Here is a 575,221-nt window from a genome sequence, read left to right as displayed (position 1 = left end):
GAACACTGTGACCAGCTGGATACAACATTGCGCTAGATCAGTGCTGCTTACCAGACGCTTTCTCTCGATGTTTCTGGTATTGCCTCCGAAATGTGTGAAAAGCCTTCCGCGCGCTCTAGAGAAACCAACAACTCTGGTCAACTACATGTCTTGGGTGGGACTGTCATACATGGGGAGAAATGAAAGCTTTCTTTTTCCCGCAACGGAAAGCTTTCAAAAGCTCTGCATGAGCCCTCATCTGCAGATTAGTTCCGCAAACTGTAGGTAGTTCGCCTATATGGGACTTAACAAACTAGGGTTAGCTAGAAACACTTCATTCAACATTCCCCTATAGCACTTCTACGAAGTTGATTTGAATTGATTTTTAGTTGTAGCTGCGATGTTTCCACCCTGGCCTTTCGAACACTGTGACCAGCTGGATACAACATTGCGCTAGATCAGTGCTGCTTACCAGACGCTTTCTCTCGATGTTTCTGGTATTGCCTCCGAAATGTGTGAAAAGCCTTCCGCGCGCTCTAGAGAAACCAACAACTCTGGTCAACTACATGTCTTGGGTGGGACTGTCATACATGGGGAGAAATGAAAGCTTTCTTTTTCCCGCAACGGAAAGCTTTCAAAAGCTCTGCAAGAGCCCTCATCTGGAGACAAGTTCAACAGACTGTACGGAGTTTGCCTATATGTGACTTAAGAAACTGTGGCTAGTTAGAAACACTTCATTCAACATTCCCCTATAGCACGTCTAAGAAGTTGATTTGAATTGATTTCTTGCTGTAGCTGAGATGTTTGCAACCTGGCCATTCGAACACTGTGACCAGCTGGATACACCATTCCGCTAGATCAGTGCTGCTTACCAGAAGCTTTCTCTCGATGTTTTTGGTATTGCCTCTGAAATGTGTGAAAAGCCTTCCGCGCGCTTTAGAGAAACCAACTCTGTTCAACTACATGTCGTGGGTGGGACTGTCATACATGGGGAGAAATGAAAGCTTTCTTTTTCCCGCAACGTAAAGCTTTCAAAAGCTCTGCATGAGCCCTTATCTGCAGATTAATTCAGGAAACTGTAGGTAGTTCGCCTATATGGGACTTAACAAACTAGGGTTAGCTAGAAACACTTTATTCAACATTCCCCTATAGGACTTCTAAGAAGTTGATTTGAATTGATTTTTAGCTGTAGCTGAGATGTTTCCACCCTGGCCATTCGAACACTGTGACCAGCTGGATACAACATTGCGCTAGATCAGTGCTTACCGGACGCTTTCTGGTTGTAGCTGAGATGTTTGCGCCATTCGAACACTGTGACCAGCTGGATACTACATTCAGCTGGATAAGTTCTGCTTTCCAGACCCCTTAGCTCGAGGATTCTGGTATTGCCTCTGAAATGTGTGAAAAGCCTTCCGCGCGGACTAGAGAAAACAACTACTCTGTTCAACTACAACTCTTGGCTGGGAGAAATGAAAGCTTTCATTTTCCCGCAACCGAAAACTTTCAAAAGCTATGCATGAGCCCTCATCTGGAGATTAGTTCAGCAAACTGTAAGGAGTTCGCCTATATGGGACTTAACAAACTAGGGTTAGATAGAAACACTAGTCAACATTCCCCTATAGCACTTCTAAGAAGTTGATTTGAATTGAGTTTTAACTGTAGTTGAGATGTTTGCACCCTGGCCATTCGAACACTCTGACCAGCTGGATACAACATTCCGATAGGTCAGTGCTGCATACCAGACGCTTTCTCTCGATGTTTCTGGTATTGCCTCTGAAATGTGTGAAAAGCCTTCCGCGCGGTCTAGAGAAATCAACAACTCTGCTAAACTACATCTCTTGGATGGGACTGTCATACATGGGGAGAAATGAAAGCTTTCATTTTCCCGCAACGGAAAGGTTTCAAGAGCTCTGCATGAGCCCTCATCTGGAGATTAGTTCAGAAAACTGTAGGGAGTTCGCCTATATGGGACTTAACAAACTAGGGTTAGGTAGAAACACTTCATTCAACATTCCCCTATAGCACTTCTAAGAATGTGCTTTGAATGGATTTTTAGTTGTACCTGAGATGTTTGCACTCTGGCCACTCGAACACTCTGACCAGCTGGATACAACATTGCGCTAGATTAGTGCTGCTTACCAGACGCTTTCTCTCGATGTTTTTGGTATTGCCTCTGAAATGTGTGAAAAGCCTTCCGCACGGTCTAGAGCAACCAACAACTCTGTTCAACTACATCTTTTGGGTGGAACTGTCATACATGGGGAGAAATGAAAGCTTTCATTTTCCCGCAACGGAACGGTTTCAAGAGCTCTGCATGAGCCCTCATCTGGACATTAGTTCAGCAAACTGTAGGGAGTTCACCTATATGGGACTTAGCAAACTAGGGTTAGCTAGAAACATTTCATTCAAAATTCCCCTGTAGCGCTTCTAAGAAGTTGGTTTGAACTGATTTTTAGTTGTAGCTGAGATGTCTGCACACTGCGCCATTCGAACACTGTGACCAGCTGGATACTACATTCAGCTGGATATATTCTGCTTTCCAGACCCCTTAGCTCGAGGATTCTGGTATTGCCTCTGAAATGTGTGAAAAGCCTTTCGCACGTTCTAGAAAAGCATCAACTCTGTTCAACAACAGCTTCTTGGTAGGACTCTCATACATTGGGAAAAATGAAAGCTTTCGTTTTCTCGCAACGGAAAGCTTGTAAATGCTCTGCATAAGCCCTCGTTCGGAGATAAGTTTAGAAAATTGTACGAAGTTTGCCTATATGTGACTTAAGAAACTGTGGCTAGTTAGAAACACTTCATTCAACATTCCCCTATAGCAATTCTAAGAAGTTGATTTGAATTGATTTCTTGCTGTAGCTGAGATGTTTGCAACCTGGCCATTCGAACACTGTGACCAGCTGGATACACCATTCCGCTAGATCAGTGCTGCTTACCAGAAGCTTTCTCTCGATGTTTTTGGTATTGCCTCTGAAATGTGTGAAAAGCCTTCCGCGCAGTCTAGAGAAACCAGCAACTCTGTTCAACTACATCTCTTGGGTGGGACTGTCATACATGGGGAGAAATGAAAGCTTTCTTTTTCCCGCAACGGAAAGCTTTCAAAAGCTCTGCATGAGCCCTCATCTGCAGATTAGTTCCGCAAACTGTAGGTAGTTCGCCTATATGGGACTTAACAAACTAGGGTTAGCTAGAAACACTTCATTCAACATTCCCCTATAGCACTTCTAAGAAGTTGATTTGAATTGATTTTTAGTTGTAGCTGCGATGTTTCCACCCTGGCCTTTCGAACACTGTGACCAGCTGGATACAACATTGCGCTAGATCAGTGCTGCTTACCAGACGCTTTCTCTCGATGTTTCTGGTATTGCCTCCGAAATGTGTGAAAAGCCTTCCGCGCGCTCTAGAGAAACCAACAACTCTGGTCAACTACATGTCTTGGGTGGGACTGTCATACATGGGGAGAAATGAAAGCTTTCTTTTTCCCGCAACGGAAAGCTTTCAAAAGCTCTGCATGAGCCCTCATCTGCAGATTAGTTCCGCAAACTGTAGGTAGTTCGCCTATATGGGACTTAACAAACTAGGGTTAGCTAGAAACACTTCATTCAACATTCCCCTATAGCACTTCTACGAAGTTGATTTGAATTGATTTTTAGTTGTAGCTGCGATGTTTCCACCCTGGCCTTTCGAACACTGTGACCAGCTGGATACAACATTGCGCTAGATCAGTGCTGCTTACCAGACGCTTTCTCTCGATGTTTCTGGTATTGCCTCCGAAATGTGTGAAAAGCCTTCCGCGCGCTCTAGAGAAACCAACAACTCTGGTCAACTACATGTCTTGGGTGGGACTGTCATACATGGGGAGAAATGAAAGCTTTCTTTTTCCCGCAACGGAAAGCTTTCAAAAGCTCTGCAAGAGCCCTCATCTGGAGACAAGTTCAACAGACTGTACGGAGTTTGCCTATATGTGACTTAAGAAACTGTGGCTAGTTAGAAACACTTCATTCAACATTCCCCTATAGCACTTCTAAGAAGTTGATTTGAATTGATTTCTTGCTGTAGCTGAGATGTTTGCAACCTGGCCATTCGAACACTGTGACCAGCTGGATACACCATTCCGCTAGATCAGTGCTGCTTACCAGAAGCTTTCTCTCGATGTTTTTGGTATTGCCTCTGAAATGTGTGAAAAGCCTTCCGCGCGCTTTAGAGAAACCAACGCTGGTCAACTACATGTCTTGGGTGGGACTGTCATACATGGGGAGAAATGAAAGCTTTCTTTTTCCCGCAACGTAAAGCTTTCAAAAGCTCTGCATGAGCCCTTATCTGCAGATTAATTCAGGAAACTGTAGGTAGTTCGCCTATATGGGACTTAACAAACTAGGGTTAGCTAGAAACACTTTATTCAACATTCCCCTATAGGACTTCTAAGAAGTTGATTTGAATTGATTTTTAGCTGTAGCTGAGATGTTTGCACCCTGGCCATTCGAACACTGTGACCAGCTGGATACAACATTGCGCTAGATCAGTGCTTACCGGACGCTTTCTGGTTGTAGCTGAGATGTTTGCGCCATTCGAACACTGTGACCAGCTGGATACTACATTCAGCTGGATAAGTTCTGCTTTCCAGACCCCTTAGCTCGAGGATTCTGGTATTGCCTCTGAAATGTGTGAAAAGCCTTCCGCGCGGACTAGAGAAAACAACTACTCTATTCAACTACAACTCTTGGCTGGGAGAAATGAAAGCTTTCATTTTCCCGCAACCGAAAACTTTCAAAAGCTATGCATGAGCCCTCATCTGGAGATTAGTTCAGCAAACTGTAAGGAGTTCGCCTATATGGGACTTAACAAACTAGGGTTAGATAGAAACACTAGTCAACATTCCCCTATAGCACTTCTAAGAAGTTGATTTGAATTGAGTTTTAACTGTAGTTGAGATGTTTGCACCCTGGCCATTCGAACACTCTGACCAGCTGGATACAACATTCCGATAGGTCAGTGCTGCATACCAGACGCTTTCTCTCGATGTTTCTGGTATTGCCTCTGAAATGTGTGAAAAGCCTTCCGCGCGGTCTAGAGAAATCAACAACTCTGCTAAACTACATCTCTTGGATGGGACTGTCATACATGGGGAGAAATGAAAGCTTTCATTTTCCCGCAACGGAAAGGTTTCAAGAGCTCTGCATGAGCCCTCATCTGGAGATTAGTTCAGAAAACTGTAGGGAGTTCGCCTATATGGGACTTAACAAACTAGGGTTAGGTAGAAACACTTCATTCAACATTCCCCTATAGAACTTCTAAGAATGTGCTTTGAATGGATTTTTAGTTGTAGCTGAGATGTTTGCACTCTGGCCACTCGAACACTCTGACCAGCTGGATACAACATTGCGCTAGATTAGTGCTGCTTACCAGACGCTTTCTCTCGATGTTTTTGGTATTGCCTCTGAAATGTGTGAAAAGCCTTCCGCGCGGTCTAGAGCAACCAACAACTCTGTTCAACTACATCTTTTGGGTGGAACTGTCATACATGGGGAGAAATGAAAGCTTTCATTTTCCCGCAACGGAACGGTTTCAAGAGCTCTGCATGAGCCCTCATCTGGACATTAGTTCAGCAAACTGTAGGGAGTACACCTATATGGGACTTAACAAACTAGGGTTAGCTAGAAACATTTCATTCAAAATTCCCCTGTAGCACTTCTAAGAAGTTGGTTTGAACTGATTTTTAGTTGTAGCTGAGATGTCTGCACACTGCGCCATTCGAACAGTGTGACCAGCTGGATACTACATTCAGCTGGATATATTCTGCTTTCCAGACCCCTTAGCTCGAGGATTCTGGTATTGCCTCTGAAATGTGTGAAAAGCCTTTCGCACGTTCTAGAAAAGCATCAACTCTGTTCAACAACAGCTTCTTGGTAGGACTCTCATACATTGGGAAAAATGAAAGCTTTCGTTTTCTCGCAACGGAAAGCTTGTAAATGCTCTGCATAAGCCCTCGTTCGGAGATAAGTTTAGAAAATTGTACGAAGTTTGCCTATATGTGACTTAAGAAACTGTGGCTAGTTAGAAACACTTCATTCAACATTCCCCTATAGCAATTCTAAGAAGTTGATTTGAATTGATTTCTTGCTGTAGCTGAGATGTTTGCAACCTGGCCATTCGAACACTGTGACCAGCTGGATACACCATTCCGCTAGATCAGTGCTGCTTACCAGAAGCTTTCTCTCGATGTTTTTGGTATTGCCTCTGAAATGTGTGAAAAGCCTTCCGCGCAGTCTAGAGAAACCAGCAACTCTGGTCAACTACATCTCTTGGGTGGGACTGTCATACATGGGGAGAAATGAAAGCTTTCTTTTTCCCGCAACGGAAAGCTTTCAAAAGCTCTGCATGAGCCCTCATCTGCAGATTAGTTCAGCAAACTGTAGGTAGTTCGCCTATATGGGACTTAACAAACTAGGGTTAGCTAGAAACACTTCATTCAACATTCCCCTATAGCACTTCTAAGAAGTTGATTTGAATTGATTTTTAGTTGTAGCTGCGATGTTTCCACCCTGGCCTTTCGAACACTGTGACCAGCTGGATACAACATTGCGCTAGATCAGTGCTGCTTACCAGACGCTTTCTCTCGATGTTTCTGGTATTGCCTCCGAAATGTGTGAAAAGCCTTCCGCGCGCTCTAGAGAAACCAACAACTCTGGTCAACTACATGTCTTGGGTGGGACTGTCATACATGGGGAGAAATGAAAGCTTTCTTTTTCCCGCAACGGAAAGCTTTCAAAAGCTCTGCAAGAGCCCTCATCTGGAGACAAGTTCAACAGACTGTACGGAGTTTGCCTATATGTGACTTAAGAAACTGTGGCTAGTTAGAAACACTTCATTCAACATTCCCCTATAGCACTTCTAAGAAGTTGATTTGAAGTGATTTCTGGCTGTAGCTGAGATGTTTGCAACCTGGCCATTCGAACACTGTGACCAGCTGGATACAACATTGCGCTAGATCAGTGCTGCTTACCAGACGCTTTCTCTCGATGTTTTTGGTATTGCCTCCGAAATGTGTGAAAAGCCTTCCGCGCGCTCTAGAGAAACCAACAACTCTGGTCAACTACATGTCTTGGGTGGGACTGTCATACATGGGGAGAAATGAAAGCTTTCTTTTTCCCGCAACAGAAAGCTTTCAAAAGCTCTGCAAGAGCCCTCATCTGGAGACAAGTTCAACAGCCTGTACGGAGTTTGCCTATATGTGACTTAAGAAACTGTGGCTAGTTAGAAACACTTCATTCAACATTCCCCTATAGCACTTCTAAGAAGTTGATTTGAATTGATTTTTAACTGTAGCTGAGATGTTTGCACCCTGGGCCTTTAGAACACTGTGACCAGCTGGATACTACATTCCGCTAGATAAGTTCTGCTTTCCAGACACCTTATCTCGTGGTTTCTGGTATTGCCTCTGAAATGTGTGAAAAGCCTTTCGCACGTTCTAGAGAAAGCAACAACTCTGTTCAACAACAGCTTCTTGGTAGGACGGGCAGACATGGGGAAAAAAAAATGAAAGCTTTTATTTTCTCGCAACGGATAGCTTTTAAATGCTCTGCATAAGCCCTCGTTCGGAGATAAGTTTAGAAAATTGTACGAAGTTTGCCTATATGTGACTTAAGAAACTGTGGCTAGTTAGAAACACTTCATTCAACATTCCCCTATAGCAATTCTAAGAAGTTGATTTGAATTGATTTCTTGCTGTAGCTGAGATGTTTGCAACCTGGCCATTCGAACACTGTGACCAGCTGGATACACCATTCCGCTAGATCAGTGCTGCTTACCAGAAGCTTTCTCTCGATGTTTTTGGTATTGCCTCTGAAATGTGTGAAAAGCCTTCCGCGCAGTCTAGAGAAACCAGCAACTCTGTTCAACTACATCTCTTGGGTGGGACTGTCATACATGGGGAGAAATGAAAGCTTTCTTTTTCCCGCAACGGAAAGCTTTCAAAAGCTCTGCATGAGCCCTCATCTGCAGATTAGTTCCGCAAACTGTGAGTAGTTCGCCTATATGGGACTTAACAAACTAGGGTTAGCTAGAAACACTTCATTCAACATTCCCCTATAGCACTTCTAAGAAGTTGATTTGAATTGATTTTTAGCCGTAGCTGAGATGTTTCCACCCTGGCCATTCGAACACTGTGACCAGCTGGATACAACATTGCGCTAGATCAGTGCTTACCGGACGCTTTCTGGTTGTAGCTGAGATGTTTGCGCCATTCGAACACTGTGACCAGCTGGATACTACATTCAGCTGGATAAGTTCTGCTTTCCAGACCCCTTAGCTCGAGGATTCTGGTATTGCCTCTGAAATGTGTGAAAAGCCTTCCGCGCGGACTAGAGAAAACAACTACTCTGTTCAACTACAACTCTTGGCTGGGAGAAATGAAAGCTTTCATTTTCCCGCAACCGAAAACTTTCAAAAGCTATGCATGAGCCCTCATCTGGAGATTAGTTCAGCAAACTGTAAGGAGTTCGCCTATATGGGACTTAACAAACTAGGGTTAGATAGAAACACTAGTCAACATTCCCCTATAGCACTTCTAAGAAGTTGATTTGAATTGAGTTTTAACTGTAGCTGAGATGTTTGCACCCCGGCCATTCGAACACTCTGACCAGCTGGATACAACATAGGTCAGTGCTGCATACCAGACGCTTTCTCTCGATGTTTCTGGTATTGCCTCTGAAATGTGTGAAAAGCCTTCCGCGCGGTCTAGAGCAACCAACAACTCTGTTCAACTACATCTTTTGGGTGGAACTGTCATACATGGGGAGAAATGAAAGCTTTCATTTTCCCGCAACGGAAAGGTTTCAAGAGCTCTGCATGAGCCCTCATCTGGAGATTAGTTCAGAAAACTGTAGGGAGTTCGCCTATATGGGACTTAACAAACTAGGGTTAGGTAGAAACACTTCATTCAACGTTCCCCTATAGCACTTCTAAGAATGTGGTTTGAATGGATTTTTAGTTGTAGCTGAGATGTTTGCACTCTGGCCACTCGAACACTCTGACCAGCTGGATACAACATTGCGCTAGATTAGTGCTGCTTACCAGACGCTTTCTCTCGATGTTTTTGGTATTGCCTCTGAAATGTGTGAAAAGCCTTCCGTGCGGTCTAGAGCAACCAACAACTCTGTTCAACTACATCTTTTGGGTGGAACTGTCATACATGGGGAGAAATGAAAGCTTTCATTTTCCCGCAACGGAACGGTTTCAAGAGCTCTGCATGAGCCCTCATCTGGACATTAGTTCAGCAAACTGTAGGGAGTACACCTATATGGGACTTAATAAACTAGGGTTAGCTAGAAACATTTCATTCAAAATTCCCCTGTAGCACTTCTAAGAAGTTGGTTTGAACTGATTTTTAGTTGTAGCTGAGATGTCTGCACACTGCGCCATTCGAACACTGTGACCAGCTGGATACTACATTCAGCTGGATATATTCTGCTTTCCAGACCCCTTAGCTCGAGGATTTTGGTATTGCCTCTGAAATGTGTGAAAAGCCTTTCGCACGTTCTAGAAAAGCATCAACTCTGTTCAACAACAGCTTCTTGGTAGGACTCTCATACATTGGGAAAAATGAAAGCTTTCGTTTTCTCGCAACGGAAAGCTTGTAAATGCTCTGCATAAGCCCTCGTTCGGAGATAAGTTTAGAAAATTGTACGAAGTTTGCCTATATGTGACTTAAGAAACTGTGGCTAGTTAGAAACACTTCATTCAACATTCCCCTATAGCAATTCTAAGAAGTTGATTTGAATTGATTTCTTGCTGTAGCTGAGATGTTTGCAACCTGGCCATTCGAACACTGTGACCAGCTGGATACACCATTCCGCTAGATCAGTGCTGCTTACCAGAAGCTTTCTCTCGATGTTTTTGGTATTGCCTCTGAAATGTGTGAAAAGCCTTCCGCGCAGTCTAGAGAAACCAGCAACTCTGGTCAACTACATCTCTTGGGTGGGACTGTCATACATGGGGAGAAATGAAAGCTTTCTTTTTCCCGCAACGGAAAGCTTTCAAAAGCTCTGCATGAGCCCTCATCTGCAGATTAGTTCCGCAAACTGTAGGTAGTTCGCCTATATGGGACTTAACAAACTAGGGTTAGCTAGAAACACTTCATTCAACATTCCCCTATAGCACTTCTAAGAAGTTGATTTGAATTGATTTTTAGTTGTAGCTGCGATGTTTCCACCCTGGCCTTTCGAACACTGTGACCAGCTGGATACAACATTGCGCTAGATCAGTGCTGCTTACCAGACGCTTTCTCTCGATGTTTCTGGTATTGCCTCCGAAATGTGTGAAAAGCCTTCCGCGCGCTCTAGAGAAACCAACAACTCTGGTCAACTACATGTCTTGGGTGGGACTGTCATACATGGGGAGAAATGAAAGCTTTCTTTTTCCCGCAACGGAAAGCTTTCAAAAGCTCTGCATGAGCCCTCATCTGCAGATTAGTTCCGCAAACTGTAGGTAGTTCGCCTATATGGGACTTAACAAACTAGGGTTAGCTAGAAACACTTCATTCAACATTCCCCTATAGCACTTCTACGAAGTTGATTTGAATTGATTTTTAGTTGTAGCTGCGATGTTTCCACCCTGGCCTTTCGAACACTGTGACCAGCTGGATACACCATTCCGCTAGATCAGTGCTGCTTACCAGACGCTTTCTCTCGATGTTTCTGGTATTGCCTCCGAAATGTGTGAAAAGCCTTCCGCGCGCTCTAGAGAAACCAACAACTCTGGTCAACTACATGTCTTGGGTGGGACTGTCATACATGGGGAGAAATGAAAGCTTTCTTTTTCCCGCAACGGAAAGCTTTCAAAAGCTCTGCAAGAGCCCTCATCTGGAGACAAGTTCAACAGACTGTACGGAGTTTGCCTATATGTGACTTAAGAAACTGTGGCTAGTTAGAAACACTTCATTCAACATTCCCCTATAGCACTTCTAAGAAGTTGATTTGAATTGATTTCTTGCTGTAGCTGAGATGTTTGCAACCTGGCCATTCGAACACTGTGACCAGCTGGATACACCATTCCGCTAGATCAGTGCTGCTTACCAGAAGCTTTCTCTCGATGTTTTTGGTATTGCCTCTGAAATGTGTGAAAAGCCTTCCGCGCGCTTTAGAGAAACCAACTCTGGTCAACTACATGTCTTGGGTGGGACTGTCATACATGGGGAGAAATGAAAGCTTTCTTTTTCCCGCAACGTAAAGCTTTCAAAAGCTCTGCATGAGCCCTTATGTGCAGATTAATTCAGGAAACTGTAGGTAGTTCGCCTATATGGGACTTAACAAACTAGGGTTAGCTAGAAACACTTTATTCAACATTCCCCTATAGGACTTCTAAGAAGTTGATTTGAATTGATTTTTAGCTGTAGCTGAGATGTTTCCACCCTGGCCATTAGAACACTGTGACCAGCTGGATACAACATTGCGCTAGATCAGTGCTTACCGGACGCTTTCTGGTTGTAGCTGAGATGTTTGCGCCATTCGAACACTGTGACCAGCTGGATACTACATTCAGCTGGATAAGTTCTGCTTTCCAGACCCCTTAGCTCGAGGATTCTGGTATTGCCTCTGAAATGTGTGAAAAGCCTTCCGCGCGGACTAGAGAAAACAACTACTCTGTTCAACTATAACTCTTGGCTGGGAGAAATGAAAGCTTTCATTTTCCCGCAACCGAAAACTTTCAAAAGCTATGCATGAGCTCTCATCTGGAGATTAGTTCAGCAAACTGTAAGGAGTTCGCCTATATGGGACTTAACAAACTAGGGTTAGATAGAAACACTAGTCAACATTCCCCTATAGCACTTCTAAGAAGTTGATTTGAATTGAGTTTTAACTGTAGTTGAGATGTTTGCACCCTGGCCATTCGAACACTCTGACCAGCTGGATACAACATTCCGATAGGTCAGTGCTGCATACCAGACGCTTTCTCTCGATGTTTCTGGTATTGCCTCTGAAATGTGTGAAAAGCCTTCCGCGCGGTCTAGAGAAATCAACAACTCTGCTAAACTACATCTCTTGGATGGGACTGTCATACATGGGGAGAAATGAAAGCTTTCATTTTCCCGCAACGGAAAGGTTTCAAGAGCTCTGCATGAGCCCTCATCTGGAGATTAGTTCAGAAAACTGTAGGGAGTTCGCCTATATGGGACTTAACAAACTAGGGTTAGGTAGAAACACTTCATTCAACGTTCCCCTATAGCACTTCTAAGAATGTGGTTTGAATGGATTTTTAGTTGTAGCTGAGATGTTTGCACTCTGGCCACTCGAACACTCTGACCAGCTGGATACAACATTGCGCTAGATTAGTGCTGCTTACCAGACGCTTTCTCTCGATGTTTTTGGTATTGCCTCTGAAATGTGTGAAAAGCCTTCCGCGCGGTCTAGAGCAACCAACAACTCTGTTCAACTACATCTTTTGGGTGGAACTGTCATACATGGGGAGAAATGAAAGCTTTCATTTTCCCGCAACGGAACCGTTTCAAGAGCTCTGCATGAGCCCTCATCTGGACATTAGTTCAGCAAACTGTAGGGAGTACACCTATATGGGACTTAACAAACTAGGGTTAGCTAGAAACATTTCATTCAAAATTCCCCTGTAGCACTTCTAAGAAGTTGGTTTGAACTGATTTTTAGTTGTAGCTGAGATGTCTGCACACTGCGCCATTCGAACAGTGTGACCAGCTGGATACTACATTCAGCTGGATATATTCTGCTTTCCAGACCCCTTAGCTCGAGGATTCTGGTATTGCCTCTGAAATGTGTGAAAAGCCTTTCGCACGTTCTAGAAAAGCATCAACTCTGTTCAACAACAGCTTCTTGGTAGGACTCTCATACATTGGGAAAAATGAAAGCTTTCGTTTTCTCGCAACGGAAAGCTTGTAAATGCTCTGCATAAGCCCTCGTTCGGAGATAAGTTTAGAAAATTGTACGAAGTTTGCCTATATGTGACTTAAGAAACTGTGGCTAGTTAGAAACACTTCATTCAACATTCCCCTATAGCAATTCTAAGAAGTTGATTTGAATTGATTTCTTGCTGTAGCTGAGATGTTTGCAACCTGGCCATTCGAACACTGTGACCAGCTGGATACACCATTCCGCTAGATCAGTGCTCCTTACCAGAAGCTTTCTCTCGATGTTTTTGGTATTGCCTCTGAAATGTGTGAAAAGCCTTCCGCGCAGTCTAGAGAAACCAGCAACTCTGGTCAACTACATCTCTTGGGTGGGACTGTCATACATGGGGAGAAATGAAAGCTTTCTTTTTCCCGCAACGGAAAGCTTTCAAAAGCTCTGCATGAGCCCTCATCTGCAGATTAGTTCAGCAAACTGTAGGTAGTTCGCCTATATGGGACTTAACAAACTAGGGTTAGCTAGAAACACTTCATTCAACATTCCCCTATAGCACTTCTAAGAAGTTGATTTGAATTGATTTTTAGTTGTAGCTGCGATGTTTCCACCCTGGCCTTTCGAACACTGTGACCAGCTGGATACAACATTGCGCTAGATCAGTGCTGCTTACCAGACGCTTTCTCTCGATGTTTCTGGTATTGCCTCCGAAATGTGTGAAAAGCCTTCCGCGCGCTCTAGAGAAACCAACAACTCTGGTCAACTACATGTCTTGGGTGGGACTGTCATACATGGGGAGAAATGAAAGCTTTCTTTTTCCCGCAACGGAAAGCTTTCAAAAGCTCTGCAAGAGCCCTCATCTGGAGACAAGTTCAACAGACTGTACGGAGTTTGCCTATATGTGACTTAAGAAACTGTGGCTAGTTAGAAACACTTCATTCAACATTCCCCTATAGCACTTCTAAGAAGTTGATTTGAAGTGATTTCTGGCTGTAGCTGAGATGTTTGCAACCTGGCCATTCGAACACTGTGACCAGCTGGATACAACATTGCGCTAGATCAGTGCTGCTTACCAGACGCTTTCTCTCGATGTTTTTGGTATTGCCTCCGAAATGTGTGAAAAGCCTTCCGCGCGCTCTAGAGAAACCAACAACTCTGGTCAACTACATGTCTTGGGTGGGACTGTCATACATGGGGAGAAATGAAAGCTTTCTATTTCCCGCAACGGAAAGCTTTCAAAAGCTCTGCAAGAGCCCTCATCTGGAGACAAGTTCAACAGACTGTACGGAGTTTGCCTATATGTGACTTAAGAAACTGTGGCTAGTTAGAAACACTTCATTCAACATTCCCCTATAGCACTTCTAAGAAGTTGATTTGAATTGATTTTTAGTTGTAGCTGCGATGTTTCCACCCTGGCCTTTCGAACACTGTGACCAGCTGGATACAACATTGCGCTAGATCAGTGCTGCTTACCAGACGCTTTCTCTCGATGTTTCTGGTATTGCCTCCGAAATGTGTGAAAAGCCTTCCGCGCGCTCTAGAGAAACCAACAACTCTGGTCAACTACATGTCTTGGGTGGGACTGTCATACATGGGGAGAAATGAAAGCTTTCTTTTTCCCGCAACAGAAAGCTTTCAAAAGCTCTGCAAGAGCCCTCATCTGGAGACAAGTTCAACAGCCTGTACGGAGTTTGCCTATATGTGACTTAAGAAACTGTGGCTAGTTAGAAACACTTCATTCAACATTCCCCTATAGCACTTCTAAGAAGTTGATTTGAATTGATTTTTAACTGTAGCTGAGATGTTTGCACCCTGGGCCTTTAGAACACTGTGACCAGCTGGATACTACATTCCGCTAGATAAGTTCTGCTTTCCAGACACCTTATCTCGTGGTTTCTGGTATTGCCTCTGAAATGTGTGAAAAGCCTTTCGCACGTTCTAGAGAAAGCAACAACTCTGTTCAACAACAGCTTCTTGGTAGGACGGGCAGACATGGGGAAAAAAAAATGAAAGCTTTTATTTTCTCGCAACGGATAGCTTTTAAATGCTCTGCATAAGCCCTCGTTCGGAGATAAGTTTAGAAAATTGTACGAAGTTTGCCTATATGTGACTTAAGAAACTGTGGCTAGTTAGAAACACTTCATTCAACATTCCCCTATAGCAATTCTAAGAAGTTGATTTGAATTGATTTCTTGCTGTAGCTGAGATGTTTGCAACCTGGCCATTCGAACACTGTGACCAGCTGGATACACCATTCCGCTAGATCAGTGCTGCTTACCAGAAGCTTTCTCTCGATGTTTTTGGTATTGCCTCTGAAATGTGTGAAAAGCCTTCCGCGCAGTCTAGAGAAACCAACAACTCTGGTCAACTACATGTCTTGGGTGGGACTGTCATACATGGGGAGAAATGAAAGCTTTCTTTTTCCCGCAACGGAAAGCTTTCAAAAGCTCTGCAAGAGCCCTCATCTGGAGACAAGTTCAACAGACTGTACGGAGTTTGCCTATATGTGACTTAAGAAACTGTGGCTAGTTAGAAACACTTCATTCAACATTCCCCTATAGCACTTCTAAGAAGTTGATTTGAATTGATTTCTTGCTGTAGCTGAGATGTTTGCAACCTGGCCATTCGAACACTGTGACCAGCTGGATACACCATTCCGCTAGATCAGTGCTGCTTACCAGAAGCTTTCTCTCGATGTTTTTGGTATTGCCTCTGAAATGTGTGAAAAGCCTTCCGCGCGCTTTAGAGAAACCAACTCTGGTCAACTACATGTCTTGGGTGGGACTGTCATACATGGGGAGAAATGAAAGCTTTCTTTTTCCCGCAACGTAAAGCTTTCAAAAGCTCTGCATGAGCCCTTATCTGCAGATTAATTCAGGAAACTGTAGGTAGTTCGCCTATATGGGACTTAACAAACTAGGGTTAGCTAGAAACACTTTATTCAACATTCCCCTATAGGACTTCTAAGAAGTTGATTTGAATTGATTTTTAGCTGTAGCTGAGATGTTTCCACCCTGGCCATTAGAACACTGTGACCAGCTGGATACAACATTGCGCTAGATCAGTGCTTACCGGACGCTTTCTGGTTGTAGCTGAGATGTTTGCGCCATTCGAACACTGTGACCAGCTGGATACTACATTCAGCTGGATAAGTTCTGCTTTCCAGACCCCTTAGCTCGAGGATTCTGGTATTGCCTCTGAAATGTGTGAAAAGCCTTCCGCGCGGACTAGAGAAAACAACTACTCTGTTCAACTATAACTCTTGGCTGGGAGAAATGAAAGCTTTCATTTTCCCGCAACCGAAAACTTTCAAAAGCTATGCATGAGCTCTCATCTGGAGATTAGTTCAGCAAACTGTAAGGAGTTCGCCTATATGGGACTTAACAAACTAGGGTTAGATAGAAACACTAGTCAACATTCCCCTATAGCACTTCTAAGAAGTTGATTTGAATTGAGTTTTAACTGTAGTTGAGATGTTTGCACCCTGGCCATTCGAACACTCTGACCAGCTGGATACAACATTCCGATAGGTCAGTGCTGCATACCAGACGCTTTCTCTCGATGTTTCTGGTATTGCCTCTGAAATGTGTGAAAAGCCTTCCGCGCGGTCTAGAGAAATCAACAACTCTGCTAAACTACATCTCTTGGATGGGACTGTCATACATGGGGAGAAATGAAAGCTTTCATTTTCCCGCAACGGAAAGGTTTCAAGAGCTCTGCATGAGCCCTCATCTGGAGATTAGTTCAGAAAACTGTAGGGAGTTCGCCTATATGGGACTTAACAAACTAGGGTTAGGTAGAAACACTTCATTCAACGTTCCCCTATAGCACTTCTAAGAATGTGGTTTGAATGGATTTTTAGTTGTAGCTGAGATGTTTGCACTCTGGCCACTCGAACACTCTGACCAGCTGGATACAACATTGCGCTAGATTAGTGCTGCTTACCAGACGCTTTCTCTCGATGTTTTTGGTATTGCCTCTGAAATGTGTGAAAAGCCTTCCGCGCGGTCTAGAGCAACCAACAACTCTGTTCAACTACATCTTTTGGGTGGAACTGTCATACATGGGGAGAAATGAAAGCTTTCATTTTCCCGCAACGGAACCGTTTCAAGAGCTCTGCATGAGCCCTCATCTGGACATTAGTTCAGCAAACTGTAGGGAGTACACCTATATGGGACTTAACAAACTAGGGTTAGCTAGAAACATTTCATTCAAAATTCCCCTGTAGCACTTCTAAGAAGTTGGTTTGAACTGATTTTTAGTTGTAGCTGAGATGTCTGCACACTGCGCCATTCGAACAGTGTGACCAGCTGGATACTACATTCAGCTGGATATATTCTGCTTTCCAGACCCCTTAGCTCGAGGATTCTGGTATTGCCTCTGAAATGTGTGAAAAGCCTTTCGCACGTTCTAGAAAAGCATCAACTCTGTTCAACAACAGCTTCTTGGTAGGACTCTCATACATTGGGAAAAATGAAAGCTTTCGTTTTCTCGCAACGGAAAGCTTGTAAATGCTCTGCATAAGCCCTCGTTCGGAGATAAGTTTAGAAAATTGTACGAAGTTTGCCTATATGTGACTTAAGAAACTGTGGCTAGTTAGAAACACTTCATTCAACATTCCCCTATAGCAATTCTAAGAAGTTGATTTGAATTGATTTCTTGCTGTAGCTGAGATGTTTGCAACCTGGCCATTCGAACACTGTGACCAGCTGGATACACCATTCCGCTAGATCAGTGCTCCTTACCAGAAGCTTTCTCTCGATGTTTTTGGTATTGCCTCTGAAATGTGTGAAAAGCCTTCCGCGCAGTCTAGAGAAACCAGCAACTCTGGTCAACTACATCTCTTGGGTGGGACTGTCATACATGGGGAGAAATGAAAGCTTTCTTTTTCCCGCAACGGAAAGCTTTCAAAAGCTCTGCATGAGCCCTCATCTGCAGATTAGTTCAGCAAACTGTAGGTAGTTCGCCTATATGGGACTTAACAAACTAGGGTTAGCTAGAAACACTTCATTCAACATTCCCCTATAGCACTTCTAAGAAGTTGATTTGAATTGATTTTTAGTTGTAGCTGCGATGTTTCCACCCTGGCCTTTCGAACACTGTGACCAGCTGGATACAACATTGCGCTAGATCAGTGCTGCTTACCAGACGCTTTCTCTCGATGTTTCTGGTATTGCCTCCGAAATGTGTGAAAAGCCTTCCGCGCGCTCTAGAGAAACCAACAACTCTGGTCAACTACATGTCTTGGGTGGGACTGTCATACATGGGGAGAAATGAAAGCTTTCTTTTTCCCGCAACGGAAAGCTTTCAAAAGCTCTGCAAGAGCCCTCATCTGGAGACAAGTTCAACAGACTGTACGGAGTTTGCCTATATGTGACTTAAGAAACTGTGGCTAGTTAGAAACACTTCATTCAACATTCCCCTATAGCACTTCTAAGAAGTTGATTTGAAGTGATTTCTGGCTGTAGCTGAGATGTTTGCAACCTGGCCATTCGAACACTGTGACCAGCTGGATACAACATTGCGCTAGATCAGTGCTGCTTACCAGACGCTTTCTCTCGATGTTTTTGGTATTGCCTCCGAAATGTGTGAAAAGCCTTCCGCGCGCTCTAGAGAAACCAACAACTCTGGTCAACTACATGTCTTGGGTGGGACTGTCATACATGGGGAGAAATGAAAGCTTTCTATTTCCCGCAACGGAAAGCTTTCAAAAGCTCTGCAAGAGCCCTCATCTGGAGACAAGTTCAACAGACTGTACGGAGTTTGCCTATATGTGACTTAAGAAACTGTGGCTAGTTAGAAACACTTCATTCAACATTCCCCTATAGCACTTCTAAGAAGTTGATTTGAATTGATTTTTAGTTGTAGCTGCGATGTTTCCACCCTGGCCTTTCGAACACTGTGACCAGCTGGATACAACATTGCGCTAGATCAGTGCTGCTTACCAGACGCTTTCTCTCGATGTTTCTGGTATTGCCTCCGAAATGTGTGAAAAGCCTTCCGCGCGCTCTAGAGAAACCAACAACTCTGGTCAACTACATGTCTTGGGTGGGACTGTCATACATGGGGAGAAATGAAAGCTTTCTTTTTCCCGCAACAGAAAGCTTTCAAAAGCTCTGCAAGAGCCCTCATCTGGAGACAAGTTCAACAGCCTGTACGGAGTTTGCCTATATGTGACTTAAGAAACTGTGGCTAGTTAGAAACACTTCATTCAACATTCCCCTATAGCACTTCTAAGAAGTTGATTTGAATTGATTTTTAACTGTAGCTGAGATGTTTGCACCCTGGGCCTTTAGAACACTGTGACCAGCTGGATACTACATTCCGCTAGATAAGTTCTGCTTTCCAGACACCTTATCTCGTGGTTTCTGGTATTGCCTCTGAAATGTGTGAAAAGCCTTTCGCACGTTCTAGAGAAAGCAACAACTCTGTTCAACAACAGCTTCTTGGTAGGACGGGCAGACATGGGGAAAAAAAAATGAAAGCTTTTATTTTCTCGCAACGGATAGCTTTTAAATGCTCTGCATAAGCCCTCGTTCGGAGATAAGTTTAGAAAATTGTACGAAGTTTGCCTATATGTGACTTAAGAAACTGTGGCTAGTTAGAAACACTTCATTCAACATTCCCCTATAGCACTTCTAAGAAGTTGATTTGAATTGATTTCTTGCTGTAGCTGAGATGTTTGCAACCTGGCCATTCGAACACTGTGACCAGCTGGATACACCATTCCGCTAGATCAGTGCTGCTTACCAGAAGCTTTCTCTCGATGTTTTTGGTATTGCCTCTGAAATGTGTGAAAAGCCTTCCGCGCAGTCTAGAGAAACCAGCAACTCTGTTCAACTACATCTCTTGGGTGGGACTGTCATACATGGGGAGAAATGAAAGCTTTCTTTTTCCCGCAACGGAAAGCTTTCAAAAGCTCTGCATGAGCCCTCATCTGCAGATTAGTTCCGCAAACTGTGAGTAGTTCGCCTATATGGGACTTAACAAACTAGGGTTAGCTAGAAACACTTCATTCAACATTCCCCTATAGCACTTCTAAGAAGTTGATTTGAATTGATTTTTAGCCGTAGCTGAGATGTTTCCACCCTGGCCATTCGAACACTGTGACCAGCTGGATACAACATTGCGCTAGATCAGTGCTTACCGGACGCTTTCTGGTTGTAGCTGAGATGTTTGCGCCATTCGAACACTGTGACCAGCTGGATACTACATTCAGCTGGATAAGTTCTGCTTTCCAGACCCCTTAGCTCGAGGATTCTGGTATTGCCTCTGAAATGTGTGAAAAGCCTTCCGCGCGGACTAGAGAAAACAACTACTCTGTTCAACTACAACTCTTGGCTGGGAGAAATGAAAGCTTTCATTTTCCCGCAACCGAAAACTTTCAAAAGCTATGCATGAGCCCTCATCTGGAGATTAGTTCAGCAAACTGTAAGGAGTTCGCCTATATGGGACTTAACAAACTAGGGTTAGATAGAAACACTAGTCAACATTCCCCTATAGCACTTCTAAGAAGTTGATTTGAATTGAGTTTTAACTGTAGCTGAGATGTTTGCACCCCGGCCATTCGAACACTCTGACCAGCTGGATACAACATAGGTCAGTGCTGCATACCAGACGCTTTCTCTCGATGTTTCTGGTATTGCCTCTGAAATGTGTGAAAAGCCTTCCGCGCGGTCTAGAGAAATCAACAACTCTGCTAAACTACATCTCTTGGATGGGACTGTCATACATGGGGAGAAATGAAAGCTTTCATTTTCCCGCAACGGAAAGGTTTCAAGAGCTCTGCATGAGCCCTCATCTGGAGATTAGTTCAGAAAACTGTAGGGAGTTCGCCTATATGGGACTTAACAAACTAGGGTTAGGTAGAAACACTTCATTCAACGTTCCCCTATAGCACTTCTAAGAATGTGGTTTGAATGGATTTTTAGTTGTAGCTGAGATGTTTGCACTCTGGCCACTCGAACACTCTGACCAGCTGGATACAACATTGCGCTAGATTAGTGCTGCTTACCAGACGCTTTCTCTCGATGTTTTTGGTATTGCCTCTGAAATGTGTGAAAAGCCTTCCGCGCGGTCTAGAGCAACCAACAACTCTGTTCAACTACATCTTTTGGGTGGAACTGTCATACATGGGGAGAAATGAAAGCTTTCATTTTCCCGCAACGGAACGGTTTCAAGAGCTCTGCATGAGCCCTCATCTGGACATTAGTTCAGCAAACTGTAGGGAGTACACCTATATGGGACTTAATAAACTAGGGTTAGCTAGAAACATTTCATTCAAAATTCCCCTGTAGCACTTCTAAGAAGTTGGTTTGAACTGATTTTTAGTTGTAGCTGAGATGTCTGCACACTGCGCCATTCGAACACTGTGACCAGCTGGATACTACATTCAGCTGGATATATTCTGCTTTCCAGACCCCTTAGCTCGAGGATTTGGGTATTGCCTCTGAAATGTGTGAAAAGCCTTTCGCACGTTCTAGAAAAGCATCAACTCTGTTCAACAAGAGCTTCTTGGTAGGACTCTCATACATTGGGAAAAATGAAAGCTTTCGTTTTCTCGCAACGGAAAGCTTGTAAATGCTCTGCATAAGCCCTCGTTCGGAGATAAGTTTAGAAAATTGTACGAAGTTTGCCTATATGTGACTTAAGAAACTGTGGCTAGTTAGAAACACTTCATTCAACATTCCCCTATAGCAATTCTAAGAAGTTGATTTGAATTGATTTCTTGCTGTAGCTGAGATGTTTGCAACCTGGCCATTCGAACACTGTGACCAGCTGGATACACCATTCCGCTAGATCAGTGCTGCTTACCAGAAGCTTTCTCTCGATGTTTTTGGTATTGCCTCTGAAATGTGTGAAAAGCCTTCCGCGCAGTCTAGAGAAACCAGCAACTCTGGTCAACTACATCTCTTGGGTGGGACTGTCATACATGGGGAGAAATGAAAGCTTTCTTTTTCCCGCAACGGAAAGCTTTCAAAAGCTCTGCATGAGCCCTCATCTGCAGATTAGTTCCGCAAACTGTAGGTAGTTCGCCTATATGGGACTTAACAAACTAGGGTTAGCTAGAAACACTTCATTCAACATTCCCCTATAGCACTTCTAAGAAGTTGATTTGAATTGATTTTTAGTTGTAGCTGCGATGTTTCCACCCTGGCCTTTCGAACACTGTGACCAGCTGGATACAACATTGCGCTAGATCAGTGCTGCTTACCAGACGCTTTCTCTCGATGTTTCTGGTATTGCCTCCGAAATGTGTGAAAAGCCTTCCGCGCGCTCTAGAGAAACCAACAACTCTGGTCAACTACATGTCTTGGGTGGGACTGTCATACATGGGGAGAAATGAAAGCTTTCTTTTTCCCGCAACGGAAAGCTTTCAAAAGCTCTGCATGAGCCCTCATCTGCAGATTAGTTCCGCAAACTGTAGGTAGTTCGCCTATATGGGACTTAACAAACTAGGGTTAGCTAGAAACACTTCATTCAACATTCCCCTATAGCACTTCTAAGAAGTTGATTTGAATTGATTTTTAGTTGTAGCTGCGATGTTTCCACCCTGGCCTTTCGAACACTGTGACCAGCTGGATACACCATTCCGCTAGATCAGTGCTGCTTACCAGACGCTTTCTCTCGATGTTTCTGGTATTGCCTCCGAAATGTGTGAAAAGCCTTCCGCGCGCTCTAGAGAAACCAACAACTCTGGTCAACTACATGTCTTGGGTGGGACTGTCATACATGGGGAGAAATGAAAGCTTTCTTTTTCCCGCAACGGAAAGCTTTCAAAAGCTCTGCAAGAGCCCTCATCTGGAGACAAGTTCAACAGACTGTACGGAGTTTGCCTATATGTGACTTAAGAAACTGTGGCTAGTTAGAAACACTTCATTCAACATTCCCCTATAGCACTTCTAAGAAGTTGATTTGAATTGATTTCTTGCTGTAGCTGAGATGTTTGCAACCTGGCCATTCGAACACTGTGACCAGCTGGATACACCATTCCGCTAGATCAGTGCTGCTTACCAGAAGCTTTCTCTCGATGTTTTTGGTATTGCCTCTGAAATGTGTGAAAAGCCTTCCGCGCGCTCTAGAGAAACCAACAACTCTGGTCAACTACATCTCTTGGGTGGGACTGTCATACATGGGGAGAAATGAAAGCTTTCTTTTTCCCGCAACGTAAAGCTTTCAAAAGCTCTGCATGAGCCCTTATCTGCAGATTAATTCAGGAAACTGTAGGTAGTTCGCCTATATGGGACTTAACAAACTAGGGTTAGCTAGAAACACTTTATTCAACATTCCCCTATAGGACTTCTAAGAAGTTGATTTGAATTGATTTTTAGCTGTAGCTGAGATGTTTCCACCCTGGCCATTCGAACACTGTGACCAGCTGGATACAACATTGCGCTAGATCAGTGCTTACCGGACGCTTTCTGGTTGTAGCTGAGATGTTTGCGCCATTCGAACACTGTGACCAGCTGGATACTACATTCAGCTGGATCAGTTCTGCTTTCCAGACCCCTTAGCTCGAGGATTCTGGTATTGCCTCTGAAATGTGTGAAAAGTCTTCCGCGCGGACTAGAGAAAACAACTACTCTGTTCAACTACAACTATTGGCTGGGAGAAATGAAAGCTTTCATTTTCCCGCAACCGAAAACTTTCAAAAGCTATGCATGAGCCCTCATCTGGAGATTAGTTCAGCAAACTGTAAGGAGTTCGCCTATATGGGACTTAACAAACTAGGGTTAGATAGAAACACTAGTCAACATTCCCCTATAGCACTTCTAAGAAGTTGATTTGAATTGAGTTTTAACTGTAGCTGAGATGTTTGCACCCTGGCCATTCGAACACTCTGACCAGCTGGATACAACATTCCGATAGGTCAGTGCTGCATACCAGACGCTTTCTCTCGATGTTTTTCGTATTGCCTCTGAAATGTGTGAAAAGCCTTCCGCGCGGTCTAGAGCAACCAACAACTCTGTTCAACTACATCTTTTGGGTGGAACTGTCATACATGGGGAGAAATGAAAGCTTTCATTTTCCCGCAACGGAACGGTTTCAAGAGCTCTGCATGAGCCCTCATCTGGACATTAGTTCAGCAAACTGTAGGGAGTTCACCTATATGGGACTTAACAAACTAGGGTTAGCTAGAAACATTTCATTCAAAATTCCCCTGTAGCACTTCTAAGAAGTTGGTTTGAACTGATTTTGAGTTGTAGCTGAGATGTCTGCACACTGCGCCATTCGAACACCGTGACCAGCTGGATACTACATTCAGCTGGATATATTCTGCTTTCCAGACCCCTTAGCTCGAGGATTCTGGTATTGCCTCTGAAATGTGTGAAAAGCCTTTCGCACGTTCTAGAAAAGCATCAACTCTGTTCAACAACAGCTTCTTGGTAGGACTCTCATACATTGGGAAAAATGAAAGCTTTCGTTTTCTCGCAACGGAAAGCTTGTAAATGCTCTGCATAAGCCCTCGTTCGGAGATAAGTTTAGAAAATTGTACGAAGTTTGCCTATATGTGACTTAAGAAACTGTGGCTAGTTAGAAACACTTCATTCAACATTCCCCTATAGCAATTCTAAGAAGTTGATTTGAATTGATTTCTTGCTGTAGCTGAGATGTTTGCAACCTGGCCATTCGAACACTGTGACCAGCTGGATAAACCATTCCGCTATATCAGTGCTGCTTACCAGAAGCTTTCTCTCGATGTTTTTGGTATTGCCTCTGAAATGTGTGAAAAGCCTTCCGCGCAGTCTAGAGAAACCAGCAACTCTGTTCAACTACATCTCTTGGGTGGGACTGTCATACATGGGGAGAAATGAAAGCTTTCTTTTTCCCGCAACGGAAAGCTTTCAAAAGCTCTGCATGAGCCCTCATCTGCAGATTAGTTCCGCAAACTGTAGGTAGTTCGCCTATATGGGACTTAACAAACTAGGGTTAGCTAGAAACACTTCATTCAACATTCCCCTATAGCACTTCTAAGAAGTTGATTTGAATTGATTTTTAGTTGTAGCTGCGATGTTTCCACCCTGGCCTTTCGAACACTGTGACCAGCTGGATACAACATTGCGCTAGATCAGTGCTGCTTACCAGAAGCTTTCTCTCGATGTTTCTGGTATTGCCTCCGAAATGTGTGAAAAGCCTTCCGCGCGCTCTAGAGAAACCAACAACTCTGGTCAACTACATGTCTTGGGTGGAACTGTCATACATGGGGAGAAATGAAAGCTTTCTTTTTCCCGCAACGGAAAGCTTTCAAAAGCTCTGCATGAGCCCTCATCTGCAGATTAGTTCCGCAAACTGTAGGTAGTTCGCCTATATGGGACTTAACAAACTAGGGTTAGCTAGAAACACTTCATTCAACATTCCCCTATAGCACTTCTAAGAAGTTGATTTGAATTGATTTTTAGTTGTAGCTGCGATGTTTCCACCCTGGCCTTTCGAACACTGTGACCAGCTGGATACAACATTGCGCTAGATCAGTGCTGCTTACCAGACGCTTTCTCTCGATGTTTTTGGTATTGCCTCTGAAATGTGTGAAAAGCCTTCCGCGCGCTTTAGAGAAACCAACTCTGGTCAACTACATGTCTTGGGTGGGACTGTCATACATGGGGAGAAATGAAAGCTTTCTTTTTCCCGCAACGTAAAGCTTTCAAAAGCTCTGCATGAGCCCTTATCTGCAGATTAATTCAGGAAACTGTAGGTAGTTCGCCTATATGGGACTTAACAAACTAGGGTTAGCTAGAAACACTTTATTCAACATTCCCCTATAGGACTTCTAAGAAGTTGATTTGAATTGATTTTTAGCTGTAGCTGAGATGTTTCCACCCTGGCCATTCGAACACTGTGACCAGCTGGATACAACATTGCGCTAGATCAGTGCTTACCGGACGCTTTCTGGTTGTAGCTGAGATGTTTGCGCCATTCGAACACTGTGACCAGCTGGATACTACATTCAGCTGGATAAGTTCTGCTTTCCAGACCCCTTAGCTCGAGGATTCTGGTATTGCCTCTGAAATGTGTGAAAAGCCTTCCGCGCGGACTAGAGAAAACAACTACTCTGTTCAACTACAACTCTTGGCTGGGAGAAATGAAAGCTTTCATTTTCCCGCAACCGAAAACTTTCAAAAGCTATGCATGAGCCCTCATCTGGAGATTAGTTCAGCAAACTGTAAGGAGTTCGCCTATATGGGACTTAACAAACTAGGGTTAGATAGAAACACTAGTCAACATTCCCCTATAGCACTTCTAAGAAGTTGATTTGAATTGAGTTTTAACTGTAGTTGAGATGTTTGCACCCTGGCCATTCGAACACTCTGACCAGCTGGATACAACATTCCGATAGGTCAGTGCTGCATACCAGACGCTTTCTCTCGAGGATTCTGGTATTGCCTCTGAAATGTGTGAAAAGCCTTTCGCACGTTCTAGAAAAGCATCAACTCTGTTCAACAACAGCTTCTTGGTAGGACTCTCATACATTGGGAAAAATGAAAGCTTTCGTTTTCTCGCAACGGAAAGCTTGTAAATGCTCTGCATAAGCCCTCGTTCGGAGATAAGTTTAGAAAATTGTACGAAGTTTGCCTATATGTGACTTAAGAAACTGTGGCTAGTTAGAAACACTTCATTCAACATTCCCCTATAGCAATTCTAAGAAGTTGATTTGAATTGATTTCTTGCTGTAGCTGAGATGTTTGCAACCTGGCCATTCGAACACTGTGACCAGCTGGATAAACCATTCCGCTATATCAGTGCTGCTTACCAGAAGCTTTCTCTCGATGTTTTTGGTATTGCCTCTGAAATGTGTGAAAAGCCTTCCGCGCAGTCTAGAGAAACCAGCAACTCTGTTCAACTACATCTCTTGGGTGGGACTGTCATACATGGGGAGAAATGAAAGCTTTCTTTTTCCCGCAACGGAAAGCTTTCAAAAGCTCTGCATGAGCCCTCATCTGCAGATTAGTTCCGCAAACTGTAGGTAGTTCGCCTATATGGGACTTAACAAACTAGGGTTAGCTAGAAACACTTCATTCAACATTCCCCTATAGCACTTCTAAGAAGTTGATTTGAATTGATTTTTAGTTGTAGCTGCGATGTTTCCACCCTGGCCTTTCGAACACTGTGACCAGCTGGATACAACATTGCGCTAGATCAGTGCTGCTTACCAGACGCTTTCTCTCGATGTTTCTGGTATTGCCTCCGAAATGTGTGAAAAGCCTTCCGCGCGCTCTAGAGAAACCAACAACTCTGGTCAACTACATGTCTTGGGTGGGACTGTCATACATGGGGAGAAATGAAAGCTTTCTTTTTCCCGCAACGGAAAGCTTTCAAAAGCTCTGCATGAGCCCTCATCTGCAGATTAGTTCCGCAAACTGTAGGTAGTTCGCCTATATGGGACTTAACAAACTAGGGTTAGCTAGAAACACTTCATTCAACATTCCCCTATAGCACTTCTAAGAAGTTGATTTGAATTGATTTTTAGTTGTAGCTGCGATGTTTCCACCCTGGCCTTTCGAACACTGTGACCAGCTGGATACAACATTGCGCTAGATCAGTGCTGCTTACCAGACGCTTTCTCTCGATGTTTTTGGTATTGCCTCTGAAATGTGTGAAAAGCCTTCCGCGCGCTTTAGAGAAACCAACTCTGGTCAACTACATGTCTTGGGTGGGACTGTCATACATGGGGAGAAATGAAAGCTTTCTTTTTCCCGCAACGTAAAGCTTTCAAAAGCTCTGCATGAGCCCTTATCTGCAGATTAATTCAGGAAACTGTAGGTAGTTCGCCTATATGGGACTTAACAAACTAGGGTTAGCTAGAAACACTTTATTCAACATTCCCCTATAGGACTTCTAAGAAGTTGATTTGAATTGATTTTTAGCTGTAGCTGAGATGTTTCCACCCTGGCCATTCGAACACTGTGACCAGCTGGATACAACATTGCGCTAGATCAGTGCTTACCGGACGCTTTCTGGTTGTAGCTGAGATGTTTGCGCCATTCGAACACTGTGACCAGCTGGATACTACATTCAGCTGGATAAGTTCTGCTTTCCAGACCCCTTAGCTCGAGGATTCTGGTATTGCCTCTGAAATGTGTGAAAAGCCTTCCGCGCGGACTAGAGAAAACAACTACTCTGTTCAACTACAACTCTTGGCTGGGAGAAATGAAAGCTTTCATTTTCCCGCAACCGAAAACTTTCAAAAGCTATGCATGAGCCCTCATCTGGAGATTAGTTCAGCAAACTGTAAGGAGTTCGCCTATATGGGACTTAACAAACTAGGGTTAGATAGAAACACTAGTCAACATTCCCCTATAGCACTTCTAAGAAGTTGATTTGAATTGAGTTTTAACTGTAGTTGAGATGTTTGCACCCTGGCCATTCGAACACTCTGACCAGCTGGATACAACATTCCGATAGGTCAGTGCTGCATACCAGACGCTTTCTCTCGATGTTTCTGGTATTGCCTCTGAAATGTGTGAAAAGCCTTCCGCGCGGTCTAGAGAAATCAACAACTCTGCTAAACTACATCTCTTGGATGGGACTGTCATACATGGGGAGAAATGAAAGCTTTCATTTTCCCGCAACGGAAAGGTTTCAAGAGCTCTGCATGAGCCCTCATCTGGAGATTAGTTCAGAAAACTGTAGGGAGTTCGCCTATATGGGACTTAACAAACTAGGGTTAGGTAGAAACACTTCATTCAACATTCCCCTATAGAACTTCTAAGAATGTGCTTTGAATGGATTTTTAGTTGTAGCTGAGATGTTTGCACTCTGGCCACTCGAACACTCTGACCAGCTGGATACAACATTGCGCTAGATTAGTGCTGCTTACCAGACGCTTTCTCTCGATGTTTTTGGTATTGCCTCTGAAATGTGTGAAAAGCCTTCCGCGCGGTCTAGAGCAACCAACAACTCTGTTCAACTACATCTTTTGGGTGGAACTGTCATACATGGGGAGAAATGAAAGCTTTCATTTTCCCGCAACGGAACGGTTTCAAGAGCTCTGCATGAGCCCTCATCTGGACATTAGTTCAGCAAACTGTAGGGAGTACAACTATATGGAACTTAACAAACTAGGGTTAGCTAGAAACATTTCATTCAAAATTCCCCTGTAGCACTTCTAAGAAGTTGGTTTGAACTGATTTTTAGTTGTAGCTGAGATGTCTGCACACTGCGCCATTCGAACACTGTGACCAGCTGGATACTACATTCAGCTGGATATATTCTGCTTTCCAGACCCCTTAGCTCGAGGATTCTGGTATTGCCTCTGAAATGTGTGAAAAGCCTTTCGCACGTTCTAGAAAAGCATCAACTCTGTTCAACAACAGCTTCTTGGTAGGACTCTCATACATTGGGAAAAATGAAAGCTTTCGTTTTCTCGCAACGGAAAGCTTGTAAATGCTCTGCATAAGCCCTCGTTCGGAGATAAGTTTAGAAAATTGTACGAAGTTTGCTTATATGTGACTTAAGAAACTGTGGCTAGTTAGAAACACTTCATTCAACATTCCCCTATAGCACTTCTAAGAAGTTGATTTGAATTGATTTCTTGCTGTAGCTGAGATGTTTGCAACCTGGCCATTCGAACACTGTGACCAGCTGGATACACCATTCCGCTAGATCAGTGCTGCTTACCAGAAGCTTTCTCTCGATGTTTTTGGTATTGCCTCTGAAATGTGTGAAAAGCCTTCCGCGCAGTCTAGAGAAACCAGCAACTCTGTTCAACTACATCTCTTGGGTGGGACTGTCATACATGGGGAGAAATGAAAGCTTTCTTTTTCCCGCAACGGAAAGCTTTCAACAGCTCTGCATGAGCCCTCATCTGCAGATTAGTTCCGCAAACTGTAGGTAGTTCGCCTATATGGGACTTAACAAACTAGGGTTAGCTAGAAACACTTCATTCAACATTCCCCTATAGCACTTCTAAGAAGTTGATTTGAATTGATTTTTAGTTGTAGCTGCGATGTTTCCACCCTGGCCTTTCGAACACTGTGACCAGCTGGATACAACATTGCGCTAGATCAGTGCTGCTTACCAGACGCTTTCTCTCGATGTTTCTGGTTTTGCCTCCGAAATGTGTGAAAAGCCTTCCGCGCGCTCTAGAGAAACCAACAACTCTGGTCAACTACATGTCTTGGGTGGGACTGTCATACATGGGGAGAAATGAAAGCTTTCTTTTTCCCGCAACGGAAAGCTTTCAAAAGCTCTGCAAGAGCCCTCATCTGGAGACAAGTTCAACAGCCTGTACGGAGTTTGCCTATATGTGACTTAAGAAACTGTGGCTAGTTAGAAACACTTCATTCAACATTCCCCTATAGCACTTCTAAGAAGTTGATTTGAATTGATTTCTTGCTGTAGCTGAGATGTTTGCAACCTGGCCATTCGAACACTGTGACCAGCTGGATACACCATTCCGCTAGATCAGTGCTGCTTACCAGAAGCTTTCTCTCGATGTTTTTGGTATTGCCTCTGAAATGTGTGAAAAGCCTTCCGCGCGCTCTAGAGAAACCAACAACTCTGGTCAACTACATCTCTTGGGTGGGACTGTCATACATGGGGAGAAATGAAAGCTTTCTTTTTCCCGCAACGGAAAGCTTTCAAAAGCTCTGCATGAGCCCTTATCTGCAGATTAATTCAGGAAACTGTAGGTAGTTCGCCTATATGGGACTTAACAAACTAGGGTTAGCTAGAAACACTTTATTCAACATTCCCCTATAGGACTTCTAAGAAGTTGATTTGAATTGATTTTTAGCTGTAGCTGAGATGTTTCCACCCTGGCCATTCGAACACTGTGACCAGCTGGATACAACATTGCGCTAGATCAGTGCTTACCGGACGCTTTCTGGTTGTAGCTGAGATGTTTGCGCCATTCGAACACTGTGACCAGCTGGATACTACATTCAGCTGGATCAGTTCTGCTTTCCAGACCCCTTAGCTCGAGGATCCTGGTATTGCCTCTGAAATGTGTGAAAAGCCTTCCGCGCGGACTAGAGAAAACAACTACTCTGTTCAACTACAACTCTTGGCTGGGAGAAATGAAAGCTTTCATTTTCCCGCAACCGAAAACTTTCAAAAGCTATGCATGAGCCCTCATCTGGAGATTAGTTCAGCAAACTGTAAGGAGTTCGCCTATATGGGACTTAACAAACTAGGGTTAGATAGAAACACTAGTCAACATTCCCCTATAGCACTTCTAAGAAGTTGATTTGAATTGAGTTTTAACTGTAGCTGAGATGTTTGCACCCTGGCCATTCGAACACTCTGACCAGCTGGATACAACATTCCGATAGGTCAGTGCTGCATACCAGACGCTTTCTCTCGATGTTTCTGGTATTGCCTCTCAAATGTGTGAAAAGCCTTCCGCGCGGTCTAGAGAAATCAACAACTCTGCTAAACTACATCTCTTGGATGGGACTGTCATACATGGGGAGAAATGAAAGCTTTCATTTTCCCGCAACGGAAAGGTTTCAAGAGCTCTGCATGAGCCCTCATCTGGAGATTAGTTCAGAAAACTGTAGGGAGTTCGCCTATATGGGACTTAACAAACTAGGGTTAGGAAGAAACACTTCATTCAACATTCCCCTATAGCACTTCTAAGAATGTGCTTTGAATGGATTTTTAGTTGTAGCTGAGATGTCTGCACACTGCGCCATTCGAACACTGTGACCAGCTGGATACTACATTCATCTGGATATATTCTGCTTTCCAGACCCCTTAGCTCGAGGATTCTGGTATTGCCTCTGAAATGTGTGAAAAGCCTTTCGCACGTTCTAGAAAAGCATCAACTCTGTTCAACAACAGCTTCTTGGTAGGACTCTCATACATTGGGAAAAATGAAAACTTTCGTTTTCTCGCAACGGAAAGCTTGTAAATGCTCTGCATAAGCCCTCGTTCGGAGATAAGTTTAGCAAATTGTACGAAGTTTGCCTATATGTGACTTAAGAAACTGTGGCTAGTTAGAAACACTTCATTCAACATTCCCCTATAGCAATTCTAAGAAGTTGATTTGAATTGATTTCTTGCTGTAGCTGAGATGTTTGCAACCTGGCCATTCGAACACTGTGACCAGCTGGATACACCATTCCGCTAGATCAGTGCTGCTTGCCAGAAGCTTTCTCTCGATGTTTTTGGTATTGCCTCTGAAATGTGTGAAAAGCCTTCCGCGCAGTCTAGAGAAACCAGCAACTCTGTTCAACTACATCTCTTGGGTGGGACTGTCATACATGGGGAGAAATGAAAGCTTTCTTTTTCCCGCAACGGAAAGCTTTCAAAAGCTCTGCATGAGCCCTCATCTGCAGATTAGTTCCGCAAACTGTAGGTAGTTCGCCTATATGGGACTTAACAAACTAGGGTTAGCTAGAAACACTTCATTCAACATTCCCCTATAGCACTTCTAAGAAGTTGATTTGAATTGATTTTTAGTTGTAGCTGCGATGTTTCCACCCTGGCCTTTCGAACACTGTGACCAGCTGGATACAACATTGCGCTAGATCAGTGCTGCTTACCAGACGCTTTCTCTCGATGTTTCTGGTATTGCCTCCGAAATGTGTGAAAAGCCTTCCGCGCGCTCTAGAGAAACCAACAACTCTGGTCAACTACATGTCTTGGGTGGGACTGTCATACATGGGGAGAAATGAAAGCTTTCTTTTTCCCGCAACGGAAAGCTTTCAAAAGCTCTGCAAGAGCCCTCATCTGGAGACAAGTTCAACAGCCTGTACGGAGTTTGCCTATATGTGACTTAAGAAACTGTGGCTAGTTAGAAACACTTCATTCAACATTCCCCTATAGCACTTCTAAGAAGTTGATTTGAATTGATTTCTTGCTGTAGCTGAGATGTTTGCAACCTGGCCATTCGAACACTGTGACCAGCTGGATACACCATTCCGCTAGATCAGTGCTGCTTACCAGAAGCTTTCTCTCGATGTTTTTGGTATTGCCTCTGAAATGTGTGAAAAGCCTTCCGCGCGCTTTAGAGAAATCAATTCTGGTCAACTACATGTCTTGGGTGGGACTGTCATACATGGGGAGAAATGAAAGCTTTCTTTTTACCGCAACGTAAAGCTTTCAAAAGCTCTGCATGAGCCCTAATCTGCAGATTAATTCAGGAAACTGTAGGTAGTTCGCCTATATGGGACTTAACAAACTAGGGTTAGCTAGAAACACTTTATTCAACATTCCCCTATAGGACTTCTAAGAAGTTGATTTGAATTGATTTTTAGCTGTAGCTGAGATGTTTCCACCCTGGCCATTCGAACACTGTGACCAGCTGGATACAACATTGCGCTAGATCAGTGCTTACCGGACGCTTTCTGGTTGTAGCTGAGATGTTTGCGCCATTCGAACACTGTGACCAGCTGGATACTACATTCAGCTGGATAAGTTCTGCTTTCCAGACCCCTTAGCTCGAGGATTCTGGTATTGCCTCTGAAATGTGTGAAAAGCCTTCCGCGCGGACTAGAGAAAACAACTACTCTATTCAACTACAACTCTTGGCTGGGAGAAATGAAAGCTTTCATTTTCCCGCAACGGAAAGGTTTCAAGAGCTCTGCATGAGCCCTCATCTGGAGATAAGTTCAGAAAACTGTAGGGAGTTCGCCTATATGGGACTTAACAAACTAGGGTTAGGTAGAAACACTTCATTCAACATTCCCCTATAGCACTTCTAAGAATGTGCTTTGAATGGATTTTTAGTTGTAGCTGAGATGTTTGCACTCTGGCCACTCGAACACTCTGACCAGCTGGATACAACATTCCGATAGGTCAGTGCTGCATAGCAGACGCTTTCTCTCGATGTTTCTGGTATTGCCTCTAAAATGTGTGAAAAGCCTTCCGCGCGGTCTAGAGAAATCAACAACTCTGCTAAACTACATCTCTTGGATGGGACTGTCATACATGGGGAGAAATGAAAGCTTTCATTTTCCCGCAACGGAAAGGTTTCAAGAGCTCTGCATGAGCCCTCATCTGGAGATTAGTTCAGAAAACTGTAGGGAGTTCGCCTATATGGGACTTAACAAACTAGGGTTAGGTAGAAACACTTCATTCAACATTCCCCTATAGCACTTCTAAGAATGTGCTTTGAATGGATTTTTAGTTGTAGCTGAGATGTTTGCACTCTGGCCACTCGAACACTCTGACCAGCTGGATACAACATTGCGCTAGATTAGTGCTGCTTACCAGACGCTTTCTCTCGATGTTTTTGGTATTGCCTCTGAAATGTGTGAAAAGCCTTCCGCGCGGTCTAGAGCAACCAACAACTCTGTTCAACTACATCTTTTGGGTGGAACTGTCATACATGGGGAGAAATGAAAGCTTTCATTTTCCCGCAACGGAACGGTTTCAAGAGCTCTGCATGAGCCCTCATCTGGACATTAGTTCAGCAAACTGTAGGGAGTTCACCTATATGGGACTTAACAAACTAGGGTTAGCTAGAAACATTTCATTCAAAATTCCCCTGTAGCACTTCTAAGAAGTTGGTTTGAACTGATTTTTAGTTGTAGCTGAGATGTCTGCACACTGCGCCATTCGAACACTGTGACCAGCTGGATACTACATTCATCTGGATATATTCTGCTTTCCAGACCCCTTAGCTCGAGGATTCTGGTATTGCCTCTGAAATGTGTGAAAAGCCTTTCGCACGTTCTAGAAAAGCATCAACTCTGTTCAACAACAGCTTCTTGGTAGGACTCTCATACATTGGGAAAAATGAAAGCTTTCGTTTTCTCGCAACGGAAAGCTTGTAAATGCTCTGCATAAGCCCTCGTTCGGAGATAAGTTTAGAAAATTGTACGAAGTTTGCCTATATGTGACTTAAGAAACTGTGGCTAGTTAGAAACACTTCATTCAACATTCCCCTATAGCAATTCTAAGAAGTTGATTTGAATTGATTTCTTGCTGTAGCTGAGATGTTTGCAACCTGGCCATTCGAACACTGTGACCAGCTGGATACACCATTCCGCTAGATCAGTGCTGCTTACCAGAAGCTTTCTCTCGATGTTTTTGGTATTGCCTCTGAAATGTGTGAAAAGCCTTCCGCGCAGTCTAGAGAAACCAGCAACTCTGTTCAACTACATCTCTTGGGTGGGACTGTCATACATGGGGAGAAATGAAAGCTTTCTTTTTCCCGCAACGGAAAGCTTTCAACAGCTCTGCATGAGCCCTCATCTGCAGATTAGTTCCGCAAACTGTAGGTAGTTCGCCTATATGGGACTTAACAAACTAGGGTTAGCTAGAAACACTTCATTCAACATTCCCCTATAGCACTTCTAAGAAGTTGATTTGAATTGATTTTTAGTTGTAGCTGCGATGTTTCCACCCTGGCCTTTCGAACACTGTGACCAGCTGGATACAACATTGCGCTAGATCAGTGCTGCTTACCAGACGCTTTCTCTCGATGTTTCTGGTATTGCCTCCGAAATGTGTGAAAAGCCTTCCGCGCGCTCTAGAGAAACCAACAACTCTGGTCAACTACATGTCTTGGGTGGGACTGTCATACATGGGGAGAAATGAAAGCTTTCTTTTTCCCGCAACGGAAAGCTTTCAAAAGCTCTGCAAGAGCCCTCATCTGGAGACAAGTTCAACAGACTGTACGGAGTTTGCCTATATGTGACTTAAGAAACTGTGGCTAGTTAGAAACACTTCATTCAACATTCCCCTATAGCACTTCTAAGAAGTTGATTTGAATTGATTTCTTGCTGTAGCTGAGATGTTTGCAACCTGGCCATTCGAACACTGTGACCAGCTGGATACACCATTCCGCTAGATCAGTGCTGCTTACCAGAAGCTTTCTCTCGATGTTTCTGGTATTGCCTCTGAAATGTGTGAAAAGCCTTCCGCGCGCTCTAGAGAAACCAACAACTCTGGTCAACTACATGTCTTGGGTGGGACTGTCATACATGGGGAGAAATGAAAGCTTTCTTTTTCCCGCAACGTAAAGCTTTCAAAAGCTCTGCATGAGCCCTTATCTGCAGATTAATTCAGGAAACTGTAGGTAGTTCGCCTATATGGGACTTAACAAACTAGGGTTAGCTAGAAACACTTTATTCAACATTCCCCTATAGGACTTCTAAGAAGTTGATTTGAATTGATTTTTAGCTGTAACTGAGATGTTTCCACCCTGGCCATTCGAACACTGTGACCAGCTGGATACAACATTGCGCTAGATCAGTGCTTACCGGACGCTTTCTGGTTGTAGCTGAGATGTTTGCGCCATTCGAACACTGTGACCAGCTGGATACTACATTCAGCTGGATCAGTTCTGCTTTCCAGACCCCTTAGCTCGAGGATTCTGGTATTGCCTCTGAAATGTGTGAAAAGCCTTCCGCGCGGACTAGAGAAAACAACTACTCTGTTCAACTACAACTCTTGGCTGGGAGAAATGAAAGCTTTCATTTTCCCGCAACCGAAAACTTTCAAAAGCTATGCATGAGCCCTCATCTGGAGATTAGTTCAGCAAACTGTAAGGAGTTCGCCTATATGGGACTTAACAAACTAGGGTTAGATAGAAACACTAGTCAACATTCCCCTATAGCACTTCTAAGAAGTTGATTTGAATTGAGTTTTAACTGTAGCTGAGATGTTTGCACCCTGGCCATTCGAACACTCTGACCAGCTGGATAAAACATTCCGATAGGTCAGTGCTGCATACCAGACGCTTTCTCTCGATGTTTCTGGTATTGCCTCTGAAATGTGTGAAAAGCCTTCCGCGCGGTCTAGAGAAATCAACAACTCTGCTAAACTACATCTCTTGGATGGGACTGTCATACATGGGGAGAAATGAAAGCTTTCATTTTCCCGCAACGGAAAGGTTTCAAGAGCTCTGCATGAGCCCTCATCTGGAGATTAGTTCAGAAAACTGTAGGGAGTTCGCCTATATGGGACTTAATAAACTAGGGTTAGGTAGAAACACTTCATTCAACATTCCCCTATAGCACTTCTAAGAATGTGCTTTGAATGGATTTTTAGTTGTAGCTGAGATGTCTGCACACTGCGCCATTCGAACACTGTGACCAGCTGGATACTACATTCATTTGGATATATTCTGCTTTCCAGACCCCTTAGCTCGAGGATTCTGGTATTGCCTCTGAAATGTGTGAAAAGCCTTTCGCACGTTCTAGAAGAGCATCAACTCTGTTCAACAACAGCTTCTTGGTAGGACTCTCATACATTGGGAAAAATGAAAGCTTTCGTTTTCTCGCAACGGAAAGCTTTCAAAAGCTCTGCATGAGCCCTCATCTGCAGATTAGTTCCGCAAACTGTAGGTAGTTCGCCTATATGGGACTTAACAAACTAGGGTTAGCTAGAAACACTTCATTCAACATTCCCCTATAGCACTTCTAAGAAGTTGATTTGAATTGATTTCTTGCTGTAGCTGAGATGTTTGCAACCTGGCCATTCGAACACTGTGACCAGCTGGATACACCATTCCGCTAGATCAGTGCTGCTTACCAGAAGCTTTCTCTCGATGTTTTTGGTATTGCCTCGGAAATGTGTGAAAAGCCTTCCGCGCAGTCTAGAGAAACCAGCAACTCTGTTCAACTACATCTCTTGGGTGGGACTGTCATACATGGGGAGAAATGAAAGCTTTCTTTTTCCCGCAACGGAAAGTTTTCAAAAGCTCTGCATGAGCCCTCATCTGCAGATTAGTTCCGCAAACTGTAGGTAGTTCGCCTATATGGGACTTAACAAACTAGGGTTAGCTAGAAACACTTCATTCAACATTCCCCTATAGCACTTCTAAGAAGTTGATTTGAATTGATTTTTAGTTGTAGCTGCGATGTTTCCACCCTGGCCTTTCGAACACTGTGACCAGCTGGATACAACATTGCGCTAGATCAGTGCTGCTTACCAGACGCTTTCTCTCGATGTTTCTGGTATTGCCTCCGAAATGTGTGAAAAGCCTTCCGCGCGCTCTAGAGAAACCAACAACTCTGGTCAACTACATGTCTTGGGTGGGACTGTCATACATGGGGAGAAATGAAAGCTTTCTTTTTCCCGCAACGGAAAGCTTTCAAAAGCTCTGCAAGAGCCCTCATCTGGAGACAAGTTCAACAGCCTGTACGGAGTTTGCCTATATGTGACTTAAGAAACTGTGGCTAGTTAGAAACACTTCATTCAACATTCCCCTATAGCACTTCTAAGAAGTTGATTTGAATTGATTTCTTGCTGTAGCTGAGATGTTTGCAACCTGGCCATTCGAACACTGTGACCAGCTGGATACACCATTCCGCTAGATCAGTGCTGCTTACCAGAAGCTTTCTCTCGATGTTTTTGGTATTGCCTCTGAAATGTGTGAAAAGCCTTCCGCGCGCTTTAGAGAAACCAACTCTGGTCAACTACATGTCTTGGGTGGGACTGTCATACATGGGGAGAAATGAAAGCTTTCTTTTTACCGCAACGTAAAGCTTTCAAAAGCTCTGCATGAGCCCTTATCTGCAGATTAATTCAGGAAACTGTAGGTAGTTCGCCTATATGGGACTTAACAAACTAGGGTTAGCTAGAAACACTTTATTCAACATTCCCCTATAGGACTTCTAAGAAGTTGATTTGAATTGATTTTTAGCTGTAGCTGCGATGTTTCCACCCTGGCCATTCGAACACTGTGACCAGCTGGATACTACATTCAGCTGGATAAGTTCTGCTTTCCAGACCCCTTACCTCGAGGATTCTGGTATTGCCTCTGAAATGTGTGAAAAGCCTTCCGCGCGGACTAGAGAAAACAACTACTCTATTCAACTACAACTCTTGGCTGGGAGAAATGAAAGCTTTCATTTTCCCGCAACCGAAAACTTTCAAAAGCTATGCATGAGCCCTCATCTGGAGATTAGTTCAGCAAACTGTAAGGAGTTCGCCTATATGGGACTTAACAAACTAGGGTTAGATAGAAACACTAGTCAACATTCCCCTATAGCACTTCTAAGAAGTTGATTTGAATTGAGTTTTAAGTGTAGCTGAGATGTTTGCACCCTGGCCATTCGAACACTCTGACCAGCTGGATACAACATTCCGATAGGTCAGTGCTGCATACCAGACGCTTTCTCTCGATGTTTCTGGTATTGCCTCTAAAATGTGTGAAAAGCCTTCCGCGCGGTCTAGAGAAATCAACAACTCTGCTAAACTACATCTCTTGGATGGGACTGTCATACATGGGGAGAAATGAAAGCTTTCATTTTCCCGCAACGGAAAGGTTTCAAGAGCTCTGCATGAGCCCTCATCTGGAGATTAGTTCAGAAAACTGTAGGGAGTTCGCCTATATGGGACTTAACAAACTAGGGTTAGGTAGAAACACTTCATTCAACATTCCCCTATAGCACTTCTAAGAATGTGCTTTGAAGGGATTTTTAGTTGTAGCTGAGATGTTTGCACTCTGGCCACTCGAACACTCTGACCAGCTGGATACAACATTGCGCTAGATTAGTGCTGCTTACCAGACGCTTTCTCTCGATGTTTTTGGTATTGCCTCTGAAATGTGTGAAAAGCCTTCCGCGCGGTCTAGAGCAACCAACAACTCTGTTCAACTACATCTTTTGGGTGGAACTGTCATACATGGGGAGAAATGAAAGCTTTCATTTTCCCGCAACAGAAAGCTTTCAAAAGCTCTGCATGAGCCCTTATCTGCAGATTAATTCAGGAAACTGTAGGTAGTTCGCCTATATGGGACTTAACAAACTAGGGTTAGCTAGAAACACTTTATTCAACATTCCCCTATAGGACTTCTAAGAAGTTGATTTGAATTGATTTTTAGCTGTAGCTGAGATGTTTCCACCCTGGCCATTCGAACACTGTGACCAGCTGGATACAACATTGCGCTAGATCAGTGCTTACAGGACGCTTTCTGGTTGTAGCTGAGATGTTTGCGCCATTCGAACACTGTGACCAGCTGGATACTACATTCAGCTGGATCAGTTCTGCTTTCCAGACCCCTTAGCTCGAGGATTCTGGTATTGCCTCTGAAATGTGTGAAAAGCCTTCCGCGCGGACTAGAGAAAACAACTACTCTGTTCAACTACAACTCTTGGCTGGGAGAAATGAAAGCTTTCATTTTCCCGCAACCGAAAACTTTCAAAAGCTATGCATGAGTCCTCATCTGGAGATTAGTTCAGCAAACTGTAAGGAGTTCGCCTATATGGGACTTAACAAACTAGGGTTAGATAGAAACACTAGTCAACATTCCCCTATAGCACTTCTAAGAAGTTGATTTGAATTGAGTTTTAACTGTAGCTGAGATGTTTGCACCCTGGCCATTCGAACACTCTGACCAGCTGGATACAACATTCCGATAGGTCAGTGCTGCATACCAGACGCTTTCTCTCGATGTTTCTGGTATTGCCTCTGAAATGTGTGAAAAGCCTTCCGCGCGGTCTAGAGAAATCAACAACTCTGCTAAACTACATCTCTTGGATGGGACTGTCATACATGGGGAGAAATGAAAGCTTTCTTTTTCCCGCAACGGAAAGCTTTCCAAAGCTCTGCAAGAGCCCTCATCTGGAGACAAGTTCAACAGACTGTACGGAGTTTGCCTATATGTGACTTAAGAAACTGTGGCTAGTTAGAAACACTTCATTCAACATTCCCCTATAGCACTTCTAAGAAGTTGATTTGAAGTGATTTCTTGCTGTAGCTGAGATGTTTGCAACCTGGCCATTCGAACACTGTGACCAGCTGGATACACCATTCTGCTAGATCATTGCTGCTTACCAGAAGCTTTCTCTCGATGTTTTTGGTATTGCCTCTGAAATGTGTGAAAAGCCTTCCGCGCGCTCTAGAGCAACAACAACTCTGGTCAACTACATGTCTTGGGTGGGAGTGTCATACATGGGGAGAAATGAAAGCTTTCTTTTTCCCGCAACGGAAAGCTTTCAAAAGCTCTGCATCAGCCCTCATCTGGAGACATGTTCAACAGACTGTACGGAGTTTGCCTATATGGGACTTAAGAAACTGTGGCTAGCTGGAAACACTTCATTCAACATTTCCCTATTGCACTTCTAAGAAGTTGATTTGAATTGATTTTTAACTGTAGCTGAGATGTTTGCACCCTGGGCCTTTAGAACACTGTGACCAGCTGGATACTACATTCCGCTAGATAAGTTCTGCTTTCCAGACACCTTATCTCGTGGTTTCTGGTATTGCCTCTGAAATGTGCGAAAAGCCTTTCGCACGTTCTAGAGAAAGCAACAACTCTGTTCAACAACAGCTTCTTGGTAGGACGGGCAGACATGGGGAAAAAAATGAAAGCTTTTATTTTCTCGCAACGGATAGCTTTTAAATGCTCTGCATAAGCCCTCGTTCGGAGATAAGTTTAGAAAATTGTACGAAGTTTGCGTATATGTGACTTAAGAAACTGTGGCTAGTTAGAAACACTTCATTCAACATTCCCCTATAGCAATTCTAAGAAGTTGATTTGAATTGATTTCTTGCTGTAGCTGAGATGTTTGCAACCTGGCCATTCGAACACTGTGACCAGCTGGATACACCATTCCGCTAGATCAGTGCTGCTTACCAGAAGCTTTCTCTCGATGTTTTTGGTATTGCCTCTGAAATGTGTGAAAAGCCTTCCGCGAGCTCTAGAGCAACCAACAACTCTGGTCAACTACATCTCTTGGGTGGGACTGTCATACATGGGGAGAAATGAAAGCTTTCTTTTTCCCGCAACGGAAAGCTTTCAAAAGCTCTGCATGAGCCCTCATCTGCAGATTAGTTCCGCAAACTGTAGGTAGTTCGCCTATATGGGACTTAACAAACTAGGGTTAGCTAGAAACACTTCATTCAACATTCCCCTATAGCACTTCTATGAAGTTGATTTGAATTGATTTTTAGTTGTAGCTGCGATGTTTCCACCCTGGCCGTTCGAACACTGTGACCAGCTGGATACAACATTGCGCTAGATCAGTGCTGCTTACCAGACGCTTTCTCTCGATGTTTCTGGTATTGCCTCCGAAATGTGTGAAAAGCCTTCCGCGCGCTCTAGAGAAACCAACAACTCTGGTCAACTACATGTCTTGGGTGGGACTGTCATACATGGGGAGAAATGAAAGCTTTCTTTTTACCGCAACGTAAAGCTTTCAAAAGCTCTGCATGAGCCCTTATCTGCAGATTAATTCAGGAAACTGTAGGTAGTTCGCCTATATGGGACTTAACAAACTAGGGTTAGCTAGAAACACTTTATTCAACATTCCCCTATAGGACTTCTAAGAAGTTGATTTGAATTGATTTTTAGCTGTAGCTGAGATGTTTCCACCCTGGCCATTCGAACACTGTGACCAGCTGGATACTACATTCAGCTGGATAAGTTATGCTTTCCAGACCCCTTACCTCGAGGATTCTGGTATTGCCTCTGAAATGTGTGAAAAGCCTTCCGCGCGGACTAGAGAAAACAACTACTCTATTCAACTACAACTCTTGGCTGGGAGAAATGAAAGCTTTCATTTTCCCGCAACCGAAAACTTTCAAAAGCTATGCATGAGCCCTCATCTGGAGATTAGTTCAGCAAACTGTAAGGAGTTCGCCTATATGGGACTTAACAAACTAGGGTTAGATAGAAACACTAGTCAACATTCCCCTATAGCACTTCTAAGAAGTTGATTTGAATTGAGTTTTAACTGTAGCTGAGATGTTTGCACCCTGGCCTTTCGAACACTGTGACCAGCTGGATACAACATTGCGCTAGATCAGTGCTGCTTACCAGACGCTTTCTCTCGATGTCTCTGGTATTGCCTCCGAAATGTGTGAAAAGCCTTCCGCGCGCTCTAGAGAAACCAACAACTCTGGTCAACTACATGTCTTGGGTGGGACTGTCATACATGGGGAGAAATGAAAGCTTTCTTTTTCCCGCAACGGAAAGCTTTCAAAAGCTCTGCATGAGCCCTCATCTGCAGATTAGTTCCGCAAACTGTAGGTAGTTCGCCTATATGGGACTTAACAAACTAGGGTTAGCTAGAAACACTTCATTCAACATTCCCCTATAGCACTTCTACGAAGTTGATTTGAATTGATTTTTAGTTGTAGCTGCGATGTTTCCACCCTGGCCTTTCGAACACTGTGACCAGCTGGATACAACATTGCGCTAGATCAGTGCTGCTTACCAGACGCTTTCTCTCGATGTTTCTGGTATTGCCTCCGAAATGTGTGAAAAGCCTTCCGCGCGCTCTAGAGAAACCAACAACTCTGGTCAACTACATGTCTTGGGTGGGACTGTCATACATGGGGAGAAATGAAAGCTTTCTTTTTCCCGCAACGGAAAGCTTTCAAAAGCTCTGCAAGAGCCCTCATCTGGAGACAAGTTCAACAGACTGTACGGAGTTTGCCTATATGTGACTTAAGAAACTGTGGCTAGTTAGAAACACTTCATTCAACATTCCCCTATAGCACTTCTAAGAAGTTGATTTGAATTGATTTCTTGCTGTAGCTGAGATGTTTGCAACCTGGCCATTCGAACACTGTGACCAGCTGGATACACCATTCCGCTAGATCAGTGCTGCTTACCAGAAGCTTTCTCTCGATGTTTTTGGTATTGCCTCTGAAATGTGTGAAAAGCCAACTCTGGTCAACTACATGTCTTGGGTGGGACTGTCATACATGGGGAGAAATGAAAGCTTTCTTTTTCCCGCAACGTAAAGCTTTCAAAAGCTCTGCATGAGCCCTTATCTGCAGATTAATTCAGGAAACTGTAGGTAGTTCGCCTATATGGGACTTAACAAACTAGGGTTAGCTAGAAACACTTTATTCAACATTCCCCTATAGGACTTCTAAGAAGTTGATTTGAATTGATTTTTAGCTGTAGCTGAGATGTTTCCACCCTGGCCATTCGAACACTGTGACCAGCTGGATACAACATTGCGCTAGATCAGTGCTTACCGGACGCTTTCTGGTTGTAGCTGAGATGTTTGCGCCATTCGAACACTGTGACCAGCTGGATACTACATTCAGCTGGATAAGTTCTGCTTTCCAGACCCCTTAGCTCGAGGATTCTGGTATTGCCTCTGAAATGTGTGAAAAGCCTTCCGCGCGGACTAGAGAAAACAACTACTCTGTTCAACTACAACTCTTGGCTGGGAGAAATGAAAGCTTTCATTTTCCCGCAACCGAAAACTTTCAAAAGCTATGCATGAGCCCTCATCTGGAGATTAGTTCAGCAAACTGTAAGGAGTTCGCCTATATGGGACTTAACAAACTAGGGTTAGATAGAAACACTAGTCAACATTCCCCTATAGCACTTCTAAGAAGTTGATTTGAATTGAGTTTTAACTGTAGTTGAGATGTTTGCACCCTGGCCATTCGAACACTCTGACCAGCTGGATACAACATTCCGATAGGTCAGTGCTGCATACCAGACGCTTTCTCTCGAGGATTCTGGTATTGCCTCTGAAATGTGTGAAAAGCCTTTCGCACGTTCTAGAAAAGCATCAACTCTGTTCAACAACAGCTTCTTGGTAGGACTCTCATACATTGGGAAAAATGAAAGCTTTCGTTTTCTCGCAACGGAAAGCTTGTAAATGCTCTGCATAAGCCCTCGTTCGGAGATAAGTTTAGAAAATTGTACGAAGTTTGCCTATATGTGACTTAAGAAACTGTGGCTAGTTAGAAACACTTCATTCAACATTCCCCTATAGCAATTCTAAGAAGTTGATTTGAATTGATTTCTTGCTGTAGCTGAGATGTTTGCAACCTGGCCATTCGAACACTGTGACCAGCTGGATAAACCATTCCGCTATATCAGTGCTGCTTACCAGAAGCTTTCTCTCGATGTTTTTGGTATTGCCTCTGAAATGTGTGAAAAGCCTTCCGCGCAGTCTAGAGAAACCAGCAACTCTGTTCAACTACATCTCTTGGGTGGGACTGTCATACATGGGGAGAAATGAAAGCTTTCTTTTTCCCGCAACGGAAAGCTTTCAAAAGCTCTGCATGAGCCCTCATCTGCAGATTAGTTCCGCAAACTGTAGGTAGTTCGCCTATATGGGACTTAACAAACTAGGGTTAGCTAGAAACACTTCATTCAACATTCCCCTATAGCACTTCTAAGAAGTTGATTTGAATTGATTTTTAGTTGTAGCTGCGATGTTTCCACCCTGGCCTTTCGAACACTGTGACCAGCTGGATACAACATTGCGCTAGATCAGTGCTGCTTACCAGACGCTTTCTCTCGATGTTTCTGGTATTGCCTCCGAAATGTGTGAAAAGCCTTCCGCGCGCTCTAGAGAAACCAACAACTCTGGTCAACTACATGTCTTGGGTGGGACTGTCATACATGGGGAGAAATGAAAGCTTTCTTTTTCCCGCAACGGAAAGCTTTCAAAAGCTCTGCATGAGCCCTCATCTGCAGATTAGTTCCGCAAACTGTAGGTAGTTCGCCTATATGGGACTTAACAAACTAGGGTTAGCTAGAAACACTTCATTCAACATTCCCCTATAGCACTTCTAAGAAGTTGATTTGAATTGATTTTTAGTTGTAGCTGCGATGTTTCCACCCTGGCCTTTCGAACACTGTGACCAGCTGGATACAACATTGCGCTAGATCAGTGCTGCTTACCAGACGCTTTCTCTCGATGTTTTTGGTATTGCCTCTGAAATGTGTGAAAAGCCTTCCGCGCGCTTTAGAGAAACCAACTCTGGTCAACTACATGTCTTGGGTGGGACTGTCATACATGGGGAGAAATGAAAGCTTTCTTTTTCCCGCAACGTAAAGCTTTCAAAAGCTCTGCATGAGCCCTTATCTGCAGATTAATTCAGGAAACTGTAGGTAGTTCGCCTATATGGGACTTAACAAACTAGGGTTAGCTAGAAACACTTTATTCAACATTCCCCTATAGGACTTCTAAGAAGTTGATTTGAATTGATTTTTAGCTGTAGCTGAGATGTTTCCACCCTGGCCATTCGAACACTGTGACCAGCTGGATACAACATTGCGCTAGATCAGTGCTTACCGGACGCTTTCTGGTTGTAGCTGAGATGTTTGCGCCATTCGAACACTGTGACCAGCTGGATACTACATTCAGCTGGATAAGTTCTGCTTTCCAGACCCCTTAGCTCGAGGATTCTGGTATTGCCTCTGAAATGTGTGAAAAGCCTTCCGCGCGGACTAGAGAAAACAACTACTCTGTTCAACTACAACTCTTGGCTGGGAGAAATGAAAGCTTTCATTTTCCCGCAACCGAAAACTTTCAAAAGCTATGCATGAGCCCTCATCTGGAGATTAGTTCAGCAAACTGTAAGGAGTTCGCCTATATGGGACTTAACAAACTAGGGTTAGATAGAAACACTAGTCAACATTCCCCTATAGCACTTCTAAGAAGTTGATTTGAATTGAGTTTTAACTGTAGTTGAGATGTTTGCACCCTGGCCATTCGAACACTCTGACCAGCTGGATACAACATTCCGATAGGTCAGTGCTGCATACCAGACGCTTTCTCTCGATGTTTCTGGTATTGCCTCTGAAATGTGTGAAAAGCCTTCCGCGCGGTCTAGAGAAATCAACAACTCTGCTAAACTACATCTCTTGGATGGGACTGTCATACATGGGGAGAAATGAAAGCTTTCATTTTCCCGCAACGGAAAGGTTTCAAGAGCTCTGCATGAGCCCTCATCTGGAGATTAGTTCAGAAAACTGTAGGGAGTTCGCCTATATGGGACTTAACAAACTAGGGTTAGGTAGAAACACTTCATTCAACATTCCCCTATAGAACTTCTAAGAATGTGGTTTGAATGGATTTTTAGTTGTAGCTGAGATGTTTGCACTCTGGCCACTCGAACACTCTGACCAGCTGGATACAACATTGCGCTAGATTAGTGCTGCTTACCAGACGCTTTCTCTCGATGTTTTTGGTATTGCCTCTGAAATGTGTGAAAAGCCTTCCGCGCGGTCTAGAGCAACCAACAACTCTGTTCAACTACATCTTTTGGGTGGAACTGTCATACATGGGGAGAAATGAAAGCTTTCATTTTCCCGCAACGGAACGGTTTCAAGAGCTCTGCATGAGCCCTCATCTGGACATTAGTTCAGCAAACTGTAGGGAGTACAACTATATGGAACTTAACAAACTAGGGTTAGCTAGAAACATTTCATTCAAAATTCCCCTGTAGCACTTCTAAGAAGTTGGTTTGAACTGATTTTTAGTTGTAGCTGAGATGTCTGCACACTGCGCCATTCGAACACTGTGACCAGCTGGATACTACATTCAGCTGGATATATTCTGCTTTCCAGACCCCTTAGCTCGAGGATTCTGGTATTGCCTCTGAAATGTGTGAAAAGCCTTTCGCACGTTCTAGAAAAGCATCAACTCTGTTCAACAACAGCTTCTTGGTAGGACTCTCATACATTGGGAAAAATGAAAGCTTTCGTTTTCTCGCAACGGAAAGCTTGTAAATGCTCTGCATAAGCCCTCGTTCGGAGATAAGTTTAGAAAATTGTACGAAGTTTGCTTATATGTGACTTAAGAAACTGTGGCTAGTTAGAAACACTTCATTCAACATTCCCCTATAGCACTTCTAAGAAGTTGATTTGAATTGATTTCTTGCTGTAGCTGAGATGTTTGCAACCTGGCCATTCGAACACTGTGACCAGCTGGATACACCATTCCGCTAGATCAGTGCTGCTTACCAGAAGCTTTCTCTCGATGTTTTTGGTATTGCCTCTGAAATGTGTGAAAAGCCTTCCGCGCAGTCTAGAGAAACCAGCAACTCTGTTCAACTACATCTCTTGGGTGGGACTGTCATACATGGGGAGAAATGAAAGCTTTCTTTTTCCCGCAACGGAAAGCTTTCAACAGCTCTGCATGAGCCCTCATCTGCAGATTAGTTCCGCAAACTGTAGGTAGTTCGCCTATATGGGACTTAACAAACTAGGGTTAGCTAGAAACACTTCATTCAACATTCCCCTATAGCACTTCTAAGAAGTTGATTTGAATTGATTTTTAGTTGTAGCTGCGATGTTTCCACCCTGGCCTTTCGAACACTGTGACCAGCTGGATACAACATTGCGCTAGATCAGTGCTGCTTACCAGACGCTTTCTCTCGATGTTTCTGGTTTTGCCTCCGAAATGTGTGAAAAGCCTTCCGCGCGCTCTAGAGAAACCAACAACTCTGGTCAACTACATGTCTTGGGTGGGACTGTCATACATGGGGAGAAATGAAAGCTTTCTTTTTCCCGCAACGGAAAGCTTTCAAAAGCTCTGCAAGAGCCCTCATCTGGAGACAAGTTCAACAGCCTGTACGGAGTTTGCCTATATGTGACTTAAGAAACTGTGGCTAGTTAGAAACACTTCATTCAACATTCCCCTATAGCACTTCTAAGAAGTTGATTTGAATTGATTTCTTGCTGTAGCTGAGATGTTTGCAACCTGGCCATTCGAACACTGTGACCAGCTGGATACACCATTCCGCTAGATCAGTGCTGCTTACCAGAAGCTTTCTCTCGATGTTTTTGGTATTGCCTCTGAAATGTGTGAAAAGCCTTCCGCGCGCTCTAGAGAAACCAACAACTCTGGTCAACTACATCTCTTGGGTGGGACTGTCATACATGGGGAGAAATGAAAGCTTTCTTTTTCCCGCAACGGAAAGCTTTCAAAAGCTCTGCATGAGCCCTTATCTGCAGATTAATTCAGGAAACTGTAGGTAGTTCGCCTATATGGGACTTAACAAACTAGGGTTAGCTAGAAACACTTTATTCAACATTCCCCTATAGGACTTCTAAGAAGTTGATTTGAATTGATTTTTAGCTGTAGCTGAGATGTTTCCACCCTGGCCATTCGAACACTGTGACCAGCTGGATACAACATTGCGCTAGATCAGTGCTTACCGGACGCTTTCTGGTTGTAGCTGAGATGTTTGCGCCATTCGAACACTGTGACCAGCTGGATACTACATTCAGCTGGATCAGTTCTGCTTTCCAGACCCCTTAGCTCGAGGATCCTGGTATTGCCTCTGAAATGTGTGAAAAGCCTTCCGCGCGGACTAGAGAAAACAACTACTCTGTTCAACTACAACTCTTGGCTGGGAGAAATGAAAGCTTTCATTTTCCCGCAACCGAAAACTTTCAAAAGCTATGCATGAGCCCTCATCTGGAGATTAGTTCAGCAAACTGTAAGGAGTTCGCCTATATGGGACTTAACAAACTAGGGTTAGATAGAAACACTAGTCAACATTCCCCTATAGCACTTCTAAGAAGTTGATTTGAATTGAGTTTTAACTGTAGCTGAGATGTTTGCACCCTGGCCATTCGAACACTCTGACCAGCTGGATACAACATTCCGATAGGTCAGTGCTGCATACCAGACGCTTTCTCTCGATGTTTCTGGTATTGCCTCTCAAATGTGTGAAAAGCCTTCCGCGCGGTCTAGAGAAATCAACAACTCTGCTAAACTACATCTCTTGGATGGGACTGTCATACATGGGGAGAAATGAAAGCTTTCATTTTCCCGCAACGGAAAGGTTTCAAGAGCTCTGCATGAGCCCTCATCTGGAGATTAGTTCAGAAAACTGTAGGGAGTTCGCCTATATGGGACTTAACAAACTAGGGTTAGGAAGAAACACTTCATTCAACATTCCCCTATAGCACTTCTAAGAATGTGCTTTGAATGGATTTTTAGTTGTAGCTGAGATGTCTGCACACTGCGCCATTCGAACACTGTGACCAGCTGGATACTACATTCATCTGGATATATTCTGCTTTCCAGACCCCTTAGCTCGAGGATTCTGGTATTGCCTCTGAAATGTGTGAAAAGCCTTTCGCACGTTCTAGAAAAGCATCAACTCTGTTCAACAACAGCTTCTTGGTAGGACTCTCATACATTGGGAAAAATGAAAACTTTCGTTTTCTCGCAACGGAAAGCTTGTAAATGCTCTGCATAAGCCCTCGTTCGGAGATAAGTTTAGCAAATTGTACGAAGTTTGCCTATATGTGACTTAAGAAACTGTGGCTAGTTAGAAACACTTCATTCAACATTCCCCTATAGCAATTCTAAGAAGTTGATTTGAATTGATTTCTTGCTGTAGCTGAGATGTTTGCAACCTGGCCATTCGAACACTGTGACCAGCTGGATACACCATTCCGCTAGATCAGTGCTGCTTGCCAGAAGCTTTCTCTCGATGTTTTTGGTATTGCCTCTGAAATGTGTGAAAAGCCTTCCGCGCAGTCTAGAGAAACCAGCAACTCTGTTCAACTACATCTCTTGGGTGGGACTGTCATACATGGGGAGAAATGAAAGCTTTCTTTTTCCCGCAACGGAAAGCTTTCAAAAGCTCTGCATGAGCCCTCATCTGCAGATTAGTTCCGCAAACTGTAGGTAGTTCGCCTATATGGGACTTAACAAACTAGGGTTAGCTAGAAACACTTCATTCAACATTCCCCTATAGCACTTCTAAGAAGTTGATTTGAATTGATTTTTAGTTGTAGCTGCGATGTTTCCACCCTGGCCTTTCGAACACTGTGACCAGCTGGATACAACATTGCGCTAGATCAGTGCTGCTTACCAGACGCTTTCTCTCGATGTTTCTGGTATTGCCTCCGAAATGTGTGAAAAGCCTTCCGCGCGCTCTAGAGAAACCAACAACTCTGGTCAACTACATGTCTTGGGTGGGACTGTCATACATGGGGAGAAATGAAAGCTTTCTTTTTCCCGCAACGGAAAGCTTTCAAAAGCTCTGCAAGAGCCCTCATCTGGAGACAAGTTCAACAGCCTGTACGGAGTTTGCCTATATGTGACTTAAGAAACTGTGGCTAGTTAGAAACACTTCATTCAACATTCCCCTATAGCACTTCTAAGAAGTTGATTTGAATTGATTTCTTGCTGTAGCTGAGATGTTTGCAACCTGGCCATTCGAACACTGTGACCAGCTGGATACACCATTCCGCTAGATCAGTGCTGCTTACCAGAAGCTTTCTCTCGATGTTTTTGGTATTGCCTCTGAAATGTGTGAAAAGCCTTCCGCGCGCTTTAGAGAAATCAATTCTGGTCAACTACATGTCTTGGGTGGGACTGTCATACATGGGGAGAAATGAAAGCTTTCTTTTTACCGCAACGTAAAGCTTTCAAAAGCTCTGCATGAGCCCTAATCTGCAGATTAATTCAGGAAACTGTAGGTAGTTCGCCTATATGGGACTTAACAAACTAGGGTTAGCTAGAAACACTTTATTCAACATTCCCCTATAGGACTTCTAAGAAGTTGATTTGAATTGATTTTTAGCTGTAGCTGAGATGTTTCCACCCTGGCCATTCGAACACTGTGACCAGCTGGATACAACATTGCGCTAGATCAGTGCTTACCGGACGCTTTCTGGTTGTAGCTGAGATGTTTGCGCCATTCGAACACTGTGACCAGCTGGATACTACATTCAGCTGGATAAGTTCTGCTTTCCAGACCCCTTAGCTCGAGGATTCTGGTATTGCCTCTGAAATGTGTGAAAAGCCTTCCGCGCGGACTAGAGAAAACAACTACTCTATTCAACTACAACTCTTGGCTGGGAGAAATGAAAGCTTTCATTTTCCCGCAACGGAAAGGTTTCAAGAGCTCTGCATGAGCCCTCATCTGGAGATAAGTTCAGAAAACTGTAGGGAGTTCGCCTATATGGGACTTAACAAACTAGGGTTAGGTAGAAACACTTCATTCAACATTCCCCTATAGCACTTCTAAGAATGTGCTTTGAATGGATTTTTAGTTGTAGCTGAGATGTTTGCACTCTGGCCACTCGAACACTCTGACCAGCTGGATACAACATTCCGATAGGTCAGTGCTGCATAGCAGACGCTTTCTCTCGATGTTTCTGGTATTGCCTCTAAAATGTGTGAAAAGCCTTCCGCGCGGTCTAGAGAAATCAACAACTCTGCTAAACTACATCTCTTGGATGGGACTGTCATACATGGGGAGAAATGAAAGCTTTCATTTTCCCGCAACGGAAAGGTTTCAAGAGCTCTGCATGAGCCCTCATCTGGAGATTAGTTCAGAAAACTGTAGGGAGTTCGCCTATATGGGACTTAACAAACTAGGGTTAGGTAGAAACACTTCATTCAACATTCCCCTATAGCACTTCTAAGAATGTGCTTTGAATGGATTTTTAGTTGTAGCTGAGATGTTTGCACTCTGGCCACTCGAACACTCTGACCAGCTGGATACAACATTGCGCTAGATTAGTGCTGCTTACCAGACGCTTTCTCTCGATGTTTTTGGTATTGCCTCTGAAATGTGTGAAAAGCCTTCCGCGCGGTCTAGAGCAACCAACAACTCTGTTCAACTACATCTTTTGGGTGGAACTGTCATACATGGGGAGAAATGAAAGCTTTCATTTTCCCGCAACGGAACGGTTTCAAGAGCTCTGCATGAGCCCTCATCTGGACATTAGTTCAGCAAACTGTAGGGAGTTCACCTATATGGGACTTAACAAACTAGGGTTAGCTAGAAACATTTCATTCAAAATTCCCCTGTAGCACTTCTAAGAAGTTGGTTTGAACTGATTTTTAGTTGTAGCTGAGATGTCTGCACACTGCGCCATTCGAACACTGTGACCAGCTGGATACTACATTCATCTGGATATATTCTGCTTTCCAGACCCCTTAGCTCGAGGATTCTGGTATTGCCTCTGAAATGTGTGAAAAGCCTTTCGCACGTTCTAGAAAAGCATCAACTCTGTTCAACAACAGCTTCTTGGTAGGACTCTCATACATTGGGAAAAATGAAAGCTTTCGTTTTCTCGCAACGGAAAGCTTGTAAATGCTCTGCATAAGCCCTCGTTCGGAGATAAGTTTAGAAAATTGTACGAAGTTTGCCTATATGTGACTTAAGAAACTGTGGCTAGTTAGAAACACTTCATTCAACATTCCCCTATAGCAATTCTAAGAAGTTGATTTGAATTGATTTCTTGCTGTAGCTGAGATGTTTGCAACCTGGCCATTCGAACACTGTGACCAGCTGGATACACCATTCCGCTAGATCAGTGCTGCTTACCAGAAGCTTTCTCTCGATGTTTTTGGTATTGCCTCTGAAATGTGTGAAAAGCCTTCCGCGCAGTCTAGAGAAACCAGCAACTCTGTTCAACTACATCTCTTGGGTGGGACTGTCATACATGGGGAGAAATGAAAGCTTTCTTTTTCCCGCAACGGAAAGCTTTCAACAGCTCTGCATGAGCCCTCATCTGCAGATTAGTTCCGCAAACTGTAGGTAGTTCGCCTATATGGGACTTAACAAACTAGGGTTAGCTAGAAACACTTCATTCAACATTCCCCTATAGCACTTCTAAGAAGTTGATTTGAATTGATTTTTAGTTGTAGCTGCGATGTTTCCACCCTGGCCTTTCGAACACTGTGACCAGCTGGATACAACATTGCGCTAGATCAGTGCTGCTTACCAGACGCTTTCTCTCGATGTTTCTGGTATTGCCTCCGAAATGTGTGAAAAGCCTTCCGCGCGCTCTAGAGAAACCAACAACTCTGGTCAACTACATGTCTTGGGTGGGACTGTCATACATGGGGAGAAATGAAAGCTTTCTTTTTCCCGCAACGGAAAGCTTTCAAAAGCTCTGCAAGAGCCCTCATCTGGAGACAAGTTCAACAGACTGTACGGAGTTTGCCTATATGTGACTTAAGAAACTGTGGCTAGTTAGAAACACTTCATTCAACATTCCCCTATAGCACTTCTAAGAAGTTGATTTGAATTGATTTCTTGCTGTAGCTGAGATGTTTGCAACCTGGCCATTCGAACACTGTGACCAGCTGGATACACCATTCCGCTAGATCAGTGCTGCTTACCAGAAGCTTTCTCTCGATGTTTCTGGTATTGCCTCTGAAATGTGTGAAAAGCCTTCCGCGCGCTCTAGAGAAACCAACAACTCTGGTCAACTACATGTCTTGGGTGGGACTGTCATACATGGGGAGAAATGAAAGCTTTCTTTTTCCCGCAACGTAAAGCTTTCAAAAGCTCTGCATGAGCCCTTATCTGCAGATTAATTCAGGAAACTGTAGGTAGTTCGCCTATATGGGACTTAACAAACTAGGGTTAGCTAGAAACACTTTATTCAACATTCCCCTATAGGACTTCTAAGAAGTTGATTTGAATTGATTTTTAGCTGTAACTGAGATGTTTCCACCCTGGCCATTCGAACACTGTGACCAGCTGGATACAACATTGCGCTAGATCAGTGCTTACCGGACGCTTTCTGGTTGTAGCTGAGATGTTTGCGCCATTCGAACACTGTGACCAGCTGGATACTACATTCAGCTGGATCAGTTCTGCTTTCCAGACCCCTTAGCTCGAGGATTCTGGTATTGCCTCTGAAATGTGTGAAAAGCCTTCCGCGCGGACTAGAGAAAACAACTACTCTGTTCAACTACAACTCTTGGCTGGGAGAAATGAAAGCTTTCATTTTCCCGCAACCGAAAACTTTCAAAAGCTATGCATGAGCCCTCATCTGGAGATTAGTTCAGCAAACTGTAAGGAGTTCGCCTATATGGGACTTAACAAACTAGGGTTAGATAGAAACACTAGTCAACATTCCCCTATAGCACTTCTAAGAAGTTGATTTGAATTGAGTTTTAACTGTAGCTGAGATGTTTGCACCCTGGCCATTCGAACACTCTGACCAGCTGGATAAAACATTCCGATAGGTCAGTGCTGCATACCAGACGCTTTCTCTCGATGTTTCTGGTATTGCCTCTGAAATGTGTGAAAAGCCTTCCGCGCGGTCTAGAGAAATCAACAACTCTGCTAAACTACATCTCTTGGATGGGACTGTCATACATGGGGAGAAATGAAAGCTTTCATTTTCCCGCAACGGAAAGGTTTCAAGAGCTCTGCATGAGCCCTCATCTGGAGATTAGTTCAGAAAACTGTAGGGAGTTCGCCTATATGGGACTTAATAAACTAGGGTTAGGTAGAAACACTTCATTCAACATTCCCCTATAGCACTTCTAAGAATGTGCTTTGAATGGATTTTTAGTTGTAGCTGAGATGTCTGCACACTGCGCCATTCGAACACTGTGACCAGCTGGATACTACATTCATTTGGATATATTCTGCTTTCCAGACCCCTTAGCTCGAGGATTCTGGTATTGCCTCTGAAATGTGTGAAAAGCCTTTCGCACGTTCTAGAAGAGCATCAACTCTGTTCAACAACAGCTTCTTGGTAGGACTCTCATACATTGGGAAAAATGAAAGCTTTCGTTTTCTCGCAACGGAAAGCTTTCAAAAGCTCTGCATGAGCCCTCATCTGCAGATTAGTTCCGCAAACTGTAGGTAGTTCGCCTATATGGGACTTAACAAACTAGGGTTAGCTAGAAACACTTCATTCAACATTCCCCTATAGCACTTCTAAGAAGTTGATTTGAATTGATTTCTTGCTGTAGCTGAGATGTTTGCAACCTGGCCATTCGAACACTGTGACCAGCTGGATACACCATTCCGCTAGATCAGTGCTGCTTACCAGAAGCTTTCTCTCGATGTTTTTGGTATTGCCTCGGAAATGTGTGAAAAGCCTTCCGCGCAGTCTAGAGAAACCAGCAACTCTGTTCAACTACATCTCTTGGGTGGGACTGTCATACATGGGGAGAAATGAAAGCTTTCTTTTTCCCGCAACGGAAAGTTTTCAAAAGCTCTGCATGAGCCCTCATCTGCAGATTAGTTCCGCAAACTGTAGGTAGTTCGCCTATATGGGACTTAACAAACTAGGGTTAGCTAGAAACACTTCATTCAACATTCCCCTATAGCACTTCTAAGAAGTTGATTTGAATTGATTTTTAGTTGTAGCTGCGATGTTTCCACCCTGGCCTTTCGAACACTGTGACCAGCTGGATACAACATTGCGCTAGATCAGTGCTGCTTACCAGACGCTTTCTCTCGATGTTTCTGGTATTGCCTCCGAAATGTGTGAAAAGCCTTCCGCGCGCTCTAGAGAAACCAACAACTCTGGTCAACTACATGTCTTGGGTGGGACTGTCATACATGGGGAGAAATGAAAGCTTTCTTTTTCCCGCAACGGAAAGCTTTCAAAAGCTCTGCAAGAGCCCTCATCTGGAGACAAGTTCAACAGCCTGTACGGAGTTTGCCTATATGTGACTTAAGAAACTGTGGCTAGTTAGAAACACTTCATTCAACATTCCCCTATAGCACTTCTAAGAAGTTGATTTGAATTGATTTCTTGCTGTAGCTGAGATGTTTGCAACCTGGCCATTCGAACACTGTGACCAGCTGGATACACCATTCCGCTAGATCAGTGCTGCTTACCAGAAGCTTTCTCTCGATGTTTTTGGTATTGCCTCTGAAATGTGTGAAAAGCCTTCCGCGCGCTTTAGAGAAACCAACTCTGGTCAACTACATGTCTTGGGTGGGACTGTCATACATGGGGAGAAATGAAAGCTTTCTTTTTACCGCAACGTAAAGCTTTCAAAAGCTCTGCATGAGCCCTTATCTGCAGATTAATTCAGGAAACTGTAGGTAGTTCGCCTATATGGGACTTAACAAACTAGGGTTAGCTAGAAACACTTTATTCAACATTCCCCTATAGGACTTCTAAGAAGTTGATTTGAATTGATTTTTAGCTGTAGCTGCGATGTTTCCACCCTGGCCATTCGAACACTGTGACCAGCTGGATACTACATTCAGCTGGATAAGTTCTGCTTTCCAGACCCCTTACCTCGAGGATTCTGGTATTGCCTCTGAAATGTGTGAAAAGCCTTCCGCGCGGACTAGAGAAAACAACTACTCTATTCAACTACAACTCTTGGCTGGGAGAAATGAAAGCTTTCATTTTCCCGCAACCGAAAACTTTCAAAAGCTATGCATGAGCCCTCATCTGGAGATTAGTTCAGCAAACTGTAAGGAGTTCGCCTATATGGGACTTAACAAACTAGGGTTAGATAGAAACACTAGTCAACATTCCCCTATAGCACTTCTAAGAAGTTGATTTGAATTGAGTTTTAAGTGTAGCTGAGATGTTTGCACCCTGGCCATTCGAACACTCTGACCAGCTGGATACAACATTCCGATAGGTCAGTGCTGCATACCAGACGCTTTCTCTCGATGTTTCTGGTATTGCCTCTAAAATGTGTGAAAAGCCTTCCGCGCGGTCTAGAGAAATCAACAACTCTGCTAAACTACATCTCTTGGATGGGACTGTCATACATGGGGAGAAATGAAAGCTTTCATTTTCCCGCAACGGAAAGGTTTCAAGAGCTCTGCATGAGCCCTCATCTGGAGATTAGTTCAGAAAACTGTAGGGAGTTCGCCTATATGGGACTTAACAAACTAGGGTTAGGTAGAAACACTTCATTCAACATTCCCCTATAGCACTTCTAAGAATGTGCTTTGAAGGGATTTTTAGTTGTAGCTGAGATGTTTGCACTCTGGCCACTCGAACACTCTGACCAGCTGGATACAACATTGCGCTAGATTAGTGCTGCTTACCAGACGCTTTCTCTCGATGTTTTTGGTATTGCCTCTGAAATGTGTGAAAAGCCTTCCGCGCGGTCTAGAGCAACCAACAACTCTGTTCAACTACATCTTTTGGGTGGAACTGTCATACATGGGGAGAAATGAAAGCTTTCATTTTCCCGCAACAGAAAGCTTTCAAAAGCTCTGCATGAGCCCTTATCTGCAGATTAATTCAGGAAACTGTAGGTAGTTCGCCTATATGGGACTTAACAAACTAGGGTTAGCTAGAAACACTTTATTCAACATTCCCCTATAGGACTTCTAAGAAGTTGATTTGAATTGATTTTTAGCTGTAGCTGAGATGTTTCCACCCTGGCCATTCGAACACTGTGACCAGCTGGATACAACATTGCGCTAGATCAGTGCTTACAGGACGCTTTCTGGTTGTAGCTGAGATGTTTGCGCCATTCGAACACTGTGACCAGCTGGATACTACATTCAGCTGGATCAGTTCTGCTTTCCAGACCCCTTAGCTCGAGGATTCTGGTATTGCCTCTGAAATGTGTGAAAAGCCTTCCGCGCGGACTAGAGAAAACAACTACTCTGTTCAACTACAACTCTTGGCTGGGAGAAATGAAAGCTTTCATTTTCCCGCAACCGAAAACTTTCAAAAGCTATGCATGAGTCCTCATCTGGAGATTAGTTCAGCAAACTGTAAGGAGTTCGCCTATATGGGACTTAACAAACTAGGGTTAGATAGAAACACTAGTCAACATTCCCCTATAGCACTTCTAAGAAGTTGATTTGAATTGAGTTTTAACTGTAGCTGAGATGTTTGCACCCTGGCCATTCGAACACTCTGACCAGCTGGATACAACATTCCGATAGGTCAGTGCTGCATACCAGACGCTTTCTCTCGATGTTTCTGGTATTGCCTCTGAAATGTGTGAAAAGCCTTCCGCGCGGTCTAGAGAAATCAACAACTCTGCTAAACTACATCTCTTGGATGGGACTGTCATACATGGGGAGAAATGAAAGCTTTCTTTTTCCCGCAACGGAAAGCTTTCCAAAGCTCTGCAAGAGCCCTCATCTGGAGACAAGTTCAACAGACTGTACGGAGTTTGCCTATATGTGACTTAAGAAACTGTGGCTAGTTAGAAACACTTCATTCAACATTCCCCTATAGCACTTCTAAGAAGTTGATTTGAAGTGATTTCTTGCTGTAGCTGAGATGTTTGCAACCTGGCCATTCGAACACTGTGACCAGCTGGATACACCATTCTGCTAGATCATTGCTGCTTACCAGAAGCTTTCTCTCGATGTTTTTGGTATTGCCTCTGAAATGTGTGAAAAGCCTTCCGCGCGCTCTAGAGCAACAACAACTCTGGTCAACTACATGTCTTGGGTGGGAGTGTCATACATGGGGAGAAATGAAAGCTTTCTTTTTCCCGCAACGGAAAGCTTTCAAAAGCTCTGCATCAGCCCTCATCTGGAGACATGTTCAACAGACTGTACGGAGTTTGCCTATATGGGACTTAAGAAACTGTGGCTAGCTGGAAACACTTCATTCAACATTTCCCTATTGCACTTCTAAGAAGTTGATTTGAATTGATTTTTAACTGTAGCTGAGATGTTTGCACCCTGGGCCTTTAGAACACTGTGACCAGCTGGATACTACATTCCGCTAGATAAGTTCTGCTTTCCAGACACCTTATCTCGTGGTTTCTGGTATTGCCTCTGAAATGTGCGAAAAGCCTTTCGCACGTTCTAGAGAAAGCAACAACTCTGTTCAACAACAGCTTCTTGGTAGGACGGGCAGACATGGGGAAAAAAATGAAAGCTTTTATTTTCTCGCAACGGATAGCTTTTAAATGCTCTGCATAAGCCCTCGTTCGGAGATAAGTTTAGAAAATTGTACGAAGTTTGCGTATATGTGACTTAAGAAACTGTGGCTAGTTAGAAACACTTCATTCAACATTCCCCTATAGCAATTCTAAGAAGTTGATTTGAATTGATTTCTTGCTGTAGCTGAGATGTTTGCAACCTGGCCATTCGAACACTGTGACCAGCTGGATACACCATTCCGCTAGATCAGTGCTGCTTACCAGAAGCTTTCTCTCGATGTTTTTGGTATTGCCTCTGAAATGTGTGAAAAGCCTTCCGCGAGCTCTAGAGCAACCAACAACTCTGGTCAACTACATCTCTTGGGTGGGACTGTCATACATGGGGAGAAATGAAAGCTTTCTTTTTCCCGCAACGGAAAGCTTTCAAAAGCTCTGCATGAGCCCTCATCTGCAGATTAGTTCCGCAAACTGTAGGTAGTTCGCCTATATGGGACTTAACAAACTAGGGTTAGCTAGAAACACTTCATTCAACATTCCCCTATAGCACTTCTATGAAGTTGATTTGAATTGATTTTTAGTTGTAGCTGCGATGTTTCCACCCTGGCCGTTCGAACACTGTGACCAGCTGGATACAACATTGCGCTAGATCAGTGCTGCTTACCAGACGCTTTCTCTCGATGTTTCTGGTATTGCCTCCGAAATGTGTGAAAAGCCTTCCGCGCGCTCTAGAGAAACCAACAACTCTGGTCAACTGCATGTCTTGGGTGGGACTGTCATACATGGGGAGAAATGAAAGCTTTCTTTTTACCGCAACGTAAAGCTTTCAAAAGCTCTGCATGAGCCCTTATCTGCAGATTAATTCAGGAAACTGTAGGTAGTTCGCCTATATGGGACTTAACAAACTAGGGTTAGCTAGAAACACTTTATTCAACATTCCCCTATAGGACTTCTAAGAAGTTGATTTGAATTGATTTTTAGCTGTAGCTGAGATGTTTCCACCCTGGCCATTCGAACACTGTGACCAGCTGGATACTACATTCAGCTGGATAAGTTATGCTTTCCAGACCCCTTACCTCGAGGATTCTGGTATTGCCTCTGAAATGTGTGAAAAGCCTTCCGCGCGGACTAGAGAAAACAACTACTCTATTCAACTACAACTCTTGGCTGGGAGAAATGAAAGCTTTCATTTTCCCGCAACCGAAAACTTTCAAAAGCTATGCATGAGCCCTCATCTGGAGATTAGTTCAGCAAACTGTAAGGAGTTCGCCTATATGGGACTTAACAAACTAGGGTTAGATAGAAACACTAGTCAACATTCCCCTATAGCACTTCTAAGAAGTTGATTTGAATTGAGTTTTAACTGTAGCTGAGATGTTTGCACCCTGGCCTTTCGAACACTGTGACCAGCTGGATACAACATTGCGCTAGATCAGTGCTGCTTACCAGACGCTTTCTCTCGATGTCTCTGGTATTGCCTCCGAAATGTGTGAAAAGCCTTCCGCGCGCTCTAGAGAAACCAACAACTCTGGTCAACTACATGTCTTGGGTGGGACTGTCATACATGGGGAGAAATGAAAGCTTTCTTTTTCCCGCAACGGAAAGCTTTCAAAAGCTCTGCATGAGCCCTCATCTGCAGATTAGTTCCGCAAACTGTAGGTAGTTCGCCTATATGGGACTTAACAAACTAGGGTTAGCTAGAAACACTTCATTCAACATTCCCCTATAGCACTTCTACGAAGTTGATTTGAATTGATTTTTAGTTGTAGCTGCGATGTTTCCACCCTGGCCTTTCGAACACTGTGACCAGCTGGATACAACATTGCGCTAGATCAGTGCTGCTTACCAGACGCTTTCTCTCGATGTTTCTGGTATTGCCTCCGAAATGTGTGAAAAGCCTTCCGCGCGCTCTAGAGAAACCAACAACTCTGGTCAACTACATGTCTTGGGTGGGACTGTCATACATGGGGAGAAATGAAAGCTTTCTTTTTCCCGCAACGGAAAGCTTTCAAAAGCTCTGCAAGAGCCCTCATCTGGAGACAAGTTCAACAGACTGTACGGAGTTTGCCTATATGTGACTTAAGAAACTGTGGCTAGTTAGAAACACTTCATTCAACATTCCCCTATAGCACTTCTAAGAAGTTGATTTGAATTGATTTCTTGCTGTAGCTGAGATGTTTGCAACCTGGCCATTCGAACACTGTGACCAGCTGGATACACCATTCCGCTAGATCAGTGCTGCTTACCAGAAGCTTTCTCTCGATGTTTTTGGTATTGCCTCTGAAATGTGTGAAAAGCCAACTCTGGTCAACTACATGTCTTGGGTGGGACTGTCATACATGGGGAGAAATGAAAGCTTTCTTTTTCCCGCAACGTAAAGCTTTCAAAAGCTCTGCATGAGCCCTTATCTGCAGATTAATTCAGGAAACTGTAGGTAGTTCGCCTATATGGGACTTAACAAACTAGGGTTAGCTAGAAACACTTTATTCAACATTCCCCTATAGGACTTCTAAGAAGTTGATTTGAATTGATTTTTAGCTGTAGCTGAGATGTTTCCACCCTGGCCATTCGAACACTGTGACCAGCTGGATACAACATTGCGCAAGATCAGTGCTTACCGGACGCTTTCTGGTTGTAGCTGAGATGTTTGCGCCATTCGAACACTGTGACCAGCTGGATACTACATTCAGCTGGATAAGTTCTGCTTTCCAGACCCCTTAGCTCGAGGATTCTGGTATTGCCTCTGAAATGTGTGAAAAGCCTTCCGCGCGGACTAGAGAAAACAACTACTCTGTTCAACTACAACTCTTGGCTGGGAGAAATGAAAGCTTTCATTTTCCCGCAACCGAAAACTTTCAAAAGCTATGCATGAGCCCTCATCTGGAGATTAGTTCAGCAAACTGTAAGGAGTTCGCCTATATGGGACTTAACAAACTAGGGTTAGATAGAAACACTAGTCAACATTCCCCTATAGCACTTCTAAGAAGTTGATTTGAATTGAGTTTTAACTGTAGTTGAGATGTTTGCACCCTGGCCATTCGAACACTCTGACCAGCTGGATACAACATTCCGATAGGTCAGTGCTGCATACCAGACGCTTTCTCTCGATGTTTCTGGTATTGCCTCTGAAATGTGTGAAAAGCCTTCCGCGCGGTCTAGAGAAATCAACAACTCTGCTAAACTACATCTCTTGGATGGGACTGTCATACATGGGGAGAAATGAAAGCTTTCATTTTCCCGCAACGGAAAGGTTTCAAGAGCTCTGCATGAGCCCTCATCTGGAGATTAGTTCAGAAAACTGTAGGGAGTTCGCCTATATGGGACTTAACAAACTAGGGTTAGGTAGAAACACTTCATTCAACATTCCCCTATAGAACTTCTAAGAATGTGGTTTGAATGGATTTTTAGTTGTAGCTGAGATGTTTGCACTCTGGCCACTCGAACACTCTGACCAGCTGGATACAACATTGCGCTAGATTAGTGCTGCTTACCAGACGCTTTCTCTCGATGTTTTTGGTATTGCCTCTGAAATGTGTGAAAAGCCTTCCGCACGGTCTAGAGCAACCAACAACTCTGTTCAACTACATCTTTTGGGTGGAACTGTCATACATGGGGAGAAATGAAAGCTTTCATTTTCCCGCAACGGAACGGTTTCAAGAGCTCTGCATGAGCCCTCATCTGGACATTAGTTCAGCAAACTGTAGGGAGTTCACCTATATGGGACTTAGCAAACTAGGGTTAGCTAGAAACATTTCATTCAAAATTCCCCTATAGCACTTCTAAGAAGTTGATTTGAATTGATTTTTAGTTGTAGCTGCGATGTTTCCACCCTGGCCTTTCGAACACTGTGACCAGCTGGATACAACATTGCGCTAGATCAGTGCTGCTTACCAGACGCTTTCTCTCGATGTTTCTGGTATTGCCTCCGAAATGTGTGAAAAGCCTTCCGCGCGCTCTAGAGAAACCAACAACTCTGGTCAACTACATGTCTTGGGTGGGACTGTCATACATGGGGAGAAATGAAAGCTTTCTTTTTCCCGCAACGGAAAGCTTTCAAAAGCTCTGCAAGAGCCCTCATCGGGAGACAAGTTCAACAGACTGTACGGAGTTTGCCTATATGTGACTTAAGAAACTGTGGCTAGTTAGAAACACTTCATTCAACATTCCCCTATAGCACTTCTAAGAAGTTGATTTGAAGTGATTTCTTGCTGTAGCTGAGATGTTTGCAACCTGGCCATTCGAACACTGTGACCAGCTGGATACACCATTCCGCTAGATCAGTGCTGCTTACCAGAAGCTTTCTCTCGATGTTTTTGGTATTGCCTCTGAAATGTGTGAAAAGCCTTCCGCGCAGTCTAGAGAAACCAGCAACTCTGTTCAACTACATCTCTTGGGTGGGACTGTCATACATGGGGAGAAATGAAAGCTTTCTTTTTCCCGCAACGGAAAGCTTTCAAAAGCTCTGCATGAGCCCTCATCTGCAGATTAGTTCCGCAAACTGTAGGTAGTTCGCCTATATGGGACTTAACAAACTAGGGTTAGCTAGAAACACTTCATTCAACATTCCCCTATAGCACTTCTAAGAAGTTGATTTGAATTGATTTTTAGTTGTAGCTGCGATGTTTCCACCCTGGCCTTTCGAACACTGTGACCAGCTGGATACAACATTGCGCTAGATCAGTGCTGCTTACCAGACGCTTTCTCTCGATGTTTCTGGTATTGCCTCTGAAATGTGTGAAAAGCCTTCCGCGCGCTCTAGAGAAACCAGCAACTCTGGTCAACTACATCTCTTGGATGGGACTGTCATACATGGGGAGAAATGAAAGCTTTCTTTTTCCCGCAACGGAAAGCTTTCAAAAGCTCTGCAAGAGCCCTCATCTGGAGACAAGTTCAACAGACTGTACGGAGTTTGCCTATATGTGACTTAAGAAACTGTGGCTAGTTGGAAACACTTCATTCAACATTCCCCTATAGCACTTCTAAGAAGTTGATTTGAATTGATTTCTTGCTGTAGCTGAGATGTTTGCAACCTGGCCATTCGAACACTGTGACCAGCTGGATACACCATTCCGCTAGATCAGTGCTGCTTACCAGAAGCTTTCTCTCGATGTTTTTGGTATTGCCTCTGAAATGTGTGAAAAGCCTTCCGGGCGCTTTAGAGAAACCAACTCTGTTCAACTACATGTCTTGGGTGGGACTGTCATACATGGGGAGAAATGAAAGCTTTATTTTTCCCGCAACGGAAAGCTTTCAAAAGCTCTGCATGAGCCCTTATCTGCAGATTAATTCAGGAAACTGTAGGTAGTTCGCCTATATGGGACTTAACAAACTAGGGTTAGCTAGAAACACTTTATTCAACATTCCCCTATAGGACTTCTAAGATGTTGATTTGAATTGATTTTTAGCTGTAGCTGAGATGTTTCCACCCTGGCCATTCGAACACTGTGACCAGCTGGATACAACATTGCGCTAGATCAGTGCTTACCGGACGCTTTCTGGTTGTAGCTGAGATGTTTGCGCCATTCGAACACTGTGACCAGCTGGATACTACATTCAGCTGGATAAGTTCTGCTTTCCAGACCCCTTAGCTCGAGGATTCTGGTATTGCCTCTGAAATGTGTGAAAAGCCTTCCGCGCGGACTAGAGAAAACAACTACTCTGTTCAACTACAACTCTTGGCTGGGAGAAATGAAAGCTTTCATTTTCCCGCAACCGAAAACTTTCAAAAGCTATGCATGAGCCCTCATCTGGAGATTAGTTCAGCAAACTGTAAGGAGTTCGCCTATATGGGACTTAACAAACTAGGGTTAGATAGAAACACTAGTCAACATTCCCCTATAGCACTTCTAAGAAGTTGATTTGAATTGAGTTTTAACTGTAGTTGAGATGTTTGCACCCTGGCCATTCGAACACTCTGACCAGCTGGATACAACATTCCGATAGGTCAGTGCTGCATACCAGACGCTTTCTCTCGATGTTTCTGGTATTGCCTCTGAAATGTGTGAAAAGCCTTCCGCGCGGTCTAGAGAAATCAACAACTCTGCTAAACTACATCTCTTGGATGGGACTGTCATACATGGGGAGAAATGAAAGCTTTCATTTTCCCGCAACGGAAAGGTTTCAAGAGCTCTGCATGAGCCCTCATCTGGAGATTAGTTCAGAAAACTGTAGGGAGTTCGCCTATATGGGACTTAACAAACTAGGGTTAGGTAGAAACACTTCATTCAACGTTCCCCTATAGCACTTCTAAGAATGTGGTTTGAATGGATTTTTAGTTGTAGCTGAGATGTTTGCACTCTGGCCACTCGAACACTCTGACCAGCTGGATACAACATTGCGCTAGATTAGTGCTGCTTACCAGACGCTTTCTCTCGATGTTTTTGGTATTGCCTCTGAAATGTGTGAAAAGCCTTCCGCGCGGTCTAGAGCAACCAACAACTCTGTTCAACTACATCTTTTGGGTGGAACTGTCATACATGGGGAGAAATGAAAGCTTTCATTTTCCCGCAACGGAACGGTTTCAAGAGCTCTGCATGAGCCCTCATCTGGACATTAGTTCAGCAAACTGTAGGGAGTACACCTATATGGGACTTAACAAACTAGGGTTAGCTAGAAACATTTCATTCAAAATTCCCCTGTAGCACTTCTAAGAAGTTGGTTTGAACTGATTTTTAGTTGTAGCTGAGATGTCTGCACACTGCGCCATTCGAACAGTGTGACCAGCTGGATACTACATTCAGCTGGATATATTCTGCTTTCCAGACCCCTTAGCTCGAGGATTCTGGTATTGCCTCTGAAATGTGTGAAAAGCCTTTCGCACGTTCTAGAAAAGCATCAACTCTGTTCAACAACAGCTTCTTGGTAGGACTCTCATACATTGGGAAAAATGAAAGCTTTCGTTTTCTCGCAACGGAAAGCTTGTAAATGCTCTGCATAAGCCCTCGTTCGGAGATAAGTTTAGAAAATTGTACGAAGTTTGCCTATATGTGACTTAAGAAACTGTGGCTAGTTAGAAACACTTCATTCAACATTCCCCTATAGCACTTCTAAGAAGTTGATTTGAAGTGATTTCTTGCTGTAGCTGAGATGTTTGCAACCTGGCCATTCGAACACTGTGACCAGCTGGATACACCATTCCGCTAGATCAGTGCTGCTTACCAGAAGCTTTCTCTCGATGTTTTTGGTATTGCCTCTGAAATGTGTGAAAAGCCTTCCGCGCGCTTTAGAGAAACCAACTCTGGTCAACTACATGTCTTGGGTGGGACTGTCATACATGGGGAGAAATGAAAGCTTTCTTTTTCCCGCAACGTAAAGCTTTCAAAAGCTCTGCATGAGCCCTTATCTGCAGATTAATTCAGGAAACTGTAGGTAGTTCGCCTAAATGGGACTTAACAAACTAGGGTTAGCTAGAAACACTTTATTCAACATTCCCCTATAGGACTTCTAAGATGTTGATTTGAATTGATTTTTAGCTGTAGCTGAGATGTTTCCACCCTGGCCATTCGAACACTGTGACCAGCTGGATACAACATTGCGCTAGATCAGTGCTTACCGGACGCTTTCTGGTTGTAGCTGAGATGTTTCCGCCATTCGAACACTGTGACCAGCTGGATACTACATTCAGCTGGATAAGTTCTGCTTTCCAGACCCCTTAGCTCGAGGATTCTGGTATTGCCTCTGAAATGTGTGAAAAGCCTTCCGCGCGGACTAGAGAAAACAACTACTCTGTTCAACTACAACTCTTGGCTGGGAGAAATGAAAGCTTTCATTTTCCCGCAACCGAAAACTTTCAAAAGCTATGCATGAGCCCTCATCTGGAGATTAGTTCAGCAAACTGTAAGGAGTTCGCCTATATGGGACTTAACAAACTAGGGTTAGATAGAAACACTAGTCAACATTCCCCTATAGCACTTCTAAGAAGTTGATTTGAATTGAGTTTTAACTGTAGTTGAGATGTTTGCACCCTGGCCATTCGAACACTCTGACCAGCTGGATACAACATTGCGCTAGATTAGTGCTGCTTACCAGACGCTTTCTCTCGATGTTTTTGGTATTGCCTCTGAAATGTGTGAAAAGCCTTCCGCACGGTCTAGAGCAACCAACAACTCTGTTCAACTACATCTTTTGGGTGGAACTGTCATACATGGGGAGAAATGAAAGCTTTCATTTTCCCGCAACGGAACGGTTTCAAGAGCTCTGCATGAGCCCTCATCTGGACATTAGTTCAGCAAACTGTAGGGAGTTCACCTATATGGGACTTAGCAAACTAGGGTTAGCTAGAAACATTTCATTCAAAATTCCCCTGTAGCACTTCTAAGAAGTTGGTTTGAACTGATTTTTAGTTGTAGCTGAGATGTCTGCACACTGCGCCATTCGAACACTGTGACCAGCTGGATACTACATTCAGCTGGATATAGTCTGCTTTCCAGACCCCTTAGCTCGAGGATTCTGGTATTGCCTCTGAAATGTGTGAAAAGCCTTTCGCACGTTCTAGAAAAGCATCAACTCTGTTCAACAACAGCTTCTTGGTAGGACTCTCATACATTGGGAAAAATGAAAGCTTTCGTTTTCTCGCAACGGAAAGCTTGTAAATGCTCTGCATAAGCCCTCGTTCGGAGATAAGTTTAGAAAATTGTACGAAGTTTGCCTATATGTGACTTAAGAAACTGTGGCTAGTTAGAAACACTTCATTCAACATTCCCCTATAGCAATTCTAAGAAGTTGATTTGAATTGATTTCTTGCTGTAGCTGAGATGTTTGCAACCTGGCCATTCGAACACTGTGACCAGCTGGATACAACATTGCGCTAGATTAGTGCTGCTTACCAGACGCTTTCTCTCGATGTTTTTGGTATTGCCTCTGAAATGTGTGAAAAGCCTTCCGCGCGGTCTAGAGCAACCAACAACTCTGTTCAACTACATCTTTTGGGTGGAACTGTCATACATGGGGAGAAATGAAAGCTTTCTTTTTCCCGCAACGGAAAGCTTTCAAAAGCTCTGCATGAGCCCTCATCTGCAGATTAGTTCAGCAAACTGTAGGTAGTTCGCCTATATGGGACTTAACAAACTAGGGTTAGCTAGAAACACTTCATTCAACATTCCCCTATAGCACTTCTAAGAAGTTGATTTGAAGTGATTTCTTGCTGTAGCTGAGATGTTTGCAACCTGGCCATTCGAACACTGTGACCAGCTGGATACACCATTCCGCTAGATCAGTGCTGCTTACCAGAAGCTTTCTCTCGATGTTTTTGGTATTGCCTCTGAAATGTGTGAAAAGCCTTCCGCGCAGTCTAGAGAAACCAGCAACTCTGGTCAACTACATCTCTTGGGTGGGACTGTCATACATGGGGAGAAATGAAAGCTTTCTTTTTCCCGCAACGGAAAGCTTTCAAAAGCTCTGCATGAGCCCTCATCTGCAGATTAGTTCAGCAAACTGTAGGTAGTTCGCCTATATGGGACTTAACAAACTAGGGTTAGCTAGAAACACTTCATTCAACATTCCCCTATAGCACTTCTAAGAAGTTGATTTGAATTGATTTTTAGTTGTAGCTGCGATGTTTCCACCCTGGCCTTTCGAACACTGTGACCAGCTGGATACAACATTGCGCTAGATCAGTGCTGCTTACCAGACGCTTTCTCTCGATGTTTCTGGTATTGCCTCTGAAATGTGTGAAAAGCCTTCCGCGCGGTCTAGAGAAATCAACAACTCTGCTAAACTACATCTCTTGGATGGGACTGTCATACATGGGGAGAAATGAAAGCTTTCATTTTCCCGCAACGGAAAGGTTTCAAGAGCTCTGCATGAGCCCTCATCTGGAGATTAGTTCAGAAAACTGTAGGGAGTTCGCCTATATGGGACTTAACAAACTAGGGTTAGGTAGAAACACTTCATTCAACGTTCCCCTATAGCACTTCTAAGAATGTGGTTTGAATGGATTTTTAGTTGTAGCTGAGATGTTTGCACTCTGGCCACTCGAACACTCTGACCAGCTGGATACAACATTGCGCTAGATTAGTGCTGCTTACCAGACGCTTTCTCTCGATGTTTTTGGTATTGCCTCTGAAATGTGTGAAAAGCCTTCCGCACGGTCTAGAGCAACCAACAACTCTGTTCAACTACATCTTTTGGGTGGAACTGTCATACATGGGGAGAAATGAAAGCTTTCATTTTCCCGCAACGGAACGGTTTCAAGAGCTCTGCATGAGCCCTCATCTGGACATTAGTTCAGCAAACTGTAGGGAGTACACCTATATGGGACTTAACAAACTAGGGTTAGCTAGAAACATTTCATTCAAAATTCCCCTGTAGCACTTCTAAGAAGTTGGTTTGAACTGATTTTTAGTTGTAGCTGAGATGTCTGCACACTGCGCCATTCGAACACTGTGACCAGCTGGATACTACATTCAGCTGGATATATTCTGCTTTCCAGACCCCTTAGCTCGAGGATTCTGGTATTGCCTCTGAAATGTGTGAAAAGCCTTTCGCACGTTCTAGAAAAGCATCAACTCTGTTCAACAACAGCTTCTTGGTAGGACTCTCATACATTGGGAAAAATGAAAGCTTTCGTTTTCTCGCAACGGAAAGCTTGTAAATGCTCTGCATAAGCCCTCGTTCGGAGATAAGTTTAGAAAATTGTACGAAGTTTGCCTATATGTGACTTAAGAAACTGTGGCTAGTTAGAAACACTTCATTCAACATTCCCCTATAGCAATTCTAAGAAGTTGATTTGAATTGATTTCTTGCTGTAGCTGAGATGTTTGCAACCTGGCCATTCGAACACTGTGACCAGCTGGATACACCATTCCGCTAGATCAGTGCTGCTTACCAGAAGCTTTCTCTCGATGTTTTTGGTATTGCCTCTGAAATGTGTGAAAAGCCTTCCGCGCAGTCTAGAGAAACCAGCAACTCTGTTCAACTACATCTCTTGGGTGGGACTGTCATACATGGGGAGAAATGAAAGCTTTCTTTTTCCCGCAACGGAAAGCTTTCAAAAGCTCTGCATGAGCCCTCATCTGCAGATTAGTTCCGCAAACTGTAGGTAGTTCGCCTATATGGGACTTAACAAACTAGGGTTAGCTAGAAACACTTCATTCAACATTCCCCTATAGCACTTCTAAGAAGTTGATTTGAATTGATTTTTAGTTGTAGCTGCGATGTTTCCACCCTGGCCTTTCGAACACTGTGACCAGCTGGATACAACATTGCGCTAGATCAGTGCTGCTTACCAGACGCTTTCTCTCGATGTTTCTGGTATTGCCTCCGAAATGTGTGAAAAGCCTTCCGCGCGCTCTAGAGAAACCAACAACTCTGGTCAACTACATGTCTTGGGTGGGACTGTCATACATGGGGAGAAATGAAAGCTTTCTTTTTCCCGCAACGGAAAGCTTTCAAAAGCTCTGCAAGAGCCCTCATCTGGAGACAAGTTCAACAGACTGTACGGAGTTTGCCTATATGTGACTTAAGAAACTGTGGCTAGTTAGAAACACTTCATTCAACATTCCCCTATAGCACGTCTAAGAAGTTGATTTGAATTGATTTCTTGCTGTAGCTGAGATGTTTGCAACCTGGCCATTCGAACACTGTGACCAGCTGGATACAACATTGCGCTAGATCAGTGCTGCTTACCAGACGCTTTCTCTCGATGTTTCTGGTATTGCCTCCGAAATGTGTGAAAAGCCTTCCGCGCGCTCTAGAGAAACCAACAACTCTGGTCAACTACATGTCTTGGGTGGGACTGTCATACATGGGGAGAAATGAAAGCTTTCTTTTTCCCGCAACGGAAAGCTTTCAAAAGCTCTGCATGAGCCCTCATCTGCAGATTAGTTCCGCAAACTGTAGGTAGTTCGCCTATATGGGACTTAACAAACTAGGGTTAGCTAGAAACACTTCATTCAACATTCCCCTATAGCACTTCTACGAAGTTGATTTGAATTGATTTTTAGTTGTAGCTGCGATGTTTCCACCCTGGCCTTTCGAACACTGTGACCAGCTGGATACAACATTGCGCTAGATCAGTGCTGCTTACCAGACGCTTTCTCTCGATGTTTCTGGTATTGCCTCCGAAATGTGTGAAAAGCCTTCCGCGCGCTCTAGAGAAACCAACAACTCTGGTCAACTACATGTCTTGGGTGGGACTGTCATACATGGGGAGAAATGAAAGCTTTCTTTTTCCCGCAACGGAAAGCTTTCAAAAGCTCTGCAAGAGCCCTCATCTGGAGACAAGTTCAACAGACTGTACGGAGTTTGCCTATATGTGACTTAAGAAACTGTGGCTAGTTAGAAACACTTCATTCAACATTCCCCTATAGCACGTCTAAGAAGTTGATTTGAATTGATTTCTTGCTGTAGCTGAGATGTTTGCAACCTGGCCATTCGAACACTGTGACCAGCTGGATACACCATTCCGCTAGATCAGTGCTGCTTACCAGAAGCTTTCTCTCGATGTTTTTGGTATTGCCTCTGAAATGTGTGAAAAGCCTTCCGCGCGCTTTAGAGAAACCAACTCTGTTCAACTACATGTCGTGGGTGGGACTGTCATACATGGGGAGAAATGAAAGCTTTCTTTTTCCCGCAACGTAAAGCTTTCAAAAGCTCTGCATGAGCCCTTATCTGCAGATTAATTCAGGAAACTGTAGGTAGTTCGCCTATATGGGACTTAACAAACTAGGGTTAGCTAGAAACACTTTATTCAACATTCCCCTATAGGACTTCTAAGAAGTTGATTTGAATTGATTTTTAGCTGTAGCTGAGATGTTTCCACCCTGGCCATTCGAACACTGTGACCAGCTGGATACAACATTGCGCTAGATCAGTGCTTACCGGACGCTTTCTGGTTGTAGCTGAGATGTTTGCGCCATTCGAACACTGTGACCAGCTGGATACTACATTCAGCTGGATAAGTTCTGCTTTCCAGACCCCTTAGCTCGAGGATTCTGGTATTGCCTCTGAAATGTGTGAAAAGCCTTCCGCGCGGACTAGAGAAAACAACTACTCTGTTCAACTACAACTCTTGGCTGGGAGAAATGAAAGCTTTCATTTTCCCGCAACCGAAAACTTTCAAAAGCTATGCATGAGCCCTCATCTGGAGATTAGTTCAGCAAACTGTAAGGAGTTCGCCTATATGGGACTTAACAAACTAGGGTTAGATAGAAACACTAGTCAACATTCCCCTATAGCACTTCTAAGAAGTTGATTTGAATTGAGTTTTAACTGTAGTTGAGATGTTTGCACCCTGGCCATTCGAACACTCTGACCAGCTGGATACAACATTCCGATAGGTCAGTGCTGCATACCAGACGCTTTCTCTCGATGTTTCTGGTATTGCCTCTGAAATGTGTGAAAAGCCTTCCGCGCGGTCTAGAGAAATCAACAACTCTGCTAAACTACATCTCTTGGATGGGACTGTCATACATGGGGAGAAATGAAAGCTTTCATTTTCCCGCAACGGAAAGGTTTCAAGAGCTCTGCATGAGCCCTCATCTGGAGATTAGTTCAGAAAACTGTAGGGAGTTCGCCTATATGGGACTTAACAAACTAGGGTTAGGTAGAAACACTTCATTCAACATTCCCCTATAGCACTTCTAAGAATGTGCTTTGAATGGATTTTTAGTTGTACCTGAGATGTTTGCACTCTGGCCACTCGAACACTCTGACCAGCTGGATACAACATTGCGCTAGATTAGTGCTGCTTACCAGACGCTTTCTCTCGATGTTTTTGGTATTGCCTCTGAAATGTGTGAAAAGCCTTCCGCACGGTCTAGAGCAACCAACAACTCTGTTCAACTACATCTTTTGGGTGGAACTGTCATACATGGGGAGAAATGAAAGCTTTCATTTTCCCGCAACGGAACGGTTTCAAGAGCTCTGCATGAGCCCTCATCTGGACATTAGTTCAGCAAACTGTAGGGAGTTCACCTATATGGGACTTAGCAAACTAGGGTTAGCTAGAAACATTTCATTCAAAATTCCCCTGTAGCGCTTCTAAGAAGTTGGTTTGAACTGATTTTTAGTTGTAGCTGAGATGTCTGCACACTGCGCCATTCGAACACTGTGACCAGCTGGATACTACATTCAGCTGGATATATTCTGCTTTCCAGACCCCTTAGCTCGAGGATTCTGGTATTGCCTCTGAAATGTGTGAAAAGCCTTTCGCACGTTCTAGAAAAGCATCAACTCTGTTCAACAACAGCTTCTTGGTAGGACTCTCATACATTGGGAAAAATGAAAGCTTTCGTTTTCTCGCAACGGAAAGCTTGTAAATGCTCTGCATAAGCCCTCGTTCGGAGATAAGTTTAGAAAATTGTACGAAGTTTGCCTATATGTGACTTAAGAAACTGTGGCTAGTTAGAAACACTTCATTCAACATTCCCCTATAGCAATTCTAAGAAGTTGATTTGAATTGATTTCTTGCTGTAGCTGAGATGTTTGCAACCTGGCCATTCGAACACTGTGACCAGCTGGATACACCATTCCGCTAGATCAGTGCTGCTTACCAGAAGCTTTCTCTCGATGTTTTTGGTATTGCCTCTGAAATGTGTGAAAAGCCTTCCGCGCAGTCTAGAGAAACCAGCAACTCTGTTCAACTACATCTCTTGGGTGGGACTGTCATACATGGGGAGAAATGAAAGCTTTCTTTTTCCCGCAACGGAAAGCTTTCAAAAGCTCTGCATGAGCCCTCATCTGCAGATTAGTTCCGCAAACTGTAGGTAGTTCGCCTATATGGGACTTAACAAACTAGGGTTAGCTAGAAACACTTCATTCAACATTCCCCTATAGCACTTCTAAGAAGTTGATTTGAATTGATTTTTAGTTGTAGCTGCGATGTTTCCACCCTGGCCTTTCGAACACTGTGACCAGCTGGATACAACATTGCGCTAGATCAGTGCTGCTTACCAGACGCTTTCTCTCGATGTTTCTGGTATTGCCTCCGAAATGTGTGAAAAGCCTTCCGCGCGCTCTAGAGAAACCAACAACTCTGGTCAACTACATGTCTTGGGTGGGACTGTCATACATGGGGAGAAATGAAAGCTTTCTTTTTCCCGCAACGGAAAGCTTTCAAAAGCTCTGCATGAGCCCTCATCTGCAGATTAGTTCCGCAAACTGTAGGTAGTTCGCCTATATGGGACTTAACAAACTAGGGTTAGCTAGAAACACTTCATTCAACATTCCCCTATAGCACTTCTACGAAGTTGATTTGAATTGATTTTTAGTTGTAGCTGCGATGTTTCCACCCTGGCCTTTCGAACACTGTGACCAGCTGGATACAACATTGCGCTAGATCAGTGCTGCTTACCAGACGCTTTCTCTCGATGTTTCTGGTATTGCCTCCGAAATGTGTGAAAAGCCTTCCGCGCGCTCTAGAGAAACCAACAACTCTGGTCAACTACATGTCTTGGGTGGGACTGTCATACATGGGGAGAAATGAAAGCTTTCTTTTTCCCGCAACGGAAAGCTTTCAAAAGCTCTGCAAGAGCCCTCATCTGGAGACAAGTTCAACAGACTGTACGGAGTTTGCCTATATGTGACTTAAGAAACTGTGGCTAGTTAGAAACACTTCATTCAACATTCCCCTATAGCACTTCTAAGAAGTTGATTTGAATTGATTTCTTGCTGTAGCTGAGATGTTTGCAACCTGGCCATTCGAACACTGTGACCAGCTGGATACACCATTCCGCTAGATCAGTGCTGCTTACCAGAAGCTTTCTCTCGATGTTTTTGGTATTGCCTCTGAAATGTGTGAAAAGCCTTCCGCGCGCTTTAGAGAAACCAACGCTGGTCAACTACATGTCTTGGGTGGGACTGTCATACATGGGGAGAAATGAAAGCTTTCTTTTTCCCGCAACGTAAAGCTTTCAAAAGCTCTGCATGAGCCCTTATCTGCAGATTAATTCAGGAAACTGTAGGTAGTTCGCCTATATGGGACTTAACAAACTAGGGTTAGCTAGAAACACTTTATTCAACATTCCCCTATAGGACTTCTAAGAAGTTGATTTGAATTGATTTTTAGCTGTAGCTGAGATGTTTGCACCCTGGCCATTCGAACACTGTGACCAGCTGGATACAACATTGCGCTAGATCAGTGCTTACCGGACGCTTTCTGGTTGTAGCTGAGATGTTTGCGCCATTCGAACACTGTGACCAGCTGGATACTACATTCAGCTGGATAAGTTCTGCTTTCCAGACCCCTTAGCTCGAGGATTCTGGTATTGCCTCTGAAATGTGTGAAAAGCCTTCCGCGCGGACTAGAGAAAACAACTACTCTATTCAACTACAACTCTTGGCTGGGAGAAATGAAAGCTTTCATTTTCCCGCAACCGAAAACTTTCAAAAGCTATGCATGAGCCCTCATCTGGAGATTAGTTCAGCAAACTGTAAGGAGTTCGCCTATATGGGACTTAACAAACTAGGGTTAGATAGAAACACTAGTCAACATTCCCCTATAGCACTTCTAAGAAGTTGATTTGAATTGAGTTTTAACTGTAGTTGAGATGTTTGCACCCTGGCCATTCGAACACTCTGACCAGCTGGATACAACATTCCGATAGGTCAGTGCTGCATACCAGACGCTTTCTCTCGATGTTTCTGGTATTGCCTCTGAAATGTGTGAAAAGCCTTCCGCGCGGTCTAGAGAAATCAACAACTCTGCTAAACTACATCTCTTGGATGGGACTGTCATACATGGGGAGAAATGAAAGCTTTCATTTTCCCGCAACGGAAAGGTTTCAAGAGCTCTGCATGAGCCCTCATCTGGAGATTAGTTCAGAAAACTGTAGGGAGTTCGCCTATATGGGACTTAACAAACTAGGGTTAGGTAGAAACACTTCATTCAACATTCCCCTATAGAACTTCTAAGAATGTGCTTTGAATGGATTTTTAGTTGTAGCTGAGATGTTTGCACTCTGGCCACTCGAACACTCTGACCAGCTGGATACAACATTGCGCTAGATTAGTGCTGCTTACCAGACGCTTTCTCTCGATGTTTTTGGTATTGCCTCTGAAATGTGTGAAAAGCCTTCCGCGCGGTCTAGAGCAACCAACAACTCTGTTCAACTACATCTTTTGGGTGGAACTGTCATACATGGGGAGAAATGAAAGCTTTCATTTTCCCGCAACGGAACGGTTTCAAGAGCTCTGCATGAGCCCTCATCTGGACATTAGTTCAGCAAACTGTAGGGAGTACACCTATATGGGACTTAACAAACTAGGGTTAGCTAGAAACATTTCATTCAAAATTCCCCTGTAGCACTTCTAAGAAGTTGGTTTGAACTGATTTTTAGTTGTAGCTGAGATGTCTGCACACTGCGCCATTCGAACAGTGTGACCAGCTGGATACTACATTCAGCTGGATATATTCTGCTTTCCAGACCCCTTAGCTCGAGGATTCTGGTATTGCCTCTGAAATGTGTGAAAAGCCTTTCGCACGTTCTAGAAAAGCATCAACTCTGTTCAACAACAGCTTCTTGGTAGGACTCTCATACATTGGGAAAAATGAAAGCTTTCGTTTTCTCGCAACGGAAAGCTTGTAAATGCTCTGCATAAGCCCTCGTTCGGAGATAAGTTTAGAAAATTGTACGAAGTTTGCCTATATGTGACTTAAGAAACTGTGGCTAGTTAGAAACACTTCATTCAACATTCCCCTATAGCAATTCTAAGAAGTTGATTTGAATTGATTTCTTGCTGTAGCTGAGATGTTTGCAACCTGGCCATTCGAACACTGTGACCAGCTGGATACACCATTCCGCTAGATCAGTGCTGCTTACCAGAAGCTTTCTCTCGATGTTTTTGGTATTGCCTCTGAAATGTGTGAAAAGCCTTCCGCGCAGTCTAGAGAAACCAGCAACTCTGGTCAACTACATCTCTTGGGTGGGACTGTCATACATGGGGAGAAATGAAAGCTTTCTTTTTCCCGCAACGGAAAGCTTTCAAAAGCTCTGCATGAGCCCTCATCTGCAGATTAGTTCAGCAAACTGTAGGTAGTTCGCCTATATGGGACTTAACAAACTAGGGTTAGCTAGAAACACTTCATTCAACATTCCCCTATAGCACTTCTAAGAAGTTGATTTGAATTGATTTTTAGTTGTAGCTGCGATGTTTCCACCCTGGCCTTTCGAACACTGTGACCAGCTGGATACAACATTGCGCTAGATCAGTGCTGCTTACCAGACGCTTTCTCTCGATGTTTCTGGTATTGCCTCCGAAATGTGTGAAAAGCCTTCCGCGCGCTCTAGAGAAACCAACAACTCTGGTCAACTACATGTCTTGGGTGGGACTGTCATACATGGGGAGAAATGAAAGCTTTCTTTTTCCCGCAACGGAAAGCTTTCAAAAGCTCTGCAAGAGCCCTCATCTGGAGACAAGTTCAACAGACTGTACGGAGTTTGCCTATATGTGACTTAAGAAACTGTGGCTAGTTAGAAACACTTCATTCAACATTCCCCTATAGCACTTCTAAGAAGTTGATTTGAAGTGATTTCTGGCTGTAGCTGAGATGTTTGCAACCTGGCCATTCGAACACTGTGACCAGCTGGATACAACATTGCGCTAGATCAGTGCTGCTTACCAGACGCTTTCTCTCGATGTTTTTGGTATTGCCTCCGAAATGTGTGAAAAGCCTTCCGCGCGCTCTAGAGAAACCAACAACTCTGGTCAACTACATGTCTTGGGTGGGACTGTCATACATGGGGAGAAATGAAAGCTTTCTTTTTCCCGCAACAGAAAGCTTTCAAAAGCTCTGCAAGAGCCCTCATCTGGAGACAAGTTCAACAGCCTGTACGGAGTTTGCCTATATGTGACTTAAGAAACTGTGGCTAGTTAGAAACACTTCATTCAACATTCCCCTATAGCACTTCTAAGAAGTTGATTTGAATTGATTTTTAACTGTAGCTGAGATGTTTGCACCCTGGGCCTTTAGAACACTGTGACCAGCTGGATACTACATTGCGCTAGATCAGTGCTGCTTACCAGACGCTTTCTCTCGATGTTTCTGGTATTGCCTCCGAAATGTGTGAAAAGCCTTCCGCGCGCTCTAGAGAAACCAACAACTCTGGTCAACTACATGTCTTGGGTGGGACTGTCATACATGGGGAGAAATGAAAGCTTTCTTTTTCCCGCAACGGAAAGCTTTCAAAAGCTCTGCAAGAGCCCTCATCTGGAGACAAGTTCAACAGACTGTACGGAGTTTGCCTATATGTGACTTAAGAAACTGTGGCTAGTTAGAAACACTTCATTCAACATTCCCCTATAGCACTTCTAAGAAGTTGATTTGAAGTGATTTCTGGCTGTAGCTGAGATGTTTGCAACCTGGCCATTCGAACACTGTGACCAGCTGGATACAACATTGCGCTAGATCAGTGCTGCTTACCAGACGCTTTCTCTCGATGTTTTTGGTATTGCCTCCGAAATGTGTGAAAAGCCTTCCGCGCGCTCTAGAGAAACCAACAACTCTGGTCAACTACATGTCTTGGGTGGGACTGTCATACATGGGGAGAAATGAAAGCTTTCTTTTTCCCGCAACAGAAAGCTTTCAAAAGCTCTGCAAGAGCCCTCATCTGGAGACAAGTTCAACAGCCTGTACGGAGTTTGCCTATATGTGACTTAAGAAACTGTGGCTAGTTAGAAACACTTCATTCAACATTCCCCTATAGCACTTCTAAGAAGTTGATTTGAATTGATTTTTAACTGTAGCTGAGATGTTTGCACCCTGGGCCTTTAGAACACTGTGACCAGCTGGATACTACATTCCGCTAGATAAGTTCTGCTTTCCAGACACCTTATCTCGTGGTTTCTGGTATTGCCTCTGAAATGTGTGAAAAGCCTTTCGCACGTTCTAGAGAAAGCAACAACTCTGTTCAACAACAGCTTCTTGGTAGGACGGGCAGACATGGGGAAAAAAAAATGAAAGCTTTTATTTTCTCGCAACGGATAGCTTTTAAATGCTCTGCATAAGCCCTCGTTCGGAGATAAGTTTAGAAAATTGTACGAAGTTTGCCTATATGTGACTTAAGAAACTGTGGCTAGTTAGAAACACTTCATTCAACATTCCCCTATAGCAATTCTAAGAAGTTGATTTGAATTGATTTCTTGCTGTAGCTGAGATGTTTGCAACCTGGCCATTCGAACACTGTGACCAGCTGGATACACCATTCCGCTAGATCAGTGCTGCTTACCAGAAGCTTTCTCTCGATGTTTTTGGTATTGCCTCTGAAATGTGTGAAAAGCCTTCCGCGCAGTCTAGAGAAACCAGCAACTCTGGTCAACTACATCTCTTGGGTGGGACTGTCATACATGGGGAGAAATGAAAGCTTTCTTTTTCCCGCAACGGAAAGCTTTCAAAAGCTCTGCATGAGCCCTCATCTGCAGATTAGTTCCGCAAACTGTGAGTAGTTCGCCTATATGGGACTTAACAAACTAGGGTTAGCTAGAAACACTTCATTCAACATTCCCCTATAGCACTTCTAAGAAGTTGATTTGAATTGATTTTTAGCCGTAGCTGAGATGTTTCCACCCTGGCCATTCGAACACTGTGACCAGCTGGATACAACATTGCGCTAGATCAGTGCTTACCGGACGCTTTCTGGTTGTAGCTGAGATGTTTGCGCCATTCGAACACTGTGACCAGCTGGATACTACATTCAGCTGGATAAGTTCTGCTTTCCAGACCCCTTAGCTCGAGGATTCTGGTATTGCCTCTGAAATGTGTGAAAAGCCTTCCGCGCGGACTAGAGAAAACAACTACTCTGTTCAACTACAACTCTTGGCTGGGAGAAATGAAAGCTTTCATTTTCCCGCAACCGAAAACTTTCAAAAGCTATGCATGAGCCCTCATCTGGAGATTAGTTCAGCAAACTGTAAGGAGTTCGCCTATATGGGACTTAACAAACTAGGGTTAGATAGAAACACTAGTCAACATTCCCCTATAGCACTTCTAAGAAGTTGATTTGAATTGAGTTTTAACTGTAGCTGAGATGTTTGCACCCCGGCCATTCGAACACTCTGACCAGCTGGATACAACATAGGTCAGTGCTGCATACCAGACGCTTTCTCTCGATGTTTCTGGTATTGCCTCTGAAATGTGTGAAAAGCCTTCCGCGCGGTCTAGAGCAACCAACAACTCTGTTCAACTACATCTTTTGGGTGGAACTGTCATACATGGGGAGAAATGAAAGCTTTCATTTTCCCGCAACGGAAAGGTTTCAAGAGCTCTGCATGAGCCCTCATCTGGAGATTAGTTCAGAAAACTGTAGGGAGTTCGCCTATATGGGACTTAACAAACTAGGGTTAGGTAGAAACACTTCATTCAACGTTCCCCTATAGCACTTCTAAGAATGTGGTTTGAATGGATTTTTAGTTGTAGCTGAGATGTTTGCACTCTGGCCACTCGAACACTCTGACCAGCTGGATACAACATTGCGCTAGATTAGTGCTGCTTACCAGACGCTTTCTCTCGATGTTTTTGGTATTGCCTCTGAAATGTGTGAAAAGCCTTCCGTGCGGTCTAGAGCAACCAACAACTCTGTTCAACTACATCTTTTGGGTGGAACTGTCATACATGGGGAGAAATGAAAGCTTTCATTTTCCCGCAACGGAACGGTTTCAAGAGCTCTGCATGAGCCCTCATCTGGACATTAGTTCAGCAAACTGTAGGGAGTACACCTATATGGGACTTAATAAACTAGGGTTAGCTAGAAACATTTCATTCAAAATTCCCCTGTAGCACTTCTAAGAAGTTGGTTTGAACTGATTTTTAGTTGTAGCTGAGATGTCTGCACACTGCGCCATTCGAACACTGTGACCAGCTGGATACTACATTCAGCTGGATATATTCTGCTTTCCAGACCCCTTAGCTCGAGGATTTTGGTATTGCCTCTGAAATGTGTGAAAAGCCTTTCGCACGTTCTAGAAAAGCATCAACTCTGTTCAACAACAGCTTCTTGGTAGGACTCTCATACATTGGGAAAAATGAAAGCTTTCGTTTTCTCGCAACGGAAAGCTTGTAAATGCTCTGCATAAGCCCTCGTTCGGAGATAAGTTTAGAAAATTGTACGAAGTTTGCCTATATGTGACTTAAGAAACTGTGGCTAGTTAGAAACACTTCATTCAACATTCCCCTATAGCAATTCTAAGAAGTTGATTTGAATTGATTTCTTGCTGTAGCTGAGATGTTTGCAACCTGGCCATTCGAACACTGTGACCAGCTGGATACACCATTCCGCTAGATCAGTGCTGCTTACCAGAAGCTTTCTCTCGATGTTTTTGGTATTGCCTCTGAAATGTGTGAAAAGCCTTCCGCGCAGTCTAGAGAAACCAGCAACTCTGGTCAACTACATCTCTTGGGTGGGACTGTCATACATGGGGAGAAATGAAAGCTTTCTTTTTCCCGCAACGGAAAGCTTTCAAAAGCTCTGCATGAGCCCTCATCTGCAGATTAGTTCCGCAAACTGTAGGTAGTTCGCCTATATGGGACTTAACAAACTAGGGTTAGCTAGAAACACTTCATTCAACATTCCCCTATAGCACTTCTAAGAAGTTGATTTGAATTGATTTTTAGTTGTAGCTGCGATGTTTCCACCCTGGCCTTTCGAACACTGTGACCAGCTGGATACAACATTGCGCTAGATCAGTGCTGCTTACCAGACGCTTTCTCTCGATGTTTCTGGTATTGCCTCCGAAATGTGTGAAAAGCCTTCCGCGCGCTCTAGAGAAACCAACAACTCTGGTCAACTACATGTCTTGGGTGGGACTGTCATACATGGGGAGAAATGAAAGCTTTCTTTTTCCCGCAACGGAAAGCTTTCAAAAGCTCTGCATGAGCCCTCATCTGCAGATTAGTTCCGCAAACTGTAGGTAGTTCGCCTATATGGGACTTAACAAACTAGGGTTAGCTAGAAACACTTCATTCAACATTCCCCTATAGCACTTCTATGAAGTTGATTTGAATTGATTTTTAGTTGTAGCTGCGATGTTTCCACCCTGGCCTTTCGAACACTGTGACCAGCTGGATACACCATTCCGCTAGATCAGTGCTGCTTACCAGACGCTTTCTCTCGATGTTTCTGGTATTGCCTCCGAAATGTGTGAAAAGCCTTCCGCGCGCTCTAGAGAAACCAACAACTCTGGTCAACTACATGTCTTGGGTGGGACTGTCATACATGGGGAGAAATGAAAGCTTTCTTTTTCCCGCAACGGAAAGCTTTCAAAAGCTCTGCAAGAGCCCTCATCTGGAGACAAGTTCAACAGACTGTACGGAGTTTGCCTATATGTGACTTAAGAAACTGTGGCTAGTTAGAAACACTTCATTCAACATTCCCCTATAGCACTTCTAAGAAGTTGATTTGAATTGATTTCTTGCTGTAGCTGAGATGTTTGCAACCTGGCCATTCGAACACTGTGACCAGCTGGATACACCATTCCGCTAGATCAGTGCTGCTTACCAGAAGCTTTCTCTCGATGTTTTTGGTATTGCCTCTGAAATGTGTGAAAAGCCTTCCGCGCGCTTTAGAGAAACCAACTCTGGTCAACTACATGTCTTGGGTGGGACTGTCATACATGGGGAGAAATGAAAGCTTTCTTTTTCCCGCAACGTAAAGCTTTCAAAAGCTCTGCATGAGCCCTTATGTGCAGATTAATTCAGGAAACTGTAGGTAGTTCGCCTATATGGGACTTAACAAACTAGGGTTAGCTAGAAACACTTTATTCAACATTCCCCTATAGGACTTCTAAGAAGTTGATTTGAATTGATTTTTAGCTGTAGCTGAGATGTTTCCACCCTGGCCATTAGAACACTGTGACCAGCTGGATACAACATTGCGCTAGATCAGTGCTTACCGGACGCTTTCTGGTTGTAGCTGAGATGTTTGCGCCATTCGAACACTGTGACCAGCTGGATACTACATTCAGCTGGATAAGTTCTGCTTTCCAGACCCCTTAGCTCGAGGATTCTGGTATTGCCTCTGAAATGTGTGAAAAGCCTTCCGCGCGGACTAGAGAAAACAACTACTCTGTTCAACTATAACTCTTGGCTGGGAGAAATGAAAGCTTTCATTTTCCCGCAACCGAAAACTTTCAAAAGCTATGCATGAGCTCTCATCTGGAGATTAGTTCAGCAAACTGTAAGGAGTTCGCCTATATGGGACTTAACAAACTAGGGTTAGATAGAAACACTAGTCAACATTCCCCTATAGCACTTCTAAGAAGTTGATTTGAATTGAGTTTTAACTGTAGTTGAGATGTTTGCACCCTGGCCATTCGAACACTCTGACCAGCTGGATACAACATTCCGATAGGTCAGTGCTGCATACCAGACGCTTTCTCTCGATGTTTCTGGTATTGCCTCTGAAATGTGTGAAAAGCCTTCCGCGCGGTCTAGAGAAATCAACAACTCTGCTAAACTACATCTCTTGGATGGGACTGTCATACATGGGGAGAAATGAAAGCTTTCATTTTCCCGCAACGGAAAGGTTTCAAGAGCTCTGCATGAGCCCTCATCTGGAGATTAGTTCAGAAAACTGTAGGGAGTTCGCCTATATGGGACTTAACAAACTAGGGTTAGGTAGAAACACTTCATTCAACGTTCCCCTATAGCACTTCTAAGAATGTGGTTTGAATGGATTTTTAGTTGTAGCTGAGATGTTTGCACTCTGGCCACTCGAACACTCTGACCAGCTGGATACAACATTGCGCTAGATTAGTGCTGCTTACCAGACGCTTTCTCTCGATGTTTTTGGTATTGCCTCTGAAATGTGTGAAAAGCCTTCCGCGCGGTCTAGAGCAACCAACAACTCTGTTCAACTACATCTTTTGGGTGGAACTGTCATACATGGGGAGAAATGAAAGCTTTCATTTTCCCGCAACGGAACCGTTTCAAGAGCTCTGCATGAGCCCTCATCTGGACATTAGTTCAGCAAACTGTAGGGAGTACACCTATATGGGACTTAACAAACTAGGGTTAGCTAGAAACATTTCATTCAAAATTCCCCTGTAGCACTTCTAAGAAGTTGGTTTGAACTGATTTTTAGTTGTAGCTGAGATGTCTGCACACTGCGCCATTCGAACAGTGTGACCAGCTGGATACTACATTCAGCTGGATATATTCTGCTTTCCAGACCCCTTAGCTCGAGGATTCTGGTATTGCCTCTGAAATGTGTGAAAAGCCTTTCGCACGTTCTAGAAAAGCATCAACTCTGTTCAACAACAGCTTCTTGGTAGGACTCTCATACATTGGGAAAAATGAAAGCTTTCGTTTTCTCGCAACGGAAAGCTTGTAAATGCTCTGCATAAGCCCTCGTTCGGAGATAAGTTTAGAAAATTGTACGAAGTTTGCCTATATGTGACTTAAGAAACTGTGGCTAGTTAGAAACACTTCATTCAACATTCCCCTATAGCAATTCTAAGAAGTTGATTTGAATTGATTTCTTGCTGTAGCTGAGATGTTTGCAACCTGGCCATTCGAACACTGTGACCAGCTGGATACACCATTCCGCTAGATCAGTGCTCCTTACCAGAAGCTTTCTCTCGATGTTTTTGGTATTGCCTCTGAAATGTGTGAAAAGCCTTCCGCGCAGTCTAGAGAAACCAGCAACTCTGGTCAACTACATCTCTTGGGTGGGACTGTCATACATGGGGAGAAATGAAAGCTTTCTTTTTCCCGCAACGGAAAGCTTTCAAAAGCTCTGCATGAGCCCTCATCTGCAGATTAGTTCAGCAAACTGTAGGTAGTTCGCCTATATGGGACTTAACAAACTAGGGTTAGCTAGAAACACTTCATTCAACATTCCCCTATAGCACTTCTAAGAAGTTGATTTGAATTGATTTTTAGTTGTAGCTGCGATGTTTCCACCCTGGCCTTTCGAACACTGTGACCAGCTGGATACAACATTGCGCTAGATCAGTGCTGCTTACCAGACGCTTTCTCTCGATGTTTCTGGTATTGCCTCCGAAATGTGTGAAAAGCCTTCCGCGCGCTCTAGAGAAACCAACAACTCTGGTCAACTACATGTCTTGGGTGGGACTGTCATACATGGGGAGAAATGAAAGCTTTCTTTTTCCCGCAACGGAAAGCTTTCAAAAGCTCTGCAAGAGCCCTCATCTGGAGACAAGTTCAACAGACTGTACGGAGTTTGCCTATATGTGACTTAAGAAACTGTGGCTAGTTAGAAACACTTCATTCAACATTCCCCTATAGCACTTCTAAGAAGTTGATTTGAAGTGATTTCTGGCTGTAGCTGAGATGTTTGCAACCTGGCCATTCGAACACTGTGACCAGCTGGATACAACATTGCGCTAGATCAGTGCTGCTTACCAGACGCTTTCTCTCGATGTTTTTGGTATTGCCTCCGAAATGTGTGAAAAGCCTTCCGCGCGCTCTAGAGAAACCAACAACTCTGGTCAACTACATGTCTTGGGTGGGACTGTCATACATGGGGAGAAATGAAAGCTTTCTATTTCCCGCAACGGAAAGCTTTCAAAAGCTCTGCAAGAGCCCTCATCTGGAGACAAGTTCAACAGACTGTACGGAGTTTGCCTATATGTGACTTAAGAAACTGTGGCTAGTTAGAAACACTTCATTCAACATTCCCCTATAGCACTTCTAAGAAGTTGATTTGAATTGATTTTTAGTTGTAGCTGCGATGTTTCCACCCTGGCCTTTCGAACACTGTGACCAGCTGGATACAACATTGCGCTAGATCAGTGCTGCTTACCAGACGCTTTCTCTCGATGTTTCTGGTATTGCCTCCGAAATGTGTGAAAAGCCTTCCGCGCGCTCTAGAGAAACCAACAACTCTGGTCAACTACATGTCTTGGGTGGGACTGTCATACATGGGGAGAAATGAAAGCTTTCTTTTTCCCGCAACAGAAAGCTTTCAAAAGCTCTGCAAGAGCCCTCATCTGGAGACAAGTTCAACAGCCTGTACGGAGTTTGCCTATATGTGACTGAAGAAACTGTGGCTAGTTAGAAACACTTCATTCAACATTCCCCTATAGCACTTCTAAGAAGTTGATTTGAATTGATTTTTAACTGTAGCTGAGATGTTTGCACCCTGGGCCTTTAGAACACTGTGACCAGCTGGATACTACATTCCGCTAGATAAGTTCTGCTTTCCAGACACCTTATCTCGTGGTTTCTGGTATTGCCTCTGAAATGTGTGAAAAGCCTTTCGCACGTTCTAGAGAAAGCAACAACTCTGTTCAACAACAGCTTCTTGGTAGGACGGGCAGACATGGGGAAAAAAAAATGAAAGCTTTTATTTTCTCGCAACGGATAGCTTTTAAATGCTCTGCATAAGCCCTCGTTCGGAGATAAGTTTAGAAAATTGTACGAAGTTTGCCTATATGTGACTTAAGAAACTGTGGCTAGTTAGAAACACTTCATTCAACATTCCCCTATAGCAATTCTAAGAAGTTGATTTGAATTGATTTCTTGCTGTAGCTGAGATGTTTGCAACCTGGCCATTCGAACACTGTGACCAGCTGGATACACCATTCCGCTAGATCAGTGCTGCTTACCAGAAGCTTTCTCTCGATGTTTTTGGTATTGCCTCTGAAATGTGTGAAAAGCCTTCCGCGCAGTCTAGAGAAACCAGCAACTCTGTTCAACTACATCTCTTGGGTGGGACTGTCATACATGGGGAGAAATGAAAGCTTTCTTTTTCCCGCAACGGAAAGCTTTCAAAAGCTCTGCATGAGCCCTCATCTGCAGATTAGTTCCGCAAACTGTGAGTAGTTCGCCTATATGGGACTTAACAAACTAGGGTTAGCTAGAAACACTTCATTCAACATTCCCCTATAGCACTTCTAAGAAGTTGATTTGAATTGATTTTTAGCCGTAGCTGAGATGTTTCCACCCTGGCCATTCGAACACTGTGACCAGCTGGATACAACATTGCGCTAGATCAGTGCTTACCGGACGCTTTCTGGTTGTAGCTGAGATGTTTGCGCCATTCGAACACTGTGACCAGCTGGATACTACATTCAGCTGGATAAGTTCTGCTTTCCAGACCCCTTAGCTCGAGGATTCTGGTATTGCCTCTGAAATGTGTGAAAAGCCTTCCGCGCGGACTAGAGAAAACAACTACTCTGTTCAACTACAACTCTTGGCTGGGAGAAATGAAAGCTTTCATTTTCCCGCAACCGAAAACTTTCAAAAGCTATGCATGAGCCCTCATCTGGAGATTAGTTCAGCAAACTGTAAGGAGTTCGCCTATATGGGACTTAACAAACTAGGGTTAGATAGAAACACTAGTCAACATTCCCCTATAGCACTTCTAAGAAGTTGATTTGAATTGAGTTTTAACTGTAGCTGAGATGTTTGCACCCCGGCCATTCGAACACTCTGACCAGCTGGATACAACATAGGTCAGTGCTGCATACCAGACGCTTTCTCTCGATGTTTCTGGTATTGCCTCTGAAATGTGTGAAAAGCCTTCCGCGCGGTCTAGAGAAATCAACAACTCTGCTAAACTACATCTCTTGGATGGGACTGTCATACATGGGGAGAAATGAAAGCTTTCATTTTCCCGCAACGGAAAGGTTTCAAGAGCTCTGCATGAGCCCTCATCTGGAGATTAGTTCAGAAAACTGTAGGGAGTTCGCCTATATGGGACTTAACAAACTAGGGTTAGGTAGAAACACTTCATTCAACGTTCCCCTATAGCACTTCTAAGAATGTGGTTTGAATGGATTTTTAGTTGTAGCTGAGATGTTTGCACTCTGGCCACTCGAACACTCTGACCAGCTGGATACAACATTGCGCTAGATTAGTGCTGCTTACCAGACGCTTTCTCTCGATGTTTTTGGTATTGCCTCTGAAATGTGTGAAAAGCCTTCCGCGCGGTCTAGAGCAACCAACAACTCTGTTCAACTACATCTTTTGGGTGGAACTGTCATACATGGGGAGAAATGAAAGCTTTCATTTTCCCGCAACGGAACGGTTTCAAGAGCTCTGCATGAGCCCTCATCTGGACATTAGTTCAGCAAACTGTAGGGAGTACACCTATATGGGACTTAATAAACTAGGGTTAGCTAGAAACATTTCATTCAAAATTCCCCTGTAGCACTTCTAAGAAGTTGGTTTGAACTGATTTTTAGTTGTAGCTGAGATGTCTGCACACTGCGCCATTCGAACACTGTGACCAGCTGGATACTACATTCAGCTGGATATATTCTGCTTTCCAGACCCCTTAGCTCGAGGATTTTGGTATTGCCTCTGAAATGTGTGAAAAGCCTTTCGCACGTTCTAGAAAAGCATCAACTCTGTTCAACAACAGCTTCTTGGTAGGACTCTCATACATTGGGAAAAATGAAAGCTTTCGTTTTCTCGCAACGGAAAGCTTGTAAATGCTCTGCATAAGCCCTCGTTCGGAGATAAGTTTAGAAAATTGTACGAAGTTTGCCTATATGTGACTTAAGAAACTGTGGCTAGTTAGAAACACTTCATTCAACATTCCCCTATAGCAATTCTAAGAAGTTGATTTGAATTGATTTCTTGCTGTAGCTGAGATGTTTGCAACCTGGCCATTCGAACACTGTGACCAGCTGGATACACCATTCCGCTAGATCAGTGCTGCTTACCAGAAGCTTTCTCTCGATGTTTTTGGTATTGCCTCTGAAATGTGTGAAAAGCCTTCCGCGCAGTCTAGAGAAACCAGCAACTCTGGTCAACTACATCTCTTGGGTGGGACTGTCATACATGGGGAGAAATGAAAGCTTTCTTTTTCCCGCAACGGAAAGCTTTCAAAAGCTCTGCATGAGCCCTCATCTGCAGATTAGTTCCGCAAACTGTAGGTAGTTCGCCTATATGGGACTTAACAAACTAGGGTTAGCTAGAAACACTTCATTCAACATTCCCCTATAGCACTTCTAAGAAGTTGATTTGAATTGATTTTTAGTTGTAGCTGCGATGTTTCCACCCTGGCCTTTCGAACACTGTGACCAGCTGGATACAACATTGCGCTAGATCAGTGCTGCTTACCAGACGCTTTCTCTCGATGTTTCTGGTATTGCCTCCGAAATGTGTGAAAAGCCTTCCGCGCGCTCTAGAGAAACCAACAACTCTGGTCAACTACATGTCTTGGGTGGGACTGTCATACATGGGGAGAAATGAAAGCTTTCTTTTTCCCGCAACGGAAAGCTTTCAAAAGCTCTGCATGAGCCCTCATCTGCAGATTAGTTCCGCAAACTGTAGGTAGTTCGCCTATATGGGACTTAACAAACTAGGGTTAGCTAGAAACACTTCATTCAACATTCCCCTATAGCACTTCTACGAAGTTGATTTGAATTGATTTTTAGTTGTAGCTGCGATGTTTCCACCCTGGCCTTTCGAACACTGTGACCAGCTGGATACACCATTCCGCTAGATCAGTGCTGCTTACCAGACGCTTTCTCTCGATGTTTCTGGTATTGCCTCCGAAATGTGTGAAAAGCCTTCCGCGCGCTCTAGAGAAACCAACAACTCTGGTCAACTACATGTCTTGGGTGGGACTGTCATACATGGGGAGAAATGAAAGCTTTCTTTTTCCCGCAACGGAAAGCTTTCAAAAGCTCTGCAAGAGCCCTCATCTGGAGACAAGTTCAACAGACTGTACGGAGTTTGCCTATATGTGACTTAAGAAACTGTGGCTAGTTAGAAACACTTCATTCAACATTCCCCTATAGCACTTCTAAGAAGTTGATTTGAATTGATTTCTTGCTGTAGCTGAGATGTTTGCAACCTGGCCATTCGAACACTGTGACCAGCTGGATACACCATTCCGCTAGATCAGTGCTGCTTACCAGAAGCTTTCTCTCGATGTTTTTGGTATTGCCTCTGAAATGTGTGAAAAGCCTTCCGCGCGCTTTAGAGAAACCAACTCTGGTCAACTACATGTCTTGGGTGGGACTGTCATACATGGGGAGAAATGAAAGCTTTCTTTTTCCCGCAACGTAAAGCTTTCAAAAGCTCTGCATGAGCCCTTATGTGCAGATTAATTCAGGAAACTGTAGGTAGTTCGCCTATATGGGACTTAACAAACTAGGGTTAGCTAGAAACACTTTATTCAACATTCCCCTATAGGACTTCTAAGAAGTTGATTTGAATTGATTTTTAGCTGTAGCTGAGATGTTTCCACCCTGGCCATTAGAACACTGTGACCAGCTGGATACAACATTGCGCTAGATCAGTGCTTACCGGACGCTTTCTGGTTGTAGCTGAGATGTTTGCGCCATTCGAACACTGTGACCAGCTGGATACTACATTCAGCTGGATAAGTTCTGCTTTCCAGACCCCTTAGCTCGAGGATTCTGGTATTGCCTCTGAAATGTGTGAAAAGCCTTCCGCGCGGACTAGAGAAAACAACTACTCTGTTCAACTACAACTCTTGGCTGGGAGAAATGAAAGCTTTCATTTTCCCGCAACCGAAAACTTTCAAAAGCTATGCATGAGCCCTCATCTGGAGATTAGTTCAGCAAACTGTAAGGAGTTCGCCTATATGGGACTTAACAAACTAGGGTTAGATAGAAACACTAGTCAACATTCCCCTATAGCACTTCTAAGAAGTTGATTTGAATTGAGTTTTAACTGTAGTTGAGATGTTTGCACCCTGGCCATTCGAACACTCTGACCAGCTGGATACAACATTCCGATAGGTCAGTGCTGCATACCAGACGCTTTCTCTCGATGTTTCTGGTATTGCCTCTGAAATGTGTGAAAAGCCTTCCGCGCGGTCTAGAGAAATCAACAACTCTGCTAAACTACATCTCTTGGATGGGACTGTCATACATGGGGAGAAATGAAAGCTTTCATTTTCCCACAACGGAAAGGTTTCAAGAGCTCTGCATGAGCCCTCATCTGGAGATTAGTTCAGAAAACTGTAGGGAGTTCGCCTATATGGGACTTAACAAACTAGGGTTAGGTAGAAACACTTCATTCAACGTTCCCCTATAGCACTTCTAAGAATGTGGTTTGAATGGATTTTTAGTTGTAGCTGAGATGTTTGCACTCTGGCCACTCGAACACTCTGACCAGCTGGATACAACATTGCGCTAGATTAGTGCTGCTTACCAGACGCTTTCTCTCGATGTTTTTGGTATTGCCTCTGAAATGTGTGAAAAGCCTTCCGCGCGGTCTAGAGCAACCAACAACTCTGTTCAACTACATCTTTTGGGTGGAACTGTCATACATGGGGAGAAATGAAAGCTTTCATTTTCCCGCAACGGAACGGTTTCAAGAGCTCTGCATGAGCCCTCATCTGGACATTAGTTCAGCAAACTGTAGGGAGTACACCTATATGGGACTTAACAAACTAGGGTTAGCTAGAAACATTTCATTCAAAATTCCCCTGTAGCACTTCTAAGAAGTTGGTTTGAACTGATTTTTAGTTGTAGCTGAGATGTCTGCACACTGCGCCATTCGAACAGTGTGACCAGCTGGATACTACATTCAGCTGGATATATTCTGCTTTCCAGACCCCTTAGCTCGAGGATTCTGGTATTGCCTCTGAAATGTGTGAAAAGCCTTTCGCACGTTCTAGAAAAGCATCAACTCTGTTCAACAACAGCTTCTTGGTAGGACTCTCATACATTGGGAAAAATGAAAGCTTTCGTTTTCTCGCAACGGAAAGCTTGTAAATGCTCTGCATAAGCCCTCGTTCGGAGATAAGTTTAGAAAATTGTACGAAGTTTGCCTATATGTGACTTAAGAAACTGTGGCTAGTTAGAAACACTTCATTCAACATTCCCCTATAGCACTTCTAAGAAGTTGATTTGAAGTGATTTCTTGCTGTAGCTGAGATGTTTGCAACCTGGCCATTCGAACACTGTGACCAGCTGGATACACCATTCCGCTAGATCAGTGCTGCTTACCAGAAGCTTTCTCTCGATGTTTTTGGTATTGCCTCTGAAATGTGTGAAAAGCCTTCCGCGCAGTCTAGAGAAACCAGCAACTCTGGTCAACTACATCTCTTGGGTGGGACTGTCATACATGGGGAGAAATGAAAGCTTTCTTTTTCCCGCAACGGAAAGCTTTCAAAAGCTCTGCATGAGCCCTCATCTGCAGATTAGTTCAGCAAACTGTAGGTAGTTCGCCTATATGGGACTTAACAAACTAGGGTTAGCTAGAAACACTTCATTCAACATTCCCCTATAGCACTTCTAAGAAGTTGATTTGAATTGATTTTTAGTTGTAGCTGCGATGTTTCCACCCTGGCCTTTCGAACACTGTGACCAGCTGGATACAACATTGCGCTAGATCAGTGCTGCTTACCAGACGCTTTCTCTCGATGTTTCTGGTATTGCCTCCGAAATGTGTGAAAAGCCTTCCGCGCGCTCTAGAGAAACCAACAACTCTGGTCAACTACATGTCTTGGGTGGGACTGTCATACATGGGGAGAAATGAAAGCTTTCTTTTTCCCGCAACGGAAAGCTTTCAAAAGCTCTGCAAGAGCCCTCATCTGGAGACAAGTTCAACAGACTGTACGGAGTTTGCCTATATGTGACTTAAGAAACTGTGGCTAGTTAGAAACACTTCATTCAACATTCCCCTATAGCAATTCTAAGAAGTTGATTTGAATTGATTTCTTGCTGTAGCTGAGATGTTTGCAACCTGGCCATTCGAACACTGTGACCAGCTGGATACACCATTCCGCTAGATCAGTGCTGCTTACCAGAAGCTTTCTCTCGATGTTTTTGGTATTGCCTCTGAAATGTGTGGCAGTCTAGAGAAACCAGCAACAGTCTAGAGAAACCAGCAACTCTGTTCAACTACATCTCTTGGGTGGGACTGTCATACATGGGGAGAAATGAAAGCTTTCTTTTTCCCGCAACGGAAAGCTTTCAAAAGCTCTGCATGAGCCCTCATCTGCAGATTAGTTCCGCAAACTGTAGGTAGTTCGCCTATATGGGACTTAACAAACTAGGGTTAGCTAGAAACACTTCATTCAACATTCCCCTATAGCACTTCTAAGAAGTTGATTTGAATTGATTTTTAGCCGTAGCTGAGATGTTTCCACCCTGGCCATTCGAACACTGTGACCAGCTGGATACAACATTGCGCTAGATCAGTGCTTACCGGACGCTTTCTGGTTGTAGCTGAGATGTTTGCGCCATTCGAACACTGTGACCAGCTGGATACTACATTCAGCTGGATAAGTTCTGCTTTCCAGACCCCTTAGCTCGAGGATTCTGGTATTGCCTCTGAAATGTGTGAAAAGCCTTCCGCGCGGACTAGAGAAAACAACTACTCTGTTCAACTACAACTCTTGGCTGGGAGAAATGAAAGCTTTCATTTTCCCGCAACCGAAAACTTTCAAAAGCTATGCATGAGCCCTCATCTGGAGATTAGTTCAGCAAACTGTAAGGAGTTCGCCTATATGGGACTTAACAAACTAGGGTTAGATAGAAACACTAGTCAACATTCCCCTATAGCACTTCTAAGAAGTTGATTTGAATTGAGTTTTAACTGTAGCTGAGATGTTTGCACCCCGGCCATTCGAACACTCTGACCAGCTGGATACAACATAGGTCAGTGCTGCATACCAGACGCTTTCTCTCGATGTTTCTGGTATTGCCTCTGAAATGTGTGAAAAGCCTTCCGCGCGGTCTAGAGAAATCAACAACTCTGCTAAACTACATCTCTTGGATGGGACTGTCATACATGGGGAGAAATGAAAGCTTTCATTTTCCCGCAACGGAAAGGTTTCAAGAGCTCTGCATGAGCCCTCATCTGGAGATTAGTTCAGAAAACTGTAGGGAGTTCGCCTATATGGGACTTAACAAACTAGGGTTAGGTAGAAACACTTCATTCAACGTTCCCCTATAGCACTTCTAAGAATGTGGTTTGAATGGATTTTTAGTTGTAGCTGAGATGTTTGCACTCTGGCCACTCGAACACTCTGACCAGCTGGATACAACATTGCGCTAGATTAGTGCTGCTTACCAGACGCTTTCTCTCGATGTTTTTGGTATTGCCTCTGAAATGTGTGAAAAGCCTTCCGCGCGGTCTAGAGCAACCAACAACTCTGTTCAACTACATCTTTTGGGTGGAACTGTCATACATGGGGAGAAATGAAAGCTTTCATTTTCCCGCAACGGAACGGTTTCAAGAGCTCTGCATGAGCCCTCATCTGGACATTAGTTCAGCAAACTGTAGGGAGTACACCTATATGGGACTTAACAAACTAGGGTTAGCTAGAAACATTTCATTCAAAATTCCCCTGTAGCACTTCTAAGAAGTTGGTTTGAACTGATTTTTAGTTGTAGCTGAGATGTCTGCACACTGCGCCATTCGAACACTGTGACCAGCTGGATACTACATTCAGCTGGATATATTCTGCTTTCCAGACCCCTTAGCTCGAGGATTCTGGTATTGCCTCTGAAATGTGTGAAAAGCCTTTCGCACGTTCTAGAAAAGCATCAACTCTGTTCAACAACAGCTTCTTGGTAGGACTCTCATACATTGGGAAAAATGAAAGCTTTCGTTTTCTCGCAACGGAAAGCTTGTAAATGCTCTGCATAAGCCCTCGTTCGGAGATAAGTTTAGAAAATTGTACGAAGTTTGCCTATATGTGACTTAAGAAACTGTGGCTAGTTAGAAACACTTCATTCAACATTCCCCTATAGCAATTCTAAGAAGTTGATTTGAATTGATTTCTTGCTGTAGCTGAGATGTTTGCAACCTGGCCATTCGAACACTGTGACCAGCTGGATACACCATTCCGCTAGATCAGTGCTGCTTACCAGAAGCTTTCTCTCGATGTTTTTGGTATTGCCTCTGAAATGTGTGAAAAGCCTTCCGCGCAGTCTAGAGAAACCAGCAACTCTGTTCAACTACATCTCTTGGGTGGGACTGTCATACATGGGGAGAAATGAAAGCTTTCTTTTTCCCGCAACGGAAAGCTTTCAAAAGCTCTGCATGAGCCCTCATCTGCAGATTAGTTCCGCAAACTGTAGGTAGTTCGCCTATATGGGACTTAACAAACTAGGGTTAGCTAGAAACACTTCATTCAACATTCCCCTATAGCACTTCTAAGAAGTTGATTTGAATTGATTTTTAGTTGTAGCTGCGATGTTTCCACCCTGGCCTTTCGAACACTGTGACCAGCTGGATACAACATTGCGCTAGATCAGTGCTGCTTACCAGACGCTTTCTCTCGATGTTTCTGGTATTGCCTCCGAAATGTGTGAAAAGCCTTCCGCGCGCTCTAGAGAAACCAACAACTCTGGTCAACTACATGTCTTGGGTGGGACTGTCATACATGGGGAGAAATGAAAGCTTTCTTTTTCCCGCAACGGAAAGCTTTCAAAAGCTCTGCATGAGCCCTCATCTGCAGATTAGTTCCGCAAACTGTAGGTAGTTCGCCTATATGGGACTTAACAAACTAGGGTTAGCTAGAAACACTTCATTCAACATTCCCCTATAGCACTTCTACGAAGTTGATTTGAATTGATTTTTAGTTGTAGCTGCGATGTTTCCACCCTGGCCTTTCGAACACTGTGACCAGCTGGATACAACATTGCGCTAGATCAGTGCTGCTTACCAGAAGCTTTCTCTCGATGTTTTTGGTATTGCCTCTGAAATGTGTGAAAAGCCTTCCGCGCGCTTTAGAGAAACCAACTCTGGTCAACTACATGTCTTGGGTGGGACTGTCATACATGGGGAGAAATGAAAGCTTTCTTTTTCCCGCAACGTAAAGCTTTCAAAAGCTCTGCATGAGCCCTTATCTGCAGATTAATTCAGGAAACTGTAGGTAGTTCGCCTATATGGGACTTAACAAACTAGGGTTAGCTAGAAACACTTTATTCAACATTCCCCTATAGGACTTCTAAGATGTTGATTTGAATTGATTTTTAGCTGTAGCTGAGATGTTTCCACCCTGGCCATTCGAACACTGTGACCAGCTGGATACAACATTGCGCTAGATCAGTGCTTACCGGACGCTTTCTGGTTGTAGCTGAGATGTTTGCGCCATTCGAACACTGTGACCAGCTGGATACTACATTCAGCTGGATAAGTTCTGCTTTCCAGACCCCTTAGCTCGAGGATTCTGGTATTGCCTCTGAAATGTGTGAAAAGCCTTCCGCGCGGACTAGAGAAAACAACTACTCTGTTCAACTACAACTCTTGGCTGGGAGAAATGAAAGCTTTCATTTTCCCGCAACCGAAAACTTTCAAAAGCTATGCATGAGCCCTCATCTGGAGATTAGTTCAGCAAACTGTAAGGAGTTCGCCTATATGGGACTTAACAAACTAGGGTTAGATAGAAACACTAGTCAACATTCCCCTATAGCACTTCTAAGAAGTTGATTTGAATTGAGTTTTAACTGTAGTTGAGATGTTTGCACCCTGGCCATTCGAACACTCTGACCAGCTGGATACAACATTCCGATAGGTCAGTGCTGCATACCAGACGCTTTCTCTCGATGTTTCTGGTATTGCCTCTGAAATGTGTGAAAAGCCTTCCGCGCGGTCTAGAGAAATCAACAACTCTGCTAAACTACATCTCTTGGATGGGACTGTCATACATGGGGAGAAATGAAAGCTTTCATTTTCCCGCAACGGAAAGGTTTCAAGAGCTCTGCATGAGCCCTCATCTGGAGATTAGTTCAGAAAACTGTAGGGAGTTCGCCTATATGGGACTTAACAAACTAGGGTTAGGTAGAAACACTTCATTCAACATTCCCCTATAGAACTTCTAAGAATGTGGTTTGAATGGATTTTTAGTTGTAGCTGAGATGTTTGCACTCTGGCCACTCGAACACTCTGACCAGCTGGATACAACATTGCGCTAGATTAGTGCTGCTTACCAGACGCTTTCTCTCGATGTTTTTGGTATTGCCTCTGAAATGTGTGAAAAGCCTTCCGCGCGGTCTAGAGCAACCAACAACTCTGTCCAACTACATCTTTTGGGTGGAACTGTCATACATGGGGAGAAATGAAAGCTTTCATTTTCCCGCAACGGAACGGTTTCAAGAGCTCTGCATGAGCCCTCATCTGGACATTAGTTCAGCAAACTGTAGGGAGTACACCTATATGGGACTTAACAAACTAGGGTTAGCTAGAAACATTTCATTCAAAATTCCCCTGTAGCACTTCTAAGAAGTTGGTTTGAACTGATTTTTAGTTGTAGCTGAGATGTCTGCACACTGCGCCATTCGAACAGTGTGACCAGCTGGATACTACATTCAGCTGGATATATTCTGCTTTCCAGACCCCTTAGCTCGAGGATTCTGGTATTGCCTCTGAAATGTGTGAAAAGCCTTTCGCACGTTCTAGAAAAGCATCAACTCTGTTCAACAACAGCTTCTTGGTAGGACTCTCATACATTGGGAAAAATGAAAGCTTTCGTTTTCTCGCAACGGAAAGCTTGTAAATGCTCTGCATAAGCCCTCGTTCGGAGATAAGTTTAGAAAATTGTACGAAGTTTGCCTATATGTGACTTAAGAAACTGTGGCTAGTTAGAAACACTTCATTCAACATTCCCCTATAGCACTTCTAAGAAGTTGATTTGAAGTGATTTCTTGCTGTAGCTGAGATGTTTGCAACCTGGCCATTCGAACACTGTGACCAGCTGGATACACCATTCCGCTAGATCAGTGCTGCTTACCAGAAGCTTTCTCTCGATGTTTTTGGTATTGCCTCTGAAATGTGTGAAAAGCCTTCCGCGCAGTCTAGAGAAACCAGCAACTCTGGTCAACTACATCTCTTGGGTGGGACTGTCATACATGGGGAGAAATGAAAGCTTTCTTTTTCCCGCAACGGAAAGCTTTCAAAAGCTCTGCATGAGCCCTCATCTGCAGATTAGTTCAGCAAACTGTAGGTAGTTCGCCTATATGGGACTTAACAAACTAGGGTTAGCTAGAAACACTTCATTCAACATTCCCCTATAGCACTTCTAAGAAGTTGATTTGAATTGATTTTTAGTTGTAGCTGCGATGTTTCCACCCTGGCCTTTCGAACACTGTGACCAGCTGGATACAACATTGCGCTAGATCAGTGCTGCTTACCAGACGCTTTCTCTCGATGTTTCTGTTATTGCCTCCGAAATGTGTGAAAAGCCTTCCGCGCGCTCTAGAGAAACCAACAACTCTGGTCAACTACATGTCTTGGGTGGGACTGTCATACATGGGGAGAAATGAAAGCTTTCTTTTTCCCGCAACGTAAAGCTTTCAAAAGCTCTGCATGAGCCCTTATCTGCAGATTAATTCAGGAAACTGTAGGTAGTTCGCCTATATGGGACTTAACAAACTAGGGTTAGCTAGAAACACTTTATTCAACATTCCCCTATAGGACTTCTAAGATGTTGATTTGAATTGATTTTTAGCTGTAGCTGAGATGTTTCCACCCTGGCCATTCGAACACTGTGACCAGCTGGATACAACATTGCGCTAGATCAGTGCTTACCGGACGCTTTCTGGTTGTAGCTGAGATGTTTGCGCCATTCGAACACTGTGACCAGCTGGATACTACATTCAGCTGGATAAGTTCTGCTTTCCAGACCCCTTAGCTCGAGGATTCTGGTATTGCCTCTGAAATGTGTGAAAAGCCTTCCGCGCGGACTAGAGAAAACAACTACTCTGTTCAACTACAACTCTTGGCTGGGAGAAATGAAAGCTTTCATTTTCCCGCAACCGAAAACTTTCAAAAGCTATGCATGAGCCCTCATCTGGAGATTAGTTCAGCAAACTGTAAGGAGTTCGCCTATATGGGACTTAACAAACTAGGGTTAGATAGAAACACTAGTCAACATTCCCCTATAGCACTTCTAAGAAGTTGATTTGAATTGAGTTTTAACTGTAGTTGAGATGTTTGCACCCTGGCCATTCGAACACTCTGACCAGCTGGATACAACATTCCGATAGGTCAGTGCTGCATACCAGACGCTTTCTCTCGATGTTTCTGGTATTGCCTCTGAAATGTGTGAAAAGCCTTCCGCGCGGTCTAGAGAAATCAACAACTCTGCTAAACTACATCTCTTGGATGGGACTGTCATACATGGGGAGAAATGAAAGCTTTCATTTTCCCGCAACGGAAAGGTTTCAAGAGCTCTGCATGAGCCCTCATCTGGAGATTAGTTCAGAAAACTGTAGGGAGTTCGCCTATATGGGACTTAACAAACTAGGGTTAGGTAGAAACACTTCATTCAACATTCCCCTATAGAACTTCTAAGAATGTGCTTTGAATGGATTTTTAGTTGTAGCTGAGATGTTTGCACTCTGGCCACTCGAACACTCTGACCAGCTGGATACAACATTGCGCTAGATTAGTGCTGCTTACCAGACGCTTTCTCTCGATGTTTTTGGTATTGCCTCTGAAATGTGTGAAAAGCCTTCCGCGCGGTCTAGAGCAACCAACAACTCTGTTCAACTACATCTTTTGGGTGGAACTGTCATACATGGGGAGAAATGAAAGCTTTCATTTTCCCGCAACGGAACGGTTTCAAGAGCTCTGCATGAGCCCTCATCTGGACATTAGTTCAGCAAACTGTAGGGAGTACACCTATATGGGACTTAACAAACTAGGGTTAGCTAGAAACATTTCATTCAAAATTCCCCTGTAGCACTTCTAAGAAGTTGGTTTGAACTGATTTTTAGTTGTAGCTGAGATGTCTGCACACTGCGCCATTCGAACAGTGTGACCAGCTGGATACTACATTCAGCTGGATATATTCTGCTTTCCAGACCCCTTAGCTCGAGGATTCTGGTATTGCCTCTGAAATGTGTGAAAAGCCTTTCGCACGTTCTAGAAAAGCATCAACTCTGTTCAACAACAGCTTCTTGGTAGGACTCTCATACATTGGGAAAAATGAAAGCTTTCGTTTTCTCGCAACGGAAAGCTTGTAAATGCTCTGCATAAGCCCTCGTTCGGAGATAAGTTTAGAAAATTGTACGAAGTTTGCCTATATGTGACTTAAGAAACTGTGGCTAGTTAGAAACACTTCATTCAACATTCCCCTATAGCACTTCTAAGAAGTTGATTTGAAGTGATTTCTTGCTGTAGCTGAGATGTTTGCAACCTGGCCATTCGAACACTGTGACCAGCTGGATACACCATTCCGCTAGATCAGTGCTGCTTACCAGAAGCTTTCTCTCGATGTTTTTGGTATTGCCTCTGAAATGTGTGAAAAGCCTTCCGCGCAGTCTAGAGAAACCAGCAACTCTGGTCAACTACATCTCTTGGGTGGGACTGTCATACATGGGGAGAAATGAAAGCTTTCTTTTTCCCGCAACGGAAAGCTTTCAAAAGCTCTGCATGAGCCCTCATCTGCAGATTAGTTCAGCAAACTGTAGGTAGTTCGCCTATATGGGATTTAACAAACTAGGGTTAGCTAGAAACACTTCATTCAACATTCCCCTATAGCACTTCTAAGAAGTTGATTTGAATTGATTTTTAGTTGTAGCTGCGATGTTTCCACCCTGGCCTTTCGAACACTGTGACCAGCTGGATACAACATTGCGCTAGATCAGTGCTGCTTACCAGACGCTTTCTCTCGATGTTTCTGGTATTGCCTCCGAAATGTGTGAAAAGCCTTCCGCGCGCTCTAGAGAAACCAACAACTCTGGTCAACTACATGTCTTGGGTGGGACTGTCATACATGGGGAGAAATGAAAGCTTTCTTTTTCCCGCAACGGAAAGCTTTCAAAAGCTCTGCAAGAGCCCTCATCTGGAGACAAGTTCAACAGACTGTACGGAGTTTGCCTATATGTGACTTAAGAAACTGTGGCTAGTTAGAAACACTTCATTCAACATTCCCCTATAGCAATTCTAAGAAGTTGATTTGAATTGATTTCTTGCTGTAGCTGAGATGTTTGCAACCTGGCCATTCGAACACTGTGACCAGCTGGATACACCATTCCGCTAGATCAGTGCTGCTTACCAGAAGCTTTCTCTCGATGTTTTTGGTATTGCCTCTGAAATGTGTGAAAAGCCTTCCGCGCAGTCTAGAGAAACCAGCAACTCTGTTCAACTACATCTCTTGGGTGGGACTGTCATACATGGGGAGAAATGAAAGCTTTCTTTTTCCCGCAACGGAAAGCTTTCAAAAGCTCTGCATGAGCCCTCATCTGCAGATTAGTTCCGCAAACTGTAAGTAGTTCGCCTATATGGGACTTAACAAACTAGGGTTAGCTAGAAACACTTCATTCAACATTCCCCTATAGCACTTCTAAGAAGTTGATTTGAATTGATTTTTAGCCGTAGCTGAGATGTTTCCACCCTGGCCATTCGAACACTGTGACCAGCTGGATACAACATTGCGCTAGATCAGTGCTTACCGGACGCTTTCTGGTTGTAGCTGAGATGTTTGCGCCATTTGAACACTGTGACCAGCTGGATACTACATTCAGCTGGATAAGTTCTGCTTTCCAGACCCCTTAGCTCGAGGATTCTGGTATTGCCTCTGAAATGTGTGAAAAGCCTTCCGCGCGGACTAGAGAAAACAACTACTCTGTTCAACTACAACTCTTGGCTGGGAGAAATGAAAGCTTTCATTTTCCCGCAACCGAAAACTTTCAAAAGCTATGCATGAGCCCTCATCTGGAGATTAGTTCAGCAAACTGTAAGGAGTTCGCCTATATGGGACTTAACAAACTAGGGTTAGATAGAAACACTAGTCAACATTCCCCTATAGCACTTCTAAGAAGTTGATTTGAATTGAGTTTTAACTGTAGCTGAGATGTTTGCACCCCGGCCATTCGAACACTCTGACCAGCTGGATACAACATAGGTCAGTGCTGCATACCAGACGCTTTCTCTCGATGTTTCTGGTATTGCCTCTGAAATGTGTGAAAAGCCTTCCGCGCGGTCTAGAGAAATCAACAACTCTGCTAAACTACATCTCTTGGATGGGACTGTCATACATGGGGAGAAATGAAAGCTTTCATTTTCCCGCAACGGAAAGGTTTCAAGAGCTCTGCATGAGCCCTCATCTGGAGATTAGTTCAGAAAACTGTAGGGAGTTCGCCTATATGGGACTTAACAAACTAGGGTTAGGTAGAAACACTTCATTCAACATTCCCCTATAGAACTTCTAAGAATGTGCTTTGAATGGATTTTTAGTTGTAGCTGAGATGTTTGCACTCTGGCCACTCGAACACTCTGACCAGCTGGATACAACATTGCGCTAGATTAGTGCTGCTTACCAGACGCTTTCTCTCGATGTTTTTGGTATTGCCTCTGAAATGTGTGAAAAGCCTTCCGCGCGGTCTAGAGCAACCAACAACTCTGTTCAACTACATCTTTTGGGTGGAACTGTCATACATGGGGAGAAATGAAAGCTTTCATTTTCCCGCAACGGAACGGTTTCAAGAGCTCTGCATGAGCCCTCATCTGGACATTAGTTCAGCAAACTGTAGGGAGTACACCTATATGGGACTTAACAAACTAGGGTTAGCTAGAAACATTTCATTCAAAATTCCCCTGTAGCACTTCTAAGAAGTTGGTTTGAACTGATTTTTAGTTGTAGCTGAGATGTCTGCACACTGCGCCATTCGAACAGTGTGACCAGCTGGATACTACATTCAGCTGGATATATTCTGCTTTCCAGACCCCTTAGCTCGAGGATTCTGGTATTGCCTCTGAAATGTGTGAAAAGCCTTTCGCACGTTCTAGAAAAGCATCAACTCTGTTCAACAACAGCTTCTTGGTAGGACTCTCATACATTGGGAAAAATGAAAGCTTTCGTTTTCTCGCAACGGAAAGCTTGTAAATGCTCTGCATAAGCCCTCGTTCGGAGATAAGTTTAGAAAATTGTACGAAGTTTGCCTATATGTGACTTAAGAAACTGTGGCTAGTTAGAAACACTTCATTCAACATTCCCCTATAGCACTTCTAAGAAGTTGATTTGAAGTGATTTCTTGCTGTAGCTGAGATGTTTGCAACCTGGCCATTCGAACACTGTGACCAGCTGGATACACCATTCCGCTAGATCAGTGCTGCTTACCAGAAGCTTTCTCTCGATGTTTTTGGTATTGCCTCTGAAATGTGTGAAAAGCCTTCCGCGCAGTCTAGAGAAACCAGCAACTCTGGTCAACTACATGTCTTGGGTGGGACTGTCATACATGGGGAGAAATGAAAGCTTTCTTTTTCCCGCAACGGAAAGCTTTCAAAAGCTCTGCATGACCCCTCATCTGCAGATTAGTTCAGCAAACTGTAGGTAGTTCGCCTATATGGGACTTAACAAACTAGGGTTAGCTAGAAACACTTCATTCAACATTCCCCTATAGCACTTCTAAGAAGTTGATTTGAATTGATTTTTAGTTGTAGCTGCGATGTTTCCACCCTGGCCTTTCGAACACTGTGACCAGCTGGATACAACATTGCGCTAGATCAGTGCTGCTTACCAGACGCTTTCTCTCGATGTTTCTGGTATTGCCTCCGAAATGTGTGAAAAGCCTTCCGCGCGCTCTAGAGAAACCAACAACTCTGGTCAACTACATGTCTTGGGTGGGACTGTCATACATGGGGAGAAATGAAAGCTTTCTTTTTCCCGCAACGGAAAGCTTTCAAAAGCTCTGCAAGAGCCCTCATCTGGAGACAAGTTCAACAGACTGTACGGAGTTTGCCTATATGTGACTTAAGAAACTGTGGCTAGTTAGAAACACTTCATTCAACATTCCCCTATAGCACTTCTAAGAAGTTGATTTGAATTGATTTCTTGCTGTAGCTGAGATGTTTGCAACCTGGCCATTCGAACACTGTGACCAGCTGGATACAGCATTCCGCTAGATCAGTGCTGCTTACCAGAAGCTTTCTCTCGATGTTTTTGGTATTGCCTCTGAAATGTGTGAAAAGCCTTCCGCGCGCTCTAGAGAAACCAACAACTCTGGTCAACTACATCTCTTGGGTGGGACTGTCATACATGGGGAGAAATGAAAGCTTTCTTTTTCCCGCAACGGAAAGCTTTCAAAAGCTCTGCATGAGCCCTCATCTGGAGACATGTTCAACAGACTGTACGGAGTTTGCCTATATGGGACTTAAGAAACTGTGGCTAGCTGGAAACACTTCATTCAACATTTCCCTATTGCACTTCTAAGAAGTTGATTTGAATTGATTTTTAACTGTAGCTGAGATGTTTGCACCCTGGGCCTTTAGAACACTGTGACCAGCTGGATACTACATTCCGCTAGATAAGTTCTGCTTTCCAGACACCTTATCTCGTGGTTTCTGGTATTGCCTCTGAAATGTGTGAAAAGCCTTTCGCACGTTCTAGAGAAAGCAACAACTCTGTTCAACAACAGCTTCTTGGTAGGACGGGCAGACATGGGGAAAAAAAAATGAAAGCTTTTATTTTCTCGCAACGGATAGCTTTTAAATGCTCTGCATAAGCCCTCGTTCGGAGATAAGTTTAGAAAATTGTACGAAGTTTGCCTATATGTGACTTAAGAAACTGTGGCTAGTTAGAAACACTTCATTCAACATTCCCCTATAGCAATTCTAAGAAGTTGATTTGAATTGATTTCTTGCTGTAGCTGAGATGTTTGCAACCTGGCCATTCGAACACTGTGACCAGCTGGATACACCATTCCGCTAGATCAGTGCTGCTTACCAGAAGCTTTCTCTCGATGTTTTTGGTATTGCCTCTGAAATGTGTGAAAAGCCTTCCGCGCAGTCTAGAGAAACCAGCAACTCTGTTCAACTACATCTCTTGGGTGGGACTGTCATACATGGGGAGAAATGAAAGCTTTCTTTTTCCCGCAACGGAAAGCTTTCAACAGCTCTGCATGAGCCCTCATCTGCAGATTAGTTCCGCAAACTGTAGGTAGTTCGCCTATATGGGACTTAACAAACTAGGGTTAGCTAGAAACACTTCATTCAACATTCCCCTATAGCACTTCTAAGAAGTTGATTTGAATTGATTTTTAGTTGTAGCTGCGATGTTTCCACCCTGGCCTTTCGAACACTGTGACCAGGTGGATACAACATTGCGCTAGATCAGTGCTGCTTACCAGAAGCTTTCTCTCGATGTTTTTGGTATTGCCTCTGAAATGTGTGAAAAGCCTTCCGCGCGCTTTAGAGAAACCAACTCTGGTCAACTACATGTCTTGGGTGGGACTGTCATACATGGGGAGAAATGAAAGCTTTCTTTTTCCCGCAACGGAAAGCTTTCAAAAGCTCTGCATGAGCCCTCATCTGCAGATTAGTTCAGCAAACTGTAGGTAGTTCGCCTATATGGGACTTAACAAACTAGGGTTAGCTAGAAACACTTCATTCAACATTCCCCTATAGGACTTCTAAGAAGTTGATTTGAATTGATTTTTAGCTGTAGCTGAGATGTTTCCACCCTGGCCATTCGAACACTGTGACCAGCTGGATACAACATTGCGCTAGATCAGTGCTTACCGGACGCTTTCTGGTTGTAGCTGAGATGTTTGCGCCATTCGAACACTGTGACCAGCTGGATACTACATTCAGCTGGATAAGTTCTGCTTTCCAGACCCCTTAGCTCGAGGATTCTGGTATTGCCTCTGAAATGTGTGAAAAGCCTTCCGCGCGGACTAGAGAAAACAACTACTCTGTTCAACTACAACTCTTGGCTGGGAGAAATGAAAGCTTTCATTTTCCCGCAACCGAAAACTTTCAAAAGCTATGCATGAGCCCTCATCTGGAGATTAGTTCAGCAAACTGTAAGGAATTCGCCTATATGGGACTTAACAAACTAGGGTTAGATAGAAACACTAGTCAACATTCCCCTATAGCACTTCTAAGAAGTTGATTTGAATTGAGTTTTAACTGTAGCTGAGATGTTTGCACCCTGGCCATTCGAACACTCTGACCAGCTGGATACAACATAGGTCAGTGCTGCATACCAGACGCTTTCTCTCGATGTTTCTGGTATTGCCTCTGAAATGTGTGAAAAGCCTTCCGCGCGGTCTAGAGAAATCAACAACTCTGCTAAACTACATCTCTTGGATGGGACTGTCATACATGGGGAGAAATGAAAGCTTTCATTTTCCCGCAACGGAAAGGTTTCAAGAGCTCTGCATGAGCCCTCATCTGGAGATTAGTTCAGAAAACTGTAGGGAGTTCGCCTATATGGGACTTAACAAACTAGGGTTAGGTAGAAACACTTCATTCAACGTTCCCCTATAGCACTTCTAAGAATGTGGTTTGAATGGATTTTTAGTTGTAGCTGAGATGTTTGCACTCTGGCCACTCGAACACTCTGACCAGCTGGATACAACATTGCGCTAGATTAGTGCTGCTTACCAGACGCTTTCTCTCGATGTTTTTGGTATTGCCTCTGAAATGTGTGAAAAGCCTTCCGCGCGGTCTAGAGCAACCAACAACTCTGTTCAACTACATCTTTTGGGTGGAACTGTCATACATGGGGAGAAATGAAAGCTTTCATTTTCCCGCAACGGAACGGTTTCAAGAGCTCTGCATGAGCCCTCATCTGGACATTAGTTCAGCAAACTGTAGGGAGTACACCTATATGGGACTTAACAAACTAGGGTTAGCTAGAAACATTTCATTCAAAATTCCCCTGTAGCACTTCTAAGAAGTTGGTTTGAACTGATTTTAGTTGTAGCTGAGATGTCTGCACACTGCGCCATTCGAACACTGTGACCAGCTGGATACTACATTCAGCTGGATATATTCTGCTTTCCAGACCCCTTAGCTCGAGGATTCTGGTATTGCCTCTGAAATGTGTGAAAAGCCTTTCGCACGTTCTAGAAAAGCATCAACTCTGTTCAACAACAGCTTCTTGGTAGGACTCTCATACATTGGGAAAAATGAAAGCTTTCGTTTTCTCGCAACGGAAAGCTTGTAAATGCTCTGCATAAGCCCGCGTTCGGAGATAAGTTTAGAAAATTGTACGAAGTTTGCCTATATGTGACTTAAGAAACTGTGGCTAGTTAGAAACACTTCATTCAACATTCCCCTATAGCACTTCTAAGAAGTTGATTTGAAGTGATTTCTTGCTGTAGCTGAGATGTTTGCAACCTGGCCATTCGAACACTGTGACCAGCTGGATACACCATTCCGCTAGATCAGTGCTGCTTACCAGAAGCTTTCTCTCGATGTTTTTGGTATTGCCTCTGAAATGTGTGAAAAGCCTTCCGCGCAGTCTAGAGAAACCAGCAACTCTGGTCAACTACATCTCTTGGGTGGGACTGTCATACATGGGGAGAAATGAAAGCTTTCTTTTTCCCGCAACGGAAAGCTTTCAAAAGCTCTGCATGAGCCCTCATCTGCAGATTAGTTCAGCAAACTATAGGTAGTTCGCCTATATGGGACTTAACAAACTAGGGTTAGCTAGAAACACTTCATTCAACATTCCCCTATAGCACTTCTAAGAAGTTGATTTGAATTGATTTTTAGTTGTAGCTGCGATGTTTCCACCCTGGCCTTTCGAACACTGTGACCAGCTGGATACAACATTGCGCTAGATCAGTGCTGCTTACCAGACGCTTTCTCTCGATGTTTCTGGTATTGCCTCTGAAATGTGTGAAAAGCCTTCCGCGCGGACTAGAGAAAACAACTACTCTGTTCAACTACAACTCTTGGCTGGGAGAAATGAAAGCTTTCATTTTCCCGCAACCGAAAACCTTCAAAAGCTATGCATGAGCCCTCATCTGGAGATTAGTTCAGCAAACTGTAAGGAGTTCGCCTATATGGGACTTAACAAACTAGGTTTAGATAGAAACACTAGTCAACATTCCCCTATAGCACTTCTAAGAAGTTGATTTGAATTGAGTTTTAACTGTAGCTGAGATGTTTGCACCCTGGCCATTCGAACACTCTGACCAGCTGGATACAACATAGGTCAGTGCTGCATACCAGACGCTTTCTCTCGATGTTTCTGGTATTGCCTCTGAAATGTGTGAAAAGCCTTCCGCGCGGTCTAGAGAAATCAACAACTCTGCTAAACTACATCTCTTGGATGGGACTGTCATACATGGGGAGAAATGAAAGCTTTCATTTTCCCGCAACGGAAAGGTTTCAAGAGCTCTGCATGAGCCCTCATCTGGAGATTAGTTCAGAAAACTGTAGGGAGTTCGCCTATATGGGACTTAACAAACTAGGGTTAGGTAGAAACACTTCATTCAACGTTCCCCTATAGCACTTCTAAGAATGTGGTTTGAATGGATTTTTAGTTGTAGCTGAGATGTTTGCACTCTGGCCACTCGAACACTCTGACCAGCTGGATACAACATTGCGCTAGATTAGTGCTGCTTACCAGACGCTTTCTCTCGATGTTTTTGGTATTGCCTCTGAAATGTGTGAAAAGCCTTCCGCGCGGTCTAGAGCAACCAACAACTCTGTTCAACTACATCTTTTGGGTGGAACTGTCATACATGGGGAGAAATGAAAGCTTTCTTTTTCCCGCAACGGAAAGCTTTCAAAAGCTCTGCAAGAGCCCTCATCTGGAGACAAGTTCAACAGACTGTACGGAGTTTGCCTATATGTGACTTAAGAAACTGTGGCTAGTTAGAAACACTTCATTCAACATTCCCCTATAGCACTTCTAAGAAGTTGATTTGAAGTGATTTCTTGCTGTAGCTGAGATGTTTGCAACCTGGCCATTCGAACACTGTGACCAGCTGGATACACCATTCCGCTAGATCAGTGCTGCTTACCAGAAGCTTTCTCTCGATGTTTTTGGTATTGCCTCTGAAATGTGTGAAAAGCCTTCCGCGCGCTTTAGAGAAACCAACTCTGGTCAACTACATGTCTTGGGTGGGACTGTCATACATGGGGAGAAATGAAAGCTTTCTTTTTCCCGCAACGTAAAGCTTTCAAAAGCTCTGCATGAGCCCTTATCTGCAGATTAATTCAGGAAACTGTAGGTAGTTCGCCTATATGGGACTTAACAAACTAGGGTTAGCTAGAAACACTTTATTCAACATTCCCCTATAGGACTTCTAAGAAGTTGATTTGAATTGATTTTTAGCTGTAGCTGAGATGTTTCCACCCTGGCCATTCGAACACTGTGACCAGCTGGATACAACATTGCGCTAGATCAGTGCTTACCGGACGCTTTCTGGTTGTAGCTGAGATGTTTGCGCCATTCGAACACTGTGACCAGCTGGATACTACATTCAGCTGGATAAGTTCTACTTTCCAGACCCCTTAGCTCGAGGATTCTGGTATTGCCTCTGAAATGTGTGAAAAGCCTTCCGCGCGGACTAGAGAAAACAACTACTCTGTTCAACTACAACTCTTGGCTGGGAGAAATGAAAGCTTTCATTTTCCCGCAACCGAAAACTTTCAAAAGCTATGCATGAGCCCTCATCTGGAGATTAGTTCAGCAAACTGTAAGGAGTTCGCCTATATGGGACTTAACAAACTAGGGTTAGCTAGAAACACTAGTCAACATTCCCCTATAGCACTTCTAAGAAGTTGATTTGAATTGAGTTTTATCTGTAGCTGAGATGTTTGCACCCTGGCCATTCGAACACTCTGACCAGCTGGATACAACATTCCGATAGGTCAGTGCTGCATACCAGACGCTTTCTCTCGATGTTTCTGGTATTGCCTCTGAAATGTGTGAAAAGCCTTCCGCGCGGTCTAGAGAAATCAACAACTCTGCTAAACTACATCTCTTGGATGGGACTGTCATACATGGGGAGAAATGAAAGCTTTCATTTTCCCGCAACGGAAAGCTTTCAAAAGCTCTGCATGAGCCCTCATCTGCAGATTAGTTCAGCAAACTATAGGTAGTTCGCCTATATGGGACTTAACAAACTAGGGTTAGCTAGAAACACTTCATTCAACATTCCCCTATAGCACTTCTAAGAAGTTGATTTGAATTGATTTTTAGTTGTAGCTGCGATGTTTCCACCCTGGCCTTTCGAACACTGTGACCAGCTGGATACAACATTGCGCTAGATCAGTGCTGCTTACCAGACGCTTTCTCTCGATGTTTCTGGTATTGCCTCCGAAATGTGTGAAAAGCCTTCCGCGCGGACTAGAGAAAACAACTACTCTGTTCAACTACAACTCTTGGCTGGGAGAAATGAAAGCTTTCATTTTCCCGCAACCGAAAACTTTCAAAAGCTATGCATGAGCCCTCATCTGGAGATTAGTTCAGCAAACTGTAAGGAGTTCGCCTATATGGGACTTAACAAACTAGGGTTAGATAGAAACACTAGTCAACATTCCCCTATAGCACTTCTAAGAAGTTGATTTGAATTGAGTTTTAACTGTAGCTGAGATGTTTGCACCCTGGCCATTCGAACACTCTGACCAGCTGGATACAACATAGGTCAGTGCTGCATACCAGACGCTTTCTCTCGATGTTTCTGGTATTGCCTCTGAAATGTGTGAAAAGCCTTCCGCGCGGTCTAGAGAAATCAACAACTCTGCTAAACTACATCTCTTGGATGGGACTGTCATACATGGGGAGAAATGAAAGCTTTCATTTTCCCGCAACGGAAAGGTTTCAAGAGCTCTGCATGAGCCCTCATCTGGAGATTAGTTCAGAAAACTGTAGGGAGTTCGCCTATATGGGACTTAACAAACTAGGGTTAGGTAGAAACACTTCATTCAACGTTCCCCTATAGCACTTCTAAGAATGTGGTTTGAATGGATTTTTTAGTTGTAGCTGAGATGTTTGCACTCTGGCCACTCGAACACTCTGACCAGCTGGATACAACATTGCGCTAGATTAGTGCTGCTTACCAGACGCTTTCTCTCGATGTTTTTGGTATTGCCTCTGAAATGTGTGAAAAGCCTTCCGCGCGGTCTAGAGCAACCAACAACTCTGTTCAACTACATCTTTTGGGTGGAACTGTCATACATGGGGAGAAATGAAAGCTTTCATTTTCCCGCAACGGAACGGTTTCAAGAGCTCTGCATGAGCCCTCATCTGGACATTAGTTCAGCAAACTGTAGGGAGTACACCTATATGGGACTTAACAAACTAGGGTTAGCTAGAAACATTTCATTCAAAATTCCCCTGTAGCACTTCTAAGAAGTTGGTTTGAACTGATTTTAGTTGTAGCTGAGATGTCTGCACACTGCGCCATTCGAACACTGTGACCAGCTGGATACTACATTCAGCTGGATATATTCTGCTTTCCAGACCCCTTAGCTCGAGGATTCTGGTATTGCCTCTGAAATGTGTGAAAAGCCTTTCGCACGTTCTAGAAAAGCATCAACTCTGTTCAACAACAGCTTCTTGGTAGGACTCTCATACATTGGGAAAAATGAAAGCTTTCGTTTTCTCGCAACGGAAAGCTTGTAAATGCTCTGCATAAGCCCTCGTTCGGAGATAAGTTTAGAAAATTGTACGAAGTTTGCCTATATGTGACTTAAGAAACTGTGGCTAGTTAGAAACACTTCATTCAACATTCCCCTATAGCACTTCTAAGAAGTTGATTTGAAGTGATTTCTTGCTGTAGCTGAGATGTTTGCAACCTGGCCATTCGAACACTGTGACCAGCTGGATACACCATTCCGCTAGATCAGTGCTGCTTACCAGAAGCTTTCTCTCGATGTTTTTGGTATTGCCTCTGAAATGTGTGAAAAGCCTTCCGCGCAGTCTAGAGAAACCAGCAACTCTGGTCAACTACATCTCTTGGGTGGGACTGTCATACATGGGGAGAAATGAAAGCTTTCTTTTTCCCGCAACGGAAAGCTTTCAAAAGCTCTGCATGAGCCCTCATCTGCAGATTAGTTCAGCAAACTATAGGTAGTTCGCCTATATGGGACTTAACAAACTAGGGTTAGCTAGAAACACTTCATTCAACATTCCCCTATAGCACTTCTAAGAAGTTGATTTGAATTGATTTTTAGTTGTAGCTGCGATGTTTCCACCCTGGCCTTTCGAACACTGTGACCAGCTGGATACAACATTGCGCTAGATCAGTGCTGCTTACCAGACGCTTTCTCTCCATGTTTCTGGTATTGCCTCTGAAATGTGTGAAAAGCCTTCCGCGCGGACTAGAGAAAACAACTACTCTGTTCAACTACAACTCTTGGCTGGGAGAAATGAAAGCTTTCATTTTCCCGCAACCGAAAACTTTCAAAAGCTATGCATGAGCCCTCATCTGGAGATTAGTTCAGCAAACTGTAAGGAGTTCGCCTATATGGGACTTAACAAACTAGGGTTAGATAGAAACACTAGTCAACATTCCCCTATAGCACTTCTAAGAAGTTGATTTGAATTGAGTTTTAACTGTAGCTGAGATGTTTGCACCCTGGCCATTTGAACACTCTGACCAGCTGGATACAACATAGGTCAGTGCTGCATACCAGACGCTTTCTCTCGATGTTTCTGGTATTGCCTCTGAAATGTGTGAAAAGCCTTCCGCGCGGTCTAGAGAAATCAACAACTCTGCTAAACTACATCTCTTGGATGGGACTGTCATACATGGGGAGAAATGAAAGCTTTCATTTTCCCGCAACGGAAAGGTTTCAAGAGCTCTGCATGAGCCCTCATCTGGAGATTAGTTCAGAAAACTGTAGGGAGTTCGCCTATATGGGACTTAACAAACTAGGGTTAGGTAGAAACACTTCATTCAACGTTCCCCTATAGCACTTCTAAGAATGTGGTTTGAATGGATTTTTAGTTGTAGCTGAGATGTTTGCACTCTGGCCACTCGAACACTCTGACCAGCTGGATACAACATTGCGCTAGATTAGTGCTGCTTACCAGACGCTTTCTCTCGATGTTTTTGGTATTGCCTCTGAAATGTGTGAAAAGCCTTCCGCGCGGTCTAGAGCAACCAACAACTCTGTTCAACTACATCTTTTGGGTGGAACTGTCATACATGGGGAGAAATGAAAGCTTTCTTTTTCCCGCAACGGAAAGCTTTCAAAAGCTCTGCAAGAGCCCTCATCTGGAGACAAGTTCAACAGACTGTACGGAGTTTGCCTATATGTGACTTAAGAAACTGTGGCTAGTTAGAAACACTTCATTCAACATTCCCCTATAGCACTTCTAAGAAGTTGATTTGAAGTGATTTCTTGCTGTAGCTGAGATGTTTGCAACCTGGCCATTCGAACACTGTGACCAGCTGGATACACCATTCCGCTAGATCAGTGCTGCTTACCAGAAGCTTTCTCTCGATGTTTTTGGTATTGCCTCTGAAATGTGTGAAAAGCCTTCCGCGCGCTTTAGAGAAACCAACTCTGGTCAACTACATGTCTTGGGTGGGACTGTCATACATGGGGAGAAATGAAAGCTTTCTTTTTCCCGCAACGTAAAGCTTTCAAAAGCTCTGCATGAGCCCTTATCTGCAGATTAATTCAGGAAACTGTAGGTAGTTCGCCTATATGGGACTTAACAAACTAGGGTTAGCTAGAAACACTTTATTCAACATTCCCCTATAGGACTTCTAAGAAGTTGATTTGAATTGATTTTTAGCTGTAGCTGAGATGTTTCCACCCTGGCCATTCGAACACTGTGACCAGCTGGATACAACATTGCGCTAGATCAGTGCTTACCGGACGCTTTCTGGTTGTAGCTGAGATGTTTGCGCCATTCGAACACTGTGACCAGCTGGATACTACATTCAGCTGGATAAGTTCTACTTTCCAGACCCCTTAGCTCGAGGATTCTGGTATTGCCTCTGAAATGTGTGAAAAGCCTTCCGCGCGGACTAGAGAAAACAACTACTCTGTTCAACTACAACTCTTGGCTGGGAGAAATGAAAGCTTTCATTTTCCCGCAACCGAAAACTTTCAAAAGCTATGCATGAGCCCTCATCTGGAGATTAGTTCAGCAAACTGTAAGGAGTTCGCCTATATGGGACTTAACAAACTAGGGTTAGCTAGAAACACTAGTCAACATTCCCCTATAGCACTTCTAAGAAGTTGATTTGAATTGAGTTTTATCTGTAGCTGAGATGTTTGCACCCTGGCCATTCGAACACTCTGACCAGCTGGATACAACATTCCGATAGGTCAGTGCTGCATACCAGACGCTTTCTCTCGATGTTTCTGGTATTGCCTCTGAAATGTGTGAAAAGCCTTCCGCGCGGTCTAGAGAAATCAACAACTCTGCTAAACTACATCTCGTGGATGGGACTGTCATACATGGGGAGAAATGAAAGCTTTCATTTTCCCGCAACGGAAAGCTTTCAAAAGCTCTGCATGAGCCCTCATCTGCAGATTAGTTCAGCAAACTATAGGTAGTTCGCCTATATGGGACTTAACAAACTAGGGTTAGCTAGAAACACTTCATTCAACATTCCCCTATAGCACTTCTAAGAAGTTGATTTGAATTGATTTTTAGTTGTAGCTGCGATGTTTCCACCCTGGCCTTTCGAACACTGTGACCAGCTGGATACAACATTGCGCTAGATCAGTGCTGCTTACCAGACGCTTTCTCTCGATGTTTCTGGTATTGCCTCCGAAATGTGTGAAAAGCCTTCCGCGCGGACTAGAGAAAACAACTACTCTGTTCAACTACAACTCTTGGCTGGGAGAAATGAAAGCTTTCATTTTCCCGCAACCGAAAACTTTCAAAAGCTATGCATGAGCCCTCATCTGGAGATTAGTTCAGCAAACTGTAAGGAGTTCGCCTATATGGGACTTAACAAACTAGGGTTAGATAGAAACACTAGTCAACATTCCCCTATAGCACTTCTAAGAAGTTGATTTGAATTGAGTTTTAACTGTAGCTGAGATGTTTGCACCCTGGCCATTCGAACACTCTGACCAGCTGGATACAACATAGGTCAGTGCTGCATACCAGACGCTTTCTCTCGATGTTTCTGGTATTGCCTCTGAAATGTGTGAAAAGCCTTCCGCGCGGTCTAGAGAAATCATCAACTCTGATAAACTACATCTCTTGGATGGGACTGTCATACATGGGGAGAAATGAAAGCTTTCATTTTCCCGCAACGGAAAGGTTTCAAGAGCTCTGCATGAGCCCTAATCTGGAGATTAGTTCAGAAAACTGTAGGGAGTTCGCCTATATGGGACTTAACAAACTAGGGTTAGGTAGAAACACTTCATTCAACGTTCCCCTAGAGCACTTCTAAGAATGTGGTTTGAATGGATTTTTAGTTGTAGCTGAGATGTTTGCACTCTGGCCACTCGAACACTCTGACCAGCTGGATACAACATTGCGCTAGATTAGTGCTGCTTACCAGACGCTTTCTCTCGATGTTTTTGGTATTGCCTCTGAAATGTGTGAAAAGCCTTCCGCGCGGTCTAGAGCAACCAACAACTCTGTTCAACTACATCTTTTGGGTGGAACTGTCATACATGGGGAGAAATGAAAGCTTTCATTTTCCCGCAACGGAACGGTTTCAAGAGCTCTGCATGAGCCCTCATCTGGACATTAGTTCAGCAAACTGTAGGGAGTTCACCTATATGGGACTTAACAAACTAGGGTTAGCTAGAAACATTTCATTCAAAATTCCCCTGTAGCACTTCTAAGAAGTTGGTTTGAACTGATTTTTAGTTGTAGCTGAGATGTCTGCACACTGCGCCATTCGAACACTGTGACCAGCTGGATACTACATTCAGCTGGATATATTCTGCTTTCCAGACCCCTTAGCTCGAGGATTCTGGTATTGCCTCTGAAATGTGTGAAAAGCCTTTCGCACGTTCTAGAAAAGCATCAACTCTGTTCAACAACAGCTTCTTGGTAGGACTCTCATACATTGGGAAAAATGAAAGCTTTCGTTTTCTCGTAACGGAAAGCTTGTAAATGCTCTGCATAAGCCCTCGTTCGGAGATAAGTTTAGAAAATTGTACGAAGTTTGCCTATATGTGACTTAAGAAACTGTGGCTAGTTAGAAACACTTCATTCAACATTCCCCTATAGCACTTCTAAGAAGTTGATTTGAAGTGATTTCTTGCTGTAGCTAAGATGTTTGCAACCTGGCCATTCGAACACTGTGACCAGCTGGATACACCATTCCGCTAGATCAGTGCTGCTTACCAGAAGCTTTCTCTCGATGTTTTTGGTATTGCCTCTGAAATGTGTGAAAAGCCTTCCGCGCAGTCTAGAGAAACCAGCAACTCTGGTCAACTACATCTCTTGGGTGGGACTGTCATACATGGGGAGAAATGAAAGCTTTCTTTTTCCCGCAACGGAAAGCTTTCAAAAGCTCTGCATGAGCCCTCATCTGCAGATTAGTTCAGCAAACTATAGGTAGTTCGCCTATATGGGACTTAACAAACTAGGGTTAGCTAGAAACACTTCATTCAACATTCCCCTATAGCACTTCTAAGAAGTTGATTTGAATTGATTTTTAGTTGTAGCTGCGATGTTTCCACCCTGGCCTTTCGAACACTGTGACCAGCTGGATACAACATTGCGCTAGATCAGTGCTGCTTACCAGACGCTTTCTCTCGATGTTTCTGGTATTGCCTCCGAAATGTGTGAAAAGCCTTCCGCGCGCTCTAGAGAAACCAACAACTCTGGTCAACTACATGTCTTGGGTGGGACTGTCATACATGGGGAGAAATGAAAGCTTTCTTTTTCCCGCAACGGAAAGCTTTCAAAAGCTCTGCAAGAGCCCTCATCTGGAGAAAAGTTCAACAGACTGTACGGAGTTTGCCTATATGTGACTTAAGAAACTGTGGCTAGTTAGAAACACTTCATTCAACATTCCCCTATAGCACTTCTAAGAAGTTGATTTGAAGTGATTTCTTGCTGTAGCTGAGATGTTTGCAACCTGGCCATTCGAACACTGTGACCAGCTGGATACAACATTGCGCTAGATCAGTGCTGCTTACCAGACGCTTTCTCTCGATGTTTCTGGTATTGCCTCCGAAATGTGTGAAAAGCCTTCCGCGCGCTCTAGAGAAACCAACAACTCTGGTCAACTACATGTCTTGGGTGGGACTGTCATACATGGGGAGAAATGAAAGCTTTCTTTTTCCCGCAACGGAAAGCTTTCAAAAGCTCTGCAAGAGCCCTCATCTGGAGACAAGTTCAACAGACTGTACGGAGTTTGCCTATATGTGACTTAAGAAACTGTGGCTAGTTAGAAACACTTCATTCAACATTCCCCTATAGCACTTCTAAGAAGTTGATTTGAAGTGATTTCTTGCTGTAGCTGAGATGTTTGCAACCTGGCCATTCGAACACTGTGACCAGCTGGATACAACATTGCGCTAGATCAGTGCTGCTTACCAGACGCTTTCTCTCGATGTTTCTGGTATTGCCTCCGAAATGTGTGAAAAGCCTTCCGCGCGCTCTAGAGAAACCAACAACTCTGGTCAACTACATGTCTTGGGTGGGACTGTCATACATGGGGAGAAATGAAAGCTTTCTTTTTCCCGCAACGGAAAGCTTTCAAAAGCTCTGCAAGAGCCCTCATCTGGAGACAAGTTCAACAGACTGTACGGAGTTTGCCTATATGTGACTTAAGAAACTGTGGCTAGTTAGAAACACTTCATTCAACATTCCCCTATAGCACTTCTAAGAAGTTGATTTGAATTGATTTTTAGTTGTAGCTGCGATGTTTCCACCCTGGCCTTTCGAACACTGTGACCAGCCGGATACAACATTGCGCTAGATCAGTGCTGCTTACCAGACGCTTTCTCTCGATGTTTCTGGTATTGCCTCCGAAATGTGTGAAAAGCCTTCCGCGCGCTCTAGAGAAACCAACAACTCTGGTCAACTACATGTCTTGGGTGGGACTGTCATACATGGGGAGAAATGAAAGCTTTCTTTTTCCCGCAACGGAAAGCTTTCAAAAGCTCTGCAAGAGCCCTCATCTGGAGACAAGTTCAACAGCCTGTACGGAGTTTGCCTATATGTGACTTAAAAAACTGTGGCTAGTTAGAAACACTTCATTCAACATTCCCCTATAGCACTTCTAAGAAGTTGATTTGAAGTGATTTCTTGCTGTAGCTGAGATGTTTGCAACCTGGCCATTCGAACACTGTGACCAGCTGGATACACCATTCCGCTAGATCAGTGCTGCTTACCAGAAGCTTTCTCTCGATGTTTTTGGTATTGCCTCTGAAATGTGTGAAAAGCCTTCCGCGCAGTCTAGAGAAACCAGCAACTCTGTTCAACTACATCTCTTGGGTGGGACTGTCATACATGGGGAGAAATGAAAGCTTTCATTTTCCCGCAACCGAAAACTTTCAAAAGCAATGCATGAGCCCTCATCTGGAGATTAGTTCAGCAAACTGTAAGGAGTTCGCCTATATGGGACTTAACAAACTAGGGTTAGATAGAAACACTAGTCAACATTCCCCTATAGCACTTCTAAGAAGTTGATTTGAATTGAGTTTTAACTGTAGCTGAGATGTTTGCACCCTGGCCATTCGAACACTCTTACCAGCTGGATACAACATTCCGATAGGTCAGTGCTGCTTACCAGATGCTTTCTCTCGATGCTGCGGGTATTGCCTCTGAAATGTGTGAAAAGCCTTCCGCGCGGTCTAGAGCAACCAGCAACTCTGTTCAACTACATCTCTTGGGTGGGACTGTCATACATGGGGAGAAATGAAAGCTTTCTTTTTCCCGCAACGGAAAGCTTTCAAAAGCTCTGCATGAGCCCTCATCTGCAGATTAGTTCAGCAAACTGTAGGTAGTTCGCCTATATGGGACTTAACAAACTAGGGTTAGCTAGAAACACTTCATTCAACATTCCCCTATAGCACTTCTAAGAAGTTGATTTGAATTGATATTTAGTTGTAGCTGCGATATTTCCACCCTGGGCTTTCGAACACTGTGACCAGCTGGATACAACATTGCGCTAGATCAGTGCTGCTTACCAGACGCTTTCTCTCGATGTTTCTGGTCTTGCCTCCGAAATGTGTGAAAAGCCTTCCGCGCGCTCTAGAGAAACCAACAACTCTGGTCAACTACATGTCTTGGGTGGGACTGTCATACATGGGGAGAAATGAAAGCTTTCTTTTTCCCGCAACGGAAAGCTTTCAAAAGCTCTGCATGAGCCCTCATCTGCAGATTAGTTCAGCAAACTGTAGGTAGTTCGCCTATATGGGACTTAACAAACTAGGGTTAGCTAGAAACACTTTATTCAACATTCCCCTATAGGACTTCTAAGAAGTTGATTTGAATTGATTTTTAGCTGTAGCTGAGATGTTTCCACCCTGGCCATTCGAACACTGTGACCAGCTGGATACAACATTGCGCTAGATCAGTGCTTACCGGACGCTTTCTGGTTGTAGCTGAGATGTTTGCAACCTGCGCCGTTCGAACACTGTGACCAGCTGGATACTACATTCAGCTGGATAAGTTCTGCTTTCCAGACCCCTTAGCTCGAGGATTCTGGTATTGCCTCTGAAATGTGTGAAAAGCCTTCCGCGCGGACTAGAGAAAACAACTACTCTGTTCAACTACAACTCTTGGCTGGGACTGTCATACATGGGGAGAAATGAAATCTTTCATTTTCCCGCAACCGAAAACTTTCAAAAGCTATGCATGAGCCCTCATCTGGAGATTAGTTCAGCAAACTGTAAGGAGTTCGCCTATATGGGAATTAACAAACTAGGGTTAGATAGAAACACTAGTCAACATTCCCCTATAGCACTTCTAAGAAGTTGATTTGAATTGAGTTTTAACTGTAGCTGAGATGTTTGCACCCTGCGCCGTTCGAACACTCTGACCAGCTGGATACAACATTCCGATAGGTCAGTGCTGCTTACCAGACGCTTTCTCTCGATGTTTTTGGTATTGCCTCTGAAATGTGTGAAAAGCCTTCCGCGCGGTCTAGAGCAACCAACAACTCTGTTCAACTACATCTTTTGGGTGGAACTGTCATACATGGGGAGAAATGAAAGCTTTCATTTTCCCGCAACGGAAAGGTTTCAAGAGCTCTCCATGAGCCCTCATCTGGAGACAAGTTCAACAGACTGTACGGAGTTTGTTTATATGGCCCTCATTAGTTCAGCAAACTGTAGGGAGTTCACCTATATGGGACTTAAGAAACTGTGGCTAGCTAGAAACACTTCATTCAACATTCCCCTATAGCACTTCTAAGAATGTGGTTTGAATGGATTTTTAGTTGTAGCTGAGATGTTTGCACTCTGGCCATTCGAACACTGTGAAGATCTGCATACTACATTCCGCTAGATAAGTTCTGCTTAACAGACGTTTATATAGAGGTTTCTGTGATTGTCCCAGAAATTTGTGAAAAGCTTTCTGCACGGTCTAGCGAAACCAACAGCTCTGCTTAACTACATCTTTTGGGTAGGACTGTCATACATGGGGAGAAATGAAAGCTTTCATTTTCCCGCAACGGAAAGGTTTCAAGAGCTCTGCATGAGCCCTCATCTGGAGATTAGTTCAGAAAACTGTAGGGAGTTCGTCTATATGCCCTCATTAGTTCAGCAAACTGTAGGGAGTTCACCTATATGGGACTTAAGAAACTGTGGCTAGCTAGAAACACTTCATTCAACATTCCCCTATAGCACTTCTAAGAATGTGCTTTGAATGGATTTTTAGTTGTAGCTGAGATGTTTGCACTCTGGCCATTCGAACACTCTGACCAGCTGGATACAACATTGCGCTAGATTAGTGCTGCTTACCAGACGCTTTCTCTCGATGTTTTTGGTATTGACTCTGAAATGTGTGAAAAGCCTTCCGCGCGCTCTAGAGCAACCAACAACTCTGTTCAACTACATCTTTTGGGTGGAACTGTCATACATGGGGAGAAATGAAAGCTTTCATTTTCCCGCAACGGAACGGTTTCAAGAGCTCTGCATGAGCCCTCATCTGGACATTAGTTCAGCAAACTGTAGGGAGTACACCTATATGGGACTTAACAAACTAGGGTTAGCTAGAAACATTTCATTCAAAGTTCCCCTGTAGCACTTCTAAGAAGTTGGTTTCAACTGATTTTTCGTTGTAGCTGAGATGTTTGCACACTGCGCCATTCGAACACTGTGACCAGCTGGATACTACATTCAGCTGGATATATTCTGCTTTCCAGACCCCTTAGCTCTAGGATTCTGGTATTGCCTCTGAAATGTGTGAAAAGCCTTTCACACGGTCTAGAGAAACCACCTACTCTGTTCAACAACAGCTTCTTGGTAGGACTCTCATACATGGGAAAAATGAAAGCTTTCGTTTTCTCGCAACGGAAAACTTGTAAATGCTCTGCATAAGCCCTCGTTCGGAGATAAGTTTAGAAAATTGTACGAAGTTTGCCTATATGTGACTTAAGAAACTGTGGCTAGTTAGAAACACTTCATTCAACATTCCCCTATAGCACTTCTAAGAAGTTGATTTGAAGTGATTTCTTGCTGTAGCTGAGATGTTTGCAACCTGGCCATTCGAACACTGTGACCAGCTGGATACACCATTCCGCTAGATCAGTGCTGCTTACCAGAAGCTTTCTCTCGATGTTTTTGGTATTGCCTCTGAAATGTGTGAAAAGCCTTCCGCGCAGTCTAGAGAAACCAGCAACTCTGTTCAACTACATCTCTTGGGTGGGACTGTCATACATGGGGAGAAATGAAAGCTTTCTTTTTCCCGCAACGGAAAGCTTTCAAAAGCTCTGCAAGAGCCCTCATCTGGAGACAAGTTCAACAGACTGTACGGAGTTTGCCTATATGTGACTTAAGAAACTGTGGCTAGTTAGAAACACTTCATTCAACATTCCCCTATAGCACTTCTAAGAAGTTGATTTGAAGTGATTTCTTGCTGTAGCTGAGATGTTTGCAACCTGGCCATTCGAACACTGTGACCAGCTGGATACAACATCGCGCTAGATCAGTGCTTCTTGCCAGACGCTTTCTCTCGATGTTTCTGGTATTGCCTCCGAAATGTGTGAAAAGCCTTCCGCGCGCTCTAGAGAAACCAACAACTCTGGTCAACTACATGTCTTGGGTGGGACTGTCATACATGGGGAGAAATGAAAGCTTTCTTTTTCCCGCAACGGAAAGCTTTCAAAAGCTCTGCAAGAGCCCTCATCTGGAGACAAGTTCAACAGACTGTACGGAGTTTGCCTATATGTGACTTAAGAAACTGTGGCTAGTTAGAAACACTTCATTCAACATTCCCCTATAGCACTGCTAAGAAGTTGATTTGAAGTGATTTCTTGCTGTAGCTGAGATGTTTCCACCCTGGCCATTCGAACACTGTGACCAGCTGGATACAACATTGCGCTAGATCAGTGCTTACCGGACGCTTTCTGGTTGTAGCTGAGATGTTTGCACCCTGCGCCATTCGAACACTGTGACCAGCTGGATACTACATTCAGCTGGATAAGTTCTGCTTTCCAGACCCCTTAGCTCGAGGATTCTGGTATTGCCTCTGAAATGTGTGAAAAGCCTTCCGCGCGGACTAGAGAAAACAACTACTCTGTTCAACTACAACTCTTGGCTGGGACTGTCATACATGGGGAGAAATGAAAGCTTTCATTTTCCCGCAACCGAAAACTTTCAAAAGCTATGCATGAGCCCTCATCTGGAGATTAGTTCAGCAAACTGTAAGGAGTTCGCCTATATGGGAATTAACAAACTAGGGTTAGATAGAAACACTAGTCAACATTCCCCTATAGCACTTCTAAGAAGTTGATTTGAATTGAGTTTTAACTGTAGCTGAGATGTTTGCACCCTGGCCATTCGAACACTCTGACCAGCTGGATACAACATTCCGATAGGTCAGTGCTGCTTACCAGACGCTTTCTCTCGATGCTTCGCGTATTGCCTCTGAAATGTGTGAAAAGCCTTCCGCGCGGTCTAGAGCAACCAACAACTCTGTTCAACTCCATCTTTTGGGTGGAACTGTCATACATGGGGAGAAATGAAAGCTTTCATTTTCCCGCAACGGAAAGGTTTCAAGAGCTCTCCATGAGCCCTCATCTGGAGACAAGTTCAACAGACTGTACGGAGTTTGTTTATATGGCCCTCATTAGTTCAGCAAACTGTAGGGAGTTCACCTATATGGGACTTAAGAAACTGTGGCTAGCTAGAAACACTTCATTCAACATTCCCCTATAGCACTTCTAAGAATGTGGTTTGAATGGATTTTTAGTTGTAGCTGAGATGTTTGCACTCTGGCCATTCGAACACTGTGAAGATCTGCATACTACATTCCGCTAGATAAGTTCTGCTTAACAGACGTTTATATAGAGGTTTCTGTGATTGTCCCAGAAATTTGTGAAAAGCTTTCTGCACGGTCTAGCGAAACCAACAGCTCTGCTTAACTACATCTTTTGGGTAGGACTGTCATACATGGGGAGAAATGAAAGCTTTCATTTTCCCGCAACGGAAAGGTTTCAAGAGCTCTGCATGAGCCCTCATCTGGAGATTAGTTCAGAAAACTGTAGGGAGTTCGTCTATATGCCCTCATTAGTTCAGCAAACTGTAGGGAGTTCACCTATATGGGACTTAAGAAACTGTGGCTAGCTAGAAACACTTCATTCAACATTCCCCTATAGCACTTCTAAGAATGTGCTTTGAATGGATTTTTAGTTGTAGCTGAGATGTTTGCACTCTGGCCATTCGAACACTCTGACCAGCTGGATACAACATTGCGCTAGATTAGTGCTGCTTACCAGACGCTTTCTCTCGATGTTTTTGGTATTGACTCTGAAATGTGTGAAAAGCCTTCCGCGCGCTCTAGAGCAACCAACAACTCTGTTCAACTACATCTTTTGGGTGGAACTGTCATACATGGGGAGAAATGAAAGCTTTCATTTTCCCGCAACGGAACGGTTTCAAGAGCTCTGCATGAGCCCTCATCTGGACATTAGTTCAGCAAACTGTAGGGAGTACACCTATATGGGACTTAACAAACTAGGGTTAGCTAGAAACATTTCATTCAAAGTTCCCCTGTAGCACTTCTAAGAAGTTGGTTTCAACTGATTTTTCGTTGTAGCTGAGATGTTTGCACACTGCGCCATTCGAACACTGTGACCAGCTGGATACTACATTCAGCTGGATATATTCTGCTTTCCAGACCCCTTAGCTCTAGGATTCTGGTATTGCCTCTGAAATGTGTGAAAAGCCTTTCACACGGTCTAGAGAAACCACCTACTCTGTTCAACAACAGCTTCTTGGTAGGACTCTCATACATGGGAAAAATGAAAGCTTTCGTTTTCTCGCAACGGAAAACTTGTAAATGCTCTGCATAAGCCCTCGTTCGGAGATAAGTTTAGAAAATTGTACGAAGTTTGCCTATATGTGACTTAAGAAACTGTGGCTAGTTAGAAACACTTCATTCAACATTCCCCTATAGCACTTCTAAGAAGTTGATTTGAAGTGATTTCTTGCTGTAGCTGAGATGTTTGCAACCTGGCCATTCGAACACTGTGACCAGCTGGATACACCATTCCGCTAGATCAGTGCTGCTTACCAGAAGCTTTCTCTCGATGTTTTTGGTATTGCCTCTGAAATGTGTGAAAAGCCTTCCGCGCAGTCTAGAGAAACCAGCAACTCTGTTCAACTACATCTCTTGGGTGGGACTGTCATACATGGGGAGAAATGAAAGCTTTCTTTTTCCCGCAACGGAAAGCTTTCAAAAGCTCTGCAAGAGCCCTCATCTGGAGACAAGTTCAACAGACTGTACGGAGTTTGCCTATATGTGACTTAAGAAACTGTGGCTAGTTAGAAACACTTCATTCAACATTCCCCTATAGCACTTCTAAGAAGTTGATTTGAAGTGATTTCTTGCTGTAGCTGAGATGTTTGCAACCTGGCCATTCGAACACTGTGACCAGCTGGATACAACATTGCGCTAGATCAGTGCTTCTTACCAGACGCTTTCTCTCGATGTTTCTGGTATTGCCTCCGAAATGTGTGAAAAGCCTTCCGCGCGCTCTAGAGAAACCAACAACTCTGGTCAACTACATGTCTTGGGTGGGACTGTCATACATGGGGAGAAATGAAAGCTTTCTTTTTCCCGCAACGGAAAGCTTTCAAAAGCTCTGCAAGAGCCCTCATCTGGAGACAAGTTCAACAGACTGTACGGAGTTTGCCTATATGTGACTTAAGAAACTGTGGCTAGTTAGAAACACTTCATTCAACATTCCCCTATAGCACTGCTAAGAAGTTGATTTGAAGTGATTTCTTGCTGTAGCTGAGATGTTTCCACCCTGGCCATTCGAACACTGTGACCAGCTGGATACAACATTGCGCTAGATCAGTGCTTACCGGACGCTTTCTGGTTGTAGCTGAGATGTTTGCACCCTGCGCCATTCGAACACTGTGACCAGCTGGATACTACATTCAGCTGGATAAGTTCTGCTTTCCAGACCCCTTAGCTCGAGGATTCTGGTATTGCCTCTGAAATGTGTGAAAAGCCTTCCGCGCGGACTAGAGAAAACAACTACTCTGTTCAACTACAACTCTTGGCTGGGACTGTCATACATGGGGAGAAATGAAAGCTTTCATTTTCCCGCAACCGAAAACTTTCAAAAGCTATGCATGAGCCCTCATCTGGAGATTAGTTCAGCAAACTGTAAGGAGTTCGCCTATATGGGAATTAACAAACTAGGGTTAGATAGAAACACTAGTCAACATTCCCCTATAGCACTTCTAAGAAGTTGATTTGAATTGAGTTTTAACTGTAGCTGAGATGTTTGCACCCTGGCCATTCGAACACTCTGACCAGCTGGATACAACATTCCGATAGGTCAGTGCTGCTTACCAGACGCTTTCTCTCGATGCTTCGCGTATTGCCTCTGAAATGTGTGAAAAGCCTTCCGCGCGGTCTAGAGCAACCAACAACTCTGTTCAACTCCATCTTTTGGGTGGAACTGTCATACATGGGGAGAAATGAAAGCTTTCATTTTCCCGCAACGGAAAGGTTTCAAGAGCTCTCCATGAGCCCTCATCTGGAGACAAGTTCAACAGACTGTACGGAGTTTGTTTATATGGCCCTCATTAGTTCAGCAAACTGTAGGGAGTTCACCTATATGGGACTTAAGAAACTGTGGCTAGCTAGAAACACTTCATTCAACATTCCCCTATAGCACTTCTAAGAATGTGGTTTGAATGGATTTTTAGTTGTAGCTGAGATGTTTGCACTCTGGCCATTCGAACACTGTGAAGATCTGCATACTACATTCCGCTAGATAAGTTCTGCTTAACAGACGTTTATATAGAGGTTTCTGTGATTGTCCCAGAAATTTGTGAAAAGCTTTCTGCACGGTCTAGCGAAACCAACAGCTCTGCTTAACTACATCTTTTGGGTAGGACTGTCATACATGGGGAGAAATGAAAGCTTTCATTTTCCCGCAACGGAAAGGTTTCAAGAGCTCTGCATGAGCCCTCATCTGGAGATTAGTTCAGAAAACTGTAGGGAGTTCGTCTATATGCCCTCATTAGTTCAGCAAACTGTAGGGAGTTCACCTATATGGGACTTAAGAAACTGTGGCTAGCTAGAAACACTTCATTCAACATTCCCCTATAGCACTTCTAAGAATGTGCTTTGAATGGATTTTTAGTTGTAGCTGAGATGTTTGCACTCTGGCCATTCGAACACTCTGACCAGCTGGATACAACATTGCGCTAGATTAGTGCTGCTTACCAGACGCTTTCTCTCGATGTTTTTGGTATTGACTCTGAAATGTGTGAAAAGCCTTCCGCGCGCTCTAGAGCAACCAACAACTCTGTTCAACTACATCTTTTGGGTGGAACTGTCATACATGGGGAGAAATGAAAGCTTTCATTTTCCCGCAACGGAACGGTTTCAAGAGCTCTGCATGAGCCCTCATCTGGACATTAGTTCAGCAAACTGTAGGGAGTACACCTATATGGGACTTAACAAACTAGGGTTAGCTAGAAACATTTCATTCAAAGTTCCCCTGTAGCACTTCTAAGAAGTTGGTTTCAACTGATTTTTCGTTGTAGCTGAGATGTTTGCACACTGCGCCATTCGAACACTGTGACCAGCTGGATACTACATTCAGCTGGATATATTCTGCTTTCCAGACCCCTTAGCTCTAGGATTCTGGTATTGCCTCTGAAATGTGTGAAAAGCCTTTCACACGGTCTAGAGAAACCACCTACTCTGTTCAACAACAGCTTCTTGGTAGGACTCTCATACATGGGAAAAATGAAAGCTTTCGTTTTCTCGCAACGGAAAACTTGTAAATGCTCTGCATAAGCCCTCGTTCGGAGATAAGTTTAGAAAATTGTACGAAGTTTGCCTATATGTGACTTAAGAAACTGTGGCTAGTTAGAAACACTTCATTCAACATTCCCCTATAGCACTTCTAAGAAGTTGATTTGAAGTGATTTCTTGCTGTAGCTGAGATGTTTGCAACCTGGCCATTCGAACACTGTGACCAGCTGGATACACCATTCCGCTAGATCAGTGCTGCTTACCAGAAGCTTTCTCTCGATGTTTTTGGTATTGCCTCTGAAATGTGTGAAAAGCCTTCCGCGCAGTCTAGAGAAACCAGCAACTCTGTTCAACTACATCTCTTGGGTGGGACTGTCATACATGGGGAGAAATGAAAGCTTTCTTTTTCCCGCAACGGAAAGCTTTCAAAAGCTCTGCAAGAGCCCTCATCTGGAGACAAGTTCAACAGACTGTACGGAGTTTGCCTATATGTGACTTAAGAAACTGTGGCTAGTTAGAAACACTTCATTCAACATTCCCCTATAGCACTTCTAAGAAGTTGATTTGAAGTGATTTCTTGCTGTAGCTGAGATGTTTGCAACCTGGCCATTCGAACACTGTGACCAGCTGGATACAACATTGCGCTAGATCAGTGCTTCTTACCAGACGCTTTCTCTCGATGTTTCTGGTATTGCCTCCGAAATGTGTGAAAAGCCTTCCGCGCGCTCTAGAGAAACCAACAACTCTGGTCAACTACATGTCTTGGGTGGGACTGTCATACATGGGGAGAAATGAAAGCTTTCTTTTTCCCGCAACGGAAAGCTTTCAAAAGCTCTGCAAGAGCCCTCATCTGGAGACAAGTTCAACAGACTGTACGGAGTTTGCCTATATGTGACTTAAGAAACTGTGGCTAGTTAGAAACACTTCATTCAACATTCCCCTATAGCACTGCTAAGAAGTTGATTTGAAGTGATTTCTTGCTGTAGCTGAGATGTTTCCACCCTGGCCATTCGAACACTGTGACCAGCTGGATACAACATTGCGCTAGATCAGTGCTTACCGGACGCTTTCTGGTTGTAGCTGAGATGTTTGCACCCTGCGCCATTCGAACACTGTGACCAGCTGGATACTACATTCAGCTGGATAAGTTCTGCTTTCCAGACCCCTTAGCTCGAGGATTCTGGTATTGCCTCTGAAATGTGTGAAAAGCCTTCCGCGCGGACTAGAGAAAACAACTACTCTGTTCAACTACAACTCTTGGCTGGGACTGTCATACATGGGGAGAAATGAAAGCTTTCATTTTCCCGCAACCGAAAACTTTCAAAAGCTATGCATGAGCCCTCATCTGGAGATTAGTTCAGCAAACTGTAAGGAGTTCGCCTATATGGGAATTAACAAACTAGGGTTAGATAGAAACACTAGTCAACATTCCCCTATAGCACTTCTAAGAAGTTGATTTGAATTGAGTTTTAACTGTAGCTGAGATGTTTGCACCCTGGCCATTCGAACACTCTGACCAGCTGGATACAACATTCCGATAGGTCAGTGCTGCTTACCAGACGCTTTCTCTCGATGCTTCGCGTATTGCCTCTGAAATTTGTGAAAAGCCTTCCGCGCGGTCTAGAGCAACCAACAACTCTGTTCAACTCCATCTTTTGGGTGGAACTGTCATACATGGGGAGAAATGAAAGCTTTCATTTTCCCGCAACGGAAAGGTTTCAAGAGCTCTCCATGAGCCCTCATCTGGAGACAAGTTCAACAGACTGTACGGAGTTTGTTTATATGGCCCTCATTAGTTCAGCAAACTGTAGGGAGTTCACCTATATGGGACTTAAGAAACTGTGGCTAGCTAGAAACACTTCATTCAACATTCCCCTATAGCACTTCTAAGAATGTGGTTTGAATGGATTTTTAGTTGTAGCTGAGATGTTTGCACTCTGGCCATTCGAACACTGTGATGATCTGCATACTACATTCCGCTAGATAAGTTCTGCTTAACAGACGTTTATATAGAGGTTTCTGTGATTGTCCCAGAAATTTGTGAAAAGCTTTCTGCACGGTATAGCGAAACCAACAGCTCTGCTTAACTACATCTTTTGGGTAGGACTGTCATACATGGGGAGAAATGAAAGCTTTCATTTTCCCGCAACGGAAAGGTTTCAAGAGCTCTGCATGAGCCCTCATCTGGAGATTAGTTCAGCAAACTGTAGGGAGTTCGTCTATATGGGACTTAACAAACTAGGGTTAGCTAGAAACACTTCATTCAACATTCCCCTATAGCACTTCTAAGAAGTTGATTTGAATTGATTTTTAGTTGTAGCTGCGATGTTTCCACCCTGGCCTTTCGAACACTGTGACCAGCTGGATACAACATTGCGCTAGATCAGTGCTGCTTACCAGACGCTTTCTCTCGATGTTTCTGGTATTGCCTCCGAAATGTGTGAAAAGCCTTCCGCGCGCTCTAGAGAAACCAACAACTCTGGTCAACTACATGTCTTGGGTGGGACTGTCATACATGGGGAGAAATGAAAGCTTTCTTTTTCCCGCAACGGAAAGCTTTCAAAAGCTCTGCATGAGCCCTCATCTGCAGATTAGTTCAGCAAACTGTAGGTAGTTCGCCTATATGGGACTTAACAAACTAGGGTTAGCTAGAAACACTTCATTCAACATTCCCCTATAGGACTTCTAAGAAGTTGATTTGAATTGATTTTTAGCCGTAGCTGAGATGTTTCCACCCTGGCCATTCGAACACTGTGACCAGCTGGATACAACATTGCGCTAGATCAGTGCTTACCGGACGCTTTCTGGTTGTAGCTGAGATGTTTGCGCCATTCGAACACTGTGACCAGCTGGATACTACATTCAGCTGGATAAGTTCTGCTTTCCAGACCCCTTAGCTCGAGGATTCTGGTATTGCCTCTGAAATGTGTGAAAAGCCTTCCGCGCGGACTAGAGAAAACAACTACTCTGTTCAACTACAACTCTTGGCTGGGAGAAATGAAAGCTTTCATTTTCCCGCAACCGAAAACTTTCAAAAGCTATGCATGAGCCCTCATCTGGAGATTAGTTCAGCAAACTGTAAGGAGTTCGCCTATATGGGACTTAACAAACTAGGGTTAGATAGAAACACTAGTCAACATTCCCCTATAGCACTTCTAAGAAGTTGATTTGAATTGAGTTTTAACTGTAGCTGAGATGTTTGCACCCCGGCCATTCGAACACTCTGACCAGCTGGATACAACATAGGTCAGTGCTGCATACCAGACGCTTTCTCTCGATGTTTCTGGTATTGCCTCTGAAATGTGTGAAAAGCCTTCCGCGCGGTCTAGAGAAATCAACAACTCTGCTAAACTACATCTCTTGGATGGGACTGTCATACATGGGGAGAAATGAAAGCTTTCATTTTCCCGCAACGGAAAGGTTTCAAGAGCTCTGCATGAGCCCTCATCTGGAGATTAGTTCAGAAAACTGTAGGGAGTTCGCCTATATGGGACTTAACAAACTAGGGTTAGGTAGAAACACTTCATTCAACGTTCCCCTATAGCACTTCTAAGAATGTGGTTTGAATGGATTTTTAGTTGTAGCTGAGATGTTTGCACTCTGGCCACTCGAACACTCTGACCAGCTGGATACAACATTGCGCTAGATTAGTGCTGCTTACCAGACGCTTTATCTCGATGTTTTTGGTATTGCCTCTGAAATGTGTGAAAAGCCTTCCGCGCGGTCTAGAGCAACCAACAACTCTGTTCAACTACATCTTTTGGGTGGAACTGTCATACATGGGGAGAAATGAAAGCTTTCATTTTCCCGCAACGGAACGGTTTCAAGAGCTCTGCATGAGCCCTCATCTGGACATTAGTTCAGCAAACTGTAGGGAGTACACCTATATGGGACTTAACAAACTAGGGTTAGCTAGAAACATTTCATTCAAAATTCCCCTGTAGCACTTCTAAGAAGTTGGTTTGAACTGATTTTTAGTTGTAGCTGAGATGTCTGCACACTGCGCCATTCGAACACTGTGACCAGCTGGATACTACATTCAGCTGGATATATTCTGCTTTCCAGACCCCTTAGCTCGAGGATTCTGGTATTGCCTCTGAAATGTGTGAAAAGCCTTTCGCACGTTCTAGAAAAGCATCAACTCTGTTCAACAACAGCTTCTTGGTAGGACTCTCATACATTGGGAAAAATGAAAGCTTTCGTTTTCTCGCAACGGAAAGCTTGTAAATGCTCTGCATAAGCCCTCGTTCGGAGATAAGTTTAGAAAATTGTACGAAGTTTGCCTATATGTGACTTAAGAAACTGTGGCTAGTTAGAAACACTTCATTCAACATTCCCCTATAGCACTTCTAAGAAGTTGATTTGAAGTGATTTCTTGCTGTAGCTGAGATGTTTGCAACCTGGCCATTCGAACACTGTGACCAGCTGGATACACCATTCCGCTAGATCAGTGCTGCTTACCAGAAGCTTTCTCTCGATGTTTTTGGTATTGCCTCTGAAATGTGTGAAAAGCCTTCCGCGCAGTCTAGAGAAACCAGCAACTCTGGTCAACTACATCTCTTGGGTGGGACTGTCATACATGGGGAGAAATGAAAGCTTTCTTTTTCCCGCAACGGAAAGCTTTCAAAAGCTCTGCATGAGCCCTCATCTGCAGATTAGTTCAGCAAACTATAGGTAGTTCGCCTATATGGGACTTAACAAACTAGGGTTAGCTAGAAACACTTCATTCAACATTCCCCTATAGCACTTCTAAGAAGTTGATTTGAATTGATTTTTAGTTGTAGCTGCGATGTTTCCACCCTGGCCTTTCGAACACTGTGACCAGCTGGATACAACATTGCGCTAGATCAGTGCTGCTTACCAGACGCTTTCTCTCGATGTTTCTGGTATTGCCTCCGAAATGTGTGAAAAGCCTTCCGCGCGCTCTAGAGAAACCAACAACTCTGGTCAACTACATGTCTTGGGTGGGACTGTCATACATGGGGAGAAATGAAAGCTTTCTTTTTCCCGCAACGGAAAGCTTTCAAAAGCTCTGCAAGAGCCCTCATCTGGAGACAAGTTCAACAGACTGTACGGAGTTTGCCTATATGTGACTTAAGACACTGTGGCTAGTTAGAAACACTTCATTCAACATTCCCCTATAGCACTTCTAAGAAGTTGATTTGAATTGATTTTTAGTTGTAGCTGCGATGTTTCCACCCTGGCCTTTCGAACACTGTGACCAGCTGGATACAACATTGCGCTAGATCAGTGCTGCTTACCAGACGCTTTCTCTCGATGTTTTTGGTATTGCCTCCGAAATGTGTGAAAAGCCTTCCGCGCGCTCTAGAGAAACCAACAACTCTGGTCAACTACATGTCTTGGGTGGGACTGTCATACATGGGGAGAAATGAAAGCTTTCTTTTTCCCGCAACGGAAAGCTTTCAAAAGCTCTGCATGAGCCCTCATCTGCAGATTAGTTCAGCAAACTGTAGGTAGTTCGCCTATATGGGACTTAACAAACTAGGGTTAGCTAGAAACACTTCATTCAACATTCCCCTATAGGACTTCTAAGAAGTTGATTTGAATTGATTTTTAGCTGTAGCTGAGATGTTTCCACCCTGGCCATTCGATCACTGTGACCAGCTGGATACAACATTGCGCTAGATCAGTGCTTACCGGACGCTTTCTGGTTGTAGCTGAGATGTTTGCACCCTGCGCCATTCGAACACTGTGACCAGCTGGATACTACATTCAGCTGGATAAGTTCTGCTTTCCAGACCCCTTAGCTCGAGGATTCTGGTATTGCCTCTGAAATGTGTGAAAAGCCTTCCGCGCGGACTAGAGAAAACAACTACTCTGTTCAACTACAACTCTTGGCTGGGACTGTCATACATGGGGAGAAATGAAAGCTTTCATTTTCCTGCAACCGAAAACTTTCAAAAGCAATGCATGAGCCCTCATCTGGAGATTAGTTCAGCAAACTGTAAGGAGTTCGCCTATATGGGACTTAACAAACTAGGGTTAGATAGAAACACTAGTCAACATTCCCCTATAGCACTTCTAAGAAGTTGATTTGAATTGAGTTTTAACTGTAGCTGAGATGTTTGCACCCTGGCCATTCGAACACTCTGACCAGCTGGATACAACATTCCGATAGGTCAGTGCTGCTTACCAGATGCTTTCTGTCGATGCTTCGGGTATTGCCTCTGAAATGTGTGAAAAGCCTTCCGCGCGGTCTAGAGCAACCAACAACTCTGTTCAACTACATCTTTTGGGTGGAACTGTCATACATGGGGAGAAATGAAAGCTTTCATTTTCCCGCAACGGAAAGGTTTCAAGAGCTCTGCATGAGCCCTCATCTGGAGATTAGTTCAGAAAACTGTAGGGAGTTCGTCTATATGCCCTCATTAGTTCAGCAAACTGTAGGGAGTTCACCTATATGGGACTTAAGAAACTGTGGCTAGCTAGAAACACTTCATTCAACATTCCCCTATAGCACTTCTAAGAATGTGCTTTGAATGGATTTTTAGTTGTAGCTGAGATGTTTGCACTCTGGCCATTCGAACACTCTGACCAGCTGGATACAACATTGCGCTAGATTAGTGCTGCTTACCAGACGCTTTCTCTCGATGTTTTTGGTATTGACTCTGAAATGTGTGAAAAGCCTTCCGCGCGCTCTAGAGCAACCAACAACTCTGTTCAACTAAATCTTTTGGGTGGAACTGTCATACATGGGGAGAAATGAAAGCTTTCATTTTCCCGCAACGGAACGGTTTCAAGAGCTCTGCATGAGCCCTCATCTGGACATTAGTTCAGCAAACTGTAGGGAGTACACCTATATGGGACTTAACAAACTAGGGTTAGCTAGAAACATTTCATTCAAAATTCCCCTGTAGCACTTCTAAGAAGTTGGTTTGAACTGATTTTTAGTTGTAGCTGAGATGTTTGCACACTGCGCCATTCGAACACTGTGACCAGCTGGATACTACATTCAGCTGGATATATTCTGCGTTCCAGACCCCTTAGCTCTAGGATTCTGGTATTGCCTCTGAAATGTGTGAAAAGCCTTTCACACGGTCTAGAGAAACCACCTACTCTGTTCAACAACAGATTCTTGGTAGGACTCTCATACATTGGGAAAAATGAAAGCTTTCGTTTTCTCGCAACGGAAAGCTTGTAAATGCTCTGCATAAGCCCTCGTTCGGAGATAAGTTTAGAAAATTGTACGAAGTTTGCCTATATGTGACTTAAGAAACTGTGGCTAGTTAGAAACACTTCATTCAACATTCCCCTATAGCACTTCTAAGAAGTTGATTTGAGGTGATTTCTTGCTGTAGCTGAGATGTTTGCAACTGGCCATTCGAACACTGTGACCAGCTGGATACACCATTCCGCTAGATCAGTGCTGCTTACCAGAAGCTTTCTCTCGATGTTTTTGGTATTGCCTCTGAAATGTGTGAAAAGCCTTCCGCGCAGTCTAGAGAAACCAGCAACTCTGTTCAACTACATCTCTTGGGTGGGACTGTCATACATGGGGAGAAATGAAAGCTTTCTTTTTCCCGCAACGGAAAGCTTTCAAAAGCTCTGCAAGAGCCCTCATCTGGAGACAAGTTCAACAGACTGTACGGAGTTTGCCTATATGTGACTTAAGAAACTGTGGCTAGTTAGAAACACTTCATTCAACATTCCCCTATAGCACTTCTAAGAAGTTGATTTGAAGTGATTTCTTGCTGTAGCTGAGATGTTTGCACTCTGGCCATTCGAACACTGTGATGATCTGCATACTACATTCCGCTAGATAAGTTCTGCTTAACAGACGTTTATATAGAGGTTTCTGTGATTGTCCCAGAAATTTGTGAAAAGCTTTCTGCACGGTCTAGCGAAACCAACAGCTCTGCTTAACTACATCTTTTGGGTAGGACTGTCATACATGGGGAGAAATGAAAGCTTTCATTTTCCCGCAACGGAACGGTTTCAAGAGCTCTGCATGAGCCCTCATCTGGACATTAGTTCAGCAAACTGTAGGGAGTTCACCTATATGGGACTTAACAAACTAGGGTTAGCTAGAAACATTTCATTCAAAATTCCCCTGTAGCACTTCTAAGAAGTTGGTTTGAACTGATTTTTAGTTGTAGCTGAGATGTTTGTCACCTGGGCCATTCGAACACTGTGATGATCTGCATACTACATTCCGCTAGATAAGTTCTGCTTAACAGACGTTTATATAGAGGTTTCTGTGATTGTCCCAGAAATTTGTGAAAAGCTTTCTGCACGGTCTAGAAAAACCAACAACTCTTCTCAACTACAACTCTTGAGTGGGGCTGTCATACATGGGGAGAAATGAAAGCTTTCATTTTCCCGCAACGGAAAACTTTCAAAAGCTCTGCTTGAGCCCTCATCCATAGATAAGTTCAGAAAACTGTAGGGAGTTTGCCTATATGGGTCTTAACAAACTAGGGTTAGCTAGAAACATTTCTTTCAACATTCCCCTATAGCACTTCTAAGAAGTTGGTTTGAATTGATTTTTAGTTGTAGCTGAGATGTTTGCACCCTGGCCATTCGAACACTGTGACGAGCTGGATACTACATGCAGCTGGATAAGTTCTGCTTTCCAGACACCTTAGCTCGAGGATTCTGGTATTGCCTCTGAAATGTGTGAAAAGCCTTTCGCACGTTCTAGAAAAAGCATCAACTCTGTTCAACAACAGCTTCTTGGTAGGACTCTCATACATTGGGAAAAATGAAAGCTTTCGTTTTCTCGCAACGGAAAGCTTTTAAATGCTCTGCATAAGCCCTCGTTCGGAGATAAGTTTAGAAAATTGTACGGAGTTTGCCTATATGTGACTTAAGAAACTGTGGCTAGTTAGAAACACTTCATTCAACATTCCCCTATAGCACTTCTAAGAAGTTGATTTGAATTGATTTCTAGCTGTAGCTGAAATGTTTGCACTCTGGCCATTCGAACACTGTGACCAGCTGGATACACCAGTCCGCTAGATCAGAGCTGCTTACCAGAAGCTTTCGCTCGATGTTTTTGGTATTGCCTCTGAAATGTGTGAAAAGCCTTCCGCGCGGTCTAGAGCAAGCAACAACTCTGTTCAACTACATCTCTTGGGTGGGACTGTCATACATGGGGAGAAATGAAAGCTTTCTTTTTCCCGCAACGGAAAGCTTTCAAAAGCTCTGCATGAGCCCTCATCTGCAGATTAGTTCAGCAGACTGTAGGTAGTTCGCCTATATGGGACTTCACAAACTAGGGTTAGCTAGAAACACTTTATTCAACATTCCCCTATAGGACTTCTAAGAAGTTGATGTGAATTGATTTTTAGCTGTAGCTGAGATGTTTGCACCCTGGCCATTCGAACACTGTGACCAGCTGGATACAACATTGCGCTAGATCAGTGCTGCTTACCAGACGCTTTCTCTCGATGTTTCTGGTATTGCCTCTGAAATGTGTGAAAAGCCTTCCGCGCGGTCTAGAGAAACCAACAACTCTGCTAAACTACATCTCTTGGGTGGGACTGTCATACATGGGGAGAAATTAAAGCTTTCATTTTCCCGCAACGGAAAGCTTTCAAAAGCTCTGCATGAGCCCTCATCTGGAGACAAGTTCAACAGACTGTACGGAGTTTGCCTATATGGGACTTAAGAAACTGTGGCTAGCTGGAAACACTTCATTCAACATTTCCCTATTGCACTTCTAAGAAGTTGATTTGAATTGATTTTTAGCTGTAGCTGAGAAGTTTCCACCCTGGCCATTCGAACACTTTGACCAGCTGGATACAACATTCCGATAGATCAGTGCTGCTTACCAGCCCCTTTCGCTCGATGTTTCGGGTATTGCCTCTGAAATGTGTGAAAAGTCTTTCGCACAGTCTAGAGAAAGCAACAGCTCTGCTCAACTACATCTTTTGGGTGGGACTGTCATACATGGGGAGAAATGAAAGCTTTCATTTTCCGGAACAGAAAGCTTACAAAAGCGCTGCATGAGCCCTCATCTGGAGATAAGTTCAGCAAACTGTAGGGAGTTTGCCTATATGGGACTTAAGAAACTGTGGCTAGGTAGAAACACTTCCTTCAACAGTGCCATTTAGCACTACTAAGGCATTGATTTTTAACTGTAGCTGAGACGTTTGCACCCTGGGCCATTCGAACACTGTGACCAGCTGGATACACTATTCCGCTAGATCAGTGCTGCTTACCAGAAGCTTTCTCTCGATGTTTTTGGTATTGCCTCTGAAATGTGTGAAAAGCCTTCTGCGCAGTCTAGAGAAACCAACAACTCTGTTCAACTACATCTCTTGGGTGGGACTCTCATACATGGGGAGAACTGAAAGCTTTCATTTTCCCGCAACGGAAAGCTTTCAAAAGATCTGCATGAGCCCTCATCTGGAGATTAGTTCAGCAAACTGTAAGGAGATCACGTATATGGAACTTAACACACTATTGTTAGCTAGAAACACTTCATTCACCATTCCCCTATAGCACTTCTAAGAAGTTGATTTGAATTGATTTTTAGCTGTAGCTGAGATGTTTCCACCCTGGCCATTCGAACACTGTGACCAGCTGGATACAACATTGCGCTAGATTATTGCTGCTTACCAGACGCTTTCTCTCGATATTTCTGGTAATGTGTGAAAAGCCTTCCGCGCTCTCTAGAGAAACCAACAACTCTGTTCAACTACATCTTTTGGGTGGGACTGGCGTACATGCGGAAAAATGAAAGCTTTTATTTTCCCGCAACAGAAAGCTTTCAGAAGCTCTGCATGAGCCCACATCTGAAGATAAGTTCAGCAAACTGTAGGGATTTCGCCTATATGGGACTTAACAAACTGTGGCTAGCTAGAAACACTTCATTCAACATTCCCCTACTGCACTTCTGATAACGAGAGGATTTTTCAAACCATTTCTTGCATTACTTCGTGAAAAACTTGCCAGACGCTACAGAAACCGCAACAACTCGGGTCAAGCCCATGATTTATATGGCACCTTCACGTAGAGAGAAAAAGTAAAGTTTTCATGCTTGCTGAACTGAAAGTTGTCACAGGCACTACATGAGTCTTGATTCGGAGATTTTTTTCCAGCGAAAGGTATGGGAATTGGTCGAATGTGCATTAAAACACTTTATCTAGCTGCATACATTTCGGTCCACATTCCCCTATGTCAGTTTTGGTTACGATTCCGTTTTTCCTCCCCCCAATCACTTGATGTAACTCAGAAATGTGTGAAAAGCATTCCCCCGGTTCTGGCGAACACAACAACGCATCTCAGCTACGAGGTATGTGCAGAACTGAATTGCACAGAGCAAAATGCAGTCGTTCATTGCCACTGACAAGATGACTTTCACAAGCTGGTGCTCCATTTTGCTCCATGATCCCGCTTTTGAAAAGCGTTTTCAACAAGACCTTTCGTGTTTATCACTGTGGTCTTTAGAAAACTGACGAGCTGCGTCTACCATTCCCCATATCAGTTTTGCTTGCAAGACACTTTTCCACAGTATCTTCAACTTGCGTGAAATGCGTGAAAATCCTGCCTTCCGTTCTACACACCGCAGCAACTCAGTTTACATACATATCACCTCGAGACATTGGTATAGGAACAACACTGCTCATTATGTTTCAGGAGACGATTTTCTGAATATCTAGCCCTGTAGGCAATGTCCCTCATAGAAGAAGTTAGTAGGAATTGATTTTTAGTTGTAGCTGAGATGTTTGCACCCTGGGCCATTCGAACACTGTGACCAGCTGGATACAATATTCCGCTAGAGCAGTTCTACTTACCAGACGCTTTATCTCGATGTTTCTGGTATTGCCTCAGAAATGTGTGAAAAATCTTCCGCACGGACTAGAGAAACTAACAACTCTGTTCAACTACATCTTTTGGGTGGGACTGTCATACATGCGGAAAAATGAAAGCTTTCATTTTCCCGCAAGAGAAAGCTTTCAAAAGCTCTGCATGAGCCCTCATCTGGAGATAAGTTCAGCAAACTGTATGGAGTTTGCCTATATGGGACTTAAGAAACTGTGCCCAGCTAGAAACACTTCATTCAACATTCCCCTATAGCACTTCGAAGAAGTTGGTTTGAATTGACTTTTAGTTGTAGTTGAGATGTTTGCACCCTGGGCCATTCGAACACTGTGACCGGCTGGATACATTCCGCTAGATCAATTCTGCTTACGAGACGCATTCTCTCTAGGTTTCTGGTTTTGCCTCAGAAATGTGTGAAAAGCCTTCCGCACGGTCAAGAGAAAGCAACAGCTCTGTTCAACTACATCTTTTGGGAGGGGCTGTCATAAATGGGGAAAAATGAAAGCTGTCATTTCCCGGAACAGAAAGCTTTCAAAAGCTCTGCATGAGCCCTCAATAGTCGAGTAACATTTCATGAGGTTACTCGACTATTCAATTAATCGATATTAAACATCCCTACTATGAACATGGCCTTGTGTGCTCTGCGACATGCGCTACATGTCAAGGAGTCTGAGCCTGGAATCTGATCCTGGAACATCCATGGATGTTGCTGGACCAGAGAGTTCTGGTTTATAGGGGTGCAACTGTACTTATTTCCCAGGCTATAGGGCCATATAACAACTACTGAAAACACAAGCCAGACAAAGCAGGACTGAAGAAGTATGGGCTTATAGACCAGGGCTACTAAACATGTGGCCCACCACCCATTTGTTTGTAGCCTGCGGGTGGGAGCCAAAACAAAAACATAGTTAAATTCCTGGACTATCATTGCTCATTAAAAGTGCTTGTCATATGGGTGGAAATCAGTTAAATATTGTATTTTATTAATATCAGTGGAACTGTCTTAAATGGGGCCTGTGTGTTGTATAGGCTTGCCTTAATTTTTGTATTCATGCCCATCAGTGTGAAAAGCTATTTGCATGTATATGCAACCATACTTAAGTCGCGGCCCTCAGCATGAGATTATCATTGTGGCCCCCAAGGCTTCCAAAGTTGAGTAGCTCTGCCCTAGATTGAGACTCATGCGATCTGCTTTCATTCTTGGCGCCACATAGATTTCCTGGGTTGTAGAAATTTGCCCATTTGCAAAGTGGGGATAAAACTTCCCCAGCTCATCTAGTGATGGAAGAATAAAGTGGAGATGACAGAGAGATATGGGAAGTTTTTTTCAGCTTGTTTTATGTCTCCAGAACATCAAGTGTTGTCTGTAGTGTTTTTAACCAGAGGTCTCTTGGTAAATTAAACTTCTGTCCCAACTCTTTTTTCAGGCTCATTTGGAGGCGAGACTGTCTCATGATTTCTTTTCTCCCAAGCATGTACCAAGTCTGAACTAAATTGGTTTTTAAACAGTGACTAAAACATTCTTCCCTAACTCAACAGTGCTATTATATTTGCATTGGTTCCTCCCAACTCTTCCAGCAGAACAGTGAAGAAGATCCCTGCTATTCCCTATGTTAAAAAAAGAAAGAAAAAACTTTTGAAATTTCAATAAAACCTTTCAGGTCTTTGTGTCACAAAGAAATTAGGATCCCAAATATATTATTTCCTATTGCGGGACACTGTACATATTTCTTCTGATACAATCAAGATACTTATATATGAAAAATAGCAGCTAAACAGACAATAAAAACTGTGTTTAAAAACCCATTTATTATGATAAAACAACAGATGAATAGTCTTAGGATATGTCTGCACTTGCCCCCTACTTCGAAGTAGGGAGGCAAATAAAGCATAGCGAAGTTGCAAATCAAGCCCAGGATTTAAATATCCCATGCTTGATTTGCATGTTCCCGGCTGGTCACCATTTTAGAAATTCACTAGCCCTGAGTAACTGACTGCGTCTACATGCAGCAGTGAAACAGGAGTCCAATTTAAAGTCCTAACTTGAATTAGCTGGTGTGACGTAGTGGGGGTACTTGCTGGGCTGTGGTGACCTCTGCTGTCTGGAGCAAGACCCAGCAGGGAAAACCTTATTATGCAAAGGTACCATACCTGTTGAACCAGCCTACCCCCCATGTGGAGAAACAAAGGGAGGTGGAATGCTGCCCTGGCTGGGGGCAGGGCTGGGAGAGGTAGAGTTAGTTCCTGTCTGGAAAGCAGGGGAGAAGGAGCTGGGGAGGGGGGCTGGGACTCCCCTATCTCAAGGGGAGCACTGAGGCCTCTTAGCCCCAGTTCCTGTAACCAGATTACATCTGTGCTATGCTGTATCCTGGAGGAGCAATAAACCACCCTCAATTCCACTGGCTGGTGGAGTCTGTTTGTGCCATTTCGGGGCGCAGGAGACGGGGGACCCCCAATGCGCCGTCACAGCTGGTATTCCTCCTGCAATGAGGTTTACCAGCTAATTCGAATTAGGGGGTTTAAATTGGACTCCCATTTCACTGCTGCGTGTAGACACGGGCAGTTACTCCGGGCTAGTGAATTTCTAAAATGGCAACCGGCCGGGAACATGCAAATCAAGTGTGGGATATTTAAATCCCGGGCTTGATTTGCAACTTCGGTATGCTTCATTTGCCTCCCTACTTTGAAGTAGGAGGCAAGTGTAGACATACCCTTTGATAAAAAAGAAAAATCCCATTCCATCAGGTCCTTATGCCACACGCAGGATGGCCTGTTAATCCATTCCAGGGCCTCTTCTCCCTTTACCAGCCAAGGTGGAGGGCTGTTAGAAGTAGAAATGATATAGTCAGTTTTAATAAATATTTAGTCAGAAGTATAACAACCTCACAGCTAGAGAGACACTGGCAAAAAACCTGCACATCTGCCAGATGCCATCAGAGATAACAAGCCTTCATAGCTTAAGATGTGCTGAAAAGGTTACAGGAGGACACTGCAAAAGCAATAAATGACAAAAAACTCCTAGGGATCCAGACTTTTGCTAATGAGCCTCAGCTATCTGGAATTATTTCAATAAAATGTTGGCTTCTACTATGAGAGAATATGACTAATGTGACTTTTACTAACTCATATAAGGAAACATTCCAGACGTTTATTCTGCAATAAATCCTTAGCAGCTCTTGTCAGACGACGGTCAGCGCAGTGTGTGTGTGTATGCTTCTGAGAAAAGGTTTAACGTCCGTGTCTTTACTGCTAGGACCGGGGTCCCATTGCAGAGGGTGGCCAGCAGGCCAACAGACACCCCGTTATATAGGAAGAGCTTATTACACCTTAGATTTTCGCTGCTAGAACACAAAGTTCCTTCACAGTGGGCAGCCTAGGAAAGGCTGAAAAGGTGCCCCAACAGATCTTGTCACCTGGGAGAGACACAGATCCAAACGCCCAAGCTCTCCCTGGCTACGTCTACACTGGCCCCTTTTCCGGAAGGGGCATGTTAATTTCAGCTATCGTAGTAGGGAAATCCGCGGGGGATTTAAATATCCCCCGCGGCATTTAAATAAAAATGTCCGCCGCTTTTTTCCGGCTTTTAGAAAAGCCGGAAAAGAGCGTCTACACTGGCCCCGATCTTCCGGAAATCGTCCTTTTCCGGAGGCTCTTATTCCTACTTCAAAGTAGGAATAAGACCCTCCGGAAAAGGGCGCTTTTTCCCTACTACGATAGCTGAAATTAACATGCCCCTTCCGGAAAAGGGGCCAGTGTAGACGTAGCCCCTTTGTCTGTCCCTTTTATGACCATCTGAAGTTCTTTTAAATTGTGCTTGGTTCTGTTACAGCAACTGAAGGAGTCAGGTTAAAGCTTAAACAGTTACAGGTTTATTAAAGAAGCTTATAAATCATATGGTTACAATGGTTATTGCTCTATTTCTTAAATGCTAGCAAATATATATATATATAGGTCTTAACAATGATTACAGGAAAAAGGTAAAGATAGAAAATAGAAATAATGGTACCAAGTGACAGCTTAATCTTTAAAGAGCTCTAACACTATGTATATATCTACTTAAGCAAAGGACAACATCCAGGTACAATTTTTACCCCTTTTTCGACTCCAGCATGTCAGGCCAGGGCCGGTCTCTCAATTCGTAGGAAAGACGAATACGAGGTGGGCGTCCCCTTGGAACCTCGGGAGATCAAACACCTAACCCGACCAGCAGATAGATGGTAGATTGACACTCAAAGCAAGTGTGCTGCTGGACTCATCTTTATACCCCTGGGTATAAAATGCACAGTTTGCTCCATTCTTCAATCTGGTTGAGGAATCACAGAGGGTAGATTAAGCTGGTCCTGCCCCAGCTTGGGGACATACACTCCTTCCCCAGATGTGCCTGCTGGAGCTAAAGCAGCCATGGAGAGGTGCTTCTCACCTGGCCCCAAGCTGCAGCCGTGAGGGCTGGGGTTGTCCTCTCTCCCTGGGGAAGCCTGCATGCTGAACCTTCCTCCCCAGTTCCACCACAGAGCAATGATTTAAACGAAGAAAAACAAATGAGTTAAGGACCCAAACAACACCAGATAAATCTTCTAGTAACTAATATTTTAATTTAAATCCATCTGCTACTCCTTGAATGGAAGGATTGTAGCTAGTTTTTTTCTTGACCAAGCAGATTTTACTTTGAGTAAAGCTTTGAGACACTGAATCAAAAGTTGAATTGCAATGTGACTATGATGCCCATTGTCTGATATTCATTTAATAGTGTCCAGTAATTTACAGATATTTCTACTGATACTTGCATGTCAATCAAGGACAATGTTACATGGATTGTACTGTCTGGAGGATCCCTAAACAGTTGTAAATAGCAAAGTCTCCTGTGAAAAACTACAGGATCTGTTAGTTCTGATCCAGCGGTGAAAGTAATTTACAGGTGCTGTCCCATTGCAACCTGGGTCCCTGCCAGCTCTTTATACAGCTCCTTGCTGGCCTTTGCCCCAGCTCAGCCAGCTCCTGCCAGAGCTGAATGCCAGGGCACACCCGCTTCCTTTCACCTCTGGTTTGATCTTATTAAAGAGGAAGTAACACTACTGCACTCAAAGGAGTTGCGAACACTAGTGAAAACAGAGAAATAATCCAAGGAATTTACAGAAATATCAGCTAAAGCACAGGTGGGGACCCTTTTTTGGATAGGGACCACACACAAGTGAGAAACAAAATGAACGAACGAACAAAAAACCTCCCTGATGTGGCCCCCCAATTGAGGAGAAAGACACTCCCTACATTCAGATCTTAGGGGGGCTCAGGCTAGTAGATTGTGTGCTCCAGCCCCAGCTCCCCAACGCTGGGGGGAGCACCGAGCCTCAAGGACCAGATCCAGGCAAGCCAGGGGAACCTACCCCACCCCTGAGCTAACAGCAAGCTAATGCCTCTGATCACAATCAAAATACTTCTCAGTTTTGAGGTGTGTGCATATGGCATCACTGGACATAAGTAGGGCCCTACCAAATTCACATCTATGAAAAACATGCCACAAAATGTGAAAGCTGGTCTCCCTCTGAAATCTTGTTTTGGGTACTTTCACCATGTGCTATACAGATTTCACGTGGGAGAGAAGCATTTCTCAAATCAGGGGTCTTGACCCAAAAATGGGTTGGAGGAGAGTTGCAAGGTTACTGTGGGGAGAGTTGCAAGGTTACTGTGGGGAGAGTTCAGTATTGATAATCTTACTTTTTGCACTGCCTTCAGAATAGCATGGCCAGAAAGCATCAGCTTCTGGTCAGGCACTCAACTATGAAAGCAGCACCCTACCAGCAGCAACACAGAAGGAACAGTGACAATACCAAGATATGCCACCCTTACTTCTGCATTGTTGCTTTCAGAGCTGGTCAGATAGATTGGTGGCTGCTGACCAAAGGCCCAGCTCTAAAGGCAACAGCACAGAAGTAGGAGTGGCAATACCATATCATGCCATCCTTACTTCTGCATTGTTGCTGGCAATGGCTCTGTGTTCAGAGCTGGGCTCCTCGCCAGCAGCCTTCAAATACCTGAAGTGGTGTTCCAAAGAGGATAGAGATAAGCTCTTTTCAATGGTGACAGATGACAGTACAAGGAACAACGGCCTCAAGTTGCAGTAGGGGAGGTCTAAGTTGGATATTAGGAGGGTGGTGAAGAACTGGAATGGGTTATCTAGGGAGGTGGTGGACTCTCGATTCCTAGAGGCTTTTACGCCCTGGCTTGAGAAAGCCCTGGCTGGGATGATTTAGTTGGGATTGCTCCTGCTTTTAGCAAGGGGTTGGACTAAATGACCTCTTGAGGTCTCTTCCAACCCTATGATTCATACTGAAATGAATGATGAATGTGTGTGTCCTCTACTGTTATGGCATCATCTTGACCAGATTTTTGCTATGAGGCCACCACTGAACCTCATTTGTCATGGGTCTGCAGTCATCCCTTTTGGCAGTGCCCAAGATTGACCAGGACTCTGAGTAGGAGAAGGAAGAGAGCTCTGAAAACCACGATCTCTTCCCCACACAGAAGTATGAAGCAGACTCCAGTGAACATGCAGCTTCTGAAAGCCAGGTGGACACCTGGTAGGAGGGGATTTCTATGAGTAAGTCTGGTGCTCCATTAAATAACAGCATGGGGAGGGGGTAACTGAATACTTTTTTGTTGTGGGGGCTTGCTAGATGCTGCCATTGTGGACAAAACTAGGAGCTTCTCTGGACTTTAAATGGCTGCACTGGGGAAGTTTAGTTCCTTGGCTGTTTACTGCACATATATATTAATAGCTCACTAGGCTGCCTGTCTCCCTTTACAATTATTGTAAAGTGCTCCTCATAGTCAAACAAGATTTAAATAAAAAAATATTGTAAAATAGTTATTCACTGAAAGACTTGGTTCACTGAATACAAGACAATATTAAAAAACTGGTTCACGTTTTATGCTTTCAGTGATCTTAGCATTTTATAAGGCACATTACCCCAAAGTGGGACAGAATGCAAAGCCTAGACAAGTCAGGGTTTCAGAGATGCTCACTCTGAACAACTCCTGCAGAACTTTTATCTTGCAGTGTGTGACGGACCCGGCGGGGTCCGCACTAGAGGAGGGAGCGGGACTCCCCCTTCCTCGGGAGAAACCGCGCGCCGCAAGCGGCGCGCCGACCGGCATCGCAGCCCCGGAGTTGGGGCAGCGGCAAGCCCAACCCGGGGCACCCCGCCGGGAGCGGGGGAGGGCGCGGACCGCGCGAAAGCAGCCAGCCCGCCCGCCCCGGCTGGCGGCTCTGAACGGGGCACGGGCCCATGCTGGGGCAAGGGCGGGGGCGGCGGCGGCGCACGGACGTGGCGGAACGCCCGGACGTCACTCCCCGGCGCCCATAAAGGTGGCGGCCGGGCAGACGGACAGGGGGGCAGGAGCGAGGAGGCGGCGACCCTGGCTTCCAGGGGCACCAAGGGCTCGGCCCCCGGGGCGACCAGGAAGGACGGAGTCAGCAGCTGGCGGCTCGCACTGGGACGCACCCGGAGACTTCGGCGTGGTGAGTGCACCCCGATCAGCCCCATCGCCGGGGCAGACAAGCGGGGAGTGGAAGGAGCCCGAGGCAGGGCCCTTTTGGCGCCCGTGGGCGGAGGAGTTGAGGGCTGCCGCCCCATCCGCCGTGGAGGGCGACGTTTAGACGCCTACCCCACTTAGGGCCTCTGGCTGGGACCCAGTGGTGAGGGAGGGCCCGGGTCCCCCACTCCCCCACCCTCCCTGCAACTCTCAAGAGCTGGAAGCAGGGTAGACGGCACCAGCCGCAGAACCTGACATGGGTCAGGACCCCAACCCCCTTTCCCCAGAGACGCCACGACCAAACCCCCCCCTCTCTGGCTGGAGGAGGGGGCCTGAACTCGGGGTTCGCCGAGCCCTCTTGGCCACCCCTGGTCGGGAGGTGATCGCACCCCCTTCCACAATCGACCCTGCCAACAAGCCCTGGGGTTGGGGACAAGGAGAACGAAGAAGGCGGTGGGTCCACGGAGCCCCGCCCCTGGCTCTACTCTAAGCCGAGAAGAGGGGGCGTGAGGTGCTCGCACCCGTAAATCCGCCACACAGTGCATTTTCAGCATGCTGGGGTGGGAAGATGAAGCAGAATTGAAGGCAATAAAACATCTTACCATCTTCAGAGTCACTCCAGGCTGGCAAAAGACTACAGAAGTGGCATTCCAAAAGAGAGGAAAAAGCAACATTTTATCATTGGTGGTATGGAGATTGACTGGCTACGTCTACACTGGCCCCAAATTCCGGAAAAGGCATGCAAAGCAGGTAAGTCAGAATAGGGAAATCCGCAGGGGATTTAAATATCCCCCGCGGATTTAAATAAACATGTCCGCCGCTTTTTTTCCGGCTTGGGGAAAAGCCGGAAAAAAGCGTCTAGACTGGTGCGATCCTCCGGAATAAAGCCCTTTTCCAGAAGATCTCTTATTCCTACCTGACAATGAAGCCCACAACATGCTGCAGACTGATTCCTCCAGTATAAAAATGGAATAGGAGCAGGGATAGGTGGTAGGTTTAAGAGGCAGGGGAAGGCAATTCCTTCCCAAACAGCTAGGCTGTTCCCACCCCCAGTTCCTGCCCCCATTTAGCATGGCTCCCAAGCCTTTCTGAAGATGGGGCCGTGTTCTGACTGCGCCTCATGTTCTATGGGAGGAGGGGAGAGGAGAGAGGGAAGGGATGGAAAAGGCAAGTGCTGTAGGCCATTTGTGCTCAGGGGAGGTCAGGGCTGAAAGCCACCTATACTTTAGGGGGCCCAGAGAGATGTGCTGCCTATGCAGCAGAGGTGGCCATCGACAGAGGAAGGAGCTGCCTGTGCTTGGGATAGCAGCCACAGGGAAGTCATGGGTTGCCCATGCTTCGGGGTGTGCATGTGTGTGTGTGTGTGTGTGGGGGGGGGGTTAGTTGCCGTGGAGGCCTTGAGCAGCAGGGGTGGGGGGTCTCTGGTAGAAGGGAGAGGGCTGGAGGCTTACCTTCCCCAGCTCTAGGTTCAGCCAAAGGATGCTAAGGACTAGTGACTACCCCATAAGCAAATGCTTATTGGATAGTCGACTAGTCGCTCCCCGCCCCCCCCCCTCGCTGATCCTGGGCTCCATTCAGCACTGCCCCTTTGAAATGCTGCAGGGGTGTTTCAAAGGGGCGGCACCTCCCTAGCGAGTAAGGAACAGACTATGCAAACATGCATGGACTATTTGATTAGTGAATTACAGGATACTTCACACCCTGTCTGTGTCTAGACTGGCCAGTTTTTCCCGCAAAATCAGCTGCTTTTGTGGAAAAACTTGCCAGGTGTCTACACTGGCCACTTGAATTTCCACAAGAACAGTGACGATCTCATGTAAGATTATCAGTGTTCTTGCAGAAATGCTATGCTGCTCCCGTTCAGGCAAAAGTCCTCTTGCGCAAATCATTTGCACAAGAGGGCCAGTGTAGACAGCACAGTACTGTTTTGCGCAAAAAAGCCCCGATGGCTAAAATGGCGATCGGGGTTTTTTTGAGCAAAAGCACATCTAGACTGGCACGGACGCTTTTCCGCAAAAAGCGTCCGTGCCAATCTAGACGCGCTTTTCCGCAAATGCTTTTAGCGGAAAACTTTTCCGTTAAAAGCATTTGTGGAAAATCATGCCAGTCTAGACGTAGTCCCTTAGTTCAGGGTGGCTACGTCTACACTGGCATGATTTTCCGGAAATGCTTTTAACGGAAAAGTTTTCTGTTAAAAGCATTTTCAGAAAAGCACGTCTAGATTGGCAGGACGCTTTTCCACAAAAGCACTTTTTGTGGAAAAGCGTCCGTGGCCAATCTAGACGCGCTTTTTTGCAAAAAAGCCCCGATCGCCATTTTCGCCATCGGGGCTTTTTTATGCAAAACAAATCTGAGCTGTCTACAGTGGCCCTTTTGCGCAGAAGTTTTTCGGAAAAAGACTTTTGCCCGAACGGGAGCAGCACAGTAGTTCCGGAAAAAGCAATCCTACATGAGATCACCAGTGCTTTTGCGGAAATTCGTGGCCAGTGTAGACAGCTGGCAAGTTTTTCCACAAAAGCAGATGATTTAGTGGAAAAACTTGCGGGTCTAGACACAGCCCCTTAGGGTGAGAACAGGCTCACAAACGCCGGAAGACTCATGGGAACGGGCAAGTTCGACCCATTTCCCTACTTCCAGCGCCCTCCTGCAAGGCCCCCAGAAAACTCTCCAGCGCACAGAGCCGGGCGAAGCCCCGCCCCCGGGACGGGTCCGGGCTACCCCGCCCCAGCTCAGCCTAGCGCGCGCGCCCGACAGGGCCCGCGGAGACTGCTGGCGGCCAGGACACCGCAGGGACAAGACCCGCCCGCTCCCCCCTGGGTCGCGCGCTCCTGGCGGCGCCTCCTGAAACAACCCCGCCCCTAGGCTCAGCGCACGGCGCCCCCAACGACCCCTGGCCACGCCCGCTTCACCCACCCGGCAAGGGCACCCCACCAATCAACAAGCGAGTTACACGGTCGGCAAGCCGCCTCACCAATGGGGCTTTCGCTCTGTGCTCTTCCTGATCGAGCGATGGCCGGGCGGGACGAGAGATGACGCGTGCCGGAGCGAGCCAATAAGCACACGGAAGTGGGGTTGAGGGGCAGACCCTGCAGCTTGTGGGGCCGCGCGAGAGGCGGAAGTTCCGGCAGGGGCGGGGCCCGGGGGGAACATGGCGAAGACCTACGATTACCTCTTCAAGCTGCTGCTGATCGGGGACTCGGGCGTGGGCAAGACCTGCGCGCTCTTCCGCTTCTCCGAGGATGCCTTCAACGCCACCTTCATCTCCACCATCGGTGCGTGGGGGTAGGGCGCGGTGGCTACGGGTGCCGGCGAGCTCTGGGGGACCGGCCGGCCGGCGCGCGGCCCGCGGCCCGCGGGGCGGTTCGTGGCTCCCGCGCGCGGCCCCTGAAATAGCCGCCGGGTTACCCCGCACACTCGGCCCCTCACAGATCGGGCGCGCGAGCTTGTGCCGCGCTTCCGCCCCCCCCCCGCCGCGGCCTCCCGTCGCTTGGGAGCTGGCGCGAGCTCCGCCAGGCCCAGGCGCTGTCCGCAGTGGGAGGGGCCGCTCCCGGAGCCGCCTCGGTGACTGACTTGGACACCCGAGCGAAGTTCACAGGGGAGCCGAGTGAGGCCGGGTCAGGAAAAACTGACAAAGCAGCGAAGGGTCCTGCAGCACCGTCGAGACTCACACAACGTCTCGTGTCATGAGCTTTCATGGGCACAGCCCGCTTCTTCACACCTTAGCCAGGGCCTGCGGGGGTGACAGTGTCTTAAACTTGTTGCCGGGACAGTCCTCTAAGCTGCCGTTTCACAGCGCAGAAACTTGCATCGCTGGAGGGGTAAAAACACCTACACCCGTGCCCTGAGTGATGCAAGCTTCAGAGCTGTACAATTGCCAGTGTAGACTTTACCACTGTCAGCACTGCCAAGTCTGTGTTGGCATTTTACAGCACTGTGACTTTCTTGCTCAGGGCACCTCCCACTTCCGCCACATACACCAGCGTGAACCAGGCTATGTTACCTAATTCCCTGGCAGAGGGGTTTACGTAGAGTGCTGGGACTGTTTTCTCCTAACACTCCTGCCAGTGGCCACACTTTCAGTTTAAAGCTGGTTGCCATTGCTGTGCTTTAAACTTTTAAGGCCACGTTTATGCTATGAGATAAAGTTGAATTTAAGGTTGAATTCTTACAACCTGATTTCATAAAGTCAAAGGTCTATGTCTATGGATGCTGTCCATAAGCATTCAATGTATTCAAAGTAGTGCATCAACTTTGAGAGCAATGCACTGTGGGTAGCTATCCCTCCGTACCTGTGCCACTTTGCTTCCAGTCCACACTGGGACTAAAATTGTGCAGCAGGTGGTTCTGGGTTCATGGTGTCAGTGTTCCATAATGCACTCGACTACTCCCTCCCCCCTTTCCTTGAAATCAACCGGAAACAGTCTTTTTGCATCCTTTTTAGCACTGGTTACCCACACAGACACCATAGCAGCGCCAGCATGCTTCCCCCCCCCCCCCCCCCCGTGAATCCCATTGCACATCAGAGCATTGTGATGTTGATGTCTACCTTAGTGCACCCAATGGAAGAGTATGTCGAGAGTGTATGCACATCATTTCAGGAAGAAAACGAGGAGGAATCTCGGGGTGCCATGGACATGTTGTTCAGGCAAGCCCTTGCATTGAGTAAATTGGAAATGCTGCTGGCATTCGATCCTTTAGATACAGTGGTATCTAATACAGTGTCTGATACAGTTGTGCCATCAGACAAGCACAGACTGGTGGGAGCACATAGTGCTGCAGGTATGGGATGATCAGCAATGTCTGCAAAATTTATTAGTGCACAAGGCCACTTTCAGGGAACTTTTGCAACATTGCTTTCATCTGCCCTGTGAGACTCGTAGAAAAGTGCGTGGCAATTGCCCTCTGGAACACCAAACATTTAACAGTCAGTGGGGAATCAATTCAGAGTAGGGAAATCTACAGTAGGAGCTAGGGATGTTAAATATTGGTTAATTGAATAGCTGACTAACCATGAATTCTTATGTTACGCTACAATTCTATAGTTCCTGGAGGTGAGGACTGGCAGCCACAGCACTCTGGCCCCACTCCTGAGAAGCCCCCTGCCATTCAGAAGCGGGAGTGTGGGGTGCCAGGCAGAAGCTGGTCTGCAAGGGGAGGCAGTTTAAAAACCAGCTGTATCAGAGGCTGCAGTGCCAGTTAGCAGCAGCTCTTGTCCTGAGGTGGGGGTAACTGAGCTCCTGGACCTAGCGCAAGCTGGGTGGCTCCTAATAACACATTTAAATGCAGAGCCGCAGCTGGGGTAGATCCTGGACCCTGTGTAAGCCAGGACTGAATCGAGCTACTGACTGCCTCCTCAAAAATTTACTTGTGGGTGGAGGTGTGTGTGATGCATGTAGTCTATAGCATAACCAATTACCAAAAGCTTATACAGGCAGTCCCCGGGTTACGTACAAGATAGGGACTGTAGGTTTGTTCTTAAGTTGAATCTGTATGTAAGTCGGAACTGGCGTCCAGATTCAGCCGCTGCTGAAACTGATCAGTTTCAACAGTGGCTGAATCTGGACGCCAGTTCTGACTTACATACAGATTCAACTTAAGAACCCCAGGCATCCCCAAGTCAGCTGCTGCTGAAACTGATCAGCGGCTGATTCCAGGAAGCCCGGGGCAGGGGCTTCCTGTAGTCAGCCACTGGTCATTTTCAGCAGCTGCTGACTAGGGGACACCTGGGGCAGAGCAGCTGGGGTGCTGCTGGGTTGGTCCAGTGGCACCCAGAGCGGCGCTACGGGACCAACCGGCAGCGCCCCAGCTGCTGTACTACAGGCGTCCGGAGCAAAGCCGCGGAGCACGGGGGCAGCGGGACAGCCCAGACGCGCCGTGGCTATCCTGCTGCCCTCGGGCTCCGTGGCTTTGCTCTGCTTTGCTCCCCGTCCCCCTGGTCTGCAGACCAGGGGGACGGGGAGCAAAGCGGCGGAACACGCGGGCAGCGGGACAGCCCAGACGCGCGGTGGCTATCCTGCTGCCCTCGGGCTCCGGGGCTTTGCTCTGCTCTGCTCCCCGTCCCCCAGGTCTGCAGACCAGGGGGAGGGGGAGCAGAGTAGAGCAGAGCGGCGGAACGCGCGGCCAGCTGACAGCCCAGACGCGTCTGGGCTGTCAGCTGGCCGCGTGCTCCGCTCTGCTTCCCCCCCCTCCCCATGGTTTGCAGACCAGGGGGAGGGGGAGCAGAGCGGAGCAGAGCAGAGTGGCAGAACGCGCGGCCAGCTGACAGCCCAGACGCATCTGGGCTGTCAGCTGGCCGCGTGCTCCGCTCTGCTCCCCCTCCCCCTGGTCTGCAGACCAGGGGGAGGGGGAGCAGAGCGGAGCAGAGCAGAGCAGAGCGGCAGAACGCGCGGCCAGCTGACAGCCCAGACGCGTCTGGGCTGTCAGCTGGCCGCGCGTTCCGCCGCCGCTTTGCTTCCTCTCCCTGGTCTGCTCGAGACCAGGGAGAGGAAGTGCCCCGTTCGTAACTGCGGATCCGACATAAGTCGGATCCGCGTAACTCGGGGACTGTCTGTAGGTTAAATCAGCTACATTATTACAACCCTAGTGGGGACTGCTGTTATGCAAGTAGCCAAAGCAATCAACACCATTCTGAAAGGGAGGGTAGTGACTCTGGGAAACATGGATACCACCGTGGAGGGCATAGCCATGATTGGGTTCCCTAGCTCCAGTGGGGCAATAGACAGAATGCACGTTCCCATCTTGGGTCCCCGACCTATATAAACTGCAATGCATGTGCTGGAGCCACTGGTGGTTTAACAAGGGCCGTTTCAGTGTCTACAGGGGATAGTTGGGAAAGGTGCGCATGGCACACACATCTTTAGGAACTCCTGCCTCTTCAGAAAGCTGCAGGCTAGAACTCTTCCCAGATGAGAAAATGGGAATCGAAGAGGTGAAAGTGCCAATAGTGATCCTGGGGGACCCAGCCAAACCCTTGCTCCTGTGGCTCATGCTGCCGTACAGGGGCAGCCTAGAAAGCAGTAAACAATAGATTAAGTACAGGCTGAGCAAATGCAGAATGATGCTTTTGGGAGTTTAAAGGGAAGGGTTAGGAGTCTACTGGCTAGGTTAGACCTCAGTGAACACATTTCCTTTGTGGTGGCAGCCTGCTATGTGTGCCATAATATTAGTGAGAGCAATCGAGAAAGCGATCTGGGAGGAATGGGGGCTGAGGCAGAGTGCCTCCCCAGAGATTTTTGAGAAGCCAGACACCAGGGCGATAAGGATAGCATAGCACTGGGCTTTGAAAGAAAGTTTTAGGAATGGCCAGTTTTGAAAAGTCATGCACGTTCCTCTCAACAAAGTGCCTCTGCATTCAGTGTGTTTGCTTGTAATCCCCCACCCCATCCCTGCAGTTCAAGCAATAAAGAGACTCTTGTTCAGAAATCATGCACTTTTATTTAGGGAAAACAGCAGGGACAGAAAAGGAGTCTGTGGTGGGACCTGGAGGGGGAGAATTAGAAATGCAAAGGAGGACAACCTTTGGCTTTGTGGTGCTTCCCTGAAGGTTGATTGTGAGGCTGCCCTTGTGTTCCAATCCCTTCTCCCTCCTCCGCCCCCATGTGCCAGGACTCCCAGTGGCGGAGGCTACAGATCTGGGTGAAGAGGGAAGGTTGATCTTCACTGTATGCGGGGGTCCTCTCCAGCACGCTTCCATGAGCTCCATCACAGCCGTCAGGGAGGGAAAGCCATAGTCCTGGTGCTTCGCTTGCAGTTCCCTGTATGTTCTCCTTTTCTGGCTCTCTGCTCACATCTCCAGTAGTGTATTCCTCTGCTCTGTTTGCTCCTTAAACATGTCTTCCCTTGTCCATTTTCGCCTGCAGATTTGTGCAAGCTGGACAGCTGCTGGAGCTGGGGGAGTACATAGCAAGCTCCCTGTTCCCGCTGTAACGAATCTCAGAGAGAGATAGGGAGCTGTTGTGGATAGAAACCTGGGCCTTATGCTGCTAAGCTTTGTGCTGCAATCACACCAGACCACCAGCTGTCTTGGTTATGGGAAGGTGTCCGACCATTGAGGGATGCAATAACTCTTAGTGCAGAACTGCAGCGGGGGTAGCACCTGGGACTGAGCTAAGCTGCTGGCCAACCCGCTAAAAAATGTACTGGCAGAGCCGTGAGGGGCAGGAGACGCATGTAGCCAGTAGCATTAACTGATAACCATCCTCTTATCAATTAATCGTTTAACTGGCTACACCAATATAGGCTGCCCCTGACTTGCGACGCAATCGGTTCCGGGAATAGCATTGTGAGTTGGGGGCGTCATAACTTGAGCCCACATTTACAACCGGCGGCGTACACCATTGTAAATGCGGGGCCGAGGATGTAAGTTGGGGGATTGTGGTCCCTTCCACACTTATGGAAAAGGTTGTAGGTGTGGGGGGGTCATAAATTGGGCCGTCGTAAAGCAGGGGCCTCCTGTACATCCCTAGCCCCCACCCCGCAGGGCTCCCAGATCGGCACTTGGGCTGGCTGCTGGCTCCTAGGCCTGTGTGGGGGTTGGGGCTGCCCCCAGCACCTGGCTCCCAGCCCCTGCTGGAGCAGCCCCAGTACACAGTGGGGCCCCCTGCAGTCCCCATCAATAACTGATTACCCTTTCACATCCTGACTCCCCAGAAACCTTGTGAGAAGGATCTGAGAGTTTCATGGAGGTCTGCAGGGAGGATTCCCACTCCATCTACAGACACGTTTAATGAACTATTTTAGGCCCCTGTGCCGTGTAGGCACAGAGTGCATCACACCCAATTGCCTTAACCCTCTTCTAGCAAGGAAAAAAAATGTGAACTCACCAGATGTACTTTCCCCGGGATCAGTGCCTGACTCTGAAGCTATGTCTACACTTGCGGCTTCTTGCACAAGTAATATGCAAATGAGGCTAAGTGTGGAATATCACCGAGCCTCATTTGCATACCTAATGAGCCATCATTTTTTTTCAGAAGAGGCTCTTGTGCAAGGAGCGTCTACACTGCCCCTTCTTGCGCGAGAAAAACCCTCTTGCGCAATGCTGTTCTTCCTGAAAAGTAATAGGTGTAACGGTATTGTGCAAGAGGGTTTTTCTTGCGCAAGAAGGGGCAGTGTAGACGCTCCTTCTTGCGCAAGAGCCTCTTCTGAAAAAATGGTGGCTCATTAGGTATGCAAATGAGGCTCGGCGTTATTACATGCTTAGCCTCATTTGCATATTACTTGGGCAAGAAGCCGGGAGTGTAGCCATAGCCTGAGATGTCCTGAGAGGAGGAGGATTGTCTGCAAGATTATACAAAGTTTGTGGCTCTCGCCATTCATCAGATGGCTACCCTCCTTCATCTATAACTGTGCTGACCTCCACACTGCTGCCCTGAATGCCTTCAGAGGATTCCGCAGTCTGGTTTAGGAAGATGCTCAGGTTCCCCCCCGCCCCTTGGATCCACATGGTCATAGAAGTGGCACTGATGCATTGGACTGTCCATTTGCCTCTTTTGTCTTGTGGTAGAACTGCCTCAGCTCTTTTATTTTAACATGGCATGGCTGGACATCCCTGAGGTATCCTTTCTCCACCATGCACTTTGTGATCTTCACATAGATTTTGGTTTTTCTCTTGCTGATTCAAAGCTCCGAAAGAATGGATTCTTCTACCCATGCCTCAGTGAGGTCCAAGATGTCTTCATGCTCCATGTTGGTGCTCTTCTTCGCCTCTGGGAGCTAGAACTCATGGCCAAGTGTGCTCGTAACACTCGCCACATGGGCACTGAAACTCAGACTTTCCTGAGACTTTCTACTGCTCTCCAGGAGACAGACTTAATTGTGTGAACTCACTGTTTAGGTAGAATTTAGCCAAATAAGGTCAAATTTCTAAACTCCTAGTGTAGACCAGGCCTAATCATAGAATACTAGGACTGGAAGGGACCTTGGGAGGTCATGGAGTCCAGTCCCCTGACCCATGGCAGGACCAAATACTGTCCTGACTATCCTTGATAGACATTTATTTAACCTATTCTTAAATATCTCCAGAGATGGGGATTCCACAACCTCCCTGGGCAGTTTATTACAGTGTTTGACTACCCTGACAGTTAGGAAGTTTTTCCTAATGTCCAACCTAAACCTCCCTTGCTGCAGTTTAAGCCCACTGCTTCTTGTTCTATCCTCAGAGGCCAAGATGAACACGTTTTCTCCCTCCTCCTTATGACACCCTTTTAGATACCTGAAAATGGCTATCATGTTCTCCCTCAGTCTTCTCTTTTCTCAACTAAAACCCAGTTCTTTCAGCCTTCCTTCATAGGTCATGTTCTCTAAATCTTGAATCATTCTTGTTGCTCTTCCCTGGACCCTCTCCAATTTCTCCATCTTTCTTGAAATGCGGTGCCCAGAACAGGACACAATACTCCAACTGAGGCCTAACCAGCGCAGAGTGGAGCGGAAGATTGACTTCTTGTGTCTTGCTCACAACACACCTGTTAATGCATCCCAGAATCATGTTTGCTTTTTTTTGCAACAGCATCACACTGCTGACTTATATTCAGCTTGTGGTCCACTATAACCCCTAGATCCCTTTCTGCCATACTTCTTCCTAGACAGTCGCTTCCCATTCTGTATGTGTGAAACTGATTGTTCCTTCCTAAGTGGTGCACTTTGCATTTGTCTTCATTAAACTTTATCCTGTTTACATCTGACCATTTCTTCAATTTGTCGATCATTTTGAATTATGACCCTAACCTCCAGAGCAGTCGCAACCCCTCCCCACTTGTTATCATCTGCAAACTTAATAAGTGTACTTTTTATGCCAATATCTAAATCGTTGATGAAGTTATTGAATAGAGCCGGTCCCAAAGCAGACCTCTGCGGAATCCCACTAGTTATATCTTTCCAGCAGGATTGAGAACCATTAATAACTACTCTCTGAGTACGGTTATCCAGCCAGTTATGCACCCACCTTATAGTAGCCCCATCTAAGTTGTACTTGCCTAGTTTATTGATAAGAATATCATGCAAGACCGTATCAAACACCTTACTAAAGTCTAGGTATACCACATCTACTGCTTCTCACTTATCTACAAGACTCATTATCCTATCATAGAAAGCTATCAGATTGGTTTGACACTATTTGTTCTTTACAAATCCATGCTGTCTGTTCCCTAGCACCTTCCAAGTGTTTACAGATAATTTCCTTAATTACTTGCTCCATTATCTTCCCTGGCACAGAAGTTAAACTAATGGGTCTGTAGTTTGCTGGGTTATTTCCCTTTTTATAAATGGGCACTATATTTGCCCTTTTCCAGTATTCTGGAATCTCTCCTGTCTCCCATGATTTTCCAAAGATGATAGCTAGAGGCTCAGGTACCTCCTCTATCAGCTCCTGGAGTATTTTAGGATGCATTTAATCAGGCCTTGGTGACTTGCAGGCATCTAACTTTTCTAGGTGATTTTTAACTTGTTCTTTTTTTATTTTATCTTCTAAACCTATCACCTTCCCACCAGCATTCACTATACAGGCAGTCCCCGACTTACACGGATCCGACTTATGTCGGATCCGCAGTTACGAACGGGGCTGCCCCAGAGTACACGGACTGCGGGACCTCGCGGTCCTGCTGCCAGTGTACTCTGGGGCTTTCTCTGCGTCTCCCTGGTCTGCAGACCAGGAAGACGCAGAGCAAAGCCACGGAGGGGCTCGGGCAGCGGGGCAGCCCCCTGAATCCCCCCCCCCCGGGCTTCCCTGGGCTGCTCCGCTGATGGCTTCCCCGAGGCTTTGCAAAACCGAGGGGGGGGGCTCGGGCAGCGGGGCACCCCAGGCGTGCCTGGGCTGCTCCGCTGCCAGCTTCGCCGAGGCTTTGCAAAGCGGCGGGGGGGCTCGGGCAGCGGGGCACCCCAGGCATGCCTGGGCTGCTCCGCTGCCGGCTTCCCCGCGGCTTTGCAAAGCCACGGGGGGGAGGGGAGGGGCTCGGGCAGCGGGGCACCCCAGGCGCGCCTGGGCTGCTCCGCTGCCAGCTTCGCCGAGGCTTTGCAAAGCGGCGGGGGGGCTCGGGCAGCGGGGCACCCCAGGCGCACCTGGGCTGCTCTGTGCCGGCTTCCCCGAGGCTTTGCAAAGCCGCGGGGGAAGCCGGCAGCAGGACAGCCCAGACGCCCCACGGCTGTCCCGCTGCCGGCGTCCTCAGAGGCTTTGCTCCCCGTCTCCCTGGTCTGCTGGTCTCCAGCAGACCAGGGAGACTGGGAGCAAAGTCGCGGAGGACCCAGGTGGCGGGACCGCGGTGCGTCTCGGTCCGCCGCCCGTGTCTTCCTGGTCTGCTGGGGTGGGGGGGGCGCAGCTAGTACGCCCCCTCTCCCCCAGCAGACTAGGCTTTTCTCTGGACGCCTGTGGCAGAGCAGCTGGGGTGCTGCCGGTTGGTCCCCCAAGCAAGCTATTCCACTGCGTCGGAAAGATAGAAAATATGGAAAAAGACCACCTTGGCTTAACCACGAGATCTTGCATGATCTAAAAATAAAAAAGGAGCCCTATACAAAATGGAAAGTAGGACAAATTACAAAGGATGAATATAGGCAAACAACACAGGAATGCAGGGGCAAGATAGAAAGGCAAAGGCACAAAATGAGCTCAAACTAGCTACGGGAATAAAGGGAAACAAGAAGACTTTTTATAAATACATTAGAAGCAAGAGGAAGACCAAGGACAGGGTAGGCTCACTGGTCAGTAAGGAGAAAGAAACAGTAGCAGGAAACTTGAGAAATGGCAGAGATGCTTAATGACTTCTTTGTTTCGGTCTTCACCAAACAGTCTGAAGGAATGCCTAATACAGGCAGTCCCCGGGTTACGTACAAGATAGGGACTGTAGGTTTGTTCGTAAGTTGAATCTGTATGTAAGTCGGAACTGGCGACCAGATTCAGCCGCTGCTGAAACTGACCGCTAGTTCTGACTTACATACAGAATCAACTTAAGAACCCCAAGTGTCCCCAAGTCAGCTGCTGCTGAAACTGATCAGCAGCTGATTCCAGGAAGCCCGGGGAAGAGCAACTCTGCCTCAGGTTTCCTGTAGTCAGCGCTGGTCAGTTTCAGCAGCGGCTAAATCAGGACGCCTGGGGCAGAGCAGCTGGGGTGCTGCTGGGTTGCTCCAGGAGCGCCGCTCCTCGGCACTACTGGACCGACCCAGCAGCACCCCATCTGCTCTGCCCCAGGTGTCCTGATTCAGCCGCTGCTGAAACTGACCACCAGCGGCTGAATCAGGACGCCTGGGGCAGAGCAGCTGGGGTGCTGCCGGGTTGGTCCAGTAGTGCCCAGAGTGGCGCTGCGGGACCAACCGGCAGTGCCCCAGCTGCTCTGCCCCAGGGTCCACAACAAAAGCCTGGTCTGCTGGGGGGGGCACACTAGCTGCGCCCCCCCCCCCAGCAGACCAGGGACACAGGGAGCAAAGCGGCAGCGGCGGGTGCTTCGCCTCTGAGGCTTTGCTCTGGCGCCGGACCGCTTTGCTCCTGGTGCCCCTGGTTTGCTGGAGACGGTCCCCAGCAGACCAGGGGCACCGGGAGCAGCTTTTCTCGCCCCGGAGCTCGAGGTGGCTGACCGCTGCCTGTGAGCTCTGGGGCGAGAAAGCCCTGTTCGTAAGTGCGGATCCGACATAAGTCGGATCCGCGTACGTCGGGGACTGCCTGTATTGCACTTTGATACTTAATTTTTCTTTTTGCATAGCAGTTGAGTTTCATACCTTAGAAAATGAGTGGGGAGGGCAATGTGACCTTAACTAATGATGGTATATAAACAAACATCTGTAGAATTACATATGGACTTGAAAAATAAACCGTTGCCCTGAAATCTGATTTTATTTTCTAGTCATAATAAGACTTTTAAGAAGTGTTTTATTATTACAGATGCAAGTCTTTGACATGGTGTCTTAATAAGAAAAGACTACTCTGCTGCGAAAATGAATTCTCTAATAGTCTACTAAAGTTGAGAAAAGAGAAATGTAATTAGATGATACTTCTAGCAAGCTCATGTGACATAATGCTGTATTGACCTGGATACTGCTTTTTGAAGTTACATTGAACTGTACATTCTGGTTCTGCTGTAGCGACTGTACTGAAAGGGTTGTTATTTATTGAAACGAATGTCTGCTGGTTTAGGAGTAGGTCTGTTATCAACAAGACATTTGTGAATGTTTTTAAGAATGCCATGGTCATTCAGAATTCACATCCTATCTAATCAATTAACAAAATGGAATAGGTGCCTTCTTATGGAAAATTAAAGGGAAAAAAGTGTTAACTTGGTTTTTACTGGAAATCTTAATGAATGTAGATTCTTTTCCCCCCCAGGTATTGACTTTAAGATTAGAACCATAGAGCTAGATGGCAAGAGAATTAAACTGCAGATATGGTAAGCATTTTCTTTTAAAGCTATATGACTTAAGGTCAGATGTTTTGACATGAACTAATACCTCCTAATGTCTTCACCGTTAACATTTTGAGTGGTGATACTGACATAGGGTTTTTGCCCTAATTCTACTTGTTGAGATCATAGTATCTGAGTTTATTTAAGATGGAGTTTATGGAAAATAGATCCTGCCAAACTAACTTGATATCTTTTTTCGGAGATTACAAGTTTTGTAGATAATGGTAATAAATTGCTGTCATATATCTAGACTTCTGTGAGCCATTTGAATTGGTACTACATGAGATTTTGATTTAAAAAAATTAAGAAAAATATAAAATTGACATGGCATCCATTAAATGGATTAAATGCTGGTTAATTGATGTAAATGGGGGAAATGGTCAAGAGAGAGTGTTTCCACGAGAAACAGTGGAGTCTTGTATGGATAACACAAGAACTAGGGGTCAGCAAATGAAATTAATAGATAAGGGGCTTAAAACAAAAGGAAGTACTACTTCACACAATGCACAGTCAATCTGCGGAACTGTTTGTCAGAGGATGTTGTAAAGGCCAGGAAGAACAGGGCTCAATAAAGAACTGGATAAGTTTATATGGAGACTAGGTCCATCAATGGCTGTTAGCCACCGTTCTCTTAAGTGTCCGTAGCCTCTGTTTGCCAGAATCCAGGAATAGAAAACAGAGGACAGATCGCTTACCTGTTGAGTTCATTCCCTCTGAAGCACCTGGCATAGGTCCCTGTTAAGACAGGGTGCTGGGTTAGATGGACTATTAACCTGACCCAGCATGGCCATTCTCAGGGCTCGACAAACCACTGAATCTACTCGCCTATGGCGAGTACGTTTCAGCCGGTTGCTCCATGCACCCCATTCACCGGCACTTCGTGCATGCGCAGTGCTGATCTGGCACAGTTCTTGCCAGGGTTTGTCAAGTCCTGGCCATTCTTATGGCTCAATTCTTAGCCCTATCCTATTTAACGTTCTTATCAGTGATCTGAGGAAAACATAAACACTGAAAGATTGTTGATGACAAATAATAGGAGTGTGATAAATAACAATTCAGAGACACTTGGTAAACTGCATGCAGGCAAATAATAGTATTTTAATATGGCTACATATAAATATAGATATCTAGGAATAAAAAATGCATACCAGACTCTCTAGGGACGCATAGACTGAAAAAGGTTTGGAAATTGTGGTGAATAACTACAGGCTTTCAGTGTGATGCTGTGGCCAAAAGATCTAATACCTAATCCCGTCTTGAAATGTATATGTAAAAAATCATAGAGTTGGAAGGACTACAAGGCTCATCTAGTCCAACCCCCTTTCCAAGCTTGATGCAGGATTTCTTAGGTCTAAACCATCCGAGACAGATGGCTATCCAGCCTCCTTTGGAAAAGTTTCCTGAGACAATTTGTTGCATTGTCTTACTGGCCTTAACAGTTAGGAAGTTTTTCTTGTAATTTGATCTAAATCTGCTGTGATTTGAACCCATTGCCTCTGGAGAAAAGATAGCAACTTTTCTCCATCTTTTTATGGCAGCCTTTCAAGTACCTGAAGATCATGCAGATTCCCCCCCTTAATCTCGTCTTTTGCAAACTAAACATTTCAGTCTTTGCTCATATGCCTTGCATTCCATCTCTTTAATCATCTTTGGTGCTTGCCTCTGGATCCTTTCTATTTTTTCCGCCTCCTTTCAAATACATTGGTGACCAAAATTGGACACAATACTCCAGCTGAGGTTTAATCAACACTAAGTAAAATGGTACTATTGCATCATATGACTTGTATGCTATTCTGCTGCTATTGCAACCTAAAGTTGCATTTGCTTTTTCTGCAACAACATACATTTCTGGCTCACATTGAGATTGTGATCTGCCATGGCTTTCAGATCCTTTTCAGCCATGCTAGTTTCCCCAATTCCATATTTGTGCTTATATTTTTTCTTAAGGATCAATGGACAGTCTCAGTATTTGGAGCTTTATCTTCTATAGGCACAAGTTATTCCCCCATTCCATCCCAATTTTTCATACTTGCTGTTTGGTCACTCTTCTGTCTCAAGGAGATCTATTTAGCTTGCGAGAAGGTTAATGGGTGAGTTGATTAATCTGTCTACTTGAGGAGCTAACATTGGGCTCTTCACTACTGCAAAAGAAGGTATAAACAAGCCGATGCCTGGAAGTTGAAGCTAGACGAATGGAAATAAGCTGTAAGTTTTTAACAGAGTAATTAACCATTGGCACAATTTACCACAAAGGTTGCGATGGAGTCTCCATCATTGTTTTAAACTCAAGGTTGGATATTTTTCCGAAAGATCTGCTTTAGAAATTATTTTGAGGAAGTTCCTTGGCCTGTGATATTCAGGAGGTTGGACTGTATTAGGGTTTTTCAAACTTCATTGCACCATGGTTCCCTTTCTGACAACAAAAATTACTACATGTTGCTGGGCAGAAGGAGGACTAAAGTCTGAACCCATCCAAGCCCTGCCATTCCTGGTGGGGAAGCCAGAGCCAAAGCTTGAGTCCCACTGCCATGAGTGGATGGCCTGTAATCTGAGCCCCACTTTGGCCCTGGGCAGTGTAATCCAGTCCTGGTGACCCCATTAATCTGCTTTTGAATCCATTCTTTTGAGAACTGTGGCACTAGATCATAATAGTTCCTTCTGGCTTTGCAGTCTATGAAAATAAAGCTGTAGATTTGTTGGTTTTTAAAAAGTCACTGTAAAACTTAATGGAATTCTCTCTAATGACCTTAATTTCAGAATGTATTCAAGTAGTTTGCATGCACTAATTGGATGTGCTTAATTATTTTAGGGACACAGCTGGGCAGGAACGGTTTAGAACAATCACAACTGCATATTACAGAGGAGCAATGGTAGGCATGATGTAACTGAAATTTTTTAGTTTTAAATCTGTTTATAATGTTCTGCAGAAAGTGAAACCATTCCAGTTTTACTGTGAAGCATAATCATTTCTAAACTCTAATGAACTTCAGAACTTGAACTCCGCTTGGCAAGATATTTGGTAAGACCTGTGCTCCCATCTCTAAGTTCAAATTACACTGCAGCAGCAACAGCTGTTGTGGGAGTCCAGTATGACTTGCTAATTTAAAAAAAAAAATGCATGTGCATGTTGGAGGCAGATAAACAAATAACATGTGTGGTTTGCTAAGACATAGGTTACAGTATATCTCAAAGATTCTGGTATTCTACAGATATGCAATACATTTAATCCAAGTTAAATACTGGTTGTGCCTCCCTTAACTGGGACTCTTTGGTCCGGCAATATCCATGGTCCAGTGCAACCATGAATATTCCTGGACAGCAGAGCCCAGTAACAGGGAGGAGTGCAATATCGGGGGTTGACTCACCCCCCGGTGGGGTAAGACACATGGCATGGCTGGCAGTTGTGGTCCCAGCGGTGGCTCTGGAGCTCCAGGCCCAAACCCAGCCGTGGAGCCAAGAGGCTGCAGAGCTCCGGCCCTGGCAGCCGTGGAGCTGGCAGCAGTTAGAAAGCCCCAGGAGACTGGGGCAGCAGTGGGGCCAGGCTGGAGCCCTAGTTCGGGGGGCAGCATGGGCCATGAGGAAAGGGACCTCCTCTAATCCGGAAAATCGGGTGCTGGGCAAGGGAGGTCCAACCTGTAGTTAAAAAACTGTTTGGCTTTTTGATTCCTTTCAGCAGTTGCTTCCATGTGCAAGTGGCTTCATATTATAAGTTGATGTGGAGTTTGGGAGTTTTAATGATTTTTTTTTTTAATGTAAGCCTTTCAGAATTTTTTTTTCTTCTTGCTTGGCATCTCTGTAATGATTATAGAATCAGTTGTCAGATAAAATTAAGTTGTCTTTGTTTTTTGTTTGTTTGTTAATCTTTAGGGCATAATGTTGGTATATGACATAACCAATGAGAAATCTTTCGAAAACATTCGGAATTGGGTCAGGAATATTGAAGAGGTAATTTCCCATTTTATTTACAAAAATCTTGAGTATTAAAAATACTATCCTGATGCAAATAATGAAAATCAAAATGGTATAGAACTGTTATATTTGCCACTAAGTTGTGTGAAATTTTTTTTAATGTGGATTGGAGATGCATTGTTCGTTTGAAGCTCCAGACTGGTAATATCTTCGGAAATTTATTAATCAGTAGCAATTCAGTATGCCCAAATGTAAGAGCAGACTTCACGAACTGTAGTCTTTTCTGGCGACAGAGGCATGTAGATTAGGCTACCCGGCATAGGAAAATGAAGCGGCGATATAAATAATCGCCATTTCATTTACATTTAAATGGCTGCCGTGCTGTGCCGATCAACTGTTTGTCGGCTCAGCGCGCTAGTCTGGACACTCCGCGGTCAACATCAAAGGCATTAAGTGACACCCTTTGTGAGCATTAAGTGACACCAATAAATTGCAGGTACAAGATATTGTCCAATTTGGAGTCTTAACTCCCTGGAAAGTGTTCGGCATGAAAGCTGCCAATGCTTTAACAGTTACTTAATCTTGTAGGTGACTCTCTGCATATATTGAACAATTGTAGAGGTAACTCAGTGCTTAGTGTTCAGAGGTTATTTGTTCTTACAATGTGCAGTCATGACGCTTTTCTCTGGAATCACCACCAAGGTTCCCACTAAGCTGTGTGGCTGTACAGCCACCTGGTAAGCATGACGCAGGGACTCAAGGAGCTGTCGTGGCAGCCCTACTGGGGTCGGATTAAGAAAGGGCCTTTAGAGGCACAGAGCCCTTAGCCTAGGGGCCCTGAGCAGCAACTCATAAAGTCCCTGTGTTCTGGGACAGGCCTTCCTGAAGCTGCGTCTGAGTGCCAGGAAGCTCTGTCTCCACAGCTCTCATTGGCCAGGGATCACAGCCAGTGGGTGCTGCAGGAGGCAGTGGCTACAGGTGAGCACAGGGCAACATAGTGCCACCTCTTCCCCTCCACCACTAAATAAGAGCTGCCCCAGCCCCAAGCTTGCTCCAGCATCCTAACTTCCTCCAAGACCCCACGGCCCAACCCTGAGTCTTCTCCTACACCCTAATTGCTATCCAGATACCACACTCCAGCCCCAACCTCCTCCCCTGAGCCCCTTCCCACACTCTGAACCCCTCAGCTCCACCCAACAGATTGTCCATATGCAAAATGAATTTTGTTATGTGCACCAATATGGAGGTTATGTGTTGCACATCATCACCATATTGGTGTATATAACACAATTTGTTTTACATGGGAACATAACATATTAGAGGAGATACTGATCTCTACAAACTGGAAGATAACACAATCTTAGGTCTCTGTCTATAAACTTTGTTGATATTAAAAAAAACAATGAAGGGTAGAGAGAAGTTGAGAGAGAAACTTGAATGTGTATTTTATAATGGAAAGTAAAGTACTGTAGAACATGTTCAGCTCCGTTACCACATTACTTTGTCCTACAAGTAGTATTGAACTTCTCTTCTCTTGACTCCCATTGTCATAACAAAGCGAAGTTTCTGTGTCAACTGAACTGCATCCTTTATATTTTTACTCCACTCTGAGCATGCCTAGCAAGGATGAGGTGGTAGGGCCTCTTGTTTAACCCCTGCATTGCCGATGTAGGGTTGATTGTATCCCATCACAGGTATACAAGACAAGATACAGAAAGCACCATAATTATCTGAGATAAGTGTGAAGCAACAGTGTGGATAACTTTCTGTAAGGTTAATAGACAACTGAAAGTTAATACAGCCTCTCTCCGACTTACGAACCAGTTACGGACCAAGTAAATGGTCGTAACTCGGTTTCTTCATAAGTCAGACCCCATTGAGTTACATATGACCGCTGTTTGTAAGCGTGGATTACGTTCGTAACTCGGGGTCCGCCATTTACGACCGTTTCGGTCGTAAGTCGACCGTTTACAACTCGGGGACCGACCGGCTATATTTTCTAAGTAAAAGACCAGTTTCCTTTTTTTGTGGGTCACTTGGCATCTGAGGGGCAGTGAAACTTTTGCTGTTCATCAAATAGATTATACACTAATAAGCATTGCGGTTCTGAATGGTAGCATTGGATTTTATGGTATGGTAAACTATTTTTCCTGTAATTAATGAAAATTCACTGCCTTGGTTGCACTATAGCTTTGGGAGAATGGGCGAAAGAGAAGAGTGTGAGGTAAGTTGTATGTTCCTGGCATGCAGTCAGAACTCAGTGCATAGTATAATCCCTTGTAAGAGATAATATTAGAAGTAAACTTAGCAAGCATGAAGCCAACAAATGTTCTGCAAAGAATTTATCTTAACTTTGTGCCCGTTTCCATCTTAGCATGCATCCCCAGATGTTGAAAAGATGATTCTTGGAAACAAATGTGATGTGAATGACAAAAGACAAGTTTCAAGAGAGCAAGGAGAGAAGGTGAGTCTCAGAACCTGCCCCCACTCCACTCTTTGCATAGACACTGGTCTGTTCTGATTGAATCCCATGTTCTTCTAAGCCCCTTTGGTCTGGGCAATGTAATTATGGAGGAGGGGCCCCCACCGCCCATAAAACCTCTGTGTTCTAGGCCAGCCCTTCCTGGTGGTGGCGGGGGGAGTGGCTCTGCAAACTGCCATTCCTCTACCCCTCCTCCCCCTAAGCCACATCAGAGACAGCTTTCCCATGTGCCCAATGCTCTCATAGATTCATAGACTTTAAGGTCAGAAGGGACCATTATGATCATCTAGTCTGACCACCTGCACAGTGCAGGCCACAGAATCTCAACCACCCCTCTTAGAATAATCCTCTCACCTATATCTCCGATATTGAAGCCTTCAAATACTTTGAAGGTCCCAAGATGCAGAGAGTCCTCCAGCTGTGATCTGTGCCCCATGCTACAGAGGAAGGCGAAAAACCTCCAGGGTCTCTGCCAATCTACCCTGGAGGAAAATTCCTTCCCGACCCCAAATATGGCGATCAGCTAAACCCTGAGCATGTGGGCAAGACTCACCAGCCAGACCCAGAAATTCTCTATAGTAACTCCTATCATCCCTCCATTGACATATTTCCCACTGAAAATGAACGGTCAATTAGTTACCAAGATCATATTCTCTCATCAACCCATCTCCTTATCATAGAATCATAGAACTGGAAGAGATCTCAGAAGGTCATCAAGTCCAGCCCCCTGCTCTAGGCAGGACCAATCCCATCTAAATCAACCCGGCCAGGGCTTTGTCAAGCCGAGACTTAAACACCTCTAGGGATGGAGACTCCACTACTTCCCTAGGTAACCCATTCCAATGCTTCACCACCCTCCTAGTGAAATAGTTTTTCCTAATATCCAACCTGGACCTCTCCCACCACAACTTGAGACCATTGCTCCTTGTTCTGCCATCTGTCACTACTGAGAACAGCCTCTCTCCATCCTCTTTGGAACCTCCCTTCAGGAAGTTGAAGGCTGCTATCAAATCCCCCCTCACTCTTCACTTCTGCAGACTAAACAGACCCAACTCCCTCAGCCTCTCCTCATAAGTCATAAGCTCCAGCCCCCTAATCATTTTGGTTGCCCTCCGCTGGACCCTCTCCAATGCGTCCGCATCTTTTTTGTAGTGGGAGGCCCAGAACTGGATACGATACTCCATATGTGGCCTTACCAACGCCGAATAAAGGGGAATAATGACATCTCTTGATCTGCTGGCAATGCTCCTCTTAATGCAACCTAATATGCCATTAGCCTTCTTGGCTACAAGGGCACACTGTTGACTCATATCCAGCTTCTCATCCACTGTAACCCCCAGGTCCTTTTCTGCAGAACTACTACTTAACTGGTTGGTCCCCAGCTTGTAACTATGCTTGGGATTCTTCCGTCCCAAGTGCAGGACTCTGCACCTGTCCTTGTTGAACCTCATCAGATTTCTTGCAGCCCAATCCTCCAATTTGTCTAAGTCACTCTGGATCCTATCTCTGCCCTCCAGCGTATCTACCTCTCCCCCTAGCTTAGTGTCATCCGCAAACTTGCTGAGCGTGCACTCCATCCCCTCATCCAGGTCATTAATAAAGATATTGAACAAAACCGGTCCTAGAACCGAACCTTGGGGTACTCCACTAGAAACTGACCGCCATCCTGACATCGAGCCGTTGATCACTACCTGCTGGGCCCGGCCTTCTAGTCATCTTTCTATCCATCTTACCTTCCATTTATCCAATCCACATTCCTTAACTTGCTGGCAAGGATACTGTGGGAGACGGTATCAAAAGCCTTGCTAAAGTCAAGGTATATCACATCCACTGACTTTCCCATGTCCACCAAGCCAGTTACCTCATCATAGAAGCTAATCAGATTGGTCAGGCATGACTTGCCCTTTGTGAATCCACGCTGACTATTCCTAATCACTTTCCTCTCATCCAAGTGTCTCAAAATGGATTCCTTCCTTGCCTGGAGGCTCTGCCTCCACAGCTCTCATTGCTCCTGGAACAATTGTTTCCCAGACCATCTAGCTAGCTTGGAATATCTTCTGATGCAGTTATATATCCAGCAATTGGGGTGTGTCTAGACTACATGGCTCCATCGATGGAGCCATGTAGATGAGGTTACTCGGCAAAGGGAAATGAAGCAGCGATTTAAATAATCGCCGCTTCATTTGCATCAAAATGGCCGCTGCGCTGTGCCAATCAGCCATTTGTCGGCCACAGAACCCTTCGTCTGCAGATCCCCATCTAGACTGCCGCTCTGTGCCAACAAACGGCTGATCGGCACAGCGCAGCGGCCATTTTGATGCAAATGAAGTGGCAATTATTTAAATCACCGCTTCATTTCCCTTTGCCAAGTAAACTCATCTACATGGCTCGGTCGATGGAGCCAGGTAGTCTAGACACACCTTTACAGTCTACACCTACCCTCAATCCCTCTTGTTGGCCATGAAGTTCCTCTGATGAAGTTCCAAATTCAATTGACCTGTTTATTAAAAAAAAACAACCCGTTGTTCCAATAGGAGAGAGGCATTCAGTATTGCTGGTCTTTGATTGTGCTGTCATAGTCTGTCTGCTACATGTTCAGACATGACATGAACACTCTGATCCACTGTTTACAATGCTTAAATGACATTCACAAAACCGAGGTCATAATTTGACACAGACATATCCCCCCAGACTGTCACAGTGAGAACTACATTGTATTATGTATCATTGACCTCTATCACATGAGTTAAAATTTTAACAATTCTGGAATACTTCCGGAAACTTATCAGTTGATGTGTGTTTCACAGGGAGGTTCACCAGATGGGAGAGAAACTCTTCATATTTTAACTGTTTCCCATAACCGATAAGCTCCAGCTTATTCGTTAACCGGTTAAACTCTTACAGCACTATTTAAAAATGTTGTGTTATAATGTAGGAACATACCACAAATTCTCTTCCCTTTTGAAATCCTCTCCTCTTCTTCCCCTTCTGCCCCCCCCCCCCCCCCCGCATGCATACACATGCCATTTTTCAACTATATGAAAGAGGAGAGAGCATCCTATATAATGAAGCCTTAGTCCCCAACTGTTGGGAGAAGAGACTTTAAGTGGGGGTAACAGGCTTTTTTTAGAAAAAGGAAGAAAATGTACATGATTTGGAAGTCCTGCTTTTGCTTGAAGGCCAGTGGAATGGGGCACAATGACACCTAAAGCTGGAAGAGGCAGACCTGCTCATTCCTAATGAAAAACAGTAGAGATCTGTAAAGGTACAGGGATCCACCCGAGCAAAACTGCTTGCAGGCACTTAGATTCCTACAAATAGTAAAACTTCATGCTCATCTTTCTTGTTCTTTTTGTTATGTAGTTTCTTCTCACTTGTTTCTTATCTGATGGGTTCCCCCAGGGGTGCCACCTTGAACTGAGCCCCTCTGGCCCCAGACTTGGCTCCTTCTCACACTGTACTGCTGTGACAAGCTGCAAAGCACTCTAGCCTGCACTTTCCCCTGCATACATACAGGTAGGGGGACACCTTGCTGCAGTTACATGCAGGCTCTCTGACTAGTTCCTGCATAGGAATGCTATAACTAGAACGCCCAGTTCCTCAGGAGTGCACTTCCTCTAGAGTGTAAACCCCAAATTACGCTGTCTTGTCCTGTGCAGCGTAATCTCCTAAAAGTCTCACACAGACCCTGCCAACATGGAGAGGAATATGCAACAGCCTGTTATGATTCCCACGCACTTTTCTCCAACTCATTAGTTTAGAGAAAGCAAAAAAAAGTTTATTAACCACAAAGGTAGATTTAAGTCATTATGAGTGATAACAAATTGATCAAAGCAAATTATCTAGCAAATAAATGCAAACTAAGCTTAATGTACTAAATAAATCAGTAAGAATAGGCAGATTCTCGCCGTAAAATGAGAGAGCAGACTGCGGAGTCTTAAGGGGCAAGCTGCACTTACTTCACTGCTTGGAATCCTCAGGTCTGTCATAAACAGGTTTGAAATCCCTTTAGCCTGGGTACAGTACAACCCCCGATTCAATCATTGTTCTGTCGTCGTTTCCAGGACTCCTTTTGGGTTAGCAGTGAAGAATCATGCCACTCCCTGCCTTGTACAGCTTTCACGTATGGTGGGAAACTTTGTTTCAAAGCTTGGTTCCCAGACCAGTTTGTGGGAAAACACGGATATCCCAAGATGGAATCCAACACCAAGTGACCTGATCATATACCCCTTTAGAGGCATAGCGACCCTCACTTGCAGGCTGTTTGAAGTGTAAAAGGGAGGCTTACCAGGTGGGAAATAAGTTTCTCCTAAGGCCTGTTTTTCCTAATTGCCCATTACCCTGACTTGGTGCTTCCCCCTCCCACTTATCTATACTGAAAGCATCTTGTCTGGTGGCTGGTACCAAGGTGCAGCTGCATTTGAAATGCAGATACATAATCAATATTCATAACTTCATGTACAAAAATGGAACATGCATACAAGTAGGATGATCATATTCAGCAAATCACAACTTTTTCAGTGACCCCTCACATGCACCATATAATAATATCACTGTCTAAAATATGGGATGCAGTGTCTCACTCACTGTCTGTGTAGGTATCTTGTTGGGATTATTGAGTGCTGTGCAAAAATATGCAAATTTTACCTTCAATACAATCTTTTAATTTTCTTTTTAAATAAGACTTCAAGTTAAATCAGTGTAATGTAACTAGCATTTTAATAAAGCCCAGTTTGGTTAAAGAGAAATATTTGTAACTTTTAAAAGATGCTGTGGTATCTGAATTTCAATTTAATACTGTCACTTTGCCAAACTCACTAATCAGTTCTATGGCAGGTCCCGCACAATGAGAATCAATTTTTATTCAGGGCTCTGCCTATAGCCACCTGTGTGATATAATTAATCCTTTATTTTTTGTTCAGCTAGCTATTGGTTTTGGAATTAAATTCATGGAGACCAGTGCAAAAGCAAATATTAACATAGAGAATGTGAGTACCAAAATCTCTCTTTCTCATAATGCAGATGATTTTATTTAAATCACAGTTATTTGCAGTGGGTTTTTAGCTAACTTGGACTGTCTCATCGAAGTGTCTTTGCAAAGGGCACGTTTCTCTATAAAAGTTGTTTAAAATTTTGTATGATCTTATATGGATTTACTGAGTCTCTGCTTATTAAGATGTCTTCTGTCCATCTTGATGAATGGTTTGGTATGAAGCTGTATGAGAGTGAGAGAGAAAGATATCTCACTTTGTCCTTCAAGGATCAGGTGGTGTCTCTTTGTCCTGCTGCAGATTCCTTGGCTGCTGATCGATTGCCTTGAGGTAGTGGCCAACATGAGCTTATATACCTTTCCATGTAGTAATCTGCACTTCAGCTTGTATTAGTTTTCAGTGTTTCTTACACATCAGGTCAATCTGTTATCTAGATCAGTGGGTCCATGTGAGTGATTCTGGTGAGTGAGAGACTGTCTGAACTTGAGTCCTTTTTTAAGCTGTTAAAGGTTTCCGAGTGGTAGGTCACACCTCCTAGCTGAAAATTTAGCATTAATTGGTACCACTTCTTTTTCAATTAAAAAAAGCAGCTTTTTTTTTTTTTTTCAATGAACTTGCATATGTGAAGGTAGCTAATAAAACACAAGTTTTAAATATGCTTTACTTTAGGCATTTTTCACTCTTGCAAGAGATATCAAAGCAAAAATGGACAAGAAATTGGTGAGTAACTTTCACTGATTGTTGTGGGATTTAAAAAATAGTATTAAGTTGACTAGAATATGCGTTGTTTGCAGGCTGTTCCACTTAGACACATTGGTGATGACAAATATTCTCTTCATTTTCTAATCAACTCCCTGGGTGCCGTTTGTATACAGAGGACTAATTCCCATAGCTGAAATCATAATTGAGAGTTTTTAAATAGAAATGTTCTGAAGTCATTGACAACTCCTGCATTGTTCTACTGAAATCTTGGTGGGAATTAAACTGATGAATGAAATTCCTCACTCTTGCATAAGGTTGGTCTGTAGCGGATCCTGTGTACTCCAGACTATTAAGATTTTCTAGTTTATGGGACTAGTTTCTGGGATTTTTATCACTAACTCATGTTTCACCTGGTTTATTTCTAAAAATTTCTTTTTGCAACTGATGAGACTGCTGGGGTATTTTTGGTCTTATTTATTAAACAAACTTAATGAAGAAGCATTGTGCAATCTCTATTGAAACAAATTCTTATATAGGCTTTTGATAACAACCGTGATGCGACATACAGAATTGTGTGCAGATATAACTGTCATATTTAGGTCTTGATAATGACTCCGATATTTTAATGAGACTAACATAAAAGTTGTGGATACTTTCATCTCAGGCATTTGAATCCAGTACAAGTATAAAGAATATGCACAGCTCACAATTGAGCCCCATTTATCAGAATTCACTTTTTATTGATTGTTTTTGGGGGGGGGGGGAGATGGTGATGGTGTGGGGTTTTTTTGAGGGGGGGGAAGGAGTTGGAGGTGAAGGGGTTGGCCTGCTATAGACATTGACCCAAACTCATTGAAGCCAATTGAAAAATTCCTGATGACCTTGGTGGTTTTTGAATCCAGCTCAAAAGTAAAGTAATCTTGCAGTCAATTTAGCTTTTTATATGTATATTTTTAAAAATTCTTTGCATCTTTAGGAGGGCAATAGCCCACAAGGCAGCAACCAGGGAGTCAAAATCACACCAGACCAACAAAAGAAAAGCAGCTTTTTCCGATGTGTTCTTCTGTGAGGGACACTGCCTTATTCTGAGCATTTGCTCAATCGAACTGGACTGTGCCTGTCCTGAGTGAGACTTCCTCTATCTGTGGATTTAACACTTTCAATATGTTGTCACGCTGTGGCCACACCAGAATAAGATTGAGAAACTTATTTTAATAACTGTCAGACTCTTCAGTTTTGGAGATGAAAAAAGTTTAATATTTTTCTGTCATACCTTCTACTTGGCATATGTGTTGTTTAGGGAAGGGATACAGATCGGAAGTGACCTGCAATAGCACCTTTCCTGACCAGCTTTGCTCTCTGGGATGGGGTTTATATCTGTAATGTGTCTAAAGTAGAAAAATTAAGTTATGGTCAAAATAACTCTAAATGACTTTACACTGAAATGCAAACATTAATAAACTAATGGTATCTGTACATAATACACATGCACATAAATGTCTATTGATACATCTAGCACAATCACTTCAAAACAACAAAAATAGACTTGTTTAAACAAGAGTTACTTGTAGCTTTCAAATGGGTAGAAGCTTTCTGCTTATCTGTCCTTTGGCTATCACGGGGAAAAAAAAAATCTCTTGTCTGCACATCACTAGTTCAGTTCCAGCATTCTAGACACCAGTTAAAATGAATTGAAACACAATGCCTCATCAGAAATTAAATATCTATTTTTATAGAGAACCAAAGTGTGCTGTAAATATGATACATTCTTGGAGTTTTGGAGGGAGAAACTTTATTTTTCCCATGTGAGGGATGACCATGCATAATATATTTGTGGATTATCTAGGCATCTTTTAAATTGAGAAATTTATTTTATATTCTTGTGCAAATGATCTGTTGTAGGCTCTGGTTCAAATATATAGACTACTTTATTCAAAAGTCATGATATAGCTGAATAGCACATGGGTCCCATAGATTGTTTTTAATTTCATAGCATAAATTTTCATGTCTTAGGGGCTATTTCTAACTTGTGAAAACAAATGTATTGCATTGCTCCTTTATGAAATTGTACACTCCATATGTTGCCACTTTCTGAAGACTGGCTTTCTTTTTTGACTGAGATTTCTCTTGCTCTTGTGCCATGATTGCTTAGATTTAAGTAGCAGTGAACTGTTTCAACTATTTATGGCAATGCAAATAATGCGGTACAGGAAACTTGTGGTGACCCTTAAAGAAAATATTCTTCTATGTATGTACACTTGATACACACAGACACAACATACTCCAATATATAAAATTTAACAGCCAAGCAATTTTAAGATCTTTTAATGCAGCTTTCACTTTACAGGTTGTAAAACTGATTTTAGTTAGTTAGATTTGAAAAGAAGCCAACAAGTGTATGCTATTTAGAAGCTGCTCTTTCCGTCAGGTAACTGGCATAATGTTAAAAGAGCATATTTGAAGAGAATGAACATATCGGCAATGTCCTACAACTCACTGGAATTGTAACATGTTTTGTTTACATTGACAACTGCACTTAAGGGAAAAATAAATTAAAGCTCATTTTAAAATTAATGAGTCTTTACTCCCGAACTCTGTTTCCTTGAAGTCTGTGTGAATATGTTCCAACCTCTTTTCTTTACAGTAGCTTTCACTAGTGTCAAAGCTTGCATACATTATACAATATTTTAGTAATCAATTCTCCTGCAAGCATGTATGAGCTCAGGCTTTTGGATGGAACTGAATACAAAAAGAAACCAAAACTTCCTTCTCTTGCACTTAGCATGTAACTTTTTAAATGGCTCTTTTTTTGGGGGGGGGGGGCTGTACAGTCAGCTACCCTTTATTTAGTGTTGGAATATTAAACTGAGCTAGTTTTGTTCATGAAGCCATCTGCATGTACCATAAATATTCCAACTAGAATCAAGTGAGGATTTTATAATATGAGGACTTGGCAAGCATGCTGAATGGAAGATTTCTCTAGAGTAAAATAATTTAGTTCATGGCTACATACACAAACGAAAAGTCCTTGGTATTTTTCAGTATAGTTAATACAGAAGTATAGGGTAGACAGTCAGTGCTACAATGGTAGGATAAATAAACATTTTTAAAATGTTACAGGAATACATTTAGCCATTGAGAGTGGTTTAAGGGCAAGAATGGTGGAAAATAGTTTGACGGTCGAGACTTGCTCTCACATACATTTAAATGTGTAGTTTCTGTCTTAAAGCAGTGAATGTAGAATGTTCAGCCTCCATCCTTATACCCTGTGGAAGCTGGGTGTTGCAGTCGGTATAATTCTTTGACTCATAGCTGTAAAATAGTGGGCAGTCCAATATGCTGTGCAGTCTGCAATTACATGGCATCCCATGCTAGAGTTATCTGGCTTGATTTGGGAAGGTGAAGGGGAGTATTCACTTTGAAAGAGAAGATGGAGTTGTAATCTTCACTTTTCATTATTCTAGCTCTTAATGTCCTTTATAATGTAAATTAACTTTTGTATATGAATGTCCCTTGCATATGTTGATGCTTGCATCTGTTTACATATCTACCTTAGAATCAAGAGTTTTCTTTATGACGATTCTATTGTACTTAATTAACAATTGATATTTTTGCTCAAACTCAGGAAGTTGCTGTCACCAGTGTACATCTAAGGTGTATAAACGTGACGTAAAAATTAGATCAGTTTAAGCAAGGCTGATATTCTAACATAAGATAGTAAATGTATAATTAATCTATACTGTAGTAGGATTCATGCTTTCCCTTAAGTGCCGCTAAACATTGGCAATGCTACATGCAGCTTGTAATACTTTCACAAGTCTTGGATAAATATAGCATGTCGCTGGATACTTTCACTAGCACTTTCATAATTAAATTGCTGTTCTAGAAAAAACATGTCCAGAAGAAGCACTGTGCAACAACAACAAAAACCTCATTAAGAAACACATTCAACAGCTACTGTTTATGCCAGTTTTTTATCTATGAAGGATAAATCTATATTTGTGATGTGTCCAGTTTTGTAAAAAATTAAAGAACTCATTAGAGACTCAAACATATATTTAACACACTTGCAGCAAAGCTTTAGGTGTAATTAAAATACAGCAGTTACTCTAATTGAGGATTGGCGTAACAGAAATAAACCTTCTTTTTGAAAACAAACTCAAAGACATTCTCTTCCCTGGCTTCATTCAGTGACTATCACGAGATATCGAGGACGGTTGGTGTATTTTCAAATTGGCCCACCCAGATGTCACAGATGTTTTTTCAATACCCTATCTTTCAGTGAGGTTGCTTTTTAACCTTTTGTCACCTAGATGTCCACTAAATGTTTAGCAGCATCAGAGCCAGCACCAGGCTTTTCAGTGTTGGACTTATGAATCCTATGGATTATTTTAATCTCCTTGCAGTTGCTGAGAAACAGTTGGTGTCTTCCTTTAGGTAGGATGATAGTCATCTCACTAACAACTCCTGTTTTCTGTTAGGGTATTCTTCTCTCTTACTTTTTCTGGCTGATGATAGTGCCCAAAAGCCACCATGGTTTGAAGGTTTTCTGTGGGACTTGAAAAAGTGGGTGGCACACTGGAGAAGAGACTGGCAAAGAGCTGCTTGGAATGTGATTTTCATTTCAACTGGACATTTATAGGGAGTTATGAGAACTGACCAAGGCATACGAACGTTTGTAATGATCCCTAGACATTGCAAAGACCCATGCAAATAAATGCTGGTGGGTACATTGCAGTCTGATTACTCCAAGGTGACTTACTCCAGGACTAATTTCTTCAGTTTATATATGTGTGTATGAATTTGGTCGGCTGGTCTCCCAGCTTAGGCTGCCGGAATTATATACACCGAGTAGAATGTCTGTCAGGGATTTAGTGGGACCTTGGTCTCTAACATTCATACCGACTTCTAAAAACACACCTGTAAACATTTGTTTCAAGGTTTTTCAGGATGACCACTGTGACAATGCCTTTCGTAAAATGCACTCATTGAGTTTCATTTTTGTGTATTAAAAGCTGTTATGTTTATGTAGTATTTGTTTTTACTCTATTGTACAGGACCCTGAACACTGAATAAATAAACTTCTTATGAAATGAGCAGAACTCTTTCCTTTGGTTTCTGCTGGTCCTGTTCATCTTTCATGCATACAGCTTCCTAAGTAAAAAATAGGGCATTTTTCACTAGAGAAAAGGGGCAAGAAATTGGGTAAGTTCTGGTTTGGTCTTAACTCTTTTCTTTTAAATTATTTTCCCCCTTAATTTCCAGTTCTTTGTTGGAAAAACATTTCAGAAGAGCGACACAGGATAACTTAGTACAGGCAGTCCCCGGGTTACGTACAAGATAGGGACTGTAGGTTTGTTCTTAAGTTGAATCTGTATGTAAGTCGGAACTGGCATCCAGATTCAGCCACTGCTGAAACTGATCAGTTTCAACAGCGGCTGAATCTGGACACCAGTTCTGACTTACATACAGATTCAACTTAAGAACCCCAGGCGTCCCCAAGTCAGTTGCTGCTGAAACTGATCAGCAGCTGATTCCAGGAAGCCCGGGGCAGAGCAACTCTGCCTCGGGCTTCCTGTAGTCAGCCGCTGGTCAGTTTCAGCAGCGGCTAACTTGGGGATGCCTGGGGCAGAGCAGCTGGGGTGCTGCTGGGTTGGTCCAGTAGCGCGGCCGCTCCTCGGCGCTACTGGACCAACCCAGCTGCTCTGCCCCCGGCGTCCTGATTGAGCCACTGCTGAAACTGATCAGCAGCGGCTGAATCAGGACTCCTGGGGCAGAGCAGCTGGGGTGCTGCCGGGTTGGTCCAGTAGCGCCAAGGAGTGGTGCTGCGGGACCAACTGGCAGCGCCCCACCTGCTCTACCACAGGCCCCGGGCTTTGCTCCACGTCTCCCTGGTCTGCTGGCGGGTGGGGCACTAGCTGTGTCCCTCCCCAGCAGACCAGGGAAACATGGAGCAAAGCGGCGGAGGACCCGGGCCGCACCGCAGCGTTTCCAGATCAGCACGGCGGTCCAGCCCGGGTCCTCCGCGGCTTTGCTCAGCGTCTCCCTGGTCTGCAGACCAGGGAGACGCTTGAGCAAAGCGGCGGAGGACCTGGGGCCGGACCCGCGGCGCTTCCAGCTGATCTGGAAGCGGCCGCGGGTCTGGCCCCGGGTCCTCCGCCGCTTTGCTCCCCGTCTCCCTGGTCTGCTGGCTCGCCCAGCAGACCAGGGAGATGGGGAGCAGCTTTTCTCGCTCCGGAGGAGGTGGGCGGCGGGACCAGGCATCCCGCCGCTCCTGTCCTCCGGGGCGAGAAAATCCCCGTTCGTAACTGTGGATCCTACATAAGTCGGATCCGCGTAACTCGGGGACTGCCTGTATCTAGCATAAAGATGCTTAGCAATAAGTCTCATTTTACTGCAGAATCAAGTTGACTGTTTTCAATTTTTTATTGGGCCAACATCTGTTTAGGAAAGATACTCAGAGCTCTAAGTTTGTAACTTATTCAGGACTATGTAGTTTGAAAGCATGGACTTTCCACCAATAGAATTAGGTCCAGTAAAAGATATTACTTCTCATAACTTAAAATCCACAAGGCTACACCATGACTGCAATTCACATGTGGTGTTCTGTATATTCCACTACTGTAAGGCTATGTCTGCACTGCAAGGCTTCTTGCATAAGAGCTGTCTTGCACAAGAGTTCTTGTGAAAAATGTTTTGTGCAAGGGCTCATCTGCACTGCCATATGCTTTTGCACAAGAGTGTCCATGGCAGCGTGAACACACACTTGAGCAAGAAAGCTCTGGTGCCCATTTTAGCCATAGGGGTTTCCTGTGCAAGGAACCCCGCTGTTGCCTGTCTACACTGCCTTCTTGCACGATAGCTTTTGTGCAAGAGGGCTTATTCCTCATGGAGAGAGGAATAACTCTTGCTCAAGAAGCCCTCTTTTCTGATGCTTTCCTATAAGAACATACTTGCAAGAACACGCCTGCAGTGTAGACGCTCTGCAAGTTTTTGCGCAAGAACACCTGTTATTGCGCAAAAAGCCTGCAGTGTAGATGTAGCCTAATTGTAACCCATGCACCTAGGCTGGTTTGCTGTCCCATGCAGTGGCACCTAGACCACAGCAACAGATAACGAGACCTCTACAGCATGGGCTGGAAGCCATCTGGCTTTATAGCTCAAGCTGTAGAGGCTCCTATACCAAGCTTCAGAGGTCCCAGGTTCAAGTCCACATGGTCATGGTTACATAAGCACACCCTCTTGCTCTTATTTGGGGAACTGCCATAACTGATGTTTACTTAATTTTGTTGCAACTACCACCCAACTTAACACACATTATTCCTCAGACAGATATGGGGATCAAACCTGTGACTTTTGGAGTGAGAGTGATTTGTGTTAAAGGTATATGTAGCAAAATAATTGGAAATGGTTTAACAATCTGCCCTGGGCTAGCAGGAAACATTGGCATGACGCTAGTGCACAGTTCCTTGATTTTCTGTCACTGCTCTTGGCCGAGGCTTGTGGAGAGGGTTACCTCTTCAACACTCCCCCCCCCTTACCTTTCCCTTCAGTAGGCGCTCCTTCAGGCCAAAACCGCTATAGAAAATGAAATCAAGGACATGCTAGATATGGGTGTAATCTGCCCTGCTGAGACTGCATAGGCCTCTCCACTAGTCCTGCTTCCAAAATGGAATGGGGAATCTGCTTTTGCATGTGGTCTGGATGCGCTCTTGCAAAAGCACATCTCAAGAAATCTGCAGTGTAGTTGTAGCCTCAGTAAGAAGCTCTCTTAGAAGGAAAGCCACTGGTGTGTCTGAGAGGAAATGTTTCTCCATTGTGTGTGCTCTAGAGAAGCTACACCCATATATTTGGGAATGGCGTTTTTATCTGCAGACCAACTATTCTGCTCTGAAGTGGCTTCACACAGTCAGAGAAACTAACAAGAAACTCCTTCAGTGGAACTTGGCTCTTCAAGACTTACAGTGCATTTCAGGAGCTTCTAACGAAGTGGTCGATATACTCCTGTGAGTTTCCCAGACTCAGATTGTTAAAATTGTAATCTCCATCACTGTATTCCATGAATATGAGGAATCTTGTTTAGTTTTCATGTATTCAGTATTGAATTTAGTATATACGTGTATCATATTAGCTATGTTTTCTCCTAGGCCTCCAGGAAAAAAATCACAGCTAGTGTGGACCAGCCTGCCCAGCACCTACTCTGATTTTGCGGGGGGATGTGATGGATGGGAAGGGTACCCTACCCTTTCTACACATCCCAGCATTCAGTAACTAAAGGGTTAAATCCAGAACAAGGGGTATCCAGGAAGTGTTGGCAGGGAGCCAGGAGAGCCAATGGGAAGAAAGTGAGATGTGCCTGCTGCAGTTCTTTGTGTGGTTTTGGGAGAGATGGAATGAATCTTGGAAGCCAGACATGAAATGTCCAGTAGCAATATTTATGTCTACAAAGGACAGAACCTGGGGAGAAGAAATGTGAGTAGATAGGGAATGTGTAGTTAGATGTGATCAGGGTTGTTGTTTTTTTTAAAAAAAAATAATTAATTAATTTTATTTCTGTGCTCAGAGTCCATGTGTTCCCTCCAACCTCCGTATACTGTAACAAGCTGAATCCCAGGGAAGTAATTCTCTGTGTTTTAATCTGTTTTCTCAATTGCTCTGTAACATCTGGCAACCGAGTATGCTTCATCAAAAGTCTTTTTTGCTTTGTTAATAAAATCACCTTTTTTAAGGCTATGATCTGATGCCTGTGTCCTACAAAGCAGGAGGGTCTGTGAGCACATGCCTGAGACTGAGAGGTTAGCTGTTAGAAATTACACTTTGTTTTCAAGCTCTCTCCTGGGGGAGGATAAAAGGTTGGGGTACCCCATGGGACGAAGTTCCCAAGTGAGTCTTCCTGAATTCAGAAAAAGCGGTTTTGCACTTGGGTGGTGGCAGCATCCCACCTAAGGTTAGGGAATCTGTGACTTTGGAAAGTTTTTAAGAAGAAGCCTAAAAAGGCAAGAGATTTTTAAAGATTCTGGCAGGGCCCATAGGGCTGGGAATATAGAATCATAGGGCTGGAAAGGACCTCAAGAGATCGTCTAGTCCAGTCCCCTGTACGCAAGACAGAGCTAAATATTAACTAGACCAGCCCTGATAGGTATTTAAAAATTTAGCATGATGCAGATTCCACAGCTTCCTTAGGAATTTATTCCAGTGGTTAACCACCTGGCCAATTAAGAAGTTGTTCCTAATATCCAACCTTACCCTCCCTTGCTGCAGTTTAAACCCATCGCTTGTCCTATCAAAGATTAAGGAAAATAACTCTTCACCCCTTCTCCTTGTTAACAACCTTTTATGTACTTGAAAAACTATCATGTCCCCTCTGTCTTCTCTTTTCTAGACTAATCAAACCCAGTTATTTCACTCTTCTCTCACATTCTAGACAGTTAATCATTTTTGTTTGTTCTGAACTTTTTTTTCCAGTTTGTCCAATCTATCCTGAAATGTGACATCTAGAACTGGACACTGGACACAATACTCCAGTTGAGGCCTAATCAGTGCAAAGTAGAGTGGAAGAATGATTTTTCATACCTAAAACAGAATACTAGAACTGAAAGGGACCTCGACAGGTCATTGAGTCCAGTCCCCTGCTCTCACAACAGAACTAAGCACCATCTAGACCATCCCTGATTAGATGTCTGTCTAACCTGCTCTTAAATTTATCTCCAGCGATGGAGATTCCACAACAATTTATTCCAATGTTTAACCACCTTGACACTTAGAAAGTTTTTCCTACTGTCCAAACTAAACCTCCGTTGCTACAGTTTAAGCCTATTGCTTGTTGTCCTATCTTCAGAGGCCAAGGAGAACAAATCTTCACCTCCCCCCAACCCTTTTAGATACCTGAAAACCGCTATCCTGTCCCCTCAGTCTTCTTTTTTCCAAACTAAACAAGCCCAATTCCTTCAGCCTTCCCTCATAGTTCATGTTTTCTAGACATTTCATCATTTTGGGATGATGGGCTGGGATGATTTAGTTGCAGTTGGTCCTGCTTTGGGCAGGGGACTGGACTCAATGACCTCCTGAGGTCTCTGTCAGCTCTGATTCTATGATTTTTGTTGCTCTTCTCTGCACCTTCTCTAATTTCTCCACATCTTTCTTGAAATGTGGTGCCCAGAACCAGGGGCGGATGAGAGTTTTGCAGGACCAAGGGCAGCACAATTTCATGGAGCCCCCCTTTGGAGAAAAAATAGAAAAAAGGCATCCCCCCTGTGCCCACTTCTCCAGTAGCCTCACTCTGATCATGTGAACTACCCCTCCTCATCCCTTCTCCTAACACCACCCTCTACACACCTGTCCTGCCTCTCTCCTCTAGTGCAGGTCCCTCCCCTGCAGGTGTCTGCCCTTCTACTTCACCCCCAGAATCCCCTGGCACCTGCACCTTCCCTTAGCCCTGCACCCTCCTGGTGCTTCCCCGTTCCTTCACTGCCCCTGCCCCCTTTGCCCTCTTTTTCCCTGATGCCCACACCCTCACAACCCTCTGCCCCCATTCACCTCATGCCCCTGTGTGTGCCCTCACACATGCCTTGCTCCATCCCCGCCTTCCTCATGCCCACCCCTCCTTTCAAACCTTCTCTCAGCACCTCCCTCTCCCCCCTTTAGCACCCAATGCCCTTACCCTCTCCTCTCCCAGCATCACCCTGTCCCCCCTCCCACTGACACCTCCCCTCCTGCCCTTTTCCTCATTGTCTCCACTTGGCCCCCTGGCATTTTTCTCTCCTCCACGCTGTCCCTTGGACTATGTCTAGACTGGCATGATTTTCTGCAAATGCTTTTAATGGAAAAGTTTTCTGTTAAAAGCATTTGTGGAAAAGAGCATCTAGATTGGCACGAAACAAAATACAGGACTATGTAGCACTTTAAAGACTAACAAGATGGTTTATTAAATGATGAGCTTTCGTGGGCCAGACCCACTTCCTCAGATCAAATAGTGGAAGAAAATAGTCACAACCATATATAACAAAGGATACAATTTAAAAAAATGAACATATGAAAAGGACAAATCAAATTTCAGAACAGAAGGGGAATGCGGGGGGGGGGGGGAGAGTAAATGTCTGTGAGCTAATGGTGATAATTGGGGAGGCTATCTTGGTAGTGGGTTAGATAGCCAGAGTCTTTGTTGAGCCCCCCGCGTAGAGTGTCGAATTTTAGCATGAATGAATTTTTGCGGAAAAGCGTCCATGCCAATCTAGACACGCTTTTGCGCAAAAAAGCTCCGATCGCCATTTTCGCCATCGGGGTTTTTTTGCGCAAAACAAATCTGAGCTGTCTACACTGGCCCTTTTGCGCAAAAGGTCTTTTGCCAGAACGGGAGCAGCATAGTATTTCTGCAAGAAGCATTGATTTCAGACAATAGGAAGTCAGTGTTCTTGCGGAAATTCAAGTGGCCAGTGTAGACAGCTGGCAAGTTTTTCTGCAAAAGCAGCTGCTTGCCAGTCTAGATGCAGCCTTGGTGCTTTTCCCTTTCTTCTCCTGACCTGCACCCCTCCCCTCAGCACAAGCCCCTTCCTCTGCCATCCACCTTCTGCCTTTCAGTTTGCAGGGCGGCCGCAACCCCAGCCCAGACTCCAGACCACATGCTGAACCGAGCAGTGCAACGCTGGGCCACGTGGTTTTAAAGTCCCGGGCTGTGATGTCACGCCACGCTCAGGTGTCTCCCCTCTCAGTTGTTGCACGGCGTTTCAGCATGCCGTGCATGCGCTCCCTCGGGCCCACATGGCCCATACTGGCTAGCGCCAGGGAATTTAAAGTAAGGGGCTGCGGCGCCCCATCACAATCCCCCTTCTCCTCCAGCAGCCACCAGCCGGCCCTTCTGCGGACGGCCCACCGGGAAATTCCCAGTATCCCGCTGGGCCAGTCCGCCCCGGCGCTGGCGCAGTGCCTATTGAAGCACAGGGCCCGGGGCAGCTGCCCTGCTCGCCCTGCCTATATCCGCCGCTGCCCAGAACTGGACACAATACTCCAATTGAGGCCTCAGCACAGAGTAGAGCAGAAGAACGACTTCTCATGTCTTGCTCCCAACACTCTTGTTAATGCATCCCAGAATCATGTTTGCTTTTTTTGCAACAGCATCACACTGTTGACTCATATTTAGCTTGTGATCCACTATGATCCTTAGATCCCTTTCTGCCGTACTCCTTCCTAGACAGTCACTTCCTATTCTGTATGTGTGAAACTGATTGTTCCTTCCTAAGTGAGTATTTTGCATTTGTCCTTATTAAACTTCATCCTATTTACCTCAGACCATTTCTCCAGTTTGCCCAGTAGATTTTGAATTATGACCCTATCCTCCAAAGTAGTTGCAACCCCTCCTTGCTGCAAATTTAATAAGCACACTCTGAATGCCAATATCTAAATTGTTGATGAAGATATTGAGCAGAATCGGTCCCAGAAGAGATCCCTGGGAAACCCCATTTGTTATGCTTTCCAGCATGACTGTGAATCGTTAATAACTACTCTCTGAGAACAGTTATCCAGCCAGTTATGCACCCATCTTATAGTAGCTCCATCTAAGTTGTATTTGCCTGGTTTATTGATAAGAAGGTCATGCAAGACCATGTCAAATGCATTACTAAAGTCTAGGTATAGCACATCCACTGCTTCTCCCTTATCCACAAGGCTTGATATCCTATCAAAGAATGAGTGTGAATGACTGTTACCTATCACCTTATGTTCTTCCAGATGTTTGCAGATGAATCCCTTAATTACTTGCTCCATTATCTTTCCTGGCACACAAGTTAAACTGACCGGTCTGTAGTTTCCTGGGTTGTTCTTATTTCCCTTTTTATAGATGGGCACTATATTTGCCCTTTTCCAGTCTTCTGGAATCTCTCCTGACTTCATGATTTTTCAAGATGATAGCTAAAGGCTCAGATACCTCCTCTATCAGCTCCTCGAGTATTCTAGGATGCATTTCATCAGGCCCTGGTGATTTGAAGACATCTCAATTTTCTAAGTAATTTTTAACTTTTTTTAAAAATTTTATCTTCCAAACCTACCCCATTTCCACTAGCATTCATTATGTTAGGCATCCCTTTATCATCATCAAACTTCTTGGTGAAGACCGAAACAAAGAAGTCATTAAGCACCTCTGCCATTTCCAAGTTTCCTGTTAGGCTTCATCTACACTGACTGTTTTGCCAGCAGTGAGTATGCAAATGAAGTGCAGATTAGCATCTCACACACTTCATTTGCATAATTTATGCAAGCCCCTTTTGCACAAAGGGTTTTTGTGCAAAAAAAGTAGTGTGGACGGGGATTTTTTGTGCAAAAAACCCTTTTTCCGCAAAAAAAAAAACCCTGTCCACACTACTTTTTTTTTTGCGTAAAAAAAGTCTCGTATAAATTATGCAAAATGAAGTGTGACAATATGCTAATCTGTGCTTCATTTGCTTACTCACTGCTGGCAAAACCGACAGTGTAGACATAGCGTTATTGTTTCTCTCTCTCCATTCAGCAGTGGGCCTACCCCGTCCTTGGTCTTCCTCTTGCTCCTTATATATTTATAGAATGTCTTTTTGTTATCCTTTATGCTTCTAGCTAGATTGAGCTTGTTTTGTGACTTTGCCTTTCTGATCTTGCCCCTGCATAGCTGTGTTGTTTGCTTATATACATCCTGTTTGCCAATGTAGTACATGAAACACTTAAAACTTGGTACCTCTGTCTTCTATCTGTACACTAATCATCTTAAAAGGCCTCTTACTGGATTTCCCAATTTTTATTTTACAGGGCATATAAATATCCTTTGAAAGATCATTCTGCAAACATGTCTAATACCTTGAATCTATATCCACACCGAGCATTCAAACACCATTTTTTCCAGCGTGTGCAATGCAGTATGATCTGGTCAAAAACGGAAGAGGAAAGATTTTTTTTTCTGTAAAATCTAATGTTATTAAGTGAATGTGATCTTTGCTACCACCACAAGGCTGACCTGGGTAGGAAATCTAGGGCATTTCTTGAATTAAAATGAAGAACTGGATCTTAACTTTTTGCAAGGCTATGTTTGAGACTTTATGGATATTCTATCAGCACATATGAAAGTAATGTATTTGATTCATATACCAAGAATGAAAGAATCCATTTTCTTCGTATTCTTGGTTGAAGAAGCAAAACCTTCATAACCCAATTGTTTCCCCTCTCAACACACTTAGGGTATGTCTACACCACAGCGTTAATTCAAGTTAATTTAATTCGAAATAGTTAATTTGAATTAAGCTAATTCGAAATAACGCATCTATACACAAAAACTATTTCAAAATAGCGTTTTGCTGTTTCGAAGTAGCGCGTCCACTCTAAGTGGACCCTGAACTGAAGTTAAGGCTGGCCGGAACCAGTGCCGGCAGGGCATCCGGTTAGGACTTAGTGTGTGGGGCTGCTGCCTGAGGCTAACTGAGCTCTGTGCTTAAAGTAACCCTACCCCCACCCCAGACAGACAGTTCTCAGGGTTCCCCGCTTGCTTGTCTACCTCGATGAGGGACAGCAAAGCAGTCCTGTCTTGGAGTGCCCTGAGTGGGACACCATTTGGGACACCACAACACTCGGCCACATGGTGCGTCTCGTGGGGTCGTTGCCATCAGCCCGGCTGCACTTGCTGCAGGCTGCCATCCGAGGGTCCACTGGAGGGCTGTCAGGATCCAGGAGGCCCTGAGGGAGAGCGTCCACCCCGAGGAACCCTCAGAGCCTCCTCGGTCCTCCCCACCAAGGGCTCATGCCCCATTCCTCCCTCACATCCTTCCACTTACTCCTCCCTAGCCCCCCTTCCTGATGTCAAATAAAATACACTTTTTTCAAAAATAGAAATTGGGTTTATTGAACAAAACTGGGGGGGGATGATGAACCTCTGGGGAGACTGGGGAAAGGAGGCGGGAGATGGGAGGAGAGAGGGTGGGAGAGGGTTGGGGGAAAACTGGGAGGAGGGAAGCAAGGGGAGAAAGAGGTAGGGGAAGCTCAGTGCTCAGGGGTGGGGGTCTTGTCAGGCCACATATCTCCCAGCACGGCGAGTGCGGGGCCTCGGTGTCCCCAGGAGGATGGGGAGGAGTGTGCGGAGGTTGAGGTGGGGAGTGTGGAGATTGAGGAGGAGGGTGAGGAGGGAGAGATGGGAGAATCAGTGGGAGGAGGAACAGTAGCTCGGGGGGCAGCAGGCGCTGGAGCGGCACGAGGCAGCATGCTCTGCACCAGGGTCTGCAGATGGATACTGATGGCACGACCCTGGGCAAGGAGCTCCCTCTGGAACTCCTGTTCTTCCTGTGCCCGCTGCTCCATGATGTGGGTCAGAGCTCACAGGGCCCCCAGCTGCTGCTCTCAGTACCCCTGCCATGTTGCGGTCATCCGTGGAGCCCTTGGGTGCGGGAGCATGTCCCGGGAGGGGTGGGGTACCTTGCATATGCAGTTGGTGCGGCTGTGGAGAAAGAAGAGAAGTGGTCAGTTCTCCCTGGGGACACAGTGGGTGAAGCCCAGTCCCCCTCTGCGAGGTGAGGATGACCGTGCTCTGCACTGTCAGAGCCAATGTGCTTGCACAGAGGCCATGGTCGGAATGTCCGGCTATCCCCGGGAGTGGGAGCTGCCCCGAGACCGCACCCATGCCCCAGTGCTGTGTATAGTGTGGGTAAGGTGGGGGGGAGATGTTAGAGGGGGCTTGTGAAGGGAGGGCATCCTGCTGTGTCCCGCCCCAGGGTCAGGAGCATGTCAGGTCTCTTCACACACGTGTGTGGCTATCAGGCCACAGCCCCTGTGTGTCACTCAGCTGGAGCCACATACCCGGGGTGGCACGGCACATGCTCACACGTGCAGAGATTGCTGCATGATCCATGGTAAGCAAGGCCCACGCACGCGGTCCCGTGTCTCCCTCACCACCCCCCGGGAATGGGACAGTGATGGCACTTACGTGGTGTGGCCTCCACAGACGACCCCTGGTGACTCCACTGCTGGGACAGCTCGGGGGTCCGGCCGGTTTGGCACCCTCCATGGCCACTCCTCCTCTGCTCCCTGGTCAGGGCCCTCTGGTCCTGGCTCGCTACCCCCTAACCCCCAGGATGCGGTCCAGTGCCTCGAAGTAGGGGCAGGTGTCTGCCCCTGCTGAGGAGCTGCCCCAAGTGGCCCTGGTATACTCCTGCTGCAGCTCTTTAATTTTCAGGTACACCTGCTCCTGGGTGCGCCTGTGGCCTTTCTGGGCCATGGTGGCAGCTATGCGGCCGTAGGCAGTCGCGTTCCTCCGTCCAGTGCGAGATCATGGACATTGGGGGCCTGTCCCCAAACCTCAATGAGGTCCATGATCTCTGCAATAGTCCAGGAGGGAGCGCAGTGTCTACGGCCTCTGGCTGGCTCCTGGGTGCTGGGGGACTGGGCAGGGATGGCTCGCTGGCACTGGCTGCCCAGCTCATGGTGGGGCTACTGGGTCAGGGGCAGAGACTGCAGGCAGGTCTGGATTTGGCATGTGCAGTCTGGCCAGAGTCTACCCCTTTTAGGGCTCTGGGGCTGGGGGAGAGGAGAGGAGTTTTCCTGGTTTGGTCCAGAGTGGCCACCCGGGGACACTGGGAAGGGCTGGAGGCCAGCTAATTCTAATTAAGTGGCTACACAGCACTTATTTTGAATTAGCTATTTCGAATTTGGCATTACTCCTCATAGAATGAAGTTTACCAAATTCGAATTAAGTGCTCCACTATTTCGAATTAAATTTGAAATAGTGTTTTGCATGTATAGATGCTATTAAAGTTAATTTCAAATAACAGCTATTTCTAATTAACTTTGCAGTGTAGACATACCCTTAGATTTTTTGTTTGAGATGAGAAAAATACTTTATCTGGATTTATTGGGCAGCTCTTCTATACAGTGATTATGGCTAATAGTATTATAATGCATATATATTGATTTTAATATATCCAAGAACAGCCTGGTGCACTTTGAAAATCTCAGCAAACATGGCCTCAATTTTTACACTTCATCGAAAAGATAAATGGAAATTCTTCTTTTATCTTCAGTTATAGAAAGTCCCATGTGGATGTCTTTTACACAAAGAACAAACATACTTATCCTACCTTAACTCATTGAATGTTAATTAATAAATATAATTTATCTCCATCAAATAGCAGTCTTTCTCAATACCATGTATTTATATCTGCCATATGAAGTATGGGGTGGGGAAAACATTTTAAAGTATATTAATTCCACAGCAAGCAGCTGCATTTCTCCGAATTACTTATTGTCTATTCAGCTGTATTACAGACCCATTGTAAAACTAGTTAAGGAGTATAGGCGTAGGCAGGGCTGGCCCAAGGCATTCTGGAGCCCCGGGCATGGCCATGCGGTGCCGCCCCCGGGCGCACAGCGCATGTGCGGGCCCTCCCGTGGGGAGCGGGCCTGCCCTCCTAGGGTGTGCAGGCCCGCCCCTGGGGCACACGGCGCATGCACGGCCCGGCTACAGCCACAGCCACTGGCACGTCGCGTGGGGCCTGCCCCCGGGGCGCACGGCGCAAGCGCGGCCCAGTCCGGCTCAGCCGTCGCTGCATGTGCCGGGTCGTATAGGGCCCCGCGGCTGTGGGGGAAAGGGTGCTGTTGGCCGGTGCCGCGGGGATGTGGGTAGGCCGGCTATGCGGGAGCCAGGTGCGCAGTGCCTGATGGCAGCTATAAGCGACGCCGCATACCCCTTACAGCTGCCATCAGGCGCCCCCCATCGGTTGGTGCCCTGGGCAGCTGCCCGGCTCACCCATGCCTTCATCTGGCCCTGGGCATAGGTTTTTAAAATTATTTAGTTGCTGTTTTGCTCAGTGTTGCAACATGCAAGTCCAAAACCCTGCATCACTTTTTAAAATGAGACTTTGGTTCCTAAGTCAGTTGAGTGTTGTAGCACTGAGCATAGGAACACTTACATATATTTTAAAATATGAGTTTTCTGTTTTGATAAACAGGAACTTTGTTTCTTGCCAGAAGGAAAAGAAAAACTGAAAAGAAATGCAAATACAAAAGTCATCCTTTTCCTTAAAGTGGCTTGTGGAAACACAGGGGGTAGTCTACACTACAAAGTTAATTTGAACTAACAGCCGTTAGTTCGAATTAACTTTGATAGGCGCTACACATGCAAACCGCTAGTTCGAACTTAATTCGAACTAGCAGTAAGCTTAATTCGAACTAGGTAAACCTCATTCTATGAGGACTAACGCCTAGTTCGAATTAACTAGTTAGAATTAAGGGCTGTGTAGCCACTTAATTCGAACTAGTGGGAGGCTAGCCCTCCCCGGCTTTCCCTGGTGGCCACTCTGGGCACCACCAGGGAAACTCTTCTGCCCCCCTCCCGGCCCCGGAGCCCTTAAAGGGGCACGGGCTGGCTACGGTGCCCGTGCCAGGTGCAAGCCTGCCAGCGCCCAGCCAGCAGACCCTGCAACTGGCATGGCTCGAGCTGGCCACCCGCTGCCCCCCAGCCCTCCGCCTCTTCCCGGGACCAGGCTGGTGGCTCCTGGGAGCATGCCCAAGTCCGCAAGGGGCGGGCGCCTGCCTGGTCTAGTGCAGACATCATGGACCTCATCCATGACCTCCGCACTAGGCACAGGAAAGTGGCCGTCTAGGGCAGGATAGCTGCCAGCCTGGCCACCCAGGAGCAGGTTGGCATGAAAATCAAGGTGGTCCACTGAGATCCCTGACCCTGAGCTTAGAATGGCCGTACTGCGTCAGACCAAAGGTCCATCTACCCCAGTAGCCTGTCTGCCGACCACGACCAACACTAGATACCCTGGAGGGGATGGACCAAAGACAATGACCAAGCCATTTGTCTTGTGCCATTCATTTCCAGCCTTCCAAAACAGAGGCCAGGGACACCATTCTTACCCCCTGGCTAATAGCACTCCATGGACCCAACCTCCATGACTTTATCTCACTTCTCTTTAAACTCTGTTCTAGTTCTAGCCTTCACAGCCTCCTGCAGCAAGGAGTTCCACAGGTTGACTATTTGCTTTGTGAAGAAGAACTTTCTGTTATTAGTTTGAAGCCTGCTACCCATTCATTTCACTTGGTGTCCTCTAGTCCTTCTATTATGGGAACTAATGAAGAACTTTTCTTTATGCACCCTCTCCACACCACTCGTGCTTTTATAGACCTCTATCATATCCCCCTTCAGTCTCCTCTTTTCTAAGCTGAGAAGTCCCAGTCTCTTTAGCCTCTCTTCATATGGGACCTGTTCCAAACCCTGATCATTTTAGTTGCCCTCCCCTCTCCCACCTTCTTTTCCCAGTCTCCCCGAGTTTTGTTCAATAAAGAGAGTTTCTATTTTTGAACACACGTGTCCTTTATTTTGAACATCAGGAAGGGGGGCTAGGGAGGGGTAAGTGGAAGGAGGTAAGGGAGGAATGGGGTATGAGCCCCTGATGGGGAGGACTGGGATGGCTCTCCGGGCTCCTCGGGGTGGAAACTCTCCTGAAGCCCCTTGATTGACCCCCCCTCTGGATGGCAGCCTGCGGCAAGTGCAGCCGGGCTGATGGCCGAGTGCTGTGATGTGCCGAGTGTGGGCACTCAGGGCACACCAAGCCAGGACTGCTTTGCAAGCGGGGCACTCCTGAGAACTGTCTGTCCGGGGTGGGGGTCGGGTCCCTTTAAGCACAGCCCTTGGCTAGCCTGAGACAGCAGCTCCACACTCTAAGTCCTAATCTGATGCCCTGCCGGCACTGCTTCCGGCCATCCTTAACCTCAGTTCAGGGTCCACTCTGTGTGGACATGCTAGTTCGAATTAGCAAAACGCTAATTTGAACTAGTTTTTAAGTCTAGATGCACTAATTCGAATTAGCTTAGTTCGAATTAACTAATTCGAACTAAGTTAGTTCGAATTAGTGCTGTAGTATAGACATACCCAGGTAGATTAGTTTCTTCACCATGCTGTACTCTCATTGTTTCTGTTGAGTCACCCACAGAAAATGAGAATACTTGAACAAAGATATTTCAATATAATAGTATGAGAATAATCAGCATTCCTATTATCTAACCTGCTTCTCAGCTGTTAAAAATTGGACCAAGTTAGTTTGTACAAAACTGCCATGAAGATTTTAACTGATTATTCAAATTAATAATAATTGCTTGCTTTAGTCAGTTTTAATTATTGGAGATTAAAAAGGTTGTAATGCAGTTTGAATAAATCATTTTGTGTTTGTGATAAGGGGCTTTATTTTGTAAGCTTCATTAGTTCGACACAAATCGCTTTATGATTGACTAGGATTAGACTATTTATAATCTGCTTCCCTGGGCAGCAGATCAGAAGATTAGGTTAGGATCAACATAGAAATCTTTTACATACAGGTTTTTTGTCTTATTTTCCTGAGAAATTGGAATGTGCAATAGAAGTAAAACTGTACATGGCAGCTAGGACTGAGTTCTTGGGAAATCATGACCAAAATACTCCTCAGTTAGGCCTTGGCTCAGAAAAGCACATAAGCACAAGCTAAAATATTCTCCTAATTCAGGGATTTTAGTGGAGCTTCAGTTTAAACCAGAAAAGAGGTAGGAAACCTGGGTTACCTATATACTGTACTAGAGATCAGATGTATTGGGGAAGAATGAATTCCGTGCTCTCTTCGGTGCTCTGTCCAGCCACAGAGTTGGTGGCAATAGGAGCAAGATGTGGACTACAAAGCTGAGCTTTAGCCTCGATTCCTGCCAAAGAGGTTGTGCACTCCTGGACTACCCTGGAGAAGCCTGGATGCAGCACATTGTTACAGTCCTGATGTGGCTAGACTTACTTCCCTTCCCACATTGGCTCAACACTGCTGGCTGGTGCATGTGTTGGCAAAGGCAAAGCCAAGTATTTCCCTGCGGTTTTATATCTCTCCAAGCTCACTTGCTTGCAGGGAGCACCAGGCACCACTGGGTGGGAACACTAATGTCATACAGAAGAGCAGGGGGGAGGTGGTGGTGTATGAAAACTTGGAGGAAGCCTCTCACACCACTTAATCTCTAGCATGGCTATGCAAGGCTGGGTCAGAATCTGACCCTGCATTAAAATGGTTGTAGTCTTGCACTGACAAACACAGTCCTATGATCATTGTCCTTCACATAATTCATCTCCATGTCTATATTACATCATGGTGATCCACAGCTGCTAAGGAGATGGAAGCCTGGCTCCTCCAAAGTCAATGCGAGTGCTGTCTGCTGTCTTCACCTTTGGTTGTACCGAAAGCTCTCGACTCAATAGTAATAGAGATGTAGCCGTGTTAGTCTGGTCTTGCTGAAACAAAAGACAGGACTATGCAGCACTTGAGTCTCTCAACTCAAGGCTGAAATAACTAATTGAACTGCCTCGTGAACCCAAGGAGAGACGTGGAGAGTCACAGTACAGCAGTGGGCACGGACTCAGGTTATAGTGATAGCTCACTGTTATCAGGTCCGACCAAAGAGTGTGCGGGGCCCTAGGCTGGCCCTAGGCTGGCAGCGCAGGGCCCAAGGTGACCACCTCGCTCGCCTTGCCCAAAGCCCGGGCCTGACGGTTATGTTTGTTGCATCCTATTCCTTACATTACTGTGGAGAACTATAGTGAAGTCACAACTCAAACTGCAAATCTGAACCAAATCCAAAAGTTTGACAGTTCTTGCAAAAACTCACTCTTACCTCAATTGCCTCTGAGTGATGCTTTGAAATTCCTCGAGAGCATTCAAAACGTGTCAGACAAAGTACTAATGCAACTCCTGTCGTCTTTTATAGTCTGAGTGATTTAAAAGGGTCAAGCTAAAACATGTTCCAGTCTTTTATAGGTATTTCATTACAGAGCTGTAGCCAGACATGAACCCCCATTTTACATCCATCTTTGTCTGCTTGAAACCATGCAGGGCACATAAGAGCAGGAAAACAGCATATTCTTTGAAAACCTTGAAGCAAGAGGTTTAGATATGCTGGCTCAGTGACCATGACCAACAGTAAGCAGAGATAAGAGGGTGGTCAAACTAAGAGGCTGTACATCGTGCCCTTGACTTAACCCATATTGATACAAACACACAACTGTCCGTGGGGGGAGGAATCTCCTGCCCAACAAGAACATCCGGCAGTCCTAATTTAGCTATCTTCCTCTCTTACAAGTCTAAACTAACTTGTAACCTGCTTGTAAGAACTGGCACCATAAAACGGACCAGTAAAATTTGGCCTCTTAAGATAAGAAAGAGGATACGGGCCCCCAGGGGTATAAAGATGAGTCCAGCAGCACACTTGCTTTGAGTGTCAATCTATCATCTGTCTGCTGGTCGGGTTAGGTGTTTGATCTCCCGAGGTTCCAAGGGGACGCCCACCTCGTATTCGTCTTTCCTACGAATTGAGAGACCGGCCCTGGCCTGACACGCTGGAGTTGAAAAAGGGGTAAAAATTGTACCTGGATGTGGTCCTTTGCTTAAGTATATATATATACATAGTGTTAGAGCTCTTTAAAGATTAAGCTGTCACTTGGTACCATTATTTCTATTTTCTATCTTTACCTTTTTCCTGTAATCATTGTTAAGACCTATATATATATATATATATATTTGCTAGCATTTAAGAAATAGAGCAATAGCCATTGTAACCATATGATTTATAAGCTTCTTTAATAAACCTGTAACTGTTTAAGCTTTAACCTGACTCCTTCAGTTGCTGTAACAGAACCAAGCACAATTTAAAAGAACTTCAGCTGGTCATAAAAGGGACAGACATAGGGAGAGCTTGGGCGTTTGGATCTGTGTCACTCCCAGGTGACAAGATCTGTTGGGGCACCTTTTCAGCCTTTCCTAGGCTGCCCACTGCGAAGGAACTTTGTGTTCTAGCAGCTAAAATCTAAGGTGTAATAAGCTCTTCCTATATAACGGGGCATCTGTTGGCCTGCTGGCCACCCTCTGCGATGGGACCCCGGTCCTAGCAGTAAGGACACGGACGTTAAACCTTTTCTCGGAAGCATACACACACACACTGCCCTGACCGTCGGCTGACAGAATTGGCGTAGTCGGCAGGATTGTGTTATTGGTTCATATACAGCAACGTGAAGCCTGTCACGATTGACATGGATTTTAGCTGTATAGAAAAGGAGTTTGCCCGAGAGGGATGGGGCAACCCTAAATGGGATAAAGAGATTTTAGAGAAAGGCGCTTGCATCTGGCTGTTAAAGGGTGTGTGGCAAGCAGCCTGTACTAGCTACTGGAAGTTAGAAACAGAGCTTATCAGAGTGCAGAGAGAGAGTTACGAACTCTGGGAGCAATGCCAGAACCTGGATACCCGGGTGCGAACCCTAAATAAGGACATGGAGCACCTACGGGAACAGCTCCTCCTGAGGCTAGAGAGGGGAAGGAGAAAGTAATTAATGGAAAAAAAATGAGCTTTTGGAGCTGGCTTTAAAACTTTGCTGGCTTAAACCCCCGCTCTCCCGCCTTCCACTGTAACTAAGATAAAACAAGACAGCATTCCAGCCGAAGCTATGGCTCCGGTCTGTGAACTAATTAAAGATTTGGAAAAACGGGGAATCTTAATTTGTACCTACTCCCCGTATAATTTGCTCAGGAAGCATGCTCGATGGGAATGAGCCCCCCCTCTCATGAGGAAGCTCTGAGACAGCTGATAACAAGATATGCACTTATCAGTCTATGGGTCCGATTCACCCGAATGCCCCATTTCATTTGTACCTCACTGTGGGAAACACAGGGATGTTCTATGCTTTATGGCAAGAAGGAGAAGCGGTACCCTGCCATCCCATACAGTTTGGCTCAAAGTTATGGCAGGGGTCACAGTCAAATTACTTGCCTTATAAAAAGTGCTTCTGGCAGCCTACACAGCACTAAAGGAAACAGAGGAGCTAACCCAAGCTCAAGCCATAACACTTCACACTCCTCTCCCAATCATTAAGCCCATATTGGAGGGAAAGGAGTTGCCACCAGGAATAGCCCAAAAGAAAATGACTGTCCAAAGATGAGTACTCTATTTACACCACAGACTCTGCTGCAGCATAGATGTTATGAAAACCCTGTACTGTGAAGTTTAAAATTAGTAATAGCTGACTGCAATAATACACAGTCATATTTATCTATTAAAAGGAATCAGAAGGTGTGAGGGACTAATCATTAAGCCCACCCTCCTTACCAAATTAATACTGAACAAACCTGTGTCATTGGGAAAAGTCATTTAGCAGAAATCAGGTTGTATCTTAAGAGGAAAAAGCATGTGAAAGTAAAAGGTGGACTCCGTGGGAGTGTGGAAGGAATTAAGCGATTGTTGTAATATGTGAAGAGAAACCTGCTTTAAAAATGACACCTCGTTTCTTTGCAGTCTCTTTCTTAAGCACCATCTAGGCAAAGAAACAATCAAACGTAAACATTTGTCTACAGACACTTTTGTTAAATCTGCAAGAAAAATTAGGGATTATACTGAAACTTAATTGGTTAACTGCATAAAAGAATGAGCTCTATATATTGTAACTTTATTTTGTGGGTTTCAAATGAACTAGTTTTATTTTGTTTTGGACAATGTCCTCTTGCTTAAAATTGCAAACAGACAATGCACAAATTGGTTAGTGCTTCTGTTAAGAATTCAACTTTTAAGGTTAAATTTGCTCTCCAAGAAAATCAAGTTATTGTTTTAAGAATCCAAACTCTGAAACTTCACTGTGTCTCTGTTTAAGGCTGAGTTGATAATACTTTTGGCTTGCTCTCAGATCCAAGGTTGTAAGTAGGTGCAGACTGCCTGTCTGTTCTGAAGAGGTTTGAAACCAACTGTCCCTCATAAGTAAGCCTGTAACATTGTACATATTATTCTTTTTAAGAAAATAAAAGCTTTTTGCTTGCAGGAACAGAAACTGGCCAACCAACACCTTGTGCTAAGGAAAAGCATTATAGCTTCATACATTAAGTCTGATCTGTGGTACAAGAGGGAAACTGAGGCATGCCACTGTTGGGGAAGGCTAGCAACTCTAAGGTAATTCATGGGAGTGGAAGGTCACGAGTACCGATAAAGCGCCCTTGTTCTAGGAAAGTTGTAGCTCACTCGCCCATAGAAGTGCTAAGAAACTAGCTGTAACAGGTTCCCCTAACAAATCTTAGGCAGTATTTTAAGTTATAATAGGCCACCCCAATGGGGATAGAGATGTTTTCTTGTCTTTCAGATCATCAGAAAGCGCTGGTGCCAGCTGAAGAAAAACAACAAACAACAACAAAAACCATGGTTCTGTGTCATGACACAATAAGTTTGTGTTCTGTCCAAGTTTGTCTTGTGTGTCTTAATTGTAATACGAATTGCAAATATTGTTGTGTGTAAGATATTGTTTTAATGAAAGGATACTTTGAGTAAAGCAGAAGCATTCATTTAAACCAACAAAAATAATAATTGGGCCCAATCAATTGGCAATTGTAAACTTAGTCAATTGGCAACTTTAAATTCTGTGAAAGGATAATAGTTTGGTAATTGTTTAGACTAGGAGAATGTTAACAATGTCTCCACAGGTAAATAAAGAAGAAACTAGAAAGAAGCAAGGAGTGCATCACGTTGAACAGAAAGACTGGGAGTGAGGTACCAGCCCTCTCCCCCACCGGATTGGTTTTGCTTTAATAGCTCTAGAGCACCAGAGATAATAAGAAATCTATAAGAAACATGGGCAAGTGGGACATCAGCATATTTAAGTAAAGATACCCACAATAATGAGGAAACTAGTAACCTCACCATTGCAATAACAGCTACTTGCTCTGCTACTCACTGGTGCCTGATGCCTTAAAAGGCCTCAAGAATTATGGAATTGCATGGGTTAACAATTAAACATCTGTGAACCATGCTTGATCCTATAAGAAAAACAGTGACTCTAGTCAACGTAACCTCCTTCAAGTCACATACATAGCAATGAGAATACACGGCCTTGGGCCGCCCCTCATTCACACAGAATCATTTTGTTTATTGTAACAACATGAACACTACAAGGACAAAGAATACACAGTCCTCTGAGTTAAAGTTTGTATGGAATATTGTGGGAAAGAAGCTAAACACTAACATCAGGCCACTGAAGTTAGACCTACTGACTCCCACTGGGGCTTACCACTTAAAGCCCAAACAAAGGTAACCCCTGAGGCATGGCTGTCATTTGTTAAACAATGGCCATTGCTAACTTGCCGTATTATTAACCAGGTCCTTGAGGACAAAATAGAGCCTCCCAATTGTGCATCATGCCCTGAACAGACCCCTGTTCCAGAACCAGGACAATTGTCACTGGTCCTTACCTTGGTGATGTTCCACACTGGTATAGACCAGGTGTGTGCTAGACTGGTTAATCACATTAGCAATTTCCTAATTGGGCAACGACAGGGCTTAGCAGATACCATCACAGATTGGTTTGAGCCTGGAAACTCTGTCAGCAACACTTATGTCATAGCCTAGAAATTGTATAGAATCCAGGCTGGTAGATGCAGTAATATCCATTGCCTGTAAAGGCCTAGACACCAGCCAAGCTAACCGACTGATCCTGGATTGTTTGAAAGATCTGTCCAGCTCTGTGTCCACTTCACTAGATCTAACCAGATATTTGGACCAGAGACTAATTAGATTGTTAATTAATAGAACTAAATTAAAGAATTAGGAGGCCAGTATTAAAGCATAAGATAGCTTTAACCACCCAGCCTTTATGGTGGTAAGTCCCCATCTCCCCCGTGCCTACCCATGGGAGTGGGGAAGTAAAGAATCCATGAGGACCCAAAGGATCAAGAGATGGCAAATAGGAAAACAGATTAAATACTGTGGTGCAAAGATTAAACAATCGGCAGACTCCTACGGGCAGTCCAATCAGTAAGAGATTCCTTCCCTACAGAGAGAACCTTTCCTAGCCCCACTGTACCACTCAAAGATTTTAAATATGCACCTGAAGACACTGTGGTAATCAAACACCCCAGTTTAGAATGCAAATCCACATACTGAACTCCTACAAGGGAAAAGGAGTCTGGAACAATGCACACGCTGGGCTAACACCAATAACCATTACTGAGGCTTGGATTGTATCCAAGACCAGCGAACTTTTTGTTTTATTACAGGATACTGAGGCAATGGCCCTGAACAGTGCTCCAGTGAGATGTATCCCTCCCAGCGCTAGTGTAGATCCAAGAAACCATGATGAACTTTTTGTATATATACCACTTGCTGTTGCAGCGCTTGTAATCGCTGTTGTTATAGACTGAACTATAGAAAAGAAAACCTAAGCTGAAGCAAGACATGGTACTCCAACTCACCAAGGTCTTCTTCCTCATCCCAACTGCTACTGCTGTACCAGAACACCTTACTTGACTCCTCTACTAGACTGGAAATCAAGTTTGTCCCTGTAGGGTAAACTGAGGCAGCCCTAAATGTGCTAGTAGGCCTCTAAACAGCATAACTCCATTCTAGGATTAAGGCCTGGGAACACCACAGTCAGGATAAGAACTGCAGACAGTAAAAGACCCTGGGCACCATAGCAACCACGTTCTAAAACACTCGAACTGGGTCTCAGTTGGTAACGTAACACATTTTGCTTAAGATAACATTCATAAAATTTGCTTAAACTGTCTTGCTTCACTCCTAGATAATAAGCCTGAGAACCAAGTGCTGCACCAACTCAAGGCCATACCCGCCTGCTATAGCAACATCATCATCTATGCAGACTAAAATGTTATTACTGTTTGCTGACATGTTTTGGCATTTAAACAATAACCACCTGTATATTAATTAACGAGCTGTTACTTTGCAATGGGCGGAGATATTATGTAATCTTTAGTAGTTCTATTGGCTTATGTGCTCATTTCGTCTTGCTGCTAGACCTATCAAATCATTTTTCCTCCAGCCACCTGCTGACTATATAATCTATTGTATTGTGTTAATTAACCAGTGTTCACCAGGTTAACCCCTGCGTGTCACTCCATCAGCTGATGTATAATAAATCCTCCGCTTGTTTTCACCTGCATCCAGAGTGTCCTGGCTTATTTCCAACAATTTGGGGGCTCGTCCGGGATTCAGGCTTGTGAGCTGATCGGGAGCTGGAGACTGAAACCCAAGAGAGGTGAGTATATTTAATTTACCACCTCATTAGGTCTAGGGGTTGACGTCTCTGGTTTCCTTCAGACACATCCTGGTTCCGTTCCCATTTGAGGCATGAGATACCTGGATGAGGGTGAACCAAGTATATGAGGCAGGCCTGAAAGAGGGAGGGAGGAACATCTAACCCCCCCACAGGGGACGAGCACAAGAGGGTTGTGTACTGTTAGAACTAAGGGGCTCGTTACGGAGAGACTGGATAAATCACCAGGGAGTGATTGAGCCGTACGTTAAGCTCGGGATTGGCCAAGTACGCAAGGCGGCAGGCAGCACGAACTGGTGACCCACTCTCTCATTGCACGTAACATTGTAAGACCTGACGGACGCCCCCCAACAGGCACTTAACGTACACACTCTCGCATAGTGCAAATCCCCGCTAGTAATTGTGAAGGTACCAAGAGGCGCTACAAGAAGAGAAGACCGTATGGTATAAGCCCCCACACGGAAGTTCGGGGAAAAAGGCTGATCCCTAAGAGTACGTCTGAAAGATGAAGCTAAAGAGGGACAGTTAAGTCGTGTGTGGACTCCCCGAGGAGGTACCAAAAAGCAGAAGCAGGGAGGAAAGCCGTGCGCAACCTCCATAAGTCAGCCGGGTCGAGAGCAAGGTGCCCGAGCCCGAGCTGGAAGTTAAGCCCAGCCAGATTGGGAGCCAAAGCACCCAAGTCTAGGACTGGAAGAGAAAGAACCCAGCGCCTGTCCGGAGGGACTGGGAAGGTCGGACGGTGAGCTGTAGCTGTTACAGCTGGAAAGTGTGATCCGCTGAACCTCTGCATTCTCCGGACCATGTGTTGTGTGTTTGTATGTCATACCCTGTCATTATTTGTTCAATCCCAAGGAGTGCTCCTTTTCCTGCTAGAGATAATCCTATTTCTCCTACTGATAGTATGTTAAAAACCACATTTATAATCACTCATCTGAATGAATGCAAATTGATGTATGAGGAGTGAATGCCGCTGACAAGGTCTTAAATGCAAGGGGAGGTCAGCCTAACCTTGAGGCCAAGCGGATATGTGAGGGAGTGACGACTCCCCTTATTTCATAAGCTGCTAATAAGGTCTGACACTCTAGACACAGAAGACCCCTTCTTTGGAGTGTGTAGATTTAGTTTCCTATAAGCCACTGAACAAACAAGGAGTGGACAAAATACTCCCCTGAATAACTAAAATGAATGGGGATTAGTCTAAGCATACTGCAGAAAGGCACCCACTATATGTATGTGCATCATGGTCCAAGGACCTGTAAGCATTTAACAGATTAACAGAAAAGAAATTAAAGCCCTGAAGGATAAAATTGAAGCTCAGAAAAGCAAAAAGAAATCCTCCCTATGGTAAGAAATGTAACTTACAAGCAGCAGTGCCTCTGAGCCAGGCAGTAGAGGTCAAACCTAAATCATGGGCAGCGCCTTCACCGGTGAAGAAATTCCCTAGGAGTGAATTTAGATAGTGTTTTGCCAAATTATGTGGGAAGTTTCAATCATAACATTCATACTGGTACTGATATTGTGCTGTCGCTTCCAGCGTAAAATAAACACCCTGAAATTACTGTATTTGACCTGGCGGGTCAGGGAACCCTAAGGTCAAAAGGAGGGAACTGTAGGGTAAACTGAGGCAGCCCTAAATGTGCTAGTAGGCCTCTAAACAGCATAACTCCATTCTAGGATTAAGGCCTGGGAACACCACAGTCAGGATAAGAACTGCAGACAGTAAAAGACCCTGGGCACCATAGCAACCACGTTCTAAAACACTCGAACTGGGTCTCAGTTGGTAACGTAACACATTTTGCTTAAGATAACATTCATAAAATTTGCTTAAACTGTCTTGCTTCACTCCTAGATAATAAGCCTGAGAACCAAGTGCTGCACCAACTCAAGGCCATACCCGCCTGCTATAGCAACATCATCATCTATGCAGACTAAAATGTTATTACTGTTTGCTGACATGTTTTGGCATTTAAACAATAACCACCTGTATATTAATTAACGAGCTGTTACTTTGCAATGGGCGGAGATATTATGTAATCTTTAGTAGTTCTATTGGCTTATGTGCTCATTTCATCTTGCTGCTAGACCTATCAAATCATTTTTCCTCCGTCCACCTGCTGACTATATAATCTATTGTATTGTGTAAATTAACCAGTGTTCACCAGGGTAACCCCTGCGTATCACTCCATCAGCTGATGTATAATAAATCCTCCGCTTGTTTTCACCTGCATCCAGAGTGTCCTGGCTTATTTCCAACAGTCCCTCTCAGCCCAAAACAACTAGTGGAACAAGAGCGACATCTTCCAATGGAGACCGGTGTAGTTCAATGACAGCGACCACCTCAATCCTCAAAATAACTTTGGGGGGAGGCAAGGAAAGTGGCAACGGACTGTATGGGGTAAGACATGCTGTAACTAAGAATGTAAACATCTCATGGTTAAATTGGTTAGCCCAACAGCTGAGATTTTCCCTAACTCCTTTTCTACACTCTATTTTAACCACTGCTCTAACCACTGTAATTTTTGTAATCATTTTCTGCATAACTCTATGTATTGTGTAATGCCTAGTTAATGCAGCTATCTTTTCTGTGCACATTCGATATACGGCACTAGGAAAAGACCCTAGCCAATTCCTAGATCCTGAACCTTCTATTCCGGCCATTGGGCACTTCTAGATTCCCCCAAGGTGGGCAAGAGGTGCTGGTATCACCGCCATCTTGTATCCTGGGACGTGGTGTGTCGTATCAGGGGGTGGAATGTAGCCAGACGTGAACCCCCATTTTACATCCATCTTTGTCTGCTTGAAACCATGCAGGGCACATAAGAGCAGGAAAACAGCATATTCTTTGAAAACCTTGAAGCAAGAGGTTTAGATATGCTGGCTCAGTGACCATGACCAACAGTAAGCAGAGATAAGAGGGTGGTCAAACTAAGAGGCTGTACATTGTGCCCTTGACTTAACCCATATTGATACGAACACACAACTGTCCGCAGGGGGAGGAATCTCCTGCCCAACAAGAACATCCGGCAGTCCTAATTTAGCTATCTTCCTCTCTTACAAGTGTAAATTAACTTGTAACCTGCTTGTAAGAACTGGCACCACAAAACAGACCAGTAAAATTTGGCCTCTTAAGATAAGAAAGAGGATACGGTGCTCCCTGATGAAGGGGAATAGCCAGCAATGTCCCTGTATGAATGGGTGGGGAGCTGCAGTCTCCCCCTTCTTTTCTAAATGGTGCCGGGTGGGTGGCTCTGGTCAGGGGCAGTCCCAGATGGGAGTGGTGGGTAAGGATGTTACATATCGACTAACTGACTAATCAAATAGTTGATTCAGTTTGCACTGACTTTGAGTAGTCGATAAGGCGCCTCAGCCTTTGAAGTGTACGAACAGCCCTAGGGCTGATGCTTCACTTCAAAGGCGAAAGCGCTATGTGGAGCCCAGGATCAGCTGCAGACTCCAGTTGATCCTGGACACCCAGTGGTGCTGCTGCTTTGAAATGCTGCATGCAGCCTGACACTGGGCTTCCCGCAGCATTTCAAAGCGGCAGCACCCACACGGAGCCAGCTGATCCTGGACTCCATGTGGCGCTGCTGCTTTGAAATGCTGTGGGGAACCTGACACCTGTGGCATTTCAAAGCTGCAGCCCCAGGATCAGCTTCCCCAGGTTCCCCACCACAGGGAGCCCGGCCTATGCTGACACCCCAGGCTGCATGTGGCATTTCAAGGTGGAAGCGCCGCATGGAGCCTGCGGTCTGGCCCCAGGCTTCAAGCGGCACTGCTGCTTTTAAGTCCATCCCTCCCAACCCCCCCCCCCCCCCCCACCCACACACACACTTCCCTTCCACTTGCTGCCTCTTTCTTTTAGAGGCAGCAAGGGTGGCAGGAAGCGATTAGTTGTTTAGCATGTCGACTATCTGATAAATATTTGCTTATCAGATAGTCGACTAGTGGGGGGAACCCTCAGTTAACCCCTTTCACCTGCCTGGAAATGTATCTGTTTTCTGTATGGTTTTATGCAGCCGCCCCCCCCTCCCCCGACCTTGCTTTATGCTACAATAAGAGGAAGATTCATACTGAATTTGGTGGTCCTAGTTCTTATGGTTTAGGAGGAATTCTTGAACAAACAGATGGACAGACAGACTTGCTCACAAACACTCTCAAATATATAGTAGATGACAGTTTCATCAGTTTACATCCCAGTTCTTGGTGCTTTTCTTTTGAAGCAGTGCACAAAGGGGCATCAACAGCATAGCACGTATATAAATGTTGAGTAGACTAACCCCCCATGTTTTGAAGATTTCTAGTTCACTATAGAGCAGCCTACTCTGTAGTATGGGTTTGGTTTTACCAATAAAGAGGACAGGAACAGGTGATCTCACTGTAAACATAAGGATCGGTTGTTGCTGCCCCTAGTTGGGTCTTTGCACATTTCCTCTTTGTATACTGCACTCACTATTGTAATGGCTGCCCAGGAAATAATCAAAAAGCACCTTACTACCTATTGAAATAATCATAAAGTTGGAAGAAACCTAAGAAGGCTGTCAAGTCCAGAATCCTGACCAAAGCAGGACCAGCCCCAAATAAATCATCCCAGCCAAGGCTTGCTCAAACTGAGACTTAAAAACCTCTAGGGATGGAGATTCCACTACCTCCCTGGGGAAATAGTTTTTCCTAATATCCAATCTAGACCTTCCCCACTGCAACTTGAGAACACTGCTCCTTGTTCTGCCTTCAGTCACTACTGAGAACAGCCCCCCTTCAGGATATTAAAGCCTGCTATTAAATCCCCCCTCACTCCTCTCTTCAATAAACTAAATAAGCCCAAATCCCTCAGCCTCTCCTTGTAAGTCGTGCTCCAGCCCCCTAATCATTTTTGTTGCCCTCCGCTGGACTTTCTCCAATGCGTCCACGTCCTTTCTATAATGGGGGGCCCAGAATTGGACGCAATACTCCAGGGCTACGTCTACATTGGCATCCCTTTCTGGAAAAGGGATGCTAATGAGACGAGTCGCAATTGCAAATCCGCGGGGGATTTAAATATCCCCCGTGGCATTTGCATTTACATGGCTGCTACTTTTTTCCGGCTTGGGGATAAGCCGGAGAAAAGCGCCAGTCTAGACGCGATTCTCTGGAAAATAAGCCCTTTTCCGGAGGATTTCTTATTCTTACTTGAAAGTAGCCCAGATGTGGCCTCACCAGTGCTGAATAAAAGGGAATAATCATTTCTCTATAGCTGCAGGCAATGCTCCTCCTAATGCACCCTACTATGCCATTAACTTTCTTGGCTACAAAGGCGCCCTGTTGACTCAATTGTGGGAGAAAAATCAAATAACTCCAATTGTGTCTAAGGGGAGACTGTGCAGAAATCATAACTTTCTAAAAGAAAACTGCTGTAAGGGTTAAAAAGTTTTCCAGGCCTCTCTCCCTGTAACAGAGAGAAATCAAATTAGCTCTAATCAAAGACCCTTACAAATGACTATCTCAAATTCATGGATACTCCTAGTCTGTCACAATTTGTCATGTAAACCCTTATCTTTGTCACAGTTTGCCTTGTAGACTCCTCCACTCAAGTTCTCATGTGGCTTTGTGTACTGTAAAAACTTACTTCTAGCACTCCTGGGGTGAACAGAAGTCTCAGAGTACTTCTGCTGAGACTTTGATATGTTAAAGAAGAACAATCCACAACTGAACTGTCTAAGCATTCTGTATATAGGATACCTGAATCTGTCTGTCAGGGCTGCTGCTTCACTCTTGGAAGTGACAGCCTGCATGCATGCATCATAAAGTTTTCTCTTCTAGGTTTCTCTCCTGCCTCACTGATTTGACCTCCGGCCTCGGACCCTTCTGGGGGCTCTGTACCCCAGGGGAGCGAGATTTCCCCCTCAATTTGGTGTCAGAAGTGGGATGGCTTGGAACTCCAGTTGGAAAGGCTGATGATGGGGAATGGGAACGGACTACAGCGCGCATCTGGAGGGTAAGGGATCCATTTAAAATCCCCCGGTCCGCCTCCCTGTTCTCGTCACCAGCTGGCGGTAAGTGTCATCTTTTACTTAAAAATTTTTTTTGTTAAGAGGCTTGAGGGAAACTTAAAACGAAAACACTGGGTATAGCCAAATAGGGGTTGGATTTTGTTGTTGTTGTTGTTGTTGCTGACTGATTGGTGGCGAGTCCAAGCACATGGTTTTGAGTGAGTGAAGTCCGGAGGGGGACTGCAGCCGCACCAGTGCTGTCAGTGTCACTGCACAGCTGCTGAAAGCAAGGGCAGTTTCCCCCGGCACATAAGGAGTGTGAGTGAAGCTTACAGTTTGTGTGGACTCCCACACTATCCTTGGAGAGGGTAGTGTTGCTGGACGCCTGTGCTATCCTTGGAGAGGGTAGTACTGTTGGGCTCCTGCGCTGTCCTTGGACAAGACAGTGCTAACATGGATAAGATTGCTCCCTCAAGTCTGTCTCCGACTGAGGGAAAAGGTTTCTCACAGCCTGGGACTCCCTTGTCTCAGATGATCAGTCAGCTAGGAATTGCCTGCAGGTTTGAAACTAAGGAGACTTAAGGAATTATTAAGCATTTGGAATGGCTATACTCAGGGGAATTCCCAGAATAAATGGCAACTAGAACTTTGACTTACAAAAGCTTGCTTATCTTAGAGTTTTCCTCGAGGAAAAACATCCTAACCAGATGGAATATTGGTGCCTGTGGCAGTAAAAAAAATAATCAGAGCATTATGGCTAGCAAAAAAGATTCTATTGAAAAGCTGCAGCAAGAATTGGCTTCTCTAAACAGCTTGATTCCCCAGATGTGCCATCTGCACCCCCACCCGCTTTGGACCCTTGTCAGCTGAACATTCTTTCCTGTTATCTCCCTTTTCTCCTGTAAACCTTATGGGACGTGACTTGTTGTGTAAATTGGGTGCAAACCTTCTCTGTAGAGAGGAAGGGATATTTGTTGACCTTTCCCCCTATCAGGCTCCAAATTTGATGGCATTACTACTCTCAGAGGAATCTGATGAGACCTCAGGACATACACCCCTCCTGGACCTCTCAGAAATCCCAGAGACATTGTGGGCAGCCCATGTGAATGAAGTGGGGTTGCTAGCCTCTGCAACACCAGTGCAAATAACATACAGACACAACAAGCCTTTCCCAAGGGTACCCCAGTATCCATTGGCTAGGGAGGCACAAGAGGGCATTAAGCCTGTAATCTCTTCCCTCCTTGAAAAAGGGATACTTGTTTATACAACTTCACCATGTAATACACCTATACTACCTGTGAAAAAGCACATCTATAGATTTGTAGAAGACCTAAGAGCCACTAATAAGTTTGTAATCCCTAGATTTCCAGTAGTACCTAACCTGGTTTTCTGTAATAGATTTATGTTCTGCCTTCTTTTGTATTCCAGTGCATAAGAATTCCCAATTTCTCTTTTCCTTTTCCTTTCAGGGTAATCAATTAACCTGGACATGTTTTTGTAAAGTTATTGTAAAAGCCCTACTCTGTTTTCTCAGTTTTTAAAAAGCTGACCTGAATTCTCTCTCTCTTCCCTGCAGTTCTGTGTTAGTTCAGTATGTTGATGATGTGTTAATTGCTAGTAAAACTAAGAAAAGATGTAAGAAAAGATGTAAAACTGATACCTCATATGTGTTAAAGTGTCATGCTGAAAAGGCTCACAAGGCTTCCAAAGCCAAATTGCAATTTGTAAAACAAAGAGTTCAGTACTTAAGGACATTTACTTTTAGGAGATGGCCGCCAGTTAACACCTGAGCGAATCTCAAGTTTTTTTTCATTCCTCACCCTTTCACCAAAGTCAGGTATACAAATTTCTGGGTACTGCAGGATATTGCAGACAATGGATTCCTAACTTTTCTGAACTCACCAAACCCCTTACTATTCTACTCTTAGACTTAGCTCCTGACCCAGTGACCTGGTCCCCAGAATGTGAATCTGCTTTCCTTTCCCTTAAAACTCTTCTGCACAGTGGGCTTATCTAATTATAGCAAGACTTTTACTTTGTTTTGTCATGAACAGGATGGAATTGCAGCTGGAGCTCTCTGTCAACCCCTTGGACACACACCTCGTCCAGTAGCTTATTTTTCTGCAACACTGGACTCAGTAGCCCGTGGGTTCCCACTTTGTCTAAGGGCAGTTGCAGCTACTGCTGAATTACTTTAAAAAGGCCCAACCTGTCACATTAGGCCACAGCATTATCTTACAGGTCCCTCATGCTGTCTCTGCTCTCTTACAGCGATACCGCACTCAGCACCTATCTGTTCAGAGACAAACCCTGTATGAGAATGTTATCCTCTCTTTCCCAAATGTGGTAATTCAAAGATGTAATGTACTTAGCCCAGCTACTTTTTCTCCTTTACCCTCTAATGGTAAAGCACATACCCATAACTGTGAAGAATTGCTTGAGCACTGTGTAAAGCCTCCCCAAGATTTGTCTGCTCAACGGCTGGAAAATGCAAATCTTGTATTGTATACTGATAGCTCATGTAAAAGAAATGCAGTTGGTAAAGTAGAGGCTGGATATGCAGTGGTCTCAGATAATGATGTTTTAAAGGTTCTTTTCTCTTCCAGGAATCAAAATCAGCTCAGGCTGCTGAGCTCATCGCTTTAATTCGTGCTTGCCTTTTAGCGTCCAGACAGTCTGCTGCCATTTATACTGATTCAAAGTATGCTTTCTCTGTCTGTCATGCCACAGGACAAATTTGGAAACAACAAGGTTTCCTTACCTCTTCTGGCTCTGCTATCTCTCATGGTCCCCTTATCTCCCAACTCCTTGATGCTATTCAGCTACCCACATCCCTCTCTATTACCCATTGCCCGGCCCACACAGGTGCCACTGATCCTGTTTCTCTGGGTAATGGGAATGCTGATGCAGCCGCCAGACATGCAGCAGCACATGGACCTCTGGCTCCCTTTCAGATTCTGGTCTCTCTTTCTCTCCCTGTTTCTTTGCAGGACCTGATAGAACTACAGCAAGCTGCTCAACCTGCAGAGAAAAACCTTTGGGAGAAAGCAGGCTGCTCCTTATCCCCAGCTGGCTGCCCAGTCGCCCCAAAAATCTCTCACACGGCAGCTTGCTCAGGTGTCTCATCAAATGACACACATGAGCAAAAGGGGGGTGGCCTCACAAATCCCAAAACAAAGTACGCCCCAGGCGTGCACCTAGAAGCTCTCAAGAATATCTAATTCTTGTGTGATTTGTAAGCAGTTTAATGTTGCAGGAGGCCCACAGGCTAGCAGCCACACAGAAAGAAGAAACCTAGACATAAAATGACGGTTAGGAGAGCTTGCACCTGCAGGTAAAGGAAGCCCTCCCAGCACCTACTGATGTGCCGTGCCACAACATCCAACCAGGCGACTACGTGTTCGTGAAGGAACATCGCAAAAAAAATTCCCTGACAGCCCGGTGGAAAGGACCGTTCCAATTGCTGCTCATCACCCACACAGCAGTAAAGGTAAAGGAGGGCCCCTCGTAGATCCACGCAGGTCATGTACGCCGAACTGCAGATCCAACAGAGCTGATTGACCCCGTCACCCAGGACCCCTTCCTGGAGGAATCACCTGAGGACGAGGTTCAGCGGACCGAGGCGGCAGACTCTCAAACCAGACTGTTACCAAACCGGCCTCCACCAGGAGCTTCGAGGTACAACCTGAGAGGTAGGACTGTACCAGCAAAGACCTACAGGTGAGCCTGGCGCCCCGTAGCTCTCAAAGGGGAATCCATTCCAGTATTGAGTGAACTAAGAGACTACGAAATCTCGAAGAGTGCCTGCAGAGGCAAGCCAAACAATACTAACTGATTAAGCTTAGTTAAAGAGACTGCTTTGCTAGTTGCTAGATAATTACTATATTATTATTATCCTTCTACTTTAGAGACTTAAGATACTATAAGATGGGGATTGTTTTCCTTCTTTTAGTAGTCAGAATAGCCTTAGTATATAACTTTCCCCACCCTTATTGGGAAGCCCTGCAAAAGGTTGTGTCCCTCACCAATACAAGTGATACAAGTGACTGTTGGATATGTGAACAGCTTATAGAAGGCTCTGAAGGCCTTTTACCATTACAGTTTATCCCAACTCCTGCCTCCCTGTGGACCAGACCCCTAAAATTCAGATCTACTGGTAGTCAGTACTGTGCAGGAGAGCGGGAGTGGGTAGATGCCCAGAATGATAACACTGTGCCAGAAGTACATAGTCATGGGGGGGGACAGGCAGATTTGGCATAAAAATCTGATTGCCTCAGAGATTCCCCTTACTCAAGCATTACATCCATCAGGGAATGCTTCCCTTATGTTTCCCTTATGTTTTAAAAGCAATATTGGCACTGGTAAAGATCTGGGGGTGAATGGGCAGTGGATCATTTACCCAACTGATAAAGAAAACCTCCCTCTAAGATAAGAATTCATCCTAGCAAAAGAAGAATACTTAAGAATGTCTAAAATAACTTTGAGTAATACTCCAATAGGAGTATTAAAGGGGGGAATTGTGGGAGAAAAATCAAATAACTCCAATTGTGTCTAAGGGGAGACTGTGCAGAAATCATAACTTTCTAAAAGAAAACTGCTGTAAGGGTTAAAAAGTTTTCCAGGCCTCTCTCCCTGTAACAGAGAGAAATCAAATTAGCTCTAATCAAAGACCCTTACAAATGACTATCTCAAATTCATGGATACTCCTAGTCTGTCACAATTTGTCATGTAAACCCTTATCTTTGTCACAGTTTGCCTTGTAGACTCCTCCACTCAAGTTCTCATGTGGCTTTGTGTACTGTAAAAACTTACTTCTAGCACTCCTGGGGTGAACAGAAGTCTCAGAGTACTTCTGCTGAGACTTTGATATGTTAAAGAAGAACAATCCACAACTGAACTGTCTAAGCATTCTGTATATAGGATACCTGAATCTGTCTGTCAGGGCTGCTGCTTCACTCTTGGAAGTGACAGCCTGCATGCATGCATCATAAAGTTTTCTCTTCTAGGTTTCTCTCCTGCCTCACTGATTTGACCTCCGGCCTCGGGCCCTTCTGGGGGCTCTGTACCCCAGGGGAGCGAGATTTCCCCTTCAATATCCAGCTTCTCATGCATGGTAATCCCCAGGTCCTTTTCTGCTGAACTTTTCTGTCAAAATGCTTTCTAGTCAGCCCCCAGCCTGCAGCAGTGCTTGGGATTCTTCTGTCCCAAGTGCAGAGTTCTGCACTTCTCCTTGTTGATCCTCAGATTTCTTTTGGCCCCATCCTCCAATTTGACTAGGTCACTCTGTGCCCTATACTGCCCTCAACTTACCTACCTCTCCCCCTATTTTTAGTATTATCTGCTAACTTGCTGATGGTATAATAAAGATGTTGAACAAAACCAGCTCCAGAACTGACCGCTTGAGACTAAACCTCCAACCAGACATTGAGCTGTTGATCACTACCTGTTGAGCCCTATAATCTAGCCAGATTTCTACCCCTATTACAGTCCGTTCATCCAAGCCATACTCCCTTAACTTGCTGGCAAGAATTATGTGGGAGACCATATCAAAAGCTTTTCTAAAGTCAAAGTATATCACATCCACTGACTTCCCCGTGACTAGGAATAATCAACATGAATTCACCAAGGGCAAGTCCTGCCTGACCAACCTGATTTCCTTCTATGTCAAGATAACTGGCTCTATCGACATGGGGCTCTTCCAACTGCTTCAAAATGGATTCCTTAAGGATCCCCTCCATGATTTTTCTGGGGACTGAGGTGAGACTAGACAATCTGTAATTCCCTGGATTGTCTTCCTTCCCTTTTTTTAAAGATGGGCACTACATTTGCCTTTTTCCAATAGTCCAGGACCTTCCCCGATCACCATGAGGTTTTCAAAGATAATGGCCAATGGCCCTACAATTACATCAGCCAACTCCCTCAGCACACTCAGATGCATTAAATCCAGTCCCATGGATTTGTGTATGTCTAGCTTTTCTAAATAGTTCTTAACCTGTTCTTTCTTCACCATGGGCTGCCCACCTTCTTCCCATACTGAGTTGCCTAATGCAGTAGTCTAGGAGCTGACCTCATCCATGAAAACCAGGCAAAAAAAGCATTGAATTCTTCAACTTTCCCCACATCATCAGTCACTAGGGGTATGTCTACACTACAGAGTTAGTTCGAACTAACGGACGTTAGTTCGCACTAACTTTAATAGGCGCTACACTAGCGCTCCGCTAGTTCGAATTTAATTCTTGTGTATAAACCTTCTTGAACAGTTTATACCAGGGGTCTCCAACCTGTGGCTCACTAGGGAACCAGAAATGGCTCTTCTGGAGCCCCAACTCAGCCCCCCCTTAGCTTCCCCTGGCAGCAGGGAGCCAGAACTGGAACTATAGCCTTACCGTTTCTGCAAGATTGGAATGCCAACACTGGCTTCCTGCAGGGGTGGAGGGGGAGAGAGCCCCGAGCCTCCCCCCCGGATTCGGTGTGTGGGGAACAAGCAGAGTGAAAAATGGCTCCTTGCATGCCCCTTTTTCTTCCCACAGTGTGTGGGGAACAAGCAGAACTAAAAATGGCTCCGTGCGCACTGCCATTTTCCTTCCCCGGGACACCCTTCCTGGAGGCTTCCCTTGCAAATCCTTCATGAAGGCTTAATGGGAACAGTGCAAGGCCATGTTACACAGTGCCTGCAACGTGGTGTGAAAGCAAATAAGTGCCCCCTTATGCCCAAATCCCACACCTCACCTCCTCACTCATCTTGCACCCAGCCTGCTCCTGGCCCCTGCCCCCAGCCAGACAGCCTGCCTCCACCTCCCCCCTGGCCAGACAGCCTTCCCCCAGGCCGCTCATGCCCCTTCCCTCTGGCCAGATACTGTCCTCCCAGCCTTCTCCTGAACCCTACATCCTGCCCAGACGCTGTATGCTCATCTCTATCCCATTCACTGGCAGTCCTGTCTCACATATGGATGTTAAGGACTAGTCAAATATCCGATAGGCAAATCTTATTGGACAGTTGACCAGTTGCTTCCCCCCTTCTTGCTGCTTCTAACAGACAGAGGCAGCAAGGGGGGGACCCAGGCTCCACATTGCACTGCCTCTTTGAAATGCTGCTGTGTTTCAAAATGCATTGACTATTTGATTAGTAAATTACACGATACTTAACATCCTTAGTCCGGCACACTTAATCCCTCATTTTTGGCCCCACCCCAGAGCCTAGGGTTGCCCAGAAAATCCACTAACCCTGGAACCTCAGAAGCGTAAATCTGGTTTCAGGCCTTGAACCTCAGTCCTCCCTGCTTCTTCCCCCCACCATTTGGCTGGAGCATCAGGGGCGTGAGGTGTTTCAGTTGGGGACTACATCAGTGAGGGTTGAGGGTTGTTTTTTTTTTTTTTGCCTCTCACTTGTGTGATCCCTGACTGATTTTTCTATGGGTCAGTGGCCCCCAACCACAAAAATGTTCCTCACTTCTGTCATAAATAAAGACAATGTTGAAACCTTTTGTGATGGACATAATTTACTTTATTTAAAAATGAAACCTGGCCAACAAGCTCCCAGTTGGGGCCCAGCCCCCATCTGGCCTCAGCGTCATAGCACTCCTGCACAAACGCCAATCCTGACCCCATCATACACCTGAATCCCCTGCCCTGAGCCCCTCCAACCCCCGCATGCCCAAACTCCTGCACCCCCACATCCTCCGTCCACTGTCATAACACTCCTGCACCTCCCACACCCCAATCTTGTGCCTTGAGTCCATCATACACCCAAATCCCCTGCCCTGAGCCCCACATACACCCCAACCCAGACTCCTGCACCCCCACATCTCCAGCCCCCACCATAAGAGTGACACAAGACAGCCTGAATGAAGTTGGATTTGGCCAGTTATGATGTAAACTTCAAAGAAATGTGCGAAAAGATGCAGCAGCAGAAGTCCCATTAAATAAAGTCTGTGAGTACAATGTTTCATTTATGTTAATATTAATCATTATGTCAATTATCAATAATATTAAGTTGTATATTATCAGTCATACAAATGACTGTGGAGGCCCAATGCTCCATTAGGAGCCTAAAGGACAAATAAATACGGCTCTTTGTTGACCACTTGTTCTGAATTTTGATGTAGTTTGGCTCTTAGGTTTGAAAAGGTTGCCGACCTCTGGTTTATACTCCTCTATGGCAGTGCTCCAATCATGTGAGACGTCACTCCAGTCTCTGGCTTCTAAGTGTTCGTGTACAGACACCTTAGATCAGGGGTTCCCAACCTTGTTGATACCTGGGACCAGCAAACCCATTCACAAACTTTTGGTGGACCAGCAACATTTTTATTTGCATATTTACATATTCATGAAAATGATGAATATGCAAATAAAATGTTGCCGGTCTGCCAAAAGCTCAAGCCCCAAAAGCTCAAGCCCCAGTGCCAGCCCTAACCCTTAGAGCCCTCTACCCCTTCACTACCCCCCAGTGCCAGCCACTGACCCCAGAGTCCCCTGCATCCAACCCGCAAGAGACTCCCCCAGAGCCAGCCTCCAATATTACCCATAGCCCCCTACTACTAGCTCAGCCTCCAGTACTAGCCCTGCCCCTGGAGCAGGGCTGGACAAAATATGGCCCAGGGGCAGGATTTGACCCGCCAAGCCACAAGATCTGGCCCGTGGACCACCCTGCCGGGACCCTCAGGCACACGCAGCTGCTGTGTTTACCCTATGCGCCCTTCTGCACTCAACCTCCACCCTAGACCCTCCCCTCCCCTCCACAGAAAAGTGCAGCCCTTGACAACTTACCAAAATCTTGCAGTGGCCCCCCACCAAAAATTATTGCCCACCCCTGTCATGGAGCCCCAGGTGCTTGCCCCATCCCTCTTGCCTAGCCCTGCCCTGCTGCCTGCATCGCAGCAGGGCTGAGGCTGGGGTACAATGTCCGTGCCTCCCCTCCTGCCGCAGCTGTTGGAAGAAGCATATCCTCCCCCTTCTCTCAGCCAAACAGTGCCGGGCAGGGTGGAGTCTCCTTCCCACTGCTGAAGAGCGACTCTCTGCACGGCAGGCCTTGCCCCTGCCCGCGCTAGTTGGCTGAGTGAAGGGGCAGGACATGCTTCTCCCAACAGCCGGAGCGGGAGCGGTGCACCCCAGCCCCCAGAGCCACCACAGCCCGGCAGCCAGAGACCTGCGGCCCAGCGGTTGGGAACTTAGATAACTAGCTGATTGCTCTGTCTTGTCTTCTTAGTATGAATCAGGGGTCCTCGCACCTTCTCCTTGTGTTCCTTCCCAGTATCCCACTTCCCCACTTACCTCAGGGCTTAGGTCACCGTCCCCCCAACGAACCTAGTCTAAAGCCTTCCTCGGTAGTAATGAGTACTAGCTGTGGGATTTGTATTTGTTTTTATTGTGTCCTACGTGCCACTTTATTTGAACTTTCTTTCAATTTATGTGATCGTTCAATTAAAATTTTAACTAATAACTGAATTTTTTTAAACAAAGCCATCTGAGTGCAATGAACCTAATGCTCTTACAAGAACCCTAGTGAGAATAACAGGGCTCTGCTAAAATCTGACCAAACACGTTATAAAAGGACATTAGTTATGTCATTAATCATGGCAAAGAAAAAAGCAGAGAATGTACAGGTATCAAGGTAGCTTGGTTTTATTTAATTCAGTTTTTACAGAAGAAGACTGAAGGGCTTAATACTAGGAATTACACAGAAGAGATGGTATTAAGGCAGAATCTTAGTGCACCAAGGCAAAGCCGAAAGAGGAAACATGTTCACAAAGAGGTCATATCATTGAGAGCATGGTCAAGCTCCTCGCTGATAGCTTTGTATTTCAGCTTCTGAGCATACAGCTCATCTACAGGTTGAAGGGCCCAAGGCAAGGAGTTCAGCAAGAAATGCAGGAAAACAGTCCGCAGAGTAGAGAATACGGAGAACAGACGGAATGCAGCAAATGAGGATGCACAGTGGAAAATAAAGATGAGAAGAAAACATGTAAAGAAGAGAACATTAAAATATAAGGCAGAAGCAATACACATGAACTAACTGCCCAAATGTCAGGCGTTTCAGTTTAATAACATTTTTTCAGCCATGTTTTAGAAAAGATTGAGAAGCCAGCGCTTCCTAGTGGTCACAAATGAGTCAGGATATAATTGATTCTTGTAAATTGAGTACAGTGGCCCCTTGATTAGATGCAATTGGTATATAAAGATGCAAATAGTTGGCTAAAAGTAGCTTTTAGTTTTAATCATTCCTTTTTTGGAAGAGAAGGGGCGAGTAACTTTGATAACTAAATGTCATGCCATCACCCCCTGTTTTCTAGACAGCTTTAACTATTTTTTGGTGCTTCTTATATGCTTCTACCCTGCTTGACAGACGCTTTAATTTTTGTCCATTCCCCGATGTGACGTTTATTAAGAGTATCAGAGCTTATGAGCAAAAGTGAAGAGATCAGGAAATATGAGCAGTCTTCCTTTCAACTAGGGTTATCTATTAAAAGTTCCTCACCCTTAATTTCAGGTGACTTTTCAATGTAAATATAAAATTAAACTGAGACTTTGTTTTCTCATTCTATTCTGCTATGAAATTGTCCTTGTCATCGACATAGAATTACCAAACAAGGATTTTATTTCTTCACTGTTTTATAATTCGATTAGGGTTGCCAGCTCTTAGGACCGAACAGACCAGACACCATTTGCGGCAGTGGTGTCCAGTCCGGGAGAGTTGGCATCCCTAAATTAGATAAATATAGAGCCTGACAGAATAATGGCAGGAAAATGTGTTGTTCGAATCAACTGATAGAAATAAGCAACCCTGTCCTTTTTGGGTTGGAATACATTTTCAACCATGCCGAAATCTAGTTTGGTTTTGGACCCACGCATATGTCTGCAGACCAGTATGTGGCCCTCACATCTCCACTATTTTCCTCAGAGAACTAAGTTTTGAAGAATGTATTCAAGCAATTTATAGTAACCAAACACATTAAGGAACAATACGTCTGCACATATGAATCTCACGTGCCTTGCTTTCAGTTTATAGGACAACTTTTGTAGAACTCATCTGAGATAACTGATTTAGCCTAATAATAGTGAGTGCCACTGATTGGCTTAATCAGGACAAAATGATCTTAAGTTCAGCAGGGGACACATTTGCCCTATGACAAGGGTTTTATGGAATAGAATTCTGTAGGAGTGTGTGTGTGTGTGTGTGTGGGGGGGGTTAATGTTCAGTTTAACATTCTGTCCCATTAAGAGTTCAGACATATTTTTAAATATTCATTTCTTAATCAGGGCTATAGGCCATCCACAAATGCAGATGATTCTATAGTAATAACAAATGGATGCATTTTGGGGGGGGGGGGGAATATTGAGGAAAAAAGTAAATATTACAGGCAGTCCCCGGGTTACATGGATCCGACTTACATCGGATCCCTACTTACAAACGGGGTGAGGCAACCCCGCACTAGCTGCTTCCCCCCAGCAGACCAGGGAGATGCGAAGCTAGCGCTCCCCCCCCCCCCAGCAGACCAGGGGGACGTGGAGCGGCTTTTCTCAGCAGACACCTCAGCTTGAGAATAAAGGACTGAGGGAAGTGAGGTGTGGGAGAATAAAACTGAGCTCTGGAGAAATGTTTGGCTAGAGTTTCCCCTACAATATGTACCAGTTCCGACTTACATACAAATTCAACTTAAGAACAAACCTACAGTCCCTATCTTGTACGTAACCCGGGGACTGCCTGTATAGCACAACTCTATTTAATGGTCTAACTACAGGTAATTATAGTAGTATAAAGATTTTCCAGATAATCTACAAAGTACATAGATTAGTACAATGAATTGTTTCTCAGTTTGAAACTAATAGAACTTATGAAAACAGTAACAATTTTAAAAGTCATTTCATACCTTCCAGATCATCAATACTCTTTTCCAGTTTAGCAACTGTTCTTTCTGCAAACTCAGCACGTGTTTCAGCCTGGTAAAAGATATACAGAAAAAAAGTCTTGGATACTGGACAAGAAACAATCTCCGATGAAATGCAAATGTATTGAGATAGATTGTCTCACCTCCTTCAGTTTGTCAGTGAGAACCTTGATTTCTTCTTCATATTTATCCTCTTTTTCAGAGTACTGTGAAAACAGAGCGAACAATCTGTTATGGGAACTGGCAGGACAATTAATGCCGCAGACAATCTTGTTAAGCTACTGTTAGCAGGTAGTAGCCTCCTGTCTTAAAATGCCTTTTCTTAACTATTATCATCCTGTTTCTAAGATGCAACCATGTAACTGTCTTTCTGTAGATTTCTTGTTATCCCATTGTTTAAATAAAATTCAGAATGGTTTGTCTTTTGCTTGGAGACTATGCTCTCTATCCTGGACGGTGGTGGTGGTGTGTTAAAGATGGATGGATGGATGGATGGATGGATGGATATATATATATATATATATATATATATATATATATATATATATTTTGAAGTAATTCCATTCCCTGGGAACAAGCTATTCTTCACCAAACGACTTATTTTCAAATCCCTCCTCAAAAGTCAATTATTTGGACTACAGTTCTACCTTTAGTCTCAGTATCTGCACCCATTCTGGTACTCAGATACTTGAATTAAATTATCATAAAAACCAAGAAGTGGATGTAAGGTTGGTTCCCATCCCCCAATTTTGTAGTTCTTGTAAAACACCCCACCAGCTGTCTGCTTTGTACTTTTCCTCTACACTTTATCCAGCATGTCTCATCATTTGTAAAGTTCTGTCTGAGTTCCTCAGGATGGGGATCATGTGAATTTCAGTATACCTGTCCAGTAATACAATACAACTTCTAAAGGATACAATAATTAATACGATTCCTGCCCTGTTAGTCTTGTGTGCTAGAAAACTTTTAAGTGATGCCAGCAAACAGATTCAAAAGCAAAAAGTTTGGGTAATGTGTAGTTAAACCTGTATTAATGCCCTGTACAATCTGTGCATTCCCCAGAACTCAGTATTGAAAAAAACATAAATGCGAAGTTCACTCCAAAAGCCCCTAAAGGGTATTAACTATTAATAAATAAATATACCCTCTCATATCCCCACACTAAAAAACAACCCCGCACCTCCTGAAAAAATAAACCTCTCCCAACTACAAACAGTAGAAAAATGGGCAATGCACAGGTAAGCTCACCCTTTCCATTCAAATCCTTGTTTCTTTCCCTCTTCAGTTGCTTGACCCCTGCTCCCCCAGCTAGAAAACTTAGATTTAACAATCAGTTAACATAGCCTCACAATGCTGCGTAAATAGGTGTGTCTTGTAACGTAACTTGAGTCTAATTAGGGATGTAAGAGACTAGTCGCTTCCCCCACACCTTGCTGCCTGCTCTTAAAAGCCCCTAATGGGGCTCTTGTACATCTTAAAAGGAAGTTCCATGCTCCCTGCAAGGCTTCCGCTTTTGAACTGTAGCAAGAGCCTGGTAGGGTTCTTCCTACAGTTCAAAGGCAGAGGCACCCTTATACAATAATTGAATAGTCAATGGAAAACCCATCGACTATTCGATTAATTAATTAGTCTACATTTAACATCCCTGGGTCTAATATGTTGCATAGCACAAGGGATCCATGTGCTAATTCCACACAATTGGATTCCCCGTTAGATTGTCACAAGCCCTACCACAAACCAATGGACTTGCTTTTTGCTATCTGATTCATGATACACATGAATTCTTCCAATGATTCATTAGTTAATCAATATAAAAAGCATGACACATTTTCAAATTCCTCTTTTTTTGTGATTGCTGTAAACTTGTATCGCCAACCCTCCATTTTTCTTGCTGACCCTATGCATCCTTTGTTCTTAACCAGGAAGAACCAACCTTCTCAGACTGAGCCTCCAGGGACTTCAGGTTGTTAGTGACATTTTTTAGCTCCTCTTCAAGGTCACTGCATTTTCTGCACAAAGACAAAGGTGATCAGATCATTTCTTCTCCATGCATTATGTTTGGTTTCCAAATGGACTAATCAAGTAAAATATGAGCCAATTTGTCAGATACCCTCAGTGCACTAAGCTTGGCACTAATGGTTGCCCAAAATGCAGATTGTGTTTAATAGAGTTTGTAGCAAAATATAGCTTGGTAGGCATTCGTGACAGAACAAAAAAGTCTTTCTTGAATCTTAGCACTCCATACTCTCTTCTGTGAACAGGTGTCTTCTGTTAATTGTATCAGGAATTTAATTAGAACATAAAAATGACAATATTGGGTCAGACCAATGGTCCACCTAACCCAGGGCTGAGCAAAATACAGCTCAGGTGTTGGATCCAGCCCACCAAGCCACCAGATCTGGCCCATGGACCACGGTGCCAGAACCCTCAGGCAGGCAGCTACACGGTTTAAAGCGCAAGTCCCTGTAGCTCTCTGCTCTGCAGGGTGGGGAAAGCTTTGTGTGATCTCCCCTCCCCCAGCCCAATCCTCAGCTCCAATTGGCCTGAAACTACCGGCCTATAGGAACAGATCCCAGCCAATCTCCCAGCTCCTGATGGGTGGAAACAACCAGCCAATAGGAGCTGAGAGAGTGGCCTGTGGGATGGGAGCAGCACAAATCTCTTTCCTCTCCCAAAACTGAGAGCCAGTGGAGGGAGCAGCCTGCAGTTTCAAGTGGGGCTGCAGCAGGCAGGAGCCTAGCCTGCCTTGGGGTGCTGCAGGGCTGCTGGCTTAGATGAGTGCCTTCCAGCCAGAGCCTGCCCCTGGCACCCCAGCCCCTCCTGCACCCCAACTTTCTCCCCCAGGTCACCATCCGCACCCTCTGCACCCCCCTGCTCCAAGGCACAACTCCCTCGCAGACCCTGTACCCCCGCCTACACCCTCCCTCAGGCCAGAATCCTCTCCTGCATCCAAACTCCCTCCCAGACCCTGCACCCCCTCCTGAATGCCAGTCCCCTTCTGTACCCAACCTCCCTCCATGAACTGATCTAATTTTTTTTTAGCTTAGTTATTCTTTTGGGCTTCAAAACAACCATGGCAACAAGGTCTACAGTTTGACTGCATTGTGTAAAGAAGTATTTCCTTATTCTTTAAACCTGTTGCCTGTTGATTTGACCCTGCTGGCTCTTACATTATAGCAAGGGGTAAATTATGTTTCCTTATTCACATTCTCCATACCATTCATGAGTATGCCAAGCTCTAGGCCTAATAGATTTCCCATTAGAGGTTTTTTTACATTTGTGATTTTCGTTTGAAATTCCTGAATGGCAGGGGCCTAAAGCTTTTAAAAAATATTCTGCAGGAAATTCCATCTCTGACTAGCTCTAAACACTGGCAGCCTTTATATTAATGAGATACAATACATGGATCCCACAGTGATGCTTCTGTGAAAACCTGGAGTGAAGGCTGTACATACTGTGCAGGCCAAGGTTAGGGGATGTGATCCTGTGGAGATCCCTTCCTCTCCCACCTAACAAGGGAACTGAGGGTATGTCTACACTACCCTCCTAATTCGAACTAGGAGGGTAATGTATGCATACCGCACTTGCAAATGAAGCCCGGGATTTGAATTTCCCGGGCTTCATTTGCATGAAGCCGGCCGGCGCCATTTTTAAATGCCAGCAGTTCGAACCCCATGCCGCGCGGCTACATGCGGCACGGAGTAGCTAGTTCGGATTAAGCTTCCTAATCCGAACTAGCTGTACTCCTCGTGGAATCAGGAGTACAGCTAGTTCGGATTAGGAAGCCTAATCCGAACTAGCTACTCCGTGCCACGTGTAGCCGCGCGGCACGGGGTTCGAACTGCCGGCATTTAAAAATGGCGCCAGTCGGCTTCATGCAAATGAAGCCCGGGAAATTCAAATCCCGGGCTTCATTTGCAAGTGCGGTATGCATACATTACCCTCCTAGTTCGAATTAGGAGGGTAGTGTAGACATACCCTGAGAGAACTGCCAGGTCTCTGGGTAAGCTATGGGAGGGCCCAGCTCTGTGCTTCTGCAAGAGGTGGGTTCTTGAGTGGAAGGGACAGGATGGGGAGTTGGCTTCCCCTTCCAGCCCTACAGTGCTGCCTGGTGCTTTGGTTTAAAGGGCCTGGAGTTCCAGCCGCTGCTGCAGTAGCAGGGGTCAGGAGTCTTGGGCCCTGTTGAATTGCTGGACCTAGGGCAATTGTCCACTGTACCCCCTCACCATCCGCAGACCAGTGGACCTAATAAAGTCTTTCCATCTCTAGTTTAATATTCCAAAATTATTTATGTACGAGCAGAACCATTCTGAACAGCCACTCACAGTTCTGACACCTCAGCGCGTTCCTCAGCTCGTTCTAGTTCACCCTCCAAAATGACCAGTTTACGAGCAACCTGCAGAGAGAGAGAAAGAGATGAATTATTTCCCCCATTTTCTCCCTGCAAAGAACCAAAGCCCTGAAGGTTTCTTGTTTCATGTTAAGTGTCAATCTGTTAGAAACTGCATCTTTGTGACCTTGCTGTGCCCACAAATATATTCCAAACTTGTAATACCATTGTATGGGAAATGCACAAACAAATAGCATTAAACAGAGCATATGACTGTTTGGAGTTCTTCCAGACTCTTTCTTTATAAATGTTCCCACCAAAGCATATAGCACCTGCTGCTTCCTTACAGGACTCTTTTACCTCTTCATATTTGCGGTCAGCCTCCTCAGCAATGTGCTTAGCCTCCTTCAGCTGCATCTCCTGAATTTCCATTTTTTCTTCATCCTTCATTGCTCGGTTTTCAATAACCTTCATACCTCTAGATAAGGAAGCAAAATGGATTGTTTTAGAGAGAGCGGGGTAACTACAAGCCAGCCAAACCAGTTCACATTTTGCCTAATAGGCCCTGATGTGAACGTCTTAATATCTAACTACTGAACCCAAACCAACCGGTCATGTTTTTAATGGCTAACAAAGTTTCTGATAAAACTAGTTGGCATGAATCTCTACTTAACAGACTGTCTGAATTTAGTAGTGCTTGTAGCTATTGAATGACACAGGATTCTTCCTTAATTTATTGTGCTGCTTCCATTTAGAGAAAGCTCAAGAAACTTTAAGTAGATTGAATGATACAAGCAAATAAACAAACATATCTGAGAGATACCAATAGGAACTTTTCTTTTTAAAACCTTATTCAATTTTGTAGGAGGAAAAAGCTAGAAATAAAATAGGTAAATACTTTTTCTCTGTGGCTTTACAGAGGAAAAGTATTTATCCAAGATAGACTTTTCAGGCCAAATTTGTGTATAGGTGCTGAGAAACGTTTTTACAGCAGTTTGCGGGCCATTACTATCAAAGGCCAATGCTAAATCTGTTGGATCCAATGTTTCCCTTCACAGCAACTAATGAAGTTTCTAGACTCTCGCCTGCTGAGCTGGGAAGCCAGGAAGTGGGGATGCTGGAACAGGCCCACTGACAGGGAGAGGCAAAGGGGGCAGTTGCCTTGGGGGTCGGCAATTCAAAGGGGCCCAGGGCTTCCGGCTGCTACCATTGCTACTACGGCAGCAACCGGATCTTTGGCCCCCTTTTGAATTGGCACCAAACTGCTGCTCCGCATGGCTCTGAGGGCTGGAAAGGAGCACATGCTGTGGTCTGGGTGGCGGTGAGGGCTGGCTGCCGCAGCCCCACTCCTTCCGCCCGAGACCCCGTCCCTTCCAGGGCATGGAACCAGTCCCCCTCCCATGTCGTCCCCCAGGGCTTCGCAATAGCTGTTGGCTCCTGCTGTGCTGTAACTACAGGTGTTGAGGGGTACGGCACCACCCCCTAGTTTAAAGTGATTTCCATCATCTATAGCAGTGTTTCTCAACCTTTTTTTTTATAAAGTACCCCTTCTTTAAAAAAAAATTATAAGTACCCCTAGTACTTAGTTTTCAGACACACACATTTTTTTTCTACTATTGCAGCATATTTGTTTAATCGTAGCCGGGTGGGCGATTAAATTTTTGGGTGTAAAAAGTACAAAAATAATGAAGTGCTGTAAAACTTAAAAAAAATTCAGTTTTCTCCAAATTTCACTTGTCACCCCCCCCCCTGCAGACTTCTCTTGAGTACCCCACCCCTAAGGGTTCTCGTACCACTGGTTGAGAAACACTCATCTATAGGGTTTACAGTTTTGTTTGGTGGCTTTCAGCACCCCACCATTATATTTGTTCCAGCATGACTGCCATCAAGACTCATATGCACATAGAATTCAGAGCTCAGCTGTGATTCTTGAAACTCCATTACTTTTCCAGATAGCAGATCCAGCAAGAGGCACCAAGTTGAAGAAAACCCTCCTTCAAAATAAGTGTTCTGTTCTCAAAATACCATACTCTCTGCCTGAGATGTTTGGGTAAAGGATATATATCTGATCAGTGTCCCTCTGCCATAAATTAACCAACTAGGCCCTTATACTTTGGCAATCTTTTCTATAGTCTATTGATGGGAGAGGCCTTTAGCACTTTAGCCATTTTCAAGGAAAAAAAAAAGCCAGATGGAAGCCTGCTGGGGACATGTGACAATTAAAGGGGCCACAACCGCATTTCAGCCCTTTTCTTTTTCCTCAACCAATTTTCCCTGGTGGTCACCTGGGGCTGCCAATTGGTTAGGAGCAGCCCAGTGTGGCGTCGCAACAGATTATAGGCCCTTCTTCACAGCCTAGATGTTGGAGTGTCCTACTAGGGTGGCCACTAGAAGGAGATATGTAACATTCTCTGCCAGTGGAATACATAGCTAATTTCTAGACAGCAATATAATCTTGAATTCTATTTCCCTAGGTGGGAAATTGTGGATAGGCAAAAGTATGTTACAAGTATCTGCACAAACAGCATAGTCAAACACTTAGATTTGGCATATTCATTATAAAATGCATTGTGGTTAAGAGCATGAATATTGGGTTCTATTACCAAAGCTGCCATTAGTTACTTGTACAATATCATAGCCTCTTCTGCAATTACCTCTTCTGCAAAATAGGGTGGTTAATATGTATCTGCTTCAAAAGCTAGGTGTTTGAGGAGTTGCCCAATAATAAAACGCTGTAAGTCAGGAGTGGGGAACCTTTTTTGGGTCGAGGGCCACTGACCCACAGAAAAATCAGTCAGGGACCACACACAAGTGAGAAGCAAAACAAAACAAAACAAAAAAGAAACCCTCACTAATGTGGTCTCCCACTGAGAAGAAACACTCCCCGTATTCCTCTCGCACACTAGAGATTAGGGTGGCCCAGGCTAGATTTTGTGTGCTCCAGCACCGCAGGAGCAATTGGGTGATAGGGTGGGCTGGAGACCCAGCACAGACTCCCCAATGCTGTGGAGGGGCACTGAGCCTTGGGGGCTGGATCCAGGCAAGCCGGGGGCCACATCCGGCCCCTGGGCCTTAGTTCCCCACCCCCCGCTGTAAGTACACAGAAGCATTATTGATCAATGGAAGACATGAGACTAGAATGTGTGATCTCTTGCCACACAGTCCAATGCTCTTCAGCTTAGCTAAGTGGTGGGTCACCTCTGGCCTGTCAGGATTTTAGGAGTGGCCTGCGAGACATTTTGTTTACCACTGCTCATGTGCAGGGTTGCTGGATTCAGCTGATTGTCGTCCATGTAGGTTTTTTTTCCTACCAGTATTACTAAAGTAACATGCATGTAATCAAGGGTTCATTAAGTGAGGCGCATGCTGATTCCTCACATTGACTATGAACTCTGCTCACTCTACAGTCCATCAAAGCACTGCTACAGTTCAATCTGCACACCCTGCAAATGCTAGGTATATATGCAAGTGAGCAAAACTACCTTATCCTGGCACACAGTCTTGGTTACAATCTTACAGCCCACTGAGATGGAGTGCTGCTCATGGGGCCCACTCACTAGCCTCCGTTACCCACCCCTGGCTTGGATCAATGAATATTCTGAGGGGGGAAGGCAGTTAGCACTCCAAACAGGAGCCAACTCAAATGCTGTATATATTGTATGCATATGATACAGAAAGCTCAGCAAGCTCTGGAAGCCCATGCCATGCAGTTGCAATGTTCAGAAAATGAAAAGCAAGCCTATCATAGGTTATACTGTGTATGTGTGAATTATTTTTCTGTACTTGTAACTCGCAAAAATATGAATATATTGTCATGTAGAAAACAAAATGCCTCTCCAATCTCAGGACTACTCTGCTACCGATTTTAAAGTTTCTATCCCAAACTTTGGAGACATGAGAGTGTTAAACCAATCAGAGATGCTATTTAATATCACTAGATTTCACTGTCCTCATTCTTGAATACACTTGGAGCAAAAATGATTCAACTTTCAATCTGAGGCAGTAACCAACCTGGAAGCTTTCAGTCTAAATCATCATCAGTTGTCCAAGTTTTAGGCATTTGAAAACAGTTCTAATAGAAAGTTTTATGCAATTTAGACATTGAATAAGTATATATTGAAGGTCAAGTAGTAACAATACTATAAAGGCTGAGGGCTCAGCTCTACTCCCCCTAAAATCTGTCATCTGTCTTCAATAGAAATTGGAGTGGCAAAGTTAAACACTTCTTTGGGGCTATCAATTGGGAATTCTTCTGTTTGAATTACTTGCATCAGGATTCTTAGCAGCATTAGCTTGAGAGTTCCTTTTGAGTTTGTGACGCATTCAATGGTACGTACTCTCTTGAATTGCACTCAGCAACCTCAGTTGTAAATTCATGAACTTTTATGTTTAATTATTATTATAATAGCCTAGGTGTGTGCATGCTGCTCAGGAGGTAAAGTTTTACCCAGTAGTGGTAACAAACTTTGTTAAAGCAAAATGGGACACCAATTACAATAGTGAGAAAAAAGTGGGGTTAGAGAGGAACAGGACAAGGGAGAATACAGCCCTGAGGAAGTCTAGCTTCCCCAAAGTGGACAGCGGGGGGGGGGGGGGGGGATGATGATATATTGCAAGTCCTCTCACTTTTTGGATAAAACGGGGAAATGTCCAATGGGAACAACTTAGTAACCAGTTACAGGATCAATACCACTCTTCTGATTGTGTCCCTTATTTCTCATAGTACTATATGTGAGTGGGAGAAGGAACTAAAGTGCACCAAGTCTCTAAAGCCTACAAAGACTTAAAATATCCCACTACTGGGATTTTCTGATGTAAGTCACTCATCTATATAGTTCTTTTCAGGTACATCTAGACTGCGTTGCTATTTCGGGATATCGGAAGTATCCCGAGATAGCAACGCCACGTCCAAGGAATGCGTCCACTATTTTGATTTTTTTCGAAATAACAGATGTGCTCTTTTGTCGTCCCTGTAAACCTTCTTCTATGAGGCATAAGGGATGGCTCAAAAGAGCACTGTATTTCGAAATTTGGTGCTGTGTAGACACGCCAAATTTCGAATTAGCGTCTTTTGAAATTAAATTGAAAAAAGATATGCAATTTGCATTTTTTCGATTTTTGAGTGCAGTCTAGATGTAGCCTTGGATGCATACCTCTCACTTTCATCTGCTGCCTTCTCTGCCTCTTCCAGTTTCTGCAGGGCTGTGGCCAGGCGTTCTTGGGCACGATCCAGCTCCTCTTCCACCAGCTGGATACGCCGATTCAAAGCTGCCACTTCACCTTCAGCCTATGCAAAACAGTCATACAGCACTAGTTAAATAAAACCCAACTCGCTAGACAGCAATAATGCAAAACAATCCCCTCTGATAACTTCATTTTCACTATTTATATGCATGGAACTCTAGGAAGAGATGCTTTTTAAGTTTTTTCCTACATACACCCACACCTCTTGTTCATCACTCTGAATTAACCACTACAAATCTGTTTAACAAGAAAAAAATGTTTCAACTAAGTGTACTGTGGGAGATGGGAAGTTCTATATGTAGAAATCTAGCTGGAACTTTTTTCTTAATCTTCTAACTCCCAGATAGCTCAGTCCAGAAATTCCACATTTGGTTTATTTTTGTGGCCTTCTCAAAGATCCTAATCCTAGCTTTGGACGGCTTGCTAATGGAATTCAGTTCAAGCGGCTTCTTCATACATTAGGGGCTCCACTGGCTGTACATCTCACAAAGCTCAGAAGTTGGGATAGGCCAGGGGATGGTCTGGGAGCCAGCCAGAGAATGTTATTCGTTTGTTTTAAGTGCATGCGGCACAGGAAGAAACTTTCAAAAAATAATTCTACTTCGTTTTCAACCATTTCTATATAGCTCTCTGAGGGTGGGGGGGGTGGGGGGGGGGAGAAGGACAGGAGACAGGGAAACAGTGTAGGGCCAGTGATGGAAACTGGGGGAGCTGGCCTGATGAACTCTTCCTGCTGTCAGGACCCCTGTCACTATGCAATTCTTGCATGTAAAAGAATACAGAATTCCCATCACTGTGAAAAAATGTAGTAGGCATCTTGCAGTACAGAGTCCTATTACTATCAAAGGCCGTGTCCAGACTCAGGGGTTTTTTCGGGAAAAGTAGCCTTTTCCCGAAAAAAATTCCCCTGCGTCCAGACTCAAGCCGCGTTCTTTCGAAATTATTTCGAAAGAACGCGGCTTTTCTTTCGATGGCGGTAAACCTCATTTCACGAGGAAGAACGCCTTCTTTCGAAAGTTCCTCTTTCGAACGCAGAAGGCGTTCTTCAATGTAAAGAGGCCGTCTTCGAAAGAGAGCATCCAGACTCTCTGGGTGCTTTCTTTCGAAAAAGCGGATTTCTCTTTCGAAAGATCCGCCTGCAGTCTAGACGCGATCTTTCGAAAGAGGCTCTTTCGAAAGAAGTCTGCAGTCTAGACATAGCCTAAGATAACCCATTCTGGCTTGAATATTCAAAGGGACAGATCACTAACTGATAGCCTCCCAGATGCCTCTTGTGACTAGCCAGAAACTTTCGGAAGGATTCTCCAATGGCATCAAGTTTCACTTGTGAGATTCAAGGCCTATCACTATGGTTTAGCTTTTATTAAGCTGGGATGTGGAAAGTCACATTTCCATTTTGTGTGGTCACTTAAATATTTTATCAACCCAAAACTGACATTCTGAAATTCCACTTTACCCATGAAGGACAGTGCAAATGTGTTTTTTAAATGTGACATCAGTTTGACTTATTGCTCTTTAATCCATCCTCTGTTTTTTGTTTTCTGCATAAAGGCCTGAAAAATACCAGACAATATAGTGATCTTGGCAGAGGGGGGAGTTAACAAACTTTTCCTATAAAATGAGACCATATATTTTTGCCATAATCTAAAAGCATGTTTATCAAAAAGCACATACACTTCCTGCTACATTAATAGGTTTTTCTAAATCACGTAGCTGCTGTAATAATCTGGAAGGAAAATACTGTATGTAATGAAATATGTATATGTCTTGTTAGTCTAAAATGGTGGTCTCCAAACTTCTTACCTTGCACCCATCTTTACCCCCTCAGTGCCCCTTCCCATGGCTGGAAGCAGGGCCGTTGCTCTGGGAGAGGGGATACAGAGGGGGTAAGGTGGCCAAGGCTGGACTTGAGAGTGGAGCTGGCAGCTAGGACCTGGAGCAGAGCTGAGTGGTGCTCCTACCTTGTGGGGGCTGTTCCAGGCCCGAACTGCAAACCAACCCCCACCCCCCATTGTTCATGTCCCTCCTACGAGGGGACGTGCCAGCAGAGAGCAGCGGTTTTAGGATTCAAATCTCCAACTTCTTAGGATGGCAACTGCTCCCACACTGGAGGCATTTCATTAATGTAAATTGATTTCAGAGGAGATAAACTAAATATTACCAGGTTGGCTGGAGGAACAATTTTAGGTACTTAATATGGATATCTTGGGGGCAACAATAATTAAGGGAGTCTGAAGGTGCAAACAGGAGACAAGGGAGAGGGTTTACCTAGCAGACATGGTTTGAAAGTGATCAATACAAATTAAGATTAAAATACCAGGAAACACTTCCTAACAAGTAAGTCTCTTTAAAGACTCTTGAATAGTCTGAGAAGTAGTTAAAGTCCCAGTCACTTGGAACACTCACAACTAGGCTAAACAAGGCAGTAGAGTAAGGTATGCAGCAATCTTGGAATGCATGCTTCAAGACAAAATGATTATTTCTGAGTGAAGGGAACCATATTTTATTAAAACACAGACTGGAAAAAAGCAAATAATAACTATTGGCAGATGGATTTTTGTATGACAAGAACTAGAGTGCCTCCTATTTTCCTAACGCAGTTTGGTAACTAGATTTTTCTAATCACAAGTGATTTAGCATTTCATTGGTTCTTTTCTTGAGTACTATCTATTGAATGTGCAGACTGCATACAAAAGCCTCTGATCAAAAAGACCTGGTTAGCAATCCAGGGCTGGTAGCCTCCTTCAACGGATGCTTTCATTTTAAGATGCAATGTTAATGAAACAGGATTCCAATCTGTAACAAGAATCAGGTATATGGGGATACCTGAAGGTTGGAGACAGTTAATTTGACCCCACCATGTACCTTGTGCCAATAACAGGGCGGGGCAGCTAGTTGATGATACTATACAGGGGTGCATCTCTTGGGAATAATTAAGCAATTTTAGGATACTCTTGTGCTAGTGGATCAGCAGGAAGCTTCTTAATCCAGGTCATCAGAGACAACCTATATCAAATTTTTGTGGGGGTGGGGAATTACATATCTCAACCATGACATAATTGTGTCTCCTTTTTTCCTTTGGGCAAACTACTGCAATACATCAAATATTCAACCAGTTTATGCTGTAAAATCTACCATTGCTTGTAAGTTACACATCTTCATTCTATGCAGGTACTTACATCTGTTGCCTTCTTCTCAGTCTGTTCCAGTTTTTCCTGAGCATCCTTAAGATTTTCTGAGTATTTATCCAGTTCATCTTCAGTTCCTTTCAACTTCTTTTGCAGTGCCATCAGCTCATCCTCTACCTTTTGAGAAAGAAAAGTAAGTTGTGAACATTTTGGCTGCTCTGCTTATTGACAAGGTTAGCCAAAGACATCTCCCTACTCTTTGTTTTAAATCATCGGTAAGATGTTAAAGTGATGCTGTGGAGAGAGATCTAATTGTGGGTTTTTCAAAGTCCCTATGTAACTTCAGTTGTTTAGATGCCAAGTAGCATGCACAGTTTTACCTAATGTGGCTGTTGAGCAGGCTGTTTGGCATCCACACAGCCGAGTTCAGAAACCATGCTATGCCCATGTTTCTAAACCAAAAACCTCACCAAGGGGGGGAAATATTTAAAATGTGCATTTCCAGACAAAGTGGTGACCTAATAAGTCTTCAAATATGTTAAGGGCTGTTATAAAGAGTATCATACTCTGCTGTCCTCTCTGCAGGAAGAGAGATCTAGATCAGATATTAGGAAAAACTTTCTAACTATAAGGGTAATGAAGCACTAGCACTAGCTTTCAAGGAAGGTTGTGGAATCCCTGTCATTAGAGGCTTTTAAGAAAATGTAGACAAACACCTGTCGGGGATGGTCTGGAATAGATGTACCTGGGCCTGCTTCAGCGCAGAGACAGTGCTACATTTCTATGATCCTATAATTCAGCTGTTGTAAGTAGCCATGACTCCATATATTTCAATTTAGCTATGATAGTGCACACAAGTTGAGAATCTGACTCCATATGTCCAGGAATAGAGAAACCTCTTTATCCTGCCCTGGTCTAAAATAAAAACGCTAGCACAGCATGCTTCTCCTCAGGGAAGGCCGGGCCAAACTTGTCCCCATCACTGGAATTCTACCTACAGTACTGCCACTGTATCTAGAAATGGGTGACAGGAGAGGGATCACATGAGGATTCCCTGTTCTGTTCATTCCCTCTGGGGCATCTGGCATTGGCCACTGTTGGAAGACAAGGTATTGGGCTAGATGGACCTTTGGTTCTTATGATAATAAAGAAAAATTCATATTCATATGAAAAATGCACTGTGCCCAGTGTACCTAAGTTCAGGGAGATTTTTTATTAAACATAAATTTGAAATGTTATTAAAAAATAAATTCTATGTTTGTCCTTTACGGTACGTCTAGACTACATCTGTTTGTAGGAAAAAGCTACGCAAAATGCGCTCTGCATTTTGCATAGCTTTTTCGGATACTTTTGTCGGAAGAGGCTTTTCTGACATTTGGCCCATCTACACTGGATCAAATGTAAAAAAAAAAACCTCTTTTGAAAGCCCCCATCTTTGTAGAACGAGGAATCCAGGGGCTTCCAAAAGAGTGCATTTGCTCTTCCATAAAAAAAAGCAGAAGAGCAAACATGTTCCCTGGACATGGTGGAGTTCTTTTGGGATACCTCTTGTATCCAGCCCCCTCTCGCCCCCCCCCCAGTCTAGCCGTACCCTTGATTAAAGTCTTATTCTTTCGACTGTGCTGCTCTTTATTAATAGGCTATAGCTGGCTTGGTTCATATGTAAATACAACACATTTGTCTATTATTATCTCCTTTACAGATGCATGAGGTAGCGAATGAATTACAGAAGTTCAGGTATTAAATAGAGGAGAGTTTAGTGTCCATATCTCCCTTCGCAGGCACTGCTACACTTCACTTGATAAATCGAGGTACTGTTTGACATACATTGAATATGATCAGGACAAATGTGTTATCTAAAATCTAAATTCTAAAGGTATTGTCCACGCACCGAGGTACAGTTATTTTGTTAGCTTTGATTGTCATAACATTGTTTTCCTAAAGATTCGGGCCTTTAAACCACAGATGGTTCTCCATTAGAGGAGGGAGGTATGGGTCATCCAAGTTATGTTCCATTTTATCTCATTATCACTCAACTATACCATATAAATCCAGGCTGCATTCTAAAAAGATGCTATTTATATCCTGCTGGGAGACAGCCAGATGACAAATTGCCCCCTGCCCCTTGGAGAATTTCTGTTATCAGGACACTTCTTGTTGATAACATAGCTGGTGTGCCTGCAGCCTGTCTGATCTGTCACTGAACTCACCACCTTTTTCTGTTCTCTCCTGGGAATCGTTAATACACTGGGGAGAATGGTATAAGTTATAACTCATCCCTGTATAAGTTTAATCTATTAAAACAGTTAACATACACATAAAGGGAGGTTTTAAATTCATTTTTAGTGGAGTTCTTTTACTTTTTTAATTGTAGTCTAGAGGATATCTTTGTGATTTTGAATAACATGTTGAATATGCGCATTATTATACATTTCTGAACTTGTGCTCAAAGTAGCCTGATGCTTTGGCAAAAAGGGCTAATCTGATACTAGGATATATTAATGGGAATATTGATCAGGAGTAAGATGATACTATCTCTGTCAATGGCACTAGTCACATTACGACTGGAATACTTTCTCCACACTTTTTAAACAGAAAGGTGCAAAGTTTGAGAACATTTTGGAGGACAGCAACAACAATGATTTGTGGTCTGGAAAATGAACTTAATGATCACAGTGTAAAGGCTGTCTTTGCTAGTGTCCCCCCCCTTTTCTTATTGCCAATTGATACATGCTAGTTAATGTTGTTATAAAGTCTAGTTTAGAGATTTCACAAATATGTGAGGTTTATACTATGTTGCTCTCTAAAGAAGCACAAGATATTTAGATTATCAAAAAAAGGTTAGCTAATTATTTAATCATGGTCTATAAGTACAGGGAGGGAGAAGATATTTGCTAATAGCGGGCTCTTGACTACAGCAGATGTAGCTATCACATGATCCAGCAACTGTAAATTGAAGTCAGTAAATTTCAAATGAGAAATAAGATACAAACTTTTAGCAATGAAAGTTATTAACCATTAAAAGAGATTTGGGGCATGGTGGATTTTCATCCTTGGTATTCTTTAAATCAAAACTGGATGACTTTTAAAAAGATACGCTAGTTGACTTCAGTTTATTGGGTAGCTGAGTGATGGGCAAATACCGGCCTGTGGGCTGGATCTGGTTCACCAGAGTTAGCCGCTAGCAGACACCTGCACCGCCACTGGTACGGGTGATTGCAGCTCCGGTTGGCTGTGAATCGCCGTTCCCAGCCAATGGGAAAAGTGGGAAGTGGTGTCCCAGCCCATGTCTCCCTCAGCGACCATTGGCTGGGAATGGCGATCCTCAGCCAATGGGCGCTGCAAGCACCTGTACCTGTGAAACTGTAGGGAAATAGAATGGCGGTGGCTCACCAGGGCCTAACTCGCTAGGTGATCATTACACTCCATTTTATGCTCTAAATGTCCTAGGGAAATATTAAAAACTACAATTTTAAAAATCCCAAATCCAACAATTTTACCAAACCTCCTAATAAAAATGACAAAACAAAGCAAATAAAAAATCTATTCAGAAGCACCATAGTTGCCATTAGTGGTCTAGCCAGGACAGGACATTTGGGTGGGCCTCAATTTCGGGGGCTGGGTGGGCAATAATGGGGTTAGAGGAGGGGAACAGGAGGGATTGGGACCACCTTCCCCAACCCCTCCAGCCAGCATTGTGGGGGACAACGGACTCTCCGGCAAGGGGACCGCCTGAGTCCCAGGGCACATCCAGGGAGTGGGGTCAGGGCATGAGGGCTTGTTCTACTCTGCCTGTCTGCCCGATGCTCCAGCTGGGGCGTGGGGTCGGGACACAGGGGTAAAACCTCCACACTCCTCCCCACCTCCCTGACGGGAGTGCCAGGTGGGCAGGCAGAGCAGGGAAAGCCCTCAGCCCTGCTTCTAGACTGGAGTGGTGGGCAGAGCAGGGCAAATGCTGGAGCTGGAGGAAAGCTGGGCTGGCCCTGGATGCCAAGTAGGGGATAGTCCAACCCTGACTACACCCCTCAAAGTCATCTCTTGGGGCCTCAGTTCCCCATATATTGAAGACAATTTAATAAGCTCTCTAATATTATAGTGATGGGGGCATATAAGTACCCCAAGACTCAGACACACAAGATGGATACTGTGTATACATATTTTTCCTTAGCAGGATTCTTCCATTCAGCTGTTCAGTTTCCTCCCCTTCAGATCTCCTGTGCATAAAGGCCCCTCATATGCACCCTTTTTCTAGCAGAGGGGACTCTGGACTTTGTTCCATCCAAAGCTTGTCATTGGTATTCCTTGAGTCTGCCTGACAGGTCACTTTAGAGTGACACAATGGTCATTTCCATCTTTGCTCTGTGCATGCTGGGAATACATTTTGCTCTGTTAGACTAGACCACTGTAATTCAAGAGGAACTGCAAAGGAGAGGGAGTTCTTCTGGATTAATATTGCTGTCACTGAGAAGAGAATTTTTGCTATCTCAGGCTATGCTCTCAGACTCTGCTGATGTAAGAGTGGTGGGCCCTGTTCTCAGATTTTCCACACTGGGCTACTATTGGGCATGCTTTTTGGTTTATATTTTCTCGCTTCTTTTTCGTTCACAGCTTCCAACAATTTTCTGCTATAAATCTTTGGGTTTGTTGCTTATCACTTTGCCAAAGTTTAACTGTTTGGGATGAAATTTTGCATGCTGAAGGCTGAACTTTTCAGGAACACTTCAGCCAAAACAGTTCAGCTGCTTCAGAGAATGAGAATATGGAAAAATACATCATTGTGCCCCTATTAAAAATGCTGACCTCTTATTTGAGCAGCTGTAGCACCCCATGTTTCAAAACAAGAACTTAAGCTTTGGTAGTGTGGGTGGCCTCTGTGTCAGACTCAGGAATGTACCTTTTGCAGTCCCACTGAAAAGCCACCCAAATTTGGCGATAAGTCTTTGAAAAAAAAATCACAGTATGCACATGCTGATTTTAGCAGCTAAAAATCCCCAAGATTCCATCATCACTGAGCATGCTCAGGCCTCTGGCCACTGATCTGACTCCATGTGTTCCATCCCCACGGAGTAACTGACGATATATCACCCCCTCAGCACTTTTGTGTGTGACCAGACTAAGGATGTTAAATATCGGTTAATTGACTAGTTAAATAGTCAATGGAATTTCCATCGACTACTCAACTAGTCGATAGGCACTTACGCATTCCTCCTTTGAAATGTACAAGAGCCCCTGCTGCCTCGGTGTTTCAAAGGGGCAGCCCCACATGGCTGAGCCCAGGCTCAGCTGTGTGGAGCTGCCCCTTTGAAATACCCCCTTTTCCCTCCCCTTTGCTGCCTCTATCTGATAGAGGCAGCAAGAGGGGGAGAATTGACTAGTCGACTAGTCCTTAACATCCTTAGACCAGACCTGGGCATTGTGTTGAGATGGAGTATGGGTATTCTGACTGCTCTAGGGAGAGCACCATAGAAAATATCACAGGGACATTAATAATTCACTGCAGGATTTGGGTACACATAATTATGAGGATGCAAGAAAATAGTGAATAACAACCCATTCACTAAGCACCATTCATCTTGTGCACTGAATGAAGTAGGGATGTGGGGGAGGGGGAGAGTATGCAATACAATCTAATTAGTTGATCATAATGTACATACATACAGTTGATATACAGTATTTAGAATATTTTGAGCACTCCTGTTATATCACTAATATTCTAAATGATGAATAATTGGATTTTTTCACCTCTTTAAAGTCAGAGAGCATAATCTATTTTTTATATTTTTTAATTCAGGTCTTACCAGGTCACTACCTACAGTATTATGAGTTTTAGATTGATGGAACATGGACCAAGGTGGTAAAAATTATTTTTACAGCAAATAATGTAAACTTAAGTATAATGCCAATTAAAATTCAGTTAATTATTTCCATTTAGAAGCAGCTTTTTCCTTCTCATATTAATTCTTTTACTTTTTCATTCAGCTGTTTATTTCAGAAACTACTGAGCCAAGAAAAGCTTTAGAGATGTGAAAGCTTGAGTATCCACTATCTCTCCTTTTTTCCCAAATCCATTTTAAGCAACCTTATAGGGACAACTGGGATTGTGTATCTCCCTTATCATTTTCAGATAAAGGGTGCTTTCCCTCTTGTCTATCAGAATTTGTGTAAAACAGACTTTATGAAGCATTTCAGCTATGGTTATTTTTCAACTTTCTGTGTTCATTCAGGGTTGTATTGTTTTATGCCTGGTCTTTGGGGTGAAACGGGTGGGCCTTAAGTAGTACTGACCTTCTGGACTTGTCACTTGTAGAAATTATAGTCTGGAATATAAAAAGGAATAAGCTAAAAAAGCTGAAACTCTGCAGGAAGTGCTGTATTTGATGTGAATGTAAAGGTCAGTATAAAATCCTTGTTAGTATTGGTATGGTGCCTGCACTCCAACCCCAGTCATGGGTGCATTGAGATACAAAAAGAGGGATTGTAACCCTCTGCCGATCACATTTAGCAATGGCTTCATGTGCGTGGAAAATATTTTAATGTCTCTAGTCTAAACTATAAAGCACATTTTATTTAGAATGCTTTTGGCCTATGATGATCTCTTTTTGTTTAGAGATGTAAATTTCTCCTTTCTAGAGATTTAAGTAACAAAGGACACCCAGTGACTCAAAATGTTTGAATTAGAGCTAAATCTCACTGCATGAGACAGCTGCAGTTTGATTTGTGTACTCTACCAATTTAAAAAATCCCAAGTACAGCATTAGCAATGTATTTCTGGAATCCTACATCATATCTGTTCATACAAATAACTTCTGTTTCCTCAGGTTCAGGATTCAGTATTTCTGATTATTCCCAGTAACAGAGATCCAACCATGCTATCTGGAGTAGTTGGTCATGCTCACTTGGCTCTCAAATGAAGCACATGTCTCACGCTGAGGAATAGTTAGGTGGTCTGCATGAATTTTGCCTCAAGATTAGGTTTAATTCACGATCAGGCATTGCCTAGGAAAAAATCTGACAGTTCTACCACTGTGCGTCATTGTCTAAACTACAAAGCTCTGATCTGATATCATCTAGGAAGATGCAAGCTCAAGGAAATTAAATGAGGAATCATGTAGGATTCAAAAAAGGAACTCTTTGAAATACACTTAGTCTAGGAATGGTGCTGACCTCACAGTCCCAAATGAAAACAGATGAGCAAATAAGAAAAGTTGACAGATTGTCCCATCTGCAGGCATGAAGTATATTACCAAAATGCAAAATACTTCAAAAGGGGTAAACAGAAAAATAGAGGAAACCTAACAATATTTTTCTGTTTTCTCACCATCCCTAAACTATGCTTCTTTCGGTCTCAATATTTTATTGCAGTTTTCTCCACTATGTCAATATACAAATGTTTTTATTCTCTCTCACCTGTTTGCACTTGTCCTCAGCTGCTTTCTTGTCTGCTTCAGCCTGTTCAGCTCTATCAATTGCGTTCTCCTTATCTAGCTTCAGCATCTGCATCTTTTTCTTGATGGCTTCCATGTTTGCTGGAGGATGGAGTTGTGTCTCTCACACACCAGGGAAGGAAAGCTTTGCAAGAACAAACTTGTAGTAAAAAGAAGTGGGAAAGTAGTAGAGCACTGCTCTAGGCATACAGGGCAGTGAATCCGTGAATGGTTGTAGTTAGCTTTAAAGTCTCAAAGATCCTTACTCAATATTTTGGATGCAGCCCAAATCTTTGTCCCCTCCCCTCCCAACTTTCCTGTGCAGTTTTCTAAGCTGGAAGCGATTCTCTAGGGGAATCTTCAGCGCTCAGTCATCTCCTTATTTGGGGCTCTGATTTCTTAAAGGAAAAAAATGTTTCCATTTTTAACCTTCTGACATAAGCAAAGGTGTTGACATATGAACACATAAGCTCAAAACAAAGCTCATTAGCAGCTCTGGGTGTTTGTAGACCAGTTTTACAGTCTACAGGGTTATGGAAAATGGTCTGGCTTCCCATATGTAGCAAGGAAGCAAGCAGAATAACATCTGGAGGAACTGGAAGGTTTCTTATGGACTTAGAAACTGAAAGAAGTTCATGCACAGAACATTTCAGACAATGACTGCACATGGAAGACAAACTACTGGTTGAACCTCCCAAAAGCACAACTCTCTGGTCCAACAACATCCATGGTCCTGATGTTCCTGGATTAGAGACCCCCCAGGCCAGGAGCTTAGTTGCAGGAGGGCTGGTGTCAGCAGGAGCCAGCCAGCATCTGGCAGTTCAGCAACCTTGCTGGAGCTTGCAGCGGGGCCAGTGGCAGCAGCAGTGCCAAGGCTGGTGGCAGCAGTGGGGCTGGGGCTGGCTGGCAGCCTATCGGAGCTGGCAGTAGGGGGAGCTGCCTGGAGCTGAAGTGGAGCTGGCAGCAGACTCAGGGGCCAGTAGCAGGGGATCTCCCCATGTCTGGCAAATTCCTTCATTTGGGACCAGGGTGCCAGACTAGGTAGGTCAAACCTGTAATAAAAACATGTATCTTATGAGAAAAAGATAACGTGTGTGTGATATGTGATGAAATGCATAACAAAACTAGAGACAGAAAATCATAAACCCTTTGGCTGTGTCTAGACTACATGCCTCTGTCGGCAGAGGCATGTAGATTAGACAGATCAGCAAAGGCAAATGAAGCCGCAAATGAAGACGTTCCCCCTGTCGACATCAAAGCCCTTTGTCGGCAGCCCCGTTATTCCTCGTGGGATGAGGTTTACCGGGGCTGCCGACAAAGGGCTTTGATGTCGACAGGGGGAACGTCCAGACTAGCGGCGAGCCAACAAACAGCTGTTGGCTCAGCGCGGCAGCCATGTAAATGTAAATGAAGCCGCGATCATTTAAATCGCGGCTTCATTTACCTTTGCTGAACAAACAAACCTACATGCCTCTGCCGACAGAGGCATGTAGTTTAGACGTACCCTTGGAGTCCTGAATTTTGATTTCAGTTAGCCTGATACGATTTCTATAAATAATCTTGCAGTTGACATTTTATATATGTAACAGAGAGCAGATTTGGTACTCAAGCTGGGGATCATAGAATCCTAGGCCTGGAAGAGACCTCAGGAGGTTATCGAGTCCAACTCTCTATCCAAAGCAGGAATAACCCCAAATGTTCATAAGCTTTAGTTTTTAGTTTGGTGCCTAACTGCCATTTTGGGGAATATTTAGGGGAATAATACATATTTTAAATTCATTTGGGACATGATGCTATAAAGCTGAAATGTTACTAGTATTTGTCCATCTGATTCCATTCATAAGCTATTATCTTTGGATATGATTGAGGGAAAGTTTCCTTTAGTTTTACTGTTGATGTATATTAATAAAGTGTGTGTTACAGAGGTGCTGTTTCCCCAGGGGCAACTCTTGTGGCACCATCTAATGTTCAGGAGACAAAAGTACATTTAGGCCCTTTTTTTGTCAGACAGGAGGGATTCTCAAACTCTCCCACAGACGGGGATGGCATGTAAGCAAACTATTTCATGCAGTTCTCTCTGCTTTCATGACCCTCTGGACTGTAACAGAAATGACGGGCTGGAAGGGACTTGAGTGCTCATCAAGTCCTACCCCTTGCCTGCACTGAGGTTGGCCTGAGTACACCAGAACATCCCTGGCTGGAATTTGTCTAATGTGTTCATAAAAACCTCCAGTGAAGGGGATTCCTTAACCTCCCTTGGAAGCCTGCTCCTAATATATAACCCTAAATCTTCCTTCCTTCCTGCAGATTAAAAGTGGGACAAGCAGCAATGTGCTCAGTGGACACGGAGAACAGCAAATAACTTGATAATTCTTCAGATGTGTTAAGGGCTGTCATCAGGTCCCCACTCAGTTGTTTTTTCTCAAAATGAACAATCCCCAGTTTTTTAACCTTCCATTGTTTTTGATGGTCTCCTCTTGATTCTTTCCAATTTCTACACATCTTTCTTGAAGTACAGTGCCTAGAATTGGAAACAGTGCTCCAACTAAGGCCTCCCACGGCTGAGTGGAGGAGGACAGCTGCCTCCCGTGCCTTACATAGCACATTTCTGTCAGCATACCCTAGAATTTCAGCCTTTTATTTACACTGCATCACATAGTTGATTCATATTCCAGTATGATCCCCAGATTTTTAGAGGTACTGCAGAGTAACACCTCTGAGACTTTTACCACCTAACAAGTGTTAAATGATCTTTAATGTTACATGGCAGTCAGTAACAAGAAGCCAGTATTACGTGGCCAGCCAACACGTTGTAGATAGCAAGTGTTTTGTGAACTAGTTTGGGAATCCTTGTTAAGCCACTTGAGTCACAAAAGTTTGTCCCCACTGGAGTGAGCTCATGTACTGATTATTTTTTTACTAACTTAGAACAGGGTTCAGCAGTCTTTGGCAAGTGGCCCACCAGAGTAATCCAGTGGTGGGCCCCAAGACTCTTTGTTGAATGTCCGCAGGCATGTCCCCCTGCAGCTCCCAGTGGCCAGGAATGATTAGAAATTTCACTAAATGAATTTTACTTTTGTTTAACTGAATTAAATTGTAATTTGGTGGAGAAATAATTCTCACTGAATAGACACTTCAGTGTTCTGGAGAAAAATTGCTTCTAATTGGACTGAATTGTGAGCGTAGGAAATCATTCACTGTATATACATAACACTTTCAAATGAGGGTAATATGTTAAACAATGATCCCTCTGTGCTCCAGGCTATGGTAAGCTGTGGATAAGGATTGTGGGACAGACTTACCTGAGTAAGGCACATAGTGGATGTACGCTGTGAGTGAGACGTGAGAGAACTGTCTCCTTTGAGCCGCATTTTTCATAAACAAAGATTGAATTAACATAAATAAAAAGGGTTTGCTGATACCACTCATAGACTATGTCTTATAAGCAGTCAACAAGATGAGTAAAAAGTCAGAAACCTTGGGATCCAAAAATTGGTGTATTGGGAATTAGGCCTAATTTGTGGACAAAATAATGAAAAGATGGGCTACCTAGCTCATGGCTCCCTTTTGTGGGCCTTCAAAAGAGGCTGGATGCAAACAGGGGAATGCTTTTTACCATCACCTCAGCTGTGGTGGAAGGATTGTTATCACAATACCAGATGTTGGTACTTTAGTGGGGAGCTTGATCATCATGCTGCACTGGGGAGAAGCCCAGGCAGGGCATGTCTACACTAGGAAATTGTTTCAAAATAACTTGTTTTGAAATAGTAACTCCCAAAATAACTGTTTTGAAATAGTGTGTCCCCCTACAGGGAAGCCTCAAAATTAGGCCAAGGCAGGCTTCATGTGGATGCTCTACCTTGACTTAGAGCCCCAGAAAGCACTGGGGAGTAATTCCTTCGAATGACTCTGGGGAGTAGTTCTTTCAAAATAGCAGGAGCAGGGCGTCCACACTGCTGCTATTTCAAAATAAGCATTATTCCTCATGGAAAGCGGGAATTATTATTTCAAAATAACCAGCCCTTTATTTAGAAATAACGGGCGTGGTAGTGTGGACGCTCCACCTGTTGTATCGAAATAAGGGGAGTTATTTTAAAATAACTTCTAAGTGTAGACCAAGGTTCTGATACATCTGAGGTCCTTCTTTGTTTTCCCTTCCGCTGTGCATTTTCTGCATCCCCCATCTTCTGCCTGTTCCCTCTCTCTCTCACACAGCATTAGCTTGGGGACCTGCTCATTAGTGGGAGAACTGCAGGATTCCAGCATGATGGGAGCAAAGGTTTAGGTTTAGATTTAGGGCCAGTCCCTTGCAAGTTACACTGGGAAGATTCTGAAATCAACTGTATAGCACAGCACCAGTACAATATGATGAGATGGCCCATTGAACTCTGCCCACCCTGGGAAGGAAGAATGAAGGAGAGGGACCTGACATAACCAGCTAGAATCGATAATGTCTCTGTCCGGGGAGAAGAGCCTATTTCCAGAGCACTAGCTCTCATGGCTGACCTCCAAATACCAAAGCATCTGTCCCATGATCGACCAGTCCCCCCGTGTCCTGAACTGCATTTCCCCCCATCTTTATTAACCTAATTTGTCTCTCTCTCCTGTGTGTTTTCTCTAATGCAGGAAAGTGATTATCATTCTAAATTCGGAATTGAATAATAGAACACTAACAGCTGTTTGAATAAGAGACATTATCCAATATTCATGTCTCTAGAAAAGACTTTGGAGGTTTTTTATTATTTGTTTTCTATAAACAATCAATTTCAGTTCTAGTGTTCTTTATCCCATTTTGCTTCTTTCCTCTTATATGTTTCAAATAGATATTTTTGCAACATTACAAAGATTAAGAGTTGTGATTTTGGATACTATGTACCTGTATCGACTATAAACTACTTGAAGTTTAAACCAGAGTTGTATCACAATGTAACACCTGTAACCTTAGGTATGAATAGGACTGTGATGAAATTGTTAATCCATCCTATGTTACATTCACATTTAGGCTACGTCTAGACTGGCATGATTTTTCGGAAAAGAGCGTCTAGATTGGCAGGACGCTTTTCCGCAAAAGCACTTTTTGCGGAAAAGCGTCCATGGCCAATCTAGACACGCTTTTCCGCAAAAAAGCCCCGATTGCCATTTTCGCAATCGGGGCTTTTTTGCGGAAAAGAAATCTCAGCTGTCTACACTGGCCCTTTTGCGCAAAAGTCTTTCGGAAAAAGACTTTTGCCCGAACGGGAGCAGCATAGTATTTCTGCAAAAAGCATGGATTTCTTACAGTCAGTGCTTTTGCGGAAATTCAAGCGGCCAGTGTAGACAGGTAGCAAGTTTTTCCGGAAAAGCGGCTGATTTTCCGGAAAAACTGGCCAGTCTAGACACAGCCTTACAGTATATTACATAGACAGGAGAACAATACATAGTGAAGTGCAGCATAATAGTGCAGAAATTACTCATGTACTAAAAACTGTCACAGATGCAGGATATCACTCCTGGTGGGAAACACTATTAGGGTACTTCAGGGGGTAGCAGAGTTAGTCTGTACAGGATAAACTTAAAAAACAACAAATGGTCTGGTAGCACTTTATAGACTAACAAAACATGTCGATGGGATCATGAGCTTTCGTGGGCACAGCCCACTTCTTCAGATGACCGGAGTTTTGAGTTTTTGGATCTGCATATCTTAAACTATTAGGTTGTGTCTACATTGGTGCGATCCTGCACAAAAGCGGCCACTTTTGCGCAAAAACATGCTGCCTGTCTACACTGGCCGCGAGTTCTTGTGCCAGTAAACTGACGTTCTAATGTATGAAATCAGTGCTTCTTGTGCAAGAACTCTTATGCTTCCGCTCAGGAATAAACCCTTTTGTACAACTGTTCTTGCGCAAGAGGCCAGTGTAGACAGGCAACATGAATTTCTTGCACAAGAAAGCCCGATGGCTAAAATTGCCATCAGAGCTTTCTTGCGCAAGAGAGCGTCTACGTGGGCATGGATGCTCTTGTGCAAAAGCACATCTCTTGCACAAACACACATGCCAGTGTAGACGCTCTCTTCTGGAAGAGTTTTTATACAAGAACTCTTCTGCAAAAGAGTTCTTGCGCAAGATCATGCCAGTGTAGACATAGCCAATGGGTGGTCACCTTCTGTAACAGGTGTGCTAAATATAAGGGTTCATCCCATTGGGGTGATCATTAGAATCCAGCTGGATTTATTAGTGAGTATAATTGCAGTGGCTTGCTGGGTGAAGAGAACTGTGCGAAGGAAAAGGAAGCTGGCAGGCAAAGTCAAATAACAGTGATGTAAATAATTAATTGGGAGAGAATTTCTATAAATCTGTGAAAAAATGAGCTAATATTACTGTAAAATAAGCTCCAAAAACTTCTTGAAGAATTCCTCAGACTCTGCACTTCTTGTCATTAAATGTGAGACTGATTGCATAACTAATTACAAATAGTGATTGTTGTACACCTGTGCAGTGATTAAATTATATGTTGATTATATATTCTGTCCCCCTGTACTAGATGCTGTTCTGCTGTTACATGGTCTGATCATTTCAGGGGACGGTGACTGACTGGATGTCATGAAACAGACACAGAGAAACAGCATGGGAAACAGGGGCAGCAGCACTTCTCTCTGATTAGAAATTGGATCTATCCCGGAGGAGCAGGCAAGGCAGGATCCTTATCCAGAGCCTTGTATGGTAAAAACTGGCCCTATGCAGCACTAACATCAAGGGAATTGTGTCAGACAGAACTGGATCCCAAAGCAGAGAACCTAAAATACAACCCTAGGAGCTGGAAGCTACTACATGGAAGCTCAGTAGCTGCACTTACATGGCATTGAAAAGGAAAAGGAGAGCAATATGCATTACAGAAGGGTGTTTATTGCTCTGTCGAACCTCACAATGTTTAAATTCATTTTAATGTTTTAATAATGATATGGATATAAAATATCTCTGGACAGAGTTACGAAAATCATATAATGCAAATTTATTTTGAGTCTGAAGTATTTTTGAAGCTAGTGGACTACTCAGACCCATTCTGAAATGATTCAGGGATTATTTCTCCTCTCACTGAAAAGTAAACGTTTCTTTATCAAATGCTTGCTCATGTTGAGTCCATATTAGGTGTGTGCACATTCACATGCATGAACATTGGAGATTTTTGTATTAGGGGTATCTATAGGGCCAACTGTGGTGCCCAGCACATGCGCTGGTATATTAGGCACTGCTGGCCCTACGCCCCCTCAGTTCATTCTCCCCTCCCTCCCGCCTGTTGTAGTTAGTGAGAGGGCCTTGCCTCGCCTGGCAACAGCTAATGAGTTTCTGTCTTGGACTTCATGCCTTAAGGCCTTGTATATGGTTGTTCTCAGTGGTAAGCACCTGTTAAGTGTTCAGTTGTCCAGCTGAGACTTTGTCCCTTGAATGCCACAGTGCAGACTCCACGGGCTGATGCCTGTTAGTGACTCCCTGTCTCAAGTGCTTGGGGGAGGTACATGTCACAGGTAAGTGCCACACCTGCCAGAACTCTCATCCTTGCGAGTCAAACTACGTCTAGACTGGCAAGTTTTTCTGCAAAAGCAACTGGCCACTTGAATTTCTGCAAGAACTCTGACTTCCTACGGTCTGAAATCAGTGCTTCTTGCGGAAATACTATGCTGCTCCCATTCGGGCAAAAGTTCTTTTGTGCAAAAGGGCCAGGATAGACAGCTCAGATTTGTTTTGCGCAAAAAAGCCCCGATTGCGAAAAATGGCCATCAGGGCTTTTTTGCGGAAAAGTGCATCTAAATTGGCATGGACGCTTTTTCGCAAAACCACTTTTTGCAGAAAAGCATCCGTGCCAATCTAGACACTCTTTTCCGTTAAAAGCGTTTGCGGAAAATCATGCCAGTCTGGCCGTAGCCGTGGAGCGTTCAACTCTGGGCTCTCCTTGTGGAATCTGTCTGGCATCTGAGCTGTCTGGACATGAGTCGCCAAGCACCGGAGCCGCTGTCCGGGTTGTCTGGTGCTCGCCATCAGTCACTGGTTCCATGATCATGGCCACCGTCACCCTGATGTGGATCACCAAGAGAGGGGCAATAGCCCCCTTCCTGCTGATCGTCATCTCATCACTTATCCAAGGAGCCGAGGCTGCGGAAACATTCTCCTTCCCACCTGTGGTCTGACTCCAGTCTCCACGCCATCAGTACCAGTCACCCTGGGCCTGGCACTTGTCACCATTATCAGTAATCAAGCAAACACAGGCTTCTGTGGCCTCGCTGTGGTCTTCAGAAGGGGGTTCCTTCAGGATCGAGGGCCACATTAGTAAAATATTAATTTATGTCCAAAACAAAAGGTTTCCGTGTTTTCTTTATTTATGGTCAGGGTGGGGAATCGTTTTTGGGTCAGGAGCCACTGACCCACAGGAAAATCAGTTGGGGACCACAAAAGTGAGAAGCAAAAAAACTCCCAAATCCCCCAACCCTCACTGGTCTGGCCCCCAACTGTGACACCTCGCTCCTCTGGCGCTCCAGCCTCCCGGGGCAAGGAGAAGTGACAGGAAGGTTGGAGGTTCAGAGCTTCTCAGTGGCCAGATTTACTTTTCTGGGGTTCCAGAGTTAGTAGATTTTGTGGACCCCCCCCCCCCCTCCGGGCTCTGGGGTGGGGAGAAAAATGAGAGGTTCAGTGTGCAGGACACAGCTGCCTTCTTGGCCTGGGGATCACACCGCAATCCATGCACGTAGATACACGTCCAGAGCCCCCCACCGCAAGAAGGAGTCTGGGGATGTGGTCACAAACACACACTTAGGAGTGCCGCACATGGGCATGCCTGCACGCCTGAGGCAGCACCTGCTCCCAGGGACAGCACTGCCGGGTGCAGGAGCAAGTGACACTCACCACCCCCCTACACCCTGACCCCGCTCCTCCAGCAGCCAGGGATACAAATCATCTCCTCTTGGGAAGCCACCACTGCTGGACTCAGGAGTGTGGGGGTGGTGAGGTTGCTCCCCTGGGGAAATCTGGGCCTCTGCAGGAAAGGGGTGCAGGATCTGAGCAAGAGGTGGGTGGGAGATGGGGTGCAGCAGGCAGGGAGTGGGGTGTCTGGCCAGAGGGGAGGGAGCAGGGCAAAGGAGGGTGTAGGAGCAAGGTAGGGGTGTGGGGTCTTGGTGGAGGGAGAGGTGAGTGAGGTGGGATTGCACGGGTCTGGGCATGGCGGGGGGGTGCTTCCCTGGCTTTGTGCCCCTGTTGCTCCCACACTCCATTCTCAGTGGTGGGTCAGTGGCAGCAGCAGGGAAAGCCTCTGGACAGCGCATCACTATGCTGCTCTTCCCCCAGCAGGGTGGGGAGGAGGGGGGACTGAGCTCCGGCAGCACCACGTTGATCCAGGGTCTGGTGGCGGCTGGTAGAGCCGACGGCAGCCCCTCCAGTAGCTGGGCTTGGCAGCCGCAGTGCAGAGTCACCAGCTCGCACAGCACAGTGGGCAACTGAGCAGTGCTGGTGGTCGGCTGCAGGTGGGGTCACCCAGTTCCTCGCCTGCTCTCTTGAGGCTGCCAGCGGGCCAGGACAGCAGGCGCAGGGCCTTCTTATTCAGGCAGAGTGCCAGGCTCTAGGCCAGCTGCCACAGTTCCTCGGGCCACAGGCAGGCCAGCTGGGCAGCAGCACTGTAGGCTTCCAGGGCCTCGGCCATGCAGTGGACGTGGGTCAGCATGTCCCCATGTGCAGGCAGAGGTCCTGCTCGGGCTGAAGCAGCTCAGCCAGTTGCGAGCCATAGATCTTGGCCGCCAGCTCGAAGTTGCCGTTGTGGAAGGCCTCCTTGGCCACCCACAGCATCTCGGTGCAGAGTCCTGTGCTTGGCTCCATGTCGTCCGCCCTGGCCCCTACACATTGGAGCGCCTCCCATCTCCCCCCACTCTCTCCGAGTGGGAAGCCAGAGTTGGTGCTACAGCGTCGCAGCTCTCTTGATCTGCCTCTCTCCACGAGCCAGGCCTGGCAGGGAAGATCGGTGCTTTCTTCACCTCCCACCCCTGCACCGCCAAGTGGGAAGTTGGAGCTTTTGCTGCAGCCTTGCGGCTGCACAGCAACCATGAGGCTCGAATGGGAATGCGAGCTCCTGGCTGTGTGGGTGAGGAGGTGCCCTAGGATGACTCATGCGGTTAACCATAGATCTCCATAGGATGGTTACTTTTTACTTCTGCATAGTTGAGTACAATTCAGATGCGACACTTTTGTACTTCTACTCCAGCAGTTTTCCACAAGGAGACTTTGACTTTTACTTAATTACATTTTTTCCAGAGTAGCAGTACTTTTACTCAAGTAACTTTGAGTACTTTTTCCAGCACCGATGCTAGGCAAAAAGTTTCTTGGGGCCAAATCCAAGCGGGCATTGCTCAGTAAAGCTCCACTGAAGTCAAGAGACTTGCCTCAGTTTACATCAATGGATGTTCAGGCTTTCTGTTTTTATTTACATTCTGAACTTGGTGGGGAGGTGGAAACAAGAGGAGGGATACATGAGTGATGGAGGATACAAAAACTGAACTATTTTGGGAAGGAAGCAATTGTCTAGTGAGTTTTTATTCCTTCTTCGCTGTGCCTTGTCGGGATCCCTCTGTCTCTCTCTGTCACTAGGATTCTGAGTTTCAATTTTGGTGGAGGAAGGGGTAGAGGTTATCACTTGAGCCATTAAAATGCCTGGCAACAATCAAATACCCAAGCTAGAGCAAATGTTGTAGCTGTCGCTTGTCGTTAGCAGGGGTGAAAGTTGCTCTGGCCTGGCGCTATCATCCCAGTAGGGTAGGAACTGGGAATTTTCTCCCCAGTGGAGTGTGTCATTTGCTATTGGTTCAGCAGGAGGAGGGACATTTTTCTGACCCAGCAGAGGTTCTCAGCTCCCTCTGACATCACCATCTGGCAGAGGTAGCACATCAGCTGGATTGTTAGCCTGAGACAGAAGTCAGGGTTTGACTTTTGAAACTTGTACATCGTGTCCTAAGATGAGTGAACAAAGACAGCATGTTAATCTGCCCACAAGCAGGGGGACAGCAAGATAAGAGATGGAGCAGGGTATGGGGGGAGTACAGCGCAGAGGCAGACGGTGCCTCAATTCCTATTTCGAGGCAAGGTCAAGCAACCAGTCAGGAGGGGGGAGAGGGATTGGAGCGGGGGTGGAACACCACCACATGAGATGCCAAAGAAATATCTGTCCCTGGCCACAGAACAACTTTATACTTTACCCCTCCCATGAGATAAAAAATGGGTAGGATGAAGACCATGACTCCCGACCCTCCGGACGGGAACACGACCATACCTTGTAAGGGGTATGAGCAGGGCTGTGCACCACAGGGCAATTTGGGCCTGCTAAGAAAGATGTGGGGGGAATGGAATGGGCCCAGGGAAGTGGGATACAGGCAAAGATCTGCCGTGTGGGCACTAAGCAGGGGCACAGGGTAAATGCCCCTGGGACGAGTGCAGAGAGCACTTCGTCAGCATGCAGCGCTCAGGGTGAGAAAGGCTTCTATGGGTGTGTAGCGCTGTGGGTGGAGGAGAGAAGGGGGAAGACCTGACTGGAGTGAAGAGCTTGGAAACTAAACCCCAATAAACATCTGCACTGTGGACTGCTGGTCTGCTGCTGGCGGCTGAGATGACAAGCACCAGGGAGGGGGTAAAGGGAAAGCCCCTAACAGATGTGAGGCACCCAAGTGGGCGGGAATTGAGGAAGTGCCGCATGTTGCAAGGCTGGGCCCTGAGGGCCTATTCTGGCTTCTGTTTGGAGTCAATGGGCATTCTGCCAATGGGATCAGGATCAGGCCCTACCATGGCTGCTGTATTGGAAGAGGGGGACAGCAGCAAAGGGGAAAGCTGCTGGCAGGCTGGGCACCGTCTCCAGTTCTTTGAAATACCTGCCAGCCCAGGGCCTCAAATCCACTGCAGAGACCAAAATAAACAGACACAGAAGAGTTGCTGTTGGCCAGCAAGGAGGAAAACTCACTCCCAGCGCAGGCATGTTGCAGTGCGTGGAGATGCTGACCACACACTCCAGAAGCTGCAGGAAGGCTCTCATCATTACACGTCTGAGCAGGGTGAGGTGGGCAAATGGCAGCACCACTGAGCCCACTGAAGTCAGCGGAAAGACTCCCAGAAACTTCTGTGGGGTTTGGATCCAGCTTTGTAGAAAATGCCTCCTGCCAGGCCTGGCTTCTCGGGGGAGTGTGGGGGGGAAGGGGGTTTCAAGTGGCCTCCAAGGTCCTGGGGGACCAATGCAACCCATGGAAGGGCAGGATTACAATTGTACTGGAGGCCAAGACTAGAATAGGTGAAACTTGCTGCAGAAGGGGAAGTGTGTTTACGGGGAAAATGATTTTAGCATTTGACGTCTCCAAGAAGCCTGCAAACAGCGACTCAGTCATGATGTCAGTGGGAAGTTGGTAAAATACTTGGTTTGCTTTTTGTGTTCGTTGCTAGCCTAGTTGTGCACCATGCTAAAAAGCACAGATTTTAAGTACATACTAAAACTGCCAAAAAAAAAAAAAAAGGTATGTAAAATATTGGTTACTGAAAACAAAACAAAATAGTAACAATCGATTAACAAATCTTAATCAACTTCCAGCCACCAAGCCCAGCTGAGTGCACCTGGGGAGAGTATTTAGGAAAAGAGGGCAGGCAAGTAGACCAGGGCACAGTAAAAGCACTGCTGGAACAGAATTCCACCTCAGCTACGGCTCCAGCTTTACGCTTTCTTGGCAAGTCAAGGCCATTTGTTAGCCAGCTGGCTGCTAGTGCCATAGACCTGTCAGCTACTCTGCTGGAAAACTGGTGCTAGTAGCCTATGAATAAAACATCTTGTAGAGCACAGAATTAAATGTTAATCCCTGAGAGTGTGAATGCCTAGCAGCTGTTTGGGGATGCAGTCCTTTGAGCCACTAATAGGTGTGGTGCCTATTACTAGCCAAAATACTTACACTCCCTTCAAATACTCTGGCGAATTGACGGGAGGTGCAGTTTCTACCAGCCAGATGGCTTAGTGGACCCTCATTCTAGTCAAACTAAATCAGTGTCCAAACTGGCCTTGCTGACACAGGCCTTAACTGCAAAGGGAGAAAGAGGAGTGTTGAAAAATCACTTTGGAGCAAAGGAGTGCCCTAGTGCATGCAGGAAGAACACATTTGGGTTCACTGAGGGAAGCTCATTAATAATGAAAGAAAAGCAATGAATTAAATACATAGACATTAACCTAAAGGAAAGGTGGGGGAAGCCCTGGGGAGGCTGATCCCTCGCTCTGCCACAGATTCCCTGTATGACCTTGGGTAAGTCACTCGATCTCCCCAGGACTCCATTCAACAGAGCAATAACAATTTGCCTCTGCTCTGGTTGGATTGTTAACTTTTGGGACCAGTGTACTGAACACTGCCTCAGCACCAGGGGCTGGACTAGGTGGCCTCTTGAGGTCCCTTCCAGCCCTACATTTCTCTGATTCAACTCCTCTCTCCAATCCCACATTCAAAACAATCCCTGCAATTCTTGGAGGCAAATCCTGATCCCGTGGCAGCCAGCAGAATTCTGCGGTGGTAGCGTTTCGTGCTTGCTCGGTTTTTACTTTCCCCATCTCTTGGGAAGCCTCTCCCCTCCCCCGCCACATGGCAGCCCTGGCCACCAGAGCAGGCCTCCCCTTCCCCTGCTGCGTGGCCGCAGCATGTCCTGGCCCAGTGCCACAGCAGCTCCCTTACCACGGCTGTCTCAGCCAGCCCTGCCTGCTGGAACAGCCACCAGAAGAGGTGGGGGGGGAAGAATGTTTGGTGCGCGGCTGCGCAGGCCCATCCCTGAGCGGGAACAGTGGAGGCCCCAGCGGTTCACCAGCACTCCCGCTCCATGCAGTGCACACACCAATCTCACACCACTCGGCTCACACGGGAACAACTCGTTTATTGGACAACTGTTACCTGTGCACTATCGGCTACCTGACTTCTAAACACCAGGCCCTGCAGAGCCATCTGCGGCCCAGTTCTTTGCTACCATGAAGCTGCCAGACTAAGAGCAATACATGAGTTCCTGGAGTTTCCCTGAATGTCCGGAACCCCCCCCACCAAGCCACTGAACTGACCTTGTCCACAGCACGGGTTCAGCAGCTGCTAATTACTGCCACCTTGTGGGAGCCAGGCTGCCTTGCCCCATTCACACTGGCTTTGCAGCAGGCAGAAGGGCTGATCACCCACAAAATCCACTGGATTCGAGAACAGCTGTGGGTGGCTGGCACCGCTGACAACCAGGCCTCAGACTCCACCTGAATTGGGGTCAGGCGCAGCTGGGAAGGGTGTGCTGGCTGCACCCTGAACTGGGTGGAGGGGCTGCGGGCACGTGGAGCGGCCTGTCCATATAGGCAAACTAGGCGGTTGCCTAGGGCACCAAGTTAAATGGGGCGCCAAATGGTGGCGCAATATCATTGAGGGGTTTAGAGGTGGGGGCGCCAATTGCCTGGTTCGCCTAGGGCGCCAGTTGCTGGCAGCTAGTCTAGGGCCGCCCCTGCATGTGGGACCCACTGGTTCTTCCACATCCCACCTGCCAACCGGGGGCAAGAGCTGTGAGTATCATCTTTGCCTGTTGCTCTGGTCAACCAGGCAAGGGGGAGACCCCCAAGCAAACCCCCAGCCCCTAACATAGAACTTTCTCCTTGCCCAGTGGCAAAAGGGGAAGCCACCTGACTCGCACGCAAGGGGGATTTCTGGACTAGTGCCCATGTCTTATTGGCTAAGAGGGGAAGGAGTATGGAGGCTGACTGGAGCCGCTCTGGGGTTGGTGAACATATCCCTCCTGGAAGGCATCCAAGCCCCCAGCTCACCAATCCCAGGGCCCTTGGAAACCCAGCAAGGGGCGCAAGAATTTATCCCACTAGAAAGGTCTGCCTCCTATGGGGGAAGTTATCCTTGGGGTAGGAACGTCAGGTGAGTTTCTGGCAGGGAGGATGCTGCACTGGAGAAGTGGGGAGTCCTTAGCCCTGGAAGATCTTGGGCTGGAGCGGGGGGTGGGGGGGAGTTTCCTACCCATATCAATGAACAGATGAAGCCAGAGAGGCTAGAGACAATGTAGCAAGGGCTGCTGAGGTGGTGCCGATCAGATGGCAGCACGAGGCCTTTCGACCATGCATAGACTATGAACAGGGAGCAGGATGGGCAAAGAGTTAAAACTGACATGAACGGAGGAGGGCAGAGAGTTAAGGTGGATGGGGAGGAAGGGGCATTCAGACGTGGATGGGGGGAGGGGTCAGAATTAAGGTTGATGGGATAGAGGTGGGGTCAGAACCAAGGTTCCCTCTAAATTTTTCCATCATTGTACAGAATAAATGTTGTTTTGTGCACCAGGGTATGTACAAATACACCCGACTAACAGAAACACGTTGCAGCCACGAGCGCTCTGCTAATCAGCTGGGCGGTATTTGAATCTCTCCTGGGTGACCGCCCAAGTGCTCAGCTTAGAGGGAACACTGGCTAGAACCAAGGTTGCTGGGGACAGAAAATGGGTCGGGGACTAACTGACGGGGAGGAGGGAGGGTCAGACATTGACATGAATGGAGGAAGAGAGTCGGAGCTAAGGTTGATGGGGACAGAGGAGGGGTCAGCGCTAAGGTTGCTACTGGACCCTAAGCCAAGGATTCCCTGATGTTTTCTTGTTCCAGGTTCAAATCCTGCTCCCATTGAAGACAATGATCTGACCTCAGTGGGAGGGAAGGCCTTGCACCTGTCACTGCAGGGTGAAGGGAATGGTTGCTCAGCACCACTCAGGTGCTGGTGTAGTTATAGAAGCTCTGTATGACAACATCCCTCTGGTCAGGGAACCAATCCCGCAGGCGGCACACCAGCTCCAGCCACCATGGGTAGAACACCTCCCGCGCCCTGGTGGCTCCCCCTTGGATGATAGCGAGTGCAGCTTCGTCAGCTGGATAGGCGCTCAGGTACACCTTGTCCCTGGAAGGGAACAAACATCAAGTCACACAACCCCAACCATCACCACGCTGGCCTGCTCCTTGCAAATGGACATCTCAGGAGAGAAAGATGCCAACCAGGTCCACCCTTCCACACATGCACTCTTGCACACTCACGCACATGTTTGCAGTCTCACACATGTAAACATTTTCACACCATTCTCTTGCACACTTGTGAACAGCCGCTCGGAAGCGCACACACCTCGTCTTCTCCAAAGCCACTTCAGTGTTGATCAGCCCCAGGATGCAGAGTGTGATACACACATCTTGCTTCTGCATGGCAAGCTCATGGCGCAGGGAGCCAAAGAATCCATCCAGAGCAAACTTGGTGGCGGAGTAAGAGGTTGTGAAGGGAGTGGAGACTTTCCCTAGAAAGGAAAACAAGAAAAGAGGAAACCAAGTGAAACCACTGGCAGAGCATGACAGAAGGTGAAGGCACAGCTGGGGGAAACCCCATTGGGGGGGGGGAAAAAAAAAATCACATAGGAACAGAGAATTTGCTACAGTCCATCAGGCTATTGAGCCTCATATCAGCAATGCTCAGTACCGAATGCATTAGAAGATGGAAACATGTAGTCCCATAATGCACCAGAACATTCATCAGACACGGGGAAAAGGATTCCTTGCTGTCTGGGTTGCCCCTGTAGCAATCAGGTCACACTCTTGGCCAAAATATCTCGTGTGCTAGTTTGGCTGCTGCCTTCCCATGCCAGAGGGGTGGCTGCATTTTACTGGTGCGGGCGAGTGTATATGCCCTGGGAGGAGTGCTCGGAAGGTGGGGAGTGCTAGAGCAGTGGTCTCCAACCTTTTTACAGCCAAGATCACTTCTTAAATGACAGAACACGCCAAGATCTGCCGCCCCATCCTTGAAGCCCCGCCCCTTCCTTGAAGCCCCGCCCCTTCCTTGAAGCCCCGCCCTCTGTTCTCTTCCTCTCCATCACTTGCTATCCCCAATCCCTTACACTGCTGCTTTCCCCCCCTCCCCTCCAATTCTTCTGTAGGAAGAAGTTTTTCCAACATTTGGCCTGTCTAGACTTGACCAAATGTCAGAAAAACCCCTTCTTTCGGAAGCCCCCTTATTCCTCGTGGAAAGAAGAATATAGGGGTGACCAAAAGATCATGTTTGCTCTTCTACTAATAGAAGTGGAAGAACAAACAAACCCCCGGATGCGGAAGAGTTTTTCTAGGGTATCTCCAGAATCCTGAAAAACTCCTGCAGTCTAGCCTTACCCTCGCTGGGTTGAGACAGGATGTGTAGGCTCCGGGGGTGGGAATGAGAGATTTGGGTGCAGGAAGGGGTGAGAGGTGCAAGCTCTGGGAGGAAATCTGGATGCAGGAGGAAGTGGAGAAGGGAACGCTGGGTGGGGAGGGAGTTCCAGGCCGGGCAGTGCTGGGGTCAGATGTAGGGTTAGGGTACTACGTAAGTCACAGACTTCTGGATGTGAGGGTTCAGAAATTTGGGTTGGGGTATGTGAGGGGCTCAGGGCAAGGGGTTTCAGTGTATGATAGGCTGAAATGTACAGTCTGGGGAAAAGGGGGGTGCAGGAGTGTCATGATGCTGTGGCCAGATGGGGGTTTGTTGGCCAGGCTTCATTTTCAAATAAAATGCTATGTCAAACAAAAAGTTTCTGCATTGTCTTTATTTCTGAGAAGGGCAGGGAGCCTGTTTGGACAGGGTGCCAGTGGGGACAGGTTTCTGAGGCTGGGGAGTGGGGAGAGGACGGGGGGGAGTGGGGGCAGAGAGTCCCTTGCTATCACCTCCTCCCAGGATTCTCCCCCCCACCTACCCCAGCCAACGCCCCACGGACGCCTGCCCCAGGGCCAACCCTCTTTCCCACGGCGGGGCCAACCCTCGCCCCCCCGCCCCCAGCAGCATGGCCAAACCCCCATGGATGCCTGCCCCAGGCCAAACCCCGGGGCTGACCCCTGCTCCCATGGCGCTCGACTCACCCTTCCGGCACCAGTGGCGCAGGGAAGGGGCTGCACTCCTCCTCCAGGGCTAACGCCCCCTCCCCCAGCACACAACAGAGCTGTGGGAGGGGAGCAGCCTGCGCAATTCCGGAACCCCCGGAAGTGACGTGGGCTTCAGACAGGACTTCTGTCCACCCCGCGGGAAGCCGGCACTACACTAGAGGTAGGTAGTGGGGCTTCTCGGGGGTGGGTGGAAATGGGGGGTGAGGGTGCCCGAATGCCTCAAGATCGACTGGTTGAGTCCTTGTGATCGACCAGTCGATCGCGATCGATGGGTTGGTGACCACGGTGCTAGAGGAACATGAAATGGTGTGATCCAAAGAAGCCCTGGCAAGGGCCAAAGTCCCATTCCCACCACAGGCAGGTCTTAGCAACTCCTTCAGAGTCAAGCCGAGGCATTGCATGGAGAGACTGTGGGCTTTATCAACTACAGCTCTGGGCAGGTGTCAAGCACTGACCTGTGAGGGAAGAAACCACAATCAGAGATCCTTTACTCTCAGCCAGGATGGGAAGAGCTGCAGAGGCCAAGGCCACGTAACTAAGAAAATTCACCTGGCACAAAAGGAGATGAGACATGAAAGGAACAGTAGGTTGGCAGCAAAGGCCAAAATGAAACTTTTGTTCGTAGCAGGAGGACTGGAGATGGGGTCACCCAGCCAGTGCAGAGGGCACGAAAGGAAAGGCCTGGAGTGCTTGGTTTGCTGTACAACGCATCCAGGGAAAAGCTGCACCTCTCTGGGGCTCTAGACTGAGGAGATAGACAGACACTCTCTCAAATAGACAGGGGCTACGTCAGTCTGTCACCATGGCAATCTTGTGCTTAGACATCTGCCGCTCTTCCTGACCGAAAATATCTGTAACTGGCCTCTTGCTGTTACCCACCGGCAGTACACCACCACTTGCTGAGGTCACCATTCGATCTTGCGCTGCAGGGTCACTTACTGAGCTCGTGTTTAGGCCTAAGGAGTTGGCTAGTTTGGCTAAAGATCTGTAGGCTTTTGCATCACTGCTTTAAACCACACTTAGGCCTTACTTGGCATAAGTCCATCTGTATATGGCACAATAGCTGGATACGCACTGAAGTGATTGACTAGAAAGCCATGACTCTTAGGCAGGGTCCTAGGAGCCAATGCCATGCTACACACCCTCACTAGCTACTACACCAGTTGTCCCCAACCTGCTGCCCGCGGGCGCCATGGCATTTATGTGCGTCCACTGAAACATCTGGGCTGGCCCTGCCCCCGTCGCACGGCACACCTGGCCGCGTGGAGCGTGGGTGGCCCCTACCCCGGGCGCGCAGCACATGTGCGGTGCTGGCTCTAGGCTCAGGGCGCGTGGGTGGCCCCCACCCCTGGGCGCGCAGCACATACATGGCTCCACCCCCGGAAGCGCGGCGCGTGGGCGGCCCCACCCCCGGATGCCCGGCAGCCACGAAAGGTTGGGGACCACAGTACTACACTGATGGATGCTGTAGAAACCGGATAGAGCAGGACAGACAGAGAGGCGGCTGAGTAGCAATAAACTAACCAGATCACCTCCTTGCAGCCCTCCTTCATCTCAGGGGGCCACAATATTGTCGTAACCAAGACACTCCTGGAACAGGGCAGTTTTGCGAACTGCGCTTGTGTACTTAGAATTTGTGGGAGGTGCCAACTGAACCGTAGCAGCGCTTTGATTGGTTGCAGAGGGAGCGCCCGGTCTCTCACTCAGTGCTGTGGCCCAGCAGCCTGCACCTTATTTCACGTGCCCTGGCTTTATGTGGTGTCACTTTAGTAATACTGGTCGGAAAAAAACCAACACGGATGGCAACCCTGGGCACTGGCAACAGTAAACAGAATGTCTCATGGGGCCCCATTTGGGTAGAGTTGGCCCAGGACTGAATTTGCCCCATGCCTGTCAAAGCCAGGCTGAGCCTGGAAAGCGCGCTCGCTGCTGCAGAAACCCACCTGTAGGAGCCAGCGGGTGTGTTCCACATCCCCCTCCCACATCCGGAATGGGGTGCTGCCAATGTGGTTCAGCACAAGGTGATCCAGTCCCCCTGCAAGCAGCAGAGAAGGATGGGGGAGAGGGTCAGGTGTGGAATTATCCAGGAGATGCTCCATAAAGGTGGAAGCAAACCAGCTTGCTCTTTCCTTTGGGCTGCGGGAAAAGTTCCACCAGCTGGAGCCTGCTCAAGGCAGCTCCCAGTTCTGATTACTCGGACTTGGGTTATCCGTGGGAGGTGTGACACAGCCGGAGAGCTGCTGGGCCAGGTATGATCCACAGCTAAACCAGAGAAAGGCCTTCATGTGGTTCTAAAGGACTTACACGAGCCCCCCAATAGCAGAGTCTGAGCACCTTGCAATCTCTTTAATGTATTTACATTTCCAACTCTGTGGAGCAGGGCATTATGGGGAACTGAGCCCCAGAGAGACCAAGTGAGATGCCCAGGGTGATCAAGGGAAGCTGTGGCAGAGCAAGGAACTAAACTCAAGTGTCTTGCATTCTAGGCTAGTGCTCTAACCACTGGACCATCCTTCTTTTCTAGCTTTGGCATCCCTGGAGGACAGAGCCCACTGCTGAAGCCTGCTCCTGCCTTGTGCAGCACGGCTTCCCTCCTGGCCCAGGGAACATCTGCTGGCATTGTCCCACCTGTTGAATTCCTCCTCAATTCAGAGAGACCCACTCCCAGAGGTTCAAGTCTCCACAGCCCATCAGTCCTTGGTCTCTTGGCAGAGGCTACCATTGAGCTGCACCTGAGGCTAGCTGGGCTGGGAGGGGACACATGTCCATTAAGAACTGGACTGAGAGCTCCTTACACACACACAGCCTACATGGGAACAGCATTCTCCACACAGGCCAGGTTTGTCAGAACTAATCTTGCTGGTTTCTATATAGCTACCATAGACATGAATTCGAACCAGTGACATGAACTGCACTTTGCCTCAGTTTCTCCGTGTCAAACAAGGAAAACAACACTGGCCTCCTTCCTGGTTAATTAGTTAATGCCCCTCAACGACAGAGGGTTTGATTGCATTTGAGGCAAGGCCCCTTAATGCTGCTCTGGAAGGGTACAATGGATTTGAATGTGCATCCCCACTTCAAGGGCACAGTAGTGGAGCAGAGTAAACGAGAATCAGAATTTGGTATTTTCAGGGAACCTTTCTGACCAGGCCATTCAAAATAAGACAGATGCAACCTCTAGCCATGGGACACCTGGAATTGCTGTAGTCCTGAGCCTGACTTTCAGAGTGACACCTGTCCTCCCCCAGTATCAGTCATTCTTCAGACAGTTCAATACACACCCAGTTTTTGCAAAGCAAATTGCACCACCCTTTCCGGGGCTTGAGGAGAAGACATATCATCCGGGATGTAAAAGACTTTCTTTGCTCCTAGCTGCAGACACTTCTCCATCACCTCGAGGAATAACAAACAGATCTAAGTATACTTTTTTTGGTGGGGAGAAGCAAGAGGCTGTTACAGCATTCACCTCTCAGTTTTCATGCCATTGTCAATAAGTGCCGACTATGAACAAAGTTATACACATTTACATCCATTCAACCTAAAGGGGAGTGATTTCCTTTAACCAAGGAATAATTATAACACTTCATATTAAAACCTTAACCCGGAATAAGAATGTCTACATGAAAAACTACACCAGGATAGCTGTTCTGTTTTAAATTCATATCCCAAGTTAATCAGAAATAACCCTCAAACGCAGACAAGGCCTCAGGCAGTGACATGGCAAAGCGGCCTGAAGTATTTTGAGGCCCCTTTGCATTGTCAGAGCAGTGTAATGGCCCGAATATGAATGAAGCCCAAAAATGACACTTCAAGAGTTTTGGGTGAGCCCAATCCTAATGCACTGTACTTCCATTCCTCTTCTCAGAGCCCCAACCCTTCAGACCCTGACACTGGGCCTATTCTCCCATGATTTCTGAACTCCAGAGATGGATGAATTTGTATTATTTGAGCAGGTTGGAAAATGAATTTTTTTTTTTACCTCTCCAAAGAAAATTTTGAGTTGAGTGAAATATTAGGCCTGAGAATGGAAATATTTCAATTCTGAAATGCTGCCCCAGTGCCTTATCCATAAGGCTGCAATCTAAGTGCCTCGTACTTCCATGTCTCCTCTATAGGCTGGGCTCCCTCTTAGACTTCATCTCCCATGATGCACCACAGCAACGCTTCCTGGTGAGCAGATGTGGTGAATCATGGCAGTCGTATAGTGGCACTGCATCATGGGAATGGAAGTGTGGCCCGTACACAAGAATGAAAGCATGAGGAACACAAACCACAGCTCCCAAAAGGCACTGGCGTCGCGTTTCAGAATTGAGCGATTTTGGTTTGGCAGTGTTTCCCAGAACAAACCAAAATCAACATTTTCTCTGGAAAGCAGACACTTTCCACGTAAACATTCATTTAGCCAACCCCACCCCCTCCTCCATTTTCTGTCAAGAGACAGTTTTGGTGGAAAATGTCTGACCAGACCTACATTCTACTTTTTTTAAATGCCCATAGCTTCACCCCTTCTGCCTTCTACTGTGTGAGGCGGCTCTGACCTTCCGCAGCAGCGTTTCTCTCCTGGCAGTCAGAACTATTTCAGCACCAAATTTGGAGTAATGATATGCCATCTGCTCTCCGATCCCAGTGCTGGCTCCGGTCAGGAGAACTCGGGCGCCAGAGATGCTGTCTTGGGGGTGGGGATGGGTAGAGAGCACAAAAAGGTGTTAGTGAAAGAACAATTGGAGGAATTACAATTATTAATGGTCTTAAATGTATTCAAATAGAAATTTTTATTTTCTTCCCATTTTAGGAAGCTTGAAACATGTACATGGTGGGGTGTGAGATTCATCAGAATGTTCAGATGTGTGCACACTTAAGAGCTTGTCTGTTTGTTGTGTGACATGCCAAGGTCATAAAGTTGATCACTGGCAAAGTTAGAACAGACCCCAACTTTCCTGAGTCAGAGTCCAGTGGCCTACCCCTTAGACCATACTACTTGTCCTCTGTCTAGTATGGGGTGGGCAATCATTTTTTGCTGGGGGGCCACTTCAGAAATTTTTGAAGTGGCCCTGGGTAACTCCAGAAGTAGCGGGGCCAGAACACTTCCCTGCTTTCCACCCACAGACCATGATTTGTGTGGGAGTGGGGGAGCAGGTAAAGTCTTTGGCCCGCCGCCTCTCCCCCCGAGGTGTTTCCTGGGCACCCATATGCCTGGTGGTGGGAGGAGACTTTGTGCACTCCTCCTTCTGCCCCCAGGCCAATCAGGGCTTGGGGGTGGGGGAGCGCAGGAAATCTCCTCCTGCCCTCCTTGCAGGAATGTAGCAGGGTGGAGGAAACTGCACGCACTTCCCTCAATCCCCAGCCCTGACTGGTCTGGGGTGGGAGAGCAGCACTACCTCTGCAGGCCAGATCAACCCACTTGGCAGGCCAGATCCAGCCCACGGAGGCCCTCTTGTCCACCCCGGTCTAGTGTCTAGCAATGCCCCCAAGAAATGCAGCTAGGTCAGCTCTTTCTTTATCCTAGCTTCTTTTGCAGACCTCAAAGTTCCTCCCTGCAGGTGGAAGCAACGAGGGGCAGCCCAGAGTGAGCAGCCAACTCTCTAGACCACATGCAAGAATTGCCCAGGCCACAGTTTGGAACAATTCCCCTTAGGGTCGCCAGGTGTCTGGTTTTGAACCGGAGAGTCCAGTATTTGAACTTTCTGTTTGGGAAACAAATTGAGAAAATAGAATTGAGATTGTAGTTTGTGATGTAATGTCAAGTGTGTCCGGTTTTTTGTTGAAACCATCTGGCAACCCTAATTCCCCTCCTCCTTTCAGCCTCCATAGGTCCTGGAATTAGGGGTGCTGCAAAACCATGTGACATGAAGTTGTTTCCATTATACACAGGGTCTATGCAGAGGAGGGGGACTGTTTCTTGGTTGGGGGCCACTGACCCACAGAAACATCACTCGGGGCCACTCAGACATGAGAAGCAAGGCCCCCCCCCAAAAAACAACCCCCCGCCACAGCCCTCAATGACCTGGCCCCAAAGTAAAGAAAAAAAAACCTCAGATGCAGCCCCCAACTAGGAAGCAGGAAAAAAAAAATACACCTCCCCCCTCAAGTTCCAGCTCCAGCTCCACGGAATGGGAGTTGGAGGGGGGGGGGCGGAGGGTTACTGTTAAGGCTCAGAGTTTACCAACCAAGGCTCTTCTGGGGACCTGGAGCTTATTGATTTTGTGGGCCCCCAGGCTCTGGGGATGGGCCAAAAATGAGGGGTTCTGTGTGAGAGAGAGGGCTGCCAGGCAGCAGCCTAAGGGTAGGCATGTGGGATCTGGGTGGGCAGTATGGGTAGGAAGTAGGGTGCAGGAACAGGTCTGCGAGGGAGTACAGGATCTGGGAAGGCTGAGGTGCAGGACTAGGGATGTTAAATTTCAATTAATCAGCTAACTGAGTAGTTGATGGAATTTCCATCAACTACTTGATTAGTCGATAAGGGGCGAAGGGGGAATTTGCTATCCCTGCTGTACTGCTGCCTTAGAAATGTAGTAAGAACCGCCTGTGGCTCCTGCTACATTTCAAAGGCTGAGGCGCAGCTGTCAGGACCGGACGCAAGCCTCAGTTTCCGCTCATGCTCCCTGCTGTGCCTCTGCCTCTGCCTCCCCTCTCCTCCCTCCCACCCACCCCCACTCCACAGAGATGGCACCGGGGGAAACTGGCTTTTAAGCTGACTCCTGCTTCCCCTCCCCCTTGCTGCCTCTGATCTAGAGGCAGGGGAGGAGGGGGAAATGCGAGTAGTCGACTTGATTACGCTTTTACATTCCTATGCAGGAGTGGGCTTGGGGGCTGGGAGGGAGGGTACAGGACCAGGCTGGGAGTGAGGGTACCGGGTCTGGATGGGAAGGGGTGGGGAAGTGGGGTCTGGGCAAGGAAGCACTCACGGCAGGCACTGCCCCCCCCAATCACTCCCACTGGATGCAATTCCCAACCAATCGGAGCAGCAGGGGGAGGTGGTGCCTGCAGCATGCAGAGCCGTTTCCTAGCTCCTGCCAGGAAGAGCCCGCAGGCCCAATCTGGGCCCTGTCTTGATCCAAGTGCAAGCCAACCCAGTGTCCCCTGTGTGGCTGGAGAACCAGGGCTGGCTCACACTTCTGGGGGGAGGGATGAGCCCCAAGTCTCAAGGCAAACCAGGGGCCTTATCCATTGCCCACCTCTGGTTTACAGTTTGATTCAATGGCCCTCAGCTCCCCGCACACCAATACCAATGATACCAGCACCCCTGGAAACCCCTTTCCAATCTCTGGCTGTTTCCTCTCTCCACCTACCTGGGTTAAAGGTGTCTCTCCAGAAGAAAGCCAGGAGCCCGGCTAGAATCCCAACAGTACAAAGCACTTTCCCAGGTAGGACCATCTTCCCAGAAGTCGTGGGGGAAAAGAGCCTTAGTGCGAGTGCAGCCTCTCAAGCAGTCAACCACTGCCCCATGTACAGCAAACTGGCCTGTGTGAACAGCACAATGGCAAGTGTGTGACGTGGCGAGGCAAGTCTCCAATGGCAGCTAACAGGCTGAGGAGGCAGAGAAGTGGGACAGGGCCCAGCTGATCAAAGGAGCAGCTGCGAGCCTTTCCATGGTGTAAATTCGTAGGACCCTGAGCCCACCACTGCAGGGCTGAGTCCCTCTTTAGATGCAGTGCAAGTCGTGCGCTTTCCTGAGGTCTAATTCATTTAAGATGTGGCCCTTGGATAAGCCAGGCTAAAACCGGGACCTTTGATACATTTTTGATAAGGCTCCTTACAACCAGAAGACCGACCATAGATAACAAGCATGCAAGAAGCAAAGTCCTGGTGTGGCTAGAAGCTCACAGGAAAGGAAGCAGTGGGGCGGCACAACTGTTGGGTTTGCCCTGCCTGCCCCAGCAGAACTGTTCGACTGAGTCCCTGGCCTCCAGGCTCAAAATTCTGTGCTGGAGCCCAAGCTAGTGTAAACTGGCATTGGAAATCAGAACTCTGCATGGGGGCAGGTTTCAGAGGGGGAGTTGTGTTAGTCTTTAAGGTGCCACCAGACTCCTTATTTTTGCTGAAACAGACTAACACATTTATTCGGCCATAAGCTTTTGAGAGTTGATTTATAGCAGCTGAGTGTCTGACCCAGAGTGCGCAACTTCCCTCCCTGCCCCAAAGTCCAGAGCAACAACAGCTAGAGGGGGGTGGCTCCAATAATGGAATAGCTGGAGGCATGCGGAGAGAGAGCAGTCTGTGATATGCCCTGGTTAAAACCAACATGAAAAAGGAAAGTACAGTAGACTTCCGATAATCCGGCGCCTTTAGGACCCAGGGGGTGCCGGATTATCTGATATGCCGGACTATCAGAAGGGGGGGCTATGAGGGGTTTGGAGTGGGGTGGGAGGGGATGCCACCCCAGACCCCTCATAGCCCCCCCCTCACGATAGTCCGGCTCTGCCTCAGGCGTCCCTGATTCAGCCGCTGCTGGTCAGTTTCAGCAGCAGCTGAATTGGGGATGCCTGCAATAGAGCAGCTGGGGTGCTGCTGGGTTGGTCCCGCAGCGCCGAGGGGCGGCTCTAGGAGACCAACCCCACAGCACCCCAGCTGTTCTGCCCCAGGCGTTCGGATTCAACCTGCTGGTGAAACTGACGCTGCTGGTCAGTTTTAGCAGCGGCTGAATCCCGATGCCTGGGGCAAAGCAGCTGGGATGCTGCTGGGTTGGTCCCATAGCGCCGCCCCTCAGCGCTGCGGGACCAACCCGGCAGGATCCCAGCTGCTCTGCCCCAGGGGACCCCAAGTCAGCCGCTGCTGAAACAGATCAGCGGCTGATTCCAGGAAGCCCGGGGCAGAGCAGCTCTGCCCCGGGCTTCCTGGAATCAGCCGCTGATCTGTTTCAGCAGCGGCTGACTTGGGGACCCCTGGGGCAGAGCAGCTGGGGTCCTGCCGGGTTAGTCCCGCAGCACCGTCCTTTGGCACTGTGGGACCAACCCGGCAGCACTCCAGCTGCTCTGCCCCAGGTGTCCCCAAGAGCAGCTGGGGTGCTGCCAGGTTGGTCCCGCAGCCCTGAGGGGCAGCACTACAAGACCAACCCGGCAGCACCCCAGCTGCTCTGCTCCCAGCTTCCCTGATTCAGCTGCTGGTCAGTTTCAGCAGCAGCTGAACGAGGGAAGCCTGTTCAGCTGCCCCAGAACTTCCGGGTTCCTGATGGTGCCGGACCATCAGGAGTCCCGGAGCATTGGATGCCGGACTAATGGAGTTTTACTGTATTCTGAGTGCCCAGTTATTGCCACCCTGGAGTTCTGAGTCAGGACCAGGCAACCGGAGCGACAAACATCCTGGGAGCATTTTAGCTTCTCCTGCATGAGATTGGGGGTGTCACCCGCACAGACCCTCCTGCACCTGCAGATCTGACAGCATTATCTGAACAGGCACTGCCTGCTCATCAGGGCCCGATTCTGCTCTGATTTCCAATGGAATAATCAAGAGCAACACCACTGAAGTTAATGGAGTTAAACCTATAGATGTGAGATCAAAAGCACTGTCAATATGAGATCATCCCACACTAACCTCCCCTGCCCTCCGTACTCCAGCTGCCCCCCTTCACTCTGGCTTGGACAGCACCTTGCCCTAAAGCTATGCCAGGTTGGACTTGATCTTTAGATCAGCTTCCACTCCTGGATCTGGATCTTCTGCCCCATATTAGATCCCAAAGTGATCTGAAATTCAAGCCTCAAGACTCACCTAACACGGCTGTTCCTCTGAGACTATTTCATACGTCTTTCCTAACGGGCTTGAATGTGCGATCTGCTCTGCTGTTACATGGCAATCCTCCTAGGAGGGTCTCCTCAAAGAAACTGATCCTGCTCTGTAAAATGGTGTTTGACACACTTTTACTCTGAACTGCGAGGACTAAGGACAAAGAAATCTTTGACAAATCAGATGCATTCTATAAATCAGCGAAGCTAACGATAGTGCCTTGCGTATGCAAGCAAACAAACAAACATTTGTATCAATCATTCCCTTACTCTCCACACTAGTTTGCCAATTTGCTATTTGGAGTTTCAGAACCCAAAGCAGTGGTTATGTTACTACTTTTCCCCCGCCCCCCAGGCAGTATCAGGAATAAATCAATAGGAACACAGTGTTTCTGTCTGATACATGGTTTATACAAACCAGAATGCTTTTACTTAAAAACTCCTTTTTATTAAATCTTACGTTCTTGCATGTGCGCAGACACACACACATTTATGTTATAGCAAAAGGTTTTTAGAACATTCCAAGATACAACTTCCAAAGTCTGAAATGGTTTAAAAGAAGTGATAGCAGAGAGTCGATGGCCAGCTTCCTTCCCACTGGGGACTTGAGGGTTTCAGCTTCTTGCCCAAAAATAAACTCCCTTGGACTTCTAAGGTATTTATTTGTACTACTTTTTTATAGCTAACTTAAACAAAGCACATTACTCACAGTATCTTTTATTGGGTTACTAGGAGTAATCCCTACCGAGTTAATTTTCTAAAATAAAAAAGTATTTGTATTATTAAAGCATTTCTAGTTATAACACCACCACCACTTATACGTTAGGAGCACTAAAGACCAAGATCCCCAGTCTAAACATTAGGGATGTTAAAAAGGCTTCTTTTTTTTAAGCAAATGTGTAACCTCTGAAATTTTCAGCTGAAATTTTCACATTTACATAATCTTAAGACAGCTCCCCACAAGTACCAGCTCCTTTGGAGCTGCCTGTCCCCATCTTCATGCTGCTGCTTCCGTATCAGAGCTGGCTCCCTGCAAGCACCGGCTCCCACCTGTCCTTCTCCCCCACAGGCTCCAATACAGAGGCAGCAGCATGGGAAGGGGAACCTACATGTAACCGTTAGGGATGTTAAATAGTGGTTAGGAAGCTAATCAAGTAGTCAATGGAATTTCCATCGACTACTCAATTAGTCGATAATGGAGTTCGTTGTGGCTCTGCTTTTCAAATGTTCTTACTACATTTAAAAGGCAGAGCCACAGCAGTCTGGGACTGGGTGTGAGCTAGGACAGCTGAGGCCCAGGTCACGGTGGGTCATAACAACCAAAGGTCCATCTAGTCTAGTATCCTGTCTGCTGACAGGGGCCAATACCAGATGCCCAAGAGGGAGGGATCACAATAGGTAATCCTCATGTGATCCCTCCCTTATCACCCACCTCCAGAGAAACAGAGGCTACGGACACCATTCCTACCCATCCTGGCTAATAGCCATTGATGGACCTAACCTCCATGAATCTATCTAGCTCTTTTTTGAACCCTATTAAAGTTCTAGCCTTTACCGCATCCTTTGGCAAGGAGTTCCACAGGTTGACTGTATGCTGAGTGAAGAAGAACTTCATTTTGATTGTTTTAGACCTACTGCCTATTAATTTCATTTGGTAAATCCTAGTTCTTATATTGTGGGAATAAGTAAATAACTTATTTATTTTCCTTATTCACTTCTTCCGTACCAGTCATGATTTTATAGACCTCTATCATATCCCACCTTAGTCTCCTCTTTTCTAAGCTGAAAAGTCCAAGTGTTTTTAATCTCTCTTCATATGGGACCCATTCTAAACCCTTAATCATTTTTGTTGCCATTTTGTTGAACCTTCTCCAATGCCAATATATGATTTTGAGGTGAGGCAACTACATCTGTACGCAGTATTCAAGATATGGGCATACCATGATTTTATAATAGAGGCATTAAGATATTTTCTGTCTTATTCTCTATTCCTTTTTTAATGACTCCTAACATTGTTTGCTTTTTTCACTGCCGCTGCACACTGAGTGGATATTTTGAGAGAACTATCCACAATGACTTCAAGATTTCTCTCTTGAGTAGTTGTAGCTAAATTAGTCCCCATCATATTGGAAAAAATAATCCCAAATATATATCCAATGTGCATGACTTTACATTTATAAACATTAAACTTCATGTGCCATTTTGTTGCCCAATTACTTAGTTTGGTGAGATCTTTTTGAAGCTCTTCAAAGTCTGCTTTAGTCTTAACTATTTTGAGAAGTTTAGTATCATCTGAAAATTTTGCCACCTCACTGTTAACCCTTTTCTCCAGATCATTTATAAATAAGTTGAATAGGATGGGTCCCAGGACACACCCTTGGGGGAACCCCACTAGTTACCTCTCTCTCCTCTGAAAACTTACCATTTATTCCTACCTTTTCTTTCTTGTCTTTTAACCAGTTACCAATCCACAAAAGGACCTTCCCTCTTATCCCATGACAACTTACTTTACTTAAGAGCCTTTGGTGAAGGACCTTTTCAAAGGCTTTCTGGAAATCTAAGTCTACTATATCCACTGGATCCCTCTTGTCCACATGTTTGTTGACCCCCCACGAAGAACTCTAGCAGTTTAGTAAAGCATGATTTCTCTTTACAGAAACCATGTTGACTCTCCCCCAACAAATTATATTCATCCACATGCCTGACAATTTCGTTATTTACTATAGTTTCAACTAATTTGCCTGGTACTGATGTCCGAATTACCGGTCTGTAATTGCCAGAATCACCTCTAGAGCCCTTTTTAAATATTGGTGTGATGTTAGCAATCTTCCAGTCGTTAGGTATGAAAGTTGATTTAAAGAATAGGTTACAACCCACAGTTAATATTTCTGCAATATCCCATTTGAGTTAAGAACTCTTAGGTGAACGCCATCTGGTCCCGGTGACGTGTTACTGTTAAATGTATCAATTTGTTCCAAAACCTCCTCTAATGACACCTCAATCTGACAATTCCTCAGATGTGTCACCTAAAAAGAAACCCAAACTGGAGCCAATCTCCCCAATATCCTCAGCTGTAAAGACTGAAGCAAAGAATTAATTTAGCGTTTCTGCTAGGACTTTATCATCTTTGAGTGTTCCCTTAGCATCTCGATCTTTCAAGGGCCCCAGTAGTTGTTTAGCCAGCTTCCTGCCTCTGATGTCTGTTAGAGAAAAGAAACTGCCCCCCCCAGTAAAAAAGTTTGGCCAGGCGGCTCTTGCTATAATGGGCTGCAGTACTCCTTGAGAGAAACCGGCCGCACCCTTCCTGCATACCATTGCCTTTAGAAAAAGGGAAGGTGTGAAAAGGGGAAAATAGTCTCAGACTCTCCCACCCGTCACCTTGGCGTGAGAACTGCGGGGCTTACCTGATCGCATGAAACCTGCACAGTTTCGGCCCAACCCTTGGGACACAGACCCCCCCCCCCACTTGGTGACCATTGGGCCATATATGGTAATATGCAAGCAAGGAAAGCGATGTGCAGATTTGGAGACAGTTCGCTCAAGGAGGTCTTCACAACACACGTACCACCGTGCGTGTGCCTTCCCGTATACTTCAAAGCGCTGCCAGCCTGATCAACCGACCAGCCACCTCCCCCGACTCTCGGGCGTAACCAAGGCCTTCACAACCGAACCGATATCTGTGAAATGTTTCATGTGTGATTTGATTTTTTCTTGTTGTATAAGCTTAGTGTTGTAGTTGTTTTTGGATAGTACATAGAGTTTGTAGTTATCACTGTTATTTAATTAGTGTAGCTGGATATTTTAAGATTACAAACTATTCCCCTGGCCATTCCCATCCTTATCTCTCTGACACATTTAACTAGAGATCATAGAATAAATATAATAAATACTGTAAATTAATTATTAAGGCGGTCTATTAAAAATCTTAGAATAAATACTATAAATTCACCACTGTCATAAATAAATAATTTTTATTTGATAAAACTGTCCACCTGGTTCTGTCCTTCCCCCCCTTGGGTATTCATCATTGGACCTGTGATTCTCGCGACAATGTCCTTAAAAAACATTTTACTATTATTTTTTGAATTTTTGGCTAGCTGTTCTTCAAACACCTTTTGGGCTTTTCTTATTAAATTTTTAGACTTAATTTGACATAGTTTATGGTCCTTTCTATTTTTCTCACTAGGATTTGACTTCCACTTTTAAAAAAGATATCTTTTTATCTGTCACTGCTTCTTTCAGCTGGTTATTAAGCCACAGTTGCACTTTTTTGTTTCTCTTACTGTGTTTTTAAAATTTGGGGTATACATTTAAGATGGGCCTCTATTACAGTGTTTTTGAAAAGTTTCCATGCAGCTTGCAGAGATTTTACTTTTGTCACTTTACCTTTTAATTTCTGTCTTCCTTATTTTTGTGTAGTTCCCCTTTCTGAAATTAAATGCCACAGTGTTGGGCTGCTAAGGTGTTTTTCCCACCACAGAGATGTTAAATTTTATTACATTATGGTCACTATTTCCAAGTGGTTCAGTTATATTTACTTCGCCACTTCAGATTCCACTTTCTATGCTCCTCTTAGGACTAAATCAAAAATAGCCTCTCCTCTTGTGCGTTTCACAAGCAGCTTCTCCAAGAAGCAGTCATTTAAGGTATCAAAAAATTTTCTCTGCATTCCATCCTGAGGTGATGTGTAGCCAGTCAATATGGGGAGAGTTGAAATCCCCCATTATTATCAAGTTTTCAATTTGATACGCCTCTCTAGTCTCCCTTACCATTTCATAGTCACTATCACAGTCCTGATCAGGGAGAGACAATACATCTCTAAGGCTATATTCTTATTATTGGAGCATGGAATAACTAACCATAGAGATTCTATGGAACATTTTGGCTCATTTAAGATTTTTACTTCATTTGATTCTACATTTTCTTTCACGTATAGCACCACTCCCCCACCAGCACTGTCCTTCTGATATATTTTGTACCCTGGTATGACTGTGTCCCTTTGATTGTCCTCATTCCACCAAGTTTCTGTGATGCCTATTATATCAACATCCTCCTTTAAAACTAGGCACTCTAGTTCACCCATTTTACTATTTAGACTTCTAGCATTTGGTCCCAGACCATTGCAGCTCTGCCTTTTAAATGCAGCTTTTACTACATCTAAAAAGCAGAGGCGTAGCATCTGGGACCCAGCACGAGCCGGGACTGCCCCTCTGCCTCTCCTGCCTCTCACAGAGATGGTGCTGGGAGGAACCAGCTTTTAAGCCAGCTCCCCCCCTCCCCAGCACTGGCTCCTGCTCCTTCCCCTTACTGCCTCAGTTTAAATGTATACATTGTCACCTCCCTACTCTTCTGATTAGCAAGACTTGCAAATCATGCAGCTGTTTGGCCTGACCTTTTGATATCAAGATTATTTCTAGGTAAGCGGTACTTGGTTTGCAGCTAGAAGCGGCTGGACACTTAAAACAGCCAACTGCAATTAAATTAAATGTTTGGGTTATGCAGGGCCCAATTCTGAACTTTCCTAGTCCAGAGTAAATAAGAAGGAATTATTTTAAAGTCAGTGCAGTCATATCTTGGCAAATGTGAAGAGAGATCAGAAACAGACCTGTAGTATAGTACACAGCAACTCAAAAGTTAAAGAATCTGGTTTTGCAGCCTCCTCTGAGAGTAGAGTAAATATCATGATTTCCATTTCACAGACTGGAGAAACTGAGGCACAGAGTGAGAAAGGTCAGAGCTGGCAACAGAACTCAGAAGTTCTGACTCTCTGTCCTGTGCATTAGCTACACAACCATTCTTCAAGTTCCCAAACAGCTTAAAGGGTGGTTATCTATCCTCTCAGCCCTCCTTCTCTTGGCCTATATATTGTGTTCATTGATCTACCTAAGCACTTTAGTATGTAAGCTTTGAGACTATAGATGGTCTTAGTCATGTAGATACTTATCCACAGAGAACTGTACTGAGACCTACAAATCTCATAACATGCAGGACATCAGATGCCATTAACTTGCTTGATTTATCACTGATATGGGGGGGGGGGGAGCATTTCTCTTTCTCTATATATAAAAAAGTTTTTCCTGCCTGACGACAGAATTGCATCATCATGTCATCAGCAGAGTGAGAAGGGGAAGCAGCATGGCCCTGCCCACATTCTATCCTCCACAATACCTGCTCCGGGCATTCTGGGGGTGAAGTGTTGCTGACCCCAGTGCCCACCCTCCCTGTTGCTCTGGGGCGCTGGGGAGGTGGGAAACACGTGGCCTCTTCTCTCCCTTGTGTGCCCCCCTCCTGTCTCTGCCAGTGAGTGGGACAGAGATGGGAGTGCAGGATCAGGGCGGAAGGTGGTGTGCAGGAGAGGGTGAGGGTGCAGAGCTTGGCCAGGAGAGAGGGTGCAGGAGCAGGCTGGGGGTTAGGGTGTCTGGCCTGGTGGGAGAGTGCAGGAGCAAGGAAGGGTGCAGGAGCAGGCTGGTGGTAAGGCTTAGTGGCCATGCGGGGGGTGGGGGGGGGCAGTTTGCTGAATGTAGTAGCCACAAAGAGCTTAGTGGCAGGGGAGGGTTGGAGAATGAAGTGACCGGGGGCATGGGGGGGGGGGGGGAGAGGGAGGTTGGCAAATGTGGCAGGCAGGTGGGCACAGCCCCCTAGTATTCTCTTACTCTCTCAATCTCTCCAAAATAATGATCTATGAAACCTTAGTGCATCGTGTCTATACCTGTCTGTTTTGAACGAACAGGATTAAAATTCATGTCTATCTTTAAAGGGCCAGCCTAGCCAAAAACTGCAGAATCAGCACAACTCCACGTGTTACCCAGGAACTGAAAAATCTAACAACATTAGATTGAGAACGGACAACAAGGTGTACCTTACACAGTGCCACAAATTCCCACACAAGCCTCAAAACATATCAAACCTGACATGCAAAATAAATGCAAAAAATTCGTCAACACAGTCAAGTGAATTCACCAGCTCCAATCCCCCCCGCCCCAAGTAAGCATTTAAATCGGATTCCAAATCCCAAGAAAAAAATGTCGACAGGATTACATTTGTATCATGTCCCACTAAGCACCCGTGGGATGGAAAGCCGTAGGCACAGGCGAAGTGCTATGGCAGAGAAGCGTGTGGAGGGGAGAGGGTGTGGGAGGGGGGGCTACTCATTACTCCTCCTTTAAGGATACGATCTGCAACCCAACGCGAGCGCGGTGGCACCTTAAGGACGAGCACATGTATTAAGGCATAAGCGTCTCCATAGGCTGCAGCTCCCATCAGCAGCCGCCCGCATCTGCCGACACGAGCTGCAGCCCAGCAAAGCTTATGCCCTAAACACGTTGGACTTTAAGGTGCCCCCAGACTCGCGCTGGTTTTGCAGAGCCAGCCCAGTCCAGCCCAGCCCCCCTCCGACACGCGCGGAAAGCAAAAGCCCAGCCCAGCCCAGCCCAGCCCCGCACTACAGGGCGCGGGAGGCGCTGCGGGGGCAGCTTGTTGCCGGCACCGGGGCTGGGGAGCAGCAGCGTTACAGCCGCGGGACCCCCCAGCGCTGGTATTTACTTTGCTCGGTGCCCGGCACGTGCCTGCCCCCACCTCCATTCCTCTACCCCACCCCCCTCTGGACCCGCCCCGGCCAGAGCCAGACCCACCTGTCTGCACAAGGGTGACCTTAGGAGATAGGGAGATCACGTGTCTGCCTTCACCCTCAGCTGAACCCAGCCTGGCCGCCATGACAGCTACCGAGGCGGAAGTATGTGAGACCTGCTCACGTGGCTTGCTGGGGGCGGGGTTGAGTGAGGGGCTTTGTGCCAGTAACAATGGCCCCACCCGTCCGTACTGCCCACGTGACCAGGCGGTTGAGGCACCCGCGGGGAGCGGAGACTACATCGCCCGAAGGCCTGTGCGGCGCGGATCCGCCTGCGCGCTCCTGCCCTTAGGACGCCCTCATGGCCTCCTCGCGGGTCTTCCCCGTCGTCAGGTGAGGAAGTGACCCGTCTCGGGTTTCCGCAGCGCCCCCCCCAACTGCCTCTCCGTTCCCTCAGCCTTCCCCCAACGGCTCCCCGCCCCCCCCAACTGCCCCCTGCTCCTCAGTCTTCCCCCAACGGCTCCCCGCCCCCCCAACTACCTCCCCGCCCTCAGCCTCCCCCCAACTGCCCCCCCGCTCCTCAGCCTTCCCTCAACGGCTCCCCGCTTCCCGCCCTCTCAGCCTCCCTCAACTCCCCCCCCAACTTGCCCCCCTGCTCCTCAGCCTCCCCCAACTGGTCCCCGCCCCCTCACTCACCCTCCACTGCCCAGCTCTCTTCTCTCCTCCCAACTGTCCCTTCTCCCTACTGCCGCCTTGAGCCTCCCCCAACTGCCCCTCACCCCTCCAGTCTCCTTCCCCCACCTCTCCCATCTGATTCCCTTCCTCCCATCTCCCCGCAACCCCGCCAACGTCCCCATTTCCCTCCTTCAGTCTGGCTCTAAAACCCCTCGCCCAGTTGCCCCACTGACCCCCTTCACTCCCCTCTGTGTGCCCCGGGGGCTAACCCCGCTGCAGCTCCACCAGGCTCTTAATACATTTAAAAAGCAGAGGTGGCACCTGGGGGAGCAGGAGTGAGCCAAGAATCCATTGATGTGGAGTGTCTTAGGGGAAAAGGCACTCACCTGAGGAGCCAGGGTGGTGGGTTCAAAATCCTGTCCCCTTCGGCCCTTCCTGGGTACTGCCAGACAGCCAACACGGGCTGCCCCAGGGATAGTGCTGGCTCTAGTATAAGAAGGCAGGACAAGGTAACCCCCAAAGGTGCCCATCCCAGCTATAGCTATGCCTCTGCCTCTCTTCTCTTACCTCCTCCCCCTTCCCGACAATGCTTGGAGAACCGGTTTATGTTTATTCGATAGTTAACTAGTCGCTTACATCCCTAGTCTCTGGTGGGTCTGAGCTCCACGTGGACAGAGGCTGCTCTGCATCCCATTGGCTCTGATGGGGTGGCAGGGGGCTTGCCAGGAGTGCACTGGCTGCCACCCCCACCCTTTGGGAATTATCAAATAGTCATGTACCCACTCAAATTTTATGTGGTTACACGACTATTTAATTACCCGCTATCTAACATCCCTAGTAGATTAGACAGAATCTGTGATTATAAGGTTAAAAAATGAGGCATAACTCCTCCACTTCCCTCTGTTAAAAAATACATCCTGCAGGCCTCTCATCAATTTTAAAGAAACAAATGGGGCCAAAGTCTCTCCATCTCCCTTTGCAGGGTCAACGCTAGTTGTCCATGCTTGTATCCTTTGCACATCCAATACTCTGTAGGAGTCCTAAAGAGACAATTCAGAAGGGGTTGGCATGAGATACTTATTGCAATGTAATTCACAGCATTATAGAGAGATATTTCTACCATGTAATCTGAGATCTTATTAGTGAGATACAATAGGAACCCTTGTTAAAAATGGATTTCCATGACCCCCTTACATTTACTATGAGAGTTTTTAAAAGTAGCAAAAAAGCATCAATAATCTTTTTTGTGTGTGGCATATTTGATCTTCAAGGGTAAGGGTGGTGGGAAGTGGGAGCACTGTATTTTCTTCGCTTTAGATTGAAATAAAATGTTAATGCCTTATAATAGCCCTCCCCCTACATATTTCCCTCAACCCCTTGGCTACGTCTACATTGGCCCCTTTTCCGGAAGAGGCATGGTAATTTTTGAAATCGCAATAGGGAAATGCACGGGGGATTTAAATATCCCCCGTGGCATTTAAATAAATATGTCCGCCGCTTTTTTCCGGCTTTTAGAAAAGCCGGAAAAGAGCGTCTACACTGGCCCCGATCCTCCGGAAAAAAAGCCCTTTTCCGGAGAATCTTATTCCTACTTTGAAGGAGAATACTTTGAAGTAGGAATAAGATCCTCCAGAAAAGGGCTTTTTTTCCGGAGGATCGGGGCCAGTGTAGACGCTCTTTTCCGGCTTTTCTAAAAGCCGGAAAAAAGCGGCGGACATTTTTATTTAAATGCCGCGGGGGATATTTAAATCCCCCGCGCATTTCCCTCTTGCGATTTCAAAAATTACCATGCCCCTTCCGGAAAAGGGGCCAATGTAGACGAGCCCCTTATGTCAGGGCTGGGTAAAAGGGCCTCCGCAGGCCAGATTCAGCCTGCCAAGTGGATTGATCTGGCCCACGGAGGCCCTGTTCCTCTCCCACCCCCAGGGGAATTAGGGTATGTCTACACTACCCTGCTAGTTCGAACTAGCGGGGGTAATGTAGTCATCTGCAGTTGCAAATGAAGCCCGGGATTTGAATTTCCCGGGCTTCATTTGCATGAAGCCGGCCGGCGCCATTTTTAAATGCCGGCTAGTTCGAACCCCGTGCCGCGCGGCTACACGCGGCATGGAGTAGCTAGTTCGGATTAGGCTTCCTACGAGGAGTACAGCTAGTTCGGATTAGGAAACCTAATCCGAACTAGCTACTTCGTGCCGCGTGTAGCCGTGCGGCACGGGGTTCGAACTAGCCGGCATTTAAAAATGGCGCCGGCCAGCTTCATGCAAATGAAGCCCGGGAAATTCAAATCCCGGGCTTCATTTGCAACTGCGGATGACTACATTACCCCCGCTAGTTCGAACTAGCAGGGTAGTGTAGACATACCCTAAGGGCCTAAGGGTGGGAGAATGCGCAAAGTTTTCCCCCACCCTGTGAGAAGCACACAACACTTAGAAGCCCCACATGCTCCTGGCAGGGTGAGAAGAGGCTTTGCATGCTCCCCAGGCCCACATTTTTTAAGTGGCCCCCAGCAAAAAGTTATTGCCCACCCCTGCCTTATGTGATCCCCTCTGGGGGTCGGAATCTGCTGGTTGAAAAGCACTGTTCTGTAGTAATGCAAACTGGACTTCCCTGGCTTCTCATTCCCTCTTAGGTTTGTCATCAAAGGAAGCCTGGCAGGAGCTGCTGTGTACGTGGCATTTGATCAGGGGCTGCTGGGGAATGGCAATCGAGGGGCAGATGCCCTCAAAAAGGCTCGCTCAGCAGTGCCTCCAGCTGTACAGGAATGGGCAAATTACATAGGTTGGGAGGTAAGGGCTATGCGAATAAACCTGGTTAGCAAATTCTCATGCTGATGAGGGTGGAAGGGAAAGTGGGGGGATAAAATCCTGGCTCTATTGTTGTCAATGGATGTTAGGTCATTTTCAGTGGAGCCAGACTTATTTTTATTTATTTTAATACAAGGGAATTGAAGGAGAATAGATTTTTAAACTTATTGAGAACTTGCAAAGGACAAGAGGAAAGAAAATGAAAATTTGATCTGGGAGGGATTTTTATAACTGATATGCCTCAGCCATCTTTCATTTGAGGATCTCTAAGCACTTTATAAACATCAATGCATTGATCCTCCCTCTTAAAGATCCATTTCTGCCATTTTGCTTAATATTAATCAAGTTGTATATAAATTAGGGATATAAGTTTAAAAAGTTAACTGATAAGCTGATGCTTATTGGTTCCTCCTACCATTTAAACTGTGATACGGAGCCTGTGGCACCAGCACTGCCTGTGGTGGTCAATACCGCGGAACCTACAGGGTCAGCAGCAGCTGGGATCCCACAGCCTGGACTCTGGGCGCCAGCAGGGGCTGGGAGCCTGGACCTGGCTGTGGCCAGGAGCCCAGAGCGAGCAGTAGGGATGTTAAATTTAGATTTACTGGGTAACTGAATAGTTGATGCAATTTGCATCGACCATTCAATTAGTCAATAAGGGCACCTCTGCCTTTGAACTGCCACTTCAAAGGTGAAAGCACTGCAGGAAGCACGGGGCCAGCGGGGGACTGCTTGAGTCCCCCGCTGGCCCTGTGCGCCCCACAACGTTTCTCCCCAATCCTTGATTTAGGAAAGAAGAATATGTATCATTTTGTAAGTCACCTTAGTGGCTTAAGTGCCTAAGCTACTTTCGTAAATGTTACCCTTTGGCTCAGTTTGACAGCTGAGTCAGAGCTTAAGTGATTTGCCCAAGATGGTCCAGGGAGTTTATGGTAGCTTGTGGTTGGCATTATCCCTCTTTAGCAGTTGTGTAGCTAGCTAACGTGCACAAACACTTCTGAATTTTCTCTACATTTTCTCTCTCTCTTTTCCCCAAGGTTCCATCCACTCCAAAATTTGACTTTTCTGTGTCTGAAACCTGGAACACAGGTAAGATTTGACCCTTTACTGTTTAAGCTACTTTCAGTCAAAAAATGTATCCCAGAGTGCTGGTCCATTAGATTGAAGGATAAAAGGAGGAGAGGCAGCATGGCTTAGCGAACAGAGCACTGGATTGGAATTTGGGACATCTGGGTTCTAATTCTTGGCTTTGCCACTGGCCTATTGGGTAACCATGGCCTACCTGTCTGTGCTTCAGTTTCTGCATCTGTGAAGTAGGGATCATGAAGCTGATTTCCTTTGTATAGCACTTTGAGAGCTATTGATGAAAAATGCCATGTAAGAGCTAGGGACTTTTATTTTTACATATGCAGGAGCTAATTTAAGACAGCAAAACTGAGTAGTCATGGAGGTAGCAGTATAAAGAGATACTATGATGAATTTTACTCCTGAAAAGTCCTGTCTCTGATTAAGGATTGAAGAGTTTATAAACACAACTGGCATGTTGTATAAGGATATTTAGTACTGTTGATCTCAACTTTTGCCCTGCTATACTAGTGTGAAAAGGAAAGATGTTTCCCTTTAATCCTGTACCACCTTAAGATAATATTTTACTCTTCTCTAGCAATTTTATCTGAGCTTTTCAAAACATCTGTAGATACTTAGCAAATGATAATATAGCTAAATTTCCTTATTTTACAAATGGGAAAACTCCAGTCCACTGGTGACTTGCCCAAGGTTTCATAAAGGTAGTCTGTGGGAAGAGCAAAAATAAAACCTAGATCTCCCCAATATTGATGCTGTGTTTTAACCACAAAACCATCCTTTAGAGTTGGTGGTGTGGGACAGATTTCCCCATCTCAGTGTCCACTGATGACAGATGAGACAGTAAAACCTCAATAGAGTCAAGAATTATTCATGTTTTGGTTTGTCAAAAAGCTTCCTTCATAAGCATAGATCTCACCTGGTGAGATCTGTGTGTTCCATCATGAAGAACAGCTTTGTAATGCTCTTTTCAGAACATCTCTCCACTATTTTTCTTACAGGAGTTCAGGCCACTATGTCTGCTCTATCTGTGGCTCCCAGGAAGATCCAGGAATACACCCAGGATGGCTGGAAGTACATGAAGGGCCTCATCAAGTGAACGTTCTCTCAGACGCTAGCTGTTACCTTGATGCTACTGTGTCTGGGATGAGATGTAGTAAACACCACTAGAGGGCAGCTCATCCATCATGCAAAGGCTCCAATAAAAGACTCTGGCACGTCCCTTTGCATCTGGATTGGTGTTAGCATGCAAGATCTGCAATTATTGTTCTTTTTATTACAGTAGCACCTAGAGGCCACACAGGAGATCAGAGCCCTGTTATGTTGATGCTGTACACAAACATACACTCTGCCCTAAAGAGCTTACAGTCTAAATAGACCATCAGAAAACTTCATCCACTAGAAAGTATGCCAACTATTTCAGTTCTATGTCACTAAAAATAAAAACCCCAGACAATTAACCAGCCACATACATTATAAAAAGATCTGTCCCAAGAACAAGTTCTGCACATTGCTGTAGAACTCTTTTCAGTGGGGGAGGAAGGGGGCTTTTACCTTTTACTGCCCTAAGCTTGTTAAACTATTAGACTAAGGTGTGGATTTTTTGGACACATTATTTTGGGCTGTGTCACTCCAATACTGAATCTTTTTGATCTTGCAGCATGGATCATCTGTGTGATCTATCATGAATAAAAGTGGCAAAATCAGCTTTGCAATGCTCTTCTCAGGACACCTCTCCACTACTTTTGTTACATTGAATCTATTGATCATAATGGTTTCTTATAGCCTCACAATAGAGTTCAGTAGATTTACTCCTGGGCTGTGTCTACACTGGGCCACTTATTCCGGAAAAGCAGCTGCTTTTCCGGAATAAGCTGCGAGCTGTCTACACTGGCCCCTTGAATTTCCGGAAAAGCACTGACGATCTATTGTAAGAAATCAGCTGCTTTTCCGGAAAGACTATGCTGCTCCCGCTCGGGCAAAAGCCTTTTTTTCCGGAAAACTGTTCCGGAAGAGGGCCAGTGTAGACAGCACAGTAGTGTTTTCCACAAAAAAGCCCCGATCGCAAAAATGACGATCAGGGCTTTTTTCTGGAAAAGCACGTCTACATTGGCCACGGACGCTTTTCCGGAAAAAGGGCTTTTCCGGAAAAGTATCCTGCCAATGTAGACGCTCTTTTTCCAGAAATACTTATAACGGAAACCTGTTGGCTACGTCTACACTGGCATGAATTTCCGGAAATGCTTAAAACGGAATACATTCCGTTTTCAGCTTTTCCGGAAAAGGAGCGTCTACATTGGCCACGGAGTTTCCGCGATAACGATGCGCTTTTCCGGAAAAGCGCGTCTACATTGGCGGTGCGCTTTTCCGGAAAAGCAGAAAGCCCGGAGCCATTTTGAAGAGGGCAAAGGCCACCAGCCCTTTCCGGGGGCGGGGCCAGAGCGCCGTTCAGACACGTGCTTAAAGGGGTCTCGCCGGGCAGCCGTTGGTCTCCTGCTCCCGTGCCTTGGGGCCTCTTCCAGGGACTGACACCCTTCGCAGGTCTGTGGGTGCCCTTTGACTTTTGGGGACAGCCCCCCTTTTGGCCCCCAACTGCTTTTCTCTGCGGTTTATTTTTTTGCCCAGCTCTGTGTACTATGGAGCCACGGGTGGCCATGTGCCTGGTCGGGCCCCTCTTGGTGCTGTTCCGCTGGCTGCAGCTCGTGCTGCAGGCCGGTGCCCTGCTTTTCATGGACCAGGAGGCAGAGATCGCCTTGGACGCCCTCACCAGGGAGGCCCTGGCAACTCTGTCTCATCAGCACCCCACTGTATACCGGCCACTCTGGAGTTTGGACATCAGCACCGACTGGTGGGACCGTGTGGTCCTCGGACTATGGGACGACCAGCAGTGGGTCCGGAATTTCCGGATGAGAAAACAGACCTTCTTGACCCTGTGCACCTGGCTCACCCCCGCGCTACAGAGAACCGCCACCCGGCTGCGGGCACCCATCCCCGTCAACAAGAGGGTTGCCATCGCGCTGTGGAAGCTGGCCACACCGGACAGCTACCGCTCGGTGGCACACCAGTTCGGGGTGGGAAGATCCACCGTTGGCGTGATCGTCATCCAGGTAAGTCCCAGGGGGAGTGGGATGGGGGGAGGGTGCTCCACTCCAGGCCCAGGGACAGCCAAGACTCCAGGCTGGGTCGCCCAGGGGTTTTGGCCATCCCTCACTTGCACAGGCCCACTGGTGGGGGGGGACATGGGGGGCCCTGGTGTGTGTGTGTGTGTGTGTGTGTGTGTGTGTGTGTGTGTGTGTGTGGACAGAGGGAATCAAGGGGGGGGGAACCCAAGGGAGCGCACACTCACCCCTGGCTGTATGTAATGTGTTCCCTTGTGTTTCTCTGCACCCTTCTGCAGGTTGTCCACGCCATCAATGACGTCCTGCTGCCAAGAATCATCCGCCTGCGCGACGTCGATGAGACCATGGCCGGCTTCGCTGCCCTCGGGTTCCCCAACTGTGGGGGAGCCCTGGACGCCACCCACATCGCCATCCGGGCCCCAGAGCATCGAGCAGCCCACTTTATGAACCGAAAGGGGTACTGCTCCATCGTCCTGCAGGCCCTCGTGGATCACCGGGGCCGCTTCCTGGACATCTACAGCGGCTGGTCCGGCCGGGCACACGACGCCCGCATCCTCCGGAACTCTGGACTGTTTCAGAGGTTGGAGGCGGGCACCTACTTCCCCCGGCGGGACTTGACTGTTGGGGATGTACCGATGCCCATCTGCATCATCGGGGACGCGGCCTACCCCCTGATGCCCTGGCTCATGCGGCCCTACACGGGGCAGCCGGACCAGAACCGGGCCCGGTTCAACGACCGCCTCAACCGGGCCCGAAACCCAGTGGAGCTGGCATTTGGTCGCTTAAAAGGCCGCTTCCGTTGTTTGCTCACCCGTCTCGACATGGGTGAGCAGAATGCAACGGAGGTGCTGGCCGCGTGCTGCGTGCTCCACAATATTGTGGAGCGCAGTGGGGAGGCCTTCCTCCCTGCATGGGTGGCAGCTGAGGCACAGACCTTGGACCAGCCCACCACAGCTGCCATCCGCCAGGCGCGCCAGGAGGCGGTGCGCATTAGAGAGGCCCTGGTGGAGATGTTTGCCCAAGCCCCCTAGCAGGGTCGCTTGGGTCACCCCAGAGTACTCTGTCCCAGCTCCTACCCTTCCCCACCTCCTCCCCTTACCTCCCCCCCCCCAATAGTATAGTAAAGCGTCGGGTCACAGCATATCGCGGCCGTCATCGAGTCTGTTCGTCGGGTGCGTCGGGCGTAGTTAGGGTTTGTCTTTTAAGTTAGGCTAGGGTTTAGGCCACCATCGCCGTCCTGAGGAACAGCCAACAGGATTTGGGACTTGTGTGGAAGGCTTACATCAGTGCCATCTTCAATGGATCTCCTGGCTGTTCCTCTCCTGAGGCCCGGAAGGACCAAAGGACTGACATGGCCAGCAACAGCACGATCATCCATCGAGGGATCTCCTGGCTGTTCCTCTCCTGAGGCCCGGAAGGACCAAAGGATCGAGGTGGCCAGCAACAGCACGATCATCCATCGAGGGATCTCCTGGCTGTTCCTCTCCTGAGGCCCGGAAGGACCAAAGGATCGAGGTGGCCAGCAACACCACGATCATCCATCGAGGGATCTCCTGGCTGTTCCTCTCCTGAGGCCCGGAAGGACCAAAGGATCGAGGTGGCCAGCAACACCACGATCGTCCTCCCTTTGCCTAGTGTTTGTTTAATAATCTCTGTTGTGTGCATCTTGTAACTGTTCTTGCTAGTTTGTAATCTATGTTAATAATATTTTGTGGTTTACCTGTTACTGAAAAGTGTCATCATTTATTTCTGCGCCACAAACTACTGACCACTTACGAAGGCCCCCCCACCCCCCCCAGTGATTACAGTACAGATTTTGTTCTCCACAGTTTGCCACCATGTAACATTTAAGTGGCTACTTGGCATCTCACATCATTTTGTACACTACCCAAGAGTTACACAATACCCAACACACGAATGAACAGCAAAGTAGAGATCTGTTTATTTACAAGGGGGGGGGGAGACCTTCAACTGGGACAGGAGAGGGGGAGACCTTCAACTGGGACAGGAGAGGGGGGAGACCTTCAACTGGGACAGGAGAGGGGGGAGACCTTCAACTGGGACAGGAGAGGGGGGAGACCTTCAACTGGGACGGGGGGAGGCAGTTACTGGGATGGGCGGCCCCTGCGAACGCTCCTCCGGGGGCCAGCCTGCCCACGCTGGGCAGACCGCGTCGGGGCAGGCTGCACGCGGAGGTGGCCAGGAGCATGGACACGGCCAGGAACAGGGGCACGGCCAGGAACAGGGCCAGGAACAGGGCCAGGAACAGGGGCAGGAACAGGGTCAGGAACAGGGTCAGGAGGAAGGGCAGGAACAGGGCCAGGAGCTGGGATAGGAGGAGGGGCAGGAACAGGGCCAGGAGCTGGGATAGGAGGAGGGGCAGGAACAGGGCCAGGAGCTGGGATGGGAGGGGGCATGACCTGTGCTACGGGAGGGATGGCGGGGGCCTGGGCTCCGCCCATGCCATAGTGAATGGCATGCACAATATGTGCCGTGAGAGTGTCCATGGTGGTGCGCATCCCTCTGCATTCGGCCAGGAAGGCAGCCCAGGCATCCTGCCGCCACTGCAGGTCCCCCTGCACCCGCTCCTCGATGGAGGCCTGGATTGCCTCCACAGCATGGACGTGGCGCCGAAGCAGCTGGTCCCTCTGGCGGAGCCTGTGCCTCCGGGGTTGGCCTGCTGGGGGTGGCGCTGCTGCCGCAATGGAGGGTCTGGTGCTGGGTCCCGCTGCAAGGAAGAGAAGAAAGGATGGGTCAGTCAGGCAGGCCGTCCACTGTCCCCACACCGCATGCCCTCCACCCCGAACCCAGGTGACCCCACAGTTGTGTGGCTTGGGCCCACTCGGTTCCCCTCCTGCCTGCCCCTGGAGTAGGGTCCTCCCTCCAGGGTATTGTAAGCACCGCTCTGTATCCTGGCCCCATGCAGGGCGGGAGGGTGCTAGTGCAGCATTCACCTGTGGAACTCCCTGCCGGTGGAGACTGTGAAAAGCTTTTGGGTTAATCACTGCTGTTTGACAGGGAGCGAGATGCATCCCCACGCAGTGCCTGGGAGCACATCTGGCAGAGGCGGTCTGGGCTCTCAGATCCCCTCGTGTGGGATATCTCCTGGACGGAACCAGAAGGGTGACTGGGGGGTGGGGGGATGTCCCATCCTTGCAGCACAACTCAGGGGCCCTTCTCCCTCCCACGATCCCTCCCGCAAGCCCGGTAGCCCAGGAACATGTGTGGCCCCAGTGGGGACTTCCCTTGGGGAACCAGCCAAGGCACCGGGAGCAGGTGAGGGGCTCGGTGGGGGCCACGGTCACAGGACCGTGACGCTGTGGTCTACCCAATTAGAAGCTGGCTGTGCCTCACTGCCAGGCATGGGACAGTGTGCCGTTGTCTGGTCTGCACCCTTGCTGAAGCTGCGGGCTCTGGGCTGAGTCCCTGGGGCCCTGGCCAGTTCCGTCCGGCATCCACCCTTCCCCCTGGTCCCGCCAAATGTGTGTGAGCAGCAGGGTCCCAGGCGTGGCCTGCAGCTGCCTGCCGTGGTCACGTGCCGCTCGGTCACCAGGTTGCACGTGGTTGCACCTGCTGCTTGCTGTCCTCATGCTATGCAGCGTGCAGCTCACGTGGCCTGAGTGACATGCTCTCCCCCTCCCCCCTCCGGGCACCTGGCTCCCCACCGCCCGCCCTCCGCCCCCCACCCTTGGGAGTGCAAACTGCACAGACTCACCAGTGGGTTCCTCCCCGTCCTCGGAGGAGTTGCTGGAGGGGGCCTGCTGGGTGGCAACGCTGGCCTCCTCACCAGATGCACTGCCGCTGTCATCTGCCTCCTCCGGCTCGGTGGGACGGTTAATAGGTGGCCGCTGGCAGGTGTCCACGGGGACCGGTGGGGCTTGAGGGGCGGGCTCTCCCAGAAAGGAGTGGAGCTCCGCAAAATATGGGCAGGCGTCGGGTCCTGCCCCCCTGCCCTCAGTGGCCCTGACATACCCCAGCCGCAGCTCCTTGACTTTGGAGCGGACCTGCTCACAGTTGCGGCTGGGGTGTCCATGCTGGGCCAGGTTCTGCGCAAGCCGAGTGTACAGATCGGCGTTCCGGCGCCGGGAATGGAGGTCGTGGAGACCCTCCTCCTCCTTCCATAATTCGATGAGGGCCTCCAGCTCCCTGGGGCTCCAGGATGGGGCCCGCCTTTTGCGGCCCCTGGGGGCCTCCTCCGCTGGGGGTCCAGGGGGCTCTCCAGCAGGAGCTGCCATGGTGCGGTGAGCCGAAAGGAAAAAAGTGTTGGGCAGCACAGCAGGCGGCAGACCAGACCCAGACAGGCTCCTGGCACGTGCGCCCAGCAGCCTGAGAGCCCTTTAACAGCTCGGGCTTACCAGGAAGTCCGCGGCTCCTACGGGGTCTCCCAGCGTCCAAACCGCAGTTTTCCGTTTTTTCTGCTTTTCCGGAAAAGCTGTCTACACTGGCCCTTTTCCGGAAAAGCTTTTCCGGAAAATGAACTTATGCCCGAGCGGGAGCATCGTACGGTTTCCGGAATAGCGGCTGATTTTGTACAGTACAGGATCGTTGCTTTTCCGGAAATTCAAGGGCCAGTGTAGACAGCTCGCGGGTTATTCCGGAAAAGCGGCTGATTTTCCGGAATAAGTGGCCCAGTGTAGACGCACCCGTTCTGTTTTAAGCATTTCCGGAAAAGGGTGTCAGTGTAGACGTAGCCCTGGGCTTTCTCTACTCTGCAGGGTTTTTGCACAAGAAGCTTTTTGCAGAAGAGATCTTCTGCAAAAACTTCTTGAGCAAAAGTGCATCAACACCTCAAAAGTGCATCGCAAAAGCGATGTGCTTTTGCGCAAGAGTGTCCAGACTGCATGGACACTCTTGCACAAGAAAACTCTGATTGCCATTGACAATGACCCTACGGCACGTCCACACATGCCTTTTTGCGCAAGAGCTGTAGCGCAAAAAGGAGTTATTTTTTGTGGGGGGAGGAATAACTCTCCCAGAAAAAGGTCTCTATCCTGTCGATTTATTGTATTTTGGGGGGAGGGCTCAAAAAAGCACTTGTGAGGTGTGGAAGTTCAGCCGTTTTTTGCACAAAAACCTTGTAGTGTAGACATAGCTCTGTAGTATGGCTGGTGTCCCCTTGGGATTTTCAGTGTGCTGATCATGCTACTGATGCCTGCCTTCTTGCTCTCTCGGGCTCCCCACCACCCTGTCCTGCTGAGCCAGATCCTCTGTTCTCCCCCAGGCAGGGCACAAACTTAGGGTGGCCACCTCCCTGCAGAGCAATGCAGTTCCTGAACTATTTCCACTCTGGGAGGATGCAGTTCTGTGGGCTCAGCACTCAGGAAACTGAAAACCTCCAAATCTGTCTTTCTCTGTGTAAAACTTTTATATGGGAAAAGATCATAAGGTAAGCTCCCTTTATCACTGAAAGAGATATGCACAGTCCTCTCTCCTGTAACAATTATTTACACTGGGCCTGATGGTAAACAAGTGTCTTTATTAAATACAGAAAAGTAGGATTTAAGTGGTTGTAAGTGAAAACAGATCAAAGTAAGTTACTAAATTAAAATGAATAGAAAACTCATAGCTAATTCTTATTCAGTAAGAAACTTGTTACATACACATTCTGATCCTAAACAGCAATTTTTATTTGATATTGGCTTCAAATCAGAGTCAAAATCTTTTACTCTGACTGGCCTCCAGCTCTACAAAGTTCTTTGTATCCTCTTAGGGAGTGCCAGGCAGTTTCAAAAGCCAGCTGAAGACAGGCTAATAGATTCTCACTCGGGAGAGTCTTTTGTATGGCACCCCCTTCCCATGGAAAAACTTGGATGTTATCTTGAGCTGTTACCTCTATACTACTGTCTCTGGGATGAGATGTAATACACACCACTAGAAGGCAGCTCAACCATGCAAAGGCTCCAATAAAAGACTCAATTCCCTTTGCATCTCGGTTTGTGTTACCATACAGGCTCTGCAATTATTGTTCATTTTATTACAGTAGCACCTAATGGCTACTGTAAGAGCCTCTGGGTTCCAGTATCAGGTGGTATGGTGACATGTCTTTCTAGATCAACATGTCTGGACTTACAGGACAAACAAGGCTGTTTACAAGTTGAGTTGATCACCAAGCCATTTGGCTTTTGGGGTACCAACAACGGCTCTCACTAGCACATTTAAAACTAGAAACAGATTATCACTTCATATTTCTAACTTCACATACAAGAGTGATACATGCACAAAAATATATAGAGCAGATTAACGTGAAAAGTGATAGATGAGGTATTGTCTGAAGCATCTTCAAAATATGCATATTTATGTTTATAAGCCAATTTTCATAAAGCTTAGGGAACTGTCACAATATAGTTAATGTGAAATTCTTTATCTGAAAATGTGATAAATCATTTTGTGTATTTGCCCCAGTAAAAGCAGCAGCAAATGTTTCACATCTTTTGTCTGTTGCTTCTAATACCTGATCTGTAAATGCTTTACATTGTCCATTGCTTTCTAATAACGGATCTATAAATGCATTAGCTCTCCCCATATCTTTGAAGCAGGCAGAAAGAAGAATCACAGACAGGTGAAGGGACTTGGCAAAGGTACCTCAGCAAGTCAGTGACAGAACAAGAAATATCTTTATGCATAAAGCACCTCGTTCCAGTAGCTAGAAGTAGATCTAGGAGTCCTGACTGGGGCTACTGAATTTTCAGCAGCAGCTGCTGGATGTTCATATTTTTCAACCATGCTCATCACTTCTTTTAGATGCCTAAATGGGAGCTGAGTTCTTTGGGAAAAGCTGCTCAAATGTGATGCTCATGTTCTGGATGGTGATTCCCCTTTAAGAGCAAATCTGGTTCAGGATGACATGCTTTTGCTATATTATGGTCTCATATTCCTGGTGGATCATTTCAAGGTAGTGCTCCTCATGCTCCCAGTATATTGTTTGCCTGTTCTCAGGTTGCTCACTGACCGTGTACTTCAAATTTTTCTCTTCTATATAAAAGATAAAAGTGCAAAACCTGTCACTGATGATTCTTGTAGAGCAGCTTGCCTATTGTTAGGTAACCAAGGGGTAATACCATTGATGAATTAACATCTACAATTTCCCCTGTTGACACATGGCCTATGGCCAAAAGCAAGGAGTGGTGAAAACTTGGATTTATATCTACATTCTGAATCCTGCTAATAAGATATTAGGAGCAAGGTTCAGTTTTTAGAATGGGGAGAGGTGTCCCACAGAGGTCTGCACTTGGACCAATTCTATTCAACGTATTCATAAATGATCTGGAGAAAGGGATAAACAGTGAGGTGACAATTTGCAGATGATCTAAAACTGCTCAAGATAGTTCAGTCCAGATTGGATTTAAGAGCTTCCACAGGATCTCACAAAACTAGGTGATTGGGCAACAAAATGGCAGATGAATTTTTAATGTTGATAAATGCAAAGTAATTTCAACTATATGTACAAAATGACAGACTAGATTAGCTGTTACAACTCAAGAGAGATCTTGGAGTCATTGTGGATAGTTCTCTGAAAACATCCACTTAATGTGCAGCAGCAGTCAAAAAGCAAATAATGTTAAGAATTTTTAAGAAAGGGACAGAATAAGACAGACCTCATCTTATTGCCTCTATATAAATCCATGGTTTGCCCACATCTTGAATACTACATGCAGATTAGGGATGTTAGTGACTAGTTGACTATCTGATAAGCATTTGCTTATTGGATAGTTGAGTAGCCTTTATCAGAGAGAGGCAGCAGGGGAGGGGAGAAGCGCAATATCCATGGGGAAGCAGGGAAGGCAGAGGTATAGTGGGGAAACAGCTGCTGACGCTTCTGCTTTTGAAATATACAAGAACTCGCCAGGCTCAAATTGTATCAACTATACGATTACCCAGATAATTGCATTTTAACATCTGTAATGCAGATATGGTCACCTTATCCCAAAAAAGGTGTCTTGGCACTGGAAAAAGTTCAGGAAATAGCAACAAAAATGATTAAGGGAATGTAACAGCTGCCATGGCAGCAGAAATTAAGAAGACCTGGGACTTTTAAGCTTAGATTAGCTGAATAAAGGTGTATATGATAGAGGTCAAAAATCATAACTAGTGTGGAAGAAGTAAATAAGGAAAAGTTATTTACCTGTTCCCATAATACAAGAACTAGGGGTCATCAAATGAAGTCAGTAGGTAACAAGTTTAAAACAAAAAAGTATTTCTTCACACAATGCACAACCTGTGGAACTCCTTGCCAGATGATGTTGTGAAGACCAGGACCAGGGTTCAAAAAAGAACTAGATACATTCATGGAGGATAGGTCCATCAATAGCTATTAGCTAGGATGGACAGGGATGGTGACCCTAGGAGAGGTTTGTCAGAAGCTGGGAATGGGCACCTGAAAGGGGTGGATCACCTGATTATCTATTCTGCTCATTCCCTCTGGGGCACCTAGTATTGGCTACTGTCAGAAAACAATACTGGGCTAGATGGACTGACTCAATATGGCTGTTTTTATGTTCTTTTCTGAGCCCCTCTCTACTGCTTCGGGGTAAACCCACAAGAGGCTTAGTTTGCTTCTGCTCTGGAGGAGCATCTTGTGTGATGGCTTTTCTTGTCCACTGTCAGAAGACAGGATGCGGGACTAGATGAGCCATTGTTCTGACTCAGTATTGCCATAAAGAATGGAGTTCACACTATGAACTTCTTGCACAGAAACAACTGTAAGTGCCTGGGCAGCTGAGCTATCCACTTGTGAACAATTACATAAAAGTTCTATGCTGCTTTTAGCACATTTATTAAGGCCCTGGATTATCTGATATTTGATGAACTTGTAGAGACTTTATCTGAGTCCTCTTAACAGATTCTCTGCTGTATTCTGCAAAGTGAAATGTGCCAGAATACCCCAGGACCTCTGCTTGTCTGATCGGAGGAAAATTCCTTTGTGGCCCCAAATATGGCAATCAATAATCCAGCGTATATGCGAGAGATCGAATAGCCAGATACCTGGGAAAAAATTCTCTGTAGTAGCAGAGTCTCCCGTCTAGTGTCCTATCTCCAGCTGTTGGAAATACTTTCTAACATTTGTTGCAGATGGGCAATATGCCATTGTAGGTGACCTCCTCATAGCATCTGCTCTATGATTTCTAAGCTCAGTCAGAACTGGGACACACCATTCTGTCTTTGAACATAAGCAGAACAGTAGTACCTACATAAATGGACACCTGTTTGCTTAATGTTGTTGTCATCTTTTAAATGAAGTTTGGTTCCATCAAAGAGACATTCACTCTACAAAACTACATTGTCTTTACCTGACCTATAGGCTCAAACCTGACAACTAAGTTTGGTTTATTGCAGCCTTAGCGTTAATATTAATTGGGAACTTTTAAAAATCAAAGTTACCCATGGCTCCTCTGGTGGTGCTTGGTTGTGTGCATAGCCCGGCAACAATTGTTTTCACATTGGTGTCAGTTGAACAGAAGGTACCAGCTATGTGAGGCAGTATTTCTCCTGACCTTTTCGGGGACAGCAATGGCTGACAATGAGCCATTTCTGCTGCTTGTGAAAGCAAGGACTGGACTGGACTGGACTGGACAGGAGTTGCTTAAAGCAGGGACTTGCCTGTTGTACTGTCAAGCGTCTTTCCAAAGAGGAAGATGGTGATGGCCATCACAGCTGGCAAAGTCAGGATCATCAAGAGCACGGCCCACCAGTGTCTCTGAGGGATGAAACCAGAGCAGAATCCTATCGCACCTGGCACCCCAGAAAGCGCCAACGAGCTCTGAAAACCAAGCCCTGAGGGTATATCCCCCATATTCATTTCCACAGTGACATGCTTTTACCCAAGTTATTCCCAAGCAATTCTTCACTCTTGTGCGGGAGGATGTTACCACCTTTTAATGGGTGTGGGACCGAGGAGATGCACATGACTTGCGCAAGATGGCATGTCAGCCAGCAATAGGAATCTCAGATCTCAAGCCCCTTGTATTCACCACTCACTCCCCCAGACTTGTAGATTCACAGACCTAGGCCTGACTCTCACTGAAAATCTGGGCCTTATTCTCTCTGGGAGTAGGGGGAAGAGACCAGGAAAAACAAAACTCTCAGGCAGCTGCTTACCTTCATCCAGGTTGATACGTCTTCCAGCTCAGTGAAACCCAAGATGGAGTTCTTCACCCTGGCTATCGGTCCATCTTCATCCAGAAGCCGACAGACGTGAAACTTATCGCAGTAGCCCCTCTTGTCCTTGCAGGGAGTGCCTGGGGTCAGTGGGATCAGCATGCCATTGAAATAATGCTCCATCAGTGCAGAGGATGTACTGGCACATGTGTCCGGCTGGCCTAGAGCGGTGATTTGAAAGGTACAGCTTTAGGGTTTAGCATGGATACAAGGGCCATTCTGCCATACACCAGTGCACCAGAGCTGTCCATGCTGTATGTAAATAGATCACTGAGCACCCTGGAGAACCTAGGATGTGGATACATTGGAGAGGGTCCAGCGGAGGCACCAAAATGACTTGGGGGCTGGAGCACATGACTTACGAGGAGAGACTGAGGGATTTAGGCTGCAGAAGAGAAGAGTGAGGGGGGATTTGATAGCAACCTTCAACTATCTGAAGGGAGGTTCCAGAGAAGATGGAGCCAGGCTGTTCTCAGTAGTGACAGATGGCAGAACAAGGAAGGAGAAATTGTCTCAAGTTACAGTGGGGGGAGGTCTAAGTTGGATATTAGGAAAAACTATTTCACCAGGATGGTGATGAAGCACTGGGATGGGTTCCCTAGGGAGGTGGTGGAATCTCCATCCCTAGATGTTTTTAAGTCCCGGCTTGACCAAGCCCTGGCTGGGATGATTTAATTGGGCTTGGTCCTGCTTTGGGCAGGGGGCTGGACTTGATGACTCCTGAGGTCTCTTCCAGCCCTGGGGTTCTATGATTCTAACCGTAATCCTATTAAAAAAGGAAGCTTTATGGTTTCTATTTTTTTTAACCTCTTGGGCCATGCTACGGCCAGCAAAGGTCACTGGGTCAGGGCATCCTCAAAGACATTCCCCTGAGCTGCTGGCTTTTACAGTGCATTGGTGGCATAGAGGTGAACACTTCACCCCCAGCCCTTGTCCTTCCCCGGCCCCAGGTGGCTGCTCCTTTCCCTTGGAAAAAGCCACACCAGGGCTCTTGGGGAGGCCAGACAGAATCACGTACCTAGCTGCTGGCAGCAGAGATGACATTTTGTCCGCAGAGACGTGCTGAGGCAGTCGCACTGCTCCAAGCCGTGCTTGACACAGAGTGATCCGAGGCAGAGCTATGTATCATACAAGGAAAGGAATAAGTGATGGGATTTCTGCAGTGGGGGGAGGTTACCAGCGTGAGGGATTTGTCCAGAGCAGAGGGATCAAGAATGGGAATTCAGCAGGACCACTGAGGGTCTGGGCCAGCAGGTATTTGTCAAATTGGAGCTTTTCATGCAAATATTGGTTCCATTTAATGAGGGGGGGAAAACAGATATTTCCCCCAGTCCAGTCCAATTAGATCTAATTTCTAGTGGAAGATGCTGGTTGCTTGGATTCCTCTCTTCATCACAGAACAAGCAGGGTCTCCCCAGCTGCAGAGCAATCCATGAGATATTTATATAGGAATGGTTGGCCAGAATGAGACATGGGGTGCATTTAGCCCAGCGGCTTTTCTATAGCAGGGACCAGAGCTAGCTACGTCAGAGGAAGGTGCACGAAACCCAGCAGCAAGCACTTTGGCAAAACCTGCTCAACGGAAATGTTGGTTCCTCACTCTCAGTAATTAGAAGGTTGATTTATGTCCTTATGCAGGATGGTTTAATTCCCACCCAAGGTCCAGTAGCTCTGGAAATTCCTGCTATTTAAAATTTCAGTCCCACCTTTGGGACTGTTGATGAACTCAGCCTCAGGAATCTCTTGTGGCAGAAGGTTCCGCAGACTAATTGAGCCTTACATAGGGGAAGCTGGCATTCCTGCTGCCTGTGCTGGACCTGACCTGTGGATGATTAGAGGACTGCACGAAAGGACTGAGGACTGCACGAAAGGACGAAAGGACTGAGGCTTGTCAGTCATGCAGAGGGCTCTGTTTCTGTCAGAGGTTGCTGAAGACCCAGGCTCCGTGACTTTCCATGACTTCTGCAAGGGCCAGTGTGGCTGACCCCGGGGCTGGCTCCAGGGCTCACCACACTGGCCGCTGCTGGAGCAACTCTGCAGCTAGCCACTCGGGTGCACTGCAGCCAGCTGCACTGACGGCGGCTCAGGCAGAGTTCCCTGGGGCAGTTGGAGCAGCTGCTGCTTGGGTGGCTCCTGGTAGCTGGTGCCACAGCTGCCCACCCCATAGCAGCCTCCCCACTGCCCCCCCTACAGCAGCAACCTCCCCTCAAGAGCTAGTCAAAGGTATTTATGGGGCTATGTCTATACTGCTTCCTTCTTGTGCAAAAGCCTATGCAAATGAAAGATGGATTAGTATATTGCCACACTTCATTTGCATAATTAATTAGGCTCTGTTTTTGCTCAAGAGGCTTTTGCGCAAAGGAGGCTCCTTTTTGCACAAAAAACCCCTCTTATGCAAAAATGGCCCCTAATTATGTAAGTGAAACATGGCAATATGCTAATCTGCACTTCATTTGCATAGGCTTTTGTGCAAGAAGGAAGCAGTATAGACAGAGCCTTAAGTCATGGAGAGGTCAGGAGCTGTGCGGTTTTGTTTATTGCCTGTCCACAACTTTGACTAAAAATGCCCCTGACGAACTCACAGCCTCTATCACACAGTAAGCCCAGGCATCACCCTGGGTCTTTTCCAGCTCTTAGTTTCTCCAGCTGCATCTGGCCCCAGAAGTGCTCTAGTCGGCTCTGTGGACTAACCCCATTTAAGCAGATCTGGGTCCCCATGCTGCAGAGAGTGTAATTGGCTTTGGGAAGGGGCGCAGAGCATTCAGCTGCCAGTCCAGAACAGGTGCTCTCAAAGGTGCAGGCTGTCTCCTCTTGGCACAGCTCCCCGTGGGGTTTATAGATGCAGTCCTGGCTGCAGCAGAGGCCCTGGCTTGAGCTGGAAGAGCAAGAAATGGGAGATAGGAAAATACACAAGTGACCAGCAACGTTACTTGAGTGGAATAATGACAGCGTGACCCCAGCTCCCAAGTCTGCCTGGCTTTGGCCTGTGCTCAAGACCCTTACAACTGCCATTCCCCTTCCTATTTTCCCCAGGTGGGTTTGGTTTGGTTAGCAGAGGTGACATTTTCCTGGTGGTTTGAGTTCGGGGCACTGGAAAGCAGGACCGTAGGATGCAATGCCCAGTGCTGCAAAGGGAGTCACACCTAGTAGTTAGAGAAGGGGCAACTTAGGAACCAGGACTGATGGGTTCTAGTCCCAGTTTTGCAAGAGGAGTGGAGACTAATGGTTAGAGCGGGGGGAGGCGGAGTGGGGCTGTCAGCACTCTTGGATTCTCTACCCAGTAGTACTACTGACCCGCTATCAGGGTGCTTCAACCCAAACCCTCCAAAGTATTTAGGCACCTAAATGGATTTCAGTAGGTGTTCACAGAATCCTAGGGCTGGGAGAGACACATTCGCAACTGGAACGCTGAGGGGTTTCTGAACTAGTGTGTTACTGCTAGTGAACGGCATTTGGGAGAAGTCATCTGCGCTCTGCCGGGTGAGGCGGCCTCCTTGACGGGTTTGAAAATGCCTAGACGCTGTGCAGAATCACAGGGTCAGATCCCAACAAAGGGTCAGATTCATGCTGCCTCTTGGATGCTTCTGGTAACTAACCTAGCTGGTTCCCTGCAGCGCCCAGTGAGGGCAAGACCACCCCCTCAAAACACACCTTTTAAGTGACCTGTGGCATTTCCAGCCAACTGCCATGGGGTGGGGGGGAAGGATTTTTTGAATGACTGTAACAAATGCTCCCTGCAGAGTCTGCGTGGGAGGAGAAAGAACAATCGATCACACGCTGTACAGTGGTTCTCAGCCAGTGGTAGGGGTGCTCCTAGGAGTATGCAGGGGTCTTCCTGGGTGGGAGGGAGTCCGTCAGCTTACGTAGATGTTTACTTAGTTTTATAACAGGCTACAGCACTAACAAAGTCTATACAAACTAAAATATCCTATGACGACTCATTTATACTGCTCTACCTGCCTTTCACTGAGGTAAGTACAATATTTATATTACAGTTGATTTATTTTATAATCATGCAGTGAAAATGAGACAGTTGGCAATTGTTTAGTCCTTCGGTGGCTGTGAGACTTGTCTATTTGTGTCAGATTTTGTAAGCAAGTAGTTTAAGTGAGGTGGAATGGGGGGGGGGGGGGGGAGAATGCCAGGCAAATCAGACTCCTGGAAGGGCTCCAGTCGTCTGGAAAGGAGGAGAACCCTACAGCAGACACCTACCTGCACTGCTTTCCTGGCTTTAGCCTACACCGGATGCCACTGGGCTCGTTGGCAGCGTAGCAGCAAGGATCAGAGTAACTGTCCCCCACATCACACTCCTCCCCTGGATCTACGAGTTGATTCCCACAGACGGGGCGCTCAGTTTCTGCCAGGGAGGAGCAAAACAGGTAGAAAGTTGAGAAAGGGAAACAGTTGTGGAGACGGCTGCCTCTGTACGCAGTCGTACCAAGTCAGCTCCTTGGACCAGCTAGTCTAGCAGTGCCAGCCCCCTGATGCGTGGTGACAATATCCAATAAGGCCTGTAACGAGGGCGTGACTCCTGCTTGTCTCCTTGAGAATTAGCTCTTCCGCCTCAGAGCGCCCCTTGCTGACTGGTGTCCCGCCCTCAGTTATTGGTCTTCTGAGTTCCTGCAGGCCCTGTCCCCCTCCCGGCCCACAACACCCATCGGGCATGGTGCTGCTCAGTGGCAGTGCCCCTGCACTCTGGGTCCTTCCCTCCTACGGAACCCCAACCCCTACACCCACTTTGCCCCGGTGACCCACTGCCAGTCGTCCTCTAGCCCCATCCCCAGGGCAAACTGCACTCTGAAATAGCCCCACCTCATAGGAAGGGAGTGTGGACCTGCTGCCTCCTTGGAGCTCTAGTGCCCCTCATAGAATCCTAGGGCTGGAAGAGACCTCAGGAGTCATCAAGTCCAGCCCCCTGCCCAACGCAGGACCAACCCCAACTCAATCAACCCAGCCAGGGATCTGTCAAGCCAAGACTTAAAAACCTCTAGGGATGGAGATTCCACCACCTCCCTAGGGAACCTGTTCCAGTGCTTCACCACCCTCCTAGTGAAATAGTTTTTTCTAATGTCCAACCTGGACCTTTCCCATTGTAACTTGAGACCATTGCTCCTTGTTACTAAAGCCATCGGTCACTACTGAGAACAATCTCTCTTCATCCTCTTTGGAACCCCCCTTCAAGAAGTTGAAGGCTGCTTTCAAATCCCCCCTCACTCTTCTCTTCTGCAGACTAAACAAACCCAAATCCCTCAGTCTCTCCTCATAGGTCATGTGCTTGAGCCCCCTAATCAATTTGGTTGCCCTCTGCTGGACCCTCTCAGGCTACGTCTAGATTGCATCCCTTTTTCGTAAAAGAGATGCAAATTAGACGTATCGCAATTGCTAATGAAGTGGGGATTTAAATCTCCCCCACTTCATTAGCATAAAAATGGCTGCCACTTTTTTTCGGCACAGAGCTTTGCCGGAAAAAAGCGCCAGTCTAGACGCGGATCTTTCGGAAAATAAAGCCTTTTCCGAAGGATCCCTTATTTTAAGAGGGATAAGGGATCTTTCGGAAGAGGCTTTATTTTCCGAAAGATCCGCGTCTAGACTGGCACTTTTTTCCAGCAAAGCTCTGTGCCAAAAAAAAAAGCGGCAGCCATTTTTATGCTAATGAAGTGGGGGAGATTTAAATCCCTGCTTCATTAGCAATTGCGATACATCTAATTTGCATCCCTTTTACGAAAAAGGGATGCAGTCTAGTCACAGCCTCAATGTGTCCACATCCTTTCTATAGTGGGGGGCCCAGAACTGGACACAATGCTCCAGGTGTAGCTTCACCAGAGCAGTATAAAGGGGAATAATCACTTCTCTCGATCTGCTGGCAATGCTCTTCCTAATGCGCCACTAGCCTTCTTGGCTACAAGGGCACACTGTTGACTCATATCCAGCTTCTCATCCACTGTAATCCCCAGGTCCTTTTCTGCAGAACTGCTATTTAGTCTGTCGGTCCCCAGCCTGTAACAATGCTTGGGATTCTTCTGTCCCAAGTGCAGAACTCTACACTTGTCTTTGTTGAACCGATCAGATTTCTTTTGGCCCAGTCCTCTAATTTGTCTAGGTCACTCAGGACTCTCTCCCTGCCCTTCAGCGTATCTACCTCTCCCCTAGTTTAGTATCTTTCGCAAACTTGCTGAGGGTGCATCCTCTCATCCAGGTCATTAATAAAAATGTTGAACAAAACTGGTCCTAGAACAGATCCTTGGGGCACTCCGCTAGAAACCGACGGCCAACCTGACATCGAGCCGTTGATCACTACCCGTTGGGCCCAACAGTCGAGCCAGCTTTCTATCCATCTGACAGTCCATTTATCCAATCCATACTCTCTTAACTTGCTAGCAAGAATATTGTGGAAGACTGTATCAAAAGCCTTGCTAAAGTCAAGGTATATCACATCCACTGACTTCCCCATGTCCACAGAGTCAGTTACCTCTATATCAGGCCTTCAGCCTAGGAGTGGGGTTGGGCCAGAACTCCCCAGCTCTGTCTCCATCTTGGTACCCTCTGTAGCCTTCCAGGCAGCCAGGTCCCTCCTGCTTCACAGCTGGAGGAAGAGTTTCTTCCCTGCCACTCCAGGAGTCCCTATTTATTCTACCTTAGCTGAGCCGTGATTGGCTGCTAATTGCCTCAGCTGTGTACCCCACAGCTCCAGGGCTGGGTGTAACACCTGGAAGAGCCCATGCGGGGCAGATGTCCCATTACAATGCCTTAAAGATGATGGCTATGTCTACACTGCAGGCTTTTTGCGCAAGAACAACTGTTCTTGCTCAAAAACTTGCTGGGTGTGTACACTGCACGCATGTTCTTGCGCAAATAAATTTACAGTAACGCGTCGGAAAACAGGGCTTCTTCCGGAAGAGTTATTCCTTTCCCCATGAGGAATAAGCCCTCTTGTGCAAGAGGTCTTCCACAAGAAGGCAGTGTAGACAGGCAACATGATTTTCTTGCGTAAGAAACCCCTATGGCTAAAATGGCCATCAGAGCTTTCTTGTGCAAGACAGTGTCCACACTGACATGGACACTCTTGCGCAAAAGCACATCTCTTGCACAAAAGCACATGGCAGTGTGGATGCGCTCTTGTGGAAGATCTTCTGCACAAGAACTCTTGCGCAAAACAGTTTTTGCACGAGAAGACTGCAGTGTAGACATAGCCAATGTGTATGTCTGGGGGAAGAGCAGAATTTCTTAGATGGCCCCTGCAAAAGCAACAAGGAGTCCTGTAGCACCTTTTAGACTAACAGATGTATTGGAGCATAAGCTTTCGTGGGCAAAAACCCACTTCGTCAGATGCATCTGACAAAGTGGGTCTTTGCCCACGAAAGCTTATGCTCCAATACATCTGTTAGTCTATAAGGTGCTACAGGACTCCTTGTCACTTTTGCAGATCCAGACTAACACAGCTATCCCTCTGTTAGTTGGCCCCTGTGTCCCCTCTTAGGGTCTTGCGAAATTTGCAACCATGAAACATGCGCCACAAGCTGTGAAATCTAGTTTTTTGTGTGCTTTTAAAATCTTTTTGTGTACAACAGACCCCGCTACTATTTATTGTGTGTCAGAGGGAATCTTTTCTTGGGTTTGTTGTGAATTTACCAGCTGTCAGTTTCACAGAATAACCCCTTATTCCTGCTAAAAAGAGAAGCTAAACAATTGTCACTGGACCCTTCCTAATTTTAAATAACTCAAGTCTTCTCTGAATCTATTTATCCTTATGCACACCTGTCTTCTTCTGTCCCTTCCATACACATGTATGATTCTATTCGATTCAATTCTATTCATGAACTCCCCACCCACCATAGCTGTGATATCTATGTCCGTCTCCAGGATAACTAATTCCAGTTTTTGCAAATAATGTGCCACCTGTGAAACCTGCCTCCAACTCTGGTGAAGCAAAACCTACCCCTTTATTATAAATTGCTCCCTAGAGTAAGAGCTAGCTTCGCTCTGTGCAAAGAACCAGTGAGTTATTTGCAAAATAAGGGCAGACTGTAAACACGGCGAGTGGGTCTTGCCTACAAAGCACCGGTCCTTCTTGGTGCTCAGAATGTTCCCAATGTGTTCAATGCTGCATGGGGAGAATTTGTCGTTGTTGTATTGCTGTCCATCCGTGGCGCGGCTGAACATCAGGTAATTCCCATAGGTGGTGTCGAAGCTGAAACGGGCACATGCTTCAGTCTCATCATGCTGAAACAAAAGATCAGCCCCTTTGAATACGGGAACAGAGATTGAGCCGCTTCTATTGGCTGAAGACAAATACAAGGTTAGAATCCTTGGCAGCCCATATGTTAATATACAGGACAATCCTTTGCTGAAATTAATATGTAATAGACCCATCTCAAATTGTTTCACAGACTTTATATGGCGAGTCAGTGTCATCTAGTACCCTAGCCCTGGGTTCCAGTTCTGGCTCTGCTCACACCTGGTAGGTGACCTTGGACAAGTCCCTTCCCCACTTCGTGCCTCAGTTTCCCCCCCTTTAGCTTGTCCATTATTTACTAAAACCCAAGAAAACACTCCCAAGACCCCTGAGTTATGACCCTAAAAGGGAGAAATGCCCCAGACTCTGCAAAGTCTGCTAGGCACTTGACTGTTGCTATTGATTTGACGTGGAAGATGCTTGGAATAAAATCCCGAGATAGGCAAATTCTTAGACTGTAGGTATATTCAGCACCTAACCCAACCGGGCTCTAATCTCAGTTGGGCCCTGTGTTGTTGTTGTTAATGTAATTATCGTGCATATTAACAATATATTATATAATATGTTGTATAATGAATAATCACCACTGCTACAATAATAAACCAACGGCACAGGAACTACTTCACTCCACCAAATGCAGCCACCGCTAGGGCAGAACACAGCAGCCCAACACTGTCTAATTTCATCATCCACCCACTGCCATCATTGATATTTGCAAACTGTTGCTCTTTTCAGTCAACTTTTCCAGCACGTCAGGGATCAGTGAGGGGTCTGAGGGAGGACAAATGCTCAAGGAAGATCCTGACCCAGCGAATGCAAAAAACTCCATGAGATCAAGGCAAGAGCTTGGATTTTAGCTGGAAGAACAGCTCAGCAGAGCACAGCAAGTCAACGTATCTGTCTCATGGAATCTGAGTCTACAGTGCTGGGACTTGAATTCTGCTTCAGGGGAGCTAGTTATTTAAACCATGGGGTAAAATCATTAAGGCAGCATCTGGAACTCAGTTATTCTGAATGCCTCCACAGGCAGCCACACAAGCATAGCTTAAACCTACCCTAGCTTTGCCAAACATAGGCACAAGCTAGTAACCCAGCAAATCCATCAGTGTAAACTCCATGTTTCTTACACATGCCTAAGAACTATCACAAACCACGCAAGCCAACACATTCATTCCACAGCAATCTGATAGCAATACAAACCAATCCATTGATATGCATGTAATGAACAGAGCACCAACCACACCCCGTCCTGGAGGTGTGCTAAGCATTTGAACACTGGCCATTTGGCATTGCATCCAGATTCCTCGAAGCAAGAGTTTGAAAAAACTAGGCAATAAGCCCAGACTGCAAGGTTTCAGGATGCTCAGAGCCCAGCGTTTTTTTCAGACACACTTCCAAAACTAAGGTGTATCCTGATTTAGGGCCTGATCCAAAACTACCCAGTGACTCTATAGGATTTTGGAACAGCCCTGTGGGAAATGAGTGAGCCAGTAGAAAAGGTTCTGGATAGTACCCCCACCCCCACCCCCACCACACACATCAGGTCAGAATCCCTGAGTGAGCTTGCAGCTGCTCTGTGCCTCAGTTTCCCTTCCTGTAGAAAGCGGGTAATGATGTTGACCTGTATCTGTAAAGTGCTTTGCGATCCCTGGGAAATACAATGTATTTATTGCAGTTTTCTCCACCAAGCATCTGTTCGGCTCTTCTTTTTAGTGTCACTCCCAATGGGTAATGCAGGTGCTGTACTCACCGGAGCGCCCAGGCTGTGGCCAAGTTCATGGGCCAGAGTGATATGGAGAAGCCTAGGAGGCAAATATTGGCCATATGTCTGCAGTGTGATCAAGCCGGTGTTGAGAGAAAGCTCCTTGTCCTGGAATTTCCGGTGCTTGGAACATATTCCCCCCAAGTCACCTGACACAGACAAGAAAAACAGAGGTTCTCGGGGATGCAAGCTGGAAAATCAGGGAGCAAAACACCTGAATCAGAAGCACCTGAATCTCTGTCGGATTTCAAGCAGGTGTTTAGCTCTTGGACCAGGGACAGCACTGGGCCTGGGGGATGGTGCAGAAGATCAAGTCTGAGTACGTTGATCTAGCTCATGTTCATGTGTGGGGCTTTTAGGCACTACATTAATACTAACAGCAGTAGTGGTTTTCAGTTTCCTATAAGAGAGAACTCAGTGATGCAGAGGACATGTGCTTACCAAGTGCCATTTATGACACCTGTCCTTGAACAGAGGTGGTCACAAACAGCACACAGAAATGCTTCTGATAGAATTTCCTGCCCAAACTACAGTGCCCCAAGCAAGTCGGCCCCAAAAATCAACTCTTGTTTGAAACACTCAGAAAGGAAATTCTCTTGCTATTTGCAACAGCTTTCCCACATTCAAATATATCACAAAACCAAACACCACATTTCTGTAACCAGGCAAGACTATGTATAACATCACCACCTGGCAACACGAAGGCTATGTCGACACTGCCCCCTTTTTTGCAAGATCCTGTAAATCTCATTTTTTGTGGAGTAAGGGATCTTGCGAAAATGGGTTTTTTTCCGACAAATGGCCCCACCTACACAGGGCTTTTTATTAGCAAATCCTCTTCCGCAAAAAGGATTGGCAGAAGATATGCAAATGAGAGCTTCATTTGCATATCTTCTGTGGAAAAAAATGTCAGTGTAGATAGTCATAATGACCACCACTTACCATTGGACAAAACTTAATACAAATAACCTAAAAGCTCTTTCCTACCGGCTTGTCCATTAAAAGCAATCCCAAGAACTCCACTGTAATCCCTGTCAGTGAAGAGGTAGGAGAGGCAATAGGTGGCCCAGTTGGACTCGGAGTGCAGCAACAGCAGCATTTCGGGGCTGATGAAAGGTGAGTCAGAAGGATCGTCTTCCTGGATTATCTACAGAGTAGACACAACACGAGCGAGCCAGGCAGTTACTGCCTGTGATGCAGAGCAGGGGTGATTGTTTCTACAGTCTCCTTTCATAGAGGCCACCCAATGAAAAATGTAATCACTGCCACCCTAAATTAGTTTTGAATGAGCAACCTGAGAGTGAAGGACCCTCATTCTGATCTTTTCCATCTATGTGCAGACTTTTCCCATCCATGTGCAGAATAATTTTATGGGCACCAAGGCATGTTTCAATGTGCACCACCAGGAGAAACAAAAAACCCTAGTTGTTGGCACTCTGCTAATTAGCCGGCCGCATTTAAATTTCTCCTGAACAAGCGCACAGCTTACAGGGAACACTGCCCCGATCCATCCTGTTTCCTTCAAATCACCTCATGCTAGTTTTTGTTCACTCTGCAGCAGGAAGCTGCCCACTAGAAAATTCAATCTGAAATCCATCTGTGCTGGCATTGGAGTTTGAAACCATAGAGCAGGAAGAGACCTCAGAAGGTCATCAAGTCCAGAAACAAATCCAGCCCAAGTGCCCTGCCAACTTACATTTAGTGTTTTCACTTTGAAGTCGATGTTCCTGATACCATTAAAATCTGTGTTTTCGTAAATTGCATTCACAGCTTTTATGTAGCTAGAAATCTGTGGGGAAGACAGAAATGTTAATATAACTGGGAGGGAAAAAAAGAAACCTTTTTGTGCCCTAAGCCCTGGAGTGCAACTGAAAAGATCTGTTTGTTGTTTTTAAATTATTTCTGGCTCTGCCACTAGCCTATTAGATGACCTTAGGTCACCATGTCAATACATGGTGCCTCCATTTCCCCTCCTGTGAAACAGAGGTCGTGATACTGATGTCCTTTGTGAAACCTTTGAGAACTGCTGATGAAAAGCACGCGGTGACAGGGAAGTTTTATACTCCTCACATGTGAACTGATCGAAAGCAGAAAGGAAAACGCAGGTAGATGATCTTATTGTTTCTGCTCTGATGGGGCAGAAAAAAGATTCAGCTTTATGGAAAGTTAGTTCACAATCTAATTAAAAGCACTTTAGCAAAATGCTATAGCAAGTCCTACAGGGCAGATGAGTGCCTCATTCCAGTCCCCCGATGTTAATATACCTAAAACGTCATCTTATTTCTAGGGCAGTTGCCCCAAAAGTCCCCATTCACAGTCAGGGCCTGTTGTGTTAAACACTTGTAATCAAAATGGGCAAGGCAAAGGACGATGATCCCCATTTTAGAGATAGGAATTTAGAGAAAGGGCCCAGAGAGATGAAGTGACTTGCCACAGGCCACCCAGGAAGTTGGCAAAAGAGCCAGGAACTGACCAGACCTCCTTAGTTCAAGCTGGGAAGGATTGCAAGTGCTCTGGAGGACATGGTCATAATTCAAAGTCATCTGGACAAATAGGAGAAATGGTCTGAGGTAAATAGGATGAAGTTGAATAAGGACAAATGCAAAGTGCTCCACGTAGGAAGCAACAGTCAGTCTCACACATACAGAATGGGAAGCGACTGTCTAGGAAGGAGTACGGCAGAAAGGGATCTAGGGGTCAAAGTGGACCACAAGCTAAATATGAGTCAATAGGGTAACATTGTTGCAACATCATTCTGGGACGCATTAACAGGAGTGTTGTAACCAAGACACAAGAAATCATTCTACTGCTCTATTCTGTGCTGATTAGGCCTCAATTGGAGTATTGTGTCCAGTTCTGGGCACCACATTTCAAGGAAGATGTGGAGAAATTGAAGAAGGTCCAGAGAAGAGCAACAAGAATGATTAAAGGTCTAGAAAATGTGACGTAGGAGAGAAGATTGAAAGAACTGGGTTTGTGGAGTTTGGAAAAGAGAAGACTGAGTGGGGATGTAATAGCAGTAATAGTACTTTCAAGTATCTAAAAGAGTGTTCTCCTTACCCTCTGATGATAGGACAAGAAGCAATGGGCTTAAATTGCAGCAAGGGAGGTTTGGGTTGGACATTAGGAAAAACTCCCTACCTGTCAGGGTGGTTAAACACTGAAATAAATTGCCTGGGGAGGAAGTGGAATCTCCATCATTGCAGATATTTAAGAGCAGGTTAGACAGACACCTGTCAGGGATGATTTAGATGGTGCTTGGTCCTGTCATGAGTACAGGGGACTAGTCTCAATGACCTCTCAAGGTCCCTTCCAGTTCTAATATTTTATGATCCTATGAAATCCACAAAAACCTCTCAAGCATAAATTGCTGCTGCTTTGTAGTTTTAGTTCTACAGCTCACGTCTCTAAGATCTGGTCTTCACTTAAAAATGAGATCAACCTAGTGAGAGGACTCAGGGCTGTGAAAAATGTCACTGTAGTTAAGTTAACCCTAACCTCTGCTTAAACATGGCTAGGTTAAGACCACAATTCTTCCATCCACTTGGCCTCCACTTCCTGGAGAGGTGGATCACCTACATCAGTGGGAAAACCACTGTACTGAAGATGCGGTCAAACCCATTTCAGAGTGTTGGCTATGTGTACTATTAAACAGCTGGCATGTTCTTCCACCAGAGGTGGCTGCACTTCAGTGGTGCATGAATGGATGGGAACTGAAATTACAGTAGTAATATTTGATACAGCATAACAACATATTCATCAAATGTTCTTTTTGGATTACACAATGAAAATCAATGCAAACTAATTAATTAATAACACCGTATTTCTTACCTGAGCAATCACTGCTTCTGTGGTGCCAAATCTTTGGTAGAACAAGTAATCAGCTTGAAGGTGTAGCAGGCAGGATGTCCTAGAGTGATCCAAACTCCTCCTCTGCCTTTCCAAGGTTTCTCCCTGTTTGGTAGGAGGTAAGAAGTCCATAGGAATATTCTCAGGGAAAGTTGAACAAAATGGCAGCAGGTTCAGTTAGGAACGTAGGCCCCGATTCAGCAAAGTCAAGGGGATTGATGCGTGTGTGTGTAAAGTCCAATATGTGATTAATGCTCTGCTAGAGTGCTGCTTTTCTAAATCAAAGCCACAGGCGCTGGTCAAGTGGATCAGACCAATAGTCCATCTAGGTCAGTGGCCTGCCCGTGCGTGAGGCCAGAACCAGCCGCAAACACAAGTGGACGGTAATGGAGAGGCCAAAGTTTGCTCAGAGGGGAAATTCCTTCCGAGGACTCATGTTAACCTTTTAATTTGCTCCAGCTCCTCTGGGTTTCCGTCCTAAGACCTGGGTTCAGAACAACTCCAGAGCCAAGTTCAGCTGAAAACCACCCACGCTTTGACTGGTGTCTGATGGAAGCCAGAGATCTATCTGGTTGGCAAACTGCAATGAAGTCTGTTTGTAAGGGCTTTTTGCCTCCCTCTGCCACATGGGGCACAGACCGCTTGCTAGTGTACCTGAGCATACTCCACCTAAGCAATCCCCTGCCACTGCAGGGTCGTCGGGCAATGGCGCACGTTGGCCTCGTCTGCCCTTTGCCCGTGACATGCAACAATTTAGTTCTGCTGGGGCCTTGGTGCTTTGCTCTCAGCTTGCTGGACTCAGGAGGACATAAGAACGGCCATACCGAGTCCCCCGCGCTCCCTCCCTGAACCTCTCGCCTATCCCCCCTTCGGCATCTCTTTTCCAAGCTGACATGTCCCCATTTTACTAATCTCTCCTCACAAGGCAGCCGTTCCACACTCTTCATCTGTGTTGTTGCCCTTTTCTGAACGTTTTCCAGTGTCAGGGTCTCTTTTTGGAGATGAGGCCACAACATCTGCCCTAAGGATGTTACTTTGCGGTTATCTGGCTAATCATGTGTCAATTAGTCAATAAGGGCTGCTCTACTCAGCCGCAATGGAGGTAGCTCCAGGAGCCAGCTTAAGCTGGGACTGAGCAGTCCTGGCTCGTGTCAGCTCCAAGAGCCCCCGTGCCGTGGCTCTGAATTTTAAATGTGGTAAAAGTCGCTGGGCGGGCTCTTACTACATTTAAAATGCAGAGGCGCAGCGTCCCGGACCAGCGAGTAGTCGATACTTCACTCGACTACCCGGTAAGCTTATGCCTATCAGGTAGTCGACTACTCACTGACATAGAATCCTAGGGTTGGAAGAGACCTCAGGAGTCATCAAGTCCATCCCCCTGCCCAAAGCAGGACCAAGCAGCGACTTAAAAACCTCTAGGGATGGTGATTCTACCACCTCCCTAGGGAACCCATCCCTGTGCTTCACCACCCTTCTAGTGAAATAGTTTTTCCTAATATCCAACCTAGACCTCCCCCACTGTAACTTGAGACCATTGCTCACAGTATTCAAGATGTGGGCGTACCATGGATTTATATAAAGCCAGTAAGATGGTCTCTGTTTTATTCTCTGCCCCTTTTTTAATGATTCCCTACATTGTTTGCTTTTGCTATGACTGCTGCTGCACATTGAATGGATGTTTTCAGAGAGCTATCACAGTGACTTCAAGATCTCTCTCAGGTGGTAACAGCTAAATTAGTCCCCATCGTTTTATACGTATAGTTGGGATTATATTTTCCAATGTGCATTACTTTGCATTTATCAACAATAAAATTCATCTGCCATTATGTTGCACAATCACGTAGTTTTGTGAGATCCTTTTGAAGTGCTTCACAGTCTGCTTTGGACTTGACTATCGTGTGCAGTTTTGGAGCTGAATGAAATATAATGGCCTATTCTATACAGGAGCTCAGACTAGATGGTCCCTTTTGACCTAAAACTTGATGGAACATTAAATGAACCTGATGAAACCTGGCCCAGTGTTTTGGAGTTATAATTTGACTCAAGACCCCAGAGAGTTTTTGCCTGAACTAAAGTAAATATCATGGGCCCAAACAACTGCCTCTCCCCTCCACCCCACAACCACACATACTAATTCTCCCAAAGAAAGCTGATGGAAATCTTTCACATTCTGAAATTTCAAGGAACTTTTGAAGCGGGGCAGGGAAGCAAGAAAAAATGTTGATGGCGTGTGTCCCTCTCCCTCCCCAACACACCCGCCCTTTTTTGTTTCCAGTTTGCTTTTTTATTTTAATTTCAAATTTCTGACAAAATTGCACATTCTAAAAATTCACAAAAAATGTGGGCATGTTTCCATTTTCCTTTCAACCAACCAGCTCTCCTCCCAAATGCAGAGGGAGTTCTGAGCTGGATCCCACATTCTTATGTGGGATCATGTAATTAGCCTCACGTTTCTTTCTATCTGGGAAGCTACAGACCATAATGAGACCCAGGCTTCTGAACAGCTAAGCCCCTAGAATGCCATCATGTTACATTCTACACAGGCATTGTATTTAGTCAGGCCCTCCGACGGTGGGCAGGGGAGGAGAGCAGACCCTCAGGGGCCCGTCAATTCCAAGGGGTCTGGGGTTCCCAGATGCTGCTGCTGCAGCAGCTGGAGCCTTGGGCCATTTGATCCCTGCTGGAGTCGCTCCAAACGCCCTGCACAGCCCTGCGAGGATAGGGGGCCTAGTTCTGTGATCTGAATGGCGTTGGAAGCTGGCTGCCCCGACCCTGCCTCTTCTGCCCAAGGCCTCATGTTCCTTCCAGGGCCGCAGAGCCGGCCTCCCCACACCTTGCTCTGGGGTCCACGGACGCTGTCGGTCCCCATGTTCAGTGAATTCAAAGCAATCAATGCCCCAGGCAGTAGGGGTTTTTGCAGCATAATCGTTGCTTACATTTATTTCATTTTCAACTAAGAGGATTCCCTTCCATTTCATTTCACCTTTAACGTGAGCTCCTGTTGGAAATTCTGCAGGGCCTGGTGTGCTCTCCAAGTTGACAAAGCAGAGGCTGGATCTTCTAAGAAGGAAGAATAATCTAGAACCGAAATTCAGGTGTTACTCAAAGAAATATCACTGTGTGCTGATAGATACAACTAACAACATACAACTAGCAAACGCTTATCGGATAGTCAACAGGCTAGTCAACTAGTCGCTCCTCCCCCTGCTGCCTCTATCAGATAGTGGCAGCAAGGGGGGGTACTTAAAAGCAGCAGCACTGCACGGAATCCGGGGGCTCCATGTGGCGCTGCCGCTTTGAAATGCCAGGCTCTGTGCAGTATTTCCGTGGATCCTGGGCTCCGTGCAGCATTTCCATGGAACCCGGGGTCAGTTGAGGAGTCCCCAGCTGACCCAGGCTTCATGAAGAATTTCAGAGCGGAAGTGCAGCATGGAGCCTGGAGTCAGCAGACAACTCTCAGTCCCCCGCTGACCCCAAGCTCCATGTGGGCACTTCTGCTTTGAAATGCACAAGAGCCCCTGATGGGGATTCTTGTAAATTTCAAAACGGTCATGCCGTGTGCAGCCCAGGGCCAGAGGGAAGTCCTGCTGACTCCAGGCTCTACACGGGTGCTTCTGCTTTGAAATGCACAAAAGAGGGGCTCTTGTGCATTTCAAAGCGGCAGGATCCACTCCTGCTGACTCTGGGCTCCATGCGGTGCTGCCGCTTTGAAATGCTGCGCAGAGCCTGGGGTCAGCTGGGGAGTTCTGTGGAAATTCCATCAACTAATCGACTAGTAAATTAATCGATATTTAACATCCTTAGTGTAGACATGCCCTAAGATGCCACAGGACCACTCATTGTTTTTAAAGTTACAGACTAACACGGTGACCCCTCTGAGACTTTTTAGGTCTCATAGTTCGAGGAGAAAAGCTGGAAAACATGCCCCAAGTTCAGCCGAAGACCTTGAACAGAAGATCCCAAGTGCATTTTTATCTGTGATTTCAAGACACCATTCTCTTTATGGGCGGTGGGGGGCCAGATGCATGAGTTTTGAACTCTTGGGGCTGGCAGTCCAGTACATGCACATTGATAGTGTCTCATGGTGTGTCCAGGAGCCCAGACAGTGCCCCTCTCCCACTAGCATCCGTACCCTTGCACTGGGATCTCCCACCCCTGCTCAGGGAACCGAAAGTGAAACCCACCCTCCCTGCCCCCCACCGGCTGCAGAAGAGCCTCAGTTCGGGCAGCTCCCTGGTCAGCTGGGTTCGCGCTGCAGTGGAGGCAGACGGTTTGGCTTCCCGGACCAAGTGGCGCCCTCTGCAGCTGAGACAATGTGGGCACTGGGGACCTGGATGCTGCTGTGAGCTGTGCACGGGTGAGTGCCTGTGTCCCACCCCCAACCCCTTGACTGGCAGCCACAGGGGCCGGGTTAAATCACTTTTTCAAAATGTTTTGTGGTCAGAATGGGGAAGTGCTCAGCCTGCAGATGGCCTTGGGCTAGGGGTTTGATCCCCTTCGCGACTAAGAGAGGAAAGGCCTTGTGACTGAAGTGCAAAGGGACCAGGCCCTGACGGCAGGGGAGACCCAAGTGCGTTTCACTCTGACCCGTCGCGCCAAAGCCCAGGAGAGAGCTCACCGATGTCACTCTCACGGTGGATGAGAGAATGGCCCGGAGACGTCTCATTGCTGGCAGATGCCCTGGAAGCCTCCACGTAGAAGGTGCCGTTCTTGGTTCTGATAAACCCCTCGAAAAGGCCATTGACGATGGCGCCATGGCAGAAAGAACCAGGCTCATCTGTTCCACAGGCACCCAGATGGAGACAATGAGAAGGAGGCTTTACCTGGTTCCCCGGGTAACAAAAGGGCCTGGTGCTAATAACACAGATCAGCTGTTAATGTCTGCGATAGGGCTGGCCCCTGGATTCTGGGTGTGGAGCAAAAGTATCAACATCCCAGAAACCTCTGCTGTGGATACTGACATTAGAACCTAAGAACAGCCAGACTGGGTCAGACCAGAGGTCCCTCTAGCCCAGTGTCCTGTCTGCCGACAGTGACGAATGCTAGGGCCCCAGAGGGAATGAGCAGATGAGGGAACCATCAATCCATCCTCTGTTGCCCATTCCCAGCTTCTGGCAAACAGAGGCTAGGGACGCTATTCCTGCCCATCCTGGCTAATAGCCATTGATGGACAATACATACATGACTTTATATCATTTTTTTTTAATCCTGTTCAAGTCCTGGTCTTCACATCCTCTGGCAAGGAGTTCCACCTGTTGACTGTGCACTGTGTGAAGAAACACTTCCTTTGGTTGGTTTTAAACCTGCTACCTATTGGTTTCATTTGGTGACCCTTAGTTCTTGTCTTATGGGAACAAGTAAATCGCTTTTCCTTATTTACTTTCTCCACGCCAGCCATGATTTTACAGATTTCTATCATAACCCCCCTTAATCTCTTTTCTAAGCTGAAAATCTCAGTTTTATTAACGTCAGCCTTCCATAGCCTGAATAATTTTGGTTGCCATTTTCTGAACTTTTTTCAATGCTAAGATATATATTTTTGAAATGAGGTGACCACATCCAGGGCTGGATTAAGGGGTGAGCTAGCTGGGCAGCTGCCCAGGCCACCAACCTACGGGGGGCGCCTGGCTCCTGGCAGACTGCAGCGGCCACCTGGGGCAGTGGCCGTGTTAACCCCCGCAGCACCAGCCAGCAGCGCCCTTCCCCCCACGGCCACAGGGCCCTGCATGGCCAGGCGCAGCCCGCCCTGGGTGGGCCCCAGGCTGCGCGCCATCGGCGGTGGCTGGGCCGACTGGGTAGCACATGTGCCCTGTGCGCAGATGCGGTTCCGTGCGCTCCAGGGGTGGCACTGCGCGCCTGGGGCCCAGAGCCCGGGGAGCCAAAATGGCTCAGGTCGACCCTGACCACATCTGCACACAGTATTGAAGGTGTGGGCGTATCATGGATTTATACAGAGGCAATGAGATATTTTATGTCTTATTCTCTATCCCTTTTAAAATGATTCCTAACAATCTGTTTGCTTTTTTGACTGCTGCTGCACAGCAAGTGGATGTTTTCAGAGAACGATCCACAATGATTCCAAGATCTCTCTCTAGATTGACAACAGTTAAATTAGGCCCCATCATTTTAGACATATAAGAACATAAGAATGGCCACACTGGGTCAGACCAAAGCCCAGTACCCTGTCTGCCAACAGTGGCCAATGCCAGGTGTTCCAGAGGGAGAGAATCAAACAGGTAATGATCAAGTGATCTCTCTCCTGCCATCCATCTCTACCCTCTGACAAACAGAGGCTAGGGACACCATTCCTTACCCATCCTGGCTAATAGCCATTAATGGACTTAACCTCCATGAATGTATCTAGTTCTCTTTTAAACCCTGTTATAGTCCTAGCCTTCACAACCTCCTCAGGCAAGGAGTTCCACAGGTTGACTGTGCGCCATGTGAAGAAGAACTTCCTTTTATTTGTTTTAAACCTGATGCCCATTAGTTTCATCTGGTGGCCCCTAGTTCTTATATTATGGAAACAAGTAAATAACTTTTCCTTATTCACTTTCTCCACACCACTCATGATTTTATAGACCTCTATCATATCCCCCCTTAGTCTCCTCTTTTCTAAGCTGAAAAGTCCTAGTCTCTTTAATCTTTCCTCATATGGGATCCATTCCAAACCCCTAATCATTTTAGTTGTCCTTCTCTGAACCTTTTCTAATGCCAGTATATCTTTTTTTGCGATGAGGAGACCACATCTGTCCGCAGTATTCAAGATGTGGGCGTACCATGGTTTTATATAAGGGCAATAAGATATTCTCCGTCTTATTTTTTATCCCTTTTTTAATGATTCCTAACATCCTGTTTGCTTTTTTGACTGTCATTGCACACTGTGTGGACATCTTCAGAGAACTATCCATGATGACTCCAAGATTTCTTTCCTGATCAGTTGTAGCTAAATTAGCCCCCATCATATTGTATATATAGTTGGGGTTATTTTTTCCCGTGTGTATTACTTTACATTTCTCCAATTTAAATTTAATTTGCCATTTTGTTGCCCAATCACTTAGTTTGGTGAGATCTTTTTGAAGTTCTTCACAGTCTGCTTTGGTCTTAACTACCTTGAGCAGTTTAGTATCGTCTGCAAACTTTGCCACCTCACTGCTTACCCCTTTCTTCAGATCATTTATGAATAAGTTGAATAGGATTGGTCCTAGGACTGACCGCTGGGGAACACCACGGCTACGTCTACACTGGCATGATTTTCGGAAAAGCGCATCTAGATTGGCAGGACGCTTTTGAGGAAAAGCACTTTTTGCGGAAAAGCGTCTGTGGCCAATCTAGACGCGCTTTTCCTCAAAAAAGCCCCGATCGTCATTTTCGCGATCGGGGCTTTTTTGCAGAAAACACTACTGTGCTGTCTACACTGGCCCTATTCTGGAACAGTTTTCTGGAAAAAGACTTTTGCCCGAACGGGAGCAGCATAGTTTTTCCGGAAAAGCACTGATGATTTTACATTAGATCGTCAGTGCTCTTCCGGAAATTCAAGCGGCCAGTGTAGACAGCTGGCAAGTTTTTCCGAAAAAGCAGCTGATTTTCCGGAATAACTTGCCAGTGTAGACACAGCCCACAAGTTACCCCTCTCCATTCTGAAAGTTTACCATTTATTCCTACCCTTTGTTTCCTGTCTTTTAACCGGTTCTCAGTCCATGTAAGGATCTTTCCTCTTATCCCATGACAACTTAATTTACGCAAGAGCCTTTGGTGAGGGACCTTGTCAAAGGCTTTCTGGAAATCTAAGTACACTATATCTACTGGATCCCCCTTGCCCACGTGTTTGTTGACCCCTTCAAAGAACTCTAATAGACTAGTAAGACATGATTTCCCTTTACAGAAACCATGTGACTTTTGCCTAACAAATTATGTTCTTCTATGTGTCTGACAATTTTATTCTTTTCTATTGTTTCAATTAATTTGCCCAGTATTGACATTAGACTTACCGGTCTGTAATTGCCAAGATCACCTCTAGAGGCCTTTTTAAATATTGGCGTTACATTAGCTATCTTCCAGTCATTGAGTATAGAAGCTTATTTAAAGGATAGGTTTCACACCATAATTAATAGTTCCGCAATTTCATGTTTGAGCTCTTTCAGAACTCTTAGGTGAATGCTATCTGGTCCCAGTGACTTGTTATTGTTAAGTTTATCAATTAATTCCAAAATCTCCTCTAATGACACTTCAATCTGTGACAAGTCCTCAGATTTGTCACCTACAAAGGATGGATCAGATTTGGGAATCTCCCTAACATCCTTAGCTGTGAAGACTGAAGCAAATAATTCATTTAATTTCTCCTCAATGACTTTATCGTCTTTAAGTGCTCCTTTTGTATCTCAATCATCCAGGGGCCCCACTGGTTATTTAGCAGGCTTCCTGTTTTTGATGTACTTAAAAAATGTTTTGTTATTACCTTTTGAGTTTTGGGCTAGCTGTTCTTCAAACTCCTTTTTGGCTTTTCTTATTACAGTACATCTTTATACTTAATTTGGCAGTGTTTATGCTCCTTTCTATTTATCTCACTAAGATCTGACTTCCACTTTTTAAAAGATGTCTTTTCATCTCTCACTGCTTCTTTTACATGGTTAACTCACCGTGGCTCTTTTTTAGTTCTTCTACTACGATTTTTAATTTGGGGTATACATTTAAGTTGGGCCTCTATTATGGGGTCTTTGAAAAGTGTCCATGCAGTTTGCAGGGATTTTACTTTAGTCACTGTACCTTTTAATTTCTGTTTAACTAACCTCCTCATTTTTGCATAGTTCCCCTTTTTGAAATTAAATACCACAGTGTTGGGCTGCTGAGGTGTTCTTCCCACTACATGAATGTTAAATGTTGTTATATTATGGTCACTATTTCCAAGCGGTCCTGTTATAGTTACCTCTTGGAACAGATCCTGCATGCCACTCAGGACTAAATCAAGAATTGCCTCTCCCCTTGTGGGTTCCTGTACCAGCTGCTTCACGAAGCAGTTGTTTAATTTATCAAGAAATTTTGCCTCTGCATCTTGTCTTGAGGTGACGTGTACCCAGTCAATATGGGGATAGTTGAAATCCCCCACTATTACTGAGTTCTTAATTTTGATAGCCTTTCTATAATCTCCCTTAGCATTTCATAGTCACTATTACTGTACCGGTCAGGTGGTCGATAATAGAGCCCTACTGTTATATTCTTATTAGAGCAGGGAATTACTATCCATAGTGATTCTATGGAACATGTTGATTCATTTAAGATTTTTACTTCATTTGATTCTAAATTTTCTTTCACATATAGTGCCACTCCTCCACCTGCACGACCTTTCTGTCCTTCTGATATATTTTGTACCCCGGAATGATTGTGTCCCATTAATTGTCCTCACGCTACCAGATTTCTGTGATGCCTATTATATCAGTAATCTAGTTGGGATTATTTTTTCCAATGTGCATTACTTTGAATTTATTAGCATTAAAATTCATCTGCCGTTTTGTTGCCCAGTCACCTAGTTTTGTGAGATCCTTTTGAAGCTCTTCAAAGTCTGCTTGGTATCATCTGCAAATTTTGCCACCTCAATGTTCACCCCTTTCTCCAGATCATTTATGAAGATGTTGAACAGCATTGACCCCAGTATGGACCCCTATGGGACAACACTAGTTACCTCTCTCCATTCTGAAAACTGACTATTTATTCCTACCCTTTGTTTACTATCTTTTACCCAATCCATGGAAGGAGTTTCCCTCTTATCCCACAATAGCTTCCTTTGCTTAGGAGACTTTGGTGAAAGACCTTGTCGAAGGCTCTCTGGAAATCTAAACACACTATATTCCCTGGATCCCCTTTGTCCACATGCTTGTTGACCGCCTCAATGAATTGGAGTAGATTGGTGAGGCGCTATTTCCCTTTACAGAAACCTTTCCCCCAACAAATTATGTTCATATGTGTTTGACAATTCTGTTCTTTACGACAGTTTCAACCAATTTTCCTGGTACTGAAATTAGACTAATTAGCCTGTAATTATCTCTAGAGCCCTTTTTTAAAATTGGCGTCACATTAACTATCCTCCAGCAAAGAGGATATGGAACCCTCGGCCCCTGCCTACTCCAGCCTTTGGGTCTTTCCCCAGCAATAGGGCCCCAGCACTGCTCCTTGTCTGGCAGTTTTAGTGGCTCTCTAGTGCAGTATTGGCTGGTAAGATATTACAGAGCCCTTCCTTGCTCCCTGTGGACATGCACCCCAAGAAGCTGCATGCTTGCAGTGTGCATGCACATGCACGTATCCACAGCACTGCAGCCCCGGATGAATTCTGCCCCATTGAGCTGCTAGGATCCAAATGCTTCACATGGTCCTAGAACCCCTTTAGGCTCCAAATCCACCCTTCCCCCTCCGTTCCACCCCTTCTTTCAAGACTCTTCATCACTGTGAATGCCCTTCTGGTGGCTGGAGCCATGGAGGTTCCTGCTACAATGGCCACCGGGCAATCAAAAGGCTCCCTGCCCTGAGTATGGTGTGGGCACCTGGCAATGTTCCCAGCCACTGCTGACACTCCAGGCTGTGCCAGACCAAACTCAGACCTCCATGTCATACTGCTAGTCTGTCGGCTGGCTCCTGGGAACATGGATAATTGGTTCCTGTGCGGGAAGTGGCTGCAGGGAGAGCCACTCAGAGGAATGGGGGGGAGGCAAGTGGAACACCCCATTTAATTTTGGTCGTGTGCTACTACAAGTCACCAATGCCTGGGAACGTTGGCAGTACAACGCATAATCAAATCAGGACCCCAAATTGCTGTTAGTACAATTGAGACCTGTATTGCTGTCTGTGGCTTTGGTGGAACGAGTCTGCTGGGTTTCAGCCCATGTAGCAGCAGATAGGGGCTTGCAGCATTGAACCACCAGCACTACTAAGTGAAAAGACCTGAAATAGAAGGGGCCCTGGAGTTCCCCTCGCCTGCGTGCCCAGCTCTGGCCATCCTAGTGCAGGATTTCATTCTGCAGGGCTGGGTTTAATGTTTACCTTGCAAGACACCGGAGTAAACGAAAGAAACATCTGCAGGCTCTGAGGTGGCCATCCCCATTACCTCAAAGTCGCTGGCAAAGGCGCTTGTGTCCCTGCTTAATCTCAGCTTGAATGTCCTGGAAGGTAAGTGAAAAGGTGAAGAGTTGGTCACACAACTTCAGGGGTGCTGGTTTGTGACCGGAGCTCCCAGGGGCTACCCTGGTACATGGCTGGCATTAGGTATGTGCAGTCGGTTACCCCACGTACAGGCCCACACTTGATTATAGGTGCTGCTCCAGGCTCTTTTCGCATGTACGGGAGAGTTAGACAATTTATTTTATTACCTATTAAAACAATAATGATTAAAAGTTCCAATTATATTAAAAATACCTAAGTACAGACACTTGTTTTGTAGAAGTCAAATGTTCCTTACGACATATACAAATCACGTTGAAATTTGTCCGTCTGTTTTAAACCATGCACCATAGTGAAGTCTGTAATGTCCTTTTTTGCACCACCAAGTATATAGGTTTATACATAAATAGGTCCTGCTCCATATATTCAAAGGGCCTGCAAGTAATCACGCTGGTGCTGGTACAAGCGATCAGTAATAATAATACCATGTCTACAGTCCAAAACAAAGCAGAGTGAGCAAATGTGTTATCTCAGTTCCTGCAGCAGACATGTAGGTCCATATAGAGCAGATCAGCTTGGTTTCAGCTTATTAATGGTTTGCAAACGGCAGCGACTTTAACCCAAGTAGGATTCTACCCATATACACTCACTGTCCTTAAAGAGACAGAATAAAGGTACCTCTGATATGCCTGAAATTCTAGATGAACAATTTTGTCATGCTCTTCTGTGGCTCTTTTTGCCCTCTGATGCATCCATTCTAAAGCTGCTCTGTCATAAGACACTCTCTCGTGGTACTTTGTGAACGACCGTAAATATCCAGCACACTCTGCTGCAAAGGGAGGAAGACAGAAGAGTGAATGCAGGTTTTGGCAGTAGCAGGTTTACATTTGCTCTGTTACTTTTGGAGGAAGAAATGGTCTGGTGGTTAAAACACAGCGCTGGGCACTAAGGGAAGCCTGCCAGGCTGGGAAGACCGACTCACGTTAGCTCCGCTCAAGCTAGTATGCTAACAAATAGCCGCATGGACACTGCAACATGGGTTGGAGCTCAGACCTGCTGCCCAATTCTAAGCCTTCCTGACACCCTGGATCCAAGCACAGCTTGGTAGCCCGGATGCAGCTGCCTCAGCCACGAGGTCCACACTATTACTCTTTGCGTGCTAGCATGTGCCTGGGCTAGAAGTCATGCTCCCTCGTGCAGTGGAGACAAACCCTAGCAGGCCTGCCTTCTGTTCCTGGCTCTGCCAGAGATTTCCTATGTGCCTTCATTGCCTCAGTTTCCCCATTTGTAACGACAGCAGTGCTTGCGAGACTCTGTAGTGATAATGGCAGTGCCTGTGAGGCGACCTAGTTGAATACAGGGTTAGAACCAGGAGAGACTTACAGAACACACCTAGCTCTTTCCTATACCTGCTCTTCCAACAAAAATCGGCTTGTCATGGATAATGAACCTGACTTGCTGGCTGACCACAGCTGCAGTCCTTGCACAAGCAAAGCTTTTTTTCCCGCACAAAGGCTGCAGTGACCTCACTCAAAGTTTCAGCATCAGTGTGTGATCCCTGAATGTAATTCTCCCCTTCCCATCCACAAGGTCCCTGCCATACTCTCCCTCTTCAAAGACCCCAGTACACGGAGTCACACGGGTACCCCAGCGCAAACAGGAGCTTGCGGCAGCTCTAGATACTATTAAGTAATGTTGGGCTGGGAATGAAGTGGGGGAGGGGGCATTGTTTTTTGCAGCTGGGTTCACCTGGCGATCACACCTTGCTATATTCACACGCTGCGACGTGTTCATGGGCTCTCACTGATTATCAGGCCAGGTGTCTCCGTTCCCTGTCCCCCCAGGAGAGGTCTGGTCCCGAGCAGAGTGGAGACCCAGATCGCCAAAGGGTTGCAGGCCCCTAACTGCCATTTAAAGCGATGGGAGGTGAACATCGCTGCCAGCACTTCTCACACAAGAACCAAGCTGCCGGAGGGGAGAGTCTGAGCAGACAGTTGGGTGATTCATGCAGAATGCCAGGGGGCAGGGCCATGGCTGGCGACTTCACTAGGGCACAAGGCGGGAGTCAGGCTGGCGCATTTTTCAGATCAGGTGCTGAGGACGGGCCTCAACAGGCCGTTAGGAACAGGGACATTTTTAAGTGGGGGAGGGGAGTGTGTGAAATCCAGGGCCCTTACCCCTGTTCACCCCTCCCCCGGGGCAGAGGTCAGGAGCAAAGCCCTGGTACACAGTCCAGCAGCCAGGACCATGGGCAAGCACTGGCAGAACTCCCTGGCGCATGGGGCTGGCAGCAAAGCCAGCTGGCAAGGGGATGGAAGCCGAGCTCCTGGCACGTGGGGTGGCGGTGGAGAGCCCAGAGGTGCTACAGCACCCTCCCGCAAACCTAGTTCCCACGCCTATGCCACTTTCACACAGTTTTACATCACGGGCTGCAGGTGTGTCGCTCCCCATTTACACTAGTGCCAGGTGGCACTCACGTGCCCTAAGCTTTGCAGACCACTTTCCCCCTTGCAGCGGGGCTGTTATAAGCCTCAGCTAAGTAATCCTGGGGATCTGGCTTGGCTCCAGGGCAAACAAGGCTGCCGCCCGCAACCTCTCTGCTCTAAGGATACAGCATTATGATCCCTTCACTGCTCCAGTCACTTCTCAGCCTGCAAAGAAAGCACAAACGAGCAAAATTTTGCCTACCTGAGCCACCCGTCTTGGCAAAAGCAACAATGCTGCACAGAGCGAAAGTAGTAAAGCACCGAGAAGCAAGCATGGCGCTGGCAGAGATACGCGCCCTGTGAGGCACGCCAAGCGAAGGATTCTTCACCCCAGGGCATCACTTCCAGGGAAATGCATCCTCGCCCATGCCCTGCCTGTGCAGACTTGCCTGTTTGTGCTGCACACCTTGCATGTGGGGGACGAGATTGTTTCAGAGCACACGGGCTGCTCCCACTAACTTCGTCGGGAGCAGAGCGAACCGAGTCCCGAAGTTTCAGAAAACCCTTCAGCGCTGTCCCTTCTCTCAGCAGCGTGTGTCTAGCCTCCCTCATTTAGCCTAGCAATCCCATTGGGCCGTTCCATGCATCAGTCATAATAGAGGAGGGAAGAGCAACAAGCAGAAAGGAGACGTGTCCAGTCACTGCTGGGTCTGCAGTGGTGGGGGAACAGTCTGTATAGTGGGGGTGCTGGGGCCATTGAACCCAACTGTAAATCCTGGATATAATGGAAACCACTTCAATTCAGGGGTGTTGCAACCCCCCCTGGTCCTTCCTGCACCTATGGGGGTCTATGGAGAGTCACTAAGACCAGCCCTGGCCACAGCGAGGGTGGCACCAGCACACAGGACACCCAGGCTTGGTTGGCGGGTAAATACATTTAAAATGCAGCTGGTCCAGAGTCCCAAAAGCGAGTCTTTGCCTTGGGATGCCCAACATAAGGCATCTGAGAGGGCCACAGATTCCCAAGTGCGGGGGCTCCCTTCTGAGAATCAGCCTCCTTTCAAGGCATTGCACTTTTGGCTTCTGCAAAATGATGCCTCCCCCCAGTCACTGGCAAGCCCCAGGCCTACACAGAATCAAGCAAGGAGACGTGGTTATGCCCTTAGCGTGTTTGCTGTGGTTGTGCTGGAAAAAGAGCTGAGCACATGCTGCTAGGCACCCTCAGTGAGACCGGCCCTGTCCCGAAGTGCTTATGATCCCAATAGACAGGAGAGAAAAGGGGGAAGGGATAAGAGAGTTACTCCCCTGAGCGATAACGGGGGTTCTTCAAGATGTGTCCCGGTGGGTGCTGATGCGTCCTCGTGCCAGAGACCGGAGATTTTTCTAGCAGTGCACCACCGCACCACACATACACAGTAGCATCTCCTTGTGCCACTGGTGTTTGCTAGGCGTGTGCATGGCACAGGGCCTCTGCTCCTTCTCTACCTTGGTTCTAGCCCCAAAGAGGCTCCAAAGCAGGGGAAGAAGGGAGGGTAGTGGAGCACCCAAGGGACACACATCTCGGAGAACCCCCGTTACTGCCCAGGGTGAATAACTCTCCTTTTTTCTTCAAGTGATAGGCCCATGGGTGCTTCACTCTGGGGGTATGTCTACACTTGCACCCTAGTTCGAACTATGGATGCAAATGTAGGCATTCGAAATAGTCAGTGAAGCGGTGATTTAAATATCCCACGCTTCATTAGCATGATCTCGCCGGCACGTTACTCCGATCAACAGCTGTTTCAAAAGTGAAAGTGCACGCCGGGACGTGTTAGTTTGAACCAAACCCCTTGGTTTGAACTAACGTTACTCCTCATGGTTAATTTTCGGAACCAGATAAGCGTGGGGGCTGGGAATGTTAGGAGCCAGGGGGAGTCTTGGGGGAGAGGCAGGGCACTGAGTGTTTGTAGGGTTGCCAGGTGCCCGGCATTTTTGCATCCTGGCTGGGGAAAAAAAATCAGAAAATACCCGACATTTTAGGTGTTCGGTATTCTCTGAATTTTTTTACCGGACAAGAGGCGAAAATACCAGACTGTCCGGGTGAATACTGGACACCTGGCAACCCTAACTTTGATCCAGGGACATTTGCTAGGAACTGAGCCTATGGACTATGTTTGCCCTGCAAAAGGGACCGTTGAGGGGGCCTGCCCATCGACATGAGGAATCACAGGATATCTGTGCCATAGAATGTCTGAGATGGTCTTTCAGTTATGTCATGGTGCTGAGGATGGGGTCAGCGTCAGCACCCTAGGAGGAGGCATGTAGGTGCGGGGTCTCTCGGGTGCCACATCCGGTGCCGTCTTCAGTGCTGATCTATGATGTTTGGTCGGCGCTATGGATGACGGGGCTGCCAGTGCTGACGACTTATGCCTGGGCTCAGAGTGGGCCCTCTTGTGTGGCCCCGGTTGTTTAGGTGGTGCCGTGGCTTGTCGCCTTCATACACCCTAAATGAGCTTGGTGCAGGGGGCAGTGATTTAGCTGGAAAGACTTGAGCATTTGCCTTTGCCTTGTCAGAAGAGGTAGAGGGATGACTTTGCTCCATGCATCCGGTCTTGTCTATGTCCTTGTTTTTGGAGGGAGAGTCCCCACGCAAAGGTTGTAACGACTTCTCATACAGGAAAGTTTTCAGTTTGTTGGCGCGGTCCTGTCTCTCTCTGGCTGTGAGGTTCGAGCCATGGGAGCACTTCTGCACCAGATGTGCCTCTCCTAGACACTTTATGCAGTGTCAGACGCTGGCATGGCTTTGTAACAAGAGTTGCTGTGTTTAAAGTGTGGAGAGCCAGCCATTTTGAAGTGAAAGAACAACGAAGAAAACTTTTTTATTAAATGAACAGGAAAGGAAGGCATAAAAACTCGGATATGAGAGAAAAACAGTGGGAATTTAATGATTTTTGTTGTTTCGGGTTGAAAGAGGATGACTGAAGGGGAGCTCCATCTGCTGCTGAAGACGGCAGAGAAGGAACTGAGCCGCAAGAACTTGGGCCACAAGAAATCTGATGAGGTTCAACAAGGACAAGTGCAGAGTCCTGTACTTGGGACGGAAGAATCCCAAGCATTGTTACAGGCTGGGGACCAACCAGTTAAGCAGTAGTTCTGCAGAAAAGGACCTGAGGGTTACAGTGGATGAGAAGCTGGATATGAGTCAACAGTGTGCCCTTGTAGCCAAGAAGGCTAAAAGGAAGTTACTCACTTCGTGCAGTAACGATCGTTCTTCGAGGTGTGTCCCCGTGGGTGCTCCACTTCTGGTGTCGGGCTGGTCCCGGCGCCGCAAATCGGAGCTTTACAGAGCTGTGTGGCCAGACCGCGTGCGTGCACTCTCGTTTCGCGCCTTTCATCTGCCGCGCGCTGTCCGGCTCCCGCCAGTTCGTCTTACCGCCTATCTGAAAGACAGAAAGACAAGATTCCGAAGCAGGGAGGAGGGCGGGTCATGGAGCACCCACGGGGACACACCTCGAAGAACGATCGTTACTGCACGAAGTGAGTAACTTCCTTTTCTTCTTCGGGTAGTCCCCGTGGGTGCTCCACTTCTGGTGACTCCGAAGCAGTAATCTCGGTTAAACGCGTGTTTCGGAATCGGTATTCTGAGGAGCAGGCAACACTGCCATGGCTACTGCTGAGTCAGAGGCGAAGTGCTGAACAATTGCATAATGTCTTGAAAAGGTAGAAGTAGAAGACCAAGTCGCAGCCCGGCAGATGTCACAAAGAGGGACACCTTTCACGAAAGCTGTAGACGCAGCAACTGCTCGTGTTGAGTGAGCTCTAGGCTGCGAGGTGAGAGACTTCTTACAGATAGTATAGCAAGTCGTGATATAAGAGACAACCAGTTTAGAAATGCGCTGGGCGGATAAGAACTTGCCCCTAGAAGGCCCCGATGTTGAAATGAAGAGGCGATCCGTCTTACGTAGAGTACGGGTTCTGTCTATATAGAAAGCCAGAGCTCTACGGACATCGAGCGTATGCAGGAGAGCGTCTCGCTGAGAGGCATGCGGTTTTGGGTAGAAACATGGCAGAACAATTGGTTCGTTTATGTGAAAATCCGTACAGACTTTAGGTAGAAAGGCTGGATGAGATCTCAGTATCACTGATTCCAGGTTGAAGACTGTATATGGAGGTGTTGACATTAGTGCGGATAACTCGCTCACCCTACGTGCTGATGTTATGGCCAGAAGAAAGAGTACCTTCATTGTAAGCATCGGTAGTGGTACCGTGGCCAACGGTTCAAACGGTGGCCTAGTTAGGACATCAAGTACCAGGTCAAGACTCAATGCAGGTGGCGGAGGCCTCCATGGTGGGTTGAGGTTAGCCAATCCTTTGAGAAATCTAGCCATCATGGGGTGAGAAAAAACTGATTTGCCTTCAACGGGGTAGTGAAAGGCAGCTATCGCCGCTATATGGACCTTAAGTGATGAAATGGCGAGTCCAGTTGACTGTAGCTGGAGGACATAGTCCAATAAGACATGCATCGGCGAAAGCAAGGGGTCTAGAAGCTTAGGAGCACACCATCGCACGAATCTGGACCACTTTGACAGGTAAGTTTTCCTGGTGGAATCTCTCCTGCTGTGCAGGAGAACACGCTTCACCTGGTCCGAACAAAGATTCTCGGACTCGCTGAACCATGTACCATCCATGCAGTGAGGTGCAGAGTATCCAGCTTCGGGTGACGCAGGGAGCCTCTCTGTTGTGTCAGCAAATCCGGTAGACAAGGTAGTCGGTGCGGTGCTCGTACGGAGAGCTGCCAAAGAATTGAGTACCATGGCTGCCTGGGCCACGCTGGGGCTATGAGTATCACTCGTGCCCTGTCCATCACGATCTTCTCGAGTACTCTGGGAATGAGTACAACAGGGGGGAATGCATACAAGAGTGATGTGCCCCAGTGAAGGAGGAATGCGTCTCCCAGAGAGTGAGGGCCCACTCCCGCTCTGGAACAGTAGGCTCTGCATTTTGCGTTGGCACGTGTGGTGAAGAGATCTATCGCCGGAAACCCCCACTGATGGAAGAGAGTTCGGAGGACATCTGTGCGGATCACCCACTCGTGGTCCTGGGGGAAATACCTGCTCAGTGCATCCGCTGTGGTATTGCTCACACCCGGTAAGTATGACGCGACTATAGAGATGTTGTTTCGAATGCACCATTTCCAGAGGCGGATCGCTTCTGCACAAAGTGAACGGGATTGGGCACCGCCCTGTCTGTTCACGTAATACATTGCCACTACATTGTCTGTGAGAATCCTGGTGACAGTGCCTCTTATGTATACCTTGAAGTGTTTGCAGGCACGAAACACGGCTCGAAGCTCGAGAAGATTGATATGGAGCATCATCTCCGTCGTGGACCAATGACCCTGAACTGTTTTTGTGCCCATGTGGGCACCCCAGCCGATGAGAGAAGCGTCTGTGGTTATCTCTCGTGACGGTTGCGGTGCATGGAATGGGACTTCTGACAACATGTTGTTGTGATTCGTCCACCATAATAGGGAGTCCTTGACATGTACTGGAAGTACCACAGTCTTGCGGATGCTGTGGTCCGTAGGCTTGTACACCATGCTTAGCCAATGCTGCAGACACCTGAGGTGTAGCCTTGAATGGCGCACTATGATTGTCGTGGAAGCCATATGCCCCAGAAGCTGGAGATATACACGTACCGGGAGCATTGGAGCTTGCAAGACTGTTTTTATCAGGTCTTGTATTAATTGAAAACGCTCGAGTGGGAGGTGGACTCTTTCTGACTGGGAGTCGAGACGCGCTCCTATGAAGTTTAGAATTTGTGTTGGTAGTGGGTGTGATTTTTGAATGTTCACAATAAGGCCGAGGGAGTCGAACAACTCCTGAGTTGCGACTACCATGTGCTGTGCCTCTGACTGGGTGCGTGCCTTGATGAGGCAATCGTCGAGGTAGGGGAAGATAGCGACTCCTATCCTTCGAAGATGGGCAGCCACTACCGCTAGTGTTTTGGAGAACACCCTTGGGGCTGAAATGAGGCTGAAAGGCAGGACCCTGTATTGAAAATGGTCGTCGCCCACTACGAATCTGAGAAAACGCCTGTGCGCTATGTGTATCGTTACATGGAAATATGCGTCTTGCAAATCTAGGACTGCGAACCAGTCTCCTTTGTTTAGTGCTGGCATGATCTTGGCCAGGGTGGTCATTTTGAAGCGCTGCTTTCGGATAAAACGGTTTAGACCCCTCAGATCGAGGATGGGTCTCCATCCCCCGGACTTTTTGGGAACTAGGAAATACCTGGAGTAGAACCCTTTGCCCCGGAATTTGTCGGGTACTCTCTCTATGGCTCCAATCTCGAGCAGGTGAAGAACCTCTTCTCGAAGAGCGGCCCCATGAGATGGGTCCCTGAGAAGGGATGGGGTGGGAGGAGTGGTAGGAGGGATTGAAGCAAACGGGATTGTCAGGCCCGATGATATGACCTCTAGGACCCATCGGTCTGAGGTAATGGTGGCCCATCGATGAAGAAATGGCCTCAGGTGGTGGTGGAATAAGGTGGTGGTGGTGGTTGTAGGCTTTAGTGTGTTGACCGGTGGAGACATGTTCGAGTCCTCCGCACGGGAGTCAAACCTGCTGCTTCTGGGAAGGCCAAGCAGCAGAGCGATTCTGTTGTTGATGTTTACGTTGAGGGCACTGTCTAAATCTAGGCTGGTCGGATCCACGCTGCTGTTGCTGTTGCTGCTGCTGCTGCTTATAGGGGAAATAATCATATCTCCTCTGGAAGGGATAGTATCGTCTGCGTTTAAAAGGTGACGTGTACATCCCCAGAGAACGGAGAGTCATACGAGAGTCCTTGCCAGAATGGAGGATCTCATCGGTAGTAGAAGCAAACAGCTTCTGGCAATCAAAGGGTAAATCTTCCACTTTGGAGTTCAACTCCTTAGGGGCTCCCGCTGACAATAACCAGGAAGCTCTCCTCATCGCAATGCCTGTTGCCATCGCTCGAGCGGCTGTGTCGGCAATGTCCGCGGCTATCTGAAGGGCTGTTCTACATGCGGTGAAACCTTCCTGGACAACCGATCTAAGGAGAGACTTCTTACTGTCAGGGAGGTGTTGCATAAGTTCCGGTAACTTAGAGTAATTATCAAAGTTATGGTTCGATAACAGAGCAGCATAATTGGCAACCCGCAGTAGCAAGGTTGAGGAGGAGTAAACTTTCCGACCAAAGTGGTCCAGTTTCTTTGTCTCCCTATCCGGTAGGGAATTCTTAAATTGGGGCATTTTGTTCTTGTGGCAAACCGCATCCACTATCAGGGAATTCGGTTGAGGGTGATTGAAAAGAAAATCCAGGCCTTTGGATGAGACAAAATACTTTTTATCAATTTTCTTATTGGTGGGCGGTATCGATGTTGGTGTCTGCCAGATGTCCTGTGCCACTTCCAAGATGGCATCATCTACCGGGAGTGCAATCTTTCTTTGTTGTTTAGGGTGTAAATTCTTAAACAACTTATGTTCTTTAGCTTGAGACTCAGTGAGCTGCACCTCCTGAGATTGCGCTACACGTTTAAACAGGTCTTGGAATTCTTTAAGATCGTCCGGTGGTGACTTCTTGCCCAAGGACAGCAGTTCATCCCTAGAGGGCTGTGGTGAACCGGTATTAGGGGACATATCCGGATCAGCTTCTGAGAGTTGCCCTTCCTCTAGATCTGACATTTGTGATCGATGTGTGGGGGAACGAGAAGGTATGGGGCGTCGTAGCGGAGAATGTTTGGAGATCTCCGAACGCACAGAGCGTGGACTAACTGACCTACAGGAACATGGAGACCTGCGATGAGATCGAGAGTGACTGCGATGAGATGATTCAACATAGTCCGGTCTATAACGATGGGTATAGTGCCGGTCAGACCTTGCAGGGGACAAGCGTCTAGAAGATCAAGTACTGTCATACCTGACATAATATGTACTTCTTGGTGAATGAGTTGGTGATCGTGAGCGTCTCGCAGGAGAAGATCTAGAATATCTCTGGTGTGAACAGCTACGCTCTCTATCATAATAGTGACGAGATGAGAGACTGCGGTGATAATAACGCCTATGATCTCTTGCGTGGTGCGTAGAAGCACAACGGTGAGGGGATGGTTCGTGATAAGACCTTGGCGAGGTACACCGGGAGATTCCCTGGGTATTTGATTTATGTGTTGATGCTGCTGGCTGTGTAGAGCCTGGAGAGTGAAGGGTTAAGGGCTGTGAAGCAGGCACCTGAGGAGGGGCTGATCCCCTGCCGGTGCTGAGGACAGCTCCCTGTGAGGGGCCGTGGTTAAAGGCACTTCAGCAGCCGGCATCGATAAAGCTGGTGCCGCTGCATCAGTCTCTTTAAGAAGCTCCGGTGCCGGGTGAGGTTCCCGTGCCGGGGGCTGTCGAGATTCTGAAGTGCCGGCCGGCTTATTTACTGATGGAGCACGGGTTACCCTCGAACGAGAAGTACCCGGCTTGTCACCTGCGCTTACCCGCGACTGCGGAGCAGCTGGCAGGGAATGAGCAGGAGAGGCTTTCCTCTTTTTTGATGAGGGCATAGCCTCAGAAGGAGCCTTCCGCTTATCAGCCGTGGGGTCCGAGGCAGAGGATCCTGAGGCAGTGGAAGGCATGAGAGCCTTATCAAACAGGATCTCTTTTAAAGACGTTCCCGCTCCTTGCGGGCTCTAGTCGTTAGGCTGGCACAGTGGGTGCACTTTTGGGGGATGTGAGTCTCCCCAAGGCAGCGGATACAAGCCGAGTGCCCGTCTGACACCGGCATTGGCTCAGCACAACCTTCACACTTTTTGAAACCGGGGGAGCCCGGCATTTTGAGTTCTGGGGACTGAACGTTACCGCAGGCTAAGTGCAGCCGCTTGTATGCGTCCCCGGTTTCTCTCTCTCACTTTTCTTCTTCTTGTTCTCTTTTACTTTCTTTATATTTTATTTATTTATTTATTTATTTATTTTTTCAGGTAACCAGAGCAGGCAACAGAAAAACGCCAACACTGTATGAAATAGCACTGCTCTTTCTCGGTTTCTTCTTTTTTTTTCACCGTGTCTGCCAACGGGGCTAAACGCGCTATATATTTTAAAGTTTTAAAGTTATGAACTTTCCCCACGGCAAGCAACCGAAGGGGAGAAGGGGGAAACTTTGAGGAGAAAGGGGAGAAGCTCCGTCTGTGACCCAAGGCGGATGAGAAGAACTGGCGGGAGCCGGACAGCGCGCAGCAGATGAAAGGTGCGAAACGAGAGTGCACGCGCGTGGTCCGGCCACACAGCTCTGTAAAGCTCCGATTTGCGGCGCCGGGACCAGCCCGACACCAGAAGTGGAGCACCCACGGGGACTACCAGAAGAAGAATGGCATATTAGGCTGCATTAGGCGGAGCATTGCCAGAAGATCCAGAGATGTCATTATTCCCCTTTATTTGGCTCTGGTGAGGCCACATCTGGAGTATTGTTGTGACGGCGCGTTGGGGGTCCCCCGTCTCCTGCACCCCGAAATGGCATGAACAGACTTCACCAGCCAGTAGAATGGAGGTTGTTTATTGTTCCTCCAGCACAGCGCAGCACAGATGTAATCTGGTTACAGGAACTGGGGCTAAGAGGCCTCAGTGCCCCCCTTGAGATAGGGGAGTCCCAGTCCCCCTCCCCAGCTCCTTCTCCCCTGCTTTCCAGACAGGAACTCACGAACTCTCTTCCAGCCCTGCCCCCCAGCCAGGGCAGCATTCCACCTTCCTTTGTTCCTCTCCATGGGGGGTGGCTGGCCATACTCGTTTGCATAGTGACTCATCCTGTTTTGCTGGGTCGTGGTACCCACGGCAGCCAGTGGGGGTTACCCCAGAGCCAGCAGCATAGAAACCAGCCAGATACCCCCACTACGTCACAATTGTATCCAGTTCCGGGCCCCCACTACAAAAAGGATGTGGATGCATTGGAGAGGGTCCAGCGGAGGGCAACCAAAATGATTAGGGGGCTGGAGTATATGACCTCTGAGGAGAGGCTGAGGGAGTTAGGTCTGTTTAGTCTGCAGGGGCGAAGAGTGAGGGGAGATTTGATAGAAGCCTTCAACTTCCTGAAGGGAGGTTCCAAAGAGGATGGCGAGAGGCTGTTCTCAGTAGTGACAGATGGCAGAACAAGGAGCAATGGTCTCAAGTTGTGGTGGGAGAGGTCTAGGTTGGATATTAGGAAAAACTATTTCACTGGGAGAGTGGTGAAGCACTGGAATGGGTTACCTAGGGAAGTAGTGGAGTCTCCATCCCTAGAGGTGTTTAAGTCTTGGCTTGACAAAGTCCTGGCTGGGTTGATTTAGTTGGGTTTGGTCCTGCCTAGAGCAGCTGGCCTTGATGACCTTCTGAGGTCTCTTCCAGCTCTATGATACTATGACCAAGTAAAAGATAACTTGTGTGTATCCAGTCTAAAATGGCCATTAAATGGAACCGGGCGGAAAATGCAACTTGTCTACTCAAACTTCTGGGACTAGGGTTGCCAGGTGTCCGGTTTTGAACCGGACAGTCCAGTATTTGAGCTTTCTGTTTGAGAAACAAATTGAGAAAATATAAATGAGAAAATATAAATATCTGGTATTTTCTAAATAAGATGTAATGTAGATTGTGATATAATGTCAGGTGTGTCCGGTATTTTTGTTGAAACCATCCAGTAACCCTATCTGGGACACAAACTAAGCTAAGCTCTCATCTTGAATTTAACTCCTTGTTTCCAGCTGCATTAAACGCTCAATAGAATTATAAATGGCAGTGGCTTTTGGAGATTCACCTGTAGTAAGATGAGGGCCTAAAAGATAAGCCACAGGCCTGGTGTGATGTCTGAGACCTACACAATGGTCAAGACTTTGCTAATATAAAGCCAAGTTAAGCTGTGAGCTAAAGGCAGGTCCTGCTCACAGAAGTTGGCAAGAATAGGGCTGATAGGTCTGAGTGTTTCTGCACTAAGAGGTACTAAGCACAGGCCAGGGAGATGGTAACAGAACACCACCTTGTTAAACATCTTGCTCCCAATACACTCCCCATAGATAACAGGCACATACTGACCCAGGTTTACCACAGGTTCTAAAACAACATGATGAAATAGCAATATTTTGATTGGCCCACCTTGTACAAGCTAAGGAACAGTATCTTGGTAACGTGCAAGGGTAGCAACCTGATGTGTCAGGTGTGATGTGTCACTTTTTTGCACCCATGTACAAAAATGCACCTTAAGGAGGTTGTCCTTGTGCAGCCGATGGGACAGCAGAGATCCCACCACTGACTGATCAGAGTCCATTGTCACGGCACACATTCTTAGCATCACTGTAGGCATCTGCTCCAGGGAGCTATTCCTGTGCTTCATTTACAATAAACCTGGCCTGATGCCTTCATCTCTTATCTGATTGTGTGTCTTCGGGGGTTCTCTTGGAGTCTGCTGTGTTGGCTCTCTGTGCAAAGCCAGTGCAACATACGAGGGGAGCAGATACATGCAGCCAAATTGTTATAATCATTGAACAGATCAAGATAACAGTCAGGACACTGCACCAGGGACTTCTGACCACGCCACCTTTGGGTGCAGCTGAGATCACAAACACACGGGTAACTCTTTTCTGACTGTGAACAGTATAAATAATAAAATCAACCACCCCATGGAACAATTTAGAGTACGTTGATTTTATTATGCTCAGTGTCCACTCTCCTGTTGGAGATAAACTATAAAGTCCACTGATGTGCCTGAGGAACTCTGGACTGTGTCCAACACCTGATTACAAAAGGATGCCTCTCACCTTCAACTGCAGGACTTAAAAAACACCAAAGTGCTACACTCTACAAACACCCAGCTCTTGATAGGACTTTTTAGCAGTAGATCATAAAGTGCTTACAAAGGAAGTATCACTAGCCCTATTTTACAAATCAGGAAACTGAGGCATGGAGCAGGACATGACTTGTTCAAGGTCACTCATCAGACCAGTGGTTGCACTAGGAATACAACACACAGCTTCAGTGATCCATTCACTAGGCAATCACAATTGTGCATCAGTAAAATGTGAATAAGTTGTGACATGACTTAGAAGTGTGAAGAAGGGCTGTTAGGTAAGACACAAGGGCTACGTCTACACTGGCATGATTTTCCGGAAATGCTTTTAACGGAAGTTTTCTGTTAAAAGCATTTTCGGAAAAGCACATCTAGATTGGCAGGATGCTTTTCCGCAAAAGCTCATCTAGATTGGCAGGATGCTTTTCCGCAAAAGCACTTTGCGACCTGGAGCAGGGGGTTAAGGTACATGACCTGGATTGTGACCCAGGGCAAGGAATTGGGATGCAGGATCTGGGAGGGGATATGGGTGCAGGATGAGAGGCATGGTTTGGATTATGTGGGGTAGGGGATACAAGGGGAAGAACATTGAGGGGAGGGTGGGTCTGGGGTGCCAGAGGCAGAGACTGGTCAGACGTACCTGGGTGACTCCTGGCTAGCAGCTCAGCAGGTTTCTTGGGCAGACTCCCTGCCTTCCATGCCCCTGCTGCAGGGCCATGTGCTTCTATGAACAACTGCAAGCCAGATTGGGGGGGAAGCGGGGGAATGGTGTGGAGAAGGACAGTGTGCGAAGAAAGTGACCAATGGGAGTGGTCACCCCCCCCCCCCCCGCTTTCAGCTGTTCAAAGAGAAACAGGGCCCCACAGCTGACTTTACTCAGCCTGGTGGGGGTGGGGCACACAGGGAGCCTCCCTGAGGCTCCAGACTGCTGGCAGACTGGATCCAGCGGCTAGGTGGGCCAGATTTGGCCAACGGGCCACCCCCAAGCTAGGATAAAAACTTTCTGGCAATTATGCATGCAGCCCACACACCCCTCAATTGGAATACAGATGAGCAAGCACTCAAAAAAAAAACAAAAAAAAAAAACAATGAATGCCAGTTCAGTTTTGCAGATATGGATGCGAAATCCACCCAGGGCTCTGTCGTTCAGCAAGTCTAGCTTCTAGAATGCGTGCTTTGATTTTACATAGAAAACTACGTGACCATTTGTCCCCAGTGCTTCTACTTACTATCACTAGTATCTCCGTACTTCATTAAACAAACAGTAAACACATCTACATGCTGCCTGTGACCTGGTAGAGCCAGGGAGGGCTGCTTCTTTTGAAGCAGTGAAGCCATGAACACAAGTTTCCAGCTGCACAGCAGCTGGATGCTCATGGACATGCCTGGATAGTGCCTATCACTGACCTGTAGACACCACAAGGCGAGCATGGGCTCAGAGGCGGCCTCTGGTGTTGTCATGGCTGGTGAGCCAGGGAGCTGAGCCTTGTGCACAGACAAGACCCTCCCCATCCCACTAAGGGAAGGTGGCAGAGAGGTGCATCACAAGAAACCCTGTGAGGGCAGGGGCTCAGACAGGAAAGACAGAGGGTTATCTGGATCCCAGTCTGCTTGCTAAGGGGTAGGAAGACACCAGATGGTTAGAGAGGGGAATACTGCTGAAGATACCATCCAGGCAGGGGAGCTCCATAAAAGGCACTGGGAGATGTGGCAGAAGGTCATGAACAAAGCTGGAGAGAAGGCAGCAGAAGGGACGTGGCAGGAGTGAAGGCGAGGGACCCTATTGGGCTGGCCAGGCTCTGCGGGCAAATGGGGTGGGTGTTAGTCCCCTGCTGACCCAAGAGAAAGGTCCTGAGATCACACTGGTGTGAGGTGCTGTCCAGGGCAAATGTCAATGTCAGATTCCCAGTTCTTGGAAGCTGTCAGTAACTGCAACCGTGATGTGACATCCACACTGCAGTATCCTCATTTATCGATCCTAGAGCTCAGATGTACAGTGCACCTCATCCCAATGGTGTGTAGCTCCCATGTCCAACACTGCCACGGGAGTGTGGGGTGGCACCTGCCATCTCGACATGCACTGGGAACAAGGACACCCAAGCTTCCCTGCCTTACAACTCCCGCTCTCTTTTGCCCCTTTAGATCTCTCATTTATATGGTCTAGGTGCCTTCTCAAGTCCAGCTGGGAGGCAGCTGACAAATCCTAGGTGCACAGGACTCTGAGTCAGTCACTCTGTGATTGGGTGTTTGCAGCAGACAGGTTATTCTTCTGGCCACTAAAAACACAAAATCAAAAAGGCCTCAATGTGTTAGGGCCCCCCACAGACTGGTGCTGCTCTGGTCCCTGCCACTGCCTGCAACAGGCAGGGAGCTGCTCCAGGCCTATCAGTTAATCAAAAGCAGTAAACCATTCCCATCCCTAGCAGGTAGTATGGTGAAAATAAGCAACATTTCCATGTTAGTTGTCTCAGGGATTATTAGTGGCACAGAAGGAAATTGGTATTTTAAAGAAATTTTAACCTTCCCAAGTCAACCTTTGAAACCCAACTCCCTCCCCCCTTATGCGATCCTCTCTCTTCTATTAAAACCACTATTTGCAATCCCCTTTGTTACCCTCATTTTCCAATTTCAGCTGCTAAGCTTAGGGCTCATTTCCTCAGATTTCTGACCCACTCTGGATTCCAGCTGTCACGAGAGCATCCCTTGAGTAAGGATTGCTACACTACAGAGGCTATGGGCACAACTATATTGACAGACGTGTGGCCATAATCTCATAGCATAGATGCAGCCTATCCCTATGGAAGAAGTTTTTCTACTGACGAAGAAACATCTCCATGAACAAGTGTGCTTCCAACGATCAAGCTCTCGTCCACTGACAGAGCTGTCAGCACAGCTGTTAGAATGTGGGTTTTTTCCCCACTTCTGAGCTACTGCGACTTAACTTTTCAGTGCAGACGAACCTATGAAAACAAGTCCTGTGTCTTGCTTTGGGACACCACATCCAGTGTTCCCTCCAGAATGAAAGTGCCTTCTTTCCAGTACAATTCTCACAAGGGGATTTGGAGAGATCTAGTGGAAAAACAAAACACTGCAAATAAATCCTTGTCCATTTCCTCTCCATCCCAAGAGACATGGAATTTGGTTATAGTGTCTTCTCCGTGTCCTCAGAGCCAGTTCTTTTTCTTTTCCCTCTAGTCTGTTTCTCTTGCTACCTAAAATGGCTGGTGAGAGAATCCTTTTAAATTTGTAGTCCCCTTTGTCATGTGACCTCACAGTCAGTTTCAACATCTTGATACAATTCTAACTCTGGCATTTGCAGAAGCAGTGAGACAGAAGACAGTTAACTGTAAACTTTTTTTTTAATGGAAAATGGAATGCTTCATTGTCAAACATTTTAGATGGGGATATGAACAACACATTACAAAAACAAAGGAGTTCACATTGCATTGAGTTATATAATGTGGCAGCAGCTTAAAAAAATTACACATTTATGGTAACCCATCAGTTACAGTTAAGGTAACCTGGGGTAAGAGAGAATTCAGCTCTGTTGCCATCTCACATTAAAAAATTAAAACACATTCAGTAGCGACGGTTGAAACGAGGGTCATTGGGTCTGTTTGCTCTTTCCTGGCCTGCAAATCCTTCCCCTTGCATCCCTCCACCATGCATCATCTGGCCTTGGTTGCCACTCTGCATGAAGCCTCCACGCCTACAAAGAGATTCATACACTAATTTTTCTTCTGAGTGTTTATGTTTTCACTGCAACTCTTTCTTGTAGGACTTTCATTCATACGAAGATAAAATGAGAAGATTTATTATTCATTGTCATTATATCAATGACAAAAACATTCTTGAATTATTATACTTTGTATCACTAAATTATATTTATTCTCTCAAAAGATTTCACTGATTAATTTAAACATTCTAAGGAATGACTGCTACAGAGGGAAGGGAATTGGAATAGGAGGTACAAGTCCCAATTACCCTTGGGGATAAAGCTGCTTACCCTGACAGGCCTCCACGATGCATGGCATGGCTTGGTCTGCCTCTACTACTACCTAGAAATAAAAAAAAGTTCAAGCATTTCCTTTTATTATCTCCATCTCTATATAAAAAAAAAAACCTTTTCCTGCACGACAGAGTGACGTCATGAGTCACTCTGCATCCTGCAGCCTCCTTTACACCCACACCCCCTTCCTCCCCCGCACTCCAGGTAGCCGCAAGCCATGTGGCTTCCCCCCTCACCCATGCTTGGGGTGGGTGGATGGGTGGGGTAGAGCTCCGTGGCCTTCAGCCAACCCCCCTGGGAGAGAGAACTGGGCCTGCTGCAGCCCGGCAAGACCCGCCAGGCGACCCAGTGGAGAGAGCCGCCCCGGGGCCTCTGTGGCCGAGGGGGGTTGGCGAGTGCAATGATCAGGGGGCACAGCCCCCTAGTTCTCCTTATATCCAGTTTTGCTTTCTTAATGTTAATAACACTATGTTTAGCATCAGAAGTGTAGAAGCAATTAGTGACAAAGCAAGAAGTGTACCTTGCCATCTCTCATGATCCCGTCCCATCATTCCTCCATCCGTGCTGCTCTGCCAAGAGCGATCTTTATGCCCCTCAAATTTCCGACCATGATCTCCCCAGTCACGTCCATCCCTGTCAAAGAAAGAAAAATCATTTAGGTATGTTTCCTACCAATTCAACAGCACATGAAGCCAAACATAACATCTCATTCATATACACAGGGTTCGACAAACCGCTGTTTCTACTCGCCCGTGGCGCGTAGATTTCAGCTGGTTGCTCTGTGTGCCCCATTTACTGGCGCCGCGCACATTCGCAGTACTGGTCTGGCACATGCGCGGTTCGGGGCTGGTGAATAGCTCTTGCCGCAGTTTGTTGAGCCCTGCATATATACATATTAACATAATTGACACAAACGTATCTGGAATCCACAATGATCATCTGTTGCACCATACTGTAGTAATAAACTTGCTGAAAAAGCCACCTAATGTTACAAATGAGGAAACAAGATTTCCTTAATCCTATTTAATCAACAAAGCTTAATGTCCATTGACTTCTCCGAATATCCAGGCTGGCCAGTCTGACCAACTCAATACAGTAATTAGAATTGAACGTACGTTGTCATGTCTTGGCACAAAGATTGCTAGGAAGAGATCCACCTAACAAAGAGAGGGAAGAGCATCTTTGCGGGCAGGCTTGCAAACTTAGCGAGTAAAGCTTTGAACTAGGTTCGGCACGGGATGGCGACCTAAGCCCTGAGATAAGTGGGGAAATGGGATACTGGGAAAAAACACAAGGAGGAAGGTGCAACAGAGGAGGACCCCCAATTCGTATGGAGAATGTAGGGCAATCAGCTAGTTATCCAAGGTGTCTGCACACAAACACAAGAAGCCTGGGAAACAAGCAGGAAGAATTAGAAGTCCTGGCACAGTCAAAGAACTATGATTGGACTGGAATAAAGGAGACTTGGTGGGATGACTCATGACTGGAGCACTGTTCAGGAAGGACAGGTGGGAGAGAAAAGGTAGAGGAGTTACACTATACGTAAGAGAGCAGTATGATTGCTTAGAGCTCCAGTATATAGAAGGTGAAAAGCCTATTGAGAGTCTCTGGGTTAAGCTTAAAGACGGAAGCAACAGAGGTGATGTTGTAGTTGGTGTCTGCTATAGACCACCAGATCAGGTGGAGGAGGTAGACTAGACTTTCTTCAGACAACTAAGAGAAGCTTCCAGATCACAGGCCCTGGTTCTCATGAAGGACTTTAATCACCCTGACATGCTGGGAGACTAATACACAGACAATCCAGGAAGTTTTTGGAGAATGTTGGGGATAACTTCCTGGTACAAGTGCTGAAGGAACCAACCAGGGGACACGCGCAGCTTGACCTGCTGCTCACAAACAGCGAGGAATTAATAAGGGAAGTAGAGGTGGGTGACAATCTGTGAAGTAGTGATCATGAGATGGTCGATTCCAGGATCCTGACAAAGGAAGAAAGAGCAGCAAAATACAGATTCTGCACCCCAGAAAAACAGACTGACTCCCTCAGACAACTGATGGGCAGGAACCCCTGGTATGCTATCATGAAGGGGAAAGGAGACCAGGAGAGCAGGCAGCATTTTAAAGAAGCATCATTGAAAGCACAAGCACAAACATCCCGATACGCAGTAAGAAAAGCAAATATGGTTGGTGACCAGCTTGGCTTAGCAGTGAAATCCTTGACCAACTTAAGCACAAAGAGGAATCTTATAAGAAATGGAAATTTGGACAGATGACTAGGGAGGAGTGTAAATATATTGCTCAACAATGCAGGGGTGTGATCAGGAATGCCAAAGCACAACTGGAATTCTAGCTTAGCAAGGGATGTGAAAGACAAGAAAAGTTTCTACAGGCATGTTAGCAGTAAGAGGATGTGGGACCCTTACTAGATGAGGGAGGTAACCTAGTGACAGAGAACCTTGGAAAATCCTGAAGTACTCAACGCTTTTTTTGCCTCTGTCTTCACAGACAAGGTCAGCTCCCAGACTAACACACTAGGCAACACAGTATGGGAAGGAGGTGGGCAGCCCTCGGTGGAGAAAGAACAGGTTAAGAACTATTTAGAAAAACTGGACACACAAATCCATAGGGGCGGATCTAATGCATCCGAGTGTGCTGAGGGAGTGGGCTGAAGTAGAGCCATTGGCCATTATCTTTGAAAACTTGTGGCAATCAGGGGAGGTCCTGGATGATTGGAAAAAGGCAAATGTAGTGCCCATCTTTAAAAAAAGGGAAGGAAGACAGCCCAGGGAATTACAGATTGTTTAGTCTCACCTCAGTCCCCAGAAAAATCATGGAGGGGATCCTCAAAGAATCCATTTTGAAGCACTTGGAAGAGAAGAAAGTGATCAGGAATAGTCAGCATGGATTCACCAAGGGCAAGTCACGCCTGACCATCCTCGTTAACTTCTATGAGGAGGTAACTGGCTCTGTGGACATGGGGAAGTTAGTGGATGTAATATCCCTTAACTTTAGCAAAGCTTTTGATATGGCCTCCCGCAATATTATTGCCAGCAAGTTAAGGAAGTATGGATTGAATAAATTGACTGTAAAATGGATGGAAAACTGGCTAGATTGTTTGGCTCAAAAGGTAATGATCAATGGCTCCATGTCTAGCTGGCTGTCAGTTTCAAGTGGGGAAGAATCCTAAGCACTGTTATAGGCTGGGGACTGATCAGCTAAGCAGCAGTTCAGCAGAAAAAGACCTGAGGATTACCGTGGATGAGACGCTGGATATAAGTCAAAAGTGTGCCCTTGCAGCCAAAAAGCTAATGGCATTTTAGGATGCGTTAGGAGCACTGCCAGCAGATCTAGAGAAGTGATTGTTCCCCTTTATTCGGCTCTGGTAAGGCCACATCTGGAGTATTGCGTCCAGTTCTGGGCCCCCCACTACAGAAAGGATGTAGAGGCATTGGAGAGGGTCCAGCAGAGGGCTGGAGCACAGGACGTATGAGAGACTCAGGGACTTGGGTTTATTTAGTCTGCAGAAGAGAGAGGAGAGATTTGATAGCAGCCTTTAACTACCTGAAGGGGGATTCCAAAAGGATATAGAGAGGCTGTTCTCCGTTGTGACGGATGGCAGAATGAAGAGCAATAAATAGTCTTAAGCTTCAGTGGGGGAGGTCTAGGTTGGATATTAGGAAAAACTATTTCACTAGACTAGGGAGGTAGTGAAGCACTTGAATGGGTTCCCTAGGGAGGTGGTGGAATCTCCATCCTTAGAGGTTTTTAAGCCCCTGCTTTACAAAGTTCTGGCTGGGATGATTTAGTTGGGGATGTTCCTGCTTTGGGAAAGGGGCTGGACTTGATGACCTCTTAAGGTCTCCTCCAGCCTTCGGATTCTGTGTTTTGCAGAGGGATTATTCAGAGCAAATAGTATCTGATTTTAAAGTTAACAAAACTTTGGAAGCACTTTTACTGTTTTTTCCCCTGAAAGGAGCTAAATATCCTTCCAGGCTGGTCCTTGCCATTTCAACTGAAAATCAGAGGTAAAACCCCACCGTGTAACTGGTGAATAAATATGTATGAGACAGAAGTAAAATACACAGTAAATCTTAATACTGTGATAAAAGATTAAAAGAATAATTTCACTACCTTTGAGTGTTCTCCATTATATAGTTGGAAAATCTCAATTCATGCTTAAGATTGGCATGATAGTTAAACAAAACGGGTCAGATTCCTAGTCCCATACTGTGTTTTCCATTAAGAGTTTGGTTTCTCTTCCATTTACCAGTCCCAAATCCAGTCCACTTGCTGTAGCTTACTCCCTCTTCAAAACATTTCAGGAGCACCAGGGTCAATCATATTTGAACTTGAAAAGAAACTTTACAAGAGAACTGTGAATATAGGCAAAACACTGTATACAGCAACTACTTATTAGAGATCTCTGAAATGTACATGTGCACATTGTGAACAGGAGCAGCTAACAGGGAGTTCTCCAGGTAAAGGAGGAGTAAATATGGGACCCTTGTGGTAAGTGGTTGTCTGGAGGGGGGGGGGGGAGGAGGGAAGGGAAGGGGGAGAGAGAGAGCGAGCGAGAGAAGCTTGAGTTTGTCTGGTTTGTTTGAAGGAGCTTCCAAAAAGTTTGAAATCTAGAAGTCTCTGTTAATTGGCTAAGCCTCAGTTAGGGGGAGGGGCTATCAGGACTTTATAAGCTGTGAGTCAGTGACCTGGAAGCTTGCGAATAGGAGCAGCTAACAGGGAGGTTAGAGGGTGCTAATGACTCCTGACCTTCTTTAAACATAATCTATATTCCAGACATTTTATAATAATCTATATTCCAGACATTTAATAAGAAGCTCAGTTTATACTTAAACTTATTCATAAGAAATATGGAGACAGAAGCCCAGCAGCAGAGTGGAGGCTAGCCTGTTTATTGCGTCGAGTGTAACACGTATGATTACCTGCCCTGCTGAACTGGAGGAGCTCAGGTAGGTAGAAAGCTATGCTGATGAGACTTTCCGGGACACTGTAGTACTGTCCCACCTCCAGTCTGAGAGCCTGTGACGTAGTAGGGGTACTTGCTGGGCTGTGGTGACCTCTGCTGTCTGGAGCAAGACCCAGCAGGGAAAACCTCATTATGCAAAGGTGACTCAAAAACCTGTCTGACCTGCGGCCCCCCATGGGGAGAAACAAAGGGAGGTGGAATGCTGCCCTGGCTGTGGGCAGGGCTGGAAGAGGGGAAGTGAGCTCCTGTCTGGAAAGCAGGGGAGAAGGAGCTGGGGAGGGGGGCTGGGACTCCCCTATCTCAAGGGGGGCACTGAGGCCTCTACCCCAGTTCCTGTAACCAGATTACATCTGTGCTGCGCTGTGCTGGAGGAACAATAAACAACCTCCATTCTACTGGCTGGTGAAGTCTGTTCATGCCATTTCGGGGTGCAGGAGATGGGAAAATCCCGACGCGTCGTCACACTGGTGTCAGGAGCGGGATCCACTGCACCCCGTGGATGAAGCTCCCAGCGGCAAGCGACAAGGCGCCGTAGAAGCAAGAGCCCTGGAGCCAGGCATGCTGGAGGCAGAGCGAAGCGGTTCCGGGGAATCGTGGGGTGCTGCAGCACTAGACTGGTAAGTCTGCACCTAGGGGACCAGCGGGCAGATGGCCTACGCCCGACTCTTGAAGGCAGAGCTGGTGGGGCTGTGCAGAGAGAGGGGCTTGCCTGTGCAGAAAGCAACCAAGGCCCAGCTGATTACCCAGCTGGAAGATAATGACCAGCCACAGAGCCAGGATCTTGTCCACAGGGAAAACAGTCCAGGACCTGGAGAGAGAGGTCCAGGACATGTTGGCCCTGGGGGTGATCCAGCCATCCTCCAGCCCCTGGGCCTCTCCCGTGTTGCTGGTTCCCAAGAAGGATGGGTCGATCCGGTTCTGCGTGGACTACCGGAAGCTCAACGCCATCATGGTGTCCGACGCCTACCCGATGCCAAGGCCCAACTAGCTCCTGGACAAGCTGGGGGGAGCTCGCTACCTCACCACCCTGGACCTCACCAAGGGCTACTGGCAGGTGCCGCTAGTCCAGGAGGCCAGTCTGAAATCGGCTTTCATCACGCCGCTGGGGCTCTATGAGTTCCTGGTCCTGCCCTTCGGCCTCAAAGGGGCGCTGACCACCTTCCAGCGCCTGGTGGACCAACTGCTGCGGGGAATGGAGAACTGTGCCCTAGCGTACATTGATGACATCTGCGTCTTCAGCCAGTCCTGGGAGGACCACGTGGCCCAGGTCAGCCAGGTACTGGATCGGCTGAGGGAGGCTGGGCTGACCGTAAAGGCTGGGAAGTGCAAGGTTGGAATGGCCGAAGTGTCCTACCTGGGCCATAAGGTGGGGAGTGGCTGCTTGAAGCCAGAGCCAGCCAAAGTGGAGGCCATCCGGGACTGGCCTGTGCCCCAGACCAAGAAGCAGGTCCAGGCTTTCATTGGGATGGCGGAGTACTACCGGAGGTTTGTGCCCAACTTCAGCTCCATCGCTGCCCCGATCACAGAGCTGTGCAGGAAGGGGAGGCCAGACAGGGTGGTCTGGACGGAGCAGTGCCAGAGGGCTCTCTGTGCACTGAAGGAAGCCCTGGCCAAGGCCCCAGTGTTGGTAAACCCGGACTTTGACAAGCCCTTTATCGTGTTTACGGACGCCTCGGACACCGGGCTGGGGGCGGTGCTGATGCAGGCGGACGAGAAAGGGGAACGTCACCCCATCGTGTACCTGAGCAGGAAGCTGTTGCCCCGGGAGCGGAGCTACGCGACCGAAGAGAGGGAATGCCTGGCCATGGTGTGGGCCCTGCAAAAGCTGCAGCCGTACCTGTTTGGCCGGCGTTTCACGGTGTTCACCGACCACTGCCCCCTGACCTGGCTACACCAGATGAAAGGGACCAACGCCAAGCTGCTGCGGTGGAGCCTGCTCCTACAGGACTACGACATGGAAGTGATCCACGTCAAGGGGAGCGCCAACATCATCGCCGACGCGCTGTCCCGTAGCGAGGGGCCCGAACTTCCCTAGGTCACGAGCGGAGTGACCCTGCTCAGTTCGCTCTCGGAGGGGGGAGAACTGTGACGTAGTGGGGGTACTTGCTGGGCTGTGGTGACCTCTGCTGTCTGGAGCAAGACCCAGCAGGGAAAACCTAATTATGCAAAGGTGACTCAAAAACCTGTCTGACCTGCGGCCCCCCATGGGGAGAAACAAAGGGAGGTGGAATGCTGCCCTGGCTGTGGGCAGGGCTGGAAGAGGGGAAGTGAGTTCCTGTCTGGAAAGCAGGGGAGAAGGAGCTGGGGAGAGGGGCTGGGACTCCCCTATCTCAAGGGGGGCACTGAGGCCTCTTAACCTCAGTTCCTGTAACCAGATTACATCTGTGCTGCGCTGTGCTGGAGGAACAATAAACAACCTCCATTCTACTGGCTGGTGAAGTCTGTTCATGCCATTTCAGGGTGCAGGAGATGGGAAAATCCCGACGCGTCGTCACAGAGCCCCAGTGCTCTTAAGAGAATGAAAGTCTCAAGGGAACAGAGCAGTCAATGGGAACAGAGGGAAACCATCCTGTAGATGGGACCCTCCTTCCAGAGGATGTTGCGGTATCGTCTCGCACTGAGGATACCTCTGAGGGGGAGAGAACGCCAGTTGTTAGGAAGAGGCAGATGTTAGTAGTGGGTGATTTGATCGTTAGAAACATAGATAGTTGGGTTTGTGATGACCGGGAGAGCCATATGGTCACTTGTCTGCCTGGTGTGAAGGTTGCGGATATCTCGAGGCACATAAATCGGATGGAGACTTCTCTTAGAGTATCAGAGGGGTAGCCGTGTTAGTCTGAATCTGCAAAAGCGACGAGGAGTCCTGTGGCACCTTATAGACTAACTGAAGTGTAGGAGCATAAGCTTTCGTGGGCAAAGACCCACATCGTCAGATGCATGTTTTTCCCAAATTATGCAAATTTTTCTCAAATTATTCCCATGCATCTGACGAAGTGGGTCTTTGCCCACGAAAGCTTATGCTCCTACACTTCAGTTAGTCTATAAGGTGCCACAGGACTCCTCGTCACTTTCTCTTAGAGTAGAATCCATTGATAGAGATTCTCTAAGCTGTAGTCAGAAAGAAAGGAGGGGAAAGGACAAACCATGGGACAGAGCAGACAAACAACTGCATATAAAGGAATCCAATGCATCAGAGAAGGGCAGACTAATAAGCAGTGGCAAATTTTTAAAGTGCTTCTACACAAATGCTAGGAGTCTGATTAATAAGATGGGTGAACTAGAGTACCTCGTATTAAAGGAGAAGATTGACATAATAGGCATCACTGAAACCTGGTGGAATGAGGAAAATCTGTGGGACACAAACATACCGGGATATAAAATATATCGAAAGGATAGAGCAGGCCGGGTGGGTGGCAGAGTGGCACTGTACGTGAAAGATAATGTAGAATCAAATGAAATAAAAAATAGTAAATGAATTAACAAGTTCAACAGAAACGCTATGGTTAGTAATTCCATGCTCCAATAAGAAGAAATTAGCAGTAGGGATATATTATCAACCACCTGACCAGGACAGCAATACTGACATTGAAATGCTGAGGGAGATCAGAGAGGCTACCAAAATAAAGAACTCTATAATAATGGGGGATTTTAATTATCCCCATATTTACTGGATATATGTCACCTTAGGAAGAGAAGCAGAGATAAAATTTCTCAGTGGCTTAAATGACTGCTTCTTGGAGCAGCTGGTACAGGAACCCACAAGGGGAGAGGCAATTCTCGATTTATTCCTGAGTGGAACTCAGGATCAGGTCCAGAAGATAACTGTTACAGGACCGCTTGGGAATAGTGACCATAATATAACAACATTTAACATTCCTGTGGTGGGAAGAACACCTCAGCAGTCCAGCACTCTGGCATTTAATTTCAAAAAGGGGAATTACACAAAAACGAGGAGGTTAATTAAACAGAAATTAAAAGGCACAGTGACTAGAGCCAAATCCCTGCAAGCTGCATGGAAACTTTTTAAAGACACCACAATAGAGGCCCAACTTAAATGTTTACCCCCAATTAAAAAACATAGCAAGAGACCTAAAGAAGAGTCACCATGGATTAACCACTATGTAAAAGAAGCAGTGAGGGACAAAAAGGCATCTTTTAAGAAGCAGTAGTCCAATCCTAGTGAGATAAATAGAAAGAAACATAAACACTGTCAAATCAAGTGTAAATAAGTAATAAGAAAAGCAAAAAAAGGAGTTTGAGGAACAGGTAGCCAAAAAAAAAGAAATAAAACGTTTTTTGAGTACATTAGAAGCAGGAAGCCTGCTAAAAAACCTGTGGGTCCCCAAGACGATCGAGATATGAAAGGCGCAATCAAGGACGATAAAGCCATTGCAGATAAACTAAATGATTTCTTTGCTTCAGTCTTCAAGGCTCAGGACGTTCGGGAGATTCCCAAATCTGCACCGTCCTTTGTGGGTGATGAATCTGAGGAACTGTCCCGGATTGAAGTGTCATTAGAGGATGTTTTGGAACAAATAGAAAACTTAATGTTAACAAATCTCCAGGACCGGATGGCATTCATCCAAGGGTTCTAAAAGAACTCAAATGTGAAATTGCTGAACTATTATTTGTGGTATGTAACCTATCCTTTAAATCGGCTTCCATACCTAATGTCTGGAAGGTAGCTAACGTGACACCAATATTTAAAAAGGGCTCTAGAGGCGATCCTGGCAATTACAGACTGGTAAGTCTAACGTCAGTACCGGAAAATTAGTCGAAACAATAGCAAAGAATAAAATTGTGAGGCATGTAGAAGAACGTAATTTGTTGGACAAAAGTCAACATGGTTTCTGTAACGGGAAATTGTGTCTTACTAATCTATTAGAGTTCTTTGAAGGGGTTAAACATGCAGACAAGGAGGATCCAGTAGGTATAGTATACTTAGATTTTCAGAAAGCCTTTGACAAGGTCCCTCACCAAAGGCTCTTGTGTAAATTACATTGACATGGGATAAGAGGAAAAGTCCTTTCTTGGATTGCGAACTGGTTAAAAGACAGGAAACAAAGGGTAGGAATAAATGGTAAATTTTCAGAATGGAGAGGGGTAACTAGTGGTGTCCCCCAAGGGTCAGTCCTGGGACCAATCCTGTTCAACTTATTCAGAAATGATCTGGAGAAAGGGGTAAGCAGTGAGGTGGTAAAGTTTGTGGATGATACCTAACTGTTTAGGATAGTCAAGACAGAAGCAGACTACGAGGGACTCCAAATAGATCTCACCAAACTGAGTGATTGGGCAACAAAATGGCAAATGAAATTTAATGTGGATAAGTGTAAAGTAATGCACATCGGGAAAAATAACCCCAACTATACGTACAGTATGATGGGGGCTAATCTGGCTATGACTAATCAGGAAAGAGATCTTCGAGTTATCGTGGATAGTTCTCTGAAAACTTCCACAGTGTGTGCAGTGGCGGTCAAAAAGGCAAATAGGGTGCTAGGAATTATTAAGAAAGGGATAGAAAATAAGACACAGAATATCTTACTGCCCCTGTATAAAACTGTGGTACGCCCACATCTTGAATACTGTGTACAGATGTGGTCTCCTCACCTCAAAAAAGATATTTTGGCCTTGGAGAGGATTCAGAAAAGGGCAACTAAAATAATTAGGGGTTTGGAATGGGTCCCATATAAACAGCGGTTAAAACGATATGATAGAGGTATATAAAATCATGAGAGGTATGGAGAGGGCGAATAAAAAAAAGTTATTTATTACTTCCCATAATAGAAGATCTAGAGGACACCAAATTAAGTTAATGGGTAGCAGGTTTAAAACTAATAAAAGAAAGTTCTTCACACAGTGTGTAGTCAACCTGTGGAACTCCTTGCCACAGAAGGCTGTGAAGGCTAGGACTATAAAGAGTTTAAAGAGAAGCTAGATAATTTCATGGAGATTAGGTCCATAAAAGGCTATTAGCCAGGGGATAGAAACCGTGTCCCTGGCCTCTGTTAGAGGCTGGAGAAGGGTGGCAGGAGACAAATCACTTGATCATTGTCTTCAGTCCACCCTCTCTAGGGCACCTGGTGCTGGCCACTGTCGGCAGACAGGATACTGGGCTAGATGGACCTTTGGTCTGACCCAGTACGGCCGTTCTTATGTTCTTATGTAAATCCATTGTACATTCAGGATAGAAGAGACCATTAGTGAAACTATTTGGAGAGATGATTTATACTCTGTCAAAACTGCTTCCCTAATATCACCCTTCAAAAAGTTGACTAAGTTTCAAAGAAGCATGAGTGTTTCAAGTGCTAGTGAATGTCTGCCTTCCTTTACACATACTAACCGAGACTGTGGAGGTATCCCTCTCCCTTCGCTCATTCTTCGGTCAGACCCATAGCCACTCCAACTATCCCGTGAGTCTCGTGAATGACGATCTGGTCCTCCATGGCGCTCGTCTGGATAATGCTGAAAGGCAAATGGGACATATTGGACCTGATCCTCAAGTTGTTAAGAGCAGGTTGTGACATAGTGGGGGGGGGGGGGGGGGGGGGGGCGGAACTTGCTGGTTCTATGGGTCGGTGGTAACCCCACTGGCTGCCGCCGGTATCACAGCCCAGAAGGACAGGGATGGGTCATTATGCAAAGAGGCCCTCTCAACCGGTCCGACCAGCTAACCCCCATGGAGAGGAACAAAGGAAGGTGAATGCTGCCCTGGCTGGGGGGCAGGGCTGGAGGAGAGTGAGTTAGTTTCTGTCTGGGAGCATGGAGGAAGCAGCCTCAGCAAAGGCTGGGGGGTTTAGAAGCCGAGACCCCTACCCCATATCAAGGGGGGCTGAGGCATCCTAGGCCTGCTCTGTAACCTGATGACATCTGTGCTGTGCTGTATACTGGGGAAGCAATAAACCACCTCTATTCTACTGGCTGGCGGAGTCTGTTCGTGCCATTTCGGGGGTGCAGGAGACGGGGGACCCCCATCGCGCCGTCACACTGGTGTCAGAAGTGGGATGCACTGCACCCCGTGAATGAAGCTTCCAGCGGCGAGCAACAAGGCGCAGTAGAAGCAAGAGCCCGGTAGCCAGGCATGCTGGAGACAGAGCGAAGCGGTTCCGGGGAATCGTGGGGCGCTGCAGCACTAGACTGGTGAGTCTGCACCGAGGGGACCAGCGGGCAGATGGCCTACGCCCAACTCTTGAAGGCAGAGCTGGTGAAGCTGTGCAGAGAGAGGGGCTTGCCTGTGCAGAAAGCAACTAAGGCCCAGCTGATTGCCCAGCTGGAAGAGAATGACCAGCCACAGGGTCAGGATCTTGTCCCCAGGGGAAGCAGCCAGACCCCTCCTGAGAGTGTGTCAGGCTCAGAGAGGGGGAGAAGTGATGGAACCCACTGGAGAGATGAGACAGCTTCCCCCAGGAGGCCTGCAAGCTGTAGCCCATCTAGGGCAGGGGCCAGCCCAGCGGAGCTGTGGCAGCTGGAGATCCAGCTGCGGATCAAGGAATTGGAAGTAGAGGACCGAGAGAGGGACCGCCAGGACCGAGAGAAGGAGCGCCAAGATCGAGAGAGGCAGCGACAGCATGAGTTGGCCATGGCAGAGCGGAGAACCGGCGGGGCACCGGCTGCGCCAAGAATGGATGGGCCCCAGGACTGCCAGACGCTTGGAGAGGCTCGTGGTGGCCCAACTGAAGGACATGGGCGAGATAGACGGGTTCCTCAGCTCCTTTGAGAGGGCCTGTGGACTGCAACGGGTCCCCCCAGCTGACTGGCTGCAGGAGCTCATCCCCGCACTGAACCAGGAGGCGGCCAGAGTGCTCAGTCAGCTGGAGGACCTACAGCTAGTGGGGTTACCACCAACCCATAGAACCAGCAAGTTCCCCCCCACTACGTCACACAGGTCAATAAACTGTACCCAGAAAACCCATCAAGGAGCATCAACACCGGAGCAAAAATTTTCCTCTAAACAACTTCAAGACTTTATCAATTTCATTCTGGCCTAGTTTAACTCGGATGTTACTTTGTGGAATTAAGTCTTCCAATTACTTCCTTACTCACTTTTATCTGTGTTGTGCCTTTGCATTTTCTATGCATCCTTTTGATACACTTTAAACACAACTAACTAGTGTCTCAGTATAGCATAGTGACAGTGAAATTACCTCTGATGTATCTGTGTGTCAAAATAGAACCAGTAATCAGATTACTCAAGTGCTTTTATGTTTATTTATTCTACTCTAGGCCAGTATCCACATACAACTCACCTGCCCATCACGATCCCCCATCGCTGTTCTTGATCCTTCTCTCCTGAAAAGGAGCAATTCTCATCAGAGTCTTGCAATAACATTATTAAATTGTAATTTATACAAAGTATTTAGAACAATATTATCACAGCTTCTGAGATCAAGTTTCTGTTGTAACTGCAGATTCTCAATCTTTACAAAGTATCAAATTCCACATGCAAACATGGAAACTGTGAAACATTCTGGCCAGTTTAAAAAGAAGTCACTCCCAACACAAGAAGGTAAACATAATATTCATTGTATAAAGACATTTATCTTGTCTACTTGTTAAAACAAGCTTTTAAAACATTGCAACTTTGACTTGAAACATTGGGAATACACAAATACAAAAGAAACCAATTAGTCATGGGAAAAAAAATCCTGGGTGCTCTCACTGCTATTTCAGGGACTTTATGATTCCTGTTACATTAAGTTTTTCATGTAATGCTATGCTCCGCATTTTAACTAAGATTGCTGGAAGCTTTTAGTTGATGGTCCAGAACATTTAAACATATAGTATTGCCTTTACCTGATTTCAGACAATGTAGGAAAACAAATCGCTAACCTGTCCATAGGATGGTCTTGGTAGCGGCCACGATCCCTATGGTCATAATCATGGAAGCGGTCTTGGCGGCTGAAATCAGAATGGTATCTGTCGTCCATCGCCATGCGCTTTGCCTCTGGCCAGTAGGAGTCATCTCGTCTACAACAAAATACAGATTTCATACAGCATTGAGTTAATAGAAAATGGTTTTACTGTTCGTTCTCTCTTTCAGTTACTACTTTTTTTTTTTTTTTTAAGATAAGTATAATTGTGACAGGATAAGATATTTTCTTAGGGCATGTCTACACTGGGGAGTAATTTCAAAATAACTCCCCTTATTTTGAAATAACGTGAGCATCCACACTACCAAACTTGTTATTTCAAAATAACTCCTGCTTGTGAAGAGGAATGAGCTCATTACAAAATAACCTGGTAGTGCAGACATAGCTTAACAGATGAGGAAAGGTGACATACATAAAATCATAGAACTGGAAGGGACCTCGAGAGGTCATCAGCTCCAGTCCCCTGCCCTACAAGAAAGGAATACAGCACAACTGAGGCAATGAAAGTTATGAATTACAATATGTGAACTAGGGATGTGAAATTGTAGCCATTTATATGGTTAACCAATGAGTCTGGGCACATTAGTTAACATCCGTGATTACATGCATCCCTCCTCGCCCCTGGGGAGGAGGGAGTGAGGGGGAAAGAAGGATGCAGAAGCTGGTATGCACAGGGAGCCAGCTTTGAATCTACTTTAAGGAAATACATTATTCCAATTTCTATTCTGTGGGTTAATAATTTACATTAAAGTCTGATTTGCCAAAATGGTATCTTTGCTTTGAGTTTCAGAAAAAAACTGCTTTAATCTATATCAATCTTTATCTTAATCTCTACATGTGCTGAAACAAGATCTACACTTGTTTTATGATTTTCTACTGTCATTAGTCCAACTGTTACGAAGCCAATGTGAACTATTGGTGCAGGGCACATTGGGATGTAAATCTATCAGGTAATTAACCTGCCACGTACTAGATATGTAGATTCTGATGCTGCACCCTAGAAGTTTCCCACTGTGCTTTGATCTACCCCTTTAGCAGCTTACAAGGAAACCTAGTGGACAGCAGCAGGGTCCAGAGAGACAGCTGCATGGCAGGCTAGCACAAGGTAGCTTTGCACCACAGCATGCTGTGAACAAATGCTCAGTCTATTTCTTCCCCAAAGACCTCATGAAACAGACGAGGCAGTGGTGGTGGTGGGAGCGGGGGAAGTACTTCAAAGCAGTAGTGCTGTGTGGAGCCCAGGATCAGCTGGGGACTCCCCTGCTGACCTGGGCTCCACATGGTGCTGCCACTTTGAAACACCATGTGCAACAGGCTCCCGACAGCATTTCAAAGTGGCAGTGCCGCATGGAGCCCAGAGTCAGCAGGGGAGTTGTGGCTCTTTCGCCTTTGAAGTGTAGCAACAGCTGTAGGTTTGTTGCTATACTGCAAAAGTGGAAGCACTCTACTGACTAACCGAATAGTCGATGCAAACTGCATCGACTATTCATTTAGTCGATTACTCGATATTTAACTTCCCTAAAACAGACTGCTTTAACTCCAGTCAAAATGAGATTCCTATCAGCAACACAGGAAGATACATACTCAGCTAGATTTCATGTGACTACATGGATCTTCTAATTTACTATATTTGGAGGGTTTTTTCCAATTCAGAGTGAACACTTATAGGTAACTATATGAACAATTTAATGTACTGAAAGAATGTTTCCTGTCTGAACTGTTTAAGTCTAACAGTTTTGCATGGAATCTAATGGAACATTTGACACAAAAGCCCTTTAATGAATGTCTGTCTATGCAGCTCTCTTGGTTGTTTCTGGAAGAGAGAATCTAAGGACTGCTAGCATAAATAAAGGGTAAATCATTAACTCACTGTCTGTGTAGTTTTTACCTCCCATCTATGTCATACGGTCTTCTCAATGAAGATCTTCGTTCCTGTTCATAGCGAAGCTGCTCATGCTGACGACGCAACTCCTCTCTTTCTCGTTGGATGCGATCCTGTTCTCGTCTCCTTTCATGTTCTATGTGCATCCGCTCTCTCTCCAGGCGTTCTCTTTCCATCCGCTCTCGTTCAAGACGCTCTCTTTCAATTTGCAGTCGCTCTCGAGCTATCTCAAGCCTATCTCTTTCTTCTCGTTCCCGTATGGTTTGCAAATGCTGCTGTCTCTCACGACGCTCACGGGTACTATATAAATAGCATGAAAGAAGGCCAAAGGTTTAACCCTTCAACACTGAAAATGAACCCTAAAAATAAGAACTGCAGTAATTCTAGATTTGTGTTGTGAGTTTCCTTTAACCAGGCTATGAGGTAAACAGCACTAATGCTCACCTGTAACCGGAATTCAATTATATCACCTCCGCAGAAGCATGCACATCCTCACAGATCTGAACATTAGGTGCGAGGTCAAAGGACCATGATCCTAAATGCCCTAAGTTCATTCCTATAACTCAAAATATCCCAGGACTGTGAAGAAGCAGGAAAGGAGGGTTGGTTAGTGTGAATCTGCAAAGGCTAAGAACTCCCCTTACAGGTGGGTAACCCCCTCTTTTCCCATCAAGAAGGTTTAAAACTGAATTCAGAGTCTAATCTATTATGTAAGAGTTTTTTTAAATCCTACTCAGATCTATCCTTCCCCAGATTAGCTGTGATGTTTGCAAAGGGTGGGAAATGGATGCACGGATTAAGATGGAGTAAAGATCGACGAATTCAGAATATGGACAAAGTATGACCTATATCCTTTTATAAAACACTATGAAAGAAGGACCATACAAATAAGTTTCTGCACTGTGTCCCTCTATGAATTGAAAGGACACAAAGAAAGCAACTTTGAGGGATGGTTAGTAAACCATTTTTATATAATACATGATACAGATACTTCTAGCTGGAGTTAGCTGGAAGTTTTGTCTAGAGACAGTCAAGTGGAGGAGACTTGTAGACAACTATGCTCCACTGTAGTACAAGGGTTTAGTAGTAGTATACATGAACATATACAGATGACTTCTGATAATCCAGCACCTTTGGAACCTAGGTGGTGCTGGATTATCAAATATGCTGGAGTATCGGCAGCTGCACGGCTTAACAGCTGGCCGGGACCCAATTTTCCTCCCCCTCCCTCCCTCCTTTCCCCTTAGCTGAAGCAAAACGCTCTTCTCCATGTTGTAACCCGATCCCACTCCCCTCCCCCCCAGTCTTATGTTCCTTCCCGGTACAGCTGGCATATGCACTGAGCGGCCAGCTTTTTAATCAGCTGGATGGGAGAGCTTGACATTTTGATGCCGGAGTATCAGGAGTGCTGGACAACAGGATGCCGGAGTATTGGAGTTTTACTGTACTTTGTATACACACGTAACCAACTTTTTTAACATTTCAAATTACTTGCAGACTTTGAATGCTGTGACAAGGCGAGTCATCTAAAAGGAAACCAAAAGTTCATGCTGCTGGATGGAATGGGTCTGTATGGAGCTCTGCATAATTTTGAGACAAAATCTTCCTTCTCAGTTCTCAGAGGGGTACCCCAGGTTAGTCTGTATCTGCAAAAAAAATAAGTCCTGTGGCACCTTAGATCTGTTTAGTCGAGGGGTGGGCAATAATTTGTTTCCTGGGGGCTACTTCAAAAATTTCTGAAGTAGCCCCGGGCAACACTGGAAGGGATGGGGCCTCGAGTGGAAAGGGCAGGGCCAGGTTACTTCCGGGTTCCCCACCCCCAGACCACGATTGGTCTGGGGGTGGGGAGTGCCTTTGCCTGTCCCACACTTCCCGTTAGGGGTCCATGCCCCTGGCTGGGAGGAGACTTCCCACACTCCCCCACCTCCTGGTCAATCAGGGCCTGGGGGAGACAGCGCATACAAAGTTTCCTCTGCTCTGACCCCACCCTGCACAGCACGTAAGAGTGCCACGTGCTCCTGGCAGGGTTGGAGGAGGCTTCGTGTGCTCCCCCGCCCCCAGGCCAATCAGGACCTGGGGATAGGGGAGTGTGTGAAGTCTTCTCCTGCCCTGCCAGGAGCAGGCAGCACTTCTAAGTGCTGCATGCTCCTCATAGGGCAGGGCCAGGATGGAGGCTTCTCGCACTCCTCCGCCCCCAGGCTCTGATTGGCCTGGGAGCAGGGGAGCGCGCAAAACCTCCTCCGGCCCTGTAAGGAGCACGTGGCCCTTTTGCCCACCCCAGTTTAGTCTGTAAGTGCCACAGGACTCCTCATTGTTTCTTCTTCTGAGGATGAAATTGTTTTGGGGAATTTTCCTCGCTCTTGCCTGATAATCTGTGTACCCTGAGCCAAACAGCAGAGAACACTTAACATTAAACAGAGGTAGTAAATGGAAAAGGAAGAAGAGGACAATTCAAGCAATGTTTTCACACAATGTCACACTGCATGTTCAACTCCAGAGATTATATAAATAATTCCAACATTCAGTGCTTTGCAGTCTCTTCTGTGGCTTGTGGCTTCCCGGTGTGTGATCTAATAGCAGATATCTGCATGTGCAATGCTCAACTAAATAAAAAAAATTAACTATACTTAAAATACAAATGATGAAGGGACTATATCTCTTTTACCCAGCTCTAGTGAGTAAATCACCAAAGTTCTACAAAGAAAAAAATTCCAAACAACTTTGCCATTGAACTTACCGGCGTTGTTCCGCCTCTCTAATTTTTCGCTGTGCTTTGATTTTGTCGAATGGCACAATACCTTGTCTCTCTTTGCTTTCTGATTTACGGTCCTGGCTCTTAAGGCTCTATGGCAAATATAAAAGTTGATAAAGGCTAACTGGAGTGCATTTGTAAGAACACAATTATGATAACACAAACAACACGATAAAGGCTAACTGGAGTGCATTTGTAAGAACACAATTATGATAACACAAACAACACTCATATAATAGAACACTCATAACATCCCCTCCTTTCACAAATCATAGAATACTAGGACTGGAAGGGAACTCAAGAGGTCGTTGCGTCCAGTCCCCTGCCCTCACGGCAGGACCAAATACTGTCTAGACCATCCCTGATAGACTTATCTAACCCACTCTTAAATATCTCCAGAGATGGGGATTCTACAACCTCCCTGGGCAACTTATTCCAGTGTTTGACTATCCTGACAGTTAGGAACCTTTTCCTAATGTCCAAATGGTATGTCTGAGAGCTTATTTATAGTCTCTGCATTAATTTATAAATGCAGACTAAATTCACAAAAGAAACATGTCTTAGCTTGAGAGCAGTATTGGAGGTTTGTGATGTCAGCCTTTTAAAAGCTATTTTACTACTGGGAATTTTGAACGTACTTACTCTCTCTTTTGATGTAGTTGATGTTTTCACGCTAATAACAGGTTCTCCTTTGGATTTGTCCATTACTACTATCCTCTCTGCTCCTTTACTTCCTACACAAACCGCAAAAAGGCAGATTACATCTTATAATGGAAACTACAACTTTCAATGCTAGAAGTCCTCAAAATGTAATGATTAAACATTAGCCCCCTTTTTAAAATGCGGTTTCACGTAAGTGACTTATGAATACGTTGTGTAATTTACTCCCATAAAATAAAGTAACATTTTTAGTTTATCTTTGCTACTTTATAAACTGAGGAACACCAGGAGCAGATACCTAATAAGACTTTTACATGCAACCTGACATGAAAATAATCAGGCATATAGTAAATACCTAATTATATATGTTTCAATTTCTAAAACCAACAGATACTAAATATAAAATGCACTTGTCAGAATAATCTGAATCATTCAATAATGACTCTTATGCCAAAAAGAAACAGAATCCATAAGCAAGATGTCCATTAAGTTTTGCGATTTTGGCAGTTTCCATCAGATTTCTACCAACTAGTTACAGATAAATTTTATTTACTATTTAATATGCTAAGATATATATGTTTAAATTACCCACTGTACATGTTCATAGAGACATAAGAGAAGTTAAAACAGTAAAACAAAACACTGCCTTCCATTTTATAATCCCAAAAGATTTTACAAAACATTTAAATTATTTGTTTTGGGAAGACCCAAATGTAAGCATCTACATGAATCATGCTTAATGTTGTATAATAGAACAGCAGTCAAATTACCTGATTTTGTAGACTTCAGTTGATCTGATGATCCAGATATCAGCTCATCTTTATCCTTCTCTTCTTTTTCATCTTTTCCTTCTGTTTTCTTACCATCATCTTGTTGGTCAGCCTTTTCATCCTTTTTAACACTGCCAGGTATATACAAAAGAAACAGATTTAAATGTGAAGGGAAAAAGCCAACACCACACTGACAAATAATATCAATGTGCAGAAAGTCTGAGCAAAAAAGCAGACTGATGTAAATATCCTTTTACATATAAGGCACTGGTTTAAGTTGGAATAGATGCGTATGTACTATGACACTGATATTGGAAAATGCCAATTTTTGTTGGCATGAGTGAAAAAGATCAGCACCAACAATACAACTTCAAAGAATTTTGGCCTACCATAAGATCAGGATAGCTGAACTATACACAATAGGAAAACATACACCCTACAGTGCCTAACGCCAGACGTCAGATCCACACTACAGCCAAGATTCGTGCACTGGTATTAATCCACCAGCAGTCCATTTGGCATGTCTAGTGAAGCCCTGCCAAATCAACTGAAGATCACTCTCCAGTTGACCCTCGTACTCTACCTTATGATGGGAGTTTCTTTCACTGACCCCCCCGCAGCATAGCTTCTGCAGTAACTTGATCTAAGGTACAGTGACTCCAGCTATGTTATTCATGTAGCTGGAGTTGCACACTTTAAGTCAACTTATTGTGGAAGTGTAAACATACCGAGAGAAAACATGGCAACCAATGTTAAATCTAATAGAATTTTTATAGCACAGCTGCTGAACACAAAAGCAAGTCTCACAGGGAATTAAAAGCTTCCAGAAGTGAGGGCTAAATTAAACAAAACCCAAAACGAGTTATTAAGCAGCATTTGACAAGAGAGTTATGCTTCAAAATACATTTAAAGGCGAGGACTCAACTGAACTCTTCTTGCTCCTTAAGTATTCCTAAAATGAAAAGCAGTGTGGCACTAAAGAGAATGAATCATGGGAACAGAAACTTGAACATCTCATCTACAACTGTCGGTTATCACAGTTGCACTAGGTAGCCTTGTGGCATGAGAGAATGTCTTGTGTGTAAAAAGCTCTAATTGGGAAAGACTAATGTATGGATCAAACTGGGGAGTAGCCACAGGTTTATAATAGTGACATGTAGCAAAAGCTATCATTTGCAGGCTGGCATAAGAATATTTATGACTGACAAAACATGGGCCTTATATGCCTAACAAGTCATACAGCTGAAATATCTGCACTTACTGTGAGTGATCAGAAAGAACAGTCATTACAGTAGAACAGCAGAGAGTCAAAACACTGAACTGGAAAATCGAATTAAGAAATGGGACTAAAGTTCTAAGTGAATAGAAGGGAAAATTAGCATTCAATGAAAATAACCAATTCTTAAGGTTTTCCCCAACCCCAACACTAATCAGGATACTTCAAAGTCTAATCAGGAAAGTCCAACGTAGCTCAATCAGGAATTTATTTTCAGGGTTTTTTTTTTAAACTGTTTCTTTTTTGCTATTTAAGTCTCATTAGTTCCTAGATAATCAGATATAGAGGTTTGATTTCTGACTGTATACAGTTGACCAGAAATCTTACATATTCCAATATAGAATAACCAACCAAAAACTGCCCCTCAAATTATTTAAGACACACACCAAGAACAGACTAGATGAGAACAAAAATACAAGAGGACAGTAATTTACATCTGTCAAGAACAGGACTGAGTTCTGTTGAAACACCTCTAAAACATCTGCCAATTTTTGTTAACATTGATTTTTGAAGTTACAAATGCCGAAGTTTTCATTGGTTGCTGTTTCTGAAAACCAGAATCCAACATAATGTTGAGAATACAAATTCTGAAACAAAACAGTATTTTAATTTTTAGAAAAAAATCATCGTACCTTTCCTATTTTAATGACATTCATTGCTTTTTAATAAATTCTGATGGAAAAATATTTTTGCATGACTCACTCCAGACCTCAGTGTATTCACCATGCTCAATTACATAGCTTTGTTTTTCCATATAAAGTAGAAAATGTCTCAAAACTACCAAACTATTTTTCAGTAGCTATAGAATGATACCTCTCACTGATAACTGTATCCTTCTTTACTTCATTCTCTTTTTTCTCTGTAGGCTTCTTTCCAGCAGGTTCATTTTTTGCCTGAAATTATATTTGGCAAACACCAGTTGAAATATTGAAATATTTTAGGAATTCATAATGGTGTTATTCTATCTTTTAGAGAATTATCTCTTACCTTTTCTACAGAAATTATTTTCCCATGTAACTCTGTTTTGTGAAGATGCGTAATACACTTTGTTGCCTCTTCAGCTGTAGACATTGTAACAAAACCATAGCAGCGAGAACCAGGACTGCGAGCATTGGTCACCACCTTTGCACCAACAACCTTACAGAAGACAATTATATAGTCATTCTAATGCAAGTACACAAAACACAGAGTTCATTTAAGTATTAGTTTATTGAAGTATTACTTTAGTTTACTTAAAGAATTAGTTTGTTTTCTCCCTCACCTGTTTTAACTATTAAAATGAAGCCTATCATACCCTGAATATCTATTTTTAAGCAATAAATTACAAAACCAGTATCTTTTGGAATCAAGCATGCACCCATTTTTCTAAATACAATGTTGCAAAAGTTCAACTAGTGAAAAGCAAAGTGAAATCTATTTATAAATAATCTTGTACAATCAATTAGTTCTTCTGGGTGTCACCAGCATCGTTCTGATGGCAAGCAACAAGAGGAACAATGGTTGAAAGCAAGTGTAATTTCCACCCATGTTGATACTAGAGATGTAAAAATCCCATTTAATCAGTTAAACATTATGTTTAACCAGTTAACTACTTAAATGTGGACAGGCAGGAGTGGGGCGGGGCCCTTCACGTGGTGCGGCAGGCTGTTCCGGTCAGGCCAGGCTCACTGCAGTGTGAGTGGGGGCTGCTCAAGCTCAGCTTAATTTGATTTAACATAAGACTACAACGTAAGTTTTGTTTTCTCCTCAAGTTAAATTTGCAGAAAGTGCTTACCTCTGCTTTCAGTGAAACAACATTTAAATACTCTCACGGTATCTGACAATGTTGTTTTAAAAGATGATACTGGATTTCTGAGAAAGTACTTAAACATTCCCTCAAGAATGAGAGAAGTCACTAATTTTGGCATTCATCATCCATTAAATCAGCCCTTTCAATTTCTCTTAACAGGGGAACATAGAATTTAATTCAGCATACCATTAAACAGCAGCATATAAAACCTTTTTTCGGGTGTTATTTGTTATCAGTGTCAATTTTAGACAAAAAAATCTTTGGACTTAAGAACATTTGGAGACATTCTGATGCATCACACCAGAAAAAAGGCTGCAAATTCCAATATTATTTCATTCCATTTCAAATATATCCCCTTAGCATTATTAAGTTCATGCTGAATGACCATGAGGGTGACACTACAGTAAAGAAAATATAGAAATATATGTAACAAAACCATTAGCTTAACTGATTCAAACCAGGATCTGGAGAAGAAAAAAATGTATTTTTTGTATGGGTGAGGAATAAAATACAAAAGTTTAAATTGCTTAGATTAGTACACTTTATTTTCTATTGTGTGTACCAAGAATATTTTTGATAATTTACTTATCAATTATCTGTACGTCATTTGTGATACTGGTATTCAATTAAAATATTTTAAAATAGAAAAATCCAAGAGAAGATATTGTTAGGCAGTTCTGGGTAAAAAGATCAAAAATCTTACCTTTCCATATTTGCTAAAAAGATTCTTCAAGTCTGTAGCTCTAGTAGTGGAGGCAAGTCCACTGACCCAAAAGTTTCTACCAGAACTGCTACTAGTGCGACCTAATTCAAAGAGAAAACTCATTATTTCACCATAATTTAAAAAACCAATTCCGGTTCACATTCTTTAGTCATTTAAACTGTCAACTGAAATATAAAGTGTAAAATTTACCTTCACTGACTTTCTTGAAAGTGAATAGTACCTTGAAGTTCAAAGTATTTGCAGTTATAACAAGCTTTGACATGTATGATAAAAATTTAGTACAAAGACGAAGACTCACTAAATAGAATGGTGGTTACTCACCTTAAGTAACTGTAGCTCTTAGAGATATTTTGTCCTTGTGGAGCTCACTTATATTTGTGAAATATTTGTGCTATGAGAAAGTGGAATTTTTGACTGCCAGATTCCTAAATGTCTTTAAAACTATGGGTCAAAGTGACTTAGAAAACTAAGTGACTTGCATGGCTGCTACTGCCATACGGGATCACTTGTTCTTCCCTATGTACGTGTAGGTTTACTTTGCTTTGATTATCGGATTAGCTGTCAATGCACTAAATTGGGTTTGGAAGTTTTCACCCTCTATGAAATGTCCTTGCTGTCCATAACTGATGTTATCTTTTTATTAATCCTAGTACCACTTGCTTAATTTCCTTAGCCTTCTGAGTCCTCCTTAACTGGGAGCAGATCTTGATCTAGTTATCTACAAATGAACAAATAGTTGCTCAGTTTGGAGATATTTTTTCTTCTGGTCTCTTAGAACTGCTGATATTCGTTCCAGTTCCTTCACCAAATGACAGCTAGCTTTACTAAAGCCTCTTCTCTTGACAAAGTTCTATTTTCCAAATCACAGCATTTCTTCTCCATAGGTTCTCACTTCCAACAAGAGTTGTGCACGGGAAACATTTTTCTTGATCCAACTAATACTCTTGCGATCCTCAGTATGGTTAGCAGTGCTTCGTGCCAACAGCCTTCTAAAACTGGTTTTGCATACAAGAATCTAATTCTGCATATTTCATTTCACCAAGAATTTTTTGGACTATTTCATGTAATCTGCTCACGGAACACAGGCTGTTCTCCAGTATGTTGGTAAGTTTAAAACAAAACAAAAAACCCACCCACCACGCACAACCACCTGAGCTTTAAGCTCTGATGCTCTCTCCACTTTTCCATATTCTTTATCTTGTCAAGAGATTTCATCATCTTCCATAAATTCTCTGGTCTGAGCTTCTCTGGTGGGATAATCAACCTCTCTACAGGGTCTGGGTGAACTGCCCAAAAACATTTCTGTTTAAATTTAACATCTGCCATTCTTTGTCATACTGGCAGATTTCAAAACCTGTTTCTGTAAACAAGACACAGATTCACAACAGATACTTCCCCGAATGACTATAAGTCATGTAGGGCAACTACCTGTTAACTGGCTAGTCTGTCAACCACATGGGTAAACATAGCCTGTCAGTCAGTATCAGAGCCTCCCTTAGAATGTTTAGGATCCGCATGCTCACTACTCTGGGCATCTGTGAGCACTCTAGTGGATACAAGTAGCAAAATCAAGTAGCTCTGTATTATGAAGGCAGGATATGTAAATTCACAAAGCATATAAAAGTTACATGTTGGGTGCTATTTGTGCAACAGTTAAGATGGTAGGTGAAGAAATATTACAAAACTATTACACTCCTGCTTGTCCTGCTCCTTGACATAACATTTTACTGAGGCAGAAGCCAGAGTTCTCTCTTCATAAATTATGCAAAGTTAAGCCTCATGACTATTGTATGTAAAATCCTCAATGTTATCTATTAACTATCACTTGCTTCAAAGAGAGGACTGTGCAATATTTTTTCAAAGATTTAAAACAAAAATATTGTAAATCATATTTGAAACACATTAATTTTTTAAAATAAAATCTTTTAGAATGCAATAGAAACATTGGTAGATTTATAGACTGTCCCAATTCATCGTTGTTGTAAATATTTAAATGCAAGGTTTATGTTCTTATGTTATGTTCACTTCTATACCTTCACGCACACATAAAAAAATCCCTACTGATCTCATTTCAGAGGATTTTCCAGTCTTTAGAGTGCGGCCCTAAGACAGTGTGGATTCTTCAGCGCTTGAGAAGAATGGACAAGAAAAGACATATTGCCAGTCAAGAGCCTAGTCAGCAAACAATAGTAAGGCAATCCTTACAGATAAAAGGATTAAATGGTTCCTGGTCTCAGTTGTTGATGAAAGAGAAATCTGAAGACTATACCCAAAGTAGTAGTAGTACTGGGATCAACACTTAAAATATCGATTCCCTGCATTTCTTTGAAGCATTCACTCTTTCCCCCCACAAACCCAGTTAAATCAGATAAGAATTTACAAACCTTCACCTCACTGAGCTGAAGACAACCCCCCTATATTTTTAGCTTCCACAGCCTCCCTGATGCGAACAGTAATTGGCTCAACTCTCAACTGGTGAATAGGTGGGACCTGTAAGACTGATCTCGCCCTAAATAAACACTACTTCTGCAAGGTTCAGAAACACCTAGTGAGCACATCTATCAATGATCTTCTGGACATCTTGGGTCCCACTGACCATGGGTCTCTAAGTTTCAGAGGAAAGAATACTGGAAGGATCCTCAGCTCTTTTTTAAGATGGAATAACACATCTGCATGCAGTATGCACTCTGAGAAAAAAAAGATAAGTATTTGATGTTCTTGTTGGCAAGCACCCATAACATGGGAGACTGCATCTACAGAATAGAGGATTGAGGATGGCTTCCTTCAGCAACTACTAGTCATTGGCTGAGTACTGAATGTTGAGGCATGTTTGTCTGTCTGTGGTAGTTATTTTGTAAAGATGGCACTAATTTCCATAGCTCGATTCTCTCTTGACAAAGAGAGGATGACTGGGCACCCTCCTGCCTGCTGATATAAAATATTACTTTACAGAGTTTCCACCATACTGTGGTTCTTTTTAGGAGCAGCAGAAAAGTTCTATAAGCTTGTCGAATCACCTTGAGTTTTAACACAGATATGAAGTAAGGACTACAGGCAGTCCCCGGGTTACGTACAAGATAGGGACTGTAGGTTTGTTCTTAAGTTGAATTTGTATGCAAGTCGGAACTGGTACATACTGTAGGGGAAACTCTAGCCAAACATTTCTCCAGAGCTCAGTTTTATTCTCCCACACCTCACTTCCCTCAGTCCTTTATTCTCAAGCTGACGTGTCTGCTGAGAAAAGCCGCTCCACGACTCCCTGGTCTGCTGGGGGGGGGCGGGGGGGAGGGCGCTAGCTTCGCGTCTCCCTGGTCTGCTGGGGGAAAGCAGCTAGTGCGGGGTTGCCTCACCCCGTTTGTAAGTAGGGATCCGATGTAAGTCAGATCCATGTAATCCGGGGACTGCCTGTATTTCCAGGACAACATGGCTTGCATTTGTAGGTGGTTTAAACGGACCAAAAACCTGATATGGAGATACTAGTAATCTTTGTTGTTGTGGGAGAAGTGCAGAATAGTGTGTCTCCTTTGTAGATCAACTAGGGATAGGTCCACCAGCCCAGGGAAACTACTCTATGAGTTAGAAACATGAGGAAAACATTTGCATTTGACAGGTTGGTAAAAAAAAAAGACTTCAGCCAGCCTTGAAAGAAATGTTGCATAAGGACAGGTGACTTAACAATTAATCAGATTCTTGCTGTTGTTGCATGACTTCCCGAGACTAAAGATGAGGGACATGGCAGCCTCAAATCAGCCTGGAAAAGGTATGCTTTTACTGAATAGGAATCTAGAAAAAAAACCCGTATAAAATACTATGGACTGGATTGGTTAACCTCAATTTGGAGGCTCTAGTGAAGGTACAGAACAAAGTTTGCTGTCTCATTCTCATAAGATTTAGTGCTGTGCCTATTTACAAAAGGCATAAGAATGGTTATACTGGGTGAGACCAAAGGTTCATCTAGCTCAGCATCCTGTCTTCTGACAGTGGCTTTTGCCAGGCAACCCATCCCGTCGCCCATTCCCAGTTTCCGACAAACAGAGGCTAGGGATGCCATCTCTGCACATCCTGGCTCTCAGCCACCGATGGACCCATCCTTAATGAATCTATCATCTCTTTTCAAGCAGGCTTATTAATCTCTCCTCTCATAATTCTGATGCCATTTTCTGAATGTTTTCCAATTCCAATTTTTTTGAGATGAGTGACACATCCACATGCAATATTCAAGAAGTGGGCATCTTATGGATTTATATACAGGCAATGTATAGTGTCTTCTTATCTGTTCTCTTCCTAATGATTTCCAACATCCTGTTTGCTTGACTGCTGCTGAAAATTGAGTGGATGTTTTCAGAGAACTATCCATAATGATATCAAGATCTTGAGTGCTAACAGCTAATTTAGACCCCATCATTTTATATGTATAGTTGGAGTTGTTTTCCAATTTGCATTACTTTGCATTTACTAACACTTAATTTCATCTGCCATTTTGTGGCTCGCTCACCCAGTTTTTTGAGATCCCTTTGTAGCTCTTCGCAGTATGCTTAGGACTCAACTATATTAATTTTGCATCATCTGCAAATTTTGCCTCCTCACTGTTTATCCCTTATTCCAGATCATTTATGAATATGTTGAACAGGACTGCACTCAAGACAGACCCTCGGGACAGCAATATTTACCATCTCCATTCTGAAAACAGACCATTTATTCTTACTCATTGTTTCCTATCTAACTAGTTACCAGTCCACGAGAGGATTTCCTTTTTTATCCCAAAACAGCTTACTTTAAAGATCCCACATCAAAGGCTCTTAATGCTCCCTACATACACTCTTCAAGAAGATAAAAATATGTATGGAGTGATGAGTTCTCATAGAAAAAGGTCAGCGTATGGTTCAGAACATGTTATTCATAAAACAAATATTCTATTAATGGACAGATGCTCTAGGTGTAAATCCATCTGATTTGATGACAGGGTTAAGGCTCAGCCATTTGGTGAAGAGGGAGCAAGCAATAGTCAGAAGGAAAAAAATGTAAAGAAAATGCTTAAGACTGTCAATAGAACAAAAAAGTATCCTTAAAGAACTTGCTGCACTTACTATTATTTACAAAACTGATTTGAAGAAAGGGTGCCAGCGGGCAGACACTGCCCAGTTCAGTTTTATTGCTGGAGAGGCAAGACTGAATGGAGAGGCAAGTGCCCTATATACCGTTGAATGGGGAGGTAACATAGAAGTATAAGGATATAAAAACAGGCAATAGAGCCTTGCTGAAGCTCCTGGATGAAAGATCATAATTTCATTTGAACATGGTGTACACATGCCACGTAAGAGGGATCCACAAAGAAATTCCATGAAGAAACAAAAGAATGTTTGAGGGCAACAAAATCTGAAGACTGACATGGAAATGTACACTTATTGCAATTTATATTTATATGCAATTACTAAAACCCTTATTATTTAGCAAAGTAGAAGATATATAAATATATGGAATAAATTAACAAACTGAAGATAACAAAGGGCTCTTCGCTCAATGAGGTGTCCATATGCACCATCACTGATCTGAAGGATAAATGAGTCACATATTAAAGGTTCTCTCTGAAGTCAGTGGTACAATTTGTGGGATACAGTCACTGATATTGTTAGAACACAATTAGAACAATAAGCTTTCCCATAGTACACATTAAGTGTTTTTTAAAAAAGGTTACATACTGCAGACAGCCTCAATTAGGCAAAACTTGCAATCATTTAAGTCAATGAAAACACTGGCACCGATTTTAATGATACATGTTTACAATAATCTATTTTGCAAAAAAAAAAAAAAAAAAAAAAAAAAAAAGGCAAAGACATTATACAGGTTTTACAAAATCAATCATAAAATGAAGATTATTCTCCTTTTTAACATACCTTTCTCATCTTTTGATACTGTCTTTGTATCTCTGTCCTCCTCAGGGCTAAAGACAAAAACTAGTGTTATTCAATGAGGAAACAAAAAAGGAAAATTAACTTTAAATTATAATAAAATACCTACCAGAAACTAGTTGAGAAACAAAAGACACCTGTGCAAAATTGTATTAAGAAATCTGACATGAAATAAAGGAAGTCAGATTCTTAAACTATGTCTGCCAGAAGATAAAAAAAAAAAATAATTTAATAAACCAACCTTTGAAGGTTGAGGAAAGGAAGGAAATCAAACCGTCAGTTAAAAATTGCACAAGAAGAAATAAAAGATTCTTTAGGAACAGACTACAATTTCATCAGTCTTGCTGGCCAATTGAAGGAAACAGCCTATTTGCATCACTTAATGACCAATAAAAAGATAGCATCTGGTCTAAAACTGAGAAAAAACAAACCTCTTTTTCTGATCACCGCCCTCATTGGCAGAGGACTCTTTAGTAGCTGATGATTCTTCTGAATTAGCTTTCTCTTCTGTTTCCTTGGCATCTTCTTTACTATCTTTGGTTTCAAGACCTGCATCTTTATCCGCTGTTTCCCCACTAGAGGCTTCCAGACCTTGTGATGGTTTGCTACTCTGATCACTTATGGTTTCTACTACTAAAGATTCAGAGTCCATTTTCTCTTCATCTATTGTCTGTTCACTTGTCTCCCCTTTTGCTACAACTACATGCTTTGCTTCCTTCCTTGAAAGAGCTTGTGCTGACTTGCTGTCCAAATCTAAAGCATCCTCTTCCGACTGACTGGCAGCAAGCGTGTCCTCTTCCTCTGCTAGCTTTTTGCCTGCCACGGCGTTACTTGCTTCTTGTGCATATGGCTGCTCCACTTCGGAAGTTTCTTCTGTAAGTGGTTCAGATTTACAAGTTTCCCCCAAAATGTCGAGTATTTTCTCATTTTCTACGGATTTAACAGGAATAGAATGGCACAAGATTTAATCACCAGGGAAATAATGCAATCACAAATGTGGAACTGGCATGGCTGCCACACTAACACCAAGAGAAGGTCTAAGCTACACAGAGATTGGAAAACCCTAACATACACAATATTAAAAGTTCTAAACTATTTGCAGCCTAACAAATTATAGTAAGCCCAAAAGTTACAGTGAAGAAAAAGCCCCCACAGATTTAACAAAAACCTTCTGGCTGGTCCTTGACATTCTTCATCAAATCGTTCAGTTCTGGTTCTTCTCAATTTAAGTTCCACAATCCAAGATGCTTAACTGAATGTACCAATGCACTGAAAGTTCAATTTTCTAATTTCTGTGAAATTCTTTTAGCAGACACTCCAACATGAAAACTGGGACATCTTCTGATGGTGCATGAGTATATTTTCAGTCCAGACAGTGAATAGAATCTGTATGGAATTTCCATGAAGAAACTGTCTTCTTTCTTCTGTTTCCAGTTACTAATTTTTAAATTTTAGATCCCTAATATGGTTTTATACTGCCTTTTCTGCTCTACTTGTTAAAGAATTTAAGGTACTTTCTGATATCACAAGATCTGTTTTACATGTAGAATCTTTGGCTTTTAAACTGGAATTAACTTTTCTAGAGCCATTTAGGAGACTTTTAAATAATCGCTTTATGTCAGTGACAATATTTAAATGACAGACATTACTTCACAGATCTGGGGATATGATTGGGTTTCCAATCTCTATGACCCTTGCACGATCTGTATTGTCCACCACAGGAATAATGCAAACTATAACATTGCATTTTTTGTTAAAGTAACTAGTGTTTTTAAAAGTATTAGTTGGAAAGATGGGATTATATTGGTCTTTACTAGTACCTGGCTCCAACGGCAATGCCTCGATTTTCTGTAAAGAAAAAGAAAACATTCAAAACACTTTTTATAAACCTTATAAACTGAGTCTAAACTACAAACAAAACTAGAATTTTAGAAGATTATTTCAAGTTAAACAATTCAGTTACTGTATTGACAAATGGCTTACCTGGAACCATTTCACATGGATGTTTATATAAATAATATGTATTTGCTTAAATGAAAACAAAATAAACCACAACTGCCTGAGCTCAGCTACATTTGTTGCGTCTTCCTAGCTAACTTAGGCTATGTCTATGCTATAGACCTTATGACTGCATAGCTGAACCACAGCAGATATGTTGTTGTTGTAAGGTATCTTGTATAGCTGCTCCATGCCAGTAGGAGAGCTGTCTTGCTGGTATAATTAAACAATTTCTAACTAGTGGTGGTAGCTGTCTTGGTAGGAGCGCACCTCTCCCACACCTGGGGTTTTTGTCAGTGAAACTTGTCAGTTAGGAGCATACTTTTTTTTGTACCCCTCAGATAAAAACTGTATCCACAAAAGTGCTAAAAGCCTCAGAATATGAAAGGTTAGAAAGAATGTTTACATCAAAAATGACACTGCAGAACATTGCACATAGGTACAAGTTGAACTTCTCTAGTCTGGCACACACTGATCCGGCAGCATCCATGTTCCAGCTAGGGATGGAACAGTGTAGCCCAAGGCTACTCAGCTTTGGAAGCCCCGGGAACTCCCACCTGCAGGCCGCATGTTGAGCCCCACGTAAATCCAAACTCCACTGCGGGCCGCAAACAAACAGGGTTCCATGTTGAGTAGCTCTGGTGTAGTCGATTCACTGATAAGCAAAAGCGTATCAGTTCATGCTATAGACTATACGCATTTCCCTCCCCCCGCTTTCTTGCCAGTAAATTTTTTAGCATGCCTGGCTTGCGCCGGGTCTGGGACCTGCCCTCGCTGCAGCTCTGCATTTAAAGTGTATTAGGAGCCAGGCGGGAAGCCAGCCCAACTCATTTCTGGCTTGCACCAGGTCTGGGAGCTCAGACTGCCCCCACACCGGACAGGGGCTGCTGCCACCCCGCACCGTGAGCTGTTTTTTAAACTGGTTCCCCTTGTGGACCAGCTCCCATCTGGCGCCCCCACAACTGAGGTAGCAGCAACGAGTGGCAGAGGGTCCTTGGGATGGGGCCAGAGTGCACTGGTTGCTGGTCCACCCCCGGGGACTATAGAATAGTCGAGTAACTGATAAAAATACATGAGGTTAATCAACTATTCAATTAACCAATATTTAACATCCCTAGTTCCAGCATTTTAGTTAGTTGGATATCCACTTATGTGTGTGGCCTAGGGATGTTAGCAAATTTTTATTTTTGTAAACGTGTAACTGCTGATATTTTTTCAGTGTTTACATGTTTAACTTGCGCAAGGGGTGGGTGAGCAACCACTAGCTCGTGGCAGCTCTGCGGAGCTGGTACTCACAGGGAGTCGGCTTGAAAGCCAGCTTCCCCCATGTACCACTTCCCTCACCTTCTATGCTCCTGCCTCTGATACAGAGGCAGCAAGTGTGTGTGGGAGAAATGTGTGTAGTAGTTAAGATTAACTAATAAGCTCAGGTGTATTGGTTAATTGTGTAAACGACAACACGCTAACATCTCTAGTGTGGCCGATTTCCCCATGATCTCAAACAGATTGTTTACAGCCACCAGTCCCAGCTCTCAGTGTTCTCACGGTTCTAATTGTGCTGTTATTTAGCTCTAATTTATCCCTAAATGTTTAAGTGCTCGGTAACAGTGGAAATATTGGTAATGCTGCGAGACAATATTGACCTCCCATGGTTTGACAAATTTTCTGGTTCAGAACCAGTTAGGTCCCAATGGTGCCAGATTATAGAAATTCAATCTAAAGTGGCCACTATAATTCACAATGATAAAAAATGAAATGATGTGACATGAAAATCAGATGATGTAATGTTAGCATTAATGGGGTGGGGTTTTTTCCTCTAAAATAAAGTTATTTAAAATATGCATAACAGGGGTATTTAAATTCTTTTGGTGCTCTCACAAAAGGAAGTTAAGCTTTTCCAAATAAAAATACTTTTATTTACAACTCACGTCAAATAGTGGAGGATGATAACTGCTGGAAGTGAGCAACCACAACTGGCAGATGTTCTCAGGTTTATAGATACGAGTAAAGATTGTGTTCCAGACTTCAAAATAAGTAGGCACTGCCCTGCTGAGGCCCCACTGTACTGAGTATTTACAATATTTTATAACAAGTACTCCAGTTGGAGTAAAATAGTTGAATTTTATTATGCTGAAAGATTAATTGGCAATTTTCTATCTAGTATTGCCTACATAACCTTCAATAGAACTAAACTTTCAATTTACCTTCATTAAACTTAAATCAGATGAGGCAGCATCTACATTATTTCCAATTTCTTCACAGTCTTCCTGAAAGATTAAATGGAAGTTATTTCACCCCTTACAAAAATTTAAGAAATTAAAAACATAAATAAAAGACTGGAAGGTAGAAGAAACAACACTATTTTTATGTGATTTTCCCAGGGAGGTAGCATTTGTATAAATATTCACCAATATTCAGAGGAACTTCTGCTCCCAAACTGTAAAACTTTATGCAAGAATGCTGAAAAACATCAGGATTTTTAAAAATAATTTAATGAAATTCTTCATTAGCACTTAAACATGAGTTTACAATTGCACACAAAACTCATATGAGGAGAAAATTTCTTTATTTGTTTGATTGTTTTAAACACTGATATGTCTCATTGCTTTACTTCTTTTTTGAAAGGGAAAAGTCTGACAGATTTTGACTTTCAGATTAAGGGGCTGAGGCCAAATTGGTAGAATTTAAGATGTAAGAGTAGTAACGTTACTACAAATTGGCATTCCTAAAATAGACAAAAGGTAATATTGGGAGAATCCTGAAGTGAGCAAAATATTTAAAATTCTGTGTTAGCCCAGTGAAAATATACTGTGCAATTAATGCACATCTGAAAAGTGATAGAAATGTAGCCGTGTTAGTCTGGTGTAGCTGAAACAAAATACAGGACTATGTAGCACTTTAAAGACTAACAAGATGGTTTATTAGATGATGAGCTTTCGTGGCCCACGATCTAATAAACCATCTTGTTAGTCTTTAAAGTGCTACATAGTCCTGTATTTTATTAATGCACATCTGAGTCATTCATATAGCTCTCAGTCATACAAAAGTGTAATTTACAAGAATGAGAATGTAGAATTAGAATAAAGTAGAATAAGCAAATACTTAAAATCTAAGTAATTTTAACGACATTATTTACAGAGATGATGTGGAGAACGTATAATTTTTTATTCCTGACACTGAAGTGATACATATCATCTACAACATTCAGAATTCAAATATGTGAAAAATAATTTTGCCAGTTACTTACCTCATTTTCTGTAAGTTGATCTGGAAGTTCTTTCATTTCTGCATCAATATTCTCTTTACCATCAGATAGCGAGTCAAGAATATTGTCAGCATTGTAATCTTCTCCACAGTCTACAGCACTGCCATTATCTATTTCAGCTTCATCTAAAACACTAATATCCATCATATCAATATCCTGCAAGTTATCCAAACTTGCTTCAATATCCTCCTGTAAAAAGAAAAGAACAGTGGTATATTCACTGTGACTTAAAAAAACAGCACTCTAATCTTCATCATGATTTCACATACCTGTTCATCTCTAGAGTTTTCCTCCAGTCCATTGTCTTCAACTCCTTCTTCTGGTTTTCGCCCTATAAAATAGCAATATTCTAAGTATTAAAAGCAGTATGTTCTTCAGAATACACACATTCTTTGCTAAACTGACTATTCAACCTTAAGGATTAATTTTTGGAAAAAACTCAAGACCCTGATTCTGGGGCTTCAGATAACCTGGACTGTATTTATCTCTACGATGTCATTACATGACATCAACTTGAAGTGAAGTGTGTTTAGTTTCTGTTCTACACCTAAACCTTAGGCTGCCCTAGCTGTGTCATACAGGGCTTTAAAGACTTCATACCATGAACTCTGAAGGTAGGCTGACCTAACCCCCCAATACAGACATGGTGAGGTTAACCAAGCAACCATCTCAGAGAGAGAGAGAGATCGGCATCAACAGGAAAAAAACAAAACACTTTTAATGATGTATCTAATGATGTGCTCATCCTTACTATGAGCTGCTGCTGTAGCACAGTCATATCCCAGGTGCCTTTATATTTCTCTACGTCATTCTCTCATCCCAATACACCTCAATAAAAGGGCATTATAAAGATAAACTTTTTTACAAAAGTTAAAATTCTTAATGAATAATTTTGCTTTCGCTGTTTATGCCCTTTTCATCTCTGAAACAGATTAGTCCGTTATCTGTTTATAATTTCTATCCCACTATTGCAAGGAGATCACTTTGTGGAAGTGATTTAAAGATTGATTAAAAGAGTGATTTAAAGCCTTTGATTTAAAGATCTTCAGGGCACCATTCATGTGTAATTATGTTACTACACAAATACATCAATCTTTCTATCTTTTAGAACATGGGTTGGGAAACTTTTTTTGGTCAGGGGGCGCTGAACCACAGAAAAATCAGTTGGGGGGGGGGGGGCACATAAATAAGAAGCAAAAAAACCAAAACAAACCTTCACCCATATGGCCCCTGACTGAGAAGGAAAAAGATACTCCCCGCATTCCCCTCTCACACCAGACTTTGGGGGAAGGAGAGGCACCAAACTAGTAGATTTTTGTGCTTCAGGAGTGCAGTGCGGCAGAAGCACCAGTACAGACTCCCCAATGCTGGGAAGGAACCCTGATCTTGGCAAGCCATAGGCTACATGCAGGCCCGGGCCTTTGGTTCCTCTCCCATTTTAGAGTCTGTGCCTTTGTGTGTGTCAGTCAGTCTATCAGTGACACTGTTTATTCAAGAACTTCGCCTAAACAGTAAGAACTAGAACCACCAAATTTGGTACGCAACTTTCTCTTACTCTAAATTAAAGAAAGGTCAAGGTTTTGGCTGTGCCAGGAAAACGGGCTGTACTAGGAATCAAAGTGTTTTCCCTAACACAGAAATGGAGGCAAATGATAGGCAACAGTTATACTGAAGAGTAACACAGAGAGGGGGCAACAAGTGTGGGGAGCAGCTATGCTTCAGAGTGACCACAGGGGGGAGGCAACACCAGAAAGAAAGTGACCAGATTCTCCATGTTGCAGCCATTGGCCCAGGTAAGTTGCCCCCCTGCCCTTGGCCACAGCACTGGATGGAGGTAGGATGTTAAATATCGGTTAACTGAATAGTCGAGTAACCTCATAAAATTTTATCCATTTGTTGACTACTCTGTAGTTCCCGAGGGCAGGGCCAGTAGCCACTGTATCAGACGCAGCAGCACTGGGTGCCAAGTGGGAGCTGGTCTGTGAGGGTAGCCAGTTTAAAAGCCAGTTCAATTCATGGACCAGCTGCCTGTCACCCTGTGCTGCTGCTTCTGAGAAAGAGGCAGCAGTGCAGGGTAGCAGCAGTTCCTGTCTGGGGAAACGGGGGGACGGGACACGACTGAGCTCCTGGACCCAACGTGAGCCAGAACTGAGCTGGGTTGCCTGGCTGGCTCTTAATACACTTGAAATGCCGACCTGAAACGAAGAGAGATCCCGGACCCAGCGTGAGCCAGGCTGCCTGCCTGCCTGGCTCCTAATACGCTTTAAATACACATACACAATGGGAAGCGACTGTCTAGGAAGGAGTACGGCAGAAAGGGATCAACGGGTTATAGTGGACCAAAAGCTAAATACGAGTCAACAGTGTGACGCTGTTACAAAAAAGCAAACATGATGCTAGGATGCATTAACACGTGTGTTGTGAGTGTGGGGAAAATCAAATAACTCCAATTGTGTCAAAGGGGGAACTGTGCAGAAATCAAAACTCTCTGAAAGAAAACTGCTGTAAGGGTTAAAAAGTTTTCCAGATCTCTCTCCCTGTATCAGAGTGAAATCAAATTAACTCTAATCAAAGACCCTTACAAATGACTATCTCAAATTCATGGATACTCCTAGTCTGTCACAATTTGTCATGTAAACCCTTATCTTTGTCACAGTTTGCCTTGTAGACTCCTCCACTCAAGTTCTCATGTGGCTTTGTGTACTGTAAAAACTTACTTCTAGCACTCCTGGGGTGATCAGAAGTCTCAGAGTACTTCTGCTGAGACTTTGATATGTTAAAGAAGAACAATCCACAACTGAACTGTCTAAGCATTCTGTATATAGGATACCTGAATCTGTCTGTCAGGGCTGCTGCTTCACTCTTGGAAGTGACAGCTTGCATGCATGCATCAAAGTTTTCTCTTCTAGGTTTCTCTCCTGCCTCACTGATTTGACCTCCGGCCTCGGACCCTTCTGGGGGCTCTGTACCCCAGGGGAGCGAGATTTCCCCCTTCATGAGCAAGACAAGAAGTAATTCTTCGGCTCTACTCTACTCTTGGAGTATTGTGTCCAGTTTTGGGCACCACATTTCAAGAAAGATATGGAGAAATTGGAGAGGGCCCAAAGAAGAGCAACAAGAATGATTAAAGGTCTAGAGAACGTGACCTATGAAGGAAGGCTGAAAGAACTGGGTTTGTTTAGTTTAGAAGAGAGAAGATTGAGGGGGGGACGGACGGACCATGATAGCAGTTTTCAGGTATCTAAAAGGATGTCGTAAGGAGGAGGGAGAAAAACCTGTTCATCTTGGCCTCTGAGGATAGGACAAGAAGCAATGGGCTTAAACTTCAGCAAAGGAGGTTTAGGTTGGACATTAGGAAAAACTTCCTGTCAGGGTGGGTAAACACTGGAATAAATTGCCCAGGGAGGCTGTGGAATCTTTATCTCTGGAGATATTAAAAAGTAGGTTAGATAAATGTCTATCAGGGATGGTCTAGACAGTACTTGGTCCTGCCATGAGGGCAGGGGACTGGACTCGATGACCTCTCAAGGTCCCTTCCAGTCCTGGTATTCTATGATTCTATAAATGCAGAGCTGCAGAAGGGTTAGGTCCCAGACCTGTCGCAAACCAGCCTGTTAAAAAATTTACTGGCAGGGAAAGGAGAGGGAAATGTGTGTCGTCTATAGCATTAACCTATAAGCTTTTGCTTAATCAATTAATCAACTATAGCATTACATCCCTAGACGGGGGATGTGGAAGGAACTCTGCCAGCCAGCAGTTCCACTGCCCTGCAGAAGCCACAAACCAGGGGAATCAGGCAGTGGCAGCACCCCACCCCCCTGCCCAAAAGCACTGCAGGGGCCACATAGCCCCCTCCCAGAAGGAACCCCAGTGACCACCTGACTCCTCACGGCCTCCTGTCTTGAACCCTTGTCCTGACTCCTGTACCCCCATCACACCAAACTTCCTGCCCTGACTCCTGCAACTCCCAAAGCCACCAAAAGGACCCAAGCAATGCCGGGTAAGTCTTCTAGAGATAATATAAATGTTAAATAGTCAATTATACTTTCTGGTACTACCACAATGGCTACATAGGCAAGAGGCCCAAAATGAACTTAAAAACAACTTGAAATCTAGTCAAACTTTTAAAATGAGCTGTAAGCAATTTCAGAAATTACACCCGTCCCCCCCAAAACCAATTTCCGAGGTTTGCAACTACATACCATTGAGTAAACCAACTCCTCTCAGAAAAGAAGGAATTTCTAAAACATCAACTCTACTAAGATAAATTTTACATTTAGGATCCATTTTATCTGCCTGTATTTGTACAATTATGTAGGGCATGCCTATGCTTGCACCCTCTTTTGAGAGAGGAATGCAAATGCAGACATTTGAAATTGCAAATTGCAAATGTAGCCGGGATTTAAATATCCTGCGCTTCATTTGCATATTCGCATTATGGCGCTATTTCGAAATAACTGATGCTGTTAAGATGTGGTTTTGAGAGAAAACCCTTCTCTCGAAATAACCGCATCTTAACAGCATCTGTTATTTCGAAATAGCGCCATAACACAAATATGCAAATGAAATGTGGGATATTTAAATCCTGGCTACATTTGCAATTTTGAACGTCTGCATTTGCATCCCTCTCTCGAAAAAGGGTGCGAGTGTAGACATACCCAGACTGATTATTCCCAGAACCAGGGATTTGGAGCAATCAAATTTATGAATTGCTCCACTCCAGCACCAATAGTGACTGCTCCAGCTCTGCTCTGCACTCTGACTCCACTCTCCGACTCAAATTAATTTTTAACTAAATAAAAAAGCGCACACTGTAATTTTGAAAAAACATTATTTTTATTCAGCATTTTAAAACAATTTAAATGTCATCAATAATGATACAAACTAGAATAATTCATAATTTAATCTGTAAAAAATTATTGCAGCAATCAAGTCATCTTTCATAGCCTGCCGCAGAGCATATAAAATTAACTTTAAAGCCAAAAACAGTCCCTCTACATTAGCTTGAGTTGTTGGCATGCTCAAACCAATTCTACAGGCATCGTGAATGTGGTGTGGGTAGCTGTAAATGGCCTCAAAAACAGACAACTTTTAGCCTACCAATAGACTCCATCACCTCAATCTTCCTGAAAGTTTCTCTCGAATAATGCTTCATTAATATTATGAATTACAGAAACTCGTCAGCGCCTTTCTTGTTTATCCGATTCCTTTTCGAAGTTGTCATCTTCTCAAGAATTGGTGCTTGAATTATCTCTATTTCCCTGTGATGGCTGAAGACGTCTCAGGGATGGATGCTTGAACAAGTTCAGAGTGGAGACGGAAGTTTGAGAACAGCCTGCTATTTCTGAAGGAGGTGAACCTTCCGAAACCGCAAATTTGATTGCTGATGACCCCCTTTCGTTGTGTTTCATTTTATTCAACCTCTTTTGCTGAGTTCAAATGTAGCAATAGATTTTGTTTTTCAAGTCGTCAAGCAATATCAAGGAGCCCTTCCTTTGCCTTTGGTATTTCCTTTGAGGTAAGAATCATCCGATCCCGTGGGTCAACATACTCCAGCAAGGAAATGAATATTGTAAAAAAGCTTCTCTTTGAGTTTCTGCATGAAGGATAAAATTCCTTCTGCAATTTGTCCACCATTTTCTTGCAAGAATTTTGACAGTTGTCACCATTCCTTCATTAAAACTCCTGGTGTTATATCAACAGCTTGAAGACTCACGGTTGTTTGGTTTTGCCAAGAGGTGTGTCAGGTTCTTCACTTCATCCCATTCAGCTTTTGTTAATTTGAGTTCTCTTCTTCCAGCAGCAGCTAGTTGTTCAACATCATCAGGGCTTGACAAGCGGCGGCGAGCCCTGCTCGCCAGCTGCGCGATTGGGCACGCTGCGCATGCGCTGACCGTGCTGCGCGACCGCACCAGGCTAAAATCTACTCACCTGTGCCCTAACTGTCAAGCTCTGAACATCGCAAATGTTGAACCCCAGTGAGTCATAGTATCCAATGATTGAGTTACTCCATGTAGATCAAGCAGAACACTTTGAATACTTGGGGTTCGTAGTTTGAAGACTTGTTGAATTTTTGCCAGAAATTTCTTCACATGTTCTTTGTTCAGTCCATCCCAGATTGCCAACTGAAGAATGTGAATACCACACCGCATCAGTTGGACTTTTGAGTTGTCCTCATGAAGCCATGTTGGAAGTATGAGGCTAGGGTCATTAACCCATTGCGCAGCAGCATCCATGACGACTTCGATTTCATCCATTCCTTTAGTTCCTTCCTCAGGCAAAATAGCTTCAGTGCTGTCCACATCCCTGTTCTCAGAGGTAGGAATGGTTTCATTGTCCTCACCGAAATTTTTGATGGCACACGTCATGCCTGCTCCATTGTCAACGCAGATGCTCAGCACTTGCATTTCACGGATCCCAAATTTTTCTAAAATAGCTTTTACTTAACTTTTCACGTAGGTAGAATTGTGATGCCCTTCAGTGTCGATTATGTTCAAGGTTTTTACCACAGTTTTATCTTTTCTTTCTTCATAGTACTGAGCATGGATTGCAAGGAAATTTCTGTTTCCATGGGTTGCCGCATCCATTTTCAGGTAGCACAATTTTTGCTCCAAAGATTTCTTGAGCTCTTCGTGACCAGACTCAGCTGTGCTGACAACTAAATGACAAACCGTATTGTGCCCTGTCGAAACGCCAAGCTGCAGACCCATTTCACCTGCAATTTTTTGGAATCCTTTTTTCTTTAGCCTGAAGGTAGTGAGCGGTGTTGACCTCAAGCAAACCATTTCCATCAGCCCTTCACAGAAAATATTGGTAGCCATGGTGACTGTAACCTTTGAGGACTTTAAATACGAGTCAATTTTTGTTTGCTCAATTTTGGGTTTCTTTTCAGAAGAAGGTCCGCAAAAAATTTTTTTCTCCAGGAGTTTTTCAAGAGCCAGATGAACATCGTTTAGCCGTGTCAGCTTTCTCTTTTGCCTCATCTTCCTGGTCCTTTTTTGTAACCAGAGCTGCATAATTTTCAGGATTGTTGTTTTACATGCAGCCAAAGGTTGAAACTTTTCACGGCACTTGCCAAAAAACTTTGTAATTTTGTATCTGTACATTAAACTTTGATTTCAGCCGAAGCAAGAATAACTGCAGCATGTTATGCAAAGTAGATGTTAATATCGTTATACAATCTGAAACTTTTTGCTGCCTTTAGGACTTTCTTGCTAAAATATCATTCATTTTGGATTGAAAATGAGAAAACAAAACAAAACAAAACCTAGAGCATTCAAGATTTTCTGTGCTCCGGCTCCGCTCCAGCTCTTGGCAAAAACCTGCAGCTCCACTGCTCTGCGTTCCGCTCCAAAGCCCTGCCCAGAACCATAGTTTGACTTAAAATTCCAATTAATCGATGATACAGGCTTTAACACCTCTCTGAAAAATTAAAACTCCACCATCAAATATCATTGGGAAAAGGGAATTAACAACAAGGATGTAAGTAAAAATCAAGACTGACCAGTAGATCTTAGCATGGAGGCTTTCAGAGCAGCTGTTTGCCCTATGTCTGAAGCAATCCTGTGTTCATGTCATGAGTACCAAAAATACACTTGCAATTTAAGGTCATGTTCACTTTATGACTGAAGGCCTACTAACATGAGGCATATTTGAACTTCATAATGCAATCAGTGAACGAGGAAACAGTGCTAAGCTTAAACATGTAACAACAGTTGTTGACAGCATACTTTCAGCTGCAAACTAATAGAAACTCTGGAATGAAAAAACAAAATTACAAAACAAGTAATCTTACAGAAAACTAGGAAAAGCAAGAAAAGCAAGACTACATTTTAAACAGAAAATGCTTGTGAACCAGGAGGAAGAGCCTGGACTGTTCTGTACCTTTGCTAGTTCTCTTTGGTGTTCTTTTATTACTAACTTCTGAAGCCATTGGCATTTCATCAGGATCTCCCCCTTCTTCCTCAATGGCCTAGTGGAAACAGAGAGTCATTTTTGCTGTGGCTTGTTTTCAGGAGTCTGTTTCTCATGTATATGAAATGCTATTGGGGAAAGGGAGACAGATCAAGTGACTGAATCTGTCAGACTTTGGGGGCAAGGGCCCGCGCTCCATGGGTCGTACAGAACCCAGCACAGGTGCCACTGGAATACAAACGCTCACCCGCAGCCTCAGGGGAGCCCAGATCCCGGCAGCGACGCCAGAGAAAAGAAGCCGGAGGTGGGTGGGTGCAGGGGACCCGGAGAAGGGAGGTCGGAGGCCGCCAGCCCGAGGGAATGTATTGGCGTCGGAGCTGGCAAAACCCGAGGACGGCGTCGGAGGCAGTCGGCAGCCCCAGGGGCAGAACGAGGGCACGGGAGGGGGACGCGCTTTGGAGGCCCCAGCTCGGCGGGGGAGCCGGGCAGCTCGTTAGCGCCATTTTCCCTCCCAGGGGAGGAGAGCGCCGCCGGGCCCGGGCCGCGCATGCGTCCAGCAAAGCCCCAAGCCGGGGAACAAAGGACCCACAGGGACTACGCCAGCTCGCCCCCTCCCCCGCCGCAGCCTCGCCTCGCACCTTCCGCAGCCGCTCCATCAGGACGCTCTTGTTGCCGCCGCTGTCCAGGTTGCGGCGCTTGAGCTCGGCCCTCAGGTCGATCACCCGCAGCTCGCTCAGCCGCCGGGTCTCCGGCTCCGAGCCGGAGGGAGCGGCCCCGCCCAGGGCAGACTCCCCCAGCCCGGCCGCTGACTGAGCCTCCGCCATGACGCCGCTGCTCCGGTTCTCTCACGCGCGAACCTCAGTGGAATGAAAGCAAGAGCTACGGTCCTACCACAAAATGGCGAGGCCGAAACACTCTGGAAGGAGGGGGCACGGCGCGCAGGCGCGGCGGGAGGGAAGGGGGTACGCGCAGGCGCAGTAGCTTCCAGAAAGAAGGGCGGCGCTTCACGGTCAGTACCTACAGCCCATCTCTGTGCATACCGACTGCGCATGCGAGTTACTGCGGCCCTGAGGAGGCTCGGGCGCATGCGCTAGGTTGAGAGGCGTTTCAGGCCGTCGAAGCTTTGGCGATTGCGCGAAGCCCTCATGCCCGGTAGTCTGTCCTTAGTGCGCCTGCGCCGCGGCCTCCGTGTGTCTCTCTGGGATTCATCCCCACCATTTTGTGCGGGAATCGCGGCTGTTCTGGATGCTCCACTCTGCTCCTGTCCCGCGCGAGAACCGGAGCAGCGGCGTCATGGCGGAGGGTCAGTCAGCGGCCGGGCTGGGGGAGTCTGCCCTGGGTGGCGCGGCTCCTACCGGCTCGGAGCCCGATACCCGGCGGCTGAGCGAGCTGCGGGTGATCGACCTGAGGGCCGAGCTCAAGCGCCGCAACCTGGACAGCGGCGGCAACAAGAGCGTCCTGATGGAGCGGCTGCGGAAGGTGCGGGAGGGAGGCAGGGCGCGCGGGTATGGGAGGGGGCGGGACATTCCTTAGGGATGAGGCGGCGCGCGCTCTTTCGGGCCCGGCCGCGGCGGGGTGGACAAAATGGCGCCAAGCGGCGAGCGAGAGTAGTCATGTGACTCCAAGCCCAGCGCAAGCGGCTCCTGCGGCGCTTCTGGCGCGTTCGGTTCGCGCCACGGGCGACCTCCGCCTCAGGCCTCGTGTTCGAGTCTCCGTGCGGCGGCACTCGGGCTGCCGGGCTCCTGCCGCCGCTCGTGGCAACCCCTGAATGAGGTCTCGGAGTCTGGCCTCAGCCCTCCGCGGGGGCTTGTGCGGTGCGAATTGTTCGCGATGCCTCACAGGAGGCCGGGCGGGGGGAGCCGGGTGCGCGCAGCGCTGTGTAGGGATGGGGCGGCTGGGGCTCGGTGGACAAAAGCCGTTCGTGGCTTTCGTTCTTCACTTCCTGGAAACGGAGACCCTGTCATTCATCTGCCCACGTGGGCAATGGGCTGGTTGCGGGAGGGGGGAACGGGGTGTTGCTCGCATTCCAGAAAGCCGGGCTCACATTTACTCTTTGACCCGCCCTGGAACTCCCAGGCCAGTCGAGACCTGGGGATGGGGAAGCGCTGTTCAGAACAGCTGGCAGTTCCCTCTAGATGTGGCAGGGTGCAAAGAATTCACGCAGTCCCCCACCCTCAGGGCAATCAGAGTCTGGGTGGGGGAGTATGGGGAGTATCCTGGTTCTGCCTGAGGTCCTGCCCCTTCTGGGGTGGCCCGGGGCCACCTCAGAAATTTGGCAAGTGCCCCTCCCCCCAAGAATTATTGCCCACCTTGGTGTATGATTTAGTTCTTACCATTCCTAATACACTGCTGCTGCATGTGCAGCTTGACAAAGGTAATGAATATTATGTACTTTTTCCTAAATTAAATTACCAAAAAAATTACACACATCTTAGATGATGTAAAATGCTGTCCTGAGGTGTAAATAACATGTTTTAGTTGTCAATTTGCACTGTTTGAAAAAACACATGAAGACATATCAGTGGGAAACTTAATTTAAGTCTGAATTTTTGGTGATTTAAATTGCGATTTAAATCAAGTGACCCGGTTCCTAGCTTCTGACTACTAGAAGCTAAGGCCACCATTTCTGCCTATCCAGGCTAATTAACATTGATCTATATATTCCCCATCCAATTTATCTAGTTCTAGCTGTTTCTACCAGGCATAATGATAGCATTTTTCTCCTTGGTGAGTTTAGTACCCAAGAAAAATAGTGCTCTGTAAACAAAATAATGGCTTTATATCTGTTTCCAATAGGCTATTGAGAATGAAGGGGGAAATCCTGACGAAATTCCAGTGATATCAGAGGTAACCATCAAGAAAACACCAAAGAGAAGCAGCAAAGGTACAAATGAGTTGAGGGGGGGTTTCCTCTTTGATCTTGAACCTACAAACCAAAGTCTAGCTTTTCTATCTTTTCTTTCCCTGCTTTCCTTCTGAAAAATATTTCTCCTTATTTTGGCATTGTGAGTTTATATAACTTCTGAATTTGTGGTTAAATAATATGTGGTTGAGTTAAATATAGCGCACATGGGAGCTCTGTATGATCAAATGTATTATTTATGCCAGTGTAGCTCAATCTTGTGTTGCTGACCCTCTTCAATAATTATGTGCCTGAGTTTCACACAATAAGTGGTGTGGTATACCAAATCCATCATTCACAAATTGCACATTTTATTAAATACGAGGGGGCGGTGCCCCCTACTCACCATACTCTCCAACCCCCAGTCTATGGGGGTAGACACGCCAGCCCTGGCCTCCTCCCCCCCCCCCCCCCCCCCAGCCGCAGCCAGCTTCTTGCCTCTCTACCACCCCTGCCAGGTCCGTGCTAACCTGGCCTCTCATCCCCTCCCCTGCCTGGCTGCAGACAGCTTTGGCCACTTGGCTCACGTCCCCAGCCTCCCTCCTGGTCTCTTGCCTGCCAGTCCCTCCCCCCACCCCCCCATCAGCCAGCCCTGGCCTCCCCCTAATCCTCTCTCCCTGGCCCCTCGGCCCCCCTCTGGCTGCCAGAGGAAGGCAAGGGCTGAGCCAGGGGCGGCAGCAGCAGCTCCTCGCTGCGCTTGGGGCCCGGATGCTCCAGGACCCAGCAGGGAGCTGCAGTCTCCAGCTGCCTTGGGCAGGCATGCTGGGGCCACCCATGCTTGGCGCTCCAGCCTGGGAACCTCATACCCACCCCCCGGCCAGATTAGCGTGCCAGTGCCAGCTTCCTGTGGGGCAGTGGGGAGAGGAGAAAAGACTGAGGCTTCTCTGCACTGGATTCGGCTTTTGGAGAAGTGTGTGCACTTCTCTGCAAGCTGAATCTGGTGCGGAGTCTCAGTGTTTTCTCCTCTCTGCCCTGCCTCGCAGGAAGCTGGTGCACTAATTTTGTGTGCGGAGGGAGAGGGGTATTCCAGGCTGGAGCTCCAGGCAGTCAGCGGCCTGAGAAGCCAGAGGCTTCCTGGGGGGAAGGAGAATCCTGAGCCACGACCACCTCTTCCCCTACTGGGGACTCTGTTAAGGCCGGGGGGCTGGGTCGATGTGACGTGACATCACTGTCGCCCTGTAGGAAGTTTTTTTTAAATACATAGCGAGATTAGTTACATAAATGTCTCTTATTTCTGAAATGAAGGGTGGGCATTATTACTGCTTAAATAATAAAGATAGCATCTGTTTTAGTAGTAGCGTTGTATACAACGGTGATTTTACAAAACTTCTATCTTCCATTTAAATGCCTCATATAAAATTGTTAAAATATTAGAAGTAGAGTTGTGGGTAATGATATACAAATGGCTCACCCAACAATTAGAGATGTAAAATTTGATTTAAAAAGTTAAACATTACAATTTAACTGGTTAACTGTGATCCTGCAGCCCCTGTCTGCACTTCAGCGTATCAGCCCTGGCCAGGCTGCGGGGTTGCTTCAGCTGGACTATGCTGAGTCTGGGCTGAGCAGTCTGCAGGGCCTGCTGAGGGTTGGCCCACTGCAGGCAGGGGCTGCTGCAGCCCCTTGAGGCCACTGCTTAACCACTTACCCGGTAAGCATTGCCTAGTAAGGATGATGCTTACCAGATGACCGGTTAACTCAGGGGTAAGCAAATACCAGTCTTGGGTGGATATGATCCACAAGCATTAGCTACTGGCGGGCCCTCACTGCTATATTTACTTGCATGGCTGAAAGGTACTGACAGTCACAGCTTCCATTGGCTGCAGATCATTCCCAGCCAATGGGAGCTGAAGGAAGCGGTATTCGTCTTCGCACCACTTCCTGCCACTCCCATTGGCCAGGAAAGGTTCACCAGGGGCTAACTTTGGCAAACCACTGCTATGTTTTTGCCCAACCCTGGTTTAATCATTTTGAAGCACTTGGAGAGAAAAGTGATCAGGAATAGTCAGCATGGATTCACTAAGGGCAAGTCATGCCTGACCAACCAAATAGCCAGTTACCTCATCATAGGAGGCACTGTGGATACGATATACTCTGACTTCAGCAAAGTTTTTGATACGATTCCCACAGTATTCTTGCCAGCAAGTTAAGGAATATGAATGGATAAATGAACAATAAGGTGGATATAAAGTTGGCTAGATCATTGGGGTCAGTGGGTAGTGATCGATGGCTTGATCTCTGGTTGGTGGTTGGTATCAAGGAGAGTGCCCCAAGAGTTGGTTCTGTGGCCAGTTTTGTTAAGCATCTTTATTAATGACCTGTATGAGGGAATGGATTGCACCTTCAGCAAGTTCACAGGTGACACTAAGCAAGGGGTGAGGTAGATCTACTGTCGTGGAGGGTTAGGGTCCAGTGACCTAGACAAATTGGAGGATTGTGCCAAAAGAAATCTCATGAGTTTCACCAAGGACAGGTGCAGCCCTCCACTTTGGGTGGAAGAATCCCAAGTACTGCTACAGGCTGGGGACCAAATGGCTAAGCATCAGTTCAGCAGAAAAGGACGTGGGGACTACTGTAGATGAGAAACTGGATATGAGTCAATGGTGTACCTTTGTAACCAAGAAAGGTAATGGCATGTTGGGGTACATTAGAAGGAGCATTGCCAGCAGATCTAGAGAAGTGATTATTTCTCTTTATTCAGCACTGGTGAGGCCACACCTAGAGTATTACATCCAATTCTGAGCCCTCCATTACAGAAAGGATGTGGATGCATTGGAGAGCCCAACGGAGAGCAGTGATTAAGGAGCTGAAGCATGTGACTTATGAGGGGAGGCTGAGGGATTTGGCCTTATTTAGTCTATAGAAGAATGAAGGGGGATTTGGTAACAGCCTTCAGATACCTGAACGGGAGTTCCAAGGAGGATGGAGAGAGGCTGTTCTCAGTGGTAACAGATGACAAAATGAGGAGCAATTCTCAAGTTGCAGCAGGGAAGGTCTAAGTTGGATATTAGGAAAAACTGTTTCACTAGGAGGGTGGTGAAGCACTGAAATGGGTTACTTAGGAAGGTGGTGGAATCTCCATCCCTAGAGGTTTTAAGTCCCAGCTTGACATAGCCCTGGGTAGGAAGATTTAGTTGGGATTGTTTGGACTCAGTGACCTCCTGAGATCTTTCAACAGTATGAACTGGTTAACCCTTTACTAACTAACAATACTGTGCCTGGCTCAGGCCAATCCTTTGAGTTACTTTTCACTTTGCTGCATTAAATTTACTTATACATTTATTTTAGATTTTAGATAACATTTCCCTTCCCAGAATATACACAGGACATGATTTCAACCTTTCAATATGTTAATAGGATACAAATATTTGAGCAGAATTTGCCGAAAGGCTATTTCTAAAACCTCTCTCCCTTTCTTTGCTGTGTTTTTATTCTTTGAGGAAAATACACATACACTTGTAAATGTGTAAGTAATTATTACAGTCTGTTTTCATGTGTTCTGAAGTGTTGTTTCTGTAATGAGTGTTACTTTTAATGCTATTATTCAAAATGGTTAATGAAATTTTGATAGAAAATTTAGACAGATCATTATAATGAACTTTAGAAAATAAATAATGGTCTTTGATATTTAAGCACATTATTTGACTCTGCATGATTGTAGTAAGGGTACACAACTTATATTTTGTGAAACCAGCAGGCTGTGCACTGTGCTCGTTATGCTTGCCAACCCCCCTCTTTCTGGCTGTTTTTGCGGCTTGAGAGTCTGATGATGTCATTTGGTCACCCTGCAGGAAAAACTACTTCATATAGAGATTCAGACCTTTTATTGTAATTTTCAAAAATGTGGTGTTCAGAGTTATAGAATCGTTGTAAATAAGATAAACTATGTATCTTGCCTGTAAGAAACTGGATTATGTACCTATTCTGGGAAGACAGAGTCTGAAAATGGCAACTTATGAATTCATGATTCTAATAATGATAATGTTACTAGGACGTAGACTAGAAGAGGAGGGAGTTGAAGATAATGGACTGGAAGAGGATTCTGGAGATGGGCAGGTATGTAAAACCACATATGAGGTGAAAAATAATAGTGCTGCATTCAAGTCACAATGACTATTATATATACTTTTTTTCTTTTTACAGGAGGATATTGAAGCAAGTTTGGATAACTTGCAGGATATTGACATGATGGATATTAGTGTGTTAGATGAAGCTGAAATAGATAATGGCAGTGCTGTAGATTGCGGAGAGGATTACAGTGCTGATAATATTCTTGACTCACTGTCTGATAGTAAAGAAAATGCTGATGCAGAAATGAAAGAACTTCCAGATCAGCCTACAGAATATGCTGTAGGTATCTTGGAGGCATCTCCACAGTTGTCAGAAATTAAAGAAGAATCAAGAGAAATACCAGTAGTGATGGTATGGATCTCTTACATGTGTGAAATCAGAACTTTTTTCAAATTAAATAGTGCACATTATCTAAATAATAGTAAAAATAATTTGGGGATCTAAATTTGTATGGACATTGGGTTTTTTCTGTTTTTGGAAAGAGCATTCTTGATTTTTAAAACATATTTAGGGTTTTTTTTTGCATGCATCACATTGCTACCCACGATGATAGTAATCTAAAAGCATCATTTTTATTAAATCTTTGAATTCTCTATTTTGCCTTCAGTTTACATTCCCATTTTCTCTTTATTCCTTTGTTTTGGATGGCAGTGAGGGATCCAAATGCTGTAGTTGATTGACTTCATATTTGCACAGTGTATTGTGTCGCATTGATTCAATGTATTTCAAGGTTTTTTTTATTAGCTTTGGGGCTTGCATTGCAGTCAGACATTTGGAGTGCTTTCATGCTGGCTTTCTGTGCTTATCTGATAATGGACTGCCATTTCAGCTTTGTCCATTTGTGGTTGAAGATAAAACTTTCTCATGAGTCTTCAAGTTAATACTCACTTGAAACATACAATGGAGCAATGAAGTATTGTTGTATTTCCCAACCTCAGATAGGAAGTACAGATGTTATTTCTGACATGCATTGTCTCCAAACTGAGTTATGGGGATCCAGAGAGTTTCACTTTAGAAACAGAAATAAATAAGAAATTAGTTCAATTTGATTATATTGTCAAAGGTAAAACTAACTGAAGACTGAGATTTTCCAAGCAGTATTTAACTAGATCACCTCCTTTAGAAGTTGACTTTCTTGCTTTATCTGTGTTTGAAAGGAAAGGCCAATAAGAAAAATGCCATATAGAATTTTTTGTTGACATTTAAATTTTTTTTTAAAAAAGCTCAGACTTAAGCAGAGTCTGGAGGGGGGAAAAAAGAGAGAGATCATTGCCTTTTTTAAAAATCCAGTCATCCTTAATCATTTTCATCATCTTTGTTGCTTTGTGGGATGCTAACAAATATTTGCTTAATAGCAGTTATCTGGAAAAAAAATCAGATAAAATATTTTGCCAACCTCACAATTTCTCATTCAGGTTTCATTATCAATAAAGATGTGGTGAGCCTTCTGCATAGAGTGATGTATATTTCCTATTTATTCTTTCAGGCAGAAAGCGAGGACGTTGTTAACATTTTAGATGTTACTTCATCTGATTTAACCGTAGTGAAGGTAAATTCTTTTTTTAATTTGAAATTTCATGTCAGTAATGACATTCAGGATAAAGTGTTTAAAAACAAACCTCTTAGTTTCAGGGGAGAGGGGACACAAACACCTAATTCTTATATTTAGAAAACTTAGAATTTGTTTTTGTGATTCACAGTTAACATGTATAGTGCCTTTCCCTATGTTGCATTTGGTGTTTGGAAGAATTGAGACTTTTATGCTGTATTCCAAAATAATTTGCTGTCTATTTAAAGGTCATATACTTGGCTAAATTTCATATACTGTCAGACTTTTGTATAAGCTAGTTTATATAATGATAATTGTTGCCATAATTGGATGTCCTATAAATTAACAGAACCACTGGGCCTGGTTTTCCGAAGTCTTGATCCTTGTTCTTTGGCAAATCAAATTAGTAATAGTTACATAGTATTGGGAAAATTGTAGTAAGTACATGCATTTATAAAACTGTTGTCTGCTGATTTGTTTGCCTGTATTTTAAAGGAGCTAGAGTGAACATTGCAGTATACTTCAGCTGACCAATAGCGCTATTGTGATTCTCCTCCTCCCCCATAATTTGTATGATGGACATGTCTGTACTGTAATATGCTTTGAATGCTCACAAAACCACTGTTTGTATTTATAATTTCCACTGATGAAATATCAACTATTTACCTTAAAATCTTACTTGAAAAATGATTATTTTATTGAATTGTTTTAAAATTAACCTCTTCACAGTGTTAAAAGTTAGTAATTTTCTCCATGTTTTCTTTCATAAATAATTTGAGCTAAGTTCATCATCTTTATATAGAATAGTGTTTTGTAATATATATATTTTTCCTTGTAGGAAATTGAAGAACTACCTTTGGAGCCAGGTACTGTTTTGGGGGAAAGAAAATAAAAAACTAGGCTTTGAAATGGTTTCACTCTTGCACCGAATTCCTTTTGTGCCCCTGTTTGTTTTATTTAATGCATTACTGTAGTGTGCATTATTCTAAAGGTGCACAGTGCAGAACATACAAGGATCATAGAGATTGGAAACCCAGTCATATCACCAGATCTGTGACAGTGTCATCTTTGCTTGAGAAATATGTTCAGTGTGATGAAATGGTTGCTTTAAAACCTCTATAACTGTTAATTAATCTAAGCATTAAAACTTGAAGGTTGTGCACCTAAAACAGATCTTGTGATATCACACAGTACATTAACTGTAATTTTCAGTGGAGGAGTGTAGGTAGTGTCATGCTATAGTAGGGAGCTAAGAGGGCCTGGATTTCAGAAGAAGGAAGACAGAGTTTCTTCATGGAAATTCCATACAGATATCATTCACTTTTCTGGACTGCCAACATACTCATGCACCATCAGAAGATGTTCCAGTTTTCATGTTGGACTGTTCTACTAAAAGAATTTCACAGGAATTTGGGAATTGAACTATCAAAGAAATGATGCAGTCAGTTAAGCATCTTGGACTTTGGAAGCTAACTTAGGAAGAACTAGAACTCAACTTGAAGACGACTGTCAAGCACCAGACAGAAGGTTTTGTGTTAAATTTATTGGGCATTTTTCTTCCATGTAGCTTTCAGGCTTTAATATATTAGCTTGTTAGTCTGCAGATAGTTTAGAACTTTTAATATTGTGTACAGTAGGGTTTTCCAATCTCTGTGTAGCTTAGACCTTCTCTTGGTGTTAGTGTGGCAGCCATGCCAGTTCCACATTTGTGATTGCATTATTTCCCTGGTGATTAAATCTTGTGCCATTCTATTCCTGTTAAATCCGTAGAAAATGAGAAAATACTCGACATTTTGGGGGAAACTTGTAAATCTGAACCACTTACAGAAGAAACTTCCGAAGTGGAGCAGCCATATGCACAAGAAGCAAGTAACGCCGTGGCAGGCAAAAAGCTAGCAGAGGAAGAGGACACGCTTGCTGCCAGTCAGTCGGAAGAAGATGCTTTAGATTTGGACAGCAAGTCAGCACAAGCTCTTTCAAGGAAGGAAGCAAAGCATGTAGTTGTAGCAAAAGGGGAGACAAGTGAACAGACAATAGATGAAGAGAAAATGGACTCTGAATCTTTAGTAGTAGAAACCATAAGTGATCAGAGTAGCAAACCATCACAAGGTCTGGAAGCCTCTAGTGGGGAAACAGCGGATAAAGATGCAGGTCTTGAAACCAAAGATAGTAAAGAAGATGCCAAGAAAACAGAAGAGAAAGCTAATTCAGAAGAATCATCAGCTACTAAAGAGTCCTCTGCCAATGAGGGCGGTGATCTGAAAAAGAGGTTTGTTTTTTCTCAGTTTTAGACCAGATGCTATCTTTTTATTGGTCATTAAGTGATGCAAATAGGCTGTTTCCTTCAATTGGCCAGCAAGACTGATGAAATTGTAGTCTATTCCTAAAGAATCTTTTATTTCTTCTTGTGCAATTTTTAACTGACGGTTTGATTTCCTTCCTTTCCTCAACCTTCAAAGGTTGGTTTCTTAAATTCTTCCTAATTTTTATCTTCTGGCAAACAGAATTAATTGTCTGTTTAAACCTCTGATTTCCCAAATATCAGATATGAAAAAGTTTGCAAAGGTGTCTTTTATTTCACAACTAATTTTCTGGTAGGTATTGAATTCTAGCACACACAATTAAGAGTTATTTTCACGTTTTATTTTTCCTGTTTGAATAACACTGTTTTTTGTCTTTAGCTCTGTTGAGAATGCAGACACAAAGGCAATCTCAAAAGATGAGAAAGGTATGATGTGAAATTAAGACTGATTTTGGAAAAATGTTATAAGCTACATCTTACTTTTTCATCCACATTCATCAAAGATCCAAGGAAGTAATTGAGGACACAGTTCAGTTTCATTTTTAGCTCTGATTTTACAAACAGGCATGTGCTAGTGATGTGATAATGTGTTTATTTAAACGGTTAACTGATGAGCTCATCAGTTAACCCTCACAGTTACCAGGTCCACACCCCTGCTGCATCTGTATCAGGGCAGAAGGCGGGGAACCAGCTTTTAAGCTGGAAGCAGGCAGCTCCATGCACCAGCAAAACTGCACTTCCCACATTTCAGTGGTTATGCGTTTATAAACTCTTCCCCCTCCCCCGCTTTTTAACATCCCTAGCGTGGGCATAATTTTCCTACAATGCAGTCCTATTCAAATCAAAATGATTGCTTGTAGAGGTGAAATTCAGTGCATGTGTAAGTGATTATAGGACTGTGATGCATCTTTGAAGATATAATCCTGACTGTAAAAAGTTGCTTCCTACTTCAGCGTCTGATATTTTCCAATCATGATTGTCAATAAAATTAATTCTTGAGCTTTATGATAATTGAGATTAGCTTTTAGTGCATGGCAAACATTAATTCCATTTAAAGCTATTTACACAATGTAGTATTTCATATTAGTATCCATTTTGATTTAATGTAATTATGTATACAAACTTCTTGATTATTGGTTAATACAAAGACAAGATTTATAGAAATTTTATGTAATACTTCATGTTTAGACTTCTAAAGTTTTGGCATTCTTCAAAGAAATTTATCTCCAGCAGTATTCTCCATTGTCTAATACAGGTTGGATCTCCCTGGTCTGGCACCCTCAAAACCTGTGTGGTCCTGAAAGAGGGATTTTGCCAGACCAAGAGAGGTCATTTCTGTCCCCCTGACACCAGCCTCCCAGCCAGGCTCTGCTCCTGGCCTAGCCTCCTGGTAGCTCTGCATGTGCAAGCAGCCCAGCAGCAGTGCAGCCTGCCCCACCACAGCAGCCCACAGCCCGATCTCTGGAGCTCCCAGTCTGCCACAGCAGATCATTGCCCTGCCGCCAGTGCTCTAGGCCCTGTCCGCTGGCTCAGCTGGAATTCCATGGCAGAGCTCCCAGCTGCTGTTCTCTCTGCAGCCATCCTGGCAGGGTTCCCAGCCCCCGCAGGGCACCTGCCTCTGGCCCTCCACTGGGTCTTTCTGGTTCAGCAACAGCTGTGGTCTGGCAGAGAGAGGTTTGGCCTGTACAAACAGGCTCTCAGTGGATGAAAATTTCTTGTACTTCCGTTATTCTGCATGTCAAAACAAATGTTTCAACTGCAAAAGTAAAATTGCATATATTTAAAAGCTTAGCATTTTTAAGATTGGTCTTCGACTAAAAGAAATGGAATTTCTGGAACAATTGCTTTTCACCGTGCTGTTTTTCTGATACAATAGTGATTTATTTTTGAACTAGGTCGTACAAGTAGCAGTTATGGTAGAAATTTGTGGGTTAGTGGACTTGCCTCGTCTACAAGAGCTACAGACTTGAAGAACCTTTTCAGCAAATATGGAAAGGTATGTGGTTTTTATAGAGTGCTTTTTAAAGGTTAAAAAATTGCATTTAATTAAACAACTTAATCAAATGAAAATGGTGACTTAAAATCTAGCTATAGTTTGCGTAATAAACAGCATGTTGAGATAAAATCTGTGTTCTGCCTACTTGTATAAAATCTTAAGAGGAAAATGAGCGAGCTGTCTGTGTGGCTGCAAGGCTAAGCTGCTAGAAAATAGAATTGCCAATTTGGGGCACCTGGCATTTGTTATTGTCGGAAAACAGGATACTGGGATAGATGGCCTTTTGTCTGACCCAGTGTGGCTGTTCTTCTGTATGGGCTCTTGGCTGCCTTGTATGCCTTCAAAAATCTCCCCTGAGAGTTCAGTCCTGTATTGAAATGTTCTCAGAAATATACAATAAGGTGTCGTAATGATAGATCCCTCTGAAGATGTCCATGAGAGGGTGGCATGCCTGTTCGAATATAGAAATGGCCGGAGCCAGAGATCTGCCACAGTCCACATCATAGTTACTGCTTCACTTCCTTGTTCTTCTACTGGAAATTAATGCTGTCTCAGAGAATTCACTTAGGTGGTGACCCTTACACAGTTGCCACGATAAGAAACACAGTCATTGACAGCATGGTTTCTCCTGACATGTTTTAATGTCAGCAAGGAAGCAGAATCTGGAATAGCAGGCACTGCCCAAATGGCTTTTCCCATTTAAAGGGAAAAAATAGCTGGGATGCTCTGAAAAGTCAGTTGACGGATTTCTTGGCTCCACTGCTATGAGGGGGAACTCTAAAGCTGTGTCTACACTTAAACACTACTGCTGTAGTGCTTCAGTATAGATACTGACTCCAGCAGCAGTGATTAATTCATCTCCATGAGATGCAGTGACTAGGTCAATGGAAGAATTCTTCTGGGACTCGAGCATGGTCTATACTGGAAGTTAAGTTGCCTTAAGTACATCTCTCAGTGATGCAAATTTTTTACACCTCAGAGCAACATAGTTATTTGACCTACCTTTTGCATTAGTCATTGAGATTTTTCACACTTGTGTCATTTATCTCTTCAGAAAAGGTTATCTTTATGTTGGCTTGTGTTATGAGATTAAACAAATTTATTATGTTCATGTGGAGATTTATGCCTTACAATTTTTATATTATTTAAGTAAAGTATATTAACCATGTCATGCTAATAGTTGTGTTAAGGCAGTGCACTGATATTGCTCAGTGCCACAAAAAGGATGTTCATTTTGCAGTCATCATGTCACACTACATTTTAGTGTTTTTATGCACAGTGCATTCTTTGTATTCATTTTGATGCCACTAGGATGAAGCTCCAGCATAAGGTTGCTTTTTTCAGCAGTACTACAAACCGCTCTAGAATTTTAAAGTCTGGTCTTTTCAGAAACAATGGCACTTTCATTGGAATGTGGGGAAATATTGTTAGTATTTATACTTCACTTTGATAAATATTTCTTAGCCCAACATTTTTAGAATACTACTGGCCAAATTGGGTGCACCTCTGTCCTAAAATGTACATGTTATCAAAATCTGGACAATTGAAGATGTGTTTCTTGGACATGCTCTAAGCTCTTTGGGGCTGGGACTGTCTTTTTATGTCTCTATAGCACCTGGCACACTTGGGTTCTTAGCATCTAGATGTTTTGATAATACAAATAACTAGTGAAAATCTTGTTTCAATGAAATAGTGCAAAACAAATGTTCCTAGTACATGTAGCATAATTGACATTTTATTCTGTGTACTAAGTATATTGTATCAGTGAAGTAAATGGTGGAGCCTGTAACTTGAAATCTTTAATCCACGATTTGAGAATTTAAATAATTTAACTAACTCGGGCAGAAGTTAGGGCAGAGGTGGGAAACCTTTTTTGGGTCGGGGGTTGCTGACGCACAGAACAATCAGCAGGGGCTGCACAGAAGTGAGAAGCAAAAAAACACTGATGTGGCCACTGACTGAGCAGGAGAAAGACACTACTCACATTCCCCTCACACCGCAGAGCCTGGGGGCGGAGGAGGGGAGACTAGTAGATGTTTGTGTCCTCCAACCCCACGGGAGGGCAGTGGGGCTGGATCTCCAGCGCAGGCTCCCCAGTGCTGTGGGGGAACCTTGAGCCCTGGGGACCAGATCCAGGTGGCCCCTGGGCCTTAGGTTCTCTACCCCGGGTTACAGGGTTTGTTACTGGAGTAGGTGAGGTTCTGTGGCCTGCAATATGCATGTGGTCAGACTAGGTGATCATGGTGGACCCTTCTGATTGCAAAATCTGGGTCTAAATATGAGAGACTGTATGGTTGAAGATATTGCAGAAATAATAATACAAATTACCATTTCTTAAAGGTGGTTGGTGCAAAAGTGGTGACCAATGCTCGCAGTCCTGGGGCTCGCTGTTATGGTTTTGTTACAATGTCAACATCTGAGGAAGCCACCAAATGTATTGGTCACCTCCACAGAACAGAGTTACATGGGAAAATGATCTCTGTAGAAAAAGTAAGTGGTAATTTTCCAAGATGGGTATCATAATGAAAATTTTCATGTGTATACATTAATGACCTCAGATTTGTAATTGTTTATATTTTTGACACATGCAATTACAGGCAAAAAATGAACCAGCTGGGAAAAAACCTTCAGATAAAAAAGAAAATGAAGTGAAAAAGGAAAGAGACAGACACCATTCAACAGATTCCAAGTCTGAAAAGTAAAGGTTTTTTTTTAAAAGAACTTTTTGTGGGATGCAACTGTAAAACAAACAAAAAAATAACAATTTAGTTTATTTTTTTATAAACAACCCAAACATGTTTCAATCTGCAATTGAAGGTGTGTATTGATTGATACCAAGGAAGATTAAGCATTTTTATTGCACTGTAAATCTTGTTTCATGGAGTCCTCGTCCATGAAATGGAAATATCAAGAGTTTTTAACTAGTAGTTACTTTATTTGAAAGTTCATAGATTCTGCTTTATGTAAACTTGTGTGTCTGCTTCAGTTCAATACTCTCCATTTGCTTTTACGGCCTCAAAGCTGTCTTGTCATTCTGGTCCACATATTTCTGACTTAGTTACACAACTTGCTCTTAATGATACAGCTAACTTTTAAGTTGGGGCATTAAATCAGTCTTAAGATCATCCCTGATATCTTTTTGATGTCAGAAAAGGGGTCTCATGTCTAATCTACATTGGAAAAGATTTGCTAATGTAACTGCTGTTAAATCCTTCTAGTGTAAATGCAGCTTTTATCAGAAATGTCCTTTTCCCAGTTTAGCTTATACCAGTTTCTCAAATAAAACAAACTGTACTTGCAAAAGCTTGCTTTTTGGTACATCTCTATCAGCACTAGGACTTTTGCCAATATAAAAATGTCATTAAAATTACCATGAACTTATATTATTATAAGCCAGCTCTCCACAAGCACCAGATCCTGCAGAGCTGTCTCTCCCCTTCCTTTCCACCCCCCTCCCCCGAGCTGTTGCCTCTAATAGAGAGGCAGTAGTGTGGAGGGTGAACAGGTGCAAGCTGGTACATATGGGAAGCTGAGCTGCTTCTCCCACTTCTCCAAGCTGGAGCCAGTCTGCTCCCCTCATGGACCAGCTCCCGCCTGTCACTCCATGCTGCTGCCTCTGATACAGAGGCAGCAATGTAGGCTGGCAGAGGCCTCCCTGGGAGTGGGGCTGGGAGCACTCTGGGACTGTCGAATAATCTTATAACCGATAATAATTGTGTAACCACACCAAATATTAAATTAACATCCCAGTTCATCTGGCCTTGCTTAGATGTTGCAGGTTATACTTCTGTTTACAAATCCTTACAACTTGCTTACTCTTTTAAAGTGGTTCAAGCTTTACTTCAGTACAGGCACTCCCTGAGGTGTACACAACTGATTTATGAACCTTTGCACATACAAACAAAAGCTCACCTGCAGCCTGAGGCAGAAAGAGATCCTTAGGATTTATGGGGCCCTAGGCAGTATTATTAAATTGATGCCCCATGCCCAATGGTACTTGTAGAAGGGGAGAAGATGATGTGATTTTATAATCTTCAACAAAACACTGATGAAATTTTGTGGTTGGCAAATGCCTGTTAAATGGCTTCATTACCACTTGTTGACTGGCTCTTTTCATGGGTTCAATGTTTTGCTAATAGGTCTGGTAGATTTTTTTCACTTTTTAAGTTAACTAGATCCCCTAGGCTGTGTCCAGACTCAGGGGTTTTTTCGGGAAAAGTAGCCTTTTTCCGAAAAAACTTCACCTGCGTCTAGACTGCAGCCACGTTCTTTCGAAATTAAATCGAAAGAACGCGGCTTTTCTTTCGACGGCGGTAAACCTCATTTCATGAGGAAGAACGCCTTCTTTCGAAAGTGCTTCTTTCGAAAGAAGGCGTTCTTGAATGTAAATAGGGCTTCTTCGAAAGAGAACATCCAGACTCACTGGGTGCTTTCTTTCGAAAAAGCGGCTTGCTCTTTCGAAAGTTCCGCGTGCAGTCTAGACGCTCTCTTTCGAAAGAGGCTCTTTCGAAAGTAACTTTCGAAAGAGCCTCTTTCGAAAGAGGCTTGCAGTCTAGACAGCCCTATAGAGGAAGCAGAGCCACAGAACAGGTATAGACAGAGGTGGATAGACATTAAGGCTGTGTCTACATTGGCCCCTATTCCGTAATAGGGATGCAAGTGTAGCACTTTGGAATAGGCAAATCCGCGGGGGATTTAAATATCCCCCGCGGCATTTGCATTAACATGGCTGCCGCTTTTTTCCGGCTTGTAGATAAGCCGGAGAAAAGCGCCTGTCTGGATGCGATCCTCCGGAAAATAAGCTCTTTTCTGGAGGATCTCTTATTCCTACTTTCAAGAATAGTCAATGGACTATCTGATAAGCAAAAGCTTATTGGATAGTCCACATACTAGTTGCCTCTATCAGAAAAGCTAGTTTCCCCCAGCTCCAGTTCTGTGGGAGGGAGCAGGGGTGCAGCAGCATTGTTCCACCGTTGAAATGTACAAGAGTCCCTGCAGGGGTTGCATGTGGCACTTCCGCTTGGAAATGTAGCAACAGCTGGGTAGACTCTTGCTATATTTCCAAGTAGAAGCATTCCCTTATCTACTAATTGAATAGTCGATGGAAATTCCATTGACTATTCTATTAGTTGATTAATTTAATTTTAACATCCCTAATTCCTGATCGTTTCCTTTCTTAGGCCTTTGATAATTTCTGAACTTGTGGAATGTGACTGATTTCAGTATTTGTAAACCTCATTCCATGATGACTAACGCCTCCGCTGCTGCTATTTGGAAATAGCTCCTTCCCCAGGCCAGTCAAAGTAATTACTCTCCAGTGCTTCCTGGGGCTCTAAATCAAGATAGCACATCCACATTAGGGGAGCCTGTCTCAGATTAATGTCCAGGCATTCTTGGAGTGTAGATGTGCTATTTCAAAATAAGCTATTTTGGAGTATTTCTTTCAGAAAACTTATTCTGAAATAAGCTACATCTACACTGCACAATTATCACAATGATTGTTTCATTTCAAAATCATTCAGGCCATCAGGGATACTAGATAGAGATAAGTAGTGTTCTGGGATGTTGTAAGAAGGTGCTGGGTTTGTATGCTGAGTGCATGAGACTGATAAGGTGACCAAGGATCCTCAATGGCAGTAAAGACTGTCTAATGTAGTTTTTCTTTCATATTAGCTTAGTCTAGTTATTTGTAACCATATTGTTTTGGGCCCTATACTGGTAGTATCTCCAGATAGAGTTCATTTTTATGTAAACTAGAATAGATAACATAATTATCATGGTTTAATGTATTTTTGTCCTCAAATGAGGTATTAAAATGTCTTCCTATAATCTTAATGGAACTGGGTCAGCTCTTTAAATGTTCAAATCTTCCTGTATTTAGGCAGCTTCATTGAAAGATTAATCCCAGTTTCTAAAAAAAGGCTGCTGGAATGGGTCATGAGATGTCTGCTAATATTTATTTTCCAAGGGGCATGATTATTTGAGGGCATTCCCGTTCACAGTATTCTTAGGTGCTACACTTTATATTTAATTTACTTGTCAAAATCCTTATTACTTATCTGACTCTTTCTTGAGCTGTGTTCTATGTTAGAAAATGTGTGCAAAACCTTCTATCCTATTCTACTTCAATCTGTATGGATGTCTGTTTTTTAAATGGCTAAGTATGAGTTGTAGCAATGGAATTAACAACAATCTGGAAAAGATTCATTCAAAAAGAATCACCTATCATTCTTATTTCCTTTGCTCTTTCTAGCTTTCATATTCAGTGAGCTAAATGACAGAAAATGTGCAATTGTATGCTGCAAAAAATTTCAGTGTTTGGATAGCTCTTATGGCTTGTGTAGAAATCCACAGGAAGTGGATTTGTGTAGATAACTGTGTTCCTATATACTGTACTATTAAAGTTCAATTTATTTATAGGTCTGTCAGTATTAAAAAGGATGAGAAGACAGATAAAAAGGATGATACTAAGAAAACGGAGAGAGATGGAAAAGATGAAAAAGAAGGAAAAGAGAAAGATGAACAGAGAACTACATCCTCCAGTCGCTCTAGGACTAGCAAATCAGGTAACAGTAACTGCTGTTTAAGCAGAGAACTATATTGCATATGTGGTTCATATGGACAGCTAAGTGAAAAAACATAGATTAAATTATTATGCCATATCCAGTGAAATGTGTAGGGAAAGTGATAAAACATGGAGAATTCTTTCTCCTCTGTGCTGGAGAAGTCTTCAGAGTACTCAAAACCCTGTGTGTTAAAAAGAGTACAAATAGGGAAATGTTTGAGAACTGCTGACTCTTTGTAATTTAAACTTGTAATCTAAATATTTGTGGCAAACGTGTAGTGTCCTTCAAAATACTTGCAATTTGATTACTGTAGATAAATGCTTTAGGGTTTTTTTAAAGGATTTATTTATTATACTTGTATATTGTAAGAAAACTCACATGTAGTATAAAATGCAAAAGACCCAGCTAGTTTAAAGAAGTCTTTATTAATTCTACTGAAGTTATTACAATGTAGAATATTATATTCAGCAACAGATTTAATGCTCCATTAAGATGAATGGTTTAAGCTAATTCAGACAGCATCATGCTATTTGTCAGACTCTCCACAGAGTAGCAATTTGGTTTAGGGTTTAGATTTATAAAACTACAAAATTTGTGAAGAAAATGAAAATGTATGGTTTTTTTCCTCATCTTTTTTTATGATCTGTGAAAATCTTGCCTCTGGTTATAAGCAGAAAGCAATTTTAGTTTAGTTTCACTGATATGTATAGAATCTGGTGCAGTTTATGGAGTGTCTTTTGAATGAGAAACTTAGTTTTGTGACTTACATTGTGTGAAAAAAACTGAATTTTGAGGCTTGAGTGGACTTAAATACACAGTTTTAAATCCTTGTCCTCTTCAGATAACATCAGAAGTCTTACTGTAATATTCCATTACTATTTTTTCTCAAAGTTAACAAAAGTAAGCTTTCTGAAGTGCTAATTTTATTAATACTCCATTTTCTTTATATAAATATTATACTAAAGAAAGTTAACCTCTTGCTTCTCACTTCAGAAAACCCTATGAACATAGTTTTGCATTTGTAATATTTATAAGGACCCCAAGATGTACTAAGTTGTCCTTGGCACAGTTTAATAATTTTTGTCTTTTTCGGTTCATTTAGGAAGTCGAGGAATTGAAAGAACAGTAATAATGGATAAATCTAAAGGAGAGCCAGTTATTAGTGTGAAAACCTCTACTACATCAAAAGAGAGAGTAAGTACAATTTCAATTAAAAAAAATCTCTGAAAATATTTAAACCAACCTGTAGCTCAGCAAAGTATTTGACTTGCACTTTGAAAACTGTGGTGGTTCTTTGTAAACCAGGATATTTGACACTGTAACTGTAAATGCTTTTGCCTTGTTTATACTACAGCTTTCTTCCCTACTGCTACAGACAGTTGTACATATTTAGTGTAAACAAGGCATCCTGCTGCCCTAGACGTTTAGTGTGGGGAGCAGTGTCCGTCACTACACCATTAAAATGGTATGGTTTGGGTTGCTTCAGAGACAATGCCAACTAGCAGACCTACTCCCCCCAAATTGCAGCTAAATTATTGGTAGTTCCTATGGCTCTCTTCCATCTAGTTCACCTGCAAAGGGCCAACAATTAATTTGTCCCTCTGGTAAGAAAGGGGGGATAATAGTGGTTGTCTTTGTGGGCATTTATCTTATCTGGTCTCTGGAAATGTAATCCAAACACTGATATTCTGGTTCATGTATTACTTTGATTAAACACAGAGTACTAAGAGCCAGGATCGCAAGTCAGAGAGCAAGGAGAAACAAGATATTTTGTCATTTGATAAAATCAAAGAACAGCGAGAGCGTGAGCGACAGAGACAGAGAGAACGAGAAATCAGAGAAACGGAGAGACGCCGGTGAGCTCAGTGTCTTCACTACCCTGAATATCGGGAGCCCTCCCTATCCTACTGAGCTCCAACAAACTGCACCCTGACCCCCCCCCCCCACACACACACACTCACCAAGCCCCATTCCCCTAGCATCTAGATCCTGCGCTGAGCCCCACGTACTCCTGCTCCCCTGCTAAACCCTAACCACCTCACCTGGAGTCCCCTGCAGAGTCCCATTCTCCCTGTACCCAGAACAGCTCAATTAACCCGCATGCATCCATATCCCCCCAGTGCCTGGATTCCTCACTAAGCTTTCCATACAGTGATTCTCTCCCTCCTCCCCCCCAACTGGCCATATGGCTGAGGAGCATTTGGGCCAGGAAGTGGGGGGAAGAGTCATTGCATAGGGAACTACTCTGCCTGTCTGACTACTGAACATTCAGGACCCCTTCTCTGTCTCCTGCACCTGGAATCCCCACCCCATCGAGCCTCACCTCATGTGCCTAGACTCCCTCTTCCCCACAGTGCAGAGCGTTCTGCAGCCAAGGGAGATTTTTGGGAATTGATATGACCCAGCCCCAGCTGTTCCATGAAGAGGAGGCAAAGGGAGAACTCCATCTCCCTGTCTCCCCTTCCCTCCTAATAGCTTATCTCTCTCCAGAATGCCTGAACAGATGTGGAGGGATGAGTGAGCATTTGTGCAGCTTCTCTTAGCTTCTTTTCTTTGGGAAGCAAAGAGAATCTTCAAGGGACATGTTTCTGCACATGCTCAGAGGTGCATTCCCTCAGGAGTAAAATGTGTCACTAAAACTGATTTAAGTATTAATTCAAGCAATTCAGATTTGGCTCCTTGTTCTGATCACAGATTGTCTGTAGAAACAATGACTCCTTATGGGTTTGTGGTTCATAGTGGTTTAGTGTACAGTTTAACTATTTAATTGAGTGTAGAGGCTACTATATTGCGTATTCAATTTTTAGAACTAGAAGATTTACCTGGCTTCGCTTGGGTCCTTAGCTCAATTAATTTTTATTTTTTGGAAAATAAAAAGAAGGTTGGGGCTGAAGATAAGGGTTTCAGTATGCAGGCTATTGTGGGGAGAAAGGATCTCACCTCAGCAGTTTGGGGCCAGGTGAGAGGCCTCTCCATGGCCGCTGCAGTCTCAGCAGGCACAGCCGGGGGAGGGGTGCATATTCCCCCCTTCCCCCCCGCCCCCCAAATCTCGGGCAGGTCCAGATTCGTCAGCCCCCTGCACTCCCCAGTCAGAGTGAGGAATGCAGAAAATTGTGCAATTTCGTCTTGCTCCTTGATGAAGGGGACTGGCCAGCAGTGTTCTCCTATGAATTGGGGGCGGGGAGCTTCAAGGCCCCTCACCTGTCCTCCCTAAAGGGTGTCTAGGGGGTGGGAGGCTTGGGGCTAGGGCAGTCCCAGATTTGGAGACGTGGGGGAAGGGGCAGACAAATCTGCCTATTGATTGCCTCTTTTCTGTATTGTTTTATGAGAAGCAATCCCATTTTCCTGGCACAACCAAACCCATATGTTGCTTTAAGTATGGTAAGAGTTAGCTGAATACCCAGTTTCATGGCCCCAACTCTTAACATTTAGGGAGAGTTCTTGAACAAACAAACTCACTCAAATATACAGTAGATGCAGTGAACTGTCCCTAATGCACCACTGAGAATCATTTGGTATAATAGGGAGAAATTAAATGAATTCCCTTTCTGGTTAAAATCACTTTTTATCCCTATTGCTATTCAAGGAACAAATTGCCATAGAACTTGTCCCAGGGTCATTTATCCTGCTTTGAAAAATCTCAGCATTTTATGTAGTAGCAAGAGATCATTATTGTGTGATGACACAGTCTATTATGAAAATGACAGCTTAATATTAGAGCTATCACTTCATGCATTGTTATATTCAACTTCAAAATTTAGGCTCCTGTATTTTTCTCCATTATTCTGGGTCTATATTTTTTCCTAGTGCTATTTATTTCATGAGCAATAAATGGATTCTGCAGTAAATCTTTTGACCCATAAGTAGAATCTATTTGTTATTAAGTAATACTCAGGTAATCTGAAATTTTGCATTTAGTTTTTCTAAAATACCTTTGTTTTATCTTTGTATTGAACTTTCATCTTGAAGGGAGAGTAAAATTACTCTTTTCCTTCTATCAGAGTGTTGTATGCCTGCTACCTTTTCTTCCAGAAGTGTGTAAGTGTCCATGATTTTTGCTTAGGAAATAAATTGAGCTAGTTGTGGAAGCAGTTCTGGGAAGCTTTAAAAAAAATATTTAACTTCAAGATGTGGTGTACTCCTTTAAAATTACAAACCTCTACTTCCCTATTTCAGAGAGAGAGAACGGCGAGAGCGAGAGCAGCGTCTTCAAGCCATTCATGAACGGGATGAAAGACAGAGGCTTCAGAGAGAGCGTGACCGACTTGAATTTCAAAGACAGCGGCTTGAGAGAGAGCGTTTGGAGAGGGAGAGGCTGGAGAGAGAGCGGATGCACATAGAACAAGAAAGAAGGAGGGAACAGGATCGCATACAGCGAGAAAGAGAAGAGCTCCGTCGTCAGCAAGAACAACTGCGCTATGAGCAAGAACGGCGATCAGCAATTAGAAGACCATACGACACTGATGGAAGGTAAGTGATTGCATTGAGATTCCAAATTGTAGTGTTTGTTTACAGCCCTAAAATTCCTGCTATAATCAGAGACTTTTTTTATGCGAAAATTCTTTTATTAGAACAGACGTTAAACTTCTGAGCACCACCACTGTTCGTAGCTTGGTTGTTTATTCTGGTTAATTTGTGCTTATGTAAAACATCAATCAGCAAAACATACCAGATGTGTATTAATAAACTCAAAAAGCAGTAAATGCACATTCAAAGTAGATTATAAAACAAAATGCAGTCAAACAGCCATAGTCAATTATGTATTTAATGCTTCTCTAAGGCATCTGTTACTATGGGGTGTTAAATGCAGCTACACAAATTAAAATTACATCTGATTTTTGAGGAAAAGGAACTTTCTCCCCATTCTGTGATGCACATTTTTATCTACTTCAACCTGTAGAATGGTGAGAGAATCTTCTCCATTGGCGTTAAAGCCGCTCTTTTCTAGGTAAGAACCAGAGGAAATTGTTTTTTAAATACTTTTGCCCATATTTCAAGTGTTCTGAAAGCTGATTTTTACGATATACCTGAAATCTAGTCATTTGGGGACGAACTCAGCCTTGGTCTTAATTCTGGTGAAGTGTTCCTGGGAGGCTATACCAGGGGTGAATTTTGCCCTTTGTTCACCTACTTTTGAGTCCAGTTTTACTGGAAAAATGAAAAAATAACCAATTGGAAGTTATGGTATGAGGTACATAATATTACATGACAGCACTTAGTTATTCCTTTAACTCCTACAGAAACTAGACTCTCAAGGGAAATTGTGAAGAAGTGTAGTAACTATGGACCTGAATCATAAAACACAAATGTCAGAAAGATTAAATAGTCATTCTACTCTCATTTCATCATATGCTGAGATTAAGATGTGTGTAGTATTGATGGAACTAATGAGAAGTCAGTTTGGCATTTCAGGGATTTTAATAATCTGTTGAATGTTCAGCTTAACCCACATTTAAGTGATAGCTGGTTTAGAAAGAGCAAGAAGGAAAAATTATAGCTTCAAATTGTATTAAACATGCATTTTCTTACAGACGAGATGACTCCTATTGGCCAGAGGCAAAGCGCATGGCGATGGATGACAGATACCGTTCTGATTTCAGCCGCCAAGACCGCTTCCATGATTATGACCATAGGGATCGTAGCCGCTACCAAGATCATGCTGTGGATAGGTTAGTAATGTGGGTTTTTTCCTCTCCTGTATTAGTAAACCTGATAAGATATTAAATATTTTAGCTATTTTCTCATAAAATAGTACAAAAACAGTAAGCATTAGAACTTGCGTGTTCTTATGGCTATATGTGTATCTACAAACTTGTGTATGTTACTTCTGCAAATATTGTCAGACTTCAGAAAAAATTGTTTTCCAGTGTGGATTTGAAAAGCATAGTGAACCTTTGTGTAAGGCATGGGAATAAGCACTACAAAGCCATTTTCTGTACTATCTCACAAAATGTGTGTGGAAATCCAGAAAACATCTGTACAGGATTATCACAACTAAATCCTAGCTTCTTGGCACAAGAGTAATGGCACTGCTTTCTTTTTTAAACTGTTGAAGTCAACGATAGAAGGGTAGAGCATGAGCCAGGCTCCTTATTGGCTCTCTAATACTTGTATACCTCTTCCTCCCACCTTTAAAAAAAAAAAAAAAAAAAAAAAGTGGGTGTGGGGGGAAGGGGAGTGTAAAAATGTTGTTCTCCAGATATTCCTGTTAGGGTTTTTTAAAAACTGCAATTGACGAAGGAGTTTTTGATGGGATCTGTGCCACTGTGATTTCTTCAGCTCTTCATGTTTTTATATCCTTGTTGGTCCCAACGCTTCTTTCCTATCAGATCTGATACAGAACTGTTGCTCAGACGCTTTGGCAGACTTAAGTGATATTGCCACTTGTGTTGCATTGACACATGTAATTTTAGTGCCCTGGTTATGTGTTTGCTTTGGTAAACCAGTTTCTCAATTCCTAATATATTTCTAATAAAATAAGTATGACTACTTTCATACTTCAGTGTGACAAATTCCAAATGTTATTGCAGATTAATTGGTAACCCTAGTATAATTTAACTTGAAGATATATCCATTGTTACTGAATTGCTCTTTTTCTTCCTCCCCAGAAGAGAAGTTTCAAGAGCAGTGGCAGATCGAGATGGACAGGTGGGTTAAGTTTACTTCATAAAAATGTGCAAATTCCTTTCATTTGGCACAATCCCAGGATTCATTTAAGCAGCAGGTGATGAGCTTAAATGCAGCTTCCACTGGCATGAAATGTAACAGCTGTTTATTAAACAGCCAGTTTCCAACACTGAATGTGCAATGCATAAATCAGTTGTTAACTATGGTAGTTTTCCTAAATTAGGAAAAAGCACATGTATAAATGATTTAAGTTGAAGTTGGGACTAATTGGTGAAAGGGGATATGTTCTAGTCATCGGTGTCAGATGCATTATTGGTAATTGTAACATGGTTATGGTAATTATTCTGACACCTAGTCCACGAATAGCAAAGAACTCATTGTGTGCAATATAGGAAAATGGTCTGTGGAAAATGAAAAATATACATAATACAGAGGGGCAAATATATCCATGCCACAAATCTCATCTTTTTTAAAAAGAGTGGGGAGGAAGAAGATGGATTGGTAAGTTGGAAATCTAAGAATTCTGTTGAAACTTCACTATAGTGGAAGAGTTGAACTAAGAATAGTTCACGCAAAGTTATTTGAATCTGAGGGAGAGAACTGAAGCAAAGGCAAATCATTAAAGGAATTGGAATAAATTTGCATTCCTCGGAAATATTAATACACAGAATAATCTTAGAACAGTGGTGGGAACCAGTGAAGAGTTTGAAGGTTATTTGAAGGAAAAAATACTGTTCCAGGAGCTCACAGGAGTACACAGTAGTAGATAGACTGTATGGAATCGTGCTGTAAAAAATGCTTGTTCTATTGACTCTAGTTTGTGGCACTGGCTAAATTCTGTTGACCAGTCTTTACCTATTTGTGAGTCAGATTACAGCATTACTATGTGTTTTTCTTTTCAGCATTATCCAGACGAGCGCCATGGAGGACCAGAACGTCACTCGCGGGACTCGCGGGACAGTTGGAGTGGCTATGGGTCTGACAGAAGAATCAGCGAAGGGAGAGGGATACCTCCACAGTCTCGGTTAGTATGTGTAAATGAGGACAGTCATTCACCAGTGCTCAGTGATTGTGCTCTTTGAAACTTCAAATTAGCTTTCTGAAGGGTCACAGTGGGAGTCAGTTTTACAAGTATAAATCCTCTCTCCAGATAGTTTCATCACAGGTCTGTTCTCTCCTGGATGTGCAGTGAACTTTACACACAGTTCTTCTGGGTATTAAGAGACTAGAGCTCTGCTGTGCAAGCTGTTCTGACAGTGTAATTGTGGTTTTCTTGTGAGAGAAAACTCTCTCTTCTAGAGATAAGATCCAGTTTTTTTACTCATGCTCCAGAAATTCCCTGAAAAAGGACTAATTTAGGGCTGGTGTTCTGGATTTGAGGTTGTATAAATAGAAAGCAAGCTAGAAGCTTGGTGGAAAACCTGGACATGGAACTGATCTGAAATCCCAGATTTTTTTTATACCACCTATTCAGATTTTTCATTATTTTGTTCTGAATGCAAAACCAGAAGATTTACCTAACTCAGTTTTTGTTTTTTGGAAAAGGCTGAGGGGTTCAGTATTCAGGCTGCCCGGGAGAGAGAGGACTACCCCAAGCCCTCTCTTTACCGCAGCTGCTTAGGACCAGGTGAGAAGCATCTTGCTCAAGCCGCTGGTGTTCCAGCAGGCACAGCTGTGGCAGGGGTGCATGTCCCCCATCTGGGGCAGGTCTAGGTTCATCTGCCCTCTGCACTTCCCAGCCAGATTGAGGAATGTAGCAGAATCTGCATTTTCTCCTCACTTCCTGACAAAGGGGAACAGCTAGCAACATGTTCCTGTATGAATCGGGGCTGGGCTTCGAGAGTATCCAGGAGGTAGGAGACTCAGGGCTGAGGGCAGTCCAGGCGTTTGTGTGTGTGGCTCTCCAGCGAGTCCCTTTCACCCGCCTGGTGATTCTGACTCACTTCTGTGGTTTTATGAGAAACAATCCCATTTTCCTGGCACAATCAGATCTTTACCTTGCTTTAAATTATGATAAGAGGAAGCTGTATACCGAACTTGGTGGGCCTACCTCTTTCCATTTAGGAGGAGTTCTTGAACAGATACATGCACAAGCTCTCTAGAATATATAGTGGATATGCAGCTACTCTTGGCTGAAGTGATGTTATTAGTACTTCTGTGTCATTAAGAATTGAGTGCTATAGTTAGTGGTATTAACTGATTGTAGAACAATTACAAAAATTGTAATTACAAAAAATCCTATTGTGTTATGAAGATTGTTCAGCAAGTTCCTCATTCTGTTTTATCCACTGTAAATGTAGAATTTGCGTAGATATAGGTTGGTAAATGATTTTAATAAGTTTGTGTATGGGGTATTCTATTTTGGTCACCTTTAGGACACACCTACAAATTTATTTATTTATTTTTTTTAAAGAGATGGACGTGACTGGAGAGATCATAGTCGAAAGATAGAAGGGCATCAAGATCGTTCATGGCAGGGCAGTGTGGATGGAGGACTGATGGGACGGGATCATGAGAGATGGCAAGGTACACTTGCTGCTTAACAATGTGTGTTTTTTCCATGGTGTTGGACTTCAGCGCTAGCTAAAATTCATGCTGAGCTTTAAAATCATTACAAAGAAAGCAAGCAAAATTCTGGGAATAAGGTGTTGCTTTTTAAAAAGTATGGATATTTAAATGCTTTTCCCTTAATTGTAGGTGGTGATAGAGGTATCCCTGGTCAGTCAGGACCAGGCCATGTGATAAATCGAGGAGGAATATCAGGGTAAAAAAGCTTTATCAAAGATTTGTGGTCCCTTTCCTTTATTTCCTCTCTCTAAATTGCATGTGTGCATGCATGCCATAATTGTATCAATTGAGTAATGTTTCCATGTTTCTATTTGTTGCATTTTGTTTCAAGAACAAAATAATTTTAAGAATGTAAATACTACAGAATCACAGCAATATTACAAATTCAGAATTGCAATGAAGATTAAAACACATTTTAAAAAGTTTTTGACTTTGTTCGTAGGCGTGGAGGCTTTGTGCAAAGTGGAAACCAGAGCCAGGTGATACAGGCTAGTGGAGTGCAAGGAGCTTTTGCTGACCAGGACAGAACAAACAGACCTAATGATCCTCGCTTCACTCGCCGCTACTAAAAATTTTAGCTTTTCCTGAATGCAAGATGGTGACAGTGGTGAATTCTATTACCCAGGGTCACCTTGAGTTTATGTAATTAAAAATCTGCTGCCATATTGTAACTCTAAACTATGTGAACTCGTTTGTTTTTTGTAATAAATGTGTTCTTGTTCAAACACCACTTAAGTTTCTGTTAATGAAACATTCCATTTTTCATAAATAAAATTAGTTTACAGCTAATGCTCTTTGTTTTCATGGTCTTCAACCATTCTGTATTACAAGAGAAATATAAAAAATGCAAATTTCCTTAAACCTCCACTGTGAAGTAACCATTTCTCTGAAAGCAAAAGGAAATTGTACATTGTGTGTACCTGAGAGAGCTGTGTACTGGTACACAGTGAACAGTATAGTTTCGTTAACTGAAGTAAAGAATAACTCCTGCTCTTAAAATCCCTGACATCTTTAACCACAAGCAGGCAGGGCACCTGTTTTATTTAATTTGAAGGATAATACACCATGCTGTCTAGCTAGGGATGTAATAGTGTAGTTCAGGCATGTCCAAAGTCCGGCCCGCGGGCCAATTGCGGCCTGTGTTCCAGTTTAATACGGCCCCACAGGTAATTTGGCAATATCTATCTTTTATGGCCCCCGATGAATACATTGTAAAATCTCAGTTAATGTCAGTTGGTCTAAATCAGTTGTAAATATATTTGGACACAACATGTATACTTGGTGTTATGTTCCTGTTCATATTTTTTGAACTTAAAAGTTGACAGACAACCTTTATTACCAATAATATGTAATGTACTTTACAATGTCCCTGCCATATATTTCAGCTTCCTGGATTTTTTTTTTCATCTGGCCTTCAGATATGATACAGAGGCAGCAGTGCTGCGTGGCAGGGGGTTTCTCAGGAGTGGGGCTGGAGTGCACTGGGTACTATAGAATAGTCGAGTAACCAATAAGAATTCATGAGGTTAATTGACTGTTCATTTAACCAATATTTAACATCCCTATATCTAACCACAGGCCTTTGTTCCTATGCTGACGGCTGTATTGACTACATATACACAGCCCCCCTCATAGCTTTTGGGAGTGGCGCATATCTGTCAGGCATTGAGGCCTGGAGACTTCTGCAGATTGAATATCTGCCTTTGGGTTTTATTGGATGTGTCTCAGACAAATACTGAACAGGTCTCCTGCTCAGCAGTGAGATCTGATGAGGCGATGCTAATGGCCAAACTCCCATAAACAGGCATGTCATCACTGACATCGGAGGCTGATGTGTTCTGCAGGGAACTTGTTATTTTGATGCGAGGTGTCTGCAGGAGGAAAACACCAAGTGCTTACAAGTAAAAACAAAAGCTAGAGCCATAGCTCATGCTCTAATTTCTGAAGCCTTTTGCTCTAACATGCTTGTGTTATATAGGTCAGAATAGATCATAGGCCTCACTAGCCTTAAAATTGGTGTATTTTGCTAGGATTGAGACACTCCTGCGGGATGACTGAGTTAGCAGGAGTTATAAGCGGTCTACCAGTATTTCCTCATAGTCAAACACCGCAAAACCCTTTTCAGTTTCCTTGAAGGAAAAGGAAGTAGCCAGTCTTTATAGCTGAGCAAGTTCTCCGTGGTCTGGAAACCAAGTTCATTAAAAGCAGAAATGAGTGGCTCTATTGAAAAGGGCCATTGACATGCTCCTCTTGTGATTTTTCCCTAGTGAATGGCAGTCGTGACTACAGATAGATGTTCAGAGCGCAAGAAAGAATGTATTGTTAAAACCAGGCCTTGTTCCTACAATTGGTTCTGCACAGGTGGGCACCTGAACACGCCTTGAAGTCAATGGGGTTCTCGGAGAGTGCAAGGAGCACCTTGTGCAGTGCTAGTTGCAAGATCAGAGCATATTGCTAATTTGTAAAGACACATGGTGAAGGGAGAGCTTAACTATCGTTAGCCCTTTTCACTGTTAGCAGAGAAGATCTAAATGGGAAAAATCTTCTATAAATCTACCCAAAATTAGTTTGTAGAGTGAATTAGATACCGAGAGTACGGAGAAAAGATTAGCTCTTAGGTTTCTGATGTAGCTGGGGGGGGAAAAAAAACTAAATTCACCCAGTCAAACTGAAAGCATTAATCATATAACATGCTACAACCACCTTTCTCCCACTGTTAAGTGGCTCCATTTATAAATGAAGTGCAGTGGGTTTCCAGATGGTGCTGAATGGTGGGGTTGAATGTGTACCCACTGATCACCCCCATTTTGAAGACTGATTTTTCACTGATGAATCCGGAGGGGGGGTTCCCTTCCCTTTCCTTCCCTTCCCTAACATACCTGCTCTGTCGTTAGATCTTTCTAAACTCTGTGATCCAATTTCATCCCATATAGGGCTCCATTGATTTCTTCAGCTAGTTGGCACAACAGATCTGTAAGTGTGGGTATAATGTAATTTACTTAGAAATTTAAAAAACATCAGTTTACAGATGTGGCTATATACAATTTTAGCAATGCTGAAAAGAATGCAGGGGGAATAGATTTGAAACTGTTTAAGCAACTCAGACTTTGGTATCTAAAGGGGGTGGAGGTAGGAGGGAGTATAGAACCATTCATATATTCTGAGGCCAGAAGATAGCTTTGTGATCATCTATTTTGACCTGTATAACACACCTTAAAATGGTTCAGAGTATCTTTTAGAAAAACATTCAATCTTGATTTAAAAATGGAGAGTCGACCACAATTAGTGAATTGTTTGTGATGAATTACTCTTGCCATTTAAAATGTATGCCTTATTTCCACTCTCAATTTGTCTATTTTCAACTTCAGCCAGTGAATCATGTTACACCACCTCTACTAGGTTGAAGTGCTTTTTGAGTATCTGTTGGAAATGAAAGGCTTAGGGAGCCTTTCACCACATTTCACCAATGAGTTCACCACAGTGTTGAAGGTGGAAAGGAATGCATAAATCTTTCCCCTTATTTCCATGCTTCTAGTCTACGTCTACACTGCTTTTGTGTGTGTAAAAACAGCCAGTTTTATGCAAAAACTTGCTGTGCGTCCACACTACAAGTGCGTTCTTGTGCAAGAAAAAGTACAGTGAATTGTAAGAACACAGGGCTTTTTGTGCTAGAGTTATTCTTCTTTCTATGAGGAATAAGTCTTTTTGCACAAAGAGGCAGGTGTGGATGGGCAACAGGGGTTTCTTTCCCACTACGCAAGAGCTCTTGCACAAGAAACCCCTATGGCTAAAATGGCCATCAGAGCTTTCTTGTGCAAGAGCGTCCACACAGCCATGGACACTTGCACAAAAGCACAGCTCTTGTGCAAAATTCTTGTGCAAGAAGCCAGCAGTGTAGACGTAGCCCTAGAGTTTTGGATGGATGGGCTACATCCTGCTGTGACCTGGACTCAGTAAATGGGGTTTTCGTTTGCAAACATATAGCCTCCCTGGCTTGCAGTCAGTGGCATTGGAGAGCTTTGGCTACGGCTACATTGTAGCCTTCTTCCGAAAAAGTTTATGCAAATGAAGCATGGCATGGAATATCGTAGTACTTCATTTGCATAATTAGCAGCTGCTTTTGCACAAGAGGCTTTTGCGCAAAAACCCGTGTAGATGGCACCTTTTTGTGCAAAACCCCTTCTTGCGCAAGAGATGTTCTTCCTCACTTTTTCAGGAAGAACGGCTCTTGCACAAGAGGGGGGTTTTACGCAAAAAGGAGCCATCTACATAGCCCCTTGTGCAAAAGTGGCTGCTAATTTAATTATGCAAATGAAGCACGGCAATATTCCACTCCATGCTTCATTTGCATAAGCTTTTCCAGAAGAAGGCTACAGTGTAGCCATAGCCTTTTATTGTATGATTCCTTCATTCACGGTTTGGTTTGTTTTTCCTGGCATAGCAAATCCCAGCCACTTAAGGACTGTTTGACTGTGTGAACACTGCTAAGGTCTGGCTTTCAAAGGTGCTGAACTGGTTAGAAACTCAGGCCACAGTGTACTACACACTCGAAAATTAGGCCTCTAGTAGCTGGGTATTCAAACCTGCTTCCAAAATAGCATGAGTCTTTAACCCCAGTGGAGTAAACAGATTTGAACTTAAGACCTTCAAAGCAGTCTGAGCCTTATTGCACAGACTAAAAGATACTGTGGGTTAATGGGGGCAGCAGCAATCATAAATATTTAAACTGTACTAGCTATTAGAGGGAGATAAAGACAGTTTCCCCAATATAAGAATACCTAGTTTTAGATGGTGCCTCTCATAATCAGTTCTCTCATTCATGCTCACACATCCCAACACCAAACTCTGATTGGTTGAGTTCTGCCACCTCTAATGTTCTATTAAAAACAACAAAAGCATAAAACTGTAATTTCCTCTAAACATAAAATCTAGGCTTGGCTTATTCTTAGGCTTCTTCCTGCTAAACCTCTCTCACTACATCTGGTTCAGACCTTTTCCTATATGCTCCTGGGCTGAAGCTAATGGGATTTATCTGGTGAGCAAGCAGAAATCTCGCTGTACCTCTGAATAGGGCCCTGAGATCCTGTGGCTTTAAGCCTTCCTGATGATGTTTCAAAAGGCATGATGTGGTTAATCCCACGTACTTATCTTCTGAGATGCCCACCTGGTTGGGTAACTTGTCTGTAAGTGCCAACATCTGATGCATCACAGGAAAGCGAATCCCTCCCCCCCCCCCCACATCAATACTCCTGATGAATAGAACAAGCCATGCCGTACAGAGAGAGGGAAGGACTGCTGGGAGTGACTCAGTCATCAGCTTGTGGGTCCAGGACTTTGTGTGTCCTTATCACTGAGCTGGTTCCATCCGCTGTGTCAGAGATGCTGCTTATATCCCAAGTAGAGGGGACATGCCTTTATGGCAAGGACAGGTGGGGTTTCCATCACCATCCTCCCTTGTGATTTAACTCTAGTTCCCCTAGGGAGTGTGATACTCTGGTTAGGCAGCCTCCAGTGGTCAGCCCTGCCTATAGGTGGTTGTGCAACCCTGTTCTTTTCACTGCTGGAGTGTCTGGCATGATTTATTTTAGCAGGAGATACTATACAGTGCAGGGAATTTAGCCCATCACTTTAACTCATTTTGGGGTTGAGGGACTGGGACTCAGAGCCAGGAATGGAACCTGCCACCGACTCCCTTTGTGATCTTTAGTGAGTCTTTTAATCTCTGTACTGCAACCTCACCAGAACAATGGGCTTCCATTTTCTGCTTTGTCTTTAGACTGTGAACTCTGGGAGCAAAGGAAATCTGTTTGTACATCACCTAGCACAGCCACGTGTGGCTCTTTTGCTCAGCGAAATGCGACTCTTAAGGTTATGGCTTGTTCAGAGCTGTGCGCCCGGACTGCTCACGGCTGCTCTGTGCATGCACCCCAGCTCCTGGAGGGAGAAGTGCATGGCTGCGGTGGCGGCAGCTTTGGTGAGACTCAGGCATGTTGCGGGGTGCCAGCATGGTGCTGCTCGCCGGCTGCCCCTTGCAGCCAAGGACCATTTCCATCCTCTCGGATGCTTTGAGGTGGCCTCCAAGCACCAGCCTGTCTCTTAGATCTGAAGGCATCTTCCAAAGCAGCCCTGCATAGCTGTCACCGTAGAGCCACCAGCAAATACGCACCAGGGCCCGTGGGAATGAATATCAGCCAAAGAACCTGAAGCACAAACGGACCCATGGCTGCGGCAAGCCCTATTAGGACTCCCAGTGGGATCAAGGCGATCCTCCGATGCTTGCTGAAAGGCAGGAAATGCCTGCGCCATTGAGTGTTGTAGCTACAGGATCGGTTGAGCATGAAACATTTCAATCAAGCCTGAACCATCCTCCACCGCTCATCCCTTGAGAGTGAACCGGCCTGAGAGTTTGCCATGACATAGGCTTCTCTGCGTAACACCCATGAGTCCTAAAATGTGAACTGAGTGGTACTTTGATAAATGTGGGGCGCTGATTCTCTTTTCCACTGGCTTCACTTGATGGCTAATTATTTTGAAGGGCAATGATTTCAAGTGGTGGAAGTAGTTCAAAGGTAAAAATTGTGCAACTAGGAGGCATAATATCAAAATAATAAATCATTGGGTTAGAGCAGGCTGGGGGTGCCTGGCTCTGGGGGAGGGGAGGGTGCATTAGGTTAGAGCAGGGGGGCGGGGGTACCTGGCTCTGGGGAAGGGGAGGGTGCATTGGGTTGGAACCGGGGGGGGATGTCTGGCACTGGGGGAGGAATGCATAGCTCTTTGCACTACTATCCACAGCTATTTTGGCTCTTAGGGTATGTCTAGACTACATGGCTCCATTGACAGCCATGTAAACTAGTTTACCCGACATAGTCAATGAAGCGGGGATATAAATAATCCCCACTTCATTAAAATAAAAATGGCCGCCGCGTTGTGCCGACAATCAGCTGATCCGGCACAGCGCGGCAGTCTAGACGCGGATCGGTCGACAAGAGAAGCCTTTGTCGACCGCTCCCTTATGCCTCGTGGAACGCTTTATTGACTGTCGGGTAAACTAGTTTATGTAGTCTAGACATACTCTTAGGCTGTGTCTACACTGGGCCACTTATTCTGGAAAATCAGCCGCTTTTCTGGAATAAGCTGCGAGCTGTCTACATTGGCCCTTGAATTTCCGAAAAAGCAATGACGCTCTACTGTACAAAATCAGCCGCTATTCCGGAAAAGCTACGCTGCTGCCGCTCGGGCATAAGTCCTTATTCTTCTTCGGGTAGTCCCCGTGGGTGCTCCACGTCTGGTGTCGGGCTGGTCCCGGTGCCGCGAATCGGAGCTTGCCATAGCTGTAACCGACCGGGTCGCGCATGCGCGAGTAGCGTTCGCGCCTTTGAACAGCCACCCGCGACCCGGTCTCCGCCAGTTCCTCTCATCCGCCCCTGGTCGCGGACGGAGCTCTACTTCTCTCCTCTCTACCTCAGAGAAACTTGAGAAAATATTATAAATTAACATCTGCCATTTACGAAAAAGGAAAAACTAAGTAACCCGGGCGTAATTAATTTTAAAACCGGCGGTTCAAACCGCGGCTCCGGACACTTTCCGATTCGCGGCGCCGGGACCAGCCCGACACCAGACGTGGAACACCCACGGGGACACACCTCGAAGAACCATCGTTACTGCACCAAAGGTGAGTAACCTCTTCTTCCGGAACACTGTTCCGGAAAAGGGCCAGTGTAGACAGCCCAGTAGTCTTTTCCGGAAAAAAGCCCCGATTGCGAAAATGACGATCGGGGCTTTTTTCCGGAAAAGCGCGTCTACATTGGCCACAGATGCTTTTCCGGAAAAAGGGCTTTTCCGGAAAAGTAGCCTGCCAATGTAGACGCTCTTTTTCCGGAAATACTTATAACGAAAACTATTCTGTTTTAAGCATTTCTGGAAATTCATGCCAGTGTAGACACAGCCTTAGTGTCAAACTGGTTGGCCACCCCTGACCTAGCATAATTGGGATGTGATCTTGGGTGAGGTCTCTGGGCACTACCTGTCATATAAACAATGAGATTCTCAGTGACTCCAAATGTTGTGATCAGACTGTTGCCTATTGTGTGTGCTGCAAGCAGGGATATGGTTTTCTTGGCTGGGACAAGAGGGGAATCTTCTGAGGAGGAATGATAGATTAACTAGCAGAGGGAATCTCTCAACAGCCAGATCTAGCCATGAGGAGTTCCCTGGGCATGTACTCAGCTAGCTGCCTCTGTTTCTAGCGATGGTATTTACGCGGCTTCTGTTACCCTGCTGTGAGAGTACGTCTGCGCTGTGATGTGTACGGCAGCACAGCCCTGGCTGGCCTGGATCAGCTCACTGAGCTTTGCAGGGTTTGGGCTGCAGGGCTAGGACTCCTGCGAGAGGGGATCTAGGACTCCTGCGAGAGGGGAAGGTCCCAGAGCCCACGCTCCAGTGTGAGCCCAAGATTTACACTGTCATTGCATAATCCCTAGAAAGTCCTGTTGAGAGAGGAAGGACCATTACTTCCCTGGGGCTTTGGGTCAGGTCCTAAAACACCCGGAAAAGTACTGCAGGGAGCAAGATTTCCTTGGGTAGAGTACAGGCTCGACCTCCATGGTCCAGACAGCTCCCAGGGAGGGATTTTGCTGGACCATGGGAAGTCACATCTGCCCCCACCATGGACTTCCTGACTCCCTCCTCCCTCCCTGCAGTCCAGCTGAACTACGTGCCTGGCTCCTGTCCCCTGTCCTCCTGTGCCCCCTGCAGTGCCAGGACTCTGATCCTGGAGCAGCCGGGGTCTGGCAGGACCATGGAAGTTGTCAGACTAGAGAGTTCCGGTTTATAGAGGTGCAACCTGTTCATGAATCTGCCGCAGTTCTTAATTTCTGAGATTGGCTGAACTTCTGCTATGCTCCTTTCTGGCCATGGGATGGCAGCACAGCTCAACAGATCCACTTCCTCCCTGTGCAGCAGGACTGCTCGATTACCAGTTTGCTGCCAGTGGAATAGCTGGAAGAGCTGCAAATGCTTTAACCCACTTCACCTTATAAGACCAATGCATCTCTCAATCTGTTATGCATGTGGATGAAATGCACAGCCTTAACCTTCCACCCCAAGATGCTAGAAATTCTTTGGGACCTGGGTGCTGGGGCAACTTTCTTCTCCACCTGGTATGGAGGTTATTTCCAGGCATGGAGGTTATTTTCAAGACTGTCCAGTGATGAACTGTTTCTTTATATTTCTGTTGTTACTACAAGACCTTTTGCAGTTCCCCTTGTTTCTCAGCTACCCCCCAGGCTTGGCAGGCCTGTGAGTCATGTAGCTGCGGCTGGCTGAGCCATGGAGTGTGGGGTTCTGTCTTGGTCAGGCTCATGAATCTCCAATCCAGAGAGTTATAAAGAACCACAGTAACAAATAACAGCGAAAAATACTTCCCCCTGATCCATTTTTCAGCCTTGTCACTGTCTGCGCTTGACTAGATCATTTAACATGTGGGTGGCAACAAAATGATTAGGGGGCTGGAGCACATGACTTACAAGAAGAGGCTGAGGGATTTGGGCTTGTTTAGTCTACAGAAGAGAAGAGTGAGGGGGGATTGGATAGCAGCCTTCAACTACCTGAAGGGGGGTTCCAAAGAGGATGGAGAGAGGCTGTTCTCAAGTGGTGACAGATGGCAGACCAAGGAGCAGTGGTCTCAAGATGCTGTGGGGTAGATCTAGGCTGGAAAAACTATTTCACTAAGAGGGTGAAGCACTGGGATGGGTTCTCTAGGGAGGGGGTGGAATCTCCATCCCTACAGGTGTTTAAGTCTCAGCTTGACAATGTCTTGGCTGGGATGATTTCATTGGAGCTGGTTCAGCTTTGGGCAGGGGGCTGGACTCGCTGAACTCCTGAGGTCTCCTCCAGCCCCTCTGAGTCTACGGTTGTTTCTTTTTACCCCTACACCAGAAAATTCCACCAAGTATCCTCTAACTCCTGCTCTGTAAACTTGCAGGTGTCCTCTGTGCACAGAAGACAGAGTAGTTTGCTCTTTCAAAGCAGGTTCGGAATGGCCTTTTTCTGCCTTTGCTGCTATTAGCTTTAAATTCAATCCCACAACGTGCAATTTCCCCAAATCCCCCGCAATGCAATATTGATGCCAGGCAGCAGGCGAAGGAAGTTGCGAGGACGGTCAGAGCTTGATTCTGATCTCACACTGAGGTTCACCTTGGTTGTAACTCTACCAACTACAGCAAAACTAGTCCTGACCAGCATCAGGGTGAACAAGATCAGCACGAGGCCTCCTTTTTAGTGAATGCTATGTTTGGTTTTTTTTGCTGGGGATGGTGAGATCTTGATCACTTGTCTGTTTGGGGAAGTGCAAAGGGGAGTGAAGGTTGGCACACTGAGAATTAGTTTCCAAACTAAAGCAGAGTAAACTCCTGCAGCCCTGGGGGACAAGCACTCTCCAAATCCATACTAACTCAGCAATGTTATAGCGCGGCCAGGGACTTTTAGCCTTTATCTCTCCCTAGTGATCTGCTTCTCTCATCGAACTTACAATGAGCGCATCATGTGCAATGCAGCATTGTGACCTGTGTGGGGCATTTCCTAGTATTCTTCCCCTTCCTGACCTGAAACGTCCTAAGCAAAGGGAAACCCACCTATTCTCATGGGGGATTATTCAGTCCCACTTTATATTAAGGTTCTATTTATTACTGATTTATGAATTTTAAGAAGTGGTTAATAGCAGCTATAAGCATGTTACATAAATGAGCAGTGCATGCCCTAGTTAGTTAGAAATAGAGTTGGTTGGGAATTTTTAAGACCATAACGGCTACACTGAATCAGAACAAAAACCTATCCAGCCCAGTATCCTGTCTTTCAACACTGGGCAATGCCAGGTGCCCCAGAGGGCGTGAACAGAACATTAAATATCATTAAATATTTCAACAAAGCATTTTTCATCAGAAAATGCCAGTTTGCCAACATCAAAACTTAGCACAGGCGCATGTTGGCTTTGATTAATGGTTTTGTTTTGGGGGAAAAAAAATTGAAACTGTCCTGTTTTGACATTTTTGGGATTAAATGTTTCAGTTTTTTAGCTCACAATGAATTTTCATTTAGAAATGTGCATTATTTTGCCATAGTGTTTTTAAAAGAATGTTTTACAGCTGAACAAAATGTTTCAAATTCATTGACATGGAACATTTCAATTGATGTAAAAAATGTTTCTGGATTTTTGGTTCATGAAACATGTTGAGAATTTAGCTTTTCATCCTGATTTGGGCTGGAGAAAAATTCAGAAAACTTGTCATTTTTCATGGAACTTTTCCTGAGTTGCTCTAGGTTTAGTAAAAAGTATAACAGATGGCTATTAGCTGTGCTTATCAGTAGTTTATTGACTCTGTTGGGCTCTAAAAATCTATACCAGTTAATTAACTATTTATTAAAATACTCATATTTTATTAGTCCTTTATATTTGTAAATGGAGCCCTAATACATGTGGGACCGTTTATGTAATGAACAGATCCCTGTCCCAAGAGAGCATTACACTGTACAAAGCAAGGCCTGTTGTTAAGTTTGTAAATTGTTTGGGGCAGACACCTTTCTGTTTTATTTGTGTGTAAAACCCCAGGCAGAATCTGGCTGTGATCCTATCTGGAGGCTGCAGTTGCTACTGTACTACATGTCATGATTATTTATGCTGCTCCATAGCACAGGAGATGGGGGCATTTGATGCAGTAGCTGGCAGGCTACATTTTAGATGAAATAAAGGGAAGGGCATCTTCCCATGGAGTGCTGTTGGCTCTGGCACTGGCTGCAGAAGCAGGTCAGCATCAAATGCTGGGTCTGGATTTGAGGAAGAACTGGATAATTTTGGGATTGATAGTAACATTTGTAGTTATGCATAGCAAGATAAGGGCAATCGAATGTCAAACTTCATTCCTGCTGTGTGCCTGCTCCCAGCCATGAACTCACAAGCCAGAAACACTGCTGAAAATCCTTACTTACAGCTTTATTGACGGCAAGGCAGGAGATTACAAAGCTCTGGGAATCAGACAAACCACATGATCACCCACAAAGGGGCTTGGTCGGAAAAGTTGTATGATCTGGCTGGACTTTCCCAGACGAGGGTCTCTGTCAATAACCAGAGAGAGCTGATTGCCCTCCGTGGCAACATCTTGGCTCTTACATCATACTAGAGCAAGAGAGCAGCAGCTGGAAAACTGCCTGGCAGGTGGTGAATGGTGGTTGGTGCTATTGAAAAGCTAAGAATTGTGCCCATCTATTATGGGGATAATGATTCCAACCTCCTTTGTAAAGTGCTTTGAGATCTACTGAGGAAAAGCACCAGTTAAAGGCTAGGGATTATTATTGCTGTTATATTTGTTTCCCTGGCTTCTCTTCTTCCCCTACCCTGGTATGCTTGATGGTCTCATTGGCTTGTTTGTCATCACTGTGGAGCTGAGGGTGGGGAATCAAAGAAGTAGATGACGATATAAACATACCAAATGATATTTCATCTGCATTATTACCCCAGTTTGGCCTTGTGCAGTAAAAATGCAGGGATTATAAATCCAGTGCTTATTTTCTTTTGGGCTAACATCTGAATGTTGTCATTGTACATGTTATGGAACTGAATCTACTACTCTGGCAAGAGAAGGAAGTAGGATACTTCAAGCCTGTGCCTCAGTCTGCCAGAGACTTTGGGCCAGTCACTCTCACTTTCTGTGCCTCAGTTTCCCACTATGTAACATGGCTCTTACTCCTAAAACAAAACTTCTTTGAGGGATTTCTCATGTGCATTCCAATTAGGTGTACGTGCGCAGCGTGCACATGGCGTCGGAGATTTTTCCCTCAGCAGTACCCGTCGGGCCAGCAGAGAGCCCCCTAGAGTGGCGCCAGTATACCGGTTGATAAATATCCCTGCTGGCCCTCCACACACTCAGTTCCTTTTTACCACCAAGACAATGGTTGGAACAACCCTCCGCTCCTGCTAAAGCAAAGCAGTTATTTATTGCCTGTTATCAGTTAACCACCGTTAAGTAGTTGTAAATTGAGTTAGAGACTGTTGGTTCTGTTGTTCGTTTGCCACTACCGTGCGCCGTACACCCATGGCGGGGCATGCCCAGACCACAAGGGTTCAAGCCCTGGAAAAAGTGTCACCGGCCTATGCCCTGCAGTGATCCGCATTGATTCTGCCTAAAGTGCCGGGAGAGGCCCACCTTTCAGAAGCCTGCAAAATCTGCAAAGTTTTTAAGCCCCGCACGAAGCGCGAAAGAGAATCACGCCTTAAGATTACCCTTATGGAGGCAGCCCTAAGACCAGCACCAGCGTCAGACCCAGCACCGGTCTCCCAGAGCGCACCGCACGCTTCGACGCACCCCAGGCCTCGGCACCTGTCACAGTCCCCAGTGCTGCAGAAGAAGAGAAGGCCCAACATGGGTAGATCCCCTTGCTAGGTGCGTGACTTCCATGCATCGTTCAGTGGGGCACGTGGCACCGTCAAGCTCCAAATCCGGACCATCTCGGTCGGGTGGACGTTTATCCCCACATACTGAATCCAGCCCTCTTGAGGACTTTCCAGAACCCTTCACTCAGGAGGCCTTCAAGATGGCCAGGGTCCTGATTGAGTTGTCCCCCTTGCTCCCTCTGACACTGACCCCTACCAGAGGCCATGGGAAAGGCCGGCACCGGCCTTCATCAAGGACGTTCGAGGCAGCGGTGCTGGATGCCAGGAAACGCCACCCGGCGCAGCCTGCACCCTCGGCACCGCCCCAAGTACTGACCGTGGCACCACCTTCGGAGCTGTCCTGGCACCGGATCCCGCACGAGACATGGTACTGGGCCTGGCATCAGCACAGTACCACTGTGCAGCACCATCCATGGCACCCAGCTCCATGGCGCCTACCTCTGCACAGGCCCTGAGCCCAGCTATGCCACCACCTCCTTCTCGGCACTGCGGCAAATCTGAATTGATAGCCAGACACGTCCCGGCACCAGCAATTTCATCGGAACCTGTGATGACCCCACCCTGGTTGGCTTCCAGGTACTCGACCGAGTCAGTGGCAGAGTCAACCTGGTCATCAGGGGGCTTCAGATCCTGCTCTTGGTACCGGTCACACTCGTGGCACCGCAGCTCCTTGTCCCACCACCATCAACAGTGGGCACAACCAGTCCCTGTGCCGATGCTGTACCAAACATGGTCCCTGCAGGCTCTGGGCTAGTGGTCATTCTAGACCCCCTGGGCCTATCACCAGAGCCAGGACGCGGATCCTTCCAGACTGTGCTAAGTCATCTTGGGTCCTCGAGCCCCTCCATCAGCGACCCCCCCGGTCCAATCCCCCACCCTGGGACAGTCACTACTTCCTGGTCAGGCCTCCCCAAGACCATCGGGAAGCGGAGCCCCTCCGAGCCAGCCACCACTGCCTTTGGTGTCAGGGTCTTCACAAGCTCCATCATGGATGGAGGCCCCCGTGGGGGTGGCCCAGAAGGGGTCATCGTTATCCTCCCCATACGAGACCTTAGGGGACACCTTTCCATTGATGCCTTATATGGACACCAGGGCGCACCAGGATCTCCTCCACCGGCTGGCCCACAGCCTGGGGGTCCAGGCCGAGAAGGTGTCCAAGGATTCGGACCCCACAGTCAATATCCTCCAGTCCGATGCCCCCTCCAGAGTGGCCCTTCTGATCAATAAGATGGTGACTAAGATCTCTAAGGCCTCTGGCAAACCCCGGCCTCCATACCCCTAACTGACAAATGGGCTGAGAGGAGATACTTCATGCCTCAGGAGGGCAACGAGTACCTGTTCTCCCACCTGCCTCCGGGATCGCTGGTGGTACAAGTGGTCAACCAGAGGGAGAAACTGGGCAACTGGCTGCCACCCCCAAGAACAGGGAGGCCAAAAAGACGGACCTCTTGGGCAGGAAGGCCTACACATCCAGGGACATTCAGCTCCACCCTGCCAACCAGCAGGTCCTGTTGTTGTGGTACCATGTACAACACTTGGGTCTCCATGGACAAATTTACAGACCTGCTCCCAAGGGACTCCCGTCTGGAGTTCAAGGCCCTCCATGAGGAAGGTAGAGCGATCTCCAGAGCAGCACTCCAGGCAGCTCTCGACACGGCTGACGCCGCTGCCCGCACCATGGCCACCGGAGTAGTTCTGCACCGCAGCTCCTGGTTACAGGGCTCTGGGGTGCCCCCGGAGCTCCAGGATTCCATCCAGGACCTCCTCTTTGAGGGGCCCTCACTGTTCTCAGAACAGATGGACCAGTGGCTCCATGGCCTTAAGGACATGTGTGCCACATTGAGATCCCTGGGCATGCACACACCAGCCACACAGAGGTACTCGTTCTCGGACAGGAATGCCCCCAGACCGCCTCCACAAGCTCCACGTCCTGACTTTTCCCACCGCAGGAGCAGGAATGGCAACGGTAGGAACAATAGGCGCCGGGCCCGCCCCGCCCCGCCCTGGAAAAGAGCCGGGGACCCCCTAACAAACCCTCGGGCCCTCGCCAGGGATTTTGACAGGATGCTCAAGGGCAACTTACCAGTCTCCCTGTTTACCTTCTGGGATCCTTTATCCCCTTTTCTCCAGGCCTGGCATTCTATTATGTCAGACCGATGGGTGCTGGAAATAGTGGAAGGGGGATATGCCATCCCGTTCCATTCAGCCCTCTCCTCTTTGCCCCCCAACCCCATCCCTTTTCAGGGACCTATGGGAGGAAGTTCTCCATCTCCTCACTCTGGGAGCCATAGAACTGGTTCCCACCGGGTTTCTGGGCAGGGGCTATTTCATGGTCCCGAAAGCCAAGGGAGGTTTTTGCCCCATAATGGACCTCAGAGACCTAAACTCCTTCATTGCGAAAGCAAAGTTCAAGATGGTAACCCTGGCATCTATAATCCCCTCGCTAGCCCCCGGAGACTGGTACGCTGCCCCTCAATCTAAAGGATGCTTACTTCCACATTTCGATCGCCCCTCACCATCGGAGGTTCCTCCACTTTACTGTGGGCATGGCCACTACCAATTCATAGCCCTCCCTTTTGGTATCTCTATGGCCCCTTGTGTCTTTACCAAATGTATGGCAGTCATGGCCACCGCTCTAAGGAGAAGGGGCATTCAGGTGTTTCCCTACTTTGATGACCAGCTCCGAAGGGGATGGTCCGAGAACCAGGTGCGGGCTCACATCACTGTGGTCCAAAACCTCTTCGGGGAATTGGGACTTCTCCTGAATTTGGACAAATCGACTCTAACCCCAACCCCGGTAATAGAGTTTGTGGGCGCCAACCTGGACTCCACTTAACAAAGGCCTCGCTCCCCAGGTTCTGTTTTCTGGTAATAGAATCCGCCATCCAGGGACTCCGAAATTTTCTGGTGACCGTGGCCAGGACATGTATGCGTCTCCTGGGCCTAATGGCTGCGTGCATGTATGTCGTGCAACACACCAGACTTCTCATGCATCCTGTGGGGGTCTCTGGGTGCAATCACCCCCTCTTGGTCCGAGAGGGGGGGTCAGCGAACCCTCACGCCCCCTCCTAGGGCTTGTTCAGTCCCTGGGGTCCCACTGAGGGAACCCCCGACAATGGGTGCGATCACCTCCTCCCAGTAGGGAGGAGGGGTCAGCGAACCCGGCGATAGTTACCCGCCTCTGCGGGACGGGGCGGCAGGCCCCCGGTTTAGAGTTTCCACTCGCTGGAGTTCCGCCTGGTGGCGTTCGTTCACTAAGGTCGGGGTAGGGGGATGTCCCCTTCGTGGAGGGAGGCCCACTAAGCCGGGTGAGGTTCCCGGGGAGGTTAGAAGGGGCCGTGAGGAGCTGGGGAGTGACGGCCGGAGGGCAGCAAGCCGCACCGCCTGTTACCAGTGCGGGCAGGAGGGGCACATAAAACGCGATTGCCCTCTGATGGACTGCACACTGTCATCAGCAGTCCCACCAGAGGCCCGGGTAGGGCGGTCCCGGCCGGTGGTGACCATCTGGTTGGGGCTGAAGCCCCTCCAGGCCCTGGTGGATTCCGGGTCGGCGCTTACCTTGGTTCGCGAAGACCTCGTCCCAGAGGCGCCGGCCACGGGAGAGACTACCCAAATGAAGTGCATGCACGGGGACGTGCGGGCCTACCCCACGGTCTGGGTCCACCTAGCAGATGGGCAGACGGCCAGGGTCTGGCGAGTGGGGAAGGCGCCAAATCTACCGCATCCCGTAGTAATAGGGCGAGACTGGCCGGGATTCCCGGGGCTCCTTCGGAAGGGGATGGACCCACCAGCTGGACGGGCCCCCACGAAGGAGGCCTACGTGCACCCCAGAGCCCTGGACGGGACGGCGCCCACGGGGAGCGGCGGAGGCCCCGACCCCGACTTCCTCGAGGAGCAGCGAGAGGACGAAACCCTGCGGTACGCGTGGGAGCAAGCCGGAGCTCCAGAGGAGGCCGAGGAACGCCGGCAAGGCCCACGCTTCCAGGTAATCCAGGACCGGCTGTACCGCCTGGTAATGGGCGGGGAAGGGGAAGGGGAGCACAGACAACTGGTAGTGCCGCAGCCCCGGCGACGGGAGGTCTTGGACCTGGCCCATGCGAACCCCTGGGCAGGGCACCTGGGACGGGAAAAGACCTTGGCGCGGGTGCTCCGCCGATTCTATTGGCCAGGAGTGTACCGGGCGGTCCGGGACTTCTGTGCCTCATGTCCTAATTGCCAGAAGGTCGCCACGGGTCGCGTCCCCGCGGCCCCCCTGATACCCCTCCCAGTAGTGGGGACCCCCTTTGAAAGGGTGGCACTGGACTTGGTGGGGCCGCTGGAACCATCCAGGGCGGGGCACCGATTCATCCTGGTGGTGGTGGACTACGCCACCCGGTACCCGGAGGCCATCCCACTACGCAACATTAAGGCCCCGACTTTGGCGACCGAATTGATTAAGATTTTTGCGAGGGTAGGGTTCCCTCAGGCTATACTGACGGACCAGGGGACGAACGTGACATCCCAGCTGATGAAGGAGCTGTGCGCGCTCCTGAGAATTAAAACCCTACGGACGTCGGTGTACCACCCCCAAACAGACGGCTTGGTGGAGCGGTTTAACCGCACCCTGACGGAAATGCTTTGCCGGGTAGCACAGGACAGCCCGAGAGACTGGGATCAGATGTTGCCCGCGCTCATGTTCGCCGTCCGCGAGGTGCCCCAGGCCTCCACGGAGTTCTCCCCCTTCGAACTGCTGTACGGGCGCCAACCCAGAGGGATTCTGGACATCCTGAAGGAGGACTGGGAGGCGCAGTCGTCCCGGTGTCAGGGAACCGTGCAGTACGTTTTGCAGCTCCGGGAGAGACTCCGACGGCTCGGAGCCTATGCGAAGTGGAATCTACTGAGGGCCCAAACAAGGCAAGCACAGTATTACAACCGCACGGCCGTGGTTCGTCAGTTCGAGCCGGGGGACCGGGTGCTGCTGCTCCTCCCCACCCGGGAATCCAAGCTCCTCGCAGCATGGCAGGGCCCCTACGAAATAGTGCGGAAGGTGGGGGACGTGAATTACGAGGTACGGCTGACAGGGCGGCGGAGGGCCACACAGGTCTACCATGTAAACCTTCTTAAAAAGTGGGTAGCCAGGGAAGGGCTCCTGGTGGCACCGGCGGACCAGGAGGAAGATCTCGGCCTCTCCCCGGCGGACCAGACGGAGGGAGAGGCACCGTCAATAGGGCCAGAGCTCGCGGCAGACCAACGGGCGCAGATAGAGGAACTTCTGTGCCGCTTCCGCCACGTGCTGACGGCGACCCCCGGGACGGCCAAGGTAGGAGTGCACCACATCAACACCGAGCCGAACCAGGTGGTCCGCGAAGCGCATAGGCCCCTCCCCCGGAAGGTGTGGGACACCGTCCGGCAGGAGGTACAGATGATGAGGCAATGGGGAGTAATAGAGGAGTCACGGAGCGAATGGCGCAGCCCCATCGTATTAGTCCCCAAGCGCGATGGGAGCGTGAGGTTTTGCATTGACTTCCGGAAAGTCAACAGTGTCTCCCAATTCGACGCGTACCCCATGCCGCGGGTAGAGGAATTGTTGGAGTGCCTGGGGAGAGCTCAGTATATTTCCACACTAGATTTGTCCAAAGGCTACTGGCAGATCCCGCTGAACCCCCAGGACAGAAAGAAGACCGCGTTCGCAACCCCCTTCGGGCTGTTCCAGTTCCGTCGCATGCCGTTCGGACTCCACGGGGCAGCAGCGACCTTCCAGCGGGTGATGGACCAGGTGCTGAGGCCCATGAAGGGGTACGCAGCGGCTTATATTGACGACATCGCCGTGTATAGTGTGACGTGGCCAGAACACCTCCAGCACCTGGAAACAGTGATGCGGGGACTACAGGAGGCGGGCCTCACGGCGAACCCTAAAAAGTGCCATTTCGCCCAACGAGAGGTGTCATACCTCGGCTACACCGTGGGAGGGGGACGCCTAAAACCATTGTTGGGCAAAGTGGAAGCCCTTTGGAATTATCCACCACCATCAACAAAGAGGCAGGTACGTGGGTTTCTAGGGCTGGCGGGATATTACCGCCGATTCGTATCGGACTTTGCCACGATTGCAGCCCCCCTGACGGAGCTGACCAAAGAGGCACACCCCAACAGGATCCAGTGGACGACCCAAGCCGATCGGGCCTTTCAGGAGCTAAAACGCAGGTTAGTCCAGGCCCCAGTGTTGAGGCAACCTGACTTTGAAAAACCATTTTCTCTGTATACAGATGCATCCGAATGCGGTGTAGGAGCCGTACTGGCCCAGGACTACGACGGAGAAGAACACCCAATCCTTTATTTGAGCCGGAAACTCCTGCCACGGGAAAGGAACTACGCCACAATTGAGAAAGAGGCCCTGGCAGTGAAATGGGCCATTGAGACCCTAAGGTATTATTTATGGGGCAATAAATTCAAACTAATCACGGACCATGCCCCGCTTGTGTGGTTAAATTCTATGAAAAACTCGAACCCGCGCCTAACGCGCTGGTACATGGCATTACAGCCCTACTGCTTCGACATAGAATATCGAGCGGGAAAAGCTCATCTAAACGCTGACTTTTTTTCGCGGGTGTTCGAACCCACGGAGGGTGGGGGAGACTCCGCGGTAAGGGGGGGTGTGTGTGACAGCCTGTCACTGGTCGGGGGGCGGGGCGGCCAGAGCCCCGATCCCCCGGAGACGGACGCCGGGGAACCGGCTCTCCGGCGCTCCCCCAGTACGAGCGGGAGGCGGCGGCGGGCGGGGGCACTTCCCCCGCGCCTGCGCCGGTTGCGCCGCTTTAACTCCTTCCCCGCGTCCCCGGACGGCGGGGGCGGGGGGGAACAGACCAGCTGGGCGGCGGAGCGCCGCGCGGCGGCGTGCCCGGAAGGGGCGGGGCCCCAGGGAGCGGCTGCCGCGGCGGGCCGGCTCAAAAGGGCCGGCCGCCGCCGGAGAAGGCGGCAGGCTCCCGGCAGGAGCGCCGGGGCCGACCTTGAGGCAGGACGGAGCCCGGACGACATACCCCGCGGCTGCCGGCCCGGCGCTGGTCCCGAGGCCTTCGGGACAGCCACTGCCCTTGGCGGTCCCTCAGCCCCACGGCGGACGAGGGGCGTACCCCACCGCGTCGCACACAGCGGGAGCGGGACGGCCGGAGACGAGTCGACACCCCAGAGCGCTCCCCAGAGACGGCTGCCGGAGGTGAGCCACCGCAGGACCCCGAACCAGGGTAGGTGCGAAGCCGGCGGGCACGATTCGGGGGCACCGCTCGGAGGGAGGAAGGAGTCCGGGGCGGGGCGCTTCTGGCGACCTTGGGTGGACGAGTTGAGGAGGGATTTACCCCCCTCGTCCACCGCGTCGGGGCGCTAGCGAGCCCCGTCGCTTAGGGCCCCAGACTGGGACCCGGAGAGAGGGTGGGGCCGGGTCCCCCTTCCTCCACGAAGGGGACATCCCCCTACCCCGACCTTAGTGAACGAACGCCACCAGGCGGAACTCCAGCGAGTGGAAACTCTAAACCGGGGGCCTGCCGCCCCGTCCCGCAGAGGCGGGTAACTATCGCCGGGTTCGCTGACCCCTCCTCCCTACTGGGAGGAGGTGATCGCACCCATTGTCGGGGGTTCCCTCAGTGGGACCCCAGGGACTGAACAAGCCCTAGGAGGGGGCGTGAGGGTTCGCTGACCCCCCCTCTCGGACCAAGAGGGGGTGATCGCACCCAGAGACCCCCACACATCCCAAATGACTTCTCAGCCACAAATGTGGCTGGCGCAAGTCCACAACCCAACTTTCCATCTGTGGGACAGAGTAATAACGGTCCCCGACACTGTCCTTCACTCGTTGGACTGGTGGACTCATTGGGGGAGGTCTGCACAGGGGTCCTCTTCTCCAGACCGATACCAACCATCCGACTTGTCACAGACGCATAGGACACTGGTTGGGGTGTGCACCTCGGGGACATGCAGATGCAAGGTCTGTGGTCTAGGGACAACCTCTCCCTGCATATCAATGCCAGGGAACTCCAAGCAGTCAGACTGGCCTGTACGGCTTTCCTTCCCCACCTCAGGGGCAGGTCAGTCCTTATCCTGTCAGACAATATGACGGTGGTGTCGTATATAAACAAACAGGTCTCCCCACCTGTGTCAGGAAGTGATCTTCCTGTGGGACCTATGCATCGGGGTGGATATCCACCCGATGGCCCCGTATCTCCCAGGTTCTCAGAATGTCCTAGCGGACAGGCGAAGCAGGGCATTTTCTGGGCACGCGTGGTCCCTCAGGAAGGACGTGGCCCGCGAGTGGGGGTTTCCCCAACTGGATCTGTTTGCCACGAGGCAGAACAAGAAGTGCCCGTGGTTCTGCTCTTTCATGGGTCTGGGCAGGGACTCCCTAGGAGATGCACTCCTCCACCCCTGGCCCGAGGGCCTGCTGTATGCCTTCCCGCTAGTTCACAGGGTCCTCCTGAGAGTGTGGGAGTTCAGGGATTCCGTGATTCTCATTGCCCCAATTTGGCCCAGACAGCATTGGTTCTCAACCCTTCTCAGCCAGCCATAACCCTCCCACGGCTCCCAGACTTGATCCCCCAGGACTCCAGCAGACTCTGTCACCTGGACCTGCACTCGCTGCACCTGACAGCGTGGTAGCTCTGTGGCTGACAGCAGCAGAGCTCCAGTGTTTGGCTCGGGTCCAGGAAGTTCTGTTGGGTAGTAGGAAACCTTCCTCTAGGGCTACATACCTGGCCAAGTGGAAGCGGTTCTACATCTGGGCTTCCCACAGAGGGGTTCCCCCGAGGAAGGCTCCTATTCCCCTGATCCTGGACTACCTATTGGATCTCAGACTTCAGGGACTCTCCTCTTCCTCCATTAAGGTCCATTTGGTGGCCATCGCCGCCTTCCATCCTGGAGACAAGGGAAAGACTCTGTTTGTGAATCCCATGATAAGCCGGTTCCTCAAGGGGATGGATAGACTTTACCCACACGTACGACAGCCCATCCCTCAGTGGGATCTTAACCTGGTCCTCTCTAAGCTTATGGGGGTCCCATATGAACCCCTGGCAACGTGTTCCCTCCTGCACCTGTCCTACAAGGTATCCCTCCTGGTAGCAATCACGTCCTCCAGGCGGGTGTCCGAATTCAGAGTGCTCACGTCAGATCCCCCCATATGGTTTTGTTCAAGGATAAAGACAGATTCTGTCCCCACCCCGCCTTTTTGCCTAAGGTGGTGTCGTCTTTCCACGTCTCTCAAGACATATTCCTACCAGTGTTTTACCCCAAGCCTCATGCACCAGAGAAAGAGCAGGTTCTGCACACCTTGGATGTCAGGAGGGCTTTAGCCTTTTATTTAGATAGGACAAAACCCTTCCGTAAATCTCCACAACTTTTCGTGGCTATTGCGGAACGTGCAAGAGGTCAGCCCGTCTCTTCTTGGATCACTGCTTGCCTTAGGAAGTGCTACGTTCTGGCAGGGATTCCAGCCCCCCACCTCACAGCGCACTCTACAAGGGCCATGGCCTCCTCCACAGCCTTCGCGGTGCAGGTCCCGATCCTGGACATCTGCAGAGCTGCCACTTGGTCTTCAGTCCACACCTTCGCCAACCCTTATGCGCTGTCACATCAGGCCAGAGAGGACGCCGCCCTGGGCAGGGCAGTCCTCCATTCTGCGGTAGTTTGAGACTCCGACCCTCCTCCTCAGGTCCTGCTTTGGGGTCAGCTGACTGGAATGCACATGAGCAATCACTCGAAGAAGAAAGAACGGTTCCTGACCTCAGAACTGTTGCTCTTCGAGATGTGTTGCTCATGTCCATTCCAAATCCCACCCGCCTCCCCTTCTTCGGAGTATTCCGGTAAGAAGGAACTGAGTGGGCAGAGGCCGGTATACCGGCGCCACTCCAGGGGGCTCCCTGCTGGCCCGACGGGTACTGCTGGGGGGAAAATCTCCGACAACGCGTGCATGCTGTGTGTGCACACCTGATTGGAATGGAAATGAGCAACACGTCTCGAAGAACAACAGTTACGAGGTAAGGAACCGTTCTCTTTGGCTTCCTATTTGCCATTATGCTGGATTCAGAACTTTCTACCCCAAAGCCCAAGTCCCTATCCATTGAGCTGAAGGAAAGTCTCTGTTAGTGGTTTGCCGTAGGGGACCTGTGACCCATTTCACAGAGGTTAAGGCCAGAAGGGACTGTAAGGTCATCTAGTCTGGCCTCCTGCATACCACAGGCCACTGTACACCCCTTCTCCATTGAGCTCAATGACTTTACCCTATTTCTGGGTATGTCTACACTACCCCCCTAGTTCGAACTAGGGGGGTAATGTATGCATACCGAACTTGCTAATGAAGCCCGGGATTTGAATTTCCCGGGCTTCATTAGCATAAAGCTGCATTAGAAGCCTAATCCGAACTATCTAGTCCGTGCCGCGTGTAGCCGCGTGGCACGGGGTTCGCACTAGCCAGCTTTTAAAAATGGCGGCGCCGGCTTTATGCTAATGAAGCCCGGGAAATTCAAATCCCGGGCTTCATTAGCAAGTTCGGTATGCATACATTACCCCCCTAGTTCGAACTAGCGGGGTAGTGTAGACATACCCTCAGTCTTCAAGAGACTCAGACCCTGAGCATGCGTCAGACTCCTCAGCAAAGGTGAAAGTAAGCCGGGGTGGCACACTGGTAAGAGGTTAGCTGGCTGGGGGAGGGGCGTTTTCATGCTGCCAACACTCTGGGCAGCACAGCCACAATACCCCCAGCCCTCATGCCCCAGTGCTCGGGCAGCTGGCCGCACAGTGGCCACACTCCTAGCCCCAAGTTCCACCCCATCCCCTGATCTGAGCTCCCAACCCCCTTCCCTGACTCCTGCACCTTCCCAAGCACTCAGCCTCCTGCCCTGAGCTCCTCCACGCCTCCCATCCCCCTCCTCTGACTCCCACCCCCCCCAAACACTCAGCCTCCTTCCCTGAGCTCCTCCACGCCTCCCATCCCCCTCCTCTGACTCCCACCCCCCCAAACACTCAGCCTCCTGCCCTGAGCTCCTCCAAGCCTCCCATCCCCCTCCTCTGACTCCCACCCCCCCAAACACTCAGCCTCCTGCCCTGAGCTCCTCCACGCCTCCCATCCCCCTCCTCTGACTCCCACCCCTCCAAACACTCAGCCTCCTGCCCTGAGCTCCTCCACGCCTCCCATCCCCCTCTCCTGACTCTTGCACCCCCCCACACTCAGTCTCCTGCCCTAATCCCCCTCCCCACACACACACCCTGCCCTGAGCCCTCTCTATACTTAACTTTCTTACAGGTGCTGTCCTGTTACAACCCCTCTAACTCCTGCTCTGAGCCCCCCACAAGGAGGGGTTGCAATAGGCCACATTTATGAGAAATATGTTACTTTTAGCCCTGCCCATCATCCAAGCATCTAAGGGGCATTTTCTGTACAAGTGCTGGAGCTCTAGTCCAGCACATCCTAGGTCCTGTTTCTAATTGTGGTCAAACTCTGATGCTTCTGAGAAAGTGGGGAGAGGGGGGGAAGCCTGGAATTCTTTAGGCATTGGGGTGAAAAAAAGTCCTTCCTGGCCCCTAGGGTGGCTTCCTGAAGCCCTGATGCATAATATTTATTGTCTTAATGCAGAGCTGCAGGTTTTATGATGTGCGAGGAAAGGACTTGAACAGTGGGATCTGTAGATTCACCAGACCAGAAGAGAGCATAGTGATGAGCCATCCTGACCCACCTCCCACACAGGCTGCAGAATTTCTCCCAGAAGCTGAATGAAAGCATATCTTTGAGAAAAGATTAGCCCTGAAGCATGAGTTCAGGAGTACAAGTCTCCCCCTCCCATGGGAAGGCGTCCTAGTGTGTAATTTATCTCACTGCTAGACATTGCTTCTTATCTGAAGTCTGAGTTCATCCAACTTCAACTTCCAGCTGTTGGTCCTTGTTGGGCCTTTGTCAGCAAGGCTGAAAAGCCCTCCACTATCAGATGCCTTGTCCATGTATACGTGCCAATATACAATGGTCATGTAATCTCTCAACTTTCTTGTCAATAATCTGAATAAATTGAGTTCCTTAAGCCTTGCACGGCACAGCTTGTTTTACAGCCCATGGATCATTTTTGTAGTCACCCTTTCAACATTCGCTAGTATTTCCTCGACCTTCGCAAAGCGTGCACACCAAAGCCATGCACCGTATTTTAGTGGCAGTCTTTCCATTACTGTGTACGGAGGCAAGATCATTTTCCTACTTCTTTTTGATAGTCCCCTGTTGATACCTCCAAGGGTCACAGCACTGAGAGCTCTTATTAAAGAAAACTCTTATTCCATCCAGTAGGGGGCAGTAGAGGACAATAGGCACGTACATGCATGTTTGTGCGCACATTTTCCAGCTGATTACAATATTCAGCTGCCTTTGTTAAGCATATCGAGATGTTCATACGTAAAGCTCTGTAGAAGTGTAACTTTCTATTCTTGCTTTATTCTGTAAAGCATAAAGTGGGACCAATTCTGCTCTCAGGGTGGGGGGGGGGGGGGGAGGCCCTGCTTTCAGGCAACCTGCCTGAGGTTGCATTTGTTCCAAGTTTTCGTCATCTAATATGCTATTTGTATACTGATATTCCTGTACAGCTCATCATAGGTAGGTATACTCATGATGTCATGCTTCAGGGTTGAACTCGACAGGGGTCAGATAGGGACTCCTCTCCCGGCCCCATCACCACTACTATGGACAGTATTGCATCACTAGGGTATCATGCAGCTTCTTGTTTTTCCAGCCACCGATGGCAAAGGATCCAATACAGTGATTCCTCTCATGACATTTCTGAAGGTGAATTTCACCCTGGTGCAAGGAGCCAGCTCAGGTTTAGTGACCATTTAAGAATGACTTTAAACTGAAAGAATAAAACACTCCCCTGTATCACGAACACTAAAGGTCTGAATAGGATGCGAATGGTTCTTGTGCTTTTCCTCTGCATGGGGTGAAACAAGATAAGTGACTTGGCATGGCCAAATTCTGCTTGTACATTCCACGGGTGTAAATCTGGCATAATCCACTGAACCTGATGGAGTTACTCTGGATTTATACCACCATAACAAAGCAGAGAATATGGCCCTTTGCTTTTTAGCTAGTCATGCTCTTCACTAGGTCCTGCTTTACTGATGCCCAGGTGGTTTGCTGCTGGCTTTCCAATGCTATGGAGATGGTCTGAAATTCATTTTTATGCTGAGCCTGCTTTGTCCAGGGAAACCCCACGTTTTGCGCAAGATCTTGTAAACCTAATTTTTTGAAGAATAAGGGACCTTGCACAAAACGGGGTTTTTCCGACAAATAGCCCCGTCTTCACAGAGCTTTTTATTGCAAAAACCTCTTCCGCAAAAAGGATCGGAAGAGAATATGCAAATGAGAATGCGAGATTTGCAAATGAGTGCTCCATTTGCATTTCCTCTTCCGAAAAACTGCCACAGTGTAGAAGAGCTAGGCCATATTCTTCACTCTGGTTGAAGTTGCAAATTGCAGGGGATTTTTTCTTTTTTAGGCATTTTGTAAATGATGACAGAGGAGCATGAGTTCCTTTCAGGAGCAAGGAGACTGCCTGACTTTCACAAATATTGATGGTTTGTTTCATTTCAAAAACATATTGTATTTCATAGCCCGCCTGCTTTCAAATTGCTTTTCTTGTTTTCCTAATGTGTGTTTCTCTGGATGTTTGCACGTCTTCTGTTTGCCTTCAATATGGGAAAAAGTTTAAGTCAATAAGGTTTGATTTGATTTGTAAATAACGCTGGGGTTATGTATTACCACACAGTCACAGAGCTCTGACTCCCTGTCTTGTCCTCCAGACAGATGTGACAGGCCAGACACGAGCAGGGGGAGTGGAGGAGGAAGATTTAAATAACTTTGAGGGAAGAGCATAGAACTTTATCCTGTACCTCTGTTTAGCCCACAAACCACCAGGAGCTTGTGAAATAATTACCTTAGACAGATAATAAAACATCCTCAGGCAAAACTAAGGTACTTAATATACTGCCCAAGTCAATTCTCCTTATTTCTGCTGTCCTTCTGCTTTTAATAATGGCTTAATGAAAAATTCAAAATTAATTGGAACTGGCATTAGACATTCACATGGCCCAGCGTGGGCTGCGGAGCTTAAATATTTCATCACCCAATGTCTCTGCCACACTCTCGGCTTTCACAGGCTGGGATATTGGCCCTCTCCCCAAAATTAAATGCCCAATAGCAGGAGCTGGTGAAGGAGCCTAGGGAAGTTTACAAACTTCGTGCAGGTGGAAATAAATAAACCCCAGCAACTAGAATTATAGACTTGACTCATAGACTTTAAGGTCAGAAGGGACCATTATGATTATCTAGTCTGACCCCCTGCACAGTGCAGGCCACAGAATCTCACCCACCCCTCCCAGAATAATCCTCTCACCTATATCTCAGATATTGAAGCCTTCAAATAGTTTGAAGCCCCCAAGATGCAGAGAATCCTCTAGCTGTGATCTGTGCCCCATGCTACAGAGGAAGGCGAAAAACCTCCAGGGCCTCTGCCAATCTACCCTGGAGGAAAATTCCTTCCTGACCCCAAATATGGCGATCAGCTAAACCCTGAGCATGTGGGCAAGACTCACCAGCCAGATACCCAGAAAGTTCTCTATAGTAATTGAGTGTTTTCCTTCCACAGCGATCTTTCCCCTTCTAGTTAATGCTACACACCCAAAGCCCAATTGGAAAGAACAGCTCTAAAAATAAACCGGAGCTGTCTGAAAGGTATTTGTCAGTTGTCAGGCTGCCACGTAGCTAGATGAAGGAATCGGATGAAGTGGCTGACAGCAGACAGGCTCCTTGGAAATGAAAGAGCTTTGTGCTTCCCTTGGCACCTTCTGGGCAAATAGTGCTGGCCAAAGTGTTCAGACATGGTGGTGTGTGGGGAGTGATCCAGTCCTGATCCGTGTCAATGAGTCTGTCTTTGGCACCAGTGGGGTGTGGATCAGTCCTGGCTCAAGCCGAGTGTAAGGCTTTACACCGAGGATGAATTTGGCCCCTAGGGTAAAACTCGCCCATTACAGAGGTGAGGCCCCGGACTTTCTGCACAGGGGTGAATTTTATCCCAGATCCATATTTTAGCTGTTATGTCAGGGGTGTCTTTACAAATCAAACCAATCCTGGACCCCTAGTTCTGGTGCCAAGGTAAGTGTTGAGCTGCCTAGCTTGAGGCACCCAAATTAGAAAAGATGGCTTTAACTGCCCACTGCCTCAGTTTCCCCTTTTGTGAACTGGTGATCTTATGCTGACTTTACTCAATGATCTGCTGTGGGGCAGTTTCTAAGGCTTATGATCTTAGAACCATAGAAGAGCAGGGTAGGAAGAGACCTCAGGGGGCCATCTAGTCCAAACCCCTGCCCAAAGCAGGACCAATCCCAACTAAATAACCCAGCTAGGGCTTTAAAAACCTGATGATTGTAAACACTTTGAAACCTTCCAGTGGAAGATGCAGTTCTTTTGAGCACCTTGGATCAAATAGTAACAGCCCTTTTCACTTTAGCAGCCCTATAGGGCTGCTAAAGTGAAAAGGGCTGTTACTATTTGATCCAAAGTGATCAAAAGAACTGCCCAGCTCCCAGGAAGGTTTTCATTGCCCCCATTTTATGGATGGGGAAACCGAGGCACAGAGTGCTGATGTGACACACTGAAGCATACACAGTGAGTCTGTTGCATGGCTGTCAACCGGACCCAGGCATCCTGGCTTCCATCAAAGCACGGTCCCTGAATTATATTGGCAAAAGTGCCTGTCTTTCAGCAACTTCCATGATCCTCAATAGTGCTGGTGGAGGTGATTCTCCATTGTTCTTAATCAGGAAATTGGGATTTTCAGTGTGCTCATTGGGAGAGATGGTGCGTGAGAGAGAGAGGAAGAGGGAGATTCTCCATTGTTTCCCATGGAAGATGCTGGGTGCTGACCATATTTGGCCATTCTTTAGGAATATAACAGGAGCCAAGCTCCATAGAGAAGCTGGCTGTGTACAATAAAGCAAAGTCTTTGAAAGTAAAAGTCTTGCAGTACTTTGGTCCAAAGACACTATTCTGCGTACAAAAGAATGGCCGCAAGGAATTAATTAATGTAATATGGCTGCAGGAAATTGCACATAAGATAAGAATATGACCTGATCTTTTTGAAAATACATGACTTCCTTATCTAGCTGATCTTTGCTCTCAAAGCATTAGCCTCCATATCTGCCACAAACTGCCCTGATGATCATTCAATTATAATAGGTTCCTATAGCTGACTGTACTTCCTCTGTCTCAGTGATATATTTAGATATAGAAGGGAACAGTTTGTTTCCACCAGTATTTAGATTAGAGCTGGATGAATAATGGATCTTTCAATTTGCCAGTAATTGAGGAAGTCGTTTTAAACCAAAAATATCAAAATGTTTCCATTTGTTTGGAATTTTTTTAGGATTAAAAAAATATATATTTGAAACAATCTGGTGAAACTAACATAAATTTGCAAAATGTTTTGATGTTGCCAAATGTGTGTGTTTCTGCCAAAATAGTTTTGGCAGCATGTCCTCCCCGCCCCTTCCTCTTGTTTAGGTCTATATGGCTATGTCTATACTTACTGGGCCAGAGATTGATCTTCTGGTGCTCGATTTAGTGGGTCTTGGTAAGTCCCACTAAATTGAATGCTGTGGGCAGCTCCGTCCAGTGCCGGTACTCCTGGCAGTCACGAGGAGTAGGGAAAGCTGACGGAAACATTTGCTCCCATTGGTCCCTCTGTGAAAAGGGCGCCAAAGTTGGCTTAAGGTAAGGCAACTCCAGCTACTTATTTTCACCTGCCCTTCCAAGTCTAGTGTAGACGTGGCCTGTATTGCCTGCAGCACTCACGTGCATTTTTTCCTGCAGCCTTGGGATGCTGTCATTTCTCACGTGCTAAGCAGGACTTAGGGAAATCATTACTCAGGGGAGCACCCGCAAGGAACAGGAAGCGGTGTTTATCTTTAGGGTGACCAGACAGCCCATTTTTAAAGAAACAGTCCTGTATTTAAACCCTCCTGAAGATGTCCTGATTTTTTCTTAGAAACGGACAAATTGCCCCTTATTTTCTCTTTCTTCTCCTGCTGCTGGCTAGATCCCTGCTGGCCAGCACCTACCCATAAGCAGAGAGTGGCGGATTCAGTGCCTGATGATGATGGTGGATGTGCAAAGCTGGTGGTGCGGCACACCTGCAGCATGGGGGGCCATTTGCTCTTCCTACTGTCCCTCAGCACAGCCTCTGCTGTGTGCTAGCTCTCAGCCAGCAGGGTCCTGCCCCTGTCCTGTTTCCATCTGGCACTGACTGTGCACTGTGAGCAGCAGTGGCTGGGGATTGTGAGCATGTGCCAGCCGGCAACTTGCTGCCTCTGCTGCCCACCGATCAGTCCTGCTCTTGTGGTCTTCTTCCTGCTATGCCTCTTCATGAACCCCAGCCCCACCACTCCTCCAAATCCCTCCTGTGGAGTGCGTCTCTTTCTATGTGTTGCCTCAGGAAGACGTGATTCCAAATCCCAGGAGAGGGCAGCATGTCCTGGCGGGCAGTCAAGCAAGGACAGTGGAGAGAGCTGGTCAGGGAGAGTCAGGCTGATTGGTCTCCCCACCCACATGAGGGAGGTGTATGGGGGGAGGGGGAACCCCTCTTCCTTCCTTAAAGAGCAGGTAAATAAAGAGACTCCCGCTGTGCAGTATTAACGTTTTACGGGGACTCAGTCAACTTGACGTTAATTTGCACATTTGTACTGCTCAGTTCTGGTTGATTGCTGTTGAATTAATTTAAATATGAGTAATTTTATCAGGTGTCCCATATTCAACGTAGGGAAATATGATCACCTTATTTATCTTGCTGATTCCACATGGTGGTGATAGGAGCTCAGGGCAATGCACAGCCTATGCAGCCGATGAATGTTACTACATCCATGTTCTACGCAGTGTCTCAGGGGGGATGTAAAGCAAACAGCATGGTGGTGGTTAAAGATTCCATTGCATTGTTCACATGGGATGAAGTATTAGCTTTAAAGTCCTGCCCAAATTTCCACATGTCTAATTACACCCTGTCTATCTACTCCCCATCGGAGGGGTCTTTTCTTAATTTAAGCCAGGGAGTGTTGCAATGTGACTGTTAAACAGCTGCGGCATCCCACCTTCGAGGTGGCTGCATTTTAGTACTAGTGGACGTGATCTTATAAAGCTCTCCAGCTCTTTAATGCACCCAGCCACCCCATGTCTCCAAATGTCAGTCTTTAGGGTGCGTTACGTTAATTGGATGGCGTTTGTGGTGCAGGAAATGATTCGGACAAGTGGTCGTGAGCCAGCAGGCTTTGGACAGGACGTTTTTGTGGAAGCCAGTCTCTGCGAGGAGCTCTTCCCTGGAATGCGAAGCATGCAGCGTGGTGGCTGGGAAGAACAGGTTTGGCAAGAGGTGTAGGGTGTTGACTGCAAGCAGCTCATTCAGAGCCTTTACCAACACAGCTGGATGTCCCTCTGTGCTTTTCTGACCAGCCTGCCAGGCCGGGGAGGATGGAAACCCTGCGAAGGAGCCTTTCCCGCTGGAAGAGGTACCACATCAAGGTGCACCTGGCCGATGAGGACCTGCTGATGCCCCTGACTGTCAAGCCCACTGACACAGTCATGGACTTGCGGGCTCATCTGGTGCGGGAAGGCGTCACCTCCTGGAAGAAGACTTTTTACTATAACTCCAGGCAGCTTGGGGAGCAGGAGACCATCAGGGAGGCCAAAATCCAGAATGGCTCTGTCCTGCTTCTTGTCAGCCATGAGAGGTAAGCAGGGAGCTGGGTGCTGTTTCCAGGGAGATAACTGGGGATGGAGGAGAAAGGGATGTTCAAGTGATTCTTGGCTGGAACTCTGAGACTGGCAAAGGGGGTCTAAAAAGAGCTCAGCTTCCCCGGAATTTCAATGGGAAAATCGGTGTCTAAATCCCTTAGTCTTCTTTGAAAATCACGGGTTCTGTGCGGGGAGTGGGAGAAGGGGTGTGTGGAAATTACTGATCTAATCAATCCCTGTGCCCAGCTGGTTCTGCCATCCCTCACAACATGACCAGCTTCTAAATAGGGGAGAGCAAAGAGCCCTTCTTGAATCCTATTAACGTGCTGGACTAAGGAAGTTTTGCAGAGCAAGGAAATGCTGCGTCTCCGCCCAGCTATGATTCCACTTTGTAGTAACTCGCTCCTTCCTTCTCCAGTTACCAGCTGCCTGTACGCCAGGCTGGCACAGGTCTTGTCTGAAGTCCGCAGCAACAGAAAGTCAGTAGGGTGCCAAGCCTCCAATGATATAAGTTGGGTGCAGCCCTACACACTTGCCAGTGTGTTATGGAGCTGGATGTAGACCAGAAAGGGCCAGCGCTAAGATGTCGGGACTGGTGAGGAAGCACGGTGAGATTAGACAAGGCTATGCTGGGTGCTGTAGAATTAGAGAATCTTTTCAGCATCTCTCACTAAGGCAGCTCTTTCGAGAGCCACGGTGGAAAAGAGACTTTCCCACCACCCAGTTGGAGGTGTAATTCATACCCCACAACAGCATCTTTTCGGAACTGGCCCATCACCGTTTTGGCACATAGTAGGGCAGGTGTTGTACAAAACAGAGCTGAATCGCACTCTTCCCCACTCGGATCCTTGAATCCAAACCTCACTAAATGGTGTGAGAGAAGGTGAGATTCAAATCCACAGAGCCACACCTGCCACTAAGAGTTTGGTGCCTGGTTGGAGATCAGCCAGAATCGGTCTGTTTGCTCTGTCAGAGCCCCTGAAATCCCACAACTGCCACTCTCACAAGATTTTAGCCATTTCCTGCCAGAGCTAAGGCAAACTCATGAGATTTTAACATGTGCCAACCTGCCTCAAAGCCTTGATTCATCTCCAGACCCAGAGCACTCAGGCTGATCTGGATCAGTACCCTTCTTCCTCCTCCTCAGCTCCAGTCCTAAGAGCCTTTTTTGGTTTCTGGTGGTTGTTTTTTCTTGAACATTTCAGCCAAAACTTTCAAAAATGTCCAGTGGTTTTGCATAACTCGGTTGCCGAAGTGTCCAGCCTGAGACTTCTTCAAAGAGGCTTGATTGTGAGAAAGGGCTGAGCTGCCTGTCTTTGAAATCCTGGCACCAGTTGAGGGTTTGAGATTCAGTGCTGCAGTGCAGCCAGGATCTCGTCCTTTCAGGTGGTGCCTCTAACTGGCCATCCCACACCACTGGGCCTCATGCTTATCGGAGGCATGTTACGGCTCAAATTTTAAAAGTTCTTTGTAAAAGGGGTCATTTATAATATTATGTCCCTTGAATTTCATCATCATTTTCCAGCTCCTGGAGATCTAAGCAAGCACAGCGTGGTGGGTCATCAGTATCTGTAACCCTCCTTGCTATGTATCCATCTTAGGGGCATCAGAGCTGTTAGTCAGTAACCCCTGGTCTCCTAGGCATGAACTCCTAGCAAGCATGAAGGGCTATTGGGTTCTGCTAATGCCATCCATGGGTCACTCTGAGCTACAGATTTGTGAGATGCCAGTGGATATTTGCGGGTGGTGTTCACGCAGTGTGGATAAACAGTAATTATTGTCCTGGGTGTAGGCTCTTACTCAGTATCCATTGGGTTGTAGCCTCTGTGAGTCAGTGCTTGGCTGAGTTTTGGGTACAAACAGGGACGGGCTGGTTTGTAAATCCATCTTTCATGAACCCCGTATCACTCAAAGCAACAAGCCGAGAATACAGGGACAGTGCTGGACAGCAGGCAGCTTCGCTGGGATGGCGGCTACAGCATTGGTCCGGCTTGGGTCCCTGGGAGCACCAGGGAATAAAGAACACGCAGCCGGGTCTGCCTGGGAACTGTGGAATATCAGGATAACAGAACACCTGGGCTGTGTCTAGACTGGCAAGTTTTTCCGCAAAATCAGCTGCTTTTGCAGAAAAACTTGCCAGCTGTCTACACTGGCCACTTGAATTTCCGCAAGAACACTGACGATCTCATGTAAGATTGTCAGTGTTCTTGAGGAAATACTATGCTCCCGTTAGGGCAAAAGTCTTTTTCTGAAAGACTTTTGCGCAAAAGGGCCAGTTAGATAGGGAAAATGGCGATCGGGGCTTTTTTGCAGAAAACCGTGTCTAGATTGGCCACAGATGCTTTTCTGCAAAAAGTGTTTTGGGGAAAAGCATCCTGCCAATCTAGACGCGATTTTACGAAAATGCTTTTAATGGAAAACTTTTCCGTTAAAAGCATTTTCGGAAAATCATATCAGTGTAGATGTAGCCCTGGTGTGGGACTTTGGCTAGTTTAGTCTGGTTGTCATCCACCCCAAGGCATTCAGAGCTGGTTTAATAGAGTTCCTGCCCTCCAAAGATCAGTCCCAACTTTTTTCAGATCTCCCGGCACATCCCAGCATCCCCTGCCTGCCCCACGTACTGAGACCCCAGCCAAGCAGAGCTACATTACTTCCCAAAGTGGCGTTGCTCTGATGGCCAGGTTTGTGAGTCAGTCTCATATCCATAAATATGAATGGGGATGTTGCAAGCAGCGTGTCCTTCACCAGGGACTTGTGGCACAGTGGAAAAGACTCTGTTTTTCATCCTCTCCCTTTTAACACTTTTGTAGATAACTGGCATTTAGAGATGGCTGAGTCAGCACTTCCCCCAGGCTGCTCCTGATTTCTGGGGGTGTTTAGCCATAAGCATTCACAGAAGGCTGCAGTTTGGCAGAAAAGGGCTCAGCTGGGTCTCTGATATTGAACCTTTGTTTGGACCGTAGTGTTCAAAAGCTTGACCAAGCCATTCTGTGGTTCAGTCAATAGGGCCTCTTCCCCCAGCAATGCACAGAGGAGCCAGAGCTTCATTTACCATGGGGCGGGCCAGCATGCTCACAAGTTGCACTATGGTCACATGACTGAGATCAGGACTTGCTTGTGCGAGGAGGGGAAGAAACACACGGCAAGAGGCATCTTGCCCCTAATGCGCTACCTGGACAAGAGTGGAAGGAGAAACAAGCACCACCAAGGGAAATAATTTGCCTGAAGTCTCCAAGTAGGTCATTGGTAGAACCTAAGAGAATCCAAGTTTCTGGACTATGAGGCCAGTGGCCCTGGCGGCTGGAGAACACTGCGTCTCTGTTCAGAGCGTAATTTTACTGAGGCTCAAGGAGCACACAGTTCTCATGGTGCCTCTGCACAGGGAGGGATTTCCTCTCTAACCACTTAACCCTGGAATCTCACAGAATTTCATTAAAAAAAAAAAACCATCTCGACGATGATCATTCTCCTCCTCTGCTTCCCCGCTCCTGGCTCTGCTCCAGGCCACTTTCTCTGCTAGTTGTGACCTCGTAAGACTTCACCGGGGTAGCTGGGGAGATAGGAAGGCTTTCACCATGCAGTAAGGCAAAATTCTCTTCCTACGTGTTCGATGAAATGCCCACCGTACACCACAGCAGTCTCTGCATAAAAGCCAAGAAAATGAGGAGTCCTATGGCAGTCTAACACATTTCCTTGGGCATCAGCTTTCGTGGGCTGGAGCCCACTTTGTTAGAGGCATGACATGGAAACTTCACGTTGGCAAGGATACGCACACCTGCAAAGACGTGAGTGTTACATTGCTCTGTGGAGCACATCGCTAACAATGTAACACTCCCATCCTTGCATGTGCGTATCTCCCTGCCACAGTGAAGTTTCCATGTCACGCCTCTGGCAAAGGGGGCTCTGATCCACAAAAGCTCATTCCCTAATAAATGTCTTTAAGGTGCCACAGGGCTCCTCCTTGTTTTTGCTGAAATAGACTCGCCCGGCTACCTCTCTCAAACTGGCTTTGCCACCCTCCACACACTAACAACAGCAAGAACAATAATATTGGAGCCAAACTACAGATCTGCTTTTAGAGCTTTTTCTTCTATCCATCTATCTTGCTTTGCCAGATGGGAACAGCCTCTGGTTCGGAAGGCCCTTGCGTTTTGTGCACTCCACGTGTCCATGCAGTTTTCCTAGATCTGACTGGAGGTTCAGAGTACTGCAGCAGACGCAACCCACAGGGTCCTGGCCCTGCAGTGCCAGGCACTCAGGGATGTCACCTAGTGTTTTGCCCATGAATCAGTGGCAAGATAAGGCCTGTGGGGGCAGAGGGACCTGAACAGCAGGATGGACACAGATTGCTAGTTTGATAGAGCTGTAGCCTCTCAGGGCCTCAGTGCAGGGCTGTCTGACTCTCAGCATGGAGGGTGATTTGAGGGTGTAGCAGGGCAGGGACTGTGGAGCCACAGATACGGATATTCATCACCCATCCTATTCACCCCTCCTCCACTGCTCACACATGCATGCACACACCTTCCTCCCCCTCTCCACCACAACCAGGACAGGCTCGAGGTTGCAGTACCAGCCTGTGGGTGGAATTCCGGTGCAGTGGGCTAGTCCTAGGTCCCTGCTCCACTGAAGTTCTCAAACTAGGGTGGAGTTGACTTCTCTGGTGTCTAGATCTTGTCCTGCTCTCTGCACAGGGTGAGTCTCACCCTCCTCAGGACTGTGTGGGGTCTCCTCTCTCACTGCCCTGAACCACTCCCTCGCACAGCTGGGCATAAGAACAGCCACACTGCATCAGACCAATGGTCCCTCTAGCCCAGCATCCTGTCGGCCGACAGTGGCCAATGCCAGATGCCCCAGAGGGAGTGAACAGAACAGGGAATCCTCATGTGATCCCTCTCTTGTCACCCATTTCCAGACAAACAGAGGCCAGGGACACCATTCCTACCCATCCTGGCTAATAGCCATTGATGGACCTAACCTCCATGAATTTATTTAGCTCTTTTTTGAACCCTGTTAAAGTCCTAGTCTTCGCCACATCCTCTGGCAAGGAGTTTCACAGGTTGACTGTGTGCTGAATGAAGAAATCTTCCTTTTGTTTGTTTTAAACCTGCTGCCTATTAATTTCTTAGTCGTGAGGGGGAAGGTAATGGGGACCAAGTCTGAGATGACAGAAGTGGGGTCATGCCCCTTTGAGGCATCACCACGGGAAGCGGGGGAAGGCAGTTGAGAGAAGGCCAAGTGCAGAGAGAGTCAAGTAGCCTGCCATCAGCAGTGAAAGAATGAGGCTTACCTCTGAATTCTCCCCATGCTAGCTGGGCTGGCTCCACCATCTTGATTTTTGTGGAACGTGCTGTTGATTGAGCCATGCTGGGAACATCCTGTTTCTTATTCAGATAACGCCATGCAACAGAGGCAAGGCAAGAAGAGATGGGGGAAGTAAGGAAGGCGGAAGGGAAGCAGGTGGAAGAGACTTGGCCCTGAGGACCAGCTCTTGGTGAGTTGCTGCTCATGACAATTCTGCCTTTCTGTAATTCTCCACGGTCCCATACAGTTTGTTTACAGCCCTGGCTCTCCGTGTTCTGTGCTCTCATTTACCCCGAAATGTCTTCTAAGAGCCCAGCAAGCAGTGGCAGTGTCGGTATTGCTGCTAGACAATATCGACCTCCTGTGGTTTGGCAAATTCTCTGGTTTGGCACCGGTCAGGTCCCGAGGGTGCCAGACTACAGAGGTTCAACCTGTAGATGATAGGTGAATGATTGACAGCCCTGGAGCCTGATGGACTTGATCTATCCAAAGGACAGTGCCAGTCTGGGCTCTGAAAGGGAAACTTCCCACATGTTGCCCTACCAACATGTTTCAAGTCCAACCTAGTGGGATGGCTTCGGGGGGGGAGGGGGGGAGGCGGGGAATTAGTTCTGCCTGACCTATGCTGAGACTAATCACATAGCTAGGGTGGGCAGATGGCTTTTGTGAGGTGGGTATAAACGCATATAAAGAGAGAATATTTTGTGTATAATCTACTCTGGTTTCTCTTCCCCCATAAACCTACTTTCCTCTGTGTTACATTGCCCCCTGCCCAGCTCAGATCCAGGCCTTATGATGCCAGGCACTAGAGCTTTTCATTCATAACCACTCCTAAAACTAAAAGAGGATTTTTTTTGCAGGAAATGTCAATTTCCAATTATTATTGTCAACCTCAAATGATTTTTTTTCTATTTTTTTGATGACCCCAAATCAACAAAAATGTGAAGACTCAAAGGCCAGACAAAAAGAAATACCCGGTTTGTTTGGGGCAGAATTTCTTTTTGTCAGAGCAAAAAGCATTTCCTGAGCAGCCCTCCTAGGCACTGGCCAGGCGTACTGCCCAGAACTGAACAGCTTCCAGACTCAGGCATGGTCTACACCTAAACTTTAGGTTGACCTAGCTATTTTATTCAGGTCCATACAAATATCATGCCCAGTGTGATGTGGTTAGATTGACCTGCCCCCACCGAAGACACAGCTATGTCGATGGAAGAATTCTTCCACTGAGCTAGCTGCAGCCTCTCAGAGAGTTAATTACCTATAATAATGGAAAACTCATTCCATTGCTGTAGAAAGTGGTACGCTACAGGAGCAACACTGTACCTGTACTGCTATAGCTGTGTACTGTAGTGAGACCTTGTTTCTCTGTTTCATCCAGGAGTGGGGAACCTCAGGTCCGGGTGCCACATCCGGCCTCGGCTTGCCTGGATCCGGCCCTTGAGGCTCAGGGCTCCTCCCCCAGCACTGGGGAGCCTGCACTGCCAATCCAGCCCCCTCACCAGCCCACCGCAGAGCTGGAGCACACAAAATCTACTAGCCTGGACCCCCCTAGACCCTGGAAGTATGGGGACTGTCTTTCTCCTTCTCAGTTGGGGGCCACGACCGTGAGGGTTGGTTTTTGTGTTTTTGTTTCTCACCTGTGCATGGCCCCCGACTGATTTTTCTGTGGATCAGCAGCTGCTACCCAAAAAATGTTCCCCGGCTCCGGCCTAGTCCCTTCCCACTCTTTGACTGTCTCATCTGTTAAGGGTAAGAGATGTGTCCAACAGAGCAAGGAACAGAATGCTGGTCTCACCATTGTCCACTCCATCATGTGGCCTCTCTACATGTGTGACTGTCCGTAGACCAGGGGTGGGGAACCTCAGGCTCAGGGGCTGGATGCAGCCCCTGGCTTGCCTGGATCTGACCCCTGAGTCTCATGCCCCCTCCCCAGCACTGGTGCTCCAGCCCTCTTGCCACCCCCAGCGGAGCTGGAGCACACAAAATCTACTAGGCTGGGCCCCTCTAAGCCCTGGTGTGTGAGGGGAATGTGGGGCATGTCTCTCCTTCTCAGGCAGGGGCCACGTCAGTGAGGGTTTGGTTTTGGTTTTGGTTTTTTGCTTCTCACTTGTGTGCGGCCTCTGGCTGATTTTCCACACCCCTGCCATAGATCGTAAGCTTCTTGGAGCAGTGCCAACCCCATCTTCAATGTCTGGAAAGTGCCTAGCACACAAGAAGTCCAACCATAAATAATACTACAGAGACTTTCATTGGGGAAAGGGCTGAGACCTTCCTGACTCAGAAATCGACTCCTAGTTTCATGTTACCGTTGCTTTGAAGTTTGGAATTGCAAAGGATGCATTTTTGCTTCCCCAGGCTTTTAAACCACAGTCTTCTGCTCTGTAGGAGCCAAACGGACCTGCCTTGAATTAGCTATGGGATCTGCTCAGATTCCCAGAGCCTACAGCTGGCAGCATTACCAGGCTCAGGAAGCCTTTTTGCAGCTCGGGGGATATCTGCAAGGAGTGAATTAACTCTGGTGGTGCAGGGAGCTGCCTGTATTAATGGTTTTCTGAGCTAGGCTTTGAATGACATCTATGATCTGTTTGACAATAGTTTGTTTTAAACGCAGTTGCAGCCTTTCTTCAGAGCAGGAGGAACCAGTGTGGTGCCATCCTTCAAAAGATGGATTGGATCACTGGCGGGGTGAAACCCATCCAGAAACACTGAAAGGTACAGTATGGAATGGGAAGAAAAACAGTGAAGCTTCTTAGGCTACCTCTACACTGCAGAGTTTTTGCACAAGCGTGTTTTTGCACAAGAAAAAGTACAGTAGATCGTCAGAAGACAGGGCTTTTTGCACAAGAGTTATTCCTCTTTCTACGAGCTCTTGGGCAAAAAAGGCGTGACACCAGAGCTACGTCTAGACTGGCATGAATTTCCGAAAATGCTTTTAACGGAAAAGTTTTCCGTTAAAAGCATTTTTGGAAAAGCATGTCTAGATTGGCACGGACGCTTTTCTGCAAAAGCACTTTTTGCAGAAAAGCGTCTGTGGCCAATCTAGAAGCGGTTTTCCACAAAAAAGCCCCGATTGCCATTTTCGCGATCAGGGCTTTTTTGCGGAAAACAATACTATGCTGTCTACACTGGCCCTTTCGCGCAAAAGTCTTTCAGAAAAAGACTTTTGCCTGAACGGGAGCAGCATAGTATTTCTGGAAAAGCACTGATGATTTTACAGGAGATCATCAGTGCTTTTCTGGAAATTCAAGCGGCCAGTGTAGACAGCTGGCAAGTTTTTTTTGTGGAAAAACTTGCCAGTCTAGGCACAGCCCAGGGGTTTCTTGTGCAAGAAACCCCTATCAGAAAAAACACAGGTGCTCTGATGGCCAGTCCATGAATGGCAGAGCTTTCTTGCACAAGAGCATCCGTGGCAATGTGGATGTGCTCTTGCACAAAAACACATGGCAGTGTGGATGCGTTCTTGCGCAAGAAGCCTTCAGCGTAGATGTAGCCTGAGAGATACGCCTATTAACCTCCCCCTTCCTGTGGTGCAACACATGTAACCTGTGTTTGGAAATAGCTGGCTAAGGCACAGGATCTTTCTTTCGTTCTTTTGTTCGTTTGTTCTTATCATGTTGCCATTTCTCTTTGAGAGTTTTTTAAAAGCTAGAGGACAGAGACTGTATTGCCGTCTACTGGCTGGATGACTGGAAAGCTGGCAGGAGGACACTCCTACTACTAATTCATTCCCTCCCTCTTTGCATCTTCTGGCTTCTAGTCTCTCCTGTCCCTCCCAACCATTGCTAAATTTTGAGATCATACCATGAAACTGCTCACAGAATCAGCCAATCCAACTATTTATAATCTGTATATTTTAGGCTCCAAGGGTTTATAAATACAGGGGTAGTTAATAAGGGAGGACCTCATTAATATGTAGAGGTATGTTTAAGTTCCCCCTTTCTGCCTGGGTGGCAAGATGGCTCTCATTCGGGGGATGGTGCCTCTGTATACATTATGAAACCGTTTGGGCTCTTCAGACTAGCTTGTTAAATTGTTATTATGTCTTAATGTCATAAAAATACTTATTATGTAAATGGCTTTGAAATAGATCTTCACCTTGTTCTTTGTAAATTACAGGTGTGAACAAGGCAAAGGATAGGAGCTGGAGGGTGTGCACGCTCCAATCTGCATTCCATGCCGGTATCGTCATGGGCTGTAGGTGTTGGGCGGATTGCGCTGTACACCACGGATGTTTGTGCTGGATTGTGTTTGTCACCAGGGGTTGGACAGTTGCTGCGACATCACCAATTGAGTTATTGGGAATCCTGCTGCTGCGTCCAACGCCCTCCAGCTCTGAGCTGCAGCATCGGCCTTGGGTAACCCCCTCCCTAACCCTGTGTGGGAGAGAACAAGCCGAGGCAGGACAGCCCCACCCAGTTCCAGGGCAGGCTGAGCTGTGCTGTTAGGAAGCTGGAACTGCAGCTGCGTGCCTGGGCTTTACCCATGTTAGGGAAACACTGAGGGCCAGTCTCCAGGTCCATCATCCTGGCAGCTTTCCTCAGCACTAAATTTACGTTTTAAAGCCATATCAATGTTGCACCCAAAGGGAATGGAGGAACAGATGCAGACTGCAGAGTTTGGCTTTAATTCATCTGCTTCGTTTAATTTCCTACCCTGCCTTCTAATCAGTGACATTGCATTGATGGCTCTGGGAATACAGCAATTTCTCGTACAGGCACTGTTTAGTACAGCACAGTGCCTGTGCCATCTTAGCTTGTTCACAGGATCTCACTCAGGGCAGCTGTGCCACATTACCTCACAGGCACTCTGTCAGCCAGGGTGGCCGTGCCATGTTACCTGACAGGGCTATGCCATGTTACCTCAGAGTTACCTCTTGCTGAGGGCAGCTGTGCCACATTACCTCACAGGCACTCTGTCAGCCAGGGTGGCCGTGCCATGTTACCTGACAGGGCTATGCCATGTTACCTCAGAGTTACCTCTTGCTGAGGGCAGCTGTGCCACATTACCTCACAGGCACTCTGTCAGCCAGGGTGGCCGTGCCATGTTACCTGACAGGGCTATGCCATGTTACCTCAGAGTTACCTCTTGCTGAGGGCAGCTGTGCCACATTACCTCACAGGCACTCTGTCAGCCAGGGTGGCTGTGCCATGTTACCTGACAGGGCTATGCCATGTTACCTTAAAGTGGCTCTCTTTCTGAGGGCAGCTGTGCTGCATTACCTCACAGAGGCTCTCTCACTCAAGGCATCTGTCCCATGTTGCCTCACAGGCATTGAAGGGCAGCTGTGCCACATTACCTCACAGGGCTGTGCCACATTACCTCACAAGTGCTGTCTTACTCAGGGCAGCTGTGCCATGTTACCTCAGTAAGGCTGTCTCAGGAAGGCTGTCACCTATTTTTGTTGGTGGTGGACCAAATTTCCTCCATCCTCAACTTTATGTGCTGTTGATCACCCCGAGCAGCACTGCTTGTTCGTTCAGTCGTCTGAGACCAAAACACTCAGAGGCTGGGTAGATGTTCTTCTGGGTGACAGCCCTTCTTTTGTAAGGCTTTTGGTATCTCCTGCATAGTATAATCTGCATCAGATTGCTTTTACCTGCAGAAATGGAGAACTAGGATCTAGTAGTAATGCACTTGCATGGTGGAATAAAAGCTTTGCGGAGAACAATGAAAAATAAGTATTTATGCTAGCTTTTGGGTGCCACTCAGCTGCTGCTCATTGTGAAGTGTTAAACAGAACCAAGCCCGCGTGTCTTGCTGTCTACAGGAGTGAGTTGTAGAGCTGTTTAAGACAGCCTTTAGGTACTTGTGTGCCTCAGTAATGTGTGTGGGTCTAAACTTAATAGACCCAGCAAGACAGGCCCATCAACAGCAATTCTGGGCTCTAGGACAGCACAATCAATGGACCCCTTACTCCCCTCACTTGGCCAGACCCTCCCCAGAGAAAACCCAAGTGACCCTCACTTCATCAGAAGACCTCCTGGCTGGTTGCAGCCCTATCCCACACCTGTCCAGGGAAACCCCTCCCCTCCCTGCCCCAGACCCAACCCAGTGATACTTGCTGTTCAGATGCCTTGGCACTGGAATAGGGCATATCAAAAGCATCTTTGAAGGGAAACTTTCCCCCCGAGCAGGTTGGGTCTGTGGAAGGGAAGGGATGTGCAGCAGTGGCTGGCCTGGGGCTCCTCTGGCCAGGGAGGGGGCCCCATGGCTGGCCAAGGACTCCGCTTGTAGTGCTCAGGGCTTCTCCACGCAGGGAGGCCTAGAGCTGCTTCAGGACTTCTCTGACTTGCGGGGGAGGGGCTCAGGGCTTCTTTGTGTGGAGGAGCCTACAGCTGACCTGGGACTTCTCTGGCTAGGGCAGGGAGGGATGCTTCACATTCTCTAGATGGGGGTGGGCGTGTGGCTCCGGCTGGGGAAGAGGAGATCTTGTGACTATGGCCACAGAGGGAGGGTGCGGGTGGAAGGAGTGGGGTTGGGTGCAGCATCATTCATAGGGGCTCCATCCACTGCCCATGCACCCATGCCTGTGGCCCACCTGGACGATTTCAGCCTGGTGCGGTTCCCAGCTGCCGCTACCCCTGCAGAGGCCAGGGCCATGGGCAATTGCCCTCTTTGTCCCCCACTCCACACATGTAGGTGGGCCTGGGTCAAAATTGCTATCTTCCTAAAAATTAGATAGTTGTGGCTTTTCGGGGCTTTGTCATGTATGTCGCAGACCTATACTATAGTATAATTGCCGGTACCACTCTACAATACCAGCACCTCAGTGATGCTCAGATAGAATCATAGAACTCTAGAAATGGAAGGGAGTTGGAGAGGTCATCAAGTCCAGACCCCTGCCCCTGATGGCAGGACCAAGCACCATCTAGATCACCCTCACAGGTGTCTGTCTAACCTGCTCTTAAATATCTCCAATGATTCCATAACCTCCCTAAGCAAGTGCTTAACCACCCGGACAGGTAGGAAGTTTTTCCTAATGTCCAACCTAAACCTCCCTTACTGCAATTTAAGCCCATTGCGTCTTGTCCTATTATCAGAGGTTAAGGAGAACAATTTTTCTCCCTCCTCTTTTAACATCCTTTTAGCTTCTTGAAAGCCATAATGTCTCTTAGTCTTCTCTTTTCCAGACTAAACAAACCCAATTTTTTCAGTCTTCTCTCACAGGTCATGTTTTCTAGACCTTTAATTATTTTTTTGCTCTTCTCAGGACTTTCTCCAGTTTTTCCACATCTTTCCAGAAATATGGTGCCCGGAACTGGACATAATACTCCAACTGAGGCCTAATCAATGCAAAGTAGAGTGGAAGAATTACTTCTCGTGTCTTGCTTACAACACACCTGTTAATGCATCCCAGAATATTTGCTTCCCCCCCCCACAGCAGTGTGGTCCACTGTGAACCTTAGACCCTTTTCTGCAGTACTCCTTCCTAGATAGTTCCTTCCCATTCTGTATGCATGAAACTGATTGTTCTTCTCTAAGTGGAGTAATGTGCATTTGTCCTTACTGAATTTCATCCTATTTACCTCAGACCATTTCTCCAGTTTGTCCAGATCATTTTGAATTGTGACCTTATCCTCCAAAGCACTTGCAACCCCTCCTAGCTTGGTAACATCCACAAACTTTATAAGTGCACTCTCTATGCAATTATCTAAATCATCGATGAAGATACTGAACAGAACCAGTTCCAAAACTGTCCCCTACAAAACCTTACCCATGACTCAGAATTTGTTGATATCTATTACCTGAGTCCTGGTCTACACTAGGACCTTAGTCCAAAATAACACCCCCAAGATCAAATTTGTCATCCACACTACAAGCCTGTTAGTCCAGAATAGGGGGCCACGGAATTCAAACCCTCTAGTCCTGCTTTTCACGAGGAATAATGCTATTCCCAAACTTGTAAGTCCAAAACATTAGTGTGGATGCTCCGGTGCCACTAATTAGAACTAATTAGAATTGGCCTCTGGGAGGCCTCCTGCAGCTCTCTGGAGTGCTTTCTGGGGCTCTGAGTCTGAGGTAGTGCATCCACATTAATGGAGCCTGCCTTGGACTACATTCGATTCTTCCCTATAGTGAGGACACAGAACTTCAAATTTGTGATACCGGGTGCCCAGAAATTCAATTTAGTAAATTTGAAATAATCTCCTAGTGTAGACATGGCCTGTGAAATTATCCAAACAGTTATGTACTCACCTTATAGCCCCATCTACATTGTATTTCTCTAGAGTATTGATAAGTAGGTTATGCGAGGCTGTAGCAAATACTTTACTAAAGTCTAGGTATATCTCATCTACCACTTCCCCCTTATCCACAAGGCTTGTTATTCTATCAAAGAAAACTATCAGGGGGTATGTCTACACTACCCCGCTAGTTCATTCCACGAGGAGTAACGGTAGTTTGAACTAGGAAGCCTAGTTCGAACTACCTAGTTTGTGCCACGTGTAGCCGCGCGGCACGGGGTTCGAACGAGTGGGGATTTAAAAATGGCGGCGCCCCGCTTATGCAAATGAAGCCCGGGAAATTCAAATCCCGGGCTTCATTTGCAATTGCGGTATGCCTACATTACCCCGCTAGTTTGAACTAGCGGGGTAGTGAAGACATACCCAGATTGGTTTGACATGATTTGCTCTTGACAAATCCAGGCTGGCTGTTGCCTATCACCTTATTATCTTCCAGATATTTGCAGATGGATTCCTTAATTATTTGCTCCATTATGATTCCTGGTACTAAAGTTACGCTGACTGGTCTGTAGTTCACTGTGTTGTCCTTATTTCCCTTTTTATAGATGGGCATTGTATTTGCCCTTTTCCAGTCTTCTGGGATCTCTCCCATCTTCCATGACTTTTCAGAGATACAAAGACGGATCAGATACCTCTTCAATGAGCTCCTGGAGTATTCTAGGATACGTTTCATCAGGCCCTGGTGACTTGAAGGCATCTAACTTTTCTAAGTAATTTTAACTTGCTCTGTTCCTATTTTAACTTCTGAATCTAACTCCTTTTCTCCAGCATTCACTGTTGTAAGAATCCAATCATCACCAAACTTCTTGGTGAAAACTGACACAAAAAAGTTGTTCAGCACCTCTGCCATTTCTACATTTTCTGTTATTGTTTTTCCACCTTCACTGAGCAATGGACCTACCCTGCCCTTGGTCTTCCTCTTGTTTCTAATATATTTGTAGAATGTTTTTTGTTCCCCTCTAGCTAGTTTGAGCTCATTTTGTGCCTTTGCCTTTCTAATTTTGCCTCTACATACTTGTACTTTGACCTAGTTTCCACTTTTTATAGGACTCCTTTTTGATTTTTAGATCATTCAAGATCTGCTGGTTGAACAAGGGTGATCTCTTGCTGTTCTTCCTATCTTTTCTATGCAGTGGAATAGTGTGTTAGTTCTTGCACCATTAATAATGTCCCTTTGAAAAACTGCTAAGTGTCTTCAATTGTTTTTCTTCACACTCGTCTTGCTTCCCACAAGACCTACCTACCAGATCCCTGAGTTTATTAAATTTTACCTTCTTGAAATCCATTGTCTGTTTTGTTGTTCTCCCTTCTACCATTCCTTAGAATCATGAATGCTATCATTTCATGATCACTTTCACCAAAGCTGCCTTCCACTTTCAAATTCTCAACCAGTTCCTCCCTATTTGTTAAAATCAAATCTAGAACTGCTTCCCCCTAATAGCTTTTCTTCATCTTCTGAAATAAAAAACTTTGTCTGCAATACATACCCAGAACTTGTTGGATAATCTGTGCCCTGCTGTGTTATTTTCCCCCAAATGTCTGGGTAATTGAAGTCCCCATCACCAACTCCTGTGCTTTGGATGATTTTTTAGTTGTTTAAAAAAAGTCCAATCCACCTCCTCTTTCTGGGTAGGTGGTCTGTAATAGACCCTGCCATGACATTACCTTTGGTTTTTTTTTTACCCCTTTTAGCCTCTCTCAACAAGTTTGTCTCCCATGTCCATTTCAACCTCAATCGAAATATATACATTTTTAATGTCCAAGACAACACCACCTCCTTTTTTTTCCTGCCAATCCTTCCTGAACAAGCTGTACCCTTCAGTACCAATATTCCAATCATGTGTATTATCTCATCAAGTCTCTGTGATGCCAATTATGTCATATGAGAGATATGTTTTCAATGAATCTATCAACAGTTCTCTTGTACGCAATAGAACCCTTTCTCTGATATCCTAATCAGTGCTATTGTTACATTTGTTATTATTATATTATTGTATTTCCATTGCTGTGTTCACATGTGTGGTGCTAATGTTTAAATTCAGATGTTTACATGCGGAGGAATATTTTAATAAATAAATGGATGTAATAAATAAAATCAAATCTTGCTTTATTGGAATGAAACAAAAATGAACGGCTATGGATGAAGTATTTCTTCAGCTCTTCCCTGTTATCCCATGTCCCTCTTTACACCTGGTCAAAATCAGTGCAAAGTGTGTCTGAATTGGCTCTGATTTGCATTGGCTTACATGAGGGCGCAAGGTGCAGGCTCTGGCAAATCAGGCAGGTTATTTTCACAGTAAAAGCCTCCTTTGGGCCTAAATTGGCTGCCCTGTGTTTCTTGGCCCATTCATTATGTCTGGCAGCCAGAAGCAAGTGTTTAAAGGTTAGCTGGGCTTGTAGAGTTCTTGTCAGCCTCCGGTAGAAAGCAATCCCAGTATGCATCCCGCTGAAATGGTGGCTTGCAAAGGAGTGCTGAGAACAGGAGCAAGAGGTCGTGAAACAAGATGGATGAGACGGGTTCAGTGACCTGCTAGAACTACAGCTCCGTAAGTCATACTTCTGCTTGCAAAGGCCTTTACAGCTGCCATAAATGCCTGTAAATAGCCCTATTTTCCCCGCCAGCAGAGAAATAAGCAGCTTCAATGGAGAGGAGTAAATCCACTTGATTGGAAACATTGCTGGGCTAACCTAGTTATAAGTAATAACCCAATCTATCCCCAGCAATGCTGCCACACAAAGAGAGCCAGCCTTCTCCACCAAAGAATCAGTATATCACTCCAAACATTTCCAGTTACAACGGAACAAGGGCCGGGAAGAAGGGAAAAGGCATCAAGGGAGAATGATTTGTAAGAGGTGACAGGGAGCATCGGTAATCTAGGTTATAAACAATGCATGTGCCATGAGCTAAAAGTCCAGGCCCCTTGGACGTTATAATGACTTTTTAAAATAGTTTAGTATAGGTTGAACCTCTGTAGTCTGGCACTCTTTGGTCCGGCATGATTTTAGTTGCTGGATGTCCACTGGGTGTGGCCAAGTTTCCTGCAGTCTCATAAAGTTTGTTGACAGCCACCAGTCCTGGCTCTCTGTGTTCTGTGCAGTTATTTAGCTCTAATTTACCCCTCAATGTCTTCTCAGTGCCTCATAAGCTGTGGAAGTGTTGGTGATGGTGCTAGACAATATTGGCCTCCCGTAGGGTCCTGGGGGTGCTGCATTAGAGAGATTCACCCTAAATAGGAAGAGCCTGATTCTTGTTTACGGTCTGGCCATTTTACCTGCCTGCCCTGTTGTGCCAAAGTGGCGGAAAGGGGATCAAGGTTTGTAACATTTGGTTTCCTTGCCCTCAGGAGTGTAGTTTGCCCCATCTCCATATTTCAATTCATAGAGATGAGAAGGCAATGTGATCTAGTGGTCAGAGCCCTATATTAAGCATCAACAAATCTGGATTTTGTTCCTGGCACTGCCACTGAGCTTTGCTATGTGACCTTCCATTCTGTTTCCATTACTTCCCTCTCCCTTTTAAAGTTGTAAATGCTTTCAGGGCAGGCAGGTATCTCGTTCTCTATATGTACAGCACCCGGCACTCTGGGACCTCAGTCACTGCCGGGTTCTCTAGGTGGTGTGTGACATAAATAATAATCATCTGTTATCTGAAGAAAGATTTATAAACAATATTTTGCATTTCTTTAGCCCTGCGTGTCTCAGAATTTCAAAGGAGCTTTGCAAGTACTAATAATTCACCCCTACAGCACCACTACTGCTGTTTACCCCCAGGAAGGGATCTAAACTCTCAGTTTAAGGAGCAGCTTGGCAATCTGTGTGAAATTCTGGGTCTATTGAAGTCCATGGCAAAAGAGAGGTCAGGATTTCACCTCAGAAATAGCCACAAAAATGTTCAATTAGAGCGGATCAAATTCTGTTCTATTTTTTCTTTTTAAATCGAGAGTAATGCTCCCGACATTAATGGAGTTAACCTAATGCAAATGAGAGCAGAATCTGGTCTCGATTGTTTCAGTACACAATGAAAACTGACTGAATTATGGAAAATAGGAGATCAAGGCATCCTCTGCACCAAATGTAAAGGGCCATAGTCACTCTGAGTTACATTGGAATAAATCTGGAGCAACTCCATTCACTGTGGTGGAGTGACTCTGGATGTAGGCTTAGGATCCCGCTCAGAATTTGTTAGTTTGGTGGACACTGACTCTGAAATGCAAATCACGCTGCTTGATCTGAATAGATTTGAACAATTTCTTACTTTTCCTTCATGTAAGCAAGTGCCTCTGCATTCTGACAGCTGATTAGTCCTTTCAGGAAGATAAATCCCACCAAACTGAGAGCTGCAAATAAGCCCTGTTACCTCTGGGTTACATCTACACTGCAGGCTTTTTGCACAAGAGCAGCCATTCTTATGCAAAAACTTGTGGAGCATCTACACTACACAACTGTTCTTGCACAAGTAAATTTACAGTAAAGCATCAGAAGAGAGGGTGTCTTGTGCAAGAGTTATTCCTCTCCCCATGAGGAATAAGCCCTCTTGTGCAAGAGCTCTTGCTAAAATGGTCAGCAGAGCTTTCTTGAGCAAGAGAGCGTCCACACTGGATGGATGCTCTTGCGCAAAAGCACATCTATTGAGCAAAAGCACATGACAGTGTGGATGCACTCTTGCACAAGACCTTTTGCACAAGAACTCAAACAGTTCTTGCACAAGAAGCCTGCAGTGTAGATGTAGCATTGCAAGTGTTTTCAGAGTCTTAGGGAGATTAATCTGAAGCACTCAGTTTGGTTTCAGATACAAGCTTAGCTGAGCTGTCCTAAGATGTAAGTTTGTGTCCTTCCCATCTCTCTCCACACCACAGATCAGCCCGGAGGCTACGTCTACACTGCACTGTTTTGCGCAAGAAATATGCAAATGAGGCGAAGCATGGAATATTGCGATGCCTCATTTGCATAATTAATGAGCGGCTGCTTTTTGCACAAGAGGCTTTTGTGCCAAAAGGAGCCGTCTACATGGCTCCTTTTTGCGCAAAAATCCCCTCTTGCACAAAAAGTAGCTCTCATTAATTATGCAAATGAGGCACAGAGCTATTCCATGCTGTGCCTCATTTGCATATTTTTTGCACAAACAGTGCAGTGTAGATGTAGCCATAGAGTTATGGGAACTTCCATGCTGTTTCCCATCAGGGATCCATCTAATGCACTGTCCTACCACCTGAAGTGGCCTGTACCAGCTGCTTTAGAGAAAGGTGTAAGGAATCTGACTGCTGTGTATCATAGTTTTTAATATTACCATCAGGACACTGGTCAGAAATGCTCTGGAGAAAGCCATAAATGGGGCTGCTGTCACACCACTACCGTGCTCCCTGAGGTCAGCTTCTGTGTCTCAGCTCCTCCATCTGCAATTAGAGATCTGAATTCTGTCAGTGTGGATAGTTGTCTGAAAACAGCCATTCCATGTGCAGCAGCAGCTGTCAAGAAAGCAAACAGAATGTTGAGAATCATTAAGAAAAGGACAGAGAATAACCATAGAATCCTAGGGCTGGAAGAGACCTCAGATCACTGGGTCCAGCCCCCTGCCCAAAGCACGACCAACCCCAACTAAATCATCCCAGCCAGGGCTTTGTCAAGCTGAGACTTAAAAACCTCTAGGGATGAAGATTCCACCCCCTCCCTAGGGAACCCATCCCAGTACTTCACCACCCACCTAGGGAAATAGTTTTTCCTAATATCCAACCTAGTCCTCCCCCACTGCAACTTGAGACCATTGCTCCTTGTTCTGCCATCGGTCACTACTGAGAACAGCCTCTCTCCATCCTCTTTGGAATCTCCCTTCAGGAAGTTGAAGGTTGCTGTCAAATCCCCCCTCACACTTCGCTTCTGCAGACTAAGTAAGCCCAAATCCCCCTGCCTCTCCATATAAGTCATGTGCTCCTGAACCTTAATCATTTTGGTCGCCCTCCTCTGGACCCTCTCCAGTGTGTCCACATCCTTTCTATAGTTGGGGGCCCAGAACTGGAGGCAGTACTCCAGATGTGGCCTCACCAGTGCTGAATAAAGGGGACTTATCACTTCTCTAGATCTTCTGGCAATGCTCCTCCTAATGCAACCTAATATGCCATTAGCCTTCTTGGCTACAAGGGCACCCTGTTGATTCATATTCAGCTTCTCATCCACTGTAAACCCCCCCCCCCCTGCCCCCGGTCCTTTTCTGCTGAACTGCTATTTAGCCTGTCGGTCTCCAGCCTGTAGCAAAGCTTGGGATTCTTCCATCCCATGTGCAGGACTCTGCACTTATCCTTGTTGAACCTCATCAGATTTCTTTTGGTCCAATCCTTTAATCTGTCCAGGTCACTCTGGAACCTATCCCTGCCCTCCAGCGTATCTACCTCTCCCCTTATCTTAGTGACATCTGCAAACTTGCTGAGGGTGCAATCCATCCCCTCATCCAGGTCCTCCGCTAGAGGAGGTTTTGGAACAAATAGAAAAACTTAATGTTAACAAATCTCCAGGACTGGATGGCATTCATCCAAGGGTTCTAAAAGAACTCAAATGGGAAATTGCTGAACTATTATCTGTGGTTTGTAACCTATCCTTTAAATCGGCTTCCATACCTAATGACTGGAAGGTAGCCAACGTGACACCAATATTTAAAAAGGGCTCTAGAGGCGATCCTGGCAATTACAGACCGGTAAGTCTAACTTCAGTACCGGGCAAATTAGTTGAAACAATAGTAAAGAATAAAATTGTGAGGCATGTAGAAGAACGTAATTTGTTGGACAAAAGTCAACATGGTTTCTGTAAAGGGAAATCATGTCTTACCAATCTATTAGAGTTCTTTGAAGGGGTTAACAAACATGCAGACAAGGGGGATCCAGTAGGTATAGTATACTTAGACTTTCAGAAAGCCTTTGACAAGATCCCTCACCAAAGGCTCTTGTGTAAATTACATGGCCATGGGATAAGAGGGAAGGTCCTTTCTTGGATTGAGAACTGGTTAAAAGACAGGAAACAAAGGGTAGGAATAAATGGTAAATTTTCAGAATGGAGAGGGGTAACTAGTGGTGTCCCCCAAGGGTCAGTCCTGGGACCAATCCTTTTCAACTTATTCATAAATGATCTGGAGAAAGGGGTAAGCAGTGAGGTGGTAAAGTTTGCGGATGATACCAAACTGTTTAGGATAGTCAAGACAGAAGCAGACCGTGAGGGACTCCAAAAAGATCTCACCAAACTGAGTGATTGGGCAACAAAATGGCAAATGAAATTTAATGTGGATAAGTGTAAAGTAATGCACATCGGGAAAAATAACCCCAACTATATGTACAGTATGATGGGGGCTAATTTGGCTATGACAAATCAGGAAAGAAATCTTGGAGTTATCGTGGACAGTTCTCTGAAAACTTCCACACAGTGTGCAGTGGCGGTCAAAAAGGCAAATAGGATGCTAGAAATTATTAAGAAAGGGATAGAAAATAAGACACAGAATATCTTACTGCCCCCGTATAAAACTATGGTACGCTCACATCTTGAATACTGTGTACAGATGTGATCTCCTCACCTCAAAAGAAATATTTTGGCCTTGGAAAGGGTTCAGAAAAGGGCAACTAAAATTATTAGGGGTTTGGAACGGGTCCCATATGAAGAAAGGTTAAAGCGACTGGGACTTTTCAGTTTAGAAAAGAGGAGACTGAGGGGGGATATGATAGAGGTCTATAAAATCATGAGTGGTGTGGAGAGGGTGGATAAAGAAAAGTTATTTATTAGTTCCCATAATAGAAGATCTAGAGGACACCAAATGAAATTAATGGGTAGCAGGTTTAAAACTAATGAAAGAAAGTTCTTCTTCACACAGCGTGTAGTCAACCTGTGGAACTCCTTGCCACAGGAGGCTGTGAAGGTTTAGGACTATAACAGAGTTTAAAGAGAAGCTAGATAATTTCATGGAGGTTAGGTCCATAAAAGGCTATTAGCCAGGGGATAGAAATGGTGTCCCTGGCCTCTGTTTGTCAGAGGCTGGAGAAGGATGGCAGGAGACAAATCACTTGATCATTGTCTTCGGTCCACCCTCTCTGGGGCACCTGGTGTTGGCCACTGTCGGCAGACAGGCTACTGGGCTAGATGGACCTTTGGTCTGACCCAGTACAACCGTTCTTATGTTCTGATGTCATTAATGAAGATGTACAAAATCGTCCCTAGAACTGATTCTTGGGGCACTCCAGTAGAAACCGACGGCCAACCTGACATTGAGCCTTTGATCACTACCTCTTGGCCCAACAGTCTAGCCAGCTTTCTATCCATCTGACAGTCCATTTATCCAATCCACACTTCCTTAACTTGCTGGTAAGATATTGTGGGAGACCGTATCAAAAGCTTTGCTAAAGTCAAGGTATATCGCATTCACTGACTTCCCCATGTCCACAGAGCCAGTTACCTCCCCATTGGGCTCCTCTCCCCAACCATCAGGGCTCTTCTCCCCAGCTCCACTGCCCCACTAGTCCCGTTGGGTGTGGACTCTGCTGCTCCACTATCTCCACCTTCCCACCCTCTCTGGCTTCCCTGCCCCACCAGCTGCAGGCTTTGGTGCCCTGCGGGTTCTGCTGCCTTATAGGATCCACCAGCTGGCTCTGCTTCAAACCCCCAGCAACCTCTGCTGCTGGGGCTTTCTAGTCCCGCAACATCCGTGGTCCTTCTGGACCACGGATGTTGCCAGACCAGAGAGTTCCAGACCACAGAAGTTCAACATGTATTTAATGTGAGTAAGGGTGTAGAACCTAATCTAGTAGTCCTTATTGGATTTCACATTCTAATAATTCAAATGACCTCAGTGCATTTACTCCTGATTTATCGTAGTGCAGTGCCTCTGCATCCCGACAGCTGATTAGCCCCTTCAGACAAATAAACCTCCTCAAATAGAGTAACTTCACATGTGTAAGTCCCTTGGACTTAGATGGTACAAATGGCTTTCATGATTAGAGGCCATATCATACCACACTTAAGTCAGGTAGCAACAAATAATCCCATTCTTGCCAATAATGGGATCAGTATCTGGCCCAAAATGCTGGCAGAATTGGACCTGAAGTGAAGTCAGAATCAGACCCAGTCAGCATGAGCCCTGAACCAGTTAATCAAACTATAAACCAGCAGTGTCCTAACTATCTCCATGCATTAAACATGTTTAACTGTTGTATTATTGTTATTGTTTCTACTCTTCTAAAAACTCATTGGAATGATTCCCACAATGCATTGGTGCTTGCTTGGAGATATTTAAATGAGCAAGAAGACTTTTGTTTTCTTCTTTTTGCCAAGAATCTTTTTAAACCTGATTTGTAACAAAGGCTGAATTCTGCGCTGGTGCTCAGCTGTTTAAATAGCTGTCACTCCATTGATATCAGTGGTGGTGGATGCTGATTTTCACCGCTGAGGATTTAGGCCAAGAAGAAGAGAGAAACAAACCAAAAAATGACCACAGCTTATTAGATACAGACCATCTGACCAGGAAAGCGGTTCCTCTGGGTGACAGGTTATTTGCTAAAAATTGATTCTTTTAAAATGGCAATCCTGTTCATTTGGGATATTAATGTCTGGAGCACACGGCTTGGTGACCCAGTGCTGCCCTTGAAAGAGCCTCTTTTAAAGTGACGGCATGATTGAAAACTTTCTGATTATCTGCTCTGCCTTTCTAAGCCTGTGCAGGCAACCTGTGAATTAAAGCATTTCCTTGCGGAAATCATAATAATTTAATTTTTTAAATATAAAGCCCAGGGTGACAGTTCTTGATTGTGAATCCTACAATACACCAGCATGGAAGATAGTCTGTATTTATTACATTACAGTGAATGTAGTGCTGGGGGAAAGAGGTGTTTGAGTATCATGACGACGAGACAGTGATGATAGCTAGATTAGATTATGGTAATAGAAAGAAGGAAAAAGAAAAGATAGGTACGTGTGAGGTGACAGCTCAGAAATCCAAAGTATCCTGCTGGAGCACAGAATTCGATTTTCTCCCTTTGGAAAGCTCCTTCTGGAGCGGAGCACACTGGGAGAAGAGCAGCTTGGGGAAGGCTGTGGAATTGGCTGCCATCCTTGAAGCCAAGAACTTGGAAGGGTTCCAAGGAAAGGTGAGCGGGGAGGTGAGACAATCCACAGGGCCATGGCATAAGAAGTAAGAAGCACAGAAGGAGTTAAACTCTTATGATTCAAGGGGTAAGTAAGGTGACAATTAACCGGGGTTAAGGAGTAGCTTCTTCTAGGTTCATTAAACTGCCCATTGCTGTGGTTCTTGCATTTTCCTCTTGGCAGATGGTGCTGGCCATTGGTGGAGACAGGGTGCAGGAATAGACAATCCTTAGACAGTTGTGTCATGTCCTATGGTCTACTATTGCTAAGCCTGCAGGGCCATTGCTGAAGAAGTACCTGTTTTGTTGTGTCGCAGTAAATTGTCACTTTCCAAGCTTGTGACTCCAGAAGCACGGAGACCACTGAGGCTACGTCTAGAACTGCATCCCTCTGTCGACACAGGGATGCAAATCAAGCACGTTGAAATCGCTAATGAAGCCAGGATTTAAATATCCCGTGCCTCATTAGCATAAACATGGCTGCCGGTTTTTTTTAAATGGAGTTTTTTTGAAAAAACCCCGGCAGCCTAGACACAGATCTGTTGAAAATAAATCCTTTTTCGACAGCTCCTGTATTCCTCAAAAAATGAAGTTTACAGGATCTGTCGAAAAAGGCTTTATTTTCGACAGATCCACGACTAGACTGCCTTTTTTTTTTTCAAAAAAACTCTGTTTAAAAAAAAAGTGGTGGCCCTGTTTATGCTAATGAGGCATGGAATATTTAAATCCCTGCTTCATTAGCAATTTCGACATGCCTAATCTACATCTCTCTGTCTAGACACACCCTGAGAGTGAAATTGGCTCTACTGCCTTAGCTAAGAGCTAGCTGGCTTTCTACCTCATGTGGTAGAGACTGATGTTCCAACGGCTGTGGGTTCAGTCCCACATACTGAGGACCCGGATCCAATGGCTTTACAACAGTATCACTCTTGGCCAAGAGTCATTCCCTTGTCTATCTGGAAGCTGGTACGGCTGTCCTATTTTTCTAGGGAGGGATAAGAAATATTCTTCTGGGTAGATCTTCAGCCAATTATCAAGACTGGATGTTTTTCAAAAAAGATCTGCTCTTGTCAGATGAGACAATCAAAATGGTCCCTTCTGGCCTTGGAATCTATGCATCTCATCAAATGAAAAGCTTTCATCATCATCACGTATACACCTCAAAAGCACTGATACAGTAACCTCGTGTATGATGGTTTGTGTCTCTTCCCAGCCTCTGTAACTCACCTGTTGCATTGACCGATGTTATCTTTTTCTCTTTTTTTCGCCACAGCAGGAGGTTTAAGAAGGCAATTGCTGGCCCTCTTCTCTGTCTGTCTGTTCTGTGCGAATAGCTGTTTCTCCTAGGGATAAGGTTGAAGATAATTATTTTAAGTGGCAATTAAGCACCAGGTGGTTGCTGAGAGCTGCAGCTTTCTCCATCTCATATGGAGAAACAGCTTGAGACATGGTTTCCCTTCCTTCCCCGAAGCTGGGAGATTTCTCCTTCTTTGTTTGGTGCCTGGCATTGTGATTGCTTTACAGCTCCTCCAGAGCAACCCAAAATGATTGGCTCGGCAGGGGGAAATGGAAGACTGGAAGAGATTCCACAGAGTAGCCGAGGCCCTTTGGAAATGGACCGATTTTTGCAGCAAATAGAATTCTGTAATAATAATGGTTTGTTCTCCCTTCGCAAACATGGGGCCCAGTTCTGCTTTCAGTTAACACCCACTATTGGCTGGTTCTGGCTCTGGTCAGAGGTGGTGTGGCAGGCTCAATGGACTGCTGTTCTCATCCCATGAGACAATTCTTGTGACCCCGGTGAAGCTGCACAGGTGTAACGAAGCGATAACTGCCTCCTTGTTAATTAGCAGCCCTGTAGGTATCGTTAGTTACCAAGTGGGAAGTAGCTGAGTTGTAGTGACTTGCCCAAAGACACACAGCAGGTCAATGGCAGAACTGGGCCCAGAACCCAGGTTATGTGGCTTGCATACCCTTGCTCCAGGCCTTAGACCACGGGTGGCAAGATACGGCCTGTGGACTGGATTCATCCTGACAAAGCCACCAGATCTGGCTCACAGGCTGCCCCGCAGGCACAGAGCAGCCAGCCACTTCACTGGGAACTGGCCAATAGGAGCTGAGAGATTTTGCTGGGAGATAGGGGCAGTGTGCGAAGCCTCCCCTTCTGCCCTGGTTCCCAGAGCAGAGAGCCACAGGGAGCAGCCAGCCACTTTGAGCAGTCTGAGACTGCAGCAGGCAGTGAGCCTGCCTCTGGGTCATGCAGGGCTGCTGGCTGGGAGCTGCCTAGGTAAATGCCTCCCAGGCAGAACCTGCCTGTGGTACTCCAGCTCCTTCCTCCCCACAACTTCCTGCCACTGGTCACCACCCAAACCCTCTGCACCACTCCCTCCCAGATCCTGTATTCCCTCCTGCATCCACACCCCTTCCTGGACCCTGCACCCGAAGCCCCTGCTCTAGGTCACAAACTCCTCCTTCACCCAAACTCCCTCTCAAATCCCACACCCTCTCCTGCACCCCAGAACCTTACCCAAAGCTCCCTTGTGCAGCCAAGCTCTGTCCCTGACTCCGCACCTCCTCCATTGAAAAGTCTGGCACTGGATCACTTACTGAAATCTTAGAGTGGCCCACATCAAAAATTATTGCCCACCCCTCTCCTAGACCATAGTGCCACGTAACTCAGAATTCCATTGTGAGACAGTGCAGGCATGGCTATGAATTTGAGTGGGGAGGGGGGAAGGCTGAAGCTATGGCTGTGCCATGCCTATTCAAAGGCAACAACAATGCCCTGTAGCATCTGCTACTATTTAGGAAGGGGAAGGGGAAATATTTATTCAGCAAAACTCTTGCAAATATTTAGAGTGTTTTGTGTCTCTCTGTACTCTACAGAGTCTTTCCTGAGCACTGTGGGAAGATGGAAGAGAGACCTGTTCATCGGGACTTCACAGTGCCATTCTCAGCTCTGCCACTGGTTTGCTGTGTTACCTTGGGCAATCCACTTAGCTCATCATCAACTGATGAGGTTTAGACCAGTGGTCCCCATCTTGGTGCCCGCAGGCGCCATGGCACCCGCCGGGCCATTTCTGTGCACCCGCCGAGTGATCGGGGCCAGCCCCACCCCTGGGCACGTGGCGCATGGGCGGTGCTGGCTCCTGGGCACTCAGCGTATGGGCAGCCCTGCCCCCAGGCGTGCAGCACTTGGGCAGCCCCGCCCCCGGGCATGTGGTGTATGGGTGCTGCCAGCTCCTGGGTGCGCAGCACAGGAACAGCGCCGGCCCCAGGCATGCAGCACATGGGCTGTTCTGACCCCGGGCGTGTGGCGTATGGGCGGTCCCACCCCCGGGCACGTGGCACAGGAGCGGCGCCATCCCCGGGCCTGTGGCATGCGCCCGCGGGTGCACAGGAGCAGCACTGGCCCCGGGAGTGCAGCGCATGGGTGGCGCCGGCACCGCCCCCAGGTGCATGAGTGGCCACGCCCCCAGGTGCCCGGCGCGTGAGTGGCCCTGCCCTTGGGCACCCGGCAGCCCCAAAAGGTTGGGGACCACTGGCTTAGCCCAATGGTACCACACAGCCACACTGGCGCACTGTCTAGCCAGGTTGCAGCCACCGGTGTGACAATAGGAGAAAGGGCAAATATTGGTTCACTGCATTTTGTATAAGGCTCTGCAAAGCCCAGCACCTTTTCCTGGCTTACCATTAATTTAGAAACAGCCTTTCTGTGTCTCCGCTGGAAAAGGGAATGGAAGTGACCAGCTCAGAGGACCTTTCAAACAGGCTCGTTATAAATGGCATTGAATAACTGGGTGTTACCTGTTCCCTCTGGTTGTAATGATTTATATCCCCTGAATTATGCACCACTGGTAAGAGTAATTTCCTCTGATTTGCACAAGGGGTGGAATTACAGCTCTCTTTGTTTGGCATGTTAACGGAATCAGAAGTAATATCGTGCCCTGCATGGCTTATCTTTGCCAGACAGGAGCTATTGACTTTTCCGGTTCTGCTTTTCTTACCCTCCCTGCCTTAATGAAAATAATTTGATTTTGGGCTGTACTGGGAATAGGAAACATCCCTGATCCAGCATCAGTCAGACCTCAGTGCTCCTTGTCTCTGGAATGTCGGCACAGAGACTGCAACATAAGAATGGAACTAGAGCAGGAGTCCTGGGTTTTATTCCTGCCCTGCCACTGACTTGTGTGGTCTTGGGCTGCCTTTCTCTAGACCTCAGTTACCTTCTCTTTAAAATGGGTCCAGCCAGCATGGAAGTCCATTAGCCAACTGGCTGGAGAGACCAGTAAGAGATCTGTGCCTGCGATGGGGCCTAGCAGTGGTCTCTAGTCTGCAGAAGGAGATATCTGCTCTGTGCTTGTGCCATTGCACCCCGATCTGCTCCTGGGTGTCTCTGTGGAGCTATAGAAACACTGGTGAGGAGCCTGGGGAATGCGCCAGCACAGCCTTGCAAGGGTCCCTAGGGTTGGCCGCTGTCGGCAGACAGGCTACTGGGCTAGATGGACCTTTGGTCTGACCCAGGACGGCCATTGTAAGCTCAGGGCTCAGGGTCGGGGGTCTCAGTGGACCCCCTTGATTCTCTTGCACACCTGCTCCTGGGTGGCCAGGCTGGCAGCTCTCCTGCCCAAGCTGGCCACTTTCCTGTGCCTACTGCGGAGATCATGGACAAGGTCCACGATGTCTGCACTAGCCCAGGAGGGTGCCTGCCTCTTGCGGTCCCGGGCAAGCTCCTGGGAGCCGCCAGCCTGGTCCCGGGAAGAGGGGGAGGGCTGGGGGGATCGGCAGGGTGGCTCGATCCGTGCCAGGTGCAGGGTCTGCTGGCTGGGTGCTGGCAGGCTTGCACCTGGCACAGGCACCGTAGCCAGCCCGTGCCCCTTTAAAGGGTCCGGGGCCGGGAGGGGGGCAGACGAGTTTCCCTGGTGTTGGCCAGAGTGGGGCTACACACCCCTTAATTCGAACTAGCTAGTTTGAACTAGGCTTAATCCTCGTGGAATGGGGATTACCTAGTTCGAACTAAGCGCTCCATTAGTTTGAATTAAATTCGAACTAGCGGAGCGCTAGTGTAGCGCCTATCAAAGTTAGTTCGAACTAACTTTGTAGTGTAGACATACCCTGGGGGAGGAATTAAGCTGCCGCTCTGCTGCATGACATTGTTATGATGTCCCCTCAGCCTCCTGGACATCCCTCCTTTCCTTCCTTCCTGCCCTCCCCTCACGTTGGGCCCAGCATAGGCTAGTGGATGAAGAGGGGTAAGCTGCAGCGGCCGTCTCTCCTGCTGATGTTTTATGTTCATACCATCCAGCATTTTGAAATACTATTTGCATGAGGGATGTGCTACATAATAAAGCTGCATTGTACTAGATGCTATCCCCAGGGACAAAGACCCTGACACAAGCTCTTTCAAGAGATTCAGGCTAATGGATAATTTTATGACCAATAATAGCTTTTGCAGATAAGGGCAATCAAATCTCCTGTTTCCGGGTAGAAGCTGATCATCCGTGCTTTAGTGTGCATGTGGATGCATGCCTTTGTGCCTGCATATGTGTGTCCGTGTATGTGTATGAGTGTGCAAGGAGCGGCACACACGTATATGCATGTGCACACACATATATATCTCTTCATATGCATTAATATGCAGAGGTGTGTACCTGAATGCACCCGAGGCATACATCTGTGCATGTGCATTCGTGTGCATGCTTGTGTATTTGCACATGCAGGCATGTGTGAATGTGGGGAGGGAGTTCATTTTCCTTTGAAGACTCAGGAATTGGCAGCTTATGGAGGCAGGATGGATTTGATGAACCAAATGTGCCGAACACCGTGTTGCAATGCTCTTCCTTTGTGATGTCTGCTCCAACTTATGTTGAATTACAGCCACTAATGTTGGGCTTTGCCTCCTGTTGCGTGATGTTATGTTGTGCTAGATTTTCTACATATTGCGTTGTTTGTCTTCCTTTCCTCCCCCCTCCTTCTCTGGGCTGTTTGTTTTCGCTTCATGTGTGGCATCAAAAGACCGTTTGAACAACAACTATCCCATCTGAATGAAAGGGACCGTTGCCTTTGGAAGATTGAACGGACGCCTGCAGCAGAACAGATACTAAATTATGAATTAGCTGGTGTTTCTTTTTCTCACCCTAATTAAAATGTAGTGGCCATGAAGCAATAATGAAAGGCTGAACACACACTCATTATTTTTATGACTAGACCCAAGTGGACCAGAACTCTAAATGGCTCTGCTTGGAGTCCCATCTCCCTCTATAAAGACTGTAATAAATATCAGCTGCATTGATTTTCTTTCCCTGTGAATCCGCTGCTATTTGTTCTGGTCTAAGTGCACTGTGTTTTCCTCCGAGGTTTCCTTTTGCTCTGACTGTTCTATTATCTTTTTGCTTTCCCTGTTGTTGTTAATCTATGTTGAGTGTATAATTGAGATCCTTAGCGGGAGATTAGTAGAAACCCCCTTGGGAAGACATCTGACCTACACGGGGAAGCTAATACATGAATACCTAGCCCAAGCCATTGAGGCTAACTACCCCATTTACCTGGATGGTGCTGTTGCCTTCATCAAGAGCCACTCAGAGCCACAGAGCTGAGCACCATCTCTGTCATTAGCGCCAGGTATGTGTTTTTAACCCCGGCTTGACTTCTGTCTTCATTTCACGTTGGGTTGATCTTCATTGGGTCAGGGTCACTTCTCATCCACACCTGGCTAGCTGGAGAGGGGAGGATTGCAGGGTGGTGGGGGTGTGACAGAGGGGCCCGAGTTGATTGTGCATAATCGATTCTTTGGTGGGCTGATGGCTGTGGTTTTCCAGTGTAGTCACAGGATGACTACAATGGGACCCTTTTGGCCTTAGGGTCCATGGGGGAGATTGTCAAAGACATTTTCTCAATGCTTTTCTGTGGGCAGTAGGGCTCCAATCATCCAAGATATCTGGCTGCCCATTTCCCATTGGTGTCAATGGGAGTTAGGTGCACAGGAGCTTTTGAAAATCCCAGTAGGCACCTGTCTGGCCTTGAAGTGCCTTGTCACACAGAGAATCGAGGGCCGAGTGAAAGCTCTGTCTTCTGAGTCACCAGTGATTGCCTTAACTGCAAACCCGGCTTCCCTCCTCTGCTTTGGTTCAGACCGCAGGTCCCAGCTGGGATCCAGCTCACAAGTGGATCCCCCTTGGATTTGGTTCTTTTTCTGCCACGGTCAGTGGGCAGTTCTCAGCCTAGGGCCCGTCATCAAGTGAGTGTTCGTACAGAAACTACCAAAGCACCCACCTCATCTCATGGATCTCTGACTCCTCTCCCTTCTCTCGCCCGACCTCATGCCATGTCTATATTTCAGACGATAAGTCTTTGAGGCCAGAAGCATGCCTCCCTTTCTGGCATTACCTCTGGGGTGGCCCCATTTTGCTTTCATGATTATCAAGCTCTCATGTAGTACTTTTCATGAATAGCTCTCACGGAACTTGACAAAGGAGGTCACTTTATTGATGGGGAAACTGAGGCACAGGGCACTTGCCTAAGGTCACTCAGCAGAGCAGAGAGTAGAATCCAGGTCTTCCAAGACCCTGACTATTACTCCACCCACTAAGCCAAATTGCCTCTGTTGCGTAGCCCAACCCAGTCCAGGAAAGTCATTCCATTAACTGTAATGGGCTTTGAGACAGTCTCTGATCGCTACTGTGCTGAGTATAGTTATTCCCTGCTAACACCATCGGGAGTCAAAGGCCCAGAGCCGGTTACAAGGTCAAGTTCTAGGGGTTCATTCAGCTTTGAAATAGCTGGAGCTAAGCTGGCGTAACACCGGAGCGAGGCAAGAGTGAATCAGGCCCATTGTTTTCCAGGGACCATTAAAGCGTTTTTGTGTGTGTGTGTTTTTTAATATGTGACAGCTGGGGCACTGGAATTGGGAAAGTGTCCAGAGGGCTCCTCCCCAGTGAAGAGCTGAGGGGTATGAAACTGGCAGCAAAGAGTAAAGAGGTTTGGGAGTTACAGGTGCCCTGAAGGGCAGCACAGGAATTCTGGCTGCCCCATGTCATACTTGGAAGGCAGCATAGGCCTTACACTGCATGTATCACTGGATGTGTCTATTTTGCCTCCTTTATTAACAGACAGAATCTGGAAATCCTTATTCTGAGCGTTTCAACTCCCAGCCTCCCTTGCCTGTCTCCTGCCTGCAGTGATGTATGGCAAATATGCAGAATTAATTATTGACTGCTCACTCTACTGATTCCTGAATCTCAACAGATAAAGAGTTTTTAGTGTTTTCTTAATGTTACTTTGTAGTTTATTAGAGGCCTAGGAGGCATGAGGGGAAGCTAGCGACATGACTCAGAAATGCATGTTCTCAGCACTTGGGCAATGCGCTGCCTTTTCAATCTCATTTGTAACCGGACTATTAAAAATAAATTATCAAAGCAGAGTGGCAGAGGCAAAGCAGGAGGAGAAAAAAATGTCCCGTCTGGCTTCTCAAGATGCAAGCGGCGTCGTGCACACTGGGCTTCGGAAGACACAGCTCCTCAAAAACATGCAGCCGGGCAATGCTTCCTGTCACCCAGGCGGCACCTTCCTATCAGTGGGGAGGCAGTGTTGGGGGGCTCACTTCCTCTGCCCCCCTCACTCCCCGGATCTGTGCAGTGCCCGTGCAGCAGCATTGTGCTAAGAGGTGCTATATTGCTGGAGGTGCTATGTAAATTGTAGTCCTGAGCAGGCCGGCTCGTTAATGATCATTACTAGCATTCCCCATCCCGTTGGGAAGATAGAGGTACGCTGAGATTGGCCTGGTGCAGGGGGCAAAAGCCACCTGGCTGCCATCTCACCCATGAAGGACCTCACCTGCACGGCAGCACCCAGCTCCCTGTCCCCCCAGGCAGTACAACTCCCTCCAGCTCCCTACCCCTGGGTACGTCTAAACTACATGCCTCTGTCCGCAGAGGCATGTAGATTTGTTTGTTTAGCAAAGGCAAATGAAGCTGCGATTTAAATGATCGCGGCTTCATTTACATTTACATGGCTGTCGACATCAAAGCCCTTTGTCGGCAGCCCCGGTAAACCTCATTCCACGAGGAATAACGGGGCTGCCGACAAAGGGCTTTGATGTCGACAGGGGGAACGTCCAGACTAGCGCGCGAGCCGACAAACAGCTGATCAGCTGTTTGTCGGCTCAGCGCGGCAGCCATGTAAATGTAAATGAAGCCGCGATCATTTAAATCGCGGCTTCATTTGCCTTTGCTGATCTGTCTAATCTACATGCCTCTTCCGACAGAGGCATGTAGTCTAGACACAGCCCCTGAGTGCACAGCTCCTCCCAGTCACCATCACCCTCCCAACAGGCAGATCTCAGCCCCCAGCCACACCTTGTCCTACAGGCTGGGGGCAATGTTGGCTCAAGTTTGCCCAAGCCACAAGGGACAGGAGAGCCGCACAGCCCTCCCCTCCAAGGCTGATCCCGCTTGGGGCAGAGCTCCAAACCCCAGTACCAGTGTCTGTAACAGTGTCTGGGCTGCCATGGCCATGTCCCCCCGTTCCTCCCCCACCTCGCGTGCCATGCACTCCACCCGGCGGAGAGTGCTGGGGACCCCTGGAGTCCGTCATCCAGGTGCCAGCAGGCTGTTACAATAAACAAACCCTGTTACAGACACTGGGGCTGGGGTTTGGAGCTCTGCCCCAGTGGGATCAGCCTGGGGGGGCGGGGAGGAGGGCTTCATCTCTTTAAGATAGTTTCACAAAAAATACTGAACACAGCAGGCAAAAAATTGGTTGAGCAAAAAATAAAAGTTCCCAACGTTGTTGAGCAAAAAAAATACCAGCAACTCTCACCCGCGTGTGTGTGAGAGAGGAGTGAGTAGTGTTCGAGTCACTGCTGCTAGGCAGATTTCGCCCCCCGCACCCAGAAGCTTCTGGAACTAGGGTCTTTTCCGACAGGGTCTGGCTCTGTGGCTGGGGTCGAACCTCCATGAGCCAGCAGGCTGGGCAGCCGCTTTGCTAAGGGCCCGGTGCCCTGTGTCAGCTGGGAGAGGCTGAGCCAGCAGCCGAACTGTTCACATCTTACTTTGGGGTTTTCTTTTCTTTCTTTATGTTCGTTGTAACGGTGAGGACAATGGCTGTGGGTTATAAAATGGTTCTGTTATGTTGTAAAATTAGATTTGTTTCTTCATCATAAGATTTTATGAAAGTCATTTATATTCATTTCTTTAGGTACTTGAATGTAGGGAGGCTGATACTGAGCAATCCTGGCTGAAACCTGGGCCTCCAGTTACTTTCTATGGGAGTTGAGGGTCTGTCTCAATTTTAGACACTGAAGTTTAGCCCACTCAAAGGTTGCACCAGCAGAGCTCCCCTCTCCATCAGGGCCACCTCTTGCTCTGCACACAGGTCCCCCGTTAGTTGCTGCAAGCAGCTACACACCTCTGCTGGAACTGGTAACTCATCTCCCTACTTGTAACTGTAGGACTTAAACCCACAACCTGGAGGCTAACACAATATCCATTAGGCCACTGGAGGAGCTACCTAATGCTTAAACTTTTCAAATCTTCCAATGTAGTCTCAAATGTTTGCTGAAAGATCTATATCTTGTGTATTTATTTGGGCACCATTATAATTTGCATCACCCCCTCTTTGTGCAAGGGGGCCAGCAGTCTCACCGGCACCAGAGAGAATCTGGTGGCTCTAATTCTGGCCTATAGCAGGGTGGCCACTCTCCATGCGCTTCATGATTTTTCTGAATGGCCCTCCCTCTGCTCTGTCTTTTCAGGGGCCCTTGGGAGGGGTGTCATCTCTCTCAGAATGAGGGACAGCTCTCCCTCACAATGGGGTCAGTAGCCCAAAGCGGTTCTCAGTGTCTCACGTACAAGGTCCATGATAATAGCCCCTTGGTTCAAGGCCTCCATGGAGGGCTTATTCCACTGCATAGGCCTAGCTTTCTGGCTCAGGCTGCCTGCCCCTCCTGTAGCATTTATATCTGTGCCTCCGATTCCTCTCAAGCGAGTCTCCTTTTGCAGTCGGGGCTGGCTTAGCCCCAGGATCTCCAGCGTGTTACACGGTCCCTTTGAAATATTGCAGAGATGTCAGCCCTCAAATCAGCTCTGACAGGAACCCCAGAAGAACCTGTTGCCTGCTGGTTAAACTTGCCCCATGCTCCTTTCCCTCAGCATGGCTGTTGCGTCCAACAGAGGAAGAACGGTGTTGAAGTAGTAGTCTGGATTCAATCCAGGATTTGGCCATCTGATTCCTATTATTTTTACTGGGAACTGTGCTCCTAAGACCTGCTAGGTGGTTTTTGCCTTAGTTTCTCTTGGGCCTCAGTTTCCCACATGTGAATAGGGGATAATGATCCCACTGGTTGTTTAGTGGCCTTCTTGTTTCTGATGTACTTAAACCTTTCTTTGCTATTGCTTTTTGAGTTTTCGGTTGCTGTTCCTCAAGCTCCTTTTTGGCTTTCCTAATGATATTTTTTACACTTCATTTGCCCCGAGTTTATGCTCCTTTCTATTTTTCCTCACAAGAATTTAACTTCCACTTCTTAAACCAGTAGTCTCTAAACTTTTTAACCACAAGATCACTCTTTCAATGTAAGTGCAATGTAAGATCTACCTCAAACCCTTGCTCGGCTTCCTTCCTTCCTTCTCCGAGGCCTCACCCTGCTCACTCCATCCCCCTTCCTCCCTGAATCTCATTCACTTCACCAGGCGGGGTAGGGGTGCAGGCTCTGGTCTTGGGCCAAGGGGTTCGGAATGTGGGAGGGAACTCCTGAAGGTAGGGAGGTGGGGTGGGTTCTGGAGTGGCCTAAGGGATATGGGAGCGCAGGGTGGTGCTTTCAAGTCCCTCCTACCCTGGGAGCGGCTGGACAGCCAACACAGGCTGCCTCAGGGCTGGAGCTGGCTTGTGCATTAGGAAGGAAGGATAAGGGACTCCACCTGAAGGTAGAGAGGTGAGGTGGGTTCTGCAGTGGGTTAGGGGCTAAGGCATTTGCCTGCAGAGTACAGCGTGGTGGGTTCCAGTTGCATCTCCCCTATACAGCTCAAGTCCCCCCCCTTGGAGTGACCAGACAGCCAAAAGAGGATAAGGGACCCCCTGAAAGTAGGGAGGTGGGGTGGGTTCTGGAGCATACTAGGGGATAGGGCATCAGCCTCTGGAGCACAGGGAGGTGAGCTGGATTCCTGCCCACTCAGGCAGTGGCTGAGGATGGAGCTGGCTCCCAGATTAGGAAGACTGGCTGACAGTGGTAGGGGAAGTGGGGTGGGCCCTGGAATGGACCAGGTTTTGGGCATATTCACAGCTGGGGAGCACAGGGTGGTGAGTTCAAGTCCTGCTGCCCCTTTGCCCCCCAAGGCTTCCTCAGGGATGCACCTGCCTCCTGTGCATGGGAGCAGGATAAGGGACCCCTGAAAGTAGGGAGGTGGGGGTAGGTTCTGCAGTGGCTTAGGGGATTTGCCTGGGGAGCACAAGATGGCATGTTCAAGTCCAGCAACTCAAGACCTAGCCCTCCCCTGCCTGCACTTGGAGTGACCCAGGCAGACAACACAGAAGAAGGGACCCTGGGGAGGTAGGGTGGGTTCAGGAGTGGCTTAGGGGATAGAGCATTCACTTGGGTCCTGTCCCACCTTGGCAGCTCAGGTACTGCCCCCACACCCACCCTGGGAATGACCAGACAGCCAACACAGGATAAGGGATCCTTTGACGGGGTGGGGTCTGGAGTGGCCCAGGGGACATGGCATTTGCCTGGGGAGCCTATGGTTGTGGGTTCAAGCTCCAACACTGGGAGTAGCAGGACAGGTGTCCTGCAGATGGAGCAGCAGAGTTAAGGCAGGCTCACTCCTACCCTGGCCCTGCATCACTCCTGAAAGCAGCTGGCATGTACCTCCCCTCCTCTATAGGCATGTGACAGGGCTAACCTGCCCCGCACTGAGCAGGAGGGAGAGGAGCCCTTTTATTGGGTAGAACACGCCCCTCCCCCACAGCCCTACTGGGCATGCTCGAAGTGCAGCCTCACTATAAAAGGCTGCCAGGCTGCTCAGTTGGGGCAGACTGCCGGGGAGGAAGGAGCTCCGGCCCAAGCTGCAGGCCTACTGCTGGACTGGCTGCCAGACTCAGAGGGACCACCGCTATTGCTACTACCATCCCTGGGGTGAACATGCCGCCAATGCCAGGGGGCTGCCCACCCCGCTGCAGGGGACACCCCCTGCGCTGCTGCCCCAGAGACGGGACCAGCTAACGTTGCCGCTGCCGCCAGCCCAGCATTGCCAGGTGGGACCTCCGTCGGCCACAAGGCTGGGGTAGGAAGCAACCCGGGGCAGGAAAAGCCCCGGTGGGCTCAGCACGTTTTGGGGAGGACTCCCCCTCCCCTCCCCCCGCTGAGCCAGTGGTGGGAACCACCCACCATCATTAGGGCCCTGGGTTGGGGTCCGATCCAGACCCCCTACCCCAACCCCTCAGGGCCTGCTGCAATTGCTGGACTAGGCCTCCGGGCCTGTTGCGGCTACTAGACTAGGCCTCTGGGCCAGTTGCTAGTGCTTTAATTTCAGGGAGAAGGGGACGGGGAGGAGCCCCGCCACAAGGCACTAACTCTACTGGCCACGGTTCTCCATTATTGAACAATGGGAATTGCAGGAGCAGCATCTGCAAGCAAGGACAGCAAGTGGAGACCCCCGCTCTGCCTTTCTCAGAGGCTTCAGGGACATGCCAGCCCTCTCCAGGGGATAATGACTCCAGACATGACAGGTCAGGCACTTTAGAACTCACTACTCAAAAGAATTGAATGTAAGCATAAGAGAGAAATGAAAGTTATGAAATGCACAGACCAGTCAAACTAAAACTAATCCACTTTGCAAGCAGTAAAAGTAGTAACAACCCCCATGTATGTGTTGGGTTGGGAGATGAGAAGGAAGGGCAGTGTGTATTTGTGAGAATGACAGACACACACACACACACACACACACACTGTGTGGAGACAGGGTACGGGGGGGAGGGGAGGAAGGAGGGACACCCTGACATCAGCACCCCCCTCTTCTCCCTCTCACGCTGCACAGCAAGCAGGAAGCTCCCAGGGGACAGTTCCAAGGCAGAGGGAAGGAGCAGCATGAGAGTGGGTGGAAGGACAGCCAGCCAAACCAGTCAGGATCACCTGTCAGAGATCCCGATCGACTGGTTGGTGACCAGTTTTAAACGATGCCTTTCTGTCTCTCGTTGCGTCTCTTACTTTGTTGTTTAACCACAGTGGCACTTTTTGGGTTCTCATACTATGTTTTTTAATGTGGGGCACATATTTAAGATGAGCGTCTAGCATCGTATCTTTAAAAAATGTCCATGCAGCTTGCAGGGACACTTTTGGCGCTGTGTGCCTCTTCGTTTCTGTGTAACTAACTTCCTCATGTTTGTGTATTCCCTCTTTTGGAAATTAAATGCTACAGTGTAGGGCTGCTGTTGTGTCCCCCTCAACCCCGCAGGGATGTTCAAATATGGTCCCTGTGACCAAGGGGTCCAGCAGTATTCACTTCTGGGACCAGATCCTGTGCTCCTTTGTGGGCTCCAAGGCTGAGGTAGTGGGTAGAGGAGCTGCCTAGTGTGATGTTGGCCAGTTCCAAATTCCCTGGGCCTGGTTTGTGCTGCTGTCAATAGGGAAGGTCAGGCCATCAATGGAGAAGCAGGCCTGGCTCCTCTTGGTGCCGTGGTGTTTCTATCACCTAATTCACAGAGATGTGTAATAAACCGAAGGGATTCCCACTGCTGAGTCAGCCCCCTCGCTCAGCTCATCAGCGTCACTTCTGTTCCCTCTCCAGGCTCAAGGAAGAGGCTGGGCCTAATTGCTGGTGTCGTTGAGGTGTCTGAGCCCATATCCAAGCTCTGGCTTGTATCTCACTGAGGGCCTGATCCTGTTTCTGTTGAAGTCGATGGCCCAACTCTCAATGGGAGCAGGAGCAGACTCCTATAGATTCTGATAAAGAACCAGATTCTGCTCCCATTTACATGTGTAAAAATCCAGAGCAACTCCAATGAACTCAATGGAGCCACCTTAGGTTTCCACCAATGAGTCCATTGAAGCACTCTGGAGTTAGGGTATTGTGAAAATCTCACATAACCACACGAGTCCTGGCTCTGGAAAACACCAAATCTCAAGAGCCAGGGGATAAAAATCACAAGAGAGGGCGAGACTGGATTTACACTACCATGACCAGGAATACAACTGGGTTCTATCAGCCCAACTGGGGTCTCGCTCTGACAAGGCCCCTTATGAAGCCTCCTTCCTATTCAGAAACACCTCAGGTTTTCCGTGGAAAGGGAATGGATCTGAGTTGACTGGAATAATAGTTAATAAACCTCCACCACTGAAAGTTTTATAGAGACAGTATTGACCTTTCCATAGATGCCGAATAGAGGGGAAAAAAGCTGCCCTGTTCTTCTACCAAAATGCTTCTAGTTGACGATTTCCATACACATTTTATAGATTTTTTTTTTTTTTTCTTACTCTGTCGGGAGCGTTCTTCCTTGGAAGGGCTAGCAGAAAAGTGTTTATGGGGGAGGGGAAAAAATTGTTTGCACAGGCAAATCTCTGCAAAATTGTAAGCCCCGAATACATGTAAATAATGCAAAGCTTTGGATGTATTTGCAGAACTACACTGGGTTTATGGGCTTGTTTTAGCTGTCATGGGGATCCCAGTAGGCTGGTGCAGCATTTACAAGCTTTAAGATGTTTACAGTGGAAGCAGGGCCTGCACTGTCTTGCTGGAGGTGCATTCAGTCAGGAACAGGTCTAACTCTATTGGTAAAGCTCCCGTTGCCAATACCATGCTCGGCAACAGACTGTGTGCTGCTCATCACTCTTCCCATTTGTGCTGGGTGTTTTAAGGTTCAATCGCCTTAATAGACCCACCTTTCGAGAGCCCTCTTTGGAGGAGATTGCGGTTGGCTCTGCACAATGGGGAGAGGATAGATGGTGCTTTGCTGCCTTGGGTCCCAGCACAGGGCACTGGGGCAACGTAGGTTGTTACACAGGGAGGATGGTGTGTAACATGAAGATGAAAGGAATCACTGCATTTGAGGTGGGATCTAAAAGGGTGTCACAAGGAGGAGGGAGAAAACTTGTTCATCTTGGCCTCTGAGGATAGAACAAGAAGCAATGGGCTTAAACTGCAGCAAGGGAAGTTTAGGTTGGACATTAGGAAAGTTCCTAACTGTCAGGTGGTCAAACACTGGAATAAATTGCCCAGGGAGGCTGTGGAATCCCCATCTCTGGAGATATTTAAGAGCAGGTTAGATAGACATCTGTCAGGGATGGTCTAGACAGTATTTGGTCCTGCCACGAGGGCAGGGGACTGGACTCGATGACCTCTTGAGGTCCCTTCCAGTCCTAGTATTCTAGGATTCCCAGCTGGAGCAGCCATGCCCGCTCTAGCTGTTCTTGAGCTAGTGCCTACAAATAGCAGGGTGTCCATGGCAGCAGGGGCTTGAATACGTACCTGCTAGTCTCAGAGGCTGGCCATGCTGCTGCAGCTGCACTGTTCTTTAGAGGCATTGGCTTGGGTGCAGTGAGGGCAGGTGTGTGTTCATGAACTGGGAATCACACCTCCCAGCCCCAAGGCAGACACACCCAGAGAGACTGGGCTTTAAATAGGGGCTATGTGGGACTGAGGTGTGAATGGGCCTAGAGGTGACTCCTCACATAGGGGCTTCCAGGATAGGGATCTTCACCTGAGATCTAGCCAGCCCAGGCAGATTAATAAGGGGTCAGCTGGGCTGTGGAAGGCCTGCCCGATTGGCTAAGAGGAGCCAGCCAGCCTACTTTTAAACTCAGCAGCTGGTCACTGCTACTCAATGCTTCTGTCCATATGTGTTAGCTGCAGAGCTTTTGCTCTTGCTTTGCTGCTGCCCTGCATCAAGCTCCAGGCAATCCTGTTTGATCTTGCCTGTGCTTTGCTTTGATCGTGTTCTAATCCTCTTCCCAGTGGCCATGGCCCACCTGGTTTTTTTTTTTTTTTTTTCCCCCCCCAGGACCACCTACCCATGCAGGCTGGGCTTGGGGGTTGACCCTGCTGCAATAGCACTCTGGCCGGGGAGTGGAGCAGTCCAAATAAATTACATGGATTTTTTTTTTTTAATTTGTGTTGTGGGAGCACCTAGTGACCCCCATTAGGAACCAGGTGCTGTGCCAAGATACTTCCCACAACTTGGGCTAATGCTTGAGCCAGGGAACCAGGCATGGGGAATTCAGTGCCGTCCATATCTGTGGAAGGACTAAGTGTTGAAACGACAGATATGAGTAGAACAGGGAATGTTTAGTCAGATGCGATCAGGTTATTTTCTTTATTTTGAGTTTGTTGGACTTTTCTGTGCTTAGCACATATAACTACCCCCTTACACTGTAGCTTTCCAAACTGAATCCTAGGGAAGTCATTCTCTGTATTTGAATACTTCTTTTTTAGTTTCTCTGTAGCAGCCACGTAATGGTTCACTGTGTGTGTTTTCTGTTTTTGTTGTTTATAAAAATAATCTTTTCCATGATCTGAGTCCTAGAAGGCAGGAGTTTCTCTGTGCACATGCCTAAGACTGCAAGCTAACCTGCTTGGAGATATTAAGAGTTTATTCAAGCTCTCATCAGAGGGAGAGTTGAAGAGGCTGAGGGTACCCCACAGGAAAGAATTCCCAACTGTACCTTCCCGAATTCTCAAAGGGTTTTGCTCTTGGGTGGTGGTAGCAATAACAATCCAAGGCCAGGGAATGTGTGACCTTGTGGAGTTTCAACACAAGCCTTTAGTGTCAGGGTATTTTAAAGTCTCTTGTGGGCCTCCACCTTCTGCACTCAAATTGCCAAAGCGGGGAACAGCCTGGACAAGCCCCTTGAGTACTACTATTTTCTCCAGGGTTTCCTTCCTCTGCCCTGCTGGGACAGCCCATCAGGAAATTGCATGGTGATGCTTGGAGATTTCTGCTTGTAGATTTCTGCTTGTATCTGAGAAATGGGACTTTGCTGAACTCCCTGGGGCTGGTGAGAATTCATGAGCCTTGGTCTGGACTGAGGATGATTCTGAAAAGCCAACCCATTCTGGCATTTCAACAGCAATCTGGACTTTAATCTTAACCATAATAGAGCTGGCAGTCCTCTGTCATGAGTCTGCCCCTTGCCCAGAGCAAATACACACTGCAGGAAGGATACTTTTACATGTTTCTTATAAAGGATTAATAAATGCTTAATAGCTATTCTATTAAGGAAGTCTCAGAGGGGTAGCTGTGTTAGTCTGTAAGGGTATGTCTATACTACCACCCTAGTTTGAACTAGGGTGGTTATGTAGTCAATCGAAGTTGCAAATGAAGCCCAGGATTTAAATATCCCGGGCTTCATTTGCATCTTGCCGGGCGCCGCCATTTTTAAATCCCCGGTAGTTCGGACTCCATGCCTGCGACTACACGCGGCATGGAGTAGGTAGTTCGAATTAGGCTTTGTAATGGAACGAGGTGTAATGGTAGTTCGAATTAGCCTAATTCGAACTACCTACTCCGTGCCGCATGAAGCCGCGGGCACGGAGTCCAAACTACCGGGGATTTAAAAATGGCGGCGCCCGGCAAGATGCAAATGAAGCCCGGGTTATTTAAATCCCGGGCTTCATTTGCAACTTCGATTGACTACATTAACCACCCTAGTTTGAACTAGGGTGGTAGTGTAGACATACCCTAAGGGCGCGTCTCGACAGCACCCTTATCTTGGAATAAGCTACGCAATTTACACTACACAAACTGCGTAGCTTATTTTGAATGTATTTAGAAATAGCTTATTTCTAAATTTGGCACTGTCTATACAGCATTTATTTTGAAATAAATCTCTAGTCTGAAACATCCTTTCCTCCTCATGGAATGAGGTTTACAGGGATGTCAGAATAGCAAGCCTGTTACATTTTGAAATAACAGATGCGTTCAAAAGATGCAGAATAGCTAGTTCAGGATATCTCCAATATCCCAAAACAGTACTGCAGTATAGATGTAGACTAATTGAAAAAACTTACAAAACAACAAATGGTCTTGCAGCACCTTAGAGACTAACAAAAAATGTAAATGGTATCATAAGCTTTTGTGGGCATAACACACTTCTTCAGATGAATGAAGTAAGGAGTGATGATTTCTGCAATAGAAAACAAGGAGACCCAGTAGAAGGCTCCTAAATTATTTAAAGGGATACAACCCAACTGCTGTATAATACTGCAATCTGTTGGATCCTAGATTAACCATATTATTAACATCTATTAATAAGATATTAACCCTTTATCAATGCCTTAAATTAAGTTTAATAAAATGTGTGATCTGGAACCTCCTTAATCCAGCCCAAAGAGACGACGGTTGAATGGAGTCTTTTATTTTCCTATCAGCTCTGTGATTTTTTTTTTTTTCTGTTGTTTCTCACCCCTTGGTGGCCTCGCTTAGCGCTGCCTCTGTCATTTGTGCCTGGCTGCGGAAACATTTCCCTGGACACTTGATTCATCCATCATTTAGATAATCGGAAAAAGCAGTTTCCAGTTAAGAACATCCTTAAAACCCCCAAGAAGAAATATTCACCTTGAACTTACAATGTTCCTCTGACTGCTTTTGCCTCTGGAACATTGGGGACATTTTTTTTGTGTCTACTTCTTTAAAAAAAAATAATCTCTTGGTAACTTCTGAGAATCTGATCTGTCTTTGCTCTGGCAAAACTCCCTTTGTTATTCAAGCCAAGAGTTTACCGGGATTAAAAGAGAGGATTAGAAATGTGCGTGAGTAATAAGGATGTCCAGGTACATTAGGCTGCATGAGCACTTATAAGAGATACTAACCCTCGTGCTTTAGCCATGCACTGCCTGGGGTTAGGAGAAAATTTCCCCTATGGGCAGGTTGGCCCATAATTGTCCATTGTGGGGATTGTCCATTACAGGGCTGACAGCCACTGCAGGCCCACGGGCAAGGGGTGTATGCGTGTGTGTGTGTGCGTGTGCGTGGGTTTGGATGGAAGGGGCAGGGCGGGGGCAATCAGCTTGTTCTTACTTTTGTTTTCATCGCCTTAGCCAGTAAGTTCCACCATGAGGGAGAAAGCCGGAAGGTACTTAGTAGATAATTGGGCTGATCAGTGATACAGGCTGGGGTCATTAGTGGAGCAGAAGCTGTGGAGAGTCATCTTGATAGTATATCAGAGAAGATTGATAAGGGTCTCTCTCATCCTCCCATTGAGACTATCGGAAATGGAAGAGAGAACCACTCCAGTCGGAAACAGCCGGCTCTAGATGGAGAAATCTTTGCTTTTCTCTGCGAGTGGGAAGCCACTGCTATGTCAGCTTGCACCCACCTCACTGACAGTGTAATTCACAGCCTTGCACACACCGTGTCTGCTGTTTTCACCTGATTCACGCACCCTTTTGTTGAGAAGAGATCTCCCTCGCGGGGAACGGTTAAAATCAAATAAACAGTCAAATGAATTTAAAACAAAAATAGCAATTCAGAGGCTGTGTTCTATTCCTACCACCCACCACCATTTATAACTAATTGGGGCTTTGTTATACACTCTCACCCAGTGACAGATAAATACTAAACTCCACTGGTTAACAATAATCACCCTAATTATACCAAGATGACATTTGCAATTCAGGCAATTGCTAATCCATTACCTCACTCTGCTGAATACTAGAACATTCAAATTAAAAGTTATTCACCCACAAAGAACATTGTTTTAGTAGCTGAAACAGCTTAGTAAAGGAATTTATTACGGTAATTTGCAGCATTCCCATAAATAAAACATTCAAGAGTTGTCTCCCCTCCAACTCCTCACCACAAAGAGAAGTATAAAATAGATCTTTTCTGATACATCTTTTCCCGCCTCTCGTATATTGTGATTTTAAAAAACGGAAATTGTCAGACAAAGTTTGCCTCCTTCAATGAATGGCGCTTCTGAATACACCTTATATGGCCCAGAGCATATGGATCAGCTGAAATAATTGCAAATACACAGTTGTAAAAACCGATGTAACTACGCAAGCAGCACAAATAATAGATTTTGTGTTGACTTGAAAACTTTTTTATTGTTGAAAATGTTGGAAATAAAAGTTAATTTTTAACTTAGATTTAAACATCTTGTTACCTTGCTTGCATTTTTAAAAATCAATTTGAAGGTGACTCCAAATCAAAGTTGTTTTGAACTGAAAAAGTTCCTAGTGCTTTAACTAGAAAAGAAAACAGACTTTCAACTTTTCCAGAATCCTCTCGCCCCCCCCCCACCAACATGAAAAATCTGGTAAAATAGGGAAATATGTCGCTGTTGCCAAATCTGTTTTTTCACCAAAAAATAGTCACACACAAAATTTTGCCTTGTTTTTGTAACACTAGTGGCTTTGTCCCATGAATCACAGCAGTGTCAGTGTGATGAGAATCAGGCAGTAAAATTCCCCTGGCCAGTCCCCGGTTACAACAGTTGGGCCAGAATTTCACAGCAACATTTCAAAAGTGAGGAGTGAGTAGAGTGAGAACTTCGCAGGAATGTCAGGACTAGAAAGAGAGGAAGCCCAGAGTGGAAGGGGGCTGCAGGGAGAGAGGGAAAGAATTCAGAGAGGGACTGCAGGGCAGTAAAGAGTGGAGCCATGCAAGACATAGGAGACTGTTGGGTGGGGCCAGGCTGGCTGATGTTGCCTACTTTTAAATTGCCACTAGAGCCCCATGTGGTGCACTCCCAGCAGCATTGAGAGCTGCCTGGGAGAGGCAAGTCCCAGCTCCGCCCCTTCTGCCTGATGCACTGCCCCTTGTAGGGATCACGCAGCTCCCCTCCCCTGTCCTTACCCCTGGACTTGACAAATCTGTCAGCCCCAGTGGGGGAGCAGGCTCTGGAGGTGAGTGCTGATCAAAGGAGTGGAGCCCAGGGGAACCATAATCTTGGAATCTCCTTAACTTGATGACTTTATTATTTGCATTGGAGTAGCCCTGGTCGTGAGCCCCGGTCATGAACCAGCATCCCGTATGATCTAAGGGCTTGTCTAGATGGAGAGCTGGTGCGTGGCAAGCTGGAGTGTAGATCTAGGGCACACAAGCATGCTGTGTCCTAGCTGGACGTGGTCCCTTCTATGTGTTCAAAAAATTCCCTCCTGTTCATTGACCTATAGGAGTGGGTCACAGTGCACTAGGTATCTTTTTTCAGGGCTGGCCCTAGGTGCCCCAGGCATCAAGCATCTTTGGCTCTCTCCCCACCTGTTAAACTTTTGAATACTTTATTTTTCATTGCATTTGTAGCCCATTTCATAGCATCATAGACTCCTAGGCTGCGTCTAGACTGGCATGATTTTGTGTAAATACTTTTAATGGAAAAGTTTTTCCGTTAAAAGTATTTGCACAAGGGAGCGTCTATACTGGCATGTGCCTTTGCGCAAAAGATTTGCTTTTGCATAAAAGCATCCGTGCCAGTGTAGACGCTGTCTTGCTCAAGAAAGCTCCAATGGCCATTTTAGCCATCAGGCTTTCTTGCGCAAGAAATTAATGTGGCTGTCTACACTGGCCCTCTTGTGCAAGAATACTTGCGCAAGAGGGCTTATCCCTGAGCAGGAGCGTCCAAGTATTTGTGGAAGAACCACTGATTTTGTACATTACAAGGTCAGTGTTCTTGCGCAAATACTCGCGGCCAGTGTAGACAGGCGGCAAGATTTTGCGCAAAAGCATCTGCTTTTGCGCAAAATCATGACAGTCTAGACGCAGCCCTAGGGCTGGAAGAGACCTCAGGAGTCATCGAGTCCAACCCCCTGCTAAAAGCAGGACCAACCCAAACTAAATCAGCCCAGCCAGGGCTTTGTCAAGCCGAGACTTAAAAAACTCTAGGGTTTGAGATTCTACCCCCTCCCTAGGTAACATTTCACGACGTTGCTGCATGATTTGCGTGCATGATTTGCCCCGTCATATCAGACTATAAATTGGCACGCAAGGATCTGTAAATCTGTATTTATTCATGCCAATTATAAGCAAATGCAGAATACTTGAAACACGTTATTTTAAATATTCTTCCTCTCCTCCTGTTGCTGCTAACACCAAAACCAGCATCCCAAGCCTGGCACCCCTCAAGCTTGCACATCCCTAAATCCGGCTTTTTAGTGCATAGTAGCAGGTCCAGTTAGTGCACTGAAAGCTGGGATGTACCTCTACAGCACACTGGCCTGCCAGTCTCTAACTCTGCACCCATACAAACCTAATATACAGCAATGTCTGTACTCCTTTGTTCCTAGGGGGCAACTGATCTACCTCAGCGGCCATCATCCTGCTGTGCAACTTGGTCATACTTGGTCATACACTTTGGCAATGTCTAGTCTGCATGCTTCTTTCGGAAGAGATCTTCCAAAAAGCTTCTTCTGAAAGAGTGCATCCACACTGCCAAAGCGTCAGACAGATAGCGTCCACACTGAATGTACCCCCTCTCGCATGAAAGCTGTGATTACTACGGAAGGAGTGGCCACCAGGGCACCTGTGCTTTTTCCTTTCACCTTCTCGCGAAAGAACGCCTTCTTTCCCAGCCTCACACGCCTTTTTGTGAAAGAGCTCTTTCAGAAAAAGGCTTCTTCCTCGTAGGAAGAGGTTTACCAATATCGGAAAAACCCCTCTGTTCTTTCAATTTTCTTTTGAAAAAACGTGATGGCAGTGTGGACGTAACTGACGTTTTTTCAGAAAAATGTCCGTTTTTCCGAAAACTCTGTAGTGTAGACATACTTGTGTGGATGTGTGTGTGGGGGGGGAGGGCTTTTTAACCTCCCTCAGGTGGCTTGTAGTCATGGCGTTGGGCAAAGACTCACTCTGCAGCTCAAATCGAAATGGAACCAAAGAAACCACAATAGGTCTGGCCTGGCCTGGCTGGTTTCCAAGGGCTCCTGCTCTCCCAAGCTCTGCAGGTAGCTGGGTCACGGCTGCGGGTCATGTCAGTGAGCGTACTGCTTCCCAAGGGACATCGCCAGCAGAATGTCAGAGTGTGGGTGAGGGGACCTGCCTGGGAAGAGAATCATGCTCGCTGCCACCAAAGACAGATGACTCGTTCTTCCTTCTCCGGTTCCTCTCCTGAATGACAAATACGCTGCAAAGAGAGCTGCTGGAGAGGTCTGGGCCTGCTGCGCTGCCTGGGTGGGGTAGGAGCAGTAATAGTTAGATTTAGAGTCTGCAAAAGGCAGCTCAGGTAGGACGAGTGGAACGTTTTCTGGGAAAATCAGATTTTTTGACTCAGCAAACATTTTCAGGGGAAGTGTCTGCTATCTAGGGACAGTTCTAACTTTCTTTTTTGTTTGTTTAAACCCAACCTTTTTATTTTCAGCTAAATACTTCCCCATGAAAGTTGAAAGGTTTGGCAGAAAAGTTTAGCCCAACATTTCCCCTCCCCCGCCTCCCTTTCATGGACATTTTCCATCGTGGCTGTAACTGCTGGTGGCTGAGGATGCTGGCAGAGTATCAGCTCCAATCCACTAACCGGTCAGTGTTGGGGATCAAAAATCATTCCCATCTGATGGCTCTGTCAAATGAGTTTAGGGCATCTCCATGCAGATCCTGGTCAAAAGAGGACCATCTTGAAAAAAAAAGATCTACAGGCACCAAATGCAACATTCAGCTGAGATGCTAAGGACCAAGGCCCCAATCCAGGAAACCCTCCCTATTAAGAGCGGCAGTGCCATGCAGGTTCTTGCATCACCCTCATTACAGCAGTATTTCAGGTTTCCAGAGCAGCAGTAAGTTCCCGTAAGCATGTTCTTAACTTTAAGCTTCTGCATAAACCCCATTGAAGTCCACAGGTGTCCAAAGCTAAGCATGCGCTGTGCTGAATTGTGGTCTTGTGAGTAGGCCGTGCAGACGGAATTCCCCCGCCATCATCGGCCGCCACTTGTGAGGTCAGATTGGCAGGGGGCTTGCAGGGATGTTTGCTCTGCTGTTTATTCTGGGGCTAGAGTCCTTCATCACTGTGCCGCGTGGCCCTGACTCTTCATGCCAGCACTCAACAATTTACTAAAAGGCAAATAGAAACCATCCCCCAGAGCAGCCTGGCAGACATTCATCCCGGCGTGTGCCATCAGGAGAAGGGAGGAAAGGGTTGAACTGCCTAAAAGAGCCTGTGTTTCATAGAATCATAGAATAGAATAATAGGACTGGAAGGGACCTCAAGAGGTCATCGAGTCCAGCCCCCCGCCCTCAAGGCAGGACCAAGCTCCGTCTACACCATCCCTGACAGATGTCTATCCAACCTGTTCTTAAATATCTCCAGAGAGGGAGATTCCACCACCTCTCTTGGCAATTTATTCCAATATTTGACCACCCTGACAGTTAGGAATTTTTTCCTAATGTCCAATCTAAACCTCCCCTGCTGCACTTTAAGCCCATTACTCCTTGTCCTGTCCTCAGAAACCAAGAGGAACAAATATTCTCCTTCCTCCTTGTGACACCCTTTTAGGGTATGTCTATACTACAATGTTAGTTCGAACTAACGGACGTTAGTTCGAACTAACATTCATAGCCGCTACACTAGCGCTCCGCTAGTTCGAATTTGAATCTAATTAGCGGAGCGCTTAGTTCGAACTAGGAAAACCTCATTTTACGAGGACTAAGCCTAGTTCGAACTTACTAGTTCGAATTAAGGGGTGTGTAGCCCCTTAATTCGAACTAGTGGGAGGCTAGCCCTCCCCAGCTTTCCCTGGTGGCCACTCTGGCCAACACCAGGGAAACTCTATGCCCCCCTCCCGGCCCCGGAGCCCTTAAAGGGGCACGGGCTGGCTACGGTGCCCGTGCCAGGTGCAAACCTGCCAGCACCCAGCCAGCAGACCCTGCACCTGGCACGGCACAGAGCCACCCACCCGATGTCCCCCAGCCCACCCCCTCTTCCCGGGACCAGGCTGGCGGCTCCCGGGAGCTTGCCCTGGACTGCAAGAGGCGGGCACCTTCCTGGGCTAGTGCGGACATCGTGGACCTCGTCCACGATCTCCGCACTAGGCACAGGAAAGTGGCCGGCTAGGGCAGGAGAGCTGCCAGCATGGCCACCCAGGAGCAGGTGTGCATGAAAATCAAGGGGGTCCACTGAGACCCCCGACCCTGAGCCCTGAGATTACAATGGCCATCCTGGGTCAGACCAAAGGTCCATCTAGCCCAGTAGCCTGTCTGCCGACAGCGGCCAACCCTAGGGACCCTGGAGGGGATGGACTGAAGACAGTGACCAAGCCATTTGTCTCGTGCTATCCCTCTCCAGCCTTCCACAAACTTTGGGCAGGGACACCACTCCTACCCCCTAGCTAAGACTACTCCATGGACCCAACCTCCATGACTTGATCTCACTTCCCTTTAAACTCTGTTCTAGTTGTAGCCTTCACAGCCTCCTGCAGCAAGGAGTTCCACAGGTTAACTATTTGCTTTGGGAAGAACAACAACTTTCTCTTACTAGTTTGAAGCCTGATACCCATTCCTTTCCTTTGGTGTCCTCTAGTCCTTCTTTATGGGAACTCAGGAAGAACTTTTCTGTGTGCACCCTCTCCACCCAACCCCTGCTTTTAGAGACTTCTATCCTGTCCCCGCTCCATCTCCTCTTTTCTAAGCTGAACAGTCCCAGTCTCTGTAGCCTCTCTTCATCTGGGACCTGTTCCCAACCCCTGATCATGTTAGTTGCCCTCCCCTCTCCCAGCCTTTCTCTTCCCCTCTCCCACCTCCTTTTCCCAGTCTCCCCCAGTTTTGTTCAATAAAGACAGAGTCAATGTTGGAAGAAACGTTATCTTTATTTTGTACATCAATAAGAAGGGGGGCTAGGGAAGGGTAAGTGGAAGGAGGTGAGGGAGGAATGGGGTACGAGCCCCCGATGGGGAGGACTGGGCTGGCTCTGCGGGCTTCTGGGGGTGGAAGCTCTCCTGCAGCCCCCCGATTGCCCCCTCTCTGCAGATGGCAGCCTGTGGCAAGTGCCACCGGGCTGATGGCCGAGTGGTGTGATGTGCCCAGTGTGGGTACTCCGGGCAATCCAAGCCAGGACTGCTTTGCAAGCGGGGCACCCCTTAGAACTGTCTATCCGGGGTGGGGATCGGGACCCTTTAAGCGCAGCCCTTGGCTAGCCTGAGATAGCATCTCCACGCTCTAAGTCCTCCTCTGATGCTCTGCCGGCACTGCTTCCGGCCATCCTTAAGCCCTGTTCAGGGTCCACTCAATGTGGACTTGCTAGTTCGAATTAGCAAAACGCTAATTCGAACTAGTTTTTAGTTCTAGACGCGTTAGTTCGAATTAGCTTAGTTCGAATTAGCTTAGTTCGAACTAAGTTAGTTCGAATTAACGTTGTAGTGTAGACGTACCCTTAGATATTTGAAAACCGCTATCATGTCCCCCCTTAATCTTCTTTTTTCCAAACTAAACAAGCCCAGTTCATGAAGCCTGGCTTCATAGGTCATGTTCTCTAAACCTTTAATCATTCTTGTCGCTCTTCTCTGTACCCTTTCAAATTTCTCCACATCTTTCTTGAAATGTGGCGCCCAGAACTGGACACAGTACTCCAGCTGAGGCCTAACTAGTGCAGAGTAGAGCGGCAGAATGACTTCACGAGTTTTGCTTACAACACACCTGTTGATACAACCTAGAATCATATTTGCTTTTTTTGCAACAGCATCACACTGTTGACTCATATTCAACTTGTGGTCCACTATGACCCCTAGATCCCTTTCCGCCATGCTCCTTCCTAGACAGTCGCTTCCCATCTTGTATGTATGGAACTGATTGTACCTTACTAAGTGGAGCACTTTGCATTTCTCTTTATTAAACGTCATCCTGTTTACCTCTGACCATTTCTCTAACTTGCTACGGTCATTTTGAATTATGTCCCTATCCTCCAAAGAAGTTGCAACTCCACCCAGTTTGGTAACATCTGCAAACTTAATAAGCGTACTCTCTATCCCAATATCTACATCATTGATGAAGATATTGAACAGTACGGGTCCCAAAACAGACCTTTGAGGAACTCTACTTGTTATCCCTTTCCAGCTGGATTTAGCACCGTTAACAACAACTCTCTGACTACGGTTATCCAGCCAATTATGCACCCACCTTATCGTGGCCCTATCTAAGTTATATTTGCCTAGTTTATCAATAAGAATATCATGCAAGACCGTATCAAATGCCTTACTAAAGTCTAGGTATATGACATCTACCGCTTCTCCCTTATCCACAAGGCTCGTTATCCTATCAAAGAAAGCTATCAGATTAGTTTGGCATGACTTGTTCTTCACAAACCCATGCTGGCTATTCCCTATCACTTTATTACCTTCCAAGTGTTTGCATATGATTTCCTTAATTACCTGCTCCATTATCTTCCCTGGGACAGACGTTAAACTGACCGGTGTGTAGTTTCCTGGGTTGTTCTTATTCCCCTTTTTATAGATGGGCACAATATTTGCCCTTTTCCAGTCTTCTGGAATCTCCCCTGTCTGCCATGATTTTTCAAAAATCATAGCTAAAGGCTCAGATACCTCCTCTATCAGCTCCTTGAGTATCCTGGGATGCATTTCATCAGGTCCTGGTGACTTGCTGGCATCTAACTTTCCTAAGTGATTTTTAACTTGTTCTTTGTGTATCCTATCTTCTAAACTTACCCCCTCTCTGCTTGTATTCACTACGTTAGGCACACCTCCAGACTTCTCGGTGAAGACCGAAACAAAGAAGTCATTGAGCATCTCTGCATCTCTAGAGTTTCACTATACTCTGAGCATTCCCTCGCGCCTATGCAGGCCGGACCCACGTGGCCATCTGAGGCATAGAGCACTTTTGTCAGTGCGATCACAGCAGAACCGTCCAAAGCTACGTGCAATAAAACAACAAACCGCCACCGATGGGGGGTTCCTGCTGGCGCATCCTCCCTCAAGCTCAGCTCCAGGTGCCAAGAGCTAGCTTACAGGAGGCAAAGCAGGCGATTCCTTCCACAGCCAGTCTGATTATGGGTTACCTGCCACCAGGCCTGGCGGTGGATGGGGACTCTCGTGGGATGCCGAGCCGTGCGGGGAGAAGGCAGTATGGGCTTAGGATCAAGCACGGAGCCTTGTGTGGCTGAAGGTTATTACAATCAAAGGAGCTAAGAGCTCCATTGTGGTTGAAATTCATCCCTGCACAAAGCGTCTGTATGGTTATGTCTACACTAGCTCGGTAGTTCGAGCTAGGTAGGCAAATGAGGGCAACCGGAGTTGCAAATGAAGCCTGGGATTTAAATATCTCGGGCTTCATTAGCATCTTCTCGGGCGCCGCCATTTTTAAATCCCCCTTAGTCCGAACTCCGTGCCCGCGGCTACACGCGGCACGGAGTAGGTAGATTGAATTAGGATCTCTAATTTGATCCTACCGAGGAGTACCAGTAGTTCAAATTAGAGATCCTAATTCGAACTGCTAGTATCCCCATTTTACTGTGGGGGAAACTGAGGCACAGAGCCATTTCAATTGTCCACATTTAAGCAGGGACTCTGCATTGGACTCCAGAGCTCCGGAGCTCCTTTAGCCACAGGAGCATCTGCCCTCCTGTAGCCAGGCCCCTGGGCGAGTCCGTCTCTAGCTGAGGTCACCTGTGTGGCAGAGTTCTCGGCCCATCGCTCTCTGGGCCGGGTGCTGTTTGCCGCGGCGGCGGGCAGCAGCACCGAGAGTGCACACGTGTTTTGCTGACAGCTGCTCTGCTTCAGTGTGAATGTGGACCGGGGGGCAGCTGGGTGAACGTGGACCGGGGGCAGCTGGGTTGCTCCTGGCCAATTGAGCCAGCTCGCCGGAAGGCTGCTCTCATCAACAGAGACCCGCAGGCTTGTGTTCGCCTGCACTCCTTCTTCCCCAGCTCAATTAAGGAACAACATATTTTCCGGCTCGCCTGCTCTGCTTTTATTTCCTCTCTGTCTCATGCTTCTGCTGAGTTTTTCCTCCTCCCTTCTGTGCGCCGGCAGTGCTGTTGAATGCTAATGAGGGCGCATGCCTTGGGCAGCCCGGCTTTGCAGCCACGCTGGGGTCGGAGCCTTGACGGGCTGGTTATTCGAACCCCCTTAGGAGCTCTGGTCATTGGGCAGAGCACCCTTGTGCTGGGTGCTTGCAGTAACCCCTCGCTTTGCAGGAGGGAGGGAGACCGCCCTGCCTCATGTACTGGGCAGTAACCCTCTGGTTCAGGCCCTGCTGGGGGGCTGTCGTAAGTAGTCCATAGGTCTGGGCCCGTCCAACAGAGGCAAACAAGAAATAATACTTGGTTGCTCTTGTCCCCGCCAATGTTCCTCTAATCTCTTCCATCCATGTGCTCATTTTTCCTATCCATGTGTGGAATGCATTTTTGATATGCACGGAAGCATGTGTGAATGTGCACCACCAGGAGAAACAGCAGATCGAGCTGTGGGTGCCCTGCTGATCTGCTGGGGGGCACTGGACTCTCCCTTGAGAGGCTGCACAAATGCCCAGCTTGCAGGGAACTCTGGTGCCCGCCCTTGGGCAGGGCTGAGCACCGTGTACTCTTTAGCTCCCAGCCCCTTTGCTGGGGCTGGCAGCATTGCACAACCTGGAGCTATAGCCCTTGGAGGGGCGGGGGGGGGAGAGTGCTGAGCAGAGAGCAGGCTGTAGCTTAAGCCGGCTAACACACATGGGCTACGTCTACATTGGCAAGATTTTGCGCAAATACTTTTGACGCAAGAGTTTTTGCATTAAAGTATTTGCGCAAGGGAGCGTCTACACTAGCATGCGCGTTTGCGCAAGAGATGTGCTTTTGCACAAAAGCATCCGTGCCAGTGTAGACGCTCTCTTGCACAAGAAAGCTCTGACGGCCATTTTAGCCATCGGGCTTTCTTGCACAAGAAATTCATGTTGCCTGTCTACACTGGCCTCTTGCACAAGAACACTTGCGCAAAAGGGCTTATTCCTGAGCGGGAGCATCATAGTTCTTGCACAAGAAGCCCTGATTTCACACATTAGAGCGTCAGGGTTCTTGCGCGAGAACTCCCCGCCAGTGTAGACAGGCAGCATGTTTTTGTGCAAAAGCGGCTGCTTTTGTGCAAAATCACGCCAATGTAGACACAGCCATGGTGTGGGACTCTGCCCTTTGAGTGGGGCAGCTTGGGGCTACAGCTGCCATAAAGCATGCAGTTCAGGGTTCGGGTAGGGATAGGCACCCACACAATCTAGGGGCTTCCTGAAGGGGGCACCAGCCAAGTCTAGCATCCTAGCTTGATGGCTGGTTGATTCTCACAGGCCTCCTGTCCTGTGGTGGGGAGTCAGCAGGGGGAGGGGGACATCTGACAACACTGCATCCCAGCTCAGGGCTCTCCCGGGGGTAGAATGGTCCACCGTGGGGTCAGCTGAGATCCAGCTGCAACATGCTGACCTAGAAGCCATCAGCCACATAGCTGGAGAGTCATCAGCTGCCCTGGGCTACTTCCTGCATCCCCAGGGATCGGTACCCTGGGATCCACAGATCCTCTGGGCCCACCCTGGATGGAAATCCCAGCAACTCTCCCTCTGCGGCTGTCTCCTTCAGGGCAGGGTGTTGCGAGGCAGATTCAGCTCACAGAGAGCGAGGTGTCTGTCTCCTTCCCCGATTCCTGCTTAAAAGAGCTGCAGAGCCCTCCCTTTCGACTCCTTGTCCTACCCTGGTATGTCTGGTGAGGGGGGTGGGGAAGGGAAGGGTTTGGTGATGCCAGCATGGGGGAGTGCTCCCTGGTATGTGTGGTGAGGGGCGGGGGGCGGGTTCAGTACTGCCCATAGGGTGCCCATTCTGCCTCGCTACACAGCGCCGCATGGGTGAGTAACACAAAATCCAATTTCCCTCCTAGTAGATTTTGTGTGTCCACCGGTGGTCTGATTTCAGGCATGCCGGGATCTCTCCGAAGGCCTCTGGATGGGCACCTGGAGGATGCCTTTTGTCCTTAGCCCACTGCAGCCGGAGGCCTCAAACAACACCCCGATCCTGCCATCATGCCTGTGCACGGGGAGCGGTTGTGGCAGTCGCTCCCGGTTAGCTGATACCGGGGGATGAACTGGGGGACTCTGAAGCTAAAATCACCAATCTCTACAGCTTGAGCTAATGGGCCAGAGGAGCGTAGCGGACACACGTCCTTTGTGTCTTGGGAACAGAGGGAGACACACAACCCCACAGAACAGGGTCTGGCAGAACTGCCAAGGAGAGTCCAGATTCTCAGTGCAGGGCCTGACCATTGGGCTCTGCTTCCTCTCTAGCATTAGCTGGGCAGCACCCCAAATGCCTTGGCTTTGCAGAGCACATCCTGTGCAGTGCCAGTAGACGCAGATAATGCCAGAAAAGATGGGGGCCCGCGAGGCTCAATTGTTTTACTGCGTTGCACTAATTCGCGGGGAGGGTAGGCACTAAGGGCCCACCTGGCCAGGGTACTGAGCACTTTGACTCCACATGAAGTCAGTGGGAGTTGCAGACGGCCCAGTGGAGACAGTGGTGAACTCAGCACCCTCGTGTTTGGGGATAGAGGCGAAGGGAGATTTGGGATTCAGCCCAATATTGGGATAGACCCGAACTGTGACGACTGGGTTCACACCTGAATTCCCCAAAGTTTCAAAAAACTATCAGAATTGCCCCCTGAGTATAAAGCACAGAAGACTTACCCAGTGTTGCCCTGATCCTTCAGGACAGAGGGCTGGTGGTGTGCGTGTGGGGTGGTGCAGAAGTCAGGGCAGGCCTTGGAGATGTGTGTGTTTGTGAGGGGGGCTCAGGGCAGGAGGCTGGGAGCATGGAGGGTGCAGGAGTGAGGGAAGGGAGTAAGGCTGGTCTCTGGCTTCTCCCCGGGGATGGTCCACAGTTGTGGGGACTGTGCACTCAATCTGCTGGCTTGTCCTCGGGGGCCAGTGGAAGCTTTCTCCCTCCCCTTAGTCTGTCCTAAGACAGGGGGGCTCGCTCTCTCCTCCCGGCCCCTCTTAGCATTTGGGGGAAAGCTCTGTCCCTCCCCTTGGTTCCTCCTGGGGTGTGGAGGGGTGGCTCCGTGTCTCTCCTGGAGTAGGAGGCATAGTGGAGACTCTTTCTCTCTCCCCTGGTCCCTCCCAGGGCAGGGAGGCTGGTGTGGGCTGTCTCCCGGCCAGGGAGGGGGGAGGGTACCAGGTGTGCTGGCAGACAAGATGGCGGAGCACCAGTTGGCCATGCCCATGATGGTCTGGCTGTCCCCAGTGGACACTCCCAGTATCAAGTTCCTCAGAACAGCAGCCTCTCCCTTTGCATGTTATGGAACCCAGTCCTTTTCCTGGGGCTTCCATTTGTCCTCATACAATCAAACCCTGACCTTGCTTTAAGCTAGGAGAAGAGGAAGAAGCATACCAAATTTGGTGGCCCTAGCTCTGATCATTTAAAAGGAGATATAAATGTCGATGTTGATAGATTTGCCCTCCCTGTCCACTCAGAGCATCTGTGACTGATCTGGCTCCAGTTCTCATAGTCATTCTCTGTTTGTTTCCTCATTCTCTTCCCTTCCAATCCTTTGGCGTCAGCCCAATTTGCATGTATTTCACTTTGCTCTCTTGTCCCAACTAAATGCCCAGTCATGTCGAATTACTACCCTACCACAAATGTGCAGTCATTCCTCTTCGGTTTTGAAAGACCATTTAACATTCTGGATTCTGTTCCAACCCTCTTGTCTAACCACACGACCATTCTTTTGCTTGAGCCGTCAGAGAGGTTAGAAGCCTGAGACTTTCAGTGCTGAAAATACAAGCATTTAGTCCTTGAGGTGAAGCAACAAATCCATTAGCTAGCAGCAGTAGTAAGCTCTTATTCTCTTACATGGACCAGGCACTAGAGGGAGACATAGACTCACTCCTTACTAGAATAGGATACAGAGGCTCTCCAGAATCTGTCATATATTTTGGGAGGAGGAGAAGAGGCTTTTTAGACCTTGAAACCGTTGTTCTTTTCCCTGACTGTAAATCTGAATTTCAGACAGGGAGAAGCTTAGCCAACTGTCTGGGTCTGACCCCTCTTAGTCTCTGACACTGGTAATGTGCACAATTCATTGTCTCAACAAAGTAGGGAAATTGTAATTGCCTCTCTGTCTATAGATGCCAGTTGTTTAGCTGTGAGTAGTGGCAAAGGGTTTCTTGGTCTATATTCTTAAAGGCATGGAAAGAAAGAGGTTTCTCTTTTCTCGCTGACCTCAGTTATTTTCTGTCCTTTCCATTTCAAGCTGTATATATCTTTTCTGGCAGGTTGGGATTTTTATGTGACAGTGCCTGGCTCTTACACAGAATGCTCTGCAGCCATGGTATTGATGGGGAAAACAAAAGAAGAGCCAAACTGTTTCTCTTCCTTAGTGCAGGAAAAGCTCCCCAACTTTCTGAAAGGCATATGGGGGAGGGGGGGAAGAGGGCAAAACCCAGCAAATCCGTGAACATGCAGTTAGTACTTAGCAGACAAATTACATTTCTTCCGAAATGTTCCAAAATGCATTCATTTTCAGAGTACATTACTTTCATAATACTGTGTGGAACATTAAATGAGAATTTCCCTGAGCTGGCTACAGCGTACACTTTTATATTTCATAGTCTGACACGGAGCCCAGGATAAGTAATGAAAATCTTTTAGAAAAGTGACAATCTTGTCTAGCAGCCTGGCCTGGTGAAGAGATTGCAACATAAAACAGATGAGTGCCCTGCTTGACAGCTAATTGTGTTGGGCTTAATTACAACAAGCAGAATTTAATCGGCTGTGCAGTGCAGTTTTTTAGGCTGGGGGAGCCATCTGGAATGTACCTTGCTTCTGGGCTGATGGAGGGGAAGGGTGTCACTGGATTGTGAAGACAGGGAAGCAGTGGTGCATGTATTTATAGGCAGGAGAAGTTGCTTAGTGTATTTCATTTGAGTGATATGATGGATTTCAGAGCTCTTGACGCGTACGTGCGTTGCATTGCCTGATGGCTACAAGGCCTTGGGATCCGTCCCAGGACTGATTCAATAGGCCTCATTCTCCGTAGCCTTATGCCTTGTCATACTAGACCTCCATAGTCCTGTGCCTTGTCCGACCATATTCCCCAATGCAAAGGGAACAGCGCATTAGCGCTTCAGACCTGCTGTGCATTGTATGAATGACTGCAGGTGGTGCAGAGTGAAGGAGAATAGGGGCTAGTGTTTTTTTGCCGTCTGATAGCCATATGGGTGACCGGTATGAAGGAAAACCCAGACTAATTCCAGTGGGCACATGTCCCCCTAAAAGTCATCACTACGGGCATGTCTACACAGCAGGGCTAAACTCATAATAAGTTACGCAACTTGAACTACCCTAATTGCGTAGCTTTAGTTGAAATAGCTTATTCTGACTTTTGACGCTGTTTATACAGCGAGGTTTACAGGAGTCGGAGTAAATAGTCCTCCAGATCAGCATTATTTTGACATTCTGTCAGTCATTCCGAAATAACACTGCTGTGTAGACATAGCCTATTGGTGCACCTAAAAAAACAACAAATGGTCTGGTAGCACTTTATAGACTAACAAAACATGTAGATGAAGCAAAATGCAGGACTATGTAGCACTTTAAAGACTAACAAGATGGTTTATTAGATGATGAGCTTTCGTGGGCCAGACCCACTTCCTCAGATTGAATAGTGGAAGAAAATTGGCACAACCATATATACCAAAGGATATAATTTAAAAAATAAACACATATGAAAAGGACAAATGTAGATGGTATCATGAGCTTTCGTGGGCACAGCCCACTTCTTCAGATGACAGGAGTATTGAGTTTAGGATGTGCAGACCCAAAATAAATAGGGGAGAAGGGAGAGGAGGGGAAGGAAAAAATGGAAAGGGGCAAGAAAAAAGGAACAGAGGGTATGAGAATATCAAAGGGAAAACCAAACAGGCAGAACTGGTTATCTATAAGCACCCAAAGATCAGATAGTTAAACGATGCAGACAAGTATCATAGGCTAGCAGTTAGAGAGGAAGGGTACTAACGCAGGAATCTACACAGACAAAGAGCTGTTGGCACCTTCATTGAATGTTTGGTTGATAATGTTCCAGCATATTGGTGCAGTTAGCCACCTTTCTGGCAGTTTCAGATCACTAGATGGGCTATTGGAGACCTTCCTCTTGTACCATGTGTTGCCCTGTATTTGAGGGATGTGTATGTAATCAAGCTAACTGCCACCATATTATGTGCATTCAGTCACCCTGAATTAATAAAGTAGCATACCACATAACTAAGGGTTAACTTGGAGACTGGCTTTCAGAAGCAAGGTCAAAACTGGCTACAGTTTCTGCTAATCAGAATGGGAGGAAGGGACAGACAAGTACAAAATGGAGACAGAAAACCTTGGTCTCCATGCCTCTTGTATTAGAACATTTATTGAAAGTTGGGAAAAGTCATGATTCAGCAGGGGTCACTACGACCTCTGTGTTTTGTAGCAGCTAGTTACAAAAGATTAGCGAATAGACTGTACTTTGGCACAGTTCTCTGAAACCATCTTGAGAGATGTTTTTCCTGACACCCTTTCTCCTTGGAAGGAGAGCAACAGCTCTTGTGGACCTGTTGTCAATTACTCAGTCCCATTCCAGCTGTTGGGTAAATAGCTGTGATGTTCGAAACTGTTGGGAAAAAGCTGCGTCTTGCTTATGTTTGTGTGTGCTTATCTCTCAGAGACTGCAGTGCTAGCTAGAGCATGCTCACTTGCATGAATTGTATTAGATGGAGTTGCTGTGTTCCCCTTGGTTTAGTCCTGACACCGTCTGGAGTGAAATAGTTCAATTGCCTCTGTTGCGGGTTCTGAGTCCCAGAGGTGGTCCAGTAACTAGAGGAGTGGCCAGATGGCTTGGAGGGCGGGGGAGCAGGAGGTGCTGGTCTGGCTACACCTGTTTCAGAGTTGGATTCTCTGATGCTGCCCTGCTCTGACCCCAGGGCAGTGAGTGTGACGTGTGTGTCAAGTGCTACTCTCCTCATGTGCTGTCGCTTTGCCCTGAGGCAAGGGGCAAGGCTATGAAGAGTCAGGCCCAATCCGTAGGGCAACAGAGAACCAGGTTACAGGGTCGGCAATCTTGTATTTTCTACCCGCACTGAGGCCGAACGGAGCCAGTCTTTATTGGCAAAATGGCACTTTGCCTCCTGCGTGGGACATGATGACCTGTCCAGGAACTTTTGGTTGACCAAGCTTTGACTCAATAAGATTAAATTGTAGACCGTCTTCAGTATTGACTGTCCAGAGGCCACGTGCAACCTCGCCCAAGCCACAGCTTCAGAGAGCTGAAATGGGAACTGTGGAGACCCAGGGTATGTCTACACTACAACACTAATTAGAACTAACTTAATTCGAATTAGTTAATTCGAACTAAGCTAATTCGAACTAGTGCATCTAGACCTAAAAACTAGTTCGAATTAGCGTTTTGCTAATTCGAACTAGCATGTCCACACTGAGTGGACCCTGAACCGAGGTTAAGGATGGCCGGAAGCAGTGCCAGCAGGGCATCAGATTAGGACTTAGAGCGTGGAGCTGCTGTCTCAGGCTAGCCGAGGGCTGTGCTTAAAGGGACCCGACCCCCACCCCGGACAGACAGTTCTCAGGGGTTCCCCGCTCGCTTGTCTAACTTGATGAGGGACAGCAAAGCAGTCCTGGCTTGCAGTGCCCTGAATGCCCACACTCGGCACATCACAGCACTCGGCCATCAGCCCGGTGGCACTTGCCGCAGGCTGCCACCCAGGGAGGAGGGTCAATCGAGGGGCTGCAGGAGAACTTCCACCCTGAGGAGCCCGCAGAGCCACCCCAGTCCTCCCCATCGGGGGCTCGTACCCCATTCCTCCCTCACCTCCTTCCACTTACCCCTCCCTAGTCCCCCTTCCTGATGTACAAAATAAAGCACACATGCGTTCAAAAATAGAAACTCTCTTTATTTAACAAAACTGGGGGGGGGGGGAAGGAGGTGGGAAAGGGCAGGAGAGAGTGTGGGAGAGGGGAGGGGGAAAACTGGGAGGAGGGAGCTGGAAGGGGGAAGCAAGGGAAAGGAGGGGGAGGGGAAACTCAGGGATTGGGGTGGGGGTCTGGCCGGGCCAACCGCCTCCTAGTATGGCGAGGGAGGGGGCCTCGGCGTCCCCGGGGGGATGGGGTGGAGGGTGCGGAGGTTGGGGGGGGGGGTGTGGACATTGAGGAAGAGGGTGTGGGGGTTGAGGAGGAAGAGGTGGGAGGGGGGCAGGAGTGGGAGAAGGGACAGTAGTTGGGGGGGGCAGCAGGCGCAGGACCAGCACGGGGCACCATGCTCTGCAGCAGGGCCTGCAGGTTTGAGTTCAGCCCTCGGACCTCAGCCAGCTGCTCCTAGCGGAGCTGCTGGTCTGCCCGCATCCAGGCCTCCACTGTGCGGTGCAGGGCTCGCAAGGACCCCAGGTGCTGGTCCCAGTACTCCTGCTCCATGGTGGTAGGCCGGAGCAGGCCGCGGGTGCGGGAGCATGTCCTGGGCAGGATGGTGCGCCCTGCATGAGCAGCTGGTGCAGCTGTAGAGAAAGAAGAGAAGTGGTCAGTTCTCCCTGGGGACGCAGCGGATGATGCCCAGCCCTCTCCCCCCACCCTCCAACGACATGAGGGCGACCATGCCCTGCACCGTCAGAGCTGCTGTGCTTGTACAGAGGCCATGGTCAGGATGTCTGGCTCTCCCCGGGACAGGGAGCTGCCCCAAGACCGCACCCATGTCCCTGTGCCATGTATAGTGTGGCCGGGGCGGCGGGCAGGGCGGGGGGGAGATGTCCCCTGCCTCCGTGTAGAGGGGACATGTGAAGGGAAAGCATCCTGCTGGGTCCCACCCCGGGGGTTGGGAGCATGTCAGGTCTCTTCACACATGCATGTGCCTATTGGGCCATGGCCCCTGGGTGTGTCACAGCTGGAGCCACCTGCCCAAGGTTGGCATGGCACATGCTTGCACATGCACTGGTGTCTGCGTGATCCATGGAAGGCATGGCCCATGCACATGGTCTCTGGTCTCCCTCCCGCCTTCCCCCCCAAACTACTTCATTTGAACTACTTACCTGGTACGGTCTCCCTGGACGACCCTGCTGGAACTGCTTGCGGTGGCCCCTCCGGTGCGCCCGGGTCAGGTCCCTCTGGTCCCGGCTCGCTGTCCCCCGGGCTGGCACGGACCACCCCGCCCCCCAAGAGTCGGTCGAGGGCGGGGAAGTAGGGGCAGGTGGCAGCCCCTGCTGCGGGGCCACCCCTGGTGGCCCTTGCGTACGCCTGACGCAGCTGCTTTACTTTCAGGCACACCTGCTCCTGGGTGCACCTGTGTCCCTTTCGGGCCATGGCGGCTGCTATGCGGCCATAGACAGCCGCATTCCTTCACCTAGTGCGGAGATCATGGAGGTTGGGGGCCTGCCCCCAAACCTCAATGAGGTCCATGACCTCCGCACTAGACCAGGAGGGCGTGCACTGTCTATGGCCCCTGGGTGCTGGGGGACTGGGCAGGGGATGGCTCGCTGGCACTGGCTCCCTGGCTCATTGTGGGGCCACTGGGTCGGGGCAGAGACCGCTGGCAGGGCTGGCTGTGTCAAGTGCTGTCTGGCCAGAGTCTACCCCTTTAAGGGCCCGGGGCTGGGGGAGAGGAGAGGAGTTTTCCTGGTTGTGCCCAGAGAGGCCACCAGGGAAAGCTGGGGAGGGCTAGCCTCCAGCTAGTTCGAATTAAGTGGCTACACAGCCCTTAATTCGAACTAGTTAATTCGAACTAGGCGTTAGTCCTCGAAGAATGAATTAAGTTCGAACTAGCGGATTGCTAGTGTAGCGCCTTTGTAGTGTAGACATACCCCCAGTGAGCTGTGTTGGGCAGCCGCACCACTAGGGACATGGGCACAATTGCCAGTGGAAACTGAATGGGTCGTGGGGGCATGTGGCTCTCACACAAGTTCAGTTAGCGCCCGTTCAGCTTTCTCCATGAGACACAGTTTTAGAGTGACGTCTGGCAAATGGGGCCCGACGCTTTGTCATAGAATCCTAGAGCTGAAAGAGATTTCAGGAGTCATCAAGTCCAGCCCCCTGCCCAAGGCAGGACCAACCCCAACTAAATCAACCCCACCAGGGCTTTGTCAAGCCGAGACTTCCCTAGGGAACCTATTCCAGTGCTTCTCCACCCTCCTAGTGAAATAGTTTTTCCTACTATCCAACCTAGACCTCCCCCGCTGTAACTTGAGACCATTGCTCCTTGTTCTGCCATCCGTCACTACTGCGAACAGCCTCTCTCCATCCTCTTTGGAACTTCCTTTCAGGAAGTTGAAGGCTGCTATCAAATCCCCCCTTGCTCTTCTCTTCTGTAGACTAAATAAGCCCAAATCTCTCCCCGTAGATCAGGTGCTCCAGCCCCCTAATCATTTGGGTCACCCTCCGCTGGACCCGCTCCAATGCGTCCACATCCTTTCTATAGTGGGGGGCCCAGAACTGGACACAATATGCCAGATGTCTCCACAGCCAATTGAATGACAAAACTTGACAGTCTCCCCTCGCCCGATAGACAGAAGTTTTGCCGCGGCCAGGGGTGAAAGTGTGAACAGCTCGTTGGTGGCCAGTCAACGCAAACTCTGCTCATGGGGTGGTTTGTCTGTAAAACAGCCCTCTACTGCCAGACTTGGAGCTGTGTCTAAAAGCTCAGTAGCGTAGACCAAACCCAAGTGGAGGAGCTAGGAGCGTCTGAGATCTGGTCCTGCCTCTGCCACTGACCTGCTGTGTGACCTCAGAGAAGTTGCTTCCCTCCCGCTGTGGGGCGGAATGGAATGCCTACTTACTTCACAGAGGCTTAATTGGGAAATACTTCGGCAAATGTAATTGCTAAGCAGTGCTACAGAGATGCAGCGAGCTTAAAATAGATATCAAATGGGTCTCTATTTTTGCAGCTTGTGCATAAGACAAAGAGGAAGCTGGGATGTTTGAAACGAGGCAAGGGGTGCTGGGCCACTTCGTCTGCGTGGATTTGTTGCTGTGTACAACTGCAGTTCAAAGGGAGGAAAGGTTCGGATGGTGCAGGGGTGAGTGCGATAAACGATAATGCGACTCAACATTTCATTTTGCTAGTGACCACCAGAATGCTCAGCGAATTGCCAGGCCCGATGCAGGTGATCTTACCTGGCCGTTTCAGTGTCAGTTATTCTATTACCTACCTGTATTACCTATCTATATTTTATTACCTACATTATTTTATAACACCTCCACCCACCATAGTGATTGGGCACCGCACTCTCAGATGGAGCCCACACAAAACACAGTCCCTTGTGTGTATTGGCGAGATCTCCATGATCCCTTCAGGTCTGTGGAAGCCCACTGTTGCCTTTCAGGCTGTCTGGGCTGTTCCTCAGTCTGGCATGCCAAGTGCAGAAGGTGAGGGCCTGCAAGAGAGCTTCACAACCTTGCTTGTATGGACACTGGTTACCAAATGTTTTCCCCCAGAATCCTAAGACACAGATTTTGGGGAATCGCTGCCACCACCAATAGTTTTTTTTATCCCTAAAAGCCAGGGGTGAACACTTGAAATCATCCCCACGGGTACCCCAAGCTCTTTTGCCCCAAAAAGGCTTGAAAAAGGAAAGAGAAAAACAAGCTGCAGTCTCTGGTAGCTAACCCCTCACACAAACAGACAGACCTTCCAGGACACAAGAATCAAATCATCACCTTAAAAAAATGATTTTTATTACAAAAGATAAACGCGAGAAAGCAGACTTGGTTGCTAGACTAAAACACAGAAAAAAGTCTCTGGGCACAATGCAAGGTAGTAAATGGGGAGGGTAGGCAGAAAGTCACATCGGCTATGTCTAGACTGGCATGATTTTCCGAAAATGCTTTTAACGGAAAAGTTTTCCGTTAAAAGCATTTTCGGAAAAGCACGTCTAGATTGGCAGGATACTTTTCCGCGATCGGGGCTTTTTTGCGGAAAACAGTACTGTGCTGTCTACACTAGCCTTTTGCGCAAAAGTCTTTCAGAAAAAGACTTCCCGTTTTGCCTGAACGGGAGCAGCATAGTATTTCCAGAAAAGCACTGACGATCTTACATGAGATCCTCAGTGCTTTTCCGGAAATTCAAGCAGCCAGTGTAGACAGCTGGCAAGTTTTTCCGCAAAAGCAGATGATTTTGCGGAAAAACTTGCCAGTCTAGACACAGCCATAGAGCAGTTCAAACCATGCCACAAAACAAAGAAAAAAATACCTTGAATATGACTGGAGTCACTTTCCCCTTTACTTACTTACAAATTTCTCTTTGTTCAGTCCACTCCCATGCCCCAACTTCTTTGGAAACATGGTAGTCCTGTCTGGGTTTAAATCATTCTCTGTCTCTCAACTTCTGCTTTGTCTTTCCCACACAAAGGCTACGTCTAGACTGGCATGATTTTCTGGAAATGCTTTTAATGGAAAAGTTTTCCGTTAAAAGCATTTTCGGAACAGAGCGTCTAGATTGGCACGGACGCTTTTCCTCAAAAGCACTTTTTGCGGAAAAGCGTCCGTGCCAATCTAGACGCGCTTTTCCGCAAAAAAGCCCCGATCGCCATTTTTGCGATCGGGGCTTTTTTGCGGAAAACAAATCTGAGCTGTCTACGCTGGCCCTTTTGCGCAAAAGTTTTGCACAAAAGGGACTTTTGCCTGAATGGGAGCAGCATAGTATTTCCGCAAGAAGCACTGATTTCAGACAGTAGGAAGTCAGTGCTTTTGCGGAAATTCAAGCAGCCAGTGTAGACAGCTGGCAAGTTTTTCTGGAAAAGCAGCTGATTTTCCAGAAAAACTGGCCAGTCTAGACATAGCCAAAGGGTACGTCTATACTGCAGGCAATTCTGCTGCGTCCAAGGAATGTGTTGGCTCTTCTGCGAAAAAAAGCGGAAGAGCAAACACGCTCTTTCGGGGAGCCCTGTATACCTCATTCTACGAGGAATACGGGCTCCTCCAAAAGAGGAGGCTTTTCTGCCATTTGGCCCCATCTAGGCAGGGCCAAATGGTGGAAAAGCCTCTTCCAGAATAGCAATCGGAAAAAGCTTCAGTGTAGACCTAGCCAAAGAAGGCAGGCAGGGAACCTAAATCCAATTCAAATTTCAACCTTCTATCTCGATTGGTTCTCCCGGTCCCCTGGCCAACACCTTTGCTAGCTAGCTGAGTTTAACCCCTTAGTCACTGGGTGCTGGTCAGGAGTCCTCCTGCCCATTACTTGGGCCTTATCCACTTACGGGGGGCAGGAGTTGGGCCTTCATTCATGATGTGTAGCATTTTCATCCATAGACCTAAGCAGTTGAGCATTATTGTTTCCAGTGGGGAAACTGAGGTTCAGAGCGGGGAAGTGACTTGCCCAGGGTCACACTGTGTGCCAGTGCAAGGGGCTGGAGAGAAACCAGACTTCCCAACTCCCTGCTGGGGGCTCTAATGGCTGGACCACATTCAAGGATGGTGTGTTCTAAGTCTCAACCCCGTTTTTGCTGTTTTCTGGGTCTAAAGAGCTGTGTTCTGCTGGGGAACAGACTGTTTCAGTCCAAATAAACGTGGTGGCCAGCATGTGAAAGCTCCTCTTCAGATTCACTCACGTGGCTTTGTGGAACCTTGTGGCATCCGCTCGGAGGAGACTGATTAACCCGACATTCTTCTTACGCACCCCTTGCTTCTGCAGCTGCTGCCCTGCTACTGTTCTCTAAGGAGGCCTGGTGTTAATATTCTCCTAACTGCTCTGTGTAATCCTGGGGGACAGACGGCCCTGCATGAATGGAAGAGATTATTAATTACCGGCGGCTCTTGTTCTAATAAAGGGCCAGTGTTTTTTGACACGAGGGGCTTTGATTCAACAATCATCTTTCTAGCAGCCGGCTTGCAGCCTCACCTTAAACTCTCCGTGCAGCAATCTCTTTGCCAAATATAACCCGGCTTCTAGGCCATGATGGATATCTCTCGCTCTGCTTCCCTGCCTCAGTGGCCAGACAGCAGAGCAAATGGCTCCGGGGACAGATGTGAGCTTTTAGAAGTGTGGACTCGTCAAAAGCCTTAGTCTCCGGTGCTGTGCCAGACCCCATAGGCACAGGAAATATGAATGGGCCTTTTAAAAAATCAGTCCATGTGGTATGTAGTGTTGTGCTTCTCATTTGCAGAGTTAGCACCTGGAATTATTCATGCAAAGTTGCCCCCTCTCTCTTTGCCAGTTTCCCAGCCTTTGAAGCTTTGCTCCCTGGGGAACAGGGCATTGATGGATTTTACCTGTTTCAGGTCTGGCCTCCAAACTATTTTTTAAATAAGTGTCAGCATGCACTGACCTGCCAGGATCTCCAATGGAAGACAGGCAGCAGCTGGCAAGCCTGGCACGTGGGTAGCCCGTGTATTATTTTATACGTTTTCTCTGTAAATGTCCTGTCCTCTGTGTAAGCTGGATGGTCGCTCATGGGTGGTGGGTGAATGTAGGGCTGGGGGAGGCAAACTCCTAGCTCTGCCCCTTATGCTGGAGACCCTGCCCACATGGGAAGCCAAGCCCAGTCCTTATCAGAGGGATAGGTCCCTCTCCAGGCTTCCACATGATCCACTCCGGCCCCAGAGCATGGGGAGGGCGCACTGCCCCAGACTCCACCTGGGAACTGGGCTGAGGCTGGGGGCAGAGTGTGGGCGGGGCTATGCCATCCCCAGCCTCTTACACCTGCTGCCCATGTGGTGGCTGGTTGACCTGGATGGTTTCCCAAAGAATGAACAGCAGGGGCCGGACTAACACAGAGAAAGTCCCCAGGAGTAACAGGCAACTTCGTTCCCTCTTTCTCTGGATTGGACCAGCCCTGCCAAGCTGTTTGCAGGGGGAGAGAGTGGAGCCCTGCAAATCTGTGCATATTGGTTTCATGTCCGTGGGCATCCGGGTCTGTGGATGTGGATCTAAATATCCACAGATCATTTTTGCAGATATCGATGTGGATAAGGATACAAATTTGGGATTGGTCCTGCCTTGGGCAGGGGGCTGGACTTGATGACCTCCTGAGGTCTCTTCCAGTTCTATGGTTCTATGATTATATGATCCCGGCAAATTTGTGGATATCCACTTTATATCCAGGGGTGTCTGCAGCTGCGGCTGTCACTGCAGATAGCCACAGCTCATGTCTGTGGATACAGATACAAATGTTGTATCCGTGTAGGGCAGGGCTCTAGGAGAGCGGTATAAAATCAATCACAGACCACCTGGCTTGGATAGCAGGTTCTTGAGTGGTGAGAATTCCTCTTCCACCACTGGCTCTCAGATACTCTGCACAAAGCTTATTTTCCCTGAGCTTGGTGTACGGACTTGAGGAGACTATTGATTTCAGGGTTTCATACAGTGTAAGGCCACAAGGGGTCATTAGATCCTCTAGTCTGGGGGGAGGGGGGACTCTAAGGCCCGGGGGGCAGGATGTGGCCCCTGAGGCTCAGGGCTCCCCCCAGCATTGTGGAGCCTGCACTGCACGTGGGCTGGAGCACACAAAATCTACTAGCCAGGGCCCCCCTAGGCTCTGGTATGTGAGGGGAATGTGGGGAGGGTCTTTCTCCTCAGTCAGGGGCCACGTCAGTGTGAGGGTTTTGGTTTTCTGGTTTGGGGGTTTGTTTGGGTTTTTTTTGCTACTCACTGGTGTGTGGCCCCCAACTGATTTTTCTGAGGGTCAGCGGCCCCCGACCCAGAAACGGTTCCCCATCGCTGCTCTAGCCTGACCACTTGTGTCCATGACCTTCCATCCAGACACCCCGCCTGAGCGCAATGACTTCGGTTCGGCTTTGTCTACACACCACAGCTTTGGGCCACACGGCCGTGTCGCTAGGAGTCAGGCAGAGCAAACAGTGTTTGTCGGCACTTATCATAGAATCATAGAACCATAGAGCTGGAAGAGACCTCAGAAGATCATAAAGTCCAGCCCCCTGCTCTAGGCAGGACCAATCCCAACTAAATCAACCCGGCCAGGGCTTTGTCAAGCCGAGACTTAAACACCTCTAGGGATGGAGACTCCACTACTTCCCTAGGTGACCCATTCCAGTGCTTCACCACCCTCCTAGTGAAATAGTTTTTCCTAATATCCAACCTGGACCTCTCCCATCACAACTTGAGACCATTGCTCCTTGTTCTGCCATCTGTCACTACTGAGAACAGCCTCTCTCCATCCTCTTTGAAACCTCCCTTCAGGAAGTTGAAGGCTGCTCTCAAATCCCCCCTCACTCTTCGCTTCTGCAGACTAAACAGACCCAACTCCCTCAGCCTCTCCTCATAAGTCATATGCTCCAGCCCCCTCCGCTGGACCCTCTCCAATGCGTCCACATCCTTTTTGTAGTGGGGGGCCCAGAACTGGACACAATACTCCAGATGTGGCCTCACCAAAGCTGCTCTGGGCGGGGATCACATTGCTGGCAGGAGCCTGCAGCTGCTGACCACGAGCCGAGCCGTTTGCACTGCCCCTTGGGGCAGCAAAACCTTTGTCCTGATGGGAGGGCTTAAGCACCTGTGAACCACAAAAGTTCAGACGAAGCCTGAGACTAAAACATTTCAATCCTTGGGAGGCTAACCTGTAGTGTGCGACAAGCAGTGAGCAGGACAGACCACGCTGCCTGCAGCCCCCAAGGCAGTAGTGATCCATACCCCACCCTGCAGAGGATCTCCACCAACTAAGCTGGGGGAAAATGGCTTCCTTACCGCACAACTCCCAGTCAATGAGCTGCTGAGCATGTGAGCAAGACCCACCACCCAGGCAGGTAGAAAGGGTTCTCGGCCCTCGGATGGATGGTTGGGTGGATAACGTTATGATTCCACTCCTCATGCTTTTCTTATGATTCTCCAGTGGCTGAGAAGCCAATGACTCACACTGACTGAGTGTATTCTTGTGGTTGTCTTCATAAGACCATAAGAATGGCCATACTGAGTCAGACCAAAGGTCCATCCAGCCCAGTACCCTGTCTGCCGACAGTGGCCAATGCCAGGTGCCCCAGAGGAAGTAAATCGAACAGGTAATGATCAAGCGATCTCTCTCTTGCCATCCATCTCCACCCTCTGACAAACAGAGGCTACGGACACCATTCCTTACCCATACTGGCTAATAGCCATGAATAGACTTAACCTCCATGAATTTATCTAGTTCTTTTTTAAACCCGGTTATAGTCCTAGCCTTCACGACCTCCTCAGGCAAGGAGTTCCACAGGTTGTGCGCTGTGGGAAGAAGAATTTCCTTTTATTTGTTTTAAACTTGCTGCCCATCAATTTCATTTGGTGGCCTCTAGTTCTTACATTATGGGAACAAGTAAATAACTTTTCTTTATTCACTTTCTCCACACCAGTCAGGATTTTATATACCTCTATCGTATCCTCCCTTAGTCTCCTCTTTTCCAAGCTGAAAAGTCCTAGTCTCTTTAATGTCTCCTCATATGGGATCCATTCCAAACCCCTAATCATTTTAGTTGCCCTTCTCTGAACCTTTTCTAATGCCGGTATATCTTTTTTGAGATGAGGAGACCTCAGGATTCAAGATGTGGGCGTACTATGGAATTATATAAGGGCAATACGATATTTTCTGTTTTATTCTCTATCCCTTTTTTAATGATTCCTAACATCCTGTTTGCTTTTTTGACTGCCGCTGCACACTGCATGGATGTCTTCAGAGAACTATCCACGATGACTCCAAGATTTCTTTCCTAATTAGTTGTAGCTAAATTAGCCCCCATTATATTGTATATATAGTTGGGGTTATTTTTTCTAATGTGCATTACTTTACATTTATCCACATTAAATTTCATTTGCCATTTTGTTGCCCAGTCATTTAGTTTTGTGAGATCTTTTTGAAGTTCTTCACAGTCTGCTTTGGTCTTAACTACCTTGAGCAGTTTAGTATCGTCTGCAGACTTTTCCACCTCACTGTTTACCTCTTTCAACAGATCATTTATGAATAAGTTAATTAGAATTGGTCCTAGGACTGATCCTTGGGGAACACCACTAGTTACCCCTCTCCATTCTGAAAATTTACCATTTATTCCTACCCTTCATTTCCTGTCTTTTAACCAGTTCTCAATCCATGAAAGGATCTTCCCTCTTATCCCATAACAACTTAACTTACATAAGAGCCTTTGGTGAGGGATATTGTCAAAGACTTTCTGGAAATCTAAGTACACTACATCTACTGGATCCCCCTTGTTCACATGTTTGTTGACCCCTTCAAAGAACTCTAATAGACTAGTAAGACATGATTTCCCTTTACAGAAACCATGTTGACTTTTGCCCAATAAATTATGTTCTTCTATGTGTCTGACAATTTTATTCTTTACTATTGTTTCAACTAATTTGCCTGGTACTGACATTAGACTTACCGGTCTGTAATTACTAGGGTCGCCTCTAGACCCCTTTATAAATATTGGCATTACATTAGCTATCTTCCAGTCATTAGGTACAGAAGCTGATTTAAAGGATAGGTTACAAATATAGTTAATAGTTCTGCAATTTCACATTTGAGTTCTTTCAGAACTCTTGGGTGAATGTTATCTGGTCCCGGTGACTTGTTATCGTTAAGTTTATCAATTAATTCCAAAACCTCCTTTAATGACACTTCAATCTGTGACAAGTCCTCAGATTTGTCACCTACAAAGGATGGCTTAGTACTGAGAATCTCCCTAACATCCTCAGCCATGAAGACTGAAGCAAAGACTTCATTTAGTTTCTCCGCAGTGACTTTATCGTCTGTAAGTGCTCCTTTTGTATCTTGATAGTCATGGGGCCCCGCTGGCTGTTTAGCTGGCTTCCTGCTTCTGATGTACTTAAAAAACAGTTTGTTGTTACCTTTTGAGTTTCTGGCTAGCTGTTCTTCAAACTCCTTTTTGGCTTTTCTTATTACATTTTTACACTTCATTTGACAGTGTTTATGTTCCTTTCTATTGTCCTCACTAGGATTTGACTTCCACTTTTTAAAAGATGCCTTTTTATCTCTCTCTGCTTCTTATGCATGGTTGTTAAGCCACGGTGGCTCTTTTTTAGTTCTTTTACTGTGTTTTTTAATTTGGGATATACATTTAAGTGAGGCCTCTATTCATGCACGTTGGACTCCGATGTGCGCTCCCTTTCTGTTTCCTTCCGGCATCCCCCGATGACAGGTCTCACAGGGTGATACTATCCTGGATCCCATGTCCCATGGTGATAGCTAACGCCATCCCTCATGGATGCGCCTTGATCACTGGGCACCTTTCCCTCGCTCTTCCCCTAGCTGTCCCTGCTGAGCTGCCATAGAGCATGCTGCAGCCCCTGCAGTTCCCGCCACACTTCACAGAGCTGGTTGCTATTCCTGGCTTTGCCGCTCAAGTCAGCTTCCTGGTGTCTGCTGTTTGTTTTGACAGGGCGGAGCAGAGAAGTTCCTTCCTCTCACGCCGTGTTTTCCTTCGTGTAATTGACTCGCCGCGGTGCTTTCCCCGTCCACTTTCTCCAACCTGCCGTGGTTTGATTTCCGGAAGGCTGAGGCAGGCGTCCTGCTGGGTTGACAGCGCCGCCTACGTGGCCTGTCAGCTTCTCCATCCTTTCAGCACTGCCTGGCAGACTTGCACAACCCACAATAGGCTTGGGGGATGCCCTTGTGCCCCCACTTCCCGCTCCCATCACCATCCCTTCCTGCCACCCTTCCCTCGCCTCCCAATAAATAAAATGCACTTGCTGTACATAAGGCACTTTTTTATTTACATGGGGAAGGGAGTGGGGAGGGGGGAGGGGACCCTGAACTGGGAGGAGGAGGGAGGAGGGGACCCTGAACTGGGAGGGCCTCATGATTGTGAATGGAGGCCTCTCCCACCCCCATGGGTGCGGGGGCGCCTCTGCCCCTCATGCCGGGTTGGGGCAGGCTGCACCAGGAGGTGCCGAGGGTGAGGGACCTCAGGAGGGGGCATGGGCAAGGCAGGGGGAGAAGTGGGCGGAGAGCTGGGGGTACCAGAGGGGGGCCTGGCAGCATTGGGCTGCTGCACAGGGCCCAATCGGCAGGTAATGGTGCCCAGGAGAGTGCAGACACGGTCGCAGTGCTCCAGGTACTGCCCCACACCCGCTCCTGCCACTCCGCATCTGCGCGGATCTTCTGGGTAAGAGTGCGCTCCATGCGCTCAATCGCGCAGACGGGGCAGTGGACCAGGTGGTGGCAGTCCCGGGAGCACTGAAATGGGCCCTGGATCCTTTGCGCTGGCGGGATGGGGCTGGAAGGTCCCTCGCTGGCTGGGGGTCCCACTGCAGGAGAAGCAGAGGAGAGCAACATGGTCAGGGAGCCCTGCCCTATGGTGTTCCAGAGCCCCCGTGCCCTCCTCCCAGCACGTCACGATGCCCGGGGACAGGTGTGGCTGGTGAGGGGGAATGAGGCAGCAGGAGGGGGGGTCCCAAGGTGGCCCAGGAGCCCCCGGGGGGCTGCATGTGCTTGGGGGGGCCTGTTGTGCCTTCCCCAGGGGAAGCTCCAGTGTCCCAGAGGTGGCCATGGATGTGTGCTGTGCGCAGCACCCTTTAGGCTGTGTGGGGTTAGGCCTGCAACCTTGGGGCTGGCCTACTCCTGGCCAAACCTCCCCCTCCCCCCGATCTGGTCGAGCGGAATCCCTGGGGTCCCAGGCACGTGCTGGGGCGAGCTGCCGCTTCTCTGTGCCACTTGGTCTGGCTGCACGTAGGGTTGCTGGATGGACACACTTGACATTACATCACAATCGACATTCCATCCTAGTTAAAAAATCCCAGGCATGTATATTTTCTCATTTTTAGCCTCTCATTTTGTTTCCCAAACAGAAAGCTCAAAGACTGGACTGTCCGGTTCAAAACTGGACACCTGGCAACCCTAGGTGTACGAGGTTGCACGTGCTGCATGCTTCTGCGCAGCATGTGGCCAGGCTGTGCCACGTGCCACTACCTCTCCTCTACCCTGTAGCCCTCCCCCCCCCTTCTCCAGCACACTTGCGAATGGTAGTCACTGCACTCACCAGACAATCCCTCGCCAGCTTCTGAGGATGCCCGGGACACATCCTGACTGGTGCTGGGCCGGGATGGTGAGGTCTGGCTGCTGTCCTCTGCCACCTCCTCCTCCTCGTCCGAGGACCGGTATCCCTCCTTCTCCTCCTCCTCCGGTGGCCTGGGTCGGACCACTGGGGTGGCCACCGCCGTGTCCACCTGGGCCAGCAGGGGACTGGCCCCTTTGTCCCCCAAGATCTGGTGCAGGTGGTGATACTGGGGACAGGCAGTGGCTCCGCCACCCCTACATTCGCTGCCCCACACGTAGGTGAGGCGCAGTTTCTTCACCTTGGCCCGGACCTGTTCCAGGGTCCAGGCCAGGTGTCCCTTTGCGGCCAGCGCCTGGGCCATCTGGGCAAAAATGTGCGCATTCCTCCTCTGGGACTTGGGGTCCCGAAGGGCCTCCTCCTTTCCCCAGAGGCCCAGGAGGGCAGTCACCTCAGCGGTGCTCCAGCATGGAGCCTGCCGCTTGGTGCCCCTTCGGACCTGCTGGGTGCTCTGGGGTGGCTCCTCCGTGGGGTCTGAGGGACCTGGCTGAGGCTGGGCAGCTGCCATTCCTCCCTCTGGCTGCTACCCGGGCTGCATGTGGCAAATGGCTGTGCTCCGTGCCTGTGCCTTTAAGGGGGGGCCAATTAGGGGGAACCAACAGAGTGTCGGAGAGGCCACCTGTGTTTTTCACTGGAGGCCAATTCTTATGCAAGTACGCACTTGCCGAACGTCCACACTGCCCGCTTGCGCAAGAGCGCCTGCGCAAGAGAGCTTAAGCCTGATAGAAAACTGCGTAGCTCTTGCGCAAGGAGCTGTCTCTTATCACGCCGTACTGTACATTTACTTGCGCAAGAGCGGATGGGCAGTGTAGACGCTCTGCGGATTCTTGCGCAAGAACGGCTGTTCTTGCGCAAGACACCGCAAGAGTAGACATAGTCTTGGTGTCAGACAACACGCCCACTGATCCTCTGTTCCCTGCTTTGACCCCTAGACAAGGCTAATGCCAGAAAGAAGTTTCTAGAAAAACAGGTGACATACGAACATAAGAACGGTCCAAAGGTCCATCTAGTTCAGTATCCTGACTGCCAACAGCATCCAATGCCAGATGCCCCAGAGGGAATGAGTAGACCAGAGAATCATCCAGTGATCCATCCCCTGTTGCCCATTCCCAGCTTCTGGCAAACAGAAGCTAAGGACACCATCCCTGCCCATTGGCTAAGAGCCATTGATGGACCTGTCCTCCATGAATTTATCTAGCTCTTTTTTGAACCCTGTTGTAGTCTTGAATGATAACAAGGAATTCCACAGGTTGACTGTGCTTCGTATAAAGAAATACTTCCTTTGGTTTGTTTTAAACCTTCTGTCTATTAATTTCATTTGGTGACCCCTACGTCTTGATTTATGACGAGTAAATAGCACTTACCTATTGACTTTCTTCACACCTGTCATGATTATATACACCTCAGTCATATCCCCCTTAGTTGTCTCTTTTCTAAACTGAAAAATTTCTCCTCACATGGAAGCTGCTCCATACCCCTAATCATTTTTGTTGTCCTTTTCTGAACATTTTCCAATTCCAATATATGTTTTTTGAGACGGGGTGAACAAATCTGCAAACAGTATTCAAGATGTGGGCGTACCATGGATTATATACAGGCAATTTGATATTTTCTGTCTTATTATCTATTCCTTTCCTAATGATTTCGAACATTCTGTTCACTTTTTTGACTGCCGCTGCAAATTGGGTGGATGTTTTCAGAGAACTATCCACAATGACTCCAAGATCTCTTTCTTGAGTGGTAACAGCTAATTTAGACCCCATCATTTTATACGTATAGTTAGAATTACTTTGCATTTATCAACATTAATTTTCATCTGCCATTTTGTTGCCCAGACACCCAGTTTGGTGAGATCCTTTTGTAGATCTTTGCAGTCTGCCTGAGATTTAATTATCTTGAGTAGTTTTGTGCTATCCGCAAATTTTGCCACTCCACTGTTTACCCCTTTTTCCAGAACATTTAAGAATATATTGAATAGAAGTGGTCTCCTCTGAAAAATGACCATTTATTCCTACCCATTATTTCCTATCTTTTAACCAGCTACCATTTAATAAGATGACCTTTCCTCTTATCCCATGACAGCTTATTTTGCTTAACAGACTTTGTCAGGCCCACTGATGGTGTGTGTGTGTGTGTGTGTGTGTGTGTGTGTGTGTGGCAAAGGGGGCAGTTGCCCTGGGGTTTGGCAGTTCAAAGGGGCTTGAGGCTCCTAGCTGCTGCTACTGAAGGAATGACTGGAGCCCTAGGCCTTTAAATCACCACTGGAGTGCCATGCTATGTACTCGGGGAAGCTGTGAGGGCTCAGGAGGTGCTCCAATTGACATGGAGGGCTGGCAGTCCTGGCCCCGCCCCTTCTGCCTGTGACCCCTCCCCTTCTAGGAGTGCAGAGCTGACCCCTCTTGTCCATCTTGCCTAGGGGCCCAGAGGCTGTCGGCTCCCCTGCCTTTGGTGAGGGACCTTGTCAAAGGCTTTCTGAAAATCTAAGTACACTAGATCCACTGGATCCCCCTTGTCCACATGCTTGCTGAGAATTCTAGTGGATTGGTGAGGCATGATATACCTTTACAAAAACCATATTGACTCTTCCCCCACAAATTATGTTCATCGATGTGTCTGAAAATTCTGTTCTTTACTATAATTTCAACTAGTTTGCCCAGTACTGAAGTCAGGCGTACCATCCTATGATTGCCAGGATCACCTCTGGAGCCCATTTTAAAAATTGGCATCACATTAGCTACCTTCCAGTCATTTGGTACAATGTGGAATAGTTCCTCTAATTTGTCACCTACAAAGACTGGCTCACATCCTCAGCCATGACAACCGATGCAAAGCATCCATTTAGTTTTCCTGCAATGTCCTTATTGTCCTTGAGTTCTCCTTTAGCATCTCGATCATCTAGTGGCCATACCATTGTCTAGCACATGTCCTGCTTCCGATGTACTTTTTGCTATTACTTTTTGAGTCTTTGGCAAGCTGTTTTTCAGATTCTTTTTTGGCCTTCCTAATGATATTTTTACATTTCATTTCCAGGGTTTATGCTCCTAGGGTGTGTCTAGACTACAGGGTTTTGGCGACAAAAGTGGACTTTTGTCAACAAAACTATACCTGCATCTACACTGCCGCTGAGTTCTGTTGACATAACATCGACATAACTTGGCAGTTTTGTCGACGGTGGTAAACCTCATTCTACGAGGAATAACGCCTTTTGTCGACAGAATTCTGTCGACAGAAGGTGTTATTACATCTACACTGTCCTTTGTGTCTACACTGTCATGTCGACAAAGCGGCTTGCTTTGTCAACAGAACTGAATGTAGTCTAGACGCTCTTTGTTGACAGAAGCTTTGTCACCAGTATCTGTCAACAAAACTTCTGTTGACAAAAGCCTGTAGTCTAGACGTACCCCTAATGTCCTCAGTAGGATTTAACTTCCACTTTCTAAAGGATGTCTTTTTGCCTCTCATTGCTTCTATTACTTTGTTGTTTGCCATAGTGTCATGTTTTTGATTCTCTTAATACGCTTTTTAATTTGAGGCGTATCTTTAAGTTAAGCTTCTATGATGGTGTTTTTAAAAATTGTCTATGCAGCTTGCACGGATTTCACTTTTGGCACGGTGCCTCTTCATTTCTGTTCAACTAACCTTCCCCCCCGTTTTTTGTAGCTCCCCTTTCTGAAATTAAATGCTACAGTGTTGGGCATTTCCCTCACCACAGGGACAAGTGTTCTAGGCTCAGGAAGACCACATTCACGCCATGTGGTGCTGATGTCTTGCCAATGAAGAAGACTGTTCAAGCTCCAGCCTTGTCCCTCTCACCAGGAGAAGTTGGTCCAATAAAATACATTATTTCACAAGCCTTGTGGAACAGAGTGACATGCAAAAGGCATAAAATTACTTGTGATGGGTGTTGACTGGGTTGATGTCTGTCTGGAAAATACAGAGGTCAAATCCTGTGTCCCAAAGGATGGGAGAAGTTTGACTTCAGGGCCCTTACACTCTAGCATGGGTTTGAAACACTGCAGGTCACAATAGCAACAGTGCAACTAGCTAGACACTAACAGCCATATCCTGATCGCCATTACATCGGTGTAAATCTGGAGTAGGGATGAGAATGGTGAATTGGTAAGCCGATTCCAGTTAACCAATGGGGACTGGAGCAGGGCCCCACCCACCATGGGCAGGGGACTTCTCCAGCCCCATGGGGCCTGTCATCGGGGTGGGGGGAGCACCAACCCGGTCAGAGCAGCCCATGTCCAGAGGGGGGGCATTCCAGCCTGCTCATGGATATTGGGGAAGCCACCTCTCCTTTTCATTGGTTGTATCTCTAATCTGGAGTAACTTCACTGATTCCAGTGGACTGACCCCAGATTAACACTAGTGTAACAGAAAGCAGAAACTACTCTTAAGGGTCTGATTCTCTTTTTATTCACACTCCATTTTACACCTCCATTTTACACCAAGCCACAGTTGGTGTAAACTGGCATAGCTTCCCTGTCTGCAATGGAACGACCAAGATTTGTGCAGGCCAACACAGTCCATTGTCTCCAGTGGAGAGAATGCTCATTCACACCGGTGTAATGGTGAGCAGGGTTGGGCCCTCCCAGCTATGCTATGTCATAGCGGGCTGCAGATATCCCTGGAAAAAGAAGGTACATTCGGAACGGAGAGGTGCAGGAGGAGAAGAAAAGGAAAGTAGGTGGGGAGAGAGGCACATAAAAAATCAGGCAAGGAGGCATGTGAAGCAAAGAGTTATCAAACTTTTAATCCTGTAATAACATTTGGATGCATGAACATGATTGTGGAAGGCAGGGACAGCCAAAAATCCAACAGCGTTCACCTGAAACACGACCAAAAAGCAGCGCCTCTTGCTTACATTTCTCCGCTTAGTAGCTACGCTGACCCAGCAATAGCTGCGGGGTTAAAACAAACCGTCCTGGTCGTGCACGCTTCCTTTTGGAATGAGCGGGCAATACTTACAACTATGTGCTCATATGCTCAGGAGCCGGCATCGCTTTGCTAATAACCACACAGCCCATAGATGGCAGTGGCAAATTAAAATCCAGTCTGCTGCTGCTCTCTGGCTTCCATGTCAGAGGGACGTGTCTTGGCGTGTTGAGCACCTTGGATATCGACAAAACCAACAACTTGTATTTGGTGTAGGGTGGTTATCTTCTCACTGGAAATGAAACCCTGCGCTTGCTTCAGAGGGGAGCTGAAACTGTGAAAAGGATGACGGGGCTTTCCTTGGAGCAGTGGAAAGCCGAGCAAGAGAAGGGAGAAAATAGTCATGGATAAGAGGGGGTAGTAGGAGAGGGAGGGGGCAAACATGGGGAGCAGAGAGAAGAGCAGGACTAAGCAATGATGCTGCAGGGGGGAGTGAGGCGTGATAGTGAGGCATAGACTCTGTGTTAGGAAGTTCTGTGAGGGGAGCTTATTGCTGTGTGCAGCAGAACTGCAGCATTATGAACACTGTGGGAACGGAGGCTTTTTGTAACTGAATGTTCCTAACTCTGAACAAAACATTAGGGCGCGTCTTTGAAACCCTGACTTAATACAGCTTTGAAACTTTCCTGTGCAGAAGAAAAATGCTGCTTTTAGCCATCGTAATTGAAATGAAGCAAGCACAGCAACAGTTTCCTTACCTCACTGAATCTTTTGTAAAACGTTTCTTTTTTTTAAAATAGTTTATGTTTAACACAGGACCAGGCTGGACAGTATTTGCTTTTTTTTTTTTTTTTTTTTTTCCCCTCATTGGTCTCTGCTGCTGCCTGGTAGAGGGCTTTCCCATGCCCTCTCCCCTGGGTCTTGTCACAGACCGAAAGCAGAAGACCAGAGGTCTGAAGTGCAGACATTGCAATATGTATTGGGGTTGATTTCCAGCAAATGTGTCCCATAACTCTGACACTGCAGAGCCTTGTTTCACAGTCTCATCCTCCCCCCTCCATACCTGAAATGCATGTTCACAGCCCCCTCCCCCCTTACAACTTAGAGTCAGGTTCCATTTTCTTCCTCCAGCCTCTGGTACCTGGCGGGAGGGATAAGACGTGAGGGATGCTACTGCCAAAGACAGGTATTTCTTTGGCCGTCCACTGTTTTAGCCCTTCCCCATAAGCCTATTTGCCGCCTCCAACTTGTTGCTTGACTTTGCCTTTGTGTGCAATTGTGTGCTCTCCCCTAACTGCTCTCACCTGTTATTATTGTATTAACGGACTCATCTGACTAGGCAGAAGCAACATCACCATGTCTTTGGCCTTTGCGCATGGTGGTTTCAGATATAAGTCAACCCTCAAATTCTGTGGCAGGCTAATGAACAGGCCTAGGCCCTAACACGGCCCGATTGCATACGTCTGGGTCCAAATGATCTGGGTAGTGGATAGGTCCGTTCGTACGTCTGGTGTTTGTAACTTTGAAGTTCTACTTTGTTTATTTGCGGAGTGCCAGGGACTTCACAGACAAGCGGGAAACTAGGGTCCCAGTCTTTAAAGAGCTTTCCCATCACAGGCAGGGAAAGTGGATTTAGTGTGAGCAAGTGCACCGGAGAATTGGAAGGAACTGAGCTGTGGGACATGTATTGACTTTGTGGATGGGAAGCTCTGAGCCTGGGGTGGGTGGGGGGAGGTCACTCACAGAGCATCCTCTTGCCTTTGAAGCAATTGTACACGTGCTGCATCTGTGCACCATGCACATTTCCAAGCTGTGGTCAAAAGCCAGGAGGGCCAAGTCTAACTCCACGGGAATCAGTGGAAACAGCCTAAATGAACAGGGCTATGCTAGAGGTGACTCTGGGCTCCATGGGTCAGGGGAGGTGACGACTCCTCTCTGGAGAGTGCCTCGTGCACTGACGGAAAGCCAGGGCAGTGAACTGGCAGCTTAACCTCAACGCTTTTCCGTGTTTTTCCTGTGGGGACTAGGGATGTTAAATATCGGTTAATTGAATAGTCGATTAACCTCATGAATTCTTATTGGTTAGTCTACTCTTCTATATTCCCTGGGCAGCCCCTGTCCAAGAGGGAGGGGTCTGAGCTCCCAGACCTGGTACGAGCCTGAACACAGCTGGGCTGCCTGCCTGCCTGGCTCCTAATACACTTCAAATGCAGAGCCACAGCAGGGGTAGGTCCAGGACCCAGTGCAAGCCAGGACTGAGCTGGGCTGCTGGCCAGCCTGCTAAACAATTTACTGGCAAGGGGTGGGGGGAAGTGCATGTAGTCTATAGCATTAACCTATACGCATTTGCTTATCAGTTAATCGATTAACTGACTATACTATTGCATCCCTAGTGAGGACCCTGCTTCCTCCTGGAGTCCATGAGACATGCTCGGGGGGGAGGTAGTCAGCTACTGTCAATTGCACTTAATAAGGGTCTCGATTCAGTATGGTACCTAAGCACCTGCCTGAGCATGTGACTAGTCCTCTTGACTTCACTGGGGGTTATTTATATGATGAAAGTTACCCACATACCAGATTGGGGTGGCTGTTTGTCTGTGGTTGACACCTGGGCTGCCAAGCCAGAGACCCCAGGTTCTTTCCCTACTGATGATGGTCCAGCTGGCGGGTTGTTCTATTAAGGACAGAAGCTCTCACTGGTATCGTTGGGAGGCAAGGTAAGGGCTTGCTTGAATTACTCTAGAAGGCAAAAGGGGGCATGTGAATTTGATTTCTAGCTTTGACCCTTCTTCCTTGACTGGATCTTTGATCCACAGATGTGCCCAGTGTGCAAAGCACCCAGGTTTAAACAAGGCACTAGATTAAATATTTATAACAAGCCACAGCTGCAGGGAAGGGAAGAACTATTAACATTTAATCTGGCACCTCTGGCTTTCTCGTCAAACTCAAGCAAAGTAGCCCCAGTGGGCCCAATCATATGAAGAACCAGCATCTCTGGGAAGGTACCAAACACCCCCACCTCCTGATCTCTGGAAGAGAGGATCTGTCTCCCGATCTAGTCTCTCTTTGCTGCTCAGCAGGAAGGTGGGTTTTTTGGTATAGAAATGGAGTTTATCGTTGTTAATATTTTCTCCCATCATCCATTTCTCTCCTGTTTCTTTCCTTCTCACCGATGCATGATGGAGCTGTCGTCTCCATGTTTCCAGGGTAACGAAAATAACTTTCTTCCAGCCCAGAGGTAGAGCAGACCCATTCTGCTGGAAAATTCAAAGCGAGGATTAAAATTTATAAAACAGCGCACGACCCAGTGCAGCATCAGGCTGCTCCCTGCCAATTCATCTGAAGCACCATGAATAAGTAGCAAAGCCATGGCCACTTTCGGATTCCTTGTAGGGTCCCTTCTGGTGGAGAAAAGCCAGAGTGAGGTTGTAATGGACAGAAAAGGAATTTTTTTCCCTCTCAAGGCTGTTGGATATGGACAAACTCTTTGACTCCCGCTGGGTCCCTAGCGTCCTATCTCTGTTGTTTTAGTCAATGAAGCGAAGTAGTGATGCCCAATGGACAGAGTGAACCTTGGGTGAGTCACGTCCCCTCCCACCAATAAAGTCACAGTGCAAACCCCCTTTGTAAAGTGTGTTGAGACCTGTAGGTGGAAAGTGCTGCACAACCGCTAGGCCTTATTATCCATGGTGTCCCCATCCAGTGCATTCCTGAATTCTGGCCTGGAAGGGCCTGCTCTGAATGTGGCATTCCTCTCATCAGTCACGGAGGTTAAGTCTCCCAGTCATGCCTGGAACCTGGTGCTTGGCTAACGCTCCCCAAACGCTGGCCCTTCTCCTTAGGGAAGGAAAGAAGTTGGATTTGAACCTCTGCTCCATCTCTGCCTGTCGCTGCGACTCATTTGCACTGCGGGTTGGCTCTCAAACGGGAAGAAACCTATTGCCTGCCTGTGGTCTGGGTGGAGGCAAAAACTTGCAAACCCTGGAAATCTTCCCCCCAAATGGTTGGCCTTGGGAGATTTCTGCTGCGGGGCCGTCAGAATTTCCCACGCAAAACCTGTGAGTTGTCACTGCCATCAGACTGAAACCTGAATCCACACCCAGAGCATGCGCCGGGTTCCTGTACTCTCTGCTCAGCCCTACTGCCATTGGCTGCCTCCGCTTCGGAAGGCTGGATTCCCACTTTGTGTAAATGGGTGCAGTGCCAATGATTTCAGGGGAACTATATTCCCTCTCCTGTCTCCCCCCCCCAGCACAATGGGGCCCCTATCCCAGCATGAGCTCCTCAGGCACCACAGTTACTTGCACCGCAGTAGTGCTGAGAGGTCACCATCCAAGACGGGGGCCCACATAGTGCTAGGTGCTGTACACACAGAAGGCACCATTTTCATTTGGGTCTCAGATCCATTTTCAAAAGTGACTCGGGCACAGAGGCCCAGCTGCACGATGCTATTTAAGCTTCTAACTCCCATTGAAATCAGAAGGCATTTGGTGCCTAAATCCCTTTGACAATCTGAGTCCTCTAATTGATGGTCAGTGATACACAGGGTCCTAAGTCACTTTTGAAAATGGCAACGAGGCTCCTCATTTTTACCTTCAGCCCTCCCCCTCCAAAATACGCCGCTCTCCCAAAAGTCTTGCGGTCCCCTATTAAGACAAAACACTAATTTGATGCACCAAGCACCTACAGTATCACCCATGGGGGAGGGATAGCTCAGTGGTTTGAGTAGTGGCCTGCTAAACCCAGGGCTGTGAGTTCAGTCCTTGTGGAGGCCATTTAGGGATTTGGGGCGAAAATTTGTCAGGGATGGTACTTGGTCCTGCTGTGAAGGCAGGGGACTGGACTCAATGACCTTTCAAGGTCCCGTCCAGTTCTAGGAGATAAGCAATCTCCATTAATTTAACAGAAATACTACATAGTCATATTAATGATATTCTCTTCAACCCTCGCCAATGATTCTCGTCTGGAAACCCCGTAACGTTTGCAAAGAGGAGCTGCTGTGGTCTTGCCAGAGTCTGCCACCTCGCAACACACATCCGTCTATCAACTGTGAATGTGACCCATTAGAATTCTTCCTTTCACTGCAATCAGCTCATTTGCACATTGCTACACAAAGGCCTCCTGATGAAATATGCATTGCCAATTAATGCCCTCTTATTTTACACCCACTGAGTGGAGTCAGACTTGAGAGGAACGCGAGGCTGGTGTATCGGCAAAGGGCAGATGGTACCGTTCCATCAGTGTCGAGTTGGCTGGTGAAGTGGAATGAGTTGGAAGGGGGGGAGATGCTCAATTTATGACACAAGGAGTTATACACTAAATGATAACAAAGCATAATTACTAATAAATGTTTAATTAATGGCTTATGAATGTGTTGATAAGTTTATTAAAGTGATGCATGAGCGCATGAATATTTCTGGGAAAGCACAACTCAGGGAAGTCATTGCTGAATAGTGTGTTAACAAGGTGATTAAACTGTTTACATGTGGAATTTACAAGAGCTACTACATTCACTCCAGTTAGTTGAGCATTTTATGGCCCATCTCAACCGAGCTATCCTCATCCCAATTTTCCATTTTAAAATAAATCCTTCTCATATATGTATATGTGTAAGCAAACTGTTGATTTTAATTACATTCTCAATTAAAGATAATATCCAGCAACACGAACCAAAGCAGGTGTTAATTGTTACGAGAAGTTTAACTGTAGCTTCCTTTGAGGAAATTACCACTTCTGGAAACAATACTCCTAAAGGGTCAGCTCGGCCAAGCTGCTGACTTGCCAGATAATTTAGGAAGGGGGAAAAAATTGGCACTGCATGGTCACTCTCTGCCTGCATTTGAGAACTGAACACCCCCCTGTCTGGATTAGAAAAGCCCTTAAGGCATAGTCACTCCTAATTTCTAGCATTTCCCATTCTCTTTTTGCATCTTGAAATTAGTAAACAGGGTTGGATGGAATAAGGATGCCAGGGCAAAATTCCAAAGCAGCCTGATTTAGGATCTTTGAGGAAAAGTGGTTCTATTTTCCAGCATCTCTACATGTGCTGGTTTTGGCCAGAACCATAAGCAGACGAGCCACTGTACCAGAAGAAGGGCTGTTCTGGCTAATGTATTTTAACTAAAAATCTTGCAGTCTCTTCATTCTGTTAGATCAATTTGACATTCTAGCTAATCTTTTCTTCCAGTATCTGGATTCTGCGTAAGGTTCAAAAACATCCAGTTAGGCACCAATGTGGCTAAGCCACTTTTCAGTGAGACAGGATCCTAAATCACTTAGGGTATGTCTACACTAGCCACCCTAGTTCGAACTAGGGTGGTTAATGTAGGCAACTGGAGTTGCAAATGAAGCCCGGGATTTGAATTTCCCGGGCTTCATTTGCATATTGCCGGGCGCCACCATTTTTAAATGTCCGCTAGTTTGGATTCTGTGCCTGCAGCTACACGCGGCACGAACTAGGTAGTTCGGATTAGGCTTCCTAGTCTGAACTACCGGTACACCTCGTTCCAGCAAATTCCCGGGCTTCATTTGCAACTCTGGTTGCCTACATTAACCACCCTAGTTCGAACTAGGATGGTAGTGTAGACATACCCTCAGGCATTTTTGAAAATTTACCTTCCGCTATTGTATTTTGTACGTTCTTGAGCATTTCTAATCTTTTTCATTGCTATCACAGCTGTTCAATATTCTATCAAGACACTTCTACCAGTAGCTAATCTGGTCTCTCTGGGTATGTCTAGACTACATGGCTCTGTCGACAGAGCCATGTAAACTAGCTTACCTGGCATAGTCAATGAAGCAGGGATTTAAATAATCCCCACTTCATTAAAATAAAAATGGCTGCCGCACTGAGCCGACAACCAGCTGATCCGGCACAGTGCAGGAGTCTAGACGCGGATCGGTCGACAAGGGAAGCCTTTGTCGACTGCTCCCTTATGCCTCATGACATACCCTCTAATCCAGTGGTTCTCAACCTTTTTGGCCTGCGGCCCACCCTGCTCAACACAGATTTTCCACAAACCACCAGCCATGATGACCAAAAGGGCAGGAGGGGGTGGAGCTGCAGGGTCTGGCTGGGAGGGAGGGCTCAGGAATGGGATATAGATTTGGGGTCTCAGCGAGAGGAGGGGGCATGAAGGGGATGGGGATGCGGGATCTGGGCATGAGGGAATGGGGAGCTGACTCCATGACGCTCTCTTTCTGATCCTAGGTACTGCCCACTGCTGCTCCCATTGGCCATCATTCCAGCCAATGGGAGCAGCAGGGAAAGCCTCCAGGCAAGCAATTTCCTGCGCTGCTGTTCCCTCAACCGACGGGGAAGTGCAGAGCCACTTCCTTCCCTGTAAGTCAGATCCAGCCCATAAGGCAGGGCTGGAGCACCAGCGTGGGCGGGAGTGGCTCGAGGAGAGCTGCTGGCAACTGGCGCCCTAGGGGAATGCGTGGTCGGTGCCCCCGCCTCCATAGCCCTCAATGGCGTGACATCATCATTGGGCACCGTGTTAAAAGCGGCATCCTAGGCAACTGCCAAGGTTGCCTACAGCCACGGGCCACCCCTGAGCGTGGGCTCCCCGCTGCAGGGACGGGGGGCAAACCTGCAGCCCACCTGCAAGTTGATCGGTTCGCAGACTACTGCTCTAAGCTATGTGAAGGCTCTGGTAATATGCTTACTGCTGGGCTACATCTAGACTGGCATGATTTTCCGGAAATGCTTTTAACGGAAAAGTTTTCTGTTAAAAGCATTTTCGGAAAAACGCGTCTAGATTGGCACGGACGCTTTTCTGCAAAAACACTTTTTATGGAAAAGCGTCCATGGCCAATCTAGACGCGCTTTTGCGCAAAAAAGCCCCGATGGCCATTTTCACGATCGGGGCTTTTTTGCGGAAAACAAATCTGAGCTGTCTACACTGGCCCCTTTGCGCAAAAGCTTTGTGCAAAAGGACTTTTGCCCGAACGGGAGCAGCATAGTATTTCCACAAGAACGCTGACAATCTTACATGAGATCGTCAGTGCTTTTGCGGAAATTCAAGTGGCCAGTGTAGACAGCTGGCAAGTTTTTCCGGAAAAGTGGCTGATTTTCCGGAAAAACTAGCCAGTCTAGACACAGACCTGCTGTGTTCAGGCCATTCTAGTATTGCTGAATGACTTGCACGTCATGCTGTGATTTACACCACACCCAAAACCTCCATTGTTCTGACCGAGTGGAGTATTTCACCCACCTTGCACGGGGTAGACGCTGGCAAATGGCACAGGGTAGAGGAGACAAAAGATCAAATTCAGCTTGAACACAACAGACTGACGAAGGAGGGGGCAGTGTATTTTGATGGCATTGCCAGACCCGTTTGGAACACCCAAAAGCTTAATATTGTTTGCAGATTTGTCCGGGTGGACAGGGCGTGTGAATCCCTGGGCCTGCACATGGAAATGGACAGACAAGGCTACGCGGTGGGTGAGGCCTGATCCCCAAAGGCCGGGGCAGATTATGGATCAAGTGACGCTCATGCAGCTTGTGCAGGGCCTCCCAGATGGCATGTGGGGTTTGGATGCGGGGGCATCAGCATGGCATGGTAGAGACTGCAGTCAAATTAACTGAGGATTTTGCAGAGGATGAGCCCCCCTCCAAGGGAGCCTCGGACCCCATGAGACCCAGAGAGAGGGAAGAGACTCTGTGAATAGCCCTCTGGGAGCACTGGAGACAAGTAACATGAATACCACAAGGGAGCCCCTCGCCACCAAGGATGACTCATAAGCTGGCACTGGGGGTAACTGGGCACAAGAGCCAAGACTGTTCAGTGGAGGTCTGCGGTGCTGCAGTTTTGCAGATGGGCTGAGGCTGGGCAGTGGAGAAAGAGGCCTGGGTGAGCCACCTTCCCCGTGTGGGTGGGGAGAAAGGTCCAGAGGAGGCTGGTGGATGGCTCCGAGGGTTGCCAGGTGTCCAGTATTCAACTGGACAGTCTGTTTTTTGGGCCCTCTGTCCTGTAAAAACATTCAGAAAATACAGAACATGCGCAATGTCCGGTATTTCCTGGTTTTCCGGCTGGGTGCCCGATGGGGGCGGGGGGAGAGGCTGGGAAGCGGAGCGTGATCAGCGCTGGGAGCCTCTGGTTGTGTCTGATGTCGGAGTGACACCTTGGGGAGGAGGAGAAGCCCTGCCCGTGCTCCTGAGCGCTGGTCAAGCACATTGTGGAGCCGTAGCCGGACTCGCTCGCGCTTTGCCGGGACCGTGTGTGGGACAGGCCGCACCCTCGGATCTGCATGTGCCCAGGTCAGTCCCGCTCCCCGCCAGACGATTCTGTCCCCCCAATTACCCCCTCCGACCAGCCCCACTCCCCCGATCCCTCCCGACCAGCCCCACTCCCCCCCCTTCCGGCCAGCCGCGCTGCCCCCGACCCCTCCCGACCAGCCCCGCTCCCCCCCCCTTCCGGCCAGCCGCGCTGCCCCCGACCCCTCCCGACCAGCCCCGCTCCCCCCCCCTTCCGGCCAGCCGCGCTGCCCCCGACCCCTCCCGACCAGCCCCGCTCCCCCCCCCTTCCGGCCAGCCGCGCTGCCCCCGACCCCTCCCGACCAGCCCCGCTCCCCCCCCCTTCCGGCCAGCCGCGCTGCCCCCGACCCCTCCCGACCAGCCCCGCTCCCCCCCCCTTCCGGCCAGCCGCGCTGCCCCCGACCCCTCCCGACCAGCCCCACTCCCCCCCCTTCCGGCCAGCCGCGCTGCCCCCGACCCCTCCCGACCAGCCCCGCTCCCCCCCCTCCCGACCAGCCCCGCTCCCCCCAGCCCCCTCCCGGCCAGCCCTGCTTCTCCCGATCCCTCCCGACCAGCCCCGCTCCCCCCAGCCCCCTCCCGGCCAGCCCTGCTTCTCCCGATCCCTCCCGACCAGCCCCGCTCCCCCCAGCCCCCTCCCGGCCAGCCCTGCTTCCCCTGATCCCTCCCGACCAGCCCTGCTCCCCCCAGCCCCCTCCCGGCCAGCCCTGCTTCCCCCGATCTCTCCCGACCAGCCCCGCTCCCCCCAGCCCCCTCCCGGCCAGCCCTGCTTCTCCCGATCCCTCCCGACCAGCCCCACTCCCCCCAGCCCCCTCCCAGTCAGCCCTGCTTCCTGCCAGCTGGTTCTCCCGCGGCCAGCCCCACTGCCCCCGACCATGCCCCCGACCAGCCCTGCTTCCCACGGGCTGCCCACCTCCAATCTCCCCAGCCAACCCCTCTGCCCCTGCCCCTCCCCACCTGACCAGCCCTGCTTCCTGCCGGCCCCCTGATCTCTCCGCTGCCCCAACCCCCTCCCGCCAGCCCTGTTTCCTGTCCCCCCCTCCTCCTGGCCAACCCCGCTCCTCTCCCAGCTTGTCCCTTCCCTCCCTCCCCCCATCAAGAGTATCCAGTATTTTTTCTGAAGCTACCTGGTAACCCTATTGACTCCCTTGCGCAAAGACATTTAGTAAAGCCCCATTGGCTTATCTCTGGGGAAAGGAAGCCACTTAGCTGCAGCCATGGGGAGTAGGAGCTATTATCCTGTGGCCCAGGTAACCCTGGAGGTCTAGGGAAAATTTTCTAGGAAGCATGTGGGGATAGTTAAAGGGCTGCCCTACCCTGTAGCCCTAGGGGTGGGCCGGAACCCTGCCCCACAGGGAAAGCAGACACAGGGGAGAGGACTGATGGAGAGAGCAAGAGGGAGGAACCCAGAGGGAGGGGGAAATGCCCCTACTGGGCCGCAAGCACTCAGGGACAAGCCCTGGGTTGACAGTGCAGTGTGGCTATCACCCTTCTCCCATCCCAAGGCCGCTGGCTGCCAGCCTGGATCTCCAGGGGCCTAGGTGGCCTTTCCTCCCCATTTTCAGTCTCGGGGCAGTGAAGCGCTGCCCCCACAAGCCTTGGGAGGGCTTTTTGGAGGCGAAGGGCCGGCTCACAGGGCAGGAAAGCCTCTTGCTGCTGCAGAACTGAGGCCTAACATGTTCCGGACCTCTCTGGTCACTGGAGAACCCCGGCCATACACCCGACTGGGGGAGCCAACTGCCTGGCTGGGGCCCGAGGCAAGGTGGGTGGGGGCGGCTCCTTGCTCCCGGAAGGGGCGAGGCTTTCGGTGGAAGGGGCAGACCGGGGGCAGCCAGCTCTTAGCACTTGGACCACAGGGCACCCTCCCCCAGCCCTCAGCGCTGCCTGGAGCGCAACGCACAGCACTCCAGCGGCTCCGGGCACCACTGCTGCTCCTGTAGGGGCATTGGCGGCCTTTTGAATTGCTGGGCCCCAGGGCAGTTGCCCACTTTGTCCCCTCCGTCAGCTGGCCTGCTCCATCCCCGCATGCTGGGGGAAGCCAAGGAGGAAGAGGAAAGCGTACCTTCTCCTGAGCCTGCAGGCTGTCTGCGGCCCCAAGCCACTTGCACAGGGGGTGAAGGCATTTTGGGTGGGAGCAGCACATAGCAGCACCATGCTTAAAGCAGTGGAAGCTGTCGCTCAGTAGCATCCCTTGGGTGATGTGCACAACCCCCCTCCCCATGCCATTTCCCCTGTGCAGAGAGCATCTAGCCACTAGAAGGCTTGCATGAGAGGCAGGGTGTTCTGCTGCACAAGGGCACCTGGGTTCTAGTCTTTGCTTTGCCATTGCTCTTCTGGGAGAGCTTGGACAAGTCACATCACTTCTCCGTGCCTCAGTTTCCTCATCTATAGACGGGGACAATAAGACTGAACTCCAGTTGTAAGTACAGAGGCTAGGAATGAGAACTTCCTGTCCCTTCTCTTGTCTGGTCATTCTGTGAGCTCCCCAGGGAAGGCAGGCCTCTTACTCTGAGCCTGGTATAAGAATCAAGATACCATAGAATTACGGTATGTCTGTACAGCACCTAGCACGGGAAAGCTCTGGTCTCAGCTGGGGCCTCTAGGTCCTACCGCAATATATAAATAATAACGCAAGGGCTTGGGGGCACATTTGGGCCCGTTCAATATGGGCACCAGCTTTTTAAAAATTCCAGCTGCCAGGGAGACATTTCCCAATGACCCAGGATGAGGAAACAATATTACAAAGACCAACACCACCTCCCCTGCCGGCATGCACACCGCATTGGTGGCAGCTAACTCCACTGAGTACTTAATTTAATGGTAGTGAAACTCACCCCGGAGCGAATAATAATAATAAAAAAAACCAGCTTGCGACCAAGACAGTTCCAGTTATTAACAACTGACTCTGGGATAACTCAGCCCTCATTAGCCACAGCATAGAACCTGCAATGTTCAGTTAATCTAAGAGCCCAAAGAGACTCCCACGCCTCTATCAGATCAACCGTTCTTTGCCTTCCCTGGCTCTGTCTGGGAGTCAGACTGGGAGATTTGCATTTACTGTCTAATTTACTCCAGCTTTGGAGTTTTTCTGTTGGCCCTCTCTCTCCCCTGCAGAATAGGGCTGAAATGAGCGAATCTCCCTGCTCATGAGGGGCCTGATTCTGACCACACGGGCTGCAACTGCACAGCTGTCCCTGGAGTTACTCCTGGCTTGCCCCAGACCAAAGTGAGATCAGACCTAGGGCATTGCAATCTACGCATGCCTGCTGCCGCACAGCTCCATAGCTTCCTCCTGTGGCCCTCTGCCCTACTGCAGATTCTGGAACAATTTCTCTGACAACATGGGGGCTTCTTAGCCACCTAATTCCCTCTTATGGAGCTGGCTTTGTATTTTCACCTGCATTCCAGCCTTCGCCCTCTTACCTCCACTCAACAGTGCTAAGTCCGTCCTTTGGATGTGCACCCCCACTGACGTGATGCTAACCCCTGATCATGACACATCCAGCTGATGCTGCCCGGGATGCACACGGTGATTGTGAGTCAGGCTCCGATAAATGGAGCTGGATATGACCAGGACGCAGGAGTTAACAGCTGCTCCAAGCGAAAAGTGCCCCAGAATCTTTAACAAGCGCAAATGGTTGGGACCTCGCTTTGACTAGTTAACCGTCTGTCAAGGGTTTTGAAGATGAAAAGTGCTGTCTAAATGCTAAACGTCGCTCCACTTAATGCCGTGCAGCTCACCCCGAAAAGAGCAATCCAGTGCCGGTAATTGTTTTGTGCTGGAAAGGAAAGATAATGGTCATTTAAAAATAAATAAATAAGTTAATTAACCAAAGAGCTAGTGACTCCTGATACAAATATAATGAGGGCACGATGGATGAAATGCCATCGCTGGCTCCAGCTGAACGCTTCTCATTTCCAAAACAACATTTGCAAGATACATTTCCCAAGGGTTGTTTATAAAGAGATCGAGTGTTTTTGTTTACACGGGCTCTTGGAGTCCGGTTTCGGGAAAGCCTGCACCAACCTACAATGCAGGGAGGAATGGGAGTGGGTGGCCTGACCCAGTGGATTGAGAGCGAGCAGCATGCATTGGCTCTAGACCAGCCCTATTACTGATGTGCCTTGTGGCCTTTTTACCCAGTTTTATTATTTGCTTTACAGAGAGGCAGAAAGGCTCCAAATCAGGACCAATTCTACTGGGCTGGGTTCTGCGCAAGACCCCATTGGCCCACATTTCAGAGGATGTTAAGAGCCTAAAATTCCTTTGAGGCAAGATCCCTGCTCCCAAGTTCTTACACTGTAGAGCCAAAGGTGAGCTCAGGTGCCTACTCTGAGGCATCTCAATAGGATCGATTACCAGGAAGGGCACCCTCTTGCCCTTGGAGACCAGGCCCTTTGCAGATGTTTTAAATTGGGAACCCCAACGTCGAGCCACCCAAAAACACCGTTAGCCTTTGAAAATCTGAGCCAGCTCCCTCATTCCTTTCCCTGAGTGTTTCCTGTCTGTTAAATGGGGATGATACACCCACCTCACAGCAGCACTGAGAAGCTCAGTCAGTCCATCTTCGGGAAGCTGTGTCTTAGTGCTAAGTACAATTATTAAAGTGACAGAGATAATAACGGAGAGTGCAGTGACACCAAGGCCTGGGTGATATTACTCACTGTGTGTGGCTTTAGCAAACGCAGGCGTGGACATGGCTAAGAGAGCTGGGTGGGAGATGTCCCATCCAGTGAAAATCTGCAAAATTTTGAAACTTTGCCCCATCTTAAATTGGGATGTACAATTGAAATCTCAAAGTTTCATGAACTAAAAATCTAATAGAATTTTGATTCAGGTCAATCAAACTGTTTCACTTTGATAATTTCAAACCATGCTGTTTTAATGTTGAACTTTTTTAAAAAAGTAACATTCTAATATAGCTTACATTTCTAAACAAAAGATGAGTTGCAGCTGGAAGATGGGATGTTTAGACCATTACAAAACCTTTTTTCCCCAAAAACATTTTCATGTTGAGAAATTTGCCAGAACGGCCCCTTTCCCTCTGAAAGTTTTGCTTTTGACAAACCTACATTTTTTGCAGCATAAAACATTTTGTTGAAAAATTCCTATCTAGTGGCTAGTGATCTTTCTGCAATATCTGGATCTTTTTCTAGTGACAGAACAGGCAACAACAGCAGAAACTCATCCACTTCCTCCCCTGCCACTGTACTTCAACTCTGCCTTGGTTGGCCCACCCGTACTCTTTATGGTCCTTCTCCTCAGTCTCTCTTCTGATGGTGCCACTGGTGATATGGATGTCAGTGATATGGATGTCAGTCCACTAGGAAAAGAACTAAGATCATAGACCTGGAGGACACCTTGAGAGGTCATCAAGTCCATTCCACTGCACTCATGGCAGGACCAAGCATCATCTAGACCATCCCTGACTGGTGTCTGTTTAACCAGCTCTTAAATATGTCCAGTGATGGAAATTCCACAGCCTCTCTAGGCAATTTATTCCAGTGTTTAACCACCCCGACAGGAAGTTTTTCCTAATGTCCAATCTAAACCTCCCTTGCTGCAGTTTAAGCCCACTGCTTCTTGTCCAGTCATCAGAGGCCAAGGAGAACAATTTTTCTCCCTCCTTTTTGTGTCACCCTTTTAGGGTATGTCTACACTACCCCCCCTAGTTCGAACTAGCGGGGGTAATGTAGTCATACGGAGTTGCAAATGAAGCCCGGGATTTGAATTTCCCGGGCTTGATTTGCATAAAGCCGGCCGGCGCCATTTTTAAATGCCGGCTAGGTTGGATCCCGTGCCGCGCGGCTACACGTGGCATGGACTAGCTAGCTCGGATTAGGCTTCCTATCCGAACTAGCTGTATGCCTCGTGGAATGAGGTGTACAGCTAGTTCGGATTAGGAAGCCTAATCCGAACTAGCTAGTCTGTGCCGCTTGTAGCCGTGCGGCACGGGGTCCGACCTAGCCGGCATTTAAAAATGGCGCCGGCCGGCTTTATGCAAATGAAGCCTGGGAAATTCAAATCCCAGGCTTCATTTACAACTCCGTATGACTACATTACCCCCCCCCCCCAGTTCGAACTAGGGGGGTAGTGTAGACATACCCTTAGGTACTTGAAAGCAGCTATCATGTCCCATCTCAGGGTATGTCTACACTACAAAGTTAGTTCGAACTAACGGACGTTAGTTCGAACTAACTTTAATAGGTGCTACACTAGCGCTCCGCTAGTTCGAATTTGAATCGAACTAGCGGAGCGCTTAGTTCGAACTAGGTAAACCTCATTTTACGAGGACTAACGCCTAGTTCGAACTAGCTAGTTCGAACTAAGGGTTGTGTAGCCCTTTAGTTCGAACTAGTGGGAGGCTAGCCCTCCCCAGGTTTCCCTGGTGGCCACTCTGGCCAACACCAGGGAAACTCTATGCCCCCCTCCCGGCCCCGGACCCCTTAAAGGGGCACGGTCTGGCTACGGTGCCCGTGCCAGGTGCAAGCCTGCCAGCACCCAGCTAGCAGACCCTGCACCTGGCACGGCACAGAGCCACCCACCCGATGCCCCCCAGCCCACCCCCTCTTGCCGGGACCAGGCTGGCGGCTCCCGGGAGCTTGCCCTGGACCGCAAGAGGCGGGCACCTTCCTGGGCTAGTGCGGACATCGTGGACCTCGTCCACGATCTCCGCACTAGGCACAGGAAAGTGGCCGTCTAGGGCAGGAGAGCTGCCAGCCTGGCCACCCAGGAGCAGGTGTGCATGAAAATCAAGGGGGTCCACTGAGACCCCCGACTCTGAGCCGTGAGCTTACAATGGCCGTCCTGGGTCAGTCCAAAGGTCCATCTAGCCCAGTAGCCTGTCTGCCGACAGCGGCCAACACGAGGGACCCTGGAGGGGATGGACCGAAGACAGTGACCAAGCCATTTGTCTCGTGCCATCCCTCTCCAGCCTTCCACAAACTTTGGGCAGGGACACCACTCCTACCCTCTGGCTAATAGGACTCCATGGACCCAACCTCCATGACTTGATCTCACTTCCCTTTAAACTCTGTTCTAGTTGTAGCCTTCACAGCCTCCTGCAGCAAGGAGTTCCACAGGTTAACTATTTGCTCTTTTTTTTTTTTTGGGAAGAAGAACAACTTTCTCTTACTAGTTTGAAGCCTGATACCCATTCCTTTCCTTTGGTGTCCTCTAGTCCTTCTTTATGGGAACTCATGAAGAACTTTTCTGAATGCACCCTCTCCACCCAACCCCTGCTTTTAGAGACCTCTATCCTGTCCCCCCTCCGTCTCCTCTTTTCTAAGCTGAACAGTCCCAGTCTCTGTAGCCTTTCTTCATCTGGGACCGGTTCCCAACCCCTGATCATGTTAGTTGCCCTCCCCTCTCCCAGCCTTTCTCTTCCCCTCTCCCACCTCCTTTTCCCAGTCTCCCCCAGTTTTGTTCAATAAAGACAGAGTCAATGTTGGAAGAAACGTTATCTTTATTTTGTACATCAATAAGAAGGGGGGCTAGGGAAGGGTAAGTGGAAGGAGGTGAGGGAGGAATGGGGTACGAGCCCCCGATGGGGAGGACTGGGCTGGCTCTGCGGGCTTCTGGGGCTGGAAGCTCTCCTGCAGCCCCCCAATTACTCCCTCTCCCCAGATGGCAGCCTGCGGCAAGTGCAGCCGGGCTGATGGCCGAGTGGTGTGATGTGCCCAGTGTGGGCACTCAGGGCACTCCAAGCCAGAACTTCTTTGCAAGCGGGGCACCCCTTAGAACTGTGTGTCCGGGGTGGGGGTCGGGATCCTTTAAGCGCAGCCCTCGGCTAGCCTGAGACAGCATCTCCATGCTCTAAGTCCTCCTTTTATGCCCTGCCGGCACTGCTTCCGGCCATTCTTAAGCCCTGTTCAGAGTCCACTCAATGTGGACTTACTAGTTCGAACTAGCAAAACGCTAGTTCGAACTAGTTTTTAGTTCTAGATGCGTTAGTTCGAACTAGCTTAGTTCGAATTAACTAATTCGAACTAAGTTAGTTCGAACTAGCGCTGTAGTGTAGACGTACCCTCAGTCTTCTCCTTTCCATACTAAACAAGCCCAGTTCTTTCTGTCTACCCTCCTAGGTCATATAGTGAGTTGGCTGCTGTGGCAAAGGCCAGCCTGCCCACCTCTCCTCAGGTCCAAGGGCGAGTGACTAACCAGTGTGCCCTGCCTGTAATGTCCATGCAGCTCTATGGAGAGCACTACCAGGAGCAGAGCTAGCATGTGTCTCTTACACAGGCTGGGAGAGTCAGTCCCAGCTGCCATGTGATACTCAGAGACCCTCTGGTTCTCCAGCTCCCAGCTTGCTCCTCCTAATGTTACTGAACAGGGTGTCCCTGTGCCCTGGTCTGGATTCAGCAATGTCTGTCTTCCTGGGCTGTCCACACGCTTGATATTTCAAGGACCAGGGAATCTTTTATGCAATCTGACAGGGAACCCATAAAGTCGCGACACCTACTGTGTCCTGGAGGACAATGTGCAGCCTTTGCACCCCCAGCTGGGATGCCACTGGCCAAGAGAAGCTGATGCTGGGTCAGGCCAGTGCTAGGACTGGAGACAGTGGCGTGGTGATTGCCGTGAATGCTTAGAGCTGCTGGTGGGGTGCCCGGAGCAAAGAGTCTGTGTAGACGGGAGGTACAGTCTGACTGGCATTCACCCCCATCGCGGTGCCTGGATCGCGACAAGAATTATCGACCTGCTTTCAGGGAATGGGGCTGATGACACACCCTGGCAAGGTGCATGGGGCTGTCTTCTGACTGAGACCCCAATACGGGCATTAGGAATCCAATGGGAGGTGGCTAAGCACCGGGCTTTTGTGATCACGTCCAAGTGTCTGGCTAGAGATGCAGCAGATCCTAAGTCCCTCGCTCCATGGAGCCTTGGTGGCAGATACCTGCATGGTGGAGCAGAGGGACTGGCCTGGGACCCAGCACCCCCGTCCCCTCTTGGGGGCCCAAACGTCCCAGCTTGTGACGTCTGCCCCAGACGCTCCAAGAGAGGGAGAGATGCACCCACTGGCTTGTGTCTGAAATGCTGTGCCCTCCACCAGTGGGCATGGCGACAGACTAACCTGGCTGGAAAAGCTAGGAGAGTGGCCAGGCAGGCTGAGAGGCAGTGCCCCTAGATCGGGGTGGGGAACCTAAGGCCTGGGAGCCAGATGCGGCCCCCAGCTTGCCTGGATCCAGCCGCTAAGGCTCAGGCCTTCCCCCCAGCACTGGGGAGCCCACACGGGTGGTCCACCCTCCCCATACCTGCATGGGGCTGGAACACACAAAATCTATTAGCCTGGGCCTCTCCAAGGCTCTGGCGTGTGAGGGGATTGTGGGGAGGGTCTTTCTCCTTCTCAGTTGGGTTTTTTGTTTTTTGTTTTTGCTTCTCACCCGTGTATGGCCCCTGACTGATTTTTCCATGGGTCAATGGCCCCCCACCCTGGGCCTAGGTGCTTCTCCCCACCTGTGGCTCCCCCCTTTATCCTGCACTGACTGGATCTCCCTCCCTGCTTTGGTTCCCCAGGCTGCCATGGGGGCAGCTCTCAGCTGGGTGCTGTGCTGGTTTCGCCTCCTCCCCTTCTCAGCTGCTCTTTGTCCCTGGCTTGGGTCGTGTTGCAGTGAGAGGGAGGTTAACCCGCCAGCAACCACGGCAACAGTGATGCCCTCCTGGGGGACATTGCAGAGTGCAGAGCTCCTTGCAGGGTCACGCGCGGAGGTTTTTAAATAACGCGTCTTGTTGCTATTGCGCTGGCATTTCCATGCGGCTGAGAGAGGCCGAGAGCCTTGGGGCCATGAGAAGCCACGCTGCACAGCCCCCCCCCCCCCCCCACACTGCAAGTTGAGTCCCACCCCACAGCCTATGCAGGCGCATCCACACATCGCACACAGACACCCCTCATCCACACGGACTGACCTTCCCCAGCCCTCACAGACCCTGCCATGCTCCACCCAAGCCTTTAGTTCCTTGCTGACCCCCACATCCTGACAGACCCCTCCCTCCTTACTGACCCCCACATCCTTCACAGACCCCTTCCTCCCTCCTTACTCACCCCCCCACTTCCTTCACACACTCCTCACTCCAGACTGACCCCCATATCCTGACAGACCCCTCCCTCCTTACTGACCCCCCCACTTCCTTCACACACCCCTCCCTCCTTACTGACCCCCACATCCTGACAGACCCCTCACTCCTTACTGAACCCCCACTTCCTTCACACACCCCTCACTCCTTACTGACCCCCAGATCCTTCACAGACCCCTCCCTCCTTACTCACCCCCCACTTCCTTCACACACGCCTCACTCCTGACTGACCCCCACATCCCTCACAGACCCCTCATGAATCCATACCCCATACAGACCCCATCACAGACCCTTTCTTGTACACACCGATCCCCATTCCTACTCCCAGAGCCCCTACAGTCCCCCCCATTTACACATGCACTACACACAGTTCTGATTCTGGGCTACTGTAGAGACCAGCTCCCCTCCCCCCCATCCCACCCCATTCCTGAATGTTAGTGGAGCAGCCCAGGGACCTCCTCAGATGCTCTGCAGACCAGACTCCCCCAAGTTCTTGGGAGCGACAAGCAAGCTTGCTTCCACCCATCCACCCTGACCCGTCCCTGGCACCGGCACCTGGGGATTGCTTTGCCACCTCACTGCAATCTGAGCAGCCCATAAGGGCTGGAGTGAAGGCCAGAATCCAGCCTGGATCCTTTTCAGTGGGGCACTTTAGAGAACTCAGTCTGACTTTCCAGGCCGCGAACTGGTGCCAGAAGCATCAGTCAGCCTGTGCTGTGTACAAGCAAGCGGCGCCAGACCTCGGACAGGGGTCAGGGAGCAGAGGGGGTTGGGAAGCAGACGTGTCCCTCTCAGAGCAGCTCTTCCTCGCTGCTGTTTGTCAGTGCATTGCATTCAGCTTCATGTGCCACTTCATGTGCACCCCGTTAACTCCACGACCGGCCACGGCATCTGCATGTGGCACAGGTGTGTTCCGCTTTGCCGTTACCTGCGGCTGTCCGGGGCATGCTGGTTGCTAGCAGTGAGTAATGCTGTACCTCATGCAGCTGCAGATGGTGCCAGGAGCTTGCCAGTTTTCTCATAGCAGGGCCTGGCCACCAAGCGCCCGCTGTCAAGGAGAGAGATAAAGGCTGTGTCTACACAGCCGCGTTATTTCGGAATAACGTGTTAGGCTGAAATAATGTAGTGCATGTCTACAAATTTAAAATTTAAAAATAAATTTCACATTTATTTTGAAATAATGGGCATCTTACTCTGACGTCTGCAAACCTCATTTCCTGAGCAGTAAGGGAAGTTAGGGGAAGAGTGCTCTATCTTGAAATAAGTGCTGTGTAGACAGTGCCAAAAATAAGCTATTTCGAAATAAGCTTTTTCGACATATGCTACACAATAACTTATGTTAAGTTTAGCAGAGCTGTGTAGACTAACCCCGAGAAAGCACAAGGCTGCAGGGAAGACCCAGGCTACCACTTCTCCCCCAGCTCAGCAATAGGTGGCAAAGGCCCTCAGCCAGCACGAGGGAGGATGTGGGTGCCAGGACCTATAGTGCCACCGAGACGCCCTCTGCACATTCCGCTAACCCTAGAGCGGCGCCGTGCACTTTCTACCCAGGGATCTCAGAGCAGTGGGGTCCAAAGACCCTACCCCAGTTTTATAGAGGAAGCAACAACAGAGCAGAGAAGGGTGGAAACTACATTCCCCACCGCCCCCGGGGTGAGTTAGTGACTGTCAAGACAGGAACCCCCAAGTCCTGATTCTCGGTCCCCTGCTCCAAACACGAGAGAACGCTGCTTTTAAATGCCACCCCCACCTACAGCCGCCAGCTCGCTGAGAGGCTCATCACTGCTAATCCAGAGGTCGCCCTGGGCTAATCTTTTACTGAAAAACTAATTAATGACACTCCCCCTTTCCTCCCCAGAGACCCCGCCCCCAGACTGCTCGCGAATACAGAAAACCCCCCAGAGCCCACATCTCAGGAGCTGATCAAAGTCCCTTTCCCTCCCCTCACACAATCAACCTTCCCAGGCACTAAACGATACAAAAGAGAGAGCAGGCGGGCAGGGGCGGGACCACTGCGAGGATCAAAACAGCAAAACCAGCCGCGCTCGCTGTGTGATCTGGGGGTGCAACTGCTGCAGGAGCCTGAACGCTTGGATGAAAACAACCACCCTGTAAATATCCCAGCTCCCCCCATGCAGCGATAACTCCCCCGCGGGCAGATCCCGTTCCCTTCATGGCTCTATGGCGCGTGGTCCTCTCCTGCATCTCTGAGCGCCAGTACTCAGCAGCCAGCTGCGCTCCCTTCACCTCCTGCATGGCGCCTTCTTCGCTGCTCCCTGCCTCTCCCCTACAAACCAGGCAAACCTTTTCCTCCCCCTCCCCAGGAACCCTCCCGCTCTTCCCTGTTCTCCTGGGGCCCTGCCGACATTTGTCTCCGCCCCCTAACTCCGCTCTCAGCCACAGCAGTGTGAATCCGGCTGAGGACCGACGTTAGCTCTGCGATGGCCAGCGAGTGTAAATCAGCACAGGGCCCTCGCGCCTCGGAGCTACTGTCATTTAGGACAGCGGAGGCTCTGGCCCCCTGTGTCATCCATCAGCCCCATTCGGTGGCCCTCGTTCAGTTTTTACTCTGTGCCTACTATGGCGAAACGCCCAGTGGTGACCATGGGAGCTTCACCTGCATGCACACGGAGTCTAAAGTACAGGACTGTGTTTCTGTGAGTGTGGAGCCCTGTGTAGCATTCCCTCACTGTATGGCATATGGATAGGGGTTGCCAGATACTTTCACAGAAAATACCGAACATGGCAGGGATAAAATTGATTGAGAAAAACCAAACCAACCAACCAACCAAACAAAACGGGGGACCAAAGTCATTGAGAAAAAAAAAAGAGTGCCTGCACCTTTAAATCCCCCTGGTCCCCACGCCAAACACAGCAAGGAAAGAATGTCCCCACCAGCCTTCCGTCCAAGAAAAACAGAAAATACCGGACATTTTTCATGTCTGGTATTTTCTGGGTTTTTTTTTTTTACTGGAGGGAGGCCTCAAATACCAGACTTTCTGGGCAAAAACTGGACACCTGGCAACCCTACACATGGATGCCATGGTGAGAGAGGAAGGAAAAATAATATGCTCAAAATGGCCACTAATTTTGGGTGCCTCAGAGTTTAGGGATCCACCCCGAGATACCCAGCTTGTCTACATGGGGGCACCCAAAACTGAAGCCACCCAAAATTAGAGGCCCTTTTTGAAAACATTGGGCCAGATCCTCAGTGGAAGGAAATCACTGTGCCTCCTTGGAGCTCAATAGAACAAGGTCATTTTAAACCAATATTAATACTAGTCATGCCCCGTTCTTACCTTCCATAGATCACAAATGCCATTCTGAAGGAGATTACTATCATTCTCCCATTGTATGAATGGGGAAACTGAGGCAGAGAGAGTAACAGTAATTTGCTCAAAGTCAAGTGGGTCCATGTAGTGCTAGAAAGAACTCAGGTGTTCTGATCCCCTGTCTAGTAGTCTGCCTATTAGGCCACACTGTTAGTCAGAAGCTATTCTGGCCTGACACTGAGTTGAGTTTTCCATCTGAGTACTTAATCCCATCTGTTCAGATCTAGGATTCAGAGCTAGTGATGGTGATTTCTCACCCCATGTGCACAATTGGGCCAGATGCTGGCTGTGCTGTTGTTCGGGGCATGGTGACATCTGTACAGGTGTGTTTAGACTACAGGTTTTTTTTTGAAAAAACTTCCCCTGCATCTAGACGGCTACCGCATTCTTTCGAAAGTATATCAAAAGAACGCAGCAGTTTTTTCGACCGCGGAACACCTTGTTTTACGAGGAAAAATGCCTTTTTTCAAAAGTGCTTTTTCAAAAAAAGGTGCTATGTAATGCAAATCGTGGTTTTTCAAAAGAGAGCATCCAGACTGCCAGGGTGCACTCTTTCGAAAAAATGACTTGCTTTTTCGAAAGACTTGTTGTAGTCTAGATGCTTTTTTTCGAAAGAGGCTTTTTTGAAAGTATCTTTCGAAAAAGCCGCTTTCGAAAGACGCTTGCAGTCTAGACATAGCCAAGGGCAGCAGGAGAAACTGATTTGCAAAGATGCATTCAGACCCAGTTCATGCTATTGTAAACAAAAATCATTAGAGAGAGCTCAGCACTCATTCTGAATCTGGCCCTAAAAGCATCACTGGAGGCCGGGTTTTTCAAAGGCAACTACGAGTTAGGTGCCTAAAAATCATTAACTCTGCCAAAAAATACCACCCTCTTGCATATGCTGATGGGACCAGATTACAAACTGGGGTGACTCCACCAAAGTTAGTTGATTGACTGTGGATTTACAATGGTGAACATGCAGTTCATCTTATGCTGTTTTTTCTAAGGGAACTAATTATCTCAGGTCGGTAATGACCTAGAGCCAGGCCAGAGGGTGGAAGCTGTGTTAATTGCTATGTCAGATATTGCACTGCCCTGCTCATTCCCAAACACCATCAGCTATTGCAATGAATGAATAAAGGTGGCACGCGCACCGTATTTAAGAATGAAAGAAGAGGAAGCATTGTCCTTCCAAGAGAAATACTTGATCAAGTCTTACTTAAATGCTATTGACAGGCCCTCAGGCGTGGGTAGATTTGACCCTTATGATAAGCAGAAGGAATATCTGAGAGCAGAACCAAAGGAATAGCTCAAACAGTATCACTAGGTATTTGTAGAATGAGAGCAAAAAAAAAAAAAAAAAAAAAAAAACCCAGACAGAGATATGTATTCAGCATTGCTGGAATGCCTGGCTTCATTGGAGTGAGCTCACAGCTCTGTTTGGCCCTTGGTATGTGGACATAGACTGTGTGTGTCATTTTTTTCTATTTAAGAAAATGCTGCCTGAATCATTTTCACAAATAAGACAAATCCCGTATGTTGCTGGCAGGACGATTACCACTGTCAGAGCTGACGGCGCGCTGGCCCTGGTGAATAATTCATGCAAGCTAATTATAAACAGGCAGGATTTCTGGTGTTAGAGACGTGGGGATCTCTGGTTAGCAGCAGCCGGCTCCAACCCTTTCATGGTGTCTAGGCAAACAAGAAGCAGCAGGAACGGTTGTGGGCAGCTAGGTAGTTCCTACTTGTACATGCAATGAGTTGGGTAGGGGCTCGGTCCTGTTGCGAATGAGGGAGCTTTCCATGCTGCAAAAATACCCTCACAGTACATCTAGGTTATCTATGCCCCCGCCCCACATCTGTTGTGTCTGAGCATGTCACAGTCTTTAATGTATTTATCACCATCTTTAATATGGCGCTCCAATCACAACATCCCTGTGAGGCCAGACAGGCCTATTAGCCCCATTTTCCAGCTGGGGAATTGAGACGCTGAAAGGCTAAGTGACATACCCAAAGCTATGCAGGTAGTCAGTAGCAGAGCTAGGCCTCGAAGCCAGGTTTCCTAATCCTGAGGCCAGTACCTAACCATGGGCTTCTACTTTCTCTCAGAGAGACGGCTGTCAGAACTGGCATTCATTGCCACAGAAAGAAGCAGCCTCAACAAACTGCACTATGGAACCGACATAACCTTCGATGATGCCCCTTGGCAGGACACCCAGCTTTTGGGCGTGCAAGAGAAGCCTGAATTGCCGGGGCAATGCTGTAGTTAAGGGACATGGAGTCTAGCAATGAGACCGAGGGCTGGGATTCAAGAGCAGAGAGCCATTCCTAAGGACACAAAATGTTATTCCCTGGGCTGGGCACATCCCACTGCACGACTTTCACTGAGGGACAAAGCCGGGAGTCTGACCTAGGATCTTTGGGTACGTCTACACTACCCCGCTAGTTCGAACTAGCGGGGTAATGTATGCATACCGCACTTGCTAATGAAGCCCGGGATTTGAATTTCCCGGGCTTCGTTAGCATAAAGCCGGCTCCGCCATTTTTAAAAGCCGGCTTGTTCGAACCCCGTGCCGCGTGTAGCCGTACCCTTTGATTCCATAACTCAGGGGAGCTCGGCTGGTCTGAGGACATCAGGCTTTCGCCCATAGCTGTGTAGCTGTTGGAATTAGTGCAGAAAGAGCGAGTGGCGGGGAGCTTGGGAGCTAAGGCCCAGGTGCGTGAGGTCCGTGGATTATCTGCCAGGCGCAGGCAGTTTCCTCTGAAACAGAGTGAAAGTGCAGCTGAAGATTGCACAGATCTGGAGGAACTCATGGATGGTGGGGGGGGGGGGAGATGTACAGGCGAGCCAGGGATTTTACAGGCGATGACTGCCTGCCTTCGGGCACCCTCTCCAAGTGCCCCATCAGGCTTCGTGTGTGTGAGTTCCCTCAGAGGTTATCTTTAAGCCCCTGCCCTGTTGATGGAAGAACGCCAGGGCTATTCCGGGACTGTGGCTGGGAGGTGAGGTGATGGCGAACAGGAGGGGTGAAAACGGAGGCCGAGTGACTGCAGATAGACGAGAGAATGTGATCCTTTTATGATGTGATCCACTCTATGGAAACGTTGGGATTCAGGATCTCTGTCAAAGATCTGTGCTAAGGGCTTCTTAAAGCCTAGATCTGTAGGCTCCCTCCTTTCCTCCTCTCTGTCTGGCTGATTTCATTAACCGCTGCACAGGAACAAGCTGTAACTGGTGATAGATAGGAGCTGCATTATGGAGCTGTACCACTCATCCCCCTTCACTGCAGGCTGCATGGGCCAGGCTGGGTCCCTCTAGCCCTCTCCTTTCAGAGAGCCTGCGGCCATGAGATCAATGCAGTGTGGGGACCAGAGACCTGTCAACAGGAAGTTTCTGGCCAGCCAACCTGTCCCCACACAGTAACTTCTCCAGGGCTATGTCTACACTGCCCCCTCTTGTGCCAAAAATATGCAAATGAGGCAAAGCGTGGAATATTGCCACATCTCATTTGCATAATTAATTAGGCTCCGTTTTGGCGCAAAAAAACCCCTCTTGTGCAAGAGCCGTTCTTCCTGAAAAAAAGAGGAAGAACAGCTCTTGCACAAGAGGGTTTTTTTGCACAAAAAGGAACCGTGTAGAGACGGCTCCTTTTTGCACAACGGCCTCTTGTGCAAAAACGGAGCCTCATTAATTATGCAACCGAGGCGCGGCGCAATTCCACGCTTTGCCTCATTTGCATATTTTTTTGCGCAAGAGGGGGCAGTCTAGACATAACCCAGGAGTCGTGGCTACAAGAATAAAGAGGAGCCTTGCAACGAAAGGCCTGTATCAAGGCACCCCCCCCCCATCCTTTGTGCCAACCTCGCAGCAGCGAATCCTTTGGCCCCTCCACTCGCCAAGCCAGTTGTTCTCAGAGGCTTGATCCAGGCATCTCATGTTGAAGGGGTAATCGTAGGCTCAGGTAACTCAGCATGTGAGAGGTGCACCCTCCTATCCCTGCCAAAATTGTAATGGCTAGATGGGGTGCCCCCCACGTGTCCCCTCCCTGCCCCTCTGTGTGCCCCTCCCTGCTTCCCTTGCAAGAACCAGGTACCCACGGGCCTGGCTTTTTAGTGCTTCTGCATTTCCACTGGTTTCCATGCTATATGCTTAGCTTCCAGAAAGTTGGGGTGGGGGGGGGGGAAGCAATGTTGACTGAACACATTTGTGGAAAGGGGAGGACACAAGTCATCAGCCAGCACAATTTCTCCCTCCTGTGCCCTCGTTTCTCCCACACCTCCCTCTCTGCCGACTTCAGCAACACGGAGTGGTGAGTTCCGCTTCCCTGGGCTCACAGCTCCAGCCACCAGCAATGGGGCCTGGCTTAAATCTCAGCAAAGGGATCCAGGGGTCATCCCCAAACAGCTCCCTGCTGGGAAAGTCCTCTCTTCTCCGCGGCTGTGTGAATGGCAGGCACCACGCTGTACTCAGCCCCATGGCAGCTTGGCTGTGACCCCCTTACGGCAGCGGTGGAGCTGAACCAGTCTCCTTCTTGGCTCACATGTGGATGCACTGCAGTTTCCAGGAGGGCTTGCCTGGAAAATTATGGCACAGGTTTCTGCTGAGAGAAAATAAAGTCCCCCACCTGGCATGTGCGAAGTCAGTCCTAGTGCAACAAAACACCAAAGTGCCTGCTTTAGCTGGACTTAAGCACATGCTGTAAGCTCCACATGGCCTCATAAGTGCATTGTAGGATAAGGGTGGCTGAACCAGGACCCCAGGTGGGCTGGTGATGGGGAACAGGAGATATTAACGAGAGCAAGAGCGCAGGGCTAAATTCTGATCTGCAGGTGCACCTGTGTAAATGTGGAACTGACTTAGTCTGCATTGGGCGTTTAGGTCGAACGTAGACACATGAGATCGATTTTCTAAACAATGAGTCCACACTGCAAGTCTGTCCTTTAAGGGCCATTAAAGTCGATTTCGGTACTCCTGCTTTTCACGAGGAGTGAAGGTAAATTCAATCTCACATGGTTGCACCGGCAGCCTGTGAGCCTAGGCGAGCTAGGCAGCTGCCTAGGGTGCCACTGGCCCGGGCACCTGATGATGACATCACGGCCATTGTCAGCAGTGCAGGCAGGGGTGCTGATTGTGCCACCCCGCTTAGGGCGCCAGCTGCTGCAGCCGGCCTCGGGCCGCTCCTGCATGGTTGGCTTTAGGGTAGTGGACTTTCAACTCTGCGGCTCTCCAGGTGAACAGGAAAAGCCCCGGAAAGTTTGAATTTCATTTCCTGTTTGGCCAGCGTGGGGAGCAGACCTCATAGCAGGCTGTGACGTAGTGGGAGGTACCTTGCTGTTTGCTATGCTGGGCAGTGGGCTGTGGGTGACCCCCACTGGTCTGTAGCATGGCCCAGCAGGACAGGGGATGAGTCACTAGGCAAGGGTCTCTCAACCTGTCCGACCAGCTACCCCCCAGGGAGAGAAACAAAGGAAGGGGGAATGCTGCCTCTGGCTGGGGGCAGGGCTGGAAGTGAGTTGGTTAGTTTCTGTCTGGCAGCATGGAGGAGACAGCCTAGGGAAAGGGGCTGGAATTTAGGGACCCAGTCTCCCCCATCTCGAGGGGGGCTGAGGCATCCTAGGCTGCCCTATAACCAGATGACATCTGTGCTGTGCTGTATCCTGGAGAAGCAATAAACTCCCTCTATTCTACTGGCTGGTAGAGTCTGTTCATGCCATTACGGGGGTGCAGGAGACGGGAAAACCCCGACATGCCGTCACACAGGCACTACACCTCAGCAGCACACCTGACTATGAATGCCCAGGCTTGCAAATGAGTTTCATCATGGAGCATGCAGGAGATCCTGAACCTGATTGCTGTGTGGGGAGAGAAATCTGTTCAGGCAGAATTATGAACCAGCAAAAGAAATGCTGATATCTATGCCAAGAATGCACAGGGCATGGTGGAAGAAGGACACCCGCTGCACTGTTTTGGTCCCATTGGACACTGAGAGCCTAATCCAGAATGCAAAGGGGTGACAGGCAGCGTTCCCTCTAAGACGGGTGGCAGCACAGCTTCAAAGGTAATTAATCAGCCCTGCCCAGTCAGTCAGCTCCAAGCATGGAGCCATGAGCCTTGACTAGGCGGGGCTAATTAATCACCTGTAAAGCTGTGCTGCCCCCAGCTTAGAGGGAACACTGGTGACAGGGCCTGTGGGAAAGCTACCCACAATGCATCACCATCAAAATCAACATTAGCTGCCTTCATACATAGTGGGGACGTGCATCTTCGACTTTACAAAATCAGGTGCTAAATAAATAATAAATGTGACCGTCCCACGCAGTGTAGACATGGCCTTAGTGGACTTACTCCTGGCCTGCCACAATGTAACTGGGAGTAGACTAGAGGCAGGAAAGAGACACAATTTAAATTGGTGCTAGTTTCCTCAGCAGAGTTCTAGTGGAGTGGACTCTACTGAACACCGCTCCTACATGCTTTGCTGAAACTCTCTGCTAGGAGAGGTTGCTGCTCCAGTTCAAAGAAACTTGCTTTTCTGTGATACTTCAGAGACTTTCCAGAGCTTTTCCCTGCTGCCAGTCATCAGCCGGAAGATGCCAACATGGGCAAAGGTCAGATGGGAATCCTCGCTCAAAGTAGCCCCCTCAGCAGGAGTTTAATTCTGCATCCGAGTTCAGAGAAACCATAAATGCATCCCTGAGTATCTCCTGGCCTCTTCCAGAGCTTGTGCTGGCCTGAGAATGACCTTGACCCCAAGCTCCACGGCACTGATTGGAGATTTCAGACCAATTTTCAGGCTCTGTACTGCACTAGGAAACTCAAGCCAAGGGTAGAGGTTAATGTAAGATAGAGGCTCCACGACCACAATCCTGCCGTGTCACAGAAATGTTAAAGGCCGATTTCTTTAGACACGACTACTCCATTAATCTTCTGCCAGGTTTGACCGTGTGAGTGCAGGGCCTTTTGGTCGAGTTCAAAACTCATAAGTTTAAACCATCTCAGAGGTTAGTCTGTAATTTTAAAAGCAATGCGGAGTCCTGTGGCACCTTAGGGCATGTCTACACTAGGAAATTATTTCAAAATAACTTACTTCAAAATAATAACTCCCAAAATAACTATTTTGAAATAACGTGTCCACATTACAGGGAAGCCTTGAAATTAGTCGGAGGCAGGCTCCCTAAGGCTTTGTCTACACTGCATGATTATTTCGGAAGAAATACTCCAAAATAGCTTATTTCAAACTAGCGCGTCTACACTACAGGGAAGCCTGGAAATGAGTCCAATGCAGGTTCCCCAGTAAGAACATAAGAATGGCCGTACTGGGTCAGACCAAAGGTCCATCTAGCCCAGTATCCTGTCTGCTGACAGTGGCCAAAGCCAGGTGCCCCAGAGGGAGTGAATTGAACAGGTAATGATCAAGTGATCTCTCTCTTGCCATCCATCTCTACCCTCTGACAAACAGAGGCTGGGGACCCCATTCCTTACCCATACTGGCTAATAGCCATTTATGGACTTAATCTCCATGAATTTATCTAGTTCTCTTTTAAACCCTGTTTTAGTCCTAGCCTTCACAACCTCCTCAGGCAAGGAGTTCCACAGGTTGACTATGCGCTGTGTGAAGAAGAACTTCCTTTAATTTGTTTTAAACCTGATGCCCATTAGTTTCATCTGGTGGCCCCTAGTTCTTATATTATGGGAACAAGTAAATAACTTTTCCTTATTCACGTTCTCCGTACCACTCATGATTTTATATACCTCTGTCATATACCCCCTTAGATTCCTCTTTTCCAAGCTGAAAAGTCCCAGTCTCTTTAATCTTTCCTCACGGAATGAGGTGTACAAACTAGGAATGTTAAAATGCAGTTAATTGACTAGTCAAGTAGTTGATGGAATTTCAGCAGTGCCTCACTGCTGCTTTTAAGTACCCCTTCCCCCCACCTATCTCTATCTCATAGAGGGAGCAAGGGGGAGAGAAGAATCAACTAGTCGACTAGTTGACAGACTATCCGATAGTCAACTAGTCCTTAATATCCTTAGTGCAAACACCAAAATAAGCTGCCCGTTGTTTTGCAATTGTTTTGAAATAATGGGCTAGCTGTGTAGCTGCTCGCATAGTTATTTTGCAATAATGGACATTATTCCAAAATAAAGCTGCCGTGCAGGAGAGGCCTGAGGCCAGCTGTAGCAGCTGGCGCCCTAGGCAGAAGACACAATCGGTACCTCCACTTGCATGGCCGTCAATGGCCGTGACGTAATCATGGGGCGCCCGGACCAGCAGCGCCCTACGTGACCTCCTGGTCTACCTAGGCTCACGGGCCGCCCCTGCTGCTGTGTAGACATATCCTTAATGTGGACGGACTACCTCGACTTAGAGCCCCAGGAAGCACTGGGGAGTAATTACTTTGAATGACTCTGGGGAGTTATTTCAAACTAGCAGCAGTGGAGCATCCACACTAACACTATTTCAAAATAACTATTTTGAAATAACTATTTTGAGTTAGTCCTTGTGGAAAGCAGGAGTTATTATTTCGAAATAACCAGCCCCCTATTTCAAAATAAAGGGTTTGGTAGTGTGGACACTCCACTTGTTGTTTCGAAATAACTCCCTAGTACAGACCAGGGCTCCAAAACTAACCAAAATATATAGAATCATGAGCTTTTATGGGCAAAACCCACTTTATCAGATGAATTGGAGACATCCAACTCATCTGATGAAGTGGGTTTTGCCCACAAAAGCTCGTGATTCTATATATTTTGGTGTCAAGTATCAGAGGGGTAGCTGTGTTAGTCTGAATCTGCAAAAGCGGTGAGGAGTCCTGTGGCACCTTATAGACTAACTGAAGTGTAGGGGCATAAGCTTTCGTGGGCAAAGACCCACTTCATCAGATGGTTAGTCTGTAAGGTGCCACAGGATGAGGTTTAAACCAGAGAGACTCAAGCATCCCTGGGTATGTTGTTACTCCTGACATGAACGTGGTTATTAACAGTAAAGACAGAAACAAAATAAAAGTAGTCTCGGACCTTTGCTTATTCTATGGCCCCCAAATGGTGCTGGAAATCACGACCCTTCGCCACAAGTCATCCATATTGCCTTTCCAGCTGGATTTTAAACATTACGGTCCAAAGATATTTTGAGCTTGGTAATATTTAAAAAGAGAACCTAGAGTTGATAAGGGGGGAGCCAGACCTCAGCACTGAAGAGCTGTCCTTTGCCCCGTGCAGCGTGCAGAGGGGGGCAAAATGGTACCCGCTCAGCATGGCAGGAATTTCAAGCCTCATTGCACTGAAGTGCAGATAACAGGGAAGCTGGGCCGAGGCTCCTGTCTCCAGAACAGAGACAGCAACGGCTGCAGCAGGGCCAGCTACTTTACTTCTGAAATGCACAGGCCAGGTGAACTGGTCAGCCCCTGGAAGGCAGTCAGAACCAGTGGGGGGTCTGGGAATGTGGGCATGTGTCCACTAAGAATGAAATTGAAACCATCCCGATTGTTGTCCTCTATAGCCATAATTTATCATTTCCCTCTCTCAGAGCTTTTACCCTTAAAGGTCACCGGTGACTTTTATAGAAATTGGATTTGTACCTTCTGTGCTTCCTCACAAACCACAAAGTAAGACTGGAAGGTTTATTTTTTCCCACACCAAACCAAAATACTTTTTCTCTTTTGAAACAGTAATGAAGTGAAATCTGATCTTTCTTGGGCTTGTTGGCAGGCATGCTCAGATTTTGTGATTTTTAACAATGATTTCCATTCTCCCAAGTGTGCATTAGATGTTGGAATAGAACAGCTGTTTACTAGAAACCCAACAGGTATAAGGATCAGTTTTTAAAAAATGTTTAGAGCTGGAGACAATCATGAAGTGGGATTGTCAGAAGCTATTGAATACCACAGGAGTTAGGCACATAGGCACATTTGACAATCCCACTAGTCATATATGCACCTGAGGGCACCTAAATAGCTATACAAATCTGATGCACTAATTCCTTCCACACTAAGCCTGGGTAAGACTGAGTAAGACCCAGGCTGGGCAATACCAAAGGTCCCTCTAGCCCAGTATCCTGTCTTACATTGCTGGATGCCCCAGAGGGGATGAACAGAACAGGGAATCATCAAGTAATCCATCCTCTGTCTCCCATTCCCAGTTTCTGACAAACAGAAGCTAGGAACACCATCCCTAATAGCCACTGATGGACCTATCCTCCATGAACTTGTCTAGTTCTTTTTTGAACCATGTGATAGATAGCTGCAGCGGCACAGGAGCAGCAAACAGAGCTGTAAACAGGGGAGATTGAGTGGGAGTTCTGTTGGAGGAGAAGTTTGTATTTGGTTTTGTATTTGTATGGTTTGTATGTGTAGAGGCTTATAGGGGTAGTGTGCTGGGAGAGAAGCTGAGCCCTGATTGGGGCGGGGCTTAATTGATTAGGGGTCCTATAAAGGTAGCCTTCTAGTCAGGCAGCGGCATAGATAGCTGCAGCAGCACAGGAGCAGCAAACAGAGCTGTAAATAGGGGAGTTTGTAAAGGGAGTTTGGATATTGGAACTTGATTAGCGTTTGTTTTTGCTGTGGAGGGGGTGTTTTGATCCGTTTTGGTGTTCACCAGACTAATAGGATTTTGGTGAGAAAGTAGATAAAACACAGAGGGTATGTCTACACTACCCCGCTAGTGCGAACTAGCGGGGTAATGTATGCATACCGAACGTGCAAATGAAGCCCGGGATTTGAATTTCCTGGGCTTTATTTGCATAAGCTGGCCGGCGCCATTTTTAAATGCCGGCTTGTTCGAACCCCGTGCCGCGCGGCTACACGCGGCACGGGCTAGATAGTTCGGACTAGCAAGTCATTCCACGAGGCGTACAGATAGTTCGGAATGGCTTGCTAGTCCGAACTATCTAGCCCGTGCCGCGTGTAGCCGCGTGTAGCCGCGCGGCACGGGGTTTGAACAAGCCGGCATTTAAAAATGGCGCCGGCCGGCTTATGCAAATAAAGCCCGGGAAATTCAAATCCCGGGCTTCATTTGCACGTTCGGTATGCATACATTACCCCGCTAGTTTGCACTAGCGGGGTAGTGTAGACATACCCAGAGGCAGTAGTGGCCATGGCCCAAGTAGTAGAGAACACAAGGAGGATGATTGGGTGTGGTAGCTGCGGTATGTACATGATTCTGTAGGGGGTACCTGAAAGGAGTTTTGTTTGCATGAAGTGCCGCCTGCTAGAGCTGATGGAAGAAAAGATCTGAGGACTGGAGATGCAGGTGGAAACTCTAGTCGAGTTTAGAAGGGGGTTTGAGCAGATGATGGAGCAAAGGCATGACGTGGCTGAAGGGGAAAGCTTAAATATGCAGATGAAAGCAGGACCAAGGGCCTCAGAGGGGGGACTGCTGGGTGAAGAAAATGGACAGTGGAAGCATGTGACTCAGAGAACCAGGCAGAGGAAAAGATGGGTCAGTGGAGGAAAAATAGAGCTCAAGAACAGGTATGTGGAGCTGGAGAATGGAGAAGGGGTACAGCAGGTAGATAATGAAGATGGAAGGGTAAGGAAGAAGAGAAGAGTGGCTAGTCCCATAGATAAAGGGGAAGAGTTAATGGAGACAACACCAATAATGAGCATTAGGAGGATACAGGATGGGTTAAAGAGGATTCCAAGGGAAAATAAGAATAGCAATGACTTGTAGCCAGAGGAACCAAGAGATAGACCAGAGAATCGCACTGTCACTAGGAAAAGGCAGGTCTATGTGATTGGGGACTCCTTATTGAGAAGAATAGATAGGCCTGTAACCAGAGCTGATCCAGAGAATAGAAGGGTGTGCTGTCTGCCAGGTGCTAAGATACAGGATGTGGAACTGAGGTTGAAGAGGATTATTAAGGGAGCAGGAAGGAATCCATTGATCATCCTTCATGTAGGAACAAATGATACGGTTAGATTCTCGCTGGAACGAATTAAGGGAGCCTATGCTAGGCTGGGGAGGACGCTTAAGGAAATTGAGGCTCAGGTGATCTTTAGTGGGATTCTGCCTGTTCCTAGAGAAGGGCAACTAAGATGTGACAGGATTATGATGATCAATAGATGGCTTAGGCAGTGGTGCTATAAGGAGGGCTTTGGGATATATGGTCACTGGGAGGCATTTATGGACAAAGGACTGTTCTCTCGGGATGGACTTCACCTAAGTAGGGAGGGAAATAGACTTCTAGGATGGAGGCTGGCTCAACTGATTGAGAGCTTCAAACTAGGAATTTGGGGGAGATGGTTGGGAGATGTCCAGGTAATCTCTACGCCGGATGTTAACACTGAGAGGGAGGAAAACGAAGTAAGAAAGGATATAGCTGGGGGTAGGAGAATGTACATGAGGAAGGGTAGGGTGAATACTAGTCTAATAGGTCATATTGGAGGTACAATGTCCGTGCCAAATTGGGTAAAGAATGTGAATGAGGCCAAACAGCAAAAATTAAGATGTTTGTACACCAATGCGAGGAGCCTAGGTAACAAAAAGGAGGAACTAGAGATATTGGTCCAGGAAGTGAAACCAGATATTATAGGAATAACAAAAACATGGTGGAATACTAGGCATGACTGGAGTACAGGTATTGAGGGGTATGTGCTGTTTAGGAAAGACAGAAATAAGGGTAAAGGTGGTGGAGTTGCATTGTACATCAAAGATGAGGTAGATTGTAAAGAAATAAAAAGTGATGGAATAGAGAAGAGCGAGTCTGTTTGGGCAAAAATCACATTGGGAAAGAAAACTATCAGATCCTCCCTTGGGATAGTGCTTGGGGTGTGTTATAGACCACCAGGATCCAATTTGGATATGGATAGAGACCTCTTTAATGTTTTTAATGAAGTAAATACTCATGGAAACTGCGTAATCACGGGAGATTTCAACTTTCCAGACATAGAGTGGAGAACAAGTGCTAGTAATAATAATAGGGCTCAGATTTTCCTAGATGTGATAGCTGATGAATTCCTTCATCAAGTAGTTGCTGAACCAACAAGGGGGGATGATATTTTAGATTTGATTTGGTGAGTAGCGAGGACCTCATAGATGAGATGGTTGTAGGGGACAACCTTGGCTCGAGTGCTCATGAGCTAATTCAGTTCAAATTAAATGGAAGGATAAACAAAATTAAATCTGAGACTAGGGTTTTTGATTTCAAAAGGGCTAACTTTAATAAATTAAGGAAATTAGTTAGGGAAGTTGATTGAACTAAAGAAATTATGGATCTTGAGGTGGAGGAGGCCTGGAATTATTTTAAGTTAAAGTTGCAGAAGCTGTCAGAAGCCTGTATCCCAAGAAAAGGGAAAAAATTTATAGGCAGGTGTTAGACCAAGCTGGATGAGCAAGCATCTCAGAGAGGTGATTAAGAAAAAGCAGAATGCATATAAGGAGTGGAAAATGGGAGGGATCAGTAAAGAAAACTACCTTATTGAGGTTAGAGCATGTAAGGACAAAGTGAGAGGCTAAAAGTCAGGTAGAGTTGGACCTTGCAAAGGAAATTAAAACCAATAGTAAAAGGTTTTATAGTCATATAAATAGGAAAAAAACAAAAAAAGAACTAGGACTGCTAATTACTAAGGATGGAGTGGAGGTTAAGGATAATCTAGGCATGGCCCAATATCTAAACAAATACTTTGCTTCAGTCTTTAATGAGGCTAATGAAGAGCTTAGGGATAATGGTAACATAACAAATGGGACTAAGGATGTGGAGGTAGATATTACCATATCCGAGGTAAAAGCCAAACTTGAACAGCTTAATGGGAGTAAATCGGGGGGCCCAGATAATCTTCATCCAAGAATATTAAAGGAACTGGAACATGAACTTGCAAGTCCATTAGCAAAAATTTTTAATAAATCTCTAAACTCAGGGGTTGTACCATTTGACTGGAGAATTGCTAATATAGTTCCTATTTTTAAGAAAGGGAAAAAAAGCGACCCGGGTAACTATAGGCCTGTTAGTTTGACATCTGTAGTATGCAAGATCATGGAAAAAATTTTGAAGGAGAAAGTAGTTGGAGACATTGAGGCTAATGGCAATTGGGACAAATTACAACATGGTTTTACAAAAGATAGATCGTGCCAAACCAACCTGATCTCCTTTTTTGAGAAAGTAACAGATTTTTTAGATAAAGGAAATGCAGTGGATCTAATCTACCTCGACTTTAGTAAGGCATTTGATACAGTACCACATGGAGAATTATTGGTTAAATTGGAAAAGATAGGGATTAATATGGAAGTTGAGAGGTGGATAAGCAACTGGTTAAAGGGGAGACTACAGCGGCTTATATTGAAAGGTGAACTGTCAGGTTGGAGGAAGGTTACTAGCGGAGTTCCTCAGGGATCAGTTTTGGGGCCAATTTTATTTAATCTTTTTATCGCTGACCTTGGCACCAAAAGTGGAAGTGTCCTGATAACATTTGCGGATGACATAATGTTGGGAGCTATTGCCAATTCAGAAAAGGATCGGGATATCATACAGGAATATCTGGATGATCTTGTAAATTGGAGTGATAGCAATAGGATGAAATTTAATAGTGAGAAGTGTAAGGTTATGCATTTAGGGATTAATAACAAGAATTTTAGTTATAAGCTGGGGACACATCAGTTGGAAGTAACAGAGGAGGAGAAGGACCTTGGAGTCCTGGTTGATTATAGGATGACTATGAGCTGCCATTGTGACATGGCCGTGAAAAAGGCTAATACAGTCTTGGGATGTATTAGGCGAGGTATTTCCTGTAGAGATAAGGAGGTGTTAGTGCCATTATACAAGGCATTGGTGAGACCCCATTTGGAATACTGTGTGCAGTTCTGGTCTCCCATGTTTAAGAAGGATGAATTCAAACTGGAACAGGTACAAAGAAGGGCCACTAGGATGATCCAAGGAATGGAAAACCTGTCTTAGGAAAGGAGACTTAGGGAGTTTGGCTTGTTTACCTTAACCAAAAGAAGGCTGAGGGGGGACATGATTGCACTCTTTAAATATATTAGAGGGATAAATACCAGGGAGGGAGAGGAATTATTTAAGCTTAATACCAATGTGGACACAAGAACAAATGGATATAAGCTGGCTAGTAGGAAGTTTAGACTTGAGATTAGACGAAGGTTTCTAACCATTAGGGGAGTGAGGTTCTGGAACGGCCTTCCAAGGGAAGTAGTGGGGGCAAAAGATCTATCTGGTTTCAAGATTAAACAAGATGGGTTTATGAAGGGGATGGTTTGATCTTGGTAACTAATTGACCATTCATTATCAGTGGGAAATAGGTCAATGGAGGGATGATAGGAGTTACTATAGCGAACTTTCTGGGTGTCTGGCTGGTGAGTCTTGCCCACATGCTCAGGGTTTAGCTGATCACCATATTTGGGGTCGGGAAGGAATTTTCCTCCAGGGTAGATTGGCAGAGACCCTGGAGGTTTTTCGCCTTCCTCTGTAGCATGGGGTACAGATCACAGCTGGAGGATTCTCTGCATCTTGTGGTCTTCAAAGTATTTGAAGGCTTCAATATCTGAGATACAGGTGAGAGGATTATTCTAGGAGGGGTGGGTGAGATTCTGTGGCCTGCGTCGTGCAGGGGGTCAGACTGGATGATCATAATGGTCCCTTTTGACCTTAAAGTCTATGAGTCTGAGTCTATGAAAGTCCTGGTCATCATACAACATCATCTGGCAGGGAGTTCCACAGGTTGACTGTGAAGAAATTCTTCCTTTTACTTGTTTAAACCTGCTACCTATTAATTTCATTTGATGACTCCTAATTTTTGTCTTATGAGAAGAAGTAAATAACACTTCCTTATTTACTTTCCATGCACCAGTCATGATTTCATGAACCTTTGTCATCCCCCCTTTGACATCTCTTTTCCAAGCTGAAGAGTCTCAGTCTTACTGGTCTTTTCTCATGTGGAAGTTGTTTTTGTTGCCCTTTACTAAACCTTTTCCAACTCCAGTATATCTTTTTTGAAATGGAGCAACCACATCTGCATGCAGCATTCAAGATGTGGGCCTATCATGGATGTATATAAAGGTAACATGATATTTGCTGTCTTATTATCTATTCCTTTCTGTTCACTTTCTTGACTGCCGTTGCATATCGAGTGGATGTTTTCAGAGAACTATCCACAATGACTCCAAGATCTCTTTCTTGAATAGCAACAGCTAATTTAGACCCCATCATTTTATATGTATAGTTGGGATTCTGTTTTCCAGTATGTATCACGGTGCCGTTATCAATATCAGCATGGCAAGTGTGTTGTGATTTACCTCTTTACACCAAAGTCTAAAGAGGTAAATCACAACACGCTTGTTGTGAAGGAGTTGGACAAATGGGAGTGCGTCCAGAAGAGATCAACAAAAATGATACAAGATTAAGAAAACGTGACCTATGCGGAAAGGTTAACACAATGGAGCATATTTAGTCCTGGGAAGAGAAGACTGAAGTTTTGAGCAACAGAATGAACATGTCTAATAAGCAGATAGCAGATAGACAGGCACAGGCGTTGGAATCATTCGTAGTCTTGCAAGCAGAAAAGTAGCGGCAATTGTGTAGCAATAACAAATGATCAGCTGATGAGTGCTTGCAGCGTTTCAGTCACTTTTTTCAATACAGAGTATAAAAATCTTCCTCCTGAGTCTTTTCTGTCTCTCGCCTTTTTTGTCCTGTCATACTGCATTACATACGCTCCAGCCCTGCATGGAGATTTTCCTCGGTGAGTTCTGAATTCGGTGACATTTTTCATTGTGCCTGGCAGTGCCATGGGTGCATGGTTGTTTCTGTGGGACTCTTTGGTGGAAAATTAAAGCTCAAGAGTCATTTCATTGACAGAAGCAGCAAGGTCACAATTCTTTATTCCTGTCAGCATATCGCACTGCACTTGCAATCAATTGAGAGAAAGGCATTCGGGTGTTATAGGAACACGTGGGATATAAGTCACCACACTAGACAGACAGATGCCAAGGCATCCTCTGTTGGTTATCGTGGAATAAATGCTTAGGTGATTGACAGGTAGATAAATATGATGGCAGATTAGATGGATGGTTAACAAATTATCAGTCACATAAATGAACGTGATTTGTTGGAGAAGAGTCAACACAGCTTTTGGAAATGGAAATCACACCTCGCCAATCTAGTAGAATTCTGTGAGGTGGTCAACAAACACCCAGACAAGGCTGAGTTAGTGGGAATAGTGTACGTAGACTTTCAGGGTGTGTCTAGACTACATGGCTCTGTCAATGGAACCATGAAGATGAGTTTATGCCTCATGAAATGAGGCTTACAGGATCTGATGACAAAGGATTCTAGGGTCGGCAGATCCCCATCTAGACTACTGCACTGTGCCGACAATCAGCTGATCGGCACAGCGCGGTGGCCATTTTGATGTAAATGAAGTGGCGATTATTTAAATTGCCGCTTCATTTCCCTTTGTCGAGTAAACTCATCTACATGGCTCTGTCGACGAAGCCATGTAGTCTAGGCACACCCTAGAGGGAAGGTCCTCTCCTGGATCAGGGATTGGTTAAACAACCGGAAAACGAAGGGTAGGAATACATAGCCAGTATTCAGGATGGAGAGAGGGAAGTTGTGGTTACCCAGGGGTTTATCCTGGGACCAGGGCTGTTCGTAAATGAGAAGGCGTTTTGCTTAAGCCCAGAGCAGACTGCGAAGTTACCAAGGGTATGTCTACACTGCCATCCTAGTTCGAACAAGGGTGGCTAATGTAGGCATTCGAACTTGCAAATGAAGCCTGGGATTTAAATATCCCGGGCTTTATTTGCATGTTCCTGGGCACCGGCATTTTTAAATGCCCCGTAGTTCGAACTACCTGCCCGCGACTACACACGGCACGGACTAGGTAGTTCGAATTAAAGCTCCTAATTCAAACTACCCTTACTCCTCCTGCAGTTCGAACTAGGGTGGCAGCGTAGACATACCCCAAGGGATCCACAAAACAGGGTGGCTGGTCAACAAAACAGCAGATGAAATTCAATCTTGATATATGCTATACTCCTTATTTGGCAACATTCCCCCTCCCACCTTTGCTCTGGTAGCAGGCCTGCCGACAGGGGGGCAAAGAGAGACACTTCCCTGGGGCTCAGCGACACGAAAGGGCTGAGAGCTCCCAGCCGCCACGACTACTGTTTCAGCAGCAGCGGCTGGAGCCTGGGACCCTTTAAATTGCTGCCAGAGCACGCGTGGCGCACTCCGGGCAGCACTGACGACTGCCGAGGCCCAGCCCCCAACTTCTGCCCAAGCCCTCCTCCTCACCTTGCCCTGAAGCTGTTGGCCCTTCTGACTGGAGGAAATGGTGACTAAAAATTCGAAGTGTTCAATGGAGATAAGCCAATGGAGCTACACGATTTACACCAGCTGAGGATTTTGCCCCACAAACATTATGTTCCCCTCCTTGTCCAAATGGCACATGCCACTTTCCCTGTGCAGACAAGATGTAACCTCTGTTCCCAGAGTCCTCACCGGAAAGTGCCCTTCTAGAAACAGATGCTTCAACAAAGTCAATTGAGTCAATTGCATCCTAATAAATGTGGATGGGAAGACAGTTCCCGGGCAGAAGAACGTAAAAGACGAGACAGTGATGAGACCAAATAGAGATGAGTCACAAAAGGATGGGAAAGTGGCGAGGAGTCCTGTGGCACCTTATAGACTAACCGAAGTGTTGGAGCATAAGCTTTTGTGGGCAAAGACCCACTTCGTCAGATGCATGTGGAATGATTGGATGGGAATGATTTTAGGCGTGTCTTCCCCTGGCTTTGGGGGAGGTGGGATCTGGATCTGCACTTCATGGCCCATCTCTAGTGTCTCAAACTGAAAATGGACCAGCTGATCTCTGGATGCTGTGAATTTCCCTTAGTATTTCTCAGATGTAGCAAAGTTTTCCTCCTGAGTGGCAGAGGATGATTCGGAGCTGTGGTATTTTAATAACATAGGCCATCTCAGGTTGGTCATTCATTTTAGTTCACTATGGTACTAGATGCCCAAAAGCAAAAATGAAGGACACACTACATAGATAACCAACTTGGTTTAGAGAGCAAGTGAAAGAAACTATAAATAATATTTTTAAATGTGATAAAAGAAGGGGAAGCTGACAGCAATGAAAATAAATTAGAAGCAAGACATTATAGAGAATTGATAAGGGAAGCAAAAAGACATAGAAATCTATGACCAATGGATTAAGGACAATAAGGAGTTTTACAAATATGGTAGGAACAAAAAGAATTCTAACAATGGTACTGGTCTATCATGAGACAGAAACGGTAGAATTGTCACTAATAATACAAAAAGGCAAAAATGTTGAACAAATATTCCCGTTCTGTATTTAGGAAATAGCCAGATGATGTTTTCATTATCACATAATGATTTAATATTTTCATTTCCAACAGTAACTCCGGTGGATGTTAAATAGCTTCTAGTAAAGTTAAAATTTTTTAAATAGGCAGGTCCAGAGAAGGAAAATAATGAAAGAGGGCACTGTTCTAGGACTTGGGTCCAGTCCCTGCTCAGCCACATAATTCCTGTAAGATGTTGGGCAAGCCATTTAGTCTCTCTGGGCCTCAGTTCCCCACCAGTAAATGGGATGCCCTAGTTCACATGACTGTTATAAGGCTAAATACATGAAAGCGTTTGGGATACTAGGGTGCTGCAGGCATGGTGTGCAGGTAAGTACCTAACGATGCCGATTATGAGGCTTACTATTTTCATATATCCTGCCAGCCACAACACATCTCAAATCCCCTTGCTTCTCATCTCGCTGCGACCACCCCCTTTATTTTACAGCCGGGGAAAGCTGCTAACTCGTCCAAACAATTTTTCAATTTAAGGCAGATTAGGAGCAAAATTCTACTGGGACTAATAGTGTGTAATCTTCTTTACATTTCTCCTCTTGCTTTATGAAGAACAGTTCATTGCAATGGCGCATTTCACACTCTGATGCTGATATTTCAATTTCCTGCTTAAGTTACAATGAAAATTGCCCGCACTGCTGATGCTCCCGTGAAGAATAATTCATGTTGATTGACGTTATTTAATTCCCTGAGGATGCAGCTAATGATTAGGAGACTCCAGAAAATTTAAAACGCGTATCCTACCTTTGGCCTCCTCTAAGCTCCTTTGCAAGGATTTAAAGGCTTGCTATTTCAAATAGAAAAAACCCGAGCTGATTTTCAACCTCTTTCCCCACATCTCTCCCCACCAAAAGAGAAGCATTATCCTCAGCATTATCGAGGCCCTCAGAATTGAGTTCACATTGACACAGGCCCATGGTGGGGGTGTTTGCTCAGCTGGAGCTGAGCAGATGGATGCTGTATTGGCCGGTGCACATCCCGGTTCACTAGAATCTCCTGCATGTAAACCAGTTCACTGGAATCTCCCACCCGCAGACTGGTTCACTGGAATCTCACGCCCGCAGACCGGTTCACTGGAATCTCCTGTCTGCAAACCGGTTCACTGGAATCTCCCGCCCGTAAACCGGTTCACTGGAATCTCCCGCCCACAGACTGGTTCACTGGAATCTCCTGTCTGCAAACCGGTTCACTGGAATCTCCTGCCCGCAAACTGATTCACTGGAATCTCCCGCTCGCAGACTGGTTCACTGGAATCTCCTGCTCGCAGACCGGTTCACTGGAATCTCCTGTCTGCAAACCGGTTCACTGGAATCTCCCGCCTGCAAACCGGTTCACTGGAATCTCCTGCCCGCAAACCGGTTCACTGGAATCTCCTGCTCACAGACCAGTTCACTGGAATCTCCTGCTCGCAGACGGGTTCACTGGAATCTTCTGCTCGCAGACCGGTTCACTGGAATCTCCTGCCCGCAAACCGGTTCACTGGAATCTCCCGCCTGCAAACCGGTTTACAGGAATCTCCCACCCGCAGACCGGTTCACTGGAATCTCCTGTCTGCAAACCGGTTCACTGGAATCTCCCGCCTGCAAACCGGTTCACTGGAATCTCCCGCCCGCAAACCGGTTCACTGGAATCTCCCGCCCGCAAACTGGTTCACTGGAATCTCCCGCCCACAGACCGGTTCACTGGAATCTCCTGTCTGCAAACCGGTTTACTGGAATCTCCCGCCCGCAAACCGGTTCACTGGAATCTCCTGTCTGCAAACCGGTTCACTGGAATCTCCCGCCTGCAAACTGGTTCACTGGAATCTCCCGCCCGCAAACCGGTTCACTGGAATCTCCTGTCTGCAAACCGGTTCACTGGAATCTCCCGCCCGCAAACTGGTTCACTGGAATCTCCCGCCCGCAGACCGGTTCACTGGAATCTCCTGCTTGCAGACCGGTTCACTGGAATCTCCTGTCTGCAAACCGGTTCACTGGAATCTTCCGCCCGCAAACCGGTTCACTGGAATCTCCCGCCCGCAGACCGGTTCACTGGAATCTCCCGCCCGCAGACCGGTTCACTGGAATCTCCCGCCCGCAGACCAGTTCACTAGAAAACTGGCAAAAAAGGACTTTGGAGCAACCAATTTAATAGAAACTCATCCCTGGGTTTTATTTTCTGTTGGCCCGTATGGCTGCTGGGACAGACTTTGGGGTCTGGTTCTGCAGTTCACCCTGGTGTAGTTCAGGAATACTTGCCCCAAAGGTAATGGAATGACCCAAGTTTGCCCCTGGGGTAAGGAAGAGAAGAACTGAACCCTGGGAACATAAGCAGTGCTGGGTGAATACAGCTAGGGCTGCATGTCTAGCCAGGAGTACAGCAATGCTGACAGGGCACTGCTGCAAGGAAGCTCACAGCCTTCACTCAGGGCAGAGCCCTGTGGGTGAGGCTTGGGCTACACTACTAAGTCATCACCATAGTGATATCAGGTGGGGTGTGAAAAGACCACACCTCTGGCCAATGTAGCTACACCGACAAGCCCTCCAGGTAGACTCAGCTGGGCCTTGGAGTCATGGGCTGCGGGTGCGCGAGGTGGGGGGAAGGCTTTGCGTCCCCAAATCACCAGCCTGGCCCCAACCACACTCGCCCCCAGAACGCCTGCTGTAGGCACACTGGGGGCAGAGTGTTGCTGCCCCGAGCACCCGCCCTCCCTGTGACCTCCAGGGCTGGGGAGGCTGAAGTGCCCTTCTCCCTCCCTGTGTTCTGGGGCCGAAGAGGCTGGGGCTGTGTGCCACGCCATTGCCCTGTGGTACTATGGTGCTGGGGCGGCAGCTTGGCTCCAGTGAGGGGGCAGGGCCTGGACAGAAGGGGTGGGGTTGGGGGCGGGGCTGGGAGCTTCCCGCCCCCAGCTCTACCTTGCCTCACCGCCCATGCCTGGAGTAAATCTCTGCTGTTCTGATTGGGCAGCATTTACCTCCCCATCGCACTTGTGCAAATGACAGGGCATGGGGCAGGGCAACTAGATCCAGGTCAGCGAGAGAGAGTTTGTTCAGAAACTTGAAAGAATATTTAGGGAAAGTGCTTAACATGAGTGGCCCAGTGCTTCAGAGGCAGCGCCACGTGGTTTAGTAAATAGGGCACCGAATCCGAGTTCTGGGTGTCTAGGTTTTCGATCCTGTGCCACTTCCCTCCAGAAATGTCTCTGTAGCAATCCAGCTCCAGTGGAGTGACCCAGGCTAGTGCAGCTGCGCAGGTAAGTCCCCACTGTGAGGCAGGCAGACCGGCCGCCAGCTCTTGCCAAGGTTGGAGGGCTCAGCCAAGCACTGGCAAGTTCTGCTCCACCTGCGGTATCGGGGGACGATGGGGCCTGAGCTTCTCACAATGGCTGCATCTAGACTGGCAAGTTTTTCCGCAAAAACAGCTGCTTTTGTGGAAAAACTTGCCAGCTGTCTACACTGGCCGCTTGAATTTCCGCAAGAACACTGACTTCCTACTGTCTGAAATCAGGGCTTCTTGCGGAAATACTATGCTGCTCCCGTTCGGGCAAAAGGGCCAGTGTAGACAGCTCAGATTTGTTTTGTGAAAATGGCGATCGGGGCTTTTTTGCGGAAAAGTGTCTGTGCCAATCTAGACGCTCTTTTCCGCAAATGCTTTTAACGGAAAACTTTTCCGTTAAAAGCATTTGCGGAAAACCATGCCAGTCTGGACGTAGCCGATGTGTTTAGTGTTTAGACTTTCTGGTGATGTGACACTCACGTGCTGCCGAAGAGCTGTAGAACGTTTGCCCTGAACTATGGAAGTCATCAAATGGGGCAGCTGGTGGGGAAGGACATGGGGGGGCATTGGCCACATGACAAGGGCCCCCATGGGGATTCTCCCTGTGTCACATCTAGCACAGTGGAGAGCCGAGAAAACTCCCCTCCGCCCCAGGCCCTGCCTCTCCCTGCCCCTGCTCCACTCCCGCCCCTCCTCTTCCTCCGGACCTGCCCCGCCATGCCATGCGGGGACTAGCAGGGGCCAGGAGCCGGCAGCAGGGATCAGCGGCCCCGCACTCCCTGGCAGTGGTGGGGGGGTGAAGTGGAGTGACATGGCCACAGCCTGCTCAACTCCCCCAGCTGCCGGCTGTGCCACTCTGCTTCGCTCCGGGGAGGGCAGTGTGTGGTCCCGCCCCTCCCCGCAGCGATGCAGCTGACAGCTGTGGGAACAGAGCTGTGGAACTCCATTTCCCACCACCACTGGTGAGTGCCCCTTCTGCAGGCATCCGGCCCCCGCTAGTCCATTGGGCTGCCCAGAGGCTCTGGCCCTTGCCCCTCCTACGCATGGTACATGGCCCCTCGAGCCCCCCTCACATGTCACCCTGTCATCAAACCAGAAATAAACTTTGTCCAGTGCAAAATGCTAAATCCCTAGGAAAGGTGTTACCGCTTGCCCATCAGGCTGGACTCACAGAACCAAATGGGCCATTGTGGGACATTGCAATACAAACACTTTACTAATTGCCCCTGCACACCCATGAAGAGGCCGTGTGCAAAGGGCTGATCCCATGAAAGAAAGCAGAAAGGAAGGATGGGAGCAGAGATCCTCAGGGCCCTAAAAGCCATTCAGAGCTGACCAGTTGCCACAGGTCGGTCACTTTTTGTTACTGACCTGGGGAAAGTGACGGGGCTTTTGGGACTGGGAGCAGCCTGAACCATCACTCAGCCCGGCTTGCCTGGGTGGTAGCTAGACTGGAATGCCCCAAGAGCTGGCCTGTGTCTCCATGGCAGGACTGTTACAGTGCTCCAGGAGTTGACATTTGTTATGGGGGTTGGTGAAATCTAATTATAGAAAACACCACCAGCTGGGGTATCTGCTGGGCTGTTTGACAGCTGCCCTGAGACTGGCACTCATGGTCGTGAACCGCTCCAGGCACTATGACAGGCAGCATTCGGGCAAGCTTGCTGGGCACATGCCCCTGCATCTACACTGCTATTCTTAGCATGGCCAACGTGGGTGTGTCTTCCCAAGCTGGCACCTTCCTGAGTCTGCAATTACAGACACTCCCTCTCTTCCTTTGGTTCAACTTCCCACTTTCTTTAGACTCTGGAGGTGGGGGCTGTCTCTTGCTGCGTGTTTGTGTAACACCTACCGCAATGAGAGGGCCTATTTTCAGTTGGGGTCTCTAGGTCCTGTTGCGATATAAACAATGGCATTCACAGGCTTTCTGTGCTGTGTTGGGAGGCAAGTCTGCTTGCTAGAGAAAATGCTAGAGAGAAGGGTACAGTGCGTTAGGGGTTTTCGCTAAAGGCAAGTTGCAGCAGAATAAGGGAAGGTGTGAATTTCAAGCACAGTAGCTATTCCACAGTAAGAATATTCATATAGAAAATGAGTCTAGAACGGCTATGGAAGAATAAATCTGAGGGGGAGCCGTACTTGTTGTATCTTCAAAAACAATGAGTCCTGCAATTACTTAAAGACTAAGGGCACGCCTACACTGCACGCTTATTTAAAAATGAGCAATTCTGGAAGAAATACTCTGAAATAGCTACACTACAGGGAAGTCTCAAAATTAGCCCAAGGTGGGCTCCCCTAATGTGGACGTGCTACCTCGATTTAGAGCTCCAGGAGGCATTGGAGAGTAATTAGTAATGAGCAATTAGTTTGATTGGCCTGGGGGAGGAGCGTCCACCTTACCGCTCTTCCGAAATAGCTATTTTGGAATAGGCGTTTATTTCAAAATAACAGAATTGCTGTGTATTCTGAAATAACGCTGCTGGGAAGATGTATCCTAACAGATTTATTTGGGCATGTGACAGGGCGCCTGCCCTGCACTGGCCCTTTAAGATCAGGACTCAGGCCCTGAATCAGGGCTGGGAACAGAGAGACCAGCTGAAGCTGTTGGACTAATGAGAGCCCAGCTGTCAGCTACATAGAGAAGCCCGGGTGGCTTGGAAAGCCCAGCTGAAGCCATTAGGGCAAGTGAGAGCCCAGCTGACAGCTATAAATAGAGAAGCACAGGTTGCTTAGAGTAGTGATAGAGATGTAGCCGTGTTAGTCTGGGGTAGCTGAAGCAAAATGCAGGACAATGTAGCACTTTAAAGACTAACAAGATGGTTTATTAGATGATGAGCTTTCGTGGGCCAGACCCACTTCCTCAGATCAAATAGTGGCAGGTTGCTTAGAGGAGAGCTAGTGGAGGGCTGGCTGGAGAGGAAGCAGGAGCTCTAGGAGGGAGACAAGCTGGGGATAGCCAGCAAAGGCTGGAAGAGAGCCAGCCAAGACTCCCCTTGGCTAGGGGCTGGAGACAAAACCCTGGTTTGGAGGCGGATCATGAGACCGCTTAGGTAAGCGGGGCAGTAGAGACAACCCCGATGCCAATGATGAGCAACCCATATAGACTGTAATTTGCCCTGAGAGGGGCTAGATGAGGACAGTCAGGGGGCACTGAGGCATGGGGGGGGCCTTGCCCCCTTGACAGGGCATAAGCTTTCATAGGTGAAAACCACTTTGTCAGATGCATGAAGAATAGTTATTCTGGTACAGGTATACCAAGTTGGTCAATTTCCTTATGTGGACACATCCTTCTATTCACTTTGCTTTGGTGAATTTCATCCAGTGAAGTTACTTGAGATTTACTTTGGCCATAAGAAAGGTCAGGATCTGTCCCTTGAGATCTGATGGGTAAGGTGCCAAAACCTCAGCATTCCCCAAGAAAAGGGATCATTCCAAAGAAACAACAAATTAAAAAAAAAGGGTTGGGGATGGGGAAGCACAAAGCTGTTTCTAACGGCAGCAAAATCTTCTCATCAAAATAATGCCACATGCTGTCACGGCAAAGGGAAAACAAATGAGAGCTACATGATGGTGCTGCATGAAATGTAAAATGTTGTTTAGTTAAAACAAAACTCTTTCAAGGCATGGGGGGAAGGGGGGAAGCAAACATCCTGCGCTTATTTCTTAAAAGAAATTCAAATTGGCAAAACTGTTGAGGAGTGCGGCATCTCAGCAGCTGATTCCACCGTGTGCCACTCAGCGTCACACACAGCAGTGAGGGGTAATTACTGTCACTCATGGAGATGGGAGCCCTTCGCTCGTTATTTTACAGCCTGCTTCACTCTTCTGATAAGTTTCACTCCCTCCCATCCATTCCGAACAGCCACTAGATTACACGTGCTTATTAATAGCCCGAATAAATAAAGCCAAATGGGAACCCCTGGTGGGCTGGCTGCCCCACCCAGGGAAAGGAGGGGTTAAGGCAGCCTTGGAAAGGTGGTGCAGAACCCGACCAATGAGAAGAGAGCTCATAGAGACCCAATGAGGAAAGGGCTTGCTGGAGCAGCCCAGATATAAAGGCCTGCTCAGCAGAGCAGAGCTCAGTCACTTCCTGGAGGTCAAGGGAGAAGGACTGGCTGCTTGGAGAGCGAGCGAGCAAAGAGAAGGAGCTCCAACTTGATCGGCTGCTAGACAGAGGCCCTGATAATAGGGCAGGGATTACAGGCGAAGTGGCCCAGAGAAACAGGCAGCAGAACGGGGAGGAGGAGCAATAGGTGGCTGCCAGCTCTCGGGTCCCTGAGTCAGAACCCAGAGTCATGCACTGGCCTGGATCCCCTCAGCCCCAGTTGCCACAGAGAGGCGTGGCCAGTGTGCAAACTGCAGCGAGCCGCCGGCCAGCATGGCTAGACAGGACTGCAGTTTGCACCAACCCGCGTGGCCAGGCCTGGTGCCCTGCCAGAGGGAGGGGAAAGAGCGGGGCATGGCCAGAGGGCTGTGTCTAGACGAGGACGCCATGGTCGGGGAGTGAGGTGGCCGACCGGGAGGCGCTATCCTCAGCAGGACGGAGCTAATTCCCAGGTGCCCAGGAGGAGGCGCCGGGGTGATGCGTCTCCCCCTTACGGAACCTGCTCCGTCATTTTCTTTAGTCAAGTGCCCAGATCAGGGTGTGGTGCAAGGGGGGCAATGGGGGAATTGCCTCTGGGCCCTGCAATTCTGGAGGGCCTGGTGCTGTGGCCACCACTGTTGCTACTGCAGCAGCGCCTGGAACCCAGGGCCCTTAAATCGCTGCTGGAGGGCTGTGTGGTGCTCTGGGCAGCGCCAATGGAGGCTGTGCACCACACCCCAGGCGGTGCTGAGGGCTGGGGGGTGGAGCTGGCTCAGCGAGCAGGCCCAAACTAGCAGCGGCAGAGGCCTGAGTGCACAGCTAGGGTTTCCGATGGGACTGCACGCCAAGGGGCGCCTGGCCCTTTGCGCACACTGCTCTTCTTAGCGCACTTGGGGGGTGGGGACGGTCCATCCCCCTGCAGACAGAGGGCGGGGAAAACAGACATTTGAGCAATGGAATGACATTCCCAGGGTCACACAGCAGATGAGCATGGGCAGGGGTGGATGATAATTTTGCGGGGCCCAGGGCAGCGCTGCGGGGCCCAGGGCGGCACAATTTCGCACATGCGCCTCGGCAGCAGCCAACCGGGAGTAGCGTTTTGCACATGCGCCTCGGCAGCAGCCAACCGGGAGTAGCGTTTCGCACATGCGCCTCGGCAGCAGCCAACCGGGAGTAGCGTTTCGCACATGCGCCTTGGCAGCAGCCAACCCGGAGTAGCGTTTTGCACATGCGCCGCAGCAGCCAACCGGGAGTAGCGTTTCGCACATGCGCCTCGGCAGCAGCCAACCGGGAGTAGCGTTTCGCACATGCGCCTTGGCAGCAGCCAACCCGGAGTAGCGTTTTGCACATGCGCCACAGCAGCCAACCGGGAGTAGCGTTTCGCACATGCGCCTCGGCAGCAGCCAACCGGGAGTAGCGTTTTGCACATGCGCCTCGGCAGCAGCCAACCGGGAGTAGCGTTTTGCACATGCGCCTCGGCAGCAGCCAACCGGGAGTAGCGTTTCGCACATGCGCCTCGGCAGCAGCCAACCGGGAGTAGCGTTTCGCACATGCGCCTCGGCAGCAGCCAACCGGGAGTAGCGTTTCGCACATGCGCCTCGGCAGCAGCCAACCGGGAGTAGCGTTTCGCACATGCGCCTCGGCAGCAGCCAACCGGGAGTAGCGTTTCGCACATGCGCCTCGGCAGCAGCCAACCGGGAGTAGCGTTTCGCACATGCGCCTCGGCAGCAGCCAACCGGGAGTAGCGTTTCGCACATGTGCCTTGGCAGCAGCCAACCAGAAGTAGTGTTTCGCACATGTGCCTCGGCAGCAGCCAACCGGGAGTAGCGTTTCGCACATGTGCCTTGGCAGCAGCCAACCGGGAGTAGCGTTTTGCACATGCACCTCAGCAGCTGCTGACTGGAAGTAGCATTTTGCGCATGCACCTCGGCAACAGCCGACCTGAAGTAGCGTGCGCGGGGCACATGTGCAGGGCCTATTGAAGCGCGATGCCCGGGGCAGCCGCCCCGCTCGCCCTGCCCTATATCCGCCGCTGGGCATGGGATTAGAACACGGATTACTGAGCCCCTGTTGTAAGCTGTCAGCCTTCCTCACAAGGAACCCCAAAGCGCTCATGTATGCTCACATGCACACCTCTTCCCTCCCTGCCTCCTGCAGCTTCTTGGAAACACCTGTCCTCTTCTCCCTCAGGTGCATCTGAGGAATACATGGAGATGGCTGGCCCCAGCTCTCTGCCCTTTACACCTCTCCACTAGACCATGCTGCCTCTCACGTTGGATTTTGTTTAAAGCCTGGTTTGCCTGAAAGTCCTTCTGCCAAGCAATATCCTTGTATAGGAGTGAATCCAAAGCCACGGACGTCAATGGACGGGGCCTTTTGACTCCAGAGAGCTTTGGCTCCAGGCTCTGAAGCCTTCTGCCCTTCCTGCCTACTGTTTGGAAAGAGAGAGGGCTGTTGGGCCCATTCTGCAGGCAGAATGAGGTGGTCTCATCGGTGTATCCCGCGTAACCCAGAGTGGCTATTACCAGTGGCTATGTCTAGACTGACATGATTTTCCAGAAATGCTTTTAACAGAAAAGTTTTCCATTAAAAGCATTTTCGGAACAGAGCGTCTAGATTGGCACGGACGCTTTAATGCAAAAGCACTTTTTGCGGAAAAGCGTCCGTGCCAATCTAGACGTGCTTTTGCACAAAAAAAGCCCCAATCACCATTTTTGCCATCGGGACTTTTTTGCGCAAAACAGCACTGTGCTGTCTACACTGGCTCTTTTGCGCAAAAGTTTTGTGCAAAAGGGACTTTTGCCCGAATGGGAGCAGCATAGTATTTCCGCAAGAAGCACTGATTTCTTACAGTAGGAAGTCAGTGCTTTTGCAGAAATTCAAGCGGCCAGTGTAGACAGCTGGCAAGTTTTTCCGGAAAAGCGGCTGATTTTCTGGAAAAACTGGCCAGTCTAGATGCAGCCAGCGTGTCTGGATTTGGGACTGACTGAGTTGAATCATTGCAATTTCTATGTGCGTGGCCCAGCCCTTCCCTAGGTATGTACAGCACCTGGCACGGCGAGACTCTGACCTTCGGTTCTGACATGGCCCCCGTGGTCCTACCCCACCGCTCTCCCGCTTGGTACGAGAGCGCTCCTGCTCTCTTACAAATGAGGAATGGAGAGGCTAAGGTGCAGCTCCTCAAAGGAATTTAGGCACCTACCTCCCACGGAAATCAAAGGGAGTTAAGCGCCTACCTACCTCAGAGGATCTGGGTTTAAGTGACTTGCCCAAGATCACACAAGATGTCAGAGCCAGAGTAGGGACTTGCACCCAAGTCTTCCAGCCCCTAGTGTAGATCATCCTTAATGTTGGAGCATCCTCCTCCTTTATGCAGTCAAGGCAGGTGCAGGGTTGCCAAAGGGGACCACGAAGCCAGAAAACGGAGACAGAAATGGGAAGGAGAGAAGAAAAGAAGCTGCATTTTACAAGCAATGAGACACATGTGGACACGGAAAGATATTTCTGCAAGTGCTTCTTTAATCTTCCCTACTTCCATCTCCTAATAGCAGAACCTGCTTCCGAGGCTTTGCAATAGATGCCTGCCCTAGACACAAAGTGACAGGCTAATTCTGGAGCTATAATTTTGCAATTTATTTGTTATCATTTTAACTTGCTGATGGAGAGGGACCGTATCCCAGGCAGCGGGTGCAGCTCAGGCTCGGGGCATTATTTAGAGTTAGCTTTTGAAACAGAGACGCTTGTGCCTGGCGATATTTATGACGATGATGCTCCTGGAGCCGCAGGGCCCATATCTTATTTGTTTGCTGTTCAAACAAAGGCTCAGGAAATTGGATGCTGTTCCTGTCTGGCGAGATCATCTAGACAGTTACAGCAGGGCTGCTGCTCTTTGCACGTCTCTCCGGCGCGCTGACGGGGAAAGTTGTCTCCTATTCAAGACGACCGAGTGGGCTCGTAAAATACCTTGTCCCCGGGAACAGCCTGAGTCCAGAAAGTGATGGGAGTGCAGCATGCTCGGCTCTTTGCAGGATCAAGTCCCAAAGGACCCAGCAGCCTCCCTTTCTGCGCTGGAAATCATAGTAATTTGCACTGATTAGCAGTGTTCTGGGAGTGCCTGCTCAGCCACTGCCCTGCTAGGCCTGGTGGTTTCCATATTCTGAGACTGTCCCTGCCGCAATGAACTGACAAAGGCAGACGGGGCAAGGAGGATCAGCCCTACACATGGGGGCTGGAGGCACACAGAGAGGAAGTGACTTGGCAAAGGCTCCCCAAGGGAGCCTGTGGCAAAGCCAACGATTGCACCCAGGTCCCCTAACGACAGGAGCATCATTCCTCTTTTTCAGCAATATATGAAGATGATAAATGTTGCGCTCTTTGCTTTGGCATCTCTAAGGCCTACAAAGGGGTGGGTGGGACTAGATAGGGGCACAGCACAAGTGAGAGGATGGGACCTGCAACAAGGGCTAATGGCCCAGGACAGAGCCCCAGGGCCTACTCTGAGGAGAAAGTGGACCTGAGCCTGCCCAGAAGGAGGGAGCATCGTGAGGGGCCAGCCTGATTACAGAACAAGCCCGTGCCCTTCCTCCCCTCCAAGGAACCAGGTGGTTCCAGTATAAAAGGGAGCCAGGCGGAAGTGGTGACGGGGCTCTGCTGGGGAAAGGGCTGGAGGAAAGAGACCCAAGGGAGCAAGAAGTCTCCTGAAGGGCCCTGACTCATCAGGGGAGAGCCAGAGCCGGAAAGCAAGCTAAGAACCGCAGCCAGGCGGGGAGCCTGTGGAAGGAACTGGGAGACCCAGAGGGAAAGTCAAGAGGCAAGTCAAGAAGTGGCCCAGGCAACACAGGTAAAGGACCTGCCTCAGCTGTGCAGAACAGGGCCTGGGGCTGGGATCCAGAGTCGAGGGTGGGTGGGGTTCCCTTACGGGTCACAAGGAGGGGGCCTACTAGCCCTTCAGAAGGGTAGGGAGCCCAGCAAGAGGGTAACAGACTCAACTGAGGGCAGGCTGGAGAAGAGCCCCAGGGGGGCGGAAAGCTTTTTCTTTCTGTTAAAGACAAGTCTGGACTCCTGTGCCCCCGGCGTGGGGAAATAAACACTGCGACCCCTGCTGGAAGGGTCATTTGACTGCGAAACTGCCACAGCATCCACCAGCAGGGGGCGCTAGCCCAGCCAGGAGGGGATTCTGTTCCCAGGAGCAGCTCCAGGTTGTTTTGTCAGGGAAAAGATGGGGCGGAGTGCGGAGGAGAGCAAGGCGAGAGCCAGAAGATAGGCTCAGGGTGCCTAGTCAGAGCTCTTTCAGGCAGTCTCATTCGCTCCGCTGAAGCAAACTTAGGCCAAACCTGCTTCCCCCTGTACAGGCTTGCAGAAGGCCAGTGATGCTGCCCTGCTTTTCAAGAGAGCCAGTGAGAGGTAAAAGTGCCTAAGTGTAAGCAGGGTCAGGGTAAACTCTATTCTGACATCTAGTGGCGAACTGTGGCAAGTGGTGCAAAGAGACTTCAGGGGCTGAGCCCAATTTGCATAGACACACCCACCCTGTCTAGTATGTGCCACAGCAGCCCAAATCGTCACTTTGGCCACTGTGGGAGCCCCAATCTCTCTGTTATTGAGGCAGAGGGGATAAAAGTGTTGTTACCCTGATTATGTGAATCAAGGACAATGGAATGGTGGAACTGTTTATGACAGAGGGATTCGCCATAAACTAAGTAGCACTCTCTAGACAAGGGGCATGGGTTCCAAACCCAGTCAAATTGAGAGAGGTTGGGGACAGGTCTTGGTACCTGGTGGTGGGGCCCTGTCTGAGGGCCTAAACAACACTGATTGCACTCCCTCCTCTCTCCACTGTGGAATATCAGAGTTAATTTAGATTCCATTAGGAGTCTAGTTTTGAGCTGTGGAGCTAACTTTGCTGTGGGCCAGTGCTAAGGCTCCTCTGTTATGAGCTGAAATCACTGTGTGCTGTGGACGAGAGCTGAAATCACTGTTGCTGAGCTGTGGACAAGAGCTGAAATCACTGTTGCTGAGGGGAGCCTGGCAAGAGCTGAAATCACTGTTGCTGAGGGGAGCCTGGCGCTGTGCTGCTAGCAAAGCAGTTTGCAAGGGGCAACCAGCAAGCACAGGTGGACAGTAGATGCAGCTGGCGGTGGCCTGTGGCTGGTAGGAGCGGCAGCTGGTGGAGCAGCGGCAGGAGCAACCAGCTGGCAGCCCGGAGCGTGGACTGAGGCGGTTGGTGGATTTGCGGAGCCGGACAGTGGAGGCGGCTTACCTGACGACAAGTGGAGTGTGGCGGAGTGACTCTCGTTGACGGTGGCGGCACGGAGAGGCGGAGCCACCGCCGGGCCACGTAAGGTGCATCGATCCCCACCCCTCCAGGTTGGAATGGTGAAACCCTGCCGGGTGGACTTTTGAACCCTGGGATGGCACTGACCCAGGGCTGAGACTCTTGGGGTGTTGGACTTTTGGGACGTTGGGGAGATTTGTGGCTGGGGGGAGGGCCGTTGCTCATTGGGTTACCTCATGTTATTAAAGGTTTGCTACTCTACTGAGGCTCTGTGCTTGCGAGAGGGGAAGAATTGCCTCTTTTGAGGCACCCAGAGGTGTATGTAAGATTTCCCAGGTCACTGGGTGGGGGCTCGAGCCGGTGTTGTATTACCTCGTTGGGAGGAGACCCCTAGACACTGAACCCGGCCCTTGCTGCTGCTATTTACTCGGCCTGGCAGAAGGGTTACATAAGTAACGGAGGGATGTTTTTGCTTGAGATCTTAGGGTGCACCTGCACTGCACCGTTATTTTGAAATAACAATGCGAGCGTCTATAACTAGCGTTATTTCGAAACAACAGACGGCTTATTCCGAAATCTGTAAACCTCATTCTACACAGAATAACACCTACTCCGAAATTGTTGTTTCAGAATGAGGTGTGTGTAGATGCTCCGCTGCTGCTGTTTCAAAATAGCTCCTCCTCCAGGCCATTCAAACGAATTACTCTGCAGTGCCTCCTGGGGCTCTAAATCCAAATAGCATGTCTACATTAGGGAAGCTACCCTGCAGTAGGGTATGTCTCACCTGGGCGCTATTTCAAAATACCCTATTTCGAAAAAAGAAACGCAGTCTAGACGCGGTTATTTTGAAAGAAAACCCTTCTTTCGACATTACCCTTACTCTTATAAAATGAGGTTTAAGGGTAATTTTGAAAGAAGGGTTTTCTTTCAGAATAACTGCATCTAGACTGAAACAAAAAACAGGACTGTGTAGCACTTTAAAGACTAACAAGATGGTTTATTAGATGATGAGCTTTCGTGGGCCAGACCCACTTCCTCAGATCAAATAGTGGAAGAAAATAGTCACAACCGTATATACCAAAGGATGCAATTAAAAAAATGAACAAATATGAAAAGGACAAATCACATTTCAGAACAGAAGGGGGATGCGGGGAGGAGGGGGGCGGAAGGAAGGTGAATGCCTGTGAGTTAATGATATTAGAGGTGGGGAAGGGTAGATGTAGGTTGTGACTATTTTCTTCCACTATTTGATCTGAGGAAGTGGGTCTGGCCCACGAAAGCTCATCATCTAATAAACCATCTTGTTAGTCTTTAAAGTGCTACATTGTCCTGTATTTTGTTTCAGCTACCTCAGACTAACACGGCTACATTTCTATCACTATCATGCATCTAGACTGTGTTTCTTTTTTCGAAATAGTGCCTGGATGCAATTATGCAAATGAAGCACAGGAAATTCAAATCTACACTTCATTTGCAATTTTGCTCAGCTGCATTTGCATTCCTCTCTCGAAAGAGGAATGCAGTGTAGGCAGATTATTTCAGAATAACTATTCAAAAGTAACCATGCAGTGTAGACATACTGGCTGTGTCTACACTGCACCCCTTTTCCAGAAAAGGGATGCAGATTAGACCAGTCGGAATTGCAAATCCGCGGGGGATTTAAATATCCCCCGCGGCATTTGCATTTACATGGCTGCCGCTTTTT

The 575,221-nt window shown here is 46.6% G+C and overlaps 9 protein-coding genes and 1 long non-coding RNA gene across 41 annotated transcripts; 5 read left to right on the top strand and 5 right to left on the bottom strand.

The window, feature by feature from the left end:
• Positions 1-141,302: 141,302 nt before the first annotated feature.
• On the bottom strand, positions 141,303-238,802 carry LOC102456979 (tropomyosin alpha-1 chain). 7 transcript variants are annotated; one of them, XR_012896720.1, is made up of 11 exons: positions 238,670-238,802; positions 231,314-231,439; positions 228,044-228,177; positions 223,251-223,368; positions 222,886-222,956; positions 220,494-220,569; positions 218,704-218,766; positions 218,543-218,612; positions 143,093-143,160; positions 142,764-142,975; positions 141,303-141,493 (listed from the first exon to the last, which is right to left on the bottom strand). XR_012896720.1 is itself a non-coding variant. In XM_075903103.1 (10 exons), exons 1-10 carry the CDS (start codon positions 238,781-238,783, stop codon positions 142,931-142,933), a joined length of 885 nt encoding a protein of 294 aa, XP_075759218.1. In that variant the 5' UTR covers positions 238,784-238,802; the 3' UTR covers positions 142,464-142,930. The 7 variants fall into 7 exon arrangements, 6 of the variants coding, with proteins under 6 accessions (XP_075759220.1, XP_075759218.1, XP_075759219.1 ...); XM_075903103.1 differs by lacking the exon at positions 141,303-141,493 and having other exon boundaries at positions 142,464-142,975; XM_075903105.1 differs by lacking the exons at positions 142,764-142,975; positions 143,093-143,160 and having other exon boundaries at positions 141,307-141,493.
• RAB8A (RAB8A, member RAS oncogene family) lies at positions 149,303-202,936 on the top strand. 10 transcript variants are annotated; one of them, XR_012896722.1, is made up of 10 exons: positions 149,303-149,474; positions 160,505-160,565; positions 163,390-163,450; positions 164,448-164,525; positions 166,864-166,953; positions 171,894-171,959; positions 172,632-172,682; positions 197,473-197,600; positions 197,788-198,191; positions 200,218-202,936. XR_012896722.1 is itself a non-coding variant. In XM_075903110.1 (10 exons), exons 1-9 carry the CDS (start codon positions 149,351-149,353, stop codon positions 200,659-200,661), a joined length of 720 nt encoding a protein of 239 aa, XP_075759225.1. In that variant the 5' UTR covers positions 149,303-149,350; the 3' UTR covers positions 200,662-200,691; positions 202,559-202,936. The 10 variants fall into 10 exon arrangements, 6 of the variants coding, with proteins under 6 accessions (XP_075759225.1, XP_075759224.1, XP_075759226.1 ...); XR_012896721.1 differs by having other exon boundaries at positions 197,788-200,691; positions 202,559-202,936; XM_075903110.1 differs by lacking the exon at positions 197,788-198,191 and having other exon boundaries at positions 200,601-200,691; positions 202,559-202,936.
• Positions 238,803-239,335: 533 nt separating the features above from the next.
• Positions 239,336-274,086, bottom strand: HSD11B1L (hydroxysteroid 11-beta dehydrogenase 1 like). 7 transcript variants are annotated; one of them, XM_075903096.1, is made up of 9 exons: positions 273,956-274,086; positions 266,311-266,434; positions 263,895-264,066; positions 261,144-261,274; positions 259,887-259,998; positions 258,549-258,640; positions 257,061-257,154; positions 254,834-254,999; positions 239,336-239,738 (listed from the first exon to the last, which is right to left on the bottom strand). In XM_075903096.1, the coding sequence occupies exons 3-9, from the start codon at positions 263,977-263,979 to the stop codon at positions 239,336-239,338; spliced, it is 1,083 nt and encodes a 360-aa protein (XP_075759211.1). In that variant the 5' UTR covers positions 263,980-264,066; positions 266,311-266,434; positions 273,956-274,086. The 7 variants fall into 7 exon arrangements, with proteins under 7 accessions (XP_075759211.1, XP_075759214.1, XP_075759213.1 ...); XM_075903099.1 differs by having other exon boundaries at positions 261,144-261,270; XM_075903098.1 differs by having other exon boundaries at positions 266,311-266,478; positions 273,956-274,056.
• MICOS13 (mitochondrial contact site and cristae organizing system subunit 13) lies at positions 274,021-279,674 on the top strand. Of its 2 annotated transcripts, XM_075903117.1 has the most exons (4): positions 274,126-274,284; positions 277,196-277,352; positions 278,408-278,459; positions 279,455-279,674. In XM_075903117.1, exons 1-4 carry the CDS (start codon positions 274,253-274,255, stop codon positions 279,550-279,552), a joined length of 339 nt encoding a protein of 112 aa, XP_075759232.1. In that variant the 5' UTR covers positions 274,126-274,252; the 3' UTR covers positions 279,553-279,674. The 2 variants fall into 2 exon arrangements, with proteins under 2 accessions (XP_075759230.1, XP_075759232.1); XM_075903115.1 differs by lacking the exon at positions 277,196-277,352 and having other exon boundaries at positions 274,021-274,284.
• A 3,926-nt stretch (positions 279,675-283,600) lies between these two features.
• On the bottom strand, positions 283,601-286,030 carry LOC142819031 (uncharacterized). The gene is made up of 2 exons (XM_075903095.1): positions 285,288-286,030; positions 283,601-284,300 (listed from the first exon to the last, which is right to left on the bottom strand). The coding sequence occupies exons 1-2, from the start codon at positions 285,805-285,807 to the stop codon at positions 283,678-283,680; spliced, it is 1,143 nt and encodes a 380-aa protein (XP_075759210.1). The 5' UTR covers positions 285,808-286,030; the 3' UTR covers positions 283,601-283,677.
• Positions 286,031-288,407: 2,377 nt separating this feature from the next.
• Positions 288,408-322,516, bottom strand: LOC102461827 (disintegrin and metalloproteinase domain-containing protein 10-like). Of its 3 annotated transcripts, XM_025180195.2 has the most exons (16): positions 319,408-322,516; positions 317,398-317,548; positions 316,603-316,721; positions 310,190-310,348; positions 308,555-308,649; positions 305,554-305,676; positions 303,419-303,511; positions 302,710-302,869; positions 301,711-301,871; positions 299,776-299,947; positions 295,940-296,084; positions 294,419-294,602; positions 292,746-292,845; positions 291,668-291,888; positions 291,170-291,266; positions 288,408-288,544 (listed from the first exon to the last, which is right to left on the bottom strand). In XM_025180195.2, exons 1-16 carry the CDS (start codon positions 319,478-319,480, stop codon positions 288,426-288,428), a joined length of 2,172 nt encoding a protein of 723 aa, XP_025035980.2. In that variant the 5' UTR covers positions 319,481-322,516; the 3' UTR covers positions 288,408-288,425. The 3 variants fall into 3 exon arrangements, with proteins under 3 accessions (XP_025035980.2, XP_075759208.1, XP_075759209.1); XM_075903093.1 differs by lacking the exon at positions 310,190-310,348; XM_075903094.1 differs by lacking the exon at positions 291,170-291,266 and having other exon boundaries at positions 288,411-288,544.
• Positions 322,517-334,269: 11,753 nt separating this feature from the next.
• LOC102457986 (scaffold attachment factor B1) lies at positions 334,270-378,549 on the bottom strand. Of its 3 annotated transcripts, none has more exons than XM_075903089.1 (21): positions 378,364-378,549; positions 377,696-377,783; positions 370,081-370,142; positions 369,794-370,000; positions 368,751-368,813; positions 366,369-366,396; positions 364,980-365,478; positions 364,534-364,580; positions 358,619-358,719; positions 357,114-357,263; positions 356,940-357,019; positions 354,851-354,981; positions 354,063-354,154; positions 353,406-353,512; positions 350,675-350,968; positions 348,746-348,883; positions 348,163-348,205; positions 346,260-346,381; positions 335,459-335,571; positions 334,936-334,987; positions 334,270-334,638 (listed from the first exon to the last, which is right to left on the bottom strand). In XM_075903089.1, exons 1-21 carry the CDS (start codon positions 378,547-378,549, stop codon positions 334,509-334,511), a joined length of 2,733 nt encoding a protein of 910 aa, XP_075759204.1. In that variant the 3' UTR covers positions 334,270-334,508. The 3 variants fall into 3 exon arrangements, with proteins under 3 accessions (XP_075759204.1, XP_075759206.1, XP_075759205.1); XM_075903091.1 differs by lacking the exon at positions 378,364-378,549 and adding an exon at positions 377,973-378,352; XM_075903090.1 differs by having other exon boundaries at positions 334,414-334,709.
• Positions 378,550-378,970: 421 nt separating this feature from the next.
• LOC102462048 (scaffold attachment factor B2) lies at positions 378,971-407,095 on the top strand. Of its 4 annotated transcripts, none has more exons than XM_075903086.1 (21): positions 378,971-379,204; positions 380,522-380,609; positions 384,619-384,683; positions 384,771-384,977; positions 386,185-386,247; positions 387,086-387,113; positions 388,018-388,516; positions 388,929-388,975; positions 390,445-390,545; positions 392,886-393,035; positions 393,143-393,243; positions 396,966-397,111; positions 398,214-398,305; positions 398,831-398,967; positions 401,288-401,581; positions 402,643-402,780; positions 403,720-403,759; positions 404,641-404,762; positions 406,152-406,264; positions 406,436-406,502; positions 406,749-407,095. In XM_075903086.1, exons 1-21 carry the CDS (start codon positions 378,971-378,973, stop codon positions 406,873-406,875), a joined length of 2,859 nt encoding a protein of 952 aa, XP_075759201.1. In that variant the 3' UTR covers positions 406,876-407,095. The 4 variants fall into 4 exon arrangements, with proteins under 4 accessions (XP_075759201.1, XP_075759202.1, XP_075759200.1 ...); XM_075903085.1 differs by having other exon boundaries at positions 379,019-379,204; positions 384,771-385,049; XM_075903088.1 differs by lacking the exon at positions 378,971-379,204 and adding an exon at positions 379,298-379,539 and having other exon boundaries at positions 384,771-385,049.
• A 30,809-nt stretch (positions 407,096-437,904) lies between these two features.
• On the top strand, positions 437,905-454,162 carry TINCR (TINCR ubiquitin domain containing). Of its 3 annotated transcripts, XR_012896719.1 has the most exons (5): positions 437,911-438,515; positions 443,910-444,010; positions 445,199-445,430; positions 446,432-446,532; positions 447,937-447,969. XR_012896719.1 is itself a non-coding variant. In XM_006110511.4 (3 exons), exons 1-3 carry the CDS (start codon positions 438,256-438,258, stop codon positions 448,263-448,265), a joined length of 690 nt encoding a protein of 229 aa, XP_006110573.2. In that variant the 5' UTR covers positions 437,905-438,255; the 3' UTR covers positions 448,266-454,162. The 3 variants fall into 3 exon arrangements, 1 of the variants encoding a protein (XP_006110573.2); XR_331159.4 differs by lacking the exon at positions 445,199-445,430 and having other exon boundaries at positions 447,937-447,973; XM_006110511.4 differs by lacking the exons at positions 443,910-444,010; positions 445,199-445,430 and having other exon boundaries at positions 437,905-438,515; positions 447,937-454,162.
• A 21,057-nt stretch (positions 454,163-475,219) lies between these two features.
• Positions 475,220-511,662, top strand: LOC142818889 (uncharacterized). Its single transcript, XR_012896590.1, has 3 exons — positions 475,220-475,414; positions 502,946-503,077; positions 511,377-511,662. It is a non-coding gene; the product is annotated as an uncharacterized LOC142818889 (long non-coding RNA).
• The last annotated feature ends 63,559 nt before the right edge of the window (positions 511,663-575,221 follow it).

The sequence above is a fragment of the Pelodiscus sinensis genome, chromosome 19, assembly GCF_049634645.1.
Source record: "Pelodiscus sinensis isolate JC-2024 chromosome 19, ASM4963464v1, whole genome shotgun sequence".
In the NCBI taxonomy this organism is placed as follows: Eukaryota; Metazoa; Chordata; order Testudines; family Trionychidae; genus Pelodiscus; species Pelodiscus sinensis.
Note: the sequence above shows the minus strand (reverse complement) of the source record. Positions and strands in the feature narration are given on the sequence as shown.

Coding starts and splice junctions, on each gene's coding strand:
- TINCR (XM_006110511.4), top strand. CDS start 438,256: ATGGAAACCCTGCGAAGGAGCCTTTCCCGCTGGAAGAGGTACCACATC. Junction 438,516..446,431: donor CTTCTTGTCAGCCATGAGAG/GTAAGCAGGGAG, acceptor TTTTAAACGCAG/TTGCAGCCTTTCTTCAGAGC. Junction 446,533..447,936: donor CCATCCAGAAACACTGAAAG/GTACAGTATGGA, acceptor TGTAAATTACAG/GTGTGAACAAGGCAAAGGAT.
- LOC102462048 (XM_075903085.1), top strand. CDS start 379,019: ATGGCGGAGGGTCAGTCAGCGGCCGGGCTGGGGGAGTCTGCCCTGGGT. Junction 380,610..384,618: donor ACCAAAGAGAAGCAGCAAAG/GTACAAATGAGT, acceptor TAATGTTACTAG/GACGTAGACTAGAAGAGGAG. Junction 387,114..388,017: donor AGAACTACCTTTGGAGCCAG/GTACTGTTTTGG, acceptor TTAAATCCGTAG/AAAATGAGAAAATACTCGAC.
- MICOS13 (XM_075903115.1), top strand. CDS start 274,036: ATGACAGCTACCGAGGCGGAAGTATGTGAGACCTGCTCACGTGGCTTG. Junction 274,285..278,407: donor CGGGTCTTCCCCGTCGTCAG/GTGAGGAAGTGA, acceptor CTTTTCCCCAAG/GTTCCATCCACTCCAAAATT. Junction 278,460..279,454: donor GTCTGAAACCTGGAACACAG/GTAAGATTTGAC, acceptor TTTTTCTTACAG/GAGTTCAGGCCACTATGTCT.
- LOC102456979 (XM_075903107.1), bottom strand. CDS start 238,783: ATGGAAGCCATCAAGAAAAAGATGCAGATGCTGAAGCTAGATAAGGAG. Junction 228,178..231,313: donor CTGAGAAGAAGGCAACAGAT/GTAAGTACCTGC, acceptor TGTTTTGCATAG/GCTGAAGGTGAAGTGGCAGC. Junction 222,957..223,250: donor CTGACCGCAAATATGAAGAG/GTAAAAGAGTCC, acceptor CTCTCTCTGCAG/GTTGCTCGTAAACTGGTCAT.
- LOC102457986 (XM_075903089.1), bottom strand. CDS start 378,549: ATGGCGGAGGCTCAGTCAGCGGCCGGGCTGGGGGAGTCTGCCCTGGGC. Junction 365,479..366,368: donor GGCATTGCCGTTGGAGCCAG/GTACTAGTAAAG, acceptor TTAAATCCGTAG/AAAATGAGAAAATACTCGAC. Junction 357,264..358,618: donor TTTTTAGCAAATATGGAAAG/GTAAGATTTTTG, acceptor GTCTTCTGTAAG/GTTGTTGGTGCAAAGGTGGT.
- HSD11B1L (XM_075903096.1), bottom strand. CDS start 263,979: ATGGTCCTACCTGGGAAAGTGCTTTGTACTGTTGGGATTCTAGCCGGG. Junction 261,275..263,894: donor GAGAGACACCTTTAACCCAG/GTAGGTGGAGAG, acceptor CCCACCCCCAAG/ACAGCATCTCTGGCGCCCGA. Junction 258,641..259,886: donor ATTTGCTTTGCAAAAACTGG/GTGTGTATTGAA, acceptor TGCTGCTTGCAG/GGGGACTGGATCACCTTGTG.
- LOC142819031 (XM_075903095.1), bottom strand. CDS start 285,807: ATGGCAGCTCCTGCTGGAGAGCCCCCTGGACCCCCAGCGGAGGAGGCC. Junction 284,301..285,287: donor GGACGGGGAGGAACCCACTG/GTGAGTCTGTGC, acceptor TCTTCCTTGCAG/CGGGACCCAGCACCAGACCC.
- RAB8A (XM_075903110.1), top strand. CDS start 149,351: ATGGCGAAGACCTACGATTACCTCTTCAAGCTGCTGCTGATCGGGGAC. Junction 163,451..164,447: donor CATATTACAGAGGAGCAATG/GTAGGCATGATG, acceptor GTTAATCTTTAG/GGCATAATGTTGGTATATGA. Junction 166,954..171,893: donor CAAGAGAGCAAGGAGAGAAG/GTGAGTCTCAGA, acceptor TTTTTTGTTCAG/CTAGCTATTGGTTTTGGAAT.
- LOC102461827 (XM_025180195.2), bottom strand. CDS start 319,480: ATGCTTGCTTCTCGGTGCTTTACTACTTTCGCTCTGTGCAGCATTGTT. Junction 301,872..302,709: donor TGCTTTTAATGGACAAGCCG/GTAGGAAAGAGC, acceptor TGTCTGTGTCAG/GTGACTTGGGGGGAATATGT. Junction 296,085..299,775: donor GAAGGACCGGTGCTTTGTAG/GCAAGACCCACT, acceptor CCTCCCTGGCAG/AAACTGAGCGCCCCGTCTGT.